Here is a 576,716-nt window from a genome sequence, read left to right on the forward strand (position 1 = left end):
AAGGGTGTAGTCAATTTGAGGTAAGTAGCTCATTGGCTACTACTTTGAGACCCCTTAAATGCTCCCTAAATTCAGTATTTAGGGGGCAAGCCTGAGCCTAGGAGGCTAGATTTCTGCAACCTACGAAGAAGACAGACGAAAGAAGTCACACAACACTGTAGAGAAGAACTGCCTTGGCCACAGGGATACAGGCCCATCTGAAGTTCCCGAGATCCTGTGCCAAAAGTCGACTTGTACTGCAGCCAGTCAGTGGGAGGACTGACTACCTGCAAGAAAGACTGGATCTCCTGTGAACAGCAGCTCTGTTCAAAAGAAACTCCAAAGAAAAGACTCTGAACCTGCAGAGAATTAAGACACTCACAGCCTAGAACGACCACTGCACTTGTGGCCTACAGCTCGAGTCCAAGTGGTTCACCGGTTCCAATGAGGTCCCCCAGCACTGCAGAGTCTGAGTCCACAGAGGGTCGACCTTTCCAGGACTCCTCAACGTCGCCTGCAGCCTCTGTACGTAACAAAATCCACAACCACGAGTGGCCTGGTAAGGTGAAACCCGACCTCAAAAGGCACCCCTGCATCCGTCCGCCCTGCAAAAGAGAACCTGACATTCACCTACATTCCTGAGCTCTCCAACTAACCTGCCTTGCTGTTGCTTCCTCCCGGAAGACTTCCTGTTCTGAGCCTGCAGCCAAAATCCAAAATCGTCAACCTCTGTAGGATTGCATTGAGCTCCTGACACCTCCTAGGCACCCTGCACCCAGCTGCCCTGTGCCGCTGGTGGTGTGCACTTAGTGCTAACCTTTGCACTGACATTAACCCTAAGAGCTTGGCTCCCGATACAGAGTGGCTTACCAGTGAGCAGCACCCAACCAAGGTGCCCCCACCGCCATTTGCTGACATTGGCACTCTGCACCCGGCCGCCCTAGTGCCACTGGAGTACCAACATGAACCTTGTTTCTGCACCCAAAACTCCCTCTCCCAAACTGTTTACTTACCCGAGACTAACACTTCATTTTTCCCCATAGGACTCAATGGTGGGTTTTCTCTGAAAATCTTCTGTGTTGAACTGTTTTCCTACTGCAACAAAAACTAACTTACTGCCTGTTTAGATTTTACCTGCTCACAAATGTCCTGTGTTGTTTGACTTGTGTTAGGAGTGTGTTTCAGGTGAAACTAGAAAAGTAATTTCAAAGTTATCTAAAAGTAATCCAACTTTAATTTGGAATGTTTAGAACAGTTTATCAATGTTTTTTTCTGGATTAAGTCTTTCAATATGTGACATCATTTTTTGCCTGAGTATGTACAACAAATGATTAACACAACTCCTGATAAGATTGACTGCTCAACCATACTACCACAAAAGAGAGTAAGGTATTATCTTCTCTGCTATACCTTTGGGGATCCACTGGACTCAGTGCACACAATACCGTACTTTGGTATAGCATATACAGTGCCAGCTTCCTACATTGGTGGATCAGTGGTGGGATCTACGACTTTGCATTTGTTGGATCACTCGGTCAACACCTGATCACACAACTACAATCCAAAAATTGCCATTAATTCACCCTCAGAGACCTCTCACCACACATGTACACCACTGCCATTGCAGCATCCGTGTTTGAGTGCAGCTGAAAGTGTTGAGTTAACATGGAACACATCCCTGTGTGCCATGCCTATCCAAAACTGCATGAGGCATAGGTAAGTGCTCCTTAAGGCAGGGTGCACAATACCTCAAGTGAGGACCTATCTGCATGAGCAGACAGGCCCCTATAATATCTCAAGACATTCTTAGATATTATAAGTGCACGGTAATGCCGGTCCTTAAACCAACAAAGACGAGATTGGCACAGAAGCTGGAATATAAAAACAGGGTATTTAATTTTCACTCATGAGTGGGACTACATTGATACATCGCCCCCAGGCACTGTATGAGGTAGTACAAGGAGTACAGAAACCAGGGGTCTTTTATAAGGGATGTATGACATTACAACCATGCTTTTACCACGCATGCTTTTACATCGCAAGTTTTACAACGCATGCCTTTACAACGCATAGTGTTGAGGGGTGCTGGATAGTGAATAGTTTAATTTACTATTCCAACTCCAGTCCCCGTGGATAGTAGGGAAGGTGTTGGATAGTAAATTAAATCTATTCCCTATCTTAGAGCGCCCCCCAGCGCAATGCGTTGTAATGGTTTGCGTTGTAAAAGTTGCGATGTAAAGGCATCTGTGATAAAAGTTGCGTTGTAAAGGATATTTCCCTTTATAAGTATGGGCGAAATTTGTGCGCCAAATCGCAAAAAAATCCGCGGATTTTCCTGCGAAATCGCTGATTTTTTGCGATTTTCACTGGAGTATTTTCTACTGGCTAATCCAGTAAGTGCTCCCTCGTTGGGAAAATGTATAGTGCTTTTACTAACCTACAGCTGCGTAAAGGGCCAGAAGATGTGTGTCCAGTGACCATGTGTGCCTGTAACAAACATGCAGTTTGTTACAGGCACACATGGTCACTGGAGTCACTTCTTCTGGCCAAAGAAAAGTATGCCGCTGTACTTGGGATACCAATTAGCTTTCATTTGGATTATTCTAACGGCCTTTGCTGTAGCTTTCCTAAAAAAAGCCTTTCAAAGATCTGAAAAGGCCACCATTCATGCCATTATTTTGCTGAAAAAGGGCAAAGCAATCTTGCATTTGCTTAGAGATCCCTAAGCTGGTATCCTGCAGTAGAGCATATAGCCTTTAATGTAGCATTTCTAACCTGCAAATGCCTTCACCACCTGGACTTGGGGATCCCAAATTCTATCAATGCTTACCAAGGCGTCCCGCCAGGATGTGTGTAGCTATAGTTGTGTGTTCTTAATTAATCCTGAAGGGTGGCGCTCTTTCTCTGTACAGTTCACAAGTTGGGATGCCAGGCCCCTGGATGTTAGGTGCCCCCTTCTTTAGCGATTTAGAACGCCTCTTTAGGTGATACACGGCGCTAGAAACTGTGTAATGGCGCTATCTACGTGCAGTCAGCCTTCTCTTTTCCATAGCTCATAATCCCCTCAGTGTCGCGAGAACTCAGAGCGGCATACATCAGAATACAAATAACCATCATACAAACATAGCTAGCCATGCCTTGTGATGCCACAAGGTTTCTGAGACGATTCTCACCGTTTACGCCGGGTGTGGTGGCTTAGTGGACTAATGCACTCACTTGTGTGGCCTCTGTTCAATCTCATGGTCACAGATTGAAATCCCAGCTGGACTAGTCGGCTTTTCATCCTTCTAAGGTTGATAAAACGAGTACCATTGAATTGTGTAACAGTAAAAATCTGTTATTCAGTGCCAACATACTCTTCTGGGTGAAAGTGTGCGTTACAAATACTACAGTTGTTTGAATTTTCCAATGTTTCTTGTGCAGCCTAGCCGTGGCACCGCTTTACCTGTATTTACATAAATACATTGAGCTGCGCTCTCTTTAAGAGGAAAGAATTCAGTTGATTGTAGCCCCTGCTCTGAGTTTAAGCATTCCGAGGCAAGATAAGGCAAAGCCTTAGTAAATATTGAAGAGCAGACATTTCATCGATATAATTTAACAAAAGCGCCTTGATGTCAGCAGCTTGTGATAAATATGCCAGCAGGCACTCACTCCTCTACAGTATCATAAGGACATTTGCATCTATTTCGCTGGGCCCAAGTAAAAAGCATCGAGGGAGGACATTTCCGGTAAATCATTCAAGAAGAATGCATTCTTCTCGCATGCCAACTTTAATCCATCCTTTGAACATTGATTTAAAGGCTGGCGAGGGAAGCATTTACTGAGGAGGGTGGGGGCTCATTTAAGCATTTATATATGGTTAGCAGTCATTTGGCTGCAGTCACATACATTATGTTTCACGCCATACGGTGTCATCTGCGTTTTCAGATTACTAAATCGATTGTATAAAGGAAATGATACATTCTTTGTGAGCATCGAGTTTTCAACTCAAAAATTTAGATGTTCGTGAAAACACCTTGAAGGGCTTAATTTCTCACCACAATGAAAATGTTATAAAATCTCGACCATACTTTTTATGTTTATCACATTTAGTGTAGAGCGGACACCCTGGCTCCCGTTTTTGAAGTGTGTACCCTTCCTTTTGAGTTTATCTATTTTTATTGCTGCCTTATCTTATTTGCTGTTTATCACTATTTATTTTTGGACAGTGAAGCAATGAAGTTGCAACCACAGGCGCCTCGTTGCCTACTTGTAACTTTTCTCTGACCCTGCTTCGAGGGTCAGAGCACGGTCAGAGAATAGTTGTAAGTAGGCAACAAGGCGCCAGGAAGCACTTACATGGTTACAGCAGCAGGTGCCAAAGTTGAAGATAATTTCTTTGTAACCCTTTTGTAAATGGTTACAAAGAAATTAGCTTCAACTTGTGCACCTGCTGCTTTAACCCTGTAAGTGCTTCCATGAAAATGTGTCCCGTTCGCGAATTATTCGCGAGATTCACGGAACGCGAAATATCAGAAAATCCGCAAATTCCGCAAGCGGAACAAATTTTCTGCCCACGCTTAGTCTTTTATATGCATTTGATGCTTGGTCAAGATGAGATCAAGGGGAGGTACTAGCTAAGTATCGGTGAATTTTGCGACCACAGGCGCCTCGTTGCCTACTTGTAACTTTTCTCTGACCATGCTTCGAGGGTCAGAGCACGGTCAGAGAATAGTTGTAAGTAGGCAACGAGGCGCCAGGAAGCACTTACATGGTTACAGCAGCAGGTGCCAAAATTGAAGAGAATTTCTTTGTAACCCTTTTGTAAATGGTTACAAAGAAATTAGCTTCAACTTGTGCACCTGCTGCTTTAACCCTGTAAGTGCTTCCATGAAAATTCGTCCCGTTCGCGAATTAGCGGATTTTTCGCGAGATTCACGGAACGCGAAATATCAGAAAATCCGCAAATTCCGCAAGCGGAACAAATTTTCTGCCCACGCTTAGTCTTTTATATGCATTTGATGCTTGGTCAAGATGAGATCAAGGGGAGGTACTAGCTAAGTATGGGTGAATTTTGCGGATTCGCGATCTGTGTGAAATGGCAAAAAACTCAGCGAGTTCGCGGATTTTCCCGTGAACTCGTGGATTTTTTTGCCATTTGCACAAATAATGTGACATGTGTCTGTAACTTTGCCACCGCGCCAAAAGGCACCAAGGTCCCTCGAGTGAGCTGTCCGTCATAGTGAGAAAACGGCGGGAAAACGTTGCATACCCTAGTGTGTGTGTGGCGGGGCCAAACGGTCGAGTTCACATGCCTCTTGTTTATAAAGGGTCAGACCCGATCAGAGCAGCAGATGAGAAGAAAGCAGCCTCCTGGTCACAGGAAGTACACGGGGATTGCGCACGAGAAACTTGTGGATGCAAAGGCCTCCATCAAGGATTACATCTAATTGTAGCCGGTAGATATGGGGAGGAAGCACACCTGGACCGTGCTCACTAGTTGTTTGGACTGATTATAATGCACAACTGAATTAGAGCTTCAACTCGGGCACCTGCTTATATCTGTAAGTGCTTCCTGTTGAGGTTTAGTTTTTGTGACAGAAGCATCGTGCCAGAATGAGTCCTGCCTGCATATTTGTCCACGATGATGCCACCAGTTGTGCCATACCTCTACTCAACTGGAGTACTTTCTACTCGCTAATCAGTAAGTGCTACCTCGTTGGGTAAATGTATAGTGCTTTTCCTACACTGCAGCTGCGTAAAAGGCCAGAAGATTTGCTTCCAGTCACCGTGTGTGCCTGTAACTTTGGTCCCTTGAGTGAGCTGGCCATGAAAAAAAATTTTTTAAATCCACCGCGAGCGAATTTTTCGGCAATTTCGCGAGATTCGCGGATCGCAAAATTGCCGAAAATTCACACATTTCGCGAGCGGAACAGATTTTGCGCCCATTCTTAGTACTAGCACATACAAGAATAGTTGTTCACTTTCATGGGCATACAAATATGTCTTCGTCGGCAAAGTAGGAGGGGAGACATTTGTATTTGCACCAGTAAAAACAGCCTGACAGTTACACACTAAGACTGATGCATTCTGGCAGTTACAGGCCTTTCTGAGCATGCGCAAGGCTCTGGCTCAGTATTGAAGGAGTTAATTATAGACTTATAGTTCATAACTCAAGCGAAATACAAGAGCAGGCAACAGTGAAGACGGGAGTAGCATATGGCGATCACATGGCTGACCTAAATGGAAGCCACGAAAACAAGCATTGGAAATGCAATAGGTCTCGCATTAAAAAAGTTGGAGCTATTTGTTTTGTAAATGTATTATTTTTTTTTACTTATGTTGACGTTTTGAAAGTAATTACATTTTTAAAAAAAAAAAATTATAATCACAATGGCTTATAAATGTTAAAAGTAAATAATACGTACCTAATAGTTGTTATTATTTATAATGGCACTAGATTAAACGTTTGTAATTTAATTTTGTGAATATTATGTTTTTTTGGGTTTTTTTGGGTAAAAATTAATATCAAAAGTGTAATAATAATATTTTTTTTTCTTTTGTAATAAAGCTTTAAATATTGAGATATTGCATCTTTGCTGAAAACTGGGACTTAAAGAATGAAGTGCTTGAATAGATCATCAAATTAGTACGGGTGAAGACAGGTAAGCATGTAATTATAGAAGGCGTTAGAGTGATTGAGGCTGGTATAGCGAGTGATGTTGGTATAGTGTTATAGAGAGGGCGGTGTAGTAGTGTTATGTGTTTGTGTATGGCGATATATTGAGTGAGCGTAGATTTTGATGCTGGTGTTTGTGTATAGGTTTTGAGTGTGATTTTGTAGTGGTGAAGTGGATTTTGAGGTATTAGTTGGAGATTTTATTTTGCTGTGTTGGTGCTGAATGATGTTGGGGTGGCACTAATGGTGATTTCTGGGTGTTGCTGACTGATGCTGTTGCGTTGAGTGATGCTTGTGTGTCGCGGAGTGATGCTGGTGTTGCGCTGAGTGATGGTGGGGTGTTGGTGATTGCTGCTGTGCTGTTGCTGAGTGGTGCTGTAGTGGTGTAGAGTGATGCTGGTGTGTCCGTCCTTGATGCTGGTGTGGTGCTGTGGTGGTGCTGAGTGGTGCTGTTGTTGTGCTGACTTATGCTGGGGTGGTGCTGAGTAATGGAATGTTTTTGTTGAGTGGTGCTGTGGTGGTGCATCGTGTTGCTTTTGTGTTGTTGAGTTGTGCTGTGGTGTTTATTTGGTGGTGCTGAGTGATGCTGTGGTATTGCTGAGTGTTGTGGTGAGTGGTGGTGTGATGGTGCTGTTGTGGCGCGGAGTGTTAATGTTGGGCTGCTGATTGATAATGTGGTGGTGCTGAGCGTTGCTGGTGTGTTGCTGAGTGATGATGGTGTGACGCTGGTGTTTTTTGGGTGGTGCAGGGTGATGCTGTGGTGGTACTGTGTTTTGCGCTGAGTGATGGCGGGGTGTTGCAGAGTGATACTGGGCTGGTGCTGAGTAGTGCTGTGGTGGTGTGAAGGGATGTCGTTGTTGTGTTTAGTGATGCTGTACTTTTGCTGAGTGGTGCTGTGTTGGAGCTGAGTGGTGCTGTTGTTGTGCTGACTTATGCTGTTTTTGTGTTGTGTAATGCTGTGGTGGTGTTGAGTGGTGCTGTGTTGTTCCTGAGTGTATCTGTGTTGGTGCTGAGTGTTGCTTTGGTGGTGCAGAGTTGTGCTGGGGTGTTGCTGTGGTGCTGTGTAATAGTGCAGTGTTGTTGAAGAGTGATGCTGCCCTTTAACATTATGAGTGTATTGTATGTTGTTGCGTTATGCTTTTTGTGTGATGTTTGTATGTGATGTTTCAGATTTCATGTTGTGTGAGTGTTTTGCATGTTTTAATTTTATGTTTTTAGTTAATTTGTGTGTGTATGTGTGTTTTTTGTTTTTTTAGGTGTGCTGCTAATGTGTTGAAACGTTATTCCGCGTTTTAAATTTTTTTATTTAAAAATGGCGGGCGATATGTATTGCCTTTACGTTCCTTACGTAATTGCATTTTGCGTTCTAGTTTTTTTGTACCTTTTATTTCCCTTTTGCCGTGATGTAATTTTCAGCCAATCGCAGCTCTACATTTTGTGACGTAGCATTGCGTTTGACATGCGTCAACGGGGAAATTCCCAGATTGCCGTGAATGTTTGCGTGGGAAAGGCGTGTTCTTCTTCCGGTCTTGTTGCTGCGTCGTTTGACAGGTAAGAGTAAAGTTTTATAATATTTACTACATTATGATACATGTATTATTTCTTCTGTTTATATTTATTACGAATTTTATTAATGTTTTGGATGTATTCTCTACGTTTTTGTATCACAACTGTTTTATTTGTTACAGTATGTACTTAGTATATAGTTCTGTAAGGTTATAAACTGTGGATGTGCTATGTTTTAATGTTCATATTTATATTGTTTATGTACTTTGTGATTAGCTATCGAATTTCCATGAATTTAAGATGTGTCATTTATGTATTATTATTTTAATTAATATATTGCTATGCTTATATTGTTTGGTATGTACTTTTGTTTTTTATGGACAGTATTTCCCTTTGCATATGCACAGTATTGGTCTTATTTTGATAAATGTATTATTTTTTTATTTGCGTTGTGTTTTGATGCATATTTCATTGGGAAGTTGTTTATTAGGATGTACTTTGTGATCCATTTTTTGGTTGTTAATGATTGTTATTTGGCCCTTATTTTCCTTTGCATTTTATTGTAGGTTCAATATTTTTATTGAGATAGTTATACTTGTTATTTGTAATGTAGTCTTCTTAATTCAATGTACCAATATACCTTCATGTACCCTCTTGTTCTGTTTAGGATGCGTTAAGTACGCATTTTTACCATTGCTCTCAAAAAAGCACCCTTAAGTGGCCTTGCATTCGGAAATATGCAGATATTGAACTTTGCGTTGGCTTTTTGTTGCTATTAACTTTTTAGTATTGTACTCTGTTCCTCAGTCACTGCTTTCAAAAGCACGGACGGTACTGGAGAAGTTATGTACTTGAGCTGTAGCAGCATGGAATTGTTGAATCATTTTTCCAGAGAGATCTGCAAGCAGTGTTTTGTATATGGCAGCCAGACCAGCATCTAGCATTTTTATTCATTAGAAAGGATCACGGTTAAAACTGGAATGTAATGTATGTTTTAATCTTGTCTTGTAGTTTAACAGTATAATTATTGTAGGTAGTATATGTTTCCCTTTTGGTATTTCTGGGGTGGTGCTGAGTGATGGTGTAGTGTTGCAGAGTGGTGCTGTGGTGTTATAGAGTGATAATGTGGTGCTGTGTATTGTTAATGTGGTGGTGCAGAGTAATGCTGTAGTGGTAAGTTGTCTTGCTTCGTGATTTTGTGGTGGTGCTGAGTGTTGCTGTGTTGGTGATGAGTGATGTTGGACTTGCGCTGAGTGATGTTGGTGGCTGGTGTGGTGGTGCTGTTGTGGCTTTGAGTGTTAATGTTGGGCTATTGATTGATAATGTGGTGGTGCTGAGCGTTGCTGGTTTGTTGCTTAGTGATGATGGTGTGGCGCTGATGTTTTTTAGGTGGTGCTGAGTGATGCTGTGGTGGTGCTGAGTGTTACTAGTGTTGCGCTGAGGGATGCTGGGGTGTTGCAGAGTGATGCTGGGCTGTTGCTAAGTATTGCTGTGGTGGTGTGAAGTGATGTTGTCGCGTTTAGTGATGCTGGTCTTTTGCTGAGTGGTGCTGTGTTGGAGCCGAGTGGTGCTGTTGTTGTGCTGACTTATGCTGTTTTTGTGTTGTGTAATGCTGTGGTAGTGCTGAGTGGTGCTGTGTTGTTCCTGGTTGTATCTGTGTTGGTGCTGAGTGTTGTTTTGGTGGTGCAGAGTTGTGCTGGGGTGTTGCTGTGGTGGTGTGTAATAGTGCTGTATTGTTGAAGAGTGATGCTGCCCTTTAACATTATGAGTGTATTGTATGTTGTTGCGTTATGCTTATTGTGTGATGTTTGTATGCGATGTAACAGATGTGATGTTGTGTGAGTGTGAGTGGGGGATGGATATTTGGGTGGAGTTGGGAGGGTTGGATGGATGGGTTGAGTGGGGGGGTGTATGGATGGATGGAGTGTGTGGATGGATGTATGGAGTGGGGGAATGAATGAATGGATGGATGGTTAGAAGAATGGATGGATGGTTTGGGATGGATGGATGGAGTGGGATGGATGGATTGAGTGTGATGGTTGGATGAATGTATGTATGTATTGATGATTGGATGAATGGATGTATGTATGGATGGATGGATTGATGCAGTGGGATAGATGGATGGATGGAGTGTGATGGATGGATGGATTGGGATGGATGTATGGAGTGGGATGGATGTATGTATTGATCTTGTGTGATGGATTTTTATTTATTTATTTATTTATAGAGTTTTGTATAGCGCGGACAAGACCCGTGGGTATCAGAGCGCTTAACATAGAAAACATAGAAAAACATAATAAAACATAAGAAAACATAAGAAAAAGATTATAAATTACAGATTGTCCTTATAGTAGTAAATTATGATAGACACACATATATGAGGTAGTAGGCGATATGCTATCAGGGTGATTAAATAAATATATTCCTAACGCCTGTGAAATTAGCCATAGGAGGGGCATAGGCTTGGCCTATGTCACAGTCATATCGTCGGGTTCTGTGAGGTAGGGTTACATAATATTATCAGTGCAATTCCATGAGTAATCGGCAATAAGAGTTGGCTAGGTATGGCATGTGGCAAGGATTAAATAGATAAACCAGGTAGAGTAGAGAATTATATCATTATGGATGTGAGATATAGTGTAGAGATTACATAAATATGAGGTGACCTTAAGGTGTGTAGCCGCTGTTTGATCGATTCATTGTCTTTGTCTAATTGATCTTCAGAATATTCATGATGAGTCCGATCTTCTTTGTCTTGAATGTTCATACTAATGTTCGGTATGTATCTCTATGTAGGATATTTACTCATCAAGTGGTTCTTCAGTTCCCGTTTGAATTTTATAGTGTTTTTAATCATCCTGATGTTGGGGGGGAGTGAATTCCAGACTCTGGGAGCGGTTCCGGAGAATGCTCGGTCATAGGTCTTTTTCTTCCGGAAGAAGGCCGGTCGTAGTAGCAACTCCTTGGCGCTTCTCGTTGGTCTGTTGCCTCCCGATAGCTTAATTTTCTTGGCTAGATATCTAGGCGTGTTGTAGTGAACCGCTTTGTGGGTAATACAGGCCATCTTCATTTTAATTCTCGCTTCGTAGGGTAGCCAGTTTAGTGCCTTTAAGTTGGGAGATATGTGATCGAATTTCCTCGTTCCCGTGATGAGTCTTGCCGCAGCGTTGAGACAGGCTTTCAGTGGTGCAGTGGATGTTTTTGGTAGGCCAGCTAGCGTGGTGCAACCATATTCAATTCTCGAGATCACTAGAGATTGGATAGCCAGTTTTAGATCTGCTTCTGAGATAAAGGGTTTCAGTTTTCTTAGATAGTTCAGGTGGAAACGGGCACTCTTGGCCATTGTGTTGATGTGGTCTTTCATGTCAAGGTTCTCGTCTAGCGTAATTCCTAGTGATTTAGCTGAGTTAATTAGGGTCGGAGTACAGTTCAGAGCCGTTACCAATTTAGTCCAATCTTTTACCTCTGGTTGACTCCTTGCAGGTGATATTAGTAGGAATTCTGTTTTGTCGGCATTAAGTTTTAGATGATTAGCTGTTAGCCATTGTAACGCTCGCTTTAATGTTTCATTCATTAGGTCAATGTCATCCCGACAGGCGATCTTCATATAAATTTGCGTGTCGTCTGCGTACATGTGATAGGAGATCTGTGATTCACGAAGTATCTCCGTGAGAGGTTCGACATACAAGTTGAATAGATCTGGGGATAACGATGAGCCTTGTGGGACCCCTATTGTGTTAGGGCACGGGGAGGAGATTACTTGGTTGACCAGGAATAGTTGTGTCCTGTTCTGTAGGAAGGAGTTAAACCAATTCAGTACGTTTCCAGATAAGCCCATTCTGTCACGTAGCCTGGTCATCAATAATTCGTGATTTACAGTGTCAAATGCTGATGATAAGTCTAGTAGGATCAGTAGGCACGCATGATTTTGGTCTAGGGCTTGTAAGGCATCATCAACAATATGCAGGATCGCCGTTTCAGTACTATGCCCAGTTCTGAAGCCTGATTGGCAGTCATCTAATAATGAGAACTTAGCGATGTGCTGACTCAGTTGGCCCTGTACGCATTTCTCAATAAGTTTGGCAAGTAGAGGGATGTTGGTCACTGGCCGATAGTTCTTCGGGTCTGTTGCATCCGCTGTCGGTTTTTTGATGATGGGAACTACCTGCCCAGTTTTTAGGCAGTCAGGGAGGGTTCCTTGTGCAAGTGAGGCATTTATTATCTCAGTCCAGATAGGAATTAGGGTGTGGCTGACTTCTCTTACACATTTTGCTGGTAGAGGGTCTTGATAATGGTTATTCGGTCTGAGTTCTGCTAGCGTTTTGGCGATCTTTCCCTGGTCATATAGTTCAAATGTGTCCCAATTTGCCTTATTTTTTGTATGAGGGCCTTCAGTTGTCGCCTTGGCCTCATTTATCGGTGAGGGAAGGGTCCTGAGGTTAGCTGCTGCACTTGTGAGCTCATCTTCTAGTAGTTTGTTTTTTTCCGTGAAAAATGAAGAGAACTCCTCGCAGCTTATGGGAGTTTTTGAGCTCTCTTGGGACGTTTTGGCTAGTTTATTAGACTGTTGTTTTAGGATCTCGAAGAGTTTTCTTGGTCTGTTTGTGGCACTGTCAAGTTCAGCCCTTATAAATTCTTTTTTGGTGTTGATTATCTTTTTGTTATATTGTTTTCTCGTTTTTCTGAGGTCTTTCAGCTCAGGGGAGGAAGGATGTTGTCTCCATTTCCTTTCAGCCATTCTCAGTTTTCGCCTGTCTTCATTCAGTGATTCATTAAACCAAGGATTTTTTGGTTTTTCTGAGACATTTTTCAATTTTTGAGGCAGGGTGTCGTTGACTATATTACGGATCGAGGTAATGTATTGATCCGTCAGCTCGTTGACATTGACATTCTGCCTGTTGTTACGAGGTTTCAGGTCTCTCTCACATCTTTCCATCAGTAATTCAATATTGGCTTCTTTTGTGTCTCGAATCAGTTTTTTGCACCTGCGGGGTTGCACGGTCTTGCCCTTTTTCATTGTGAGTATCGCGAATGTTATGGCGTGATGGTCAGACCAATCACATGGGTCTATAGCAAGGATTGAAGTCTCTTGGTTTCTTGAGATAATCCAGTCAAGAGTCGCTCCTTGTGAGTGAGTGGGCTGGGTGCATGGATGGATTGATGGATGGAGTGGGGGTGATGGATGGATGGAGTGGGGGGTGGATGGATGGGTGAAGTGGGGTGACGGATGGATGGAGTGTGATGGATGGATGGAATGGTATGGATGGATGGAGTGGGATGAATAGACTGAATGTGATGGTTGGATGTATGTATGTAGGGATGGATGAATGGATGGATGCAGTGGGATGGATGGATGGGGTGTGATGGATGGATAGAGTGGTATGAATGGATGGAGTGGGATGGATGTATGGATTGGTGTTGTGTGATGGATGATTGGATGGATGGATTGTTGGATGGATGGATGGATGGATGGTTGTAGTGGGGGATAGATGGATGGATGGAGTGGGGGATAGATGGATGGATGGAGTGGGGGGATTAATGGATGGATGGATGGATGGAGTGCGGATGATGGATGGATGTAGTGGGGTGATGGATGGATGTAGTGGGGGGATGGATGGATGTAGTGGGGGGATGGATGGATGTATCGAGTGGGGAAATTGATGAATGGAGTTGTGGGGATGGATGGATGAAGTTTTGTTGATGGATGGATGTATTGTGTGGATACATGGATGTAGAGGGTGTGATGGATGGATGTAGTGTGGGGGGTGGATGGTTGGGTGGAGTTGGGGGATGGATGGATGGGTTGAGTGGGGGGTGGATGGATGGAGTGTGTGGATGGATGTATGGAGTGGGGGAATGAATAGATGGATGGATGGATGGTTAGAAGAATGGATGGATGGAGTGGGATGGATGGATGGATGGAGTGGGATGGATGGATTGAGTGTGATGGTTGGATGAATGTATGTATGTATTGATGACTGGATGAATGGATGGATGTATGGATGAATGGATTGACGCAGTGGGATGGATGTATGAATGGATGGATGGAGTGTGATGGATGGATGTATGTATTGATGTTGTGTGATGGGTGGATGGATGTATGGATAGAGTGGAATAGATGTTTGGATTGTTATGGACGGATGGATGGTTGTAGTTGGGGGATAGATGGATGGATGTAGTAGGGGGATGGATGGATTGATGGAGTGGGGTTGATGGAGTTGGGGTGATGGATGGAGTGGGGGATGGATTGATGAATGGAGTGGTGGGGATGGATGAATGGATAGAAGAATTGTGGGTGATGTGAGAGAGGCTGTGTGTTTCGTCTTTTTGTAAAACTTCTTTTTCAAAACGCAAAGCAAGTTATAAAATTTAACGCGTACGTTAGTGTGCAAATCTTTAACAATGTAAAGGAAACGTTATTTTAGGCACGCAAAAAAATAATAAAACGTTTTGTGTAAGTCTTTAGGCTGAATGTAAATTAATCACATTAAACGTGTGCACGCTGGAGAGGGACGGGGGGTGTGAGTAGACCGCTTACTGGACGAGAAGCTGTGGTCTTTTTGTTTTCAAACGCTACTTATTATTAGTTATGAAACCTAAGTAATAACATTTAAGGTGCAGTTCAGGGTAAGAATGTCAAATTTAAAAAAAACAAGCTTGTGTTGAAGATGCACTAGTGAGGATGTCTTTTGGGCTGATTGTTTGCTGTAGATGTAAAGTGGTGGAAGTATTGCCTTTATGTCAATTTTGTGTGTACGCCAAGTGTAAACTTTTTTATTTTTTCCCATATAATGTTTTTCAAAAACACGTATTTTCAGTAACGAAGAGAAATTTAAAACATTTGACATGCAACTCGGGGGGATGAGTGTTTCAAAAAAATGGAGAGCAATGCGCACGCTGGAGAGAGAGGGGGTGGTCTGAGTAGCCAGCTGAATGGGAGATAAGATGTGCCCTTTATGTTTTAAAATTAAACATATTTATCATAACGAAAAGCATTTCACAGATGCTGCTTGACAACAGATTACAATCTTTACCACGGTGCTTAAAGCACTCCAGTATCCTGTTGTAGTATTGTTTCCCAAAGTCCTAAAGTCTGTGGCCTGTGTGTTTATGTTAATGAAATTGTAGAGCGGGGCGCGCGGTAGAGACGGAGTGGGGGGGGGGGAAGGGATTAGTCAGCTGGATGGAAGAGAGGCTGTGTGTTTGGTCTTTTCGTTAAACAACCTTTTTTTATGAACGAAAACAAATTTCTAACATTTAACGTGTAAGTCTGGTTGCAAAACTTAAAATATGTAAAGCAAACGTTATTTGAATAATGTCGAAAAATGAAATACCTTTTACGTGCAAGCCTGTAGTCTGAATCTAAAGTAATACCATTGAGCTGTCGCACGCTGGAGAGGGAGGGGGGGAATGACTCGGCATGCTGAATGGGAGTGAGGCTGTGTGTTTCGTCTTATTTGTAGACTAGTATGTTTAACTAAAGGTAGCCATCCCTCCTGTGACAGTTGTGTACTGAAAAAAAATAGATAAGCATAGCAATAAAAAGGTATGTAAACAGATACTTTTGTTCCTAAGAATATATGTAATTAAAAAACGTACACCCTAGTCTCCATGGCATTTTTAAATGCCTTTTATGTACATTTTAACTTATGTGCGCAACAACACCCATTCAGTGTGCATGGGTAACTGGGCAGTGGGCAACAAAGTAAAGAGCCAATGAAAGGAGAGTCTGTGGGAGGGAGGGGTGGTTTGAGCGAGAGGCGCACGCAGGACCGGGAGAGGCTGTGAAGAGTGGTCAGCTGAATGCAGCATGTAGAAAGTGAAGAGCCAATGGGAGAGAGGCTGTGGGATGCGTGATAGCGTGCTGGAGAGAAAGGGGGTGTGATCAGCGCGAGGCGTGTGAGTTAGCTGATAAGAGCGTGCACTAAGTGAAGAGCCAATGGGAGAGAGACTGTGGAATGAGTGTTAGCGTACTAGAGAGAAGGGGGGGTGTGGTAAGCATGAGGCGAGACACGGCCTGGCGGCCGTCAAAGTGCAAGCCGTGGGCAGTGAATAAATTAGGGGAGGAGAAATGCCTGAGGCACAGCGCACGCTGGGGGATGCCTGTGGGAGGGAGGCTGCTGGCTTTGTGTGCACGCGCTTTTCAGGTCAATGCGCTTGCGCATTGAGCTTACTTTTCACGGGCACAGCATCAAATCGCCCGATGGTTAAGCTCTGGTTAAGCCCCAATATCTCTCGCAAGCTCAATGCGCAAGCGCATTGACAGGCAAGACCTAAAAATGGCTTCAGCTTATGCTAGCGATAATTTCTGCAGTTTCCACAAGTTGACCCCTCTAGGACTCCTCGACGTCGCCTGCAGCCTCTGTACGGAGACCTCTCCCAACCGTGAGTGACATGGTAACGTGAAACCCGACTTCAAAAGGCACCTCTGCATCCAGCCGCCCTGGAGAAGAGGACCTGAGGTGTACCTACGTCCGTGAGCCCTCCAACTTACCTGCCCTGCTGTTGCTTCCTTCCGGAAGACTTCCTGGAATGAGCCTGCAGCTCAAATCGACAATCTTTAAAGGATTACATTGGGCTCCTGACACCTCATAAGCACCCTGCACACGACTGCCCCTGGTGGTGTTGACTTGGTGCTAACCTGGGACTCGCTTTGCCCTGACCTTAACCCTAGGAGCTTGGATCCCAAAAGAGAGTAGCCTGCCCGTGAGCAGCCCCCAACTAAGGTGCCCCCTAGCCCCATTTGCTAACATTGGCACCCTGCACTCTGCACCCAGCCGCCCTAGTACCCCTGGTGGTGCAACTTGAGTGCCAGCCTGAACCTTGGTTCTACCCCCCAAAATTCCCACTCCAAAACCGTTTACTTGCCTAAAACTCTAACACTTTGTTTTCCCCCCATAAGACTTATTGTTGGGTTTTCTCTGAAAAATCTGTGTTGAACTGTTTTCCTACTGCACCAAAAAGTAACTTAGTGCCTTTTTAGAATTGACCTGCTTACAAATGTACTGTGTTGTTTGACTGGGTTTAGTAGTGTGTTTTAGGTGAAACTAGAAAACGAATCTAAAAGTAATCCAACTGTAATTTTGAGTGCTTTTGAACAGGTTATCGATGTTTTTCTCAACTGAAAAAGTAATTTAAATGTTCCTACCAAACCAGAGTACACTGTATGTTGAACTGTAACACTGTATGAAAAGTATCACTTACCTGCTACTAAGTAAATCTTGGTTCTAGAAATAAAACAACAAAATAACTTTTTATACACACATTTGGTCTGGATTCAGTCCTTGAGTGTGTGACATCATTTCTTGCCTGAATATGTACAATAAATGTTTAACACTATCTTCCTGATAAGCCTGACTGCGCAACCACAGTGCCACAAAAGAGAGTATAGTATTATCTACTTTAGCCTCTGCTATACCTCTGGGGATCCACAGGTCTCTGTCCACAGTATACCTTACTTTGGTATCGTATATACAGAGGAAACTTCTTACATCGTTCATGCAGGCAATCAACAGTTCCCAAAAGAGTTGTATCACTGGGCAGCTCCAAATGAAGTAGAAGAAAATACCCACCTGGCTGCACCGTCTAGAGCAAACCGAGTCAGTCGCCCTACCCATTTTCGCCTTGGTGATACATGCAAAGTAAGACCTGTGGAGAATGTATAATTCTACTAAGTAGAACCCAGACTTAATAGCCCCCTCCCTTGGAGACGCTAGGGTTTCAGGCCACTCATCACCCTATACACCCTCCAGGTCTCACTTCCATTGTTCCCCGCAAGTGTTGGAGAGTGTCTGGCGAAACGTAGATCAGCTTTTGATATATGAGGGAAATCGCCCTGCGGGATGTGGTCATCAAGCAACATGTCCTCCAGGGGCAAAGACTCATGGAGTTCCAGTCCCCTAGGCAGTGCCGCCTGAAGTACATGTCCTACAGTGGCAACTCCTCCACTAAGGTGGTGGAGCATCGCCCCACTGCTTTTTGCAGTGTAGATAAAGAAAAAGTAAAAAGACAACTTGAGGTTATTATTTTAGTTTTCCCCGTTGTGCCGTCTTTGTGCAGCGTTGTGCTCTCTGAGCAGGTGGAGGAGTGGTTTGCCCAATCCTAAGAGCGCAATGACTGTTTGGTTGGCCCTCTCTGGCCTCCCAAAACAGTCATGCACACATACTGTGTTCTCTATGCATACTGCATTACAGCCTGCGTGAAGATTGCGCCCACCCCTCCAGTCCCTGGCTGAGCGCAGTGTTACAGCGTTTAAACCAATCACAACACTGCATTGCAGCATTGTTAAGCTTTTTCTATAGCGCTCGAATCACCTGGGGGCATCTCGGCGCTTAACTCTAAATCACCCCAATGAGTAAGTAGCAAAGGAGAAACAGGGACATAACCCTCGCATGTGCCTACTCAGTGGGTCACCAATACATACCTACTTGCCGGTCGGCATTCTGCATACATTCTCCGTCACTACTAGGAAATAATGTCAGCCAACAATCTCAAATCTTAGTGGCGGTCATTGTTGGCCGCAGATGTATTAATATCAATAATGATTATTAATAACCATATTAATAACATACTGGTTGTACAATCTTCATTTGCGAACTCTAGCCATAAATCATGCACATCACATTACAGTTTATGACACCTTCCTCCGGTACAGGTGTCTGTCTCTAGTGCACCCATCAGTTCGTAAATGGCACTTGTGTACAACCAGTTCTTAGTCAGTTTATTGGTGTTCCAGTAGTTGGTTGGCCACACCCCTTTTGGGTGTCATGGAGGGGAGCTTCTCTGCCTGGAGTTAGGTCCCCAGCTCGCTACCATTTGCGCCCTGCCGTCCGGCCGGGTCTGGGCCGCGAGTGCCGTCTCCATCTGTTCCTCCCCTCCTTTGTGCGGCCACGTCACCCTGCCGTGCGGCATTGAAAAGTGAGTGGCCCTCCTCCTACACACCGCCCACCGGTGTGTTTGGTTAGCCAACGATTGTAGGATTTCGCCAAACGCCTTCCCCACTGTCCAGCACTGCGACTCTGCTGTTCCTCAGGTGTGGGTGGGTGGGCTTCAAACGATGTCGTTGTCGCGCCGCTCTCCCAGCCTGAACGACTGAAGAACCTGTTTACAGTCGCTCTGTTGATGTTCGGAGAGGCTGCCACAAAAGACAACACCATCTACCGATCCATCGTCAGGATTCTGAGTGAGCAGGTCGGGGAGAGGGTCACTCTCCTCTTCCTGTCCCTCATCTAGGGCCATGAGCAAACTCATGTCCTTCCTGTCGACATATGCTTTTAGCCTGTTGACATGAAGCACCCTGTGGGGGCTCCGGGGAGTTCCCAGATCGACCAGGTAGGTGACCTCTCCCTTTTTCTCCAGGAGGGTGTGGGGCCCGGACCATTTGTCCTTGAGTGCTGCTGGGGCCACTGGCTCCAACACCCACACCTTCTGTCCGGGCTGGTAAACAGTCAAGACAGCCTTTTGGTCATGCCAAGCTTTTTGGAGTTCTTGACTGGCCTTAAGGTTTTCAGATGCCTTCTCCATGTATTCAGCCATCCGCGAGCGGAGGCCAAGCACATAGTCCACTATGTTGGCTGCAGGCTTTTTGAGAGGTCTCTCCCATCCTTCCTTCACCAAACACAGGGGTCCCCTTACAGGATGTCCGTACAAAAGTTCAAAAGGGCTGTAGCCAACCCCCTTCTGTGGGACTTCTCTGTAGGCGAACAAGAGGCAGGGGATCAGGACGTCCCATCTACGCCGAAGCTTTTCTGGTAGTCCATGAATCATCCCTTTTAGGGTCCTGTTGAATCTCTCCACAAGCCCATTGCCTTGTGGGTGATAGGGTGTAGTGAACTTGTAGTTGACACCACATTCCTTCCACATAGCAGTTAAATAGCTCGACATAAAGTTTGCACCTCTGTCGGAGACGACCTCCTTAGGGAAGCCCACTCTGGAGAATACTCCAACTAGGGCTCTTGCCACAACAGGTGCTGTAGTGGTCCTAAGGGGAATAGCTTCAGGATACCTGGTGGCATGATCCACTACCACCAGTATAAACTTGTGCCCTGATGCTGTAGGTGGTTCCATGGGACCGACGATGTCGATCCCCACCCGTTCAAAGGGCACCCCCACCACAGGCATTGGTATAAGGGGGGCCTTTGTCGTGCCACCTGACTTACCACTGGCTTGGCAAGTGACACAGGAGCGGCAAAACTCCTTGGTATCTTCGTTCATATGAGGCCAGTGAAAGTGCGAGACGAGCCTGTCCCACGTTTTCGTCTGGCCTAAGTGACCTGCTAAGGTAATCTCGTGGGCCAAGGTAAGTAGGAAACCACGCTGAGACAAGGGTACAACCAGCCTCCTGGTCATGCCAGGCTTGGGGTCTCTTGACTCAGTGTACAGGAGTCCATCTTCCCAGTATACCTTGTGGGTACCTGTGGCGTTCCCAGCAGCCTCAGCAGCAGCCTGCTGTCTGAGGGGTTCAAGAGAAGGGCAGTCTAACTGGTCCTTCCCCAGGTCTTCCCTTGAGGGTCCCCCTGAACCCAAGAATTCAACTTGATCAAGTTCGAACTCCCTAGGCTCAGTTTCCCTCAATTCCTGTAGGTCAGCCTCCTCTGAGACTTGATCCTCGACCTGGGACAAGGGGGAAGGCGCAGCCTTAACCCTACTGCTCTTTTTCTTGGGAGGTGTCTGGTCCGTTGTCCCAGGATCCAGCACCTGTTCAGTGGGGCATTTCCTGACCTGTGACCTGGTCACAGCGAACACATGTGCTGGCAAACCTAACATTTCCATGTGAGTCCGGTGCTCCACTTCTGACCATTGTGATGACTCCAAATCATTGCCCAACAAACAATCCACTGGGAGGTCTGGACTAACTACAACCTTCTTTTGGCCAGTTACCCCTCCCCAGGAGAAAGCTACAATTGCCATACTGTGATTGGTAGTGACATTGCTTGCATTGGTCACCAGGAATTCTGTACCTGGCATGATCTGTCCAGGGTCCACAAAGTTAGGCGTCACCATGGTGACGCTGGCACAAGTGTCCCTATAGGCCTGAGCCATCTTTCCATTTATGAAAGGCGTCTGTCGGTATTTGCCCAAAGTATTGGGGCTTACGTCAGGGGACACGTCCACGTCCCCTGTACTGACAAGGACAGCCTGAGTGAGTGTGCCAACTAAGTTGTCACGCCCCTCAGAACCCAGGGTTAACCCTACTAAACCCTTGGGAGGCGCACTACCACTGCTGACTGTACTAGGGGGCACAGGTGCCTTAGGGGCTGCAGTGGCAGGAGTCTGCCCTCCTCCTTTCTTGGTGCACTCACTAAACCAGTGAGATTTACTTTTACAGTACTGGCACCATCTTTTGGATTGGCCTTCTTTCTTCTTTTGGGGAGCCTGACCCCCACCCTCTTTGGGTTGTTGGGGACCTGTCGAAGACTTCTGGTCATTTTGTTCCCCCTTAGAATCTTTACCCTTCTGGTCTGCTTTCTTCTGACCACCTTGATTCTGGCCCTGGTTCTGTTTAACTCTCGTACGAACCCATCTGTCTGCCTTCTTTCCCAATTCTTGGGGAGAGGTCAGATCCGAGTCGACAAGATGCTGATGCAACAACTGGTTCTGACAATTGTTTAAAATTTGTTCTCTCATCATCAAATTATACAATCCTTTGTAATCAGTAACCTTACTGCCCAGCAACCAGCCCTCAAAAGCCTTAGTGGCACAATCGACAAAATCAGACCAATCTTGAGACTGCGTTTTCTGGGTATCCCTGAACAGCACCCTGTACTGCTCAGTGGTTAGGCCGAACCCTTCAACGAGTGTACTTTTCAAGACTTGGTAATCGTTAGCGTCCTCCACCCTTGTGGTGAGGAGCTTGTCTCTTCCTTTTCCTTCAAAGGAGAGCCACAAGATAGCTGCCCACTGACTCTGGGGAACACCTTGCACAGTGCAGGCCCTCTCCAAAGCAGTTATCCATTTGTGGATGTCGTCCCCTTGTTTAAAGGGGGGCACTATCTTACCAAGGTGTTTCGTATCGAAACTCTTTTCCCTATTGCTAGGTACATTGCTGCCACCAGTGGGGACTACTCCACTTAACTGTTGCTCTCTCGCAAAGGCAAGCCTTTCTTTGGCCAGGGCAAGTTCTTCCCTTTCGATCCTCAGATTAGCTGCCCTTTCCTTAGCTTCGTACACTCTCCGCTGAGGGGACGTCATCCCTCTCTGAGAAGAGTTGCGAGAGCCATTGGTTTGAAGGGATCTGCCAGAGTCTCTTGACAGAGATCGGGCTCGTCCATTCCCAATGTTAAGCTGACCTGATAGTAGCCCCAGGGGTCCCCCAGTACCGCTATCATGTTTGCTTAAGTTGGACCTGCTTAGTCTGACGACTTCTACCTGTCCCTTATCTGCCTCATCCCCAGAGGGATCCTCATCCTCATCGTCCTCCGCATCTTCGTTCTCAGTTGCGAGGTGGATGAGGTCAGGATCGTCTCTGGTTCCCTCGAGGGGAGGCATGTCTCCTTCTGGATTAGAATGGCTAAGAAGCTTCTCAGCCTTTCTGGCATCATAAGTCTCTAGGAGACCAATCAGAAAGGAGGTGGTGGGGTTAGCCCCTTGCTTAATCTTCCTAGAGGTACATACTTGTCGTAACTCATGGAAGTTAAGCGCAGTATATCTTGAAGGGATGACCTGTGGAGGGTCAACTGACACAAGGGGAGACTCAGAGTTTCCTCCTTTGTCCGACATACTGTTTCTAGTGTGGTGTAAGTGATGCACCTACCTACACTACGTGTTTACCTACTGTTCCCTTGCTAAGAGTTGCAGCCAAGGTGTGCTAAGCCTTGAGGAGCTACAACAGCTGGTTCAGTAGAACTCAGAGTATTCTAAGCTTTAGTTATATGTACTAACAGTACTTGTGTGATCTTTCAACAAGATATTCTTAGGATACGTGTGGTAAAACAACAGCAAGCTCAAATCCCACCGCTGCCACCAATGTGAGAAGTTGGCCCGATATGCAACGTTCGCTATTCCAGCGACCGCTATGTATCGTTCCAACAACCCTTATGGTGTTTGGTTGTAAGTCAACCTATAGACCAGCTATCCTAGTAGCGTGGATACGAGCAGTCTAAGGCTAAAGACTCGAGAGGGCGCGTTAAGCCAGCTGTTTACCACACATGTACCCCTTGAACACCCAGTGAAAGGACACCACACAAGTGTTATGAAAATAAACAGTATATTTATTAAGAATCACAACAGCCCTGTACTCTTTATGAGGACAGGGTACTAAGCACAAACCAAATCTCTTTAGCAAATACTTCAAGTGCACAATTAAAACAAGTGTCCGAGGACACGGAAAGGTTAAGGTCTCGGGCGGACCCGATAAGGCAAGTCGGAAGCGAGGGACTCGGGACCCTAGAGTAAAGAGGCTATGCAGGCACCGAAATGCTGAGTTACCTAGCCACGAGGGCTGCGGCTGCACAAGTCTTACAGGCGTCTGGGTCTTCGCTGACGAGCCAGGAGCCGGAAGGAAAGGAGTTGCTGGCCGGCGACCAGTGATGAATAGTTCGTAGAGATCCAAGCATGGATCGGAGATTGATGATACCTGAAAGCAGAGGGGACCAAGTTCGTACTACTAGCCAGTAGTCAGAGGGTACCAGGAAGGCACCGGTTGGCCGTCACCTCGACCAGGTGAGTGGGCGACGCTAGGCTCGGCAGTCTCACGGACCAGGAGGCGTTGTCGGCGACCACGGTGGAGGTGCGAGCTGTCCCACGAAGGATGATGCTGTCGGCGTCGCTGGGCCCAGGATGGGGCAACAAGCCTTGGCAAATCTCAGGGCCACGTGGTGGGCCTAAGATGGCGTCTTGAGTGGACCAGGAGGGTCCGGGGTGCTTCTCGAAAAGATGGAAGCAAGGGCCGGTCTGGAGCAACCAGACCAGCAGTGTTGATTTCCGGATGTCGTCACAGAAGGGCACAAGCCAGCGGCTAGTGACCATACAACGTGCTGAGCAGCGAGCAGAAGGGCCCCACGCAGATCGTGGAGATGCTGGGAGACTGCACTTTGATGCTGGAGCGGCTCAGGGTCGGGGCTTCTCGGACCCCAGAGCACTCACCAGAGAGTTACCTCGATGGTCGTGCTGGTTAAGAAAGCGTGCAGGTTTTGATGATGGCCGGTCCCTCGAGGTCTCGTCGCACCCACAGATCACAGCTGAGCTGATGACGTGGGTAGAGGTCAGAGGTGCCAGGGAAGCCGGTTCTCGTCGAGCTGGGCCGTCGGATTCCTTGAGGAAGGACTTACAGCAAACCGCAGAGTTCTTAGGTGGTGCCCGCTGATGCAGGGTGACTACTCCTTAGTCACAAGGGAGAAATCTTGAGAAGAGTCTTGAGTGTCCTTTCGTAGAAAGTAGTTCTTGATTCAAAGATGATCTAATTTGGAAGGGTCCCCGCTCCGGCCTTTATTCTAAAGAAAGGGGTGGGTACATGACTAGGTCCTGCCCTAAGGGTGGGACCAGGAAGGGGGGTAGTTACACCCCTCTCCCCTGCCGGACTTTCCCCAGGCCAGGGCTGTCGCCCCTGGAACTGGTTCTAACCGGCAGATGCGTAGTGAGCACCGGGGTGCCACTCCGCAGTCACCTTCTCGCAAAAGCCCTACCTACCCAGAATACACAAACCCTGTCTGGGACGGTGCGAACACCGCCCTCGACAGGAAACCCTTTGTCCAAGCTCTCCTCGCTGGAAGGACTCCCAGCAGCAGGAGGTCAGACTCGTGTCTGTGGTGGCAGCATCCATTTTGTGGAGCTGAGGCTTTAGTTAACTTTAACCGGGGTTCACAGTTACGTACATGTCGTGTCCCTCTAGAAGGGCGGAATGCTAACCTCGTCGCCAGAGTTGGTGAGAGGGCAGCATCCCGATTCGTATGACACCTTACTCGACATGTCTTGATAACGCGACACCGAAGTTACCGATGTGGTACGCGTTATCATGGAACAGCCATTGGGTCTTGATTCCGCAAGCTGCAACCGGGCTCGGCTCGGGCCTGAACCTAGCTCACACGAGCCCACGCACTCTGCCTTCAGGATTGTTAAGGCCTGCCATAGGAGTGACTGATAGGAACTCGAGTGTCCATTGTATGGTTAGATATAGGACTACTATACCTAAAGCAAAGTGTGTGTACACGACTTCGCCCCAGCTGTCACGCAGCCAGTTGTGTCAAATTTAGGAGGCCAGCCAGGGGTGGCATAATACATGCTGCAGCCCCTGGCGGCCCTGGGTACACCTATGCCCTGAGTTACAGGGTCTGATAAGGTGGCCCAGTACCAATTGGTAAATGCACCTAGGGTATATGTCGTAATTTTAGAAAGAGAACAGCCAGGCTGTGGGTCTGATTAGCAGGCCCACAGCCAGAGAAAGTCGTAAACCAGTGAAACAAAAGCGAAAAATCTGGGTGATCATGGGATTGCAGACCCTACTCTCCTACACACATCACATTACAGTTTATGACACCTTCCTCCGGTACAGGTGTCTGTCTCTAGTGCACCCATCAGTTCGTAAATGGCACTTGTGTACAACCAGTTCTTAGTCAGTTTATTGGTGTTCCAGTAGTTGGTTGGCCACACCCCTTTTGGGTGTCATGGAGGGGAGCTTCTCTGCCTGGAGTTAGGTCCCCAGCTCGCTACCATTTGCGCCCTGCCGTCCGGCCGGGTCTGGGCCGCGAGTGCCGTCTCCATCTGTTCCTCCCCTCCTTTGTGCGGCCACGTCACCCTGCCGTGCGGCATTGAAAAGTGAGTGGCCCTCCTCCTACACACCGCCCACCGGTGTGTTTGGTTAGCCAACGATTGTAGGATTTCCGCCACGCCGCAGGGAGGCTCACGTCTTTCTGCGGCTCCCCCCTTGCCCCTTGGTTCGTGGCTACCTACCTTCCCCCCCTTTTTTTTTTTAATTTTTTAAAGACAACCAGCGAGCGTCATTGCGCCCCACAAGTTGCTCCAGAACACCTCCATTCCTTTATCGGACAGATGCACCCCATCTTGTCCGTAGAGCTCTGGGCGGCCTGGGTGGATGAGGCCGTGCCGGATCGATTCCAGGCCATTGGTTGAGCAAAACTTGTGCATGGCGATGTTTAACTTGCGCCTTGCGTTATCCACCGCTTTGTTGGAGTCGGCACCCCTCCAGTGCCTCCTGCTGATCATCTCCGACCAGACCACGGCCGTGTTCCCCAGCCATGCCGCCGCTTTGGTGAGGTCCTTCTGGATGGCTTGGCCCACCGCCTTGCGGCCCAACCGTGTTAGGTCGTTCCCTCCGAGATGTATGATCAGCACGTCTGGCAGCCACGCTGAGTCTGCCATAAGGCCGTCCAGGGTCGGTAGTAACTGCTCCCATCTCATGCCGGGCCGTCCGATCCAGCGGATGTATGTCGCCTTGGGTATGCTTTCCTTGTGGCCCACTCGCCGCCACCAGGACTCCATTCTGGATACGAATGAATGTCCCACGACCCAGACTAGCTGTGGGCGTCTCCCTGTCGAGAGAAAATGCTCCGTTAAGGTGGCTTTCTGCGCACCGGGTGTGGACGAGGGAGGGCAAGAAACCCTGCCGTGCGGCATCCCAAGGCGGCTGCTCCCCCCCCCCCCCCCACTACCCCTCTCCCCCTTTATTTTTATTTTATTTTTTTTATATGAGATGCGGGCGTATGTATGACCTGTAGGCCCTGGAGCGCCATCTGCCCACGGCCTGGATCCTGTCCTCAGGCATGCCATACTGCGATGCCGAGGTCGCCGCCCCGATCCTGAAGGAGTGCGGGGCAAATGATGTTGCCTGGAGCCCCGCCTTACTGAGGCCCTGGCGCATTACGGCTGTGAACTGGAACCTGCTCAAGTTCCTTCCATCCTGATGTATGAAGAGGGGGCCCTCCCCCGCCGGGCGAGCTGCCATGTATTGAAACAGCCAGCATACTGCGCAGCGCCCCACATCTGGGATACAATGCAGGCGTATCGTCATCCCTTTTCGGGCCTTATCAGTTTTGGATTGCCTAAGCGTGAGCTCCACAGCTTTTACCATCGGCTTGATGTCCCTCGCCTGCAAGCAACGCTGCGCCGGGCCCGACCTGTTGGGCGCCACTATCTCACTTACCCGGAATGCCCCAAAGAAAGCCGTGGTGAACGCGGCCCCGAAGAGTAGCCGCTCATATCTGTCTGTAATGATGCTGGTTAGGGCGCTAAGCAACTGACCCAGCTTGTCATAATCAATGGGGCGCCTGCCGTCCTTTTTGGTCCCCTCAATCTTCCGCCAGCCTTTCAAGGCTGCTTTCACGTAGACAGATGCCGTGGGGTCCTCGCCCGTGTGGAGCCTGGCAAAGTAGGCAATGGCGGCCAGGTGCGCCTGTGCCCACGACCTTGTTTTCTTGGCGTCGAATGCCCATTGAACGAATTTCTCCACCGCTGTGCGCACCTTTGCCTTGTCCTCCAGCGACTCTATGCCCCCGATTCTCATTACTGTGGCCGCGTATTTCTTGTATCTCCTGTGTGCCTCAGAGGTGAGCGAGTGCCCTATTAATCTGGACAAGTCAACCCCCCCAGGTCCCACAGGTATGGTGGAAAGGGGGTCATCTCCTCGTCTGCACCGGGTAGAAGTTGCTTGAACCGCGTCATCTGGGACCGGGATAGCGCATCTGCGACCGTGTTCTCTGTCCCTGGCACGTGTCGAGCCTTCAGCTCCAGGTTCCCCTCCAGCTGCAATTTAACCAACTCTCGCATTAGCCTCAACATGTCCGGGCATCTTGCTGCGCCTCTGTTAATGGCCTGCACTACCCCCTTGTTATCCGACCATAAGGTGAGTTTCAGGTTCCTTATCTCCTCTTTCCACACGGTCAGAGCCACTATTATTGGGAATAGCTCGAGGAACGTGATGTTTTTTGGTGAGCCCCTGCGCATGCCACCTGTCTGGCCACTGGCTGGCACACCATCTGTTCCCGAGGACCGCCCCAAAGCCCAGGCTCCCGGCTGCGTCTGTGTAGAGGGATAGTTGATCCGCTGTCACCCAACCCCTTTTCCAGATCAGCACACCGTTGAAATCCTGCAGGAAGTCGTCCCATACCTGGAGATCCTGCCTTACACCCGTGCTCAGCCGGATGTGGTGGTGTTTGAGGGTAACGCCAGCCGTTAGCGCGGTAAGGCGCCTGGAAAAGACCCTGGCGGGCGGGATGACCCTCGCCGCAAAGTTCAACCTGCCTATCACCCCTTGGATATCCCTGAGGGTGGCTTTGCGCCGGCCCCGTAGTTTGGCTATTTCTTCCCTGAATTCCTGCACTTTCTCCGGGGGGAGCCTGGCGGTCCCCGCCGTGGAGTCAAGTTCGATGCCCAAGAACGTCAGTCTTGTCGTTGGGCCTGTCGTCTTCTCTTTTGCTAGGGGGACACCGAGTGTTTCGGTCAGGTCCTCGAACGCTGCCAACGTACTGGCGCACGTCATGGATCCCGCCGGTCCTGTGAACAGGAAATCATCCAGGTAGTGCAGCTTTCCGCCCCCCTGGTGCCTGTCGTGGAGGGCCCATTCCAGGAAGGTAGCGAATTGTTCGAAATAGGCACACGATATGGCACATCCCATGGGCATGGCCTTGTCGACGTACATGTCCCCTTCCCATTGAAAACCCAGCAGGTGGAAGCTGGTCGGATGCACCGGCAATAACGAAAGGCAGATTCGATGTCCGCCTTGGCCATGAGGGCTCCCTTCCCTGACGCTTTGACTAGCGCGATCGCGTCATCCACTGACGCGTAACCCACTGAGCATGCTTCCGGGTTGATGCCGTCGTTTACGGATCCCCCCTCGGGGTATGATAAATGGTGTATTAGCCTAAATTGGCCCTTTTCCTTTTTGGGAACCACTCCCAGTGGGGAGATGACTATTCCTTCATACAGTTCCTTGGGGAGGGGGCCCTCGATTCTGCCCAGGCTCTTCTCCTTTTCTATCTTCGCGCTCACCACCCGGGGATGTTGCCTCGCTGACTGCAAGTTATTCGCTCCCGCTAATGGCAGCGGGCCTTGGAACGGGATAGTGAAACCTTCTTCAAAACCCTCAACCAGCGTCCTGGCGTCTGCTTTGTTTGGATACCTGTTTGCTAAACTGCGCAGCTGTTGTGTGTTAATGGGGGACCTAGCCAGCTGGCAATGTTGAATGTCCACTAGTGTCCCGCCCCCACTAGCCTTCGGGCTAGTGCTTCTTGTGTTTCTCTTTCTTTTCGCTCTTCGATTCGCGCTTGGAGCCTTTGCACGCCACTGCGGCGTGTCTCCCCCCGCAGCTTGAGCATGCATGTTGAAATTTGCACGAGGAGCCCCATGAACAGTCCCCCGCATCGTATCTCCAGCATATTGCCTTGGTCGCGGGGGGGGGAGTTGGACCTCCCAGCGGACTGTTTCTGGTAACCTTTGTTCTTCCCCTTATGGGACGAACCCCGAAAGGACTGATCGTATTTGCCCGTCCAGGCCCTCACGTCTTTGGCCGCGAGCATTTTATGAATAAAACCTGAAACGTCTTCCTAATTCCACTCCATCTCTGGGTGCCTCTGCATCTTTAATCTGAAACCCTTATCGTATTCCAACCATGCGTCCCCGGGGAATTGCCTCTGCGCCGAGTGTATGTTAGCCTCATACAACCATAGGTCAGCTGCGCAATGGGGGAACCTCTCTACTATGATACACGCCATGACTCGGAAAGCGTCTAGCCAATTCTCGAAGTTCCGCTCCTTTCTAGCCCCGCGCCTCTCCCTTTTTTCATCCTCTCTCCTGTCGCATGTGGTCAGGTCGAGGCCCTCAAGCTGTATTTCCAGGAGCGAGAATATATCTATGAACTCCTTGCGCCATATCCTCTCTTTTACTGCGAGAGGAATAAGGCACGCGAGCCCCGTGGCTTTCGTCGTCAAGGAAGCGGGACCGGGGGATGGTCTGGCGTACAGGTCAGTGCCTAGCCCCCCCCGACCCCGGGCTCCCGGACCCAGTATTGTACCCCCACCCGGGTAATGGGGAAACCTGATCACCTTGCGGGGACAAGCCCACCTGTTCCTGCACCCTTGACTGCCGGGCCCACCCTGGGTCAATCATATGCCACGTTAAACCCCCTGTCTCGTCAGTGCGTTGTTCCCTAGGCCCCGCCGCCCCCTGCCCCGGGCCGTTCAGGAACGTCGGCGCGAGCGATTTCAGGCATTCTTTCACAATGGTACTAATATGCTCACCATTAACTGCTCTGCTGGTCGTCTCGCCCTGCTTGCAGTCGTCTAACCTCGGCGGCGGGAGCTTCTGGCGCACTTTCTTTGGGGGGTTCCTCTTGGAGGTTTTCTTTCTCGGCGTGGTCTTCGGTTTCTTGGGTGCTGACGGGCCTGCTTCCTCCTCCACCTGGCCGTCCGGCCTATTCTCTTTCCCTTTGGCCAAATGGGGTTGGAGCCATTCGTCGCCGTGTATTGCCGATATCTCGCGGATTTTCTTCAGCACTTCCGCCATGTCTCCTGGCTGATCCTCCGTCATGTTGTCCCTAAGCCTTAGGCCTGGTTTCTGCGGGCTGGTCTGCGCCGCTGGGTCGGAAGGAATTCCGGTCCCGCCTTTGAACTTCACTGCACGTGGGTGACGTTCGTCTGCTGAAGCGGCTCAATGCGCGCTCCGAACGGGACAATGGCTTACCACGTTGGAGCCTGGCAAGGCCGCCGAGCTCGTCGTCCTTCTCCGTCGCTTCGGATCACCGGCCTCGGGTTCACGGGGAGCTGGATGGAGAATTTGAACGGCGCGCTGCTCTGCGGGGTCGTCCTTCTGTTTTGGCCGTCCTTCGCCGCCTCCTGCCGTAGTTGGTCCTCTTCAAACGATGTCGTTGTCGCGCCGCTCTCCCAGCTCCTTCGAAGACGTTGTGCTTCTGCTGGGGAACGGCGGTGTTTAAATCCTCTTGAGCCCCCTAAGGGGCTCAGGTGAAACCCCCTTTGATTGGGGGGTTCAAAGGTAGCAAGGTTGACCATTGGTCGCCCCCCGTGGGCGCCCAGGTCACCAGGTCACTTCCTGTCGGGGTGGCTGATGCGCACCCCGTTTCCGCTGGTCCTGGCCGCTTCGGGGCGCCCAGAACCAGTTCCCATCCCCCTGTGGGCACCGCGTGGGTTATGGCGCCGGCCCTTGAGCCTCCCCCACCCTGCGGGCGGGTGCGGCGGCCTCTGCAATTGTGATTGGTGCAGGGACCCTGTGAGCCCTGGTGCTTCCTGTCTCCCTCAAGAAGCCAAGAAGATGGCATAGGAGAGGCTGCGGCAGGCCAGCAGGCTTGCCCGGAGGTGTGCGATTTAAAAAAAATCCTATTTAACCCCATCTCCCCGCCCCACTGCTGCTAACAGCCGCCGCTGATGTCATACTGAAAGGTCTAAGTTGGGGTTAGCTGGTAGTACTGTTGCAAGCCAACAAAAGGGATGATTTCGCCCTGTGACCAGAGATCGCCGACCGATAAGATCCCACTTATCATACCCAGGTTGTGTCCCTAGGGTACACAATTTCTGCGAGTCCCACAGAGGAGTGGCCAGAGTTATCCTGCCCCTGCAGCCGAGTACCTGAAGCGTTCTGTGCCAGATGCCAACAGTTACCGCCGTGGGACCCTTGAGAGTAGTAAACATGCAAATCAATTTTGAGCCTTCTCAAATAAGAACAGTCCAGCCTAAACTGCCAGTTCAAAGCCATCTCCCACATAGTGCGCCCAGCGTGTAGCCGTTTCCCTTTTAAAGGGATGCAGTGCCCTGTCACTGACTTTCAGTTCCAGAGAGTAAATTGCTTTTACTTAAAAATCCAAGACGTGATTTCACACTCCTTCACATATCTGCAAATGACACTTAATAAGAGAGTAATATCACTTGACTATCGCTGGTTTAGTCAAAATATGATTAGTTCACCTTAACTACAGAACACATACACCGACCATGGGAATATTTGTTCCAGACCGGAACGAGTATTCCCATGTGCAGAGTCACACTAAAGTACCTTTCCTTTATGAGGGAAACCACATTTAAACGCAAACACCTGTCCTGAGAAGGCATTCTCACTGCCCTCACCCGTATCAGAGGAATCTCATGTACTGAAAAGAAATCTCACTACAGAGTGGACGCTCGTGCCGTGCCACGCGCTCACTGCAGATGCTTCAACAAACCAAGTCCCCGGGAAGGAAAGGCTCGCGGCGGAATGTCCGGAGGCTCGCGGCGGAATGTCCGGAAACTTCCGCCTCTGAGGTGGCGGCACACGGGCCCTCGGGGAGCGCTGCGGGCCACGTGTTTCAACGAAAGCATCTCAAACCTGCTCCGGTTGTTTGTGTTGGGGCTGGGAGCGGCCGCCCGGGGGAGGAAGGCTCAGGAGGTTGTGCAAGCTCTGGGCGAGGAGGAGGAGGGTGGAAGCCCAGGCCGCTCCCTCTCAGCTGCTCTTCAAGCACAGCTCGGCCAGTCAGAGCCGCTCCGCCTGCCCTGGACGTGGGGCTTGGGTTCAGGAAGCAGAGCCCCGTGCGCGTGGAGCCGGAGACCAAGGTGAGAGGTCAGAGTCCGAGGGGCGGAGAGAGGGACCCCGCGGAGCAATGTGGCCAGTTTATTTAATGCGTTGTAGAAACATTTATAGGAATGTTAAGGTCTGTCGATATTCAGACTCGCATGAGGAGGGAAGTTTTGCGGCAGCCAGGAACTAAGGAATCTATTTAATAAATTAATACGGTTTTTAAAGGGGCGAGGGAAAACATCAGTTGATCAGTTTAAAAATGGCTAAAAAAACTAAGGAGAGTTGGTTGACATGTGAGTAAATCATTTTGAGTTGCTGTCACCGAAAGTTGTGGATACAAGCACACCCATTTTTTTTAAACGTGAGGGATGGCGAGATATTTAAATTAAGAAAAACATTGCACTAGTTGAATCTGTTTGCGAGTTCGGTTTTCAAAAAAACTTGTGTTCACTATGATTTCATAATTTGAATTCTGTGCACTTGAATAAAAAAAGTGCTGAGAATAAACTGAACAAGGGACTCCCAACAACCAAAAGACGAATAAACTGAAAGCGCGCACACCTACCGTGCGATCATTTCATTTACCCGAGGACCGTGCGTGTGGTTGTCGTTTTGATCAGTGCAGGGCTTTGCTATGATGAAGAATAAATATTTACATGTGTGGTGTCTTCCACTCCCTGCAGCATGGTCGGCTTTTGTGATGGGCGAGCTAGACCGAGGGCCCAGGGCGCCACAATTCAGAAGGGCGTACGGGTAACTGTCTGCATTAGTCTTGCAGTCACAGCGCCCCTCTTTTCTTGACTCCCATTATTCAGTCTAAACTGTTTTGATTTTTTTTTCTATTGCTGCAGGTGCCGTTTTACACCCCCATTCTCCCTCTCACCCCCCTGCCGACACACACCATCACCTCCATTCACACCAAGAACCCAGCATTAGCAGTAAATTGCTGCTTTGATGTGTGAATGACCTGTATACACAAAAGGGGCCCCCTGCTACCCGATTTTATTCACCAGCTGCAGGAAGGGCATCAACTTTATTTCTGCCCAGGGCGCTATCCCAACGAGGGCCGGCTCTGCCCTGGAGTGGCCCGAGGGGCTTTAAAAAGTTATTTGAAACATGTTATCTTGTTGGCCCACAAAGGTCATGGGGCGCAGCATGGATGTGCGGGTGGTTCTTAGCCAGGGAAGGTGTGGGGACTCTGGTTGTCACGATTTAACCTGCCCACCTGGTTTGGTGCAGACCGAAGATTTTCCTGTGTATTTCTAAACACGCTGGTTAGTAAAGGACCCTCCCCAAGCACGTGAGATGCCAAGAACTGCCGGGGATCACACAGTGCGGCTGATTTGAGGAGCTGTGATTAGAAAGCGCGTAGACAGATTTCATATCTAGCTGAGAAGCCGCTACATCACATCCTCTCCCGCATAGTCTATAACAGCGCCTGCTTGCACATCTCCACCAACGTTTAAATAAATATGTCTGTTTACTGAGCATTCATCACCTGTTCATCACAAATTAATCTCCCTCCACGTGACCAATTAACAGGTGCTATAATTATCTACGTTGATGGTATTCAACAGCGAGAGCTCAAGTTGCCGCATGCCAGGCTTGGGTAGCTTGCCTATTTTTCCTTTTTTTTTTAACTATGCACCCAGGGATTTGCAGGCTTCTAATTAACTCAAGGTAAATTTGCAAGCATGCAAAGAATACAACCAGGACTGGACAGGCCCATTCACCTCACAATCGATAACTTATTTATTTATTTATTTATTTATTGACATTTGTAGAGCGCGGCGAATACCCGTGGGCGTCTCGGCGCTAATTAAGGGATGGATCTTGACGGTACTGGGTATTTTTTTTACTTTGGGTGGCTAAAAGTTGTCAGTCATCATGCTTGTATTCGATCCTGTGACCATCACCAACTTGACCCCCCCCCCCCCCTATTCGCCAGGTACATCCATTCAGATGCAGTGCTGCAGAAAGGTGATCTCTCTAACTTGTAGATCCGACAGCTTGTGTGTGATCAAACCAGCCAAATTGGATAACATTGTGCGGGTGCAGTTTGCCGCCACAGGGACACTTTCAGTGATATTCGCAGGCTGTGTCCCTTTCAGTTAGTGCAGCAACGCACAGGAGGGCAGGGAGGCCTGGTATTTTAAGCTCCAGACGGGCCTAACACAATTGCCTCTCTCACAAACCCCATCAGGTCTCCTGTTTGAGTCTCATCCAGGCTGGAAACTCACTGCGGTTTCACACCCTGATGCCAGGGTCACAGAAGAGGACAAAGACACTTGTTGTCTCTTCCTAAATGCTCAAGGCAAACTTTGATTTGGAGCAGGTTGTTTTTTTACTTTCCCAACTCATGTATGTAAGAGATATGTATAGACTATAAGAAAGTCCACTATATCTATGAGTAATTGCATGAATACTCGCCTATACTATTCACTCATAAGTGTTTAATACCGCACTGAGGGATTATTTTTAGCAATCTTAGAATAATGAAAGATTCAGAAAAAAACACTAAGGTTCTAAATCTTTCTAAGTACGATAACCTACAAGGATTGTAACTCGTGACCTGAAAATAGCACAGTGAGCTCTACACCAGAAGCAGTAATTCACTCAGCTATCGGTGTCTGTGTATGTATATATGTATATATATATATATATATATATATATATATATATATATATATATATATATATATATATATATAAAATCTACATGTTACATTGTGCTTTATCAGAGGGCTATTTTATAATGAGCCAAACCTGTGATTTAATTGCGATCAAATCTCTCTAGCACGCACATTAACCACCTGAGTGATTTTACCACTGTCATACCTTTTGAACATGTGGTACACAAATATCTCAGCCGCAGATGCCTTAACCCCCATAAGTTATTTTTGAATTCCAGCCTGCTTTTGGTCAGTTATCTATTTACACATCATTATTTATCACATTACATGCGCACATCGCTTAAAAGTCTTGTGAGATACCAACAAGATCATGATCAGATCAGATAATGTGTCTCGGAGAGAAATTTGGTATGCATGCCAGTTTGCTGTTAGGTGTGTACTTTGGTAAAAATAAAGTTACACAAAGTTATACAATGAAAAATTACATGTTAAGTGAATTCTGGGCATCTCACAAATTTCACCACTGTAATAGAAATTTCCCTTGGATTACCTTTCACCTCAACATAATGGGATTCCATTTCCAGCACCGTTTACACTCATCCACGTCCAGTCAAATTTGACCTATTTCTCTGTCTTTAATTATGTACATCATATATCTGATGTAATAAATCAAATATTTATCTTTTGGTGACAATAGGAACCATCCTTTACCCATCCAAGGGGATCCCACCAGTGATGAACTGTCCTATAGAGAAATCGGGCAGTGCCCAATGGGCTGCTCTACAAGCTCATTGTGTGGGCTGTTTTTCGGGCTGTTTGTGGGTCTTTTTGTATGATCTGGTGGGACAGTTTTTACTGTTAATTTCCTGGCATTAAAACAAATATTGCCTGCAGTAAGCTCATATCAATGCAGTCTTCCATACTTCACGAAAAACACTTAACCAGAATGTCTTTACAAGTTCCAAATTTCCCCAACTTGCAAACATGGGGCCACTTTTTTAGGTGTCTAATTCATTAATGGTGACACTTTTATTTTGGTGCCCAGGCCTATTTTCTGTCCCATTTCGACCTTGGACCCATCATCAAGGCTTGCTGGGCTTTTATTCAATGAGGGTTACATAATGTCATATTTTCATTTTTGACTTCACTCTGCCTTTTTTTTTCTACAATATGGCACCCACCTTACTACCCCCAAACAGTTTGTTGTTTCCAGATTGAGCATGGTTACCAGAGGACACCATATCAGGAAAGACACTGTGGTCTAATACTTATCTATTATTTTATGAACAAATGTAATTTGGTAATATAGTCCAATTGTGGTCGTGGATGAGAATCAGAACTACAACTACCATAATGCATCATGTTGTAAAAGTCCAGGATTACATCATTATGTTATTGATTGCATTGATATATTTGGTCATCTAATTAATGAGGGCAATCTTGTCAAGTTTCCCAGTTCCACATGTGATGTGATGCTCCAGTCCAGGTTATTTCTTTGATTTCTGGTACTTGTAGTCTTGTTTATTCCATTATAAAACAGGATTACAAGGCCCAGAATTTAAAGAAACAGGAATCTGGATTGTACAAGCATATCACACATGGACTTGATTAACTTGCCAGCTTTGAGAGGGGCTTGCCCTGTTGGTTGGTTAAACGAGAAGCCAGTCCTTTTACACGGAAATATGTTGCCAAATTCTTAAGAAAGTTAAACAGCTTACTCCCGTGGGAGGTGTTGAGTTCGTGAATAGGGGCTAGTTTTTCTAGGTTTAAATACCTGCAAATACAAAGCTGGGCACACTCACAGATTTCTGTTAAGGGTAGGTTTCAGTTGCGGGGTGGTAGTAATATAGTGTCCCTCTTAACAGACAAGCCTCCAACTAAGAAAGAGGTATCACTCTGGTACAACCTTTTATTGGATGAGGTCGAGGGTGAGTTCCAGTTGCCTGATCAGTTGTGGGCCGCACATATTACTAACAATAGCATGGAGAACTTGCGGTTCGAGTTTTTTAAGATCATGTGGAATATTGTGAAACCATCTTGGCTACGCCGAAATCACCTGTTCACTCATATATCAATCTTAAAAAGATACCATGCTGACATTTGACTACATGATCCCAAGGTTTTTCCAAGTTCTATGCAGCAGGTGCAGTAACCCACTAAGCTCTTTTACTCACGTCAGATCTCCAAGTTTCTTAAACGTTTTCTTACAAATCGTAAAAAGTTTTAACTTTCTGGAGTTCCTGCTTAAAGTCGAAATATTAAAAAGAGTTAACGTTTAAGGTGATCTTCGAATCAAGTAAGTTTCAGAGGTGGAAGTGTTTGGTCAACAGAAGAGAAATCAGATTTTCTTGTGATTAGGGGAGCTGTGGGCTGCTGTCTTTACTCGAGGCTGTCGACTAGAAGGTAAATTCTACCACATTGAAAAAATCCAGAAACGATTAGAAAGTTAGTAACGTGATTGGAACCCGGAAGGCTAAATATTAACAAGGGCAATAAATGTTACTGCTGAATTTCTGATGAAATCCTTCCGGGGGTGTTTTATGTATGCATCACTATTTCTAAAGGGCAAACGTAGCTGGGAAGCAATTGAGTGCTGTAGATTCTGAGGCTGTTCTTAGACATACCAAATTATTTATATGTAGTGGAGAATGTCTGTGCATCTTATAATTACACAATTGCATTACCCTTCAAACACTCACAACTGGATTTCGTGATTGACCACAAATTACCCGACTTTGAGTCTGGTGTCAAGGCCGGATTTAGACCCAGGTCTCTGGTGTGTCCAAGGCTGGTGTACAGGTTCCAAAGTTGACAGCTCAGCCACATCATCTCCACTTGAGTCCAAACCATGGCACAGCATTTTTATGTGAGACTTTACCTGTGATCTCTTGTTCTCTGCAGATGTGGCCTCTGGGCTTGATTATGATACCCTGGACCCGGTCTTCTCAGCAATGTGTAGAACCTAGATAGGTGTTGGCTAGCTAAATTGCTCAACTTAAAACCTGAATACTAGGGTTCCACATCTACTTTCAGCTTTAGAAAAAATGGTGTGATTCTGGGAAAATCGCTTTAGTTCAGTGTCTGAAACAGTGCACATGTAACGCAATGTACTGCAAAAGGTTCTGCCCGCTATTGTCCCTAACTGGTGTTCCCACCTATATCCTGCTTTCTGCAATCTAGTGTCAACATACTGTTCTTTGTACAGCCGCAGTGTAAAATGTCCTCTGTAAAAGTGTTCCACTTTTCTAAGGTGTTCCATGCCACATCAAATATTTTTACTTTTCACTTTCAGGCAACCCTATATGGTGCCTAAACCTATTTCCTGTTTGGTGTTAGTTAAGCGCTAATGTGTTTCTTTTCGTGGTCAAAGCGCCAAGATGCCAATGGGCGATGGCTAGGCTTACAAACTGCTTACTCAAGGCCCCTCAAGTCATCCTCTGTCTCTGGATATCGCTTTCTTAAGTGCATGATTCTTCTTCAGGGTGATTGGGTTCATGCAGACATTCCTGATATAGTCCTTGATCACACACACACACACACACACACACACACACACACACACGCACAAGGATTTGTTCTGTTTTCACGGATTTAACTAGCCCTAGTGACTCCAACACCACGTTTGAGTTACAGGACAGTAGGGTCAGGATGACCTGTTTATCATATTCATTGAGGCACGTTCTGGATATTTGTAAAAAAAATAAAAATAAGCTAACTTTCCTTTCTCATGTGCTATCACAGGCGTTATGTTATGTACACCATTTTATATCGAAATGTTATGTTTCTAAATAAGTAAAAAGTCTGCACTACATTTGCCTTGATCTTCTTCTTCTTTCCTGGACATTTAGTAATCGGACTCGGTTTGTTCTATTTGGTATGATTTTTTTCCTTGCGGAATGTGGCTGGTCAGGAGTGATTTGGGCAAATTTAGGTCCAGATCTGCATCACGTTAAAAAAAATCGTTTGCACCAAAAAACAAACCCCACACAAAATAAGCTTCCCCAAAAATTAACAGCAAAATGTATTGTTCGCCTTTAGAAAATCAAAATCCTCTGGTCACACTTCCCGGAACTTCCAAATTTGCTTTTCAGCAAAACACTAATAAGGTAGATGTTTTCCCTAGCCCACTTGTTGCCTCATTGTTTTAAAGGTTTCGGATTGTGCATTTCTCTGTGAGTCAAAGCCTGTCACCACAGGCCTAGCAGTGACCCTCCTCGCACACTCAGGCAGACTCGCTCTCACGACTCCTCCAGGGGTGACGTCAACCGCGCAGGCTTCAGCGGGACGCTGCCATTGCGAATGGCGATAATAAACATTATTAGATGCCTGTCTCTCCTTTTTTGGCAGATGTTTACGACCTGGCTCGTCAGAAGTCGAGCCGTTCTGTGTCTTGACAGCATGGAAGCCCTTCTTTTTGCAGTGCCTCCCTGAGGGCATTGGAGGCTCTTGTCTGCCTGCTAATCATATGCAGGTATTTGCCATTAGGAGGTTTCCAGGTGTGCTTTTCTGCAGCCCCCCTCCAGGGTAGGGGCGAAAGCCTGAAGGGGACATGCGAAAGAGGATGGTGTTTTGTTGTCATTTGTTGATTGGCAGCTCAAACGTTTAATTGTACTCCTGTAGAACCGGCTGGAAACCCTAGCTGGTCCTTGGCATTTAACTTCAGTGCAGTTCAGTCAATCTAGAAAAGTTCACACTTTCTGCCTAGAATGTTTAGAATGGCGTGGGCTTATTACTTTATAGGACAGCACGCCTTTCTCTTTCTAGAGCAGCTTAGGTGCCTGTTTTAAAGCAGCCAATGGTTTTCGGCATAGAATAAGTTGCACCTGGCAGGATTCGGGTTGATTTCGCTTTCTAGAACAGTGTATACTTCTGTCTAGAACATCACAAATCTAGACAGCAGTGGGATTTTTTTACACCTACTGACGCAGTAGAAAGAAGTAACTGCTATTCTAGACCAAGATGTGTGTGATGATCACACACGTCTTGGTCTAGAATAGCAGTTACTTCTTTCTACTGCGGCAGTAGGTGTAAAAAAAGCCCACTGCTGTCTAGATTTGTGCACATTTCTCCTTTTAGAAGAGTGCACACTTCGGTCTGTGTAGAACAGCCACCAGTAAACACTAGATGGTGCCCATGCTGGAGCGACCGAAGCCCAAAACCAAAACCCTGGAGGCAGTGTAAGGCCTGAGTAAACAGTGCACAGGTCCAGCTGGGAGGGAAATGCACACACCAGAAGTGGATCTGCAGGTCGTGTGTGAGCAATTAAGGTGCTATCAAGGAGTATTAAAATATCTAAGCTGTAAGCGCTTTGAAGAACGACTCACCACCTTGCAACCAAATATATTGCTTCTAAATATGAGTATGTGAGGAACATCTTTAGTTGATGTCTCTTTCTCAGCCTTTCTAATTTCATACCAGACACACTGAATCCTTAACCAGCTCACATGTCCATCAATACTCTGTCATCTCACTCACCCACATGCTGTCATCTTACCGGTACTTCCATCTCTTTCTCTCACCTCCCTGCTTCATTCACACCCAACCAATTGTTCTGCATCGTTTTACAAGGATTCGGAAGGAGCAATAACTTCCTATCTGGAAGTCGTAGTCCCAGTTCACCATCATTGAGTGAAAGTGCCACTTTACACTGGTTTGTCCAAGAAAAACTGGACGTGAGTTGGATGTTCCTGATCTAGAGCTTTCTTTTTTAAATGTCCAAATCAACAAATGCTAATTGAAAGAAAATGAAAGGTCTTGTATGCTGGTGCTATGTGTATTGTGCCCGGGCTCGCAGGTACTGCTTTTCGAACACAAAACGTGTGCACCTTGTGGAAAGAGGCATCCGTTGTTTGTCATCTGTTCAAATATTTACATCCTGTCTTTGGCACCGAGCAGCTGAAAGAGCTCTGTTCACGCTGAAATCGAACAATATCACACTTTAGATATAAATAGCTGCAAGAATGGTCATCCCTGCCACATCAATGCTCGCACCAAGCTTAAAATGCGACTCAATGAAAATACATAAATGATTTTCACGTTTGTTTAGAAATAGGTATCTGATTTTTTAAAATATGTGGATAATGTTTGCTAAATTACACTTATTTTGTGAAATACATTTCAGCTATCTTGAAAATATCTCTGCAAGAGTATAACTGGCCAGGGAAAGTCACAGGAGCTACCGGGTTAACTATAAAATGTCTCTCTGCATGACGTGTTCTAATTAAACCAATCTCTTGCAGGTTACAAAACACGGAAACCTTTGGATTAAGCAAAATAATGAAATATTGCACTTTTAATAATAGTAGTCCTTCTATGTTTATGGTATGTTTCCTTTTTTTAAATGCCATCGTAATGCAAAGATATACAGACTCATTATTTTAAGCAGCCTAAATACCACACATACTTGTCCACCTCCTTTATAGAATATCAACTTCTTTTGGATTCCTGAATCCAGCCAAGCACACTTGTCACCTAATATTGGACTGTGTTTGTTTACCATGCAGATACCAGTCCTAGCATTTTTGGGGACATTGGATTTGCTAGTGGGGTTTAGGTGCATGGTAGCATTTTTATAAGGAGATTTATAAGTATGATACATATTTTAGGAGTCCTTTTTTTGAGTCTGTTTTTTCTGTACCTTAATGCTTCTGTTGTGGGTACTGCAGGTAATGTTGACCGAGGTCTCAAAATTCACAGGCTCATGAGTGAGTACTCATCCATTCCAGGTGTGTTTTGTGTACGGGTTGTGGCGCCGCCTTTACACCATTGTAATGTCAGGACTATCCATCTGTAAGTACTAAGCAAGGACAAGTCTTGACTGGAGGAGCTGCTCAGGCTTGGATCTCGGAATTTTGAGAGTTTTGTACTCCTACTTTTCATCAGGAAGAGGAGGACATTTGATTGTATTCTACGAACATCGTATATGCCCACCCCTTAAACACAGAAATTGTTGTTTATTTATCTTATTTTTGGAGATTATTTCACCTACTTATAAATCTAATTACTTAATTTCATACATTTTGGAAGCAATTTCATCTTGACAAAATACTGAATGTCAAATCGTTGAGGGGGCAGTCAGATTCCTCCTGTTTTGCAGTTTTCCATTCTCGGAGCAAAACGGAAGGCAGAGCAACCTTCAGTGTCAGAGAACATCTGGGCCCTGCTGCCTTGGCTAATGGTCCATTAACAATTCATATATTTTCTCTACCTTTCTTAAAATGCACCCATCAAAATACAGCTTGCAGGTACCACCCAAATGTTTGCTGCAAACCTGAATGGCTGCAGGTAATGCCCTCCACCGCCAAAGTAATCTGCAGTATGTGTATTTACATAGACCCTTGCCTTGAATACCTCAGCCTCTATAAAGCGGCCACCAGCTGCTTCGTTCAAATGAAAATTATGAAGAGATTGGTTTCTTGTGTTGACGTACAGTTTCATGTGCCGGTGATGAAGATCCCGATTCAGTCTAGGCTAGATTATTGTAATGCTTTCAATGCGGTCGTCCTATTCAATACCCTACACCATCTTCAGCAGAATACAACTGAGGCAGTGTAGTAGACTACAGCCAGTGCTCTCCACATGCGCACATTTCAGCCCCTTTCTTAGATCCTTTCACTGACTACTTATTATCAGAAGGACTAGTTTCAAAGCTGTGGAGATTGGTTATAAAGCAATCCATCAGAACATTCCTGACTTTAGCCACTAACTTTAAGTGGCATAATTCGGGAAGGTGTGTGGGGAAGTCCTTCTTTAGGGCTTTAAAACTAGAATTGTGACCCTTGGCTACAGGGCTTTTCCCGCCTTTTGCTCTGTTCTTAGTCTGATTTGTTCAGTTTTAGAAAATGACTCAAAAAGGTTATTCTTTATGTACTTATGGTATTTATGTGTCGTTGCTGTTTTCAAAATGTTTTCCTCCTCTGGGTTTTAGTATTTGTTGTATTATGTCCCGCAAAAATAAGCTTTATGCTCGTGTTCTTAAAAGGATATACATAATTTAGCATGCAGTACTGTTAGTCAGCAATTTAAGAGCTAGCTGCCCATGCTAAATCTAAGGCTCAAAGAAAGTTTGAGCAAAAGAATGTCCAACTGGAAGTTGACCAATTAATTGCTTAGTTGCCAAGATGTTTTGGTAGCAGGTGTTAAAAGGCTTCTGTCAGGATCATCTGGCAACAAATGCCACAATAATGGATCACGAGTGGGTGAATTTCTTCATGCCGTTTTTAGTTCAAGCCTATCGAGTGGGGTTGCCAACGACCTATTGTGGATTTACCTAAAGTTTACTTTGGCTTATCCTACCCATTGCTTAGCATTGGTTGGCTTTATTGCCTCATTTGCTTGCTTTTTCTTTGAGGGATTTCCGTGTTGAAGCTTGTCCGTTTTGTGTTTGTTCTCCCTCTGGAACATGGTCTCTTAACATTTTCTGAAAGGCTGGCTGTTCTGTCTTCCACTGCTGATTTTTGGTAAACTATTTTTTTATCCTAAGCTCTCCATGTAAGTACATGTGTTTTCCAGCTATCTCCCACTTGTGTTTTTCTCCCACTCACCCATCCTCATTTTCCTGTCTGTCTCCTAGTGCTGCTCTGCTCCCCGTATTCTTGGTTTGGCTCTCTCTCACCCATGTGCTTCTCTCCCTACACCTGTGCTGCTATTGCTCTCTCTCGTGCTTCTCTTCCTCCACCTGCACTCGTGTTGCTGTCTCTGGCTTGTGTTTCCCTAGAAGCTCCAAGTTGCTCTTTCATGCCCGTGTTTTTCTCCCTTTGCCCCAATGTTTTTCCTTCTTGTTTGCTTCTCCACCCACCCTTCATGTTGCTTCCCACCGCCTACTCTCCCGACCTGCTCCTCTGTTGAAAGATTTAAGAAAAACTCTTTTCACACATGTCATTTTTGTGCGCTGCAAGTATGATGTGGGCATGGAGCTACGTCGTCATGCCTTTTTTTGTTTTCTTTAGCCATGCTGCATAGCGTTGCCGAATACCCCACGCAAATCCAATAGCTCTAAAAGCCAAGGCCTATTGACTTGACTAGTGCTTGTTATAGGTTGAGTGAACTTGCTGAGTGTCTAGGAAAATGTGGGAGATTTGACTTGTCTGGCAAGTCAAGCTATTTAGAGATTGAAGCATCCAGGAAAGTGTGTGCAGTGAATGCAAACTTGGGAAAACCCATTTAGGGGTTCGCCCCCACCTCAAGGTGATGAAAAGTTTGAGAGATCTCCAAACACCCCAAGATGTGATTGATTTGAGTTGGTTCTGTTGTTATTTACCGATGACAACATGACCTCTCCCATCATGAAAAGAAAAAGTAGACACTGAGAACTGGAAAAAAACGAATAAAAAATCAGGACCACATACTAAGTTAGAGGATGTCTAGAAGTCAGTTTCTGCGGTTAGAGGGGAGGAGAAGAAGCCTATATATAACATATATGTTGGGTCAGGTCCCCGATTTGGCCTGGGTCCAATTTCATGGCAGGTTGGAGGAATGATGTGCATTATGTGCATTTCTAAGAAGAGAGAGATAACGAGCATACTCCTACTCATGCCTACTGCTACATGAAACAGAAAGTTTTGGATCTCAAATTACCTGCATTCATGAGTGTATGAGCAAAACATCTTAAGTCATCTCTTTCCGCTTGATTAGATCAATGTTTTGAGTCACAGCCAATGACGCTGAAACACAAATGGGACACTAAAATAAACAGTAAAGCTTCATCAGGCAACTTTGGCTACGATTTAAACTGCTGTGCATGGACAAAACTGCAATTGTCAGTCAGAATGTGGAAACCTGGCTTTGTAATACGGCAAGGCTTCTTATTTGACTTCCCACAATAAACGCCCGCCCGCCCAAATGTGTAGTGCTTGTTTTCCCCAGCCTACTGCTCTACTGTAGTGACATATGAAAAACCACAGATCTCCTTCCATCGTAAGGTCAACATATCATGAGCAATCAACAACACTGGAACTGTGTTTGTGCAGTCCATTGACATGATTACTCCATTTATTAGTGGCACGCTGTCATATTGTTATCCACTCACTTGCACGCATTGAGGGATCAGCTCTTTCCAGCAGCTTGACCTGTGCCTGCACGCCCGGTCCGACCCTTCAGCCAATCACGGGTGCGGAAGGCAGGGCAGAGCCAGGCACACTCAGGGAGGCGAGCGGTTAGCGCTCTAGCTCTCCCCTACTTGAGGGATATAAAGCAACTCGTCGGCTTCAACGCGCAGTGTTGACGCGCAGTGTGGCGCCTACTCCTGCGCCTAAGACGAGCCAAAGACTAGCCCGTCTGCGACAGGACGGGACCTGGGGCAGGGGGCTAAGGAGGAACACATCATTTGTCAGGATATGTCTCTCAGTAGCAGGCATTTATAAATCAGGCAGGCACTGCTGGATATTGACAGGTATGCTCCCGTATTATGTACCCATAAGGCGGGAACCAATCTAGAGGGGCCCTTTTCATGTTCGTGGTGTCATGAGCAATTTTCCATCTGCATTGAAACCAGAACTTGCCTGTTAGAGCGACGGCTTTCGACCCCTATTCTTCATCAAGTTGGGCTGATTGACACTCCATTTAAGGACATACCTCTAGACTGTAAAAACTTACTATGTAATATCCGCTCCCTAGCCAAACATGCAACACAGGTATGGGACCTCATAACATCCGAGAGTCCACATTTATGCTTCCTAACCGAGACATGGCTGAAGCCACATACCACACCGGCCATTACATTGGGGGTTCCATTAGGTTATAAGATGGTGAGGATGGACCGACCAATCAAAACTGGAGGAGGGATAGCCATTGTGTTTAAACAGGAGCTAGACGTTATTATCATTGAGACAGTGTGCACCCCCCAGATGGAGCTTCTAATTTTTAGACTCAATTCTAGCTCAAAGGAAACTAGGAAGGGAGCTTTAGTCTATCGCCCCCCAGGCCCATGTGAAAACTTCTCCATACAGTTGGTTGAGACCCTGGCACCATATGTACAGGAGAACTCGGATTTCCTTTTGGTAGGGGATTTTAACATCCACAGTGAATTAAATAACTGTTGAGGCTAGGACCCTACTGATAGATCTGGACACTTTGGGGCTTAAAAAGATTAATCAGGGACCAACACACCGGGCAGGCCACACATTGGACTTGGTGTTGTCTAACTCAAATGCTATAATATGCATACCTCCTATTCAGGTGGAATGGACAGACCACTCCATCATTGAATTTCATACCCGCATTAACCACAAACCGCAAGCCACACAGAGGGTGATGGCAGATACCAGGAGACCCTGGCACAAATTAACATCAGAAGGTTTCAGGGGGAAATACATCGAGCCCAGCTGTGGTGAATGTGTAGCCAATGTGACCACTGCGTTACGCAAGTTCGAGGAAGAAGTGACAGTGGCCATAAAGGAGGTTATACCTTTGAGAACTTTTAAACCCCGATCTGCTTCTAAACAAGAAGTATGGTTCACAGAGGACTTAAGATTGCTAAAACTAGCCACAAGAAAGTTAGAAAAACTCTGGAGGGGAACTCGCAGGACAGAGGATAGGGAGAATTACAAGATCTCTCAAAACACCTATCACAAAGCCATCAGGGCTGCACGAAAACAACACATAACAGCACAACTATTAGCAGCAGGAAACAATGCAAGGGTTTTGTATCAAGTTCTTCAAACCTTCACTAAACCTGCTGCCTGTGAGACCATCGAGATAGCATCCCAGGAACTCTGTGACAATATTTCCCAATTTTTTACCAAAAAGATCGAGGGTATATATGATAAAATAATAGCTACTAAAGATAACACCAAAAATAAGACCATAGTGGACAACATGGTTCACCTAGCCACTGGAGCACATATGAATATCAATTGCCCAAATAAGATGGCAGAATTCCCTCTCATAACAACGGAGGAGGTAATTACTTTAATTAGCCAGACAAAAAGCGGGTGCCCCTCTGATATCATCCCGGCACGCATTATGCCATTAGTGGCTAATGTTTTGGCTACAGGAATCCAGCATGTAATCAACCTCTCCCTGAGCACAGGGGAAGTCCCCCTAGATTAGTGGAGAAGTGTGGCTCAATGGTTAGAGGAGGCATACCCGGAAGCTGAGGTCAGACCCGGGACCAGGGTTCAATTCCCGACGCGGCAGGGTCTGAGCCCAAGTGTCCACGGACTCGATAATTCTCACTTCGGTGCCTACTTGAATCACGGGTTCACACTCTGCAACTCTGGGCAATAGCTTGCTTAATCTCCACTACGGCCCCCCGCGGCGGGATGCCTGGCTTTCACCTTGGGGATGCCCAGTACGGGTTATCTCACAAGGAAAAGCCAGGACGGGTTCCCAATGCAAGCGCCGGGACACCCCGTTGGGGTAGCCGTGCGCTATATAAGATACACTAAATAAATAAATAAAAAGATTGGAAGCGGGCACTGGTGAAACCACTGAGGAAAAACAACACCATCCCCTGGACTGAATTGACAAATCTAAGACCTATCTCACTCCTTCCATTTTTTGGGAAGTTGACGGAGAAATTTGTCAATCGGCACTTGTCAAATTTCATCGAAAGTGCAGGGGGGCTGGATCCATCCCAGTCTGGGTTTAGGCCTAGGCACAGCACTGAGACTGCCCTGTTGTCCGTCGCTGACGATCTTCATATGCTACAGGATGGGGGGTTTTCCGTTATCCTGGTGCTTTTAGATTTGTCAGCGGCGTTTGACACGGTGTCACATGACATCATGACCTCCAGACTAATTGACATCGGTCTGGAAGGCAGGGTGCTGGCCTGGCTAAGGAGTTTTCTCACTAAGCGTCCCCAAAGTGTCATCATGGGGACGTACCGGTCGGAGGAGGTGGAGATCTCTAAGGGGGTGCCACAGGGCTCATGTCTGAGCCCTACTTTATTTAACATCTATGTGGCCCCCCTGTCGAACATCATGAGATCCCACGGTTTCATCCCGGTATCGTATGTGGACGATACACAACTCCTCTTTCCGTTCAAAACTCTGACATCTGAAGTGCGAAACTCCTTTGCCCGGGGTATGAAAGAAGTGGCCCAGTGGATGGCATCGAACTTTTTACAGTGCAATTTTTCCAAAACGGAGGTGATGCTCTTTGGGGAAGCTAAACGCCTGTGGACTCCTGACTGGTGGCCGCAAGACCTGGGCCCAGTCCCTGAACCTAAACAGTGCGTGAAAAATCTTGGAATAAAACTGGATCAGGAGCTTTCCTTGAAACAACATGGAAACCAAGTGGTTGGCTCCTGTTTCCATATCATTGGGCTTCTGCGAAGAGTGTTCCCCCTGCTCCCTGATACGACTAGAAAAACCTTGGTACAGGCGCTCGTGTTGAGCAGGCTTGATTACTGTAATGGATTGCTGTTAGCTACCAACGAGGGGGTCATCTCCAGATTGCAGGTTTTGCAAAACACTGCTGCATGCCTTGTCCTCAATGCCCCTGCACGTACTCCATCTAAACCCCTGTTGATTAAGCTTCACTGGCTTTCAGTGAAACAGAGGGTATTGTTTAAGACATGTTGTGTCATCCATAAGTGCCTCACAGGGAAAGGCCCCGAATATCTGACAAAAAAATGTAATGCATATGCTCCCTCCCGATCTCTTAGATCGGGAGATCAAGAGCTCCTATGTGTTCCTAGGATTAAGAAGGCAAGGCAAGGGGGTAGGGGCCTGTCTGTGGCTGGCCCAAAGCTGTGGAACAATCTCCCCAGAGAGATCAGAAAATGTAGGGAACATCTTCCTTTTAGGAAGAAACTAAAAACTTTCCTTTTCCAATACTAGTTTATCCGACAAAGGGAAACAATGCTACATTGTAGGACCTGCTCTGTTCAAAGATGACGCCAGGGGCGTGGAGATACTCCTTCGGGAGTCGATTCCTAGCGCGGTACAAGTTTGTAATAAATTAAATAAAAAAATAAAATTATAAGAATGACTTCCCAGCATTGGTTCACATGGTTGTAGTTCAAGAAGGTAATGCATGGTAAAAGTACTTAAACATTAAAGGGTCCGACAACACATTTTCTTTTGTGGGAGTATCTTTTTCAACGCTAGCAAACTGTTAGTGTTGTAGCACCCTAAATGTTTTTTATTATTAGTTTGAGCAGTTTGTCTCTTAAAGGTATTTCTCTCCTTGTTTTTTTTGTAGTTGGATAATCTCTCTTAATGTAATATGGCCTTCCGAGGAATATTGAGTAATAGTTAAGTTTGGAAACTGATACTTCACTACTTTTATAGCAAAGTTGCAGCTATTAAAGAGGACAAAAAGATTTGATTCACTAAGGAGGAACTGGAGCGGTTGCGCTAGGAAAAATACTTCCTTTTCAAGGAAAGGTTCATGGTCTGTAAATGCAAAAAGTGAAATTACATTGTTTTAAAATACAACAACTGAAAATTGGACACTGTTCCAAAGATAGGGTCCAGAGATTGACCCATATGTCTTATAAGTAAGACTAAAGGAAAAGGGGGAGTCCTAAGTTGGACGGACCCACCACAAAGGGGAAAGCACATGTCTTGCCTCTTGTTGCCCTCACACACCCCGAGGGGTGTCATGCTTCATCATCGGCTATGCTCCTTGTCGGACCGGTGCTGCAATTCCCAACGGGCCCCCTGAAGGGTCACTTTTTCGGAGATCTTTTAAGGCATGCCGGATGGTGCGTGAGGGTGTGTGGGGTATGGGTCCGTAGTGAGGGTAACTAGAATGTTGTGCAAAGTGAATTAAACATGACTGGGGGTTATATTGATTTAGTAACCCTCCTGCCACAATAAAAACTCCGGTTTAGAGTATGGTCCCCAAGGACACATTGTGCCTTGGTGTCAAAAGAAAGGTCAACATGTTTCGCGCCTCTGTCGCTGCTAGGGTCGTTGGCGCTTCATCAGGACCAGAGATGTTCAGAAAGTAGTAGAGTGCACGTGAGTGTGTACGTGGATCTAAGATAAAAGGTTAATACCCACAATGTTTGTCAGGGCGGGCCAGTTTTACTGCTCCTGACCATAACCTAGGACAAGGAAACAAAAGAAGAAACAATTACAAAGGACGTGCATTAGACTAGCTTAATGCAACTTAGTGTGCCACAATCGTGTGCACAACATACCAATGACATACAACGAAAAAAGAAGAGAGAAAAAGCATGAGACCAAATGAGGATAAATAACTCCTTATTCTGTTTTTACTCAAGACATGGAGGATATCAAGGCAGGTGTATCATGGCGTATCAATTTTTCAGGAATATCCTATTGCATGACGAGCGAAGTTTCTCCCTATTCATAGCGATATGCGCTCCATAGTATACGGCACTTCTCCACTCATTTAGACCCAAACCAGTCTTACCACACTTCCAAACATCCTCCCTTGATGTATTCTTACCTCCCAATGAGCGAAAATCACTTCAATGGCTGTAGGCGTATGGACGCCTGCACCGTATTGGGTAGCTAAAAGACATAATAAAAGATAAGCACACATAAACAAGGCATACAGTCTTCGCATCCAAAGGCAACGATTATGCGACCTGATCCCCATTAGTCATCAGGTACTCACTGTAACTCGCAGGTGCCTGCACTCTTACACTTACGCTTCCAACCGCCAAACCAGTAATGCATTAGAGCCAGCGGGACGGAGGTTTAAAACTCGTAGGTTCCTCGGTGAACCCTCCTTCCGGGGCGTTCCATGCTGTAAGTTGCAAACGCGCATGCGTGCAAATGCGCCCTTACTGTGCTTGTCCGGACCGGGACTAGTAATCCCCTACGCATGGGCGTCTCGAGTGGAGGCTCATTTTGACTTACACTCTATAATTAAAATCAGACCACAGCCCATAAAATGTGTACCGGTCAAAGCCGGAGTGATGCGATTTGTTTTATGATCATGGTAGGTAAAATCCTACTGTGGACAGCGTCTTCTACACTCCAAATGTTGATCACACAAGCATATCCAATCTGGCTAATGGTGAACAGGGAGTATGGCCTATACCACACATTTGTCTGAAATAGTAAAGTTACTCCATCTTATATGTTATTGCAGAAGAGATTAGTGGATACTAAACAGAAGCAAAAGGAGAACAAGGGGGGTGAAGGTGAAGGAAAACGGGGGGCCTCCACCACCGAAACCACACAACAAGGAGAAAGTGTCTCTCGTGTGCAAGCCTTAGAACCTCCGATCATGAGGATATATAGGTCTCATGTTTGAAAGAAAATGGAAAATAGAAGGGATAAACGGTCCCTCGGCTGAGCCGCCGTGCTAATACTCCATAAAAAAAAAAGGGGAAGAAGGGGGGACCAAGGAGCCAATTAATGGTCCAGTGTCCATGCTCCCAAAAGTTACATTACAACAACAAAAAATTGGACACTGTTCCGGCATGCCTTAAAAGATCTCCGAAAAAGTGACCCTTCGGGTGGCCCGTCAGGAATTGCAGCGCCGGCCCGATGAGGAGCATAGCCGATGATGAAGCATGACACCCCTCTGGGTGTGTGAGGGCAACAAGAGGCAAGACATGTGCTCTTCCCCTTGTGGTGGGTCCGTCCAACTTAGGACTCCCCCTTTTCCTTTAGTCTTACTTATAAGACATATGGGTCAATCTCTGGACCCTATCTTTGGAACAGTGTCCAATTTTTTGTTGTTGTAATGTAACTTTGGGGAGCATGGACACTGGACCATTAATTGGCTCCTAGGTCCCCCCTTCTTCCCCCTTTTTTTTGATGGAGGATTGTTTTAAAATATAAAAAGTAATTACAAAAAATGCTTCAGCGGAGCTCTGTCTATGGTCTCTTTTATTGTATTATTGCGTTTGCATAGTGCCTCTTACCCCTGATGAGGATTTAAATGCGTTAGGCTAGCAAATAATAGGCTACTTTAATCCTTGTGTTTGGTTGGCAGAGTGTGTGTTTACTGAGTCTTGCCTGGGAAGGGTTTTGTCCAGTGCATGAGCTTCTGACAAAATAAACTTTCTCCCAGTTTCCTCAGTTTTCGAGCTCTGAATTCCAGTTTAAAAGACCAAGTCTAGAAGGATTGTATTAATGAATGTTGCACATTGAAGACCCTGCAAAAGAAAGACTACCAACTTCAACCAAGCACACAAGACCCTCTGTGTCCATCTCCAGTGCAGGTTTTCTGAGTCTTCTATGTCATTTCACATGGCATGTCTGGCTTATTAGCAATGAGGAGCAATCTGAATATTGTATGTTCTTGATAGTTACTATTACCGGTCCGGGATCTTCCAGTGCAAAACATAATTGTGGCATTGCTTGGACCCCAGTGATCGATTTCAGAATTGTTTTCAGGAAAGCAAAACTATAGAATTGTGTAGAGTGCCCTAGAACAATTTATTTGTTTCTATCTTGCCATTTTTTCTTACGAAAAGAACTAAACCATTGGCATTTTTTAATTGATCTTTATTGCTTTAGTTTAATATTGTTTTTAATACAAAAAATGGAGAAATAATGTTTATTATTTCTAAAGCATTTAATTGTGTTTTCTTCCACCATGCCAATACATTAGTTTTGAAAGGGACTTCTTGTGTACATCCTTTCGACGGAAAATTGTGACTTTATTCCTTAAATATTTTTAGCTCATTTTACTAGACTTGTGTTGTCTAAATTTAGCAGTACTGAGGTGTCGTAAGTTAGCACTAGTTTTGATAACTACCTAACTGAAGCTAGAGAAAAATCATCATAGCGTGTAGACTGCATTCACATCTTTGGAAGGTGCTGTATAGAGCCATCCAGAGGTTTGAATGTATTCTGCATTCTGGTATGAGAGATGTATGTATGTGGATTCGTGTAGAACGAACTGCGCTCCAAAAGCAAAGCACAGGGGAGAAGAGCTTGGGTATGGGGTTGGTGAACATTAAAGGCTGAAACACATAAGGAGTGAAGCAGTGAGAGAACTGGAAGAACAGCGATAAGGGCCACTGCTGACCCATTCTCCATGGGCTGGAGCCGCCTTCAGATAAGACCCACAACCAAAATGATGCAAAGTGTTGGGTGTTGCTTGAAGAATAGAGTCTTGAGGTCTTTTCTCGTGCAGGGTAAGGGAAAGCACTTCCCTGTTTGTTTCATGCATGTAGAATTAGTAAGCTCATTCTTCTTCCTTGTGAACCCTGCTCCCCACAGCCCGCGCCCTTCGCAGTGCCATCTCTCCTCGAGGAAGCTAAGCTCTCCAGCATTCCTTCAAGTGCTTTGTATTACTGTTTCTGGTCCCTTTAAGATCTGTATCACTAAAGAACACTGGTGTTTTCCATTAGGGTTGTGGTATTTTAATGTTGCGTAAAGGCTCTTTAAATTATTTATGTTGGATTTTTTTCAATTTGAGCACTTCCTAGCCATTTGTCTATTCCCTAGAGTGCTGGTGGTTTTTCATCTTGTCATTTGTTTTCGTTATTTTGTGGTGCTACTTTGTGCTGGCCTGCCTGTGATGTGCACAGGGCCATTGCTTATAGTTTTCTTATGGAATGTTTTTGTGGGCTGACGGAATTAGTCATTTATCTAATAGCAATCTAAGGAACTTGTGGCACTTGTGTGCTCCATAAAAGAGAGGCAAAAACATAATTTCTTGTTGTTATTTTATCAATCTTACATCTGTTCCCTCTTAATTTTCGACTAGAAGTGTAGAGTTCACATCAGTCCCATGCCACATTCAGTCTGATTAGAAAAGGTGATGCACCGATTTAGATCCATCCGAAGGGAGCCCAGACAAGAGATGAAACGTTCACATTGTGAGCAATTACTTTGACACTGTATTTTACCTCCAAACTTCGCGTGCGGTCGTGTGTTAATTCGTCCGTCCTGTGGCTGGACAGGTTCCCTGATATGAATAATGTGTTCATTGATTGAAGGCTTCCTTCTTTTAAAAAAAATCAGCATTATTAGTTTTCAATTCTCTGGTGCCTTCTTGCTGAAGATTACAACCCCCGCTAGTTCAATCTCTTCTTTTTTCTAATAGAAATGCTGTTCAGGGCAGCTGTCATCGTACCATGTGGGCAAATAAGAGGTACACAATCCTATGAGGACAGTAGGCGATGGGTGGTTATCGTCCTCAACTGTGGGTTGGGGGCGATGGGTGGGTACCGTCCTCAACTGTGGGTTGGGGGCGATGGGTGGGTACCGTCCTCAACTGTGGGTTGGGGGGGGGGTGCGGGAGTTAAAATGGGTATTAGTGATGGCTTCCTATGACACTGTAAGTCATTCCTTTTATTAAGATAATTGCACTCATTAAAATATTTTATATACATTACTATTCACATGTGCTGTCCAAAACTGAAAACAGTGTGGCTGGATGACTGTTTTAGTCCACAGCTGAGCCTCTACTATCGCTCACTATCTATGGGTTTGATTTTCATAATTTGGGTAATAGAGTAATCTTCGCTGGGCTGGAGAAGGCCAAGACTGCTCCCCCCCCCCCCCCCCCCCCCCGCACCCTCCCAAATTTTATTTTTGAAATGACCGCTAAGCTGCCACTCGTTCACAAAAGATTAGCAGGTACTGCTGTCAAAGTGGTTCCAAATAATGCTTTTTGAAGTCTGGTGCACGGTTCCGTCAACGGTGAAGTCCATCGACCTATTTTCTTTTTTCTTTTAAAAAATAAACTCCTGAAGTGGGATTTTCTTCTTGAAAAAAAAATAAAATGCACCCTCGCCATGGGAGTTTACTCCCGGGGAGAGGGGAGCATTTGGCAGGTTTCACTGCCCATTACTGCAACAGTTAGAGGTCTGCCTCTGATGAACCTTACTCTGTAGAGCTGTTGGAGGGGTTACATCACTGCAGAAAAGAGTAGTCTCTGCCGTGATTTAACCTAAGGCCTGCTCGCATATCACTCTGACAGGCTGACCACAGTGCTGGCAGAATGAATATTCAGTTGCAACAGAGTATCCATACCACCAAGATCTAAATCCGGCCCTATATCTCCCCCTAAGCCCTGATCCTCGTCATTCCCAAATCGTACAAGTGCCACCCAATGCTCATTATTTTCACTTTTACTCAACATCACAAGAATGACCCCCACCAAACCTGCCCCGCTCAGTGCCTGCAGGAGGGCCTGAAATGCTTCCTTTTATGAGTAGAACACCAAGCACAACTGCAGGGAGCCCACCTGGTACCTTCCTTTCGAAATCCTTGTCACTTAACATTATTGCTTGCTGTGTGCTGTCCAACTTTTGACCATCATTTTTCTCCTGCTATTCGGCAGGTGTATTTTCTCAGTAAATTATATTTAATTACATGATGTTGTGGACATTTTTATTGTTGTTTAAGGACTCCGTACAGGCAGCCTAGTTGGAACCTTATGCACTAGTGCCATGAGGTGGCCAGCTCTACTTATGCCCCTTCATGGAGGATAGTATGTAATCTGCTTTATAAATCCATACAAGATTTTGTGCACTTTAGTTTAGAAAACTATATGTAACCATACCAATATGTTTATTTCACCTTTGTATTTTTTAGTTTCTATCCCCTGCAATTAGTACATGCTTGGAATAATATTGCATCCAACCAACTTCCCATCTTTACAAGGAAGACTAAAACGTTTGCAGCTTGCGACTTCTCAACCTTTGAAACGTCCTAGCTCGTAACCCCGTTCGCAATCGAAGAAAGAACAATGGGTCAGTGACATCCGACCTGTGCCACAAAAAGGTCTTTTCTTGGATGTTGCCAAATATTATGAAGTAGGTAATTGTAATTTGCATCGCAAGATATCACCGCCTGACATTGACTCACCCATGATCAAAGGGAGTCTAGACACCCTTGCTAGTCATCCCTGCCTGGAGACTTTGATCTTTGCCACTTTAGTCTGCTGTCATGAGCAAAGGCCCAAACATCCTCTTCACACTGATCTATACATCGTTTGAGTAAGTCATTGGACTCGGTTTGTTTAGCTGGCACCCTCCATTTCATATTCCAAACCATTCAAGGCTGTGGCATTGGAAACTATTATTTTGATAGGTCAGCTTGCTGTCAATGGTCAACCAAGCCGAATAGCTGACTATAAATCTTTCACAGTTCGCATCTGTTTATGTATGTACGCAAGGGTCATTGTAGAGTGCTCATACACCGTTAAGTTATAGGCACAGAAAAGTAGAAAGAAAACACAGGCACAAATTACCTTTGAAATGGTAAAGATGTTAAACCATTTCTAAAACGCAGATAGTCAGCTGATAAAATTATAACTTGATTTGTATTTAGTGCTTCCGAACACACTTTATATGTTTTGATGCACTGTAAAGAACTTCTTGCAAATAATGTAATGTTATTCATTTTTCCAACCTGGAAGGGTGGGAGACTTGGTCATAAGCCATACACTCGCTAACCACCCTTCTCGTACTGTGGTAAATTATTCCACAATATGGGTGTAAACATAGAGAAGGACCTATGGCCCACCTTTCACCAGCTGTTGAACGACAGGACTAATGCTAAGTTTTTCTTTGAGCCGCCATGTCCTGATGGTTTTATATGGTTGCAGCTTTTCTTTCAACAACTGGAGGTTCAGGGAGGACCATGTGGACAATGCAGAGCACATTAACCTCAGACCGCTTCTGGACTGCGAGCCAACGTAGAACTTTAAGCTGATGAGAAGTATTCTTGTTCTTAAGTCTCTCAAAAATAGGTGAGCAGGTGTATTTTGAACCGGTTACAGCTCTTTAAACCTGTGACAAACAATGGTCCTCATACATCTATTTGAAACCCCAGTTTTATTTTTTAGACATCAGTAGGAGGGACAGGCCTTCATGCCTCTATCGTGTGATCTGGAAGCTCTATTGGTCCCATTCACCGCCTAAAAAAAAAATAAAGCACAGAACTTTACTTAGTACGCTGGAAATGCCTTTCAAATGCTGGTCCAAGAAAACAGCATCCACCTAATGTTCCATGTTTGCTCACTGTTTCATAGAATCTCCGCAGTGCGAGTGCTGGGATCATTTAAGTAGTGAAATCTTAAGCTGGCAAGATGGCTCAGTGTATAAATACTCGCCTTTGAAATCTAGCATTAAATCACTGTATTGGAAATGGACATGTAGGCATTTGTTAGATATGGCTGACATGCATATGCGGGGAATGAGATTTTGATACCCTTTTTGATGACCTAGATACCTATCTCATTCTTCCTTTTGGATCGATTATTTTCTGTCATTGAGTAAAAGGCAAACCCATATAGGTTAAATCAACCCCATAAACTGACGCAACTCTGAGGAACCACTTACGACTGATAAAGTTTAAAAGTTTAATATAAAATCAGAATCAATTGCATATACAATCCTCTCAGGATAAGATTCAACAAATATACAGGAACTAAAAGGAACATAAATTCCCTAAAGAATCTAAGTCTACAAAAGAATACAATTAAAATCAATTCCAGAATCAACAGATTAAAAAACATAGACACAAAGTGGATCCGTTGCGTCATCTACAAAAAGAGAATAACAAGTTAAATCTGTCCCTACTCTATGCTAGGTGACATCCCTACTTCGCGAGTTCTTTACCTAAAAAGGTGTCAGCAGTTTGACTTCCAAAGAAGTTCAAACTCTCTTAGCCTCTGATGGTAACTTATGTCGAGAAACAGTACCCTCTCTGCCTACCCATCCGCTCTCTAAGGGTCCTCGGCCTACTGTTCTCTTGCGCTCTGTTCTCTCTCTCTCTGACTCCTCAGGCCATCTGCGCTATCTTCTCCCCTGGGTGCTGTCCCTAAATACACAATCACAGTATGGGTGGAACGCCCCTTGACGCCCACCACGTATACATTTTCACGTGATCTCATTTCTGGGTTTTTCCATAGCTTCATCTCTTCGCGTCGTCTGTTAAGTTGACCTTGCTTCTTAGGCGCCATCTTCGTCATCTTGCTGGTGACTTCATTGACATTCCAGTTGACACTTTCAGAGCAAAGTCTATCACCTCAACAGAACTCCATTCATTACGATTGTGATTATAACCTCGTTTGGTCCTGTGAACGGTCACTTCTAAACAAGACCCCAAATTCCAAGCGTCTCTTATCTCATTTAGGCCATAAACTTCGTCCAGCATTGTCACTTTAAATCTAACAAGACCTTTGACTCTTGTCTCGCACGTACAGATCAAGGCTATCCCCTATTCCTGTGAGCCCACTAAATTACATACAGCGGACTACACTCTTGCGAACCCTCGGTCAGTTAGGTTAAAATCACACATGACCACACTTTTCTAACATTCCTACAACTTCTTCTACACAGTATAACTTTTAACCACATACATATATATATAATCGAATTAGCAAATCATTGATTATACTTGAATCCATGTTACATAAAATACAGCGTTTATACTCTCGTTTCTTACACAGTGCTATATAGTCTGCACATTTCTTCACTTTATATTTCACCTTCTTTCTCCGTTTAATAATTGCATACATATATTCAGTTTAGCACGTTTAAGCATTTTCACATTTCTATATTAGACCACTATATATACGGTCTTTCTGATGCATTTTCTAATGTGAATACAGATACATTTCCTATTACGTAAGTTACATCGGCTAACTTTTACGCTACAAGTGCTACTTCATGTTACAACTTCTAACTTTATGCGATATGCTTATAAATATGGTACGGACATACTTTTCATTCAAATTGCGCTCTCTCACATACACGTCCCACATCTTTTAACTTGGCTTCCTGATGAGCTCTTTAAATGACAAATTGTCTAACATACCAGACATTGCTAATATACCTAGAAATATCACAATATTTGTTCTTCAATCTGTATTTTGCACACCCTTTCCGAAGGCTGTGAAGTGGGTGCCTATCGCGTGCATCTGTATTGAAATTCCCAGAAGCAGATTATTAAATAAAAAAACACAGCACACCTGTTTTTAACACTTACTAGAATGATCTCTTTGTGAAGTTAGTAGACATGATTACAAGGGTTGGGTTCTTCTGTTTGTGACGGAATGCATCATATGTGATCTACCGCCTTCCCCCAGGTAACAGACGTGTATAAGCTGCTCTTTTTTGAGGGTTTTGAAATCCGAGCCCAGTCACTTGAACAAATTCTGAGTTATCATCAGACAGTTTCCCCCTCACTTAGTTAGATGGGTAAAAGGTTTTATTTTCTACACTAGAAAACTCAATTCACTTGGTCAGGTCCAACTCTCATTAATTGGGCGCTTCAGCCGTACCTTCTGAAAGCAGAAACCCAGTGCCCATTCTGTCAGAAGGGCGCATCCAGAGTGAATGGCAAAGTGGATTCTACAGGAATACAAATTGACAGATCGGTGCCAAGACTGTTTGGAAGTGGTGAGGTGATTAGATATCCACTTGCCTGTGATCAAGTATTATGCACATACGTTTGAAGATTTACGTCTGGACTCAAGAAAGAAACTCTCTTGCCAAACACACAAATTCTTCAATGAATAAAGATGGCAAGGAAGATCTTTTCCCCCTCCTCTTGCTACCGATTAAGAAAGATGCCAGATACAATCAAGGAGCTGTGAACATTCTGGGGAATAGTGTTACTTGGTCCGGTTCACTGAGTGACTTCTCTCGAACTGGGAGGGAATCTTCCCAGGCTCACTTTGAACGGAGGACTGCATCATGGGCACTGCATGTTTCTTCCAAGGAAAAATAGGCTGCTATAAAATTCCACCGAGGCGGAGTTCTACCGAGGAGATCCTTCTAGATATTAGGCAATAGACTGAAAAAAATAATATCCTCATCAGCCACAAAGACTAAATTGAAGATGCTCCTAATGCAGATCAAGAGACGTATGCAGTATTCTGACATTAGAAGAAAATTAGGGTGTATCGCAAACGTCTGAAAAACTCAAGATCATACATGTTGCCATGTAATAAAGAGCTATTGTACATCACATAAGGGGCTGATATGTTAACTGTTTTAGTGTCTCTCTGGCCCACGTATGACATTTCATTAGGAAGGGAGCCAAGTAAATGCAAAGCAAAGGCACAGAATCTAGCAATTCGTAGACATTCTTCGTTCAGTGGAGTTATCGGCAACCACCTTTAATCCCCTCGCTTTACATGGATTCCAATGTCTTCAAATAACCCAGCTCTGCAGTGTTTACTTCTTTGCCACACGCCTTTCGGGGAAGACTGTTTAGCTGCATGGGTTGATGCCCAGCACCTAAGCAACAAGTGACTGTGATCCAAAATCCACTGCAAAGCCAAGTGAGAGGGATTTAATAGTTGTTGCTAGGAATCTGTGCCAGAAATGTTTGCCATTTTGCATAGGGGATTGCATGATTGAGCATCTGCAAGGGATTATGCAGATTGATCAGAACTTCTAGTAGCTATTGGGAAACTCCACAATAATACAGCCAAGTAGATGCTCAAGTCTTCATTCTGCTTCATGCAAAAGACAGAATGTTGCTAAAGTATTTGTCATTGAACAGGAGCTAATTAATTTGGGCTTACTTTGCTTCTCAGGAATGAGAGAGGCTAGAGCCGGTGCTAGAGAAGAGAGACCGCAGCTTTCCACATTCACAGAGAAGCAGCCAAACTGAGCTGTGCTGCTGAGATCTTTTTAAAATCTGAAATGGTGAGCTGAATTTATAGATGGGAGGGAAAGGTACCACAATGGGTTGAGGGCAAAACATAGTAAATCGGGACAGGTCACACCCAGGGGACAGGGAGATGGGAGCCACAGAAGCCTACAGAACAGACCTACAAGGGTAGTTCAAATCCACAAAGAAATTAGTCTGATTGGCTGTCCAACTCCTAACATTCCACTAGGGTGCTAGCCATGATTCTTTGCACAACATTCTCATTTTGGTGTTCCAGGTCTCCACGCCAGTACCGAGGCAGTCTTCCTGTCTCGCTGCTCCAGTGTTTTACTCAACTAGAATAAGCTTGATAGGTGTACATGATGTCATACCCAGTAGCCGTGCAAGAGCGTAGCTGTCATTGGTGCAGCAGGTGTAGTTGCATGGATCCCAATTCATTGCACATCATTTGTAACTGCTGTTTGCTACCCAACATTCAGAGAACCCATTTCCTTTGCTTGCATTGGGGCACATGGCACTCTTACAACCCTGCGTTAGCCACATTTGAAGTTGCTGCTGATTTGGCAGTTTTTGCATCCAGAGTTTAACGTCTTACCATGATGGTTGCTGGAAGTGTAGCTCCCTAAAAACCCCAATCTAGGTGATATCACAGGTGATGTATATTGGGGAACTTATCAACAGGAGGGAAATTGTTTTCAAAGAACCCATAGCCTGATAACAGAAGTTGCGATGGGACTATGGAGTACCGTCCTACAGCTTATAAGGTTTTGCTGGGACACAACAAGGAGGCATTGAATTGATGTAACGAGCTAATGCATACCTCTGTACTGAATTTGTTTTTCTTCAGTGATCTATTTCTTGGTTATGTTAGTAACCGAATAGTAGGATCACCTGGCCAACATGGGCTGGGGAAAAAAGTTTTTGGATCCACGTAAGGTCAGAGATGAGAACATTTTGTTTGAAGTTAGGATCTTGTCCTAATACTTTGTTCTGTTGCAATTTGTTAACCCACTTGTTTTATCTGCAAATCCTAGTGCAGTAAACATGTTTTATGTGGCTGCTCAGTTGGTATGGTTGACTAAGGTTTTCTCATGCTAGGTATCTCACTGCTTCCTTCCTTTGTTCTGCTGCATTCTGCAGTTCACTTGTCCTAAAGGAGTGAATGAAACCTCATGTTAGTTGGTTTCTGTGAGCTGTTTGAGAGGGGGTTTATCTTGGACAGACCTAAAGACTTTGGCATCCATCTTTCTCCACACAGTTGGCTACAAGGCACATGTCCACCCCCGAAACAGGAGCTGTATTATCTAGATTATCAATGCCTGAGACGTTGGTGGGTCACAATTAAGGCTGAGAACTGATTTTTTAAGGCCAGATTTTGATAGCCCAACTGCCAAGCAGACCAGTTCCCTAAAATATATATATAATATTGACTTTCAGTTAGTCTTCCGCCCAGTGCATCTGACTTTGTGTGTCCTGCCACCTCTATTCTAATGCTTGCACTGAACTGCATGAGGGACTACTTTACAACTAGGAAGACTTCAATAGAATCAGCCATTTGTTTCTTGCTTGGCTTTGACGTGCTTGCACAGTATGTGTTATTATGTTAAGCCCAGACCTATTGGCTGTGCAAGCGCTTTTTAGGTCTTGACCTACAGCATTGTTTTAGCAATGCTTGTTTGTCGAGATTATAGTAAGCGGTCGGAAAAGTTTACCTAGCTGTGGATCGTGTACAGTTCATGTGATTCAGGCGCGTGCACATCAAACACCATCGGTCTCGGCATCAGACTTCAAACGAATGTGCTCCACGCCCCCTCGACAGCAATGCCGAGAGCTTGTTCTCCTTACCATGCGCCCACAATTGTCCCTGTGCGCCTCTCAAAACTGCCCCTCCCCCATCACAGAGCGCTTCTTACGGCCGCGCGGCCGGCCGTCTCACCATCGATCTCTTTCCCGGCCGCTCTATTTTAGGTCTCTTTTACCAAGTAGTGCAAGCTGATCACCCTAAATTGCTTGCTTCTTATTGGATGACTTGTCTTCGCCTTCTTCTGTTTGTCTTTCCCAGGAGTATCGTTACCATCTTTTTGTTTGGATGTCTTGTATGCTTTTACTGTTAACATTTAGGGAACTATTTTGTTTTTCTTTCAGCAGTACTTGAGTGTATGTGTTTTCCAGCTCCCGTCATTGTGTCTTAGTGTGCTGTTTCCCTCTCAACACTCACTGAACCCTGCGCTCTTGGTGCCTCTCCTGTGTGCTCTTTGTCCCACTCACTTCACCCATGACTTTATTTTCATTTTATATTCCCTCCTCCCTTCAAACCCATTCCCCTTTGCTGTCCTACCCTCACAATCATATGTTTTTCCCCACTTTTTTATTTGGAAAGTCCAACAAGTGCCATTTAGCTCCACTACATCAATAACACTTTTGCTCGCTTTGCCGAAGAAAGTGACGTCTGCCATCTAAGACCAATCAGTTAAAAGAAAATGGTATATGGTGCCCGTGTCATGCCGTGATTAGCAACAGCAGCTGCATCGTCTCACCTTTGCTTTTTTTTTTTTTGCCGATGCAATGCAGCGTCGCTGAAAATCATTTTGCTGATGCTTAACAGCATCTGCAACAATCCTTAGCAAAGCCAGTGGATGCAAAAGGCAAGCCCTATTGGTCTTACCAATGCTTTTTTATTGTTGGTTGCTGAAAGGCTGTTTTTGCATAGTGGTATTTTCTTTCAGATAACCGCACGCCCCCACCTTTTTGATAACCGCACTGCCCCCAATGCTTCCTGTTACAACCTACGCCCATTTTTACTGAAGTCAAGAACAAACTGAACCTACAGAAGAGAGCTCTCTCAAAGTTTGCATTCGCAGCTATGGGGCTCTTTTCAGAAGAGCTGATGTGAGATGGTCACAAGTGCCAGAATTGACCAGTGCATAGCTCTAACAGGTGGATCTTTCACTGCTAGGTCTTGCTGCTTCATTTTTGGCCAGGATTTTCTTTACTGACTTCACACTCCATCCAGAAGGTCAGGACTGGCAGAGTCCTCTGTGACGTTTGACTCTTCATGCTGAAATTAACCTGGCCAGCAGGCAGAGGTGCCCCTGACCAGTGACCCAACTCTGTGGGTACTCTACCGCCCTCACTCTACCTCTCTACCGCCCTCACTCTACTGCCCTCACTCTACCACTCTACCGCCCTCACTCTACCACTCTACCGCCCTCCCTCTACCAATCTACTGCCCTCACTCTACCACTCTACCGCCCTTACTTTACCGCCCTCACTCTACCACTCTACCGCCCTCACTCTACCACTCTACCGCCCTCACTCTACCACACTACCGCCTTCACTCTACCACTCTACTGCCCTCACTCTATCACTCTACCGCCCTCACTCTACCGCCCTCACTCTACCACTTTACCGCCCTCACTCTACCGCCTTCACTCTACCACTTTACCACCCTCACACCCTCACTCTACCGCCCTCTCTACCACTCTAACGCCCTCACTCTACTGCCCTCACTCTACCACTCTACTGTCCTCAGTCTACTGCCCTCACTCTACCCCCTCACTCTACCCCTGTACCGCCCTCACTCTACCACTCTTACGTCCTCACTCTACCACTCTACCGCCCTCACTCTAGCGCCCTCACCCTACCACCCTCACGCCCTCACTCTACCGCCCTCACTCTACCACTCTACCGCCCTCATGCCCTCACTCTACCGCACTCACTCTACCACTGTACCGCCTTCATGCCCTCACTCTACCACCCTCACTCTAACGCCCTCACTCTACTGCTCTCACTCTACCACTCTACCGCCCTCACTCTACCACTCTACCGCCCTCACTCTACCACTCTACCAACCTCACTGTACCACTCTACCGCCTTCACTCTACCACTCTACCGTCCTCACTCTACCACTCTACTGCCCTCACTAACTCTACCGCCCTCACTCACTCTATCTATCTATCGCCCTCACTCACTCTATCTAACGCCCTCCCTCACTCTATCGCCCTCCCTCCCTCACTCTATCAATCTATCGCCCTCCCTCTATCTATCTATCGCCCTCCCTCTATCTATCGCCCTCCCTCTATCTATCACCCTCCTTCTATCTATCGCCCTCCCTCTATCTATGTATCGCCCTCCCTCTATCTATCGCCCTCCTTCTATCTATCGCCCTCCTTCTATCTATGTATCGCCCTCCCTCTATCTATCTATCTATCTATCTATCTATCTATCTATCGCCCTCACTCTCTTCCACCCACCTCCTTCTCTAACTCCCTGTTCTCTTCTCTTCTCCTGTACTGATCTGCTGCTCTCTTCCACCCTGCCTCCTTCTCTAACTCCCTGTTCTCTTCTCTTCTCCTGTGGTGATCTGCTGCTCTCTTCCACCCGCCTCCTTTTTTAACTCCCTGTTTTCTTCTCCTGTGCTAATCTGCTGTTCTCTTTCACCCGCCTCTTTCTCTAACTCCATGTTCTCTTCTGCAGTGCTGTTATGGTGCTCTCTTCCAACCACCTCCTTCTCTAACTCCCTGTTCACTTCTCTTCTCCAGAGCTGTTCTGCTTCTCTCTTCCACCCCACCTCCTTCTTTAACTCCCTGTTCTCTTCTCCTGTGCTAATCTGCTGCTGTCTTTCACCCCACCTCCTTCTTTAACTCCCTGTTCTCTTCTGCTGATCTGCTGCTCTCTTCCACCTCGCCTCCTTCTCTAACTCCCTGTTCTCTTCTGCTGTGCTGATCTGCTGCTCTCTTCCACATACATCCATCTCTAACCGCACACACAACCACAGAAACAACCACACCACAACCACACCATCTCACACACAACCACACACACACAATCACACCCAACCACACACCCAACCACACATACAACCACACACACGCAACCACACACGCAACCACACACGCAACCACACACGCAACCACACACGCAACCACTCACGCAACCACTCACGCAACCACTCACGCAACCACTCACGCAACCACTCACGCAACCACTCACGCAACCACTCACGCAACCACTCACGCAACCACTCACGCAACCACACACACAACCACACACACAACCACACACACAACCACACATACAACCACACACAACCACACACACATACAACCACACACACACAAACAACCGCACACACACAAACAACCGCACACACAACCACACACACAACCACTACCACACACACAACCACCCCCAAACACACACACAACCACCCCCAAACACACACACAACCACACACACATCCACACTTAAAACCACACCCAACCACACACCCAACCACACACAGAACCACACACAGAACCACACACACAAAACCACACACAACTACACACACATATATCACCATGCGCTACCACAGCATCAATCTATGCAACCATTCAACAACGTCTGGTTCAAATATGTTCTCTCAATGTTTCAAGCTTTATTACAAATGTCACAAAAAGTTGTTAATATTTCACTTGTTCTTGGATTTTGTCACAATATAATACACTGAACATAATCTTCACAAAAGTTATTTACAAAAGTTTAAGCTAATGCCATTATAAATTACATTAACTTTTATTTAAGTATTAATTATTTAAAAAAATTAAAAGCCATTGTCATTTGTAATATCAATACATCTAAGTCACGTAAATACAAAACATGTTGCATTACAAATGCTATAGGTGTCACATTTGCAAAAGTTAAAAGTATTGGCATTGTAAATGACAAAGCTATTATTTAGCTATTTTCAAAACCAACCATAAATAAAAAATGTGCCATTTACAAGACCAATAGCTCAAACTTTCCTAAAGCGAGACCTATTGCATTGCAAATGCTTGTTTAATGTGTTGTGGAATCTTCTCCAGAGGTTGTCTGCAGACCTCTTGGGCAGCTTTTAAGTATCCAGTTTACTTCAATTGTTGCATTGCAAATTCTTTAATTTCCTCAACCTTGACATCTCCTTAACCCTGTGCAGATTGTACTAAAGAGGACCAGTCATTAAGCATTGACACGGCATGCTGTAATTTGCCTTTTATAAAGTTATGTGAACATGTGTGCTGCCATCCCAAGAGTCTATGTATCTACTTTTAACATGCAGTGCTTTGTTTACTTGTGCAAAAGTGGAGGGAAAAGACATGTTTCAACAGTGCAAAGGCCACAACAGATTGTGGCAGGCTGGACTTTTTTGCTGTGTCTGATTTGAGTGCGGCGGGATGAATCCAAACGTCCTTGCCAAGGTCATAAGGCAAAACTATTGAGAGCACACGCAAAAGTCTTGTGGGCTGTTTCCCTGCCGGTTTAGGCCTGCTCAACAATAGGCATTGGTATTACTTCGTATTAGTATCTCAAAAGAAATAAGCAGTTGCTAAAGCAATAGTTTTGTCCTTAGCAAGATGGTGCGATGATTACATTTTTATTTTAGGTTTTATTGGAAGCATAAGCCACAAAAATAAGTAGGAAAATAGAAAATGTTCAGCCGCCGTATATACAGCGACCAAATGCTTGCAATACATTTTTTTAAATGAAAACCAATATCCTACATTTATCAGCACAGTAAGTTTACTGCCTGACAGGCAGTTTTACTTAAAATATATAAGAAAACCCTAGTTTAAAGTTTAACTCAAAACATATATAAAACCCCTAGTTTAAATGTTCGTCACTGGAAAATGTGATTATTACCTCAAAGAAATGGTGCAGTTGTCTTTGAAGTACTGTAACCTTAAGACGTAGTAGACCTAGTTTAAACACACAAGGATGACACAAACACCAAAATAGGATAACGAATGGAAAGAAAAAAGCATTGTAAAGTACGTGTCCACCAGCCGTGGCACTGAAGTGCACTAATTTTTAGGTGGATGTGCACTTGTGATCTGGTTAAAAAGCCTTCACTCACAGTACAAGAGAGCCAATAATTGAAGTGGGACGACCCTTTGCCCAAGACGTATGCTATGGTGGAGGAAGGAAAATGTGAAGAGCACTTGCGCAGACCAACTCAAAGCCTCTGGTACGGAAATGCACAGGCAGCCGCCTTTAGCGGACTACGATAATAGACATCAAATTTCGTGCAGCTCCATTAACGGAAGGCTAAGTTATAAACCAAAAAATGCCTTCTCAATGCAAAATGCCTGTGCAGTGGCAAATCTGTTTATAATTATATAAGCACAAGACAGTTATATATACCATGTATATACAAAATTATTTTGTCCTTTTCTAAACTCTTTGGTCTGTCATTCTTGTAGTTATTGTACAATAATTTCATTCAAACACTTAGGTCATCAGGATGGCAGGCGGATCTCCCCCGCCGGGCCGGCGGTAGCGATTCGACCGCCATCCTTGCTGCATAACCCCCGCCATATTACTATGGCTGGGGGTCCATGGCGGGGGCCTGTTGCGGGCCCCCAGGGACTCTGGGGGGTGCACATGGGAGGTACCTATGGTACCCCCCTGCATTTAAATGTACAACGTGACAGGCACCGCGCGGTGCCTGTCACGGTGTGCATTGAAAAGCCCAACATGAATTTTTGGCATTGCGGCGGGCGGTGGTTTCAGCACCGCCCGCCACAATGTCAGAAATGCGGGATGCACCCGCCAGTGTGGCGGTCGCATTCTAATGGGATGTGCGGGACCGCCGAACCCTTAGCGGGCTGTCCCATTTCCCACTGGTATGCCCGCCATGCTAATGAGCCCCTGAGTACCTGTGGTTGAACTTGTATCTTTCATATGTGAATGGTGCAGATTGTCGCTTTGGATGTTTTCTCACATAGTGTTAGTCGGCGCGGGATCAGTGGGTGTCTTCTTCTTGGTAGCAGATTCCACTACACTAGTGAGTTGAAGATGATGCCTGCAACCAGGATCGGATTGGGGAGCCAAAGTAGCCCTGGCAAAAATGCTTAAATAAGTCCCACTCCCTTTTATTTTCTAGTAAAATTTCTCTTGTTTCCGTCCACTCCTGAGCCAGCTCTCAATCGGATGGACTGGGCCAGTACCCTGAGTGGAAAGAAAATGTGGTGTGGGGCGGGGAGTTGTGGCGGTGTGACTGCAAGAGGTGTGAGGAAGATAGGAGAAGGGCAGGTGGTTGATGGGGTACTAACAATTAAGCTGAGGTACATTAAGGGCTGATTACAAAGACTTTAACAGGACCAGATTGAGACCAAGAGGGGTGGGCGAGCTACTGTGTCCATGACTAAATCAGCAGCTCCCTGCTGCGCCCCTTGGAGTATGCCAAATGCTGACTCTGGTCCACTGATTCTCTCTCTCTCTTGTCCCTCTCTGATAACTTTTCACTCTAGTGTTTGCACTGTAGTTCGAGATGCCTGGAAAAGTGACAGAGGCACCAGAAGTGACACCCACACCATAACAAATTGTCCTCTAGGTGCTCCTGCCCACCAGGGAAATGCCTGGTGGATTAAAATGCCCCCAGCCAGGGCCGGACTGGCCATAGCGGGCACCGGGCATTTCCCCAGTGGGCCACTAGGGTGGGGACCGGTTTTGGGCCCCAGGGGGGCCGTTTTTGTTACTGGGGGTCAGTCATTTCTGCCCCCTGTAACAAAATTGTCCGAAACCGGCCCACGCAAACTGCTCAGCTGCACTCCCCCTCAATCCAGGGAGGGGGGGGGGGACAGCTGAGCAGTGTGCCAGGGCCGGTTTTTGTTCCCAGTCCGGCCCTGTCTCTAGCCCTGGCTACTATATGGGCGGGGAAGAATAATTTGATTGCCCGTGCATGCAGTGAAGGTAGCGGTATTGTTGGTTTCGAAGATTAGCAAAATGTTACACCATCTGGAATTGCACTGGCCCTGCTTCTTAAAGGTTGTGAAGGGTACCTGCTGAATGTTTGCTGAATTTCAGTACAATTTGCACACTGACTATAGTTAAGTTTTCCCACTCTGTCCCTCAATTGAAAACAGGCTTATTTATCTCGTGGGTGGATGTGTGTGGCATGGTTTCCAAGAAGGCACTTGAATTTGCCGCTACCACATTATTGTCATTTGATCTTAACTTTTTGGGATTTGAGGGGATGGTGCCCTTTGGGAGAGTAATGAATAAATCCATTGAATTTGTTTGCTCCTCATCACTATGATGTGATATTTTGAAGATGTTAGCTAAATGACCGACAATTACCAACTAGTAGCAACACTAAGTAGGCTCCCTCCATCCACCATGTGGTTTTCTACTTATGGTCCTTTGTTTCCTGACTATCCCCACTTTAGTTTCTGACATTTATCCCACTCTCCGCCATTCTGCAGCTTAGGCGGGGTTCAGTCTGAGGGAAGCATTTGATGTATGGGTACTGTGTCTAGACCTGCACAAGGTTATGCCTGACAGGAAGCTGGGCGAGTCCGGAACAACCAGTATTGAGCAATGCTTTGAGTGACGTAAAGAAGTCGACAACAGAGAATTTCTGTGAATTGACAAATATGTGCGCTTCAAAGCAATCTAGTAACAGCACAGGTTGATTCTGAAAGGATCAAATTGCCTGTACACTATGGTCTGAAACCAATAATCTCTCTGAATGTAAGAAACACTTGTTCAACCGCTTTTGCAAACTCACAGGTGAATGGAATTGCCTCCCAAAATGAGACATGCCAAGCCTTCTCTCACAATAAATTAAATCTGTCGCATAAGGAAGACTATGCTTTCTAGAAGCCCTGGGGTCCCAAAGATAGACAAAGAAACTGGAAAACACTTCATGGAAGTATAATGAAGTGCTGCCTACATGTTAGTTGGATTTGTAAAGCTTGACTTATCACCTGAAGGGTATTTAGGCACTGGAGCAGGTTTGTAGGTCGTCTGCTGGGTGTTAGTTGAAGTTGAATAGCCAGGTCCTCGGCTTCTTGCGGAGTTCCTGAATCGAGGAGGAGGCCGTTATGTGTAGAAGGAGTTCATACCAAATTTTTGGGTGCAAATTAGAAGGTTAGGCCTCCTGTTCTGCTTATGTGAGGGGTGTGTGCGAGAGAGTGAGGCAGAGTACAGGAGTCTAGAAGCATGGTGGAAGTGGAGTCAGTAGTTGAGGGAAGCTGGACAAATGTTGTGTAATGCCTTGTATACATGTGTGAGAAATTTGAATTGGCAGCACTTGTGTATTAGCAACCAGTAGAGTTCTCTATGGTGTGGTGTGATGTGGGTGTGCTTTGAGAGGTCCAGGATGAGGCTAGCTGTGGTGTTTTGGATGGTTTGAAGTCAGTAGAGGAGGTGGCTGGGCATGCTGGCATAGAGTGTGTTGCCATAGTGAAATCTACTTGTGGCTAGAAATTGAGTGACGGTATGCCTGGCGCTCTTGGGTATCCATTTACAGATTTTTCTTGGGGTGCGTAGTATGTGGAAGCAGAAGGAGCTGATGGCTTTCACCTGTGAGGCCATGTTGAATTGATCCTCTAAGATGATTCCCATGTTTTGTGTGTGGGTAGTGGGTGATGGTGTCGGACCAAGCTCTGATGACCATCAGGTAGAGTACGGGGGAGTTCTTATTCCCAAAGCTCCGCCCTTTGGTCTTGTCTGAGTTGAACTTCAGTTCAATGGTTTTCATCCTATGTTAGTTATGCAGATCATGGATTTGGTGAAGTCTGATCTGGTTGTGGGGGACTTGTCTGATTTTGAGAGGACGAGCTGGTTGTCATCAGCATGTTAGATGGTGAAGATGCTGTGAGATCTAATGACATTGGTGAGTGGTATCTTGTAAATCTGCAACAGGGTGGGGCTGAGGGATGGTCCATGAGGGAATCTGTTGATCAAGTCCTTCGGCTCTTTTGTGTAGGAAGGGAGCCTGATTCGCTGTGTCCTCCCTGTGAGGAAGGAGCATATCCATTTGAGGGCTGCCCCCTGGATGCCTTTTGAATGTAGTCTTTTGATGAGGCTGGAGTGTGATGCGTTATCGAATGCCGTTGAGGGGTCCAGCAGCATGAGGTGGCGATTTCTCCCCAGTCCAGTAGGGTGAAGATCTCATCTGTGGCAGAGATTAATGCTGTCTCCGTACTGTGTTTGCTTTGAAAGTCAGATTGGGAGTGGTTGAGAAGATTGTGGAGTTCCAGGTGGTTGGTGTGTCGTTGGTGGATTGCTTTCTCTAGCACCTTAATTGGGTATGGTAGAAGGGAGATGGGATGGAAGTTGCTCAGTTCGTTGGAGTCTGCCAACGTTTTGTTGAGGAGGGCCGTGACTTCAGCATGCTTCCAGTCCTCGGGGAAGGTTGTGGACTTAATGTAGGATTTAATGATGTGAGTGAGGAATCTGCTGATCACAGGGCCTCCTAGGTTATAGATATGATGTGGACATGGATCTGTGAGAGCCCCGAAGTGGATGCTCTTCATGAATTAAAGCGGTTCTTCCTTGTTGACTGTTCTCCAGTTAGTTAGGTGTCTGTACGAGTGGTAGATTGGCATCATGCTTATGATGTCCTCAGATTTGGTTGTTTTTTGAGGTTATTGTTGATCTTTTTAATTTTGCTGTTTAAGAAGTTTGAGAGGTTATTGCAGAGTTCCTTGGAGGGGGTGATGGAGTTGTAAGAGGCTCTGGGTGATGAATTCCTTCATGATAACAAGTCTCCTATCCTTTGTTGAGGCTGGCTTCGATTGGTTCGTGAGGGCTCTTCTCTTGGTATTTCTAAGAAGATGGTGATAGTGCCTAAGGGCGTTGATGTTGTTTTTGACTCTCTATTTCCTTTGCAGCTGTTTGAAATATCTTATGGAGTCCTGGAGCTCTTCTGTGTACCTCGGACCTGTTTGTTGGTTATGCAGTGGTTGTGAGTTTTGATGGGTGCCAGAGCATCCCCACAGTTGGAGATCCACTGGTTGAAGTTGGTGATGTCCTCGGCTAGGTTGTTGGTGGTGTTGGTCTGTTTCGAGTGTACTGTGCAAGTCAGTTTACATTATTTTGTTCCAGTTCTAGATGGGTTGTTTGATGTTGATGGGAGCTTTGGCTTATGGCGTGGAGATTTTGAAATGGATGATGTAGAGGTCCGTTTATGTGAGTAGCTGATGCTATTGCCGGAGGCGAAGATTGCATCTGAAGTGCTTCCTGCGCTGTATGTGGGGTACGTGATTAGCTGGGAAAGTTCTATGTTGCGTGGACTTTGAGGAGGTTGGCGGAGCAATTGTTGGAGAGGTCTTCCAGGTGGAAATTGAAATCGCCAAGGAGTTGGAAATCCTTGGGGTTGATTGTGAGGGGAGGCGATAAAGTCTGAGATGAGAATGCTGAAGTTGTATCGTGGAGTGTGGAGTGAGCGGTCTGTAAGCCAGGGTGCCCTTCAGGGTGGACCAGGATCGACACTATGTGTAAAATCATCTTTTGTTTATTCAGGAGAATAAGAAATGTAACCTACACGAGAGGGGAACAGCCACCAGCTGGGAGTGTAGAGTTCCCCTGTCCCCAGATTCTTCATTCCAGGAATATAGAAGCTCCACTATCAGCCAGATCATACAATGCCCCATCTAGGTCACTCTCCCTGAAATCAAGAGGTGAAACAATATGTTTCCACATCTATGATGCTTAAATTGTGCCAGTGGTTGCAGGACGTGGGTACCGAAGCAAATGTTTTCATCACACTTGGACCCACAGCTAGGGAAGCAGGGCAAACGATGAAGACGAGAAGGAAGAGAACAACGATGCAATGATGCGAGCTCCTGGCAGGAATCAAATTAGAAGTTGCCGTCTTTGGCAGAAGACCACTTAAAAAGGGGAATGTGTTCCCTTTTTAAATACGTTTTTCATGAGTGTGGTGACTGGCGTTGTATGCAAATACTATTTGACCATCGTTCATCTTTTTTGGTCTGGTCTACTTCCTGCATTAGTTGTCTTGCCAGCCTCATGTCTTCAAAAAAAAAGAATCATAAAATAAATACATCCATAAATATATATGTAGAGATGCAGGAGCTTTCGGTCAACCCTCTTCATCCATAAGTCAGTTCAAGTGTAACTCACATTTTGCTTCTGCCCACCACCACATCATTTGGCTTGTTCACATACGTCCAAAAAGAAGTCATTGCATTACGATGGCAACAGGCTGGCTCACCAGTCTGCTTTTATTTGTGATTTTTATATTGTACTTATGTTTTTGTGAGGTGTCATTGTTTTTTTCTAACTTTTTTCCTCACAAACATACGCACTCCTCGTTTAGATTGCAGCGTTTTACTTCTTATTGTATTTATACTTTAATATATATTTCATATGTTTTTAAAATAAACCTGATTAAAAAATATTGCAGGCTGTCCAGGCCAGAACTTTTGAATTTGCTGATTCTTGTTCCCTGTTGTCTCAGAGACGATGTGGCCTTATCCCACCAATCTGATGTGGCCTTACAACTCTTTTCAAATTATTTCCTGATAGAAATTGCCGTTTCGTTATCGGATATCGGCGATACCGATAATTGCAAGAAGATTAGCCCTATATTATCTCACCTGTCATTTAACTTGCTAGTGAAAAAGTCCACAGGTGCACATACTCCACCCATACACAGATTATATTCATCCACTTAGTACAAGGCTCTTTATAAAGTATCCTTTTTCTGTCGCTAAGCCTTTTTATGGAAAAACACCCGCTTACATCTCGGCTCTCATTGTTTCCATACATTTGTCATTTGATTCTGTGGCCTAGGAGCACTACTTTTAAAAAATTGTTTGTTTTTGATGACCACTCCCCCTTCTCCCCTTGTTTCCTACCAAGTTTTAGTGGCACCAGCCACCACTGTAGGCATGTATTTTGTCAGGTATCAAACGAATCCTCTTGCGATTTGAAGGGGTATTTCCTGGGCTAATATTCGTATACAGCGTTCACCTGTATGTAGGAAGTATAACGGCCTGCTCATTCTGTAAACATCAACAAAATGAACTTTTATCCTTGTGGGTCAGATTGTTCACTTCAAGCACCTTTTAGCGGTTACTATAACATTTGTTGCCAGATAATAAATTAATGCCTCCTGGGAGAAATACCAGTTTGTGCACGAGCCCAAAGCAATAGCTATGGTATAAAGTGCTTTTCTTGTCTAGTTGTGCAATGACCAACCTCATGCGTAACCTTCTACTGTAATTTTACCCAGGTCCGCGCCCTGATTTTACTGCAATGCCCCTGGGGCACCAATCCAGGCCATCAACTAACAAAAATTGTATTTAGGGTGCCACCAAAGCACCCTCTGCCTTGTAACACACGCTTGTGTTCCTGCAGTGACCCCTCTACCTTGTGACACGCGCTTGTGTTCCTGCAGTGACCCCTCTACCTTGTGACACAATCTTGTGTTCCTGCAGTGATCCCCCTACCTTGAGACACACTCTTCTGTTCCTGCAGTGACCCCTCTGCCTTGTGACACACACTTGTGTTTCTGCAGTGACCCCTCTGCCTTGTGACACGCACTTGTGTTCCTGCAATGATCCCGCTGTCTTGTAACACACGCTTGTGTTCCTGCAGTGACCCCACTGCCTTGTGGCACGTACTTGTGTTCCTGCAGTGACCCCTCTACCTTGTGACACAATCTTGTGTTCCTGCAGTGACCCCTCTACCTTGTGACACAATCTTGTGTTCCTGCAGTGACCCCTCTGCCTTGTGACACACTTGTGTTCCTGCAGTGACCCCTCTGCCTTGTGACACATGCTTGTGTTCCTGCAGTAACCCCTCTGCCTTGTGACATGCGCTTGTGTTCCTGCCGTAACCCCTCTACCTTGTGACACGCGCTTGTGTTCCTGCAGTGACCCCTCTACCTTGTGACACGCGCTTGTGTTCCTGCAGTGACCCCTCTACCTTGTGACACAATCTTGTGTTCCTGCAGTGACCCCTCTGCCTTGTGACACACTCTTCTGTTCCTGCAGTGACCCCTCTGCCTTGTGACACACACTTGTGTTTCTGCAGTGACCCCTCTGCCTTGTGACACGTGCTTGTGTTCCTGCAGTGACCCCCCTACCTTGTGACATGCGCTTGTGTTCCTGCAGTGACCCCTCTACCTTGTGACACGCGCTTGTGTTCCTGCAGAGACCCCTCTGCCTTGTGACACGCGCTTGTGTTCCTGCAGTGACCACTCTCCCTTGTGACACGCGTTTGTGTTCCTGCAGTGACCCCTCTACCTTGTGACACGCGCTTGTGTTCCTGCAGAGACCCCTCTGCCTTGTGACACGCGCTTGTGTTCCTGCAGTGACCCCTCTCCCTTGTGACACGTGCTTCTGTTCCTGCAATAACCCCTCTGCCTTGTAACCCACGCTTGTGTTCTTGAATTGACACAGAAAGCCAAACTCCTAGGCTGCACATGCCCAACAGCTCCTCATATGAAGACGAACAAACGTGCAACAGCTACCATTATTTGTTTGATTTATAGAGTGCACACTTGCCTGTTCAGGTGCCCTGGCACTAGAAGATCTCTTGATCTTTAAAAGTGACCGGGTGAAACAGTTTTCAGGAGCCTGAGTGATTGTTTCTCTAAGATGCATAGGCATGGAATTCCAGTGTTTAGTGGCTAAGAAAGAACAGGCGCCACCAGGGCAGATGTCATGGATCTTGGGTATTGCATTAGCATACAGCTGAGTTCTGGGAGATCTGAAAAGTCTGAGGATGGACTCGTCATACAAAGAAATTGATGCCTACCAGCCTTGACCGAAGGATATCTGAAAAATGTAATTGCTTTCTGTATGACTCTCCACTTGGTGGCACATCCTTCAGTTGACTGTAAAGAATGGAATTCACACAGGTGTGGTAGAGGAGCAACCTATCGGATTTGGATATTACCAACCAGCCATAGAATATGCTCTAATGGGGCCCAACCAGGAGCACCCCATGTGAACAGGAATTATGCAACCAGCCATAGTATATTTTCATGTGGCCGGGGGGAGGATGGATGGATTAGCCAGGAGCAGCACAGGACCAACCCATGGGATTGAGCATGATACAACCATCCTTACGATCGTTCTGAGAAGGTCAACTGAGAAGTGACTGAGGTTAAATCGAAGTGAAGATGTATTATAAAACCAGCCCTAGGATGTGTTTGGAGGGGTTTACCCAGCAGTGGCGGAGATCCCCTCATGACAGTGGGCATTCTTACCAGCATCCTCGAAGAGTCCAACCAAAAGTGGCATGGATTACACAAAGGAACGGCAAGGAGATACCCAACCTAAATGCAACCAGTTGTGGTATATTCTAGGAGTCTGCGAACGGCAGAGCGCCGCTAAAAAGAATGAGCGTTATACACCCAGCTATAGTATACGCTCAGAAGGGTCTGCCACGCGCCTCAGAACAATACTCATAAGAATTGCCCCGGTGCATGCATGGAAAACGTATTGAGCTTGTCAGAGTGCCCCGAATAAATGGGCATTATACAAAAAGCCAAACTATGCGCTCTGAGGAGTGCTTCTAAGGTTGCTCTTTCTCTGCAATACATGCATGATAAAAAATGTTTTTAAAAACAAATCCCACATAGGTCGCCGTGCACTCACACACACTCTAATCATTGACTCACTTGCCCAATGTGTAAGCGTCATATCACTCGTCCCTTTTTGCCTCTTCTTCACACTCAGTAGCAGCAACACATATTAGTAAGAGCAGATTTCTGATCCTCATGTTCTACATGAAATAACTACCTGTTTAGGCCTTCAAGACACAGGCATTCCAGCCATAGCACTCTGACAGAGTACCGCGCTACTCATCTGCAAGTACGATACAGCACTTTGTCAGTGGTATGAATCGCTACACAAATGCACTATTACGCAATGCAATATGCTGGAAAATGATTTGGGAGAAATGGATAATCTTTACCGTTTATGGCTTTCTGGCAGATACAGAGACTTTTAATTCTGAGTGATTTGCCACAGGGCGAGAGTATAACTAGGGTATTGGCTTTACCTTATTGGGACTGGCCGAAATGGAGCATAATCAGGTCCTAATCTCTTCAAATGCACGAATTTGAAGCAAAGACAGTCCATATAATCCTAACCTACTTTCTACCCTAGTAAATCTCATTTCAACACAATATTTTTGTTTGCAAAATAAAAAACCCAATGGGGCTTGAGTCAGAATCCCTCCATACGTGACATTCACTTTTCAGCTTGTTCCTCAGGGGCTCACTGTTCAGCATGGTTCTCAATTACTGCCCACAGAGCGTTACTTTACTCCGCAACCACAGAGGAGTGAATAAAAGCCTTGTGAAAAGAGTGTTGTTGATAATAAAAGTTCACGGAACCCATAAATAACAAGGGCCAAGGCTATTGTGTTAGTACAGAACAGCGTGTTGCTGCCATGCTGTGCGTGAGCGGAGCGACACAATGTCTTACCATACAAGAAAGAGCCAGGCTGAGGGCTTCTCATGCCCAACTTGGGAGATTTGCACCACTGCAGTCCGTGCTAATGCCAGTGTCATTGGTCCTAGTGCAAGGAAGGAAATGGACTCCCTGGCTGCTGTCTGAATGCAAAAATAATGCAATTATCAGCGTTCAGTGGGCCCCTCTAGGCCCTGGTGCCAATATACATTCTCCACCAATGGAAGCTATGCCGCTGGTAGCAGTGTGTAGCAACCATTTGTAATTATGAAACTGTATGTTCTTTGGTGAGCAGCCACCGTTTCCCTCTACGTTTAACTTGATGACGTTGTTTGTGCGGGTGTTTGACAAAGCTGAAGCCCTTGAGTGTCCGCACGCTCAATAGCCTGGTGCGATGTGTTCTTGGCAGACACCTCTGGTGATTCTGCTGTGGCGCTCCCAGTCTACCTCTCGCTCTCAAATCCATCATCCTCCATGCATGCCGCCTCCGCTGTCGGCAACGGACTGTCAGCCGTCGAGCTTTGCTGACAGGAATGCAAACCGACCAGTTGCCTTGTTCACAAGGCCCAGAGGAAAAGCTCATTGTGCTGATAGGGCTCTACACTGAGCAGAGTGAAATGTGTATCCTACTGTTGGACATCTTTAGCAGATGTCTTTCTTTGGTTGCCGAAGCCATGCGTGTAGTACAGTCGTTACAGGCAGTGCCTGCTGTATTTTCTTTAAAAAAATATTTTTATTTTTATTTCAAATGATTTTAATAGGAAAAGAGTTTATATACATACAGAGTACAGTGTACAGGTATACATTAGAGGTAGCGTGAGGGCAATATTGGTCACATTGTGCGCCTGTTGGGTTACAAACGTCCTCTCCGGAATCATACATGTGGCCTGCATAGGCGTTGCTAAGTAATCGTGATCTTGGCGTAAAGTGTCATAATTGGACTTGTGTTTGCCCCCCGCGGAAAGGGAAAGAGAAGTAGGAAAGGAGAGAAAGGACAGGAAAGGAGGACTGAGTTCTTCGAGTAGTGGTTAGCCGCCCTGGTTGTCCCAGTTTGCGGTGTGCGGCTATTGGGTATATGAGTGTCGAGCCCGGGAGGACTGCCTAAGGTGGCTTGTGTGTGCTCAGGTAGTTGTCCAGGGAGAGCCACATCTCCCCTTTAGCGTTGGTGTTGGGTGCATGTTTAGAGGTCATGTTGTCCGCCCCCCGCAAGAAGGTGATCCAGTTGAACCAGCTTTTGAAGGATGCCTTTCATGTGTCTTTCCAGTTTCTTTAGGATGGTCTTGACAGCCGCTGTGAGTAGGAGGTCAACCAGGTCGCTGTCATTTTTGGATTGGATTTCGGGGGCCATGAAGGCGATGGCTAACCCTTGGAAATCTAGGACAATCATTCAAGCCAAGAATGCGCTCATTCTTACGTGAGAATAAAAATAATCATGACTTCCATGTGGTGGTGTTACGCCAAATGATGCCCCCGAATTTTGAGAGCGAGCATGTGTGTGAATTGCAGTCTATAATCTGATAGATCTTTTTAAGTTGACTGAGGTGCCAAGGGAGTCGGCAATATTAAAACAATTCAGTTTTTTTGGAGTCTATTTGACCACACAACAAGGACCAGGAATAGATGATTGAAGTTAAAGATTTTTTTTTTCCAATTAATAGTCAGTCTAATATAGATGCATGTCGGGAGAATATTAAAAAGATAAAGCTGAAATATCACAATCATGCACACATATAACTTTCAAAATAAACGCAAACGTGAAATATAGAATGCAAGATTACTTATGCAAATATAACTTGAACAATAAAATGTGACTAAAGAATGCACGTTAGCATTTTAAATTTAACAGTGCAAATGTTTATAATGCTTGTTTTTCAATAGTTACATTTCATTAATGCGTTTAAATGTTCACACATTAATATTATTAAGGCATACAGTAAGTATGTCAAATTATAAATGGAAAACTAAGCAATAATAAGGTATAAAGGATGGAGTCTAAATTGCTTTACTCCAATGTGATGAGAGGCCCCTGAGTCTTCCATATTTCACAGATTTTTACTGGCCTCGGTCTCAATGGGGCCCCCTTAAAGGGTTGGGGTCCCTCTGAAGGGTGGGACTTCCCTGGAGGATTAGGTCCCGCCCTGCGGGGGTCTGCATTACTCCCCTGCTTCTATAAGCCCCATGGCCTAGAAGTAAAAATCTTAAACAGCAATGACGATGGGTCGTTAGTGCACAATCATGGGGATTTTTTTTTTAATTGCAGGTTTATTTGCATTGTTTTTTGTTTTTTTTACTTGCAACCATAACTTTTCCAGTTAAGTTAATGTTTTCTATCTAAGGTAAAGTTGAATATGAGCTCTCACAGGCTCCGTGTCACCCAATGAGAATGTGTCCTCGTTTCCAAATTGCTCTGTTTTGACTTTGAAGAGTAGGGTTCTGATCAATGCTTCCGCCCTTTTTTGGCAAAAAGTGTGCATTCAGAACACTCTATATACCAGTAAATAAGTAAAAGGAAAAAATACAAGGATTCATTTGGCTGTACAATGCTGTTCTAATTACATATCTCTTGCATCTCTTTCCTCCAAAATACATTTTGGTTTCATAAGGCTACTGAGAAAAAGCCCTAACGTTTTGTTCTTTTTGCAACACAAATGTAATGTCTACTGTTCCTTTAGTACATTACATTACAGCACTGCATTGATTGGCGTGTAAATATGAACCTAGGAGCCATAAGGCTCTGATGCGATGCTGTTAGTGAACCTAGAAAAAAGTCAGTTGTTAAGTGCTCCCTTCTATGGTCTCTACAGTGCTTAATTTGAGCTGATGGTTTCCAGGGCTCAGCACCAACATTTAATTCTCAACACCAGCACTATTAACAGTCCACCACATGGTGGTGCTACCTGTCTAATTTTGAGAAGAGTGCAACAACATTGTTTAATAATTAAATGTACATGAAAAATTAATAATACCTGTCACCAACGACATACTTATAATTTTGGGGGGTCACACTTGCAGGAGTGTAATTGTTAAAAGCTGATTTGGTACCGTCATTGGCAGCGCTGGCAGGGGCAATGGGTGGTGCAGGCTCCAGTGGCCTCCTGAGAAGAGTCCTAGCACTTTCTATTTTTTTTCAAACTAAGCACTGGGTCTGTATTTTTGTTGTAGATGTAAGTGCATACATGAGACATTATTATACATTGCACATCCCATCGGAAGTATTTCAAGGTGCTCCAAAATGTGATTATCAAGGGAAGAGACCTAGGGGGTCATTAGGATGACAGGCGGACTTAGTCCGCCCGGCGTCCTATCGGATTACGGGACCGCCCGCCATAAGGGCGGGGGTCCCGTGGAGCACCGCCCGCCACAATGCTAAAAATGCATGTAATGCATTTGCATACACAAAGCGGCAGGCACCGTGCGGTGCCTGCCGCATTGTGCATGCAAATGCTGGGGGGTACCACAGGTGCCCCCCATGTGCACCCCCCACCTCGCCTTCACCATGGGGGCCCGCAGGGGCCCCCCAAAGTGAAGACCGCCTGCCTTTCCGTGGCGTCATTGCCGCCACGGAAAGGCATCTCGCAAAGCCCATACTAATATGGATGGCGGTGTCTGATAGACACTGCCACCATATTAAACCTTAAACCTAAAAGCGGCGGATGGTCTTTCCGTCCGCCGCGGTCCCCCCCGCCATAGTAATATGAGGGGGGAAATGGGTGGCGGGCGGGCAAGGATGTCGGGCGGATCGCCACCGCCCGCATGGCGGTCGCGATCCGCCCGACATCCTAATGGGCCCCATACTGAGGTAAGAAAACTTCTTGGGATTACGCAGTTCAGGGATTGAGGTGAGGTGTCCAGGCTGCACATTGTGCAGTTCTGCTGCTAGATGGGTGTCTTCTTCTTTCTCCTGCTTTACTCCAAGAGTCGGTACATTGTGTTTAGTTGTTCAGGAGCAGAATCTGTACACTGTTAAATACACTTGTTACATGTTCTATCAAGCAGGCAGTTGGTCTTTTAAGAAAAGGTAAAAACCTCAGGGAAGGCGGAACTCGATTTGTTTAAATGGATTTTATGTTAATGTTAGTAGCTTCCACTGACTTAAGAAAGGGACCGATTTCTATAGTGGTTGAAAACCTTAGTGAAGGCAATTATAGGTATTGGCCAACAAAGTGGTGTCAAATATCCCAAAGAGTAAGAAGTCTTCACTAACTGATGCACAATGGAGGTTGAGCCCTCCCCTGCAGGCAGATTTTCAGATACAGCTCACGTTGTCACACGGGTGGCTGCAGGGTTTCTGCATTGTCTTGATTACCACCGGAGGCGAGGTGAAGGGTCTGATGGGATTATAGTGAAGACACTCATGTGTGCAAAGAATGTAAGGCTTTTTCAAATAGTCTGTTAACACAACAGACTGTTCGATAAATCACTAACATAACAACCTTCTTTGAGCACTTTCACAGTATTCCACTACATCTCCATTTTCAGGTCACCCCAGGGGTGTAATAACAAATGCAGAAATAGTGGTAGCCAGGACCTGTTCTGCTGCAAGCTGGGGGTTAGAAGGGTGATGGGGTGAGGTGAGGTTGGGTGCTTGGAGAATGAGGTGCGAGAACCATACAGAAGCCATTTGAAAGCTTGGATTGTTTTTAGCTCTCGTGTCCCAGACAGCACAAGCTGTCTGGTTATGAAAAACCTTGTGCGGGCTTCCTAAAAACGTACAGTAACTGTACAGCTTTGCTAAAAAGCACTTGCAAAGCCAATAGATCCCAAAGGTGAGACCTGTTGGTGTTGCCATTGCCTGTTTGGCTTGCGAGTCAAAGAGAACCTCTGGCTGGGCTACAGCCAGGTTCGCGTTTTGTGATTCGCCATTCTTGGGGGAATAGCCACAGAGATGAATACACTTTACATTTTAACTACAATAGGCAGGAGTTTCTGCTTACCACTGAGGAATTGTAACAAGAGACTGCAGAAAGATCATCCCTTGGCCAGTAAAATATACTCAGCTAGTCCACTCACTGTCTCATAGTCCAATGCAGCATTCTTAATTGTATCTTGTAACGAGCTTTGCAACTCCGAAGAGAGTGGCACTTAACAGAATGCAAGGTTCCATTAAGGAAGGCACCACCCTAGCCAACAGGCTGCTGAAACTTATTGCTTGGGCATGGGTGCACTTTCATGATGGATATTGTTGGAAAATCAACACTGATTTGCTAATTTATTTGAAACAAGGTATTAACGCTCATTAAACGTAAGTAAGAGGACTAAGTTTGCCTGGGTACTCGCCATTTCTTTATTTCACTCACCTTCCGTAACTACTGTGCAACCATAATTCCTTGTCTTCTTGTGATGCAGTTGGCAGATGGCCTCAGAAAATCTCTACCTGGCTTCTTCCAGAAGCCCAATTATGAAAAGAAGAGGAATTCTGGCCATGCATGCCTTCTGCCATGTCCTTCTCGAGATCTACACTGCTGCTTAGCACAGGGGTAGCGGATCTCCGCTGTCTCTGGCGGTATAAAGTCAGCAGCAGGAACAGAAAGTAACCTGAGCTCTCTTCTTACCTTACTCATCCTCTAGCACCTCCGAACTAAATAGGTAGGAGTCTACTGACTGGTGAAATGTGAGAAATCCCTAGGATGTCCTTGGGGGTTAAAGGATATATAATGTCATTTCAACTACTTGCATTTTGCTCGTTTGAAGTTTCCGAGACAGGGTGCAGTGCCTAGCATTGCTGCCTCCGCAGTGCCATCTCCTCGGTCATTGGTTGCAAATCCCATTGCTTAAGTTTAGTTTATAGTCCATTGAACTTACGGCGGGCCCAGGTCAGCTCTAGGAACGTGGTGGAATGGCATGTCTTCTGCCTGTCTTTCTTCTGTGACCGAAATGAGATGCCAACCTCAGGCAATCTAGCAGGCTACCCACACCCCACAGAGCTTGACGTGTGCCAGACGGTATAATGCTGGTTGGGTCATTTGCTAGAGGGGATCAAGCCAGCAGAGCAGAAGTCTGTCAGAAGAAGGATGCTAAAACTGAGAAAGCTAAAAATAAAAGACTAATTGATGGTAATACTAACTCAAGCTATTTATCTTCTGCCAGGAAATCTGACAAATAAGAGCTCAAACTAACTAAGGCAGCTAATCCGGATGAACAGTTTCCTGAGGTTTCTGTTGCTTTGGTCTTCTCTCATCACCCTGAAGGCGTTCAGAGTGACCGTAACATTGGTAAAAATCTTTATATAGTGATCCTGGCAAGTGGGTTTTGACCTGTGATTTAATTATTGAATATTGGTGGCAGACAAAAAGACACTAAATGGTAAAAATCTGCATCCAGATTTTTGAATGACAAAAACTTAGCTGACTGGCCACGGAGTGTCCAGGATCGGAGGGGACGGTCCGCTCTGGCCCACCATTTAACTTTATACATGCCTGAATAACACCAGGACCACTTTCCCACATTCCGAAAACATGCCAGTGAGGTTCAGTGGAGTAAAACCCACAGGGTCTGCCTAGCGGGAACAACGATCAATCCTTTTGGATTTTTGACGCATGGACGTTTGGGATAGCCTTGATGGCATGACTCGTTTAGCCTGGAAATGAAGCACAGCGTGGTTGCAAAACTGGGATTGTGAAGCTTGGGCATTTTATTAAGAAGCGCTAGATCTCACCGTTAATGACCCATTGGTTTACCCTTTTAGACACACTCATTGACCTACCACAAATAGACAATCTGCCTGAATATACAAATGAATGAAGACCCTAGCCTACTGAGCTGATGAGTCCTTACTTGCCATCCAAACATCATTGGGCAGAAAGGATTTCTGCCTGCCTGTGCTATTTTCAAAAAAAAATTCCTGGCCGGGTGATATTAGTCTCCTGGTAATGTAGGATAAAGGAAGGTCTTATCCTGCCAATGAAATGTTTTTCTCCCTTCCCTGTGGATCTTCCTTTCTGAAGCTAGAGCGTGCTGAATGTTAAGGTAGAGGAAATTGTTGGCTACCTCGAGAAATTTCAGAAGACAGTTTGAATCTGAACATTGTTTCCTAATGAGCCAGCCCTGCCTAACTGGAGACTTTGTTTAAAGGTAGCATTGATACCAGAGCTTGAGGAAAGACTAAAACTTTGGTTAAACCACTTCTGCTGAAGGACCATGGCCAACCAGCCTTGTGAAGCCCTCGCAGATCTGCCCACGAGTGGTTCCCACAGAAATTTTTCTAAGCCCTTGTGTAAAAATGTTGAGTGGGACCACCTTCTAATTTACCTCATTCACTCACAGTTCACCCACAGAAGGTGCCTAGCTCCCTGTCAACTCATTGAAGATTCTTTGCCACTTCCTTACATTTCATTTTGTGTAATGTTTCTAACTTAATGTTTGTCTTTTTAACTTGCTTGGTTTGAACATTTTAAGATCTTTATTTCTTAATTATATTTTAACTCGTTTTTGCACATATACCTCACGCATTAGCTTTGAGGAAGGCTTTTCTGCTAGAGCTAAGCTACAAATGGTGACCAAGGAATTTTATACAGAATAAATTTACATTTGTGATACAGATTGTTTGAGTCTTGTTGGTACTAGGTCACAACTCTTTGAAACCTGTACTCTATCCCCCGTAGCTGATCACCCCCATTTACGTAACCCTCTCTCGCCACAGAAATGATAATATCTGAGGGAAGACAGAGCTTCCCTCGAGAGCAGGGGCGGCTCCTCCGTGAGAGTGGGGGAGCGTCGCCCGCCACCTAAATTGACCCCAAAAGCCCAAGAGATGAAAAATAAAATGGTAATAACGTTGATTTATTACCATTTCATTTTCAGCTTCCGGCCCAAACTGAGGGTCAGGACGGGGCGGGGCTTGCAGAGTGACGCAAGAGGGAAGAGGATGGGCTGCCTGGGCACTTTTCAAAGTGAGCATGTCCCTTTGGCCGGCCCTCTTGCGACGGCCACCCAGCCATGTGCACTTTGAAAGCTCTAACCCAGCTATTTTAAGACTCCTGGGTTATAGCAAGTGCAGGGCCCAGTATCCTCTGGAGCGGCGAGAGAGGCCACTCCCTCTAATGCTGGCACTGCTCTCATGCTGATGAGCACACGCAAAAAGAACAGTTGATGGACAGAATGCAGAACAATGTCATACATTCACCTCAGTACAGAGATCTGGGCCGAAATCCATTGTTTTTTTGCTCACCATGCCAATCCAGTTTGGACCCAGCCATACGCAAATCAGTCTTGACCCTGCGCCCAATGGGAACAGTCCAGCCCGAACTGCCAAGCCAGGTCCTCCATGGACTGGAAACAAGTGTCCTAGGACCGGTTTCGGGCTTTCAGGCCTAATCAGCCAGGATAGCCTGACTCCAGTGGCATGGAGAGCATGGGACTCACGTCTGAGCATACCTGTCCCTCTCGGGGAACGTGGCTTGGCAGTTCGGGCTGGACTGTTCCCATGAGGCACAGGGTCCAGACTGATTTACATATGGCCAGGTCTAAACTGGGGTGGCATGGCGAGTAAAAGAATGATGGATTTAACCCAGATCTCTTGACTGGGGGTGAATGTTTTGATTTGTTCTGCATTCCGTCTATCAATTGTGTGTCTTTTGCTCATGCTGATGAGAGCAGCGCCAGGATCAGTTAAGGCAATTGGCTGGGGCCTGTGTTGGACTGCAGCAGCGGAAGTAGGACTGCGTACTGGGCAGAAGAGGCTGTGGTTAAGGTAAGTGATTTCTATTTTTTATTTTTACCTACAACCCACCACCCATTTGCCTACCCCACCACTCCCCATAGATGCCAGAGAGACATGCTGGTGGCTAATAGACTTGGAATTTGAACTTTACCGTGCATAGTAAACAGTTTCTGTAGATGAAAAAACTAACATGTGGATTGTTAACATAGCTCTCAATTTGCAAGAATATGTGCAAGTGAGCGCAAAACAAAAAATGCTCAGGACTTAATAGGCCTTTAAGATTGAACATTGGTAAGTTTGACTCAGTGTGGTTCAGCGTGCCCATAATTGTTTGTCTAATGTCTAAGCATGTACTGGGTAATGCTGTTCTGTGCCAGGAACTGCCCTGTAGAATTTCCCCTTCTGTCTGGGCGCTGTGGGAAGGTGATACTTAGTCACCACTCTAGAGTCAATAACAATGAAAGGCCTCATTGTTGGTCATTCACAGGTAGACGGAGATAAGCCAGAGTTTCTGAACTCTGTGCCACTAATAAGAGGTCTGCCACTTCTTCCACTGAACTCTGCTTAATTTATTAAGTAAACCGTGTTCTCCTTCTGCAGTTGAAGTTGGGTAAAGAAATGCCCACTGGGTCTAAGTATATTCACTTGATAGAGGATGCAGCATCTCCCTGTTGGCAACGTGTGATCTTGGGAAGTTGAGCAATGAAATTGGCACTTGTTCATTCTGGTTGGATCATCGTTTCTCAAACTGGGATTCCACTTGCTCTACAAGACACAAATGCCTAACAGGGTCATAATGCCAGGATGCATTGGCCTCAAGGGAAATCAATAGATTTGTATGGGACTGGCTCTGCCAAAAGCATATTGGATATTTGCATACCTCTGCCTTTTCGAGACATCTGCTCATTTATTTATAAATCGGCCTCCTTTTCCATAGTTCGGGGAGAGAATGTAGCCTAACGGCTAGGGCTGTCGACCTTGAATCTGGGGAACCAGGTTCGAGTCTTGGCAGGGACGCTCAACATTCTGTGATTCTGGGCAAATCACTTAATCTCTGCGTTCCTAACAAAAATGAATATGTTATTCTGTACCAGAACTAGTTCTCATGTACAGCAGTCTGATATATTCGGGTCTAGTTCCGCTATATAAAAATCTTCCCCCAAAAACTTTTTGTTCAACTGTTATTTTAGAATTTTTATATTTTTTTTTCTTCAAAATATATACAACTAGCAGCCCGTCCCGACGTTGTCCGGGTATAAATTGCTGCCGGCCAGTAGTATATTGTTTTGTAGGATTTCGTTTTGATAGCATTTCTTATCTGTGACAGGCCTGTGAAACGCTCCGATTCACAGTGCACTGCTGATGCACTCAAGGATAAGGTAAGTATGGGTATAGGGGTATATGTTTTGGGGTACTGAGGTATATGTTTTGGGGTGTTTGGGTATTTTAAGGGTTCAGATAAAGTTTTGGGTTATGGGGTACAGGGGTAGTTTTAGGGTTTAGGGATAGGTATGGGTTTTGGGGTACAGGGGTATTTTTAGGGTTCAGGGCTAGGTTAGGGTTTTGGGGTATAGGGGTATTTTTAGGGTTCAGGGGTAGGTTTGGGTTTAGGGGTACAGGGGTATTTTAAGGGTTCAGGACTAGGTTTGGGTTTAGGGTTTTTTTAGGGTTCAGGGCTAGGTTTGGGTTTTGGGGTACAGGGTTTTTTTAGGGTTCAGGGTTAGGTTTGGGTTTTGGGGTACAGTGGTATTTTTAGGGTTCAGGGCTAGGTTTGGGGGTGCAGGGGTATTTTTAGGTTTCAGGGGTAGGTTTGGGGTTTGAGGTACAGGGGTATTTATAGGGTTCAGGGCTAGGTTTGGGTTTTGGGGTACAGGGGTATTTTTAGGGTTTAGGGATAGGTTTGGGTTTTGGGGTACAGGGTATATTTATAGGGTTAAGATGGGTTAGTGTTTAAGGGTGTTGGGGTATTTTAAGGAGTAAGGGTGGGTTATGATTATGGGGTGCAGGGGTATTTAAAGGGAGCAGGGGGGATTAGCACACAATATGAGACATGGCATGAAGGGCGGAACGTACACACGCCCCCAGCGTTTGTCACGCCCCAGCACACGCTCACAGCACAACGCAGACACACCCACAATGGACTACCTTGCTGGCACGGTTCTTTTACCTTTTTAAATGTATATGGTGGGCGTCTGCATAGCCTATGTCCTTCTGCTCAACTGCCCTTTCCAACGGTGTATTGGGTGTTGTGATTGGTGCTGTGGTTCCTGAGATTACCCGCCTCAAAGGTTTGGGCTCTCTCTTTATTATATTAGTATGGATGGAAAACCTTTTTTTTCAATTTTCACAGTTGAGGAATAGAAATAAAATGTCCCAGGTAAAATTGATGTTAATCAGTGTGAAGATCATTTTGACAACTTTGAAAACGGACCATTTTTAAGTAAGGCCTTCGGACAGCTTCAGGAAGCCTCTGTTCAGTAACAGGGCTTAAAGTGAGATACGAGTGAACCCACTGCTTATAATTGTTTTGGTTTTCTTTTCAATCTCATTTGCTTGCTTCTTATTCAATGCCTTGCCTTCTGCTTATTGTGCTTATCCCTCCCGTGGACATTATTCTCTTTGCCAATCTTTTGATTTGATGACCTGGATCCTTTTACTGCTTTTTTAGGTTTCGCCTGGCGTCCACTGTGCAGCAGTGTTCGCGCAGGCGAAATCTTTTGAGAATCAGTATGGGGCTTTAACCCGCCTCTCTCTTCCATTGGCTAGCTCCTTAAATGGAGGCTAGCCATTGGAACAGAGATGCGTCAGTCATTGCCCAAGCAGATTTGTGGGCGTTCCGGCGATTTTTTTTTTCGCTCTCCGCCCCTTTGTGAACGTCATTGCGGCGGTGGACGGTGGTTTATTTATTTAGTTTTAAAGGTTTTTTTGGGTCATTCCTCCAGGCCGACCGCCACCGGAAGAAGTACAGGTGAGTGCTCCCCTCCCCTCCCGCTGTCCATGTGCCCATTCCCGCCCCCCTCCCGCTGTCCGTGTGCCCGTTCCCGCCCCCCTCCCGCAGTCCGTGTCTCCGGCCCCACTTGTAAATGCTTGTTCTGTTTCTGTGATGAGTGCTGTCTGCACAGCAGTCAGGCAGCGCGCAGGGCAGCCCCGCCTATGGTGCTATATCGAGGGTCCTTCGGTCTGGACCTGCTTGGTCTGAGAGGAGACAGCAATGGCGGATTACGATACTTACGATGACCGGGCCTACAGCAGCTTTGGAGGCGGTCGAGGGTGAGCTGGACAAGCAAGAATAACACCTGTGGTGTGGGAGGGAAAGTCAAGGTGCGGCTGGACGCGAGCAGGAAGTGGGCCGTCACTGGAAGGGCTCCAGGTTGAAATCTGTTCTCACAAGCATGGGCATAGAGCCCTGGGAATTTGGATCAGCAGATCTTTCTGACCTCACCCCCCCCCCCCCCCCATGACTTAGCTCGGTTCCCTATGTACTTTCAGGCAGCCGCTATTACCCGTGATTACTATAGTGATAGAATTCACTTTTCGATGCCCCACCCATCCCTAATTTTCCTGCTTGAGTTAGCATCATGTGACTAACTGATGAAGTAAGTATATATACATGTTTTTGCATTACTCCTGCTGGTTACATGATTATTCAAATATATGTGTGATGTTATTAGTCTTCTTAGCTTAGCTTGTGTGCCTCCATTTTGTATACCACCCCGAGCCTGCGAGTCGCACTCGCTCATCTACCCCTCCCGTAGGAATAGAGAATTTCACTAATACAGCAGTTTCGTTTCTCAGCTAACTGTGGCCGAAAGTAACAAGTCTCTTATCAGTAATGTTCTCATGCACCAGAGACGCTGAGGCTTAGCTCCGCGGCCTTGAGCAAAGATAGCGATGTATCCCTTGCAGGTGCAGATGCCTTTTGTATGAGGACATTGTTCCTCTGTCTGGGTTTCAGTAGTTTTCCAGAAGGGGCGTACCCCAATGTACTGTATTGCATTATAATGTATTGCTGTGATGATGTGAGTCAGTCCTCTCGACGCACTCTTAGGGGTGAGGTCGGACAGGGCCCTCTCATATGGGAGTTTGTGGTCTAATAAAGTTTGTTGTTTATTCTTCTCCACTGTCCGGCTGACTTTCTACAGAGTTACTATAGGTGAGTGCGGTAAGTCACTTGAGTGGATTTGAGCCATGCTTATCAATAGGCTTCCCCCTGACCTCAATGACTCCGCCTCTGTGGTGTCAGCCAGGTGCCCCGGGTCTAACTGGACATTAGTAGATACAGTGCTGAGTTGCTGTCAGAACCTCGATCGTAGCGTGCCATACGAAGCAGCTCGTCCCCATCTTAGCCTGAAACTCTGCTACGTGCCCCCGTCTGATAGACCCCCTCACATCACCACATTGAACCCCCCCACTTCATCCATTTGCAGATTACAGCTCTGTTTGCTCCTCCTTCCCCTCCGTATGCTCCTCTGCAGCCACATGGAGGCCCCCCCCTTCCCACCCTCTCCGCCATTCCTACAACCTCCCTCCCTTCTGCCCCTCCCCTCTCTATAGCGGGATTGGGTGTTCCAGTGATACTTTTAGGAGGAGGGGACACACGGATGAGGAGTTTCCAAACATTTGATAACCACAGCGCGACTTCACGTTGTGATTATTGTAGTGGCATTACCTCTGTTGATTGTGTCATGTTGGATTCATAGCACAGAGCTCACTTGTGCCCACCTCTAGACGTTGTGGAAGGAACGCAGGAGATCGCTCACAGTGATTAATTTAATTGTTGAAGTTCCTTTTACATTGTGCTTGCTCTCCTGAGTGTGTGTGGCTCTGGGTGGGTGTGTGTGGCTCTAGGTGGGTGTGTGTGGCTCTGGGTGGGTGGGTGTGTGTGTGGCTCTGGGTGTGTGTGTGTGTGTGTGGCTCTGGGTGTGTTTGTGTGGCTTTGGGTGTGTTTGTGTGGCTCTGGGTGTGTGTGTGTGTGTGGCTCTGTGTGTGTGTGTGTGGCTCTGGGGGTGTGTGTGGCTCTGGGGGTGTGTGTGTGTGTGGCTCTGGGTGTGTGTGGCTGGCTGTGGGTGTGTGTGGCTGGCTCTGGGTTTGTGTGTGGCTCTGGGTGTGTGTGGCTGGCTCTGGGTGTGTGTGTGTGTGTGGTAGTAATTGCTGTCTGCTGAGCTCGTCCGTAGGGTACAATAGGTCTCACATTTGCGAGAGATTAAGCTATTGGCAATGTAAATGACAATGCCATTTATTTATCTGTTTTCCAAACCAACACATAAATACAATTTTTGTCATTTACAATGCCAATAGCTCTAACTTTTCCAAATGTGAAACCGTTGCATTGTAAATGCTTGTTTATTCAGGGAACTACTTTTTTCTTTTGCTTTCAGCACTCCAAGAAAGGGCACCTGTTTTCTTGCTTTCTCCCCTGTGTGCTGCTTCCCCGCACTGCCCCACTTTGCATTCTTTGTTGCTTTCACCCTCTCATATTGTCTGCTGCTTTCTCTTTCCCTGGTCATCCTTCTTGGCTTTGTTTTTGTTTATTCACTTGCCCCGCTCCAAGCTGCCCAGTATATACTCTGCATCATATGATCTTACTTGTGTCCTTTCACTGCTTACTTTTAAGGAGCTACTTTTTTCTTTTTTGCTTAAGCACTCCTTTAGAGTGATTGAGTTTACCAGCTGTCTCCCTCAGGCATGCACTTCTCTCCCTCGTGTTGCTCACACTCATGCTCGTATGCTTTTCCCACCACACGCGGCTCGCTCTATTTTGTTTTTGTTCAAGCACTTCAGGGGATTGTTTTCTACCGGTCTGCCTTGTATGTTTCTCCTTATATTCACTGCTGCAGTTTCTCAAATGTGTGCTTCTCTCCCCAGCACTGGTCTCTCTCATCCGTGTGCTTCTCTCCACTACCCTACCCTCCATGTTGTTCTCTCTTGTCTCTTGTGATGTTCTCTTCCTCTTGTGCTTACCCTCCCTGTCCTTCAGTGCTGTCTTTCCTCTTTTTCTCCCTCCTGTCCGTTCTTCTGTTACCCCATCAACACCCGTGGTCTTTATTTAGGAGAGGCAAAGGGATTAAGACATTTTAAGATGCTTTAGGGCCTGCGGCAGTGCCCAGGAGCAATATATCTCCTCTAAGTGGAAAATCATGTATGTGTCTAGTGAAATGATGTGCCATACGAAAAAGAAACAGTTCCATGATGCATAGAAGATGCAGTGGCTATCTAATTATGTGTCGTGATGAGTTAGAACCCTTACATAAGCCCAAGAGCAGACCATCCTTTTTAACTTAATCTGTACCACGATATAAATCCCATCAAAGTTCATGTTCCAGTTGAGTTTATCAAGATGTGTGTGGTGCCATTGGTAAGAAAATATACCAGTTTGAAAGGGGTGATTCTCAGGTACACCAGAGTGCTGCTGAAATGGCGGCTTTTAAGACGCGTCACTGATGCGCAAAAGACTATTGCTGATCATCATGACAGAAGACAGCTGACTCTGCCATTACCTGCCCATTTATTCCAGGGCTGCTATCTAGGGTTCTAGTACTGGTCCAGGTTATTTATTGCAAAGCCTGAGGGCTCATAGGTTCTTGGAATCCACTATTTCAGAAATACTGTCCTGATGCCAGTGTCCGCGTTACCATGTTTAAAAAGCAAACCCTGCAGTTGCTTTCTCTACATTTTCCATGTGCACCTGCATTCCAGAGATCGATTTGTAGAGATATATAAAGCAAAACTCCAGCACCATTAAATGTACTCTTCCAGTAGCTTAAAGAAACGGCATGTTAATCCAAACCCTGATTGCAGTGTATGAGTAATAGGCGACATTTTGTATTGTTATGCAATTTCCAACCTGGATGCACACTCACACATACATTTTTACAAAATAATTTTTGGTTTCTTACTATTTTGTGCTTTTAACTACTTTTCAAGTCTTCAGAACACGTGTCCCGTAGTGCCCAGTGCATTTTAGGATATTTTTCATTCATCAGGGGCTGGCTGGTCTAGATACACTCTCCACATGGTAAGGCTAGATTCCCTCTGTCTCTTGTTTAGATATAAAACTTTGTGCATAAGCAAGTAAACTTCACAATACTTAAGAAGTAAAAAAAAAATTCTGGCAACTTTGGATGGAGGTCTTTGATCAACTACTGACAGGCTGTATTTGGCAACGAATCACATCTCGTTTCATATTCTGGCGCACCTTCTACCACACATCTCATTATTTTGCACACATGGGTGTGCAGCTGGTCTTGGATTGCATCACACTCTAGTAAGCTATATTAGATGATAAAATGCAAAGAAACTCCCATTCCATCTTCCACTATTCTGATAGAAAAAGGTTGGTTACACTACACCTTGCTATGTTTCCGTGCCTGAGTGTATATCATATGTAAGTTTTGCAGTGTCCTTGTGCAAGTAATTGTCAGTCGGAACATTTAACCTAGCAATTGTGTTTTTCGCTATGTTCATGGGTTACTGGACCTCCATGATTCATGTCATGGTGGGAGGAGATTGTGGAAAGTGAGAGCATGGGCTGTATGAGAAGCAGCTTGGATGCGCCTGAAGGAGAGATGTCCCTTGTGGACTCGCTGACTAGATCTGTTGGAAGCAGCATAAACCTCCATAAACCGGCAGTGATATATATGAACAGTTTAGAATGAGGAACATCATCTTATAGCAAGCCTAGTAAACTAAGGATTTAATAATGTAGTGGGAGGATATTTGTCTCAACTAAGCCTGAGGATAGCTAAAATGACCCAGATTAAAGATTTACTGTACCTTTAACGTTCAGAGCTACAACTACAAACACTGAATGCTATATCTATGCTATGAAAGTTTGGGTTTGATTTAATTCAGAGGGTTGGTATTTGGTGCAGACTGCACATTATCCCGCTTGCCAATAACCTAGGGTATTTCCTTTATAGTACCTCCTAGGTTGTTTCTGTTCTGGGTGGTCTTCTGTGCATTACAAATATTATGTCATATCTCTTCACAGCAATAAGCAAAACACCTGATTTGGAGAATGACAAGATTTGGCAATCAAGCCGTGATATTTTTTAGTGGCACACAACAATAGCTGTCGGGTATTGTTTGTTTTACCTATTCACTATGTTCAGATATGGTTCAGGCTGATGCGGTGTCATTGATGCTTGAAGCACCTTTGTGACTTAATCAGATGCGTGCAGCGGCTTTTTTCGCGCTGTGCGGCTTTTTTCAAAAAGCCGCGTTACATGACGAGCTAAGCTCGTCATGAGCATGCGAGCGGCACAACTCATGACGAGCTCAGCTCGTCATGAGCACGGAAGGGGTTAAATGTACCATGGCACACCTCAAAAGTCAAACCACATAAAAAGCATTCCAAACTAATAAAGTCTGACCTTTCTTCATACGTCAAGTAATTTGAATCTTTCCAGTCGACTACTATAACTGCACGTAGAGATATGCTTCAATATTGATTCTATTGTAAATCTCCATTGAAGAATATATAGGGATGCCTGATCTAGCCTGGATGGTGTCTTTCCAATTTTCCTTTTAAGATCTAATGTTTGTGCAAGTTTTTTTAAATCTACTTTTCATTGTACTTTGGGGTTATTGTGATAAATGTATCCATATTAAGAATAGATCTTGGATCAAGCTGTCGGAGCAGGAGCCCTTTAACGCCTGTTTACATCTTTGAAGTTGGTATCTCAATTTTTTAAATGACGCACTTTTGGTGCCTCCTCACTATTCTCGTTATAAAAGAACGGAAAAGAGTGGAATTAAAACCGCATTGGGTTTCCAATCTCGGAGAAGAACCTTTAATCATAGAGCCGGTTTACTGCGCTGTTGTACCTGCATACGTCATCTACACTTCACTATTGCACATTCCTGCTTAGCAATTTCAGCAAGTTTACATTCGTCTTGAATCAATTAATATTCTGTTCAGAACAAGAGCTACAAAATCCACTTCTCTGGTATGTGCACACTGCCTGGAAAAGCGGATTCCAAAGTTAGCCAGAAGGCTTCTTACTTCATATATAAACTCTAGCCTGCCATGCACAACTGTTGTATGTCACTTCTATACCTGAATCTGAACAAATCCCTTCCCGTACAACTTTAAGGAGAGGGGTGGCATCAAAAGACCGGTGAGGAAGGGGCTGTGAGGGTCAGATGTTGGTGCAAAATGTGAGGACAGTTGAACATTGAAGGAAACTGGATAAAGGTGAGTGCAGCTTGAAGGGAACAATGATGATTTTCAGTAGAAAAGGTAAAATTATACTTCAAATAGCAAACACACCTTCAATTACTTTACACCATTTTCTCCGGTGGTGTTTAACTGGGACCACTGTTAGTCAGTGGTGACCCACAATTTATCGTGTGGTTTGAGTCACTGATCTTCTGCCCTTACATAGCACACTATATACCATGAGCATTGACCCTGGGCGCTAGGATTAGTGTAACTGAGAAAAGAATTAGAACATCTCTGCCGGTAGAAGATCTTCACTCTCCTTTTGTAATAGAGTGTAAACTTTCGAAAGTATGGAATCTCTGATCAACAACTCTTAGGGGTATATAAATGTTGCTGGTGAATGAATTGCACCTAAAGCCATTTTGTGAGAAAACTGATCTGTAATCACATAAAAAGTTACTGCACCCCTACTTCGATGACCTGATTAATCTACACCTGGAGAAGGTGAACCCGTTTTGGCGGAGGAGCTGAAATCGGGTTGTGCTTGTTGTTTATTGTTGAAGTTATTTGTGATATTATTGAGATATTGGTATCCATAGAAAAAGCTTAGGTTATTTACTTTTATATATACTTGAAATGTTTTCCAAAAAAGATGTAATCCCTGATGGGTTGGATCTTCTTTTAAAGCCAAACATTAGAATTTAATAATTCCAGAAATCGGTTGAAATCATCTTGCTTACATACACAGGTTCAGGGCTTGTTTGTAATAAAGTTCCATATCATTGATGCAACATTGCTAGTGCATTTTTTAAATTTCTTACTGGTAACCTTCACAGACTTCGCTTGTAGAGGGTGAGCCCGTGTGCGGTAAACCAGCAGTGCCAATAGCCTTCAACATTAAATTCACAATCTTGACCCATCACTTAGACATTGCTATCTCACCTCTCACCCAGAAATAGCTGTTTGAAATATCCAAGAAAAACTATATTACTTAAAAACCAAAAGATGTAAGAGGGGGGATACAGTAATGGGACCAGGTACCACAAGACTAGCTGTTGTGAAGATCAGCGGTAGTCTTACCATTAACATTTCCTCATGCTCGACAGAGAGTTCTTTCATTTTGTTAGCTTAACAAGCCCACTCTTTGACAAACATCCTCGGGCATCTGTCACATGAAAAGAAAACATAGCATAGGTAGGGCCCGACATAAACAAAGTATTCAGCTTTCTATGAAACCGATGACTCAGAATTCTCATAAGGCTCTTTCACCATAAATCCAAGATTAGGCAACTGAGTGCGAGGAGGTTTAGCAGAAATGTCCTTACACTACCTTGTTGCTGTCCATAAGATGACCAGGAAACCAACAAAGTAAAACTTAGCACATCATTCAAAGTTTGCCATAATGAATGACTCAGATGCACTTTAAAAGCACATTTTGAATATCACAGGAACTTGGAAAAATTGAATGAATAATCCTGTGTAGACGTTTTCAATGAATTATTTATTAACTTTATTTTCCTTGAGTGTTTTACATTGTCGCAGTACTGTCAATTTAGGAGCTCACACCATTGCAGCAAATCTGTTACATATTATCAAACTTCCTGCATTTGGTTTTAGTAGATTTTGGGCCTACATTGGAGAGGCGTAACTGCAACAAATGTGTTTCTTTTGCTACATTGGAGAGGCTGCAGGTCTGAGGATAGTCTGATAGTGACAGTGTGCTTAACTACTATGTAGAAGGGACATACACAAAAAAACTACTATGAGCTCCACTCATACTAGTACAATATTAATGTAGAGCGTAATAGTGTGGCTGAGCCACCTGTCTAAATAAGTTTTGTAATAGCACGTCTTTGCTATGAACTAGATGTAGAGGTATGTTTGGGTGCTGCACTGTTAAAGGTCTCTGAGATCTAGATCTACGCGCAGCCCGAAAGTCACTAGTTATAATGCTGATGGCTGCACCCAATCTTTCTACCATTGGAAAACAAATACATCCTAAACATTGAGTTTGGGGTCCTAACACCTGTTATTTACAATGTGTCAAAAGACAAGAGTGTGCTATAAAAACACGGCATTATCATTATTATTTTGCCTATATTTTCGCATTACTTTAGAACACATAATTGGATAAATGAAAAAGTAAATGTCTCCACTGGAAATTCCAGCTGACCAGTTGCAAATGGTTTCTACTAGATCCAGGCAGTAGCATATATTCAGGAACACTGGAATTCTGCGTCAGGAGAGGGGCAAATTGTGCAGCAGTGTTGAGTAAATTATGTGGCAAGAAAAGCCAAATTATGTAGCATAATGGAGCACATTATTTAATACTATTACGTCATTATTTTTGTCATTTTTAAATATGGTAATAGTGTCTGGGCGTTGGCTGCACCTTGTTAGTACCATTCGAACACCTGAATATGGCAATAAGCAACAGAAATGTCCAGCTTTGCAAATAGCCTTCTACTGCGCAGCATCACGCATAGCTGCATTTTTTAGTAACTTTTGAACAGTTTGAGCTAGAAACAACATTTGTTTGTTAAAATCTGCAGGTTATGCGGCAGATGATGGGTTATGTGGCAAATACGGCAAATCTTTAATTAGGCGAAAATTGACGCAGCCGCACAATCGCATAAATCCCATGGCACTGCATATATCGGATTGCATATGATTAAGTACCATAAAAACAATTGCTGTTGATTTCAGCTCTCTCTCTGAGCTGATTTTTTTTCCCGGTCTGTTTCTCTTGGTTTGAGTTGTATTTTTTCACCCACTAGAGCTGATATATCTAACCCAAAGCTCAGAAATCCTAATACCCCAATTGGATCCTATGCAAACCATTTTACAACGAGTCAGCCGGCCCTCATGTCGGTGTCGCTGGATATTAATTTATCTGTTCTGAAGCACATAATGGTGCACCAGCAACCACGGCCAGACTACCGTGGAAAAAACATGAAGAAAAAACATGCACGTGTGCCTGGAATGGGCTGACTGTACTGAGCAGGTGCTCGGGGCCCTGCGGGCGAGCTACCGCTGATTGTGCAACCACAGACGCCCACGCTTGTTTCACATTATTTACAGATCCTTTAGGTCATAAACAAGTTGGATCCTGAGGATGAGGAAGCTTCCTGGGAACTATTAGTTACACATTTCCAAATTATGTTATGACTTTATTGCACCGCATGAAGGTGTACTAAGGCAAGTAACAGAGAACAATTGTCAGTATGATGGTGTATTGTCAGTTGCAAAGCTGTGGATCTGGTTGGGGGATGACTTTGGGGCACTGCCTCCACATTGGGAAGCTGGGAGTTGCACGGTTGAGTCTCATGGGTTCCTTGATCCTGACAGTTGTGTGGCTGACTGAAACCAACTCACGCCACACCGAAAGACCACCTAACCTTCCTCCCCAGTCGTGGGCGATACACCTAGAATATTTAAGCAGGGGTCCGAGCTTAACCTTCAAAAAAATTCAAGAGTCCTGTTTCTACAGAAGCAGGTTCTTGATCGGCGAGCCGAGCATGACTTCTTTTTGGTGGGCATGTGCACCAGCGATAAGGGGCGATGCCTCTCGAGTATGATCCACCGGAGGACGCCTTCTTGTTTCTAAGATTGCTAATAGAGTGGGTATGGGGGTTGGTGGTGTTTGATGAAAGGACTGGGATATTCCTAGACAGGTTATTTAGTGAACAGTCAATGCACACATTGAGGATGCCTTTACCATGATACTGCAAGATGGCGTCCCCCAGATATACTACTGTTCCCTTTACTGGTGCAGCTGCACAGAACTCAGTCTGCACCCAGAGGAAAAATTCATCTAGAATTTAATGTTGATACATGAGAAGGACATTTTAACCAGTCTTGTGCTGTAGACACGGTTGACAGTGTAGATGCAGTTAAGCTACCCTCTCTAGTGCTGCAGGGGTCTGCCAGGGCTCCACGAATGAGAGAGAGGTACACACTAAATCAATCTCTTAACCCTAGTGCTCTCTGCTCAATATTCCAGCATTCAGCCAGGACATGTAGGTAAAGGTGAGAGTGATGCATAATGTACCTGTTCCTTAAACTCTGTGCTCCTAATCCCAGTTTTTAAGTGTTTTGCTAGTATTTAGAGTGAGCGGAAGTGGCAGAATTCTATTCATTCCTAGAGCTCAGAGCACAATTTTCCAGTGTTTGTCAGGATTCCGAGTGAGAGAAGAAGTGTCCTTACCTTTCTCCTCCCCTGTACCAATCGCTGCCTCTACACACGTATCCACCTTGCCTTCCACCTACTTTCCTTTCCCCCCATTGTTCTCATTGTTGCCCTTTCCTGTCCATCCCTTCGTTCTTGACTCTTCCGTAGCCGCCGCCTCCTCTGTCCCTACTCCTTGGTCTGCCCAGTCGGTGCTCTGTCATCCACCACGTTGGCTTTTACCTTCTCTGCTATCTTGCCCTGGGCCGGTTCCTGAAAAACATCAAGCTCCACCTTTCTGCTCTCCCAAATCTCTGCCCATCATGCCTCCTGGGACCACCAGTGCCAAAACGCTACCTCTTTGCCCTCATTGTCTTCTACCAACTCATCTTCCTGTACTCCCCCGCTGTAGCCCAACAACAAAGGTACCCTGAAGTCCACCACTTCATCCCGCAGTCCACTTGCCCCTGTCATTTCACCATCGTCAACACCTGGATCACACTAATCACCCGGTTACAGCCACTCCTTTGGTGTTGAGGAGGCCACATCAAACCTTCCCCATTCGACTTTGTCGCTGTCCATTGATGTCGTCAGGCCGGCTGCAACAGCCTATACCGTCTCTTCCTTCCCTTCAATGTGCGTGAGCCACACACGACTCTCCTAAGCCCCTAGCAAAGGTCTGGATTGCTGGAGAGGACTACATTCCTGTGCCTATCTTACCCTTCCTCTGGCACCCAAACCAAACGCTCCACACCTCCTTTAGTCACCCCTCCTTCACCTACTTAATATCATAACTGTGTCCTTCCGCAACCTGACCACTACCTCCACAGACTGCACTGTTCAAGAGCCCCACTATCTGTCCCCTACCTCCTGAAGACCCACAGCTATGACCGCCCCTTGTGCTGCTGGGGTCAACCCCTACTCCCTCTCTTTATGACTTGCACTCCTAGGGGTTTTGCTGACACTGCCTCTGCACTCTGTGCTGCGCCCCCCCCCCCACCCCCCATCATATCAGCTACTTCATCGCCCAGTATAACCTCTTCCGCCTCATCGCTCCATTTTAACATTGCTGCGATTATGACTGAACTTTTTTTCCGCCTTTAGGTCCACAGAAGTGCTCCTAGCCCCCAACTTCTTGGCTGTCCCCTACAAGTCCACCGGCATTGCTGTATCTACCGATGTCTCGGAGGTCACTGAGCACTGTCGCCGGGTCTGATGCCCACTCCTGGCACTGGTCACTGTGGTCTGATCTCCCGCGCCCACTGTGCTCTGTGCCCTTACCCTCCCCAGCATCGTAGTATGTGAAAGCGGTCCGGAGCTCGTGTAAGCCTCGCAGCACTCCTGAAGTATGCAGGAAGTGCACAAGTGCTCTGGCCTGGTACCCTTCACACATTGCAACCCCAACGCCCTGACCCTCCTTCTCCATCTTGTTGGTAATCTTTAGCGCGACGGCAAGCAGGCCAAAACTGCAGCTGCCACTTCCGTGCACATCCGTTACCAAGGCCGTCTGCCCTCGCAATTGGCAGCAACAAACATTCTCTCCCTACCTCTCTCAAAAGCGGCAGCGCTCCTCAAACGTGCCACTGGCCACCAACTCGGCTAGCTACCTGCCTAAACTCATCCAAATAGCCTTGCCAGTTTCAAAATGAGTCCGGCCTTGCTCCAAGCCACATTGTCACCCTGCAATAAAAGACTGTCTGGAGTCCAACCACCCAAAGACGTGTCTGACACGCTGCCCCTGTCCGCCTGAGCTCCCAAGCTCTGCTTGCAGTCTCATCAACTGTATCACCAGCCCAAAAGGCCTTGGGGCAAATTGCCTCGGGGCAGCCGCCCCCAAATCCTTATTGGTCCCTTTCTTTAGAAATCATTGAACTGCTTTTAAGTGTGCACGGCAAGGGACTATTATTTAGGAGGAAGCAGGATCCCAATTCTGGAGCACTTTCTAGAAATGCAGGGCTCCAACTTGGGTTTTCCAGAGGACAACTACAGGCAGATCTGATTCTGGAGGAAGCAAGATGAGGCAAATGCATAGGACCTCCAGATTGGTTGGCGTCTGGGGGATTGGTATCAGCTGATTCACCTCACAGGTATCAGCTGAAGTGAACTACAAAAATTGTTCGACTAGGAACTTTTCCACTGTTAGTAGTCTTCTATATTATGTACGCATTTGACAGCAGACCTGTGCGAAAGAAATGTGATATCTCCATGCCAAAGTCTGGACTCCCCAAGGCCAAAGCAACATGCAGTAGAGGCCCGATGGGTACTATGTAATGGCGAAGACCCTCACACTCAATACCAGAACGGGTCTTGAGCTGGCGGCAATTTGCAAACATGTAAACAGTAAATTAAGTGCTCCAGCTAGCAACCCTACTGTGGATTCAAATCAATACCACTCGAATAATGTACTAGTTCCCAGTTTCAAAAACATCTTTCTCCAAAACATTTGAATATTACAAGATGCATTTTGTACATGATCACACATATGTGAAGTATCCAAAAGGCAAATATAAATGACCAAATAAACACGTGAGCAACGGGATCGGTAATAAAAATAAAACTGTTACAAAATTGATGGTTACAAAAAAAAACACTTTCAAAACTTTGTGTAGAACAGTACTCTCTTCCGACGAAATCCAGTTTTTGATGCCAAGGGACAAAAAACCTAACGTTTGATTCTTTAATACTGATATATTTGGTCTAACAAAGGTCAAGATACTTTCCATAATTTCAAGGGAACAGAACAGACATTCAATGCTTGCAGATATCCGTGTTGAGGGAAGAAATCCTCTTGCATTTAGAGATGTTGCTCCTGGCCTTGTGGAATAGCTGCACCACATGTGTTATCTTCAGCTGCGGTAGCACCAACCACCCACACTGCACGTGCATCTACATCAGTGCACCTTCTGTGTTTATCTTTACTACCAAAAAGATACGCGACGTGAACATGCACTCTAGTTGGAGGTCAGGCATGAAAACTACCCATCACACAGGTCATGTAACTAGGTACATGGATCTGTCACAATACTTCTGTAGCCGAACACTTTCCCGACTGGGGTTTAACCCTTCTTTGCAAATCAACATATGTATCAAAGCCATTTCTAGCAAAATGTGTAACCCTCTCTTTTTAACATTTGGGTGGGTACAAATAAAATATAGATTAATCCAGCTGAGTCTGCCTTGGTGAGACTTATGGACTTTAAATTTTGCCTGAAACAGCAAGCCTGCCAGACAGTGCATTTCTGCAGCTGGGAAATGCTCTTTAGCTGCCCTTTCTGACAGAGTGCTTCTCTTATTTTTCGTGTATGCTCAAAGTTTCATTATTTTACGTGCTAGCTTATATATGAAGACATAGACTCAAAAAGCAAGCAGCAGATGATATTTCTTTTTTCACAAAAAAATCGGAGCATATTTTTGGCAAACCATTTAAACAAGTTGGCTATGAAAGGACAGACTCGCATTTAACACATTATCTTTAAAAGTAAGGCAAGATTTAATTTAAAAGAATCAAAGATTTAACTAAAACGTTGACAGATCAATTGAGAATAATATAATATAACAGTTTGGACTGTCGTTTAAAGTTCAATTATAATCTAAAAAATTGACAATTATGGTTATGAACTTATTTGCAGAAATTCAAGGTATCGAGCTGAAAGCAGCAATAGAATCATATGTAAATGGAGAAATCAAGTTGTAGATGTTTTTAGGGTCTGTCAAGACCCTGAGGTCACCACTACCGCCGATACACTATGACATCCTATGCTGCACCCAGTATACAGAAAGGGGCTTTGGGACAGCCCTCTTAAACCATAAGCACTGCTTTTCGTGGATGGTTACTTTTTTCGGAAGTTTAAGTTTGAAGCAGGGAGGGGAAAAAGTAGTCCCTTTTTTAGGTCTTGCCTGAGACTGCATGTGCATTGTCTTTTGTGAAATATTTTGCTAGCTTACAGGGGGCTTAGAGCTCGCCTGTTGCTTACCATTGGTTGGCTTCATCACCACTCTTATTTTGCTGCTTCTTTTTGGTCACTGTGTGCCGGCTTCACTTCCTCTTCATGTGTTTGTCCCTCCCTTGTAGCATGGCCCAAGTACTGCGCTTTGCTTTTAGTTCCCAGCGTCCACTGCTTGTGCACTTTCGTAGGCACTTTTTAAAATTTTAGTTGTAACACTCGGTAAGAGTGCATGTGCTTGCAGGCTGTCTACCCACCCTTCCTTCCGCTTCATGTTATTATTGCTCCTTGTTGTTGCTTGCGCTGTTGTTGCTGACCTGTTTCTTGCCCTGTTGTTGTTGCCCCATTGTTATTGTTGTCCAGTTGTTGCTTGCCCCATTGTTGTTTGCTGCGCCACCCCTTCCAACCATGTTGTTGCTTGCCCCGTGAACCCCTGTCCTGCTGCGTCACTTGCACCGCCCTCACATGTTCTTGCTTGCCCCGCCGCCTTGCCCCTGCATTCTTGTGCATGTTTACAAGATCTATTTGCTTTGGCAATGTTTTATGTCTTTTTTTAATCCATATTGTCCAGCAGCAAGGTTTCTCTGCAGCTTAGCAGAAAGTAAAAACAAAAAAAAGTGCTTCGATGCGGTCAATGCTGGATTTTTTCTTCTTTCAACCATGCTGCCCAGCCGCTGTGCTGTTGTAAAACATTGCTTTAAAAAACTTTGACAAAGCCATAGATCTTGTGTAGGTGACACCTATTGGCTTTCGCAATGCTTGTTTGTGTTTTACGGTCGACCAGCACAAACCCCATAGGGGCAGCTTCCTGATAGTAACCGCTCCCCATTTGAAATCCGTTACTGCCCCAAGTTAAGAGTCTAAATAGATTGCTGAACATTGATTCATGGAATTGCAACTCACTCTTACGATGGGATGACTCGATCACACCTTCCGCTTATTGGGATTTGTAATGAGTTGCTAAAGACATTTTGCATCAAAGTCTTTTTTGCCATGCACAATGCCTTTATTATAGTACATCCTTGCATTTTTCTATTTCAAAGCCTATTTTGCAAATTGCAAGCATTGAAACTTCAAAATGGAATGATGCATTGGACCCTAAGTATATAAAACACAAAGCAAAAACAAGTGTTGGCAAAGCCAATAGGTCTCAGTTTTATAAGGCACCACTGTTGGCTTTGCCAATGCTTACTGTCACTTCGCTACAAAAGCATGCATCAAAACACATGCATGACCGAAAATGTGGAATGGCTTTCCTTAATGCATGCACACAGGAGTCATGACACGCGATGCTCATTTCAATTTACAGTTCTAACATGGTGGATGGAGTGTTCCATTGAAAATAGGAGTCCTCTCAGGTATACAGTAGAAGCAGTGTTTAATTTTTGAAAGAACAAATACAAGGCCTACATTTTTGTTCAGAAGCTCCCAGCGGGCGCTATCAAACATCAGGTTGCCCACTGCCAAGGCGGGACAGTCTTGATTCCACCTCAAGCCTTTAATTCACCACCACACACACACATTGCTCCATTGTCTCATTTCATAACGTTCTTTTTCACCCTTGCTTTATTTTTTTGCCACTGTTTTTCTGTATTTATTTTCCTTCTTTTTTCCTTCTGTTTTGGTTGTCTGTATCTTGCTGTGGATCAAAGTCTGTTGAAATATAAGTGCTGGTCACCAACAATGACTGCAGACTGTCCCTACCTGCAATCAGAGGATCCATTTTAAGCACTGAGTGCAAGGATACAACCCCAGTCAGAAACAAATGTGACCCAGAAATGCTTGTGGATGGGATACACACAAGAACAGGGAAAAGAGTCATCAAATCAAGAGTATGGAAGTGAGACAGAAACCAAATCCATCAAGTCATGAGCAAGGGGCTCACTTAAAGTCCACTACATATATTGTAACACTTGGTAAACCTGTTTGGTCAAATGATCCCTCAACTGGTGCGTAATCCAGAGCTAAAATGAGACCTGGACGTTATATGTACCAATACAGTTTAACCTGTCTCGTTCTCCAGGGTGGGATGTGAATAATTCATTCAATCATTATTTTTTAAATGTAGTTTGTTTTGCATGTTTGTTAGCTTTCACTACAACACAGACCTACCTATCTATGTAGGCAAAAATCATCTAGGGCTGCCGATCTTCGCTATTCGCCACTTTTCAACTTCAGCACAAACGTGCATACAGCATACTTGGAAGGTTTGTCTGCAGCAGGGCCAGTGTCCAGCCCCTCAGCTGCTCCTTCATCTGCACTCGAGGGCCTGTGTCATGTGTTCTACACCCATGAACGGATTCAAGAGGTCTCTCTCGCTCGCTCTCTCCTTTTGACTCCGTGCCTGAGCTGTTCTAGATTTTGACGGTGATAAGGACAGCCCTTTAGTGGAATGATGAGGTATCTGCAGTTTTTTTTTTTTACAAAAAAGACTGAGTACCAAAGTTAAATATTTACCCGGGTGCGGAGGCTGCCCAGGCCTGAGGAAGTTTCCATTGAAGGTGAGTTCTCTGTGTTTGCCGGTTAACCTGGGGTAGCAACATGCATGTGTCACCCCCTAACCACCGGCTTGATTATGCGTTGAGTGCTGGGCCCGCATGCCAGTCAGAATATGGAGGCAGAAGCCCCTCTTCTTACTCTAAAATCCGGTGCACTACCTGCTCTACCAAGTGTCATTGTCTGCTGGAGTCCTGCCAAGCTCTTTCATTCAGTACTCCGAGTCCTTTCAACAGACCACCCCTCGCCACCTTCCTTGCTCCCTTGACTGTTAGTACAAACTATGCTCCACTCTCTTTGCTACCAGTTAGCCAGTTATTTTATTTTTTAGTATGGGCTGACTTTGTCTGAGCGTGGTTTCAAAGTGGTCTTTCAATGGGGTAAGGTAGTAGTTGTAGAGGAGGTATCTAGGCATGCTCAGAAGACGATTTTTAGGCTGTGCAGCATCTTTAATACCCATTGTTATTAATAAATTTAAATATTCATAGAGGGCTTTGGACACACCTAGAGCAGTATTTTTCTCTCTGCTCATGCGCTTCATTGTTTGGTATATCGGTCTACATCCCCATAGTGTGCTTGCATTGCAATGCATAATGGACTCTTCAACATCTCAAAAGTAAATTGACTTACACATTTGTCTTTATCTCATTGATGTCTTGCAAATAATCGTTTTTGTTTCGCTTTTCCACTGGAGCAGACTTTTTCTTAAAAATATATTTTAGTCGGATCTCAAAATGATACTAAACCTTTTGGCTTTTCTGGTGCTTGTTTTGGATTGAAACCCCTAGATCTACAGGCATGGAGTCATTCATCTCGTGCAAACCCAATGAGTGCAGGGTACTCTGGAGCTTTACCCCAGGCTTTTAGGGCATTTGGTGCCGTCCAGGGTGTGTGGGGATTCAAATTGGCAAGGGCCTTGTTGGGTGGGGGCATGGTTACTTCGGCGAAGGAGTGATGGTCAATGTGAGTGGGTCCTTTTATGGTAAGTGGCAGCACGCAGGCTATCTAGAAGAGTGGGGCAAATTCTTTTTTGGCTCCCACCCTCCATCCCTTTGTTTACTGGGCATAGATAGGCTAAATGTGTTAGGGTTGTGTGGTAAAGTCTTGGTTTTATGGTACAGTTGTGTAGGTAGCTATAGCATGTTAGTAGATCGTCGCTGAAGAGCAGATTTTCCTATTGTGAAGGTTTGGAGATTGTTTAAGGACACAGTGAAGGTTAGTTACCTCCTGCTTGGGCAGACCAGCTTGAGAGGAGACACTGTAGGGGGTTTAGAGAGTTCAACGTTTATTTACTAAAGAAACAGACTCCTTTTATGTTCCCAAGTTGAGTTGTGAATGGGCTGAGCAAGGAATAATGTGCATTTGTAATAGTTAACATTCTAGAGTGATTGATTAGGAGAGATGGTTTCCTTTGGTTTGGTTAAATCTATGTATAGTAAGGACTTAGTGTTAGTCTGTATGGCATTTTGCCAAGGGTTTGTTGATGGGATATGCACCTGTCTCACTAATGCGGCTTTTTTCACACGCATTAAGTTGCAGCGTGGTTTCTGGGGTGCGCCGTCTCGCCCAGTAACCTGTTAGAACAGGTGCCTTTCGGGACTTTTGTGGATCTCGGAAAGTTTGCTGAATGGCGATAGTGAAAAGGATAGGAGCCTCAGGGGAAGGGCCTTGCTCAAGCAGTTCCCTCAAGATTGACATCTCCTTGTGTGGGCAGACAGTGGGGTCTTGGAAGGCGAACATTAGGCATATCTGAAAAGGTTATCTACCAGTACATGTACCGCCGTGGTTTGAAGATTGCATGAAAGGTGCGGTGCCTCACTTTGAGAATGCTTTCACATTTTGTGTGCCTGTGTTTATGAAATGTTTTCTGTTTGTATACGTTTGCTGATTCTTCATGGACATGGCTGCTTTATGGAATGTGTACATATGGTGCTGCTAGTGTGTGTTTCGTTCTGCTTTATTATAACATTAGCAAAATACCTTCGTTGCAGAATGGAATTCAGAACTGTATTAAGACACTCTTATAAGGATTTGTGTGCTACTATAATGCATGTTTAAATATTGGCCTTCCTGCCTTGTGTCCCCACTTGTTTCAACAAATCCTCTATTTTCACAATAGCTATTTAAAATAAATGTGTCGATATAATACATGGACGATATTGTATTGTGTATTCGTTTTTTCTATCCGTTTCAACATACTTTAACTCCTTATGAAGAATATTTGTGAAGACAATTATTTTGTTTTAACACATAACTTTTTTGCATGGTTAAGCCTTTCTATTTAACGTTCGCTAGTGGTTGTAAAAACACCTACTTCATGGAAAGAGGTATAACTGTGAAATATTTCCTATAATTCACAGAGATGTATTAATTTCAAAGGTTTTTATCTTCTCTGTAAATAAAAGTCCAACACAACATTTCGTCTTTCTTTCAGTGCTGGTAAACTAGAAAAGCTTTCATGATGACATTTTTTGCATGTTTACTATATAAGGTTGTATTGATAAGCATTAGACTCATTGAACTATCTGACCCTGTAATAAAAGGTGTTTGACTTGACTACAAGACAACCAAACAAATGACTTTGTTTGTAGGATGACTAGATTTTCTTTAAATGGAAAAATAGTATCAGTCGTATAAATAGGACTACAATTAAAATATGGGTCACCAAAAAAAAATATGGGTCACCATATGTCCTATTTCAAATCTTTGCAGAAAAATTTGACATTGTATGGAGATGCTGGGACACGAGGCGATTTAAAAAATATATATATATTTTAGTGAAGCATGGGCACGCAGGCTCTACACGTTTCTCTCACAGTCTGCTCCCTCCGTTCACTTGCAAAGCTGCATCTGGAAACATTGGGCCTCATGAACATGGAGGGACTGGCCTACTCCAGGTCACATCTGGTAATCAGAAACAGGTGGCTAGGACACACCTTGACAGGAAAAGACGACTTATGTAGTCTTGTCACTCATGGGTTGCATTGATTAAGGAACCAAGGCTCTTCTCCAGTGCTAGGCTACAGTCACACTCTCACTGCCTCATTTCTGGGCCATATGGACATGTTCCTTAACTCCATTCCCCCTATTCTTTTCAGAGTCTGGCTTAACCGGCAGCAGGTACCCTACTATGTTGTTCGCAAAAGACCATGTCTGATTTCATGCGCCACATACCCACCACCAATAATTTCATTTTGTAAATCTAGAACCACACCTGGTTTCCCCAACAACATTCATAGGTCATATGGACACAAATGGTAGTGGCACAGTTGAAATATATTCTGCAATCTGTGCACTGCAGCTCTCTTTCTCTCTCCATTTTAATGGTCCAGGTGAAATCACCTCGGTGGACAACCATTGTGATGTCTGCAGAAGTGACCCTACTTTCTTCAAAGACAGATTGATTGGTGAGTGACACGTTCATTTATTGATGTTACTTTATAGATTGGGAACATGTTTTACTTTATGAATGGTATAACCTTGTTCTGGTTCATAAAGCCGTCTACTTCCGTTCTCCCAGGTAACTCATCAGATTTTCCGGTATTTCAGCTGATACCAGTCAGACTTAGGACAAGCGGGTTTTAAGAGTGAATTTTTATCACAACAGGGAGGCAAGGTTGGCAAAGTGCAACTATGATGGCTTTAGTTGAAGACCCCTATTGAGATGTTTGAGGACCGAGCATCATACATAGCAAATTACACTATAAAACACTCAATATGGGTAGCAAGGAGAAAAAAATGAGCCCAACAACGGCTACTGTAGATGTTGGAAAATTGGTACAGCCGAGTCTTGCATCTTTGAAGAAACACAACGCCTGCATTGGTGAAGGACCAGTTCTTGTTTGCAGCAGTCCAGCATCGCTGTCCAACAGTGGAGGTTGTTGTTAATTTCTAAACTAATGCCATATCGGACCGAATGGCGCTTTAGATGCCATTATTTCCTTTTCCTGTGTTTGATTTTTTTTTTTAAGAGCATGAACCAGGTCCCAGAAGGTGCAGGGGAAATGTGGGTGCTCTTATCAGGATCCTGGCATAAATATTTTTAGGAAAGACGACGATAAATTAAAGGAAAGAAGGGCATTTACATTCTCTGGTTCAGGAAGAGCAGAGCGAGAGAAAGAGCAACCATGATAAAAATAAGTCGAAAGTACTCGTATATCTTGAGAGGTCAAAGACCCTTCCACTCTGTTTCTGATGAGGTGATTAGTGGTTTCGTAGGCAGGAGTAGAGTTGTTTGTGGACTTCTGACGTGTATTCATATTTTTCATGTACTTAGTTGACTGAATCAAGGAGATGCTTAATGACATGGCACTTGAGAAGTAATGGGCAGCAGGGTGTATATGTCTAAGCTATCCTATTCTGTCAGCGAGACAGAAATTCTATACACGTGGTGTTGGGTATGTATGCACACCAGATGTGAAGCCCTATGATGGCTGTCCATCGTAGCCCAGTTGGCCACTGTTGGTAGGCTGAAAACCTGCTAGATGGTGGCCAGAAGGGACTTTACCCCTGAGGTTATGCAAGAGTCTGGGTCTGAGAGGAAGACATCAAGACGGTCTTATACTGGATCCAAACCAGCAGAATAACCAGATACAAGTTGTGGAGAATGCGTATTAGCTGGGCCTAGCAAGAATCATTCCTCAGCAGTTGGAAAACCATTTTCTTCAACCGCTGAAGCTTCTTCACCCAAACAAGAAGAAGCACCGAATAGAAGGTGTATGGAGGTTTTAATTGCTAAGCAGTATAATGTGCAGCCTTGTAGAACCCCTTGCAGTATTTGACAAGGTTAAAACATGGGCTTCACTAGTCACCTGCTGGATTTACTTCCATAGGATGAGGACACTCTGACTTAAGATCATTGTCATGATCTTTAAAAGATGCCTCACACATTGTAACATCACTTTTGATGAGTCGTATTTTAAGTGTCGGGCAAATCTATTGCAACACACTACTTTTTTCACGTTTTCTACTTGTACTTTCAGAAAGCCTTTGTTGTAAATCAAGTATTTCTTAGCATAACATATGCTTTTTATTTCACTTTTACTGCATCCAACATGCAAGGGCACAGTCCTGCCTCTAAATAGAAATGTGTGTTGCATCCCAGGATGAGTGGGAGGGCTAAGGCAAAGCAAGTTATTGCGCCTTGCAATTGAAATAGGGGAAGAGTACCTAAAGCGAGGAACAAGATACTACCCGGAACAGAGAAATGTGCATGGCAAGAGTCAAACTCCAGACTTGTGTGGGTCATTGGGATACAAATGATAATGAAATACAGTTAACCCTATGGTAGCCTGCACCTCTTCTTTTTCACGTGTGAATATTGTCAATGGGTCACCATTAAAGACAACTTGAAATTCCTCATTATATTCCTATTTATTTATATTTTTTGTTCCATTTTCTATGATCAGTGGGTGCTGCTACTCCAATCTTACTTCACTATACAGGGTATTCTATGAAGACAATTTACACAAGTTGACCTCGCACACCAAAAGGCTGTATGGCAAACACAATGTTAGTATTCAATCAACATTCATGTTGTAACTAAGGTAAAGTCAAACTGTTCTCCCAAGGAATTGGTACAAGTCAATTTTTCTTCGTTATGTTCTCTTTATTGATTGAAACACTCGCAGATAAAAAATAGCCAACGCGTTTCGTCCGTGACCGGACTTCTTCAGGGCTTTGCGCAGTGCGTTCCTATATTAATGGTCTCATCCGTCCTGGCCGGTGTACAGATAGTCAGATTTATGATTAAAGAGTTCGCGGATTTAATTATACATCCTTTCATATATGGATCCAGTAAGAAGTAGCAAGAATCCGGATACCAGACGACCACACACACACACGACGGACTCGCCGAATTTAAGGCATTACCTTCTGATCTCTTGCTACTTCTTACTGGATCCATATATGAAAGGATGTATAATTAAATCCGCGAACTCTTTAATCATAAATCTGACTATCTGTACACCGGCCAGGACGGATGAGACCATTAATATAGGAACGCACTGCGCAAAGCCCTGAAGAAGTCCGGTCACGGACGAAACGCGTTGGCTATTTTTTATCTGCGAGTGTTTCAATCAATAAAGAGAACATAACGAAGAAAAATTGACTTGTACCAATTCCTTGGGAGAACAGTTTGACTTTACCTTAGTTACAACATGAATGTTGATTGAATACTAACATTGTGTTTGCCATACAGCCTTTTGGTGTGCGAGGTCAACTTGTGTAAATAGATATACAGAACAAATTCATTTGTTCTAAATTGGGTTCTAGGGGGTTGTAGCCCAGACCATTCGCACCCTTGCTTTGAGTAACTGTTGGGAATCTGACGTGTGGTGCGGCACTTAAAGCCCCAATCCCCTTTCTTGTTGTGATATATTCTATGAAGACAACTTTCTCAAGGGTGCACTTTGTCTGGTCCCTGTTGTCCGGGATTGGAACAACACGCATGGCATAATCCCCTCCTTAAAGTCAGCTACTGAAAGAAACACGAGACTCTGAGCTTGGAGTGTCAGGTTAGCCTAAGCCCAGCAGAAGTTGGCCTAATTACACTTTTGTGTTGCAAACATCAAATTGCGTTTTTGAGAACTGTGCCAAAAAGGCACTTTTAATAGCGCATCACTGAGCGAGCATGTACGCAAGAGGTTTGATATCAATGACGCAATGTAATTAGGGCTAAAACCTGTTCAGCCACTACCAGTGTTTATCATTTCTGTGTGATACACGAATATGGAATTAGCACTATCTTCTCATGACGCCTGCTTCAACCTTTCTTTCCGCTGTTGATTGCCTTTATACCCCTCACACGAGGCCTTTGTGACACCGACAGACCTTTCCTTGACCTTATTCTACATCTTTAGCCCACTCTTATCAGCCTTAGCTGACCTTCATTTTATTTTCAATATCGATTTTTATGGTTATTTTTGTAATTAGTATAGCTGTAACAAGCAACTGTTTCGGCAAGGGAGTACCCAGAAAATTAAAATGCCGCCCCCCACTTGAACATACCTCTAATCACACGAGCAAGCAAACCGAGGAAACCAGGCTCTTTCATCTTCCTTCCTTCCATCCACCTATTCATCTTTTCACCCTTCCATGTATCCATCTATCCATTTGTCCATACCCTCACCTATCCATCAATATACCCATTGTCCTATCCAAACATCCTTTCACCCAACCACCCATCAATATATTTATGCATTCATTCTTCTCTGTCACCCATCCATTAATTCACTTTTCTCCACATGCCCATTCTTCCATCCTTGCATCCATTCACTCTTCACCTGCCCATCTTTTCACTCTTCCCTTTCAACCTTTCACCCTTCACTATATTCATCATTTGAACCTTTATTCCAATAATTTATTTCACTCTTCTACCCTACCTTTCAACTTTTCTGCTTCTTACCTTTAAGGTCTTATTCATTCTTGCAACCCTCCTTCCCTCCATTCGTTCTTTCTTTCTCATTTGACGAGCCAACTTTTGCTCTTATCCTTGCTTGTCCTTTTTTACCTTTCTTTCTCGTGGTTATTTTTTTCTATTCCCTTTCTGTGCATGTATCCCCAATGTATTTATTCATTTCTATCCTTCACTGTGCACGCTAGCCTAGGGCCTACAACTCTTCCGTAGTATTCTCTAAAACTGTTTATGAGCATTTTACCTTAAGACCTGCAGACTGAACAGACCATTAAACTACCAATTAGCATTTAAGTGAACCCAGCTCACCAGCACATGGGGCTAGTGGTAGCCCAGCATAATATGCTAGTGTGAGGGGTGCCTTATGCCCCTGTGTATGGGCATCCAACCAATAGCGCACTAGTGATGCAACGTTTTGCACTTGCATACGTAGTTATAGTGGCACCATATTGGTAGAAGTCCATGTGACCACCTCCAGGTTTCCTCAAATGATAAATCTGCATTTCCAATGATTCATTATTCATAGGCCTTCAAGTAAACTCCTGTTAACTCTTCGTGCCATAGCTCAAAGATGCAATTCCCACAGCACTACCAAGAAAATATTATGCAGTTTATTAACTCCATTAACCTTGTTCCTACATGGGTTGTGCCACATCAGTAGTGCAATATTGAAAGTTTGTGTAAAATCTTGGCCCCTCTCATTTCCTATAGTGGACTCTTTCCAGTCTCTCCATGTTGTGTCACTTCACGGGTAATTAAACTTGAATAGCAATAACGTGGTAACTATCACCCTGTAAACAATATCCCATCTCAGTTACTTTCTGAAAATGGACGCTGTGCAGTTCCAAGCCCAATTGCAGGAGCGCTCTGTCCTATAACTAACCATGTCTTTCTAAGCAAATCTGACTGTGAATGTCCTTGTCCACAAAGAGCCCGCTCTTCAATACTATTTTTAGGTCGAGCCTGGGCAGCACATGGGCTGCTCTGCGAGGCATGCTGTATTCAGGTAGGGACTTGAAGCTATCTCAATTTTGCCACACAATCGAATCAGCAGCTGGTTTTAAAAGTGACTTTCATTAAACTGTTGAAGATGTGAGCTTGTAACAAACGATTAGCTGCATATTCTACATTTCTTGTGATGAAACAAGCGAGAGGGATTTGGGGGCTAGTAAGCAAATACTACAACAAAAAAAACGACCAGCCATAAAGTAAGATATTTTTAGATGTCCACTGAGACTGTGAAGCTAGTGAAAAATAACTCTGCCGTTTGACTCTTTGTTCATATGGTTGTGGAACTCCACAGGAACTTGCAACATCCTTGAAGCATGAAGTAGATAGCACATCATTCGGTGTATATTTTACAGAACATTTTTCTTGAATGTCTTTAAATTGTGTGCAAATTATCAAAATGTGTGCATGGGCTATTGGTGGCTGGATTTAAGTCTCCAGAAGAGCAGTCTATCACATGTATGTGCTACTTATGTACTAGATCGACACCTACGTTATTACTCTGGTTACGCTGATCTGAATGCTTCCTTTGTGTTTTTTTCGCCCTGCTCCAGGTGCGACACAATGTCTCTAACTCTCCAGGAGCTTACCAGCGCAGAAGAAAGGTGACATCAGGAGTCGTCAAGATGGACAACTATCCTGCTAGGATGTGGCGTACAACCATGATGTTTCTGGTTATGTTGCTTACTTTGAACCCAATCACCTTTGCTTTTTGGCAGTGCCCAGTTATTCCATATAACTACATTCCAGACCAACCCATTGAATATACACTTCCCAATTTCATGGCAGATGGCTCTATCCAGAATGTGGTGACTTACAAGGATGTAATCTTTGTTGCGGTGCGGAATAAACTATATGTAGTAAATAAAGACCTGACTACGGTACACATTCTGCAAACCGGCCCAGTAGGTTCCAGTGAATGCCATATCTGTGCCCAGTGCCAGCAAGATCAGAGCAGACTGGAGAATACAGATAATCAAGTCCTGGTGAGTGATCCATCCGAAGATTATCTGTACAGCTGCGGAAGCTCTCAACATGGTTTATGCTACTTGCACCGATTAAACTTCGATTCAAAGGAAGTGATTGAAGATACGGACTGTCTCTACAAAACAGTGCAAAACAATGCAAACGACTGCCCAGATTGTGTGGCCAGCCCATTGGGAACCAAAGTGACAGTGATTCAGTACCTCCATTCTTCTATCTTCTATGTGGCATCAACCCTAAACAGGACTGTCCACTCAAGCTTCAGCCCTAAATCGTTGTCCATTCGCACCTTAAAGTCTACAGAAGATGGGTTTATGAAGGACTTCCATTCACTGACTGTGCTTCCCAAGTATCTGGACACTTACCCAATTCACTACGTGTACACATTTCATACGGAAGAATATGTGTACTTCTTAACAGTGCAGAAAGAATCAATCATTAGCAGCTCTTACCACTCCAGGATTCTGCGACTGAGCACCAAACATAGAGAGATGAGCGGCTATCGGGAGCTGATTTTGGAGTGTCGCTTTGAGCAGAAGCGTAGAAGGAGAAAACGACAGGCGGTGGAATCCAAGGATAAGCTATTTAACCTATTGCAAGCAGTCCACTTGACCAATGCTGGCAAACTGCTGGCAGAAGAAATGAACATTAACCCTACAGATCCTGTCCTGTTTGGAGCCTTTGCCATCAGTGAGGGTGACACTGATGTGCCAAGTAGGAAGTCTGCGCTGTGCGCTTTTCCGCTGCACATGATTGACAGCGAAATGGAAAAAGGGATGAAAGCCTGCTGCAGCAACACTAATGATGTGCCGCTGCCCCGGGGCCTAACATTCTACCAAGATGCTGAGTACTGCCCACATGATGTAAGTACAGATGTTTCCTAAGGTCTATTTTTAGGGACTGGTGCCACTTTGCATATATATAGAGGCCAATCCTTTGAGCCATTCAGTCAGTGAGTGATGAGACTCTGTGTTTGTGCATTCTGTCAGATGTGAAGGACTCTGTGCAATTTTGCAAGTGAATGTGTCCTACTTTCCTTTTCCCCTGATCCAAACATTTAGAGAGGCAGAGAGAACAGCACACTGCATACTCATGCTCGCCTCTTGTGTCAACCTGTTATAGTGTGTACATCTCTGTATAGGCGTGACAACCACATGACAAACCCTTTTTAGCCACGTGTCTCTCCAGTGCCATGGTCACAGGACATAGGTCCTCATGACGAGAGACCCTCACTTCCGGATGGGATTGGCATTCCAATTATACACCTAAGTAGGAGTTAAGGATTCTGTTGTTTTACTGCCGTCATCAGATGTTTCCCCTGGAGCTTTCAGCTTGCAGGATGCAGCCAAAGATCTCCGGGGAGAACTGCAGGGTGAGAACGATGAATTTTCCGGGGAATCTGCCTTGGAATTGCTGATTCCTCTGGTAATTGATTACTACTCTAGGAAATCTCAGTGTTCAAAATGGAACTCTGGTTAATGATGGACCCTTGGGGTTCGAATCATGTGAAATGAACTACCCAACTCCGTGGTCCCTGTAGTGGGTTCCATGGTCATGATTAGTGCTGCAACAATAGAAAAGTAGGAAAGAAAATGGTTTGATAGCGGTTACGAAAGCTTTCAATGAAATTGAGTGGTATTTAAAAACCTGGCTTCACATGAGATTCAAAGCTCCGGAGTCTGGTAGATATGTCTAGTAAAGGTAAGACTTTTTCGAAAAATGAAAATTAGCACTAACACATGTAAAAACAGTTTAGTAAAGAGCACTGATCTACTTTGAAATGTGTGGGTGGAAGGATAAATTAGCTCTTCAAAGCAAAACTTCGGTTACCGTACGCTAATGTTTACCATTGTTGAAACTGATAACTTACATAGTACACTTCTAAACTGAATTGTATTTTCAGTCCTCCTACAATAGGCATTATGGTCGTCCAACAGCACTCTTATTACCAGTTTTCAACGTGTAAAAGTGTGAATGTATGAGCTTACTAAATTGGAGGCATAAACCAATATCTGGAAGAGAATTTGAAGTACTGAAGTAGTTGGATGCTCAAAATGTTTACTATTTTGATATCAAAGTGGATGGAGACATTTTGTAGTGGAAGTTGACAAAAGAAAGTGTTACATTTTGTTTCGAAACTACATTATCTAATTGTTAAAATTGTATCATTAAGACCTATTTTAACACGTGCGGGGCCCAGTATGCGCTCTGGCAATGGGTACATTCAATCATGTGATCTCGGATAGGTGCTCTATATTGAAGCCTTCTAATGTACATTGACCGGTATTTTTGGAAATGTGGTCAAAAGAAATTTTGATATAGCCTGTTAAATTGAGGATACGGTGAGTACATGGAGATTGCTAGTGAATTAATAGTTTTCTTCGTGAGGTGTTGTTCCAGCGCGGTAGGAAACTTACATCTCTTTGAAATTTGTCCTATTTATGAGTGAGACTGTGGTGCAAGCAAAAACTACTCCCAACTGTAAAGATGTACTGGCACCCTAATACAATGAACAGTCATGGACATCTTAAGGATTTTGGGGGCCTTGGGCCAAACGCATTTTGGGGGCCCCTGTTTGGAACCGCTTTGAATTTATGTTCCAGTTTCAGCTCTTTCTTGCCCTCATTGGCCAGGTCACTGACAGTGCACAGGCACACTACTCTGAATTCTGAATGTGTTTGCATCTAATATTCAGGGATGATGTGTGTTTTCAATATTGTAACACAGCGCACCTCATTGATATTACTGAAAATAATCTCTTTGACACCATCCCATTTCTCATATGTAAGGTCCTGTTTTGATCTAAAGGAAACGTTTTTTATCGACATTGCGTGAAACAAACGAATATTTCTGCAAAATGTCTGAAATAGATTCTGACACATCACACACATTAAAAATAAATTAAAGGAAAATTATTAAAAACCATCTGTTTAAGAATTATTCAAGGTCAGGGCTAGACTCTCTGCAGGACAAAGCAGGACAAAGCTGGCTGTATCAGGGGCTGCTGAAAGGCTGGGGCCCTGAGCCAAAGCCCACTTTGCACATGCCTTAAAAGGTCTCCTTGAACAGTGAGACAAAATGACATTGTTTTTGCTTGGACAAGACTGTGGTACAACTATTGTATTATGGGAAAAGTTTCCAAAATTTGGGAACATCTGTAGAATTTGGAAATGTATTGAAAATGTGTATTTCTCTAATTATATGGGATTGTTTGTAGGGCATAGACGGTTTTGTTGCATGAAACATATTGGGAAAGGAAACTGACCAGAGAAAATCGGCTTTTGATATTTGGGCTCATTATGGGAAGCCTGCAGTGCAGGCTCTCTATCCCTTTCATGTTGAAAGTAGTAAACATAGTTGAGATTTTCTAATTGACATCTGATAAAATGGAGTCAGTCTTCTGTGCATATATTTTCCCTACCTTTACATGATCTCTAAATCATTTAACATCTTCCTCTTCGTCATCCTCACCAGCCAGCACTTTTTACAAAAGTGGTTGTTTTGGCTCAAGCTTTTATTGAGATCTAGCTGGTTACATTGCAGGCAGGAAGCCCAAAACTATCAATTTAATGTGGGTGTTGTCTACCATAAAGTGGCTCATATACAGGCGTTGAGAGTTGCTGCTCAAGTCTCCTGCTTGTACTTGTGAATAATTAATTTCCTCTCTCTATAATCATTCTTGCACACTAAAATGTAATAGTATGTGCTGAACTGCTTCAGCCAACTGGGTTTTGTGTAAATTCCCACTAGAATATGTAACATTAATATAGTAATGGTGATCAATGCCCCATTAAAACATACTGTGTTTGCAGTCAAACTAGCTACTGGCCTTAAAGACCAAACTTTCTACCACTTGACCTCCAACTTAGTATTGTAGTAGTAACCCCTAAAAGAGGTGACCAAACAAGTATAAGAGCTGCAGAGGGGCCCTTAACTTCTTCTTGATTGCCATTCCGGTTTCTGTTCACTGATGGGTTTGGCCTCTCTAGTGACTAACATGACTAAATACATACTCATTTCCCAGGACTACTATCTGACAACCCTCGACCTCCCAAAAGTACCCACCACCAATGCAGTGGGTCACCATAATTCTCCCAAACTGCTTTGGAGAGTCAGTAGGAGTATCTGGTGCAGACCTCGACTGGATCAAATAGTACCATTTGGACCAAAGAGTTCATATCAAGATAGGCTTGGTACACTCAAGTACACCCTAACTTCACCATTTGGTGCATCAGGGTTCGTCTCGTTTTTCCATTTGTTTTAGATTTGCACAGAAGATCCTTGGCCATACTCCTTGAGCACTATTACCAATAGTTCTAATGGATACAGGTATGTAAATCTGTATTTCTGAAAGCATCCTCTATTGGCTGGAGGAGTGCCCTGTGTCTCTATAGAGAAAATATTATGGGCTTACTAATGAGTTTATAGGTTGTTTCAACTCCATCCCATTCACTTGATCAACAATGCAGGACGAACCCTCTATCATGGCAAAAATGGTCTGGCATATGTGTTTTGCATTTCACTGTTAGCTATCCTAGAAGTAATAGATTAGTTTATTTGTTGAGAAGAATCATCAACAAAACACAAAAAGGTGGGATTAGCCACTATTTAGCCAAGTCACAGGATCAAAGCAGCAATTTTGGGCACCTGTAATACAGTGTACTCTGTTCAGGTCATATTTCAAACTCTAAAATTCATCTGAAACCACGTGTTTTGTTGAATGGTTTGACCAGTCTATCTAATTGCTCTTTTGTGATTTGCTCTATTCTTGTAATTCATCTATTAGGACTATTAAGCTTTAGTAATACCTTATAGCTCCTGTGTAGTTTCTCTGCCACTGTAATCTATGTCGGGCAGAATGAAGCATTTGGCATATCCACCTTGTATTTCAAAATCACTGCCTGAGGATTATTTCTGGGATACATGTTGGTGTGGCTGTCTTTGAAGTTTTAACTCCTAAGACAATTTGTACAGATCTTAAAAACATTCAACATTTTCCTTCTGTGGTTGTTTTTTTTGGTTATTTGTTATTCTTGGCACAAGTGACATTTCTCCAGGGCTTGGCCATGTTGTGTAGAAGGGTGGATTGGGAGACAGCACAGTGATGCAGCTGTTGCCAAGGGTATTGAACCATCCACGGAGCATGAGGCATGTCAGTACCTGGCGCAAAGTGACCTTCCCACCAAGGACAACAGTACTGTGTGCACACAGAAATCTCACTTAAGCTGTATTGTAATGAAACTTGAGGGGACCCCCATGCAAAGTGCATAGAGGGGCCCCCCCATGTTCCGGAGCCAGTCAGGAGCTCTGAGGCCCACCTGTTGCGCAGTGCAGGAGGAGTTCGCCTGGAGCTCGCCCCCCTGCACCGCAAGGGCTGCGGGGCTATTGTTACGCCACTGCACTTAAGATGTTCATGTGTGTTATTTCTTAATTCACTCACACAGAATAGGAGGAGGGTTATACAATCATAGTTCATCTTCAATTTCTCTTCTGTCTTAAGTGCTGGAAAGATGTTAGTCTCTTATCCTTGATATCTGATAGAGACTTCTAGATGCAGATTCCTTACCTTCGATATTCCCCAGTCATCAGTCTGGAGCCAGAAATCTTTCGAGCAATCCCCTTACGAGATGGTATGTGGTGGCGTTCGCCCTCGCTTTGCATTGACCACCCTGTAAGTAACTTTCCGGAGCCTATATAGGTGTCACCCCAGCGTGCTGACTTCACTATCTTCTTTTTGGGACCATCTGCGTGGATTCAGATCTATCTTCTCTCAGTCACTTTTTGACTGACTTACTTTTATGTTTTGTAGATGACTAGTGTTTCTCTTCTATTTTTTAGAGATGTCCCCGAAGAAACCCATTGGGTTCAAGCCGTGTGGAGCCTGTCATCGACTGATGTTAGTGATGTACCACCACTTGGTGTGTCTGTGGTGCCTGGAGAGGGACCATGGCTTCACGTCCTGTGCTAAGTGCAAGACCATGAACCCCAAGGCCATCCGTGTGTGGGCCATGAAGCTCTTGGCCACTTGCAATTGGACTTTCGCCGCTCCAGGTCCGTAGATGTGGAAGGCCGTGGGACCGTTCCCAGAGTCATCCCCATTGTTCCTCGTCGCACTCCTGGATTTCTTCAGGTAAGTCCCATAAGACGTTGTTCAAGAAGTCAAAATGCTCATCGACTTCTTTGCGTCACTCCCATTCTTCGGATGACGCGAGGGAATGGCTCACAAATTCCATTTGCGGGTGGTTCCTGTGCAGTCAGCATTGGAAATTGGGTCTTCTCTACGCTTTCCCAAATTTCTTAATGCTGGAGCGACCTTATCCCAACTTTGTGAGTTTTATGAGGCCATGAGCCTCATGTGTGGGGGGTCATACTCTTCTGGAGCATCTTCAGGTCCTATTGGTTTGGATGGGACTTCAACTGGGGCTCCTCATGCTGTTCTGCTCTTGGGCCATTCGACACATTAGGATTGGTTATTGGATCTGGATCTGCCATGGCTGTGACTTAACATCCTACTCCAAGGACCGTTCCACTGGTGCCGGACCAATCGCGATTCCCAACCCCGATAAGGAGCAGAACCGGCGTCACACGATGTCTTTTCTGGTTCCGACAAGGCCCACACAGGCTGAATTGGAGATGGAGCCCTATTTCCCGGAAGGGCTCTCTGAAGAACATGAATGGAGGGGGTCTGAGGATCCTTACACCTACAATGACACCTTAGCATAGTTCATGGCCGATGACAACAGGTATGAGGACCTGACTGATGCCAGTGGTTTGGATATCTCCCCGTACATTGGCCTTCCCTCTCCTGCCCCAGTGGCTACGAAGTAAGGGGCCTCTTTTGCAGTGGTGGTCTGGATAGCAGCTGAGATCCTGGACCTACATTTGCCATGGTACAAGTCAAGACCAATGCCTGGACGGAGGTACTTCAACTGGAAGTATCCCCATCAGAACCCTTACTACCCTTCAATGAAGCCCTCACTGATGTCCTGCTCAGGGCCTATGCCAAGCTCTGCACAAACATGCATGTGCACAGGATCACTGCTCACTGCATTTGATCCACTCTCAGTGACCCAGCACTCCTCTCTCACCACCCTACCCCTGAGAGCTTGGTGGTCCAGGCCTCCGCTTCCCAAATAAATCCTGGCACGTTCCCTACCACCCTACTGGATTGGGAAACCAAGAGGCTAGTTATCTTCGGTAAGCGGATTTTCTCTACCGCCAGCCTAGCACTGAAGACCGTAAACACTGCATGCTTATTGTGCTGTTATTCCCATACTGTGTGGGATACAGTTGTGCAAGTGCTGCCCATGGTTCGAAATGAGGCCTGGGCCATACTCACCCAAGCTATTGTTTATGGGCAAGATGCGGCAAAGTTCACAATTAGATGCAGGATGGATACGACTGACTCACTGGGCAGAGCCATTGCTTTTTCTGTGGCGGTCAGATGTCAAGCCAGGTTGAGAATTACTGGCTATTAAGGGGATGTCCAAGCCTCCCTCATGGACATGGCCTTTGATAGAACTCCTCTCTTTGGAGACAAGGCGGATTCCAGGTTGGAGAGATTGAAGGACTGTAGGGCTACTGCTAAGTTGTTGGGCCTCTCTGTGACCCCATGAAAGCCGCATTCTGCCTTACACCCCTTCTGTGGCTATGGTATTGGCGATCAGACACGTCCATTCCCCCCTGCCACCATGGCCAGCAGGCTTAGTCCTTTTTTGGCCACGGCTCCCGCAAGCCTTGTGGGGCCCAAAGCCAGAGGTCGACCCAATCCACTCCCCCCAAACCCACTTTGGCAGCTGCACAACCTAAGCCTCTTTAGTATGCCCTTAGCCTAGCATGGGCATCTGGTTGGCGGCAGAATTTGACACCATGTGCCCCAATGGCAGGAGATCAAAACAAACAATGGGGTGCTCCAGATTGTCAAATAGGGTTATGCCTTCCCCTTTCAACAAGCCCCACCGCCACTTCCTTGTCAGCCAGATTTGCCGACAAAGGATCACCTTGCGTGCATGCTTGCGGCAGGAAGTACTGTCTCTTCTGGCCAACGGAGCCATTGAGAGGGTGCCAATGTCAGAAGTAGGTTGTTGTTGCCATCCCAATACTTTCTGGTGCAAAAGAATGATGGAGACATGTGCCTTATATTAGATTTATGATGTCGCGATTACTCCTTGAAAAAGGAAAACTCTAAGATGCTCACCCTGGCTCAGGTCTTATCTGATAAGCGTGGCTCAAATCCACTGGAGTGACTTACAGCACTCACCTATAATTACCTTATAGGAAGTCAGCCGGACAGTGGAGAAGAATAAACAAAAGTCTTTATTAGGCCAAACAACACTCATATGAGAGGGCCCTGTCCGACCTCACTCCTAGGAGTGCGAACGAGAGGACTGACTCTCTGCATCACAGCAATACATTATAATGCAATACAGTAAATGGGGTACGCCCCTTGTGGAAAGTTACCGAGCCTCAGACCAGTGGACAATGCTCTCATACAGCAGGCATCTGCACCTGCAAGGGATACATTATTATCTCTGCTCAAGGCCATGGAGCTAGGCTTCTGCGTCTCTGGGCATGAGAACATTACAGATAACGAGGCGTGTTAGTTTCGGCCACAGTAAGCCGAGAAACGAAAACTGCTGTCTTAGTATATTTCTGTATTCCTGCGGGAGGGGCATGAGCGAGCAGAGCCCGCGGGCACAGAGAGTTACACAAAATGGTGGCACACAGGCTAAGCTAAGAAACTAATATGGTCACGCATACATTTGAATATAAGCAATAAGTAAGAATATGAATTCAGCATAAATGCATATACGAGCTGCATTAGTTAGTCATATGATGCTAACTCGCACGTCATCAAAGGGTAATTAGGGCATCGAAAAGTGAATTCTATCAGACCCTCCTTTTAGCATCATTGGCTAACTATAGCCTCATTTATTTGCAAAAAGGTAGTGCCGACATCCATTCTAGGGGCAGGACTTTAGTTCTTCAGTCTAGAACATCTTCTGCAATAAACATTAACCAACTTGCATCAGCAGGAATTTCAGTAATCATAGAAGTGGCATACTGACCATGTAACTTCTTTTTCGGACGTATGTTTGCAGCACACATTGAACAACATGGAGGAAGGCAATATATGCAAAGGCAGCAAGACAGAATTACACTCACCACTCCAACCAAACCCATCAATATTTTCCAACCCCAGAAAGAAAAGGCACCCCAGAGCCACCCTTGTAGAGACCATGTCCCATTGTCTTGGTGTAGTTCAGTCGCTAATCTATGCAATTTTTGTACTGCCAAGTTAACAGTCGGGGCGGAGTCTGGGATATAAACACAGCAAGATGTCCCGATGACGCGACAGGCCCCGCCCCTATCAGCTAGTATGACGTCAAGGACCATCCTGTTCTGGATCGTAAATAATCTCATAGCCTGAACCTCAACAGATATGTTAGTCGTAATGTCAGCCTCAATCAGGACCACCTTTTCCATTACCCTAGAGAGTCGTCTAATAGCTCTACTGTTGAATATAGGGCCCCAGAAAGGAAGCAAACCCTTCGAAAAATCAGTCCATTGTTGGTATGAAGTGTCCGTCTGATCCACGTCATCTACCTGCAGTTCCCTCCTTTTACGCTGCTCTAGCGGCTGTTCCTGAGGACTGGGGAAACGTCGATGAGTTCTGTGGTAATCAGAGGGAGCCACATACACAGGAGGAATCATATAAGCCAGGTAGCACACCCCACCCCAACCCTCGGGCAACCATAAGTATCCATTTTCACCGCAAACAAAATAGACACTGGGTGGGGCAATCAAAGAGGGGCTAACGAGCAGGCGTATTGAAGCAGTCACATTACAAGAGCTATTTCCAACCTTTATGGGACCCCTTCCCTCTATACAGAAAAATGGAGAAGGACCCACCACAGCCAGGGGTATCAAAGACTTGGAGCTGTCGTTACTCTTAGGGGGATGCCTATAAGACAAAGTGGCGTTCAATTTCATGAAACTATCCCTAAGTCTATCAGTATCATTAGGTGTCAAGAATCGACCCAACTTTTTCTCACATGTCTCTATAAATGTCTGGTCAAAACGTCCGTCAGTATATATTCGTCCAAGGGAAGCTGAAGGCAAAGGGCGTACTCGCATTGTCATTGTCCACCCCCTATTCTGCAGTCGGGGAGTTAGGGAATCTGGCTGTTAGAAATATTTAACAAGACCTATAAGGGTGTACCATCCCACACAACTATTTACCGGAGTCAAAGGAAGAGCAAGGAATCTATCTTTCTTATAAGCAGCAGAAGGCAAAAGCCCACAAACCCAGCAATCTGTCATGTTGGTAGTGGCATGTGCGTGATGCAAGGTCTTAATAAAAACATTGTCTTTATAATTCTTACGTATCATTCTCTCACCATAATCAACAGTGATCATTTTGTGTTCCGGAACAGCAGTAGGTGTGGGTGCAAATGTATGAACGGGATAGTGTTTATCTAGAAAAAACAGTATTCCAAGAGTCACCAGAAAGGCAATTAAAACTATAATTATAACCACTATTTTACCCTTTCGGGGAAGGGCCAACCAGGGGGAATCAGGCTCACGTCTCGGGGGAGCTGCAAAAGGCTGCTCCTCATCAGGAATGGGCCGCCCAAAGGGATACATTTCGAATAATCGTTCAAAATTATCAAAAAAGATAAAAATCACACTATTACTAAAAAAATAGTCCCAGACAATCCTCAACCGGCCAGAGGGGTTCTTCAACCCTTAAAAAGGGATCTTCTCCCTGTGTCCTTCAAAGCCTCACAGGCAGGCTTTTACCGTCCATACCTAACTCCAACGTCGCTGTTCAACAATTTGAAACAAGGGAAGCACTTAATTCGGGCCCCGCGCCACTCTATAGTCTCAAAGAACACAATCTTCGGCTAAACACCAGGGCTCTTACAAGTCCATCCCTACCACTAAATCTTCTTTCTCAGAATGTCCACTAAGCCCTTCTTCCAGTATTTAGTCCATCATATTCCAGCACTGTTGCTTATTTTCTTCGGGGCCGCAAATTATAGCGAGTGCTCCCTGGCACTTCGGGGTCAGTAAACAAAGCAGGTGTATCAGTGGCAGATGCTGAACTTTCCGATATCTCTTCGCTAGCAACAAAAGGAGTGGTAAAGCTCACAGTATTCTCAATTCCGCTTCGCTCTTCTCCAATCAGTGAAGCATCCGAGAAAGGAACATACCTCGGGATATGTTCAGACTCCTGGTCAGCGATGCCATCTTGTACCCATTGATCATAGGGCAACGGGAGTGGGACTCTCTTCACATGAGAGGCATGAGTCCACGCTTTCCTGCCGTCGATCCGAAGCGCCGTGCGCGTAGTGAGGAGCACCTGGCGCGGCTCTGACCACCTTGGCTCCAAACAAGACTTCCGCTGATATCTTCGGACGACGACCCAGTCCCCTGGGTGGATGGTGTGTCCAGGCCCCTCTGGCAACGGCTTCAGAGTGTCTGCTACCTGCTGATGAATAGAACGAAGATCTTTAGTCAAAGCATACAGATAATCTGTCAACAAAGGGTAAGGTATTTCAGTAAAACATTTAGGCCTAGGCACTCCCCAGATATTGGCCGGGCGGCCGAATACCACTTCATGTGGAGAAACGCCCATTTTTGCATTTACAGTGACTCTCGTGGAAAGCAAGGCTAAGGGAAGTGCATCTGGCCAACGGAGACCTGTACTCTCACATATTTTGGCCATCTTGAGCTTGAGCGTGCCATTAAACCGCTCCACGAGTCCTGCTGCCTGAGGGTGTAAGGCTGAATGAAACTTCTGCGATATGTGCAAACCTTTACTAATTTGTTTCACTAATTCTGCATTGAAGGACGTGCCATTATCACTCCAGATCACCCTAGGTAATCCGAAGCGGGAGAAATATTCCTTTATCAACATTTTTGCAGTAGACATGGCCGTGCAGTCTTTCGTTGGGAACGCCTCCACCCACCTACTAAAAGCACATACGACTACAAGGACATACTTCAAGTTATTGACTCTTTCCATTTCGATGTAATCCATCTGAATCACCTCAAAAGGGAAAGAGGGGGGTGCAAAATTTCCAGTTGGAACAGGGGTACCCTTTCCAGGATTGTGTCTCAAACACACCATACACTGACGAACCAAATTGGTGGCCATCTTAGAGATATTTTTATTGCTCCAAACCGGGTCTAACAATTTGCAAATACCCTTGGCACTCACATGGGCAGGCCCATGCGCCATCGTCACTACTGGAAGGACATACGCATTCGGTAACATCCATCGTCTCTTGTCTGTCACATCTGTCCAACATTCATCCGCATCCAGTCGTCCCTGCCCATCCTTCCATGCTCTCAATTCCTCATCCGTCGCTTTGCCTTGTATGTTCTTGACACTCTGTACCGTGTCTGCGAACATATGAACATCTGGGACCCATCGTGCTGGCCCTGCCACAAACATTCGTGGTAATTTTCCTCTAGCAGTCTCTTTTGCTGTCTCATCGGCAAAAGCATTGCCTCTTCCCACATCATCCACTATCGTCTTGTGCGCGCTACATTTTATCACAGCCAGTCTTTTGGGTAGTGTCAGTGCCGTTAGCAGTCGTAATATCAGTGGACCATGTTGTATACGTTGTCCGTGAGACGTCAGAAATCCCCGTTCTGCCCAAAGTCGCCCATAGTTATGAGCCACGCCAAAGGCGTATTGGCTATCGGTGTAAATATTCACATCCAACCCCTCACTCAACTCACATGCTCTCAGTAAGGCAATAATCTCGGCAGCCTGAGCAGAATTGTAAGGTATTCTAGAAGTCTCTACCACCGTCTGTAATGTTGTTATTGCATATGCTGCTGTCGATGTACCGTCTGGTAATTTAAAACAGGATCCATCGACATACAGTTCCCCGTCTGGTTCTTCCATGGGCCTGTCTGTCAGATCCACCCTCCCCTTTGTCTCTTCCTCAGTCCTATACAGACAGTCATGTATGTCATCATCATTTGTGTCAGTATCTGTGGGGATAGGTAACAAGGTGGCGGGGTTCAATGTGGCACACCTTTTAATTGTTACATGGGGTGAAAAAAGAGTCATCTCGTAACCCGTCAGACGAGCGCTTGTTAAATGCTGCGTCTGTGTCCTGTTCAGTAAAATGTCCACAGCATGCGGTACCATTACTGTGATGTCTGATCCCAGCACGAGCCCTGCCGATTGTCTTATAGAGACCGCAGCAGCCGCCGTGGCTCTCAGACAGCTCGGCAGCGCTCTTGCCACATTATCGAGCACTGCAGAGAAGTACGCACACGGTCTCTGCTTCCCCCCAAAACACTGAGTTAAGACAGACCACGCGCAACCTTCCGCCTCGTGCACGTAAAGAACAAAAGGCTTCTGGTAATCAGGTGTTCCAAGAACTGGCGCAGAACACAAAGACGTTTTTAGTGACTCAAACGCTTCCTGACATGCGGGGGTCCAGGGTAGGGGTTCGCGCACTTCTTTGGTAGTCAGATACAATAGGGGTTTTGTTAGTAACGCATAGTTAGGTATCCACTGACGACAATACGATGTTATGCCTAAGAACGCGCGCACCTCTCGCTGCGTGTTAGGTACTTGCATGTTAGTGATCGCTTTTATGCGCTCCGGCGTCAATCTCCTCCCCACTTTCGAAAGGAGGTGACCGAGGTAGGTGACCTCCGTTCGACAGTATTGAAATTTCGGAAGGGACACTTTATGGCCCCTTTTTGCCAAATGGTGTAACAATTTTACAGTAGCATCCCGACAACCCTGCTCATCATCCGATGCTATTAGGATATCATCCACATATTGCAACATGACGTTGCCAGGTGGAAGTTCCAGGTCATCCAATTGTGCCTTTAGAGCCTGACTGTATATACTCGGACTCTCGGTGTACCCCTGAGGAATTCTCTTGAAGCGGAAGCTTCGGCCAGCCAATGAGAATCCGAAGAGAAAACGGCTTTCCTCATGTACTGGAATACTGAAGAAAGCATTTTTCAAATCTAGGACAGAGAAATATTTGGCCGAAGGTGGAATCATAGTCAGTATTGTAGTGATGTCCGAGACCACCGGATATTGTGGCTCCACTACTCTATTTACTTGCCGCAAATCAATCACAAATCTATAAACATCAGGAGTATTATTAGTAGCATCAGGTGACCGTCTTTTAAGTATAGGCAAAATAGGACTGTTACATATATTCTAATCAGTCTCTTCCACTACTCCAGACTGTATTAAATCTTGAATTATTTGTAACAAGGCCTTCTCACCCTCCCTAGGTATTCTGTATTGTGGAATTCTGGGCAATTTGGCTCCCACCTTCACTCTTATTGTCACCGGGGCAATATCCATTTTCCCTACATCATTATCACTGACAGCCCACAAGCTGTCGGGTATGCCTCGGAACTCGGGTGGCAGCGGGTCGTCTTTTGAAAAGCACTGTAGTGGGCGGGCAACATTCGGGCCTAGAGTAAGGTACACGCCATCCGGAGAACAATAAATGGTGGCATGCAATCTCTTCAATAAATCTAAACCCAACAAATTTTCTCCACAATTTGATGTCAATAAAAACGGTGAATCAACAGTAAAAGGACCAATCGTTAACGTGAGAGGTTTAGAAATGGGGCTAATCACCGGAGTTCCTGCGAAACCCACGGATATGTTATTCTTGCCAGACAGAGCCGCCCCTGGGACCCGAGAACGAGCCACTGAACTTTTCATTGCACCCGTATCCACTAGAAATTTCTGTTGAGACCCCATTAAGTCACCTTTGACATAAGGTCCCCTCTGATCAACTTCCATAAGTACTGGTCCCATGCTCTGTCCTACGCTGTCCTAGTTGTGGGAGAACCCTGTCAAATCGTCCACCGAGTAATCATCGTTGTAATACTGGCCCCCGCTCCTCTGTGACTGTTGTCTATCTGTCCCGTTGTCAAAGTAATTGCCTCCCGGTCTCCCGCCTCCTTCTGATCGCGCAGCCTGTCTCCCAAAATCACCACTACCTCGTCCTCGTCCTCTTCCTGGACCAGTACCTGACTGGAGCAGCGGGCAGTCTCGCCACCAATGCCCTTCCTGCTTACACTTGGCGCACTGGTTCGGTCCCAGCCTTTCCCTACTCTCACCTCTCCCAAAACCACCTCCGCGACTCAGCGCCGCACCTCTTCCCCTGCCTCTTGCCACTTGCTGCAACAAAACCCTCGTCTTTAAATCCTTAGCCTTCTTTTCCTGCTTGTCCTTGTTCTCATTTTCCCTGTGTTCGTAGTATTGCGCCATACTTAGTATTCCCGAAGGAGAGGACGTCGTCCACGTGCTCTCCGACGCTTGCAGTCTAGCTGATATTTCAGGTAATAAATTTGTAACAAACCTGTTAACAAAGAGCCGTAACCCTCCATCCTGTGACACATCCTGCCCACTAAAATCCATGAACGTTTCTTCAAACCTCGTAAAGAAATCTGAGACCGCCTCATCCTTTTTCTGCTTGCAAGCCGTCAACTTGTCCCAATCTACCTTTTTCGGGGGAATAAGGGAGTGCATATACTTTATTATGCGCCCCGGTAAAGCTAATATTTCAGCCTTCGGCTTCTCCCCTGGCTTACGCTCCTTGTCCCAGTCCTGTAACTCCTGCCATGTACCTCCCAATTCCTCCCTATGATCCGTACCTTTCACCTGTCGCCACACATCAACCGGGACCAAAAGCCCGAAAAACAATTCAACATCGGCTAACGTCATCACCGTAGAAGACGCCGCTTCCGTAAGCTCTTTGTAATAGGCGGTCGGATTCTTCCTGGAATCCGACAGCTGAGCCTTCAATGACAACACCTCACTTCTCTTCCATGGCGTATACACCCATTGCTCCTGGAAATGTGCATCTATCCTATTTCTTGTAACAGCCCTCGTGACCGGGTCTAACAACTCGGGGACCTCGGGATGAAAAATAGGGTGCACCTCTCGCATTGGGTGGAGACCTGGGAAGTGGGGTGTACCAACAGAGGGTAATTCATTCCTGTATTGCAATAGCCCGCGCAGACTACTCATCACTTCCTTCACCCCCGTGTTCGTTCTGTACGCTCCAGCCTGTATATCCCGTAAAACCGCCGGAGCCACACCTCCATATCCCTGCTCCCATAGCGGTATCAATACATTAGACATGTGCCACAAAGCGTGCTGCTGCATCAAGGGCTCAAAATCTTTCATGGTGGACCAAATATCCTCGAACGAATAAATATTATTCCTGGCCCATTGGCATGCCTGATTAGCCACCATACTTTTTTCATCTAAACCAACTGTAGAGCGTGTAAGCAGCTTCCGTACCTGTGAAAACAATCCGCTACCTGCGCCGCGACTCGGTGTTAGCATCTCCTGACTGGGGGTGGTACTAGCTGAAACAGTAGGGAGTGCTAAAGAAAATGGTGAGGGGGCAGGTGAAGTGGTCTGGAGTAGAGAAACGAGGGGTGTCGAGGGCAGGGATTGTTGGGGGGCACTCGCTGAAGGACCTGGAACGGCACTACTAGGGGCCGAAAGTGGCAAGGAGGGGTACAGGGGCTGCGGGGCATAAGGGGGAGGGGGTCGGGCATTCAAAATGTCCTCCATCTCATCTGGGTCATCCTCTCGCACTACGTAACTTTTATTTTCCTTCAACCTACAAAGTCTATCTGCGCGCTCCATACGTAGTGCATTCTCATTCCCCACCTGTTCCTTCGCTTTCTGCGCCATAGTCTGGGTGGACTTTTTATACTCCTCTTTCTCCTCTCGCATCTTACGTTTCCTGGCCTCTTTCTGCCACACTCGCAAAGAGTCGAACATACTCTGGCGGCTACGCCTAGCAAACAGTTTGTCTTGCAAATAATCCAACTTAGCTTCATCAAAAGAACCCGTCAAAGGCCATTGTAAATCCACATTATCAGCAGTGTACCGATGCCACAAAGTACCAAACAAGATCGGGACCAGTCCATGTTTAACATACATATCAAAACTCGGTGTCCCTTCAGGGGGTGCAGGTTGGCTCTCGGCCAGTCTAGTATCTGAGGGTCGACAACAGCATCCAAAACATCGTAACTTGCTAAAACACGGCATCTTTACTTTGACGTAAAAGTAGCACTTCTCCACTGACTACTTTTATCTTGAATCACAACTCGAGTTCATTCACACACAAACATATATAAACGGACATTAGAGAACCACGTACACATATACAATATCTCCAAACACGTGTTACCAAATAGGACAAGGCCCGTCGACCAAGTCCTGGGGAACCTGGACTCTACCGCAGACCGAACAGTACGCTAACTGTTCTGAGGACGGGGAACAGATCCGCCACCCGTGCGGCACTATGAATCGCTGCGCACTTTACCACGGGAAACCCGGATCACACCTCCACTGAATCACCCCACTAGGAGTTCAGGGTAAGCGCACCAGAGTCTACCCACAATGAGCCACGCCTTCATCACAGTACCATTCGGTCGGATCGCTACAAACAATTACCTCGAAATACGTCCCCAACCCAGTCAAGTCTGTCAGAGCACCAACTCGTACTCTGAGTTCCCCGGAGCACGCTAGCCCCAGGAGCACACCGGCTCCTCAAACCATCGGAGACACTCTAGTCTCTCGGAACACTCCCGTTCTTGCAGCAATCACAGGTGGACCACTCACCTTCCGTAGGCGGCACCGACCTCTACCGTTCTCCACCTCCGGCTGCCAGGACCAACACGGTCAGCTTCAAGTTCCGCCTTCTGGACCCCGGCGAAAGATCCGAACCGGGACCTCTCCCGATCAGCAGGGTGGGGCAGCGCTGCGAGAACCAAGCTCGGCATCATATGGGATCCCGGGCCCACCGTGCCAACCAGCGGGTCCCCGGTCTTCTGCTACCCTCTTACGGGTGAGAAAGATCCTTATCGCGGGGTCCCTATTCGGGCGCCATCTGATAAGCGTGGCTCAAATCCACTGGAGTGACTTACAGCACTCACCTATAATTACCTTATAGGAAGTCAGCCGGACAGTGGAGAAGAATAAACAAAAGTCTTTATTAGGCCAAACAACACTCATATGAGAGGGCCCTGTCCGACCTCACTCCTAGGAGTGCGAACGAGAGGACTGACTCTCTGCAATACATTATAATGCAATACAGTAAATGGGGTACGCCCCTTGTGGAAAGTTACCGAGCCTCAGACCAGTGGACAATGCTCTCATACAGCAGGCATCTGCACCTGCAAGGGATACATTATTATCTCTGCTCAAGGCCATGGAGCTAGGCTTCTGCGTCTCTGGGCATGAGAACATTACAGATAACGAGGCGTGTTAGTTTCGGTCACAGTAAGCCGAGAAACGAAAACTGCTGTCTTAGTATATTTCTGTATTCCTGCGGGAGGGGCATGAGCGAGCAGAGCCCGCGGGCACAGAGAGTTACACAAAATGGTGGCACACAAGCTAAGCTAAGAAACTAATATGGTCACGCATACATTTGAATATAAGCAATAAGTAAGAATATGAATTCAGCATAAATGCATATACGAGCTGCATTAGTTAGTCATATGATGCTAACTCGCACGTCATCAAAGGGTAATTAGGGCATCGAAAAGTGAATTCTATCATATCTGCACTTGACCCTGGAGACTAGATGGCAGTGTTGAAGTTTTAGGACACCCATGTCCACATTCTCATCCTGCCTGCTCACAGAAACTGTCTGCGGTTTACAGTGGGCCAGGAGCATTATCAGTTCGCTATGCTCCCCTTCGACCTTATCAGTGCCCCTTGGATGTTCACCAAGGTGATGGTGGTGGTTGCAGATCATCTGCAGATGTCAGGTGTTCCAGTCTTCCACCTACCTCGATGATTGGCTATTATTAGCAGGCTCGCCCCAGGTCACCCACCTCCAGACTGCGGTGAACCTCCTGAATTCACTATAAATGTTCTGAAGTCACACCTGACTCCCACTGTGATGCTCCCTTTCATCTGAGCTGTTCTAGATACATTGCAGTTTCAGGCTTATCCTCCTGAACTGCGAGTCTAGAATATTTGGGCTATGATTCCTATGTTTCCGCCCCTATCCTGGATTTTGGGGAGGCTGACTCTGAGGCTGGTACGTCTCATCACCTCCTACATCCTGATGGTAAAACATGTCTATTGGCATATGCGGGCTCTGCAGTAGAACTTTAAGCCCCAGTGCGCTCTGGATCAGGGAAATCTCTCCGACATGGTCCAGATATTGGTGGGAACTGTAAATGACCTGCTGTGGTGGCTCACAGACCATGATTGGGTCAACAACAGAACTCTCTCTCTCTTCCCCTTCCAGAGCTCACAGTGGTGACAGATGCACCAATTCTGGGTTGGAAATAACAAATAAGGGTTTGGTCCTTAATCAGCAAGGCCGGACCAAATTTATAAGTGAAAACTTTAAGTATTGCCAGTACTGATATTCATTCATGCATTTCTTACATATCCAGATCAAACAAACCCAATCAATTTAATCTACAAAAATGTATTTGATTTTTTTCTTTTTGAGATAAATTACAATCTTTTTCTGAACAGAGATTTGCTTTTTTTCAAAATTATTACACATATAGAAATGTACAAAACTTAAACATACACTGAATACTTGAGGTTTTCACTTCTGGGCCGGGGCCGCCACCTGATAGATGTGGAGATCAAGGGCCTCTAATCTGGAGCTGATACTCTGCTGGAGACCAATCTTTTGGACCGGAGAGTGATCAGACTGGCATTGAAAGACTTTCTTCCTTCCATCAAGGGAAGGCTAGTACAGGTGTTCACAGACAAAACCACCATCATGTGGTATTGCAACAAGCAGGACAAGACTGGAGTTGTGAACCCTGTGCAAAGATGCTCTGCATCTCTGGACATGGCTGAAACGTCAGGACATATTCCTGGTGGTTCAACATCTGGCAAGCTCTCTAAACATCAGAGGAGATGAAATCAGCTGTCGATGCATAGTGGATCACAAATGGTGTCTTCATTCGGAGGTGGTGCAAGGTCTCTTCCGTGAATAGAGAGAGCTTTTGTTAGATCTATTTGCCACCACCGAGAATTTGCAATGTCAGCACTTTGCTCCTGGAGTTTCCAAGACTGCTCTCACCCGGAGATGCATTTCATTTTGAGTGTAGCTCAGAACTTCTATATTCCTTTCTGCCAATATTACTCCTGTTAAGAGTTCTCAAGAAGATCAAGAATGGAATGACTGGGCCCAAATAATCTTAGGGTGTCTGCCCTGGGCACGGAGAGTATGATATCCTGAACTCCTGAGCATGAGCATCTGCCCTCCAGTCAGGCTGCCCATTCAGGAGGATCTTCTATTACAGCAACTGGGCAGGTTACTGCACCCAAACCTGTCCACTCTCCACCTTGATGCATGGAGATTGAGTGGTGACAGCAGTGGTGTTTGATTTCCCTCCTGAAGTATATGATGTCATTCTGGTAGCCAGAAATTATTCTATAAAACTATTTGCGCCTGCTGATGGGACATGTTTGTGGCTCTGTGTACATCAAAATCAGTTGATCCTATGTTGCCTGTCTGAAGTTCTTTTTGTTCTACCACTGAACCTGCAAGGCTTTTCTCTGGGTAGAGTGAAAGGATATATGTCTGCCTTTTCCATAAACCGTTCTGTGGTTGCTGGAGAAGCCTTCCCTCTTCAAGTCACCTGTTTTGACTAGATTCTTCAAAATGTTTGCAACATATGTTTCATCTTCCGCCCTTCATTATGCCCCAGTGGGACTTAAATTTAGTTTTCACTTACCTTGTGTGTTCTCCTTTTGACCCGATGCACAGCTGTTCCCTACGGCTTCTAACTCTCAAAACTGTCTTCCTTGTGGCTATAACATCTGCCAGAGGGTTAGTAAATTTCCAGCACTATTAGTTAATCCTCCCTACACTTCATTCTTCCCAGACAAGCTGGTTCTTACACCACAAGCATCCTTTTTGCCAAAGGTGGTCTCAACTTTTCATGTTGGGAAGAACTTTACCCTGCCTACCTGTTTTTCCCCCTTCTAAAGAAGAAGAGAGTCTCCACCTCCTGAATCCAAAAAGCACATTATTGTTCTATATTGATTTTACCAAAGAATTCTGGGTGGACTGTCATCGCTTTGTTGGATTTGCAGGGGTAAAGAAAGTGAAGGCAATTCAGAAGACCACCATCTCTCGATGGATCATTCTCTGCACTAAGATCTGCTATGCAATGCCAAGAAACAGTCCCCTGAGGGCTTAAGAGTTCACACCACCACAGCTACAGCTGCCACCTATGCATTGGCTAGAGGAGTCCTGGTCCTGGACATCTGTCGGGTAGCTTTGTGGGCATCACTGTACACATTTGCCAGATACTACTGCCTCGACAGTTCGGTCCAACGAGATGTGCATTTTGCCCGTTCAGTCCTCAAAGACTTCTTAATTTAACACAGTCCTCAGACCCACTTCTGGTGAGAGATTGCTGTGGTTTCTATTCCAAGGTTAGGAATCTGCGGCTTGAAGTCTCTATCGGATGAGCAAGATAAATACCTTCGGTAATGCCTGATCTGATAGAGACTCTGTCTAGTTGAAGATTCCTTACCAACAGTCCCATCCTCCCTGTTCTGTTAATTGTCTTTTCACATAAAGAGATCCTTTAGAACTTTACTTTTGAAACCCTATTCATTCCTCCTAGGCTTGGCTCCATGCTTCTGGTGAGGCAAACCAGTCAAGAACTTAGGTCAGAGCAATATATAGGCACCACACATGTCACTTACAACACGACGATGCCATGCGGAGCCAAATGACACCACCTACCGGCATGCTCCGGGATTGCTCCAAACATTTCTGAATCCAGTCTGACGCCTGGGAAAAATTCAAGGTAAGGAATCTGCGGCTAGATAGAGTCTCTACCAGAAAGGTGTTACCGCAGGTAAGTAACATTTTTGTCTTTTCCATTGTGTTGCTCTCACCTATCTCATATGCGTCATATCTGATTAACTTTTGGATCTTAAATCTGTTTCACTCTGCTGAGCTGAGCGCAGTGATCTTGTCAATGCTTAACTGACATACGATGGTCTAGAAAAAGATATATCTGAACAAATTAATATTTCTAAGTCCACGACTTTGCTTCCATGGTTGATTTACCTCCTGAAATAGATTGTGGCCACTGATTCAAGGTTGTTTGTCAATTAACATGCATCTTCTGTTGCTGACCGGTTAATGTAAATGATCAACTACAGGGAAGTAGAGGCTTTAGTGATGCATAGCCTATGGCAACGGTGGTTGAACTTAAAATGTTGGCCACAGATTGCTCTTCTCATGCAGCAACGTACCAACATTTCTGCAACAAAGATAAATGTAGAAAGGTAGCAGAGACTTTCTTACCTTTAAAGTGTTAAGAACATTTTCGGTACATGTCAATCAAATACAGTTTTTGACTTTGCAATGATAAAGATATGCAATGCAATGTAATGACACAGTTCAATGTATTCCTATGGAGGAAAACAAGTGTAGGGACTTACAGGTAGGTTTTGTAGTTCATTCTCGAGCTGGTAGCACTTACACAGGGCAGGGTTCAGATAGGTAAAGAGAGGGCACCCTCAGCAGCATTGGGGCGGCCGGGTGTAGAGGTCAAAGTAGAGGTCAGGGCCTAATGTAGTGCTATGGAGACAGGAGGTACTCTGATGAGCACCGGTCACAGGTAGGTGTATCTGCGGGTTCTGGGCCACAAGTAGGCACCAAAAGCGCACCTCTAGTGGCACTCGGGCGGCAGGGTGCAGTGTGCAGAGTAGGCATCAGGCTCCTAATGCAAATTAATGGAGGACGACGGTTGTGAAGAAACTACAGGCTCGGCACAGGAGGCTGGGAGGAGGGACCCGGTGACTGGAGGGATAAGTTGGGGTGCTTCTGGACACAGGGACACAATCGGTTGGGCACCCCAGGGCCAGGGGGCACTGGGCGCATGGGGTGTTTTTTTTGTGTTGTGTTTTCGGGGAAATCCTTCAAAATGAGGCTGCAGGCGTTGCAGTGAGGGTCAAAGGAGGTCATCCACTGCCGAATCCCATGTCAGGATTGCCATAGGGACTTTGCTATGGAGTTGGGACATTCTAGCTCGAGCCATGGGCGTCGAGTGCAGACACACGGGTCCGTCTGGCTCAGGAGTCTGAGCTGTAGTTGGTTGTTGGACAAATCCGGTGTCCACTGGGGATGAGATTCTTTCCTTGATGGCAGTGCAGGTCCGAGGGGTTCTTGGAGGCTGCAGGACACACCAGTTTTAAGCTTGCAGGGGTTCCGAAACAGGAGACAGGCCGGTAGTGCTGGGACCAAAGCAGGTGTCGTCATCCTCTTCTCTGCAGCATGGCTCATCGGTCCTTCTTCTTCTTGTCGAATCTAAGGAGCAAGGTTCAGGGGTGCTCCTAAATTTCACAGGGGCATGCAGGTTGGGACCATTGGGTCCCTTCCCTGGGGTGGATGCCTACACCCCCTCTTATGCCACCCTCCAATGGGAGGGGGACATCAACCTCGTTCTGGTTAAGGGAGTCCCCTCATCTTCAAGATGGAGAGGACTGAGATGTGTGCTTCACTTCGCCTCCCCCACCTAATGTGTGGGGTTGCCAAAAGTGGGCCTACCTCCCTTTCTCCCTAGGTTTTCCTGTTGATTCTTCCACCCAAAGTTGGGGTCAGAACCGGTGTAAGCCAGCTGCTGATAGCAGCAGAGGCTGGGGCAGCTAACAAGGGCTGCAAGCCATTGAAGCTTCCCCTTCGTGGACCCTGCCCATCCTGGGGGAGGAGGCATCACACCTCTGCCCAGGATGTGCTTTGTTTCAGGACCCTGACAGTGGCCTAGAAATCTGGTGGCGGCATATTGCTGGGAGCCAGTCACGAGCCACGCCAGGGCTGGTCTTTTTTCAGGGGGCATCTCTAAGATGCCCTCTGAGTGCATCTTATATTAAATCCAACACTGGCATCAGTGTGAGTTTAATGTTCTAAGAAGTTTGGTACCAAACTTCCCAGTTTTCAATGGAGCCATCCTGGAGCTGTGGAGTTTGCATTGACAAACTCCCAGCTCCTATACTCAAAATGGTTTCACTGCACTGGCAGTGCCTGTGAATGGCACTGACACTGTCGGGGCATAGTGTCCTACCTCATGTAAAGCGCTCTGATACCTCCGAGTCTAGCCAGCGCTTTATAAAACTTTTCAAATAAATAAATAAATTGTGCTCATTGGAATTGTAGAGTATTTTATACTTCATGGAAAGGGGGCTTTGTGGATGGGGAGCTGCTAGTTGCGTGTAGCTAGGTAACTTTAGGATGCTTTTAACTCATTTTTCTGATTAGTGCATTGCTTGATTAATGTGCTCTTGAATGCCATTTGCTTTTGGTTGGAAGATTTTACTTTTGCATTTATTTTGAAGGAAACTGATGGTCAAGTGGAAGTGTTAGGCTTTTTTAACCATTACCTTTCAGCTCCCTTGGATGATGAAGCACATAGGTAAGTGAGTGTGTGTATTAAGGCCTGGAGAATGCCTGCATTCTTAGTTTATGGCGCCAAAGCGTGACTCCAGTTATTCCGGCTTAAAGAGAATTGTCCCCTTAAAGTTTGTTGAAAATATGCTATTTACATGAACGTTAAGGCTTCCGAGATGCATTTTGAATAGGACTGTAGTAATTAAACTGGACTGTTTTCCAACCAATGACATACGTCTGTTAACCACTTCTGTCTTGAGCAAAGTTATGGCTCAATTGTACATGTGGAGTTACATGAAGTTTGCTCATCAATGTATTTGATAGATGTAGTAAATGAAGTAATGAGGCTAATAAAAGAATATAAGGCATTTATTATGCACTACAGAGAATAACTGGTGTTCCCATCAGAAAGCAGAGAGCTAACTGACTAGGCAGAACACAGTAGAAAATGACATCAGGAAAATGGAATGTCAGACTTAAAGGGATACAGCAAAACATAAGTGCAGAGAATACAACATATCCTCTTCCCTTCGTATGGAAGAAGCAAAAGTAAAAAAATAAATAAAATACTAAGCACATGCTCTTCGTTACAGAGAGAGACCTTATTTGCAAACAAAATCATGTAAGTAACCTGGAGGTCTTCTCACTCTCTGAGCTCTACCAACCCTGACTTCCTTAGAAGGAACGTCACCGCCACACTCAGCCTTTTTGTACAGTGCCACACGCCTCAAGTTCCAACTCTCACCGTTGAATAGAGTTACAAACCTTTTATGGACAGACCTGACTTTAAATGGTCCCCTGAACTTCGTCAACCCGACCCCAACTCGACCAGGTTTGACTTTCACCCAATCATTCACTGCAAATTTACAGCCTCCATCCGGTTCACTCACAACATCAGGATTGTCAGGACCAACGTTTAGCAACTCTTTCATCCATGCAGCGACTAGCTTGGTACCAGCTGAACGTCCCCTCATGACACTAAAAGGAATCATTCCAGTCACACCATTTTCAGTAGTTTTGTATGCCCAAACCAGGTCATTAACCAATCCTCTCACATCTGTCCTAGAAGAAATTGCCATCTGAATCGCACCTTTAACCATCCGGTTCGCCCTCTCTACTATTCCATTCCCCTGGGGGTTGTAAAGTGAGTCCTTGAATGTGCAATGCCGCACTTTCTCAAGAAATTAGCCATCTCCAGGGAAGTCAATTGCGTCCCATTATCGGTGATAATTCTTGTTGGAAAACCTTCCTCTCTAAAAATGTCACTCAACACTGTAATAGTGTTGTTCGTAGTGATCTCCTTCATGAATTTAACCACTAACCACTTTGAAGAAATATCAACTACTACCAACCCAAACCTCATATCTTGACTCAACTGGTAAAACGGGCCAATGAAATCAAGACATATAGTGTGCCATGGACACCCTGGGTCAACTATTGAGCCACAACCAGCATGACTACCGACTTTAAGCCTCTTCTCGCTCTCCAAGCAGTCTGTACATTTTTCCACCCACTGAGAGATTTCTAAGTCCATTCCGGGCCACCAAAAATTCTCCCTAACTCTCCTCTTGGTGAGGGACTGTGCTTGATGACCCTCGTGGGCTAACTTAAATAGAGTAAACCTCACTTCCTGTGGGGGAATAAATTTATCTTCCATTAAAATCAAGAAACCATCTTTGTCCAGGACAGACAGTTGTTCAAGAACCTTCAAATATGGGCGAAGTGCGGGGGATAAGCAACTCTCTCTCCTTGGACCCTTCACGATCAAGTCCTTTACTTCTCTCAACACCACGTCCTTAGCCATGGAGGTATTCCACAGACTCCTGCTAATTGCTCCAGCACACATATCCACAACCTCATCCACAGCAGCCACAGACCCTTCTGAATTGAGTGATTCTACTCCCAACTTGTCTACCATCTCCCAAGGTAGTGGAAGTCTAGAGAGTCCATCAGCTTGGCAGTTCCTCCAACCTGGGATGTACTCAACAGTGTACAGATACTCTTGAATCCTAGCAGCGAGTCTAGCTAACCTCGCAGAACCCTTGCCGGCTCCACCAGGTGAAAGGATTTTAACTAAGGGTTTGTGGTCTGTCAACAGCGTAAACTTGAACCCCCACAAGTACATCCTGTAATACTCACAACTCCACGCTGCGGCTAAAGCCTCCCGCTCGATTATAGAGTAATTCCTTTCAGCCGTTGTGAGCGTCCTTGAAGCAAAAGCTACAGTCTTGAGCCCAGACTCATGTACTTGAGCCAATACCGCACCAACACCCACAGCACTCGCATCCACGGTCAAGACTGACTTACGGTTGGTATCGAATGGTGTTAAGATACCTGCATCACAAATTTCAACTTTGATCTTTTTAAAACACTCTTCTTGCTCCACACCCCACACAAACTTGCATCCTTTCCGCAACAACACCTTAATCTTTTCAGTCTTCTCTGCAAAATCTCTTACAAACTTAGCATAGTACTCAATGAGGCCAAGAAACGACCTCAACTGATCTTTGTCGCCTGGAGCTGGTGCATTCCTGATAGAGTCTAATAAATCTCTCTTGGGTTTTACCCCGTCAACAGATAGAGTATATCCAAGGTATTCAACTTCCTCCACTGCAAATTTACATTTCTCTTTTTTTAGAGTTAATCCAGCTTGTTCCATCCTCTCCAAAACAGTTTTTAAAATTACATTGTGTTCTTCAACAGTCTCTCCAAATATCAGAACGTCGTCCTGGAAATACACAACGTTGTTCACCCCCTTCAGTACAGCCCCCATCATTCTTTGAAACACTCCAGCTGCAGAGGCAAGTCCGAAAGGCATACGTGTGAATTGATATATTCCCTCAGTTGTTATGAAAGCTGTCAATGCCTTGGAGTCTTGATGTAACTTTATTTGGTGATAAGCGCTGCGGAGATCCAGCTTAGAGAAGTACTTTCCCCCTTTTAGTGACAAAACTAACTCGTTGATGTTTGGTAACGGGAAGTTATCTACTACAATGTTCTGGTTCAGGGTGCGAAGGTCCACACAAAAACGAAATTTTCTGTCAGATTTGGTTGTAATAACTACGGGAGAAATCCAGGGTGACGTTTCGATCTGTTCTATCACTCCCTGGTCCAGCATCTCCTTCAACATCTTCTTCACTTCCTCACGTGCAATAAATGGAACCTTCCTCACCCTGTGTTGCATAGGCACAGCATCATCACGCAGTACAATCTTATGCACATAACCTCTCAACTCTCCAATGTGCTCATCAAACAAACCATTCATCCCTTCAACCATTGAATCCGTGGTTATGCTATCTACAACCATCATCTGTTGTGCTGCCCTGGGATTAATGATTATACCGAGGTCATACTGTTGCCCCCACCCCAAAATCGCAGGACCTGATCTGGCTACATACACCTTCCCTTTAGCGGAACGGTCCTTAAATGATATTACACATACCATAAATCCAATTACATCTATACTCTCACCTTGATAACCACAAGGACTAATATCGCTAGGCAATAATTGCACATCCTTCCAATATTCCAAGTACATATCCTTGGGGATAATAGTCCACAATGACCCCGGATCGACCATCAACTGGATCTCTATTTCATCAATAAGAAATTGAGCTTTGGGCCTGTATCTTCTACCGGGCTCACCTTCGCTCACACCATCCTCACCCAAACACAATATTTTGTTGGCACCCTCAACACCAACAATGTCTCTCACTATTTCCCTGTTTTCCACAACAGCCACTTTATCGGCATTTGCTCCCCTACACATCTTGGAGAAATGTCCCTTCCTCCCACACTTTCTACAGACTTTATCAATAGCAAAGCATCTCCTGAAATCTGAGTTATGAAAAGTGCTCCCGCACCTACTGCACATCCTCCCTTGAAATCTGTTCTTGTCACTGCCTGAAAACCCATTGTTGAATCTCCTCGGACCTCTCTCACTCAAATCTACACCTTTCTTGTTCACAGCAGCAACTTCATCTTGTTCAACACAAGAAACTCCATTCCCTTGTACATTTTCCTTTGCATTATCTTTTCTTTCCATCTCTCTCATACATGCATTCGACTCCTCAACTACTTTCGCTATATCGATGGCCATTTGCGAGGTAGGATTTTTTGCAGCCCACAGTTTTTCCTGCATCTTTTTATTACGACATTGTACTATCAACTGATCTCGTATCATTTCGTCTCTTATCTCTCCGAAATTACATTTAATGGACAGCTCACGTAACCTAGCCACGAATTGGTCTACTGATTCCTCATTCCTTTGGGGTTGAGTGTAACATTTATGTCTCGCCATAACAATATTTACTTCCTTTGCATACTGCTTCTTCATGCGAGCCTTTGCTTCTGTGTATACGTTGGTTATTGCCCTTCCATCTTGGTTTAGTCCTACTGGAAGATATTTAAAGGAACGTTGACCTTCTTTGCCTAAAGCACTTAACAAAAGGGCTTTTTTTCTAGTTGCGCTAAAATCCTTCCCATCAAGTGCTTCTATATAATTTTCGAAGATGTCTATCCATTCATCCCACTCAATGGGTGGATCTCCAGTTGTTTGTAAGAACATGGGAGGTACAATAACATTAAGATTTTCCATCTTAATAAAAAAACTATAATATAGCGTAGGCGTCACCCTTTGTATGCACTGTATTCTTATATGTGGACACTCCTTTAAATAAAAGCTAATTTACTGGAATACTCTTCACAATGTTCCAATCTTTCACTTCAAATAAACAGTGTACTTCTTTTCTGCATCATACATTAAATAAATAAGGTAAAAGTTCGCTGTCAATTTGCACCAGGTACTTCTTACTATTGAACTCGCTTTTCCCTTGTAAGTTCCTATTCAATTGCGCTAAATACTGCTTAGCGTGTTAGTTAGAAGCAGCTTACCGTGTCAGTCTTTAATTTATAGGAAAATAGCTTGTGCCAATAACTGCTCCTCCACAGATTTCACCTGCGACGTGTCATTGGGCCAACACGCAATATTTCTTTCACAGCGCGTTGTTATTTTTATTATTCCGGAGCGCGTTACTGGGGTTGCCTAGTAACCAGAGTTAAACTGAAAATGGCGTCCACGTAACGTCATTGCCTCATCTCCGCCTGACGCTGGTGCGTAGTTCGTTTGCCTTCCTGTGTGACGTTGGTGCGCTGTACACTCTACCTTCGAGTGTGACGAAGAGTAGTTGGCTCCGTTCGGACCTCGAAGGAAGTTCTGAAGTGAGTCTTCTTTTTTTTTTTATACAGCACGCGCAGGGTTTCGAAAAATGCGTGGCAATTTGAAAGATGCAGCGAGTTGGTAGAAATCTTCTCTTCCTTAAGCCAAAAGTGCATTAACTCAACGGAAGTCCAAAATCGATTTCCAACAACACAATCGACTGGTTATTTTAAAACGTTGATATAATTACTAAATAAGCATTCACCCAGTAGCTCTAAAACGAAAAGTCTCTCAAACTCACCGCATGTTTGAGTAGGGTGTTGATTTCATTTTCTTTTCTTTAGTCCTGTTGGTTTACACTCTGAGCTGTGGTTCCTGGGTTTACACACCGAGCTGTAGTTCTTTGATTTACACTCTGAGGTGTTAGAGTTTTCAGCTGTTGTACTTTACTTGGGGTACCTTTAACTGTTCCTCTTCAAATTTGTATCTTGATAATAGATTTTCACAATTGTTTCCTGGTGATTTTCTTCACTTGTGAATTTCTCCCAGTATAAGATTTCTTCTTCAAGTAGAATTTTCTTTTAGATGCACAATCCACAAAAATAATTATTCGTGTGGTTCTTTTCTCACCAGTAGAGTTCCTCTCCCTCTGTAGTTGTTTAGCTCTCTCTGCTCATCGTCGCCATGTGTAGTAAATGAAGTAATGAGGCTAATAAAAGAATATAAGGCATTTATTATGCACTACAGAGAATAACTGGTGTTCCCATCAGAAAGCAGAGAGCTAACTGACTAGGCAGAACACAGTAGAAAATGACATCAGGAAAATGGAATGTCAGACTTAAAGGGATACAGCAAAACATAAGTGCAGAGAATACAACAATAGACATTGAGTCTTTGATCTTCTCAGTTTGGGCCATGTTAAGGCGAACTTGTAGTCAAAGAGCTCTTTCAGAATGTCCTAGCAAATTGTGTCGATTTGTTGGCATTAAGAAAAACGCTTGCACCATCAACTTTCTGTCACTAAGAGTATCCCTTTATTAATGTCTTCCTGTAGGTCAGACTGAATGCGTTTTACTAAAATTATCTAATCATCATTGTGATAGTTACTAAGCAACCTTCTTGCATGTCCCTCTGACACAGGTTGTGGATGACCTATTGAGAACACATTTTTTAAATTTGTACATTGTAGGGAGGCCCATGGAGAAGGTGTAGCCCTTGTAATGCCAGTGTAGCAGCATTTCAATTCTTGCACTTTTTTTGCATGGCACTAGTGAGACCTTAATTAACTTAATTGTATCTGCATTTAGTGTTCCTTCAGTACTAATAAGGTTTCCCACCTGGTCTTCAAAACAATTGTGCATCTCAGTACCTGGAATAGGAATGATGGCCTCTCTCCTTAACGTTCCTCGCACGCTGTTTTCATTCGTGTTAGTTTAATTAGTTCAAGGGATACAACCCAGGACTACAGTACCCATAATGCATTACATTGATGAACGAAAGCCCAGGAGTGGAATAGTGGTGTCCATGATAACATAGCGTGAGGTGTCCACCATAGCCATGTAAAAAAAGCTAGTTCCTGTGGCTTTCCCTTGAAAATGTGAATGGAGTATTTGACTCCTTACCTCTGTTAAGTGAGCCATTCGTGTTTTTTAAGGTCCCAAGATAGCTAATGGAAGGGTAGGCGGCACAATTCATTCTAATTATTTTTCTCCCTGTCTCCAATCAAACATTTGTGAGTGTACTTTTCTTGGCGGTTGTGTGGAGTAGAGACTCTATATGCAGATGATTGTAGTGAGCAAGTTACTACTTTTAATGGGTGGGAAGAGTGAGCGAGAATATCATTAAGATTATTTTCAAAAACTTCACACAACACAGAATTTCATATGTGCCCAACTGATTCTAATGGGTTATATAATTTGCATCCTTATTTAGGGTCAGGCCATTTTACCAGAAATACGTTTATAATTGATGCTTGTATGCACTGTTGCAGATGGCGGTGTAGATAAGCTATAATTTCTGGATAAGACAGTATGTTGAGATCACTACAACATTGCTTAGTTGCTTATACCAAGAGATGGAGAATACTGATGAGTAATCTAATATTAAAGGAACTGACCTTCTATTGTTCTGTACCACCCAGAAACTTTTTTTATGTGTGGGTTAATGTCCAGAATCTTAAAATCTTTTGATTGTTCATATGTAACTAGATTTTGAAGTATCTTGCAGGTACTGGAGTTACGAATGACGGAATCCGATAAGTATATTGATTTTAACTATTTTCGAAGAAATGTGAAACACTTTGAGCCAAGGTGACTACCATTTTGTTATTAGAGCTCGCATTCTGTTGCTGTGATGAGCCCCTGCAAAAAATAAAAATAATGAAATAGGCACAGGTTAATTACTCTGTAAAGTAACTGAATCTGTGAACTAAGTTCAGCTCACACATTTATGCATCTCATATATCTGGCAAGATGTCTCAGCGACTAAGCCCTCCCTGTTGCTATTTGCGCTAATCCAAACGTTGCAAGTACAAGTTACAGCTAGGCATAATCAGCCTTCCATTTTTTCTTAGTTATGGAGAATTGAGTACCATTCATTTGGGCAAGAAGATAGTGATGTGGGTAGCGTAAAATTAAATTGGGCAGTATTAGATGTTGTTGTTTACAGTGCTTAGAAATGGAGACTTGTGTTATGATGCAAGGTTGCCATGTTTCCAAGAGATAAATACCAGCCATTTGTTCATGTTTTAAGATCCCGCAAAGACCCTGGCTACTTTACTTGAATAGACTTTATATAAATTCACCCTATTCTTTTTTGGATTCACCTAAAGAACACAGGCGCTGTTAGCAAAAGCTATTGTCCTTAAAAAGAAAAAGAAAAAAATGTATATGTAAAGAAATCTTGAAGGGGGCTTAGAGCCCGCCCAGTACTGACCTTAACTTACCATTGGTTGGCTCCCTTGTCACTCTTAATTCCTTGCTTCCCCTTGGTCAGCTATTCCTCCTGGCGTCTAGCTTCTTACTGGATTTGGGAGTCTTCTGCGTCTTTGTACATGCCCTGGAGCATGGCCCAAGTGTTGCTTCCTGTGGCCAGTGTTCTTCCACTGGCCAGTAGGTACTAATTTTATTGTTAACTTACTAGCATGCAGTCAGAGAGTGCATTCTCTTAAGTCCCTCTCCTTTATCCCAGTCTTCTTCCTGCTGCAAAAGTAATGTCTCACACCACCCTCTGCCTCCATTGATTTGCACCCACCCTTCTCCTGGTCTCCAGTGTGTCCCCCTCCCCTCAAACACCCTTGTGCTTTTTTAAACAGGTTTCACTGCATTGCAGGCTGCTGTGCAACATGGCTTCAAGGTTAAAAAAAAAAGCGATATGACGTGGTCAACACTGGCCACATCATATTGCTTTTTTTTTTGTTAACTTTAAGCTGTGTTGCTCAACTGCTGTGCAACATGCCTAGGCAAAACCTATTGGCTTTCCAATGCTTGTTTTTGACATGGCTTTGCTGTCTTTGTTTACTTTAACTACCAGTCATGAATCACTAAGACAGCTCCTGAACACATTTTAAAGTGCTTTCGTCTTTCATTTTCTTCAAGCATCTACCTAGAAAATAGCAGCTTTAGGTGAGTTTTCTATGTTTTATGGACCAGAGCATTAACCTCTTCCATGCTCGTGACGGCCAGGAGCCATCATGCGTCACGGTGGGCGTGTGCGCAGGACGGCCCCTGGCCGTCCGAATCCCCGCCCACTAATGGAACCGCGTGCACGGAAGGAGTTAAAATATTGGGGCTGGTAAAAGCAGACCAGGTGGCAACCAATATAAAAGTACACGTTATTGTTTCAGCCACAGGGCCCGGCTCCTGTGCTTGACACTTAGCTGTTCTACCGCCCACCTCTCTTCAGCTTCACTAGAGTGCTTAAAACACGTCACAGACGAGGACTTAAAATTTGTAATTAAAAAAAAAAATTAACATGTCTCCATTTCAGAATAGATCTGCAGTGTACTAAAAACCCATGCTGTATATTTTAAAACGATCAGGACAATAGAATACATTTTCTTATTGAGAAACTGCTTTCAATTACGTATGTTATGGAAAATCACACTCTTAAATAACAAGAGTTACCTTCTAGAACTGCCATTGTCCTGCAGAGTGCTTGAAGTAAGGCATGCTACTACCTTGGATTCACTCACTTAATTTAATTGATCCTATTTGAGTTAAAAAGAGGGGGAGGTGGGGGGGGGGCGGCAGGGAAAAGCTTTACTCGCCGACTAAGACCAACAGTATAGGCCAACAGCTGAATTTTCAGAGCAAACCTATAATGATCATTTCCATGACTGATGAGTGTGTGCCCACCATATGTCCCTGTGGGACATCAAGAAGGAAACTAGTTACTTAGACACAGAACTTGGAGGGAACTAGGGGGTAGAGGTATTTTGCCTACTAGACTGGTCTCTTCACCTTATGTAATCCATTTTCTTACTTTGCAGAAGGCTTATGTTGGTGTACATCCATTATAATAGGACAGCTTTCTCTTATGAGTTAAGAGCTATTTGTATTGAGGCGAGTCAAATATTTTGTGACTCCCCTCTTAAATTTCCCGTAATCGACAGAGCCCTCTGTCTTGCCTATGGATCTGTAAAGAGTGGAAAATGGACCCGGGTCTTGCCAACCCTCCAAATGGCATAGTTTGCAAGGAAAGACCTGTGTGGCGATTACCTCCCACAGGGGAGTATTCAGAAAATTATAAAATACCCCCACTTGGGTCATACCTCTATTCACACTGAGTATACAAAATGATCTAACCTGACCTTCGTTAGAAAAGTTCCTTTCCCTCTTTCAACTTCCATTCATCCATCCTTCCATCCTTCCGCCATTCTATCTATTCATCTCTCAATTTCCATTATTTCACTCATCCACCTATCAATATATCAATGTATCCAACCATTCATCCTTTCACCCTTCATCTCTCCAGCCTTTCTCCCTTCCGTCCTGCCTTTCACATTTTATTCCTTATTTCCTTTTAAGTTTTCCTCCTTAAGCCCACCTTTTCTCCTCCTGTTCCTCCTTACCATCTGCCCATCCTTTGTCTGAATCCTTACTTTCTCTTTCTTCTCTTTCTCATGCTCACTTTTTCTAACTGGCCACCTCTCTATGTTTCCATCTATTTTCATTTCTCTTTTCCTGTTGTGCTGTGCAGGCCCACCCACTTTCCACGCCTCTTTGATCTTGTATTCTCAGGAGTGTTATTTATGAGCATTTTGTCTGCACACAGAAGAGGCATATAAACAACATTAGGCAGTGTAGAATTAGAAATATGGGACCTCCCCTTCCCTCTGGAGGAATCAAAGACAAACTTAACTGTATTTTTTTTTATTATAAGTTTTTATTAAAGATAAAGCACAGAGTCATCATTACAATATCACAACATGGTTTGCGATTCATTAGTACAGTATATTAACGATTGTGTGTTACAGACATTAAGGAATTAAGCGGTCACCAAACCCAGTTTTTCTCATCGCCATGTCTTCTGTTGGAGTAGTGCCAATTTCCCCCCTAAAGTCGTTCCAACCTCCCCATTTTTTTATCCCACTTCTTAGGGCAACCTCTCCGTTTACAAACCTATTTTTCTGCGATCATACATCTGTCCATCTCTGCCACCCAACCAATCGTCAGTGGCCGTTCGTTGGATCCCCAGAACATCGCTATAGCTCGTTTCACCAATACGTATCCCAATGCTACCCACTGCTGCTCAACTTCTGTCAGGTCGGTGGCCTGCCATATATTTAGTATCCCCAATCGCGGTGACAATTGAATATGTTTACCCAGTGTATCTTGAATTTTATTGGTTACCGTGTCCCATAGAGGACGTATATGGGTACAGTCCCACAGGATATGATAAAAAGTACCATCTTGGCCGCAGCTTCTAAGGCACAGCGCATCACCACGGCTACCTTTTTTGGCCAAGAGTACTCCTGAAAGGTAGGACCTATGGAGTATTTTTAATTGTATGAGGCGGAAGCGGTGATTTATAGCCGTTTCTCTGGGGGACATTAGTGCTGTTTGCCAATCCTCATCATCTAGTACCCCCAAGTCCGTCTGCTAAGGGTCTCGAAGGGTTTGAAACGTGTCAGGCAGGTTGTTGCAGAGTATGTGGTCAGTGTAGGAGATAGCTTTAACCAAGAATGGTTCAGAGAGCAAGCGTTCCTCTAAGGGGGAAGTGTCTGGCAAGGAAGGGAGGACAGGAACGTTAGTGAGAATAGCGTGTCGGATCTGTAAGTATCAGAAAATCTCTCCATGTGCGAGAGCATGTTTGGTTTGTAATTCTTTAAAGGTGAGAAGTTTCCCTTTATTGACCAAGTCCCCTATGTTAGTGATACCGATGATGTCCCACTTGTCAAACCCAGTGTGGAAGCAAAGTAGTCCTAGCCTCTGCCATGACCACAACGGTGTGGCTTTTGTGAATGTATCTGCCCAGCCCAGGCGCTTGGAAGCTTTATGCCAAATGGCCACAGTTTGTGAAATAGGCCCTAGGTAGCGGTTTCTTCGAGTCTTACTATAAAGGGCCCCTAGATACCCCTCTTTGCCAGCTTGGTATTGTTCTAGGTGGAAAGCAGGGTTTGTTGGGTATCCGTAGATCCAGTGGTTGACGGCTACTAGCTGTGAGGCCCAGTAATAGAGGCGCATATCTGGAAGGGCAATCCCTCCCTCTTGCTCACACCTTGGCAGTCTCCTCCCCCAACTTTACCATCTTGGGCGACCTCAATCTTCACTTCGACTCCACCACTGACCCCACTATCAAAAACCTGCTAGCCGACATCACGGCCTTGCAGCTAAACCCCTTGGTTCACTCCCCCACCCACACTGCTGGGCACATACTGGATCCCGTTTTCTCGAATCTATCGGAAGTCACGGCTGATCCCCCTGAACCTATGGGCTGGACTGATCACTTTCTTGTTAAATTAACTATTATGGCAAAAAAACCACCCCCCAAAGCCACGGCCAACTCCAGCCACAAACGACCATGGCATAAAATCATCTCCGGAGACCTCATCAACCATCTAGGTGAATTCCACCTCCCCGAGGAGAATAGGGATATTAATACAGTTTACGCCGCCTTCCACGAATGGATAGTCACAGGACTTGATGCCTTAATTCCGCCCAAATTGACTAAAACCCGCAGTTCCCCCTCTAACCCATGGTACAATGACTCACTCAAAATGTTACGGAAAGAGTGCAAAAAAGCCGAACGCGAGTGGAGGAAAGAATACTTAGACACTAACAAAACCCTCTACCTATCTAAACTTCGCACCTACCACAAGGCGATTCGCACTACTCGAGCCTCCTTCTATGCAAAGGAAATCGAATGCAGTTCCAACCCCACCAAAACCATCTTCAACCTAGTCCAAAACCTCCAGAAAATCCCCAATCCAGGCTCCTGCATCACCTCCCTGAAACAATGCGAGGACCTTGCCACCTTTTTCACTGAAAAGGTGAGGAAGATCTACGCGTCCTTTCCACAGGACGATGCTTCGCCCACTAGCATCCCCCATTCGACGGCAGAGACATCAAAACTGCTAAGAATACCCGATATATCCCTAGACGACCTCGCTAAACTATGTAGACAGGTCAAGTCTGGTTCCCCAGCAGATCCCATGCGACCGTCCAAATTCTTGGAATCACTTGACTTCTTTCTCCCCCCGCTTGCCAAACTACTCAACCTCTCCTTTTCCTCAGCGGTGGTCCCCACTTGTTGGAAATCTGCTTGGGTTTCACCCATCATTAAAAAAACCCACATTGGACCCCAATAAGCCAGAAAATTTCCGACCTATTTCCCTGCTCCCCTGGACGTCAAAACTGGCTGAAGCTCATGTCAACAAAATACTATCTCATCACATGCAGCAAAACCATGTCCTGGACCCTTCCCAAAACGGCTTCAGACCAGGTCACAGCACTGAGTCGGCTCTGCTGACCACTACAGAGCACCTTCGAGGAATCCTAGACGCCGGTCAAAGTGCCGCGCTGATCCTGTTGGATCTTAGCGCGGCCTTTGACACGGTCTCACACAACATCTTGCTGAAACGACTTGAGGCCATTGGGATTGGCGAATTAGCCCTTGAATGGTTCCAGTCCTTCTTAAAGGACAGGTCCTTTCAAGTCTCAGCCCCCCCCTACATCTCTCAACCCCACTCCATCGGGCAAGGAGTCCCCCAGGGGTCGGCGCTTAGCCCATCCCTATTTAACCTATACGTTCAGCCTCTCGCAGTGGTAGCAAAAGAGTGGGACCTTAAGCTGGTGTCATACGCTGACGACACACAGCTGGTCATCACACTCTCTGAAGGTCCTTCACCTTCGGCAACCAAATTCAGAGATGGCCTCGCAGCAGTCGCACAGTGGATGACACTCAACTGCCTGCAGCTAAACGTCGGGAAAACGGAGGTCCTCCTCCTGGGAAAAAACCCCACCCTTTGGAACCATCATTGGTGGCCCTCTGTGCTTGGCCCCACTCTCGTGCCAAAAGAAGTCGTCAAAAACCTAGGAGTCTGGCTCGACCCCTCACTTAACTTTCAGTCCCACACAAAGAAAGTGGCAGCCACGTGTGTGGGTCTCATGAGGAGCCTCAACCCCATACTTGGATTCTTTGACTCCAAAACCCGTCAACTCATTATGCAAGCCATGATTCTTGCCCGGCTGGATTATGCCAATGTCTTACTCTTGGGGGCAAACAAAGCTGAACTAGCAAGACTGCAGCGTATCCAGAACTCGGCCGCCAGAGCAGTGGTTGGTCTCCCACGCAGGTGCTCTGCCAGAGCCACCATTCGCAATTTGCACTGGCTGCCAGTGGAATCTCGGATCCAATTTAAAACCCTAACCATGGCTTTTAAAATTCTCAAATCCGATTGCCCTGAACTCCTGCGCCCACTTTTGACACCATACACGCCCCAGCGCAACTTGCGTTCTCTGGGACAACACCTCGTGATGGTCCCCCGAACTAAGCTCTGTAGACAGGGTGGACGTTCCTTCAAAGTCCTAGGAGCTAAGCTATGGAACTCCCTGCCTCCGCACATCCGTGCCCAAACCAATCTGATCACTTTCCGAAAAGCACTTAAGAACCATCTCTTCTCTGTCATCTAATTCCCCTGTTGGTTCCCCCCTCCCCTCTGGTACTGGTTAGGTCAGCGCCGGGACGCTCCGTTGCTGGGGCAGCTGTTTGCGCTTTAACAAATAAATAACATAACATAACATAACATACCACCCCTTGGTGAGATTCTGGAGGGCATTACAGGGAGCGTTCCCATCCCATAACAGGAGACGAAGTTCCCCTTCGATGGTGGTGAAATAATTGTCGGCTATGGGGAATGGGCAATTTTGAAGTACATATAAAAATCGGGGGAGTGCTAGTATTTTCAATAAGGCCGTCCTGCCAAGGAGGGACAGGGGCAGCGACCTCCAGTGTCTAACATCTTCCTGTAGTCGCTTTAGGGGACCTAGGAGATTATGTTCATAGAACAGGTTAGGGTCAGGTGTTATAAAGATGCCCAAATATTTAAAACCGACCGCGGCCAATTCTATCGTGTATCCGTGAGGTAGGCGAGGCGGGGGGCCGTGCAGCACATACAGTACAGATTTGGACCAATTAATAGTGTATCCTAAGTATTTGCCTAAATTAGTGATGACGTTGAGCAAACTGTTGAGGGAGGCCCGGGGGGGGGGGGGACGCTAGGTATACATGAATGTCATTAGCATCAAGTGATATTTTGTCCTCTTTATCTTCACTCCATCGCAGTCCCCTTATAGATATATCCCTCCTTATCCAGTGGGCTAATGGCTCGAGGGTCAGCCCGAATAGTAATGGGGACAGGGGACAACCCTGCCTGGTCCCTCTCTGCAAGGAAAATGTGCGTGACGTGTGATTGTATACCCGGACCTGACCCAATAAGAATGAATGAATGAATGAATGAATGAATGAATAAGATATTTATAGAGCGCACGGTGGCCAAGCGGCTTCCTGGCGCTGAGCTCTACTGGACAGAACAAACAGGGCCGAGGAAGTTAAGCGGGGTAGGCCTGGGCAAACAAGAATGTTTTGAGCGCTTTACGGAAGTGTGAAAAGATGGGGATAGAACGCAGGGAGAGAGGGAATTCCAGAAACGGGGGGCAAGAACGGAGAATCTAGTGCCACCGGTGCGGGATTTGCGGAAACGGGGAACAGTGAGGAGGGCCAGAGAAGAAGAGCGGAGGGTGCGAACAGGGGTGTGAGAGGAAATCAAAGAAGTGATGAATGCCGGGGCAGAGCGATCAACAGCCCGGAAGACTAGGCAACCTAGTTTAAACAAAGAGCGTTGCAAAACAGGGAGCCAGTGAAGGGATTTGAGAACTGGGGTGATATGGTGAGTTTTGGGAAGGTGAAAGATGAGTCGAGCAGCCTGATTTTGGATTGCTTGAAGGCGACTGGTTTCGTAGGCAGGAATACCCACGAACAAGCTGTTTCCATAATCAAGGCGGGAAGTGATGAGGGCCGAAATAATAATTTTAAGAGAATCAAGGGAAAAGAAACGGGAAATTTTCCGAATGAGACGGAGGGAAAGAAAACAAGAGGACACAACAGAGCTGACCTGGCCATGCATTGATAGGTCATGGCTGACCTTAATGCCCAGCGTTTTGACAGAGGGAACAGGGGTGGGAGGGGGACCAAAGATAGGGGGCCAAAAAGCAGAGGACCAAGGGCTGGACGAGCCGCCGGTCAAGACAAGCTCAGTCTTGTCTGGATTGAGCTTGAGGTGATTGGCGCCCATCCACCCCGAGATGAAAACCAGAGTAGAACGAAAGAAAGATAGAGAATGAGAGGAAGAGGAGAGATCGAAAACGAGCTGGAGGTCATCTGCGTAGTTATACACAGAGACCCCCAGATCGAGAAGAGAAACAATAAGAGGACGAATGTAAAGATTAAAAAGAAGGGGGAAAGGGAGGAACCTTGGGGAACCCCACAGGACACCAGAAGGGGGGGGGCAGAAAAACCAGGGAGGTGAACAGCTTGTGAGCGTCCTGTGAGAAAGGACGTGATCCAAGAGAGAGCGGGCCCCCGAATGCCCGCTGCGCTGACACGGTCAAGAAGGATGGTATGATCGACCGTGTCAAACGCAGCGGACAAGTCGAGGAGGGCCAAAGCCTCAGGAGAGTTGGTGTCAGCCTTGGCCCTCAACTCATCGAGAACCGCAAGCACCACTGACTCGGTTGAATGGCCCGAGCGGAAGCCTGCCTGATGGGAAGCAAGGAGGTGGTTCTGCTCAATGTAGGAGGAAAGATAGGAGGTGACATAACTTTCAAGAATTTTAGCAAGATAGGGGAGAAGAGAAATAGGTCGGAAATTGGAAGGGAGGGAAGAGTCAAGGCCAGGTTTTTTAAGGATAGGAAAAACGATTGCAGATTTAAATGAAGAAGGGACCAAGCCAGTTGAAAGAGAGGCATTAAGAAGGGAGAGAGGAGTGGTGGGGCAAGAGGTAAAAAGGGTTCTCAGAACGCGAGCAGGGGCACAATCAGAGGGGGAACCGGACTTGACTTTGATAAGCAGAGCCAAGAAGGAGTCCAAGGAGATAGGTGCGAAAGAGGAGAAGGAAGAATTGGACACAGGAGGGGCAGGGAAAGGAGAAGAGAAGGGAGTGATAGGAATATTAGATTTAATTTTAACGATCTTCTCAATAAAGAAGTTGTTAAGAGAAGAGCAGAGGGCCTGGGAGGGAATAAGTTTGGGGCAGGCACGATCAGAGGTAGCCAGATTAGAGACCAAGGAGAAGATCTCTTTGGATTTGTTGGCAGATAATGCTACCTGCTCCGAGAAGTACTTCGTCTTGGAGACAAGAATGGCTTTTTTGTAGTCGTTAAGGAGACGTTTGTATTTGGCCTTAAGATCGGGACAATAATTACGGCGCCAAAGACGCTCAGAGCGCCTGAGTTCCAATTTAAAAGCCCTAAGTTCAGAATTGAACCATCTATGGGCCTCATGTGGACGGATAGACTTAACTATTTTCACAGGGGCAACTTGGTCACATCCAGAAGCTAGCCAATTACTGACTGCAGTGTCCTGGAGATCAAGAGGGAGACCATTAAGATCGGGAGGGGAAGATGCAAGGGCAAAGGAGAGGGAAGGGAGATCCACGCGGTTCCAGCTGCGGGCGGAAACGTTCTTGGGGCGGGAGGGCTTGTGAAGGGAACCGAGATTAAGAGTGAAGGTGATAAGAGAGTGATCGGACCAGGTACAGGGAAGGATGCTAGGGGGAGAAACAATATCTTGAGATGACCATACTTGGTCCAGGGTATGGCCAAGAATATGAGTGGGAGCAGAAACATGGGACTGAAAATTAAGGCACAGGAGGGTGGCCGTAAAGTCCTTGGACGCCAAATCCTCCCTGAGATCGCCGGGCCAATAATTGAAATCTCCCAGCAGCAGGACCGAGGAGTTGTTAACTACCAAAGTAGCAAGAAGCTCCTGCAGGGAGGCCACAAACAGAGGCATGTTCATGGGGGGGCGATACACAAGGACCACAGTCAGAGGAGAGGGAAGGTTAGTAGAACGGGCAACCAAAAAATCCACTCCAGCTATGGAGGGTTGAGAGAGGAGCTGGAATTGGAGGCTGGACCGAACAATCATGGCTACACCCCCTCCGGTCCTGCCGTCAGGGCGGTCAGCCCGGAGGGCATAGTAGGAGTCGGGGAGGATGGCCAGGATATCAGGGAGTGAAGCCTCAGAGAACCAGGTTTCTGTTAAAAACAGAAAATCAGGGGAATCTGAGGTAAGGAGATGGAATAATTGCAGTTGGTGCTTGCCTGCAGAGCGAGTATTAAGAAGGCAGGCAGAGGCGATGTGAGAAGGAGGTGGTGTAATGATAGGGTGCGTAGGATCCAGGGAGGACAGGGAGAGGGTAGGCCTCGATGAGGAGGGCCGGCTAGGATGGGAAGAGTAAATACCCAAGGAAGTGAGGTGCTGCGTGAGGGAGTGGTCAAGTGGCACATCAGCAGAGCAAGAAAGTAATTGCGCTGATGTGTATACAAGTAGGGGGGCAGGGTCTGTGGCCCCAGGTCCCGGACCGTCGCGGACGGGCGCAGACGGGCTTAACTTAGGCGCAACTTGTATAGCAATGCCACCCATTGTCTAAATCGTGGACTAAAGCCAAACCTCGCCAAAACCTCAAAGTAAGGGCCACTCTCTCGAGTCGAACGCCATAGTAGCGTCCAAGGACAGTATAACTGCGTCTTCCGGTGAACCCGACGAATATTTAGGGCGGTAATTCGACCTGGTACAAATCCTGATTGGTCTTCATGGATCAGAGAAGGGAGTACCACAATGAGCCAGGATGCCAGTAGTTTGGCCAACACCTTGGCCTCTGAACTAATTAAGGAGATGGGCCTATATGAGCCACAATTCACTGCTGGTTTGCCCGTTTGCGGATAACAACTATAGAGACCAGTCGTTGATCTTAAGGAAGAATGCCTCTTTCCTGACTCTCGCCATACACGTTTTTGAGATGGGGAGCTATTTTAAGGGCCATTCCCTTGAGGAATTTGATGGGGATCCCATTAGGTGTCCCAGAACCGCATCACACTAGGAAGTGGGGGCCCGGCCTACGCCTGCCAATGAGAAGGGAGAGCCTGCCAATAAGAGGCTGCTTTGCATGCCCAGAGTTACCAGAGTTAATAGCAAAGCTAGCTTTACAGATCTCTTATGCAGTTATATCTGCATCTAAGGCGTCTCTGTCGGTGTCTGAGAGTGTAGGCAGAGTCATTTCCTCCAAGAGTTGACAAGAGTCTTTGGGGGAGGATGTAGTCCTAGAGGTGTATACGGCCTCCAGGAGGTCTGCAAAAGTCTCCGCTACATACCTGGGGGTTTGTTACCCATCTCCCATCCTGAAGTAGGAGTTCAGGGACCCATCAAGCCTCCTGATCCTGTCTCTCCAGCCATGCTAGCATCTTTCCGGCACATTTCCCAAGTTCGTAAACTCTATGGCGTGTCTGAAGTAATCTGGCCTGGGCCTTTTCCCTAGCTAGGGCTCTGTATTCTAGTTGTTTATTACGGAGTTTGTGGGCCGTGGCTGCAGTAGGAGAGGCGTTTTGTTCCGTTTTGAGGAGGAGTAAATTGCTTTCCATCTGGGTCAGCTGTTCGTTGTGATTTCTGATATATCCGATTTTTAAGGCCAGGGCACGCCCTTGATTACTGCCTTATAAGCTTCCCATATAGTGTTAGCCGAGTCAACAGAGCCAATGTTTTCGGTGAAGTAGTGATCTGTGTGTGTGAGAAGGTCGTCTTTGATATCTGGAATTGTAAGGAGCAGGCCCGAACTGGCCGTTGCGGGCACTGGGCAATCCCCCGGTGTGCCGCACGGGTGGGGTCAGGTTTTGGGCCCAGGGGGGCGTTTTTGTTACAGGGCCATTTTTGCAGCGTAGCTGCAAAAGCGGCCCTGTAACAAAATCGGCCGAAAACCGGCCCGACAAAGAGCTCTGTCGCACCCCCAGGGGGCCGGCCGAGCACTTTGCCACGGCCGGTTTTGGTTCTCAGTCCGGCCCTGGTAAGGAGCCACGGGTGGATGATTATGGGGCCTCGGGCAAAACGTCGGGGAAAAGTAAGTTCAACCCTGAGGGGAGAGTGATCAGAGATGTCTCTCGGGAGCTCCTGGGGATGTTGGAAATGCCCTATGTCTGCAAGGAACGTAAAGAAGTAGTCGATGCCGGACATACTTATATGTGCATTGGACTAGTGTGTGAAATGTTGACCTTGGGTGTTAGCGTTCGCCATATGTCTGTAAGTCCCATTGCATGGACAAAGTCCGCCATGGAGGTGCTGCGTCGGGAGGATGGTTTTGGAGTGTGCCTATCATGTGTGTCGTCCATAGTCATGTTAAAGTCTCCGCCTAGAATAAGAGTGCCCGGGGGGAGATCGACGAGAAACTTGCCTAGATCTTGAAGTGCCGTCTTTCCCAGTGCTGGTGGGAGATAGGCCGAGATTATATTCAGTGGCTTGCCCTCCCAGGTCACCTCCAGAACTGCGAATCTTCCCTGGGAGTCGTCCCAAGTACGGGTGGGTGTAAGGGCTAGATTTTTGCGAATGAGGATACCTGTACTCCTAGATCCAGACGTAAATCCGGCATGGGCCACAAGTTTGCATCCCCATCTGTGGAGTGCCTTACAGCTGTTATCCACCAGGTGAGTTTCCTGCAATAATATTAAGTCTGGCGAGTGCCATTTGAGATATTGCAGGACTACCCCCGCTTTATTTTACTGCCTCGTCCATTGACATTCCACGTCAATATTGACAGTGTCCTGTCCTTAGCGTCTGCCATGTCTGGTAGTTAAAGGAAGCAAGCGTGGAGCGTCGTAACAATATTTGTGACATTGATATTAGATCCCATCTGGAAAGGCGGTATGTGACCGGGATGGTAGCGGGACCATCTACGTCCCATTCCCCCATCTGCCTGCAGGCCTCACTGTGTAATCTCTTGGAAAACCACCCACTTACCCGTGTGCTCTGTGCAAAAAAAGTATAACATTCAAAACCTTCAACTACCCCCCACCCCCGCCTGAACCCCCCTCCCTGCCCCACTGCCAGTGGAATCGGAACCATCCACTCGCCAACAAGGCAGAGTGCCTGTCGCTCATCCTCCCATTTGTGAGGTGCATGTCTAACCACCTCCGGCCCTCGCCTACCAGCGTAGTGTGTTCATAGTACATTTAAATGCTAGTCATCGTAGTCCAATCCCTCTAGTTGTGTCATGACATTTGCAAGACCCTGAGGCGTGTGCAGTTCTGTCAGTCCCGCCCCAAACACATATACTGTACTCGCTCAGAGAGATATCGCCTGGAGGGCGTAGGTCACAGAGCCGGCAAATGCAGAAATTGGCTAACAGATGTAACTGCTGTAAAGTTGCATCGTTGTGCTTGGACCTTAACAGTGAAGTCCGGAAAAAAATGATGTTTGCGTTTTCAGCGGAGGTCCGGCCCGTGATGTTTGTAAGATGACGTCTCTGTCCCGGAAATTAAAAACTTTTGCAATTATGGGCCGTGGGGGAGCCCTGGTTTAGGACATCCCTTGGGAACCCTAAGGGCCCGTTCGATGGAGAAATAGCCTGAGAGACGTTTAGGTTGGAGTTTGTTAAGTGTTAAGTATTAGGTCTTACACAAAGAGGTCAACAGTCGGTCCCTTCATTTGTTCAGGCACCCCAAGAATATGGATTTTATTCTGTCTCGCCCTCCCTTCATAATTGTCCAGGAGCTCTTCCATTTGTTTTTGGTAGCTCTGGAGCTGAGCGACTTGCTGCTGAAGGGTGGTGGTGTTGGATATGAGGGCCGTCATAGTTGTCTCAACTTCTTTAACCCTGGAGTCCGTTTTCTTCAAATCTGCATGTAGGAGGGTGACCTCAATATTGACTGAGTCTATGCGTGTTTCCAAGGATGTCCTCACCCGTGCTATGGCCTCCATAACGTCTTCCAGGGTGAGAGTTTTAGCTGGGAGGCGAGATTGTGACGATTTGGGGTCACCACTAGAGGCCATTTCGATGTCTTCCCCTTGCCTAGTGCAGGCAAACTTTGCCAGTTGCTTTTGAGCTTGAGATTTAAGTCCTTTGTTAGCCATGAGCCGTGTATAGGAGACAAAAGGGGGGGCTGCAATAATATGGGGGAACGCACTTGTAATGGCCACCGCCTGCGCAAAAGAGAGGGCTGACCTCTGTCGGCGTAACTGTATTTTGTTAACGCTTTATTTCACACTGTTAGACCATACTAGACGCAAAGCAATTATACTGAATATTAGAAACATGTTGGCACAAGTTGATATTAAGAATTTAAGCAAATAGGAAATGCCTAGCATTTCACCAATGTTAACTAGAGCCTGCGTTTGAATTCCTGCTGATTTGGGAGAAATTTACACCCTCGAGTTTCCTCATACCGCGCCTTAATCCACAATGTTGAGCACAGCGTTCACTGATCCGAATCCAAAATTTTGTGGGCAGGACATTCATCCGACAAGTGAGTGTTTCCTGGAAATCTAAGTCCTACCGGAAGGCTTTCTAAGTTTCTCGATAAACGTTTTCACCCTAAAAACACACTAATACTGTCTTTGTTACCTTTCCTCCGAACTTCAAGCCACATCATGAGAGCTTATCCATGCATTAATAAGGCTGTGTGTACAAGTAAATCAACTTATCAAGAATCTCAGTCTCGATTCATTAGATACAAAGCTGTTCCATGTTACCCTAGTAAACAGCAGGATTCACAAGTAATGGGTCCGAATCGGTGATGATGGTCCGACTGCAATTAGGAACAGGAATATTTTGGCTATTGTTAGTTTGCTTTATTTGTGTTAAATGTATACATTTTGATTTTATTGTCCTTGTATTTGAGCTGTTTTGTATTGATTAACCCACATAAGATGCCTTGGCCTGGCTTGACAATGTGTTTGTCCTTCGGTTGTTTCCAGAGCCACGGGAAGTGCTGTTTTAATTAGATAAGTGCTATTGAGATTTGCCCAGCTGGTTTTGTGGGATTTTGCTTTGAGGGGTGAGCGGTTATAGCATCAAGTGGGACGTTTCACAGTTGTAATGTGGTCCGAACTGCAGTACGTCTGGAGAGAGCCTTTAGTCCTTGGTTTCCTCTTCAAATGGATTTCTGTGCATTTGACCTGGAGTATAACAGGGCTTTTTGACTTGCAGATCTTGAGGCATTTTTCAGGGAAGATAAATGTAGCCTTCAATATCCAGGTTAGGATAGACTTTGAGTGGGAGCAGTGACTTGTTTCATTATCAGTGAGGTTTGTAAGAGGCTGTGAACATTAGTGTATGCTCATTGAAGAGCATGGCCTCCCAGGTTTTCTTCTCGCTAAGTCCTGATGGTGCACTTAACTGCATTGACTCTTACTTGATACCTCTCGGACCAGTCTCCAAGTATTATTTAACCACTGCTATTTGCATTCTGGAGTGGTCCTCTTCTGCCTAGCTTCCAGTAAAGCCACTTGCATGAGGTAGGACTGACTCTTGTGGCACCGAGCATCCTCTGTCTGCTTGGTGGATTGCATTTGCCTGCATTATTTGTCTCCTGTCACTACATCGGGACTCAACCCAAGGAAGTCATGAAGAGAGCGAAAGAAGTAAGTGGAGAGAAGTAAAGTTGAAACTGATGCTTTGTACCTCTGGTTGCTTGCTGATTGCTTACAACATGCACACTACAAACTGAAAAGTCTTTGGGTATGCACGGCCCGGATGGTGCGTAGAGCATTCTTGGGTGAGTGTGTAAAAGAGGTCAGAAGCCAGGTATAATTTAGGAAGAAACACATAAGAAAAATGCTGCCAGCTCCCCAGCCCTGTGTATTACGATGGTTAGGCGAGGGTTGAAAATAGGGAGGGTTGCCAATGGCAATCCTGACCTTGACAACTGGTGTGTCTTTGTGGACTGTAATGCATAAAGACCATTTCTAATGAGCTTTCGGGGAACGCCAAAAGGCTTCTGTCATGCAAAACAACACATTTGTCCCTGGCTGGCTACACTTTTTATAAACATGAAAGATTATGTTTTCCTGCTTGGACTTTGATGGCATTTGGCAGGGACTAAGCAAAAACTTGAAAGTAGAATTTGTTTAATGTTCTTAGACTGTGCCAAGGATGCAAGAACAGCACTATGGGTGGCATTTAGTGGATCTCTTATACCAAACGACCAGCAATGCCTCAGGGACAATTTCCATATTACTGATCAATGCCATTCATTATTGATGAAACCATAATAGCTCCAAAAAATCTGAAATATGAGCTCCGCTACTTCCTTGTTTCAATAACTTTAGAAGATAATCTGCATAGGTACTTGACGAAAAGCTTAATAATAAATTATTTAACAAAGTAAATGTCACTCTGACAGTTATAGTACCCTTAAAGACTAGGATTCAATCAATCAGGGTCTTGTGAAGCGCGCTACTCGCTCGTAAGGGTCTCAAGACGCTGGGGTGGGGGAGGCTGGGTGCAGCTCCGGTCAGTCGAAGAGCCAGGTCTTGAGGGTCAATCTGCGATCCAACCTCTGCACAGGATTAAAGGCGGATAGAGTTTCAGAAGTTAGACTGTCTGCCAAAAACCTTTTGTCACCCTCTTTTGGGTTGGTCATAAGATTGTGTGTACTACTGTTCATTACTGAACAGACCAGGCGTGACTTCATAAAGGCATTTTATAACAAAACCACACCCAGCCTGCCTTATTGGGGCAGGGTGAAACGTGGGGGTCCATCTCCTAATGAGGCCAGTTCTGTTATCATTTCAACAAGGAAGTCATCACCCACTTCTGTTTGAGTGAATATAAACTTGTTGCTTTTATAGTTTATTCTCAGTTTGTCCGGTTGGCAAACCAAAGAAGTTATCTCAAGCTTTTGCTAATGTTTCCGGTATTTCTCTTATATTTGCCGCTTTTCATGGGCTCTGGCCCTATGTCAGAAAAGAGGGTGAAATGTTTCTCCTCAAGTTCCAAATCTCACACTCTGTCACTCATTTCCTTTGGTAATGTTTCCTATGCATTTGGTTTACCCCTCTTCAGCCGTCGGTTCTCTTCACCTTAAGTCATAGCATTTTTGCTTATACACATGTGTAAATCCAACTAAAAAGTAGCTACTTAAGTGCCAAGGTTGGTAGCCGATCTATCCTTATATTTCTGCTTCTGGTTTCGTTTATTATCTTTTGCTCTGGATAAGTTTTTACTTGTTTTTTTTGTAAACACATATATGCCTCATTTAGATGGTGGCATATATACCATTTATTACTTTTGTGCTCGCAACCTATATACCATTTATTACTTTTGTGCTCGTAATGCCTATTACATGTTTGCTAAAAAAAAATCAGTCTTGTCAACGCCATATCTATTGGCTTTGCCAATGGCTGTTCAGCTTGGCACCCTCAGATAAGGCACGAATTTCCAGCATCTTTTAAAGTAGTCTTGTCACCTGGCGCTAAACTTTTAGAACTTGTTAGTGGTTTTCTGTGCCCACTTATTTGCCTTCTAGGTTTCCCCCCCTGGGAACTTGGAGTGAAATGGACTCTAGATGAAAGCCCTACTTATCTGCGAGACCTAATCAACTCCATAAAAGCCTGGCATTATTACCTCTATTTCATGTGATCCACCGTTGGGAGATATAGTCGCATTGCTAAGGAAGTAGTAAAAGAAAGTTTGGCGGGTGTGGAGAGTGGAGCGGGGGTATAATGCCAAAAAAGGTGATCTGCGGGCTGCAGGCAGATTACACTGGCAAATGCGGCTAGTGCCTCGGGCATGACTTTTCTTTATGCCTTTGGACAGAAGTTGCTCACAGCCCATTAATTAAGATTGCGATCCAATAAACTGTTGCAGCATAAACCTACAGCTTGTGGTGGTTTGTGGTACATAGTTTCTGAGACGTCAGCACATCTCAACGGAGTGTGGACAGGATTATCTGCATGGGCTCTGTGGGAGTGGCTTACAGAAGGTGTGGTCGAGCCAACGTCCTACAAATTCTACATTCTAACTCATTCACTTATGATCACGTGACCTAACTCCTGCTCCTACTAATGCCCTGAGGTAGGATGACATACAACCACCAAGGCTACAATTTTCCTCCTAGGTTTTGTATCATTCTTCAATTAGGGCGACAACACTATTGTGTAACAGAGCAGGAAATTTGAGCAGAAAGCCATGGGCACATTTTAGTATTGCTACGGTCCATAGTTACTTCTCCAACGTCAAGCACTATCAGAGTGAACATATAGCTTGATTATAAATCCGGTAGTGCAGTTTACTTCCTTCGAGCTGGTGAATGATTTACCATGAGCTGACTAGCTTGTAGGTGAGCACTCCCTCTGTCCGCAGACAGGGCGTGTAGGGGGTGATTGGAAGCTGGAAGCCTTTACTTGTTTGCTTTTGCTCCTTTTTGTACATTCGCTACTCTTACTGTTCTGTAAGGCGTCTCCCTTTTCTTGGGCTTGTTATCTGAAGGTTCTGACGGATTGCAGAGTCATAGAATCACCTTCCTCAGCTCAAAGTCAGAGCCTCTCTTTGGTTAGGCAAAAAAAACCAAAGACAACGTTTCCGCCCAAGAGAGGGCAGGTTTGAATATTTTTACAAAGCCTTTCTATCTATTAAACTTGATCCTTGCCTATCACGCAATTATCACTCCTAGAAGAATGTTTTGTTTTTGCAGAAAAAGCTACACCTAAGGCAGTGCTGTGGTCATGCGCTTTAATTAGGTTTTCTAAAAAAACATAAATAAATCCTTCATTCGTAGGCAGTAGAGGAATCCATTTGGCTTCACCGAAGTTGAAGAATTAGACAAGAGAGCTGGGACTCAGTTCGCACATCTTACAGAATCACACACTAGCCAGCAAACCTATCCCTGCACAGACTGCACCAAATTGTATATTAAGAGGGGGGTTACTTATCAGCAGTGCTTCAAAATGGCAGGTGCTGTCAGGTACTGAGTTCTGGACCGTAATTTGGAAGGGAGGGTACCAGCACTTCTCAGCACTGAGGCAATGCTTACAATGTGACTTCCCAGTAGCAAACAGACACTTAGAGAAGTGAGTGCCTGCACGTTTGTCCTTTTCATGTATTGCTTATCAGCAGATGCTTAAAGTGCAGATTTTAGGATACACAGTTCGTGCAGTCTCTCTGAAGATAGTAGAATAAGTTGTTGTGTTCCATGTGGGAGACAACCACAATTCCGCCGCCACCGCCGAGAGTCACACGAGCCCAGAGAAGCTCGTAGGAAGTACCGCCGCCACCGCCGAGAGTCTAAGGGCACCGGACTCCGCGCCGCCGCTCCGGGAGACTACAAATCCCGGCAGGCCTCGCGGCGCGTGCAGAGTGACGCGGTCGCGCCCTGAGAGTGCCAAACAGCCGGATAAAGGAAGGAGACCCCGGCAGAGCGGGGGAGACAACCACAATTCCGCCGCCACCGCCGAGAGTCACACGAGCCCAGAGAAGCTCGTAGGAAGTACCGCCGCCACCGCCGAGAGTCTAAGGGCACCGGACTCCGCGCCGCCGCTCCGGGAGACTACAAATCCCGGCAAGCCTTGCGGCGGCGCGTGCAGAGTGACGCGGTCGCGCCCTGAGAGCGCCAAACAGCCGGATAAAGGAAGGAGAACCCTGGCAGAGCGGGGGAGACAACCACAATTCCGCCGCCACCGCCGAGAGTCACACGAGCCCAGAGAAGCTCGTAGGAAGTACCGCCGCCACCGCCGAGAGTCTAAGGGCACCGGACTCCGCGCCGCCGCTCCGGGAGACTACAAATCCCGGCAGGCCTCGCGGCGGAGCGTGCAGAGTGACGCGGTCGCGCCCTGAGAGCACCAAACAGCCGGATAAAGGAAGGAGAACCCCCGCGTCGCGGGACGCCCGGGGCGAAGCCCGGGCAAAGGGCGGGCCCTCTACGGCCCTCATCGGCAGGAGGAGGCAGGGGCAGGGCCAGAAACCCTGCATGAGGCTCACGAGGCATCCTACTGTCCAAGTAAGACTGTATTGCTTATGATACATACCTCCCTGTTTGTTTGAGGAGTTCTCTGCTCTCCGTTTTAATCTTCAGGATGTCTAAAAAGGGATCTGCACCACCAGCTAATACAATGGAAAACTATATGGTGCAAACAGTGAAAAAAATTTACCTACAGAGGAGAGAATCCCTGGGACTGAGTCAGTCACCTGACTTACACTGCTTGACCCCTTCTCTATCCCCCTCACCTGATGACTTAGCTCCCCTGCAGACTCTTCCTGAAGCCTGTTCTAATTGCCCCACTATGCAGGAATCAGGCACCGTAAATGACAATATGTTGTCTGGACCTGAGGTTCTTATTGTGGAGCATGTAAACAACTCAGACAGTGATCTGGATCAGGAAAATCGTGTTGATCCCTCAGATGAAGACTTTTCTACCTCTGAACAAACACCCCGGATAGATATTGTAAAAACCAAAAACCCGCCGAAACGGGGAGGACTAAGATCTGGGACAAGGAGGAAGAAGGTAAACACTCCAAAAGTTAACCCGAAGGAAGTTGGAGAGGGAAGTGTTAAGTCTAATGTCAGCCATGATGAGGATTTGTTTGATAGAATTGCTGATTTAATAGAAAGTAAAATCAAATCCATTGTTAAACCTTTACTTACCAAAATAGAAAAATTACAATCTGAGGTCAAAAAGCTTGGTGGGCAGTTGAATAAATTAACAGAGGGTGTTGATAATGTTACGATGCTGGTAACAAACTTGGACAATAATATAGGAGAAGTTGATGATCAGGAGGGGGAGAACACAGATGAAGTATTACATAATAATCCGCCACCTCAGTTTCCAGACCCAAAAATTAATGGAACTAATAATAGTAGAGGGGTCGGTCCTTTAACGGTTGAGATACCCCCTGCACAAGCTCAGCCAACTGACCCTCTTCAATTTATAGTTGAAGCCTCACCTGTTGTTCTAGTACTGGCAAATGTACCGCCCTTAGAAGCCGGTACAGAAGAATCCCCTTCCTCTCTGTCTAATAAGGCATTGCAGTGGCTTACAACTAATATGAGGTTAGCCCCAGGGGGGGGGGGTCAACAGCTGGCTCAAGAGATCAAAACTGCTAAAAGGGTTTCATGGCTAGGAAACCGCCCCAAAAAATTTAAGGGGGATTGTGTGGCAGTAAGCTTTTCACACTCTGGTGTGTTGCCAAACATCCTCATTAATTTACTCCCACCCCAACGCAGGCAGGGTTCTGTTGTACCATTAACTTTGAAGTTCTTTTATGGAGAGCAGCAGAACGTCACCTACCCTAAGACACCAGCCTTTGGATGGGATATTAACTGTGATTTAAACAATAGATGGGGCCGTGAACAACACCGGAATATTGTAAATCAACCCGCTCCCTTAGTATATCAGAATCCTTTTGATCAACCCCTCTTATTGTCCAATCGATTTGCACCTCTATCCTTTTTGGATCATAATGACTGACTTTTGTCAGAACAACCTAATCAAGCTGAGAATATTGTGCCAGTACTCGGTATGCTTACTTGGAACATAGCAGGTATTAGGACTAAAGTAGGTAATGCAACATGGTCAAACTTTATAACCAAGTATGACATCATTGCCTTGCAGGAAACCTGGGACACAAATAATAGTTTTTCTCTTGACGGCTACAGTCATTTTTGTATTCCTGCTGTGGCTAGCACAGCAGGAAGAGCGAAGGGAGGATTGTTAAGCCTCTTTAAACTAGACATCAAAGGTAGCCTTAAGAAATGTGACTCAGGATCTGAGCAATGACTTATTGTTGAATTGTCTTGTGTGGAATCTCCCAAAATTTTGTTTATAAACTTTTATAATTCCAACGCAGCCGACTGTACATCATATAGTCTAGGTAGATTGGATCACTTCCTGTCAGTCTATAGTGAAGATGTTAATGCATTTGAAATCATCTTTTTGGGTGATTTTAACATACACCCTTGTTCACTTATGTGTGTTTGCGATGACTCAGAATCCCCTCCTAATTGTGCGCTTGAACATAACAAACAGGGGGGTTGTTTAGAGAACTTCCTAGCAAGATGGAACTTATACGAATCCAGCTGTGGGGAGGGGGGGTTAGGGCCCCTACTTTTAAGGGAACAGACAATGGCTCTATTATTGATTACATTTTTATTTCTGCATGTTTTTTACTTAAGGTTTTAATGTATAGAACTGTGGTCTCCGCTTTCAGTGATCATAACCCAGTCTCCCTGGACCTAGTAGCCTCTGAGCTTATAGGGCGTAATCATGGTCCTTGTTATGACAAACGAACGCTCAAAGTTAAGGACCAGGGACGTAGACTGAAATGGGATAGCATAATCCCAGAACCCTTCGTACAAGAGGTTCTTTCCGAGGCTGAGGAGGAGGTCGGAGTGTGTTTATCCAGTATATCTAATGATAGGGAGGTGATTCATGCATTTAGTAATATATGTAGTAAGATAAATTGCAGGCTTTCTGTGACTAGCAAACCTAAGTTGAAACCTATTAAAACATGGTTTGATCACAGTTGCTCAAAAGCACATTCTGCATTGCTCAATGCTTTAAAAACCGTACTGAAAGATCGTGATCTCATCAGTAATAGTAGAGCATTATACAAAAAGGCCATTGCAGAAAGGAAAAAACAGCTCAAAGATGAAGCCTGGACACAACTCACTGATCCAGCCATACTAAACAATAGTGGAGAATTCTGGAGGATTGTCAACCAACCCCTTCTCACTGGGAAGGATAATTCCCCCCTAGAAACTAACATCCCTGACGAGGGTTGGATCAAACACTTCAGTGACATCTATTCAGATCACAATAATGCTGAAACTAGGGAACAGGATGTGAATATTATTCCAACGGGGAACCATTTGCACTTTGAAGTCAAAGAGGTATTAACAGCGATAGACTGTACCCTGAAAAAAAAGGCACCGGGACCAGATGGTGTTCCTGCAGATGCCTTTAAATGCTTCCCTAATTTCTGGTCAAGACTACTCTGCAGGGTCTTTAATGCCTTAAACCATGATAACATCCCCAAGTCATGGAAAACATCTATAATCATTCCTGTTTTTAAAAAAGGAAATAGGCAGGATCCTGCATGTTATAGACCAATTTCACTGATAGATTCTTCAGTTAAGATTTTAGGGAGAGTCATATTAGTCAAATTGAACGATTGGGCTACAGAGAATAATATCTTGACTAACGTGCAATATGGGTTTAGACCTAAAAGAAGTACCCTGGATCAATGCCTTAATCTCCACTTGCTGATCGAGAAATACACCAGGGCTAAGGATGGGTCCATTTACCTTGGTTTCATGGACCGCTCCTCTGCGTTTGATATGGTCAACAGAACTAAGCTCTGGTTAAAATTACTTGATATGGGCCTGGATAGGTCCATAGTTAATTTATTGGCTGACCTACACTCTGACCTTACTGCTAAAATTAGAGTTTCCTCGAATGGAAGGTGTACAGATGTCTTTGCCTCTGAAAAAGGAGTCAGACAGGGATGTATACTGGCACCACTGTTGTTCACGTTATATGTGAACGCCTTGGAGCCTGCTCTTAGGGGCGTTACCAGCGACATCCCGCGTGCAGGGGATCAGGGGATACCAGTTATCCTTTACGCTGATGACGCGGTCCTTCTTGCACGCACCGGGGTGGGGCTTCAACGACTCCTGGATGCCTTTGAATCCTTTATGGGCTCACTTGACCTGAAAATAAACGCAAAAAAATCCCAGGTTATGCTTATGGGCAGGGCCTCTAGGAGACCTTTTCATAAAATCTTTCTTTGTGGGCAGGAAAAGCTTGCACGTGTCTCCTCCTTTCCCTACCTGGGGATCACCTTCGACGAGAAAGGTAGCTGGGGTCCTCATGTTAATAGCAGAGCAACCATGTTGGCTAGGACATCTGCAGCCCTCCATGGGTTTTCTAAAAAACTTGGGGGTAGGCCATTTGCAGCTGTTAGTAAAATATATAAGGCCAAATGTATTTCAGTTGCATCATATGGTGGCTCATTGTGGGGATATAGGGGTGTGGAATCCATACAGATAGTGGAAAATAAATTCTTTAGATCTGCCCTGGGTGTCCCTCAGTCAACCCCGTCCTACACCGTCCATATGGAATTGGGGGAAGGCTACATCTCAGACCTGATCAAAATAGCACCTTTAGTTGCTTGGCTGAGGATGTGGCAAAACACAGAAATTCCCCTAAATCATATCATAATGAGGGACTGTCTGTCCCTAGACAAAGTGCATAAGATTAGGTGGTTGACGTATATTAAGGAAAGTTTTCTGAGGTTGGGGAGGCCTGAGCTTTACACTGTTACTGACTCTATAACATCTAAAGATATTGTTTACACCAAACTTGCAATGAAGGAGCTCCTATCCCTCGAGAGGGAAGAAATAGAGCTGAAAAAACCCAGTGTCAGGGCCAGTTTATTGTTGGCTATACCTAACGGTCCTGACAGTTATCTTAATGTGGTGACCCATCCCTACCACAGGTTTATTTTAACTCGCTTTCGTTTTAATTTGATACATTTTAACTTGGGCTTTTATCCTGTATGGAGCACCCCAGAAAAGGCACCACCCTGTTCCTGCGATCATTTCTCTGAGCAAAACACCATGCACTTTATAATGTTTTGAAGCCATTAATGAAGCTCGGAGACTGTTCCTCGTACCTATACTCAAGGAAGCAGGATTCATTTTAGTTAGACCTGCTCTTATCTATTTACAATTGTTACATACTCCCAGGATTATGTTTCACGTGGCTAGTTTCCTGGTGAGAGCTATTAGAAGCAGGAATATTAGATTAAAAAATGTGTCTACCTCCCTTTGTAGTATAGACCAGCACTCTAGTTAGTCTGTCTGTTTGTGATCATCGTTGCTCAGTGACCATAGAAAGCACTGTAACAGGGTCAGTAGCTGCTAGTAATGAATATTTTGCTGGGGACCTCTTTAGTACTCTTTTAAGCCCTTTTAAGCTTTCTTTGCACATCAGCACTTTGCACTTTAGCACTTTGCACTTTGTATTTCTCATGCTGATATAAATTGTACCATGATGTATGATGATTTTTAACTTGTTATATTTTAATAGTTTTTAATTGCTCTCAATGTTTGTGCTGCTTGTATTAATGTATTATATATTTGCCATTGTCTTTGTATGATATTAAGTTATCGCAATAAAGTATTTTGACTGATTGTGTTCCATGTGCAGATATTTTTAGCTCGAGTCTAGGATAGTAGAGCTGAATTTCATGTTTCATATCTACACACCACACACATCCTTCACTAGTTTGCAGAATGTTGTATATTAACTTGTGGTTCACTGATAGGTTTGCACATCAGCCTCATAACCATGTCTTAGGCTAGCCGTGTCTCTGAGAATTTGTTTGAAGATAGCAGAGCTATCTTTTGAATCCCACAGATTTTACTGACTTGGAGAACACCCGGGACATAAATGCCAGAGAGATCCAACTATTTAGATACATATTACATACTGTGGCTTTTGAGAGACCATAGAGGAAATAGCAAATGCACTCCTCATATGACACTCCTTTTTCAAGAATACTCATTGGACAGCACGCTAGTTCCTCCAGTTAATGAGATCCAATAAGATCATTCATGCTTCAAACTACAGCTATCCTTTGATTACATGGATTCGAAAAGCTTAACCTTAGACAAAATGAGTATCTCTTTGAATAACATAGATCTCTTTGGCCCGGTCTTTGACAGCGAAGTTATGGTTTGTTGCCACTGAGAGCAAATCTTTTACAAGCCATACATTTTAACCTGGCAAATGGAAGACTAGTGTGGATCAAAAGTGGAGGGGGCCCAAGTTTGCTTCAGGAAGCGGCATGCATGTCTCAGACAAGCAAGACTGTCTGCAGTACTCAATTGAGACTAGAGGCCTGATTTATATCTTGGCGGAAGGGTTACTCGTAACGCATATCCCGTCCACCGAAATGTAAATTCCATCATATCCTATTCGATTTTTATTTCAGTGGATCGGATATTCGTCACCGTTGTGACAGAGTAACCCACCCGCCTAGATCTAAATTAGGCCCTATGCTTTTGGACCATGGAAAGAACCTGGCTTTATATTTGAAATGAAAATGAGTTTCACTTTATGAGCTATACTAGACATTACTGTGCTGGCAAGATCTATGTGGATTAAAATGGTCTGCCTTTTTTCCTATTGTAGCTCGATACATTGATAACATGTGAGTTGTTAATAGTAAGGCTTGTCATCTAAAGTGTACTAAACTGTGGCATGAAGAGCAATATAGATATAATTTTAGAAAGAGTGCACGATTTCAACTATTTATGATTTCTTTTTGACTCGGGGCACATATGGTCCCAATATATTCCCAAGAGATGTAAAAAACAATTGTTCATGCGATCGGCTCTTAGTTCATATCATCTGTCAATTTGGGCACTAAGCCAGTTGACACAATACCTACCTGTTTCATATGGCGCAGGGGTTTAGGGTTATGTTAACATTAGAAGCTTACAGTCTGAGGAGAATACGTTTTTCCAGGGTTTACTTTCCCTTCCACTGAGAGAACCACGCTTTATTTTCCATGAGGATTTGAGGATGGGTTATCTTGAAGATTCTGTTTAATTGCTCCTTGTGCTTCTATTGATTTCAATCTAGAGTAATGCTAATGCTACTTTTGACCATTAGGTTATTAAAGATTGCCACCATTGTGACAGGGGTATAATGATCCATTGGCTCTCGTATTAAAAGAAAGAAAGAGAGAGAGAGAGAGAGAGAGAGATATGTGTAACATCCTAAAAAACATAGATAAGGCCAATAGATCTTGTATAGGCGAGACCAATGCTTGTTCAGTTTCCTGCTGAGCCAAGCGGTCTGCAAAAGCCAGCATTTCTTTTGTCTGTATGTTTCTTTAGGGAAAACCTAATCCGCCCCCCCCCCCTTCCAAAAAGAGGGAGGGGGTGGAGGTGATAAATGCAATTTGAAAGGGCCCCTGCATTGACACTGGCTTCCATGTTTTGACACCTTTCCAAAAGAAATATTCTGCCATTTGTCTGTCCTTGTTTTGGGAGTATGTAAAGGCCCCGTGGTATGCTTAAAGAGACCTTCATATAAAGTCATCTGTATCAATTTGTAACATGGCTTTCCTGTTTTTATTTCACAGGTCTAATGCACGTTATGAAGTTCTTTCTTTTTATATCTTTCTGTATAAAGTATGCTTTCGCGTTCTTTGCTGCTCCATCCCTTCCCTTAATCTCCTGCTATTTTTTTTCAATTGTACATAGCGTAAACTCGTACCAAAGGTATTGGAGCACTTTACACGACCACCTTTTACATTACACAAGGCCAGATTCATTTTTTTTTCAGTACTGGGTTAAGTGATTGTCTGGAAGTATTACAGGATATTGAGAGGACACCGAGATTCCAAAGTTGGTAGCTCTGTCGGTAACACCACATTCCCTCCCCAGCAGTGCTCGTCTTATTAAGAGTTTTAATACGATAATTGTTTTCACAGCCCGTAATAACCAATATTATGTTGAACTCTAAGAAGCACCCACGCAGACTCATTTTTTATTGGTCAGATGCAGTGCGGTCGGCATGACTCACTAGTGGTGAGGCAGGGGGAGCGGTGTCGGGGGCAGGGTTGCGCAATGCAAAAAAAACATATACACTTATTTTGCCACAAGGTCCCAAGTCTTTCCTCCTGGCCTCCTTGTGGGACTCTAGGAACAGGAAGCCAAGAAGAACAGCCAGGCTCCCCTGACTAATCACAACACTGCAATGCAGCATTGTGATTGGTCAGAGAAGCCTGGGTGCTTACCAATCACAATGCTGCAATGCAGCGTTGTGATCAGTTTTGAGCCTCCTGGTTCAACTCTCAACCAGGGAATGGGGGCTTGGGCATGTTCTCCACAGCCTGCATGGAGAACAGGGAAAGTGCTCATGACTGTTTTGGGCGGCCCGAGAGTGCTGACCAAACAATCAATGTGCACTTAGGAGTGGGCAAACCACTCCTCCCCTGCCCTACTCCGAAATCAGAGCAGCACCGCCCACCCGCCCGTAAAGGGAACATAAAATGATAATAACTCTGTGATTATCATTTTATGTTTCCTTTACTATGAACTGCTCAAAAGCGGTGGGGGCGACACTCTTCCGCCATAGCGGAGGAGCCGCCACTAATCAGATGTGCCAAAAGGCAATGCGTTCATGTTTTCCAGAGTTTTACCACAATGCTGGTTTTCAAAGCCTGTAAAAAACAACATTGTGTTAAACTCTAGGAAACACCACACAGGAGCATTGTCTATTGGTCAGAAATGCCAATTAACAATGCGTCCATTATATATGTGTTTCACAATTTTGTTTTCACTGCCACAGTTCCTTACTAAGGGGCAGTGGTCGGACTTGTGTTGCGCTCGAGGTTCCATGAGGGCCCTGAGTTGAGCCAGAGCCGAACATCGGGCTCGATCTTAGAAGTCCCTGCCCACCTACACCTTTCTCTCCCTTGCCTTGGGTTAAAGTCTGATGATGAAAAGGAAGTCTCTTGGTCCCCAAAAATGAGTACTGCATACATGCCAACATTTTAGAAGAGGTATCGGGGAGATATTAAAAAAATATAGTCGGGAGAATGTATTTCTCCTATTGAATTCTGTTGAAGCAAAGGCAATAAAGGCAGGAGAAAGTCAAAACAAAGCCATTTTTGGCTTTTTAAAATCGTGAGTCTCCCGTCTGAATCGGGTCTATTGACATGTGTGGACGAGTGGCAGCTAGTGTCAGGGTAAAGAGGTAGCGCGGGAACAGACAACGGAGGATGACAAAAATAAATACAAATATGGAATTACCTGCCTCATCGCCACTGTTCAGACCTTCAGCCTCCACTGCAGGCAGCACAGGCTCCTAGACTCTCTTGTGGCCAATCCTGACACTGCTCTCATGTCATGACAGCAGCATCAGGATTGGCCTGAGCGACCTCGATTTGCACTCCCAGGGAGGCTGGGAGCCTGTGCCTGCTGTCTTCAACCCGGCAATGCAGCTCGGGTTGGAGAACGCATTAGTGCGCTCGGGTTGGAGAACGCCTTAGTGCGCTTGATGGTTTGGCTGGCCTGAAACCACTGGCCAAACCGTCATGCGCACTGATACCAGTGCCCACCACTCCCCCCCACTAAAATACTTTTTATTATTGTTTTATTTGTTTACCTTTTTTAGAGGCTGATGCTTCTTTGCCGTAGGGAGTGTAGTGTCGGGGACACAGGTGGGGAGGAAAACCTATGCCACGTAGTGGGGCCTAGCTATACCGCTGGAATGCCGACACAGACGCTAACTGCTGGTTAGGGCCAAAGACCTCGAGCGGTCTTCCGGCCGTTTATTTATACCCAGGGGCTACCCCGCCCCTGAGGTGCATGCGTGCGTGTGTGCGTACGTGAACGGGCCGGTTGGCTCCGTTACTACAGGGAGGAGCTGCCGCTGCAGTATGGACTACAGGTGCACACCATTTGCAACCATTGCCACAGATTTAACACTGAGGACACTGACAAAGTTGACGGACCAGGTTGTTGAAGTAAGATTCTGACACCCCTCTGTGTTCCATCGGTCATACAGGGATTGGAAGCAGTTTCGGCCTCCATTTCTCTCTCGGTAGAGAACCGCATCAAAAGAATGCTGGGCGCGCGGCCAGGTGTGGTGACTGGTAGGGGGAGGAATGTGTATCTTTCTCAGCCTCCTAAGCACCAAAGATAGGAAACGGAAACGTTTCTTGTTAAAAGTTGCTTTGTACATAAGACGTCCGCGGCTCTGCAAGTAAAAATAATTCCATTGCGTCAGAGCAAACCGTCCTTTGGCTGCCTACCGCCAGGACGACGAAGAAGACGTTTATTTATATCCGTGCCAAACCGTGTACCGCTCTTGCAGGAAAAACGGGCCAGTTACATAACTTTGTGGGAATAAAACGTAATCGGTGGTTTTGTTTTTCAGGCCGGCAAGGAAGCGCTTTAAGACTACTGAGCCAAGTTGGGTCGGTGTGGAGGTGTTCATCCCTGAGGAAAAGTGAAAGTGCCAGCCCAGTAGCAAGCCGAAGGATTTTGGGGCGAGGTTGAAAGGATCAGAAAATCCAATTTTCGGTGTTTGATAACCCAAAACACTGCTAGAAACGGTGCCAGATGGTTGAGTTTGTCTGAGATTGCATTCGTTCTAAAAGTGTTGTGTGTATTTTCAGGGTGAGCTCGGCCTCCGTCCCATATTTAGCTGAGTTATGTCGGCTCGTGCGTACATTGGGTAGTTTACCGTGGAAGGCATCGGTCTTGGCCACGAGTTTCAAGGAGGGCCTTCTATGGCGAAGTTGTGAGCTGGACGAGTAACCATCTCTGCCGCACTGCATAAAAGGAGAGCGGCGCATGGGTACATACCGGGCTCTGGGCCCAGGCAATCTGATGCAATAAACTCAGTTCATGAAGTAATTCAGGCATAAGCAGGATGCACAGTTGTTTGTAAGCATGGGGTGCCCAATACAGGTCCACGAGAGAAATTAATGGCAAACCTTCTGGATAACCACGTGCTGGCTGAGTAAATCCTTGTTTAGATGCAAATGTGTCATTATGACATTGGCTCTAGTGAAGGAATGTCAGTCACTCTTGGCTGTGTTTTACCTCTTCCATGCACCCTCTGTGCATGCAAAACGTTTCACATTATTCCCCTTTCCCGTTCAGTCCTCTGATCTGCAGGACCCAGCATGAAAGATTTTACCTTTTTTTCAAAATGGCGTCCTGACCAGATGTTGTTGCATTGAAAACCTGCACTTCAAATTCAATGTATTGTATGCATTTGTTGACTACGTGTTGCAATGCACTGAAGCAAAGAGCTCAAGCCGAATCAACGCAACTACATAGCTGTAAGGATCAATATAGTAAATAATTCATGTCCGAGCTGGAGATGCTGTGAAGACCAGGAGTTTGAACTTCTCAGTGAGAGGGATCTCACAACAGTGCAGTGGCGTGGTTGGGATTGGCGAGGCTAATTGGATACTTCTGCAGTCATTTGCCAAATCGGCTATATTTGCCTTGCGTGGCACTGTCAGCATGTAAAACCTGAAACACTGCGGCCATTCATATGGTCATCCTTTATGGAAACTGCCATAATGGCAGTACATTGCAAAATGTACTCGAGGAATGCATACAATACGATGGCATCAGTCTTTAGGCGTAAAACCTACGCCAGAGTTATGTCAGAAGAATCTAGGCATCAAGGCTGACTGCCCGTTACTATGACTTCGCAGATGAAACCTGTAGTAAGGTCCTACTTTTTTCAACTTCACTTACTAAAAATATTTTTACATTTTTTCTCCTTCCTTCATAAAGTTCAAACTATGAATGCTTTTATCTCAGCGTGGATTGATTATTTCGATATCCTGGATTTGAACTTGACAAAAACTCTCCTGGAGAAACAAAAAATGGTTCAACATTCTTTAGCATGTCTAATTTTGGGACTTGCAAGTTAGGACCACATTTTTCCCACCTTTGTGGCTCTACACAGGGCCCTGTACAGCAGGCAGTATTAATATCTCTGTAACTTGTGCACAAAGCTACCAGTTAATCAAATCCAAGCCCTCTCTCTCTCTTTGATTACATCGGCGCTGCTGAAATGCACCCTGAAAAGTCTGCAGATCAGTTCCTACTTCAGGGCCCAAAAGTAACAATCATTAGCAAAGCCAATAGGTTGCAAGAATGATTTGCTTTTCCAATCTTTTAGCCGTGTTGTACGGTAGTGTGGAGTGGCATAGAGTGGACAGGCCAAGTAGAGTGGCATGGAGTAGAATGGAGTGGTGTTGAGTGCTGTGCCGTAAAGTGGAGTGGATTAGACTATAGTGATGTAGAGTGAAGTGCCATAGACTGGAGTGGAACAGAGATGATGAGTAGCAAATAGTGGAGTAGAGTGGCGGGGAGTAGAGTAAAGTGGCTCAGAGTGGTTTAGAGTAGAGAGGTATTGTGTGGAGTGGGTAGAGTGGCGTACAGTGACACTGAATGGAGTGGATTAGTGTAGAGCCGCATACAGTGGAGTGGAGTGACATGGAGTGGCATAGAGAGGCATGGAGTGGAATGGCGTAGAGTGGAGTGTGGTAAAGAAGAGGTGGCTGCCGTAGAGTGAAGTGGCATAGAGTGGAGAAGAGTGCAGTGATGTAGTGTGCTGTGGCGTAGAGTAGTGGAAAGTACAGTAGAGTGGTGTAGAGTGGCACAGAATGAAGTGGCATAGAGTAGAGGGGTGAAAAGTAGATTAGAGTGACAGCGCAGTGGTGCAGAGTAGAGGGTTGTAGAGTACCGTGCAATGGTGTAGTGGTGCAGTGGCACTAAGGGCAGTGGCATAGAGTGCGGTGGCATAAAGTGGAGTGGCCTGAAGTGCAGTGGTGTAGATTGCAGTGGTCTAGGGTTCCGTAGAGTATAGTGATGCAGAGTAGAGTGCAGTACTGTAGATTAGAGTGGTGCAGAGTGCAGTGACATAGAGTGCAGTAGTCCAGTGAAGAGTCGAGTGAAGTTGTGTAGAGTAGTGCAAAATAAAGTAGATTGCTGCAGAGTGCAGTAGAGTAGAGGGGTGTAGTGTAGCGTTTAGAATAGTGGCATACAGTGCAGTGGTGTAGACTAGAGTGGTTCAGAATACAGGCCTGTTGCATAAAATGAAGTTTAGTCGAGTAGTGTCATTGAGTCAATGGCGAGAGTGGTGCAGAGTAGAGTGGCATAGAGTGCAGTGGTGTGGAGTGCAGAGAAGAGTGGCATAGAGTGCAGTGGCGTGGAGTGCAGAGAAGAGTAGAGTGCAGTAGTGTAGGGTTGTGCAGAGAAGAATGCAGTGGCGCAGAATAGAGTGGTGCAGATTAGAGTGGCATAGAGTAGATTGGTGCAGAGTGCAGTGGCGCAGAGTAGAGTGCAGTGGCGTAGTAGTGCAGTATATTGGCCTAGAGTAGAGTGCAATGGCATAGTAGTGCAGTGCCCTGGCGTAGAGTGTTGTGGCATAGTAGTGCAGTCAGCTGGTGTACAGTAATGTGTAGTGATTTATAGTACAGTGGCGTAGAGTACAGTGGTGTGGAGTACAGGGTAGGGGTGGGAAGGAAAAGAAGCCACATGGACAGGGATATGGGAAACCAACTGAGAGCACATGCACTCATATGGAGTGCTTGAACACAAAACTAGGTCCAAAAACAGGAGCAATGGATGGAAACAAGTACTCCATCTACGCTCCAGGGGAGGGCCAAACACAAGAAGAGGTTGTCTGCATGCTGAGCTGTAAGCCCACTGTATGTAAACAAGTCTTTCAGAGACAGCGCATGTGCTGTGTAGGCAAAACCTAGATTGACTGACGATTGGTGGAAGGGTTTTCTCTGTGTCCGTTGAATTCAAATGGAACTTAATATCTTTTGCCATCCGATTTGAAATAAACATTACATTTCTGCAGGGCCTCGAAACCCTGGCTTACCCAAACTAATTGAGGCTTGCATGTTACATTAGCTCTGTTGTTTGAGTCTGTTTCAATAAGCGCCAAGATACCTTCAGCTGGCTGTTGCACTCTACAAAACCTGATCATGTAACAGCTAGAGCTGCTGACTTTGGAACTTGGGATCCAGGTTCAAGTCTCGGCGTCGGCTCAACATCCTGTGATTCTGGGCAAATCACTTAATCTCCCCTTGCCTACCGAAATGAACAGTGTGTGGCCACCCTCTAGGGTGATTAGCCGCGCTCTACAAATCCAGGTATTTAGTTATTTTATTTATACAACGTGTTGTCATAGTGGGTGGGAATTAATTCTTTGATCAAGAAGGCGAGCCGTTCAGCACCCATCCACTGCTGTTGTTTTCAGTGTGGTCTTGTGGTTTTATTTAAAATACCACAGGCTTCTCGTCACTCTGGGATAATGTGGTATAGAATTTGAATGCTCTTCAACTTCTCTGTTTGTTTGCTTCTTGCCAGTGCCCTGGTATTTTTGAAAACCATGAGGATCGCCATCATCAAGCACTCTGCTTCTTGCTGTGATTTGTTGTCTTGGGAGCACCCCACTGTTCAGTGCTCCGTTGCCTCTACGATAGTTTCACGCTCTACGTATACCCACACATACATATAGTTCTATGAGTCGGTGTGTGCTGGCAGAGGGTGACAACAGGGAGTGTGTGTGATGTGCATGGAGTGGTATCCTGATGTGTGCGTGGAGGCATGCCATGCACATTGTGGTATATTCTGTGTGATGTTGTGTTTGGCAAAGTGTGTTGGGATTCGGAGTGTACCATGTTTTTGGGGGTGCGCGCGAAGAAACTACCTTGAGTAGACTGAGGTATGTGTGTGTCTGCTGAGTAGTCTGCTAGGACTGGATGTGTGAGAGTGTGCTGTGAAGAGTTATGTATCGGTTGTGGTTGTTAGGTTACATTTTGTGTTCCGATGTTATTGATTTTTAATGTTAGGTGAATGTAAGTGTGTTCATTGCTTGGTGTCAGAGGATGGAAGGGCGTTGCATGGAGCAGGAAGGTGTGTGGTGAGGGAGGGATGGGTGTCGTTTGGTCTCCAAAGGTGTTCTTTGCAAAGTAACAACGTTCGGTGTTAAATTGCCTCAAATCGTGTGTTTGGATTAGGTGTTTGAGGGTATGCTGATTCTGGGCCTACTGTGTTCTGGTGTGGTTTGTAAGTTTATCTAAATATTGCCAACAATTCTCGCAGCCAATAAGCAGGGCCCGAGTGCGGTAGTGATAGGAGCCGCCCTCTGCCGTGAGTTCACTGAAAAGTGAGGCACGTCCGGTAACTGCCTCTGCTCTTTGAGACTCCGGATTCTGTTCATTCCCGGCCTCCCCCCTCCCTCAGCCTCGCAGAGCGCCCGGAGCGCCCAGCTGGCACGGGTTCAAGCTCCACATGTAAGTGCCTGCTCCTGCTGGCACCGAGGAAGGGGCCTGTGGTGTGACGCCGACCCGGAGGAAGAGAGGGCACTGTGAGGCCACGGCTCACAGGCTTCCGAAGGGAAGGACCTCTGGCAGTGGCAGAATAAATGAAACCCTGTAGCGTAGTGTATTGTAATGCAGCATTTGCATATATAGCGCTCACTACCTCTGAGTTGTGCGCAGAAGCACTTGCCTACATGAGTAGTACGAAAGGATGTCTTATGTGGAAAGTCTTTCGTAGACGTCCTGGCTGTACCAAGAGGACATTTGGTAAATGCGGTGTAATGTTGTTCAGGGTGTTTTATCCTGACGGACCACCAGTTTTTGGAATGAGGTTGATGGGTACCTGGGTAAAAAAGCTTAGTGAGTTAGATGCTCTCTGCTGAGGTATGCAAGTACTGCTTTGATTTCCGGCTAGGCCGAGACAGCATTTCATGCTTGAGATTACTAAATGGAGTGCCTTCATATTGGGCATTATAATTCCCTTGGATATGCGGGGGTTAGAAACTACCAAAGTGTCAATAAAGTGCTTTAGAAAACAGGCATTGACAAAAAATTTGATTTGACAATGCTTGTTTTTTGTGTGCTTTTGCCTATAAATAAATGCTTGTATAATGCCTCACGTATGCAGGCATTCGGACCCATGTCTGACAATCATGCAGTAGGTTTTATTTTGAAGAAAAAGCATTCGAAAATGGCCGCTCCTGTGTCCATGTGTTGTTACGCTTGTAAAGGTGCACATCCTGATGCACTGCAGCCATTTTAGATCAGTAACTTACAATTTTAAAATATGTGAAAAAAACAAGTGAAACTTTACACCCAGTTCAGACATAGCGCACTACCATTGAGGGCGTTAACGTACAAATGGCGGAACGCCCCCTTAACAGCACGTACCTGCCCGGGGTGTTCGAGTGGCAGTGAGACAGATCTGCACGTTCTGCTCTTCTGCCCCACTTACACTAGGGCTAGGAAGAAATGGATTCTGCAGCTATGTAGGGTTAGGGGCTTTAGGGATTACAGGGAGGTCTTCAGGATTCTTAAATACGATACTTCCCCCCCTGATAGTTTTTGTCACAGCAAGATTTCTTCAATCTATGTGGTACAAGAGATGTGAAATACTAAAGCTGGAGGCTCATATTTTGTACTAAGGGCTACTTTTTAAGTGGTGTCATACTTTTTACACAATTTACATATTTTATATACTGACATTTCGGTGTAATAGTCTGATGTTTTTAATATTTGCAGGAACTGTTTGTATGTGATTTTTAATACAAGGTTTTATTTGTTTTATCTTCTATTATAGTGTTATGTTTATGTGCATGTATGGCCTTTTTATGGTATCTTACCGAAATAAAGTACTTTGACTGACTGACTGATTGGCTTAGTGAGTTAGATGCTCTCTGCTGAGGTATGCAAGTACTACTTTGATTTCCGGCTAGGCCGAGACAGCATTTCATGCTTGAGATTACTAAATGGAGTGTCTTCAAATTGGGCATTATAATTCCCTTCGATATGCTGGGGTTAGAAACTACTAAAGTGTCAATAAAGTGCTTTAGAAAACAGGCATTGACAAAACAATTTGATTTGACAATGCTTGTTTTTTGTGTGCTTTTGCCTATAAATAAATGCTTGTATAATGCCTCACGTATGCAGGCATTCGGACCCATGTCTGACAATCATGCAGTAGGTTTTATTTTGAAGAAAAACCATTCGAAAATGGCCGCTCCTGTGTCCATGTGTTGTGACGTTGTAAAGGTGCACATCCTGATGCCCTGCAGCCATTTTAGATTAGTAACTTACAATTTTAAAATATGTGAAAAACAAGTGCTTTGTAGCACAAAAAAGAAACAAAGCTTCCTGTAGCAATTTGCAGGTATTGGGTCCATAGTAAAAGAAAAAAAAAATAATTGAGGAAAGCCGTTAAAAAGAGCGTGAATGACGGGAGGACAGGAAAGCATGCACATCGATTGAGTGCTTAGTGCAAAAAGGGAACAAGCATTGGAAAAGCCAATAGAATCAGAATAAAGTTGATTGTTTAGTTAATTGAAACCATAACAATGTGTCGATACATCGCGATACATAGCATCATTAAAATGTACATTAAAATATATGCTTAAAGTTTTTAATCACAGAAGTTTCCTCCACATTCAGTTACGAATAAGCGAGGCATAGGATAACCGATGACTAGTACATAAAACAGGGTTTCTAAAGTGCCATTGTGCTACTCTCATAACATTTTATGATATTATGTTCAGGGATTATTAATTTATTAGTTGTGTTTGCCCTGTTTTAACAAGGTAGATGGGTTATGCAGTCCATTGTCCATTCTCTCTCTCAAAAACAACTGGCCTTGTTTCATACTTCCGAGTGATTAGTTAAATTTTTTATTAAACAACAGTTAAGCTGTGGATAAATCATATCGAGACATTTTAATATTGCAGTTCTACAAGAACGAATGCCTCTTGCGTTAAATGGTCCCTTTAGCAATTTCCGGCGATCCTGGCTTAGAGCTGGGCAGATGCAAATAAGTGAATAAAATCCTGTATTGGTGATCCATAAAGACTACATGACTCTGGGCTCTGGTATTTCCAGCTTGGCTGGTCTGCATTAGGTGGCAATTTTCTAAAATGTATTGCTAAAAACCTGGACTTTAAGTAGGGAGAAAAAGGCTGACCCAAGTATGTTGCTGGTTGCACTTTTGTATATGATTGCAAGACCATCCATGCGTGGGCTTGGTTGCTTAGGATGGCTTTATCCTCCATTAATGAGTGTTACTCACCTTTGAAAGCTGTTATCCCACCTTTTGGATGTGCCATTGCTTGTTACAGATGCTGAAATGCACTGGCAAAAAGAAAAACAAATACTTGTTCTCTTTGCAAGTTAAAAAAGGTAAAAGGTGGCCCAGTGTAATGACAAATGTGAGTCCATATGCTATGACTCACTGGACATTTTTTTTACATTTTAATTTGCTATTCCACTAGGACAGATGACCATCTTGGAGCAGTACGTTAAATAAATATATAAAGTGCTCAAAAGAACGCGGTTATAGCAAGTTGAAGCTGCTGGCCCACCAAACATTTTGAAAAGAATCAAATTAAAACAAGGGGACTGAGAGGGGAGCAAGGATAGATCCGGCGGTCAGCAAAGAGGAAGGGTGAAGCAGTCGAGGATCCTCCCAGGGGAGGTGGGAAGTTTAATTAGAAAACATGGCAAATAAAAGCCATCGAATCAAACGCAGACACATGAGATAGATAGCAAAGCAATTCAGTCATAAGAATGAAGATGACCTAATACCGGCGCTAAATATATGTTCTGTATTGGAAACAATAGGTCTGTCAGCAGATGGATGAAGCTGCACAGAGCAGAGACCTAAAGGCAAGTGTTGTTGTTACTGGACTTGTATTAGTTTACCCACCTCAGTAGTGCTGCCAACCTCGGAATGATGAAGAGCAAGTTGCATAAAGTTCTATATTGGTAGCTTAATTCCTTGAGTTGTCTTGCAGGCTTTTAACTTAAAGTCTTTAACTGTGTAAAAGAGTCTCCTATATGATGCCAGTCGTGTCACCACCTGGGTGGCATTGCCCGCCTGAAGCACGGGCCATGGGCACGTCCTTGAGACAGAATTCAAATGTCCGGCTTTATTCTGGACTAGGGCTCGTTCACATTTCATAAAGTGATTCTTAAGTTCATATGAGTTTAAACTGACTGCCCCCAGGTAGAGTTGGTTGAATGAGTGGATGAGTATACACATGCTCACTGCTCTGCCAATCATCTAAATCAAGTTTTAAGTTAATGATTTCTGATCACAAATTCCGCAAAGTACATTTCAGGGGCACTGCACCAGCAAGAAAATGAGTCATAACTCACTACCAAGTACATGGTGATTGTGATAGCCTGGTTACGCAGTTAAAAGCAATCCCTATTTTTTGATCAGTCTCATCTCGAGGGCAAATATTTTGTTCACTAGGCATGCCTCATAATTCTTGCTTGTGTTTGTTTTGCGTACACCATGGAAACTGCCAAGTAATGCCTGTGCCATTAATTGTTTTTGTAAAATCGAATCTAAATTCCCATGTTGTTGGGTTGACGACCTTTTAGTAACCAAGCAATTACAAATTCCACTTACCAATTTTCTGTGGCTTCCGAGGAGGCTGCTATGTGAGTAGTGCAGTGTGCGATGGACTGAGTGGCTGCCCTCTCCTACAGTACAGCATGTACTAGCTGTATCTGGTCCTGCTGGAAGCCCATGCACTGTCTCCTGCTTGGTTTCCTAAACGTGGGTGCCTGTTTCAGCCAGCCTGAGCCACTGGCCCCCAATCTATGGTTCCCCCAGTTTCCATTCTGGAAGAGGCAGTAAGCATGTTTTACTTCCCTATCTCATTCACCCATTCGGACCAAAAACACGGCTGCACGATGTTTTTTCATCTCCGATGTGGAGGATGCTTGTTCCAAAATCACTCTCACATTCGAGACGCAGTGGCAGGCACCTTTTGAAGATTCACCAGTCACTTTCTAGTGGCTGACTCCTGCAGTCAGATGTAAAAGTGGTACGAATGAGGTGAAACCTTTTTCCCTGACAATATATCAATGAGTCTTAAAATCACAAAGTTGTGAAATAATATATCTGTCGAATGTGCCACATTGTGCGTTGTTACTGCATAATTTAGTCACCGTGCCTTATAATTTGGTCCTCCCTTGCCTCATAAATTCCAGTGACTTTGATAATAATGGCCAGTATATCTGTGATGGCTGTGTATCATAAAACAAACGAGCTGAAAGTGTGGAATTTAGGAATAAGTAAAATCGCTGCTGAAAATGAATTGGCCCTGCTTGTGGTCACCAATGCTTGTCTTTTGATGCACAAAATATTCACTGGTGAAGAATCAGTGACGTTGAGTTAGCCTAGCAGAGAGTCATAATTCAAGTAGGATTGCAGTTTATATGTTTTTATTGGTTGCATATAGCACACATAAGATGCCTTGCAGCTCCCTAAGTGGGCTTTGTAACAAAAGGGCCTAGTCATTAGGTAATGGTGATGCAAAGGCTATAAGGGATCGGAGTTGGCATCCTGTGACTCAATAGGAGGTGCTTAAGAAGTAAGGGAAACTAGTCCCTTCTGCTTTGGTTTTAGATAACAGTGAAACACTTAGGTGAACATGTTGCATCTTTGAAGTTTTCCGAAGCAAAGATGGTTTGGCTCTGGTCTGCCGGGCTTGGAACATAGACCCTTTCCATTTCTATTCTTTGTAACCTTTGTACGTTGAGTCGACAGTGTTGTCTTTTTGTCGCTTCTGGTAGGTGTGTAATGAAAGACCAGCTGCTGCTGCTGCAGGTATCTTGAATACCTAAAATGTGTTAAGATTTCTCTGTACATGGTGCTTAGAACAACCGTTCTTTTCGGGGAGGGTAGCTATCGGATTCTCGGTTGTCCCTTTTCAGTCTTTGACTCTTAAAATCCATGCATGGCCAATTTTACATGCTTTGAAGTGAATGAGCTGGGTAATTTTGACACTACGCATGTGTAAACATTTCTCATGAGTGACTGACTGGCCACATTTTCTGCAACCAACAGATAGACAACTTGCCATAAGTCAAAGGTCTTCTGCCATTCTGCTGTTTCTGAAATGAAGAACGAGAAACTTTTATTTTGTATTTTTGCTTGCTTTTACTGTTTCTTGGACAAATGAGGGAGAAATTATTCGTTCGTGCTTTGTTTTTGCACCTTCAGGGTCCATATCTATTTCGTTCAATTATGATTTCTGCCCCACAGGATCCTCTGATTGTGGAAGGGGTTTTGGTGCAATTCTATTTTTCTGATTGTCCTGTGTGTAGTTCCCAGATTTGTGGAAGCAATTCTGTAATTGCTCTTTCCTAGCTAATCATGGCTAGGAAGGTGAAGAATTTGAATGTTTATGCAACATTACATACTGACTAAATTGTACTATATGTGGGTTAGATATATAAGATAACACTGAAAAATACAAACAGTTTGACCTGTAGAGTGATGTCCCATTCAACGTATACCCACGCTTATAAATGTAAACAGCTCATGATATAGGAAAGAATACAGTTAAATCCTACTTCGTTTTAAATATGTGTTTAATTTTTAGAAGTATACATACTTTTACCACTCTTTACAGAGTATCTTGACCCACATCCATGAGATCGTGCTCTGTTATAAACCGGACTAAACATTTCCTTGTCATTGTCTGGATGATATTGTGGGTTCCATAGTCGTTAGGAATAGTACAGTGTGTAAGAGGCTTTTCTAAATGAAGGGCCTCCCGGCTCACCAAAGGAGCTGTTTTCTAACTCCTCAATGGGATATATGTAAAGGTGCCCACTCCCCACACAGCATGGAATGAGCTGACCAGGAGGTCTCCTAAAGTACTGCATGTGCTTAGCAGAACAGCAGCTTTTCCTAGAATACACATGCAATAGACTGAAGAGTCTCTCCTACAATATGGTATGTTCAGTGCTGACCAGCCAGACTCATCTATGGTCCAACTTAAGATGAGCTGACCAGCCACACACTCCTATAATACAGCTAGTGATGGTTTAACTTGTTAGAATATCCTATAGTTCAGCTTGAGATGACCTGACTAGCCAGCTTTTTCTCTATTACAGTTTGCTATGTGCTTACCAGCCAGGTTCTCCTATACTACAGCTTGTGATGCACTGACCAACCAGTTTCTCCCATAGTACAGCTTTTGATAAGTTGACTAGCCATATTCTCCTTTAGTTCAGCTTTTGTTGGCCTGATTAGCCAGATTTTTCTGTAATACATTTTGCTATGGGCTGATCAGCCAGACTGTTCTGTAGTACAGTTTGTGGTGGGCTGACCAGCAAGTTTCTCCTATAGTACTTCTTGCGATGGACTGACCAAATAGACTCTCCAGTAATACAACTTTTTTAGGGGCTGAATAGTCAGCCTCTCTTATAATACAGCTAGTGATGATTTAACCAGACAGACTGTTCTGTAGTACAGCTTGCGATAGGCTTACCAGCCAGTCTCCCCTATAATATAGTTCACAATTGACAAACCAGCCAGACTCTCCAAATGTTGTGTTGAAGGAGCTACTGAGGCCTATGTACTGTAGATGAGCATGCGGAAGAATGAGAGAGAAATTCTCGGTCATGTGCTAGCTCGGTGAAGAGAGGCATTTAGGATAGAAGGTATCTGGGCTCTCTGATGTTCTTAGCCTTTGTGCGTCGGGCCCACCGACGGTAGGTGTGTGGCAAAAAGAAAGGAGTAGTTGAAAGATCCAACTAAACAGCAGCAGCATTTCTTTAAATTGTCTTTCATGTTTCCATTCTTTATTCACCAAAGTTAAACAGTGTAACAAAACCACTGCCTGCATATTGAACGGTACTTAGCTGATAATGATTTCTAATTGATTCATCTAACCCAACCAGGTGGCCCACTCATGGACTGTAGCCGGGTTTGAGAATCTCGGACTAGAGTCCCAAAGCGACAACGCATATGGTCTTGTCGTGAAAATGTAATAATATGTTTAAAGTGGGATACATCGTTGATATAATTACTGGGGCTGGTGTGGTGTGCAGGATATCAACAACATATGAAATAGATAATAACGTAATGGTCCCTATAGGGCGAGGAAAGAAGAATGAGTGTGGATACTAAAAGGTACCAAGAAGCATTAAGCAAATGATACATAGGGAAAAAGAGACCTTTAGTTCTTCAGTTGTGGGACACAAGGAAACTATTAAGTCCTGCTCCAATATTTAAAGTGGTACAAAAGGGGGTGGTGATGGACGGAGCATCTGAATCAATCAAACACTCACACCCAGTCAAAAGATCTGGGTTTAATCCATCACCGTTCTTTAGCCCACTCTGCCACCCCAGTTCAGACATGGCCATATGCAAATCAGTCTGACCCTGTGCCTCATGGGAACAGTCCAATATTTAAAGTGAGCATTGCTACTTTGATCAACTTTTACACTGATTGGTTATTGTGTTTTGTTGTGTACTTGGGAAGTATTGATCTTTCTAATTTTGCCATTGTTGTGTGGATGCGGCTGTTGGCTTTGCCATTGCTGGTTGTATTTTATAATTTTCTGGGATTGACAAAACCCTTAGTGGAGACTGTCCTTGCTAAAAATACAGAAAAACCCATTGTTTTGTATATTTACAAAATGGCCGCCACATTTGTATCGCTCAACGTGATGACTCACGTAGTCATGTTGCGTTATTCAACGTGACAACCATCTTGTGAGTATAGAAATCCCAGAGGACAGTCCTACACACAGTTTATTTATCTTGAATCTAACAAAGCAGTTGCAGGCACGTGAGAGCAACTTCTTTTATAATGTTCCTGCTCTGACATGTCATGCAAGAAGTTCTACCTACCAGAATATTCTGCAAGAAGAATCAGTGGTTGAACATTCTAAAATAACATCCACCTCTGAAGGAAGAAAGAACTGGGAGGCCAACTAGCTGGTAATTTGATATTGACGATGATTGCTGCAAAATTTAATTTGGCAGCATTTCCTTTTAATTGGATGTAAACCATCAGTCTTGCCCTGGATTGCAGATTATTTCACTACTTAAATGGATTTTACATTGCGTCTAATGAGATTCAGAAACGCAGTCTTACCACTGGTTACCGTTTTGCCCACCATGCAATGTAGGATGCGGACTTCTTTACCTTTATTTACATTAGTGTTTTTTTAATTTTTTTATTTTTTATTTTTGAAGGTTTTATGGAGCGGGAATTTGGTTTCCCCTCTAGGATTATAGACTACTCATAGATTTGAACGTTGACCTGTATTGACTGTGGCTCTTCGCTGTGTTACGGTGTTCTCTGCTCTGTATGTGGGTCTGTTTGTCCCTAACCGACCTGTCTTATCCGGTATCAACTCTTGGTACTCAGGATTCTGTTGCCGTTCTTGCTGTTTGCATTTTCTCTGCTGTGGCAGATAGATTGCCTCTTGGTGCACATTCCGTTCTCCTGGTGGCAAACATTCTCTGTAACCAGGAAACATGGAGCATCACACAACTCTCATCTAGTAGCTGCTCCTGGTTTTATTAAGTTATTAACGTTTGACTAGCATTTAGCCTGCTAGCAGTATGGCAGTGTTTTTGACAGTACACAAGACGCGGATTTTACTTGCTGTGCTTTCTTTACGATATGTGTTCTGGTACATCTCGGTTTGGTGGTTATATCTTCTTCAGAACTGCAGGCTTTGCCAGATGCTTACTCTGAACATCTTCACCTATTAGAGTCTAACCAGACTTCCACGTTTGAACATGGTGGCCCAGCAAGCATAAGTCCACTCTAATCATCCACCTGCATCAAGTGTAAACATTTGCCCACAATTTGTCTTATGGATCCCAGGTTTAGCAAGTGTTTTTCAATCAACCAGGACAGAATGCTGAGAACGAGGACCATTAAAAATGTTACTATCCAAATTTGGATTTTTGCCGGGCATGCATGTGAGTAGATTTTCCAATGCTAGGATACCAACATTTTGCCCTACTAACCATAACAATAGCACCTGTCTCTAAATGAAAATATCGAGTAAAATGTCCACCAGGGGAAAAAAAACGCCAGCAGCAGCATCTCATGCCTTATAGTGGGATTAGAACCATCATTGATACAGAGGGCAGGCAAATCTATAAATAGACTTTGGATCCCGAGTTTGGGGTCTTGGATAGGCTGCATCCAATTAATATTGATCCCCCCCCCCCCACACACACACACACATTCGGATGCCCTGGTGTTGTCTTGAGCTGCTGGTTTACTTTAGTCACAGAAATGAAAGGATCTAATCCGAAATGTTATAGCACTGAGTAGTTAGCCCTCAGCATAAGCTAAATTGTCTCTAAGCACTTGAAAAATATGTGTTCTCTGACTAACTTCACAAATACCAAAGTCTGCATTGGTCTTGACACAATTGGAAGCTGAGGTTTGGTGGACTGTGCGTGGGGCTTAGTCCATTAAACTTTTTTACCAGCTTCTTGTTAGCTTTCACCGTCTCCTCAGTCTTTGCTTGTCCTTTGCTTCTTCAGTTTCCGGTCTACCGTTCTGTGCTCCTCTTTGAATCTCTCCCAGCATTTATCTCCCTCCCTATTTCCTTTTTATGCTTGCCTCTTCTTTTCCTCTACTTACCTTTGTTACGCCCAGACACGGTAATGTTCTTGTTTATTTTTCACTGTTTCACCTCTTTTATGATTCTCTCGGCCATGCAATTTTCCTAATTTCTCGCTTTTGTGGTGTTGCGCTTTCTAGTTGTTGCACGTCACGCCGTGACGTGACATGCTGGCGGCCATATTGGTGGCTGCGCGCGCATCGCGCATTAGAGGCGCGAAAGCCGATTCTGACGGCAGATCGGCTCGGCGCTCTTTAGGGCTGATGAAGTGAATAAATAGAGTTGAAACCTGAACTACGTGTGGAGTCTTTATTGAGGAAGTCACGACGTTACAATGGCGACGAGGACGGGATCCTGAACCCCTGCACACCATATGGAAAAAAAAAAAAACAACAAGAATACACCGAGGGAAACATCACTGATACCGGTGAACTGGAGGTCTCCAGCAGTAAGCAGGACAACGGTGCCAGGCGGCCAAAGGAAGCACATGGTCGAGGAGAGGCCAACAAGCTACCACACGAGGTACCCTACCCTAAAGAGCGTGGCAGAGCCCAAACCCACCCCAGAGGGAAAAGACAATTACGCAAGGGGTGGAGTGAATAGCCCAAGCGAAATAAAGGGTATCGCGCCAGATTACACGGTGAACCATAAAACAGGGGGAACCGCGCTGGCTGCCGTAAGAAAGGGCGAGGGGGCTGACACAAAGTCCCCAGTCACAAGCTGGTAAACAAGAGCAAGACAATACACCAGGCAGTCCCAGAAGTCAAGGGAGCACACCACCCACGATCAAAAGTGAAAAGATGAGTGCGCAAGCGGGATACGCAATGGCGCCGGTGCAATTCCTGCCCAGACCAGGAGAACCACTAATGAAGTGGAAAGACTGGAGGGAGTACATTGACAACTTCATAGGAGTCTCAGAAGATGAAAACGAAGAACAGTTCAACCCCAAGAGAAAAAAGCGCATCCTACTACTCAACCTAGGCCCGGAAGGACTCAGAATTTACAAGAGCCTGGTGCCTAAACAAAGAGGAAGCGCGGACGACGATGTGTATGCCCACGCCATTGATGACCTGAACGAACACTACAGGCCGGCAGTGTGTGTATCAGTAGACAGGTTCAATTTCCAGCAAAGGAAACAACTCCCAGGAGAGACAGTAGAGGAATATGTGGCGGCCCTGAAGAAACTGGCGGCCACATGCAAATATGACACATGGGAAGAAGAATTCATCAAAGATCAGGTTGTGATGCACACCACGAGCACAGCAGTGCAGGACAAGCTGTGGGCCAGCGGGGAAACCACACTGAAGGAGGTGATGGTAATAGTTAAGAGGGCAGAGTTGGCGCGCAGGTGCGCGGAAGCGACGAAGAAGGAGATGGCGCCCAGCACCATGGTGAATAAAGTCGACGAAGAGGAGCCCCGCAGAGACTACAAGTACAAAGGGTCGTCAGCGAAGGGGCCCAACAAATGGCAAGGCAACCCGGGCCCTCCAGGAAAACAGACAGGGAGCAACAAGAAATCATGCTACAGATGTGGAAGCTGGTCCCACGAGGCGCACGACAGGAAGTGCCCAGCGTTCCGCGCCAAATGTATGTACTGCGATTTACAAAAGGGGGTGGTGATGAACAGAGTGTCTGAATTGAGCAGACCACTCTTACCCAGTCCAAAGATCAGGGCTTGATCCATCACCGTTATTTATCTCACTGCCCCATCCCAGCTCAGAACCTGGCTATATGCAAATCAGTCTGTCCCTGGCCCAGTACATCATGGGAACAGGGCAGACTAAACTACCAAGCCAATTCTTTACCAGAAAGGAGACAAGCTACCGGGGACCGGTTTCTGGCATTTCAGCCTCTTCGGCCCGGCTTGCTTGAATCCTGATGGAGCAGTGAGAAAGGGACTCATGTCTGAGTATACCCTGCCACACCTATAGTGGCCAAAATCGATTTACAAAAGGGGGTGGTGATGAACAGAGTGTCTGAATTGAGCAGACCACTCTTACCCAGTCCAAAGATCAGGGCTTGATCCATCACCGTTATTTATCTCACTGCCCCATCCCAGCTCAGAACCTGGCTATATGCAAATCAGTCTGTCCCTGGCCCAGTACATCATGGGAACAGGGCAGACTAAACTACCAAGCCAATTCTTTACCAGAAAGGAGACAAGCTACCGGGGACCGGTTTCTGGCATTTCAGCCTCTTCGGCCCGGCTTGCTTGAATCCTGATGGAGCAGTGAGAAAGGGACTCATGTCTGAGTATACCCTGCCACACCTATAGTGGCCAAAATCGATTTACAAAAGGGGGTGGTGATGAACAGAGTGTCTGAATTGAGCAGACCACTCTTACCCAGTCCAAAGATCAGGGCTTGATCCATCACCGTTATTTATCTCACTGCCCCATCCCAGCTCAGAACCTGGCTATATGCAAATCAGTCTGTCCCTGGCCCAGTACATCATGGGAACAGGGCAGACTAAACTACCAAGCCAATTCTTTACCAGAAAGGAGACAAGCTACCGGGGAAATGCCAGAAACCGGTCCCCGGTAGCTTGTTTCCTTCCCAGTGTAAGAATTGGCTTTTGTAGTTTGGTTTGCCCTGTTCCCATCATGCACTGGGACAGGAACAGACTAATTTGCATACAGCCAGGTTCTGAAACTGGGATGGTGCAGTGAGCTAAAAAACGGTGTTGGATCTAGCCCTGATCTCTTGACTGGGTGAGAGTATTCTGTTTAATTCAGAGACTCTGTCCCTCACCACCCCTTTTTGTAAATATGTTTGTCCACCCTAAGCGTGGAAGGGTATGCTCAGATGTGAGTCCCTTGCTCATTGCACCATCAGGATTCAGGCAAGCCGGGCCGAAGAGGCTGAAATGCCAGAAACCGGTCCCCGGTAGCTTGTTTCCTTCCCAGTGTAAGAATTGGCTTTTGTAGTTTGGTTTGCCCTGTTCCCATCATGCACTGGGACAGGAACAGACTAATTTGCATACAGCCAGGTTCTGAAACTGGGATGGTGCAGTGAGCTAAAAAACGGTGTTGGATCTAGCCCTGATCTCTTGACTGGGTGAGAGTATTCTGTTTAATTCAGAGACTCTGTCCCTCACCACCCCTTTTTGTAAATATTTTTGTCCACCCTAAGCGTGGAAGGGTATGCTCAGATGTGAGTCCCTTGCTCATTGCACCATCAGGATTCAGGCAAGCCGGGCCGAAGAGGCTGAAATGCCAGAAACCGGTCCCCGGTAGCTTGTTTCCTTCCCAGTGTAAGAATTGGCTTTTGTAGTTTGGTTTGCCCTGTTCCCATCATGCACTGGGACAGGAACAGACTAATTTGCATACAGCCAGGTTCTGAAACTGGGATGGTGCAGTGAGCGAAAAAACGGTGTTGGATCTAGCCCTGATCTCTTGACTGGGTGAGAGTATTCTGTTTAATTCAGAGACTCTGTCCCTCACCACCCCTTTTTGTAAATATTTTTGTCCACCCTAAGCGTGGAAGGGTATGCTCAGATGTGAGTCCCTTGCTCATTGCACCATCAGGATTCAGGCAAGCCGGGCCGAAGAGGCTGAAATGCCAGAAACCGGTCCCCGGTAGCTTGTTTCCTTCCCAGTGTAAGAATTGGCTTTTGTAGTTTGGTTTGCCCTGTTCCCATCATGCACTGGGACAGGAACAGACTAATTTGCATACAGCCAGGTTCTGAAACTGGGATGGTGCAGTGAGCTAAAAAACGGTGTTGGATCTAGCCCTGATCTCTTGACTGGGTGAGAGTATTCTGTTTAATTCAGAGACTCTGTCCCTCACCACCCCTTTTTGTAAATGTATGTACTGCAGCATTGTGGGCCACTATGAGAAGGTATGTCGGAGGAAATCTTCTAAAGGCATGGTAAAATACATTGGCCAAGAGGGTGAAGAACCGGAAGAAGGCACAGAGGAGGACGTCGTCACAGTACTTTGCATATAGGACCAAGTGTTGAGCGTGGATGGCAGAAGAACGACGAAACCGGTACTGGAAATGACGATAGGGGGAGTACCGATAAGCGTGGTGGCAGACACAGGCTCGCCTTACACCATTGTCCAGAGAGCGGTGTGGAATGAAATCTTCGCGCCACATCTAGGCCCAGAACTGGAGAAGCTGGATATCCGCCCAGTCACATATAATGGGGACCACATACCCATGGCAGGATTCAGGCCATTAAAATTTGAGTTCAGAGGCCGTTCCGCCTTCTGCAAGCTTTACATATCGGAGAGAGGGCCCTTGGTGCTAGGATGGCTGGACCAAGGCGACCTGGGCATTAAGTTGGATCCAGAGGGCAAGGAACAGATACTTCTCACCGAACTGGAAACCTGGCCAGATCTTGACAAATGGAAGAGAGAGTACCCCAAAGTATTCGGAGGCATGGTAGGAAAGATGGAGAAATTCTCACACAAGATAATCCTAAAGGAGGAAGCCGTACCAGTCGCCCATAAAGTGAGAAATGTGCCCTTGGCAGTGAGAGAAGCAGTACAGGAAGAGCTGCAGGACTTAGAAAAAAAGGGGATCATCGAACCAATCACGTGCGCGGAGTGGCTGGCGCCATTGGTGGTAGTTATGAAACCCAGTGGGAAAGTCAGGCTGTGTGTCGACCTACGCGAATTGAATAAGAACATTGTGGTGGTGAAGTTCCCCTTACCTAGAATTGAAGAAATGCTGGCCAAGACTAGAGGAATTAACTGGTACTCCACTATAGACTGGACCTCAGCCTACCATCAAATTGCATTACACCCAGAGAGCCGGATATTAACATCGTTCATCACCCCATTCGGGTGCTATCAGTTCCGCCGCATGCCGTTCGGACTAGCCTCGGCGGCTGCGGTGTTCCAGAAACTGATGCACCAACTGTTTAAAGACATGGATGGTATCCAGTATTTTCAGGACGATATCCTGGTAATGGGGCGAGACAAACCAGACCACGATGTGAAACTCAGCAAAGTACTGAAGATCCTAGATGTTAAGGGCCTCACAGCAGAATGGGCCAAGTGTCGGGGTGCGAGGAGTTACCCCTAAAGCAGAGAATGTAAAGGCAATTTGTGAAGCGCCACCGCCCACCAACAAAGAGGAGGTCCGGTCATTTTTAGGCATGGCGGAATACTACAGCAAGTTCGTGCAGCACTTCGCCACCAAGACGCATCACATGAGGCAGCTGACGAGGGACAGTACAGAGTTCCGTTGGACGGAGGAGGCGGAAAGTGAATTCGAAGTCATCAAAAGGGAGGTGGTAGGAGCAGTACCACTCCAGGGATACGACCCACAGGGAAAGACAGTGCTTACTACCGATGCCAGCGACAAGGGGCTGGTTGCTGTATTGATGCAAGACCGAGGACAAGGAAGGATGGAGACACTTAGCTTTGCATCCCGCACACTGAGCGAAACGGAAAAGAAATACAGCGTGATAGAAAAAGAGATGCTAGCAGTCATGTGGGCAATGACAAGATTCAGGCAATTTCTGTGGGGCACACGGTTCCAGTTGAAAACGGATCATAAGCCTTTACTGAAAGTACTAACATCCAGCGGACATGCCAGTGCCACGCCTAGGATCTCGAAGATGACCCTAAAACTATTAGAATTCAGATACGATGTAGAATAAATCCCAGGCAGCAGGAACAGAGTGGCAGACTACTTAAGCAGGGCCGCGGCCATGGAACAGAGCGAGGAAGACCAAGCAGGGATGGAAGAATTGGTAGCACTCACGGAAGACAAAGAAAGAGTAATCGGAAATCAGGAGTGGAAAGAAGCTTATGATGAAGACCAGACCATAAAGGAAGTGAAATTATACATCACGAAGGGATGGCCAGACAAAAGACAGACCAGTGAGGACCTTAAACCATACTACGAGATCAGGGAAGAGTTGTCGATGGACGACCAAGGAGTGTTCGTGTACAGGGGAGAGAAGGTCATCCCCCCGGCAAACATCATCCCCAAGTTACTAAGCATGCTCCACGAAGGACATTTGGGAATAGGAAAAATGAAGTTGAGGACCAAGCAAAACTACTGGTGGCCAGGGATGGATGTACGAGCCGAAAGACCCGTCAGGGACTGCTTACAGTGCCAAGGAGCAGATAAAACACTCAAACTGCTACACCCAGCATTAGGAAAATTTGACCCCCCGCAGAATCCATGGGAAGAGTTGTCGGTGCATATCCTGGGCCCGATCCTGGATGAACAAGGAGTTCAAAAATACGTGTGCGTCCTCATGGATAGATATTCGAAATGGCCAGAGTTGAAAGTGGATGAAGCGATGGATACAGAGACCATCATAAAGTTCCTGTCTGACACCTTTGTGAGAGAGGGCATCCCCAAGTCCATCCTGAGCGATAATGGCCCCCAATTCAGGTCAGAAAAATGGAGCAACTTTATGCAGAGGAATGGCATCCTAGCCAAACATACGTCCATCTACCATCCGGCCGGAAATGGACTGGTAGAGCGATTTAACAGAGTAGTGATGGGGTTGGTGCAGGCAGCTATCTCCAACAACAAAGACTGGGAAAGGGAGATATGGCACATGGTGTGGGCGTACAGAACCACCCCCACAGGGACAGGATATAGCCCCTTCCAAATTCTGAGGGGTCGTGAACCATTCACTCGGGACAACCGCGTATGGAAGGAAAAAACCATAACGAGCGAGTGGTCCCCAGCAGTGGTGCAAGCCAATTTGGAAAAGGCACAGGCCATCTACTCGAGACACTACAACAACCGCAAAAATGTGAAAGAGACAGACCTGGAAAGAGGCGAGTGGGTGCGAGTAAAGTTGGCCACACTACAAAGAAAGGGAGACAGCAAGTACAGTAAGCCTATGCAGGTCAAGGAAGTGTTTGGCAGAGCGGCTCTGTTAAGCGACGGAAACGTGTGGTCCCAGGATCGCATGGCAAGATGCAACAGAGTTCTACGATGGAGCCAAGGTGGAGCAGATCTAGAAGACATGGAGGAAAGAAACGGGGAGTAGGAGCAAGCAGATGTGGAGCTGGATGTGAGAAGAGGAGAACAGCAGGAAGAGAGAGCTGAAGACGGCAGCCAGGGAGCTGCGAGGGAAAGAGACATGAGGAGACGAGAAGAAAGCGCGGCCGCGCTTGGAGGTGGAGGAGCGGACGTAGAGACTCAGGAGAGGGAGACTCCATCCACCCCGATGAGGCTGACCCGGAGGAGAAGAGTGGTGGTGAAACCGGCAAGGTTTCGAGACTTTGACATGAACAGCGGACTGTAAGTTAACAGTTTCATTATTTGGAAAAAGGGGAGATATGTGATGTCGCGCTTTCTAGGTGTTGCACGTCACGCCGTGACGTGACGTGCTGGCGACCATATTGGTGGCTGCGCGCTCATCGCGCATTAGAGGCGCGAAAGCCGATACTGACGGCTGATCGGCTCGGCGCTCTTTAGGGCTGATGAAGTGAATGAATAGAGTTGAAACCTGAACTACGTGTGGAGTCTTTATTGAGGAAGTCACGACGTTACAGCCTTTCCTTTTAATGCCTTTTTAATTTTGTATTCCTTCTCCTTCTGGCCTCTCATCGTCAATTGCGAGCAACTCCTGCACATCTGTTTGTCTCCCCCCCCCCCCCCTACACCTTTCTTCTTCTCTCTTAAAATTGAAAATATGCCAAGCAAATCCATTTGCGCACTATGAAAATCCCTACATTAGCACATCCCTAGTCCTCCGTTTTGCAATCTTTTGTCAAAATATTGTTTTATGACTGGAAACTTTTATAGTGTAGCTGTACTTCCGTTTCTTGTAAACGATCTAACAACTGCTTTTTTAAATGTTCCCATAATATAAACACTCATGACATTTAAAACTGGAGATAATAACTTTTAACTCTTGAGCGTATTGGGTTTCGCATTTTCAATGCAAAGCTGTCAAAATAATTCAGAGCCGGACTGTCTGCCAAAACGAAGGTGAATGAAGCCAACCGCAAGGAACCTAATAGCATTTATGTAAAACTCGTCATAAATTCAGATGTCCAGAACGAAGCTTTAATAATCTATCTTTTCTCTTTGTTTGTTCACTTTTTGGTGCCTATTTATTATTTCATCAATCATCAAAAAGCAAGTACTATGTTGCCCACTTAAGTAGGTGAGAGTTTGCCCTTTAAAAATATATGTAAGTCGGCCCGATTCGCAGAGCTCTTTGCCCCCAGTAAATCAGATTTGAACTAAATTACAACATGTATGACATCAGAACATTTACAACAACAGCAACTAACCTTGTAGTCGTAAATCCTTTTTCTCCTGAGACTTTTTTTCCCATCAGTCCTGTAAAGCCCCATGCAAGGGGTGGGGAATAGCCCTTTGAAAGTATGGCTAACCTTGAAAGTTTGTGAATACTCAATCACGTTAGTTTATTGCCATCCTTTGTCACTATTTTCCATGCTGGAAATGGGCAGATTTACTCACAGCAAGCAATGGAGTAAATCCTTTTTTTCGGATGGTTAGGGGAAATTAACCCCCTCAAGCATTATATGGGGGCAAAGGTAATGGTTCTCCATACTAAAAACTATTTTCTTCATGTAGAATTTGTTTTTAAAGTTGTGCCTTCTCATGAAGGTTCTTACATTTTGTAATGTGCAACTGTACCCTTCTTCCAGTTGTGCACTGTCTAAAAAGCAATGACAATTCGAAAACACAATTGAAAAACTTTTCTTGGAGCATACATGGAAAGTTCTAACTGGAGTTCACTTCCTGGCATAATATGGTACAGTTTTGTCAGTGTCTGAAAGTAATAAAGTTTTACCAGGAAGTGAAATTCTCCAGGCGTAGTTCTATGCATTTCTTTGTTATTTGGACCCAATTAAGCTGTGGGCTTTAGGCACTGAGGATCTGATGCATTCAATTATTTTATTTCCTGGTGCTTCGTTTGCCACCTAGTATCACTTGACGGCAGCTTCAGAGTGACTGTGAAGTAGTAAGGAGTGAACATAAGAGGAGAGATAAGGCAAATGGGAAGATGGAAATAGAAAACGGTCTGCATTGTCCATTCCTGTTGTCCTTAGTTATTCATTGCATCTGTATTTTTATTTGTAGAGCGCAACATTCATCCCAAGAGACATCACGGCGCTAGGAGAGCATTATCCTGCAAAGGGGGAGGAGAAAGGATTTTGTTTCAGGGTGGGGCATCCATGGATAGTAGGCTGCTTTAATTATCATCTGGGAAACAGGAGAGTTTTTATTTCTTTCTGAAAAGCAGATATTCATCTGTTAGGCGTAAATAAGGTGGAAGATCATTCCACTGGATGGCAGCCAGTTTGGCAAAGGAATGGTCTCTAGTTCTGACTCTTATGGTTCGTTTGACCTCCACCAGGGCCTGGTGGCGGGACCTCAGGTTTTGTGGGTGAGCGTAGAATTCTATTTTGTCTTGCAAGATGCGAGGCCTTTCTTGTGTAGCGCTCTAAGTGCATAGCAGAGGAGCTTGAACTTGGCCTTTTGGCATACTGGCAGCCAATGCAACTCCTTCAGGCTGTCCGATGCTGAGCTATACCTGCTTGTATTGCAGACCAGTCTGGCGGCTGCATTTTGAACCACCTGCAGGTGAGAAAAGAGATACTCGGGCATGCCCACATAAAGCGTATTCCCGTAATCCAATCTGCTTAAAAAGAGGGCATGGGTAATAGTTTTTCTGCAGTTTAAAGGGATCCAGGGGAAGAGTCTGCAAAATAATTTCAGCGTGGCAAAACTTTTTCCGAACAGCGTTCGCACTTGATCCTGCATAGATAGTGCGTTATCAAAAAGGATGCCCAGATTTTTAGCAACTTGCATGGGTTCAGGGGGTGGCTCCCAGCGCTTGCGGCCACCAGGTACTGTCCCAGATTAGGTTTGCTCCACCAAAAAGTAGAATCTCCGATTTTCCAATGTTTAACTTTAGGCAGTGTTCCGTCTTTATAGTTGCGATTTCGGTGAGACAATTAGTTAGGTTGCTCTTGTTGTCACTGTGTGTGTCATCCAGGGAATTAGTAGTTGTGTATCATCAGCCTATGAGCAGATATCGAAACCCCATATCCTGCTAATTGCTGCCAGGGAGGAGACATTTGCATTAAAAAGAGTTGGCTCAGATAGGCTCCCTGGTGGCCTCAGTGTTTGATATATTTTGGTCTTGAAGAACAGGGGCACGTTTGAAGTTTGTGGGTCCTATTTTGCAGGAAGGAGGAGAACCATTGGAGGGCTTTCTAATGCATTCCTTCTTCATGGAGAATTCGTAATAGGTTATTATGTGATACAGTATCAAAAGCCGCCATCAGATCCAGAAGGATCAGTGCCACAGCTCTGCCTTGGTCCACCAAGGATCTCATGTTATTTGACACAGCAAATAATGTGGCTTCTGTATTGTTATCGGCTCGGAACCCAGTCTGAGAGGGCTCTAAAAGGTCATTGGTCTCTAGAAAGTTGGTCAGTTGTTTATTGATCAATCTCTCCAATACTTTGGATAAGTATGATATCTGCGAGATTGGTCTGTAATTTGCTGGGTCGTAGACTTCCAATACTGTTTTTTTCAGTAGTGGAAAAACCACAGTTTCCTTCCATATGGCTGCAAATGATGCAGACTCAAGGGATTTGTTGAAGATTTGGGTGACATGCGGGCATAGAACTGATACTAATCGTGAGTGGATAAAGTGTGGGCAGGGGTCGAGTGGGGATCCTGCTTTAACCTAAGTCATGGCTTTTGCTACTTGCTCTTCTGAGAGGGGGGCCAGAATGCCTAGGTGGGCATGTGCCAGAGGATGTGGTGTAAGAGTTTCCCAGTCTATATTGTCACCCACAGACTGGTTGTTAAAAGGGGCATAGATTTTGGCCACTTCATTGGTAAAAAAGTTGTTGATAAGCTGGCACTTGTCAGTTGTAGGAGGCATGGTCTGAGACATGCGGTTTGGTTTTTTGCGTAATAGTTTTTCTTTGCATTTTTTAAGGCGTTATGATAGCTTTTCAGCTCGCCTTTGTAACTCTGTCTATCCTTGCTGTCTTTGGATAGTCTCCACTTGTGTTCTCGAGATTTTACACTTTCTTTTCAGTAGTTTCAGCTGTAGTGAGTACCACTTCTCAGATCGTGCTGTGCTGTTAGGTTTGCTATCAAGTTTGGGGGCACACTGATCAAGCGCTTTCTCAATCTCTTTCTGCAGGAGTTTAGTTTCCTCCTCTGAGTGGTCCAAGAGTGCAAGATCGAACAACTTCTTGCTTTTCTTGCACTCCAAGACGAGTCTAAGAACCACGAGGCCCTATTTCATTAGTATGCGGAAGATACACAATTATATCTCAAGATGTCCTCTTCAGATCATTTCACCTAAACTTGAAAATCTTTTCAAGACTGAATGCTCTTCATTTAAAACCCAATCCTAGTAAGGCTCAATTTCCCCTTATCTTATCATCCCAATCACCACTGCTTGTTCAGTCCTGGATCAATTCGTATAGTGTCTTTCGAAGCAAACCTGCCATCATTGATTGTGCCAAATCCACCGAGATGTCATTCTCAATAAAAGGCTGAATCTTCATACATAAATCAGCCGAATGGACAAGAATGCACGTTTTCAACTGCAGTTGCTATTGGGGATGTTGCCAATGCATCACTGAACAAGTTCCCAACACACTAGTCCACTCTTTTGTGTTGTCAGTGATTGATTATAGAAACTCTCTCTTGACTGAACTTCACAAAGTGCACCTAGCCCCACTGAAAGCAGTGGTATATGCTGCAATGCTTCGACTGTGCAACCTGATGACATTACACCAGTAACATTAACTCTCCAATGGCTTCCTTCGTGCATACAGTTCTGCTCCTCTCTACTCCTTGATTCCTGAAATCAACGTTAAAAAGTTCTGGCTGGCCCAGATTGTCACACAGCGCCAATGCCCTCTTTCTAAATATAAAAAAGGAACACACAAAGGCACAATCCTTTTCGGGCAGTGCTACTAGAATATGGAATTCTCTCTGCCTTTGGGCTTACACACCAGCACCTCCCTGTCTATATGCAAGACTGAATAGAAAATTCTTCTCTTCCCAGGATTTTTTTACGTTGGGCAGAAGTCAACCTTCATCCTTTTGAAGTCTTCTATCTTCTCGGACTCCTTCTGAATATCTTCTGAACTCATTTATAACATTCTACCCCAACCACTATTTCCCCTCTTGCGCTACTCGCCTTTGCGAGATCTATTGTTGTTGGTTTTTTTATCGGAAGGGGGACAGGACATGTGCACGCATGCGGCGTCAGCTTGTACAGGAGTTGTGCACGCGTATGCACATCTCCTGACCCGCGCTTTCACTCTCACGGTGACAGCTTGTTAGAAAGGGGGATGGACATATATTTTTTCAGGCTTTGGTTTAATGAGGAGGAAATGTAAGAAATACTGCAAAAGAGAACTGTGCACTATTCACGGAACCGGGTCGCAATCACCAAGGTGCCAAGCTGAAAGTGTACACAACAAGAGTTTCAGCAAATATTCAAATGATTCTTTCCTATGGTGAATATTTTTTTCCTAAAGAGACCTCGGATATTTCTTTCTAATGCAAATAAAAACGGACACTTTACCGACCCTGGTCATTGTCCGCGTTAATCATGTAAAGAGATTTGTGCCACCATTTTCCCTCAAAGGCAATGATGCCACATTTGCTGCTTTTTGGGTGCGACAGGGGGCTGTGTACTGCACATGTGTTTTAGGCTACTCTTGGTTCCCAGTTCAGCACTGCCCAGATGTGTGTGTAAATTTGGCAGATCCCAAAACACATTGGCTTTGGACATTAGAGGTGGAACAGCGAGGCACAAGGATGGGAAGGGAAGAGGGGGCAGAAAACAGAGCAGTCATGGTTGTGCCGTTTCACCTGGACTTGAGACGCAGGGCTAGCTGGGTGTAAGGCAGGATGTCACCACTGGAGTACCTTTCACAGCAACTCTGAGGGGATGCGTGTTTGAGATTCCAGGCAATCACTGTAGCGTACCCAATTGAAAAAGATGATGTGATTGGAGGAAGTTGATATTAAAAGCAAGGATTTGCAACGCCATAGGTCTCACATTTACGCAAGTTTGAGTTTTTGGCATTGTACATGACAATGCCTGTTATTTACGTTGTAGGTTTTAAAATATAAATAAACGGCATTGTCCTTTACAATACTAATAGCTTAAACTCTCGCAGATGTGATACCTATTGCATTGCAAATGCTTGTTAGCATTGTGACCAGTTCATTGTTTTTTGTCATGTAACTTATCAATTTCTTTCTAAAGTGTTCTAACGCCTTAGTGCAATGCCCGTGCTATATTAACCTGCATACATAAATATATATATATTAGCAAATCTCTGCTGGGGACGCCATAAGGATCCTCCTGAAAACCACTCCTACAGGATCTCGAATCACTAAAAGGGATGGAGTTAAAACAAAATAGGACCTTTCAACTATGACCATCGCTGGGAGAAAAAAAAGGAAGGTAGGTAAGGAAGACTGTGAAGGTAAACTAAATCACTATAGAGTGAAGGAGCTGCAGTGATTGGGGAAAGAGTGGTCTGTTAAGGATGTTGTTTTTGGAGGACCCTGTCAGTGGTGAAATAGCAAGATGTGCTCCTTGGTCTGGACCTCCAACAGGATGGTAAGATGAAAGAGTCAACGAGTTTAAGCAATGCTAAATTGGGCCTTTCCTTCTTCTGGGGTTATTAAATATGAGTCATTTGAAGGAGGCGTGTGATATTTGAATTTTGTAAAGCACTCTAATTTCTTAATATGCGAATAAATAGAACTCATTTTACTATCCTATAAAAGATTGGAGGGTAACATTTTTGTGATAGGGCACTTCAACTATGTTATTTCCAATCTCCTTGCAGGTCCAATAGCTCAGATACTTTTCATCAGGGCCATTTCTATATGAGATCTATTTTGAAGCAGTGGTGGCTGGCATTTACGGGGAGGGGGAGCGGGCATGCGCGCAAATAAAATTAAAAACGTATTGAATACGTCCTCTGCTCCGGACCTCTTCTTCCGTCGATTGCAGTGCGGACACCAGCAAATTCCCCTGACCAATCCTGGCACAGCTCACCTACTATTAACCAGCATGAGAGCAGTGCCCTGATTGGAGGGAGCAGCCTCTCTCGTCACTCTCCAGCACACTGGAGCCCTGCACTTGCTTTCAACCCAGCTGTCTTGGACAGCTGGGTTGAGATGTTTAAAGTGCGGCCAAAGAGACTTACGCACTTTAAAGAGTGCACAGGCCGCCCTCTGCTCACCACTCCTCCCTGCTACCATTCAGCAGGCCCCACCCTGGCACTCTGTTCATGACGGGATGACGAAAAATAAAATGCTAATGAATTACGATTTTATTTTTCATTTTTGGGGCTTTGGGGGGCATTTAAGGGTGTGACGGTCCTCCACTCAAACGGAGGAGCCGCCCCTGTTTTGAATGTATTTTCATACTAGTAATGTGGGGCTAAAAACATTGGTAAAATCTTGATAGCATTTTAAAAACCTTTTAAAAGAGGGGCACCCGTAGGTTTAAAAAGCAATGAAGGCAGCAGTGGCCAAATGTTAAAATGCTTCAGCTATCACTTAGCAAGCATTTGCAATGCAATAGGTCTCGCATTACTGAAAGTGTTGAGCTATTGGCGTTGCATTATTGTTTACAACAGCAATAGCTCAAACTTTCAGTAATGCGAGACCTATTGCATTGCAAATACTTGTTTATAGTAAGGTCTGAGTTTAAACTCGGCAGAAAGGGAAAACCGCTTGGGAGACTGTGCCCGAAGGGATACATGAGTTAAAACCTCACTGCGTGAGGACTGGGGCGAGGAAGGAAGAATTGACGTAATAGAGATTACTGATTACCGGTATATAATCCGAGCACTCCTTACCGCCGTTACTGCTGCGCCGCTGTCGGTCTCAAGGCCGTCCGGCTACTCTGGGCGAGGCTGGAAGATGAACTTGTGAATCCCAGTGATCGGAGGCATTGTCTGCACATTCCTCGCCGCATTCCTTCCCCTCGTAGTGGAATCTCCCTTCAATGGCAGGCTTGTGCGATGAAAGTTGCTGCTTCTCTTTCCAGCGTGTAACTCATGCAAGCACACTGATGTGGACGCGAAGGGACAGGGCGCAGACGTACCGCCAGAGCGTCCCTGTAATGAAGAAACGGTCCGTTTCCATGTCCTGTCCTGTCCTGACTCGCACTCGTGTGCATTTTACTCAGAGGCGACCCAGTGTGCCATTAGCTCTAATGCAATGAAGAAAATGCAGCCTCCACGCTGTTTGAATTGTAATACACAACAATGACTGGAGTACAGGGTTCTAAGCCCCAGTGCTACTGCACCTGCTTCACCAACGGAAGCTACTCCCCTGGTTTACCGGACCCAACTGTTATAAGGTGCAGTTAATTGTATTGTCTAGTGCAACAGCCGCGCGCGTTTCTGCCGTTCAAATCCAAGTCACTTTTAGAAAATGTCAAATGGAATGACGTCACTAGCTATGTTCCTAGACCGTGGTTCGGCTGACTTTATGGAAAGGACCGGCGCCGTTCCTTCCCTCTGTGGCATCTGCCTTACGTGGAGCGTGCCTTCATTGAAAACTCCATACCTAATTTTGTATTGATTATTTTCTTTTCTGTATATCAAATTATGGACTTTTGAAAAATGCATTCAAAAATGTTAATTGAAAAATAACACTTCAATGTTGATGATGATATTTATTGTGAAGTAACAAGAATAAATTGGATTTGTGAAAGAAATAACATTGTTAGATCGGTATAAATATACTTGAGTTGTGCGCAGCTAAGTCTGTGTCAACGTATGTTGACCAGCCACTTTTTCGTTGTTCAGAACACAGAGTACTGGGTATACTCTATTAGGTGCAGCACACAGACAGTGGCGTCACTAGGGGGGTGCGGGGGGTGCGGACCGCACCGGGTGTCACCATCAAAGGGGTGACACCATGGTCCGTGTCAACAATAATCTTGGCCGGCGGCCGGGTAAGGTTTGACAGACAGTAATATTATTTTGCATTTTGGTTTCACGGAGTCCGTGTCCGTGACACCAAAATGCAAAATTATATTTCTGTCTGTCGAACCTTACCCGGCCGCCGGCCAAAATTATTGTCCCAATTATTAGGCTATGGCTTTTCAGCATCCGGACGTCAATGACGTTCGAAACGTCTGTCACGTCGTGACGTGGCTCCCGGACCTGACGTTTTAAAAAGCTTCTTTACAAGTAACAGCGCGGGCTGGCTGCTAATGCTCTCCAGAAGGTGTGCACCTGTTACAACGCACTTTTTACAACGCACTACTGTTACAACGCATCCATTACAACGCGGATACTGTTACAACTCATGTTTTTACAACGCATTTTTTTACAACGCAGGTACCTTTACAACGCATACTATTACAACGTAAGTATTGGTAAGTATATAGTTATATTTTAAATGTTATATGTTTGGGGTTAAGGGGTATTTTTAGGGGTTAGGGTCAGTTTTGGGTTTTAGGTTAAAGGGGTATTTTTAGGGTTCAGGGTCAGTTTTTAGTTTTTGGGTAAAGGGGTATTTTTAGGGTTCAGGGTCAGTTTTTAGTTTTTGGGTAAAGGGGTATTTTTAGGGTTCAGGGTCAGTTTTCAGTTTTTGGGTAAAGGGGTATTTTTAGGGTTCAGGGTCAGTTTTCAGTTTTAGGGTAAAGGGGTATTTTTAGGGTTCAGGGTCAGTTTTCAGTTTTTGGGTAAAGGGGTATTTTTAGGGTTCAGGGTCAGTTTTCAGTTTTAAGGTAAAGGGGTATTTTTAGGGTTCAGGGTCAGTTTTCAGTTTTAGGGTAAAGGGGTATTTTTAGGGTTCAGGGTCAGTTTTCAGTTTTAGGGTAAAGGGGTATTTTTAGGGTTCAGGGTCAGTTTTCAGTTTTAGGGTAAAGGGGTATTTTTAGGGTTCAGGGTCAGTTTTCAGTTTTAGGGTAAAGGGGTATTTTTAGGGTTCAGGGTCAGTTTTCAGTTTTAGGGTAAAGGGGTATTTTTAGGGTTCAGGGTCAGTTTTCAGTTTTAGGGTAAAGGGGTATTTTTAGGGTTCAGGGTCAGTTTTTAGTTTTTGGGTAAAGGGGTATTTTTAGGGTTCAGGGTCAGTTTTCAGTTTTTGGGGTACAGGGTAAAAATAAATTAAATTTTAAATTAAATTATTTAATAGTAAATAAATTAAATTAAATTACTTTGCATTATTTTTGGGGTTGAGGGTCAGTTTTGAGTTTTTGGGGTACAGGGGTACAGGGTAAAAATAAAGTTATAATTTTTTTAATTTACAATAATTAATTTTAATTATATTTTAAAAAATTACTTAATTTTTTTGGGGGGGTTTAGGGTCAGTTTAGAGTTTCTGGGGTACAGGGGTACATGGTAAAAATAAAGTAATATTAATTTAAATTTAAATTAATTAACGGAAATTAAATTATTTAAAATTACATTAAATTATACTTTTAAAATTAAGTTACTATTATATTATTCTTATTAATATATACTTACCTATACTTACGTTGTAATGGTCTGCGTTGTAAAGGTACCTGCGTTGTAAAAAAATGCGTTGTAAATACATGCGTTGTTACAGTATCCGCGTTGTAAAAACCGCGTTGTAACGGTATGCGGAGTAAAAGTCCGCGTTGTAACATCATATATCCTCTCCAGAAGCCCGGCCGAGTCCTGGCTCATGTGCCAGAGAACGAGGGCTCCTGTTTCCTGATCCTGCCCTCCACGTACCTCCGCCATCTCACCTTGGATCCCGAGTCATGCACAACACCCTGCCTCCTCGTTGCCTCACCCCATTCACTTCTCGAAACTCCCTCATTTTCCTGCCTCAAACTTACCTCTTCTGCTCTTCAGGATGCGTACCACCGAGAACACCCTTTGCCCTGGCCCTCAACTATTGCATTTCTTCTATGCTCGTGCAATTCTAGCGCATCGGTGGGGGCTTCGAGGTGGCTGAGAGTTCACATGGGTGGCAACATTAAAACACAATGCATTACTTTGCGTTCCTCCCCAATGGATATCACTACTACAGTCACTCACGTGTTATCCAGCATCCCCCTGCAGGATGACACCTATCGTGCCCCCGTGCCCACCGGTGCATCTGCTGCACACCCTCCTTCGGCGCCCCCTTGCACTGCGGTGCCAGGCTCTGTACTCCGCGCTCACGGCATGCCACCCTCCTGCAATATCAAGCGCTGGCCCCACTGCACGTAGGTCTCTGGCTGCTCTGGAATTGGAATTGCATTTATATAGCGCTTACTACCCCTGACAGGGCATCGGAGCGCTTACTATGTACTGACTCTATGTCCAGTGCCCATTGCGCGCCTCCCATCCGCACAATGCAGTGGGCATCACCCCGTGGTTTGTGCACCACACAGTGCTGTCTGCACTATACGGCGCTCAGCAGCTCACTACACATCCTCCCGTACCCTCTACACTGCAGCCGCACCGCGGGACATAACGCCCGTGCTCTCACTTTCCTGTCCTTGGCAATCGGAGGGGAGCACAGAGCAGCATATTATTCTGGGAGGCGGAATGCTGAAGCAGAGGCAGCGCTGCCCATGCCTGTCTCCACAGTGATTGATGGCTTTCTCCTGCCTCTCCTAACGCTCCAGGGGGAGACATTCAGAGGCCCCCTCCGCCAACCCTTCCTGCAGTAGCCGATCCTCGAGCCCCAAAAAGTTTATTTATTGCTTTTTATATAGCGCGGACTTTACCCGAAGAGGCGTCAGAGCGCTTCACTATAGGAAATCTAATGATACATGATGATTAGAAAATAACAAGTGAACAAATTACAAAAGCAAACATTTAGTTACTTGTGGCAAAAGTGACAATTGTGAGCAAACACAATACATAAGGTTGGTAGCAAACGCTGCAATACAGGAGGAAAAAGTGATGTGTGCAGGTTACAAGAGAAAACGGTACAATTAGAGGTATAATACTGCATAATATGGCAGACACTCAAGCACAAGAACAAACGTTACGCAGGCAATGGTGGCACTTGTGCAAGTATCTAAAGCAAACAAAATGTGAAGGTAGCAAACAGTGTGTTATAAGAGAAAAGTAGCGTGCTAAACACTCCAAGGCCTGAAAAATCTTACCTGACCCAACACCAAGAAAGGGGAGGATGGATTCCGCCCCTGAGATTCTTGCAATGCGGGCAAGAGGAATCATTTCAGGAAAACCAAAGGAAAAAGAAGTCCCTGCAGGATGAACTCTGGCTAACCGACCCGTGGAAGTGAACCAGGGTTTTGCAGCGCCAGGTGCACGCTTGTCTTCCTCTGCAGCTGGTAAGTGGCACCCCCATTCTTCCCTTCGCTGTGTTTGAAAGTATGCCCTTTGACGATTACAACCTGTGCTCCTTGCGTCTGAGCGTGCGATATACCCAGTAAACTGCTTTGATCTGTAGTTGCGCTATTGTGTGCAAGTGTAACGTACTGCCCACTGACTATGAGTTGCACGTGGGTGTCATGTTACCATATGTTACTGTGCGCATCTTTCTGAGTCCGTGCAGACATAACATGCTATGCCCGGAAACAGTGTAGCCCTGAACGGGCATGTAGGGTTCTTGTGCTGCCAGTAAACCTGTGTCTAACTGGGCAAGGGTAGACTGGTGCCATGCATAGTGTGTGTCCTGTACTGTCCAGGACATGTGTGTAGCTGCACATGACACACGGGTGCCATGTGCATTTTAGCCCCTGTGTAAAGCCGTGTACGGGTATCTGGGGGGCATCATGGATTCATGATGTAAGTCATGAGGGGGTGACACCATGAGTTACCCGCACTGGGTGACACCAACCCTAGTGACGCCACTGCACACAGATCTAAAGAATCAGTAGCAATTTGTTTAATATTGAATAAATAGGTGTGCTCAGAACACATTTATCAGTTTTTAATTGAAAACTCGCCACGTCCACCATTGAGAACCTAGGTGGTCGTCAGGAGTACACATACCTTTTCAAGGGTGGTATGTGTTCTTTACTACATCGCCGTATGGTTTCACTTCCCTGTTCTCTTGTTGATAGCCACGCACTACTTACTGTTGGCAGTAGGGCGAAGGCTTGTTAGCTGTCACTGAATTTGCAAGTATTTATTTTCTGTTTCCTTATTTTACCTTTCTTGGCTAAAAGTGCCTAACTAACAACAGGCTCCTTTTAGGCGCTCGTGACAATCGAAGATTGCTCCGGATGGGATTAATTCGCACTCCATTTGTGTTTGTTGTAGACCGTTAGTCCTTGTGTTTTATTTGCTGCTTAATTTCAGTACTGAAGTGTATCCTAGTAAATCACCATGTATGCTAGGACTTTTATGCTACAAATCATCACGGTCGTGGTGTGGAGAGGTAGATCATTTGTGATCGCAGATCAGAAAAACTCAGGATTGTTGAATACCTTAGTATGCTTCGATTTAATGCGGCTGTGGACTTGTTTATCTCTATAACAACAAGTGAACGAGAAAGACCAAGAGACCCAGAGAGAGAGAGAGCGAGAGATAGGAGAAAGATGGAGACAGGAGAAGAGAGGGAGAAGGGACTGACAGATGAGAGGGGGGCCGGAGGCAAAGAGATGGCGATTATACACTATTAAAATGTAATATGAGGTGCTTGTACAGCGCACGCTCTGGGTTCAAGTATTTAAACATCCACTCATATCTGATGATAAAAGAAAATGAAGGTTCTGTGGAATTAAATATGTGCCTAAGATCACACAGTTTGGACACACAGAGAAGCTGCTATTGACCCCAGGTTATCTGGCTTCACATTTTGAAATACAGCCACTGTATGGGTCTCTCTCTCTCGTTTACATCAAAGCTCACTATTTTCATTCCTTCTTGGCTCAGTGGAGAAAAACCAACACAGAGCTAGCATATCGACTCAGGGACCCCAGACTCAAGTACCAATCAAATGATGCATTAGTTTGTGGCTGTCACACCCCAAACACAGCCCTTGAAACTATGCCCCCAAATCCAAGAATGCTGAATTCAATGTTTGAGATCATCAGGAACTCTACTATCTGCATCCCTAGAGGCAGTAAAGCCCACTTCCCCAAAGTCAACCTAATCTCATCTCCTTGCCTTTTTCAGACACGTTGTTATTGTGGAATATCTCCGTATAGCATTCCTTTGCACTGGTTATGAGGTCAGAGGCCATATAAATACTTCAACTATATAAAAAAACAAAAGATGGGAAAATGTCCAGTGGTGAGAGGGTGCTCTGTTACTTACCTCTTCTGTGCAGTGATTCAGCTCACCGGCTAGTCTCATGCAGTACTTGTCACACAAACCTTCTCGGACGTTTGTGTGAGGTGAAAGCTTTCACTTAAAAGTTTTGTAGTCTCGACAACCACCGGAAAACAGCTCACCACCAGGACCGGCTCTTTTCCTCGCCCTTGGGTGGGGCAGGAGCGCATCGCTGACTGACACAATGGGTCAGGGCTGGACTCGGCGGTGCTCCCTGCTGGCGCTAACAGATAACAACAGCCAGCAGCTGCACGGGACCCCTCCCTCCTCAGCATAGCAACAGCACGGGGCCAACCCTTCACGTAAACCCATCTCCGCGGCGCCAACGTCCGCTATCTCTACGGAGCATCGTGGACTACCCTTGATGCAAGCCACTTCCAGCCCTGAAAGGTCGCACTGTGATGCCTGGACATTTCAAATCTTTGGGGTTTTCCGAAAGGAATAACATAGGTTCTCAGGGGAAGTAAATATAATCCGTCAAAACAGTTGGAGGTGCGGACCTGATAACCTTCCTGCGGACATGTGGTAACAAGACGTCAGTGGTTCTTTCATGTACTTGCTTACCTGAGAAATGGATCCAAAAAGAGAACAATCCCACGAGTGGTGCACACGTGCGCCACAGAGAGACGTGCTTTCAGTTATCGCGCCCGTGTCTGGGCATGATAATTGAAAACACATAATGGCCGGTGCTCGTAACAGACACCAACAGGCCATGGGTGGGGCAATGCGCCCGCCTTTGGCCTATTGCGTGCCGTCTTAGTGAAAAACACGCACGCAAAGCCCAATAGCGTGTTACTAAAAGGAAAAGCACACGCTTGTGCGTGTGCCATTCCTAGGTCAGCTTCTCAAACCCCATTTTTACCTACTAAATGTCTCGCACTGCAACGCTAGGCACGAGACCTAAAACTGCCCAACCCCTTTCTCCATCTATTCTTTTCTCTGTTAAATAACTTTCTTTTCTGCCCCTATTTCTCTCTTTCATGGGCAGCAGGGGAAGTTGACACTCACGGCGTTGGGGCTTTCACTGAGGAAGATTGGAGGGACGCTTTAATGTCACAAAGGAGGTCAACATTTCTACTCGACATAGGGTGAACCACTTAAGTTATCATCATAGAATTAACTACACCAGAGAGTAGCTCTAGCAGAGGCAGAGAGGTTCTTCTCCGGCCGTCTTAGATGGCCCTCTCATGAGGGAGACTTCCCCCATACCATATGGAACTGTTCCATTGGCCATACATTCTAGACTAGATTTACCCTGTATTGTTTACCTTTAAACTAGCTTTACTTCAAATTCTTGAAGCTATGGATGTTGCTTCAGACATGAAATGGCTCCTTAACTGTATCACTGCGATTCCATAGTGAGATATTTCTGATGGGCAGCAGAACCCCCCGCTTCCCTAGAGCCGGGTCCGGGTAATGGGCCCTGGAGTGGCCTTTCTGCCATGCATACCTCTCAACCTCTAGAACACTCAAAGAGGGAATGGTTGAGTGGTTTTGAATGGTGATCCAATTGAAGTCAATCCAGACACCATATGTTTTTGAAGGGTGGGAAAGGTTTCCACGGTGGGTGGTACATTTGAAATCTATGGGAGGCATTTTGCTTGTTTGAAGGGTGTAGATGAGTCTAAGGTGGGTGACACTCTCCACTTGAGAGTGTTTTGAGATGTATGACCGAGCCCTGGGGTGTTTCTGTTAGCATGAAACACTGTGGGACCCTGACTGTAATGAAATCTTTGTTTTGTTAAATTCAGTCATGGCCGGCATGACTCAAGGGTGGGGTGGGGGGCTCTTCATTGGGACTGGGGGTGGGGGGGGTTTAATAATAAAAAATTTAAAAAGTCAACTTACCTTCCCCTGCCCGTTCCCGCGTTGCCTCTGCTCCTATCCTGCTCTCCTGCCTCTGGCAGGAACAGGAAGCAGGCAGCCTCCCTCCCCTCCCCTAAGCCAGTGATAATGCTGCATAGGCAGCGTTGTGATCGGTCGGGACATAAACCAGCCAGGCGCCCATGGGGAGGCCATTTTCTCCATGTAGGCTGCAGCCTACATGGAGAAAAGGCAGAGTGCGCATGACTGATTTGGTGGGCCATGGGGCCGACCAAACAGTCAGCGCCGTCAGCAGTGGGCAAGCACTCCTCACCTGCCCTACAGCAGAACCGCCGGCCCCCAACCAAACACTTCTGGTTTCTCGCAGTGTGAGAAGCACAAACACAAATTGGTAGTTTTACCACTCTATTTTTCTACTTCTCGCACTGTGAGAAAGCAGTGGAGCGATGCTCCTCAGCCCTAGTGAAGGAGCGTCCCTGGTCAAAATGAATATTAACGTGTTTTGTCGCGTCGGATTGGAAATAAGCAATGTTCAATGTCACATTTTCTGGTGGCATTCTTGGAATTGTGATTTTCTATAGTATCCAACTTGTAACTGCACAGTTGGCCGGCACCCCTCCCCCCTTCGCCCCCCCCATCCCAAATACTCACTCCTGAAATATTAACTGGTTCATGTGATGGTAGCACAAGCCGCCAGGGAAGCTATTTCAGTCTAAATATTATTTCATATGCCCCACAGTTCCTTTAATCCAATAACTCAATAGGGGATTTAAACCAGGGAAACCAGTTCGCAGTCTGAGGAACTTTGCTGGTCATTAAACCCATACGTCAACTTGAAGTGTCAGTTGCCAACTTGTGTTTAAAATAATAATAAGTAGTCAGAAATCTGCACAGTAATGCATGGTTTGCGCATTTGAGGCACACAGATAGAATCAATGTGTCCCAAGTCCCACAGGAAAGCGCTGGTTGTCAGATAAACCTCTATACCATAGCAGTTCGCCATTTTTGCACTCAGTCATGCACAAGTCTGCGGGCAAAATATAGTCAAAACAGTCACAAAATGTTTTCTTTAAAAAATGACAGACTCTGTTGATGTTCGTTTCAGTCGCACTCTTGCATCCCTATCTCACTTCAGTCTGCTTTTTCACTTTTCTGGTCACGTGCATGGTCTGGGTTGGACCTTTGGATTGTGAGTTCATAAAACTGGGCGTGCAGTTCCCAGAATCAGATTAGATAAAATGGCACCATGTAGAGGTGAACTACAGATAACAACATTGGCAGTGAAGAAATTGAACATAGTTCAAAAAAGATAGTTGGTTAAATTATTCTAGGTAAAAAAAATATATTCTGATGTAATGATTTAAGGAAAGGTTGACAGATGGCTATAATTTTACCAAGGAGACAGTGTCTCAGTCCTATGTTTTCTAGTAACGTCCCAAATGGATTCTGGGAGTTGTAGTCCTTCTCACTTCATTTGACCCAATGGAACTCCCACCTGAAAACAATGATTTGAAAAAGGAAAACCCAGGATTTGAGTGGTGTCTAAATTGACTTGGGGTTATCTGGAAATTTATTGAAAGGTACTTCATATCTCATATGCATATGCCTTGGTCCTCCCACCCTGTATATTCACCCCTACATGAAGGGAAGGCCTAGACTTTTTTGTTCCTATGTCACATTTTTCTCCCAGTAACCATTCCCGCTGCCAGCAAGCAAACAGAGTTTGACCAGCCTGCCTAACTCTCCTAGGGCATAGCCCACTGCCCAGGGCTGTGAGAAGCCAACCCTAATTACGGCTTTCACTATTCAACCAGGTGAAAGGGACCCTTTTTTCTTGCTTTCATTGGGGCTAATGGCACTGCTGCTATGTCACTGCAGAACCCACCATTCAACTGTTTTCTTTAGCCAAGCATTTGATGAAAACCAATGAACAACCCATTATGCAGAGTGCCAAATTATCTATCTCAACAAAAATGTGGGTGTTTTGTTTAGTTTTAGGAAACCTAGGGCGAAGGATGACGGGGACAGAAACTGAAAAAAGATTTAAGAACATTACAGAAGTTTACATCTAACTTTTGCGGGCTAATTGTACCTCCTTTTAAGAAAATCTGATACAGTTTTAAGAATTCCTTACTCTTTTTTAAGAAAATTACATTTTCCTTGTATGCATGTATATATCTATATCTATACTACTATTATAAAGAGAGAGCTGAAACCTTTGAGGTGGGTAAGCTCAAGAAGTACAGCACCAATCACAACACCCAATACAGCATTGTAAAGCGGAGTTGCAGCAGATGGACATAGGCTATACAGCTGCCCACCATATACATTACAAAGGTCAAAGAACCTTAGGGGTAAAGTAGTCCCTTGTGGGCGTTGGCGTGGGTGTGTCAAAGTACAATTCACATTATTCCTTTGTGGGCGTGCAGCGTTGTCAGAGGGGCGAGGTACAAATAAATAAAAAAATGGCCGCGGAGTTCAGTAGCGCGGCTTTCACAAGCAATGTGCGCGACCATTCACGCTCCACCTTAGCGTTGTGCTCAGTTCTCACACGACCGTCTCCAAACACCAAGGTGCTCCGCATTCACGCCCATTGACATTCAGGCGGCATTACTCATATATAGTGCTGCGCAACCTTTGTGGGCGTCAGCGTTGTCAGAGTGGGCTGGCCCAAAAAAAACAAAAAAGAGGCGCGGCTTTCACAAGCAATGTGCGCGCACATTCACGCCCCAAATTCGCGTTCTGCTGACTTCTGACAAGGCCGTCTCAAAACACCAACGTGCGCCGCATTCACGGACCTTGCCATACTGCGTCGCAAATTGGAAACAAAAACAAACCTTTACTCCTTTCTGGCCGTCAGCTTTGTCAGAGGGGGCTGCACGAAAAAAAAACCATAAAGGGGCGCACAAACGCGCCATTCACTCAGCGCGCCATTCACGCTACAACAGCTCCGGCGGAGACACAAGCTAGGCAGCGTACCACACGATAAAAGCCACTTCACGATTGAAATTTAGTCCGGGGCTCAGGCGGGGCCTCAAAGCACTCAAACTACCAGCGTGAATCACACACGAATTCATCCCCGGACAACGTCGGGATGGGCTGCTAGTTGTTCATAAAGCTCAACTATCACTCCAAAGGAGCATCATGGCTCTATGTGGTAACATACACTAGGCTCAAAACGTTGATGCATAGGTCAAATAAGTGAGAGACACAGGGAGTCTGGGGCTCCAAAAACCCATGTTTTCAAGGATTTCCTGAAGCTTAGTTCCGAGTGAATGAAGCAGAGATTGCTGGGAAGGAGATTGCAGGCTTTAGCCCTGAGAACCTTTACTGATTTGCCCCCCTTTTATTTACATCTGAAAGGTGGATGCTTAAGAAGATTCGCGGATGAGGATCATAAGGTGTAAACCTTGCCATAAGGTATTTAAGTCCTGATGCTGTATAAGCTCTAAAGGTCATTACCAAGATCTTAAATAGAACTCTTTTGTGGATGGGTAGCCTGTGTTGCAATTTTAGGGCTGCTGAGTCTTAGGAGCAGCGTGGTAGTTTCAGTACTAGACGTGCTGCTGCATGTTGAACTGTCTGAAGTTTGTTTTAGGGTGGGCTAATTGGTGCCTGCAGACTGTTTCAAGAATCCAATCTGGAAGTGATTAGGGCCACTGCCACTGCTTTTCTTGCTGTACATGGAAGTAAGTCAAAGAACTTTTCTAGGGACTTTATCAACTGAGTCACCTTAGCAAATCATGGAATTAATAAAAACATTTAGTAATGGATTATTTAGCCATCAAGACATCACAGTGGATGGCTCTGTGACATTCCAGTTCTAGCCAAATGCAATTTTTTATGCAGCGAGTGCTGAGGGTGGCCCAGACATGGTGCCTGCCCCTATAGGTCTGGGCTTTGTTGAGACCTCTACACAAAATGGCTGTTTACTCTATTGTGCAGCAAGACACACAAAAGGGAATGAGTGTAATGCCAATGGCGCTTTTCTGTCCCCTAGCAGAGCTAAATCTTGTCGTAGCAAGGAAGCTGCCAGCTGATGTACTTTCTTGTACTCGGATATGTATAAAGTGGTCTGCGTGTCTCTCAATGCCTCGCTGACCTTTTGGACGTGGACTTTTGGTTAAATGTTATGTAACAGCCATCTTAACATATTTGAATATAGCCCGCCGTAGCGGGCTATACCGGCTATTAAAGGCCCGCTGAATCGTTAAAGGCCCGAGCCGAAGGCGAGGGACTTTAACGAGACAGCGGGACTTTAATTGCCGGTATAGCCCTGCTACGAAGGGCTATAAGGCTATTAGAACATTCTGCCACTAGAGGGCAGAATGTTCTAACAAATTAAACAAAGGGTTCTCGAAGCTCGAGGGGATATAAATTCCCTCGAGCTTCGAGAAGCCTTTGTAGAACATTGGAATGTTGCTCTGCGGGCCTTTACCGGCCCGTAGAAGCAGGGAGCACTCCATTGTCTGCAATGGAGCTCCCAACATTCCAATGTTCTAATAGCACAGTGGTTTCCCCACGGTGCAGAAGTCGGCCCCTCTCTTTGCAAGGCGACCAGAGCTGACAGATAAATGCATGAAGATGGACCCAAAGAAGGGGTGCTGTATGCTTCCCCTTTGAAGTGTAAGGCATTTGCTTATGAAATACTCTCGAACCGGAGGCCAGCTTATAAGGGAGACACTACAGCAGAGCGGTCTTGGTATGGTACCACAGTTCAGCAGCACAACAGAGAGCGCTGAGAATTGTGAGCGACCCTGTGAAACCCAAGCTGTAATCACTGTATCTCCCATTAATGTGGGCAGTATTGCAGAGCCCGAGGCTTGAAAATGAAGTGTTGATTCGCACTTTTGAGTATTGTGAGAAAGTTAGAACCTTGTAACACACTAACCCAAGGAACTCCTTGGGGAGGGAACTAGAGGCGCGGGGCATTCGGAGCGAGCTGGTCTCCAACCTAATATGAATACACAACAGAAGCTGCTCCTGAACTTTTGACCGAAACTCTCTTAAATCCTTAGTGAAGATGCTGGCATCTCTCAAAAAGTGAAGAACTGTCCTCACACACCACCAGGTGTCATGCTTCATCATCGGCAGTCCTCGCTCTCCAAAAACCTAGGTTTAATTGAGAGCGGGCCTTCACTTGAAGATAGGGAGGCACTTCTAAAGCTGAGTGGGGGCCCGTGAAAGTGAGTGAAGTTTTAAAAACCTGTATAATTACTGAATTAAATTTATTCAGACAGGTAACTATATGGTGTTAAAAATACAAGGATGGTGAGAATGGAGGAGTATTATTGCCCCCTCACCGGAGTAGGTAATTTGGTCGACATGTTTCTGCCTTATTGACCCAAAGGGTCCGCGACATTCACCAGGACAAAGAAATAATGAGGGCTCCGTTCTTACCAAAATGATGGTGCGAAGTTACCACTTGGTAGGTTGACCTGTGTCTCACACTACCGGGAAATATGCTCAATAAACCCTAAGATAGTGTCCTACACGCCCCATGGGAGGAGGGTGGAGGAGAGACCCCTGTAGTCAAACTTATGTTAAGGTGCGCCTCTCGCAGACACACCTAGGTGCAATTGATCTGCAGCAAAATGCAAAACCAACGTTTACTAGTTGTTGTTGTTTTTCTGATTCTATTAGAGGGAGTTGCAGACTCCCCATATCCTTTGAAAAGGTTAAATTATTTCATCAGCGAGAACACTTTCTGTTTGAGCAATAGCTTTCCTTCCGGTGAGCACATGTGCAGCACTTTGTTGTTTACTTCTCAAACAGAGTAAGGCAGGGTGCGCTTTTCACCTGTGAAGCCGACGTGAGTAGAAGTGCTTGAGTGTGTTTGCTTTGTCTCCTTCCGCCCCACTCTCGTCTGTATCCTTTTACATCATTTCACTCCTTTCTGTTGATTTTTAGCCTTTCTAACATGAAGAAATACTTGTGATGCATTCAAACCTTTTTAGCAGTTAATAACCACCAGATTTCTCATTAAGATAGGTTTAAAGTTGCAGCTATCATCGGGATACGTAATGAATAAATAGTATACTGAGTTAATGTGTGTGTAATACTGAGTTAAGGTGCGTGTTTAGCAGATTTTGTTTTTGCAGCTAGACACTCTCTCAGACTGCATGTCAGGATGCAGACACCTAAATGAAAAACAACCATTTTCACATCTTTGTTTTCACATCTTAACAAATTAATATTTAATTTACCTAGGCTAGATTACTGGCTATTTTCTGGGGGTGGTTCCATACTGCTTCTATACTGCTTTCTTTCGGATTTCTTTCCCAACGGCTGGGGTGATGGCATCATTGTGGGGAAAATAATTATTTTGGGGCTTAATGTTACTGCAGGGTGATTGATGGCTATGAGCAAACATGGCTGCCTGGCAGATAATCATTGGCACAACAAACATCTCACATAACTACACCATTGACATGAAATTGCATGCACGGCTATGATTGACATATCACTACTATTGGGATAGTCATACTGATGGATTAGTGCATCTAGTCCAAATAGGTTTCAGGTATTACAGAGATAATTACACTGTTGTGGAGCTCATCTACTGTGCCATTAACTAACGAATGTGTCGCTGAGAACAAAATATCTGTAGTGCGATGTAATATTACTCTCCCAGTAACGAGGAGGCGTTGTTATTGTCACATCGTTTCTTATGGGACATACTTGTCATGCCACTAGAATGCCATAAGGCACGAATACCACCTCTAGAAGAATGATTAACAGTTACAGGCACAATAACTCAAACATGTTCATATAGTATTCATGCTGCTAAATTAACTGTTGAGAGACAAAATTACAAGCCCAGTAGTTTACGATTTAGAAAATGTTATTACTAAAACTGGATTGGAGTGTGAATGTTGGTATAGAAACTGTAAAAGGATAAGAATGTATTTGAGTTAAATATATGTTTGTTATGTTCCTTTTCAGAAACATTCCTATGGTTTAAATGCTTTCATCTGCTTTTTGTCATATTATGTCACACAATATTAAAACTAGTCATTTAGTAAACAGATTTATAAAGGTAGCAACCATTTCACCTATCTTTGAAAAAAACGTAAGATAATTTTTTTTGCAATTTGTTTGAATCTTATTTTTTACAAATTGTGCATGGTTTCTGCTTATAGAGTTACCTATTGCGATAGGTGATCACATCATTTGATTTGCTGTCACACAACATCAAACCACAGAATACCTTCCGTTGCCATTCTACATATGCTGCCACACCCAACACACCTCATAATGCAACACACTGCACAACAGTACTTCGACTCCTGCGCAATCGAACAGTTTTTAACCATAAAACGTTCGCCATTCAATACCATGCATCACATCCACCATCTCACGACACCACAGCTCATCACAAAACACATGCTACCACATCATGCACCATTACATCACACCACAGAAAGCATTCCACGTCTCACCACAGAACAGCCCGCCACTCCGAACTGCAGCACGCACTACACCTCACTGGACCTCATGGCTTACTTCCAATACCTGACACCATCCATCAATTAGAGGCCTTACGTGAAACTGAATCTTTGATTGTTTCTCACTCATGAGCATCAATTAGCAAATGCTTCAGTCAGCTTCTCTGGTTTATGATCCCTACCAAAGCTACAGTTTGTGCCATGTACCACTTCTTCCTTATCTTTGGCCTTTCAGTTTGAAACGTCAACGTGCTCAAGACAGAAAATAAGTAAATACCATAATTGGGAGCATAGAGGAAGCCACTGTACTGAGCAGTACCACTAGATGCACACTACCGACACCACATCTCTTAGCCCCACCGTACAGTTTCAGAGGCGGCTCCTCTGCTAAGGCGGAGGAACATCGCCTCACTGCTCTCAGAGCAGTGTTAAAGGAAAAATATAATGATTATAACAGAAGTTATTATCATTTTATATTTATTATTTTGAAGTTAGGTTAGTGCAGGGCGGGGCTGGGCTCTCATGACGCCAGAGGGAAGAGTTGTTGCTGCTGCACCTAAAGTGTGCATGACTGTTTAGCCGGCTTTCTTGGGCTGGCCAAACAGTCATGCGCACTTAGCATGGTTTCCAGCAGGGTGTAATGCACAGCCTGGTTGGATAACATGCACAGGCTGTCGGTCCCCATCTGAGCACCGAACCACGGCGCTCAGACCAATCACAACGCTGCTTTCATAGTGACGGCAGTGTTGTATTGGCTTAGGGGAGCTTGGGTGCGACTGGGATGCTGGAGATGCAGCGAGGATGAAGAAGAGGCTCCGGCTGGTGACCGGTGATGAGCAGGTAAGTCTTCTTTTTCTTCTAACCCTCCCTTCCCTGCAAGCCACTGTTCCCTACCAGCCGCTACTGTGTAGTGTACTAAAGCATGCCTTTACCATCTAAAAGCATTCCACAACACACAGCTCATAATATTCCATTAGCTGTTCATGACATACCCCCTACTGCACTAGACTAAACCTTACACTATATTGCAACCTTTGACTCAATATGACACGCTATCCCCGCACCTCACCTCACTTCACTGTGGCTTGCAATGCCCAAAACTTGAATTAACCCTTCTTCGTGGACATGATAGTCCAGTCAGGATCTACTACACCTGTGATCGAAGCCATAACTAATCACAGCATAATTATGGACCCAGACACACTGAGACATTCATGGCCAATGCGCTCTCTCTGGATTATCGATCCTCTAAGGTAGAGAGTCTAGAGGGATAGAGAGTCAGAAAACACCTAGGCTTTGGACAGAGGATCTGCAAGACATCTTAGAGGAATGGAGACAATGTAGAGCAGTGTTGAAGAGAATCACAGGTTTCTATAAAAACGTCATACTTGCTTTTTGTCGAACCATATGTGTGGTTTTTCCTTATTTAAACTGATCCGATATCTAGATACTGACACACAGCAAATGATTCCAAAGTAGGAAAACAAAAAACAGTATCAATCATTCTGCCCCTGGAATTATTTTTTTTAATTACCCTTTGAGGGTTTGCGTGAGCGTTTGCAAGTGCTTCCTGGCTAAAGTGCTGCTATTTAGTTTTCAGTGTAAACCCATAATGTCCCATCTGTATGAAGGAAAACCATTTTGAATCTTCTTCAGGAGAAATTGGCAACTGACGTCTCTTGTAAGAGGTTTTTAGGTTTTGTTAATTCTGTAAGCTTAGTTTGTTTATTTTCTGATTTGTCTATGCCATCTTGGTATTTCCCTTGCATGAGCCTGCTGTCGATGGTTTCTAGGGACAAAGGTTGTTGTGGTTTCGAAATTCTGGTTTAGTCCAGAGTAAATGAGGTTATTCAGCTGTTTCAACGAAATGACCTAATTATTTATAACTGCAGAGAGTGCAGACCTTTGCCTGGCAAAATCTACTCAAACGAGAGCTAGTTTTAATTTTGATGAAGATGGAGGCAGGGATTTGCTCCTTTTCAAGAACCTACACCAGTAATGGAAAATTGAAGGCCACTGCCTACTAGACTAATGGCCAACGCCATCAAAAAATAGTGCGACTGATCAAGAACCTCATAATGCGTCTTCTAATTTGAAGCACAAAAGTAACAGTATTTGCAGCAATATGGATGGGGTGGCGTTTCAAACAGCTGCCATGTTATAGCCTTAAAAATGGCACAGCCGGTAGGTTTTGGCCTGGCAACTTGGTGTGATTTTTTTTTTATGCTGCAAGTCTATGCCATTAAAAAATCAAAAGAATAAAATGAATGACACTTCCTGCATGGGGCGACAATATGATTGCAGTAAATATGTTGAATTTAAAGTAACGTTCTAACCATTGCATACAACTTTAATGAAACATTACAGGCGTTTTTTGGTACGATGGTAGACTTGAAACGGTCTACAAACCCACATAGCTTAAACACATAGCGATGACTAAGAAAACTAAGAAAAGGATAGAGATTGAAAAGAAAAAAGCACTGGTAAAATAATGGATTGGTGCACCAGCCCTGGCATTGAAGAGCACTTTTTTAAAGTAGATGTCTAGCGGTGATCAGGCTATATAGGACCTTTGTTGGACCCTATATTTGGGAACTGGACTGGAGTGCTACCTCTTCCTCCACAACCGGTACCCTGGTCTGATCACTTCGTAATTCTGTTGCAAATACGGGTATCTGAGACCGAGCTTAATAAAGATAGTGTACAACGCTACCGATGTAGGAAATGGGAAAACTTTTCCCTTGACACCTTTATTAAGACACTTGAAAATGTAGGACCTCCAGGAGGGTCAGACTGTGAAACAGCCTATAATCAATTACAAATTTGTATTATAACTGCCCTAGATAGCACTGCCCCTATTCGTACTCTAGCTAACACCAAGAGGGCAAGGAAATCTACCCCGTGGTTTACCCAGGAACTACAGACAGCTAAATCTGCATGCAAAAAACTTGAGCGGGAATGGAGAACCAATTTTTGCCCGAAAATCAAAACTCTATACAAAAAAGCACAAAAGGACTATAATAAAAAGATTCGAGTCCCCAAAGCATCACACTATAATAATCGCATCGTGGAAGCAGAAAATTCTTCGAAAGAGCTTTTTAAGATCTTCAAAGAAATCTCTGTAATAACCACGGATAATACATCCCACAGTGATTCGGTGGATACTTGTAACAAAATCTCCAAGTACTTTGCCGGTAAGATCACTGACATCTATGCCAACTTCTCGGGTAATCTAACATCAGGCCATGACTTTGTTGAGAGGGAAGATGTCGCTCTCACAGAATCTTGCCTACGTAATTTTACTGTCCCTCCTCCTGAAACACTCATGAAAATCTGCCAAAGCATTAAATCTGGCTCCCCTCGGGATCCTGCTCCTCCCAAAGTATTAGGAGCTAGTCTAACTGTTCTGGAGCCGTACTTTAGACATGTGCTCCAAGTTTCCTTTGCCTCAGCCTGTCTTCCTGAAGAATGGAAGAAAGCAATTGTACTCCCTATAAAAAAAAACCAATGTTAGCCAGGACACCCTAGATAACCTGCGACCCATCTCTTTGCTACCTTACCTAGCTAAAGTAGCGAAAAAATAGCCAACACTCAACTCATGGCCCATCTCGAATCCCACAATGCTCTACACAGCTCGCAATCTGGTTTTAGGTCGGGCTACTCTACAGAGACAGCTCTCTTGAGAGCGACCGAAACTCTACGGGAAGGAGCAGATGAGGGTCAGACCATGGCACTCATTATGCTGGACCTCAGTGCCGCGTTTGACACTGTAGCACATTCCATCTTGCAACAGTGTCTAAACAAAGCAGGGGTCACCAAGGAGGCAATAGGTTGGCTGAAAGCCTTTCTCACCGACCGTTGCTTTCAGGTTCAAAGAGGCACTCTCCTCTCTGAAAGCATAGCCTTAGAACAGGAGGTGCCTCAGGGCTATGCCCTGAGTCCCACCCTGTTCAACCTCTATATGGCTCCGCTGGCAGAGGTGGTCCAATCGTACGGCGTAGAGCTAGTCTCCTACGCCGACGATACCCAACTGCTGATCTCCTTGTCCCAAGCTCCCTCCTTAGCTGCTGACAGCTTTAAAACCTGTATGAACGATCTTGCAGGTTGGATGACCCAACACTGCCTCAAATTTAACGGCTCTAAAACTGAGGTGTTAGTAATAGGAGGTAAGGACACTAGCTGGACCAAAGACTGGTGGCCATCTTGTCTTGGGCCTCTACCCACTCCTTGTAGGGAAGCGAAGAACCTAGGTATCTGGGTGGATCCCAAACTTTCGTTCGACAGCCACATACAGAAAGTTGTAGGGAAATGTTTTGGGGTCATGAAAACCCTCAACCGCACCCTGGACCTCCTCCCTCTGGAGGCCAGGCGTACCATGACTCAAGCCCTAGTAACCTCACGTATGGACTATGGCAACGTGCTTCTTCGGGGGAACTTCAGAAAAGAACATCAGGAGACTGCAGGTGCTCCAAAATTCAGCAGCACGTCTAGTTCTTAGACTACCTAGAAGAGCTGCCTCTAAACCTACCCTAGCTACTCTACACTGGTTGCCTATTAGGAAGAGAATTCTATTCAAAGCGCTTCTCATGTGCTATAGAATCATCTCGCACAAAGCACCGTCCCACTTGTCTGACCTAGCCGTCCCCTACGAGCCTAACAGAACCCTTCACTCCATGGGAACAGGCCTTCTCAAGATCCCCCGAACAAAAAAATCTAGAATGGGAGGTTGCTCCTTTCGTGCGCTGGCAGCCAACAAATGGAACACCCTTCCCACCAATATTAGGCTAGCGAACAGTGAATCCACATTCAGAAAACTCTTGAAGACCTATCTATTCGCCCTTTAGCTCCTCCTCCCTCCACCTGTACTCTGACCCTTCTCCACAGCGCGGGGACACGCCGGGAGGCGTCACCAGGCGCTTTATAAACCCCTTTATTATTATTATTATTATTATTATTATTATTACTATTATTATTATTATTATATCCTGTCGCTCACATTGCAGAGAAGCCAATGACTGAATTGGGCTGACCCATGTAGTCCTTTAATAGATGTCAGTCCCTATTTGTTGACCATAGGGCGGACAGGGGCTACTGAGCCCTGGCTGTGGTGGGTGAGGCTGTTTGGCCTTGGTGTCCATTGAATATGGCTCTGCAAACAGGGCCACGTACACTCTCTCCGTGCTTGACCTCAGGGCAGCAAGGATGAGTAGTTAAATGCTTCTCTGTGAGAGAGTGTGGGGGTGTCTGAATCAACCAACGGACACAGCAATGTATTGTCCAGCCCCTTGCTTACCTTTTGGTTAAAAGAAAGTACTATATTTACACAGTAAAGCAAATTACTACACAGAATAATTAAGGTTCTCAGTTACAGCATTGTAATCTTGTGTGTGGTCTTCAGTGAGACACCTCCCCCTCCCCACTTCCCAAAACTAATTGAGTTTTCTGGTGTCTATAACCATTTTCTTAAGATGGGACAGGGCACTGATTGGGAACAGGTGCAGCTCACTGAAAAAAAGCCAAAGTTTAGGTGCACAACAGTTCAGTCCGTTTCACCATTTAATGTTTACCCAGTAGAAGTCTTAAGTGTACCAGAGTTGTTCCGCTTAACTGCAGGGCCAGCGACTTTACTCAGATATTGACTACTGGGTGGGATCATCGAGGCCGGGTCATGTGACAGCCCTTTTCTTCATAGCAGGATTACCTAAGCTGGGTGCAGATGGGGGCTTGGATGGTCATCAATGGATGGGTTTCTTCAGATTGTGTGTGTGGTTTCCATGCTTTTTGTACCCCTCTATGTCAGTGAACATGCTCTGAACCTCGCATTACTAGGGATAGGCTTAGTTCTCTGCACACACACACGCGCGCTAGATTAGTGTGACGGCAGGGCTAAACAAAAAGTCAGAATATCAATTTCACATACAATCTGGCACTGAGGCTCGGGTTATATGTATATTCACCATGTAGGGGACCGTGCTGCCCCAACAGTATATTTTGTATGTATTTTCTATTTATGAAGCATTTTGATAACATGAGGCAGCAACGCCTGCTAGTTATAGCTGTTGTCTGTAGGCCAGGTCTAACAAACATTCCTGGGCTCCTTCAGTAGTTTCTAGTGTTAGTGACCGCATCAATGGTAGAAAAAAAAAGCCTAGAGTGAAATGTGAAGTCATTCACCATGTTTTCCAGCAAGAGATAATTTTGAGCCAGAATGATGACGCCATCTTAACTTGCCTACTTATTGGTTTACAAACACCATCTAATTCTATTTGTTAATTGCATTGTTGAGAATAATAGGTATCTGGTGGTAATGGTAGTTTGTGCTGTATTGAAGATACACATAAAGTTCACAGTTGGTAATGGTTTAGGTTAAGGTCAGATCTGTGTGTGAGGTCTTCATGTTCGCATAGCAAAAGGCACATCCGTGTCCATTCACTCTACTAAGGTTTGAGCATGGCTGACCTCTTCCTCTAAATTGTACAGAACTTTGTTGGAGGCTTCATAAACCATAACTAATGATGGCATTACTCTTGCCAGTGTTGCATCATCTTCGGTTGTCAGCGTGACTTTCTACCTCATAGACATAGCCAGATGTTTCTATGAATGAATAAGAAGAATGGTCACTTTGGTTTCGGGAAGTGGTCTGTGAGCAGTTTGTGCATACGAAAAACTTTAGTCGTGGCTGCATCTTAACCTCACCAAACTTTCCATTACAGTTAATGAAACCAGAATCCTTGCTAGGTTGATAGAGAGATACCATCCCCTTGGAGGGATGGCAAAGTATGAAGGTTTTCCTTTAAAGAGCACCTTTACAACACAGAGATGTTGGTGCAACCATTTGACCAATTTCTTTCGCAAAGAACTACACACTGCGTCCCGGCTGTTGATTTTTGCTTAGCAAGCACAGTCCAGTAGATAATAGTGTCCATATGGCCCCCATGTTAAATCTTTGCTAGTATGTATGCAATAGGATTGTGTTCTGGGTTATATGTCTGGCTAGAAGGAGCTACAGTGTTCTGGTTTTCTTGGCTGATCCTCATTTCATTTGTAGCATGTGTTTCTCCTTTGAAATAAAGTACTAGTAGTAAATGATCCAACTGTTTCATGTGGAACCCGGTAGCCTATTACTGCTCTGAGAGCCCAGGAACTAGGTCCGGCAATGTTTACTTCACTTAATGTATTAAGACTGGAATCTGGACATTACGTCTGTTTGCAGGAGGAAAATGCCGATGTATGCTGATGATTAAAGAAAAGCAATCCTATTCACTGTGAGGAACATAATATAAGATACTCTCTACGACTCCAAAATATCATAATAAAGTGAGATTGTTTAAATGAATTAAATCATTACAAGGTACAGTGGAGAATGATGATTTACTTCCAGACAAAAAGTAATGTTTCTTGTGTTAAACGTTCAAGCCACCAAGCTTTTTTTTACTGTTCAGTATGTTAATGGAAAGTCCTTGCTGGTACTTTTATTTGATCATTACAGATGTAGAATCCTCGGACACACTGGTTGAAATGTCATGACTTTGAAATTCTATTGGACTTGTTACATTTTAGGCTACATCAGTGAAATCTTTATCAGTAACCAGGACGCAGACATGATTATCAGTGGACTAGATCCGGTAGTGCTTAGGAAATGCTGATACATTTCCTTCAAACCTTTGCTGGGTTAAACTCTCTGAGAAAGTATTCTAAGAAACTAGTCTTAAAATAGCCAAAGGGTTGCACTATAACAGAGGCTTTTAATTTATGAACTTAAGTTTATCTAAATATCAAATGAACAAATTGAATAAATAGTTTTTTCAAGTAAGGCTATTTTAATACAAATGCTTAAGTATTGCTCTTGGAGGGTAAATATATATAGTTAATATTTCAATGAGTATCTAGTACTATTCTCATATAATTGTTGTGATGTTCTGGATCTTGGAGCCTTGGACGAGGGAGAGGTTTTAGTAAATGTAATACTGGGCGTTGTCTTATTTAATTGTAGTTTATAGTTAGGGAAAGGATTAACCTGCCTGTTCAGTTAGAGTTTATGTAAAGCAAATGGGTGGATATGCTATATTGATCTGCACATCACCATATGTACATAAGTCATAGAGATTCTAATATGTCACTTTCAAACCATTCAATATTGGGTGCTAATACAATGCCAAATACTTATCCACCTGAAGTATTACACTATTCGAGACTACAATGTAGTCCCAAATCTAAATCAACCTCCAAAGCACAGTAGCACACCAGAACAAAATCACTATCACAGTTTTTCAGATACGTTGATCCTGATCAATACAAAGATATTTTTTTCCCCGATCAATATAATTGTGTCCATTCAACAACTGTGCCAAATAACACAGAAAGCTAATTGTTTTACAATATCCCAACAGCTTGTCAACAGATTCTTTTAGCATTTCCCGAAAGCTTGTCAACAGATTCTTTTAGCGAACGCTAAAATACTCTGTTGACAAGCTGTCGGAATGCGGGTCAGCAGCTTTTAGGACGTAACATGGTCCTAGGAATGATGATCGTGATATTATAAAACAATTTGGAATGTACAGGCCTAGACTGATGGTGACTGGATTTGTTACTACGCACTTCACATTCCACATTTGAATCCTTGAGATAGGATTACAACGAAGATTGATAATTTTTTGCCAGAGATCTATTGATCACACAAAAGAAAGAAATATTCATCTTGGAGCCTTGAAGAAGCCCTGCCGGGCAAATCGGGCGTCTGCTGCTGTGTGAATGTGGAATAGAATTTAACTATTGAAATCTCGACGTGGAATTGGACTACTGCTTTATGCTTTCTTTGTTATTTGGCACAGTTGTTGAATGGACACAATTATATTGATCAGGGAAAAGATATGTCTTTGTATTGATCAGGATCAACGTATCTGAAAAACTGTGATAGTGACTTTGTTCTGATGTGCTACAGTGCTTTGGAGGTTGGTCTGTTCAGTTAGAGTGTTTGTATGTGGTATGGTTGGAGTATGTATATGTGGTTTGTAGAAAACTGGGGAACAGATCAGGTGTGGGACACAAGACCCCGCAATGTGGTGTGCTGCTTCACATGATCCTTTGGCCACATTGTTAAAATGGGAGAGAGAGTTTTAAAGTTATTTTAGGCAACAGTTATATAGGAGATGGGAGATACTTTCAATAGAGAGGAGGGGATACATAATTGAGGGGCTTCTTAACATGTAACATCAAATGTATTCTATTCACAGTCTATTTTTCACGTTGAGCTTGACCACTTCTAATGGAGGCCGTATTTTAAGATGGTTAAAATTTGGCTATGTTACATGTCATGTATTCTTCTTTATTTCAGAAGAAACCAAACCTGCAATCTCATATGATGTATCTTTTGTTTACTGTTCTCATGTGAAAATGTGTCCTTAAGCAGTTCTTCTAGGACACACAGGCAAGCACATGCAGAGTACTCCCTGGACTGATTGTTTCTCAATCTGTTGCCGATCACTTTTAGACCGAAGGATGTGTAGCATGAGTTCATAGTGTAGTAAGTACCTTGAGAACAATAATAAAGTTACCTTGGCTGCTTGTGCTTTAACCTGATTGCGCCTTCGTCTGGAAACATGTCTAGGTGTAACGAAAGGTTAGAGGTGTGTGATTTGAGCTAATGAAATGTAGAGGAGGAGCATATGCCTTTAAAGCAGATGCCTTCATGGCAGCACCCACCCCTTTACCTGACTTCCCTTGAATTAGCAAAGAAGGGTACCATTTTAACGAGAGAACTGATCTTGCTTAACTTTCCTTTTAAGACTACTTTATCATAGTTGGTTTTACTTTTATCAATTTTGAATTACATTAAATTATTCAGTGGCTATTACATTTTTGTATTGATTACTGATTACAAATAATATTAGTAATTTAAGTATGTTGCTTTTGCTCACCCTTTAATAAATCTTTATGGGTTTGAAACCTAACTACTTTCTGTCTTCTTTGTGGAGCCACATCTGGATCATGTTATTTAAATGTATTGCATTTTAATGTTAGCCCAGTCGGACCTGAAGATTCATTGGAGGGTGCTCTTGAGCCTGAATTTGCACCTGAATTTGCACAGAGCAAACCTCCTTAACAATAGCAATCTTAAACAATTGTCATTCTTGAAAGTTGCTTTGTTTGTCTGCTGGGATTTTGAGAAGTGGATGGCCAGTTTAGGTGGCACTTTATCTAGTATGCTGACAGGAAAACCATCTAATCAAGAAGTAGAGGGATAAAACACAAAAAGAATTCAAGAGGTGGCAATATTGTTCTCATCGATCATGGTATATGTCCTTTTCAAGTGGGACGTGCACCTGTATGTCAGCGGGACCCCACTGTCTGTGTTACTTGTGAAGATGGAGCAGAAATGTATAGATATGATTGTACTTGATTCGTTAGTGGGTGCAGATACCTGCCTCTTGAATGTATAGGCCCTCCATCTCAAATCATGTTGTTTTTCACTGCTCTTTGGGAACAGTGTTCTTCTCACATAAAAGCAATTATGCTGTGAGGAGATATCAGTTGTGTGTGGGACAATAGAGAGGTAACTCCTGCACCAAATCTGCAGACCCAACTTGACTAACACCTTGAAATAGGCTATGTATTTCTTGCACCTTTTGGACTCATGGAGAATACAAACCTCATGGGTAGACAAAAAACAACACTTATTTTACAGTCCGTGGGACATTTTCAAGGCTAGACTACTACTTTGCCTCTGGCGACCATGTTCAGTCCATTACGAGCTGAAATGGGCGGGGTTCTGCCAGACCACTTCTTCCTGCAGCTCACTCGTGAATCTGGCAGGATGCGGCCCAGAATGGAAGTTGTATCCGGTGGCCTTGCAGAACGCTCCATTCTGAACAGGTCGGAGGAAGCAGCTGAAACAGTAATTTGAAATAAATGAGGGTGTGGGTAGAAGATCACAATGGGAGGCCAAGAAGGTGCCCATCAGGGGCCAGCACCGGGTAGTACAACCAACACTTGTAGGGCAATGGAGAGGGAGATCACAAAGAGGGAAAAATTCAAAGGGCTCCTGGTGAAGAGGGTATCCGATAGCGGCTTATCTTGAATCAGCTTGGTACAGGCAAAGAAAGATAAGTGATTATAGGGGCTATATGTTTACTACCGAATCTCCTTATGCATGAAATTGTTCTTCTCTGATTCTTTGTCTAAATCTAACGAAATATCTGTAGAACAAACTACAGTACCTGACAATTGACACATTTGATTATTACCCTACTGGGGGCACTGAAGAGTGCTGCCTTGGCTTTCTGTTTTTTCAAAACAGTGGTCCCATGCAAAGAGTAATACACTAAGAACAATAAATATAGACACAATTGATTCTATATTCAGAATGACATGTCCAGCCAGACAGAGGTCTTAGTTTTTACTTCAATCAAAAAGATACAAGAAAAAAGATTCCTTCAACAGATCAGATTAGTGGGGCACAAGCCTGTACCCAAACACATCCAGGTCAATACAGTGAGGGAAACACAAGACAAAGCAGGGCTTTTTAAGGCAAAAGCTGCAGTTTTCTGAAGTAATACAAATGCACAGAAATTTCAAACTGACACCTTCACAAGCATGTAACATGAAATACGTTTTTTGCGTAAGGTGTGTAAGGAGGTCGACGGCGTTTCGGTCCCACTACATAGTCATGGGGACCATCATCAGGACATTATATAAATGCCTATTGGGTGAAAGCCTCGAGGGGGCTTCCCCGGTAAACTCTGGATAGAAGCCGGGGTTGGAGTATATGCCTTAGTATGGCGGTGTAGTAAAACCCGAATGTGGGTTGCAGTGGATGCGCGTCTACTCGTGTGTCAGAACGCAGATTTAGGAAATGCCGGATTAGTCGGCTGGAGTTCCTTTCCGTGCCATGCGGGTCGACTAATGCAAAAAACGTATGATCTGGATGTGTTTGGGTACAGGCTTGTGCCCCACTACTCTGATCTGTTGAAGGAATCTTTTTTCTTGTATCTTTTTGATTGAAGTAAAAACTAAGACCTCTGTCCGGCTGGACATGTCATTCTGAATATAGAATCAATTGTGTCTATATTTATTGTTCTTAGTGTATTACTCTTTGCATGGGACCACTGTTGTTTTGAAAAACTTTACTCCCCGAGGTCCCCTGCTGATTTACTTGGGGTCCCCTTGTTGACTTTAATATATGCCTTGGTTTCCTGAACACATATGCCATAGAGTTATATCAACTAGATCTGAGGGGATGCTACTGACATATCCCTATTATGTGACAGCATCATGATGTGTGTATCTGTCTGTCACAATTGGTAATTAGAAATTGGTTATTGCAAATGAATAGCAGTAGATGACTTCTTTTCTGCTTCGTGTCCTTCCTAGAGTTTGTGCTCATCTAAAGGTCATTTGGCAAATTCATAAGTGAACTGGAAGAACCTGGGAGATCTGAACCCACGATAGGCTAGGTCTCTGTAGCTTTCTTGAGACAAAACTTGTTTTCAAGGGATCTAATGTTGGTTGCCAGAGAGAGGTCCAGAGGGGGGGCCAAGCACAAAATTATTCAGCCCTGTTCTTACCTTTGTATACTGGGTCAGAAGGCGGAGACTTGGAGCTCCTTGCTGCCACCATTTTCTGACATCTCTTACCTGTATTAAAATTAAGCCTGTTCACGCCCATCCTTTCACCAGAAGTCACCAGACTCTTTCCTGACTCTGAGATATGTGCTGCCCCACAATCTCTATTCCAAAGGGTGCAGGATCTGCCATTCCCACAGGTGGTGATGGTGGTTTATTGTGTCTAAAGATCTTCCTGTTTCTTCCCATTTCCTTTATGAAAGGTTAGATTTGAAGACCTTAAACTTAGTTTGAAGAACAACTGGCATTCAACCTCTCACTTAATCCTTTTCCATACATTCCTTTTCACTGTATAATGGAGTACTTACTTTGATAGGTATTTTCCATATGCTAACATAACCTGTAATACTAAGTGAATGTGGTTTCTTCCTTGCTTAATGTACGTCCATCGCTTGCATTAGGTACAGCTTTGTAAACGTGTCCATCATCCACTTACGTTAAGCGGGTTTGTTCGCAACTGAGATCCGGGCACATCTAATACTAATACTGTGCCTTGGGAACTGGTGTGAAAAAAATACTTCCTGCTTTCAGATAAGTGTTCAGTCAACTTTTTCATAGATAAACAGGCTTAGGCAAACCAATAAGTCAGACTTGCATTTTGAGTCCTGACTAAAATGTTTGAAAAAAGCTTGCTGCAGTGAAAAAAAAAATACAACATTTTTATATACAAAGATTCTGAGATTAAAACAAAGTTTACCTTGATGTTTTGGTATAGTTTTAGGATGTAAAATAGTCATTCGTGCATTGCAGTGCAAGCATTCCAGAGGAGGTGGAATGATCCACCTAACAGCCTTTTGCATGAAGTGTGAGGGAGTAATACTGCAGTTGGATGAACACAAAGCATACTCCATGTATATGTTAAAGAATTGGTAACAATAGGTTTTGAGGACAGAGGAGCTGTCAAGGCTGACCGAAACCCTAAACAGTAAAATGAAACAGTAATATCTTATTTTATCCAAAGCCCTCAACATAAGATATCTCCAGTCTACATGGAAGTGCAACAATATGGATACCTGCTGGAGAAATGACAATTCACCTTTTCTCCTGCAACTCCTGCTGTGTGTATTGTTCATATGAATCTACTCTGTAAACACAACCTATGCACCTGCCTATCGTGGAAAGTGGCCACACTGGAAACTGCATGTGGTGTCTAAAATGGAAGCCCATGATGTAAGGAACTTGAGATTATTTCAGAGATGTGAATTGAATTAGTAGCATTTTATGAGTAGCCTAATATTAATCCTGATTATTATGGGGCTCATTAAGATATCGGGTGGACTTGCATCCACCCGACACCATAGCGGTCTGGAACTGCCTGACCTTAGGCAGGCGGTTCCGACCTCAGTATTAGGATGCGACCGCCCATAGAGCAGTCGGAAACATCCATTTGCGGCAGGGGGAAAAGGCCCGCAGCACAAGCTGCCATAGTAAAATGGATGTTTGGAAACATCCCTGCATCCTGTGGCAGGCACCTCACAGTGCCTGCCACATGGTGCAGGGATGTTTAGGGGGCACTATAGGTGCCCCCGGGCCCCTTAGTGGAGTGGAAGTGGTGACGGGGCACCTACTAGGGGACTCCAAAGTCACTTTCCTACAGCCTTTCAATGTCTGAAAGGCCGACATGGAAAGTCTGTCGGAAACTGGCATTGTAATCCCGATGGCGGAGCAGAGGCTGACTCCACCATCATTCATGGGAATACGATTCTGCTCCTCTTCCAATGGGCTCTGTGAGCCAGTCGGAAGAGGAGCTAAAGCTCCCACATGTTTCTCTCTGACCATCTTCATCATACCACGGCGGAAACCCTTGATGTCGGTCGGAAAGCCTCCAACAGAGTCATAGGCTTTCCGCCTGACATCGAAATCAGGCCCTATGTGTCATTGCATGGCATGCATATGGAATTACATGGAGAGGCACTGCCTGGGAGCACTGCCCTCGGCACCCTGTAGATGTCTAAGATTGTGAGCCCTGCCTCAGTTAGCGACACTGAATTGAGACATTGAAGTCTGGGACAATACTTCACTTTTAGGAGTGTTAGTTGAGACCCGCATTATTCAAGATGCAGCCATTGTAATGTGGCATGTAGACTACTATATAACGTCATCATATTCACCCTGCAGACAAGGGTCTTGGCGTGCTCAGCATTACCTGCATTGCATCCCATTTATCTTAGGCACGGGGCAGTTTCCCGCAGCCACTTGAACTTTTGTTGCAATTGAGGACCAAATTATGTGGCAAAAATAGATGCTGCACTATGTGTGGCAGTATTATTGGGCTATTTTGTGAATTTAGCAGACGTTAATACTCTGGGAAAAAGTTTCACACTTGAGCGCAGCTGTTGGCTGCAGAAAGGTAATAAATTATTTTCCGCAAAGGGTCTCCCACTGTACTGCATCATGTGTGGTAACTTGATGTACATGAGCTGCTAACAGTTTTTTTCCCTTAAATCTGCAAATAATGCAGCAGATGGAGAATTATAAGTGAAGTAAATCAATAATTTTGCAGTTGATGCAGCCACAGGATTACATACAGGGCCGGACTGGGAACCAAAACCGGCCCTGGCAAAGTGCTCGGCCGGCCCCTCTACCACCCCCCCCCCCGGGGGTGTGGGGGGGGCTGGGGGTGCAACCGTGCTCTTTGCCAGGGCCGGTTTTCGGGCAATGTTGTTACAGGGCCGTTTTTGCAGCAATGCTGCAAAAACGACCCTGTAACAAAAACGGCCCCTAGGGGCCCAAAACCGGCCCCCACCCTTGCGGGGCACCAGAGGATTGCCCAGTGCCCGCAACAGCCAGTCCGGGCCTGATTACATAATCCCAGTGGCCTGGCCTTACACACAGGGCCGGCGCTATGCATGGGCAGCGTGGCCAGCGGCCCAGGGCCTCGCAGCCAGGGGGCCTCGCGCTTTCAAATGCTTCAGAGTTTGGAGGTCCAGGGGGCCCAGGAGGCCCAAGGGATTTAATCAATATCTGCCTGCCTTGGCCTAATCGCTGCATCTGCATGAGGATAGCAGCGATTAGACAGGTCATTCAAGAGCCCTCACCTGTGAAGTGCGCCCTGCCCCTGGTTGAATAAGAAGCAGGATAACCTGCAGGGCGCTAAAGGAAAGATAGAATGACGGCGCCTCACACTGAAAACAGCTCAGCTCATCCAGGACTGGGGAAAGGGAGCACAGAGTAAATGAAAGGGGTGCGAAATACGGAATCAAGTGAGAGGGAGCGGGGGGAGCAGATAGGTGTGATAGCAGCCAGACAAGAGGTGCAGGAAGAGTAGCACAATCAGAATGTAAAATTGGCTGGAGCAGGGCTTTCAGTGTGCTAGGTCCCTCGAGTCTTTACCTGGTGGTAAATTAAAATCGTCATTGAAACGGGCCCCTACCGGACCCTATATTCTTGTCCTTTACTTTACCTACAAAAACAATGATCCTGTATCAGCACAATAATTGTATAACACAGTGGCCGGGTTGGACATTAGGGCAATCAGGCAGTGTGTAATGGTCCAATCTGCCAGGTTAGTATTTGACCTGTTTTTTGGGCTGTTTGTTTGCCTGCTTTATGGTCAGATGAACATGTTTTTAATGTTGATTTTCATGATATTAAAACAAACATTGCCTGCAGCAAAATCAAATTATGCAATCTCTCATACCTTACAAAAAACGTAAACCGCATGTCTTTACAAGTTAAAAACTGTCCTAATTTTGACATTTCTAGCTAACTAATTCACTAATGGGGGCCACTTTTATTTTTGTGCTGGGCCTATTTCCTGACCCTATGAGGTCACTTCCTGTCAGGTTAAATCTTATGCAAATTATAGGGGCCTCGCATGTTCCTATTCTGCCCGGGGCCCCACAAATCCTAGGACCGGCCCTGCTTACACACTTGATTACTGTATACTTTGTTGGTTCGAGCTGCACATATAAGAAGAATATGTTTTATGATCTGTGGTGACACTGGCACATGGATATTTTTTGCACAGCGCACTTGCATGTTTTATCATCATGTGTATTGTCATCTGGGCCTTGTACTTCCATGACAGAACACAATTCTTGCTGCAGTGTGGAAGGGTTGTGTTAACTCAGATGGTCAGAAGATGCTCTGAGGGAGGAAGTCACCAGAGCTATTTGTGTGTATTTAATCTACGTCGCATCACTAGGAATCCATTTGTATGCACCAACAGCTCCCCATGCTTCCACTGTACTAAAAGTCCGTAAAGTAAACAGGCCGAGATTATGAAGGTATGCAAGCACTGTCCGCGTGGCCGGAAGAGAAGTAGTAATGATGGACTGCTCTCTGAGGCGCCGAACACATGCCAGCAGGACTGAGCCATCTGGAACCGATTCCAGTTTCTCCAGTAACTCTGCTTCCCGGACCTTCACCGTCCCGTTTCTCACTGTTTTTATTTGCAGTTTTTTAGAAGTCTGTCATGTCTGATATTCGTGTAGCCTTCGGGAGTAGCTGTGGTGAAATCTGGACCACAGGAAGAGTCTCCCCAAGTTTCCGTAAGGAAAAGAATATCCAATTTCCAATTTTCAATAATGTTGGCTATTTCATATTTGTGTTTCGGCAATGATCTTACATTAATAAGCGCTGCCTTAATTATTTTGGGTGGCCTGTTTTGTTTGTTATTGGCAGAAGGTTGTAAATGGGGGTTTTCCATAAAAAGAAGAGGGCAAGTGGGACATGAAAAAGTGGAATAATTCAATTGATTTAGGTTTATAGGGTTGCACTTGTGAGGTAGCCTGTTAAAGGCTTTTAGCTGCTCAGCTTTTTACTGGAGCCTATACGGTGATTGATTCTGTAGAAATCTAGCAGGGGGGGTGGCCCTAGGCCCGATACAGGCGCGGACGGGCGCAGACGGGCTTGCCTTAGGCGTGCCAGCGGCGCGCGTCCTCGGAATAGTGTGCATTTAAAGCCTCGGGAGACAATGAGCTCCGCTGGGGCTGTGCGCTGATTGGCTCGTAGTCAGCCAATCAGAGAAGGTTGCAGATAAGATTAGCCAATAATGGCCGCCACGCGAGCAAACAGCGTGAAAGCCGAGGGGCAGAGTCGAAAGAGTGATTTGTTCACAGAAGAAAGTCGTGGTACTGTTTTAAAAGTCTCTAAAAAAGTATTTCAAGCACATTTTCAGGTTTATCCCCCCCAACAAATTCCCACAGCGATTCTCCTCAAGCAGTAATCCTCACCAACAGAGGCACCACTTGTGGAGGTATCTTTTCCTCTCGGGCCGGGACAGAGTGTCTCGTCTTCACCCCTCTTAGTAATAGAGAGGCACACTCATAGTGGGGAGCTGCGGAGGCTAGGGCTGGTCCACTTTGTTGCCAATGTAGTACCGTGGACCCCAGGCCCACATGCTTACAGCAAGAACAACGTGGATACCATTATTATGTGAGCGTAACCAGTCCTGGGCTTGTCCGCCCTGCCTCTTTATTGGCAGGGCCAGCTGACTGGTTAAGCCTGTGATGGACGGGTATGGGGTGAATGCGTGGTCAGGACTAGGGAGGGGCTGTGTTGTTACATGTCCACCACAACACTACATTTATTTATCAGACCAATATCTGGTGGAGGATCTTGAAATTTGCCATACATTTTCCTCTCTAGAACAGAGCTGGTGCTCCCTCCAATGATGATTTCCTGAGTCACTTACATCACTTTCCCAATGTGTCTCGATTTCTCTAAAACCTTTGTGCATGAGCTGCTAAAGTGCTATATAACCATGAGCTTGGTATGGCTTTTGTGCAACAGGATATGATATTGTAGTGGTGTTCTATGTAGGATTGTCCCCTCTTAACGGTAAATGCTCTATAAAGGTATGACATGGTTCCAGATATTTATAGATGACATCCCTACTCCACTCTGTCCCTAGTTTCAATTTATTTGTGATTTGAAACCTAGACATCCTCCTCTCAGTAAGCCCAATTTGTCCAACCTGTCAAAAAACAGCATTGTCCGTGTTCCAACACACCTGAAGCTGGCCAGCTGCGAAAAATACAATACACATAGGGCAACACAATAAATCTCCTTAGGGCAACAAAATAAATCTCCTTAGATTCCCGCTTAACCTGTATTTGTTCAGTCACAGAATAAATCTCAGAATAGAAACTGACATGTAAACATATATTTTATCTAAAATTATAAATTTCTTTGTTATTCTATATCAGATATAGATATAAATCGCTTCAATCTGTTTCCTCACAATCCAATATATATATATATATTTTTTTTTAAATACATCTCATGCTCTACATACCCTCGTAATGCATTAAGAAGTACAATTCATAAATCACACGCCCCAATCAAATGTACAACCTCTCGTAAGTACCTTTCAGACGAACTCCTACATACTCATAAGACTCCTCCACATGTGTACAAAAAATCCTTGCAACCTCAACAAGATTTAACATTTGTCTCTTTCACAATTGTGTCATGACTTGGTTATTCATCGAATGGTCTCCGATTTATACATTTTATTTCTTATCATATAATGAGAATATGTAGAGCATAATACATTTTTTTTCTTTAAATGTTGGAATGCGATAGAACAGATTGAAACACCTGATATCTACAGTTGTATACAATAATACAATATAGGCAATTCCTCATGTATTGCTTTGTGATGTATTCTGTGATGAAGAAATACAAGTCGAACATGAATTTCTGCGATTATATTATAGCTGCAAAAAATACCTCTAGAGACTTTGTGAATTTGCTCATATTTTTTCAAAGTGAGTTTCCTTTGACTTCCACGAATGTAATATTTGTTGGCAGTCCGCTTCTGGTTGCCTGCAAAATTTAGCATTGTATATGCTAGAGGTTTACCTAGGGAGGACTGCGTTATGAGATTTCCAGTTTTCCAAGTTTGGTAATAAAACACTCCGTAGCACTGACATCAGAGGCGCTGATATCTGCACGCAAACTTGTAAATCCTATCTTTTCACAGTAGACTACAGGGTCGTAGCGTTCATTGTGCAGAAGGTGCAGTGGCAACCGGGACCAAAGGTCTTAGGGGCCCACTGAACCAAAATTATGTCTTTACTTCCCAATTGAAACTGGGCCCATTGGTCCCATCTCCTTCCTTGCATTCGGGCCCTTGACACACTGACTAAGTCCATGGAGAATTTGTACCAAATAAAAAGTTTGGGATTACTACTCCTGAAAATATCAGGTTCGGTAATTCCAAACCATGTGTAACCTTGTTTTGTGTAAAAAATATCCTGCTTTCAGCCATAATGGGAAGACTGGACCTCTTGGAAGGAGGGTGTGAGATGACAATGATGACATCCAATAAGAGAAACCCAGGTTAATCCCAGAGTGGAGTTGTGGAAACCTGCTTCGGCTGAGTCTTTGAATCCTGTTTACCCAGCTTGGTAAAATGCATCTTCCCTGACCAATGTGGTCTTTCTGCAGCCTTCTTCCGATGTGGTTTATGAAGCTAAATCTTCATTCGAGAAAGCTGAAATATTCGCATCCAATGGATACTTTCTACAGGGTGGTTGATGGTGTGTGCTAGCTGAAGTTTAACCAGTGGTGGTCACCGAATTATCGAATGTATCTTCGGTGAAATGATGTCCAGCTGTAAGCACTAGTAATCAAGCAATCAATAAATGGAGTAAGGCTATAAACATTCAAAATGTCACAATTCCCAGAATCTACATGTATATTGTTTAGATGCATAAATTACAAAATGGCAGTCACCGTTGTGGCCTACTGCCAGGAAAAACATCTCCGTGCACATTGGTTATGCATACGTAGTAACACCTGGGTGCACAACTTTAAACCTGTACATTCAATAATAGATTAAAGCACCAGTGTGCCTCTAGGAGACATTAAAACAGGAGCTGCTCTCTAGGAGCTTGATATTCCAGACACACATTCACTTGCACGGCAGTGCACATTCTAATGTAATCCAATACAAAATCTGAATTTCAAATGTCCTTTCATAGTGGCTCGCACGGTAATGCGATACATTGGTTTTCTGAATGCTAATTGACCAGTGAAAAATGTGTGTTTTAATGTCAGGAAACAATTGGACGTCGTAATGTTAAATTGCAAGCACCTAGTTCTCACTAGACTGCAAGGGGTTATAGTTATTGGGTACTTGGTGTCTCGGAATCTGCTGTACTTTAACTTTACTTCTATAACCCAGACAAGAACCTTCAATCTGGGATCCGTAAAGACTGCTCTTCCTAGACTTGTAGATACCTGCACAGTGGTGTCTAGAACCCTGTTCCTCTAACAAAATGGTGTCCTCTTCTTTCACTGTTCATGGTGGTGGAATGGCACAAAAACAAGACAATCACATCTCACACCTCTCCACCCATCCCAAAGGAATCCTTGACCATTCGTTTCATAGACATAGACAGATTTTTTTTTCCAGCCAATTAACAGAGCTTGCTTATTATCTCTTGCTGCAGGCAGACGTCCAGGGAAGTTTGCCATATCAGAACTGCTTGACAAAACCCACCCTTGTCACCCCTGCCTACTACAGGCTGGACCTCTTCAGAATGGACAATGTCCTCTTCACCTCAATATTCGTAACTCCAATGGAAGACTTTACCATAGCTCACCTGGGCACTTCGGATGGCCGAATTATGCAGGTAAGTGTTCAACATATGCTTGATAATCACATTTTAGATGTCTTTGAATGATTTAAAAAAAATCAGTTAAGGTAATGAGTTAAGGTTAAGTTACCATGACGTGATTGGGTGATGAGGTTACTTTAGTACCTTAACTTGTGAGTTTCATGTATTTTTAGGTTTTGTACTGTAGTCACAAATAGTAACTTCGTCAACGTTTCTTAACTTGTGAGTTTCATGTATTTTTAGGTTTTGTGCTGTTGTCACAGTTAATAACTCCACAAACGTTAACCTCCATTTAGCTTTAATTTTTTCAATTAATTATATTGTTCTTTATAATTGTTGGAGCCATCATGAATTGTGAAATTTTTCTTTTGTATCTTGCGTATTTTTGTGAACATCATATGGCATTATGTGAAAAAACTCTTGTTTTTGTTAGATTTGCTGATGTGGTTTTTGTGATGTTTGCGAACATCGACTCAAATTTCAATGAAAAAAAATGTGTGGCTTATGTGTGTATTTGGTAGGTACTACATTTGGCCCGGCCATGGCGTTCACTTTGTCCCCACCAACTTTCATAGGTTTTGTTTGATGTCCGTGAACATTGAAATATGTTTGACTGTAACCAGTTTCAGGATATTGTAGAAATAAGTACTCTGTTAAGGTATTGTATGTATTATTGGCTCAGATTCTCCTTGACTATCCAAAAGAAAACACTAGGTTCATGGATCCAATGATATTATGGTGCCTTTTATTCATAAGCCTAATTAATGCTGATTCAAACAAGCTGACGCGTGTTTTGCTCAGGGGACTTACGCCTTTACGCTTTCTCAAGGCCAAAGGTTTTAGTCCTCTAAATTATGTTCCTGCAATTCCACAGGTTTCAAAGTAGCAGAGGAAAGTTTATGAGCCCTAGCCACGGATATTTAACCAAAATAAATAGTACTGAGGGGGGTGGGGGCGGCATTTTGAAAATAGCATAGGAAAGCCCTTGACGCTTGTAATCAACCAAAGCTCATGAATCTGGATATTGATTGTTGCACACTTTCTATTAAAAATACTGCAGTCTGCATTGAAACAAGAATAGAGCTCTGGCTTGAAAAGACAGGAGGGACACAGTATCACAGTTTCAGTATTGTCTTAAGGAAAGGTTCTTGGTTCAGTAATGTCTCTTGCCATTCCAACCCCCTGTGGCTAGGTGGTAGCACAGCAAGAATAGTACTGCAGTATTACCAAGGCATGTTTATTAAAGTGTTTGAATGAGGGACCCGGAGGATGCTGAAGCAACAAAAAAAGTTCCAATGGTGGAAAACTCTGATTAAGGTGCTGGGTTATTAAGCAGTCTACTGAGTAGACATCCTGATGGATCAGTAAAAAATACCCAAATCTGTGCTCTTTTGATTGGCAGACAAAAGTCTCAAAATAAACCGCTACAATGGATCCTATTGAAGCTTCAGGCCCCATGAAATTCTTCAGAATACAATATGTAGCATTTGATATCCTCTACTAACCACCTTGAGTATCCACATCTCTTGTGGCTTCATGGCAGTCCATCTCCTGCCGTCATGTGCAGTTTAACGAGTTTCGCCCCTGGCTTGGGAACATTGACATCGACAGGAACAGCAGAGGATCTGTCGTCAATTGCAGCAATAGATGGCAATATACCTAAACAATGCTTACAAATCCACCTGTGAACCACCATGCTAACCTCCTCTCATTCTATTAGACCTAATACATGACATTGGAAGAAGGAACACAGCGGTAGAGAAAGCATAGAATAGCCCCACTGGTCATAAATTGGACAGAACATCCATTTCCTTAGTCTGCTGGCAGCAGAGTCTTTATGAAGAAACTGTGGAGTAACGTATCGCTCTCAGATGCAAAATAAAAAGAATGAGCTAAGCTCTCTTAGGAGGTCACCTTCCCTGCAGTCAAAAAGTTCCCCTGCATCCCTTCTGTAGGCTAGCATCTGTAGTGATAATCAGTAGGTTTGCAGTGACAGCTCCACATCGCTCCCTGCAGGTGTTCCTAGCAGGGCCATTGGAGCATTGGTTCTCTGAAAACCTATGACAATGGAATCAACTGCTAAAACCTGCTCATGTCTGAGACCAGCAATGCTGAAGATGATGCATCATCGGAGTGGAATATTGATGTGCTCACCTGACCACTTCCATCGTTACAATCAAACCTGAAACCACAAGCCTCTCTCAACCCATCTCCTGTAACTTCTGCAGAAGGTATTTTAGCTGGATCTGAAGCTTGGATGCTAAATCCTTTAGGAAAAGTCTTCATGCTACCCAAGTGTGACAAGTAACCTAAATAAACTGTAATCTTGGAACTGAGTCTGTATAAAACACCTAAAGATTGAATATCCGCGAGTACCCCAAGAGTAATATTTGTAATCTGTGAGCAATCCATGAATAATAAATGCAAATATGCAGGTAGGCATGTTGCAAATCTTTTGAGACCAAAAAATAAAAAAATATGGTAACAATGTCAGCTATTATCATATTCTGTAGTGCTGTCATCTTGACTGGGCAGTGCGGAATGAAGTTGGTTTGATTCTGGTCCATCAATAGGCTATAATTGGTGACCACTTCTTCACCAAAAAAATAGCAGAATAAAACACTCTTTCAATATTCTATGTAATAATTGTATTCCTCTTCAGTAGGGCGGCAGCTGCTCTGTCCTTTAGTACTTGGCACTTGCCTGGTTAACTGTGGATCTTTGACACAAGGATTGTCCAGCATGGTGTAAGGAAAGAGAGCTCAATCGTGTTGCTTGTCTTAATCACTTCCATTGAGCACAGATCTGTTGCTGAAGCTACCAGGCATCGGCTTGGGTCCGTATGGTTCTTGTGTGAGAAACGGAGCACTGGAGCGTTCAGATGTGAGGGCCAGCTTCCGCTGTGTGAGAGTCCAGTCCGCTGTTTGCTATTTGCTCGAGACCGCGAACCGCTGGTGCTGGAGGCTGCGAGGCTGTAGTTTGGCGTGGTGCGGCTCCCCGGTTGTTTACCGCCGTGTACTGTGCGCCGCACCGTGGATGAGAAAGCTGTGTGTATCGGGCTAGTAGGACCCCCTCCGTGTGGCCCACCCTGCAGCCTCACTGCAGGGGGCTGAAAGCTGCATCAAGGGGGCCAGCCAAGCAAGCATTTTTGCAACCGGGTGCCGCGGGGGCTGAGCCCACTAAGTGTTTGTGAGCCGCGAGTCTCCCCCAGCGCCTCCTAAGCATCCACACCAGCAGTGGCAGGTGCCGCGTGAGACACCCTTATGTGCACCCACGAGCATCCGCGCGGGACTGTGACTCCAACTGTGAGTCCTGCCAGTCTCACCAGAATTTCACCAGAGGCAGCAGGAGCTGTGTGAGACACCCACAGCAGCAGGAGCTCCTCCATCGTCGTTTGCAGCTGCCGCATCAGTGGTCAATGATGTATCCAGTCCTGATTTTGCTGGCGATCGGAGAGAGCGACATGCACGCAACGGTGAGGCTGTGCGTGGTGAAGCGACGAACGGAGCGCTTGGAGTCCGCAGATCCCCGGCCCGCCAACCGCCACTAACTGCAAACTCCGAGGAAGATTGCGAAGACTGCGCTGAGTAGGGCAAGCAGCATCAGTCCAGCGAGAAACTCGGGAAAAACGTCCAAAAGCACAGCTGGGGAAACACTTCTGCAAACTCGTCATCCTAGTCAAACCCAGGCAGACCCAGGTAGCGAACCTAGTTTAAGCGGTGAGTGTGGAAAAGGGAAGGGTTGGGTGGGCTGAGCTAGCTCTACCCGACAATCCGATCCACCCTAACCTACCCTCCCTTTCTTGGCCTTAGACCATAGACCCTCCGCTGTATACCGCTTGAAAAGGGGAAGTATTGCGCTCTGGACACTGATTAACATTTCAGCACATCCCATCACATTACTTACACCATATGACCAAAATTAAGCTTAGTAAGGGCGCCGGGGTACGACAACCAGTAAAAGACTGAGGCAGACGCTTGAGGCCAAGCTAAAGTGGCTGCGGAACCGCTGACCCGCTGCACACAGGTTAAATGAGGTCCGGCAGAACCAGAGAGGATTTGCCACCCAAGACTAGGGGGAGAAAAGGCAAAAAGAAAAGTCAGCAAAGTGCTGAGCAACTGAGTGAGACTACAGCACGGACGGGATTCAGTGGAGGTACAAGCTCCACTCAACCAAAGGTCTATATGAAATTCAACTTCCTTAGGGACCCAGAGGCAGCCATATTTTCAAGTACTGCAACTTTAAGAGGTCTGCAATCTCCACTGTTACCAATGCAGTCAAAAGCTCTTATTCCAGGTGCAGAGCCTAAAGACTCCAACGACGAAAGCAGGGCACCGGAGCAACCAATTCAGCATCCACAGACCATGCTACAACAGCCAAGGGTGCAACTGCTAGATACCACACCTCTTGCGGGCGTGCCCAGGAGATTAGAATTTTCCCCAACAAAAATCAGACAACAGTGTAGTCCTCAGGAGAGTTCTGCTGCCGATTACAGGCTACAAGAAACCTCTACACCACTACCACAATCAGATGCTAGGGGCATGGACTGGGACACCAAAAAACTAAGGCCGAGAGTGACATTCAAGAAGCATTAAGGAAAACAGACGCTGAGCAAATAAGCGTAATCAACTCCAGTCCCAGAAATAACACCTTGTCCAGAAGCTACAGCTCCTCCACTAAAAGATTGGATTTACCAAACATTAAATCACCCATAAATACACCGCCCCCTGACCAAGAGTGTCTTCCTACACAAAACTGAGGAACAGGAGCTGGAGTATGGACATCGGAACCAAACCAGAAAGAAGTAGGGAGGGCGTTTATGTCTTACCTGAATACACAGGAATGGGAGGATATGCTCGCAACCTATTCACCTAACTACGAACAGGAACAGGAATGAAGGGTCGATTCCATCACCGAACTTCCTGTGAATGCACTCCCCACAGACCAAACTAAAAAGGGAGCAGAAAAGACCGCGCAAACAAATGAAGACGTTTGGGCTTCCCTATGAAATACAATACAACTGGCCGTCAGTACATTGCAATTTCAATCTGACAAGATGGAGATCCAACTAACTTTACTGAATGCACTGGCAGTTTTTACTGCCGGTATCGACGTAAAATTGGGGATTCTGAATGGTCTAATAACAAGAGCACAATCTAGTTCCCATCTTAGATGTAACTGAACCAGATCATTGATAAACTGTCTACCCTTCCCTCAATTATAAGCCTCCTGGTAACGAATATTAAAAGCGTCACAGCAGGAAGAACAACAAAGTGCCAGGACAATTTCAACAGATTGTTGGGAACAACTAACGATCAAATAACTAGCAATCTGCACAGAGGAAACGTCAAGGCGGTCACTCAGGTAAAGGGTAGTCCCGGAAACGGAGGATCATCAAAACTCAATGCTAAGCAACGCCGTCAATTGAAAAGGAAGGGGCGCAACCAAAAGCCCCAAATAAAAGCAACCGCTTATTTCCCCATCTTCTCAGACCCAGCCAACAATTGCGATAATAACCCAGTTGATATAAGCTCTGCAAAGCAAGTACAGCCCTCTCTAATCATCTCCAATCATTCCCAGGACCAAGAGAAGGCCCTAAATCAGATTTCTGCAACTGGGGCAGAAGGGGATATGGGGGTGGAAAATGGTCAAAGAGCTGCATCTAGGGCCATTATCGAACCTAAAGAAGAAACAAAACTAGTTTGCACCATCAATCTTTCAGCTACAAACCTGGATAGTGGGCACAACAAGCAGTTATCTCAACATCAGGAAACTCGGGGAGAGATAAGGTTTCCCCCTAACAATGCTGCACACTCACAAGAACGAAGAGGAGAAGCGTCCAACACCGAGGCCCAAAAGCTAGTTAACAGCAACCACAAAAACATCAGCTTGAGCACAAAGAACGGGTCCCAACATGAAGCTTGTGGAACAACAGACAGGCCAGTCGGGCCAAACCAGGAGCCTTTGTTAAATAATCCAAAGGGCCCTTCCCATTGGCTAATGGCAGCTCCAGCTGGAGGTTCCCGGGTGAATGGGCACAGTACGGGAGGCAAGAATCCAAACAAATCTCCCCCGTGTCGAGAAAACAGAAGTCCACTGCTAGAAACTCCATGGCTGAAGCCCTAAGAAACAAAGCTGAAATACAGCCCAAAGATACAATTAGCAACATATCCCAACCTGAACCGTCGGCCACAATAAATATATAGCCACCGGCGAAACAAATCAGCCACCAGGAAGATGTGGTTCTGGTTTTTTACCCTTTATATACCTCCAAGGGCTATCCGGACACACTAAATCGAGGTAACATCTTGAGATTAACAGCGTTAATACCTAATCTTGCTGGTATAAGGACAACAGATTTACTCTATATAGAGTTTATACAAACCACCAACCCTCAATGTCCAGAAGCCACAAAAACAACGTGGACCACAAGTAAAACTGCAGAGGCAATTCTAGCAGAACTGGGTACAGTTGGGGCATAGATATCGTCCCCTTTAAAAAACCAGCCTATCCATCACCATTACTAAGCAAGCCAAGCCCAGTACCAAAAACACACCAAGTACACCTGAATTGTGTACTCAGAGGAGCACAGGGAAGATCTCACCAACAGAGTGACAGCAGCAACAGGGCCCAACACGAAAAAGTCCCATGGGGAGCCGCCAGAGCAAAGCAAGGTTCAAACAAAGAAGCAATATCGCGAACCATCATCTCAAGAACAGAGGAGCATTGACGAGATAGGCAAGACAGAAGCCACAGCAGAACGAATGAGCCTCTTCTCAGATTTTGCTTGTGGAATATAAATGGCTTGGCAACTAAAATAGATGACTCAGACTTTCTGCAGTATGTAACAACTTTTGATATAATTCTCCTATAGGAGACCTGGCTCCTGAGCACATTGAAGGCTATACCTGCTTCGCTACTCCAGCTATAAGGATGGGCAGATACGGCCACTGCTCCGGGGGGTTGGCAATCTACGTCTCCACCACAAGCATACCTTTAACAACCCTATGGTTTCGCTGTCAAATGCAACAATAGCAGCCACAATCACAATCCTTCTAGAGGACAAAGAAATGGAGGTGTGCCTAACCAACTCATATGTCCATCCTAAATGCAAAGTGAAAGATTCAACAGAACTTGCTGAACAGGCAGCAAAGTATGCTTCAGTGTTGGAAAACCCAATCTTCGTTCTGACAGGGGACCTAAACCAATATCTTATAGGCTCGACACAAGGAGAGGAGGTAGCAATACAAAATGGAATTCATAATATTCCCACACAAAGTCATCCACCACACAGAAAGAAGAAGCACTGCAATAGCTGCCTACTTGTGGATTTAGAACACTTAAACCTTTAAACTGAAGATTTCCGGATGACACTCCACCAGTTGCCTCTTATTACTCCCCTACAACAAGTTCTATACTGGATTATACCTTTGTAAGTCTCGCTCTCTTCCCATATATAGTTAGGTACAGAATGGGGATAAGGGCGATAGTGACCATTGCCCCCAAGAATTCCAAATTATAGCAACTGCATCAAGACAAATCAGCATGGACGCAACTGCGTGATCGAGCTCTACCTCCAACTTAAAAAGGATTAAATGCACAACGACCAATATAAATTCCAAGGCCGAAGCAACAATCAAACTTTTTAGTTCACCAGTTTTCAGCTCAGAAGATCAAATAGACTACTGGAAACAGTTCACTGCCAAACTACTAGATCGGTATGCAGAAACTTCTTCCTCAAAGAATAACTCCAAGAAAGCGTGGGAAATTAATAACATTTCAAAGGAACAAAGTTTATAGCTGAAACTTCTCAAAAAATCAATAAATGCAAGTCTGCGTAGGCTGAGAAGACTCCCAGAGAAAGCCACTGCAGGGACCTCATTGAATAAACAAAGGGCTAAATTAAAAAGTCTTAAATGGAACATCAACAGTGAGCGCGAGATGGTACATTGGGAAAAACTGCTACACGACACAAACAGCAATAACCGTGCCTTCTTCTGGAGAACGGTGAATGGGATTATCCATCCATGCCATAAGGGTATTGGGTCAAATATCGCGGAAGCTAATTGGGTAAAATACATTTTTACACACTTTAATAATAAAACAGATAGATAGTGCTGGAACTCAAACAGCCAGTAGCATGAAATTTGAAGTATCAGCTGGAGCTAGTAAAATGGAGATGAGGGAGTGGAAGCAGACACACAAGGAAAATAGCCCATCAGGAACAGATAATTGCTGTATGTCTCTCTTAATTAAAAAGCAGATTGCCAAGGGGAGGAATGAAGGGGCTCCGGGACCGAAGGGAATTCCATCTGCCATGTTCAAAGCTAAGACTGAAGACTGGGCGAAAATCCTACAACTTCTATTTCTGGAAGTCAGGCGGCTAAACATAATACTTGATTCATGGAAGGGCTCAACAATTGTGCCAATTCATAAAAAAGGGGACAAGTCGGAACCCAACAACTACCGTCTTGTAGCTCTAATAGACAATGAACCAAAATACTTTGCGGGCACTATACTAGAGGAGCTGACAAATTTGCCGTAGTCGAACTCGATAATACCGCTGAACCAGATCGGTTTCCGCAAAATGGCCAGCACATCCACAAACATCCTCACAATCTCACTAATATTCGATGCAGCTAAAGCATCAAAGCTACCTTTATACTTATGTTACATTGACTTTAGCGCGGCTTTCGATAACGTGGGGAGGGAGAGACTGTGGGAGAAATTGGCTCAATGGGGATTATGACAGTCTACTCTAAACATGCTGATACTTCTGCACACAGACACTTGGGTGCAGGTGAAACTAGGTGGCGGTACCCACATCTCCTCGAAAGTTCCAACAACAAAGGGACTCAAACAGGGATGGGTGCTTCCTCCAACCCTGTTTAACTTATATATGGCTGACCTTCCAAAGGCGCTAGAGGCCTGTAACTCACACTCGCCGAGGTTAGGAGGGAAAACATTGTCCAACCTTATGTACGCAGATGATGTAGTTCTGCTAAGTCACACCTACGTTGGTCTCCAGCATCTATTGATGGAAATGCAGAACTACGCCACAGCAAACAAACTAAAATTAAACTTGAGCAAGACACGGACAATGACAAACAACAAAAATAACCTCCATAGAAATTGGTCCCTTTGCGGCATGAAACTCGATCCAGCTCAGGAATACAAATACCTTGGAGTTATATTTGACAAGGAAGGGTCGTTCCGACGCCAGAAAGAGGAAGTGAGAAGAAAAGGTTTTCTGATTGCCCTAACAATGAAAAATCTCGCAAATAAACTAATAGGGCCGACCCTGACCCAGTTTTTTAAAGTAGTGCAGGCTAAACTAATCCCCTCAATTGCTTATGGCAGTGAGGCAATGCGGGGAAGGGATGCTAACGAGTTGGACAACACGCAGGTCAAAGCCTATAGAATTATGTTCAGCCTTTCGTCCTACACATCACCTGCTCAAATAAGGCTGGAGTTTGGCCTTCTATGGCAAGATCTAGCTAGGTATGGTGCTTATATCATCTGCTTGCAACGGGCCAGAAATGCCGCCACAAACATGCTTAACAACCTGTTGTGGCGGGATATACAGCATAGGGAGCATTCCCAAGCCAAAAGTTATCTTCAGTTAGCCCTAGAGTCTACCAAACTCACGGAACTCTGGGATGCGCAAATTTACTATCACAATTTCCAAAAACTGGTCTGGAAAATCTTAAAACAAACCTTTCTGGTGGAGGACAAAGCAAGCTCAAACAGATCGCACGCCTAGATGACTCTCAACTCCTATAAATCACTGGCTCCACAACCATTTTTAAGCCAGGGCTACCCAAGGTCTTTAAAAATGAAATTTTTGAGGCATAGGATGGGAATCTTTCCGTGCGCAGCATTTTCCACCATGGCTAAGGTCACTGACACAAGAGCTGTGCAGGCTATGCAAAGCCAAACAAGGTGACATACTACACCTGATTTGTTTGTGCAAGGATCTGCAACAAGATCAGCACAGTTTCTCAAAGCACCCCTAAAAAAGAAAGGCATCTGTACCAGGAGACAAGCGGTGCTAGCCTGTTTAAACCCAGAAAATACACAACTAAACTGCAGACTGGTAAAATTCCTTATGGTAGCTGATCAAAAAATGTTAAATGTTATAAGCAATGAACACTGAACCAGGCACGGGCACTGCAGTGAGAGGGTCATGTCCCAATTTAGATCATATAAGGACAAACTGCCAGGATGTAAGGGAAAAGCCTTGCAACGAGTGGAGTAAATCTGAATAAATCAAACGCAGCGACCGGTATAAAGAATTTCATGGTTGGTCCAAAGTAACACAAGACTGTAACTATTGCATGAATTTTTATAAGGACATATAACATGTTTACAATGAATCTTTATTTTAGATCTGTAAAGTCTTATCGACCAATGGGTCCTATTTGGCTTTAACTTGATTCCCTCTCATAATTTTTAAAATTAGCAATAAGGAAGTGATAAAGGTGGAAATCATAGACCCATTGTTAATAATGTTTTACATAAACTTTTGTATTTAGTATTTTATGCGGTAAAATTGCAATGGTTTTTAGTAACTATGCAGGAAATAAAGAAACTTGAAACCAGGCATAATTAACTATCCAGTCCTTCCTCTCACCAGAAATAATCTTGATGGAAGAGCTCTTGCATAGTCTGGTCTGAGAAGTGGTCTCTGTGGATGATAGCTGTTTGACCCTCCAGATTTGTATATGATGGTTGCCCTCTGTCCTCTCTACTGAAGATGGTGCCCTGTGGGGAATGACATCAACCCGGTAAATGAATGGTAATTTCAATCTCCTGAGGCCTGTTGGCTAAAAAGCACCTTGAGTTGCATGTGTCGTTGAACACTGCACATCAAATGGGGTGTTGGCCTGCAATTGTACTTGATAATCCATCATCTTTAAACTGTTTTGGCAGTTAGTGCACAACTGGAACACCTCATAAAAGATCTGTACCTTACTATCAATTTTTTATTGCACAATCTGAAATGCTTGGCTGCAGAACAATGTTTGAGGGCATTGTAATTATCCGTGTTGCAGAACCAAAAGGTGATATACATATTGATGCTTGAGAGAAGAACCATTTGGTTAGGAATGAGTAAATCTATACCGATCGCCACTTGGAATTCTGCATCAAACTGTTCTTCTTTCCTTACTTCCTCGCTTCGGGAAAAGCATGGGAGACCACTCTGGATCATTCAAACTCTTCAGAAAAGTCCTCTTTACAGCAGCCTTTAGTGTATCGTGAGGAAAGAATTAAGAGATTTCTTTAATCTCAATTGTGGTCAATCCCTTTTTATTTTGTTTGACCTTCTTTCCTTGCTCAAATTTGGACTCAGACGAGGACTGTAGAACCCCATCAGTCACAGGAATGAGTGAGACTTGAAATGCTGAAGCAAACAGAGCATGTGGTAACAAAGGAGGTGCCGGTAGGTCCCTAGCGTATGCCACCACATTCTGCACCATACCAGCTTAGTTCACTGTAGAGAATCACACATAATCTTTTTTCATGAAGTAGTTGTAGAGTCAAATGTCTTCTGTTTTTTTTTAGCATATATGAAGCTTGGGCTTTCTTACCTATAACATTACGGTAGAATGTATGTGATTGCTTCCCTCTCTGCAGTGCCAAGGCATCTCCTGCTAAGGACCTACCATAACAGTCATCTTTTGCTATTTTGAGAATTTCTCACAAGTGCCAGTACAAGTAATCCCATTCAAAACACCCCAGTAGATTTGTTTCTGTACATCGGCTGATGCACGCTTTGATGTCCCATTAATGCTACAGTGCAGAATAAGCAATAGTTGTTTCGTTCTGCTTACAAGGGTGCACAATTGACATTCCAATTGAAGCATCTATGCAAAGACCTGCTAGCACTGCTAAAGTTCTTTACTGGGGTACATGCAGACACAAGGAATCGAGAAGCATATAAGGAATCACTATGTTCCACTTGCTGATGAAGTGCGTCCTTGGTCTGGGTAAGTTGGGCCATGAAAGCACAGAACCTCCGGCCCAAATGCAGGCTCTGCTTCCATTTGTTTGTTCATTGACCAGACTTGTAGGTGCAGGGCTAAGCTGCAAAAACATATCACCAAGATAGGCCCGTTTTACAAGCCTAGTTGTTTTTTTAACACCGAAAAATACATATTTTTGAATTACTCTTTTGTGGACAAGGAAGGAAATGGGTACAAAATTATGTATTTTGTATGTCTACCTTGGTTTACCAGAAGGTCTGCTGCCACGCTTCAGCGATTACTGAATGCAGTGGCACACTTTCTGATGAATTTCTTCCACTAGCACCGCACCATTTCAGGGGAAGATGCTGAGGTGGTCATGACAGAGTAGTAATCGGGAAGAATCAGTTGTAGAGTTGAAAGTGTATTGGGCTGTGGCAGTAAAATATGTAATCGAAGGATACAGTGGGGACCACTCTCCAACAGTGCCCAAAGAATTGAAGGCATTGTCTCATTTGGTTCCAGAGGACTCTCCTATGGCAGTGTAGCACAGCGATGGCTGTTTTATGATCTCCGAGACTGCAGGAATAGCGCCACAAAATCTGTAGCTTTGCCAAGGATGCCCTGGTATTTCCCACTGGAGTTTTCAAGAAGATCCAAGAGTCTTGATGGGACAGCTGATATTGATCATTAGGGTCTATGATAAAGGAAAATAATAATGGTGGACTTCTTACAGAATTGCGTTGGTGCTATTTAGCTACCCTTTATACACACGTTCGACTGTCTTCTTGTCCTTTGCCTTCTAGTAAAACATGTCCACTCATTGTCCTGTGGGTACCAATAGTGTGGAAGAAGGGATTGTTGTCCATCTGCCTTTGATGCTGTCCATTCCTAATCACCTATGCTCTTCAAATTATCCCTATTAAGGCCTGACTGAAGAAAGAGTACTTTCTGAAGGCAGTGTCCAATGTGAGAGTATAAATGAGGGCTGCAAGACATGTCGGTAGACCAAAGTAATCCGTCATTCGTGACGTCAAGGCTAACATATTATCATTGACTGTTTGGTGCTTTGGTTCCCTGGCTTTTCAGTCCATAGCTTAGCTCAGCATGCTTCTATCTGTACTTCACTCATCCAGAACAGAGGATGAGGGATGAAGAAACTTGTGGATCGGAGAGACTGCATGGTTCAAAGCTTCTTATACTCTATAATGAGAACTCTACAATCCTCCTTCTAGATTCTCTCTGCTTCAGTCTCCCAATCCCCAGTTCTCTTTCCCATTCATATCCTTAGGACAGACTGGCAGAGTGCATCAAGTTACTTCTTACTTAGGGAATGAGCACTGACAAAGACAAAAGATCTGTTCTTCGCTGTGTGGGGGAGGGGCAGGAAAAAGATGGAGAGGGATCAAGGAAACATGCACTCAAATACAGTGCTGAATGTAAAATAAAAGAAGAGTCCGCTCAAGTAAGGAGTGGAAGGATAAAACCCATCCATTCATATTACTGTGACTCGGTAATGCTCCTGGGCTGGATAAACTCATAAATAGGGCATAAAGTATGCAAATCAGGAGTACACAACTGAAAAATACGGGAAAACCATCCAATCATGAGCAAAAGGCTGACCCAAAGCCTGCTCTTAAGTGTATTGGAATCAATAGGTCTGCCTACAGACATCTAAAGTTGTCAGTAGCATAGACCTACACATAGTTGGGCCATTTCAACGCGGTCTGTTAGATCGCGGTTTTCACAACACAAGTCGTTACATCGACTTGCGCTGGAGGGGCGCTGGATTTAGGAATAGTTTGAATTACTATTCCAACTCCAGTCTACATACAGTAGGGAAGGTGTTGGAAACAGTAATTTACACTGGATGCGTGGTAAACAATGTCTCCCTTCTTGAATACAAGGGTGATCTGACAGCCTGGGTGTCAACTCTGCAGTTGCTGTGTAGGCCTAAGAAGGAGAACTACACCGAGACAGAAGGGGCACAGAGGGACACATAGAGGAGGTATAGCGATACTGAATAGGACCAAGATTGCGCCTAACCAGAGAAGAGGCATGGATGCATAGACACATAAGAAAAACATAAGGAGCATATGGGATGGGGATGGACTCACAGAAAAGACACACAGATTCTGGTGACCACAGAAAAAGAATTGGCAAAAAGGCCCAGAGGGAGAACAAGACACAAGTGTCAAAGGGAAGATGCGTTGATGTGTCTTAGTTATGGCATAGCTGAAAAGAGTAGAATGTGGAGTGTTGTGTGGAGGAGCCTGATGTCACAGGGGAACCTTGAGAAGGGATCAGGCAGAAGGGTTGCGGAGAACAAATAGATGATTGAAAGATTGTTAGTACATAGCTAAGGCTATTTATGTAATAAATCCTATTACTTTACCTTTATCTCTTGTTGTCCTTTTGTACCAATTTCACAGTGGCGAATAGGATATCTGGAGGGCTTCATTGTGTTAAATCAGCACCTTAACATGTGGAAAACCATCTTCTATCTGATGTGAGGATTGTGCTGTGATGCACAGCCCAACTGCCCCTTCTTCATCTGTTGTGCTCTCTCTGTACCATTATCACAGAAGGGCACATACATACAGAAGAAGCAAAAGAAAGAGAGTGCAAATAGAGAAGGAACCGAGGAACAAAATAGGTTCAGAGTGATAAATGGGGCACAGAGAAACTTGGATAGCTCAGTCAGAGGTTGGGCATACAGACAAGACAAACCATACATTGTGAAAGGAGCTACAGAACTAGGAGAAGATGCACAGGGAGGAGGGTGGAGGACAGCCTGTAAGATAAAGTGGGGACATGCTTTGCAGGACGCACTGCAGCTGTTTGGCAGGTATTCTATGCATTACAAAGTCTGATCCATACTAAAGGGACTTCATAAGTGTTCATTGGCCAAGATGGGCAAAAAGGAACCCGGAAAACCTGTTCATGGGCTGAGTATGGCTTGAGTGACTGTGCTTGCTGTTGGCCAATTGGTCGTGTGCTGCAGTGCTGAGTCTGATACATGTAAGAATGTTCAAATCAATTGCAGTGGGGTCGGCTAGAGCAAAGCAGACAAGCAGGGGGGTGTACTATTGGGAACGTCATGACAGGTTTATCAGTAATATCTACAGGAGAACTTTATACTGGGATATACTGTACCCAAATTGAGTAGACTGCACTCTGGGGGACAGCAAGAAATGAATGGGACAGACCTAGGTTAGCTCAATACACACATGCAGTTTGCCTTGAGACCGGATCCTTCACTAACAGAGTCTCAGAAAGGAGGCTTGTGTCTAAAGAGAGAGGAAGTTCCAGGACCCAGTGATTGACACATGGAAGGTCACCATTGCCAGGGCACCAATAAATCTGTGTGAGGCAGGACCCAGGTGTGACTTTACTATGAAATCCTGCGGATTTTGCTGTCCCAGTAGTTCGGGCGCCATGTGCCCTAACAAATGGATGCAAGCAAATTGACCAATCCATTCCATGGTTTTGTAGTAAAAAGAACAGTACATATTGGGGTGGAGTGGGCCACTCCCACTCTTGGGTCTGTATGCCACTGCATCTACAGCACTACTGATAACTTCGCCCCTGCTCGGAACTACCACTCGGTGAGTTGCCTAGCCACAATTCCATGTATAGTAGTCTATGTCCCTTTGCTTGACATGTGAGGGACACATGAGGGTTACATACTCACAACTCAGGGTACCATTCCATTCCTTGCTAACTTATTGATTGAAACCCAAGGCAACATGAGATAGCCCCTTTGGCTACAGTTTGGGAAGGTCAGAAAAGGGGAAACTGATGAGTATCCAAATTCGTGAATAGGAAAGAACATAACCAAGAACTTAATTCTAGAAAGTGGCAGGGTTTAGGGCCCGACTGAGTTCGGTAGTGAATGTCTGATCCTTGTGCAAGTTATGTGTATTTGTGATGCCCAGCGAACTGAACGGCTGTGGTGGGTTCCATTCATATGAACAAGTTAATATCCCCCAAAACTAAAATGTAAATTGATAATTGTATAGTGCACTACTCACCCGCAAGGGTCTCAAGGCGCTTGTACGAATACCGCTGTGAAACCCATCCTGGCTTTCCCTGTGAGGCGTCCACTCCTGGGCACCCCCAAGGTGGAGGTAAGACATCCTTAGCGTTGTGGGGGCCATTGTGGAGATTAAGCAAGCTATTGCCCAGAGCTGCAGAGTGGGACTCCATGATTGGAATAGGCACCGAGGCAAGAATTATCAGGTCCGTGGAATTTTGAGCCCAAGACCCGCCGAGGCGGGGAATTGAACCCTGGTGCCGGGCCAGACCTCTGCATCAGGGTCTGCCACTCTAACCATTGAGCCACACTTCTCCACTAAAACTTAGTATCTTTTTGGGTCTGCTCTCTATCAGAACCCATAGTTAAAATAAATGCAGGAGCATGGCACCCAGCCATTGAGTGAAAATATTTAGTAATGCTGAGTTGGCTTTGTGGACCTAGAGTTAACTAGTGGAAATACTGACATATGAATGTATGGCATGTAAGTAGGTTATGATTTGATAAAGTGGGGTCGTGAAAGAGAAAAAAAGACACAAACGTGAACACACACAAAATATGGCAGACCTATTGGCTTTGTAACCTCTTCCTAACCATGTGATTTGCTTGCCTAGGTGTCCCTTCAGAGGAACAGCAACAGCAGGACCCTAACCAACTTTTCCCTGGCTGAGGGACAGCCAGTGTTGCCGGACGTCAGCCAGCTGGGGGACTCTCTCCTGTTTGTCACTGGAAACAAGGTCTGAAAAGGATTGAGTAGATGTTTGGGATGGCGGTAGTCATAAAAGTGAAGTGTGGGAAAAAGGACTATATTTTTGCATTTATTTAGGGAATGTTGGGCGATTAGTAAGTTCTTTTCTTGCACCTGCCTTATTTTTGTGTTGTGTTGGTTAACCTCTGTACCTCGGATGATAAATACACGTGAAAATGTCTAGGCCAGTGGTTCTTAACCTTTCAACTTCTGTGAACTCTCACTTAATTATTGCTGGAATCCGGGCCCCCCAACTGAGTTCTTAGTGGGAGCCGGTGTAGATTCGATGATTTGAACCGCAAAACAATTCACAAAAATGCAGAAAAAAGCATTCACCAAACAAATACACAAATTATGAAATATTTTATTTAAATATAAAACAAAAACCCCGGGGTCCGCACATCAAAGGTTAAGAACTGCTTGTCTAGACCGTAACAATAAGACTTTTTGGACGAAATTGCACTGTGCAACAATTATACGTTTTAACCAGATTTTTGAAGTGTCAGAAAATACCTTCTTTCACTCCCCACACACAGGCTGTTAGTCAATAGTAGAGTATTGCGCAGCTGTCCAACATAACATATTATTAAATTGAAGATAACCTTTACAAGAAGTGTAATGTATAAGCTTATTTTTCAATGCCCACACCAGTGACCAATCTGGTTATAAAAGTATTTATTTGGTCTTGTCTGGAAATCGCATAATTTGTGAAAGACCTGATAACATGGGGCCTCAAATGCTGCATTATTGTTTGAAAATATGAAATGCCAAAATGTTCAGAGTGATTGGAAAAACGCTATAAGCAGGAAGGTGTCTGAGGAGAAAAACTTCAATCTTAGGAAACTGGTCACAGGTTTTAGGTCTTGCCTACCAAGCAGCGCATGCTGACTGGTTGGGGAACATGTTCTAAGCTTACCAAGAATGTACAGTACAGTGGGATTACAGCCCGCCCATTGTTTACCATTGGTTGACTTCATCGTCAGTCTAATTTGTTTTTTTCTTATTTGATGGCTTGCATTGCTCTTTTTGTGTTTGTCCCTCCCCTAGAGCAAATCCTCTTTACCATTCATTTCATTGGCTGGTTGTATACTTCCATTGCTCACTTTTAAGGAACGTTTTTTCTTTTTGGCCAAGCACTCTGTACGAAATTGGAATATTAAAATAGGGGTTGTAAGGACCTACCTTAAATAGTATCTACAGTCTTTGTCAGGATGAACCATAGAAGTCACTAAATAAACCTATGCTTAACCCGCTGGTAGTTTGGTACAAATCAGTCAGCCTTAACTTACAAGCAATGTGTAAAATATTTATGCAGTACTCAAACAGTATTAAAGTGAAAACTAAAGTGAAGAAAAATACCAAACCAATTTAAAGGAGATAGACTATTTTTATCAATAAAATGACACCAAAGCAACAAAATTCCAATTCGTTGAACTAGACGCATACATTTTCAAAGTTTATGGATCAAAATAGCACCAAAATGCATTCTGGGCAGGTCCAGGTGGAACTGGTCAGCAGAGAGTGCTGAGAAAATGCCTCTTGGGACTTGCGCTCCTGTAACCCAAACAGCAGGTCAGCATTATGACCCTGGAGGTGACTTTTTTGTTCTGAATGAAAGATGAAGAGCAAGTCCATTCCTCTTCTGTGCTTCTGCTGGTCCAGAAGTGATCTGAAGAGGGTATTGGGTGTGCACATGTGTACCCAGTGCTAGCCTGTGGGTGGAAAACTCTTGACCACTCCCTAATCAACAGGGTAAATGTTTCCAGGGATGACACTATCCACCTTTGCAGCCTTTCCTTTTTTTAAATATTTTTATTTGAGTTCCCCCCCCCCCCCCCCATTTTCGTTGTACAGAACACAGAAGAAAATTCATTACATTTTAACATGCAGAACTTGTCACAAATCATAGAAAAATTATACAAATAGATCAAGCATAAGAGATGAAATATAAATGAAGGCAAAGCAAGACATACAGTTACAATAAAACAGAAGTTTAGCACAATTTATTTTCTAATCTACCCTGGATCTCTCTCTTTCTACTTCTGTATATGATCCCATTTCTCGTTTCCAAGTTTCTTGCCTATTCTGCCCCTCCTTGCATAAATCGCTTTCTCAAGGTTAAAGGCAGCTTATAGTTTCTTTAACCATTGATGGAAAGTGGGTGGCAATCGGTCTAGCCATGCTGTAGCAATACAAAGTCTTAAAACAGCCATTGCCACAAAAATAAAATACTGGTAATTAGTCTTACCAAGACTATCCTCTATTCCTAGGAGTACAAGTGATGGTGTTAGGGTAATTTCTTTTGTTAGTGATCTTTTAAGAAATACTTCAATTTCCTCTTGGGTTGTTTTTAAGTGTGGACAAGTAGCAAACATATGGACTAAGTCAGCCTGAGTACTGTCACATCTTGGACACGTAATGCCAGCTACTCCTCCCCACTGCGCCGACCTGGATGGAGTGTAATACAGAAAAGACAGCGTTTTAAAGTGCTGTGCCTGGAGTGATGCTGAGCATAATAATTTCTGCCCTAGTTCCAAGGATCTATAGAAACTTTCCTTCTCTACACCCACTTTTTGTATCCATTTGCCTTCATATTTTTCCAGATCATCTGGTTGATACTCTATTAATTCGGAATAAAATCTTTTAATTGTACAATCTGTACCAGCCTGTATAGTGTCCAAAATTGAATTTGTTGCAAATCCCGCCGGCCCTCCAGTTTTTGTCAAGAAAAAACGTCTAATTTGCAAATATTTAAAATAAGGGTTAGTATCTAGCCGTATATCTCTGCAGCCTTTCCAATGTGTTTTACTCTAAGCTATCCCACTGTACCGCAATCTACCTAAATCTGGCGCAGCAGAACCCTTCTTGCCCTGCTCAGAGCTCCCAGTGCCCACCCAGAGGTGGGTCTAGGATAATGGGCATACCCTTTCTTGTGGTCACTTCAGGCCAGTTCTGGGGCATCCACACCACCACTGACTAGGAAGACAGACCTAGGTGTGAGCTACACCTGCCAGTGACAGGGAAGATGTTCTTTGAAACTCAAGAAGGGACTGGACACAGACCCCCCCCCCCCCGCGTACATCCTGACTCTCCACCTTGATCTTGTGCTCTGTTGCTTTATACAGGAGCAGAAGACAAGAGGTGAGAAAGAAATTGACTTCCGTGGCTGGCATAACAAGAGTGTGGCGCACAGAGAGCCAACCTGAACCTGGGGTTGGTCTCCAATATGGATGTGATTGCAGCAGCATCTGCTGTTAACACCTTCAGCGCGGCGCGAATTTTCGCGCTGTGCTGAAGGTTCTAAAAAACGGGCGTGGTCGTGACGGAACGGTTCCGTCATAAGCACAGCCCAACCGGCGTTCATGACGGAACCGCTCCGTCATGAGCGTCGAAGGGGTTAAAAAACAGACAGAAAAAGGGAATACACCAGCAGGTGTGCTGGAAGAGAAATGAGTTTCAATAGCCCGGCTTGCCAAATAAGCCCCTGGTTGGCTTGTTAAAATGTACATATTTGGCACGCAGCACACTGGGAAAAAGAATAATTGTGCGAGTGTCCAATGTGGGCCACTGTGAATACCAATCAGTAATTTTTGGTTTGCCCTCTGTACACCCCAGCCAGCTCGTTTCTGGTTTGCCGCCCTAAATCACCTGGGTGGGTAAAGAATGATCCTGGGAGAGCTTTCCTCTGCTGGCATGCACTTCTGTAGCCTGCACGTTTGCCTACTGGTGCTGCCATGCATGGAGTTTTGTTTGTTTCTCTGAGATTGCTGGCCCAAAGTCTTTGATGTAAAACTAGGACTAAGGTATGAAATATTCACCGTTTTATTGTATAGAAAATGCACGTACAAAATGAAAGTTCAAATCACTGTACAGTTCTGATGTCAATGAAAGTTAAAATCAGTGCATATTCTTGATGCCACCTTGAAATATTTCAGATTCAAAGGCATTTTGTTATCAACTGTATTGTGACACCCTGACAAAGCCAACAGTACTGACTTAGTTTAATGCAATCATGTTGTATTTGGTGCCAAGGGGCCTAGCGTTTGTTGGGGTAAGGGTTTGCTGGTGTGCTGTTACAGTTTCCATCAGCATTGGGGGTTCAGTATACATTTAAATATTGATAGGTAAGTATAGTTTACTATATGTAACTCCGCATATGTGTACCTTGATGATCTAGAACTTCAATGTACGTAGAAGTGGAGGTAAGAGTAGTACATCTATACTTGCCTATATGTACTTATCTTCTCAATATTTTAGGTCTTCACAATATTTTAGGTCTTGATATTTTAGTAACTCAATATTCCCTACACAATATTTCAGTGTACAGCCAGTCGTTATAAATGGGGCCCAGTACCTCTGACTGCCCTGGAATTCTTCAACTCTGATTTATCACAATATTTATGTGTATATATTCGCTGAAATGAATAAGGTTAAAGAAAAGCCAAGATTAGCTTTAATGATAACATCAGCTATCCACTTAAAAAGCACATTTAAAGTAAATTATGGTTATGAATTTTTTTTTTAAACTGAAATGTGTCATGGGTAGCTTCACAATCCATAACTTGCTCAACACCCTGCAAACTAAAACTTTCAAGCCAAATGCCTGTGGTCAGGCCCTGTGGCCAACCTGGTGTGGGCTGCTAACCCTCACTGTGCACAGCCTTTATTTTTCTTGTGATCAAGCGCCTAACTAAGTCCTGCAAGGATGTCTACAGCATTTTTCAGCGAACTGCGACCAGTCTGTGGTCCGAAATGGCGGTTGAATAAAATGTTCCCTCTTCTCCAGTCAGGTTTGAATATTTTTAAAACTAGGCCAGAGTTTCTACATTCTCTCAGCTATTAACCCATTCAAGCCTACCCCAAATGGTTATCTAAATCCAAATTTTTTAAACTACTAAATAGATTTACACCAAGTCTGTCAAAGGCATTCCCTGAGTAAAGTTCTGTTTTCATGACAAGACTGGTGTAATTCAGTTCAGCCTTTTATTTTTTAGTGGCGAGCAGAAATTCCTTTCGGAGTTGAAATGTGAAAACACTTTGCAGACCTATGGTGTGATTCAGAGTTTTAAAAAACACACGATGAAGGAAGGGTCTAAGGGATATTTAAAGACCTGCCCAGAATATTATCCCCAAACTTATAGATACTAACAACAAGAAAAACTGGGGGTCTATATAAGAGCTAGCGGAAGCTCCAAAAAGCTAAAAACCCCTAACAAAGTGAGTTAAAGCATATAGTGCTAGTGAATGTGTCTAAGCAAATAAGTCACAGGAAACCTTTATGTACAGAAACACATTTGATTGAAGGTGAGACCCATTGGAGTCCCATCAAAGTATTGTAAAGATCAAATATTCTCATTTGGTCATCCAAACTGGGATGGATTGTCTCTTGATCATCGAGACCTTTCCATAGCCCACTCTGAGTTGGGTCACGCCTACAATCACTTGCTTGACCATGAGATCAAAATTGCGATGGGACCATGTGCAGTGCAAAACAAATAATTATGTGGTGATTTTAAAATAGGGTAAAGAGTAAAAAAAACAACACAATTTTAATGGGTATTGCCCTTTCCCTAACTAAAAACAAGAACAGTGCAAATAAAGCAGTTTTCACATATAACTGCATGAAGGGGCCAACATTTTTCAGCCAACAGGATAAGAGATCCCACGACTTTCTTCAGGGCCTCTGTTCTAAACGTTTGCTACTGCGTGATTAATTAGTAATTAGAGCTAAATCAAAGTAAAGGATATAAGTGGACAATCCATGCTCCTATTCCTCTGTATCAATTGGTGTGTCTCACATCCAAAATGACCAGGGACTAGACCTCACCTCTCCTGGACCAAGCTCAGGAAGTAGGAGGCCCCGCTCTGTCCGTCGTTGCCTCTGAGCAGAACCCGAGTCAAGGGGGAGTCGGAGTTTGACAGAGAATACTGTCTCCACCAAACCCTCGGTTTGCCCACCTGTTTACCTGTGGGGGACCTTAAGTATGTCAGCTACTCCAACTCATTCGCTGACCTACTGTTGTGACCGCCTGATGGAGTAGGAGCTGTCGGAGGTTTACATATAACGTTGTCTGCCTGATTTAGAGTTGACGGTATTATACGTTTTGTTTTTGCTGTTTGGCAACACACGGCTCACATCATGAACCGGCTCCCATAGTGTGTGGCCATTAGTTTAAAATGTTTTAATAAATAATTCCCACCTTGAAAGTTTGAGTTTGAAAAATGTCAAACTTTATAAAATTTTGACATGTGGCTGTCATGTATGAACTTTTACAACACTGTCGGGAACCACAGCGGTTCTCGCCAATGTTTCAGTTGTCCAGAGGTCTGGTTAACAACTCTAAATATAGCAGGCAGAAGACTCTTGATATTGCGGGGGTAAAGACATCTGCTGTGTCAACAGACTTACCTTCACCTGTCAAACTCAAAATCACGCCTTAGTCTCTGATTGTGGGCTTCCAGGACGGCTCTGAGTTTTGCAGACTTTGAGACAGGGACCACAAACCCAGATCAAGGGCTTTTGGGCACTTGTTTGGCCTCCAGATGAGTACACTGATCTGTGACTAGGTTTGCAAACCCGGTGGGTGGTTTATCAAGCATCCACAAGTTTCTAAGGATTTGTGAACCCACATTGGGGTTCCCAATCTAGCCCTGAAAAAGGGCTTGGCTGCTCAAAGGAACTGCACCACCTGAATGTTGGCCACCGTCGTGGGTTGGACTCAAGGGTCTGGCTGTAGTCCAAGCCCTGTGGCCAAACTTCCAATGTCCATGGCTGAAGGAAACCAATATATGCTACTGCATCTGTAAGAATATTTATGGCGTTTGCAAACGCTTCAATCAAATGAAGGGAGAGGTTGTTAGTATTGCATTTACTGTGCAAGCAATGGTTGCATGGCTGTTGACTGAGGTAGTGAGGTGCATATAATAAAGACAAACCTAGGAAACAAGGTTACTTAAAGGAAAAGACAAAAGGTTGAGTAATAAAATAGGGGTTGGGTAAAAAAATATATTAATATCAAAAGGTGTAGAGGTATTGTGTTTATTTAAAAAAACTGGCCTTTTACAAAAGGCTTAGGATATATAAAAACAATGTTTAAACCATAAAATTGGAAGATGGATGAATTGATCAACACTACAAGAAAGAAATATAACTAAAAGTATTAATTTAAAATATATAGTTAAAAACTATAAATATTTAAATATTAACCACTTCGGTGCAGTCCGCACCGGTCCTCGTGTGCTGAGGATCGCTCCAAGCTGTCCTCACACCAGAGGCAGGAAATACTTCTGGTGTGTGCACCAGAGGGATTTCCTTTAGTTTAAAATAGCCTCAGGAGCTGGAGAAGAACTTCCCACACATCCAAGGCAATTTGATTTTTTTCTCTGAAATGATGATTGGCGTACGTGGCACGCTGACGTAATTTCAGAGAAAGTGATATGAGCCGGTCGGCTCATTTCACTTTCACTGCTTCGGTGTTCAGGGCCATATCTCAGCTCACCGAGCACCAAAGCAAACAGTAGAGATATTGTTGGATAGGGATGAATCGCCGTTCCAATGGTACTTTTCCATAGTGGATCCCTGCTCTGCGACACTCCCATTGACCTTGGCTTGATGCTTGTCTGTCACATGCACGAGTTCCAGCCACACAAGTGAGTTAGCATTTTTATCAAGACAAGAGGGAGAATGCTGGGTGGTAGGAATTTTGTGGATTCCTGCTGATTCTGGAAGCTTGTCACGGGAATGCAAGGAAAATGTGCAATTTTAGGCAAAGTTGATATTTGCAGGGCACTGTGGGGTAGAAAACTTTGTGGGATCCATGCGAGGCATACCACCCTAGACTCCCCTATGTGTCTAGTTTTCAGAAATGTCTGGGTTTGGTAGGTTTACCTGGGTGGCTGTCGATTCCCAGCCAGAGAAACGCTGCTACCCCCATTGCCAAATCAGATTATTTTTGTGACGGGAAATGCTGTTTTCTCCATATTGCATTTTGGGCATTTCCCGTTGCGGGCACTAGGCCTACTCACACAAGGTAGGTACCCCTTTTATTAGAAGACTTAGGGGACTGCTGGGTGGAAGTAAGTGTGTGGCTTCCTGCAGATTCCATAACTTTCCATCACAGAACTGTGGGGAAAATGTGCTTTTTTGTCAATGTTTGAGGTTTGCGAGGGATTCTGGGTAAAACAACCTGATGAGAGCAACGCAATTCACCCCATCCTGGATTCCCCAGGTGTCTAGTTTAAAAAAAATGTACAGGTTGTCTAGATTTCCCTAGGTGCCTGCTGAGCTAGGGTCACAAAAATCCACAACTACCCACTGTGCACAACACTGGTCCGTTTTGAGTGGAAACATGTGATGTATCCATGTTGCCTGGCCATTTCCTGTCTTGGATACTAGGCCTACCTATCAAAAGAGTTAGAGGAATGCTGTGTGTAAGGACGTTGGTGGCTCTTCACAGATTCCAGAACATTTCATCACAGAATTGTTAGGAAAATGTGTTTTTTAGTCAAAGCTTGAGGTTTGCAAAGCATTCTGGGTAAAACAACATATTGAAAGCCACGTCTGGTTTTCTAGGTTTCCCCAGGTGCCGGTTGAGCTACGGCCCAAAATCCACAGCTACCCACTTTGCAAACAAGCATTAGAAATGCAATCGGTCTCGGATTTATTTGAGTTTGAGCTAAAGGCATTGTAAATGGTAATGTATTTTTGCTAAGTGTTATGGAGTGTGTTAATGTGGTGGTGGGGGTAGTGTTAGTACTGGTGGTGGTGGTACTAGTAGTACTGGCGGTGGTGATAGTACTGTTGGTGGTGGTAGTGGTAGTACTGGTGGCTGTAGTAGTGGTAGCACACACCACCGCTGCAGTAGCATTGGTGGTGGTGGTACTGCTGGCCGTAATACTGGTAGTGGTAGTACTGGTGGTAGTGGTACTGGTGGTGGTAGTACTGGTGGTGGTAGTGGTACTGATTATGGTAGTACTGGTATTGGTAGTACTGGCGGTGGTGGTAGTACTGTTGGTGGTGGTAGTGGTAGTACTAGTGGCTGTAGTAGTGGTAGTACTATTGGCTGTAGTAGTTGTAGTACTGATGGTGGTAGTACTGATGGTGGTAGTACTGGTAGTACTGGTGATGGTGGTGGTACTGGTAGTGGTAGTACTGGTGGTGGTGGTGGTAGTGGTAGTACTGGAGGTGGTGGTACTGGTAGTGGTAACACTGTTGGTGGTAGTACTGCTGGGCCCATTTGCACTACCACTCTGTACTCTGCACTACCACTCTGCACTCGGCACTCTCAATCTGCACTCTGCACTCTCAATCTGCACTCTGCACTCTCAATCTGCACTCTGCACTACCACTCTGCACTCTGCACTACCACTCTGCACTCTGCACTACCACTCTGCACTCTGCACTACCAATCTGCACTCTGCACTACCAATCTACACTCTGCACTACCAATCTGCACTCTGCACTCTCAATCTGCACTCTGCACTACCACTCTGCACTACCACTCTGCACTACCACTCTGCACTCTCAATCTGCACTCTGCACTACCACTCTGCACTACCACTCTGCACTACCACTCTGCATTACCACTCTGCACTCTGCACTCTCAATCTGCACTACCACTCTGCACTCTGCACTCTCAATCTGCACTCAGCACTCTCAAACTGCACTACCACTCTGCACTCTGCACTACCACTCTGCACTCGGCACTCTCAATCTACACTCTGCACTCTCAATTTGCACTCTGCACTCTCAATTTGCACTCTGCACTCTCAATTTGCACTCTGCACTCTCAATCTGCACTCTGCACTACCACTCTGCACTCTGCACTACCACTCTGCACTACCACTCTGCACTACCAATCTGCACTCTGCACTACCAATCTGCACTCTGCACTACCACTCTGCACTCTGCACTACCACTCTGCACTCTGCACTACCACTCTGCACTACCACTCTGCACTACCACTCTGCACTCTGCACTACCACTCTGCACTCTCTGCACTACCACTCTGCACTCTCTGCACTACCACTCTGCACTCTCTGCACTACAACTCTGCACTCTGCACTACCACTCTGCACTCTCTCTGCACTACCACTCTGCACTCTGCACTACCACTCTGCACTCTCTCTGCACTACCACTCTGCACTCTGCACTACCACTCTGCACTCTCTCTGCACTACCACTCTGCACTCTGCACTACCACTCTGCACTCTGCACTACCACTCTGCACTACCATTCTGCACTCTGCACTACCACTCTGCACTCTGCACTACCACTCTGCACTACCACTCTGCACTCTGCACTACCACTCTGCACTACCACTCTGCACTACCACTCTGCACTACCACTCTGCACTCTGCACTACCACTCTGCACTCTGCACTACCACTCTGCACTACCACTCTGCACTCTGCACTACCACTCTGCACTCTGCACTACCACTCTGCACTCTGCACTACCACTCTGCACTCTGCACTACCACTCTGCACTCTGCACTACCACTCTGCACTACCACTCTGCACTCTGCACTACCACTCTGCACTACCACTCTGCACTACCACTCTGCACTCTGCACTACCACTCTGCACTACCAATCTGCACTCTGCACTACCAATCTGCACTACCAATCTGCACTCTGCACTACCAATCTGCACTCAGCACTACTAATCTGCACTACCGCTCTGCACTCTGCACTACGACTCTGCACTCTGCACTACCACTCTGCACTCTGCACTACCACTCTGCACTCTCTCTGCACTACCACTCTGCACTACCACTCTGCACTCTGCACTACCACTCTGCACTCTGCACTACCACTCTGCACTCTGCACTACCACTCTGCACTCTCTCTGCACTACCACTCTGCACTCTGCACTACCACTCTGCACTCTGCACTCTGCACTACCACTCTGCACTACCACTCTGCACTACCACTCTGCACTCTGCACTACCACTCTGCACTACCACTCTGTGCTCTCAATCTGCACTACCACTCACACTCTCAATCTGCACTCTCACTCTGCACTCTCACGCTGCACTACCACTCTGCACTACCACTCTGCACTACCACTCTGCACTACCACTCTGCACTCTGCACTACCACTCTGCACTACCACTCTGCACTACCACTCTGCACTCTGCACTACCACTCTGCGCTCTGCACTACCACTCTGCACTACCACTCTGCACTCTGCACTACCACTCTGCACTCTTTCTGCACTACCACTCTGCACTCTGCACTACCAATCTGCACTACCACTCTGCACTACCACTCTGCACTCTGCACTACCACTCTGCACTACCACTCTGCACTACCACTCTGTGCTCTCAATCTGCACTACCACTCACACTCTCAATCTGCACTCTGCACTCTGCACTACCACTCTGCACTACCACTCTGCACTACCACTCTGCACTCTGCACTACCACTCTGCACTCTGCACTACCACTCTGCACTACCACTCTGCACTACCACTCTGCACTCTGCACTACCACTCTGCACTCTGCACTACCACTCTGCACTACCACTCTGCACTCTGCACTACCACTCTGCACTCTCTCTGCACTACCACTCTGCACTACCAATCTGCACTCTCTCTGCACTACCACTCTGCACTACCACTCTGCACTACCACTCTGCACTCTGCACTACCCCTCTGCACTCTGCACTACCACTCTGCACTCTGCACTACCACTCTGCACTACAACTCTGCACTACCATTCTGCACTCTGCACTACCACTCTGCACTACCACTCTGCACTACCACTCTGCACTCTGCACTACCACTCTGCACTCTGCACTACCACTCTGCACTACCACTCTGCACTACCACTCTGCACTCTGCACTACCACTCTGCACTCTGCACTACCACTCTGCACTCTGCACTACCACTCTGCACTACCACTCTGCACTACCACTCTGCACTACCACTCTGCACTCTGCACTACCACTCTGCACTCTGCACTCTGCACTACTACTCTGCACTCTGCACTACCACTCTGCACTACCACTCTGCACTCTGCACTACCACTCTGCACTACCACTCTGCACTACCACTCTGCACTACCACTCTGCACTACCACTCTGCACTACCACTCTGCACTCTGCACTACCACTCTGCACTACCACTCTGCACTCTGCACTACCACTCTGCACTCTGCACTACCACTCTGCACTCTCTCTGCACTACCACTCTGCACTCTGCACTACCACTCTGCACTCTGCACTACCACTCTGCACTACCACTCTGCACTCTGCACTACCACTCTGCACTACCACTCTGCACTACCACTCTGTGCTCTCAATCTGCACTACCACTCACACTCTCAATCTGCACTACCACTCTGCACTACCACTCTGCACTACCACTCTGCACTCTGCACTACCACTCTGCACTCTGCACTACCACTCTGCACTACCACTCTGCACTACCACTCTGCACTCTGCACTACCACTCTGCACTACCACTCTGCACTACCACTCTGCACTACCACTCTGCACTCTGCACTACCACTCTGCACTCTCTCTGCACTACCACTCTGCACTCTGCACTACCAATCTGCACTCTCTCTGCACTACCACTCTGCACTACCACTCTGCACTCTGCACTACCACTCTGCACTCTGCACTACCACTCTGCACTCTGCACTACCACTCTGCACTACAACTCTGCACTACCACTCTGCACTACCACTCTGCACTACCACTCTGCACTCTGCACTACCACTCTGCACTCTGCACTACCACTCTGCACTCTGCACTACCACTCTGCACTACCACTCTGCACTACCACTCTGCACTCTGCACTACCACTCTGCACTCTGCACTACCACTCTGCACTCTGCACTACCACTCTGCACTACCACTCTGCACTCTGCACTACCACTCTGCACTCTGCACTACCACTCTGCACTCTGCACTACCACTCTGCACTACCACTCTGCACTCTGCACTACCACTCTGCACTCTGCACTACCACTCTGCACTCTGCACTACCACTCTGCACTACCACTCTGCACTACCACTCTGCACTCTGCACTACTGTTCACGTATTAGGTGTTACTAATATGAAAAGACATTTAAATAAAAAGATACTCCGGTAGCATGGCGAGAGCAAGCATGAAAAACGGGGACAACACAGAGAGGCAAGTGAGCTCAAGCTACCAAGACAGCTGCAGCTCTAAGTAGATAATACATTTGAGTAAAGAGCATCAATACAAGAAAACAAAATTCAAAAGCCTAGCAATGGAAGTCTAAGCTGATTGAAAACAATTGTCCCGTTTAGGCTCCGGTATTTGGTGCAACCAAAAATGCCATATTTTCGATACGGAGTGTTACGTGCACGGTTACTGCTGAAAGTTTTTTCAGAGCAGTACTATATTCGTGTGGCCAAAATCAGGCTCGATTAGTTAGTAATGTCTCATTACCAAAGTCAAAAATGGGAGTACTGATACGGCTAACTTTTAAACTATCCTTATTCGTTTTTGCTTTCTCTGACCAAGGCGTTATAATCGCGTAGACCGGGTCAGATTGAAAGTTGCTCTGCAAGCGTCTTATTTTAAACAAAAACAATGAGACACACAAAGTAATGGCTGCTCTGTAAGCGTGTTGTTTTAGCAAAAACGAGAACACCATAGGGCAGGACTGAGTTAAAAGCGAGCTTGATTACAAGCACAAATAAAAGCTAGATTCTATGGCACTTACTTGGAGTTAAATCTCCGGGAAAGGCAGAGCCGCCGACCGCGGCGGAAAAGTCCCGTTACTAATGACTCATACTCCAGTGCGTGTTTATTTAGGTTAAGTGACCCGGAAGTTTATCCGTGAGAGTATAGACACCAGACACGGCGATGAAGATTACATACGAAAAACAAACAGCACAGAAAGCGATCACTTTCGCGATCGCAATTGTTTAAAAAAAAACAGATCTGATGCATGTGAGTCTCTACATTGCTGGCCGGCTGTTCATGCGCGCACACAGAGCTGAAGGGAAAAAAAACACAGCAGTGCACACACTCTGCACAATGGTGAACGCGCCCACAGCATCTGGATTCCATTACAGCACCTCCCTGACAGCTCCTAATTAAGATTAAAGGACGGCCTTGCACGTAACCACTGAGAAAATGCCACAAATCGCGGACGGAAATTACAGATAGCCTATCGCGTCAAGGATACTACAAACACAGCACAGCAAAGACGAATCACTATGCAGATGCCATAAAACACTAAGGAATGTGTCTGGCCAGAGCCCTAAAGAAACTTTTTTTTTCTTTAACATTAGGAGCTCGAAGCTCCGCCCCCACTTCGTGGTGACGTAGGCCGATCCCTAAAAACTGGTTTGTTTTGAGTGGAAAAATGTGATGTATCCGTTTTTATCAAAAGACATGTGGGAGCACAGAATAGTAGGATATTTATTGTTACCAATTGGATTTCACTGTATTTGTGCCTTCCAAACATAGGCCAGTGTGTAAGAAAGAAGATATTTTGAAAAATACCCTCTAATATGCTCGTACGGGTACCCACAAATTTAGGGATGTACAAATAACCACTGCTTCTAAACTCCACTCCTTGTGCCCATTTCAGAAATACATAGGTTACCTTGATTCCTATTTTTCACTCTACATAGTTCACTATATGAATTGGTCTGTACGCTGTACACAATGAAAATCCATTGTACTGTGGAGCTCAGTTGTTAGCTCTGGGCACCACAGGTTCTTGGAGAACATACAAACTCTATATATCCCCACAACCAAAAGGGTGTAGCAAATGCAATGGTACATTGTCTTTGTAAATTGGCCAACATGACAAAGTTACAGGCTGTTTTTTCCTACTCGTTTTCAATATTTCTTTATTTCAACAGTTAGTTTCTTAGGGGAAACCTTTAGGGATCCACACATATGGCTCCTTGCTGAATTCAGAATATTTCCAAGTGTTCATGTATATGGATCTTTTATGGATCATCCATGGGTTTCATGCTGATTTGCACCACAAACTGGAAGTAGGCTGAAAACACAAAAAATAGGAAAAATTAGCAACCTCTTTGAAAAATGCCAAAACTGTAGCAAAAAAAAAGTAATTTTTTTTGTTTCAGCTCTGCGTGTTCCTGAAAGCTGGGAAGATTGTAACTTTAGCACATCAAACCGTTCTTTGATGCCATTTTTATGAGCACTTTTTCCTATTTTCCCCCCAAAACTCCAAATGTAACAATATTTTGGTAAGTTTCATAGTCCCCTCTGGGGGAATCCACAAATCCTGAGTATCTCTGTAATCCCAAAGATGTTGGGGGGAAAAAAGACACACATTTGGTGTGGATAACTTGTGTGGAAAAAATGTATGGAGTCCTAAAGGCGAACTACTCCAACTAGCCAAAAAAAAAGGACTCCGCTCTGGGGGGGGGGGTGGAGGGGGGAAGGCCTAGCAGTGAAAGGGTTAAACATCACACAAATCTTTGTTGACCTCAGATTATAACTTACAACACTATATGTATGTGTATATGTGTATATATATATATATATATATATATATATATATATATATATATATATATATATATATATGTATATATATATATATATATATATGTATATATGTTAATTAGAGTAACTATTAATAAAGGCACATTTACACAATTATTATTACTGTGCAAAGGTCAAATACGTGGATATTGCAGTGCAGGAAAAATGCTGATTCTCATTTCATTGCGTGTAACAAAAAATGTAGTCAGGGAAACAAATAGTCGGGACCCCTCAAGCGAGTGAGCAGCTTACCTCAGGGCCTGTGTATACTCTGTCCTCTTGACTAAAGGGGAGTGTGGAGATGTGTTGAGGTGTAGCCACGAACACCTCTATGAGTACCCACCCCTAAATTCCCGGCAGTTTTGGTGGCAACTATGTACATTACTTTTCGGTAAAACGCCGGCAACGCCACATACCCGGAACCTGCCCCGCCATGGAATGATGGACTGGGACTTCGCATGGACGCACCGGTTAATTAACCAATGTGCACAGTCCTCTTGTCGGGATTCCAGCTGTGGGGTGAGGGATCCCGAGAGCTGCCACACCATCTACAACGGCAGCAAGATCCAGGCAAGCTGGGTTGATGTGAAGGGAGCAGACACCGCCCACTGTGGCAAGTACTTATGATTGGTGTCTGCTCTGCGCGGATCCAGATCCCTGGTTTCGTGCTTTCCCAACATTAACAATGTCATCAGTGCCTCGAACAATCGAAGAGGGGCATGCAGATTTAAAATCCTGGCGGGAACAGCACTTGCAAAATCCTGGCGGTATCTGAGGAAGTATTTAGAAAAACGAAACGCGTCATGCCTATGTCTGAAAATAAAAGCAAGTGAGCAGCTTACCTGGGGTCCTGTGTGTACTCTGTCCTCTTGACTAAAGGGGAGGGTGGAGAAGATGTTTTGAGGTGTAGCCAGGATCACGTCTTAGAATACCCACCCCCAAGTTTCCGGCGGTTTTGGTGGCAACTTTGACATTACTTTTCGGTAAAAGGACGGCAACGCCGCATACCCGGAACCAGACCAGCCATAGAATGATGGACTGCGACTTCACATGGACCTACCGGTTACTTAACCAGTGTGCACGGGCCTCTTGTCAGGATTCGAGGGGTGGGGTAAGGGATCCAGAGAGCTGCCACACCATCCACAACGACAGCAAGATCCAGGCAAGCTGTGTTGGGGTGAAGAGAGCAGACACTGCCCACTGTGGCAAGTACTTACGATTGGTGTCTGCTCCGCGCGGAACCAGATCCCTGGTTTCGTGCTTTCCCAACATTAACAATGTCATCGGTGCCTCGACCAATCGAAGAGGGGCATTCAGATTTAAAAGCCTGGTGGGAACAGCACTTGCATAATCCTGTCGGTATCTGAGGAAGTTTTGAGAAAAACAAAACACAACATGCCTATGTCTGAAAATAAAAGCAAGTGAGCAACTCACCTGGGGTCCTGTGTGTACTCTGTCCTCTTGTCTAAAGGGGAGTGTGGAGAAGATATATGTGTGTATGTATGTATACAATATGTAATATTATAGAGGCCTCCACAGGTGCGAACTGCATAACGCCCTCATCGCTCCTAGCGGGGCGGAAAGCAATGCACTGCCCACCTTGCTGCCAGTAACTGCCTACCGAAGAGGTGCGGCCCTCTGTTATCGGTGATATCGTGGCTAAGCGGCCGATACAGAGAGAGAGGCTGGTGCAGCAACAATAGGTGAGGAGCGCCTGCCACACAGGATTCTCCCGCGACCGTTACGATGTCCGCATAACTGGGGAGCACTCCAGCAATAGTGCCCACCTTATAACACCCGCTCTTACCTGTTAAACTGATGATATTTCTGGTTGTGGGGGAGTTTGGAGCTGTTCTTTGGTTTGCATTTTCTGTTGATCTGGGGGCCGCCATTTTATGCCGAGTTTGCTGTGACTCTTAGTCTTGGCCACCATCTTGTTGGCCTCGACCGATTCCTGTTTGTACAACTAGCCTTCTTTCATTAGTCTGTCCAAACCTGCCATTGTTTGCCATCAACGCTGCGGCAGTCCCGGAGAAATGTGTCATGGGAGTGCTTTTGTGTGTGCGTCTGTGCGTGTATGAGGGGGTGTGTTCGGATGCACATGTTTGTGTGCGCGCCTGTGTGTGTATGAAAGACTATGTTCACATTTGTGTGTGCTTGTGCATGTCTGTGCGTTTGATGGTGTGGACATGTATTTGAGTGTTTTTGTATTAGAGCATGTGATTCTATGTGTGCTTGTGTTTGTGCGAGCAGATGTTTCTGTATGTGGGCTTATGTCTGTGCGTGTGATGGTGTGTGCATGTATTTGAGTGTCTGTATTAGAGCATGGGATTGTATGTGTGCTTGTGCGTGTAGATGTTTCGGCATGCGTGCTTGTATGCACCCTCTGTTCACGTATGAGTGTGCGCACATTTGTGTGTGCTTGTGCATGTTTGTGCGTGTGATGGTGTGTGTTTGTGTGTGCATCTATTTGTGTGTACGTCCTTGGGTATTTTTGTTCTGGAGCATGTGATTGTAGGTGTGCCTGTGTGTGTCTGCGTGTATGAGAGAGTGAGCGCATTTGTGCACTTGTGCATGTCTGTGCAAGTGACGATGTTTGCGTGTGCATGTATTTGGGGGGTTTTGTATTAGTGCATGGGATTTTATGTGTGCTTTTGTTCTTGGTTGTTTTTTGTCTATGTGCTTTGTATGTGCATCAGTCCGCATATGAGAGTGTTTGCTTACATTTGTGTGTGCTTGTGCATGTCTGTGCGTGTGATGGTGTGTGCACGCTGGATTTGTTATTCTATGGCGGCCCCTGTCCTGGATATTGACTTTAACTGCCAGATGCCTGACCTTAGGATGGCCACCAGTGTACAGTACAGTCCCCTGCCTGACCCCAAGATGGCTTCCATAGTGGCCCCCTAAATGTTGGTTTACTTCCCTGGGACAACAATTGGACATTGACCAGACCTTGAACCTATCCCCTAACCTGCCTACTCATCAGGACTTGGAACCTGCGGAATTTACCCAAGACTGTGGAACCTAGCGATTTGGCTGATGCCCGGTGGGCAGATTTTCCCCTCGTCTCTCTACGTCCTATCTTCCTCCTACCCCTTTACCCCATCCCCTTACCCTTCCTTGCTCCATTCACCTTGTCCCCTATGTTCTTTAAATGCTTTTCTTGATACCTATGTAACTTTTAACTGATGTAAATTGCAACATTATTGTTCCTCATGTAAGGTGCTCTGATTCCTTCGGGTCTAGCCATCGCTATATAATAACTCATTAGTTAAATTTGTTCCCATTTAGTACTCTTTCTCTTTGTTTACCTCCCTAGCTCCTAGCTCCTATCCCCTCTCCCCTGAATCTCTCATCTTGCTAGCTAGTCTGCCTACCCCCCTGTCCTTTGTGCCCTTTGACTAAGCACTCCTTCTCCCCTTGTTGGGGAAAGATCCAATATTTATACTCTGGAGTCGCAGCGAACCCGCTGAGAGAGTCCACTGCGCCAAAGGAGCTACTCACAGCTGAGGTATGGTATGGCACCCCTTGCTAAAGCACTCCCTCTCCCCTTTTTGGGGAAGGATCCAGTATGTAGGCCTTGGAGTCTGAGACCCCTCTTAGAGAGTCCACTGCGTAAAGGGACCCTCCTGCAACTGAGATAGGGAAGTGATACCACTTCCCCTGGAATCACAGCTTACTTGACTTTGGACGTTGCTTTGACTCGTCTACCGGTTTGCGTCCCCGTCGACCTTCCCCTCCTCTTTCCATGCGGTGTCCTTCACCCTCCCCTCCTCTTTCCCGCCTTCATTACCTATCTACTTCCCCGGCTCCTTCCCCCTCCCCTGAATCCTTCCCCCTGCCTGCTTTTCCCCTTACGTATTTGTGCTTATTGTTTATCTCTACCTTACAAGTAACTATGTTACCATGCTCTAATAACTGTGTAACCTTTGTAACGATGTAACCTGTAACTATGATCTGCTGCTCCTGTAAAGCGCTCTGATACCTCCGGGTCTAGCCAGCGCTATATAAAACCTTTAAAATAAAAAATATATATATATATATCTTAATTAGAGTAACTATTAATAAAGGCACATTTACACAATTATTATTACTGTGCAAAGGTCAAATACGTGGATATTGCAGTACAGGAAAAATGCTGATTCCTATTTGATTGCGTGTAACGATAAATTTAGTCAGGGAAACAACTAGTCAGGATACCTCTGCAATATGATTATTACCTTATTGCACAGATCTCATCACACGAATCCTAGTTTTGGTTTAATGAATTGGTTTAAACTAATATACATGAAAAAGCGCCATGGCATAAACCGTGTATGCACAAGTCCTGGCCCCTCCGCACTCTCACTAATGGCAGTAAATAGCATAACAATCTGCATGTATGGTTTATGAAATGGCATATATAATCTTTATACCAAATGTATCGATATTAAAAAAAAATCCAGTTTTTAAAGTACCCCACTGATGTAGTGGTACACACATGGTAGTGACTGCTGATGTACTGGGTGCGATGTAGTGACTCCCGACATAATTAATTTCAAAATATGCACCACAGCTGGATTTCAGAGCACTCTCTGGTAATATTTCCCTCTGAATTCCCAATGACACTACCTTGATAACAAATATCCCACGAAAAATATTATTTCAGCTGATGCGGGTCGGCCTTCCCTATATCGTCCATTTCGCCGTTGGTTGGTTGTGTTCCTGATTTTCTTTTCTAGTAAACTCTTCTCCGAGTGATGGTGTCTCGAAGCCCATCACTTGAGCAGTCCATTTGCTGAAATCACCATAGATAATCTATGTAATGTAATGTAAATTAGCATTTATTAAGCACTAACTGTCACTCCGCGAAGAGTATCCTGGCGCTGTCCTGGAGATGTAATTCTCCAAGCTAAAAGTCAGTTTTTCTTGCATAATTCAAAAGAGTTTGAAGCTACCATGGCATCATGGGCCCATATCCTGGTCCCATCAGCTGGCTCTGTGCCAATATCCTGAGTTTGCCAGCGCTGAGGTCACAGGAATGGTTTGATTTGTCAATTCGTCCACTGCAGTCATTCTCAGCGCCATCACCAGTTTTGTAAAACATTTGCATGGGTGGGAAGTAGACATGAACAAGCTTGTTCCTGGACTCGGCATGTGCCTGCTTGGAGTCCAGATGCGTCACACTGCCAAGGGCCCTTCTGAGACATCTATCTTCTGGGCAGAGTTGGAAAGCCCCCACCCGCGCAGCCCAGGTAGTACAACATGCGCGGGACTGACTGAAGGTCTACATCTGTAGTTAAGTTTAAGACTAGTTACACAATATTAAACTTCACCAAACCGAAGGGAGGGAGGTTGACAGGTTTACTCATCCTCCAAATATCCGCTTGTTTTCCATGATGGATACTGTCACGTGACTGTCGCCTGCTCACGAGATTCCTGCCTCCGCTTTTATCTGCCGCGGAGTTATCACACTTTTCTGACTTTTGCTCTTTGCAAACGTTCCCCTTGCCTCACCCCTCGGAAAATACGTTAACACTACTGTTATGTTGGGTTAAATATTTACAAACGGAAGTGACGATAGCTTTAGGAGTGACTGAATCACCAATATTACTGGTTCAGAATAGGTCGTTAATCCTTCTTTCTTTACTGCTGCAATAAAAGTCTGTAATCAGCATTGGTCTACTCATAAACTGCAGTGTCAAGTTCTGTTCCTCACTTTCTCACGCCGAGGAGGAGGACGGGTGTCGGTGCTCGGTGTTGGACAAGTCGACCTGGTCACTGCCTGACGGGCCTGGTTGAAAGGATCAGTGTGTGGGGCGTTCATTTTTTTTGGTCCCGTTGGACTTGACGAAACCTATAATAAACGCCCGGCAGAGTGGCTCTTCCCATGTGGCAGGGACGGCGTGCCCGATGGGCCAGTCCTACACTAGGGATTTGTTTACTTTAAAAGTGGTGGTGCTCTACTTAATAGCCACCCCGAATTGGAGCTAAGTATGTGAGCCAACTCGACGTTAACACAGCACGGTTGTAATGGCATGTAGGCAAGGCCACTGCAAATATGTGGCAAGGGAGGAGGATTATGCGGCAGGGGCAAGTAAATTATGTGGCAAGAAATGGAAAATTATGCTGAGCAATGCAGCACATATTATGATAGTATTACTTAATTATCTTGTCATTTATACACTTGTTAATACTGCCAGGGCATTGGTTGCACTTCATTACTACCAGTTTAACACCCACGGGCTAAAGACGGCTGAAATGCCAGAAACCGGTCCTCGGAAGCTTGTTTCCGGTCCAGGGAAGGCATAGCTTGGTAGTTCGGGCTGGACTGTTCCCATGAGGCACAGGGTCAGACTGATTTGCTAATGGCCATGTCTGAACTGGGGTGGCAGAGTGAGCTAAAGAACGGTGATGGATTAAACCCAGATCTGTTGACTGGGTGTGAGTGTTTGATTGGTTCAGATGCTCCGTCCATCACCACCCCCTTTTGTACCACTTTGTTCGCCATAAGTTAGCAGGGTATGCTCAGACGTGAGTCCCTTGCTCACTTTGCCACTGGATTCAAGCAAGCCGGGCTGAAGACAGCTGAAATGCCAGAAACCGGTCCTCGGAAGCTTGTTTCCGGTCCAGGGAAGGCATGGCTTGGCAGTTCGGGCTGGACTGTTCCCATGAGGCACAGGGTCAGACTGATTTGCATATGTCTGAACTGGGGTGGCAGAGTGAGCTAAAGAACGTGATGGATTAAACCCAGATCTGTTGACTGGGTGTGAGTGTTTGATTGGTTCAGATGCTCTGTCCATCACCACCCCCTTTTGTACCACTATGATCTCCAACTCCAGGCAGTGCCACAAAGGGTTTAAGATCTCTTGCCACAAGAGTGTTTGCTGACCCTAAACATGGGTTTGGGGACTTTGGGTGCGACAAAAGGGACTGTGAATCTAGCCTTGAGGTCTAGAAACACCTTCAGTAGAATCTCCAATCTTGATATTTTGAAACTAGGAGCGTACTCTATCCCCATCTGATCCAGTAGTTGTAGGGGTGCTCCCGTGATCCTTCTGGCTCCTTCAATTGTTTTCAGCATACAGACAGTCTCTGCATTCATTTGCCTGCCCCCATTCACTGTTTGTCTGAGTGTGTGTCTAGACTGCACTACAGTGAATGAAGTAATATGAAAGTTGGTGTTGTGGTATGGTGTGGAAGGTAGGAGATAGGGACAGTCAGAGGGGGACTGTAGCCTCATAGGAACTACCTGCTGCTTCTATACCCAAGGGCCATACATACAGTAAAGAACTTACCTCCTACCTAAGGCTTTAGACTCTTCTATGAAAATCCTGCCCTCCAGCTACAACAGTCCCTTTGCCGTGTAGTGGTGGCTGTAACTATTCCAGTTTCAGCCAGTTAATCAAAGAGCTTTGAGTCCAGGGTCTTGGTTCTGTGGACCTGAAATGGACACCAGGAGGAAACATCTCCAGCCTCCAATTGGATTTGAAATTCTTTTTTTATGCGAATGGCCCTTGAACTTGAGTTTGCAGACCATCTGCACATTAAAAATCCAAATATCTCTACCTGTATTAAGAGCTTGGCTTAATTAATGTGAATTTATCAAACTAATTGACTCATTAAACCAAACCAGGCAAAAGCACTTCCATGAAAACATTTTTACCTTCATGCCAAGTTCAGCATAATTTTGTTTACCCATTTTGTCTTTATCAACGAGCAAAGAATCCTATTGGAGTTAAAATGGGAAAAGTAACCTTTTTGTGCACTGCCTCCTTTTTTTTGCACCCCTATTTGATGGATCCGCATGACACACACCATGCTGAATCCAGATTGGATTAACTTGTTTTGAAAGTTTCATGCAGATTTGTCAAATGGTGCCAAACTTAAGAAACTATAAAAATGGCTTTTAGATCAAAAGTCAGACCTAACATCACTACAGAGGTGCTCTCTCAAGTTCAGAGAGAGAGGGAGAAAACAGAGAGGCGATAAGGAAACACAGAACGGATGGTAAGAGAGAGGCAGGGTGGGAAGGAAAGAGGTGGTGCTGCTTTGAAGATATTTGGTGGGGTTCTTTTAGTTCACACTGCAAGAGCTTGGGCCCACCTAAACATTTGTCATCAGACCGATTATCTTGGTATCAGCTTGAGAGGTGAAACGGAGAAAACAATCACAGTTCAATCGTAATACAGTGTAACCAATGTGGTCACACAATAATTCACTTTACAATCTAATCTGAGCTTTGTAGTGTTTAATTATATATTTAGAAACAAATCGATATAGACCAAACTCCACATTATAACATAAAAGTACAGAACAAACAAAATGAGTCCAAATCTCCTGAAAAGATTTACACTACATAATACAAAGCAGACGTCTAACTCTATAATGACGATGCATATGATCAGGAAAAAGAATGGAGTATTAAACTGCATCGATTGGTTCTCCAAGGTAAGCATAAGCAAGCTATCTCTCCCTACACTACCTTTAAGGGGGGAATCATAAATGTAAAAGCATCTAGTAAAGGTGAAATCAGAAAGCTGTTGGAGTCATCAGTAGAAGGCACTCCAACCATTGATCAGCGTAGCATAAAGCCACACAAGCAGACACATAGATCTGCTCCCTGTGAAGTCCTAAGATTTCTCTCTGCCCCTCAGTAAGTTACAAAACAACAGTTAATGGACAGAATGCAGAACAATGTCATACATTCACCCCAGTACACATATCTGGGCCTAAATCCATCGTTTTTTTGCACTCCACACCACCTCAGGTCAGACATGGCCATATGTAAATCAGCCTTGACCCTGTGCCTCATGGGAACAGCCCAGCCCGAACTGCCAAGCCGTTTTGTACCTCAGTAAGTTACAGCACAACCAATCAATTGTATTCAAGGTAGACAATGCCACGTAACTTTTGCTAGTACTTTTCCCGGACACCGGCACAACTGGATACTTGCATCACCTTTCCCTCATCGATAAATTGCAACTTCATTTGTTGTTGGTCATTCTTCTCCTCCTCCATGAGAACTTGCCTCTTTGTTCATTACAATACTTCTCCTGGCCAAACTGTGTCTTCTCCTACCTTGCTATAGAATTAAAATGTTACATTTCTATGCTAACTATTGAGGCTTTGTCCACACCTGCAGTTGAAACAAAAATACAAGCAAATACATTCTACATTGAAGGTTAAATACGACTTACAAGCTAGACTTCAAGCGTTAGCTTGAACTGAACAACTTTCTTGAGGCCAACTCTAGTCAAGTTTAACAATGCACAGGGTTATAGAATGCCTGCACATTTTTACACACATACTCATTGCAGCTTCTTAATACATGAATAAATTGTAAAGGATTACGAAGAGGTCATTCTAAATGTACCTGCATGGAAAGAATCCTTGTTTCACTTCTAGCGTGTTTAAACATTAGTCTATACATTCACAGTCTGTTTTATTATGATGCACTCCTACAGTATCTCAGATGGGATCAAAATTGCACATCTCCATTTTTCGGGGCCTGACGCAGACTCAATACCTGGCCAGGCTTGCCATCACCTGGTGAGTGAAAATTATTTTCAGAATTAAAGGCAAAATATTGACTTGCAAAATAATGATTATAAACAATCTCTTAATACCAGGGTGGAAGTCTGTCCCTTAATGGAAGACACAAAAGCCTTGCTACACCCAGCGGCGGTTTCTTCTCAAGGGTGGGGGAGCGTTGCCCCCGCCTACTGCAAGCCATGCAAGAAACATAAAATACCAATAAAAAAATTTCCTTGCCATAATAATTTTACCGGCGCAGTGCACACTCTGCAGCACCAGTCCCAAGCCCAGAGACATACTGGCTGTGCCCACTGCTGCCCATTTGCAGCGGAGGACTGAAGCAGGGCCGACTGGATGCTCCAAAGTGCGCATTTCACTTTGGGCAGCTATTTTGCACTGGACAAAGTAACATGCCCACTTTGAAGCTCTTGGGTGGAGACCAAGCACAGGCTTTCAGGGCCTGAAGGAGCGTCCTGACAGCCCTCTCCAACCAATCCAAGCGCTTCTCTCATGCTGGTTAGCAGCATCTGAATTGATTGGGGGAGCTCTCCATGCATTGGAGAAGGAAAAATACACATGACACGTGCAGCCCCATCGGTAAGTGTAGTTTTAGTTTATTTTTTTTGGAATGTGTAATGCATGTAAGCGTAGTGGTTGTATTTTATTTTGTAGTTAGTGTTCTGTTTCTTCTGAGACTTTTGGCAGGAGGGGGTATTTTATCTTTGGCTTTTGGAGGGAGGAGTGGTTTTATATGGGGATTTGGAGGAAGGGGTGCTTTCTTTTGTGTTTTTGGGGGGAAGTGGTGGGGCACTTCACTTGCCGCACCACTATCAAAGGGTACCAGCTGCCCTTGCCTACACCACATGTTCCCTTCAGAGTTCAACAGCACATGGCCCTTCAATTTGGTCCTTTTTACATCTTCACAAAGTAACATGGCTGCTATTCTGGACACAGTATTAGCATCCCTGCCTTGTTGGTAGTTCTGTTAAAGATGTTTGGAACTGGACCTGAAGGTGGAGCCTCTCAGCTCAGTGCAGATGTCATATTGCTATGGAATGAGCCTACACCTGGAAGTGGGGACTGCTTTCCTCCTCTGCAGGGATATTACGCCTGTAGTTTGCAATAGCTTTTGTGCGCTTCATCTTACCTACCTTCATTTTTGCTCACATTTCGGTTCCACGGTGTTCCTCTTTGATCCCCACAGCACCAATGTAACCTTGCAGTGTGGCTGGTGAGCCATAAAAGACTCCTAGGACAATGGTGTATATGCAGGGTGGCATTAGAATTTTGCGATTCTGTGGCTGCAGACTTTTCTGCATAATTATGGTGTTTCCACACAATCCATCATCTGTTGCATAATTTACATATTATAACAAAAAAACTGTTTCAGCTAAAACAGCTCAAGAGTTATAAAAATGCTGCCAGGCGTTTGTTTTCCGCAGTGGTAGGCCGTTGAAAAGGTTAACTAACATCATTTCAGTTGCTGATTGCTATGTTTAGATGTTAAACCAATAGTATTTGAGCGAGTCATTTGCCCAATCAATGTTGATGTGTAAAAATTACAAAAAGTGAAGCAATACTGCCACAAAATATGCTGCACTAGGTTGTATAATTTACCTCATTTGCTACATAATTTAGCTAACCCTGCAAATAATTTAGCTCTATCCTGCCACGTTATTCCAGTGGTTTGCCTCCAGTTTAGAAAACTTGAATCATAGAAGGGCCAATCCAGTCTTTCATCCCTCTGAGGTCATCACACTGCATACCATTACGTTAGATAACTGTTTTAAAGGAACATATAAAGGGCAGTTTTCTCTTTTCAATGGTCCTCTCGGTCGTGTTAAACTGGAGTTCCACTAAGCGAAGATTCAATTGTTAATATCGTAAAGTAGTCTGTTGGAGTTCTCTAGAGTTCGCGTGAAAATGTCGTAAATGCTTATATGTAGTGTTAGAAATACCTAATTTATTCTAAAATCCCCACATGCTTGGTTGGCATGCAGGAAGTCCCTTGAACAATTCGATAAAGGACAATGCTACGTTTTTGTGTTTGACTTTGGCGCCATCTTCTGTTTAAATGTGGGTGGACGTTTGGGTGTAGCCTAAGCGCCTTCGTTCGAGTAGAACACCTGAGGATGCTATCGAAAGCAGGTCCTACAAAACGAACTGCTGTGAACACGAACAGAGATCTGTTAATGTGACAAATTGAAACAGTAGAAGAGCAGATAAAGGAAAGGATGAATGGGAAAACGTTTGGTTTTAACTTAATAAACAATCCTATGAGCCCTCTGGCACTTCACACTCTACCACATCAGCCTATGAAATCAGGGTATTAAAACTTTGAAACAATAATTTACAAAAATAATTTAGTTAAAAAGGTATAGTTGGATAAAGTTTGAAATTATAAACTGGACCATTTCCACTATAACTTACCATTATCATGACTTGGTCTTCGTTCTCGAATTGCTGGGGTTTGAGAAATTAATTGCAAGGCGATTTTGAGGCTGATAAAACAGATGAGCCACATTAGAATATAAAAGCAAAAAAAAATGTCTAACTCAACAGTCGAACTGAATGCAAAATACATACACAATTAACATCTTTGAACGATACTTTTATGACTAAAGGTTTTGACCTACATATGTTTCAAACTATAGATTGTAAAATCTCCACCTAGATTTGAAATCAAAGGAATGGGCTCATGAAAGCGATAATGTTAGCGTTCTTTGGTAACAAAGAATGTGTCCTGAGGGCACTGACTTCTCTATAAGGAGGAAGGATGGCTTAGTTAAATAGTAATTGTATTTATATAGTGCTTACTACCCCTTACGAGGTGGCGAAGCGTTTTTCGGCGAGTAGCACACTACTCCGGAACCCAAAAAGATTTGTGGTGAATTAGTATAGGGAAATATGAAAATAATTTGAGCGGTGGACATGTGAGTCTGTTAGTTGGATTGAAAAGGGTGGTGGAGCGATAGGGAAGGATCTAGAAAGTTTTTATTTGGAGATCATAGCAGTAGGAGGAGACGTGGGATGAGTGAAGAAGAGATGGTGGGGGGGAGAGTCTCTAGAAGCAGATTATAGAGATAGGTGAGGTATTAGATGAATTTAGGATGGATACTTGAGGGAATGGTTTAGAAAGGCTTGTTTGGGATATCTGAATAGTAATAGAATGTTTGAGAGGATGTGGGGAGCAGGAGCGAATGGTATAGAAAGGGTTATTTTTTGGGATCATATTAGTAGAAAGGGGTTTGGGGTGAGTTAGAGATTGAGAGAGATATAGGGTGAGAAATAGGGTAGTACATTAGCGAGAGTAGTAGAATGAGGTAGGGGATGAGGTAGGGGAAATATTTAGAGAGGTATTGGATGAAATATATGGAAGTGCATTGGAGATATTGAATTAGGAGTAGGTAATAAATATAAAGATACATAAGTACATGGAAGGTATATATTTATAAGGAAGGTACCATAGCTACATTTAAGTTGTATTTAATAATCTCCGACTTTCAAGTGTCGCTGTACTTTCTGCTAATTTATTTGGTTGTATATTTTTTTTACTTTTGAATAATTCAGTAGTGAAGCAATTGTACATAAATATTATGATAAACATTACTTATTTACACAATGACCTATATACAAGTTAAACATGGAATAATATAACCATAGGTAATATGTGCATGTGTTATACAGACCTAACGAATATCTATATATTTGTAAACATGATTGTTATACACATTCATACAGAAGAAAACACATATCTAAATACATCTAATCTAAATAAATGCTTATATACAAAGGGATATGTTGTACATTTATGTTTGAGTATGGTGGTTATGTGGGGAAGAGCCAACTCTTGAGTAGTCTTCTGAACATAAGATAGTTATCCGTAGATCTAATGTTTGTGGGGTAAAGAGTTCCACAGTTTGGCTGCTTGAACTGAGAAGAATGAAACACCTATGTTTTTTCTTGTATGGTGGGATTTTGCGACAAGGTGCCAGTCTAGAGCAGAGGTTCCTTTCTTGAAGGTATGTGATGATTTTATTGCTGATGATGAGTGGCCCTGTTCTATTTATGGCTTTGTGGGTGAAACAAAGCAGCTTGAATGTGGATCTTCTGGCAACCGATAACCAACTTAGGGCTTTCAAGACAGGGGAGATGTGGGCTTGTGGCTCTACAAGTAAGAGTAGTCTGGCAGCAGAGTTCTGAATTCATTGGAGTGTTTTCATAGTTGTTAAAGATGGTCCATGGTAGATGCTATTGGGTTATCGAGTTTAGACAGAAAAAGAGAGATAGTACCCTGGACCTTGTGTTGAAATCCCAGGTGGGGGAAGATGCATCACACAGATTAGTAACAAAGCTTGATCTTGCTAGTTTGTACAATTGGGAATTCATTGATCGCTTGGAGTCCATGGTAATTCTGAAGTTTCTTACTTCCTTAGACACTTTAGGTGGTGTTCCCAGATTGTCAGGCCTGGTGGCAGTGGGGTCATAATTTTTCAATTGCCACATTTGAATATTTCTGTTCTGGAAGCAGTCAATGTGTGAAGGCTCCATGTCATCTATTGATCAGCGGCTCTAAGGCAACAGAAAATTTGTGAGTTTCCAATGTCTTTGGGGCTTTCCCGTTTCAGGACTGTTCATGTATCATCTGCATAGTTATCACATTTGAGGTGAAATTGATTGATTACCGCTGATAATGACTTCATGTAGATGTTGAAAAGCATGCATGAGATATTAGAGGGACCCCTGCTTTTGTTGAGTATGGTTTGGATGACAGAGGGTGGGTGTGTGTTATGGGCGATATTTGCTCTGTTTTGAAGATTGGATGTAATCCAGTTGGTCAGTTCTCTCCATGCCGGCTTCGTAGAGTCTTTTTATTAGTGTGTCATGGTTAGGCGTGGGCGGAAAATCCGTTCCGCTCGCGGATTTTGCGGATTTTCGGGAAATCCGCAATCCGCGAGATTTGCGAATTTCCCGCAAAAATCCGCAAATCCGCGAGCAGCGGATTTTGCTCGCACTGCTCGCACTGTTCGCGTGAGTTCGCGCCCCGCGAATAAGTGCAAAATTGCAGAAATACGATCTTAGCAAAACTGAAAGTAACTACTTACCAGGTTCAAAAGTTCAGGCTCATCATTAGTAGCCATTTCCTGGAGTGCTTCCTGAGGGGCCCCTCCAGAGTTCAGTTGCCAGTTGAAACTATTATGTGACCCTGCTCTGAACCTCAGAATAGTTACACATATGCCACAAAGGTCCTGAATTACAGCTAAGGGAGACAAGCAGGAGCCAGGCTGGAAGTTAAAATCCATTAATCAGCCCCTAATTCATTATTGTCAGTTGGGGCAGGGCAGGTGTTGTAACTAATTTTGCAACAATGAAAGCACTTAGCAAGTGCAAAAGATCACTAATCAGGGCGCACTAAGGAAGCAGGTGCCAGCTAAAAAAATATTCTGTGACACATGAATCAGCCCCAAATTAATTCAGGTCACTTGAGGCAGGGAAGGTGTGCTTTGCTTTGCCGAAAATAATGTACACTGGACAACCAGAGGGTGTGGTGATGAAACAGAGGGTGGCATGGGTGGGCCAGAGGGTGGCATGAGTAGTCAGAGAGTGGCAGTGGTGACAGAGAGTGGCAGTGATGAAGAAGAGTGTCCCAAACAGGCTGGACACGTAGAAACAACAAGTTCGCGAAACTTGCGACCCGACAGGTAAGTTCGCAATTTGCGAAAGTGTACAAAACCCTCGCGAACTGGCAGAAACACGGGCGAACACAAAAAAAAAAAAAATCCGCAAATTCGCGGGAATTCGCGGATTTTGCGGATTGCGAATCCGCAAATCCGCAAAATTCGCGAACGCGAGATCCGCAAAATTCGCTCATGCTTAGTCATGGTCAGCTATTTCAAAGGTATCTGAGAGGTCCAAGAGAAGTAGTGCAGTAACCCCGTTCCAATCAGCTGTGTTCTTATTGTCAACCTATATGGCAATGAGAGCAGATGTTGTGTCTCTTCCTTGACAGAATCCTGTTTGGAAGTATGGAACTAACTTCAATGAATTGACATCTGAGGGAATGCTGCTCTTTCTATCAGATTGCCCAGGAAAGACCATTTGTAATTTGCCTGTTAAAGATGGTCCATGGTAGAGGCTATTGGGTTATCGAGTTTAGACAGAACAAGAGAGATAGTAGCCTGGACCTTGTGTTGAAATACCAGGTGGGGGAAGATGCATCACACAGATTAGTAACAAAGCTTGATCTTGCTAGTTTGTACAATTGGGTATTCATTGATCGGTTGGAGTCCATGGCAATTCCGAAGTTTTTTACTTCCTTAGACACTTTAGGCGGTGTTCCCAGATTGTCAGGCCTGGTGGCAGTGGGGTCATAATTTTTCAATTGCCACATTTGAATATTTCTGTTCTGGAAGCAGTCAATGTGTGAAGGCTCCATGTCATCTACTGATCAGTGGCTCTAAGGAAACAGAAAATTTGTGAGTTTCCAAAGTCTTTGGGGCTTTCCAGTTTCAGGACTATTTGTGTGTCATCTGCATATTTATCGCATTAGAGGTGAAATTGATTGATTACCGCTGATAATGACTTCATGTAGATGTTGAAAAGCATGCATGAGATATTAGAGGGACCCCTGCTTTTGTTGAGTATGGTTTGGATGACAAAGGGTGTGTGTGTGTTATGGATGATATTTGCTCTGTTTTGAAGATTGGATGTAATCCAGTTGGTCAGTTCTCTCCATGCCGGCTTCGTAGAGTCTTTTTATTAGTGTGTCATGGTGAGCTGTGTCAAAGGTATCTGAAAGGTCCAAGAGAAGTAGTGCAGTAACCCCGTTCCAATCAGCTGTGTTCTTAATGTCATCCTAGATGGCAATGAGAGCAGATTTTGGGCCGCTTCCTTGACAGAATCCTGTTTGGAAGTCTGAAAGTATGGAACTAACTTCAATGAATTGCCATCTAAGGGAATGCTGCTCTTTCTATCAGATTGCCCAGGAAAGACCATTTGTAATTTGTCTGTAGCTGTTGGGGTTAAGTGGGTTCCAGTTTTTTTCTTTAGTAATGGGCGTATGTATGACTTTTTTAGGTCTTCTGGAAATATTCCTGTAGTTAAGGAGGTGGTGATGATTCTTACTGGTGTGGCAGCAGAGGTAGTTAGAAGAATGTTTTTGAAGGTTTATGGTGGGCATGGGCCATAAGGGCTGCCGGCAGGCCTGCATGCCTTGATCAGATCCATAAATTCATTGCGTGATATGAATTGGAAGGAATGCAGAGGCTGAGTTAGCCTGCTCTTGTAGGGTTTTTTGGAAAAGCTGGTGCTTTTTCTTGGTTTTAAATAGGAGTCCAACGTGTCTGCTTTAGTTGTGTTCAATGCTAGCTGGTGATATTTGCTGCGATGTGGGACACTTGTTCGAATTTCATCAACTCTAATTCAGTCGTCCAACATTCCGCAGTCATTAAATAGACTACTAGAAATAATAAATACTAACAGCGGTTATTAGCAGGCCTGTGGCTATAAGCGCTACAAACAAACCTTTATTAATGTTCCTTAGAAACTTAATACTTGCTGAGAGGTTAGAATCCTGAACAGGTAACTTATAAATTAACAGGCCCCACATACGCCCTGGAGTGGTTATGCAGTGCTTGCATTCTGTAAATGTTTGACAGCGTATGCTGCTATTTCTTACTTCTACATTTCATTTGTGTGACTTAGCTGTTCCCTTTTTCTTTTCTTTTCCATCCCTCGTCCCTAATTCTGGCTTTTTTCTACTGGACCGGAAGCTGTCGATGGTGAATGTGACAGGTCCTGGCTGCGAATACTTCCTCACCTGCAGCCGCTGCTTGCGGGCTCCACCGTTCATGGAATGCGGTTGGTGCGAGAACACCTGCACGCGCTCGCCCAAGTGCTCGGCCTCGTGGAATCAGGAAACCTGCTCCCCAGTCATCACTGAAGTAAGTATGCAGTGGACATGTCGACAACCTTTGTATGGTTATTTGCCATCATGATATGCTTTTTACCCATAAATGAGCGAGACACTGATCCTTTGACAGTTTCTAATGCCATTTATTTTTTTACTTCATTTCTACTCCTTTATTAATTTCCTAGGAAAGCTGGGATTCCCATCTAGATTTTCCTACAAATCTCTAGAATCCCAGGTCTGGTCGACTGAACCTTTTTCCCTGTCATAGAAGCGTAAAGGGAAGATCTTCATAAACACAGCTCATAACAACTTCATAAGGCCAATCCAAATTAGACTCAAGGGACCACTGACTACAAACTGAAATGTTGAAGATTTATTACACAGCCAAATATAGTTGGACATACAGACATCTCAACAATAAATTCAAGAAATAGACTGGCACTAATACAAAGGTAATTCTACGCAAGAGTCTCAAACGATTCAAAATAAAGACCAAGGTTAATTCCAGAAGCATTAAGCATACCATTACCGACAATATCGAAAGTCGGGACTGCAATTACAAAAAGGAAATAATCTGGTTAGACTGTCCCTACACTAACTCTAAGGTGACATCCCTAAATTATGGTTTACCCAGCAAGAATAAAGGTGTCAGCTGTGAAGACTTCCTAAGAAGTATATTCACTTCAAATAGGTGACTTTAATACTGAGCTCGTTCTAAGATGCTCCTTGCTGCACCCTACTCTGCCTCAAGTTCACCACTATCTACATCTCGCCTTTCCCAAGCCTAACTCCTAGACTGATGTCTACTCTCTACTCTCTGCTCCAGACTGCCTCTCCACCGTCGGGTGCTGTCCCTAATACAAAACCCCAAAAACAGTTGACACGCCTTCAGACACGCCCCTCTGGCAGGTGTAGTTCCACGGAGTTTTCCACTATGGCGCCTCTCCATCCAGCGTCCGTTGGAGTGTCCTTGGGTCCCAGGCACCTTCTCCGCTCAATGTTGCACTCCCAAATTCTTGGGCAGCATCTCTGCGTTCGTGCCTACTATCCTAACTTCTAAACAATGGACTTTTCTACCTAACAAGCCTTGTGGCCTGCCCCTGCAAGCTAAAATACGTGAAACCATCCTTGCAACATTCAGAATTACAATTTTAATATTTGATGAGGACAGCCTTTCCCAGGCGAGAGAAATAATTTCTTTCCAAGTTAGACTAACCAAGGAAAAAATACAGTTAGGCCTCTACTGGCTTTAACATGTCCCAGGCCTTTGGACCTTTAAACACATTTGTAATACAACATTACATTACATTTCATCACTTTCAAATACATTCTACAAGGAATATCTTTCACATTAAACTCTATGTTAATCCACTTGTTAATAAACACATGTATCATTTCATTAAAGCACATCATTGTTAACACAACATTTCACATACGATTTTCTACGTTATGCAACCTCACATTTTCTAATTAAGGCACTATATTAATCTATGATTAATAAACGCACCACCCATATTGCACTGATCCCCGGCCTACCATTGCATTTCTAAACTACTTTAGCAAAGGTCCTCTAAATATGTGGGTGCTGACTACTTGGGATTATAATGCACCCCTACACAATTTCAAAATAACAGGGCGCCCTCTCATCCGCTTTCTGCTTTCTCTGATGATCATTTTTTTATTTCAAAGTATTTTAACTCTATACAATTTACCTTTCAGTTTTACCCAAAAAGTGCTCCTGTGTCTGCCACCACGGAGATAACGCTGTGCGGCAGAGATTTCCAGTCTCGGATTGTGTACTCCTCCGAGCCTGAATTTGCAATTTCACACGATACACACAAAATCATGGTGGGAGAGACGCCTTGCAACGTTATTCCTGAAAAAAGCCACATCAAGAGGTGAGCGAGCAGCGCTGGGAAAGTAGACATGGGCTGCATTGACGAATAGAGGGCAAGCCTTATGTACAGTGTATCAGTGGGAATGTAATTTTTTAAAAGTCATATTGGCCAGTTCAGAATGCAGAGTATCGACTGCTGAGCCGGAGTTGGAAAAAGAAAAGGAATGTTAATGGCCCTTGAAATGTCTCAATTTTGCTGTGGAAGGATCGACACCAGTCTGCAGCTAAAAGGAGACGTTTGGTTTCCTTTGTCACTGTGTAATTTGTGTGTGGCATCACCAACTCTGGAAGACCATAGTTTTCTCCATTGTCGTGGAAGCCTCTTGTGGAACCACCTCTGCAGTTGAAAGAGGTCTCTCTGGCCATGTAATCGTTACTCTTTTTGAAGGGATTACTCTCTAAAAATGTCCTTGCATTGTAAATTAAAGTACAGTTTGTCCTTTGTGTCCTTCACGAGAGGAAGCTTCTCTGCTGGGATAGTGGGAATTCTGTCATCATTAATTCTGAAGGCTTGAAGCACCTGTTCCCTTTTTCACTGTTAAAACAGCACCCACCACCACTTCAGTGGGTGGGGGGGGGGGGGGGGGGGGATAGCAGTTGTAGTTGGTTGCAGTGAATGAGTAAACCTGCCTGTGGGGGTTGTGTGGAAGGCTCATGGGACCCTCATTCCCCTTCCAAATGGCTGCCCCGATTGTGCCAGCTTTTTGTGCCACATAGTAACTGTGCCCCCTGACCTCTTTTTTTGTCTCTTCACCTGTTTCCATAATGCAGTGCAGACCTAGTGGCAAAGCATTTCCCTCATTTGTTGCGGGCCATGTCCCATGCAAATGTGGAAACACGTCCTTAAGATTGTGGCGGTGCCATCAGGATAACAGAAGGGGCCGCACAAGAGTCTGCAGCTCCTTCTGTAATACAGCAGTGCCCCAGCGGCGCAGAAAATGGGTGCACATCAGTGGCGGCTAGTGATAATTGAAAGTGGTGAGGCGAATCAACAACAACAGGTCTCGAGGCTCACAGCTAATGCACACCCATTTCGGTCGGTATACCATCGATTTTTCAAACCAACAACAGCCTTATTTTACTAACAGACACCATTTCACAGCTGATGGGGTTACAGTATGCCAGGCAAATGGGCCCTGGAAAGAGCCTGATGCACCCTTCATGTGCTACTAGAGCATGTCCACCTGCCGGTCACCTTATCACCTTATTTGCAGTATATTTTCCATGTAATCAAGTGGAGTCAATTTTTGTACCTCAGTGTGTATTCACATTGTGTGAGATTTGTTTAATTGCTCGTCGGTTTGACACACAACTGTAAATTAAACAAAACCACACTGTTCTTACTTATGGAAAATTAAACAAAAAACAGAATCTCTGGGCAGGTTTGAATTTTCGGCTGCAGGTGTCCTGCGGGCACCTCCACACACATGCAGCCTTTTTTACAGTCCAGAAGTGGAACCGTGGTCCCTCTCAGGGGTACAGGCTGTTTCATGAGTCTGTGAATGTGCAAAGCTGCACACTTCTCGGAGTCGGACATAATATTAGTCTGAAGCAAATATAAAGTCATATGGCCATGGTCACTGAAATAATGGCTGCAAGGCAGGGACAACGTATGCAGCAGGGTTTCCGAAATTGCACAGATGTCGCATTTGCGCAAAGTAACCTAATTTTTAAAACCCTATCCCAACAGTGCGCTAGATGGTGGTGAATTTGTTAGTGTGAAAGATACCTACAGACTTTTCCTACAATTAAAAGAGGGCCCCTTTTATTCTCCCTATAGCGCCATTTATTTTAAAGCGAACATTGATGTTAATGCGTCAATTCCAGGTGCAGTCAGTGTGAGCTTACTGAAATCGATACCTTACCAGTTCCTTATGAAAACAAAATCATTAAACCCATTTGTATCAATTGCATAATCATTATGGGAGTGGCTCAATCTGATCAGTTTTAAGATTCATTTACCCGGTCACCCTCTTTTCTGCCTCATCAGAACCCCACAAAAGATGAAAGCAATGAACATTTCACCTCCCAAATATATCACCGCCAACTCCCCTGTACCCTCAATAGAAAAAAATAGTCGGCAAACACCCAGGCCAGTCTCTGCCACCACTGCCACCCTCCATTAGAACAACTTCTCAGGCGACACTCTGGGTCCCTAATATGAATATTTAACTGCCTCAGCGCGCAGGCCTGCGCAGTAGCTCTGAATGGCCGGCAGGGTTGGTACAGAATCAGATACGTGTGTGTCACAGCCAGAAAATCTGAATTCTCGTGCAAAGTCATATTTTATCCGCTGCTAAACGTGTGCGCTATAAAACTTTCCTCACACAATCAAAGTGGCGTAACTTCTATTTTCTGTGGCACCAGTGTTATAGACAGGCTTCATGTTAGTTGAGAGTCGGGGAGGGAGTCGCACGGGGGGGGGGGGAGGAAATCGCATGGGGCGGAGTCGCACCCATGGGGGGGGGGGGAGACATGCGGGGAGGGGGTGTTATAAAATAAAGTTTTTAAAAAACTTCCGTGCCGCCTCTGCTGTCTGCTCCTGGGCCGGGGTCCACGCCTTCAACGTCTTCTGCGGGGGTGCTGCTGCTTCTAGGCACCACCATTAATTCAGAATACAGCCATGGGTCACACAACACACTACTCAACCCCCTCTACCCTGAGCTACTAGCACTCCGAGGACTTCATCGTATAGATTACCGCCTGTGTATACACTATACACCGACCACCCCGAGCTCACACTGACCACCCCCCAGGGAGAACACTGACGGGCCCTCCAAGCACAGACTGAGCACCCCTCAAAGGGCTCAGTTAGCACCCCTCATAATCTCTCGCAGCACGCACTTAGGACGGGCCCCTCCTTCTGACCCTGGAAATGCACGCTCACCCGGCCGCCAATGAAGCAGACTGGTGGCAACCCCTCGGCCAATCCAGGCGCCAGGATTGGCTTGGGCATTGACTGTCCCCGCCCATAGCAGACCGGGGACTGCGGCCACTGGCCAGTAGCAGCCCTCGCTCACTCTCCTGATGTGCAGGACACTGCAGGGATCGCTACTAGTACGCATGTTCGGGCTAGACAGAAAACAGACCAGCCCAAACCCGAACATGCGCACTGGGCCTGCTGTTGTCATAGTGTCACTCAAACAACAAACCCAACCCTGCAGTGCTGTGCTGGAGTGCTGCCCCACCCCCTTCAACGTCCTGACTGACTCTGGCATGGCCGGCGACCAGGACGAGTCATAACAGTTAACGAGGAGATTCGGAGAAGAATGACTAAGAAGAATGTGGTGTGAATAGTATTAGTGGGGCAACGCCCCAACTCCCCCAATGGACGCACCGCCACTGGTGCACATGCTCATTGCAGCCTCTAGGCACTGTCTGTAATGGCAGCCCCTGGTATCTCTCTGGATCATTCTCTTAGGTGGAGTAAAACGGTGGTTGCTTGAATGTGAACTCTACCACCCCACAATTTCAGTTTCCATTCGATTCAATGCCTCCATTCCTTATGAAGAGGTCATGTGATTGTGAAAGTGGAAGCAAGTTCCATGCTCAGTAACTGTTACTATTCCAAATGGATGTTGAAAGTGAAGATGCTTTTACTGATTTTTGGACACCTGAGCTGTGCAAGCAGAAAAGCAAGATGTTGAAGGTCTTTTTGTCCTGAAAATACTTTTGCTACAGCTACATCACAACTCAACATATAAACAATCCAAACATCAATGCATACAAAATGCATTACATAGAAAGGTTGCAATTTACCGTTGAGATCATTATAGAGATCTGATGCTACTCAGTAGTTCTAATGTGCATGCCTCTCCTCTCTCAGAGGTGCATATTCAAATAGAGACACTCGTCAAGAGAGTAGCCAGAAAATTAAAATACCGCCCACTTTGAACCAAAGCACTAATGGCACCAGGCAAGCGCAGCAAGTGAGCCCGACCCTCCCTAGAAGCATTCAAGCATCTATCCATTCAGCCTTCAACACTTTCATCCACCGCTGCTGTCCACCATTTCACCATTATATTCTGCCATTCATTCGTTCTTTCATCCATCCTTTCATCCATCTCTTCATCCATTATCTCACCTAGCTACTCTTTCACCCTGTAAAGTGCCACCCGCCCTCTACCCAAGCAACATGTAGCACGGACCCTGGAGGCTGGGTGCGACCCCCAGGTATAGATAAAGCTGTCAGTGGGCCGCTTGTGGCCAGATCCAGTCAGAGATCCAAGTGTGTCTAGTGTCTGCTTTGTCGACCCTCGGGACGGTGGCCGGTACATGTAGGCCCCGGCCATAACACACCCATCCTTCCTTTTAACTTTCCACCAGTCTTTTACTTTTCTGTCAACGCATCTTTCTTTAGCGTTAATTATGCACATTTGCCTTCCAAGTTGCAGATGCAAGAACCCCTTAAATAACTCCACCCCCACTGTAGCTGCTAATGTGGGGGGCTTACAACGCCCCTGCACTCTATATTGCACCAGATGCTTTAACATGAGGGGTGCAGTGCTGATCCATGAGGGATGGATCTATGCTTGATTAACCACTATCTAAGTAATTCCTTGTTAGATTCAGGAGTCTATATTTGTCTCCAGTCGATAACCTGAAAATCGGCATGGGGCCGACACTAGTGTACCAACGCTGAACAGGCATGCACTAGCAAATTTGTATGCTGTGCATCCCTAATCTAGGGCTGCAGCATGCAGGGTTTAAAATGCTGGCCATTAACTCTTCCCAAAAAGGTATGTGAAGAGGAGATGTGCTGGATCATTTATTCCACAGCAAGGAAGGGACTCCATCTCCTTTCATTGAGAACACCGAAAACTACATGATTGTAAATATTTTCAGGTATACAGATGACAAGATTGGCAGCTTTGGGTGTTTGAGGTAAGGGTCTCCCATGATATAGCCTACACCAAACTGAGACTTCTCATTTGGGAACACCCTGTACAACTAAACTCTAACAATGCGGTACCATTACATCGCAGGTTTTACAACGAAAGTCGTTACAACGACTTTCGCTGGAGGGCGCTCTAGGATAGGGAATATTTTAATTTACTATCCAACACCTTCCCTACTATCCACGGGGACTGGAGTTGGAATAGTAAATTAAACTATTCACTATCCAGCGCCCCCCAACGCAAGTCGTTGTAACGACTTGCGTTGTAAAACCTGCGTTGTAACGGTACGCGTGGTAATACCACACGTTGTACCGTCATACATCCCTTCTCAGTTGGTAAAGAGTATGCTTAAATGACACCAAAGTCGGTTGATGGATAAATATCTTGTAGTACATTCTATAAGCTGACTTATTACATATAAAAAAGTTCCCCTACGCAATTTTAGCAAGTCACTTCTAACCTGAAGCCCTAAAATGTGTTTGCTGTCCTTTGTACAACTTTTGTTTGGGAATTTTCCGGTAACCTTCGCATTGTGTACAGGGAACATAGCACCACCTGTTGCGAGATTTTTTAAATGGAAGTCATCTCTGCTTGACGAGTGTGCAAATTTGTATGTGAGGGTTGTTACTGCTTTGTGTTGTTTAACAAGAATGATGTTTCTTGCGGCTTTCTTCTTGGCATGACTGCTAATTTACTGATCCTAAACCCTGCTTGCTTACACAGCTTGGTTTGTGTCCTTCAAAATGTGGGATCACAGGCAGCGACTCAGTCCACCGACATCGTAGTGACCATCGAGGAGAAGAAAGGGAATTCTCCATACCGGATCCTTGGCACAGCAGCAATTACAGGCTTCTCATTTGTGGTACGTTTCTAGAACCTCTGTCCTCTTTCGACTGAGTCACAAGGGTGCCATGGTAGATGTCTGCCTTGTCATTGGTCCATCACTGAGTGTGCTATTGAAACTTTGAGATCGCAAACATGATCAAATGGATTGCTAGTGCGGAAGCATACTTGTGGTGCTGAATCCTGAACATCAATGAATATATGGAAAAAGTATCATGGGTGGCTCATTGTCACTGTGGACAATGAGTGTCAAATGTTGTGACTCCTGGCGTATTCATTTAAACCTTGATTCTAAGGTGAGTGTTCAGCGCACAGGGCTGTGTAGTTGAATAGGAATGGGGTGCAACACTTGTGACATTCTTTCCTGTTCTCACAAGATTAAGCATTGTATCACATCTTCATGCCAGAATATTACTGCATATGTCTGAGAAAGTGAACCACTTCCAACACTGGATGCTTAGAAAAAACTGTTTCATGTTTGGGAATGCAAACACTGGGACAGTGTGCTGCTGTTCCTTGTAGGCTATCCTCCCTATCTTTGTAGCCAACCGCAGTGACTTGGGAATAGCGACCTGCCCATTCATTTTTCATTAGGCAGTCCATTCTGCAACACACTGCAGCTGTGGAGCTTGCGACGCAACCTCTTACTTCATAGGTCGCATTACAGAATGAAAGACCAGTTACAAAAGGTCGGTGTGCAGTTTGCGACGATCTTTTAGTACATCGGCCCATGACCGGAATTGCCTGGTACTGAATAATCAGACTTTTGAATCTGAATCGGACATGACCACATTGCTATGGAATTGCATCAAATGCTACTCTGTCATTGATAAAAACACATCCTTGTACAAACGAAAAATAATTGGAACATAGGAATGTTGGGCGCTCCATTGAAGACAACGGATTGCTCCGGGCTTCTAATGGTTGGTAGAAGCCCGGAGAATCAACATTCCAATGTTTTTCTTTCACAGCAGCAGCTGTGAATGTGGGCCTCACTGACCTCGACAGGATTTCAACCCCTCGGACTACGTGAGGCCTTTATTTTACTAATGAAAACATTCTGCACTCTAAGAGAAGAATGTTCTAATAGCCTTATAGCCCTCCGTTGCAGGCTATACCGGCCATTAAAGGCCTGCACCCTTGTTAAAGACATTTGCCTCGGCTCAGGCTTTCAACTCTGGAGCGGGTCTTTAATGGCAGGTATAGTCCGCTAGGGTGGGCTATGAGGCTATATTGGAGCATCCTCAGTGCTGGAATTTTTGCCTACCACATGCAGTGCAAAGCTACACCTGTTAAGAGTATCACCTGCAGATCACCCTGTCATGATGTATGTAATCATTCAAACTGTGTGGTCAAGAAAGGAGGTGTGCAGTGTTGACCCTCAAAGGCTGGGTATATGCAGCCGCAGCCGCTGCAGGCAAGAGCGGTGGTGCCAGGTGAGGGGGGATTTCGAGAGACAACCATGAGGGAAAGTTAAATAAATAAATATTTTTCTCTTGTGGTCACCTCTCGAAATCCCCCCCTCACCTGACCCCACCGCTCGTACCTGCTGCGGCCCCGGCTGGGTATATGCCACAATTTGGATGACATCCACTTAAGATAAATGTACATAGAGTGAATACATGCATATTTAACTAAGTCAAATGTGAGACAGAAATTCTTGCATGGCTTCTGCTGTTGTTAAACCAGTGTTAGGAACTGTTCTAGAGCAATGTTACTTTGACATCTACATGTTTCTCTGTACTCAAATCTTGATTGCATGTGTTTTTGTTTAACTAGGAGCCCGTCATAACATCTGTTATTCCATCATTTGGGCCTCTGGCTGGCGGCACTGAGATTGCTATAAGAGGGAAGAATCTGATGGGTGGAAACAAAAGAAAAGTTTTCATAAATGGAGTAGAGTGTCTTTTAGCAGGTGCCAGGTAAGTTGGCTTGTTTAAGATGGTTAGTGTTTCCAGATGGACGTCTTTGGGCATTTTCTTATTTTACTAGTCATAGACTCCTCCCCAAAGTGGAACAAGCAACTAGCAACAAGAACTACTGGTCTATTAATCTTAACTCTGTTTTTTCTCTTGATTTTGATTTATAATTAGAAATCTCAGTTCGTTGCCATAAATTAGACTTTGGTTTTGAGCACGGTTGAATGCTATACTGATATTACCCTTGTGCAGAATTTGATAGAATTTGGCAATCTTTTCTCAGTTGTGATGTTTGATTTCGGGTCAATATTTTCATTTTGATGTTTGATTGTAGTTGACTGGATTAATGAGCAGTTTTTGTATGCCCAAACATGGGTCCAGTGCGCTCCATGCCACTGGAGATCCTGTTTGATGAGGGCTGAAAGCCAGAAACCGGTCCTAGGATGCTTGTTTCCAGTCCAGGGAGGATCTGGCCTAGCAGTTCATGCTGGACTGTTCCCATTGAGCGCAGGGTCAAGACTGATTTGAATAAGGCTGGGTCCAAACTGGAATGACATGGTGAGCAAAACAATTATGGATTTAGGTCCAGATCTCTGTACTGGGGTGAATGTATGACATTGTTCTACAATCCCATTCTGTCCATCATTGTTCTTTTTGCTTTTGTCACCCCGAGTGGGACGGGTATGCCCAGACGTGGGTCGCGTGCTCTCCATTCCACTGGAGTCCAGCTATCCTGGCTGATAAGGGCTGAAAACCCAAAACTGGTCCTAGGATGCTTATTTCCAGTCCAAGGAGGACCTGGCCTGGCAGTTCGGGCTGGACTGTTCCCATTGGGAGCAGGGTCATGACTGATTTGCATATGGCTGGGTCCAAACTGGAATGGCATGGTGAGCAAAACAACTATTCTGCATTCTGTCCATTAATTGTTGTTTTTGCTGTATTTTTGGTTCATTCCAAAAAAAGTTCCAAGAAGCAGCTACGGCAGCTGGTTGTAAAGGAATCAGTGAGACACATTCTTTTCAACCATCTTTCTAAGCTTTTTTCTCCTTTAAAAGAACAAGAGCCATTCTTCCAGTGTTGCACGACCCAGGCTGTTTACTTCGTAATGCAAAGGCAGTTTTGAGAAGTAAATACCATTCAAGGTATGGTGACGCACAAATTCCAGTGCATTTACCCCTCTTGAAGTGCGATCACAAATCTTAGTAAACCGTAGTCATCTGTGATGCACTGTTTATGAGCCATTCACATCTTTAGACAACTAGAACATGATTTGCCATGTGTTATCGGTTACATTGCATATTTAAAAGCAATTCTCTAATTAATTAAAATATACTTGCAATATTTCTTTTCTTGTCACAGCGTAGTGTGAATCCGTTCTGCTCTAGCCGAAAATAAGAATCTACTTTGAACTGCAGCTTTTATCATGACCTTGCCAAGGCAAAAAGGATGGGTAATATCTGGGGGGCGCTAGAGGGCGCACTGCGGAATGGCCGCACTGTCGTGAGGCTCCCGCTGCCCGGAGCTATTATCCGCCTAGGGATCCTGATTACCATCGCTGCGCCCTGATCTGACCCCACAGATCTACTGGGATATCGACTGACTACCCACGGTCCAACTCCTGGGCCATTCGGAGGTTGCTGGCCGAAGTTACGAGGATCCCAAGTTTCTCCGACTTGCGCTCTGGAAGTCTGATGCCCCCTGGCCCGGCGTCATCGGGCATGCCAGTCCGGGGCTCTGCACGTGGGGTGTAGGCCTTGCTCCGCCCCTCTCCACCGGGCCCGCTCGCTGGCCGGGCAAGCCGTTTGGCTCTTCCTTGCTGTCGGACTTATCTCTTGGATCCTACATCTGCCAGCCCGAATACCATTGCTCACGGGGGCGCAACGGATCTTCTTCTTATTTTCTGGGGGCTCGCCCCTTTGGACTGGAAGTGGAGACGGCCATCTTCTCGTCGTTGGGAGTGGCGGGGCGCGCTGGCCTGCTCGTGCCCCCACGATTCGAGCTTTTCTGGCCATACCCTTTGTCCGACCTATATCCTGACTCCTATTTGCTTTGGTCTCCCATTGCATCATTAGCGCACCATTATGGGGAAGCCGGACACTAAACAATCCAAATTGTCCTTTGACTCTGGAGGGGCTAGGCGGGGGACGCGTTTGCTCCAGGAGGCCGGGACTTCGCGGTCCCCCCCCCGAATGTCGCTGACAGTGTCCCGCAACTACCACCACCGGACTTTACCCAAATGATGTAGGAGATGAGGCAGGGGTTTGCCACGATAGTGGACAAAGTGGACTAGATATCGTCACGCATGGATGCGGTCGTCCGGAAGCTGGACGTGCATGAGGAGCGATTGACGGCGGCGGAACAGCGCATTTCGGACCATGATGACACGGCGGCCACCCATACCACCCAACTGGCGAGAATGGACAATATCTTGCGTGTCATTGCCGCTAAGAATGAGGAGTTGGAGGCGAGGAGTAGGCGCAACAACGTGCACATCGTAGGTGTGCCGGAGTCCACGAATGTGGGCAAAATGGAGACTTATGTGGAGAGGCTACTGGTGGGCGCCATTGGGGCGGAAGTGTTCTCATCCCAGTTCATCGTTGAGAGGGCGCATCGGACACTGGGACCTCGGCCGGCCTCTGGGGCTGCACCGCGCCCCATCATTGCGCGCCTTTTGAACTATCGTGACCGAGACGCCGCCCTCCAGGCTGCCCGCACTAACAGGGCCCTTTCCTTCGAAGGGGTGTCTTTCACCATGTACCCCGACTTCACGCCGATGGTGCAGGACCAGCGTCGTAAGTTCCTGGGGGTGAAAAAGAAGCTTCGGGATCTACAGGTGGACTACGCCTTGCTGTACCCTGCTAAACTTAGAGTGACGCACCAGGCTAAACAACATTTTTTCACCAACCCACAGCATGCTGAGGATTTTGCGAAGCGCCTCCAGCGCGAGCGAGCAGCTGCGGATCGGGGAGGCGATCGAGACCCTGAGGATGAACATTCGGCGGCTGAGGAGGAGGTCGCTTGATTGTGGTGACTTTGGTCGTTTTTTTTTTTTTAAATATATTTTTATTGCAGAGTTATAAACCACAGGATACAATTAATCAGCCAGTACACTTGTGAGATCCCCCCGTCCAATAAGAATTCCCAGTCGTACACAGCCATTCAGCCCGCATCCCGGAGGCCGGGCGGCATATTATATCGCTCAAGAGGAACACATCACAGTGTACCGTAGGGACCCTGGTTGAAAGATCGTTTTGCGTATCTGCTTTTACCCCCCCACCCACAACAACATTCCCGTCAGCCATCCCAGTGATAGTCAGTGATGTCGCCTTTGTCGGGACCTGCCCTAGGCTCCATGGGTCGTCACTCCTGGCCGCTCCACCCAGCCCTTCTACCCTCCACATAGTAACCACCGTCCCAGTAGATCCAAGACCCTAACAAGCGACCATCTAATGGCTTCCGGCCCTCCCCAAACACCCAACAGCCAACCCCCCCAAAGCTCCCCCTCCCCTGGCAACTGCTAAGGTGTGTGCCTCGTCCTGTCGAATTGGATGGGTCTACTACAGTGCTTGGTGCTATACTTCTGTGTTCGCCCCGCGGTGTCCAGCGGCTCAGTCCTCACCATCCTCATCCTCTACCAAAGAATCACGCATAGCCTGTACCACTAACTCCCATGCACGCGCCGCATCCAATGCCTTCTCATTCCCCAACTTTACAGCTTGCTTCATCCGGAGCACACTCTCGCAGTCAGACCACCGCAGCAGCTCATTCTTCCATCTACGCAGTGAGGGTCCCCCCCTGGACTTCCAATGCCACGATATTTCCCTCTGTGCCAATATCAGGCCCAGGTCTATGAATTTGCTTGTCACCCTGGTGTGCTTAGTATGCGGGAACCAGAGCAATGGGCACACCGCCATGTCGAATTCCACCTCCCTGTCAGTCACTTCATTCAGAAGTTCCCCTACCTCCGCCCAATAGGTCCCCAGTTGTGGGCACCCCCAAAACAAGTGGTCCATGTCCGCTCCCTGGGACGAGCACCGCGGGCAACAGGCATCCGGCACCTGAAAGTACCGCTGTAATTTCTCAGGAGTTAAATAGGCCCTATGGAGCACATAGAAATGCACCTGCTGAAAACGCGCGTTTCTAGTGCCCTTCCACGTGCGTCGCAGGATGTGACCCCATGCCGTATCCGGTATGGGCCGGCCGACGCTCACCTCCCATTTAGCCTTGAGCCCTTGGAGAGGTTCCAACCCCTCGTTCAGCATCCTATTATGGAGGCACGTCACAGCTTTGAACGTACCAGCCGCCATCACCACATATTGGCACGCCATAGTCGTCGTGGGTTCCAGGAGCCCCTCTCTCCAGTGTTTCTGTATGGCAGCCACCACTGCCGCGTGTAGGAGAAAGCCCCCAGCAGGCAGCCCGAACTGGTCCCGGAGCACTTCGAACGGCGCCAAAGCCCCATCTATGTACAAGTCGCCCACCACCTGCAGTCCCACCTCCTCCCAATCCAGCAACGGGGACCAATCTCCTCCGTGCGGCAATGCCGTCAACATCCCGATCGGGATCTCCGGGGCATAAGGCCGCGATGCCCTCGCTCTCCGAAGGCTCCGTTGCCAGCACAGCCGGAGCGTCCGCTCTTCCATGGTGAGGGCCCGTAACTCGAGCCGCTGCTGCATGATGATGTAGGACAGCACGTGGCGTTGCATTCCCCGATCCCGGTCCTCCTCCGGGCCCCGGAACACCCTAGCTACGTTCTGTGTAAGGACCTGCAACTGCGCTGCGAGATAATACAGCTCGAGGTCGGGCACAGCCATGCCCCCTTCCAGCTTGGGGCGAAGTAGCGTGCTCAGGGCTACTCTACGGCGGCCATGCCCCCAGAGAAAGCCAATTATCATCGACCGCAGTTCTCTAAACACCCCCTGGGGAATCCAGACAGGCAGCGTTCGGAAATAATAGAGGAAGCGGGGGAGCGCCACCATTTTCAACAGTGCTATCCTGCCCAGGACCGACAGCGGGAGGGTTGACCAGAAAGACAAGCTGCCCCGCAGCGCCCGGACACAGCGGCCAATGTTGCCCTCCAATAGGTCCGCAGCCGCGTGGTAAATGCGGACACCCAAATAGGTGATGCAAGAGGGTTCCCATACTACACCCAAATCGCTGCTAGGGGCTGGCGATCCCGCTCGCAGCGGAAACACCCAGGTCTTCGCCCAATTGACCTTAAGGCCCGACAGCCGGCCGAACTCAGACAGCAGATCCATCGCTCCAACCAATGTCTCCGAGGTGTCAGCTGGGTACAGGAGCAAGTCATCCGCGTATAGCGATATATAATGCCACTGCCCGCCACTAACTATCCCCGCGTATCGGTCACCTGATCTCGCATGGACCGCCAAGGGTTCCATTGCCAGGGCAAACAATAGGGGGGAGAGAGAACATCCCTGCCGTGTTCCCCTGCCCACTGGGTACGCCGCAGACACCAGTCCGCCCAATCGTACTCTCGCCGTCGCCGAGGTATATAAGACCCTCGTCCACCTCCGAAACCTCTCGCCCATGCCAAACCTCTCTAGCACTCCATCCAGGAAAGGCCATTCCAAGCTATCAAAGGCCTTCTCGATGTCCACGGACAGAACCGCCGGTGCTCCCTCCCTGTCCAAGATGGCGTCCATTATTCCCACCAGGCGGCGGATATTCAGCGCCGTGCTCCTCGTGGGTATAAACCCGGCCTGATCCCTGTGTACCAGACCCGTCATGTGCGGGGCCAGCCTGGTGGCCAGGATTCGGCTCAGGATCTTATAATCCACCGTCAGCATGGACAGCGGGCGATAAGACCTCACATCCGCGGCATCCCGGCCAGGCTTGAGGAGCGGTACAATCAAGGCCTCCCGCATGGACCCAGGCAATGCCCCCGTCTCGAAGGCTTCCGTATACACCACCAGCAGCCTGGGCGCCAAGCTATCCACATATTGTTGATAGAATTCAATTGGCAGTCCGTCCACCCCGGGCGTCTTGTTGCGGGCCATATGTTTGATGGCCACCCGTATTTCCGTGAGCGTGATCGGGCTACCCAGCTCCCTCACGTCGTCCACGTCCAGGACCGGGAGCTGCCTCTCCCCCAGGTATTCCGCGATGTCCTGAACCCCCACTCCTAGCTGACTCCGGTATAGTTCCTCATAATACCCCCTAAATCGTTCCAATACCGCTGCCTGGGAGTACACCATCTCTCCCTGCGCATTATTAATGCCGAGAATCGGGCAGCCCCTAAGTTCCGGGTTAGCTAATCTGGCCAAGAGGGTGCCCACCTTGTCCCTTTCTGCATGTGCCCTGGTGATGTACTGCCTATAGTCATAGCACCTCAAACGTTCCATCTCGGTGGCAACCACTTCCTTCGCCTCCAACAACTTGGCCTGTAGACCTGGCCTAGCCGGCCTGCGGCGCTCCAAGTCCCTCAAAGTTTCTTCCGCTTTCATTAGGTCATTCAGCACAGTCGTACGAGCATTCGAGAACCTACCCAAACACACCCCTCTCACCACCACTTTCATTGCATCCCATTCAATAGACCTACTCGCAGCCGTGCCCTCATTCACTCCGAAATAACTATCAATGCCTTGCCGAACCGCATCGCTGAACACAGAGTCCTCTAGCGTCTCCGGCCGAAGCCGCCATGTTGGTATCACTGAGCGCTCTCTCTGCCACTGAATGTGCACCAATAGGGGGTTATGATTGGATATAGTCCTAGCCAGGTACTCCGCATGGGTAATCAATGGGGCCAGGGATCCCCCGCAAAGCACCAAATCGATCCTGACATGGAGATCATGGAGAGCGGAATAAAAGGAATAATCCCTGGTTCCCCTGTGCCGCTCCCTCCAGACATCCAGCAACCCCCATCGTTCCTGCCAGTCCTTCCTGTGCGCGGCCAGCCTGCGCACCGGAGAGTCTACTAGGGGGGGATGGGACCTGTCCAGAGCAACATCCGTAATCGAGTTGAAGTCCCCCCCTAACACTATCGGACCCGCCAGGAAAGAGGCCAAGGACCCCGAGAGACTATCAAAGTATCGGCCTTGGTCAGTGTTCGGTGCATAGACACAGCAGAAAACCACATCCCGTCCATATAACCTCCCCTCCACCGCCACAAACCTGCCATCCGGATCTACTACTTGATTCAGCACTTGAAAGGGTATCCCCGCCCTCACCCAGATCAACACCCCCCTGGCATACGCTGAGTAAGTGGTGCCAAACACCTGGCCCCGCCATCTTTTCTGCAAGGCAGCGCACTCTTTTTTGGTGAGATGAGTCTCCTGCAGCATAGCAATCTGAACCCCCCTGCGTACCAGATATGCATGTACTTTGTGACGTTTCACCATGGTCCGCAGCCCCCGGACATTCCACGTTAGGCATTTCAAGTTAGGTAATGTCCCCATTCCAACTTCGTACAGTCCGAATCAAATAACAAGGGTCCATGGCCCCCCCATTGCAGTTGCCCTCCCGAACATTCCCAAAACTGAAACACTTCCCAAACCCCACTCCCCAGGACAGAGCACACGAACCCAATGGCCGCCCCCATCCAAACCTTGAACCAACTTCTCACACTCTTACCCTGTGGTCTCCACCACAGTCGACCTTAAGGGCCCAAGGGGGGTGAGTCGCCGCCGACCCCAGCTAGCGGAGCCCGCGCCCCGCACCTTCATCCCCTCCAATGCACACAGCTCCCCCTCCCGGCAACCCGCCCTCCATCAACAGGATATCACCCTACCATGAAGTCCCGATCTAGTCCCAGTTCTATCTCAGCCGCAGAAAATACCATCCGATGTCTGTGGGGTCACTATCGGCCCCTTCGAGCTTTCCGCCTCTGAAAGTTCCTCTCCTGTTCTGCTGCCTTCCCCTCCCGAGTCCGTTCCTGCCCGTTCACTGTCCTGTTGCGACCCTGTAATGGCCGCCGTCGCTGCGAGCGCATCCCTCTTCTCCGCCGCCATTTGAGCCTCCCGTTTCTCCCGCTGGCGCCTGTTGCGGGATCTGATGCGTTGTGACTGCCTCACCCGGGGCTGCTTGGGTTGGTCTCGCCTACTTTGGTGTGATCTGTCCGTCCCCGCTCTATATGACTCGAGCCATTGCCAAACTTCGTCCGGAGTCTGGAAGAAGTGCGTAGTGCCGTCCATAATGATCCGCAGCTTGGCTGGGTAGAGCAAGGAGTACTGGATGCCTTCCTCCCTGAGCTCCTTCTTCACAGCGAGGAACGATGCCCTGTTCTTTTGGACCGCTTGAGTGTAATCCGGGAAGATCGTTACCTTACTGTTCTCCACCTCATACGGGCCCGACATCCTGGCCCGCTGGATGAGAAGATCCCGGTCCTTGTAGTGGAGGAGCCGCACCACCATCGGTCGGGGGGGGCGGCCAAGCCCCGGCGGGCGAGCAGGCACCCGGTGAGCTCGCTCCAGAGTGAAAAAAGGAGTAAGCCCCTCCGGTGCCACCACAGTACGGAACCAGTTCTCCATGTAGGCCACCGCATCCTCCCCCTCAATCCGTTCCGGCAGGCCTACGACCCGCACGTTGTTCCGTCTATTGCGGCCTTAGGCATCCTCCGCCCTCCGTTCCAGTGAGTCCAGTCGGGCCAAAATGTCCATGATCCTGTGCTCCGCAGTCACCACCGATGGCTTCAGGTCCAGCAACAGCTGGTCATGGTCCTTGACCCTGTCCGCCAGCTTCGCGTGATCCGCGCGTAGCAGCCCCAGGCCCGTGGCCACTTGGGCAATGTCATTGTGCAATGCTTCCTTAGTGGAGGTGATCGCATCAAGGATGGCATCCAAACGCCGGTTCAGCCGCTGTTCCTGATCAGGCTCCGGGGAGGGACTCTCACTCAGCCGAGTTGATGTCGCCGGGTCCCCCTCGCGACTCCCGGGCATCGGCCCTCCGATCGCCGCCATGCCAGGGTGCTGCGTCACAAGTCCTGTCGCCCGTTTTGCGATTACACCCGTGGTTCCGTGCCGGTCTCCGGGCACCAGGCAGCGCAATGTCCCCGCCGACGTTCTCAGGAACAATGTCCAGGTGGACGGGCTCCGTTCCGTCACCCCCCTCCGGCCTGAGGGGGGAAGGATAAGTCTCAGGGCGGTGGCCGACGAGGGTCCCCGAGCTCCTGGGTGAATCAGGTCAGCGTCCCCTGGTCTCAGTACACAGCACCGCCAATCCTAGTGCCTCGGGCAGCCAAGTGCAGGATCTCTTGCCACTCGGCGACAACTTGGTTCAGGGCTGAAGTTCGGGACCGTCCGACCTCCTCGCCGCCATTTTCTTCTCACCCTCGGCAACACCTCGGCCGCCTCTTCTCTCGATCTTCTCGGGGCCAGCAGTCCCCCAGCGACTCACCGATTGCGCCCAGCTATCCCCTTACACTTCAGAGGGCAGGAACGTCGTCTTCGGGTCGCCTAGGGTCCCGAAAACAGGAGAATTAGCGGGATTCCGCGCGGAGCTGCGAGCTCACGCCGCCATCCCGATCGGCGTCCAAGCCACGCCCCCGTGACTTTGGTCGTTGTCTCTCTTTTTACTGTTTTTTTTGGAGTATTCTGGACGGATACCTGTTATATTGAGTTCTACTGCCTTCCTTCTCCGCATTTGCGGCCTAACCATTGCCCGCTTTTACTTTTGCTGGTGCGGGGGTCATGTCTTTATTGAGATGAGTGAGTGCGTTTTGTTTCTTGGGGTCGGTATGGCACCGCAGGATGGTGCTATCTGGTGTTGCGCTCTGGGCACCCACCCCCCGCGCTGCGCCTGGGGCCGTCTGACACTTGTTGGCGCGGACACTGGCGTGGCGTGAGGGAGTGGTGTCGTGCACCTCTGGAAGGTTCCCCGGAGGGTGTGCCCCATGTGTACCTTTGGTTTGGATTCTAGTCCTATGTTGTTTGACTGGATGTGTGTTGGGGAATGGGGGGGGTGGGGGTGCGTATGGCCTGATGGTTGGGGTGGTATCAGGTGGGTGGATGGGGTGGGAATGAAGCTGTCCATGTTTGTTTGCCCAGGACCCCTGGGTCGATATGAGAGGTGCTGCTGTTGTCTGGGTGCACAGGAGTGGTGTCGCGCCCGCTATCTAGGCTGGTCCGCTTCTTTATCTGGCGGAACTGATCCTGGGGACCGTGCTTCCGTCCATCTTGGGCCCGAGTGCACCGGCCGCCATCTTAGGCTGCCACGTGACGGGGTGCGCTATGTAATGGGAACACGTGTGCGAGTTGCGGGTTGCGTAAGTTGGATTGGCGGCGTGCGGCGTGCAGTATGCTCTGAGTGCTTGTTGCATGGATGGTTTGGCTGGGGGGGGGGGTTGTTGAAGTTTTGGTTGAATGGTTCGGAGATGGCTGGGGAATGTGTGGAGTGTATGTGGGGGGCTGTCCGCGCCCTAGGGTATGGACCTGTCGCTGGCTGTTGCTGGTAGTTGGATGCCCTGTATTTGGTTATTGGGTCCCATGGGGCCCTGAAACTGGGTAATGTCGACCGCTGTTATAGATCAGATATCGATTCTATCCTGGAATGTACGGGGACTTAATGATGCCAGGAAATGTCGTAGTGTGATCCAGTACCTGGACAGGCATGCTATTCATGTTGCACTCCTCCAGGAGACGCATCTGCGTCCCGCTCCTTCCCCCAACTTTGGCGGGAGGTGGGCTGCGGCCAAAGGGTTTGCTTCCTATTCTTCTTATGCTCGAGGGGTTGTCGTCCTTGTTAAAAGATCGCTCTCATTTCAGGAACTGGGATTTGTGGGGGACCCTGAGGGGTGCTATGTGCTACTGTGGGGGCGGCTTGGGCAGAACACTGTACTGTTTGTTAATTGCTATGCTCCTAATGTCGATACGCCAATTTTTTTTGTCACTTTGTGGGGTCATGTTCTTGCTGTGGATGCCACTTACATTGTGTGGGGGGGTGATTTCAATTTTGCATTTCAAGCCCAGTCGGACAGATCGGAGGGGAGTCCTCAGTATAATGTACAGGCTAGAGAAGTATTGCGTGGGATTGTGGAGGAGGCTGGGTTGGTCGACAGCTGGAGGTACGCCCACCCTGCCACCAAGGAGGGCACTCATTACACCACACATGCTCGTTCATGGGCGAGACTGGATTATGTGTTTCTCTCTAGAGGGTTGGCAGCTGGCCTACGGGAGGCTACACATCTGGCTCGGACGTATTCTGATCACTGTCCGGTGAAGGTTGTTCTATCCGTCCCCGGGCTGCATAGGCCGCGCCCACCTTGGCGTCTATTTCCGACTGCTTTGCTTGACCCGGTGTTCAAAGAGGAGCTTGGTGCAGAGGTAGAGGCATTCTTCCCTAGAAACAAGGGCTCTGTGGACAGCGTCGAGGTCATATGGGAGGCGTTCAAGGTTACGATCCGGGGTGTCACTATTTCTAAAAGCTGTGGGGTACTTCGACTGATTGTTCGGACCCTCGAGAGCTTGGAGGCTGACTTGCGAGACTTAGAACGCAGGATGCAGGTTGACTCTGATCCCGATCTTCTGGCGCAGTTCCGTACTAAACTCTCCGAATACGAGGAGGAGGCCGCTAGAGAGGCTAAGCATAGGGGGAAATACTGGACGGCGAGGCGATACTGTGAAGGGGAGCGGCCCGGTAAGGTCCTCGCTGCCCTTACTAGACATCCAAGGCATGGGTCGGACGTGTTGGAATTGGTGTCACCGGATGGCACTCGCTGTCGGGACACTTCGGAGATTCAGCGTACTTTTATTGACCATTATGCACACCTTTACGCGACACAGCAGACGGGTGAGACTCGTTATGGCGGATTTCTTGATGAACTGGCACTTTGTTGGTTATCGGATGGTCATCGGGAGTTCTTAGGCAGGCCCCTAGAGGTGGATGAGGTCAGGACTGCCATCATGTCTCTGTCTAATGGGAAGGCCGCCGGTCTGGATGGCCTTCCTGCTGAATTTTATAAGTGTTATGTGGACACCATGGCCCCTGTTCTCCGTGAGGTTTTTGAGGAGTCCCTGGAGGAGGGACGTCTGCCGGGTTCCATGCAGGAGGTCGCCATTACGTCGCTGCTTAAGCCGGGTAAGGATCCGCAGGATGTGGGCTCCTATAGACCCCTCTCATTGCTCAACTGCGATGTCAAAATTCTCGCGAAGGTTTTGGCAGTAAGACTAGCCGAGCTCATGCCCGTTATTGTATTGCCTGACCAGTCGGGATTTGTGCCCGGCCGTGCTACATCCCACAATCTTCGCACCTTGTTTTCGCTTGTGTCGACCATTGCTCCTACTGTCCCGGTTGCTGCTATCTTTCTTGATGCCACAAAGGCGTTTGACTCTGTTGAATGGGGCTATCTTATTGATGTTCTTTGTCGGATGGGTTTCCCCAGGATCTTCATCTCATGGGTTAAGCTCTTATATACCGATCCGATGGCGAGGGTAGTGGTGAATGGGGTGTTATCCCCCTCGTTCCCTCTTACGAGAGGGACCCGACAGGGATGCCCCCTCTCGCCCCTCTTGTTTGCTATAGCCATTGAGCCGCTGGCCTGTAGGATTCGTCAGTTTCACCAGCAGAGCGCCTTTAATTGTCTTCAGCGACAGGTCGGTATTTCGTTATACGCCGATGATGTTACGCTCTATGTCAAGGACCCTGAGAACAACCTTAATTCACTCTTAAGGGAGCTGGTTGCTTTTGGGGGTGTCTCCGGTGTCCATATCAACTGGCGGAAGTCTCAATTTTTCCCCCTCACTGCTGCTGTAGCTAGATTTCCCCTTGACTACCCTCTGGAATGGTGTGATTCGGAGTTGCGATATCTCGGCATTGTCGTGTCCTTGGACAGAGAAGAATCGATTCGACTTAATTATGGTGTGGCTATTACTAAACTTGCAGACGATGTCACCAGGTGGATGTCCTTGCCTCTCTCCATGGCCGGTAGGGCGTCCCTTATCAAGATGGTAGTTTTGCCTCGCTTTCTTTACCTCTTTCAAAACCTTCCGTATCATCCTGGTGCTTATTTCTTTCGCAGACTTCGTTCTGAGCTCATTCGGTTGTTCGGGGGGGGCAAGCAGCCACGGTTGGCTTGGGCTACCCTTACGTTGCCCTATGCTGATGGCGGTTTCGACGTCCCCGACTTTGAACTTTATTATCTCAGCGCTCAGGCGCATTACGCTTATCACTGGATGCGCCCCACGCCGTTTATGCCCCAAATTGCTGCTGAACATTGGGTTGTCCACCCGCTCCCATTGGAGGGGATGGTTTTGGGCAAGGTGTCAGATGTGGAAACGCCTCGCACGACGGTGACGTGCACGGTGGATGCTTGGAAACGGGTGGCTCAATTGCTGGGCGTTTCCTTTCTTTATTCGCCGGCCTTGCCTCTGTCTTATCATCCTGATTTGTCGCTGTTGTTGGAAACGGGGTTTCAACGAATGTGTAGGCGGCTAGGTATCCTCACGTGGGGCGACTTGTTTCATGAAGGTGCCTTCCGTACGCAGGCTCATTTCTTCGGAGCGGCTGCTTGCTCCCCGCTGGAGCTGTTCTACTTTGTCCGCTTGCGGCAGGGCATGCGTGCTCTGCTACCAGACTTCCCTTCGGAGCCTGGGGTTACCCTCCCCCTCCACGTGCTGTTGGTTTCAGATGGGCGACACCTGGTGTCGAAATTATACGGGGCTATTCGCAGACAGCGTTCGGTCCCGGCCAATCGGGTGCGCGAGCAGTGGGTTGCCGAGTTGGGTGCTCCTATTACCGACGAGCAATGGAAGTACTGCTGTGGGCTCACGGCCAATGTTTCCTCTAGTTGTCGCCTTAAAATTATCCACTACAAGAGTGTTCAGAGGTACTATTATACCCCGGCGAGGAAACTACGGTTTCATTTGGCGGAGGATGACAGGTGTGCTAGGTGTCGTGCGGAAGGCGCTGACTTCCTGCACTTGGCTTGGAGTTGTGTGGGGGTGTTAGAATATTGGACTCAGGTTCATGTAGCCCTGCAGACTATGGCGGAGGATGGGGTGGCATTTGACCCCTTAGTGATGTTGCTGGGCTACTCTAAGGACGTGCCTGCCTCTCACCGTAGGTTTGTTGACGTGGCCCTGCTGCTGGCTAAGCGTAGGGTTGCTTGTTGCTGGGGTCGTGGCAGGGTGCCGCGCTTTCAGGATTGGTTGACTGACCTCATATACTGTCAGGATCAATACAATATCTATTCTGACCTGATGCCTGTCAGATGCAGACCGAAGGACTTTTGGAGCCCGCTCCAATTGTACCTACTAACCAGAGCTGCGCAGGACTCTGATTCTGAACTCGGGGACCGTGAAGGGATTGGTTGATGGCAACATGGTGGGCTGGGATTTTACATTACACCTGCTGATCTTCCAGTATCGGGGGGAGAGGCTGAGCCGTCTCCTTGACATGCGAGTTGCTGGGGACTGTAGTTCCCCCTACGACTAGTGTGTGGCTAGGAATTGAAATCGTATCCCTGTAGGGCACCATTATTTTATGTGTCCCTTTTCTCTGAGTCTCCTTTGTTTTATTTGCTATACGCTAACAGACTGTGTCCATACTGTATTGTCTTATTAGCTTGCCTGAACATGCTGGATCGTTGCCCTCTAATTTGCACTGTACGTTTCGATGTTGCTCCTTGTATTGCCTGGTATGCTGCCCCGTACTTGCTTGTATCTCATTTTTTGGCTCTGACGTACCATTGTAATGGCCATATGTGATTGTATGTATTGTGTATGCACTTCCCTTGACCCTGCTTGTCTCCAAATAAAGGTTTAAAAAAAAAAAAAAAGGATGGGTAATATCTCTAGGCATCCTTCACAGATACAAAGGTTCTCCCACTACCACAATGACCAATCTACTTCCTATTTCCCATTTGGAAAGGAGTTTTGCACACCAGTGCATTCTCGGTGGAGCATTTGACCCTTACCTGATCTCCTAATAATGTACTAGCACTTAGTCTGTCCTAAGCATTCTTTATTCTTTTTAGAGCTAAAATATTCTGACAGCAGGAAAGTAGCACCACTCTTCGGGAAAATAGCCAGCGCTGTCTTGGTATAAAGCTATCTCTTTGCTCCTTCTAACATCATCCATTTCTTTTCTGCAGTGGCTCCCACTCATATTAAATAATTTGCAGACTCCAGTTGGTTCTTTCGGTTAGCTATATTATGGGTATGATCAACTAAACTTAAACAATGCCTGGAGTTTACTCTAACACTATGGTTTGGGTTTCTAGCCTCTCGCTTTGTTTGATCTATATCATTCTAAAATGGACATTATCTCTCATACAATCTGATGCCCTGGATTCTCCATATTAGACAAAGCGGCCTTACATCACCACTCCTCCTAACAAAAGCTGGCCTCCATGGTGTGATCTTATTCCATACCCCATAACTGCTAAAAGGATTTTAGATAACTGAACTGTAACTTAACTACCGGTCAGTCTGGTTAATCTATCCATGTGATGCAAATCAAGTTTTGTTGACTTTTTCAAATCCAAAGTTATGAATTAAATGCCATGGCTTGTTTAATAGAGCAGGAATAAGTGTCCTGGTGCAGAGCCTGCTAGGAAAATATGCAATCTAGGGTTCCTTGTTGCATTTTGAAAACAGGTGATACAAGTATATACCGTGCCTGCTTCAGATTTCTGTATTATGTTCAGGAGACTAGCACTCAGATAGTTGTCGTATCATATCGACATTCATGGTAATTTGGGAATATTGACACCAATCCCTCGTGTAAAGCCTATTCGTCAGGCTTCAGCAGCCGTCAATATACTAGATCTCTAGTGCAAAAATAAAACTGGAAAGGCGGGGTGCCGTGGTCCACTCTTTTTTTACCTACACTTTGTGGATTCTACTAACAGTTATTTTCTGACAGTTCCATTTGTTTAAATCACTTTGCCATTTTATTGGCAAGTGCAAATGCTTTTTACAAACTAGCAATGGGTTAGAGATCCCCCATATAAGTGCCCATATCAAATGAATATTCCTAATAGTTAAAGGTGGTGTTGCTCCACTATTGCAAAACTGCATCCTCCTCTAGTCTTCTTGGAGGACACTTATGCTTTATCGCTATTCCCAGTTGCTCAGACAACTAGGTGGTGTGCTCGTCTTCAGTTTTTACACTGAGATCACTTCTGGGATGTTTAGAATGAGTGCAAATAGTTAAAATCATTCATTTCAAGCAGAATCCTTGTGTTTTGGCAAAGGTCACCATATACCGCTGCATATTGCACCTGATTTTAAACTGCACAGTTGCTTTTTAAATGAATGTATAGCGCGACTTCAGTGTGTTAGCTGCACTTTTTAAAATATAATCTTACCTGTTCTGGGGGCTTGCTTATTCCGACCCGAGGCTTGTGCTCGATTTCCTCCTTCCCGCCCGGTCCGACGCAGTGATTAGCACCGTTGCGCGGAGGGCGAGGAAGGGTAGAGACAGGCACTTCCTGTTGGGTGGAGGCCGGTTAGCGGTCTAGCCGTCATTCCCTGCTGAGTCTTTCAGGACTAAAAGGCTCATGCTCAAGCGACCGCGCGCAGTGGGCGCGCCGCCGGAGCGCCTCGTCTGCGCCCGTCCGCGGCCGTACGGGGACCGGGGCCAGAACCCCTAGCCGGATAGTAGTAAGAATACAATATAACGTGGCGGAGCTGCAGGCATTGTGCCCCCTTATAGCTAGCGATTGCAGGCACAGCATGATGGTCACTCAAGATGATGCCTGCAGCCACTGCTCGTTCAGGTGGAACATTGATCACATAAGGCAGTTAGGGAGAGATGGACTCTGCTGTGGGCTACTGAATTGTAGATCCCTTAGTAAACATAAAATTGAAATCTCTGACTTGCTCTCGGACAGAAAGCTTGATCTCCTGTTTCTCACGGAGACCTGGCTAGACGCTGATTCTGAGCCAGATTTCCTAGAGGAACTCCCCCCAGGCTATGCAATAGCCAGAATTGATAGGGCGACAGGCAGAGGAGGAGGGATAGCGGTTATCTATAAACCTCCCCTTGAATGCTTTCTTGAACCATTCACGATATGTGAGAGTGAGGCGGGCTCCTTCACGCTCAACATTAGCCCCAACCTTACGGTGAAAGGGCTCTTGGTCTATAGACCTCCTTGCCCCCCTACACGTTTTTTGCCCAGTTTGGTTGAGGGTATCGCCCATCTGGCTTTAAGACATGATAAGTTTTTAGTACTGGGCGATCTGAATCTTTATTTGGAGGATCCTTTGATTAAGGGGGCAGCTGACCTACGCCAGGATCTTCTGTCACTCCACCTGAGCTTGAAATCCTGTGCCCCTACACATCAGCACGGACACTTACTTGATCCTATGTTCGCTAGCTGGGAGAATGTAGGAGTAATCACCCCCCTCCCTGTTCCCTGGTCGGATCATTTTCTGGTCCCCTTTGTGGTGAGGGTGCCAGAGATCGGAGGCCAGGAAAAATATACTTGCAAGCACCCACGCAGGAAATGGAATAACTTTGTGCGGGATGATTTTAACAGAGCGTTGACCTTGGGCGGGCCCCCAGGTGGCACAGATAGCACAACTGCCTGTATGAATATGGAGAGGCGTACAGATAACGCTCTTAATACGGTGGCCTGCTGCTCTCTAAAAAAAACTGATGGGCAGGGCACATAAATCTGCACCTTGGTTCACCACAGCTCTGCATCTCGCAAAAGCTGAATGTAAACCCCTGGAGAGGCAGTGGAGAAAAGGATTTTTGTGCCAGGATAGATTGAAATATAGTGAGGAACGAAAAAAATACTATGGTCATATTAGGCGGGCTAAAGCCACCTACTATCAGGCCAGAATTGGGACGGCGGAAAACTCTACAAAAGAACTCTTTTTAAAATATACAAGGAGATTTCTTTTAGTGGGCTCGGTGAGTCATGCAACCGGATTGCGAATAATTTTTCGGAGAAGGTGGAGAAAATCTACTCATCCTTTTCAGGGACTTTAAGGAGGGGCATGGAATTTGAGGAAATGGCTGGAGAAGCTGAGGCAGGTCGGAGACTGAACAATTTCATTATTCCCTCCCCGGAGCCTCTCAGTAAAATCTGTCTCAGCATTAAGTCTGGCTCACCCAGAGACCCTGCCTCACCTAAATTGCTGGGCGAGAGTTTGGAGATTCTTGAGCCGTATATTAGGCATGTCTTGGAGGTCTCGTTTAGTTCGCACACGATGCCAGGGAGTTGGAAAAGAGCTATTGTTCTATAAGTCCAGAAGAAGCCGAATATTAGTCAAGACATACTAGAAAACTTGCAACCTATCTTACTTCTGCCATATCTGGCAAAAGTAGCAGAGAAGGTGGTAAATCATGACACATATTGAGGAATCTAGCCTCCTACATCCGTCTCAATCTGGATTCCGGGCTAGTCATTCCACGGAGTCTGCACTACTGCTTGCCACAGAATCCATCAGACAGGGGCTGACACTGGGCATACTATGCCCCTGATTAGGCTGGACCTGAGTGCCGCCTTTGACACTGTAGCCCATTACACCTTGCTGCAGTGTCTGAATAAGGGTGGTGTCTCAGGCCCGGCCCTGAAATGGCTGAAATCCTTCCTGGTAGACCGTAGTTTTCAGGTTAGACAAGGAGCACACTACTCCAAGGACATCAAATTGGAGCAGGGTGTGCCTCAGGGCTCTGCCCTGAGCCCTACCCTGTTCAACCTGTACATTACTCCTTTGGCGGAGATAGCACAGGGCTTTGGAATTGGGGTTGTCTCCTATGCCGACGATACCCAGCTGGTGATCTCTCTATCCCAGGCACCGGACGCGGCAGCCTCTAATTTCAGGACATGCATGCAGAAGCTTGCCTCCTGGATGGCTAAGAACTGCCTGAAACTTAATGGCAACAAGACAGAGGTGCTTGCGGTAGGGGGTGATTCGTCTGGCTGGACATCGGCTTGGTGGCCTCCGAGTCTGGGCCCTATCCCCATACCATGCACCCAGGCAAAAAATATTGGGGTTTGGCTGGACTCCACTCTTTCTTATGAAGTGCACATCAGACGTGTAGTGGGGAAATGTTTTGGAGTCCTCAAAATTTTACGTAAAATGTTAGATCTCCTTCCGATAGAGGCTAGAAAGACGTTAGTGCACGCCCTTATTACATCTCGCCTAGACTATGGCAACATACTCTATCTTGGCGCCACTGCTAAATGTCTTGGGAGATTGCAGGTTGTACAGAATGCCGCCGCACGGCTGGTACTTATGCAGCCTAGGAGGGCTGCCTCTAAAAGAGCCCTGGATTCGCTGCACTGGCTTCCAGTAAGGAAAAGAGTGATGTTTAAGGTATTATGCACTTGCCACCGCATCACCCATAACGCTGGTCCTTCATATCTGAGGAACCGTGTCACCAGCTATGTGCCTGGAAGGTCCCTTAGATCTAGTGGGACTGGCCTTCTGAAAGTGCAGAAGGTAAAAAAGGCCAGAATGGGAGGCAGATCCTTCCGGATTCTTGGCAGCTCAGAACTGGAACAAACTCCCTTTAAAACTCCAGATGGATTTCTCTGAAGCTAATTTCAGGAACGCGCTTAAAACATATTTGTTCTCAGGTTAGCCAGGTGGGCGCCTTGGACCGCGGTTTGGGCCGATACCACTTCTCTCACCCCAGCGTGGGTACACGCCGGGATGGCGTTACCATGCGCTTTATAAATCCCTTTATTATTAATTTATTATTATACATATTCCACATACATAGGATATATGCGTAGATCCACAGATCCTTCATAGCACATTTTATTAAGTGAGGTGGGGAAGTGGTGGGAATTCTTTATAGGTTTATAAACCCTAAAGTGGGTTCTCCCATTCACACAAGGCTTGCTCCAGCTTTATTTGGACAATCCAGTCTTATTGCCCATGCTGGGGCTGACTTTAAGGACATTACAACAATCACCTCATCATAGTGTGATCTAATCTAAATAAAAGCCTGCTGGGGGAAGTCTCAATCCCCTTTCCAACATGAGGTCTCAGCAGCTGCTCCCTTCTTTGATAGCTTCTGCTGCCAATGCATGTTCGTTATTACAGGGTCGCTCTTGTTGCTGCCCACCACTTTAAGTGCAGCTCCAACATGTTTACTAGCTCCATCCAGACTGTTTCAGAAAGTTCTACTTCCTTGTATGATTTCTTCTTAAAGCTTCCTACATCAGTAGAACCTTGCCCTTCAGTAGTTTCATGAAGAGCTTTGTTCGGAAGATGGATGTCCGATTCCCAACTCATGCACACCTCACTTCCCTACTAGCCTCATGCTCTTATAATGTTTCATTCCACATTTAGTCCCCATTTGATACACTTTTCTATTGCCCAATAATGAGTTAGACCTTGTGGTTGTTTTTCTTCTCCATAGTGATAACCAGGAGGAAGTGATCCGCTGCATCTCCCCAGTTGGTGGGACGCTTCCTGCAAGTGCTCCAGTAGTCGTATGGATTGATGAAGCAGAATGTGCCTCCCCACAGACCTTCCAATACCGTCCCAACCCCACCCTCATCAGTGTCTCCCCGAAATGCAGCCTGTCTGAGTAAGTTATTAATGCATAGTAATGTAACATCAACATTTGTAGTTGATCTCATCTATACAGGACATGTTCAGAATGAGAATTTGATGATAGATTACATGAATTGTTCTTCCCCTTGACTGCACTCACCTTGGAATGTCATCAACATTTTGTGATGGTACTCAGTTTATGATGTACAACCAAAGAGTGTCCCTGGTCTAAAATACATGAAGCCAATTGTACATTCATGTTTTTACTGTAAGAAAGGCCTTCTGTGCACCACCCTGTAGGACTTAAATGACTCTTGGTTCTTCTTCATAAGGGTACTGTAAAGATGTAATGCCATTCGATCAGCACAATTCAATCAAATTTCCTTTATAGGTATTTAATTAATATACGAAGTTCCGTGAAAATAATCAGAGTTTATCATGTCGGTACATTGAGTTTCAAGTATCCTCTCACAGATTGTATTTCAAATAACTTTTTTTCATGCCCAGTGGACTTCGCACCTTTGAGAAGATAGTTCATCATGTGGTATCCTATAACACTTATTATTTTGCTGAAATATTTCTTCGAGCGTTTGCCAGTCAAAGTAAGTTGATAAGATACTAGCCGTTCTGACTTGTCTAGAGTCTGTATCGCTCTTGGCAGAAGACTGCAATGCAAAGTTCCAGCTACATCACTTGTATGAACTCTGTTTGTGTTTACCTTTGTACATGTGTGTAAGTGTGGCCAAAGGGATATTTTTCCGTTTTCTGTGGACCGAGTATTTAATAGTCCAATCAAGTCTCTTTCACTGTGCCTTGTGTTTTTGTTGGATTTCAAGAGTGATACCTTTGTCACAGTCAAGATTTCTAGCATTTGAAATTCGTCTTTCAGGGTGGGGTGTGGGATTTTGCTTCCATCTTAACCACCCTCTGGAACACACTTGTGCCATGCCTGCTGTATACTTTGAGCCAACTAGAGTAAATCATGTAGTGTCGGCACATGTGGTGTAAGATTTATAGTATATACAATTCAGGATATTTTTGTAGGTTCTGTGCTCAGAGAACATTGAATTACGGTTCAATGACACAGTCCATTTTTATATAATGACGTTTTATGTATCAAATGTATCTCTTATTTAATGCTTCCAGGCCCCACAGAAGCAACCCCCACTTGCTAATTTCGCGCGAATTTGCAGTCTTTGGTTTATTGACCTGTTAGCAATATTCATGCTTCCCTCCTATTTCCCTTCTAAGCTCAAAATTACCTGTCCTCTGTTGATGCCCCTTTCGTAGTCGCTCACACAAAAAGAACAGTGCCCGGCTTCGTCCTCGCCCCTTATAACTAAGAACACTATCATTTCGACCAGCCTACTTACATCCCTGGATCGGACCTCCACTCAACCTTTCTCATCTCCAATAAAATGTCATTTCTCCTTTCTGTTTTTACAAACCGGTTCAGCACTACCTTTACTCCCTAACATCACCACAGTTCCCTTCTCCACACCTGTCTACAAAAAATGACCAGCTTCACCTTTCCTAGCTTCCAAAAAAAGATCATTGCTACTTCTTCACCCTAAACCTGTGGGGGGCGAACCACAGGCCACGACTTTTGCGCTGTTTTCATTTGCTGTCGCTGGCTACAGATCTATGGATGCAGCTTTTTAGCTTCCCCCCAGATGTGATCTTAGGATCTACTGTATTTAGGAACACACAGCTGGTATTACCGTTCAAGACATATGATGAAGTGATCCTTATGGTAAACACTAAGCCCTCCCCTTTGCCCTATTCACACTACAGGGTAGGTTCCTGAAGACTGTGATCTACTATTGATAGGTTTCTCTTTTCTATGAGTGCACAGATGTTTAATTCTACTAAGTCACCAAGGTGTGATGTGGTAGGGCGTCGTCGCTGTACATCCTAGAATTGGAAGTCACTCATTGTTTTGGGGGACTTTGACAGCAGTGCATTGTGATGAGGAGGGAATAATTGTCTTTGTAAAAGTTCATTTTTTTCTTTCTTTACACAGGGGCTCTTTGCTTACCATAGAGGGCACTAACCTGGATTCAGTCTCCAAGGCCACTGTTCAGTTCAGTGATGAACGAGGACAGACTGTCTCGAGGGTAAGTGTGGCCAGACTTTTATCTTGAGACGATGAGATACCAAATGAATTGGGAAAAAGCGTATGAAGTGGGGTTGCTGTCAGTGTAGTATGGAAAATCTGTAGTATTAGTCTGTGCAGAGAAGCTTTACCACCAAAGTGTCTCAAGGAACAGTACTCTGTATTAAAAATAAAGTTCATGTCATTCTCAGGAAAACGACACACTTACACCAGCAACCAGATGAAAGTCTCAGTAGTCATGTGCTTTTTAAGCACAGAAAGTAATGTGTATCTTCCCTCATTCTTATGGTCTGGCTTGGCAGCACAGCTTTTGCCAGACAATTATGTAAGAACCACCAGGTGAGGTGCTTTGGTTCCACCCACATGTTGGGAGCCCGGAGTACATATTTTGATTGGGCAGAAGTTGTGTGCTTCCACAAAAATGTGATTGCTCTCTACACACCTGTGATCATTTTGCTTATTTTTTCTTCTGTCTGAGCCTACATTTTCAGGAGCACACACATGACATTCAAATGCTATTAAAGCGTCTTCTATAAGTAGATCATTTATGGTGTACTTTTCTGGGAGCTGTGCAGATGGAGGAGGATAACCATTAACCAACATGGATTTTTAGGTCCAGTGTGGCAGTACTTGGCAGTGCAACTGTCACCTGACCTTTTAACCTACACCAATATTATTATTTAGTTCTTTGTTTCCATGCAACTACATATCAATTTTCGTACTATTTCCTTGTAATGTTTCATATTACCATACATATTTCTTTAAAGCCAGACCTATTGGCATTACCAATGATTGTTCTTACTGCATAGCTTAGGCCACTAGTGATCTGACCTTATAACATCGATGACAATCTTCTCTTTATTTTGTGGTAAATAAAATATTACCCTGTCGGAATTTCTATACTTAAACAACGGGTCATGCATATAATGAGAGGCAGAGTCCGTGGTGTCCGATTCAAAAGGGCTTTATTTTAATAACTCGAGTTAAGGGAGAATCGGGTTCCATCACCACTAAGGTTCAGGAAGGATCGTCATCTGAACTTTATTCACAGAGTACATTATTTATACTTTAAACATACATTACATTGCATGGAGAAGGCGCAGCGCTCCAGACGGAGCAAGCGAAAGAGAGATAAGAGCACATGGGCGTGTAAAAAGGCGTGTAAGAAGGCGTTCACTTGAGGAGTCATAGTTGGGTGGATACATGGAGGGGGTCTGCATGGCAAGCTGGGACCTTTGCCCTACTTGTGCGCGCATCTTGGTCATGACGTGCAACTAACGTGTAACTGGGGGAAGCTGGGGGGAGCTGACTTTCGATCTAGTAGAGAGACCTTCAGTGTCAGGATGACCTGCACGTCTGGTATTATCTGATATCTTAAGTTTGGAGGATGTATTATCTGAAGTAAAGGTCGCTTGAGCAAGGTTGCTCATCACTAAGAGCCAGTGTGTGCATGTATATCTTTGTGCATTGCGTGGGGGCCATGGGCTTTCCATGGATGCGAGTTCTGTAAATCACTTGAATGGAGACAGAAAGGCTAGGCCTTATCTTCTGCAAGCGGATTATGTTTACCTTCATCGTTAAGCAGGAATGTGTTTCTGTGGAGCAGAGCAGATAACTGTAAGCAAAATACTGTCTTGGCAGGCTGGGCTGGGCACCTCTCGGCTAGGCAGGAAGTATGCGAGAGGTCAGGGATACATAGCTAAACTGCAGCTTTCAGAGTGTCTGGAGTCATGGAGCCTGAATTCGGGTCCTGGCTCGGCTGAGCCACAAAACGGGTTCATCTCGACTTTTAACGTGCACCATGCAAATACATTGGCAACATAGGCCTCAATGCAGAATTAACATTTCTTTCATGGAAGGCTTGGTAACTGACATTCTAACGTTGGACGGAAATGTAGAAACATTATTATGAGCATGAATGGGAAAGTGCATTGAGTGACATGAACATACACTAAACGTGGGGTACATGCAAGGGACACATTGGCCAAGTAAAATTTCTATTTCCTCATTCCCTCCTTGTCCCCTACTGTGCCCCTCAGGACACATCTATATTCATGATACCATATATCTGATCATACAGCATCATTTGTTCGTCTTTTTTCCTTTGTATACTTGGATGGGGAATACAGGCAGTGGCACACAAGCCGCAAATCGCCGGGCCACATTGCAGACAGAGACAGCAACTGAATATAATAAGCAGTATCGTTCCTAGGAATGACAACACTTTCCAGCCCCATGCTGATATTACACTCCAGAGCCAACCGGACCAAGTCCATGTGCCTGGGTTTTGATGATTCTCGTGAGCTATCTTGTGGAGCCTTGTTATTGCTGCATACAGGGAGGGCGCGTTATTAGGAATAAACACACAACAACTGGAGCCGATCACTCTACAAGCCCCGCCCCTATCTGCCAGGATGATGTCAAGAACAAGACGATTCTGAAGAACAACAAGTCTCATGGCAGACTGCTCCTCTGTCAAGTTCGCCAGAGCAGATGCAGTCTCATTTACAACTGCTTCGAGAGTTCTCGTTAACCTACGTATTAGTTTACTGTTTTTGACGGGATCTATGAAGAAAAAGAATCCTTTATTGAAATCTGTATATTGTTCCCAAGCTGTCTCAGTCTGATCAATCACAGGGGAATCGGTCTCCCTCCGGTTTCTAACATGCACTAGTCGTGAATCTCGATGATAATGGGATGGGGCTAGAAAGACGGGTGGCAGCAGGAACGCTATATAACATGTCCCACCCCAGTCTAAGGGCAGACGTACATAGGCTGTCCGACCGCAAATGAAATGGGAATGGCGGGAAGCTTTGAAAGTAGACTTTCCTTTGTCATTGAACTCGACTACAGTATTACAATCACTGTGTCCTAAATGCACTGATCCTTTCTTCCTAACGCATAATACACCTTTTACTGGTAGGACTGATATAAACGGTGGACCTGTATTTTTCTCGGACTGGACATTCAGAATCATAAAGTTAAAGGAAACATTTCCTTGTTCGTACACTTCATTTTCTAGATCGGTCCCATTCCTCTGTGGAAGACCGTCTTTGTCTGGAAAACATGCCTTGTTCATAACCGTATTCAAGTTTCCCCATATCCAGACACCCTGAGAAACTGCAGATTTTCTGTCTAGCGATGACATTAAGCCAAACCATGCTCCGCACGAACCATTGTGCGAGAACGGAAAAGGAAAAAGGGGCAGAACTCCCTTCGTTTTCTGATAGGGTGGGAGTCGGCCACATACCCAGCAATTTGTTACATTGCTGGTCTGATGAGAATGGTGCAACATTTGAATAAAAGTATTGTTGCGCAGGGCTAGTCGATATGACAGTTCATGGGGTGGCAGATCACTGAATGTGTGCTCGGTAGTGTCATTAAAGGAAGAGTGTATACGTGAGACAATAGGAGGAAAGAAAACATGTAGTGTCAAACTGATACATACTATAGTGATGCTCAGAAGGAACATAAAAATCAGAGTTACTATACATCTACTGCGTAATATCTTGCAGTACTTTCCTTTCATTTCTCTCTTTCTACTATTCTGGTCTACGATCTTATACATGTCAGGAACCTGTCTAACCGATTCACCACGTAGTGGACTTAAACAATTAAACGCTGTCTGACTTACTAGACCGTAATTTAGACCTATAATCTTGTTGAGGAGTCTTTTCTAACAAAGGGGGCTTTGAGTCAGTATTTTCGGGACAGTCTTTAGGTTTTCGCAAAGTTCCGGAATCTTCGAAGAATTTTTTACAGTGCTGGGCGTGAATCCAACCTTTGCGTCCCTCGACCTTGACGGCAGTCCTCGTAGTTAGCAGAACTAACTTCGGTGTTCTCCAGCGCGGCTCAAGAGGGCTCGATCGATCAAAGTTCCGAATGTAGACTAGATCTCCAGGGACGATGGTATGCTCTTTGACTTGGGTGTTGTCGGGGAAAGCGGCGGCAACCTGTGAACGACAAGAGAGTAGTGCAGACATCAAGGAAGCCAGGTAATCTGTCAGCATATTACTGTCAACATCAGTTATTTTCTTTGGCATAGGCGTACCCCACATATTCGGTGGTCTACCAAAAACCACTTCGTACGGAGATAGGCTTGTTCTGGAATGAGCTACCATACGCATGTAAAAGAGGGCAACCGGCAAGGCTACCATCCAATCCACGCCTTTTTCTGCACAGACTTTCGCTAATTTTGTCTTAAGTGTCTGGTTATGTCGCTCGAGGAGTCCGGCTGCTTCTGGGTGTCGTACACAATGAAAGGGACACTTGTTTCATTAATTCAGAGGAGAATGGCTGACCATTATCTGAGTACACGACACGGGGCAATCCGTACCGTGGGAAAAACTCTCGTACCAATTGCCTGGCGGTGGTCACAGCAGTATAATCTGGGACTGGGTACGCTTCTGTCCATCTAGATAGTGCACATTCAACTACTAGGACATACTTGTAACCTCTACATCTGTCCATCTGGATATAATCCATCTGGAGGACTTCAAAAGGATGGTCAGGAGGATGAAATCCACCTTGTTCCACCGGAATGCCTTTGCCTGGATTGAACTGGCAACAGATCTTACAGGTACGTACTTTCTGTTTCGCTGCTGCACGCAGGTGCTTGTTAAACCAGATATTCTGTAAACTGTCTAGCATTGCCTTTTCTCCTAAGTGTGCTGGACTATGTGCTATGTTTATGATGACTTGTACCATAGAGTCTGGGAGAAACCATGTAGCTTTGCCTTTAGTCATCCAACCCTGGTCAGTTTGGACCCCTCCTTGTTCAGTCCATTTCTTTATTTCGTCTGGAGTGGCATGTGGCATGTGTCTGTATGTCGAGTACATCTTGTGAAGGATCCCTGACTGTCATGCTGTTTGTCAGTGATGGTACTTCTGTCTTTGTCGTGTCTGTTGGTGTCTGGGCTGTAAGTTTGGCTGTTCGGTCTGCCAGGTTGTTACCCTGGGAAATGGCGTCTGTAACTTTGGTGTGTGCTTTGCATTTCAGGATAGCTATGGCTGCAGGTAAATGTATTGCTTCTAACAGAGCCTGAATAAGGGGACCATGCTGAATTTTGGCCCCATGAGAGGTCAGGAAACCTCTCTCCCTCCATAACACTCCGAAGTCATGAACAACCCCGAAGGCATACTGTGAATCTGTATATATGTTCACTTTCAAGTTCTTGGCTCTTATGCAGGCTTGTGTCAGAGCGATGAGCTCTGCTGCTTGTTCTGACAGTGTGTCTATTCTTTGTGTCTCTATGACTTCAGTATCAGTGGTCACGGCATATGCGGCCACTAACTCTCCTGTGCTTGTTCTCATGCATGAACCATCTACATAAAGTGTCAGGTCAGGGTCGGGCAGGGCAATGTCTGTCAGGTCTTGTCTTGGTTTCGTCACTATATTTATTACTTCCACACAGTCCTGTGGCGCAGTGTCTACTGTGCTTGAGTGCAAGAGTGTAGCAGGATTGAGAATGTTGCATCGTCTGATCTCTGTGTGGCTGAAATAACGTCAGTTCATATCCTGTCAGTCTCGCTACAGTCAAGTGCTGCGTCTGTGTCCTGTTCAAGAGAACTTCCACTGCGTGTGGAACCTGTACTGTCAGGGGGTGTCCTAACACTATGGAGTCACTCTGTCTTATAGCTAGGGCTGTTGCTGCAACTGATTTCAGGCACGCAGGCAGAGCCTGGGCCACTGGATCCATTGTACTAGAAAAATAAGCACAAGGCTTGTGCTTTCCTGCTTGATCTTGTGTAAGGACAGATAATGCTGTCCCATCTCGTTCAGTAACGAAAAGTGTAAAAGGTTTGCTGTAACAAGGAGTCGCTAAAACTGGTGCTTGACATAAAGCTCTTTTCAATTCTTCAAATGCCAGGGTATGTTCTTGTGTCCAAGGGAGGACAATCGAAGATGCTGCCTCCTGTGTTGTCAACTGTATGAGTGGTTTGGCTAGATAGGCATACTGGGGAATCCATTGTCTGCAGTAAGAAGTGAGGCCAATAAAGGCCCGTACTTCCTTTTGTGTCTTGGGCTGTGAAAGGTTAGCAATTAACTGTATACGTTCTTGTGTCAGCTGCCTACCCCACTTGGACAGCAAGTGTCCAAGGTACACCACTTGCTGTGCACAGAATTGCAACTTCGAAGGGGACACTTTGTGTCCCTTGTCAGCCAGAAAGTGTAAAACTGTCAGTGATGCATTTTCGCAGTCTGGCTCTGATCGTGCTGTTATTAAGATATCGTCTACATATTGGAGCAGTGCAGTGTTGGCAGGCATATGAATACTGTCAAGTTGTCTTTTTAAAGCTTGGCTGTAAATGCTAGGACTCTCTGTAAAACCTTGAGGAGCTCTCGTAAATTTAAAGCTTCGTCCATTTAAACTGAATCCGAATAGGTACTGACTATCTGGATGAATTGGGACACTGAAGAAGGCATTCTTCAGGTCAATTACAGTAAAGAACGTTGCCTCTGAATCAATAGCAGTCAATAATGAAGAAATATCTTGGACCACTGGGTATTGAGGGACTATACATTTGTTCAATTCTCGAAGGTCAACCACTAGTCTGTAAACAGGTGGTGCAAGAGGGTCTGTTCGTTTAAGAATAGGGATGACGGGTGAATTACATGCATTCGAGTCAGTCTCCACTACCACTCCTTGTGCAATGAGCTCGTCAACAATTTTTAGTAAGGCTACTACGGCATCAGGTGGTAACTTGTATTGTCGGATTCGTGGTAGTACTACTCCTGGTTTGAGAGTGACACGGTGTGGTGTAATGTGCATGTAACCTACGTCAGTCGGACCTTGTGCCCATAAGTGCTGTGGTACATTCCGGAGTCTGTGATCAAAATCTCTCAACACATAGTGTCCCTTAAAATCACGCAGGAACAGTCGTACTCCTTCCGGAGAACAACATATAACTGCTCCTAGTTCTTTCAATGTCTTAATACCAAGCAAATTTTCTGGACATGACTTAGTAAGTAGCAAGTCTGTGGTACGGGACAATGGACCAACTCCTAGGGAAACTGGTTTCGATACTTCGTTAACAATAGGCTTTCCTGAGAATCCCAGGGAAACATTCTGTGAGCCTGAGAGGGGTGCCCCTGGAACCTCGTCATGGCTGATGGTAGTTCTGCTCGCCCCTGTGTCAATCAGAAATTTTCTGTCTTTTCCCAATACTCGACTATGTACATAGGGACCCTCTTGATCTACTGGAACCTCAATAAGGGGCAAGCCAACTTCCCTCTCTAGGCTGTTTCATGAGAACTGTTGGTATTCTGGATAGTCTAACTGTGTGTACTGGTACATTTGTGTCGGGGCGGTAACAGGTGGCGGTGGGGGTGGTAAGTTCGCTACTGTCTGGTTTGTGTTCTGTGGGGTGCTATTCTGCCTAGGAACGTGTGGTCGTTCTTTTGTCTTGCCTGTAGCTATATTGTGTTTCAGGACAGCACAATCTTTCACAAAGTGACCTGGCTGTTTGCAATAATTACAGTTCCCAGTAACAAGTGTCGTGCCTTTCTTGTTCGCATTGGCTGGTACCGATTGTGCAACCAGCACTTTCATTTTCGTATCTTTCATGCGTCTCTTTTCACGATCCTGTTCCTCTCTAATTCTGTTCTGGTGATATTGTAACATTTGTAACATTTGGGAAGGGCTATTTGCTTGCCAGGTACTCTCAACCTTCAGTACTCTATTCTTGATCGGGGGTAAGGAATTCTCTACTAATTTGCTCATGAAAAGATGTGGATATGATTCGCTACTTGGCTTAAGACCACTATTGATAGAAAAACATTTCTCAAATCTAGAATAAAATCACTTGTGTCCTCGTCTTGTTTCTGTTTACAGGCTGAAATAGCATCCCAATCTTCCTTTTTAGTAATCAATAGTCTTGGCAGAACTTGTATCAGGAGTTCAGGTAGTGCTTTAGCCTTGTCCCCAAGACCAACACCAGGGTGCCGGTCTTTATCCTCTGCTTCCAATTCTGCCCAACTTAACTTTTTCTCTCCCACCTCCCAGTCTTTTTCTTTAAGCTTTTCGTAAATACCAGCGGGCAACAGTACTTTCAATAATTTAATAATGTCAGCGTACGTGTAATCCCCTATGCGGAGAATGTCTTTTAATTCACGGTGAAACCCCCCCGGGTCTTTATCATGGCAGGGCAGCATCTTTTTCATTTCCAGTATTTCCAGTTTCGTCAAGGGTGTGTAAACATACACTCGTTGAAGCTCACCCGCTGTATTTCTAACGGGATGAACCTCTCGTAGAGGGTTCTGTCTGTCTATGCGTAAGTTCTTTCTGTCGTGGTGTGGGGCGGGAATCATGCATGTAGTCAGAGAAGTCAAGTACTTATGTCGTTGGTCCAGAATGACATTAATTAATTCAGTACCTAGGTCTGCCCATCTTTCCAGAAGTATATCGTCCAGTAATTTATACAAGGGACCGGGATCAGAATATTGACTCTCATATAACGTGATCAGATGTTGAACCATGTAAATACCAGCCAAACGCTGTTCGTTCGGCGGAAGGCTCAAAAAGGTCTGGGCCACTACATCGCTGTTATATATGTTAGAATTAGACACCCATTGGATGGCTGACCGGACTAATTCCTGTTCGTGTGGGGTGTGAGGTCTCTCGCACTCTACCCGTCGTTTCAGTGCTTTTTCAGTTGCTTGGAATAGATTTTCGAGGGAATATCTTTCTTTTATAGCATGTCCCTGTTTGCGGTAGTCGAGACATTTGGGCCTGTCAAACTGTTGTGCTTTGCCTACGTAATTCATTTTGTCCTTTTCCTCGTTTTCTGGGTCAACATCTTCCGATGATGACTCAGACTGCCCGTCAGACTCTTCCTTGTGTATTTCCACGATCGCCTTTCGTATTTTCTTGTACATACTTTCTGTCTGTCCCTGTCTATCATGCCGACCGGCCGATATGTTGTCACTCCAATCCGTCAAAACTTTCTTTACCTCTCTGCCTGGTTGATCATGTTCCCTGATCAGACAGTTAATCAAAAAACGTAAAATCATATTCTTAACATCCACCTTTCTGTGTTCCATGGCATCTTCTATACTCTCGGGTCCCTTACCAGTTCTAATGAAATCGTATATTTTATCTAGGTGGTCCTTCATGCCTGGTAATGTGATCAAATAGTCAACGGCATGTCTTAATCTTAGTGAAAACACGAGCATTCCACCCTCTCCTGGCACTGGATCATATATACAACGTGGAATCGTTACACCTACATACTTAAGTGGTGTTGATGTCATCTGTGGCGTTCGTGGTTGCCCTAGCCCTAGCGGGGTTCGTGGCATTGGCGGTGTTCGTGGCGTTGTCGGTGGCCCTCCTCCCCCTGCCCCTTGCCCTACGTCGTCTTTCACGGCCACGGCCTGCGGAAGGGACGCCTGTGGAAGAGATGCCTGCGGAAGCTGAAGCTGTAGGAGCTGATCCTGTGCTGGGGGCGGAGGGAATTCTGCGATTACATAGTCTGGTGCGGGCTCTTCTAGATAGGAGGAAATAAAAGCTTCAGAGGCTGTCGGCTTCTGTCTACGTACTCTAAATGGTACTGGTGGTGGCGTATGCGGTCTACGGGTTTTGTCTGAAAGGGGGGTCACCTTAGCTAGTTCTTCTGTAAGAACGGGATAAATACCTGCAACGAGGGCATTTCTTTCTCTATCTGCTTGTTCTGCTTTGACCCGCTCCCCCTCCTCCCGCAGTTCTTTTTCTCTGGCTTTTTCCGCTGCTTGCTTACTTCTCTCTGCTTGGTGAAATTCTTTTTCTGCTCTCCTATGCGCTTCTTTACGCCATAACTCAATGGCATCTTTCTGGGACGGTCTTACTTTCCTTTTCCATAGCGCTTCCTCTACTTTCATAATGCATTCAGAATCCCATGTTCCTGAAGCAGGCCATCTGTATTTCTCCTCGAAATCCTTCGTGTAATCTACCAACAAGTCTAAAAACAATATGGCATCTAGCCCGTGTTTCTGGTACATAAAATGACCAGGTGTGTCTCTAGGCGGGACGGGAACTGACTCTTCAAGTATCCCTTTCCTGTTCCCTATCTGACGTAATTTCGAAAACAGTGGCATGCTGAAACTAACGTAATGAAAACACAATACACTAAAATAGACTGACTGAAACAACCATTCACACTACAACACTAAAACATTAAAAACAGATACAGTTAGACTGAGACATAGGGAAAACCTGAACTTGTAAACCGTTAACTTTATGCACTGACATACAGTACAACCATACCGGTCTCATAAAGAGACACGTCTTTACCGTACCCACCGAAATGGACACGTCTTTACCGTGCCTGTGTGAAGAGACACGTCTTTACCGAGTTCAAATAAATGAACTCGTCTTGAACTAGATGCATTCCCAATAACGGTACTCACCAGGAAACAGAACTTGAAGGCCTCAGAAACTCGATACTGCGGTACTGCTGCTGCTACGGCAGTGCTGCGCATGCGCCTCGGAACAGGTGAGCCTCGGGATACCTCGGACCTTGCTCTCTCGTGGCTTGGGATCTGGTTGGGATGATCCACGATCCTCACCGCCTCGTGTGGATGCCTGGTCGCAGTCCGTCTCCTCCGTGGGCCTGAGGGAGTGAGCAGGAAGTCCCGCTGTCGTGTACACTTTGAAGTCCGTCACGGCTGTAGAAGGGGGCAAGGGCTGGACCTACATCACCGGCGCGTGGGGAAGGGGACTAGTCCCTATTCGGGCGCCAGATTATGTGGTAAATAAAATATTACCCTGTCGGAATTTCTATACTTAAACAACGGGTCATGCATATAATGAGAGGCAGAGTCCGTGGTGTCCGATTCAAAAGGGCTTTATTTCAATAACTCGAGTTAAGGGAGAATCGGGTTCCATCACCACTAAGGTTCAGGAAGGATCGTCATCTGAACTTTATTCACAGAGTACATTATTTATACTTTAAACATACATTACATTGCACGGAGAAGGCGGAACGCTCCAGACGGAGCAAGCGAAAGAGAGAGATAAGAGCACATGGGCGTGTAAAAAGGCGTGTAAGAGGGCGTTCATTTGAGGAGTCATAGGTGTGTCATAGGTGGGTGGATACATGGAGGGGGTCTGCATGGCAAGCTGGGACCTTTGCCCTACTTGTGCGCACATCTTGGTCATGACGTGCAACTAACGTGTAACTGGGGGAAGCTGGGGGGAGCTGACTTTCGATCTAGTAGAGAGACCTTCAGTGTCAGGACGACCTGCACGTCTGGTATTATCTGATATCTTAAGTTTGGAGGATGTATTATCTGAAGTAAAGGTCGCTTGAGCAAAGGTTGCTCATCACTAAAAGCCAGTGTGTGCATGTACATCTTTGTGCATTGCGTGGGGGCCATGGGCTTTCTATGGATGCGAGTTCTGTAAATCACTTGAATGGAGACAGAAAGGCTAGGCCCTATCTTCTGCAAGCGGATTATGTTTACCTTCATCGTTAAGCAGGAATGTGTTTCTGTGGAGCAGAGCAGATAACTGTAAGCAAAATACTGTCTTGGCAGGCCGGGCTGGGCACCTCTCAGCTAGGCAGGAAGTATGCGAGAGGTCAGGGATACATAGCTAAACTGCAGCTTTCAGAGTGTCTGGAGTCATGGAGCCTGAATTCGGGTCCTGGCTCGGCTGAGCCACAAAACGGGTTCATCTCGACTTTTAACGTGCACCATGCAAATACATTGGCAACATAGGCCTCAATGCAGAATTAACGTTTCTTTCATGGAAGGCTTGGTAACTGACATTCTAACGTTGGACGGAAATGCAGAAACATTATTATGAGCATGAATGGGAAAGTGCATTGAGTGACATGAACATACACTAAACGTGGGGTACATGCAGGGGACACATTGGCCAAGTAAAATTTCTATTTCCTCAGGTTGTGCTCAAAAGGGGTCTAACCACAGTGCACCCTTGTGCTGACAGTGTGCTTGTCATGTTACTAGAAGACCTAGAACATTTACGCCATAGTATATCATCTGTCTTTCTCACCGTTGTCCAAAGAAATAATGAGGTCCTAAAGATATATTGCGTGTCCAGATTACCATACTCAATCTACTAGTCACAGTCACCTAGTCAAGCCTTTCCAACACACGGAAGCCATAATTTTCAGATTTTCCAAATCATTTATTATTTCCACTGACATCTCATGTATCAATACGATAACTATGTAAATCATTCAAACATGTCTTAATGTATCTGAGTCATAGATCTATCATTATTAGCCACCATCTTTGATCAATAATAAAAAAAAACTAAAAAGGAAAATCACATCCCGCATCATTCGGTAAGCAGTGACACCTGCACATACCTAAACAGTGACGCAACTGGCAACAGTGGTAGCTTCATGGTGCCTGTTCTTGTTTTTTTTCTTTTCTTTTTGCCACTGCTACACCGCATTGTCAGACTACATTGGTAAAGAACATAGGTTCAAAAGGCTAGACCTCTTGGCTTTTGTTGCGCTTGTTATGTCAGTGTTGCCAGCTCATAATGGCCACCAGGAGCATCCACATTTGTATTTTTTGCATTCTTAATCCTTCTAGTAGACCACCCTTGTTTTCTTCCTCCTGGAGTCTTAATTTTCTTTTATCTGCACATGCTGAAATCTTCCAAAAACCCTGACATTTTTTAGTTCCATTTTAGTTTTAAGTTCCGTTTGGCATTGACAAATCCTTATATTTTTCCAACACTTCAGTTTTGTCCTTTTATTCATTTTAGGACAGTGTTTTGTCCTTGATCACATAAAGCTAGGAATACAGCATAGTACTGTGCGAGAGCAAAGGAAATAGCCAGTCTGAGAGCAGCAACACAGCAAAACATATGTTGAATAAAAAAAATGCTTGTAACTTAAAAAGATAACTCCCAGGCTATGGCGTTAATCCTTTGAAAACGTTTTGAATAAGCCCACCAAAGAGGCCACAAATAACAGTTCACAGCCAGCACAACTCCCGGTGTCCAAGGCAATTTGTTTTCATTATCAATATTAACACTAGGAGTGCACTCTCTTACCAAAATGCCACGATATTTCCATCCGAAGCAGAAGATTTTCATTCTTTGATTGTTTTCTAGTGGTGGAGAAATTCAAAAAAGGCAAGTTTGTTGAGCTTTTGTTGCTACAATATATATCAGCCAAAGTCTTTCATCTTGTGGCAATCCCTTTCTGAGCTTTGCTAGTATACATGTAAGAAACTGTTTTTTTAGTGGAGAAGGTTAATAAACACAGTCCTTGTCGGGGTGAACCACAAACAGTCACTAAATTAACCTGTGCTTAATCTTCGGGTAGCTTGGCATATACCAGTCAGTCTTAGGTTAGAAGCAATGTCTAAATATTCAGGCAGCACTCAAACAGTAATAAACTGATAGGCACAAGAAAAAAAGACTAAAAGTAATAAATTATATAAAACTAAAAAAATCAAACTCCTATCAGTAGAATCCGAGATATTAATTTCTAGTAACAATATAGTGCAAATAAGCAACTGCAGTTATCTGGTCAGGCTGGATCAGGCAAGGCCATGAGTTCAGGCCGACTGAGATGGAGAATAGGACGATACGTGAATGAGCTCGTCCTGCTGGGATTTACCCTTGCAGGGCGCTCCTCCATTAGGGCGGAGGAGCGTCGCCCCACTGCTTTCTCTCAGTCCGAGAAGCCGAAACATAAAATAGTATTTTAAATTCCATTTTATGTGTCTGCTTCTCGCACTGTGAGAAAGCAGAAGTGTATGCCGGGTTGGGGGTGGGTGGGTCGGGGACGTGTGTCTTGCCCAATGCTGTGGTCCCTGACTCTTTGGTCGGCCCCCTAGCACCGACCAAACCAGTCATGCGCACTCTGGATTTTCTCTATGTAGGCTGCATGTAGCCTACAAATAGAGAAAATGGCCTCCCCAATGGCACCCAGCTGGGCGGCGTCCTCACCAATAATAACGCTGCCATTGCAGCGTTGTGATTGGCTTAGGGTAGGGGTGGGAGGCTGCCTTCTTCCCGTTTCCGCCGGAGTGCAGGAAATCAGCAGGAAAACAGAAAATGCGTGACCCGGGCAGGAGCGGAGGCGGTGCGTGACCCGGTAAGCTAGGTTTTTTATTTTTAAATACCCCGCAACCTCCCGCCCCACGGGTCATGAGCCGCGACTGTTTCCTTGGTGTGGCGATGCAAGGTCTTGCGCAAGCCTGCGCTGCATCAGTTTCGGTTAAGGCAGCGATCAGGAGCTTTGAGGTGCTACGATGTGAGGTCCTGCTCCAGGCTTCGCTGTATTGCATTGTTCCAGTGACACTTTCATTTGCACTGGGAGGAGTACACTTTGAGGATCCAGTGCTTGAGGGCAGCACTTGGAAGGTGTCAGGACTCACTCCCACAGAAACCAACAGGAGAGACAAAGTCTGGTCAATTTGGGTCTGGTCAGCTGGGAAACAGAAGAGGCCTACAGAAGCTTGTTGTGTCTCTGTCGATCAAACAGGAGGTCTGCCTACGGACCCTTGAAGTCTCTTCTGGGGATCCTGCATTTGAAGCAAGCAGGTCCAGTCTTTCTTCTTCAGACAGTAGGGCAGTCCTTCAAACTCTTCTACGGGTCCAGAAGTGTTAGGATGAAGGGATCAGAAGGTCCTGTTTTTATACCCGGTGCCAGCCCCTTTGTGTAGGCGAATTCCATGAGTTACCCACAAAACTGTTCCTAGTCCATTCTTACATGGTCTTGGCTCCAAACTGTTTAGCGCAGTACTTCCCGAACATTTTAGACCACAACTCACTTTTAGAACGACAAACGTTTGTGACCCGCCTAGCTTTAATGGATATAATGTCTAATGTCTAAAAAAGCTTCAGACTGTTCAAATCAAACATTTCCAGGCACAAATCGGCTTGGTATCCACCATGCCGATTTTGTGGAACACAGAAGCAGGATTGAGGAAGGGCACTGACTGCTGGGGCTCATCTGTGAGCTTTTAAAATTACTTGAACACAGCTAAGTGTGCAGCAATATATGCCAGAAATGTCCGTAGACTTCCATTCCCATAATGCCCCATGTAAAGGAGGAGCCTATGTTGGCCGTGGTATTGCATTTAAGACTGTGAATGGAGACCGGAACTGTGTCACTGCACCTCTGAGGAAGAAGGCAAGACCTTCGAAACGCGTCGGGTTTCATGGACGGAGCAGCTGTTTGATTGTACTGGCTTGTGATGCTTTTCCATACCTCTGATTAAAAGGTTTCACCTATGTTCTCTGTGGCGTGCTGCTCAAAGCTAGGGCAAACTTTGGAGCATGGGTATATATATATATATATATATATATATATATATATATATATATATATATATATATATATATGTATATGTATCATATCATCTTTATGCAGTGTGAACACAGCCCAAGGGCATTGGAGTGCCTTCCACGAGCACGTCGGATTGCTAACGGAATAAAAGTGAAATGGATGCAAGCCTCGTTGTGGTGTGCGACTCATTTCTTCTCTGCAGGGGGAAGGTTGGTGAAATATTAAACGGTGTGGTTCTACCGGAGGACGCACTTCCAGCAAGTGCGCAACTGTTCGCCCGCCAGGAACAGTCTTTGTATACCGCGAAAAGCGACTTAGGGTGGACAAGCGCCGCCAAAGACTGGCTTTGGCATGGATCACAGCAAACCTCAAAAGTAGGTGATTGCAAGTGGCACAACGAACTTTGCATCTCAGAATCACAGCAAAAAAGACTAAAAACCACAAGCACCAGAATGCACAGCGGCTCATTGAGGGCGTTCCATCGGGGACGACATAATAAATCAAGACACCTGAGTCAGGTTAAAGATCAGCAGCAGTGGTGACCTACATCCGTGAAGCACAACCTTTGAAAAAGTTCTGAGAGAGAACGAAACATGTCGGATTGCTAACGGAATAAAAGTGAAATGGATGCAAGCCTCGTTGTGGTGTGCGACTCATTTCTTCTCTGCAGGGGGAAGGTTGGTGAAATATATATATATATATATATATATATATATATATATCCACCTGTAAGTTACGATAAGTAACTCAATGACGGCCACTCCAATTGTGCTGTTTGCAGTTTCTTTTAATGGAGACAGCATTGCACGACGCGTTTCGCCTCCATGAGGCTTAATCATATGCAGCTTTACAGGGGATGGGTTCGTTAGCTTTCTTAAAACGTGACTCTAAACATCGAGAAGGGAATAGTGCCCAACAGTTCAAATTAAAGTGACAGCAAGGTTCTTGTAATTCATCATTTCATGGCATAGTGCAGGGAAGTACTCCGCAGTTACCTCAGGACAGTTCCTTAGAAATGCAGTATTTTTAATACATGTTTCCCGTTACTATTTTTCATTACTGTTTTCTCCCTGTGTCCTTTGTACCACAGTAACCAGAATGCACCATTGCTGTCTCTTCGTGAGTAGTGTCCCCCAATGTAGTTTTTGGCAAGACTTTCACCTTCGGGTTAATCAGCAGCTTAGTACAAAATGCCTTTAAAAGGAACAATTCCAAGTGTGGCATATATATATATGTATATGTATATGTATCATATCATCTTTATGCAGTGTGAACACAGCCCAAGGGCATTGGAGTGCCTTCCACGAGCACCAGATCCCATTATATTAGAGATTAAGTGATTTGAAAAATTTACCAACACCAGGACTCGAACCTGGTACCCATGGTTAAAAGTCTGCAGCGCTGGTCATTATGCCACATCCATATTTATCAATTTAATGTATTAAAGTAATTCAAAAGTAGAATCATTGTGTTGGAGTACGTATAGTGACCATATTCTCCGTTATAATGACTTGAAGTAAAAAAAAAACAACAGTCAAAAATATTGGAAGGTTCACCCAGAGTGCTGTTTGGGCATATAAAACGTACTATTAAAAGAAAATCAGTGCAGGAAAACATTAATAAAAAAAATCACTCAAATTAGAAGGAACAATGCTAATCAACGTATATTAACTGACCGGTGGGGAATTTTCATCTAGACGAGTGCATAAGCAATCCTCAATTTGCATAGCTCTTAGGTCGTCTTCTGGGAGTGACCAATCGTATAATTTGTAAAAGCGATTCCACAAGTGTGATAGTGTTTGCTGTATCTAAATTTCTCTTTGCGGCTTGGTTTATTACACAGATATTGTTTGCTCAGTTACCAAAGACTGGCTCTCAGTCTTTGGCAACTGAGCAAACAAGATCTGTGTAATAAACCAAGCCGCAAACAGAAATTTAGATACGGCAAACACTATCACACTTTTGGAATCGCTTTTACAAATTATACGATTGCTCATTCCCAGCAGACAACCTAAGGGCTATGCAAATTGAGAATATCAACAACCTCTCTAAAGGGTTGCAATCCCTTATTGGCCCATATGCAAACCCAATAAAGTAGCGACCTGTGCGGATACAGGCTTAAGATCAAGGTCCGAACTGAGGAGAGCTGGGGTACATCTCCCCATTCTTATTAGGGTTCTTTTAAAGTTGTTCTCACTTGTTCCCAGTGAACCTGTGTGGTGGTTGCCACATATTTCTGCACCATATAATGCAACACCCCTTGGTTGTTCCTTATAAATCTCCATTGCAGGAAGAATTGGGTACCAGGGTGCCTCTTTAGCAAATCTAAGGATGGCCCCAGCACTATGGATTAACAAATGTGAGCTTTTAAGAATCTTATGGGCCCATGATCCTGAGACAGCCAGACGAATCCCACAATATTTGAATTCTTTACCCCTTTCTAATACTTCCCTTCCCAAGCTTATGTTACCCCTTACAAATTAAATCTGTCCACAAGGTTTTGTTAGTCAGCCCTGGTTTTGGCAAGCAGGAGAGTATCATCGCCAAAGAAAAGGACCAGGACTTTCTGGCCCGCTAGTTGGAGGAATCATTAACACAATTAGTCAAAAACATAGCACTGTTCTTTATAGAAGAAAAAAAGTGGGTGACAAAATACAACCCTAGTGAACATCCTTGTCTATAGCAAGTTAGCAGTTAGTTCACCATTCACGCATCAGCTGGACCCTAGCAAAACTCCCCTCATGGAGATGCACAATGATGTTTTACAAATTAGGAAATTATGATACAAATTATGGAGAATTCCCATCCCTAGTAGTACTTCCCAAAGTTTCTTTCTGGGGACCAGATCGAAAGTGCCATGGAGCTCAGCAAATGTGACTAAATCAACTCCCCTGCCTACATCCACGGACTTCCACTTAACCATCAAAAAGCGGAAGACCTTGTAGATGGAACTGGTTTTGGATCTAAATTCTGTCTGGAGGTGGGAGGGAATATGTTTTTTGGCAATCTATCCTAATAATCTCACCAGGACTTGCTTGCAAAATACCTTTTGCAAATTATCGAGAAGAATAATTTGTTGGTAATTACATGGGATATTTTGTCTTCCTTTGTTAAAAACAGGTATGATCTAAGGGAGGATACCACAGCTAAGGCAAAAATGAGTGAAGAGGGCAGCTCAAGTAGACAGGCGGGAAAACCTCCCTCACTGCGAGTAGGGCTGAAATCAGATTCTTCATTCCCTAATCTAATGTTTTACTTATTATTTTGATTGCTTTAAGGTTTTCCTCTGCCTCTCTACAATTTTGGGAAAGCCACCCATTCTGTCTTGCCATCTAAGGGACCCTCCTAAAGCTCTTAAGAAGTATTTTAAACCAAGCAAATAATCTGACCTGCTCAGCCACAATAATATCATTATTACCCCATTATCGGACGTTGCTGCCATGTGAGAAGCAACGTCTGCGTGTATGTCTAAAACCACCTAAAACGAAGAACACACAACTTCCTACTTCACACTCCTGTGGTTGTTTGCAACCTCCAATAGTTGGCCACAAGACTGGGAGAGAATAGAGGAACAGGAGGGAGCAGGTCCTTCACAGTTAGGACCTGGGGATTATAGTCGCTCTCCTCCCTCTCTATTCCTTTCATTTCTTCCACCAGCTGCAATTTATTTAACAGGTGAGTGGTAAGGCTGTAGAACGTTGTGGATGGTGCATTTTGGAGCACACTGTTGCATATATATTACTAAACCATCGTGCTGTAGTGCATTGCAACTATATAGCATACTTATGATAATGTGTGGAAATCAGGTTTCAGTGAACATTTATCATTTGCACATCTCCCATTAAAATATTGTTTCCATTACACTTCAGACTTACAAAAAATGCTTGATTTTTGCTTTTCTAACTGCTGATATATTCTGAGCTATATGTACAGTACATTTACAGGTATTTAAATATTGTATGTTTCAAAAAATGGCATCCAACCTACAGCCTTTCTTTTCACATTCCATATAACCCAGCAAAAATCACATATAGTTCACTTTAAAAGCTCATATCACTTGTTAGTCTGAGAGAAAATAGAAAACAACATTCACCATGTTAAAAGAATAAGCAACAATTTGTCAGAAGACATAGTCTGGCATTTGACCGCTGTCTTTGTAGCACAGCTAATGTGACAAGATAGCTATATCATGTAAAAACAACTTATTTATTGCTCTTTTGTGCCACATCAGAAATCAACTGGGGACCCACCAGTGGGTCGCAACCCACAGTTTGGGAAACGCTGGTCTGGGGTGACAAAAGCAGGTGCAGGCCTGGTATCAGGTTCCTTTGTGTGCGCTGTGGCCAGGGTCTTTGGAAATGTATTTAGGGATGGGGACTGCTCCTCTTCTGCCCTCCTTTTAGAAGACCGTCTCCCCTTATACCCAGGCTTCCTTTGTCTCACTGTCTGAAAGCAATATGCAACCCGCAACAGCAGAGCCATTCACAGTCACTTGACCTAGTTCACTAGCAGAAAGAGACAGTTGGTTTGGGCCGAAAAAAGCCTACTTAAAGTTGCATTTTTAAAATCATAACTTACATTTCTACTTCATCATTTAAGATGATTTAAATGACAATTTATTTGAGTGTAAACTAAATTTCTCAATCTGTTCCCAGTCTAAAGTTTACAAAATAGTGATGGATAGAATGCTTGAATTAATCTCAGCCAATTGCAATCACTTGAGGTGCATCCCAACCCATCGGTATTTTGCACACCATGCCACCTCAGTTTGATCCCAGCTAATTGCAAATCAGTCTTGACCCTGCTCAAATAGACGTGAGCCCCTTTCTCACTTGGCCACTGGATTCAAGATAGCCTGGCTGATGAGGATTATGAATCCGAAACCAGTCCCGGGATGCTTGTTTCCGGTCCAGGGAAGACATAGCTTGGCAGTTCGGGCTGGACTGTTCCCATGAGGCACAGGGTCAGACTGATTTGCTTATGGCCATGTCTGAACTGGGGTGGCTGAGCGAGCTAAAGAATGGTGATGGATTAAACCCAGATCAGTTGACTGGGGGTGAGTGTTTGATTTGCTCAAACGCTCAGTCCATCATCCCCTTTTGTATCGCCCTGCTCAAAAAGGGACAGTGCAGACGGAACTGCCAAGCCACATCCTCCCTGAACTGGAACACAAGGACCAGTTTCGCCCTAGTTCTGGGCTCATTGGCCGGGTGCAGCTTGGTTCCAGTGAGATAGTGTGCTTGGCACCTACGTCTGGGCATACCCATCTGTAAGTGACTAGTTTGTTTCATATATTTAATACAATGAGTTTTCAATATTTCATGGCTCGAAATATGGTAAGAATATGCATTGCCTAGTGTTGGGATTAATGCAAGCAGAAGATTTTTCAAACCCACATAGACTTCATAAAGTTCTCATCTGTCAAAGGTAGGAAAGAGAAAAAGTGTAATTAAGTGAAACTGACAACGTGCATAACTTTCCTTTTAATTTCTGTCACTGTTAGGTTTGTGATGGCCCTTTTTCCGGAGAGAGGATCACGTGCCACAGCCCAGCTCACACCTTCACAGGCAGAATATCCATTACAGGAAACCTCACTGTAATCATGGATGGCACCCCCAACCTTCAAACGTACCGCATGAACTACGTGCGCCATTATGACATTATAAAGTTTGAGCAGGAAGGAAATAAGTACCATTTGAAGGAGGCTGAGGATGAGATTGAGGCTCATGTAAGATACCTTTTGTTGTGGTTGAATACATTTCTGTTGCATCTCCTTCATTCACCACATCTTCCTCATATTGTTTTTCCTTTTGGCTACACAGCTGCTCCTTCTATCTAACATCCTCCCCACGCTTCCACTTACCCACCTTATTTCTCTTTTCAGCCAACTAGAGCCTCCTGTTTACCCACTTTCCACCTCTCCAATCCTCCTACCATCCAGTATACTTAGCATTCCAACAAATCATTCCTCCATCTCACTTTCCCATGCTCTGCTAAACCTTTCTGCTATTCCCTTCACTCACTTAGCCTCTTGTCAACTATTCCACTCCTCTCAGCATCTCCCTTTCTCCTTTCAGCCACTCTACCAGAAAAAACAACCCTACATCTATTGAACCACCGATCCTTCATTCAGTCACCTATTTATCCTGCTTCCCATTCATCCTTCCATCTGTTCCACTCCTCCATACATTCTCACATCTCCTGTTAATACCATGTTTTCTTCTGTCTTTACCAACCCTCTACCATCACTTTAGACATTAGAACACTCTCCAACCTATCTTCTTCCATCCCATTCATAGTCCATCTATAACCCCTCTGTATTAATCCATCTCAAACACTCTCCACATGCATGTGTCTGCTTCTATCCAACTTCTTGACTTAGCTACCTCACCCGCTGCATTATCCAGTTTTTTTTCTATTTACGGGATCTCACTTTCTGTCCCTGCACGCGTCAATAGCCATACCCATTTTTCATCTGTCTCGGCTGCTTTGATGTCTCCCTCACCTTTTGTTTAGCATCTCTTCCTTTGATCCCACACTTTCTGCCATAAAAATCCAGTCAATGCCTTTCCATCATCCCATATCTTCCTCCGTTTACCACATCATATCTCTCCCCCACTTGCTTTCTTATAATTTTCTTAAACCTTTTTCCAATTCATTTAGTTTATAACCAAGGCAGTGAGGTCTTTCAGTCTGTATTGGTGAATTATCACTCTATAATATGATTTGTTTACGATTCAATTCATCTGGGTTGAAACAATCCGGTATAGGTACCTGGGTGGTAAGATGCAACAGATTTTAAAAAATCTATAATTTGTCACTACAGGTCTTTTTATACCTGGATGATGCAATGCATCTGCCTATTTCTAGCAGGAAGAAAGATGGCGAAGTATATTGGAGTCAAAGTTTGCAGTCACATCGTTGGGGTGGAGGACTATACTGTCGTTCAGATGACTGTAGCTCTCTTGATCTAAGAACAGGGTAGGGCTAGGATTACCATGGGATTATACTGGAAGTAAATAAGATGGGGAATTTGTCACTGTTTTGTTGTTGTTACTGATCACTCAATTTACCTGGTGGTGTTTATCACCAGTACTTCTATGGAGTCTACCTCCAGTACATTTACAGGAGACTGCAGTATTATTGTTTGGTTGGGAAATACAAGATGCAACTGTAAAATGCTCAGCAGCATGTGTATAACCAGTACACTCATGGGAAAGTGATGGAGAGTTGGTCCTTTAGAACCACTTTGGAATACTTGGGGGCAGAAGATGGATGTCTTAGATTCATGTAGCAAATTAGCAATGACGTAGGTTTTCTGTTTGTCTCGTGATTGACCTACAGTTCATCTCCCTTTTCCAGCATCGCAATTTGGACTTGTTGCATAAATGCATGAACATCACTATGACAGTGAATGGGAATAACTGCTACCCCACCGTACTGAGGAATGAAATCACCTGCAGGGTTCCAAAGGATGTGGTAATTCCCAATGCAGGAGCAATTGTAGAGGTACCAACCTAGCAGTACAAATTCTGCATAATCTGTTCTTGCTGTTGTGAAATATCCCTTTAAGTCATTTTGATTGTGTGGCCTGATTTGACATACAGTGCCAAAATTATCATGGACTCTTACATTTAGTGAACTGATGGATTCTTGTGAATAACAGCAGAGTCGTTTTCATGAATACAAAACTTAACAAGTTCTGTTGTGCCATCTAGTGTTTTGCCCTATCCTACCATCTATTATTGCTTTCACAATATTGCACCTTGTTTACTTGAGGTACGTTTTGGTTTCAAGAATGTCCCATATCCATGTGGTGGAAAACCACAATGCATCTGGATGTAGATTTGAGTTTAGATTAGTATTTTCCACTCCCATGTTCAGAGCAAAACTTTTCTGCCCAGTCTTCACCGCAGTGTCACAACCAAAATGTTGAATTTTATGAGGCACAGCTAAAAGAGGATGTTCTGAAGAACTTCAGTGTCTTTAACAGCGTGAAACGTACAGAGAGTCTTCATACATGGCAACATTTTGGAAGAGCAAAGTGGGAGATTTTAAAAAAAGAATTGGAAGAATGTATTTCCAGGGGCAGCGGGCATGTATACACAGCAGGTGGGCAGGCAACAAAGTGGTGGGCGGATGGGTAGGTATGTGCATGCAGTCCAGGCAAGTGGCAAAAATGTTAAAATAAGGTCACTTACCTTGCCTGCTGCAAGTCCAACGCCCTCCGTGGTCTCTCCTCAATCTGCTCTGCAGGCTCAAGGAAATTCCACTAACCAATCATGGCGCTACTGTCACCAACATAAGAGCAGCACCAGGATTGGATGGAGAATCCTGGCCGGATGCTCCTTCAGGCCCTTTAGTGCTTGGTCTCCACCCATCTGTCTAAGACAGATGAGTGGAGAGCTTCAAAGTGCGCATGTCACCTTGGCCAGCTCAAGTGAGCTGGGAAAACTGACCTCCATACTTTGGAGGATCTATCTAGCTCCTCCAGTCCTTTATGCTGTCAATCAGCAGCAGAGGAGGACAGTCCCCCATGTATCCCAGCTGGGGGCTGCTGCACCCTAAACGTGAAAAATGGCAATTAAATAATTCCATTGCCATTTTATCATTCACTCTTAGCACCGCTGCAGCAGGCGGGGGACGAAACCCCCTCGCCCTCATGAAGAAACCACTGCTGTGAATTTTGCTCCATTGTCTTCTATTGAAGGAGAGACAATTTCAGGTGGGAGGCACCCAAAGTAAAAAAAAATCTTGCTTCAAAAATTGGGATGCTCCCACCTGAATCGGGTCTATTGGCATGATGAACCTTTGTTTTGATGACCCTCACATCTTGTCAATTCAATTTGTCTTTATTTAGATTCAAAGAACCATACAAGAGCTTGACAACTGTGGGGTCTTGATTACTCTCCTCCCAGGTCAAAGAGTCGTGCAATGGAAAATATTCTAATTTGAGTTTATCCTCAAGATCACGCAAACGTGAAAAAAAATCTGGTCAGTGATCTGCGTCTCCCTTGAGAACATGATGAAGAAAGCCATGGAATAGAAAAGAAACGACGATTTTGGCATATTTTGGATTTTGATGCAGATGAGGATACACACACTCATTTTGGCTAGTGAACCAGGATGAAAAGGCACATTTTTTGGATGATGTGGTCTGACTAAGAGCCTTTGTTTGAACCAAAGCAAACACACACAGGTATTGAGACTCTATCTGTGGTTTCTAAAGGAACACCATCAAAGGAAGGCGATTTGTAACACAAGCCACCATTAACAGGGTCTGAGCAAACTCACACAAAGTCTCGACTCTGCTCTGCTGAGGGTACCTGAAGGGCTAACTTGAAACAAGAGGAAGTTTTACCCAGAAAGACCCCTTCACATCGAAGGAGGATAGGACGGGAAAATTCATACATGAAGGTACACTATCAGGGTTGGATTGAGAGTTGATTGAACCTTGACATGCAAAACAGCTCCAGCTTCAAAAAGCAGTCCAATCCTATTCAGGTGATTCAGCAGTGCACTTTTATTCAGATAAATCCGAGTAAAACAGATTTTCAACAGAAACTAATCTATGTAGACCTGAATAAAGGTCACAGAGTAGGTAGACCTCTTTGTCATTGAGTCTACTACCTTCAGTAAAAATTGCTCCTCAGAGAAAAGCACAGTTGAATAGGCTATTTCTCCAGAGTTGTTCTAATATCCCATGCCCAAACACACACAAACAACAGACTAAGATAGAAAACCAACTGTTTCAAAACTCCAGCAGCCTCGGGATACTATCCAATTCTCTCGTTCAGCACTCTTTCTACTGATTGTCATAGATGAGAAGGAGGGTTCAGACAAGCCTCTTGAGGCTGATGCCATGAGCTCGCCAGGTGTGTGGTGCAAACACTTAATTGAAACTCCCAATGAGGAGCCCTGACTGCAATACGTCTTAGGACCTCATCACCTGATGTGATGAAATGTAAGCATACCATACCGTAATCCAAAGGAAGCTTTACAACATGAGGTTACCATGACTGTGAAACTAGAAGAAAGCGATTTCTTCTTAGAACATTGTCCAAGACAAATTGTTCAGCACAGTAGTTTCTCGTGCTTCAAGACCATGTTAATAAATTTTGTAGGGAAAAAAAGAATATATATATATATATAATATATATATATCCAACGTAGGTTTGGCAAGAAAACAAGCCACAGTTCACGGCGGGCAACACGGCAGGGAATGCCACTCCCACAAATACCAACGTAATCCAGTTTATGGAAAAATAAATGAATCCACTGGAGCCATGGCCACAATTCATAAACGGTCTTTTATTTTAGGCTTTCGGGCAGACCCGACGCGTTTCGCAGTTACCTCACTGCTTTGTCAAGGGTGATTCAATAAAGTGCAATACACACATTTAAAGGTGCAGGGTTCCAACTTAATAAACATAGTAAAAATACTTCCGTTTTTTAGTTTCAAGCAGTATAAACACAAATAATTTTCACATTGCCCTTAAATGCATTGTAGCCATTCATTATTAATAATAGTCAATTTTTAAATATAGCCCCAGTGGGCTAATATAAGTCCTAATGATAACATATCAAAAAACCATTTCTTATAGCACCTTGATTTACATTTTTCAAAATTATAACATTTAGGCTTTCAATATAACGTCTCTTTGTGGTGTAGCTCTAGTGAGCAAATATTCCCAGCCTCTGGGCAAAACATCTTTGGAAGTTACGTCTTTTGTCTGCAAAGAAACAAACGGAAAACTGACTTTAAAACTAGTGCGAACCCTCAGTGTCCAAAATATAAACTTAAGACTTTAAAATCAAACAAAGATATGCAGTAAGCAGAGGTTAGGATACAGAGCATGATTCATCTCAGGTGTATAGAAATTTCATTGCAGCAACATCTTTGTTCAGTTTTATTGTTTTGCAGTTATTGCTATAACGGCAGGTTCTAAGTGTAAAGCCTGCCGTTATAGCAATAACTGCAAAAACAATAAAACTGAACAAAGATGTTGCTGCATTTCAAATACTGAAACACCTATCCTGTGATACAGAATTTGCCATTTATGCCTTGAGATGCCCATGTGATTTATGTTATATAGGCAGTACGATCAAAAAGGCCAAATTGCGCATCTTAGAACATCTGCGGGCAATTAGTAAAAATGACAAGCAGTACCCGGTTGCTCGACACTTTTTTTGAAAAACACAACCAAAACCCAAGCCTGCTTAAATTCTGTGTGCTTGACACGATACCCTTAAGAGAGAGAGGAGGGAACCGCACACTAGAATTAAGGAAGCTAGAGTCAAAGATAATTATAAAATGTAACACCGTGATTCTTTATGGTTTAAATGTGGACAATGACATTTCTATACACCTGAGATGAATCATGCTCTGTATCCTAACCTCTGCTTACTGCATATCTTTGTTTGATTTTAAAGTCTTTCAGTTTATATTTTGGACACTGAGGGTTCGCACTAGTTTTAAAGTCAGTTTTCCGTTTGTTTCTTTGCAGACAAAAGACGTAACTTTCAAAGATGTTTTGCCCAGAGGCTGGGAATATTTGCTCACTAGAGCTACACCACAAAGAGACGTTATATTGAAAGCCTAAATGTTATAATTTTGAAAAATGTAAATCAAGGTGCTATAAGAAAGGTTTTTTGATATGTTATCATTAGAACTTATATTAGCCCACTGGGGCTATATTTAAAAATTGACTATTATTAATAATGAATGGCTACAATGCATTTAAGGGCAATGTGAAAATTATTTGTGTTTATACTGCTTGAAACTAAAAAACGGAAGTATTTTTACTATGTTTATTAAGTTGGAACCCTGCACCTTTAAATGTGTGTATTGCACTTTATTGAATCACCCTTGACAAAGCAGTGAGGTAACTGCGAAACGCGTTGGGCCTGCCCGAAAGCCTAAAATAAAAGACCGTTTATGAATTGTGGCAATGGCTCCAGTGGATTCATTTATTTTTCCATAAACTGGATTACGTTGGTATATATATATATATATATATATATATATATATATATATATATATTTCACTTGGACAGCGCTCCTGCTGCAACCCCTCGCCTTCGTGGGTGTGGCTCGAACCGGCGGAGCAGCCGGAATCAATATGCAAAACGTAGCGGCGTTCCTCACGGGCACTCGGACAAGGATCACACAGCAAACTCCAGGGTTACCAAGATTAAAGATTTATTACTTCATAAATCTCGTCGAGATTTATGAAGTAATAAATCTTTAGGAACGCCGCTACGTTTTGCATATATATATATATATATATATATATATATATATATATATCCAAGAAAAACTCGTCCCAATCCCCAAGACTGCCAAATCTTGCACAGCTCAGGAAAAACGAAGAGAGGAACCCAGATATGGTGCCAAACAAGTGCGTTTTATTAAAGCTCAATCTCGCTCAGCATGCCCGCCATTACGCGTTCAGACAGTATCCACTGTCTTGATCACATGATGTGATCGCAAAGTTACATGGGAATTTATCCATCTAATCATTGACACAAAAGGTGGACTAAATTGTAACCACCACATTCAAAACGTAACATTCCTTCAAAAGGGTACATGGAAACAACAAAGGGACTAAAACTATATTGTATAGTCCAGTTCCATCTTGAATACAACCCATAGTGGGTAAATAAACTGAAGTATATACATGTGCAAATACGCAAATAAATAAACATGTACAAAAAACCTCTTCATATATATACATATAAATATATAAATATATAGATCATAAAAACTGATGTTAATTTCATGATAAAAAGAACTGTGTTCACAGACCCTTTTTGAAAGAACATTCAGAAAATCTATCCCAAGTGGGAATTTCCAATAAAGTGTCATGTGCTATATGTAAACAGAATCACAAGTAAACACACATAATTCAAAACATCAAATTCCCTTATTGTAACAAGGAGCAGCCATCATCGCAAAAGTGCAAATAAAAAATATTTAAAGTGTTTGAGTGCAGATAAATGATATCTAAATATTTAAAAAGGGAAGAGCCCCTCCCTATTTGAGTATCTTCAGACTGACAGATGTTAATACACAGCTGCGACCGGTAATGCAAGACAATTCTATTGACTTTGAATCTTACAATTCTTGTTCTCAGAACAGTATAATACCATAACTAAACAGTATAATTGATCCCAACTCTGGTACAGGTACAAAACATATTCTAATTGGAACTATAAACAGGTGTATAGGTCCTCACTGGCGTTAAGACCTCCAGGAGCGCGACTATTAAGTTCCAAAATGTACCGAGTTTCAAGTACCCTGAGTAGCCCATCCCTATTACCCCCTCTCTTGAGGGGTGGCACACAGTCTATAACAAAATAGGTAAGGTGTTTGGGATCACTCCCATGCACCGCCTGAAAATGGCGTGCCACCGGGTAGGCTTGTTCGTTATTGGTGATTGCCCTCAAGTGCTGCAGTATTCTCCTGTGAACCGGCAGCCGGGTGCTCCCTACATACCTAAGTTCACAGGGGCACTGCAGCACATAAACTGCAAACTCCGTTTTGCAGGATAGCTGTTTAGTTATTAAAACAGGATCCTCCTTGAAAGGAGTGAGGTAGCGTGTTTTATTGCATCCATTTTTACAGGCTTTACAACTGGAACATTTTAAAAAACCTTTTTTCAGATTCATAAAGGTCTTAGATATCGGGAGTTCCAAATGGTTCTTCACTAGCCTGTCTGACATTAAGGTAGATTTCCTAAAGGAAAACTCTGGCCTTCTGCCCACTGAACATCCAATGACGGGATCCCCCGTCACTAGGTTCCAGTTGCGGCTGAAAATCCGCCTGATTTCACTGTGTTGTTGGTTATAAGTAACCACAACCCTAGAGCTTTCTTTGGATGTTTCATCTGACACAGCATCACTCCTTGGTTTAGGCGCTAAAACCTGTGCCCTTGTCAAATTATTGGCACGCTCCATGGCCCTGGTGACAGTTCTTGCTGAATATCCACGTGCCAAAAAGCGCAATCGGCTTTCATCCATGGCTCTAGTACATTCCCTCTCATCTTTGCAAATTCTTTTAATACGAAGCATCTCCCCGAAGGGGATGCTTTGTATCAAGTGATGCGGGTGCTGACTTGCCGCGTGCAGGATGGTGTTGCCTGCAGTTGGCTTTCTGTATAATCGTGTGGCTAGTTTGCCTTCATGTACATACACCTCTATGTCAAGGAAACAAAGCTGTGTTTTACTCATGGTTGAGGTAAATTCCAAATTAAGATCATTGCAGTTTAACTTCTCTACAAATTCCTGGGCTTCAAGCATATTACCCTGCCAAATAAAAAATAGGTCGTCTATATATCTCAAATAGACCGGTACATTCCTCTCCATAATGGCCTGATGCTGCACCATGAGGACCTGCTCCTCCCACCAGCCCATGTGCAAGCACGCTAGGCTGGGAGAAAAACAGGCCCCCATAGCTACCCCTCTGACCTGCTGGTACACTTGACTGTTGAACAAAAAATAATTTTGCTCCAGACAAATCTTGATCATGGCAGTGAGCATGGAATTGTGAGCAGAGAAATTGATGGATCTCCTATTTAGAAAGTAATTTACAGCCCTAATACCGTCCAAATGACGTATAGACGTGTATAGGGATGTGACATCTAAACTCATGAGCACACAATTATCATTCCAAACAAAATTGTCCAATTTTCTGACAAAATCAGAGGAGTCCTGTACATAAGAGTCCAAGCCCTTGACACTGTCCTGTAAAAAATAATCAATGTAAGTTGACATTTTTTCCGTGGAACTATTAATTGCAGAAATTATGGGCCTACCAGGAGGGATTTGCGTGTTCTTATGGATTTTTGGAAGCAAATAAAATGAGGGTATAACCGGGAATTCTTTCTTCAAAAACCCAAGCTCCTCTTTAGTTATTAAATTGCCACATTTCCATGCGACTAGATTGGCATTCTGATCCTCCCATGCCAACCTTACTGCTCCCAAATTGCTCCTCCTGTAACAAGAATGGTCCTGTAGCTGTTTTTCCACTTCTTCGATATACATTTGGCGAGGCCACAATACTATGTTTCCACCCTTGTCAGCTTGGCGGACCAGAATAGTATTGTCCGACTCCAATTTTTTCACAAGGGTATTATAGCTCTGATTTAATTTGTTAATCACTCTGCGTTTCTTATTTGTGGTGATGTAGAGCTGTTTCAAGTCTTTAGTTATTAAATCTTGATAAACATCAATATCGTCATGCGGCAATATGGGGAGAAACACCGATTTGGGTTTGAAAGGAGTAGCCCCCGATATTTGATCAACTCTTGACCTTACCAGAGGCAACAATGTCGAGGGGTTCGTCTCCTCCTGCAATCCCCATATTTCATCAAAGTCCTCTCTATCCCCTGCCTCCAAGGTAATAGAGTCCATTTCCGTTGCTCCAGATTTTTTCTTCCTCGCCGGTTGCAATTTAAAATATTTTTTCAATTTTAATTTCCTCACAAAGCGGAAGGCATCCATTCTCGTATCCGCATAGTTAAAGTTACACAGAGGACAATAAGACAAACCTAGACTTAAAATATTGGTCTCCTTTTCAGTTAGTTTCAATGTGGACAAATTCATTATTGAGTTGGGGCTGCCGCCTGTGTTTTTGTCGCTTTTTTGTTGTTCCAGCGGCTTTTCTTTTGACCGCTGTTTGCTTTTGATTTTGTTGCACCGTCTCCTTTCGCCTCGTTTCCTGTTGGCCCTTTGGCGTTTTGACCGCCAGTCTGCCCTCTGGATCTCAATGTGTCCCGGCGATCTTGACACATACAGCTCATTTCCTGGGCCTTGGAGAGTGCTGTAAACCCCAACGGCATACTTCTTGCCCCCTCATTTTCAGACTCACTGCCCACAGAACTTGCATCCGAAGAGGAAGGAACATTTGGAACATTGTCAGGTGCGACCACTCGAGTTTTTCTGGCCCTCGCCTTGATGTTTTCATAGCGCTTGGCATATGTGAAGATTTGCCCGTGTAAGTAATCCAAGCAATCTCGCTCGAATTTGTAGGCTTTGCGTGTCTTTATTATGTCTTCTTCCTTACTTAGCCTGGTTTGCATTTTAACTCGCATTTTATCCGTCGCTTCACTTGTCTCCATACCTTCTATTTCCTCCTCCAATGTTTCAATTTGCGTTTGCAATTTACAACGATCTGACTCCGCATATTTCACCAATATTCTCATCAGTTTTGCCGATGACTCTAAGTTTGCCTCCGCCCACTCAGTGAGCATGTCCGGATCGGGTGTCTCATAACTAGGGGCTAAGCTGATTCGTAACCCTCTAGGAACCCGTCCTTCCTGTAGGTACATGGTTAACGACTTGTTCTCCCACCATTTAGACTGTTCTTTGATTTTTAATTTTTCCAATTTTCTATATAGGTCACGAATTGTCGGATTTGCATTTGTAACGGTCACTGGCCGCGTAGAGTCAGTTCCCCCAGACGGCGGCCTCCTCTCTGCTCCGCAATACATCCGCGGACATGCTTGTGCTGTAATTTGTATAATTAGAGCCACACTTGTTGAAACAGAAAGACGTTCACAAAAGGCAAATTACTTCTTGCTAAGTCGTGAACGCCACTCCAGGCACACTCCCCACCGGACAATATATATATATATATACTTTCCTGTTTTCAGTTTCTATTTTTGGTAAATTCTGGTGGGTTTTTCTCAGTGTTTTCAAGTGATTTCAGTATGATTAAAAAAAACAGTGGTCATCAGTGGTTACACATTTTCGTGCCATTAAAAACAGCAGAAACAGTGGTTTTCAGGTGTTTATGGAACGTTTTGCTTTTATTATTGCTTGCTTTCTGCACTGATAGTACATGGTGCATAGACAGTGTCTATAAGGACATGGTTCCGAAAGCTGCAGACGGGCACAGCTCATGCAAGAGCATCATCTCACATAAAACCAAGCACTCTGCCTCCAGAATTGTTAAGGCATGCCATAGGAGTGACTTATAGGTATATATGTGTCTAGATATAAGGTTAGATATAGGAATACTATATCTAAACAAGGGGTGATACCACCTTGCCCCAGCTGAGTGATCAGCCAGTTGTGTCAATTTGGGTAGCCAGCCAGGGGTTGCATAATACATGCTGCAGCCCCTGGTAGGCCTTGGATGCACCTATGCCCTGGGTACCTATAGTACACTGTACAGGGGCTCATAAGGTGACCCAGTATCCAATTGGAAAAGTACCTAGGGTACACGGAGTCCATTTTAAAGAGAGAGCAGATGGCCTGTGGCCCTGATTAGCAGGATCCCAGGCCAACTAAGTTGAAAACCAGCTAAACATTAGGCAAAAAATCTGGGGTAACCATAGTCCGGTATCCACCTTCCTACACTTGTCACTATACCTTGCATTTAATATTTAAAGCCTAAGGTGTTTGCAATTCACCTATTATCAATATTGACTCAATATAAACTGTGGGCTGATATATTAACCCCTTCCAGGCTCATGGCGAGCTGGGCTCGTCATGAAGTAGCCTCCTACCAGGCTGATGACGAGCCCAGCTCGTCATGAACAATGGACTTTTGAAAATTAAAGCACAGAGCAAAATATCGCTAGCAGCGATGGTGTTAAGGGTTTTTACCCATTCTCTGTGGGTAAATGTGATTATACTTATTAGGCAAGATTCTTATGAAACCAGCCATTTTACCTATCAGTAAAAGAATCAAACGCAGCCAAAATATCAAAAATGATTTTGATACTTCCTAATTCTCTTCAGTTGATAAAATAATTAAACCAGACCTAAAACATGCTTCTAAACTCTGCATCTTTAGACCAAAGACCACAAAACTGAAAAAAAACTAAAGGAAGAAGAAACAATATTTTAGTGGCATCCCAAAACAACAAACCTCAAGCAGAATAATGTAAGCCCAGTCTTGCTTACTGCTAGCTTGTGTAACAAAGTTACATTGTATTGGCCCCTTCAGAAAGAAAAAAATTACTTACGCTCTCTTTTTCCTTTCATTGAATGGCATTTAGTTTATGGTTGTGCATGTGTTTTTTAAGTGTTTATATATGTTAACTGGTGAGGGCTATTTCTCATTCAGTGGGGTTTTATCAGTTATTATAGGTTTAAACCTAAAACTGGACAGCCTATATATATATATATATATATATATATATATATATATATCTATATCCAAAGAATCCTCTCGTTTTCGATCAAGGATGACAAGCCACACCATCAGGTACTTCAGAAGGTTGTTTATTTGGGCATAAACGACGCGTTTCGAGCTCACGGGCTCTTGGTCACATGACCAGTATTTTTTCACTCATGTATATATACTGTTGCATTATCATGGAAAGGGAAGAAAGATCTCCATGTTTACAAACATCACACGGAGATCCCTTTAAAAGCAATGCATTTTATCTCAGCAGAAACAGAAACTCGAAGAGTATCTTAGTTAATGCATTTTCCCCATTGTTTGGTTTAAAAGAAAAGATATATAGTAAATGATAACATAACATTTCAAGTAAACAATGTCACGTTACAAAAAATGCTCATTAAGGGTGTAGTACCCATGGTATGTTTACAAAAAAGAACAGGTTATAAAGCTAGGAGAAATTAAACAGGGAGGGATGAAAAAATTATAGTTAGAGAGAGGATGTAAATATATCTATAAAGACTAAGATCACTTGGGTATAGTACCCTCTGTAACAACATCTGGTGTATTCCAATCTCATTTCATTCATGTTAAAGTAAGTGAAAAAAGAAGCTATGTTCTATGTCTAGTCAACAATGTCATATAGTGAAAAAACAAAGGTGATTTAACTCTACCCTCCCCTAGAAGGAGAAATGGAAGAAGGACCTCGTGCTCATAGTTGTATCTATATCCAAGTGAAGCAGTGGTGCTCATAGCATATATGTATATAAAATATAAACCGCTCTTTGGCGGTCGAAATGCCCATGGCAGGCACTAGCCTGAAATAGACAAGAGTGCCAATAAATTAATAAAGCACTTCTTGATTTTGCAACTTTTTTGCGTCTGGGGGTCCGTACCTGGAAGGTCTCATCGGAAGAGCGGTGGGCCAGGACTGTGATTATTCATTATCTACTGGCGGTCACCAGTAGATAGTTATAGTTAGGACCTAGTTTCAATAGGAAAAGCCAATAACTTTGGCGGCTGTTGACGAATCTTTGCGAAATTTTCAAAACTCGTGGGGCGCTCCGGTCTGCTCCTATCCTAAAAGTTTTGGGGTGATTTGCCAAGCAGGGGCCGAGAAAAAAGGAGGATCCCAAAACATGTTTTCTCCATGTTATTTTCTATAGGAAACTTTAGACACGGGTACAGCCCGAACTGAGGAACGGAATTACACCAAATTTGGCTAAAAGGTAGCCCTTGTTTCAGAAATAACTCTTTTTGTTAGATGGTGTAAATCCGTTCAGTAGTTCTTGAGAAATGTAAAAAATAAGAGGTTGAAAAATGAATTTCCCATAGGAAACTTTAGACACTGCTACAGCTCGAACTGCTGAACGAAATTACACTAAATGGTGGTTCAGAAAGAACCCTTTTTTTTAGGTCTCGCCTGAGCCAATGCGCTTGCGCATTGCTCCAGCGAGATTATAATAAGCAGAAAAGAATAGTCTACCAAAACGGCTGCGGATCGCATACAGTTCATGTGATCTATACACGTGCACACATAATGCCAGCCACATAACACACCACCATTTGTCTGTGCCTCTGCATCAGACTTCAAAGGCTGTCGCTCCCCGCCCCCCACATGCACATCGCGCACCACCATTTGTCTGTGCCTCAGCATCAGACTTCAAAAGCTGCCGCTCCCCCCCCCCCCGCCACAGCAACGCCGAGAGCTTGTTTCTGGACGAAAGTGAAAGCATACCGTGCTTGTTTACAGTAGCCTTGCCCCTCAAATGCTGTTAATGTGTTGCCATCTCTCTAGAAACACTCAGCTTGAAAACACTCGACTTGCTAGCTGCAATGCTACATCCACTATGCTTTGCCTTTAGACACGTTGATCCCTCGCAGACTGTGCTGACTTTGCCCCTCCTGATTCTGAAACTGACCAACGCATTCACGACGCAGTCTCTTATCTCTGTCTTATGATGTCTGCCCTGCCACCATTTACTTTGAACCCACGCCCTCAAACCTCCTCGCCCTCACACCCCCTCACCCACCCTCACACAACATCACCCTCCCTCACCCTCACCCTATCACCCTCACCCCGTCACCCTCACACCTACTTACTATTAGTACATATTATGGGGGTATCAATTCGAGCAGGTTTCATTTTTGCGAAACCCTGCTCCATCACTGTCAAACAATTCTTCCAAAAGTACAAAAACCGAGGGGAGGAGATAGTCACAGAGGGTAAAGTAATCTCCACTGAGCAAATCAGTTAGCCGCCGGATACAGCTGATACGACGAGTTGGCAATTAAACCCAAGCATGATTTCACATCACCACGCATAGTTGCAATTTACAGGCTAATCCCATTAGTACAGGTGTATCTCTATTAGACTTACCATTTGATGGGTCGCATCTATTTGGTCCCCATGTAGATGAGACTATAAAGGAAATAAAGTAAGACACTGATAAGTTTTGCAATACATTAATCCAGACCCTTCCAACACAGACAAACCACATAATATGGTCTCCCCATAAACAGATAGTCGTATCCACAATCTTTTCAACCTCAAAGCTGCTTGTAATAAGCTACGCAATTTGATCCCTAAAAAAGGGGCCCTTTAGTGGCAACAACAGGGTAGAGTCAGAGGCTCAAGTGCACTTGAGTCTCTGAACAGTGATTCAGAACAGCAGTGATTCAGAACAGATTTCCCTCAATCACACACCTGTCAGGGGAAGACTAAGGGATTATCTTGAACACTAGAATGCAGTACGAACAGACAGGTGCGTGTTGTCCACAGTTTAGTATGGATATCCTATCATGTTCATTTGCTTGACAACTTATATTCTCTCACGAAATCACAAGCTCATCAAGAAACACGTTTCTTTTGTTGTAAGAAATTCAGTCACTCTTAAGAAAAAATGCAATAGATGAGGTTCCTCCTTCGTCAGTATGGTCAAGGGGTGTAACCATTCATACCAAAGAAGGGCAGAGTCCACCTCCAAATTTAAATCTGAAAATACTACACACCCATCATCAGACCATCAACTTCAAAATAACACCATTGCAGGTAGTAATTCCACTCCTACACCAAGGCAAATTTCGTAATGTGCACAACTTGAATAATGCCTACTTTCACAGCCAAGTGCTACTAAGTCACCAATAGTCCCTGCCATACCCGGTACGTGGAAAACATTATCTATTCAAAGTTTGTCAGCATACAATCAGCACCAAGAGTGTTAACCAAATGCTTTACAGTTGTGGCAGCTCACATTCACTGCCAGGGAATTCTTATCTAGACAATTGGTGATAAAGGGGACACAAGCAACAGTAGTCCTAGTTTACCCACTAGAGTTCACTATCATTGTCAAGAAATCACATCTGCAACCCCAGCAGATGCCGAACTATTTGGGGCAAAATTAAATACCCATTTGGGCCAACCAGTTCCAAATACAGAGGGGGTCCAGAATTTCAGAAACTGATTTCAGATTTCTAGAAGCCACAATTTCTAATAGTGAGAATTGTGATGAATTTATTAAGATCAGTGGCTTCATGCATTAAGTTAGTCCTCAATGCGCTACCCTTGATATGTTAGTTACAGAAGTGCCTATGTCACTACAGGCCCAGGCATCTGGGAACTTGCAAGGTTTCATTTATTGGGTGTTTAATAGGTTTGGGGCACTCATATAGTCATCACATCCAAGTCTCCCTCTAAGGATTCTCACCCACGGTGCTCTCAAATGATGGGGAGATACACCCAATTCCCCGCAAATATTTCTATCCAAAAACTAAGCAACAATAATTAGAATCATGAGACACAAGCAAACAGTATTTAGACAGAATTAGGGCAATATACAGTACAAATAGCAAAAGAAGACTTATTTTGATGATTTCATGGGTTTGTTCCGTATTTTGTCGTTTGGGGAAATATCCCAACAACTTCATCAAGGCTAAAAACCATAAACAACCACAGTTTTCTACATTTTACATATTCCGTGTACATACAGATGATTGCATTTTTTTAAAAATATATACTGATACAAGCAAGGAGCCATGTCTGTCCTTAAAGTGTGGTGAGGAGTGAAGTCCTCAATCTGGAAACCCATGCACAGAACATACATTATCTTTTGAGATGTTACCAAAGTCTTCATGTATTTACATTTCATTTATCATAATGGAGGTACCTCACTTGTGCCACTGTACATGCATATTGTGAGAAGAACCCACAAACCATCAATATCATACACTTTAAAAAAAAACACTACATATTAGAGCATTCAATCAACTATTGTGTATGGGTGTTCCTTATAGCCCGATAATACGTTGCGACATGGCATATTATATCAGTGCGCAAGCATCCCATGCATAGCTATTCTGTGTTTGGGTAAAATAGTCAGAAAGTATCAGATTTAGTATTTCTCTGCAGTCAGTACTAAAATAAACAAGGGGGGGTTGTTTGCAGTTCTCATCTACAAGTCATGAAATCAAAATAATAGACGTGAATGTAGGCACGCCTACCTTGGATCTGGTGCGGTCCTCCATACCGAAAGGTTATCCTCTCAATGCCCACTAAGGGCCAGATTTGCCTGGAAATTGTGTTTTCCAATCAGCACCACTGTTTAGTGTTATTTCACCTCTGGGCATCCTCTCTGTGAACGGTACAAGCAAGGAGCTACAAGTATCTTGTGACGACAAAAGTTAACGCCTGTGGTCACTATAACTTCTACTGAGTTTGACATACACTTACCGAGAAGTGGTTGCACAGATAGTAGAAAGAAACATGTGTGTTGCTTGCACGTATTTAATAATGCGATGGCACTTAAATGTTTTAAGCTGCCTGGGACAGTAATCCCTGTAGATCAAGACCATAAACCTCATGGTTATGCTTTAATGTCACCCAAAGAATGTGTCAAAGAATACCCTTAATCTTGCACCCCACTACCAACAGAAAGTCTATGTGCCGGAGCGTCCGAGCGAGTCCGCTTCAGACAAGATGCCGGCTCGGTGCCATAACGTCTTTTGTGTAATTGTAGAATGCAAACGATGAAAGTCTAACCTGACCTGAGTCTCCGTATCTGCCCTTGAAATGTCGGTGTCATATTGGCGTGTATTCCAATCAATGATGAATAAATTAATCATCGTCAGTATTGCCTTCTATTGAGATGATGAATAACTGTTGTATGTTCGAATAAGTGTCATTTATAATAAGTGTATACTACCCCTTGGTCAAAATATTTTCGCTTCATATAGGAAATTAGAAATCATATAGATTATAGTAATAGTAACAAAATAGTCCGCCTTTACTGAGTTATCCCAGTATCTGATTGATGTTCATCTCAATTTGTGACTGAATAAAGCAACAATCAATCCCAACCAGAATATTAGCACGTTTTTGGTATTAAGACTAATCTGAGGAGAAATACATATCAGTTTAGCATTCAGGTTCCAGAAAACCAGGGGCACTGAATTAAAATGTATGCTGTATGTGTTCAGTTACTTAAATAATATTGTAGTTCATGATCAATGTTCAAACCCTCTTCAACTGTTCTCAGATGCATAATCCACATCGCTTCCCTCCTTCTCAGTCTCAATTCTCTGTTTCCCCCCTCGGAGGTATCTAACAACATGGAGTAGTTTCTTACCTGTAACTCCAGTTCTGTAGTAGGGTTATCTCTGTGATAGTCCTAATCTGTGAATAGTCCCGCCCATGTGCGTGGACCCCAGAGCAATCAAAATAGTCTCTTAAGTTGTCCTCTTCTACAGCCCTGCCTAGACACTTAAGAGAAAATGAAAGACAAATAATGCAGCCTGACATTAACACGGCTACATTGGCCAGCACTTCACCCTGAAGTAAAAAAGGATAGCCAAATAATATAGAACTTTTCACATTTTACAGAGTTTCACACATAGAGAAACTCCCCTTCACAAAAATCCTTGGTCATGATAGAGAGGAAGGGTTGAACAGACAAGCCCCATAAGCTGCCATTATGTGTCTGGAAAAGGGATACGGGCCTTTAAGGAACCCTCCAGAGACCCTTGGTATCCCATGATGCACAGCCAAAGGCAAGTTACTTTCAGTTCTTTTTGAAGGTTAATGAAGCCAGGCCTGTAGCATCGAGGAAAAACACAGTTTATCCCACCGGGGACGAGGGTGGGTCGCTTATGACTATCACAGAGATACCCCTACTACAGAACTGGAGTTACAGGTAAGAAACTACTCCTTCTGTAGCAGGGCATCTCTGTGTATAGTCATAATCTGTTAATAGAATGGTAAGCCCATCCCAAACAACCAACCCAGCGGTGGTAGAAACCTAGAAGAAAAATCCTTACTGAGCAAATAAATTCCTCAGCGAAGCCTGCCCAACTTGCCCATCTGTCCTGGCATCAGAATCCAGGCAGTATGGCTTAGCAAAGGTATGGACAGATTTCCACGTAGCCCCCCTACAGATATCTGCAATTGGAACGTTACGAAGCAAAGCCACTGTAGCCGCTATGCCCCTAGTTGAAAGAGCTTAAAGCTTACCCACTAGAGGCTGGTTAGCCTTATGGTAACATAGTTATATACAGGACACAATCCACCTAGATATGGACTGTTTGGAGGTCGCAAGACCAGTCCTGACTGAATCATAATTAACAAACAACTGATCTGACCTACGAATGTCTTTGGTCTTATCCAAGTAGAATTTCAACACCCGTCTCACATCAAGTGAATGAAGGGACATCTCTGCCGGAGAGGAAGGATGCTGAAAAAACGTTGGTAAAGTGATAGTCCGGTTGACATGGAAATCCGATATCACTTTAGGGAGAAACTTCGGGTGAGTCCTCATGACAACATTGGAAGCATGAAATAGAGTATAAGGCTCCTGACAACACAGAGTCTGAATCTCACTCACCCTGCGAGCGAATGTTATAGCCACAAGAAAAGCCGCCTTCCAGGATAAATGCTGCAAAGAAGCCTTATGAATAGGCTGAAAAGGCTCCTTCATCAACCTAAATGAATTCAATAGAAATTATAGCACCATTGTATTTAATCACAAAGTGTCATATAAACTTATTTACAAAAATGAGTACACAGTTTAAATATATACAATGCCCCTATTGGGTAGGACAGGGAAGGTAGTGTTGGAATGGTGAAGGTATAGGGAAATATGATACAAGTCAATTGAGTCCAAGTAAATCAAAACATCATCATCAGTAAACACAATGGAGAAAAAATTAATCGGTCCATTAACACAAACATGCCTCAAATACAATAAAATCACAAATGATATGTTAGGGAAGAGGCTGAACAAAGAAACGGAATGTCGACGTTTCGACCCAGGTAGATGCAGGTATAACTGTGACCTTGCTAGAGGGTCTTCATCAGGACGGTGGAGCAGGGAAGGCGGGGCAAAGGATCTATACAAAAATAAAATTCATAAATTTATATTGTTGAGGGTCTAAAAAGATCCCTACCGCTTCTATGGTTATAAAAAGGGGCCGAGAGGGAGGGGGTTCTGGAATATCATAACAGTGGAGGAATACATATACGATGACATTGGTAGTAGGAATGCAGGACTAACTCAACAAACATTGGGAGCCCTGAACAGGAATTAGTGCCAAAATTAAGTTGCTTGAATAAAGACCAGGTCTTTCATGTATTTACTAGCCTTTATTTCAGTGGATATGTCACTCTAGTTGCCACACTGTCATTAGCTTGTCTAAATGACCCTGTTAACATCGGCTTTATTCAAGCAACTTAATTTTGGCACTAATTCCTGTTCAGGGCTCCCAATGTTTGTTGGATGAAGGGCTGGCCAATGTAGCCTTGTTAATGTCAGGCTGCATTATTTGTCTTTCATTTTCTCTTAAGTGTCTATGCAGAACTGCAGAAGAGGACAACTTAAGAGACTATTTTGATTGCTCCGGGGTCCACGCACATGGGCAGGACTATTCACAAATTATGACTATCACAAAGATCCCCTACTACAGAAGTTCAATTCCATAAAAAGCAAAACTTATGTTGTGACTTTGTGCTGTGTAGTTAGATGCATTTACTGCGGGGGCACAATGTAATTTTTACCACTTACCTTGCCGCCGCAATACACTCGTCTCTGCTGTTGCTCTCCTCTGTTGGACTCCAGGACTCTGTCTGACTCCAGGAACAGGAAGCACAGCTAGGCTCGTTTGACCAATCACAACTTTGCAATGCAGCTTTGTGATTGGTCTGAGCATCGTGGTTCGACGCTCAGACAAGGAATGGGGGCCTGGGCATGTTCTCCAATGCAGGCTGTAATGCAGCCTGCGTGTAGAATAGGGAAAGTTTGCAAGACTGTTTGCCCGCCCCAGAGGCCGGTCAAACTGTCATGTGCACTTAGGAGTTGGCAAACCACTCCTCCCCTGCCCTGAGAGCAGAGCAGCCCCGCTGCAAGCAAAGCAGCACGAAAACATAAAATGATAATAACTCAAAGTTAGTATAATTGTATGTTTCCTTTATGTGCACTGCTTAAAAACAGTGGGAGATGCCCCTCCGCCATAGCGGAGAAGCCGCTACTGGTTATTCCAGATGATTGAAACTTGGAAAAAAACTATTTCCAATTGAAGTGTATGTAAAACGTATCACTTGTGAAGGTACAAAGAGGGAAACACTGTATTTTGGGTACTGATACAAGCTAAGGGGCAGTGTCTGCTAGGTCTTTCATTAAAATATCAAGCAAGTAATTTTAAACACAGTAATTTAGTTTGTCTTCTGTAGTGCAGCCTGTGAATGCAGGATGTGGTCCCTTATTTTCAAACCATGCGCTAGATGAACTGTTTATTTTGCACCACTTTAAGTGCAAAGGAGTTTTGCACAAGCCTGAAATAAACTGAATTAATGCAATGTTACCAGGAGTTAATTGTTGTCCCGCATTTGGGAAACTGCATCACTTATTCGAGTGCACCAAAAAAATATACCAGACACTATAATAATGCTCCAATCTGAAGTGAACCTCAAGCTTGTTTAACTTTGTCACCGAAGCAAAATTCTAAATAGAGGTCCCCAGTTTTTGTTACAGATAATGACCTCAAACTTAAGTTACTGGCAACGCCAGTAAAATGCCTGCCATGTGAAATCAATTTAGGCTGCATGCAAACATACAGCAGAGAACAGTCTCATATGGGCTAGTGAAACATGTAGGTCGAACACCTGCTATTGAGAATGGTTTATGCGAGTGTTTAAATCCTGTGGTTGGGGTGATTGTGCTATTCCTGCTTCAGAGGAAACTATTCCTGCTTCAGAGGAAAGAGCAACGTGAGGCCTTCAAATTAAAACATTACAGCACTCTTTTTTTCCCCTCAATCCACGTAAGCCAATTCATCCTTCTCCCTCGTTCCCGGCCACTCTCACGCCTTTACTTACTGAAGTGAATATGCTTTTCTGGAGTTCTACATTTCTTTTTCCTGTCGGATGGCATGTAGCAGGTGCGAGTTGTACACCGCTGCACATGGAACCTGCAGCAGGCCTATCAGAAAGCATAAGTAGGAGACTGGTGTTTTTGTTCACCCGTGCTCTATTGTGCATTCTCATAGGGCCTGGCGCGACGTTACTAAAATGCGTAAGCGCCCAATCAAGCATCTATCCTGTGCATTGCAGTTCTGCAGAGAGTGTGCACAGCACATCTATGAATTGTGAATGCCTGAGGATAAGGGACATTAAAAGCACCCTGTAGTGTCTGGCTCAATACTTACACAGACACGGGGTGATGCTTCAGACCTTCTTTATTAGGATGCTTCCTCTTCCTTGGCTAATGGCTAACTGCCGTTCCTATCCCCCAGCTCCTCCCTTTCCGCCTGCTCTCGTCCACCCTCGGGCAGGTCCTAGTGCCTTCCCATTCGAGTCACTGGTGGACATCACTACATCTCCCCCCTCTGTAAACAAACGAAAAATAAAACAAAACATAACACAGCAGATGGTTGATGCCCTTTTCCTTCTAGTCATTAATTGTCTCTGCTTATAGTTCTTCAATCAGGCGGGATGGTTTTGTGATAACCCGTCTGGGACGCGACTGGAGGTCAGAGCTGTCACTCTCACGCTCGTCTGTGGTTTCGATTCGTGGCTGACTGTGAAGTGGTACTGTCTCTGGTTCTCCATTCTCCACTCTTGGTTCAGTCAGTAGTTCCTTGACGTTGGGGCGGCACTTCTTGAAGTACGTCACATTGCAGGTAATTCGTCTTCCATCAGCCTCCGCAGTGATCATAGTTCCCTTTTGTTGAATCACTTTCAAAGGCACCTCATGATATTTGCAGTCAGTCTTTCGATGTTGTTCTTCGCCGCGCCAGCACCCAGTCTCCTTCCTGAATTTCAGGGGGAGCGGCATGTCGCCGTTCATCTGCATAGTCCTTCATCTTTTCTTTCTTGATCTTATCCATGGCCACCATTTCTTCATGGTCAGAGTCTGGATATTGTTCATTCTCTGAGGGACTCATCATTGGCAGCCTTGTACGCACCGGTCGTCCTAACATGATGGTGGTGGGGCACTTGCCTGTGGTGGAATGTGGCGTGTTTCGGTAGGCTCGTAGCACCTCGTTCAGTGCTGTCTGAATGTTCTTCCTGGTTAGTTCAGCTTGCTGAACTGCTCTCTTGATCGTGGTCATGAAACGTTCAACCATTCCGTTCGCCTGAGGTCATAGAGGTGTGATCTTCCGGTGCTTGAAGTTGAGGTGTTGCGCAAAATCAGCGAAATCATGACTGTTGAATGGGGACCGTTGTCTGACTTCACTACTTGAGGAATGCCCCACGCAGCAAAAACCTCTTCCAGCATTGGTATGGTGCTGGACGCTTTCGTGGATGTGCATAGTTGTGCGAAGGGGAATCAGGAGTATGCGTCCATGATGACTAGGACATATTGGCCCGACTTGATTGGGTCAAAGAAGTCAATGGCAATGTTTTGCCAGACACCCTCCGGTAGTGGAGACATTTGTAGTGGTGCAGGGGGATCTGGACGGCTCACTAGTTGACATTGTGGGCAATCTTTCAGAGTCGTCTCTACCATCAGGTCTAGTGTTGGAAACCAGACTCTTTCACGGAGTGCTCTTTTTGTTGCTACTATGACCCGGTGTCCTTCATGCGCCAGGTTGATGACTCCTTGTCTAAACTATTGTGGTATTACTATTCTGGTGTCTCTTAAGATTAGACCATTCGCCGCTATTGACAGTTAGTTGTGGACGTGTTCGAATGCTGCCATCTCTTGGTCGTTTTGTTCACTGGTCTGCGAGTGCCTCCAGCTGTTGTTCTTGATCCTGCGTTTCACTTCTTGTAGGGTGATGTCAGCTTGTGTCGCTTCACAGATTGCTTCCAGCGGGACGGCCAGAGGTCTGGCTTGGTCTACTACAAAATTAATGTATTCGTCCGCAATCGATTCTTCTGATTTGCTAGATTTGGTGGGGTGTCTGGACATGTAATCTGCGGAATTTGCACCTTTTCCTGGTTTGTGTTTGATGGTATACGTGTATTCTTGCAACCTGAGGCCCCATCGCTCTATTCGTGGTGGCATTTTCGCTCGAGGGTTTCCAAAGATTGTTGTTAGTGCTTGGTGATCAGTCACTAGAGTGAAATGTTTTCCAAAAATGAATATGTGAAAATGTTCACATGCCCACACAACAGGCTTTCCTTTTCTGGCTGGGAATATGCTCTCTCTGTGTCCGTTGGACTCCTGCTAGCGTATGCCACTATGTGTCGCAGGTCTCCTTCTCTGTCGCATTGTGCTAGGATTGCTCCCAGTCCTACGGGACTAGCATCTACTGTTATCTCCGTTTTCTTTTTTGGATTGAAGTAAGCCAGGTTTTTAGCTGACTCCACAGCTCTCTTGATTTCTCTAAATGCCTCTTCACAATTGGAGGACCACTGAAATGGCTGTCCTTGTTTGGTCAGTACTCTCAGTGGGTGGCTTATTGTGGCGTAGTCTGGTATATATCTGGAGCAGTAGCTGGCCATGCCTAGGAATGATCGTACATCACCAACGTCATCTGGGCTCGGTGTGTCATTTAACGCTGCTACCTTTTCAGGGTCTGGTTTCATGCCATCTCCAGAGAATATGTGCCCAAAGAATTTTAGTGTTGGTTTGTGGAACTCACACTTTGTCTGGTTGAGTGTGAGGTTGGCTTCCATCAGTGCATGGCAGACTCGATCTAGCGCTTTGTCGTGTTCTTGAGTAGTTGCTCCATATACTAGGATGTTGTCACTGTAGTTTAGGGTGTGTGGGATGTGATGAATTGTTCTCCTGATGACTTCCTGGAAAATTTCCGCTGCTGAAGACACCCCAAAGCTTAGTCTTTTGTACCTAAACCAACCCAGATGGGTCGAAAAAGTCGTAATATATCTCGACCGCTCATGTAGTTCTAGCTGGTGGTATCCTTTGTGAGGTCTAATTTCGAAAATATTTTTGCTCAGTTTAGTGACGTTATCATGTCACTGATGTGCGGACCTGGATGTCTCTCTCTTTCTGTTACCGTGTTGGATGCTCTCATGTCCACACATAGGCGGACTCGGTTGGCTTCTCCTTTCTTTGGGACTACTACAATAGGTGAGACCCATGGTGTTGGTCCATCTGTTCTTTCTATGATGTCGGCCTCTAACAGCTCTTGCAGCTCCTTTTTCGACGGCCTCTTGGAGGTGAAAGGGGATCTTTCGATGGTGTTGTGCCACCGGTGAGATTTGTTCATTTTTTTTTTTTTAAAACCTTTATTCAGAAAAAAAGGAGATACATGCGCAGGCCCACAACCATCATGGCCGGCCGCAAAAGCAATCAATAAAACAGGAGAAACTGAAGCCAATCAGGAAACAGGATATATAAAATGACATCAAATGCGGTTGTGGGGCTCGCAGACAGGATATGAGGTTTTCATTTTTAAATTTTAGAAGAAGAGTAGGGGCTGCAACAACAAGGGCATCACACCTCACAGGATAGGAGCACAAAGGAGACGATTGGGACCAACCCCAATCACAGTCGGAGATAGGCTATAACCAAAGCAACTATACAATCCAAGCAGCCACAGCGATAATACTGGACGGGAAACCACATTACAATGATCCACATTTCTAAAAATCACCCCAAAAAGCCTACCCCCCAAGAACTGAAAAACAGAGGCTTGTCGAGAAGCCGAATAAAGAAAAAGAAAGGTGCAAGACCAAGAGACAGCCAACCCTACGAAAGGGGAAAGAACCCTCCCAAAGCCAGAAAAGAGCGATAGAGACCATAGAACATAACAAACTAAAATAACAAACCCCCCCCCACACCCGCCACCCTGCACCCCTGTAATGGCTACGGCCTAACCCACTAACAGCGTGCCTGTCACCCCGGAACTGCCCCACAGAAGGGAAAGTATTAAAAAGAAGTGGAGGAGGAGAACTCAAACAAGCCCCCGGACACCTAATACCTCCCGCCGGCTGTATCCCCCCCATAGCACAATCATCATCAATGAGCAGAATCAGTCAGCATTAGCACGGGGAGGACAGTCACCAGAAACCCCCCCCCCCGCAACCCCCTGCCCGGTGAGGTATTCGGTGCAATCCCGGCAAGAATAAACGGAGCAACCCCAGGGAATTAGAAGTCAACCCTGCAAGCGTCACAAGGAGTTATATTGCCAAAGTCATAACAGTTGCAAACCGAGGAAGCGTCTCAAAGTTCAAAGCAGTTGCAAGTAGCAAGAAAATTCCAAAGTCAAAGTCAGCCCTGACCAGTGCGAATCCGTTCCGGGGCACATCTCAACCAAGCCGCATCAGACCAGAAGCAATCAAAGCGTCCATGGTGGACCAGGGCAGTGCAGGCGGAGCACGGGTCGGTTTCAAAATGGCGGCATCCGTTGCGGGACAAAGGAAACTGGCCGGGACAAAGGAAAATGGCGATCTTCTCCGACGGGACCGTGAGATTCGGCAATGGGGAACAGGATTTCCAATGACGACACACCATCGAAGAGGAGATGTAGAGGGAAGACCATGCGCTGCAGTAGATGAAGGAAAGGTGGGGCCGACCCTCAAAGGAACAAAATCGGGCTGCCGCTCGGGCCCCCGCAGATGGAGGGTCAAATTGGTCATCTGGATCGCAGATTTCTGTGCAGGCACTGCAGCAACCGTGGCCGGCCGCGAGCAAACATCGTCCAGTTTCGCGGCCAGGGAGACACAAGCGCCGGTGAATTGCGAGCGGAGCGCCCCAATCGCCGCCATTACGGACCTCAATGAATGTGCGCCATGCATCCCCTCCATCCCGGGGCTCTTAGGACGGAGGGGAACACAAACTCCAGCACACAGCACCGAGCTCCGGGCACACACTCGGCGATCGCAACAGCAAGGGCGCCCCGAATTGGCGCACTCAGGGCAGACACCGGCCGTGGGTGCAGCCCGTCGGCCCCGGGACCGTGAAACGGGGGCAGGCACACAACCCACAGCCGCGGTGCAGGAGGATCTCAGCAGTGTCTCTTCACCATCCATCAACAAGGACAATAGTCAAGAGCAGAAATTTTTTTTCCAGACCTGGAGGACCGGCCACAATCGCGGTCCCACAGCCGATGTTGATGAGGTCCCTCTCGGGTGCTTCAGAAATCGAGGACCCGGCGGCAGCCCGGGAGTAGGCCGAAAATAGAACACGACATAACTTCGTCGCTAAAGAAGATAGAAAATCCGGGAAAGCACCATTGGCATCAGGCAACCTTCGTACAGCCAGGCACGGGGTAGAGGATAGTCGACAGGATAGTCGGGCCGCCGGCGGAGGTCGGCGGAGCCGGGAGCTTATGCGGCCATCTTGGATCACGGCGTAGCTCCTCCTCCCCGAGATTTGTTCATTGATGTGCAGTCTTACGTGGCAGTTCTTCATCTTTCCGAGGCCTTGGAAGAGCTTGGGGTATTTTTTGATGATGTTCGGTTTGTCATCCACTTTGTACAATAGGTCAATCAGTTTCAGTCGTTCAGCTGTGGCCAAGCTCAGAAGGCAGTCTGCCTCTGGCCTTTCGATGACATGTATGTATGCTTGTTTCTTGCGATCCTTGTAAGACAGATCGGTTGCAAATTTCCCTAGACATGTTAGTGGTTTCTTCGACATCCACGTGTACACCTGTACGTGGGCGTTGACCAGTTTTGGAGGTGGACTCATTTGTTGATATTCCGCTACTGGCAGGTAGTTTAATGATGCTCCACTGTCCAGCACGAATTTGGTAGGGTGAGAACCAACTTTGATGTCTAGCCGTGGATATTCTTTCAGCTGATCAGGGTCAACTACAAAGTAGATGTACTCGTTTCGGTCTTGTGAGATCGGTGAGAGAGATCGAGAGTCTCGCGATGATGACCGTCGAGATTGATATATCCGACAATTGTGGCAGCTCGATTGTGACGACCCAGTGGACGAGTCTCGTCTGTCCTGGACTGCTCTGACATGGTGACGATTGTCTGAGTGATGATGTTGCCTGCGTTGTCCTCGCTGATCGCTTTTATGTAGTGTACCGCACATGCTTTCGAAGTGATTGTCTCAGCCGCATTTCCGATATTGTTGCCCTAGTGCTGGGCATGCGTCGGCATGCGGGAAGTCGTAGCCACATCTGTAGCATTTCAGTTGCTGGTCAGATCGCCTCTTGGTGTATCTTGTGCTGTGGCTTCCATTGTGTGACTGTGTCTTTGATCTGGAGGAGCATGCTCGAGATGGCGATTGTCCAGGTGCTTGTCGAGAGTGCGTTCTGAATGCTTGTTCTCGTCTATCCCCTCTTCCTGTTTCCATCTTTTTTGCATGTTCATCGGCTTGTTCCTCTACTCTCGTCATTTCTTCAATCTCTTCGAGCGCGTAGTGTTTCTTGAGCAGTTTACGTCTCAGCGGTTCTGAGATGCAGCCTTCTATGATTCTTAATCGAAGGGCATCGTCGGTGGAAAATTTGTCGAATTCACAGTATCTCGCTAGCCTTCTCAGGCGTGTGACAAATACACCCATTTGTTCACCTTTCTATTGGGTGGCTAGATTGAATGTGTACCGTTCAAAGTCAACGTTCCTTTTGTGTAGCAACTTGCGGTTGAGTGCTTCACAGACTTTCTCAAAGGATCCAGCTGACTCAGTTGGTAGTTCTTTAATTATTTGTCCAACTTCTTAACCGACCAGGTTCTGGAGAGCTAGTAGGTGCTCCTCGGCGTCTGTTACCTTCGACCCTTTCATGTAGACCATGAAGTCGTCGATCCATTCTTGCCATCGCAAGCCCATGCCTCCGCCATATTATTCAAGAGCGAGGGGTTCGTGGCGGTGCAGAAATGAGGCCCCAAACGTACTCACAGGAGCTGGATCAGCCATTTTCCGACTCCGCTGTTCTTGACTGCTCTTACAGTCTCTTTCTTAATGTTCGTTGCACTCGCCAGTGCTTGGTTGCTAGCTTCGTTGCACTCGCCAGTGCTTGTTTGTTGTCTTTGTTGCACTCACCAGTGCTTGTTTGTTGTCTTTGTGGCACTCGCCAGTGCTTGCTTGTTGGTTTCGTTGCACTCACCAGTGCTTGTTTGTTGTTTTTGTGGCACTCGCCAGTGCTTGCTTGTTGTTTTCGTTGCACTCGCCAGTGCTTGTTTGCTATCTTCGTTGCACTCGCCAGTGCTTGTTTGTTGTCTTTGTTGCACTCACCAGTGCTTGTTTGTTGTCTTTGTTGCACTCGCCAGTGCTGGTTTGCTATCTTCGTTGCACTCACCAGTGCTTATTTGTCATTCAGGTCTTCTGCCTCGCAGGGGATTGGACAATGCTGCCTGACTCCAAGATGGCGGCTCGGGAATCTCGTTTTCGGCGAGATTTTGGTCGTTTTTTATGGTTTCTTCTACCGGACTCACTCAATTGCTCGGCGCTTCCACTCCCAACTCAACGCTTGCCGGTTACAGCCCCGATCCACTGCCAGAGTCACCGCTGCAGGTGGGGTCACTTTTCTTGCCTTTTGCCGCCGGGGTGGGCTCCCGGTGGGCACTTTGGTCGACGCGCTCCAGCCCCCACACATAGGGCGAGCTCCGCTCTTTCCACCTCCGGGGTGGGCTCCCGGTGGGCTCTATTATGCAGCGCTGCAGCCTCAACACGTGGGGCGAACTCCGGGCCGGTCAGTTACGGCCTGGTTGCTGTGGTAGCCGTCCTCACGCCTGGTATCTAGTCACATTCATCGCCAGTTGTAGTGTCTGGCCCAATAACTCACACAGACACGGGGTGATGCTTCAGAACTTCTTTATTAGGATGCTTCCTCTTCCTTGGCTAACGGCTAACTGCCGTTCCTATCCCCCAGCTCCTCCCTTTCCGCCCGCCCTCGTCCACCCTCGGGCAGGTCCTAGTGCCTTCCCATTTGAGTCACTGGTGGACATCACTACACACCCCTCAGTCATTTGTGCAATCCATGATGTGCCCATTTGTGTCCCCCTCACCTGTGCTGCTGACATGGTCACTTTGTGCTGTCACCAATACAATCCTCAGAAGTAAACACTCGAACTGACAGACAAGTCAGTTCAAATGTTTACATTTTCTGCTGCTCCCCTCAAAGTTGCTCTAACCAGCTTCTCTTTCTGTCCAAGATGGTGAAAGAGGGGCGGTGCTCTAGCGCCCCCTATGCAGCAGCAGCCACTGCACCATTACATTCATGCTCATTACTAGCGTTAACCTCTTCGCTGCTGATGACGAGCTCAGCTCGTCATCAGCTACGGCGCTCGTATGCTGATGACGAGCTGAGCTCGTCATGTAACGCGGTTTTTTGAAAATTGCCGCACACAGCAGGAAAAGCCGCTGCAGCGATGCGGTTAACGTGAAAGTTGCCTTTTTAATATGCAAAAAACATCTCTGCGTACTGTAAGTGAATTAGAAGCACCGACTGCGGAAGAGCTTTCTTTCAAGTTCATGAGTGCGAGGCAGTAGTATTTACAGATAAACAATTTCTATTACTGATAGTGTCCCCCATCAGCTCTATCCAATTGTTGAACTTCACACTTTCTTTCCTAACTCTGCATGTAGGGCAGAATGGGCACTGCATTAACGAGTTGTCAAAAAGGCGTTCCTGTTCTACACTGACAAATCTAATCCTTTCTGCACAACAAAACCGCTTTCTGTGGAATCCTGCAAAGTTACATGAAAACTCAGTGAGATTCCGTGGAGTTATGTGAATGGGCGGAATCTGCACATTGTGCTGATTTTTAGCACCCTGTAGCTTTTTCTGTGCTGTAAAATCAGCACGAGTGGCACCATGTGGCGTGGCACCATGTGGCGTGCCAGATGGCGCTGCTACTTTGATGCTTCTAGAGTACATTTTCTACCCAAGCGGCAGCTTTCTCAGTGAAAATGGTTGCGACTGTCCGCGACCGCCGACGTTGAGAAAATCTCTCTGGGTGCCATCCTAGTGCCTGAAAATTGCTCCAGGGGATGCCAGTTCATGCGCTCACCAACTTAACATTGGTGAGCAGTACATAAAAAAAATACTGCGCCACCTGGTGGTTGGTGGAGTTTTGCTGGAACTCCGTGTTACAAGTGTGACTTGGAGTTGGCGAAACTCTGTGAATTCTGCCAGCGGAACTAAATTTATCTCCCACCCCTGCAACCATTGAAATGCTTTAGGTGTGCACATAAGCAAATCACAGCTGCAGCTCACTCTGCCCGTACATGAGCAGTAATGTGGCCTTTCTTGGTAATATTCCATTCTGAGATATATGTATAGCTGCAACATGGACATCTATAGACACATATATAAGCATTAATACATTGATTTATATTACAAAATGGAAGCCCAATTGGATACAATTGTTCTAAATAGTATATACTACAGCTTTCTCGGCTTTCCGTCCGACTCATCCTAAAAAGGTAGGGACTAATTTATATGTTATGCAAATCATGTGATCTACAGCAATACTTGCAGCACATGAAAAATGTTACTCAGCTGTAGCCAACTGTTTGCACCTTTTGTTGTAGATTCACGCGCCACCTACCTCTCCAGTGGATGTTGAGCTGCACCGTTGCAAATCTTTTTCATCCGCTTTAGAAAGTACTATATACTTCACACAAAATTCTAGGGTGGAGTTTGTGTGCTGAAGCACTTTCTGTTTAGACAGTCATGTTGAATACCCGAACCCTAAACTGAATTCAAGTAAACAAGATGTAATAATCTTAAACCAACACTAGAGGGCAAGATAGTGAAAAGCATTTGATCTATGACTCGACGAGCTGCAAACATTTGTTTACAGGTAACTAACATTTTCCTTCCACCTGCCTCACAAATAACTATTTGAATCAGAACTAAAACGCGCTGTCACATGACCGATAGAGATAGATGTTTATGATAACAATGACAGCACAAACACGATTGAGTAATGTCCTATAAATCAATGAAAGACACAATTAACTCAACAATATCTAAAATTACTTTTACTCTTTTCATTGACATCTAGTTTTAGTTTAGAGAGCAATTTATTTCCTCATACATTAAAAGCAAAACTCACAACTTGAGTCTTTTCAATAAAGCAAAAAAGTAGGAATGCAAGTCTCACAATTATCGAGACCGCACAATAGAAATTATTTTCTCTATGAGAAGATATATTTGCAGAAATACATGTCAACAATTGCCAAAACATTTGGATATATTGCTACATAATTTAATATATCACTGTTTGAGGTTGGATGAAGAGCAGTATTGTAAAATGGTTACGGATAGCTAAAACAGACCGTTCTCCACAGAGATGTGGTATTGTGGGCCAGATGGTCTGCAGAAAAGATAACCACTTTATACACATAAGAAATAAAACAGTTATATCACTAGCATATTTTGCAATCTTTTACAATATTGGCGCTCTGCGAGGATTTGATGCAAATGTGTATAGATAACTCGAATGGAGGGATGTTTGTGTAAGAGTATCGAGTTGACCACCAATGCCATGAAAGTACAAAAGTATAGGCAAGAATCTCATGACAATAATATAAATGTTTACTACAATTTAGAGGAAAATTAACTGCTTAACTTGAATTTTGAAAGTCATATAAAAGGTGGTCTGCGGGTAAATCTGGTTGGATTTGATCGCTGGGCCTCTCCATGGGAAATTGCAATGGATTGAGTTTGATATCTTCCCTAGCCTCGCTGGGAAATGTGATCTCTTTTTCCGAGCTCAGCTCGTCATGAGCACACGAGCACCGTGCCTCACGACGAGCTGAGCTTGTCAAGAGCACGGGGGCACTATGCGCGGCCCCAGCACAGTGGGGGAATTACCCCAGCAGCGAAGGGGTAAAGAGTTCTCTCTAACCTCAGTAATAACGCAAAAACAAAAGGGGGATGATGGACGGAGCGTTTGAGCCAATCAAACACTCATCCCCAGTCAACTGATCTGGGTTTAATCCATCACCATTCTTTAGCTCACTCAGCCCCCCCAGTTCAGACATGGCCATATGCAAATCAGTCTGACCCTGTGCCTCCCTGGAACAGTCCAGCCGAACTGCCAATTCATGTCTTCCCTAGACCGGAAACAAGCATCCTGGGACCGGTTTCGGATTCATAATGCTCATCAGCCAGGCTATCTTGAATCCAGTGGCCAAGTGAGCAAGGGACTCACGTCTGAGCATACCCTGCCAATTTGAGGCGAACAAAGCGAAACAAAAGGGGAAGATGGACGGAGCGTTTGAGTCAATCAAACACTCACCCCCTGGTCCAGAAACAAGCATCCTAGGACCGGTTTCGGATTCATAATCCTCATCAGCCAGGCTATCTTGAATCCAGTGGCTAAACAAGGCCACTGGATTCAAGATAGCCTGGCTGATGAGGATTATGAATGCTTGTTTCCGGTCCAGGGAAGACATGGCTTGGCAGTTCGGGCTGGACTGTTCCCATGAGGCACAGGGTCAGACTGATTTGCATATGGCCATTTCTGAACTGGGGTGGCTGAGTGAGCTAAAGAATGGTGATGGATTAAACCCAGATCAGTTGACTGGGGGTGAGTGTTTGATTTGCTCAAACGCTCCGTCCATCATCCCTTTTTGTATCACTTTGTTCTAACCTCTGTAATAGCCTGAAATGCCCTTCACAATTTCTACATAAAGTAGAAGAGAGCCAATTCTGTATTGTGTTGGCATCAACAATATTGATAGCAGAGGATCTCAAGCCCACCCCCCTTGCCCAAGCTCCTGGACAAGCTTTTTATTAGCATGCTGATGGGATGTAAGATTTTGATGGAGGGGAGAAGGATGCACAAATGGAATAAAAGAAATAATGTGCGAGTTGGGGCAAGAGAGACTTGGGTATATTGACGTATTCACTGCCTATGCATGACCCATAAAGATAACTTTCATTGATATGACAAATATTTTTATATATTTCTGCCTTGAGTTTAGGTGTGCGTGAATGGAAACTGCACTCAACTGGGCAGCGTTGTCATTGTAAGCGTACTGGACCCAGTGATTGGCATCGTGTTGGGCACTGTCATGGCACTGCTCATTGCTGGATTGTTGGTGTTTTTACTGCTGAAGTACAGAAAAAAGAAGAAGAAACCAGGTAAGATCATCCATCGGCTCTAGGAGCCTCGTCAGAAAGGAAGGCTGTGTTTCAGGTTATCGCTTGTTCTTTTTAGCGATATGGGTATGCAGGCTTGTGTGGTGCAGGAAGAAAACAGAGCAAGGCTGGCTCTTTGGTTGTGTTCCAGCTCTGCACCACTCAAACTTCTTGGAGTAAGGTGTCAGAATGAGAGGAACTTTAATACCTTGACTCAGAGCAGCCCTGTCAGAGATGCAACCTTGTCCAGACTCAGTGTGGGAAAAACTTGCCGGCAAGTGATGGAAGCAAAGCAGAAAAGTAGTAAAATAGGGAGTTAGTAGGTCTTTGTCAAAATAAAAAATAATTTCCTGGCCCACTGCTTTGAGACCACAAATGTTAATGTAATGGTAATGTAGTTTCTTATATAGCGCACGTATCACCACAAAGGGTATCTCGGCGCTTGCTTTGGGAACCCGTCCTGGTTTTTCCCTGTGGGATAGCCCAGCTGGGCACCCCCAAGGTGAAAGCCAGGCATCCCTCCGCGGGGGCCGTAGTGGAGATTGAGCAAGCTATTGCCCAGAGTTGCAGAGCGTGAACCCCTGATTCAAGTAGGCACCGAAGCGAGAATTATCAGGTCCGTGGACATTTGGGCTCCAAACCCTGCCGCGTCGGGAATTGAACCCTGGTCCCGGGCCGACCTCTGCTTCTGGGTCTGCCTCCTCTAACCGGTGAGCCACACTTCTCCACTAAGGTTATGGGTGATGGAGAGTGACAAATTACTCACACAAAAAATGTGTTTGTTTTGACCGGAAAACCTATATCCAGATTCTGCCTCAGCAGTAGAGGGTAGGGAGAGAGAGAGAGAGACAGGGAAAGGAATCTTGAATAGTCAAACTAAATGAAGAGAAAATGTGCAGACAAAAATGAGTCATCTCGCAAATTGAAATGTGACATTTAACCAATGAATGCACAGGATGCTGTAGCTCTTGCTGAAATATGTTTACAAGGCTCCTTTCCTGCAATTTTATTAGGGTTTCCCAAACTGGCGACCCATTAACAAGTACATTATTTGGTCGGTTTAAATTTCTGACATACCTTCTCCGTACACATATACATTTTGAGGGAACTCTAACGGTCTCATGTAAAATTTAGAATATTCAACGTTAGGTGATGTATTCATTGTCTAAATACTGCCTCAATAGGTCTGCATTTGATGGTACCATTTTTGAGAGGTGAGCATATTTACTCTGTCTCCTTTTTATTATCTTTTAGGTGCCTATGTTACTTAATATCATATCATCAGTGCCTGATTGTTTATCTTACTTTTTTTTTAATGAGATTGTAATGTAACATTATTTTTGTTTACACCAAGATTCGTTTATGTGCTTTTCAATTGATATCAAATTATTGGAGCATGAGACTCTGGGGCAATTTATTTCTTGGAATACCGGATTGCTAATTCATCAACTTGTCATGACACTGCCCTTGACTTCCATAAAAGGGAGAGTCATTCCTTTCTATTGATTATTTATTCTCCTTCGCCCCACTAACTTAGTTTGAACTTTGTTACCATATGTGCCTGTCCCCGTTACAAAATAAGTAAAATAAGCAATAAAAGAAAATCCTAATTATTTATTAGTGTTGTGCATCATTTGGTTTTGATTGTATTCTTCAAATTTAAGAAAAACGAATCAAAAATATATTGTTAAAATCTAAAGCAATCACATGCTGCCAGTTGCAGGCACAGAAATATCAGTTGGTCATACACAGACATTTTTTAGAATCTCCAAAAATGGTATACCAATACCAGTTGGTAATAAAAACCTAAAACCGACTTGCTAAATAGTACCCCAAAGCCCCGATGCTCATTGTTACGTCAATGTACTACCTGTTCATGATCTATAGTCGATTTTCGGTCCATCCACCATAAACTGTGCAGAATCAGTTCTTATTTTGCATGTGAATTAATTATAGGTGAAACATCGCCCTCCACGATGTTCCCAGCGCTGCCTTGAGCAGATTTTTATTGTAATTGTGTTACTTTCAGGGCTGGACTTGAGAAACAAAAGCAGACCTGGCAAAAATGTTCAACCCAGCCCTGCCCCCTTCGTCTCTTCCCACAAGCTCCCTCCATCCATCCATCGTCCCTCTCATCTTCTGTCCTCCCTCTCTGTTCACTTTTCCTCTACTATCCCCCACCCTCCCCGTGCCTGCTGCAGTTATCCTCATAGAGTTGGGGAAAGTGGCAGAGGCACCAGGAGTGGCCCTGGGCCTTTAAGCCGACCCCCAAGGGCTCCAGCCCGGTTGGGAAATGCCCAGTGGGATAAAAGGCCTATCTGGCCCTGGTTTCCTCCCAACAGTAAGGTAATGTTTTCTGAATAAAATATGGAAAGTTTGTTATATTTATGTACTAATTTAACATGTATTAGGGTGTTCAGTTTATGCTGTTCATCCTAATCTATTTTGGCACTAGTTTCTGACAAATTAAGTGCATTCTGAGTCCTTCGTTGGTTTGATATGACTGAGCATTAAAATATCACCTGCCACCTATTTCTAGGCCCTGTAGTACGTGTTGTGTATCATCTATTGTAGTTTGGAATAGCAGATTATATTTTTACTGTGAAATAGAATCTACTCGCTCGCCAATTAGGTATCAGAAAATGTTGATTAACAATACAAAAATCTATCTGAGAGTCACTGAAATGGGCGATGAGGGGATCCCGCAGCACTTCAAATGAGCATAAGCTGCACAGGCAGAGGCAAGACCTAAATGTATATGTTTTATACAGGACTGCAGTGGAGATCATGTGATCAGACTGAAGCGAAGGATTTACATAGGTGAAAGGTTCTGAAGTCATGCACAGTACGCAGACAACCCTCAAACACATATAGAAGTATAAACTCTTGCTGCTGAACAAGCTAGTCAAAAATTTTTCTTTTGAAGCACCAAACATCAAAACGAGCCTTTATAGATAATAGACTTGGAGGACTTTAAGACGTAGTAATCATGAGCAGAAAGCTATCTGCATCAGTTACGGTTACTCTAGGGCAAAATGATGACTCTTGCAATCCCTCCCTTTTGCCCAATTTCCTTTTGCAACCCTTATGGCAAACCATTTATTGCCAGCACTTCTGAAACGGATAATCACCAGCATACTCAAGTGATAAATAATCCGTTTATATACCTTGAGGGGGAAAGGGCTAGAGGATATTGTATTTGCAGTAAGATCCGAACTGGATCACATACAGGCTTTAACAATGGTATGGAGAAACAAGAACCCGACTAAGATTGTGAAAACAGTTGCTAATATCTTTATCCCTGTTGGACTTGGCCCTTTTTGCAGGGTCATCCCAGAACTTGTTTGTCTTCCTCCTGTATTGTTTCTGACCTGTTGTTGGTGGTTTTATGACTCTTGGCATTTTACCACTGCGGATCAGTGCTAAAGTGCATATGCTCTCTTTTGTAAATTGTTGTATGGCTTAGTGAGTCCATGATTGGTTATTTGATTTACTTGTCAGTCCCTAGTACAGTGCAACATGTGTGCCCAGGGCCTGTATATCAAATGCTGCTGGTGGGCCCGCAGCACTGGTTGTGCAATCGACAGAAGCATCTTATAAAATGTGACTCAGGCCTGCCATTGCAGTGTCTGTGTGCAGTCTGGGACTGACATGTCGACTTGGCAAGTGCACACACGTGCCAGTCCCTAAACCTTCCCTTATTTGCATGTTAGTCACCCCTAAGGTTGACCCAAGGTACCCCTATGGGCAGGGTGCATTGTATGTGAAAGGTAGGACATGCCCTGATGATGTGTGTGGCGTGTCCTGATAGTGAATTACAGCCAATTTCGTTTTAACTATTGCAAGGCTATCTGTTCCCATGGGCTAGAATGGACGGTTTGATTATAACATCTTAAAAGCATAACTGACCTAGGGAACAAGATAGGTAAATAAAGTTTAGTTTGCCTGAATTCAGAATGTTAAAGTGCATCTTTTAGTGTAGGTGATTTTAACATTCTGTGTTTGAAAATACATTTTTTAGAAAGTAGGTATTTTCTTGCCTAATCATCCAGTAGGCCTCTGGTAGGTTTGTGTATTGCATGTCTGGCTTGTGAGTGACAGGAGCTGGGAGAGGGTTGCGGCTCCAGCAGTCTGAGTCAGGGCTGGGCTGAATGGGGCCAGGGTTGAACTAAGAGTAGCGGGAGGAGATTTCCTTTCACTTGCCTGGGCCAGGTCTGCTTTCAACAATACTGTCTTCCCCTCCGGCCGGGAACTGCACCAGAGAGGACAGAACTGGTTTTGGCTGGGTACAGATACACTCTGCCTTCAGAGACAAAGGATTTGTGTGTGTAAAAAGGAGGACCCAGACCCCAGAACTTTACATCACTTCTGGGAAATCATGAGGCACCTTTGCCAAGGAGAAAAAAAACGGAGAAGCTGAAGGAGTATTACTGCCCCTGTGCTGTTTGTTGTTTGGGGTTGGCCTGCAGTGGTTACTTGTTGCCAAGGAAAAGAGAAAAAAGACTTTGCTGTTTGCTTTGTCATCCCGAGAAAGATATCCAAGGGTTTGAAATTGAGCTTGCCTCCTGTCTGAAGTCTCAGGGACACAAAGACTACACCACCAGCTCCCCTGAATTTTCTTGCTGGGAATTCTAACCTACAGAGAGGTGCCTGCTGCTGTTCAGGACCACTAGAGACTGTTTGTCGCTGGGAGCTGGAAGCGCGACGCAACAGCGAAGAAGCATGTCACATCCGCACCGAGACCCATTGCATCGCCGAGCCATGGGGAAGGAGCGTGCCGCATCCATACCGAGTCCCGACGCATCACAGAGAACATCGTCGCAGCGCCTGCCTTGCGGCTGCAAAAGTTCACGCATCGGACCGGATCATCGCATCGCATCAAGCGGCCATTTTGTGGCATCGCACCGGATCGTCGCATTGCGGCCCCAATCTTGTCGTATCGTACCCGGAACGCAGTAAGACACTGACGCATCCCCTCCTCTCCGGTAAGGAACTGACACATCACCTCCCCTGCGCCCCAGTAAGAAACAGGTGCGGTGCCTCCGCTGAAGCAAAGAACTGACGCTTCACCTTCCTTGCGGCCCTTTAGTTTAATTTGCGTGACGCATCTAATGTACTTTGTTGGAAGAGTCTCTTATTTACAACTAACATTGAACTGAACTATTTCTACCATTGAAGAGCCTATTTTTTACACTGTATTGTTTGGTCTTGTTTATATAAAGATACTTATTTTTCTAAACTGGTGTGGTGTCCATTTGTAGTGTTTTCACTGTGTTACTGTATGTGTTCACAAATACTTTACACACTGCCTGTCTGCTCTTGCCAAGCTACCAAGGGGGTAAGCAGGGGTTATTTTAGGAGTGTATCCCCCTTTCCCTGACTATAAGCAAGGGTCCCTATTTGGACAAAGGTACCTATCTCTGCCAACTAGAGACCCCCATTTCTAACAATCCCCAACTCTACAAATTCTTCATCCATCAAGAATAAAACAGCGATTCATTTTTATAGTTCCTTAACACTATCGCCGATATGTGTATGTGGCGTTTGTATAGCGGGGACGTAGCCTAATGCATTGCATTGGAGTTCTGTACAGTTCCAAAGGCAAGCATACAGTCAGCGAGTGACTGGAACAACAACTCCATATACATTAGAAATGCCCCAGCACTGCTCCAGTATAGGAAAAGCTGCACCTTTTAAAATAATACTACATCACAATGCAGTAACAGTACACTTCTGCCACCAAAACCCAGTTACATATCCTACAACGTAACCCTTAGCCTCGATAACAAGTGTCCCGGACATTTTAAACACCTTTTACCGTGCATCTCATTCATAATTATGAGTTTAGTGGCATACACTGCAATGCCAGTTTCCCTAGGTACATTTTGGTAAGTCACTTCTGTTAACATTTACTGTGGGGAAAGAAGCCTGGTAAATTCTCAGTCGTCTGGATTTTGGTTTCGAAAATTCCAAAATCAGCACTCCTTTTTAGTGCAAAACTAATTGATTCTATTTATCCCACCCTGTAAATAAATCATGATCCATGCATTGTTTGACTTTATTGGGTGTAATAACTATTGCAGCTACCTCAGAGGCACTCGTAATCAGAGCTTATATGTCATAATTAATACCTGTCCAAAAATTTGACTTAACTAGTATCCTGAAAGTGTTCCTTTTAGCAGCATTTGGTATGTGGCAAGCGATAATGTGGCCAGCTCGTGGCCTAGTACCTTGTAATTGTTTAGCTTAATACACCAAGTTGTGTGATTGTATTGTATATTTTGATACAGTAAGTATGGTATACATTGTTTAATAAAGCTACTCTGACATTTAGTTAGACATTAGAAGTGTTACATTCATCAGTGTTTGTTCTTCAGTAAATTAAGCACTGAATGAATTTGCCAAGTGTCAGCAATATACTGCAGGTATATCTAAATACTTTAATGGCATTCAGGGCACCACTTTGCGACAACCCCTAATGGTTAGCTTTGCAGAACTCCTGCACTTTGCATATGACCTGTCAAGAACATAGAGTTGTAACTAAATGTTGAAATGAAAAACCACATGGCCAGGCTTCTGTAACCTTTATCACATTATTTCAGATATCTCTGCGGAATTTCGAGTAAAGCACTTAAAAGCATAATAAATCTGTTCCCTGGAAGTGTTAGAAACGAGGTCTTCAGTTGGCAGTGGTTTGTACCCTGTCCAAGCAGGGACCCTCACTCTAGTCAGGGTTAGGGAGCCATACCAGTAAGATAACAGGAAAAAGTACGACTCCGCGGAGAGTTGTCTGAGAGCCTTACATTGGCTCCCAATGAGGCAAAGAGCCTCCTTTAAAATGTTATGCATTACTCATAGGGCACTGCATAATACCGGCCCCAACATCCTAAAAAACAGGATCAAGTTTTATGCACCTAACCGGAATCTTCGCTCACCATCCACAGCAAGAGCAGCCACCACTCGAGCAAAGAGAGCCAGGATGGGCGGGCGTGCCTTTTCCCATCTGGCTGCAAACATTTGGAATGACCTGCCAACAGATCTAAGGCTCACGGATTGATACCTCACTTTTAGAAAAAAACTGAAAACCCTACTGTTCCCTAAAACAGACTAAATTCCCCAGTTTTATGTACCAGCCCGCCGCACACTCTTGCAATCTTAGCGCCGTGATGTCCTATCTAGGATGAATGTTGCGCTTTAGAAATACTATGAACATAACCCCTGCTTACCCCCTTGGGTCCACACCAGGTTAGAAAAATACCCAATTTTTATCTGAATAAAGTAAGACCAAAACAACACAAATCCAACATACACAAGTCAAGATATCACTTTTAGGAAGATTACTGTAAACATATAGCTCCAAGAAAACAATAGCTCCACCTGAGGCTATCTGGACATTGCGACAGGTACTAATCTAACAGTTTGTCTCCGACCACAAGAAACGCAGGACGGATACGGAGTCACACTGACCCTCAGCAACAGTACCTTGAAAACGATGAAACTAAAGATGCTGCACGGCGCCGGGGAGGTGAAGCTTTGGAGGTGCCTGAGCACTGTCGATTTCTCACAGCTACGCAGGGGAGGTGATGCGGTGTTGGCGGCGAGGCATCGGTTCCTTGGGATGGTGCTGTGTCAATAAGTTTGGGAGGTAACCCACATTGGTTATCGACTCCTTCAAAGATGCAGTTAGACGCTGGCGTGGACGGGCATCAGGGCTGCGGTGTAAGTCAGGGCGATAGTTCGTGCTGGTCATGAGCGGTGTCCTCTGCTTCTGTGCAGGCAGCAGCATGGGGTGAATGCGAAGTGCTGTCGCCGGGGAGGTCGGAATACGGTGCAAGTCAGGGATGTACCCTCGATAAGTCGGTGTCGATTAGTTGCTGTCATCAGCAACACCATGGCTGCAGTGTAAGTTGTGGCAGTGCATCGTGCTGTTCATGAGCCGTGATCTTGGCTCTGGTGCATGCAGCGGCATTGCTGACAGCATCAATGTTGCTTTTCTAGAGTTGCAGTAGCAGCTACATTATTCAAAGGGCCCAGTAACTGGATTTGGCACCACTTGGCATAAGGGCTCCCAGCAGAGAAGTCCAGAAGCTGTTAGCAAGATGCAGGTAAAGTCCTCGAAGGCCCTAAGACTGCTTAACAGGAGACAAGCATGCACAAGCCCTTGGAGAACTTTGGAAGCAGGATTCAGAAAGCAAAGTCAAGTCCTTATACTCCCAGGACAGAACCAGTAGGCCAGCACAACAAAGCAACAGGCTGCGTGGCAGTCCCTTTTATGGCAGAATGTCCTTAGTCCACAGTGTTCTTATTTGAGAGTGTCAGAGGTCCAATACTTATACCCCTTTCTGCCTTTGAAGTAGGCGATTTTTAAAGGAAAGTCTCTGTAGTGCACAAGGCCCTTCCTTTCCTTGACCTGGCTCCAGACACACTTCAGGGGGTTTGAGACAGCTTTGTGAAAGGACAGGCACAGCCCTATTCAGGTGTCAGTGACAACTCCTCCCACCCCTCTAGCTCAGGAAGGCACATCAGCCTGGTGATGGCCCATCAGGATATGCAAAGCACACCTCAGCTCCCTTTGTGTGACTGTCTTGGGTGAATGCACAATAGCCCAAGTGTCATCCTTACCCAGACATGGATTCTACAGCCAGGCAGAGCCACAGAATGGTTAAGCAAGAGAATGCCCACTTTCTAACAGTGGCATTTTCAAACATGCAATATAAAAACCAACTTTACCAAAATGTGTACTTTTAAATTGTGAGTCCAGAGACTCCAAACTCCATATCTCTATCTCTACCTATGGGGCATTACACTTAGAATATATTCCAAGGCAATCCCCATGCTACCCTATGGGACAAATAGTCCTGGAATAGTGAAAAACAAAAGTAGTAGTATTTCACTGTCAGAACATGTAAAACACACCAGTACCTGTCCTACCTTTTTAAATACAGGGCACACTGCCCATATGGCTGCCTTAGGCATACCTTAGGGCTGTGGTTCCAAAACTGTGCGCCGCGGCACCCCGGTGCGCCACCATGAGGTGCCAGGGGCGCCGCGCGCACGTTGTGGGAAAGTGAAGTTTTGTGTGTCAGACAGTGTCTGTAAGAATGGGTGAATACAACAAAAGCCTCATTTACAATTCATGGTCTTTTAAAGGCCTGTTAAGTGGCTGCAATTTAGATGCTCGCCAGCCCAGCAACCCAGGAAGACGTGTCAGCCCGGGCTGACACACACAAGGGGGAGGGGGGGGGGGGGCTGGGGTAGGGGGGTGGGGGGCATTGTTGGGCGCCTGCATTCGAAGGTTCTGGGATTCCTTTTCTGGCTTCCATTTCCTTTTGTTTACTATTTTCGGTGTTAAACTGAATAATGGTTTCTTATCATTGAAGTGATCCTGCAGTTTAGGAATGAATCTTGCTTATTGAAAGTTGACTGGCGCATCTAGTTCCCTCATTTGTGTGATTTACGGATTCATTGTTCTCCACACTAGTAAAATTATTAATCAAACGCCATGCCGATCTTCGAAACAAACCTCCGGTTTACACCTGTAGCACCACCATTATTTTTACTGTAAATTTCACAGTAAAAATAATGCTGGTGGTACGGCTGTAAAACGGAGGTTGGAGCGAAGATCAGCATGGTATTTGAATAGTAAAAAGGCGGGCTCCATGGAGCTCATTGCATCGTTGGACTGCATTTCATGAATGTTGGCAACAGCATGCCATGCCATATATATTTTATTTGCTCAGGCAAAGGTGGTCGAGAAACATGTACAGCTCTCTATTTCCAACTTTATAGAGAGCAACAACATCTTGCATGATTCTCAATCGGGCTTCCGTGCTAACTATAGCACGGAGACAGCTTTGCTCGAGATCACCGATGCCATCAGAGAGGTGCTCGATCTGGGGGGGAAGGCCATTCTGGTGATGCTGGACTTGTCGGCGGCGTTCGACACCGTCGCCCATGGCGGTCTCCTTTCTAGACTCTGGGAGATCAGTTTCCGTGGGACGGTGTGGAACTGGTTTAAATCCTTTCTGACTGGCCGTCGACAGGTGATCTGGGCACAGCCGTTCTCCGCGGAAATGCCGCTGCTAGAGGTGGGGGTTCCACAGGGTTCTATCTTGAGCCCTACCCTTTTTAATATCTACATGACCCCTCTGGCGGCGGTAGCGGAGTCCTTTGGTGCCCGGATCATATCCTATGCTGATGACACCCAGCTCCTTTTTACTTTCAAAAAGGGAGAGGCTTTCGACGGTGGTCGGATCAGGGAATGCCTGGGTGCAGTCTTCGACTGGTTTCAGCGTCATAGTCTGAAGTGCAACTCTGACAAGTCGGAGCTGCTTTTTTTCGGCTGTCCGCCGGATCCCAGATGGAAGACCTGGTGGCCCCAGGATATGTTTCCTCCTGAGGTGGTCTCTACAAAGGCCAAAAACCTTGGTGTGCAATGTAACGACAGCCTTTCTTTCGGACCCCAAATCATCGGCCTATCTGGCAAATGCTTTGGCATTTTGAAAATGCTTCGGAAGTTCCTTCCCCTGCTGTCTTTGCAGCACAAAAAAAATCATAGTGCAGTCTCTAATTGGCTCGCGTTTGGATTACGCGAATGCCCTGTATATCAGGTTGCCTAAATACCTACTGGCCCGTTTGCAGATTGTGCAGAACTCGGCTGCAAGAGCCATTTTTGGTCTCCCACGCAGGGCTAAAGCCTCGGAACTACTAAAGAGACTGCACTGGCTGCCTATTGCGAAAAGAATCACCTTTAAGGTGCTGACCCTTGCTTTCAAGACCCTCCATTCAATCGGCCCAAAGTATATGGAGAAGCGCCTGGCTCTCTATGTCCCGAGGAGGACGCTTCGGTCGGCCCTGTTGGACAAAGCTGTCGTTCCCCCGGTTAAATTGGTTCGGATCAGAGGACGCTCATTCCGTTACTGGGATTCGCGTTGCTGGAATGAGCTACCTGTCTCCTTAAGAAAGTCTAAAAGTCTTCTTGCTTTCAGAAAGGAGCTTAAAACTTGGCTCTACTCTGCATGATTCCTTTGTTGGCCTTCTGTGTAGCTGCTGTTGTTGTGTTCTCTTTAGTACATTTCTCTTTGCCAAAGCGCCGGGACACCCCTCGGGGTAGCCGTGCGCTATAAAAGAGACCCAAACATAACATAACATAACATAACATAACATAACATAACATAACATTTTAATTTTCCTGCTTGTTTGGACTGGGGAAACTCGTGCACACAAGCTGGAAAACTAAAATACTATATATGTGGCATGGCATGCTGTTGCCAACATTTATAAAATGCAGTCCAACGATGTAATGAGCTCCGTGGAGCCTGCCTTTTTACTCCTGCTTCACATGAAAACCAGACATTTTATAAGAGTACCAGACTACAGGCTGCTTTTTTTTTTAGTCATGGGGGGGTAAAATGATTTGCCCAGCTCAGAATCACAGGGTGTTGAGAGTTGGCATCTTTAGCTATTAGGCCACATCTCCTCCTCCTCAATCATGAGGTTACACATGAAGGGTGAGGATAGTCTGTGAGAATTGGGGAGTTGGCCAGTTTTTACTTGACATGGTATCACATAGCTTGCATTTGTTCTAGAATGTATAATTTGTTCTATCCAAAATATTTACTATGGATCTTTAAAATCCTATTTTTTCACTTTTTATAACCGGTTTTCCTGTTGTGAGTTCAGTCTTCTCCCTTTTACAGTAAAATAAGTTAATTTAACAATTGTCGTGTGGTTAAAAAAAGGTGCTTGGAAACATATGGCTATTTATCTTGTAGTATTGTTTCTCACTTAACGAGTTTTTATTAAACACGTGTTATCTTTTTATTTTGTTACAAATATGATTATAATACCTTCATTGCATCCCAATTAATTTAGGAAGCCGACAGTAAGTACTCCCGAGGTCCTGCTTAGCCCCCCCCCGTAAAAAAATTGGTAGGGAGCCACGGCCAACTGCCAATTAGGTCAAGGGAGCCACGGGTCTAAAAAGCTTGGGAACCACTGCCTTAGGGGTAGGGTGCCTTACATGTAATCAAAGGGATAGTTTGGGTCAGGAAAGTGGGTGCACTTGCCAGGTCGAAATGGCATATTACAACTGCACAAACCGATACTTCAGTGGCAGTTCTGAGACAAGTTTGTAAGGCTACTCATGTGGGTGCTACAATCAGTGCTGCTCGCCAACGAGTAGCATTTGAATTTCAGGCCCTGAGCACACATGGTGTATTGCACTAGGGATTTACTAGTAAATCAAATATGGCAATCTTGGCGAAACCAATTGTCAATACAATTACACATTTTTTGTGGTTACAAATTTCCTCTTGAAGCTTGTATGGAATGTGGTACGTTCACGTTTTTTGTTGAAATTGAACAGTTAGTGGTAGTGAGCCTGACCTGTGAGGGAAGCTTAATGGTTGAAAACTCACTCCATGTCTTATTAATACAGTTAACTGTTCTGAGTAAGTCAGATTTCTTTGTGTACTCCTCCCAGACAGTATCACAAAGGGTGACTGGGTATTTGCAGGATAGAGAAGTGGAGCTGTCACCTACCATTGCACTTCAATGGAGCGACTTCAGCACAAACCAAAGGACATTACACTAACCCTTTGTGCTTCCAGATAGACTGGGGCCAGGGCAGAGAGGCAGGAAATCCTAGACACCTCGGCAGGGAGAAAACTCCAGAAGCTTCTTCCAGTTCAAAGTGGACACCGGGTATAAGAATGGGCTCTCAGCCCCACTCTTCAGTACAGTCATGGGCCCGTGGATACTACAGAAAAAGGATACCCTGCTCCTTGAGGCCTGCCCTGCTACCGAGAAGGATGACTAGACCTGCTCCCTTCATCCAAGGGACTCGATATGACTCCGAGTCAGCTGACTGATCTCCTGTTCTGCGTTACAGGGACATAACAAGCACTAGTGGCAAACATGCATCTACCCAGCTGTCCTACTACCTAGACCTGTAACTTTAACTGCCTGAGGTGCCTGCCCAGGTATTGGCTGTCATCAGAGAGCACTCCTCTGGCTCAGAAAGGAGAGAACCTTCATTTTTTGGGCTCTTATCGACCGCATGTGGGCCCGTTTGCACCAAGATCTTCCTGCACTCGCCGTCCTCCAACACAAAGCTCCAGTGAACCTTAGTCTTCGCACTATAACATCCACCATGATGACTGACAACACAGGTTCTGCACTTCGTGCTAGAGCATCCACAACCCATGATGACCACCAACATGAGTTTACAGCACCGACCGACTGCGACGCCAGTCAGGATCTTTGCACTACATGGACGACTGTCCATGAAGCCCAGCATGCTCTTCATGCTACAGTGATGACCATCTACAATGATTTCCCTGCCCCTTGCGGCCTCCTTCACGGCGAACAGAAGTCTTTGTGATGGACTTTAGAATGTTACTTTTTCATCAGGACTAAGTTGGTCCCTGTATCCGGTCCACTCTCCATCGTGGGCGGCCTGAACTTGTGACTTTCACCCAGTGTCATCGACCAGATAACCACGGGTGGCACTTTGTGCTTTTAGGAGCCATACTTACTTTAAATCTTTGAAATTGCTTATCTCCAGTTCTACTGATTGGATTTTTCTAGTTTTGATGTCAAAAATTTACATTTTACTCAATTTGTCTAAATTGGTGTGGGACCTACCTTGTGTTGTGTTTTACTTTGTTGCTGTTTAAGCGCTGCACAACTACTTTACACATTACTTCTAAGTTAAGCATAACTGCTATTGTGCCAAGCTACAAGAGGGTTAAGCACAAGTTAATTTAGTGACTGTCTGTGTTTCACCCTGACCAGGACTGTGGCTGCTACTTGAGTAGGGTTTCACCCTTCTCCCCAATCAACAACTCAATTTTTCACACAGAGCAATGCATTGGAGTTGACATTTGACAGAGCTAATACTTGAGCTATCCCACTGGTAGACGGAAATCTCAAACACTAGTATGCCGGTCTCAGTATAACAAGCATGGCAGAATCAGTTGGTCTCACCTGTGACAAAGGGATGTATAGATATTGGCTTTGTCAATGCTTGTTCCTTTTTGGAATAGATTATGGCAAACATCAGTGAAAGATGACCACTGGTGTGTGTGTGTGTGCATGCTGGTGTATGCCTGGTGGCCATCTTTCAATGATTTTTCTACTGACACAAAACACAACTCCAAGATGGCTGCCATGCTTGAATGAGCAGCCTCTTTAATCATCATCATTTGTCAATATCTCTCCTTTGAACTTATCTTCTCTGAATTCCTTTCTAGTCCCCGTACTTCTTTCTTGCACATATTGTCTCTTCTCACACTGACATCTTTTGCTCTGTCCTTTTGTATTGCTGAATGAATATTGCCTAACTTAGCTGTTTTCATTGTGTGAGTTACAGCTACACTGCACTTGGAACGGCTTGTAAGCAGTAGGACAGTCGATGGAGTTCTTTTAAGCCCTCTGACCAGCAACTATAGAGAATCCTGTAAGTAAACACTGTCCAGAATCTATCTGTGTAATTTATTATAGAAACTGTAGTTTTTCCTCTTTGGCAGAGTGAGCAGATGCTTGTGGATTGCCTCACATTACCTTGGTGGGTGACCTTCTTTGAAATCAATTTTTAACAATGTTTTAGGTTTGATTTCCGAATGTGGAAATTTCTACCATATGACTACTGTTTTCTTGAACGTATTCTGGTTGCCGTCTGCACTAAAGGATTCAATATGAACTTTGTGCTCTGTTGTTGAGAATCTTCTCAGTCAACCTCTTAAACATCGGAAACAATCTTGCCTTTATGTGTATATTGAACATCTTAACTGAATAATTAGTTGCCTAATGCAGTTTTTGAATTTTTCTCCTCGCAACAGATACCCCAAATAGTGGCTCTGGGGCAATGGTTTTCAGGGGTGTGGATTACACAGGTAGCAGTGGTGGCTCCACTATGCAGCTGCTTGTGATGCCAACCAGCCTTCTTGACAACCTAGGTCCAGACCTGCTGGAGGAGGTGAAGGACGTGCTGATTTCTGAGGAGCGGCTGATCATGTACCGAGAGAAGATAATCGGCAAGGGTAGGTTCCAGAATGGCGGGTAGGGAAGATGGGTAGCACCCTGGAGAGATTCAAAATTGCAATAGGTGGCTCAGCAAAGAATTCATATTGCCTAGAACTTTTTAGTTTTTTTGTTGTACTTATTTTCCAAGAGTTAACTGTGTCTTACACTGATAATGTCTATCTATATAAAGGACCCATTTTAGTCCCTATTTCAGTGGCTCTTAACTTTATTTATTTCATATTTGTGCTCTTTGCCTACAATAATTTTCATTTATATTTATGGATCCAATTGTAGGTGTGAGATCATATTATGGGCGTGATTGGAGTTTCTTCCACTTATCACAAAGAGTTGTATAACTCCTTTTTACTTTATTCCAAAACCTCAGAAGGAACAAAAGTCTTTTGTTGAAATTAGTTTTTAACATCTTTTGAGGTTTTGAGCAATTTAGGCTTGATTGTGCTCCCCTGATGTTTTTCACCATGTTCATGACAGCTGATCCTCACAAGTTGTGACTAGTTAAATTGATTTAACTTATTGATACAAAACAACTTGATTGAATTTTTTTAAAACTGTATGAAGGGAATTTTTTTTTTAATCAGTCTTTTCCAGCAGTGCATATGAGAATGGAGAAAATAGGGTTGACAAATAGACATTCAGCAGTTTATTCTAACTCTTTATATTATTTTGCATGCAGTACTTGGACACATTTTATTTTCTGTTGAATCAATTCTGTGCGTTCACATTGCTTCATGCAATGGACAATTTGTGTTAGAACTTTGTGCAGTTGACTCATGCTATCAAGCTCCTTTTTATTGTGGAGATGGATATTCTACCTCAGGCTGAGCAATTTGTGCTGCGTGCTGTCCACCTGCTCCTATCGCTGAACTTAGTGTCTTCGTCATTGGAAAGAGAGATCCTCATCAGCAGGGTGTTTATGGTGCAGCTTTGCACCTTGCAGACATGGCAAGCGAATCTGGTCCGGAAACGTTCCATTCTATACTTAAGACAACAAAAGGGTAAGAGGGAAAGGATTATGCTAGACTTACCTTCAACACTAAAGTGAATGCTCAATTCAACCCCTAGAACTGGATGGATCATTTCTCACTTGTAAAACCATGGCTGGTTCGTCAAGTTTTGGATGTAGACCAGGAAGGAAGTATACCCATGAAAGGAAGAATAAAAGTAAACATGGTGTGAAACAGTATGGCTCTATCTAGATTGTTTTAGGGATATCTACATGTATTAATGTATGTTAAGGACAACTCACATGCACAGTGGGATATATTGGACCAGTTTTTGGTTGATTACTCCCCTGGTCTCATCAAAAGATGCATGGAGCGATAAGTGTCACTTGAAATATTCACCCCTAACCTGTGTCTTAGGCTGACCCTTTTAAATCTGGCACTTTTGAAGAACAAACAGATATTGCCTTCTCAATAGCATGCATTGGATTCCAACTCGACACAATTTTAATAATCATCTGAGCACCAAATACGGTCACCTTCTGTACAAGCACAACATCGGTTTAGGGAGGGTGTTGTGTTGAGGCAGCAACATCACCATTGAAATTCAGTTGGGACAAAAAGTTAAAAGGAAATTAGAGGACAATCTTATCCATATCCGTTCACCCGGCAGTGAATTGTTAGGTGCCTTTAAGTGCATTTGTAGATGTTGCATTTAAGAAGCGTATGGGCAAGGTGCCAGTGTGTCTTAAGAGCATCCTTATTCTTCCACATTCCTCTACATATTAATAAAAGTAGATTAAAAAAAATCATTTAAAGTATCTCTGGCGATTGCGGGAGTGTGTAGTTGTTATGGCTTACTGATCTTCAGAATATTATAATTCCAGAAAGAGCTTGCAGAAAATAGTTTTGTGCATTTATTTGCAAGAGCGATTGTCTTAATATCAATTGTAACTGAAACCAAGAAAAATATGTTCATTGACTAATCACTGGTCATTTTTGTAGGTCATTTTGGGAGTGTTTATCATGGTACCTACATCGATGCATCCCAGAAAGAAGTCCACTGTGCCGTCAAATCGTTAAACAGTAAGTTTGCCACGGCTTGGAGTTTCTTTTTTTTAATTGTTCTGTGAGTGAACACAGAGGTTGTTCGCCATTGCAGAACAGTCTGCTTGTAGTAATCATCTAATGCCATATATTATTAGCCACATTTTAATGGCCTATAAATAGGTTATGTGATGGGTTTAGGAACCATAACTTAATGCATATAAAATTCACCTCAATTTTCATGGTCAATATTGTTTTCACTTTGGCCCTGACATTACTATTAAGGTTTGTATCCTGAGACTTCTCAATGCTGAGAGCAGTTGAATGGCGCCAAAAGAAAGGGAAGGTTGCTTTCACAATACTGAGTTAATGTGTATAGTCACTTTCTGTAACTATCCTGAAATGTTGAGGCTGAAATTTGAAGAACCATGATAAGATAATGTGATGTAGAAGGATGGCCATGGTACATGTCTGCTACCATTAATAGGCTTATAAAATTCCAACACCTGCTTCAAAGCTAATTTCCAAATTCCCTCCTCAGCAGCAATCCATGTTCTTCGATCACAGAAGGATTACTGAACACCAGGACACTTCTTGAGTTTGTACAATTTAAGATGTGCTCTATTCTTTTTGCTTCAAGGGATTGGTAGTTAATGATTATACTTGTATCTTCTTATTTTTATCTCTTTTTAAAACTACTGATATTTTTTAATCAGAAAATAATGAACACTTGACCTTTCAAATGCCATACTTTTAGCCACAATAATATGTCAGTTATTGAAGAATAGTAGTGTAAACTCTCCCAATTTCTCAACATTCTTACAGAATGGTTTCCGGATTGCCTAGCTGTAGAAAGATAGACTTACTCTGTGCAAACGATCACTACTGCACACACTCACTCACCTGTCCACCAATAGCCTGTTGGTGCATTTACTGTTTGTCTTAATCAGTTGAGACTATTTCCACTTGAACCTAATTCCACAACTTCTAAATATCATTTCCAGTCTCGGGATACACTTTCAGCCTTCTAAGAAGGTGACTTTAGAGTCACAATGGCCTGCGTCCTGAGTTTTGTGCTCTGCTATATATCAATTTCTCTTGGGAATAAATCTACATGTTTTGTGACTTGTATGAAAATCCTTTTATTACTACCAACAATTGAGACATTTGTGTCAACGTTTTATTAAACCAATTTGGGATTGAATCCAACAGAGTTGACCCCAATCTGCCATTCTTTTCAGTCATTCCACCCCAAGGGGACGCAATACTGAAACTCCTGGAAAAATGGAGACTCCATTTAACATTTTTTCCGAGATTCATTACAGTGACGCTGTGCAGTGTAACCCTAAACATCCTGCTTTAAACGGTTGAAGCAATTTTAGAAACAAACTCCACACCCACAGGAGAAATACTTCCTTGCAGCAAGCCAGTTATATGCCTGAGACTATGTAAGACTCTTTAGAGATGTGCTGCTTAATTCAAATGTAGTTGCCTAATTTTGAGAATTTAAACTTTTCCCCACCATCTGCAGTGGCATCCACTTGTTAGACCTTTCCTGCTTCTCAATCCAGATCAATCATTGTCCAACAAGCTGTAAATCTAAAAACCTAATGATTTCATCTGTACACTACTGACGTTTTGGCATGTACTCTCAGTAGAAAGGCCCAAAACCTAAATTAATCGTTGAAATCAAAGACGACTTTTTTTACTCCTGGCTTTGGCCACCAACATTTTTGCAGTATCGGAAACTGCAAAATAAGAAATCTATATACAATGAAGTTCCTGAGCAGCAGTATCTAATGAATACCCTTTTGATAAACAGCTCCTTGTACACCCGGATATCCACCCTTCTTATTCACTGTTCAGCAAAATAAAGCTGAAATTCTGAACATTCGAAATGTGCCTTATTCTGTAGTGTTGCCATTTTAGACTGATCCAAATTTGTGTTGTCTTTTAACAAGTCATTTAATGTTTTCCTAAGTTTAGGACAGTTCTACATTTTGATTACACCTCGTATAGTTGAATAATTCTGATATTATTTTTTTCCCTCTCCACAGGGGTTTTGCTTTACCCCATATTGAAATATCTCACCCCTCCAGTTCCTCACTAAGCAAGTAGTTACCGCTTTTTCAGATCAGATCTAGATGCCTTTTAGGTCTCGGGACGAAGCTGCGAAGCAGCTTCCGGTCAGAGAATTAATGTCCTCTAGTGGGGCTTCAGAACCCGCCTCCCTGCACTGTCTCTCCCCATTGGCTGGCTTCCTAAAAGGAGGCCAGCCATTGGAGGAGAGATCAGTCACTCCAATGTAGCCCCGTCCTTTTCGGATTTGGGGGCGTGATTTTTTGCGTTCTTTAGACAGTGACGTTGTCCGTCACTCAGAACAGCAAAACACACGCCCCCAAATGCGAAAATGACCATGCTTTCTCCGAGGCATTTCTGCTTTGCCTCGCAGAAAGACGGTGGCGGTTTCCAGAGCTGCTCTGAGCTGCTCTGCTCGTCCCCCCTTCCCTCCGCTTTCCTTCGTCCAGCTCTGTCCTTCCCTCCGCACGCAGCTCCGTCCAGCTCTGCCCCCCTCCCCCTCCCCCATCCCTCCGCCCGCAGCCCTTCTTCGCCCGGTCCCGCTCCCCCCCTCCCTCCCCCCGCAGCTCCGTCGTCCTGCTCTGCCCCCCTTCCCTCCACCCGCAGCTCCGTCGTCCTGCTCTGCCCCCCCCTTCCCTCCGCCCGCAGCTCCGTCGTCCTGGTCTGCCCCCCCCTTCCCTCTGCCCGCAGCTCCGTCGTCCTGCTCTGCCCCCCCCTTCCCTCCGCCCGCAGCTCCGTCGTCCTGCTCTGCCCCCCCCTTCCCTCCCCCCGCAGCTCCGTCGTCCTGCTCTGCCCCCCTTCCCTCCGCCCGCAGCTTCGTCGTCCTGCTCTGCCCCCCCTTCCCTCCGCCCGCAGCTCCGTCGTCCTGCTCTGCCCCCCCCTTGGAGTAATGTCATGCTAGCTGCTCTCAACTAAACACGTTCAAGAAAGTAGTTGCCAACACTGAGAAGTGATTACACAAATTAAGCACTTGCTATTGACAGTTGTTGGGATTTGCAGATGGCATAATCAACTCGGCCTTTCATCCTTCCAAGGCACATAAATTAAATGCTTTAAATACTTGCGGCAATAGTAAGACGTGTCATTTACAGCTCTTGAAAATGACTCAAAACTGTGAACTAGCGCATTACATAAAAGTAAGGAGATCTTGCAAGATAGGGCAGTGGAACCTACAAAAGTGTTCCGAAGTGAGGTCAAAATATCAATTTTGTTTCATTTGGTTGCAAAAATATTGTCAAAACCAGGTGAGTACAGGGCCGGTGGTAAATTTTCCATCCACGCAAGGTTTACTAAGCTTCAAACTCAAAATGACAAACCTCACACTCTTGGTTGATGGGTTCGCTGGAGTGCTAGGTAGTTACTGCTGGAACAGGGGAGGGTGCCCAGATCTAATGCCCCTACCTGAAATGTAAATAACCAGGAGACAACACTAAGAGGAGGAATTTTCACTATCTTTGACGACCTAAACCATACCTCATAGCACTATCTCTTAGGTATTTGTGACTTTCTAGAAACACACACGGGTCGTAAGTGGATTAAGGGGCGTGGCTACGTTTTTTTACAAAATCACTTCTCTTGCCAATTGATTAGGCGTCACAAGATCAAGCGGGTCAATAGGTGACAATCTCATGGTAGGATCTGCCCTTTACGCTTCCAAACATGTATACCTCCCATTGTCACCAGAATTTCTTGATTAGATCCTAAGATTGACATTCCAGCGCTCTTCCATACAGATCCTGCTCTCAAATACTCGGAGTATGCTAACCGTTGTAGGAGACTTCAATAATAAGTTTTCACAGTCCAGCTCTGTCCTTCCCTCCGCACGCAGCTCCGTCCAGCTCTGCCCCCCTCCCCCTCCCCCATCACTCCGCCCGCAGCCCTTCTTCGCCCCGGTCCCGCTCCCCCCCTCCCTCCGCCCGCAGCTCCGTCGTCCTGCTCTGCCCCCCCCTTCCCTCCCCCCGCAGCTCCTTCGTCCTGCTCTGCCCCCCCCCTCACTCTGCCCGCAGCTCCGTCGTCCTGCTCTGCCCCCCCCTTCCCTCCGCCCGCAGCTCCGTCGTCCTGCTCTGCCCCCCCCCTTCCCTCCGCCCGCAGCTCCGTCGTCCTGCTCTGCCCCCCCTTCCCTCCCCCCGCAGCTCCGTCGTCCTGCTCTGCCCCCCTTCCCTCCGCCCACAGCTTCGTCGTCCTGCTCTGCCCCCCCTTCCCTCCGCCCGCAGCTCCGTCGTCCTGCTCTGCCCCCCCCTTCCCTCCGCCCGCAGCTCTGTCGTCCTGCTCTGCCCCCCCTTCCCTCCGCCCGCAGCTCCGTCGTCCTGCTCTGCCCCCCCTTCCCTCCGCCCGCAGCTCCGTGTCCTGCTCTGCCCCCCCCTTCCCTCCCCCCGCAGCTCCGTCGTCCTGCTCTGCCCCCCCTTCCCTCCGCCCGCAGCTCCGTCGTCCTGCTCTGCCCCCCCCTTCCCTCCCCCCGCAGCTCCGTCGTCCTGCTCTGCCCCCCCTTCCCTCCGCCCGCAGCTCCGTCGTCCTGCTCTGCCCCCCCCCTTGGAGTAATGTCATGCTAGCTGCTCTCAACTAAACACGTTCAAGAAAGTGGTTGCCAACACTGAGAAGTGATTACACAAATTAAGCACTTGCTATTGACAGTTGTTGGGATTTGCAGATGGCATAATCAACTCGGCCTTTCATCCTTCCAAGGCACATAAATTAAATGCTTTAAATACTTGCGGCAATAGTAAGACGTGTCATTTACAGCTCTTGAAAATGACTCAAAACTGTGAACTAGCGCATTACATAAAAGTAAGGAGATCTTGCAAGATAGGGCCGTGGAACCTACAAAAGTGTTCCGAAGTGAGGTCAAAATATCAATTTTGTTTCATTTGGTTGCAAAAATATTGTCAAAACCAGGTGAGTACAGGGCCGGTGGTAAATTTTCCATCCACGCAAGGTTTACTAAGCTTCAAGCTCAAAATGACAAACCTCACACTCTTGGTTGATGGGTTCGCTGGAGTGCTAGGTAGTTACTGCTGGAACAGGGGAGGGTGCCCAGATCTAATGCCCCTACCTGAAATGTAAATAACCAGGAGACAACACTAAGAGGAGGAATTTTCACTATCTTTGACGACCTAAACCATACCTCATAGCACTATCTCTTAGGTATTTGTGACTTTCTAGAAACACACACGGGTCGTAAGTGGATTAAGGGGCGGGGCTACGTTTTTTTTACAAAATCACTTCTCTTGCCAATTGATTAGGCGTCACAAGATCAAGCGGGTCAATAGGTGACAAGCTCATGGTAGGATCTGCCCTTTACGCTTCCAAACATGTATACCTCCCATTGTCACCAGAATTTCTTGATTAGATCCTAAGATTGACATTCCAGCTCTCTTCCATACAGATCCTGCTCTCAAATACTCGGAGTATGCTAACCGTTGTAGGAGACTTCAATAATAAGTTTTCACAAGTCTAATCCTTGGAAGACTAGAGGAAATGTGACCGGTACTTGGGAACCCCACAGAGATAGTACCTTTCTCTGAGCCAGTCGACTTAAAGAATGTGTGAAATGATCACAACTAACGAAATCCTGTTTTGCTTTTGTCCAGACATACACTCTGTGTTTCCAAGGCTTGACCCGTTATTTCTACCAGAAACAAAACACGGGCTAGTCGGTATGCATTTCTGCAGGGAAAATGCATGCTAGTTGGTAAGGCTTATTACTTAAGGGAAAAAGTCTTGGATCATATAGTACTTGTAATGCCTACGACTTAATCGATCCACATGTATGAAAACTTCTAGGTCTTGTGGCAAGAGACGATTTCACCTCCTATGGTGTAGAGTAGACAGAGTATGGAAAGTGGTAATGACCAAGAGGGTAGAAACTGAAGCATTTCTTATAATTAGGAGCACCCTTCTTGTATTGACCACCAGAGACCTGGATGAAAGCCTAATGATTTGGGGGATCTATATATCACTAGAGGGAATTCTCACTGGAATGAAGATTATAGGAACAATTCCCCTGAAACATATGAATATCCAAGCAAGTCCAGGAATCAAATGGCATAGCTGGACAGGCACCAGACTGGCAAGGTTCACAAATGATTGAGAAATCAAATCTATTTTTGCAATATTTTATAAATCTGCATATGTTCAGAGCAGTGTGTTGAGGCATATCATGACTCTAAGAGAATTAACCCCTTATGAAAATCAGATTCCAGGACAAAGACCTAGTCAAAGCTGCAGTTTAATGTACGAAAAATGGTACCAACTATGATATTGGTTGTTTCCCAAAAAGCAGCACTCAGATGATGGTGCCTAACTGATGTTCATGGTACTTAGATAAAATGAAGCTAAGGTACATGCGAGGAAGCTATCAAATGGAATTCTGAGGTTCGTGTCTAAACTTTTTGGATGAGATTAACTGTTAGCTAGATGTTGGGTCAACTGACCCCGAGAATATCCCATTGATTACTGTTCTGATTCCAAAAGATTGGTAATTCATTGATCGTAGTATCCTTGAACTCAGAGATCGCCTCCCACTCCATTGTGTTTGGAATACATGCTGAGAAAATGTGAGCTAGATGTTCAAAACATGTCCAAAATTCCACTTAGCGTTCTAGTCTAAGCATTTCTGTGTGGTGCTCTATCAGCAGGGGGAAGAGGATGCAGTGTAGATGGAAGGCTGCATTCTTTGTTGCATTGTTTACCTGTAGGCAAAATAAACTGAGTCTACGTTTATCCTGGGATTACTAACCTAACTGGCTGGTGCTCCAGACTATATTGTTAGTGTACATGCTGAGCTTCTTCACCACACCTGGCACGTGTCACCTGCAGGTCACAAGACGACCCCCGCAACAGGCACATCAACACTCGGAGCTGCTTCACGTTGTTTCAAACGTGGTACCAGAGCAAGTCCATTAACGCTGGGCATACCTCCCCAGTACAGTGCCCGGAAGCTTACTGCAGCTAGACTAGATCTGTGCAACAGGTCCCTTAACCCTGTCATCTATCTACAAAGCAGTCTGTTGGTGACGAACAAACTGAGCCACGAATGCGTTACTATAAGTTCCCCTTTGTTTTCAGATTATTTCTGCAGAGTTTATATAAAGTCAGACAATCAGGCGGCAATACTGTGGCTCATATAGGAATGCATTACAACCACTGCATTACAACCAGGGCTGCTTTATCCCTCCCTCTTTTTGGCTCACAACTACCTCACAACTTTACTCTCTATCTCACTCTCTCTCTATCTCACTAGCTCACTCTATTTCTATCTCAATCTCACTCTCACGACCTCAGTATATCACGACTCACTCCCTCAAAAATTCACTACATCACTCCCTCACTAACTCACTCTATCTCACTACCTCACAACTTCACTCTCTCTCTATCTCACTACCTCACTCTCTCTTTCTATCTCACTAAGTCACTTTCACTCTCTTTCACTACCTCACTCTCTCTCTATCTCACTACCTCACAAACTCACTCCCTGTTCTATCTCACTACCTCAGAACATCCCTCTACCTCACTCTTTCACTACCTCAGTCTCTGTCTCTCACTACCTCACTCTATCTACCTCTCTCTCATTACATAACTCTCTCTACCTCACTACACCACTCTATCTCACTACCTCACTATCTCACAACTTCTCTCTCTCAAAACATCACTACCTCACTCTCTTACTACCTCACTCTCTTACTACCTCACCCTCTAGCTCACAACTTCACTCTCTCTCTCTAACTCACTACCTCAATCACTCTCTATCTCACTACCTCACTCTTTCTATCTCACTAACTCGCCATGAAACCCCTGGGTGTCTGTGCGCTTAAAAAGTTTAGAATAACATAACTCACTTTCACTCTCTATCACTACCTCTCTCTCTCTCACTACATCACTCTATGCTTATATCACTACCTCACAACATCCCTCTCCCTCCCTCACTCTTTCACTCCCTCACTCTCTATCTACCTCACTCTCTCTCACTACCTCACTCTCTCACTATTTCAATACCTCACTCTCTCTCTCTCACTACCCCATTCTCTCTCTGCTAATGCAATAGGTATCACATATGCAAAAAAAGCTAATGCCGATAAAAATGACAATGCCATTTATTTAGGGATACAAAAAAGATTAAAAAAAATAATGAGCAATACCAATAGCTCTACCTATAATATTGCCGAGACCATTGCATTGTAAATGCTTGTTCCTTCTCCCCTTCGCTTTCCATCCGTGACCCCTCTTCCCTCATCCTTTGAGGCTATATTCTAGATTTCCCATCCCACGTAGGTCCCTCCCACCCTCTAAGACCTTAATATCCCAGTAGTGCCGCCTCATCCCTTTCTGACATTACTCCATGTTATGCTTTCTATTTCTGTGCTGTCAGTCAGACACAAGGGTTAAAGTCTGTCTTCAACTGTGGATGCTAAGCCTCCTACCGTAGGGCAGGGATCTCTCTTTTCTCTGCGGTCTCGTTCAGGACGCATAATAGCCTTTCTTATCCTCCCTCTAACCTCACCATGACCAGGTCGCAGTTGTTCCTGCTTTCCCAGTTAAATGAATTTCGCTTTCAGAACATCCTTTGAAGTTGACATTATTCATCTGTTTGTTGTATAATTTTATCTCTTGAATGTTCCTTTCGCTATTGGGTCAGATTAATTGTTTGCCTATTAACTAGACGGCCTAGGACATTTTGCACACATAATTATTCATCTGTTGCCTACATTATTTTTGATGCATACTGCTTTAGGTGCAAGATGATTCTCATGGTGTACTAACCCATATGGAGTTCATGTGCAATGGGATTAGATCATACCATCAAGTGCGTAAAGACCCCACACTGGAACTAAAGGCCATAAAAGATTACCTTAAGTACCAAACATCTCTGAAGATGGCACTCTTCTCACTTAAAATCCCGGGTAACCCCTCGAACCTTACCTTTGTGTTCCTAATAGAGTCAGTATCAAGAAGTAACTTGTGTGTTCTATCTTGTGTTTCATGAATGTCAAACTTAAAGATGACACAGTATGAACAATCTACAATTAAAAAAAAATCTGAGGCGTTCCCTTTTGGATTGTTGGTCGATGTCCATTAACATAAGGTTTTGTCCTGTGCACCTACAATTGCAGGTTGACTTACTCACAATAGTGGTGCAGGAACACATTTTAGAGTAGGGATGCTGCCAGAAATGTTACTTCACTGAAGTAATAGGGATTGGGAAAAATACAACACAAAGAACAAGTGAGCCACACCCATTCAGCAGAGGGGGCGGGGGAGTAAACGTGTGATGTGTAGTCTGTGGTGCACTCTGGAGAACACTGTCGAAAATATATTTCTAAAGCATGGTGCAATAGTTCACTGTCAGTTAGACAATTGTTCCCGTTTAATTTGCCAAGAAATGTGCACAGAGGCCCAGTTTAACAGATACAACTATATAGGACACACACCAAAGATAATGCGTGGGATGTATGCATGTGTTTATCATTTGTGCATCTCCAAGTAAAGTGTCTTGATTGGATATTATTAAAATCTTTGTTTCCATCGCACTTCAGAATTGCAAAAAAACAAAAATGTGCTGATTTGTGCTTTTCTAACTGCTGATAAATGTTGTAATATATTTACTGTTAATTTATAGCTATTTAAATGTTGTTGTGTGTTAGAAAAAATAGACATCCTACAGCTTTTCCTTTCTCAGCTCCTATACCCCAGCAATATACTCACTTTGCAGTCGTGGAAAGAAAAGTAAATCACCAACTTCCGGTTAAAAGAATAAGCAGCAATTTGTCTGAAGACCTATCCTGACATTTAACCCTTGTCTTTGAAATCACAGCAAAAGTGACAATGTAAAAACACAATTTGGCAGGGATCTTTATAGCTCAGCCTCCTTCTGACCTTCAGCATGGTTATTCTGGTGGTCTGTAGTACTTCCCACAACCCTACTTCCAGCGCCTGTGATCCAAAAACGCTAAAAAAAATCTGCCTCTTAATGTAGATTTATGAATGTGAAAATTCCGCAGACTGGAATCAGTACTATGGTATATAATATTAGCAAATTCCATTTGCAAAGGCTAAGTCTGCCATTTCTGGGACTTGGAAATAGGACTTTAGTACACATTTTTTTTTTGAAGCACACCAGTTAATCTTAGATCCTCAAAAAGTTTTAAGAATAAAGTCCAGTGTTCAGAGGGGCATTGCCATTCTTTACAATACTCTATCTTGTGATAGAGTATTGGAGGGCACCATTCTTCTAGGCAAGTAATTATAACTATCTTGCAGCATAGTAAATCACTTCATGTATTTTCCCTTTCCTTGTCCTAGATAAGTGATGCTGTAGACTAGGAGTTCTGCAAGACCATATATTAGTGACAGAGTGGTTCATAAAGACACTGTGTTTCTGATTGCTACATCTAGCTAACCTTCACTTCTCTTGACTGTAGCCCAGGACTCATCTAAGCAAAATTGAGTTATTCAGAGACTCGCCTATTGACATTTTTGGATTTTTGCAATAGTACATGCCACATCCGAAAATCGGGGGTCAGTGCATTTTGCTCATGACATGAGGCCTACAATAGGAGATTTAAGTTGAGTATAAAATATAAGTTCACAATGAAATAAATGGATGTTAGCGAACAATCACATTTTGAAATCAGTGTATAGAGAAGATTAATTTACAATAGGAGAATGGAGACTGTAATAGAACTAAAATAGAAAATCCATTTCATAGGTTGATCGGATGCGGGCACTTTAGATTTCACAAAGCATAGGTGAGACATGTTGACTTTGATGATGCTTGTTTCTCAATGTCATTCTGAGGGAGCATGTCGTAGTGCATGAACACTGTATCTTATGCAGATTTATGCAACTTTTGCCAAAATGCACTGTTCTGCGCCATACAGACCATGTGAGAAATAGATAAAATAATGGAGCCTGTACACAAGAGATCTGGTTTGAGGGTATCACTGGTTCGGAAGATGCACATGGCCTAGCTTCACTAGCCTAACCATGTTTTAACCCAGGCAGTCATTGGCAATTTTAAATGGAACCCATTCTGTAGTTTCACAGTGTGATTACCACAAAATACACGTATAAAATGTGAAAAGGTGGATAGCAAGGTCCCAGTCCCTTACTGGCCGTATTATTGAGTTGAATATACGTGAGGTATTTATCCTTGACAGTGGGTGACCTCCATCCCACTGGTAAGTAAGAGTAATCCAAGGTATTGTAATTAAATTGCGGAAATAATTCCCAAATTCAGATTCTGGTTTGCAGTGATTTATATGCGGATAAAAAGTCTCATGTATAGGGAAATGTCAATTGGCATAAATGCCTATTGGAAAGTCGTCTCAGTCGATGCCACCGACTGAGACGACTTTCCAATAGGCATTTATGACCACGAACAGCCAGGACGATTTTTTGCCAATTGACATTTCCCTACGCCCTGATGAAGTCCCAAGGCCGAATGGCCATGTAAGGGGGCGAAACACGTGTTGGCTGCCTGTTCTGAATAATCTCCTCTACAGGAGACTTTTTATCCGCATATAAATCACTGCAAACCAGAATCTGAATTTGGGAATTATCTCCGCGATTTAATTAAGATACTCTTTATTTGTCATGACCTACCTTGGATTACGTATAAAATGTGTTGCTTTTGAAATGCCCATCTCACACTTTACAACTCCCCTTGCCCCCAAGCTTTGGAATGCTCTGCCCATTAAGCTTAGGATGGAGTACAGTTTCATGATTTTCAGGAACAAATTAAAGATGTATCTTTTCTCTTAGTTTCTATGCTCTCTCTAACTTATTTGATAGCGCTGGGTAGCCTGTTTTCAGGAAGCCACACGCTTTATAAAACTGGTGAATAGGTTAGTTAAGCGTGGAGGTGAAAAACCCAATATCTTTGTGTTACCGACCGTGTGTCTTTGATGTCCTCATGCGTTCTTCGCTGCTCGCACTCGTTGCTAACTTATAGTCGCCCTACTTCCATGGCCTTTGGCTAGTGGCGTAACGAAAATTGATCACCCCCTTCCCCCTCTGCAAAGCACATAGAGCCCCCCCCACCCCCCCGCCAGGACTCACTCGGGAGCTCTGAGGCCAGGCCACTGCGCTGAGGGGGCCTTTTTTACGCCACTGGCCTTGGCGTGTCCTGGAATTTGTTTCTGACGAGGACCCTGTCCTTCATCCACGCATTCATTCACTCTGCGTCGCTTCACGCCTGCTTCTCAATTTCCCGACACGCATGTGAGCCTGTTTACAGACGCATCCTCGGTCGGTGCATTATTAAAACCGTTGCGGCATTGATTTATAGAAAGGTTTGTTTGTGGCAAATTGAACAGACGAACTGAAATGCAGAAAGTGGATTAATAGAACGTCGCCTTCTGGAAACCAATTCCATTACTCTCCAAACAGCTAAGGAGCTTTCCACAAAGCATTTCATTTCAGATTGGAATCGTGGTTCCAGGACGGAATCACACACAGTCAGCACTTGATTTATTACCGTGAAGCGTTGTGGTTGTGCAAGACATATGTATGTTAAGTCAGTTTCTGTACCCCGACTGAACATTCTGTTTCAGATGCAGCGTGGATAGTGGTAAAGCAAACATTTAGGGTTTATTCAGGAATGTTTTTCTATGAAAAATGTAAGGTTCTTGTGTTTTTTGGAAGACATGCAAGCATTTTATTTACATAAAATATAAGTATGATATTGGAACTGTAGTAGTTTGAATTATTGTATTGATTTATCTTATTGCATCCCCTTGCAAGGCGTAAGTTGCACTCCAGATAGTCGAGTTGTTATGCATAGTTGGGTGAGTATTTTGAAAGGGGGGTCAGAATGGGAAGAATGCTGGTGTGGTGTGTGGCTCACAGATGTGCTTTGAGCTTGTCATTTTGCACTTGGTGCGGTGCTGAAGCATGATTTCTAGCAGAAAGATATTTGAGGGGGTGGTGTATTCTTATTTGTACATATTTACTTAGTTGCCATATCGAGTTTGCACCTTCTTGTAACTCGGTGTTGCCATATCGAGTTTGCACCTTCTTGTAACTCGGTATGTTCAGAGGACGAAGGCTGGCTCAGCTGCCAGTGAAATCCCCAGAGTTTTTCTAATGACAGTGAACATCTGTGAGAGTGATTCTTGGTTATTTTTCCAGAAGCATGTATAGGTTACATGACAAATTGTGCGTGTGGCAGATACGTGGAACCATGGAACCATACAATTGCATAGGACAGCAGTTGTTCATGTGTAGCATTACACATACACCCAGACACAGATGAGGGGAGTAATAGGAAGCAGTGAAGGATGTATGTGGAAAATTGAGAAGGGTGTTGCCAAGAACCCTATCACCTTTGCCCAATTATGAAGATACCATTGCTACGATTTTTAAATAATTTTTTCACAATTATGGTTATCACCAGCGATACTTTTATTTTGATTGGTAAAACCACTGCACCTCTATTTGTGCATTTTATTGCGACCGCCGGGGTGCCTTTCCCCTCAAAAATCTCTTTACATAAACAATTAGAAGAACATTTAGATAGTGACATTTGATTGAAGCCTCATATGATGAAGGAATCTGCCCATTTATGAATTATTCTTTGGGATTTCCACAGCAAAAATAAAGGGTCATGGTAGTGAACTTTTTTGCTAACTTCTCTGTGTATTTGAACTGTATGCCTCTTGAATCCTTGCTTCTCTTGTAGTCTTGCTCCTTTACCTTCTTTTTGGAACCACTTGCCCATAATCTTCATAAGAAGGCCACAAAGGGGTGATGAAAGCTTTTTAGTGCCCTCATATCGTCCTAGCCACTTGGCTTCTAGGGGCCTATGTTTGCTCAACTTTGCCTCCTGAAGGCCAGAACAGGCGGCCACTTTTTCTCTTACAATGCTGCTAAGCTCTGGAACTCCCTACCTCTCCCTATCCAGGAATCAAACCATCTGACATTCCGCAGACAACTAAAAAATGTGTCTATTCCCATAAAGCCTCTCCCCCTCTAGCACCCGCTGCAGCTCTGGGATGCCTCCGGGTAGCCATGCGCTATATGAAAGCCTCTTTCATTTAATTTCATTCATTTTATTTCATTCATTTCCTGCATACATTTGCAACCCTAGACTACATTTTCCTTTTCTTGCAGGGATCACAGATGTGGAGGAAGTCGAAGAGTTCCTGAGAGAGGGCATTATCATGAAGAGCTTCCATCACCACCATGTCCTCTCGCTAATTGGGATCTTAATTCCCCGGGAGGGTTTGCCTCTGGTGGTCCTGCCATTCATGATGCATGGTGATCTCAGGCACTTCATCCGCTCCGAAGAACGAGTAAGTATTAAAGCTAAAGCCGGCAGTCTTCAAGACCAAATTGTCATGTTAAATTTTTTGAACGAAAGATGTGATTTTGCAGATGTGCAATCTCAGACAGAAGGGTCCTTTCTGCAGATACAAGATGAGGTCTGCAGATATGAGATGAGGATTCCAAGCTGACCTAACTGCACAAATTAATTTAACTAACGTCTCTAACGCTGGCTGTGGCCTAGGGTATTGACCCCCTTTATACACGACTGTTGCCCATAAGACTATCATCATCATTTGATCTTTATTTCAATGTTTTTCAGCCATAAAAGATTACAATTAAAACATATATTTCAACACAGTTATAAAATAATTATTTCATCATGAACATTAAAAATTCCATAAAATCGAGAATATGCAATCACCCCTGACTACTATTCACAATTAAAAAAAACATCTCTTGGACCACATGGCTATCAAAAACTTCGATAGTGCAAAAACAATATGCCCTGAGGTATCGGTCTTTAGGATTCTCAGTGCAACCGAGCATTTGTCAAAGACTATGTTCTTACACAAGGGGACTAACCAATACTTCCTAGCTTTGCTATAAGCCTGGCAGAAAAAAAGTATGTGAAGTTCATCCTCATGACTGGCACTGCACCCCGGGCAGGCTTTGTTCGTGAGGGAAGGCCATTTGCTAGTAAAGGCCCTTAGTGGTAATGTTCCATACCTCCATTGGATGTAGAGCTTCCTGGCTCCTACTGGGTAAATGACATTCAGGAATTCCTCAAAAACATATGAAGTCTTAATTGTTAAAAACAGTTTTGTCAGTGAACCAGCTCGAGAGTCCTGTAGCCATATGTTGCGTTTATGATCCATAAAGGACTTCGTAAGGAATTTACCTGAGACCTCCCTACATGCCTGTTCCGGTTCATGCCACATTGCAAGCATTCCCATTTTCAGCAATTCCTGCTTCACAAATACAAGCCAAGCAATTTTTGCTGCTTTGCTGTGGTTCATTACATCCTTCAGTTCAAGCCTGTAGTTTGCAAGCTCTGGAGTTATCTAGAGCCTGCACCAGAACCTAAGAGGTTTCAAGGCTAGCTCATCCTGAATAAAACTCAGTCCTAAATCTAACCTTAATGGTAGAAGTGGTGTACCCTGGGGAAGCGCCAATAACTGCTGCATACATTTGTTCTCCAATTTGGGGATTTCTGGCCTGCAGGATAAGACTATCAGCAAACCCTGCCTGATGTCTTTCAAAAGTATTTATCTATAGCTTGCTCAAACCTAAGGCTAGGAAACAAATTACAATGTGGCCTACATCATAAACTCTTTCGTATTAAATTGTTCTGCCTGTCGAACCCCATGGCTGGTCACTAAACATTCTATGTAAAGCACTATGAGCTATATCAAGCGCATCCTTGTGAATTGTGATCTCTGGTTGTATACTAAGACCCCCAGAAAGTCCTGTTTAATCATCATAAATATTTTCACTGATTTATACAGAACATTGCAAGGCAGGAATTTAACCTTGGGTACAAATGGAGAAAAGCTTGACCTACAGGTCCTAGAAGTGCGCACCATGTTAGGCCATCCTGATAAAAAAACTCGTCTGGAGGAGGGCAAACAATAGGGAATATCAAGTGGGTCAGGTGAAGACACCTACTGATGCAGAAGACATCAAGGTATTGCCCTTGTGCCTGGAAAGTGAGGTCGCTGTGCACTAACCAGCTCCTTATTTATTTTGTAAGCCAGTAAGGGCTTTATGAATTTGTGAGACATAGATCCCTCAGTTGTTTCACTAATGTGGAGTCTGGGAATCAAATGTCCTAATTGTTTAAATGTTAGAACACTCGGCTTGTTGGTTCTGCACTATATGGAACCACTTTTTCAGAGATCAAATAATTCAGTTTTTCTTTGCATTAACATTATTTTGGTGGGAGTAAGGGCAGATATGGAAACCTGCAATGGAATAAAATGTACCTTCTTGCTGACTAGCCGTGAATAATGGGAGTTTCGGTCATCATGTGTGTTAGAGGGCCTTGAGAAGTTCTGGAAGGGGTAGATGTAATATCCAAATATCTCTATACCTCTCTATCAGAAAACGTCACCACAACTGCTCTTGCATGTCTAGTCTGATTATTGGATACAGGGTGATGAGGATGCCCGAATAGTACCTGAATGGGGATTTGTGGATAGACACTAATAGTGCTCTAAGAGGCACACTCCATATTGTGATGAGTAAACTGGTATATGATTACCTGCCAACAACAAGCAATCCTTTTATTTCTGTTCCTATGAGGATGTACTCTTTTTCTTTCTTGCAGAACCCAACTGTCAAGGATCTTATTGGCTTTGGACTGCAGGTAGCACGCGGTATGGACTATCTGGCTGAGAGGAAGTTTGTACACCGGGACCTTGCCGCACGCAACTGCATGTGAGTACTAGTTGTTCTGCAGTTCATAATTCAAAAGTGTATTGATGGCCGGTCCCTGAAGGAGGGGCGAGAAAAAGAGGGGGTCTCCAAACATGTATTCCCCATGTTTATTCCCATAGGGACTTGAGACACTACAGCCCTAATCGCTGGACAGAATTACACCAAATTTGGCAGAAAGGTAGATCTTGGTCCAGAGCAGTGCCCTTTGCTAGTTTGGTGTAAATCCGTTCAGTAGTCTTCGAGATATTAACCAACATCCACATTAGTGTATCTAGGGACATGGATCCTCTGTGAAACCAACTGCGAAGTATCTGCAGGTCCACACTCCACAACAGGATGATGATTGGCTGGCTGCAACCTGTCAGAAAAGTTGCGGCTTCCATTTTATGTATTGAGAAACGGTCCTAGGGCTGAAAATATTTTTACAAAGTGAATAAAGGGGTTAGGTTAGCGGTACTCTAACCCCACGGGTGTTAGAGGGGTCCCAGAGGGACCCATAAAGGCCAATAACTTGCCTTATAACGATTTGACTCAACACACTGGAATCTGTGGATCCCTCACCATACTTAGTTCGATCCCTCCCCTGTGGAACTATGAATCATGATGCAGCTGATCAGAGGCATGCCCCCTTTGTTCACCACTCTGTAAACGCACTTCCTGGCTCACTACTGGTTGGGGAATGAAGTTTCCTTGGATGCTGAGGGTCCGTGGGGGACAAGAACCCTTCCTGTTACCATCAGTATGTCCACACATTGGGTTAGCTGAGATGTTGTCGGCAGCTCCACTCCACGTTTCCAGCACTTCACCAACACAGCTCCTGGTGCACTACTGCTTTGAAGATGAAGTTCCCTTGGATGCTGAAGATCGTTGGGAGCCAAGAACCCCTCCTGTTACCACCAGTATGTCCCACACAGCGGGATTGTTTAGAGCTGGTCAAAGGGCACGCCCCCTTTCTCCACCACTCTGAAAACATGCCTCCTGGTGTGCTACTGGTTGGGGGATGAAGTCCCCTGGGATGCTGATGGTCTTTGGGGGCCAAGAACCCCTCCTGTTACCACCAGTAAGTCCCAAACAGTGGGATTGCTGACAGGTCGGCGGAGATCCCACCCCCTTTGTCCAGTACTCTGCAAAAATGCCTCCTAACGCACTACTAGTTGAAGAATGATCTCCCCTTGGATGCTGAGGATCATGAGGACAAGAATCCCTATTGTGAACACCAGTATGTCTCAAACAGCAGTATTGATATCCTCTCCTTGGCGGCCCTGACGCTTTATCCACCCACTGTACAGACCCAAAAAGCCACTTACACACCCACTCACAGACCCATAAAATCACTCCCAAACCCCTAAAACACGCACACATCTACTCACACACCCATAGAGCCACTTATACACAGACTCACAAACCTATACAGTCACTCACAAACCGCCACAGTCACTTACAAACCCCCTACATACCCACAAAGCTACTCACACCCACATAACCACTCACACACCTATTCTCAGACCCATACAACCACTCTCACTTACCCTCCCTGACCTATGCCGCCACTCAGACACCCACTCCGAAAGGTTAGAGGTTACAGTTAGGAAATAAATAAATCTTCGAAGTTTAAAAAAAAAAAGGCTACAGAGACGTTATAGTTAGGAAATATAGTTTTAAAAAACCTTCAGGGCCTAAATATGTAGCCTGGGTGAGGCTTCTATATACAGGTGTGCTGGGACAGGTGAGAGTAAATGGGTTTACATCGAGAACATTCGAGCTGTGAAGAGGAACGAGGCAGGGATGCCCGCTATCCCCTTTAATCTTCGCACTCGTACTGGAGCCACTCGCGGCCTGGGTGCGTAGAGACGTGATGGTGCGTGGAATGCACTGGGCAATCGGAGTCGAGGACCGCATATCGCTTTATGCAGACGAGATTCTGCTCGAACTAGCATTCCCATACAGATCGATCAGGGGGGTGTTGGATATATTTACGAATTTTGGCAAATACTCTGGGTATGCAATAAATTGGCAGACGTCAGTGTTGTTTATGCTGAGAGGCGATGTGCCTTGCTTCCCGACAGACTGTGCGATAAAGGTCGCTACGGAAGGTTTTTGCTACTTGGAGATTTTTATCACTTCAGATCCAGCCTGTTTCTATAGTTCTAACCTGGCCCCACCTTCGGCTAGATTGCGAGCGTATGTGAAGCATTGGCGGACCTTGCCCCTGACACTGGTGGGGAGGGCGGCACTCTTCAAGATGCTGGCTCTTCCTCATTTTCTCTATGTGCTACATAACTGTCCGCAAGGAGTCCCGGACTCGTACTTTAGAGCTGTTAATGGAGAGGTCTGCACGCTGCTGTGGGATGGAAGGGCCCCTAGGATTGCAAGGCAGAAACTGATAAAAAGCTGGTACGACATGGGCATTGCCCTCCCTGATATACAGCGATACTACTGGGCGGCCCAACTGGTTACCGTCAATCACTGGATATATCATCCCCCAGATGACCCAGCGTATACTCTCGATAGGTACCAAACTGACCGTTCTGATTATCTGGGGGCCTTGTATACCTCTGATAGGAAAAATAAGAGGAAGTTCTTCGGACCGACCAAACCCACACTGGAAATCTGGCGTATAGTCACCTCTCGGTTAGGTTAGACAGGCACTCTCTCGCTAGCCACACCACAGTGGTTTACTCAAAAACTGGGAATGCTGGGCTACCAGCCCGAATTTGATAAATGGGACCTGATTGGGGTGTCAACAGTGAGGGATTTGGGTAAAAAGAGGGAAATACTGACCTTTAGTGAGCTTTAGAAGCAATATCAGCTGGCACAGGGAGAAATGTACAGATATCTGCAACTCAGGCATGCGTTACAGGCAGCGTTTCCATCTCCCCAAGACATACCTGAGGCGTCACCTCTTGAGGATCGCCTGCTTGATCGGCCGCTGGACTCGAAGGCAATATCTTTGACATATAAGAAGCTGAGTAACAACCTACCAGACGATTTCCCGAAGCTCAGGTAGCGGTGGCAAAGCGACATAGGACCTATAGAGGACAAAGACTGGCAGTCGGCGCTAATGTCCTCGTGTGCTGCGGCAATCACCCAGAGATTTAGACTGATTCAGCTTAGAATACTCCACTGATCGTACATGGCAGGGACAGTTCTGGCTAGGATAGGGTCTAGGCCTGATGACCTTGTATAAGGGGCTGTGATCAGAAAGCCACATTCTATCATACGTTGTGGTCCTGCCCCATGGTACGTCCCTTGTGGGAGGGAGCCACGACTCGCATGTGCACAGCCCTGGGGAAAGCTATAGTACTGACCCCACTGTTGGGAATATTAAACATCTGGGAGGCTTCGGACCTGACGGAAGTCGTGCAACAATTCACAACACTGGGGTACATGCTAGCAAAGAGAGAGTTGGCTGGGGGAGTGTAAACCCGCCTCGTGTCACCCTGTGGGTCACAGAAGTGGATAGATGTATGCTGGCAGAGTCAGAGGTCTACAAGGCTCGAGGATGCCTCAAGAAATGGGATAGGAAGTGGTCACAGTTGAATAAATACAGGGGAGATCTCTGTGTGTCACCTACTGTTGAAATGGAGATGCGTAGACAAGAGAGACTTGTAGAAGATATGTAAGATGTACCCATGAATAATGTTTTTGCAGGATCGTATGACTGAAGAACATGTACTATGTCATCCAATCATGTAATGTATCAGATGACAGATGTGTGTAGTAAGATGTGGGAAGTGACAACCCTCCCCTTCCAGAACTCTTTCTCAGATGACGGGTGACAGAGATTAACAGGTGGGGGCACTGTAGGTGCCCCCTTGGCCCCCAACTGGAGCCCGTGGAGGAATCGGGGCCCTGCTAAGTGCCACCAAAGCCGCTTTCCGACAGGCTTTCCATGTTGAAAAACCTGACATGGAAAGCCTGTCGAAAAATGACATTGTAATCCCGACGGCAGAAACGCCTTCCTAAGGGATTACGTGGGGCCTCCTACTGGCCGACAGGCTCCTTGAGCCCATCAGAATCCAGCTGGAATGACCGTCTGGTTTCAATTCCAACCGCCTACATTGTTGTTGGGCGGTTGGAATTAAAACCGGAGATATCTGTCGGAAAGCCTCTGACCTGCAGTCGGAAGCTTTACAACCGACATCATAATTGGTTCCCTCCTCTCTAAACCTAGGGGGACAAGCCTGCCTTTCTGCCTACCCGTTATACAGCTTTTTTACTTCATTTCTACAACACCTCCAATTTATCACAGTAAACATTAATGGCGGCCATTTCATATCTAACGTTTCAACAGACAGCCAATCAGAACACTTGCTTTCACTGGAGCCTATCGCTCCAACAGGCACATGGAGGCTCGCAGGAAAAACAGGTCTCTTGAGTAATCACATGGCTCTATTTTTGATTTTGGACCATCGCAGGACACCCGTGAGACTTTCATGAACCCAACCGCCAAAATTTGCAATCATTTTTTATCCGTAATATCTCAAAAACTACTGAATGGATTTACACTAAATCACAGTAAGCACAATATATGGATCTAAATCTAGCCTCCTACCAAATTTGGTGCAATCTGTTCAGCAGTATTTGCTGTAGCCTTGCCTAAAGAAGTCTATAGAAAATGAATGGGGATTTGTTTTGTTTTGGACCAGCCCCCCCTTTTCTTTGTCCCTTTGAAGAAGCTAAGGCGAATTAACCTTTTTTTTTGGAATTTTTTGTGGAGATTCGCCAAACGGGGTCAAAGTTATTAGCAAAGTAAAAACCACTCTGTCTAAGGAAAAGCAAACCTAACTATAACTACCTAGTGGCGATCGCCACTAAGTAATATATGTGTGTGTGTGTACATATATCTTGATACTTGTGACCTCGACTAAGATATGTCTGCGGAGGGCCTGCAAATCACACATATTCTTTAAAACTCATGCCTCATACAGACTACATCTGTCCAGAAATAGCAGCCTCCTTCCCGCTCCTAACACAGGCGGTCCCTGAAATTTGCACCTGATTTCCAGTACACACATAGATAACCTGATCCATTGCTGATTGTTGTTATCCAGCTCCAAAATTGTGCTTCAATCTTCCTTGATACTACACAGTCGATAGCTGTGGCAAGAACACTCAGTGCTTCCTTTTCTGCTTAAGTATTGAGAGTTAAGGTCCTGTTAACAGTATGTGTAGTACCCTATAAAGAGCTTTATATGTTATCCACTTTCCACTAAACCCATACCCATCTAAAGAGTATGCTATTTGTCATCTAACATTATATCTTTATTCTAGGATGGATGAAACATTTATAGTCAAGGTGGCAGACTTTGGACTTGCCAGGGACGTCTTTGATAAAGAGTATTACAGCATTCGACGGCACAAGAAGGCCAGGCTTCCTGTGAAGTGGATGGCACTTGAGAGCCTGCAGACACAGAAGTTCACAACCAAGTCTGATGTAGTAAGTTTATTTGGTACACGAGAGGAGTGAGGTGATTATCTGGATGATGTATCACCGATAGTCTGACATGATGGATTATAGGGTCTAGAGAGGGTGTGGATTTTTAGGCTCTTGTTCAGCACCTCATGGGGCTTGCTCATGCTCCCCTTTCTTGTTTGACTGGTGAGCATTTTTTATTGTGTAGCATTTACTTAGCCTTATCAGATGCTGACCACAGTCACAGAATGTTTGAAGGTGCCTTGATGCCTAACTATACACCTCCCTTTTGTAGCAATGTCTTCCTTACTGTGTGGGAAATGTATGCTTGCTCAGGTAGGAGTATGTTTAGTGTATGTGCGTGCCTCTGGGCATGCACTGAGCACAGGAAAAAACCTAAGCAATGTACATGTCCAAAAGGTACCAGGAAATGAGTGATTGATTGTGCATGCAGGTAAGTGGCTGAAGTGAGAAACTAGGATTCTGTGGAAGATTTCCAAGTCAATCTGCAAAGCGATTGAGACCCAGTGGAGAATTTGTAGATGAGCTGCCTGTCTGCGGTCCTGTGTTGCCTTAACATTGGAAATCTGGCATGAAGTTTAGGGTAAAGATTAACACCCTTCAATACATCCCCTAATCCTGAAGGAGGGTCCTCTCCTGGACTGGTGGGACCCCTGTACTTAATGGTCTGGCACAAGGATCAGGTCTCAGCCACCAGTGTGCACATTTCTGTGGTCCATCCTGGATCCTGATTACAGAATGGGAGCACTGTTCAATTCTGCAAAAGGAGCACCTTTCAAAAGGTGTGTCTGACGGAGACTGGGACTGTGTGCCCTATTATCATGAATGTGCTGCTCCCATTTCAGGTGCAAAGTTGTGACTGCCATGGGGGCAGTACATTCAGTGAAATATGGAGCAGTTGCTTACAGGCTGCTCTGTGTTTCACAGTACAGGTGATGCCACCAGCTCTTTAAAGGAGGCCACAGAGATCCCTTGTGTGGGGATATCTAAAGGGTTTAAGGACCCCAGTGGCCTCTTCTTGTAAAAGCACAGTGCCCCAGATGAGCACAGACTGGCGCACATGCCTTTTGCGCCCTTGGGGGAACTATGCATAATACGGGCTCTGGTCTCCAATATGTCTTTAAGAGGCTTGAAGCAGACGAGATAGAGGAACCTGAAAGAAACACATTTTTTTGTTGACAGTAAATTGGTGAAGTGCTGGGGGTCAACAATGATAAAAGATTCCAACCCCAGTGGGTGAGACTAGCAAAGTAGGACTTTAGCGCACCAAGATTGGGAGGAGGACTCTACGCAAGAATTAGCACTCAGTTGGGTACATATTAGTTTCTCAGCATGAGACTCTAAGCGCAACCAAGCTTTAGGTATGGAAGACGTACTTCAAGAACTACTGTGGAAGACCTGATGAGTTACTTCATAACTTTGTAAGTGGCAAGGACCAGAATGATGATGTATTTGTGTTTATGTCCGTGAACGAGTGCAGCGTATTTATGTTTACGTAGCTTTTTCAGATTAGTGGAGCAGTGTATGTAGATGGAACTGCATTTTCGATGCTGCCTCAAGGACACCTGTTACTCCATAAATACACCTCTTAGCAGGATTCTAAGTTCATTATGTGTGAGGCGTTATTGGAACTGTGCAGAGTACTTATGATAGGGTTCCTGGTTCCTAATAACCCGGTGAAGACACAAAGTGATATATTATGACAGTGTTTAAGAATGGGGGTCTGTCCAGTACTTCGTCACACTGGATCAAGATATGATTTTGCTTCTGTACATCTCAGAGCTAACCCAGTCCTACTGCGTGAAGAGGTTGGTGTCTCAGATATGGAAAGCCTAAACTCCACTTAGCTTTGGGCTGCTGTGCAGCCATCTGTGTTCTGCTAATCTTCCTTGTTCATGACCATTGTCATATCTTGACTTCCCAGGCCTGGGACCATCACACTATTCGACAAAAAATCTCCCAATTGTTGTCTCCCTTTATCTGGTCCAAAAAGTCTCTCTCTGTTTCTTTATTAATTTACTGAATTCCTGTAATTTTAGGGTCGTAATGGTCATGCAAACCTAATTGTTTCTAAATATAAAATATTAGTTATTTATCCAAGTAGCTTCTCCCTTTCTTATAGCAACCAGTGGTGGCTCCTCTGCTTAGGCGGAGGAGTGTCACTGCACAGGAAAAAAAAAATGATAATAACATCATGTTAATATAATTTTATTTTACAGTATTGACTATGAAGGTGCGGGAAGGGGTTGCCCATACAGCAGGGGGAGGAAGGAGCGGGAAGGGGTTGCCCATACAGAAGTGGGAGGAGTGGTTACCACTTTCTAAGTGCGCATGATTTTTTGTCCGGCTGTCTTGGACCGGCTAAACACAAATGCACACTTAGCATCTTCTCCACCCGGCTGTATTACTGGTGTAGAACCTGCACAGGCTCCCACATGCCTGTCTGAGCGCCGAACAACAGTGCTCAGATCAATCATAATGCTGCTGTCATGCTGGTGACCGCAAAGTCGTAATTGGCTTAGGGGAGTCTGCTTCCTGCGTCGACCAAAGAGAACAGAGGAGAAGCAGCGGCCAGCGGCTAAATGCAATTTTCTTTTTGTCTTAACACCTCCCCCATCACTACTGCCCAGTAGCAACCGCTACTGATAGCAACATGTACTGAAAATTCAATTCTAAACTCCTCATGCTCCACTTGCAAAAAAGACCCTGCAGTAAAATACTCCAGTGTGGGGCTTCTAGTGTTATTGTCGCACCTGCAGATGAAACGCAAGGGAAGGAAAGCCTAGGAAGAATTTGAATTATGCAGGTGACATTTTTGAAATTAGTAAAATTCACGTAATGGGAAAAACCTGAAATTTCGCTTTATGCACTTTCACATCCTCTTCCGTGGCTGGTGCCTAGTTCACACAAAAAATATCCCACGCTAGGGAAAATCTCTGCACCATAGTGCTTGCTGGAATCTAAATACTTATTTTACATGAAGCATTTCCTCTCTTTACATTTTCTCTCCAGTAACAGTAAAGCATATTTCATACAAATTGTCTGATATTTTCCAAAATACCTTCAAAAAACAATTACACTATTTTGCACACCGCTAATGCTCTAAAGCACCCTATCCTATAATGGTCTCAGACCTCATTCTACAGCTAGCTAACAGTACATCCGTCTTTGCCATATCCTCTCACTTTAAGTGTGCTTATTATGTCGAGGCTTTGCAGGAGCAGGTTCATATCAAACGACTGTGCAACCTTTTTCTTATTTTGTGCAGTATGGAATGAATTCTTATTATACCTCCTTTCTTCAGCACCTCACCCTATTGCTTTCTCTACATTTTTAGTGGTCGTTCGGTGTCCTGGTTTGGGAGCTGCTAACAAGGGGTGCCTCTCCGTACCCGGAGGTTGATCCCTATGACATCACCCGCTATTTGTTCAGAGGCAGGCGTTTACCTCAGCCGGAGTACTGTCCAGATCCGCTGTAAGTACAGCTGCAAGTGTGAATAGTTCTGTCCAGTTATTAGTTATGATTAGGGCTCCTGGTTTTATGGTATTATTTTTTTAACATTTTTGTCTGTATTAATCTATATTTATTTTTTGGCCATTTTATCTGTAGTTTACCATATTTATTTTGTGTTTTGCGTATAAATGAAGTTGTAAAACTGTACATTTCGATATTTATTTAACTGATAGATGCGCACTCATACTTTGATGTCTGTCGTGTTTTAGCTATTTAAGCTGCCAAATATTACATAACAATATATCATCTACTGGTAAATACTAGCATCATACCACAAATGTATATTGACACATGCTGTTATTTAAACAAATTTCACCCTGTTTTTTATTTTCCCATGATGTCCATATGCTCAGCTGTTGGGCTATAATTCATGAAAGACAGCACAGAGTCACTTAAAAAAAGCACAATTTTCTGTATTTATCCACTTTTAAAAATAAATGCAAGCAGAAAACATATTGTTTTCTGTATTTATCTGTAAAAATCAGTAAAAACAGAAATCAGGGAGCCTTAGTTGTGATAGATTTTGTAATAAGGGTGCAACATATAAGACACAGGAACTAGCTGGCTTTGAAATTATACTAGCAATTTACCATAGATTGGCTTACATTGTCCCTTAATACTTCTATGTTATTGAGACACGCAATATGACCCCAGAGAGGCATTTTGTTTTCTGTGGCAAACATTTAACAAAGAAGAAACTACTTTTCTTCTATTTCAACACCACTTAGTTATGCAATCAAAGGGTATATGGTTCTGTATTCCAGTACCAATCCCTGGAGACACTCAGTACTAAAGATCTAAGGCTTTACATTATTCTCTCAAATTCCAAATTAATTAAGCTATTTAAGAATCGTAGATGGCTATAGTTTCAATGTGTTTTTAACAATGAATTTGACTGTCTACTATTTACCGGTTTGCCTTTCCATCATACAGTTAAAAGCTTTTTATCCCTATGCTAGTCTCATGCGCATCTCCACGTACTTCTTTATGCCAATCCCTTGCCTTTCCAACCACAGAGGTAAACCCCACTGGCTTGCTGTATCAGTTCTCTTATGTGTAGGCCTAATAGTGAAAGGCTTATTCAGTGCTAGAACACTGAACCAAAATGCCCTATATTCCTCCATCTCCTGAGCTACCCCATCATAGAAATTAAATCTTCTGCACTCATTTCCAATCTAATTTGTGTAAGAGGGGTGAAAATGTGTCCATTTGCCAGCCCAGTGATTATTTTCAAAGGGCTATACATTAGGCATGTGCAAAACATTTTTTACACTGCCATACTCTCGTTTAAATGTGCATAAATTTCAATCTTTTGGTCACCATGTGAAATTTTGCTTAATTGTTTGGCCTCAGTTTGACAGGTTTACATAGGAAATGTTTTGCAAGAATGCACTTTCTTCCCAAACAAGAAATATCCTCCTTGAACACGTTTCCGTGCTGTATCGTGTTTGAATTATTTGTGCAAGATATACCCTGCGAAATAAAGCTATTTAAAATGCAGACAAAATCTATTCCATGAATTACACCTATGTTTTTGAAAATGATTAAAACAAAAATTTCACAAACTCCTTTAAAAAGCTCCCCACCCAAGTCACCATTGTATGAGAATCTCCATCCTCTATCACATGTAAAGTATTCATGTTTGTACCTTTCTCAGATACAGGATCATGTTGAGCTGCTGGTGCCCAAGACCCGAGGAGCGCCCTACCTTCACCCAGCTGATCTCTGACCTGGAGAGCCTCCTGGGCTCCCTCAAGGGAGAACACTACATTAACCTCAATGTGACGTATGTGAACATGGACAATGACCAGCCCTTCCCGCCTCCGGCAGCTAGCTCAGAAGATGAGCTGGAAAGCAGCGAATCTGAGGAGGATGAGGAGGTGGTCAGTAAGAAAGTGGGGAGACATTCCTTGCATGAGAAGGTGGACATGGCAGGGAGCACTGATTTCAAAGGCGGAGCCACTGGCACAGGTTCTGACTAAGAAATAAGGTGTACAAAAAAGGGGGGAGAAGGAGGTACTTAAGAACAGGTCATCCTCCTAAAGAGATTAATGTAGCAAAAAAGAGCCCAATATCTGGGTTCAGGGACCTGTCTCGTGTGGTGGCTAACTTCCAGATACTATCTTAAGTGTAGCCCAACAAGAAAGAAAAAATGTCTTTCTTATAGTCCCCTCACTCACCGGAGTTTCCTCACGGTGACATGCTTCATCATCGGGGTCCTCCCAGTTCTCTACGAAAAGGGGCGTGCTACGACTTGCGAGCTACGTAGGAGCACTGAGTAGTGAAGGACTATGTGTGGTGTAAGGAATGTGAAGTGGAGTGGATGGGTGTGTGTGTGTTTAAAAATACTGTGCTAGTGGGCCTCAATGTTTTATTCTGCTCCTAGACCAGTATGTTAAAAATGGGGTTATACTGTGTACCAACCAATAATGTAGTTGGGTTCAGTATTTGGTCAACATGTTTCACGCTACCCCCAGCGTTTCTTCAGGACCATACAGGGACCAGCCCTGTATTGTACCACTCCTAAAAAACCTAAAGTTAGGAATTTATTAGTGCAACATATATTTACAGTGATTAACGTTGTCCCTATTCGGTACACACGTGGTTCTACATACATACGCTTGACTTTTAAGGCGAATGTATAGTTCAATGGTGAACCTGTAAAAGAATGAATAAAGAACAATTAAAAAACACCTCGCCCCTATCTCTGCCGAGATCGGGGACTTTTTTCGTCCTTCACAAACATGCACGTTTTTGATACATGCACATATATGCATACAGACTATATGGTGTGGTTTCACCATATTGGTGCGTGCATACTTTCAGATCCGGTGTCTGTTCGCCAGATGCCCAACAAGTGAACTTAACGTGGAAAAAGACAAACGGAAGTGACTATACATAAAACAGTGGACACACATTTAACACACAACCAAAGGAAACGTTTGAATATTTACTTTTGTTGGCGCTTAATAGCACATCATGGTCTCTTAGGGGGGCGGTATTGCCTCGGTGGAAAACAATGCTAGAAGGATTTTTAGGGTTGTAGAAGACGTGGTTAGTGATCGAGCGTCTTTTACATATATCATTTAGTTAGAGGTCTAGTACTCGCTACCCTCTCTTGGCGGTTAGGTCAGATACACTTACTTCCTAATCAGCAACCCGCGCCGTGTTACCTATCAGCTTCCCCTCGGACCGCATCTTGCAATGTGGTCCGCGGGTTTGGTTTTTGTTTGTTTCGATTTCCGGGTTGGAACTAGACCGTCGCGCTCAGGCGGCCATCTTAGATGGATGCAAACGAGCGTCACATGCGTCTTTCTTCCATGCCGTTTGTTACTCGCCCTTATTATCGAACCGGCTTTTTAGAAAACACAACGTTTGGGGTAATGTTATAATAAAAACAAAGAATAAAAATGAAACAATGGGCATTCTTCACAAATAGGGATTGAAGAAAACGTGGACAAAAAAGTTACCACAGGATTAGTTGATATGGTTTATGATATATAACAAATAAACCAAGGATGGAGTGAAAAAAAGGACGGTCTAGTTCCAACCCGGAAATCGAAACAAACAAAAACCAAACCCGCGGACCACATTGCAAGATGCGGTCCGAGGGGAAGCTGATAGGTAACACGGCGCGGGTTGCTGATTAGGAAGTAAGTGTATCTGACCTAACCGCCAAGAGAGGGTAGCGAGTACTAGACCTCTAACTAAATGATATATGTAAAAGACGCTCGATCACTAACCACGTCTTCTACAACCCTAAAAATCCTTCTAGCATTGTTTTCCACCGAGGCAATACCGCCCCCCTAAGAGACCATGATGTGCTATTAAGCGCCAACAAAAGTAAATATTCAAACGTTTCCTTTGGTTGTGTGTTAAATGTGTGTCCACTGTTTTATGTATAGTCACTTCCGTTTGTCTTTTTCCACGTTAAGTTCACTTGTTGGGCATCTGGCGAACAGACACCGGATCTGAAAGTATGCACGCACCAATATGGTGAAACCACACCATATAGTCTGTATGCATATATGTGCATGTATCAAAAACGTGCATGTTTGTGAAGGACGAAAAAAGTCCCCGATCTCGGCAGAGATAGGGGCGAGGTGTTTTTTAATTGTTCTTTATTCATTCTTTTACAGGTTCACCATTGAACTATACATTCGCCTTAAAAGTCAAGCGTATGTATGTAGAACCACGTGTGTACCGAATAGGGACAACGTTAATCACTGTAAATATATGTTGCACTAATAAATTCCTAACTTTAGGTTTTTTAGGAGTGGTACAATACAGGGCTGGTCCCTGTATGGTCCTGAAGAAACGCTGGGGGTAGCGTGAAACATGTTGACCAAATACTGAACCCAACTACATTATTGGTTGGTACACAGTATAACCCCATTTTTAACATACTGGTCTAGGAGCAGAATAAAACATTGAGGCCCACTAGCACAGTATTTTTAAACACACACACACCCATCCACTCCACTTCACATTCCTTACACCACACATAGTCCTTCACTACTCAGTGCTCCTACGTAGCTCGCAAGTCGTAGCACGCCCCTTTTCGTAGAGAACTGGGAGGACCCCGATGATGAAGCATGTCACCGTGAGGAAACTCCGGTGAGTGAGGGGACTATAAGAAAGACATTTTTTCTTTCTTGTTGGGCTACACTTAAGATAGTATCTGGAAGTTAGCCACCACACGAGACAGGTCCCTGAACCCAGATATTGGGCTCTTTTTTGCTATAAGAAATAAGGTGGTCTGCGCACTGGAAACACAAACTGAAAAGAAATACTTGAAATTGTACAGAAAATCTATTGCGATAGTCTCTTGGGATTTATTTTTATATGAGGGTTTATTTTTCATATTTACTTTTTGGGGCCTGTTCTTTCTTGGCCATCTTCATGAGCAGTCTCTGTCTTTTTTGGTGGTCTGTTTTCCTTCTTTTTCTATAATGTGTTTTATCTCTTGCTATTTGAATGTTGATCTTTTAATTAGTCCCTTTGCTGCCTTGGACCTTTTCCTCCCAACCACGCCATCTTCCTACTTTGCCTGTTCTCTCTACCCATTCCCTTGTCCTACCTGTTTCAATCTTCTTTTTCTCTATCCACTCTCATCTTGTCTTTCTTTTCGCTTTGTGACCTTCCCCACCTTCGTGGTTACAGTTATTGGAGTTTGGATATTGTCATTGGTCCTTGCATTTTCTGCTGAGGCTTTACCTTCAGGTGAAAACCCATACAGGGCAATTTAAACACGCAAAACTAAAATAGGACTAGAAGGTTGGCTGCTGCAATTAAGTTTTGTCTGTATATATAGTCTGTAAGCTCAAACGTTGCTGGCACCTACCTTCTCGCATGTCTGAACCTGTCAGAAGCTGTATCTTTAAAGAAGATTATAAATCTCACATGAAGCACTAACAGAGGACTACAGTGGGGCTTCATGGTATAAGTGGTGCAAGATTTAGGTTTCTTACCAACAGAATTAATTTGCTCTAAAAATCAAGTCAAGGGAACCGATGAGCATACGTATACTAACAATTGCCTAACAGCAGCACATCCCGGAATGCATCTCAAAGGGGAACAAGGAGCCTTTACCTGGTGGCTAAAAGGACATTCACTCGCTTATTGTGGTTTTGTCTCAGCTCAAAAGAATGTCAGGGGGAAAAGAGAACTGAAATAAATATCTGTATATATATTTATGAACTTTTTCACTCATTTCAACCATGTATATAAAGCGTTTTATTTTAACTGCTGCTTGTTTAAATTTCATTGTTCCGTTATGTAATATGTCTAATCAGAACAAGAAAAGAGAGCAAACAAAGATGGAAATAAACTCTATATTTTTGCAGAATGGGTCTGTTGTAGATTCATAGACAACACAAGAATTCCGATTCTGTCTTGACTATCACCACAGCAATTTGACTAGATGTTATTACCTGGCCACACATTAAACATGTAAATTAACATGACTTGGTGTCGTTTCTCGCATCAAGATCGCCTAGTATCTGTTACCAGACCTTGAACGGTGCCAGTATAGATTTGGAGAAAGAGTCATCCCAACCTAGATTACATTCAACACCCTGGAGGTGAGGTGTATATAATACCCTGACCATCATCTTCTTCCACCTATTTCCTAGTATGCCTTTTGGGTTCTATGCCTTCCATTTGCAAAAGACCCACCACAGTCCCCAAATCATCCCACTAGCGTCTTTAGATAGGCAGATACTTCACTTTCCGTTCCTGGCACTAACGCCTGATTGATCAGTTCCGGGAAAAGGTTCTATGTATGCCATTATATTTATTGTAACCATACAAAAAAAGAAGTGGGCTAAGAATAGAACAGGGACAAAATGATATCCTTCACAATGCTCATAATTAAAAAGAATAACTGAGATCAGTTTCACTGGAGATACTTCTTCAGTATAGATTGGTAGAGCTGTCCAAAAACAAGGACTCCTGTTTGTACCAATAGCAGGTTGAATTGATGAGGTTTTTCAGGTTAATATGGCTGAAACACTTTGCTGATAAATATATATATATATATATATCGTTCCACAATTCCAGTGATCTACCAGAAAAAACGGCCAGCACTCAGGTGAGGTGTTATTCTTTCTTTATTTTGCTTCCGAACCCCTTACACCCCCGACAGACGCGTTTCGCTCAAGGCTTCGTCAGTGTCGTTTGTGAACAGACATATTCGCCATTTTAAACAGTCCGCCTCTGCTGTTACTAGACATAAAAGATGGTGCATGGTTGATCTATATGGCGGCCATTACTGAGTGTGCATTAACTCATTACTCTCTTCCTGTTCCAAAATGGCGACAAATAAAGTGCACTGTGCAAATAAAAAAGTGTGTTCGACATTTGACTGTAATCATTGTTAAGACTACCATATATACATTATTCACATAGAAAGCTTGATACCAATGAATTATATTATTTACATTTTTGTGTACAATATTTACAGTGGTTATGTGGGGGTGTATCCCCAATCTCATTATCCTCATGAGTGGGTGCAAAGCCGACATTTGCAAAATAAATGTCATTTGTCGCTTTTGTCCCATATTTACCAGTATTTCGTTCTTCCTAGGTTCAACAATACTTATTTTACTCTGGTATAATGACTCTTGTATGGATATTAAATGCTGTTGGACAAAGCTAAGTGTTCCATTGTGCGGCCCTGTATGGGCTATCGGTTTACCACACTCATCCCACTCGTTCTAATGTTCATGGTACCTTTCTATATTTACAGTTTCTCACAACATATGCTACATTCTAGGCATTCAGCAAGTTCAATAAACTCGATTTTTAGTCTGTCATGTTTAGGTGATTGGGTGTGTCACACCATGCGCCCATACGTTTGCTGGAATATTCTATCAGGTTTATGTCACAGGTGCACCCACATCTCGGCATCGTTGTTAAGACCCCAAGGTGTCATCGTCTTAAGGTCTAGGATGTACTTTGATTCCATTATTCTGAGGGCCTTCTCCCTATTCCCCCCTCTTTCAGATTTCGGAACCTGATCTATGCAGTAGTACATCAGAAGGTCTCTATTGCTTTGGTGTTGTTCCGCAAAGTGCCGGGCTATTGGATAGTTTTTATCTTTGTTCACAATAGCCCTCATATGTTCCAGGACCCTCATCTTTGCCGGTTTTATGGTGCTTCCTATGTACCTTTTTTCACATGGACATACCAAACAGTAGACCGTGTATTCAGAATTACAGTTTAGGTGTTTCAAGATCTTTCTGTTCGGTCTGTCTTCCCCTGATCTACATGGGTACTCCTTCACCTTTTTACTGAACTTGCATGCCTTGCAACGCAAACAGGGATAAAAGCCCACCACTTGGCTCACCGGTTTCGTGGTTTTCTCAGGGGAGTAGTGGCTGTGAACCAAATAGTCAGACAGGGACTGGCACTTTCTGTAGGTTACTAATGGTTTATCTTGTAACGCATGTTTTAAGATGTTGTCAGTCTGCAGAATGTGCCAGTTTCTCCTGAAGGACTGGACCAATTCTCCCGACTTATTATTATAAGTCGTGATCATTCTGACCTGTTCATCACATTTCTTAGACTCATTTATCAGCAGGAGGTCCCTCCTGTTGATAGTTTCTGCTTTTGCACTGGCCTGGTCTAGGATATTGCGAGAATATCCCCTCGCCTGGAATCTTCCCCTAGCTTCCACCTGTGCTTTCCTGAAGTCCTTGTTCTCAGAGCAGTTTCTCTTGAGTCTTAAAAATTCACCATAGGGTACATTTTTCACTAGACTCCTAGGGTGATAGCTTTCTGCATGCAGTATAGCGTTGCCGGCAGTTGGCTTCCTGTATTATCTTGTGTGTAGATGATCCCCTTCTACAAAAACCTCTAGGTCTAGATAAAATACACTTTGGTTACTCATGACACTGGTGAATTTCAGGTTCTTATTGTTCAAGTTGAGTGCTGAAACATACTCCTCAGCCGAGGTTCTGTCCCCCCTCCACACTATGAACAAATCGTCAATATAACGGGTCCACATAAGTATGTTTTGGTTCCATTTTTCATTTTCACCTCCCCAGGCCTCGTGCTTCTCCCACCAGCCCACGAAAAGATTCGCGTAGCTGGGGGAGAAGCACGATCCCATAGAGGTCCCTCTTATTTGTTTATATACCTGGCCAGCAAACAAAAAGAAATTATTGAACAAACAGAATCTTATCATGCAGAGGAGCATGTTGCTCTGTGTTTGAAACTTGGGATGTTTCTGTTCTAGAAACCATTTGATGGCACACAGTCCCTGCTCGTGATCTATACAAGTGTATAGATTCACGACATCCATGGTTATTAGTAACATGTCCTCTCCCCACGTGATGTTGTCCATGATTCTTAAAAAATCCTGTGTGTCTCTTACATAAGACGGCAAGTCCTTCACAATTGGCGCTAAAAAGATGTCAATAAAGCGTGAAGTATTCTCCAAAAGGCTACCGATTGCCGACACAATCGGTCTCCCTGGTGGTCTTTTGGTGTTTTTGTGGATTTTGGGCAAGTGGTAGAAGGTAGGCAACATGGGCGCGTCACAGTGCAAGAATATAAATTCATCATGGCTAATCATGCCTTCATCCTTCCATTGTTTCAATAGATTCTCATATACAATGGTACTTTTGACAAATTCCTCTCGCTTGACTGTGACGTAGCAGTCCTTATCTTTCAGTTGCCTGTGGGCCTCCTGTTCATAGTGTTCTTTATTGAAGATGACAATATTCCCGCCCTTGTCGGAGGGCTTGATCTCGATTGTCTTGTCATCTCTTAGGGATTTAATTGCTGCCCACTCCTTTCTTGTGATGTTAGACTCCTTAATGTTCATCTTCCTACTTGCCAACCTTTCCAAATCTGTTGTTACCGCTTCATTAAAAACATCTATAGCGTCATGTGGCGTATTTGGCAGTTTTCTTGATTTCAATTTTAGATGGCTCGGATCCCTTGCTTGTTGCCCGGAAGTACCTGGTTCATCATTGTTTCCTTGTTCTCCCTCCTGTAAGTCTTGCGTTGGTGTAAGTAAGATTTCCAGGAGATCGTCATTGTCTGTTACATTTGGTGTTGTTGACTGTGCCGTGGTCCCTCTATCCGGATTTAACAGAAAGATTTTCTTGAACTTTAACTTCCTGATGTACTTAAACAAGTCAATTTTGGCGTCTACCAGGTTAAACTCGCTTGTTGGACAGAAGCTGAGTCCTTTTTTCAGTATGTTTATCTCATCCGTTGTTAATATTCTCCTAGATAGATTGATGACATTGTTGTCTTCTTCGGTACCAGTTACATTTTGCGATTGGAGGCACTCCGTGTCTGCATTGGGGTTGTTGTATTTTGCGAATTTCCCCTTGTGCCTCTTCCCCCGCCTCGTCCTCCTCTTTGTCTTTGTTGTGGAGGGTGTTTTCTCTGCTGTGGTCTCTGGCGGGTCTCCTTCATCACATGGTACTCGTCGAAAAAAGGCTCTTCTCCCTCTCCGTTTTTTGTCGCTGAGGCACCATTTTGTTCCCCATCCGAGGTTTCCACTTCTGATTCCTCTGTGTCTAAGCCTGTTGCCTGGGTCGTCCCTTGTGCCAATCTTTTTCGTGTGGCGTCAAATTTTCGCGCAAACGTGAGAATCCTGCCAGATGCATAGTCCTGCTCATCCCGCTGAAATTTTGTTTGCTTCCTCTTTCGTATCCCCATTTCGTAGTCCTTGATTCTTTTGCTCATTGTGGCACGTATTTCATCACAGGCTTTCATGTCTTTCTCTTTTGCGATTTCAGCCTCTAGGTCCGCAATTTCTTTCAAGCATTTTTCGCGGTCACTCCATGCGTACTTTACAAGAAGTCTGACCATCCCTTTCGAGGACTCCGCCGTATATTCTGCCCAATCCTTCAGGAGGGCCGGGTCCGGGTTCTCATATGATGGGATCGTGTAAATGCGCAGACCTCTTGGCACTCTATTGCACTCCAAGTATTTTTCCAGGGAGGTGGCTTCCCACCACTTCCTCACTTCTCTCTCTTGAAGTCTTTCTAGTTTCACAAAAAGACTTTTGAGGTTGGTGGTTCCTGCCGTTGGGACATTTCTTTCTTTGCTTGCCCCTGGTTTCTCTTTTCCCGACATGAACATCACGTTCGCCGCCGCCTCCCTCTCGCCTGTGATGTCTGCCATCGTAGCCATGTGTGGGAAACAGTTGTGTAGTCTTTGGTCAGTAGTCTTAATATCACATAGACAGTTCTAGGGGCGGTGGTAATACCACACTTTACTTTTAGGGGTTCGGAAACTTAAATGTTCACCCTGCGGGACAGAGGATACCACTTTGATCAGTTTCAGTTCGGGCGATTGCCGCCGCTGTCACTCACCGCGGGCTTCGGAGGCTTCCGTCGATCACCCACACACGTCGGCTTTCTCCGGTCGTCCTCACTCCCTCCGCGTGAAGGCAGCAGCTCCTTCGTCCGTTCAATTTTTCTTTCGGCACAGAGTTTCTTGCTCCGCACTCCGTGGTTGATGTGTATCCGTATCCTCGGGGCAAGCGGCCAAAATCAATTGCTCCACCGTTACACCACCGCCGCCGCTCCACACAGTCCCAGGTGCTCGTAGCAAAAAAAAATAAAAAATTTATATATATATATATATATATATATATATATACACAGCTACAAAGAGTTTCAGATTATCACAATCAATACAAGACATGGAGTGTAACACACTGACCTTTTATAAGTTAAAAATGGACAGCCTCAAACCTTGAGAATCGCTAATCTCTTTATTGGATATAACCTCACCAACGAGGCATCTCTTCTTTTAAAATATCTGATGTCACAAAGCACACTCACAGCTAAGTCTGAGAATAAGGGTTGAGGAATTATCCTCCTTGATAATTCAAAATATGAAAAACGTCAACAATCTCATCCTTTGCAATACAAAAGCATTCGCTCCTACCAGAATTTGCTTTGCTACATGAGATTTCTGGACTCTTAAAGTAGAAGAACTAATGGACAGCTGGTCCAGCTCGAATGAACTATCTAAGGATACAACAAGTCTCACCAGATCCACTCAGTTCCACTAAAGCCATGAACATCTATTTGTTTGTTCATTTTTTGATAGGCAACGTAGATGTTACTTCAAAATGTTTTGGGCCCATGCATTTCGCGGATTCCCATAGAAGCGAGTCACTCTTTTCATCGGGAGACCTGGGGGAACGCTGGGTGGTAGGAAATTTGTGTGAGCCCAGTGATGCCACGCTTTCCCACACAAAAATGTGTGAAAAAACTGATTTTTTTCAGCTACATTTAAGGTCTGCAAGGGATTCTGGGTAAGGGAACGTTGGGGGATCCACGCAAGCCATACCTCCTTGGAAGCCCCCGGGTGTCTACTTTTCAGAAATGTGTGGGTTTGGTAGGTTTCCCTAGATGGCCGTCGAGCACGGGGCCAAAAACCCAGGTGACTCCCCTTGCAAAAGCAGGAGGTTTTGACATAGGCAAGTTTGAAGTCGCATCACTACGTTTTAGGCCTTTGCCTGTGGCGGGTACTTGGACCTCCCACACAAGTGAGGCACCATTTTTATCGGGAGACCTGGGGGAACGCTGGGTGGTAGGAAATTTGTGTGAGCCCAGTGATGCCACGCTTTCCCACACGAAAATGTGTGAAAAACTGATTTTTTAAAGCTAAAATTGAGGTTTGCAGGGGATTCTGGGTAAGGGAACGTTGGGGGATCTATGCAAGCCATACCTCCTTGTAAGCCCCCGGGTGTCTACTTTTCAGAAATGTGTGGGTTTGGTAGGTTTCCCTAGATGGCCGTCGAGCACGGGCCAAAAACCCAGGTGACCCCCCTTGCAAAAGCAGGTGGGTTTGACATAGGCAATTTTGAAGTCGCCTTACTATGTTTTGGGCCTTTGCCTGTGGCGGGTACTTGGGCCTCCCACACAAGTGAGGCACCATTTTTATCGGGAGACCTGGGTGGTAGGAAATTTGTGTGAGCCCAGTGATGCCACGCTTTCCAACACAAAAATGTGTGAAAAATATTATTTTTTTCAGCTAAAATTGAGGTTTGCAAGGGATTCTGGGTAAGGGAACGTTGGGGGATCCACGCAAGCCATACCTCCTTGAAAGCCCCTGGGTGTCTACTTTTCAGAAATGTGTGGGTTTGGTAGGTTTCCCTAGATGGCCGTCGAGCACGGGGCCAAAAACCTAGGTGACCTCCCGTGCAAAACCGAATTGTTTTGACTTAATTATGTGTTCAGTTCTACAGCGTGAGATTTTTGGGACATTATTGCATGGAAATTGTGACAGACATTTTCAAGTTTGCGGGACATTGTGGATAAAAAATTAACTTGGAATTCACAAGAGAGACATCACCATATACTCCCATGGTTTGACAATAATATCTACATTTAGTAGGTTATTCTTAGCTGGAATGTACACCTTAACACAGACGCTCAAAAGTCAAACATTCCAGCACATCTATCTATTCCTCAAACACACAAACATACTGGTTGGATTTGGCATGAGGGCGAGTGATGGTTCAGTGCATAAAATTTATTTAACAAGAGATTTCACACAAATGAAATGCTCTGTCAATAATTAAATGCATAAACACCGAACCAGTGACTCGCAACTTGTGAGCTGTAAAGCCACGACAAGGCACCAACCGTTTAGCAGGCCATTCACGCACCTTTCATACCTGATACACACAAGGCCATTCACACCACCCGAGAGCAAAAACAACACATTACAACATTCACAAAAAGGGACAAGGTACACCCTGCTTCAGAAAGAGAAAAAAGAGAAATATTACTGCACAGCCATCTAATCTCAAGCAAACACACATACTGGTTGGATTTGGCACAAGGGTGAGTGATGATTTAGTATATAAAATTGTATTAGCAAGTCATTTCACAAAAATGAAATGCACTGTTAATAATTGAAAGAATGAGAAACTGAACCATTGACTCACAGCTCGTGAGCTGTAAAGCACACGTCATGGCACCAAACTCTTTACAGGCCATCCATACACCTTTCATATGTGTGACGCATACAAAACATTCACACCGCCAGCTGCGGGCCCATCACATTACAACACTCACACCAGCAGACAGCACCATTCAAGGGCCCATCACTTTCACAAGCCCACATTCCAGACACAGCAACTACACAAAGTGATGGACTGTTTGGAGTGGCGCTCAGTTGGCAGTGTTGTAGTGACCAACAGAAAGTAACTACTCACATACCGCCAGCCGAGCGCCAGTCCACCCACACCACCATCCAAGCACCAGGCCATGCACATAGTCAGCCTAGCGCCAATCCACACACTCTGCCAGCCAAGCGCCAATCCGCGCACACCGGCAGCCAAGCGCCACTCCACACACACTGCCAGCCAAGTGCCACTCCACACACACCAGCCAAGCGCCACTCCACGCACATCGCCAGCCAAGCGCCACTCCACGCACACCGCCAGCCAAGCGCCACTCCACACACACCGCCAGCCAAGCGCCACTCCACGCACACCAGCCAAGCGCCACTCCATGCATATCGCCAGCCAAGCGCCAATCCACGCACACCACCAGCCAAGCCCCACTCCACGCACACCACCAGCCAAGCACCACTCCACACACACCGCCAGCCAAGCGCCACTCCACGCACATCGCCAGCCAAGCGCCACTCCACACACACCGCCAGCCAAGCGCCACTCCACGCACACCGCCAGCCAAGTGCCACTCCACACACACCAGCCAAGCGCCACTCCATGCACACCGCCAGCCACGCACACCGCCAGCCAAGCGCCACTCCACACACACCGCCAGCCAAGCGCCACTCGATGCACACCGCCAGCCAAGCGCCACTCCACGCAGACCGCCAGCCAAGCGCCACTCCACGCATACCGCCAGCCAAGCGCCACTCCACACACAACGCCAGCCAAGCACCACTGCACGCACACCGCCAGCCAAGCGCCACTCCACGCACACCTCAAGCCAAGCGCCACTCCACGCACACTGCCAGCCAAGCGCCAGCCTACACACACCACCATCACATTTAGATTTTTTTTTTTACAAAAAAAAATTTGCAAATAGATACAAATCTAGTAACACAAAATCTGAAACTAAATACATTGCACTAATGCCAACCTTAAAACCGAATACAAATTTAAAAAAATACAGACCAGGCAGTTCATTTTACCACTCATGGATACTCCCAAAAATTATTTTGTGTGTGGTAAGCTCTATAACAAGCAGGCACACACAGCCCAGGGTTAGAAGGACACCCAGGGCAGAAAAGACGAGTCTCCTTCCGCAAACCTCTTCGCCAACAGACTACATCTCCTAGTGGGAAAGTCTTTTGTAGATGTGGGAGGAATGTAATCAGGAAAGCGGTGATCTTTCAATCGAGCCACATCCTCCACCACTCCAAATCTAGGAACACTTACTTGTTCCACAACAACAAAGCTAGATATCACAGAATGCTGAAACTGAAGAAATGTCAACTTGGACGCAGGAGAACACTCATTGAACACAATAAAAGCATTAAAAGTTGCTAAGTTGAAAAAATGGATGGCCAACTTCTTATACCAAACATAAGCTTTCCGAATAGCAGTGTAAGGTTCCAAACTCTGATCTACTCAGTCAACACCACCCATGTGCTTATTGTAGTCCAGAATGCACAAAGGTTTGTGCACATCAGCCACCTGACCCCAAACAGGCACAGGTGAAGTACTCTCATAATGGATGATAGTCAGCATGTACACATCCCTCCTGTCCACAAATTTCACAGTTAGTAGTTCTTCACTACGCAAGGAACTGCACTGACCCCTCTGAAGTTTTTTGCAAACAAGCTCTTTCGGAAAACCTTTGCAGTTACAGCGGATTGTGCCACATGCAAAAGTGTCCAATTTAAACAATTCCTTAAACAATTGCACAGCAGTGTAGAAGTTATCAAGGTACAAATGGTGGCCTTTGTTGAACAGTCTTCTAGCAAGATCCCACACAATTTTCTCTGAAACTCAAAAAGTGGACGGACAACCAGAGGGGTCAATAGTGGAATCTCTACCTGTGTACACACGAAAATTAAAAACATTTCATGTCTTACTCTCAGACAACATATACAGTTTAATTCCATAGCGTGCCCTCTTGCTAGCGATGTACTGTTTAAAAACCAAACGACCCTTGAACAAAACCAAAGACTCCTCAATAGATATTTCTTTCCCTGGAATGTAAATCTCTGAAAATCGATCAACAAAGTGATCAAGAACAGGCCAAATCTTAAAAAGACGGTCACAGTCAGGGTGACTACGCGGCAATGCCAAAGAATTATTCACAAAATGCAACATGCATAGAAAAAGTAAATACCGATCACAAGTCATAACTGCTGGAAATATGGCTGTTGCCATCAAGGGACTGGAAGACCAATATGAAGCCAGGTTCGGCTTCCTTACCAAACCCATCAATAAAGTCAAACCCAAGAACTTCTTCAGCTCTTCCAGATTTGTGGGAGTCCACCGGGTAGCTCTAGAGTGGGGCCTAAGTTTGTCACTGTTGTCCCTCAAAAACTGTTCAGCATACAAATTAGTCTGCTCAACAATCTCACCCAAAAACACATTATCCATAAATAACTGAAAATACTGTATAGGCAAAAAAATGTCACAATCCGCTCTACACCCCGCATCACCGCTAAAGGCAGGCAACACCGGCTGCACCATGTTAGGATCAACCCAGAGTCCAGCACTTCCACTGGGAAGACCAGCAGCCTCAGGCTGCAAACCAGATGCCTCTTGCACCATCGGCACAGCAGTATCCTCCTCTAAAACAGGCCCTTCATCTGCACTGAGAGTACCTTCATCATCCGATGATTCCATGTGGAGAGAAAACTCACTGCCAGAATCTTCCCCTCCCTCCTCTCCCTCAGATGCACTGTCAGTGTCATAATCCAGCTCAGAGGAAGATTCAAGAAGCATACCAACCACCTGCTGAGCAGTCATTCTACCGCTAGCCATAATGATTACTAATAAAGATAACTTGTCACAGAAGTCAACAACCACAAACACCATGTAAAATAAGCAATGACCAAAAATCTCCTTTTACAAAAATACCTATACACTGCAAAACGATACCACTCACTTGCAAGAAGCAGGTACACCACATACTTTGCACAGACACAGTATGGATCAACAATAACCCACTAAAAAAGAGAAAAAAATTACATTAGACAATGCAAAACACATCACAAAGATTTTCTTGCTCAAAACACTAACTAAATATGCTGCCACTATGAGACCACTTACAAAAAAATTCATTCCTACATTACAATATTACTCATTTGGAGCAAATACAACACAAATATTTTACTTACCCAAAAACTGCAAGTATGCAAAACTGCACAACAACCACTGTCGAAACCACAAACAGGAAGCTAAAGCTTTACACTAGAATAAAAAGGAGAAAAAAACATTACAATCACATATGCAAACAATGCACCAAACCACCATCCAAACTAAGGGGTGGGTGGGCCTAAGAGTATAAATTAAATATTCACCCCCGTAAAAGGGGAGCAACCCTTGCGGCCACCCCCAAAACAACATTTTTTAAAACTCTGGTGTCCAATGGCTTCTGCCCCCCTTGGGAGCAGATGAGCCTAAAAACTTACTGCTACTCTGCCACCCAAAGAGGGCAGAAATGGTCACAATCATCCTCCCATAAAGAGGAGTAACCCATGTCCAAAGGCGGCACCCCACCAAACTGCCCCTCAGGGTGATATCAAAAGGGATGATGGACAGAGCGCTTCAGCAAATCGAACTCTTACCCCCATCAACTAATCTGGGTTTAATCCATCATCATTCTTTAGCTCACTCCACCACCCGAGTTTTAAACATTTAAATCAGCCCCCCCGTGGGCAAATAAAGAAGAAATCATAGGCCACCAAAAGGGGAGCAACCCTTGCATAAGGGGTCGTTCCCCAAAACTACATTTTATAAACTGGGCTCCTTAAGATGGCCCCCTTGGAAGTTACCCTTGCCCAAGGGGCCACTCCCCAGCACATTGGCCCAATTGAAAAAAAATAATAATTCTGCCCCCCCACGGGGGCAGACAAAGCAAATTATAATACCACAAAAACTACATATTAAAATATAGACAACCTAAAATGGCCCCCAAGGGAGTGACCCTTACCCAAGGGGCCACTCCCAGCACAATAGCAACATTTATTTTAAAATAACTGAAATTCTGCCCCCCGAAAGGGGGCAGACAAAACGAAAAGCATTGCCCCCAAAAGAGGAGCGACCCTTGCCTAAGGGGTACCTCCCCAAGACTAAATATTTAGGCAAATGCATGCCTAAAATGGCCCTCATGGGAGTGGCCCTTGCCCAAGGGGCCACTCCCCAAAACCGTGCCCGAATTTCATTGCCATGGGGGCAGACAAAACGAAAAACATTGCCCCCAAAAGGGAAGCGACCCTTGCCTAAGGGGTCGCTCCCCAAGACTAAATATTTAGGCAACTGCATTCCTAAAATGGCCCCCATGGGAGTGGCACTTCCCCAAGGGGCCACTCCCCAAAACAATGCCCAAATTTCATTACCGATTTTTAAAAAAAATAAATTGTTTTCTGCCCCCTCACGGGTGGCAGACATCGAGATAATAAATGCCCCCTTAAAGGGGAGCGACCCTTGCCCAAGGGGCCACTCCCCAAACCAACAAGGTTTGCCAAACATTATAAAAAAAAAATTCCCTGGCGTCTAGTGGGCATTCCTGCTGCACAATCGCACGATCGTGCAGCAGGAATGCTTAAAAGAGGCATAGAGGGAAAGGAAAACCCTTTCCTTCCCCCCCCGATGCCTCTTTCGTTTAAATCCCCCCTCCCCAGCCTCCAAACTTACCTGTTTCTCCTCCGACGCGCAGTAAGCAAATGGCTCCCCTGCGCGTCGGAGGAGAAAGGGGAACTTCCAATGACGTCAGCGTGCCTCGCGCGCTGACGTAATTGAAGATCTAAATCTTTTTTACGGGGAAATGCTGGGTGGAAGGAAGTTTGTGGCTCCCTACAGATTCCAGTACTTTTCATCACAGATATGTGAAGAAAATATGTGTTTTTTGGGAGTGCGGGGGGGCAGGGGAAGGTCTTCCTTTCGCAGGCATTAGGTCATCCCACACAAGTGAGGTAACATTATTATTAAGAGACTTAGATGCTGATTGGATGGAAGTTTGTGGCTCCCTGAAAATTTCAGAACTTTCCATCATAGAAATGCAAGAACAATGTGTTTCTTAAAATCATAATTTGAGTTTTGCAAGGGATTCTGGGTCAAAAAAACAGCTGAGAGCCACACAAGTCCACATTAACCTGGATACCCCTAGGTGTCCAGTTTTCAAAAGTATAAAGGTTGGCTAGGTAAAAGGAAAATCCCACGAAGGTATGTTCACTTTCTTTATTTCATGAAGAAGTAGAAGTATACACGACCGGCTTGACCATAATTTAAATACAACTGACACTCTAGCGTTCCACAGTCTAAATTCTCAATAGAACAACAGTTAGATTAGCATGCGCTCATATTCAAAAATAAACTATCAATAAAGATATGTCACATATATTTAGTATTTAGAACCCAACACATCTTTACCCTTAAACAAAACAACAGAACTAAAAGAAAATAACAATGCATCAAACAATAACTCCTACAAATCACTATGCACATAATTTTGCAACCAAATGGAAGGTTTTCATTCTCTTACAGAACTTCTGGAACCAGGTTCTACATACATGTTCCCAGAAGCATTTTTGCAACCAGATTCAACATTAAGATTACCCGGTAAAGCTTGCTTGGATAACTTTTCCATGTTCCACCATTTCCCATTGCTCAGTCTTGCAGATCTATTTCTAATGCATGTGAATTGCAAAGCATTTGAGAATTTAGAATGTCCCTTAGGTGTAAAACCAGGTAGTTTCACTCTGAACCAATCACCTACTTTAAAAGGAAACTGTTTCCTTCCTTTAATTGTTTCATACGTGACGTATTTATTTTGGACCTTAATACGTTCAGCTTTTATTTAATCAAGATTCACTTTAGGGGTATTAAGATCACACATCCACGGTCTAACCAATTTAGAAGATGCCATTCTACCTTTTAATAGAATAAAAGGAGAAACTTTGGTAACAGCATTAGTTGTGGTTCTCAAAACCCATAATAAATTGGACAATTCTTTTCTCCAGTCTAATCCATTAACCACAGACAACTGAATGTTCTCTTTTATCACTCTATTGCAGCGTTCCCCTAGGTCATTGCTACGGGGATGCTATAAAGAAGTAATGATGTGTTTAACCCCCAATGTGATGAAAATTCGTGAAATTCTTTGGAGAGAAATTGTACTCCATTATCAGTAACCAATTCAGATGGAGAACCTTCTTTTAAAAATAAATTCAAAAGAAATTTGACCATCTCATCTGTAGTTTCCGACTTTGCAAACTTTACTTCAGGCCATCTGGAGCCATAATCCACTAACACCAAACCATATCGCCTCCTTTCATCCAAAACAAACATGGGACCAATAACATCTAAAGCTAACTTGACCCACGGTTTGTCAGGAACAGGAATGGCTTCTACTGGACTTGGAAAAGTAACTTGTGACTTATCACTCATAGTACACGAAACACAATCCCTAACAAAATGTTCAACAGAACGATCCATCCCAGGCCACCAAAATACTTCTCTAAGTCTTCTCTTCATGGCCCTCATACCAATATGACCTTCATGTGCCAAAATCAAATTTTTACTTTGAAGAGTCACTGGCACCACCAACAATTCAACTCTCCTAAGTATACCTTTGTGTACATTTAATTCAGTGAAAACATGCTTGAACAAAGCCACACTTTCTTGCTTTGGTAATAAACCATTCCCCAGGATAGAAATTACTTCTTGTAAAACTACGTCTTGTTGAACTGCAAGTTTCCACTCATCCTCAGAAATGCAGAAAATATTAGAATCCATTAATGCAGCAACAATACTACAATCTTCCTCTCCTTGTTCATCGTTTTGCACATTGACCAAAGGAAGTCTGGATAAACAATCATCAAAAATATTCTTCACCCCAGGAATATACTCCAAATGAAACAAACTCCATCAACCTATAATACCACTTGGATATCCGAGGTGTGGCATTGCCAGCTCCCTTTGTTGTAAATAAATTAAGCAAGGGTTTGTGATCCATCCATATTGTAAACTCAGAACCCCATAAATATTGCCTGAAATGATTCACACCCCACCAACACGCTAAAGCCTCACGCTCCACAACAGAATATGTGGATTCTGCCCCTCTCAAAGTGCGAGAAGCAAAAGCTACAACTACTTCCTTTCCTTCTCTAACCTGCAACAGAACAGCCCCTAAGCCATATAAACTGGCATCGGTAACCACAATAGATTTGTCATGTGTGTCGAATGGTTGTAACTGAATAGCTTTACACAAATCCAATTTTATGGATTGAAACTCTTTTTCTACTTCAGATGACCAAATAAAATGTTGATTCTTTTTCATTAATAACCTTAAATTGTGAGTTTTAGCGCTGCAGGTAGGAATGAATCTTGCATAAAATTCTAGCATCCCAAAAAACGATCTTAATTGATCTTTGTTTTGAGGAGTGGGAAACAGTTTTATGGCTACAACCAAAATTTAGGTTCTATACCTTTGGCTGATAACTTATATCCTAAATAATTCACTTCTTCAACAGAGAATTGACATTTTTCAGCCTTCAAGGTTGCACCACGCTCTGATAAAATAGATAATACAATTGCTAAATTTTTGTCATGAGATTCAGTGTCTTTACCATAGACAAGTATGTCATCTTGGAAACATTTAACATTGGACACTCTAGAAAACATGGATTCCATAACTTGTTGAAAAACAGCTGACGCTGACGGTAGCCCGAAAGGCAATCTTTTAAATCTATATGCGCCAGCAGGGGGTAACAAAGGATGTAAGATGACGACATTCCTTCTTTAACATAATCTGATGATACGCTGAAGACATATCTAAAGTTGTACATACTTTGGCATCTTTAAGAGAACGCAACATTTCAGGAATATTAGGCAGCGGATGCCTATCAACCCATATCTTTTCATTCAAATCTCTCAAATCACAACACATCCTAAGAGTCCCATCGGGGTTTCTTGCCAAAACCACTGGAGAAAGCTACTCTGAACTCTCAATAGGCTCAATGATGCCTTGTTTACAAAGTGACTCCAGTTCTTGTGATAGTTCTTTCCTCATGGCCAAAGGAACTCGTCTAGGTTTGTGCACCATGTTTAAGTAGAAATTGATGAGAAAACCCCTTGATACGACCAAGAGTTTCTCTAAACACAGTAGGAAATGAAGCCTTCCAATCATTAGCAGTAACATTGATAGCAGAAACTGTAAAGTCATCCCTGAGTAAAACTTGCTCTGGACTATTGGGGTCTAGCATAATTCCTAAATTCTTTTGTTCAAGCCAACCCAATAGACAGGATTTATCTTCAGCCACATAAACAGTGGCTGGAGTAGAACGACCTTTAAATCCTAATATGCAATCAAATTCGCCTAAGACTTTAATGGGTTTGCCTCCATAAGCTACTGGTTTGATCAAAGACTTTCTCAACGGAACCTGTGTTAATTTGCTCCATTCTTCAGGTCCAATCAATGTGAAAAATGACCTTGAATCAGCCATCATAGATATTTGTGTGTTATTAATCTCTACTTCACAATATGGACGTTTGATATTGGAAATATGGAGTTCCATAACTTCGTCTATATTTTCAGATAAATTACCACAAATGACATTAGTTTGGGATTTTCTGCTATCTAGTTCATCCTCACAATATAACATCATAATTTCATTTCCTTCATCACTATCAGAATCAGGATCTTCAGATTTAGATTCCACAGAGAGAATCTTTTTAGAATTAGATTTAAAAATAGATGCATAGCGTTTGGATTTGCACACTTTTGAGAAATGTCCTCTCTTTTTGCGCTTAGTACAACTTTGTCATTGGTCAGGCAAAAAGGAGCATTACCTAATGATTTCTACTACCACACTTATAACATTCTAATGGTTTACGCTTATCATACTTTGTTTCTTTCTTATAAGAGCCTTTATCAACAGTTAATGCTTGTACTTTGGTGTCTAAAGTCATCTGATCCATATAGGATGCGGTTGCTTCAATTTCCTTGGCTATATCTATAGCTTTAGCTAAAGTTAAATCAGGAGTAGTTAATAACTTTTCTTGAATCTTTTTGTTATTGGTTGTTTCTACCAGTTGATCTCTCAACATTTCATCATGAAAAGTTTTATATTCACAAGTAGAAGCTAAAGCTCTTAAATCTGTTACAAAAACCTCTACTGTCTCATTAGGCAATTGTTTCCTCCTATAAAACTTGTGCCATTCCATAATAACGTTACGTTTCTTTTTAAATCTAGTTTCTAACATTTTTATAGCCGATGCATACTGATCAATTGTATCACTGGCATCACCTTCACCCATAATTTGCACAAGAGGTAAATGTTTTAAAACTTTTCTTCCTTCTGTACCCAAAGAATGACGCTATTAGGCATACTTTTTTTGTGTGTAAAAACTTCCACTTCAATGGCTTCTAAATAAGCCTCAAAACCTTCCAACCATAATTCCCATTCTAAGGGAGGATCTCCAGGATTTGATAGAAAAGGAGAAGGTGGAATAACAGATTGTTGCATAATGTTATATAATGTGTCTAAAATAAAATGGATGTTAACATATATATACAAATAAGCACTTCCACCGTAAAAATGTAGTTGGATATTCAAAAGTAAATACACCTTTGCAGAACAGTGAATAGAATTTAGTTAATTTGTGTATAACAACACTCAAAATGCAAATGTATTGCTATTTGCAAATACAGCTGTGTGCATCAGCATTCATAAAATGATGCACTGTTAATTTGTTGACATGAAAATAATAGCTGTGTGTATCAGCAGGGATCACCAATACACTAATATCACCATAAAAGAACATTTTGCAAATGTAGTCTATATGTAGTTACAACTGTGTGCATCAGCGTTCATAAGATGATGCACTGTTAATAATGATGATGCACCTGAAAATAATAGCTGTGTGTATCAGCGTGGATCGCCAATACACTAATAACAATAAATGGGGATTAAAGATACATCCAGTGTTGCATTTGCAAGTGGTCCAGATATAAATGCAGTCAATTAGCTGGCTGTTCCCGATAAAACACAGCAAATGGCTAATGGTTGCTTAACAAATGTGTTCAAACTGCAGATGCAACCACAATTAAGTGAAGATATGTGTTACTGTAGTATTTAAATGTTATTTGAATGACGATGCCGTCAGTGTACAGTAATCCAGTGAACCGGTATCACGTGAACCAATACTGTAAAAGTACTCATAGGTACGTATTCTTGTTTATTTCTTTGTGAACGCTGTTACCTAGCAACGTTGAAACTGTGATGCGTAGCCGTGTGCAGTACTTCAGTGCGTAAATGACAACATACGCAAGAAGGCGCACGCACTAGAAGAAACAGCCATGATGTCACCCACTGGAACAGCCGTAATATGGAAGAAGAACAGAAATCCCAAGATTCACAAGAGATTAAACTCGGCAGCAGTTCTCCCTGCCATTTAGCAACACAGAAAGAAAAAGGTAATTCCAACTCACGATGAAGTTCGTGTATTCCAAAAACGGGTAAATTATTGCCACCAGGAAACACCAGCCAAATGCTCTCCGCCGGTCCAGTGTCCGAATACGATCGTCGCCAATAAAAGAAAGATCCCACGAAGGTATGTTCACTTTCTTTATTTCATGAAGAAGAAGTGAAAGTATACACGACCGGCTTGGGCATTAGTTAAATACAACTGACACTCTAGCGTTCCACAGTCTACATTATCAATAGAACAACAGTTAGATTAGCATGCGCTCATATTTAAAAATAAACTTTCATTAAAGATATATCACATATATTTAGTATTTAGAACCCAACACTAGGTTTTCCTAAGTGCCTTCTAATCTAGGGTCCAAAATCTACGGCTACCCACATTGTAAAAAAAGGGGTCCGTTTTCAGTGGAAAAATGTGATGCGTCCATGTTGCATTTTGGGCTATTTCCTTTTGTGAGCACTAAGCCTACCCACAGAAGTGAGGTACCATTTTTATCGGGAGACTTGGAGGAATGCCTGAGAGAAGGAAGTTAGTGGCTTCTTTCAGATTCCAGAACTTTTCATCACAGAAATGTGAGGCAAATGTGTTCATTTTAGTCAAAGTTCGAGGTTTGTAAGGGATTCTGGGTCAATAAAACTGGTGAGTGCCATGCAAGTCAGCCCACCCTGGATACCCCTAGGTTTTGAATTTTTCAAAAATGTACAGCTAGATTTCCCTTGGTGACCGTTGAGCTTGAGTCCAAACTCTACACCTACCCACATTGGAGAAAAGGGTCAGTTTTCAGTAGAAAAATTTGATGTGCCATGTTGAGTTTTGAGCAGTTTCCTGTACCATTTTTATCGGGAGACTTGAGGAAATGCTGGCTAGACAGAAGTGTGTGTGTCCCGGCAAATTCCAGATATTTTCCATCACAGAAATATGTGGAAAAGTTGTTTTTTTTAGACAAAGTTTGAGATTTGCAAGGGATTCTGGGTCACAACACCTGGTGAGAGCCACTCAAGTCAGTCTACCTTGGAAACCCTAGGTGTCTAGTTTACAAAAATGTGCAGGTTGGCTTGAGTTACTTAAGTGCCGGCTGACCTAGGGTCCAAAATCTACAGCTACCCACTTTGGAAAAAAGGGTTAATTTTCAGTGGAAAATGTGATGCGTCCATATTGCGGTTTGGGCCATTTACTGTTGTGGGCAATACAGGTATGGTACCATTTTTATTGGGAGACTTGGGGGGAAATGCCGGTTCGAAGGACATTTGTGGCTCCCCGCAGATTCCAGAACTTTCCATCACAGAAATGTCAAAGTTTGAGGCTTGAAAGGGATTCTGGGTACAAAAAGAACATGGTGCAAGGCAAGCAATTCCCCGACACCCTGGATGCTCCGAGGTGTCTAGTTTTAAAAAATATGCAGGTTTGCTAGGTTTCCCTTGGTGCTGGCTGCGCTAGGGTCCAAAATCTGGAGCGTTTATGTTGTGTTTTGGCCCATTTCCTATCTCAGGCACCAAGCCTACCCACACAGGTGAAGTGCCATTTTTATCGGAAGACTAGTGGGAACATAGAATAGTAGAACATTTAAGATTACCAATTGGATTGTGCTGCATTTGTGCCTTTTAAATGTATTGTATTGTATTGTATTGTATATTGGATTTATATAGCGCTTATCACCCAGGGGTCTCTAAGTGTTTGCCTTGGGAACCCGTCCTGACTTTTCCCTGTGAGATAGCCCCTACAGGGCATCCCCAAGGTGAAAGCCAGGCATCCCGCCGCGGGGGGCCGTTGTGGAGATTAAGCAAGCTTAATGCCCAGAGTTGCAGAGTGTGAACCCATGATTAGGTCAGGCACCGAAGCGAGAATTATCGAGTCCGTGGACATTTGAGCTCAAGACCCTGCCGCGTCGGGAATTGAACCCTGGTCCCGGGTCTGACCTCTGCTTCAGGGTCTGCCTACTCTTTCCAGTGAGCCACACTTCTCCACACTATCATACGCTAGTACAGGTACCCAAACATTCAGAGATGTATAAATAACCACTGTTCCTAAACTCCATATCTTGTGCCCATTTCAGAAAATGATAGGTTTCCTTGATACCCATTTACCACTCAAGTTATTTTACTATATGAATATGTCTATACTCAATGAAAAATCATTGTATGGTTAAGTTAAGTTAAGTAGTTTTAGTTTTTTTAACTCTTTATTGAAAAATTGGCATGTAAACAGCAAGGACACAATATTTCACATGTAATCAGTGGCACACAGTGCAATAAAACATCAAGAACCTCTTCACCACTGTGAGAAGTTGGCCTGATATATGATGTTTCCAATTCTGGAACCACCTTGTATCAGTCCAAACAATCCCCTATGGTGTCTGGTTGTAAGTCAACCTTATAGACAAGCTATCCTAATGGTAGCATGGACTAAGCAGCCTTAAAGGCTTAACTCTAGAGGTCGTGTTAAGCAAGCTGTTTTACCAATCACAATCCTGTAATATCAAATGAAAGGACACCACACAAGTATATATTATAAAAATATATGTATTTATTACAAGAATAATCCTCTGTACTCTTTATGAGTGCAGAGGCACAAGCGTTTAAACAAAAGCACAGTTAAACATATGAAAGTTGCACAATTCTTGATGAGGGCGGGTGGCCACTCAAACCATATATTAAGAAAGTGGTATAAGAGATACCAATCGAACAGTGGTTAGGCCTAGGGCCTAGGGAATCGCTTGGAGCAGTCGGGACTAGCAATGCTGAAGTCGGGAAAAGCCCACGGGATTCGGGTGCAGCGCTTAAAGCACAGGCATGCACCAATGTAAAGTCAATGGTGCGTAAAAGTTATAAAGTTATAGTTTAAGAATACTTCCGCTCAACCTAGAAGGACTAAACTTAAGACACATACACTAGAGGTGTGTACCAGTGTGGGAACACTGGCGTTGCTGAGTTACCTCACCCACAGGAAGCGGGTGCACAGGTGCGAAGTAGTGTCGGGTTTTGTCACGCAGGTTGCTGTTGCTTGGGGCTGAAGATGCTGCAGGTGTCGATATGAGAAGTGTCCGGTGTGATCCAAGGGTGGATCGAAGTTAAAGATGATCTGAAAGCAGAGGGGACAGAGTCTGGGTCACTCAGCAGTGACCATGGTGAAACCAGAAGGAACCAAGCAATGTTGGGCGCTTTCAGGCAGCTGTCGGGTCGCTTCTCTCCGCTGCCACGTGGACTCTGGGGCACCGAGGATGTCCAGAAGTGGATCACGAGCTGTCCCACGCAGGCTCTCGCTGTCGGCTTCCGGATTGGAGCAAACAACCCTTGGCAAGGGCAACCCACGCAGGATTCGAAGATGGCGTTACACTCGGACCAGGAGGGTCAGAGCGAGCGCTCCTTTTCAGGGGAGCGAGTGCAAGTCTGGAGCAACCAGATTCACAAGTTAGTTTTCAAGGTTCGTTGGCACAGGGGCCACAAGCCAACGGGCAAGTGACCGGGCCAACGCGTTGAGCCAAAAGATGCAGAAGGGCCCCACACAGCACTCAGTGAGTGTAGAGGGGTGAGCTTCGGTGCAAGAGAGGCTCAGGGTTGGGGCTTCTCAAACCCCAATGCACAGCTTCGAGGGTCACTCGTGGGCTGCCCGGTCAGTGTCTTGTGGTCTTTCCAAGACGGCGGGCCCCACGCTTCAGGTCGCCTTCACGGGTCTCAGCTCTGCAGGGACTGTGGATCGGGCTGTTAGAAGGCAGGCACGCTTGGTCTTGTCGAACTCTGTCGCTCGAGTTCCGGCGGGAACTGCAACAAAGCAAACGTTGAGGTGCTGGATGATGCCTGTTTGCACAGGGTGGTCACTCCTTGACCACAAGGGAGATTCTTCAGTCTTCTACGTCGAGTAGGATGTTGAAGGGTCCAGAGTTTCATTTCATAAGCTTCAGTCAGGATAATCTGAGTGCTTTGGCACTGCTCCCATTCTTATACCAATCTAGGGGGCTGGATTACCTGCTAGGTCCCTCCTATGGGTGGGACCCAGGAAGGGGGTGGTTACACCCCTTTCCCTTTGTCCAGGGTCACGCTGGGACTGGGGCTGGCGTGCCCCAGAACCGGTTTGACTGGATTATGGATGGGGAAGCCTTGTGCTCCCCAGGCAGTGTCTGGTTTCTTTCAAACCTCCCTGCTACAATCTACTATCTCCTGTCTGGGGTGGTGTGACACCTCCCTGCGACAGGAAAGCCTTTGTCCAGGGCTCCTCGGCTGAGTTTCGGTCAGCAGCAGGAGGTCAGACTCGTGTCTGTGGCAGAAGCGTCCATTTTGTGATGCTGAGGCTCTTTTAAAATCAACCGCGTTTCAGTAAAGTAACATGTCTTCTCCCTCTAGAGGGGTGGAATGCTATCCCCGTCGACAGGACTGTCGAGGGGATAGTATTCCAAATCGTATGACACCTTATTTTTTTTTATTTTTTAAATTTTTTTTTTTATTGCAGAATTAGAAACCATTGCATATAATAAATCAACCAGCACACTCATGGTGTCCCCCCGCATGGATAAAGTAAACCATAAATCGTACACAGCTATTCAGACCGTATCCCGGAGGCCGGGGGGCGTGGTAATCCATACTTCCAGCAAGAACATCACTGTGAGCATCCCTGAGGGACAATTGGTCAACAACCGCTTTGTGTATCTGCATTTTACCCCCCTAAACACCTAGCCCTCCCGCAACACCATCTAACGGTCAATAATATTCCAGTTACGCAGGCGATACTCACAATCCTGAACCCCAGTCCATTCGATGGTGGGCCCCTATCATATCAGATCCATGTGTCCCTGACCCTTCCCCACTGTCTGTCTGGGCTCTCCTATCACGCTGGGGTAATTCCAACCCCGGGAATGACTGCTGCCTCTCAACCTGGGCCTCGGCGCCTAACCCCACCCCCAACAACCCCAAAAAACAACCCCCTGCCCCCCCTCCCCCCTGCAACCGCTAACGATGTGGGCCATGTTCATAACGCTATCATGTGTCTCGCTACAGATCAATTGTTACCGCTATACTCATAACCCCCATGGAGCCCGTGTACACAGATAATTCAGTCTTCGTCCTCCACCATGGAGTCACGCAGCGCCTGGACAATCATCTCCCACGCCCTCGCCGTTTCTAGGCTCTTTTCATTGTCAATCTTGACCGCCTGTCTCATACGGAGCACACTCTCACATTCAGACCATCTCAACAGTTCATTCACCCATCTCCTCACTGACGGTCCCTCCCTGGACTTCCAATGCCAAGTGATTTCCCTCTGCGCCAGTATAAGCCCCAGATCAATGAATTTGCTCGTCACCTTTGTATTCTTCGTGTGTGGAAACCAGAGTAACAAACATGCCGCCATGTCAAATTCCACCTCCTGATCGGTCACCGCATTTAGGAGTTCCCCAACCTCCACCCAGTAAGTCTCCAGCTTCGGACATCTCCACAACAAATGATCTATATTGACCTCCGGTGCCAAGCACCTCGGTCATCACGCCTCCTGCACCCGGAAATACCGTTTAATCTTCTCCGGAGTCAGGTAAGCCCTGTGCAGGACGTAAAAATGCACCTGCTGAAAGCGTGCATTCCTTGTTCCCTTCCACGTGCGCTTCAGGATATGACCCCACACCGTGTCCGGAATGGGCCTACCTATGCCAAGTTCCCATTTCGATTTCAGGCCTAGGAGCGGATCCAACCCCTCATGCAACATCCTATTATGTAAGCAGGTCACCGCTTTAAATGTACCTGTGGCCATCACTACATACTGGCAAGCCATAGTCGTTTCCGGTTCAAGTAGCCCCCCTTTCCAGTGCTTCTGCATTGCCGCTACCACAGCCGCATGCAAGAGGAAGCTCCCCTCCGGCAGCCCAAACTGTTCCTGCAACGCCCGGAAGGGGACCAACGTTCCATCGATATACAGATCGCCCACCATTTGCAATCCCAGCTCCTCCCATTCCAGTAGCGGAGACCAATCGCCACCATGCGGCAGCGCAGTCAACATTCCTAACGGTATCTCCGGTGCATAAGGCCGGGACGCCTTCGCTCTCTTCAAACTCCTATGCCAACACAACCTGAGCGTCTTCTCCTCCATAGTGAGGCCTCGCAACTCCAGCCTCTGCTGCATGATAATGTAAGCCAGGACATGACGTTGTATGCCGTGCCCTCGTTCGTGTTCCGGCCCTCTGAAAACCCTAGCTACGTGCTGCGTGAGAACCTGAAGCTGCGCGGCCAAATAGTACAATTCAAAATCAGGGACTGCCATCCCCCCCTCAAGCTTGGGTCGAAGTAAGGTGTTCAATGCTACTCTACGTCGACCGTGCCCCCAGAGGAAGTCGATCATCACCGTCCGCAAGTCCTTAAAGATCCTCTGAGGAATCCAAATGGGCAGCGTGCGGAAATAATAAAGTAATCGTGGGAGCGCCACCATCTTCAAGAGAGCTACTCTACCCAATACTGACAAAGGGAGGGAGGCCCAAAAGGACATACAGCCTCTCAGTGCTCTTATACATCGCCCAATGTTACCCTCCAACAGATTCGCGACCTCGTGGTAGATGCGGACTCCCAGATAAGTGAAACAAGATGGCTCCCAGACCACCCCTATAGCACGAGGAGGGCATGGCGTATCCGCCCTAAGCGGAAAGATGCAAGTCTTTGTCCAATTAACCTTGAGGCCCGACAACCGACCAAACTCGGATAACATATCCATCGCCCCCTCTAGAGCCTGCTCTGTATCCGCCATATACAGCAGCAAATCGTCTGCATATAAAGATATATAGTGCGATTGCTCACCTCTTTCTATCCCTGCGTACATGACTCCTGACCTGGTGCGCGCTGCTAACGGTTCCATCGCCAGTGTGAACAACAATGGGGATAGCGAGCACCCCTGTCTCGTCCCTCTGCAAACTGGATAATCCACGGATACTAGAGTGCCCAGGCGCACCCTTGCTGTGGCCGAAGTATACAACACCTTCGTCCATCTACGAAACCCCTCGCCAAGACCAAACTTCACCAGGACTTCATCTAAGTAGACCCACTCCAGGCTATCAAAGGCCTTCTCAATATCCACAGATAACACCGCCGGGTCACCGTCCGCGTCCGTCATGCCGTCCAATATCCCAATTAGACGACGAATATTAAGCGCTGTGTTCCTCGTAGGGATAAATCCCGCTTGGTCCCTGTGCACCAACCTGGTCATATGTGGAGCTAACCTGGTAGCTAGAATACGGATCAATATCTTGTAATCTACTGTTAACATGGACAACGGCCTATAGGACCTTACATCCGACGCCTCTCTGCTGGGTTTCAGCAATGGCACTATCCTCATCGATCTAGGTAGACACCCCAACCTGTTAGCCTCCCCGTACACTACCAGTAACCTAGGCGCCAAACTGTCTACGTACTTCTGATAGAATTCAATCGGCAGGCCATCCACCCCGGGTGTTTTATTCCTCGCCACATGTTTAATGGCCGCTCTGATCTCGGCGAGCGTGATAGGCCCTCCCAAGTCCTTAGCATCGTCGTCATTCAGCACCGGAAGCTGCATCGATTCCAAGTAATCACTGATCTCCCGGGCCTCCACCCCCAGTTGGCACTCATACAACTTCTCATAATATGTTCGAAAACATTCCATCACCGCGGTCTGTGAATAAACCATCTCCCCCGACGCAGTTTTTATGCTCAGGATTGGGCAGCCTCTGATTTCAGGATTAGCGAGCCTGGCCAGGAGCGTGCCCACCTTATCCCTTCCAGCATGTGCTTTGATGGCGTATTGTCTATAATCATAGCTCCGTAGCCGTTCCGTTTCAGTCGCCACTACCTCCTTGGCTTCCAATAACCTGGCTTGTAAGTCCGGTCGGTCCGGCCTACGCTGTTCCAGACCTCTCAGCTTCTCTTCCGCTCTAGCAAGCGCATTCAACACCGACGTTCGGGCATTCGAAAACCTACCCATACACACTCCTCTCACCACCACTTTCATCGCATCCCATTCAGTGGACCTACTACCAGCCGTCCCCTCATTTTCGCCAAAGTATTGGTCTATGCCCTGTTGGACCGCGTCGCTAAACACTGTGTCCTCCAAGGTGTCGGGCCGAAGCCGCCATGTCGGAATTGCGGATCTCACACGTTGCCACTGTACGTGCACCAACAAAGGATTATGATCCGAGATGGTCCTGGCCAGGTACTCCGTATGGGTGACCATTGGAGCCAGTGAACCACTGCACAGGACCGAATCGATCCTGACGTGTAGTGCATGGAGGGCCGAGAAAAAGGAATAATTCCTACTATCATGATGTTGCTCCCGCCACACATCCAGCAGACCCCACCCATCCTGCCAATCCTTCCTGTGTGCAGCTAGTCTACGTACTGGGGAATCAACCAGTGGCGGGTGCGACCTATCCAATGCCACATCAGTTATTGAGTTAAAGTCCCCTCCCAGAAGCACAGGGCCCGCCAAAAAAGAGGCCAGTGAGCACGATAGGCCATCAAAGAAGCGAGCCTGGTCAACATTCGGGGCATAGACACAGCACAAAACCACATCCCGGCCATATAACCTCCCCTCCACCGCCACATATCTACCCTCAGGATCCACCCGCTGGTTCAACATCTGGAACGGTACTCCCGCTCGAACCCATATCAGGACCCCTCTAGCGAATGCGGAATAAGTGGTACCAAAGACCTGACCTCGCCATCTCTTCTGTAGCGCAGTGCATTCCTGTTTAGTTAAATGAGTCTCCTGCAACAGTGCAATCTGAACACCCCGCCTCACCAAATAAGCATGCACTTTGTGGCGTTTGACCATAGTTCGCAGTCCTCGGACATTCCATGTTAGGCATTTCAAGTTAGGTAACGTCCCCATGATAATCCATAACGATCCAGTTCAGGTGCAGCCAGTCATCACCCACATCGCAGCAGTTGCTTCCCCCCCAAAAAATTGTAGAAAAAACTCCCCAAACCCCACTCCCCAGGACAGAGCCCAAAAAACCAGTTCCAGCCCTGATCCAAACCTTAAACTCAACACACATCAGACTAATCTGTGGTCGCCACCACAGAAGGCCTTATGGGCCCCGAGGGGGTGAATTATCGCTGACCCAGGGCAGGCGGAGCCCGCGCCCCGCGCCTTCCATCCCGCAATACTAACGCCACACCCTACCTGCCAGCCCTTATAATACCAACTGAATAATTCACTGCGAGAAGTATAGTGTCACAAGTCCCATATACGAGTCAGCCATTAAAGATCCCATCAGAAGTCTGTGGGGTGACCACCGGGCCCTTCGAGCTCTCCGCCTCCGATAGTTCTTCTCCGGTCCTGCCTCCGTCCTTGCCAGAGTCCGACACAACCAGGTCACTCTCCGGTTGCGACCGTGTGATGCTCGCCGTCGCCGCCAGTGCCCCTCTCTTGTCTGCGGCCATTTGAGCTTCCCGTTTCGCTCTTTGGAGCTTATTGCGTGAGCGGATCCGTTGGGATTTCCGAACCTGGAGCGGTTTAGCCTCTCTCGCTGACTTTTACCAGTCCTGTCCGTGCCGGCACGATACAATTCTAGCCACGACCAAGCCTCGTCAGGAGTCTGGAAAAATTGAGTGTTCCCATCCAGGATTATTCGCAGCTTAGCCGGGAAGAGCAATGAGTACTGGATGCCCTCCTCCCTCAGCTCCTTTTTCACTGCCAGGAAGGATGCCCTGTTCTTTTGAACTTCCTGCGTATAGTCCGGAAAGATCGTGACTCGGCTATTTTCCACCTCAAACGGGCCCAATGCTCGAGCCCTCTGGATTAACAGGTCCCGATCTTTATAGTGCAGGAGCTTCACCACCATCGGTCTGGGAGGGCGGCCGAGCGCCGGTGGGCGAGCGGGCACCCTATGTGCCCGTTCCAACGAGAAGAAGGATGAGAGGCCCTCCGGCGCCACCACCGTCCGGAACCAGTTCTCCATGTAGGCCACCGCATCTTCCCCTTCAATTTTCTCCGGCAGGCCTACGACCCGCACGTTGTTCCGTCGATTACAGCTTTCGGCATCCTCCGCTCGCCTCTCCAGCGTGTCCAAACGGTGGAGAATATCCGTAATTTTATGTTCCGCGGTCACCACCGCCGGTTTCAGGTCTAGAAGCAGCTGCTCATGGTCCTTTACTTTGTCCGCCAGCTTAGCATGATCCGCCCTCAGGAGACCCAGCCCCGTGGCGACCTGCACAATGTCCTGTTGCAGTGCCTCCTTAGTCGAGGTTATGGCTTCTAGAATAGTGTCCAGGCGCTGGTTCAACCTCTGCTCCTGCTCCATCATCAGCGGGGAAGCTCGGGCCTCACTGACCTGAGATAGTGCGGTTGAGTCCTCCCGGCCCTGCTCCGTAATGGCTGCCCCGCCTGCAGCCGCCATTTTAGGTGCCTCTGGCGTCGTCACACGGGCACTCCCGGTCTTCTCCAAATCCCGATATCCTCTGCCCGGGGATCGTTCGCACCAACAATTATCGTGGGGGAGCACCTCTGCCATGCCGGCAACTCAAAGAACCAGGAGTGCCAGGGCCGCCCGTTCCATTGTCCCCAGGGCCGGGACGGGGGGGGAGAGGGGGGAGGTATAAACGGGTGCGTACCAACTCTACACCAGTCCAACACTGGTCTCCAGGCCCTCAGCTTCACCCCACAGGTCCGTGCGGGCGCGCCCCCATAACACCAATCACGCTGGAGGCGGGTCACCCCGCAGTCCGATGCCAGTCCACCCCAGCTCCGGCTCAGAGACCACCGTCCCACTCCGCCGCCATTTTCTTCTCGCCCCGGGCAACGCCTCGGGCCTCTTCTTAAGTGTCTCGGCGGTACATGCGGTCCCCCAAGAGCTCTCAGCTGCTCTCCGATGGTACACCAATACCTCGCAGACAAGTTGCGCCGATCAGGGGTCACCCCGGGTGTAGTTTACAGGAGAAATAGCGGGACTCTGCGCGGAGCTGCAAGCTCACGCCGCCATCCCGATCGGCGTCCAAGCCACGCCCCCCAATCATATGACACCTTACACGACATGTTTTGATAAAGCCAAACCAAAGTTAACATATAACCGTGATGGATTATAATGCACTTAATAGTATATGGTATGGCACTATCCCGGAACAGCTTAGGGAGTTGTTCCCGACAGCTGTAGACAGGCTCAGCTCATGCTCGAGCACCATCTCACGTTAAACCACGCACTCTGCCTCCAGGATTGATAAGGCCTTCCATAGGAGTGACTCACAGGTTTATATGTGTCCAGATATAGGTTTAGATATAGGTATACTATATCTAAGCAAGAGGTGATTACACCAACTTGCCCCAGCTGAGTGATCAGCCAGTTGTGTCAATTTAAGAACTAGCCAGGGGTGGCAAAAGCTATGCTGCAGCTATGCCCTGAGCACCTATAGTGCATGGTACAGGGGCTGACAAGGAGTCCAGTTACAATTGGGTTATGTACCTATAGTACATGTATGTGAATTTAGAGAGAGAACAGAAGGCTGTGGGTCTGATTAGCAGGCCCACAGCCACATTAAGTTGAAATCCAGTAAAGCAAAAAGCAAAAATTGGGGTGACCATAGGATAGCAGACCCTACTCTCCTACACAACCTTTCCCCCCCCAAATGCAGGGACATTAAACTTAACCTTGACCAGATACGTCTTCATGTTCTAAGTGGAAGTACCTGGAGAGACCATCTGCATTACCATGGTCAGTCCCTGGGCGGTGCTCCACTGTAAAGTCCATCCCCTGTAGGGAAATGGACCACCTGAGTAGTTAGGGGTTTTCACCCTTCATCTGATTTAGCCACAAGAGGGGCTTATGGTCTGTCTGAATTAGGAAGTGAGTTCCAAACAAGTATGGCCTCAACTTCTTCAGGGCCCAAACCACAGCAAAGGCCTCCCTCTCAATAGCTGACCAACGTTTCTCCCTGGGGGTCAGCCTTCTGCTAATAAAAGCAATGGGCTGGTCATGACCATCTATATTAAGTTGTGAAAGCACATCTTCCACCTCCAACTCAGAAGTATCTGTCTGTACAATGAACTGTTTGGAGTAGTCAGGACTCTTCAGGATAGGTGCAGAGCACATGGCCTTCTTCAGGTCATCAAATGCCTTTTGACAGATAACTGTCCACTGAACCTTTTTTGGCATCTTCTTAGATGTCAAGTCATTTAATGGTGTCACAATGGACCCATAGTTCTTCACAAACTTTCTGTAATACCCAGTCAGGCCCAAGAAGGCTCTGACTTGTGTCTGGGTAGTTGGAGGAGCCCAGTCCTGTCTGGTCTGGATTTTGCATTCCAATGGTTGAACCTGACCCCCACCTACTAGGTGGCCCAGGTACACAACCTTGCTCTGCCCTATCTGGCACTTAGTAGCCTTGATAGTCAGGCCTGCCTTTTGCAGGGCCTCCAGTACCTCCTTCAGGTGGATCAGGTGATCCTCCCAGGTGGAGCTAAAGACAGCAATATCATCGAGATATGCTGCACAAAAGTAATCCAACCCAGCAAGGACTTGATTCACCAACCTTTGGAAGGTGGCAGGTGCGTTCTTCAAACCAAAGGGCATTACCACAAACTGATAATGTCCACTAGGGGTAGAGAATGCTGTTTTGGCTTTTGACTCTTCAGCTAACCTGATCTGACAGTAGCCAGCTGTCAAATCAAATGTGCTCAGAAACTTGGCAGAAGCCAATTTATCAATGAGCTCATCTGCTCTTGGAATGGGATGTGCATCTGTCCTAGTGACAGCATTGAGACCTCTGTAGTCCACACAAAACCTCATTTCTCTCTTTCCATCTTTGGTATGAGGTTTTGGCACCAGGACTACTGGGCTGGCCCATGGGCTCTCTGATGGCTCAATCACTCCAAGCTCAAGCATCTTTTGCACCTCAGCCTTTATTCAATCCCTGACGTGATCAGGTTGCCTGTAGATTTTATTCTTCAAAGGCAGACTGTCACCAGTGTACACCTCATGGGTGCACCAGTTAGTTAGACTGGGTGTGAGTGAAAACATATGTCTGTGGGCCTGCAACACCTGTCTGCAGTCCACCTGTTGCTGCTCAGTGAGGCTGCCTGCCAAGGCTACTCCATCAACTGAACCATCATCAGGGTTCTGGGAAAGCAGGTCTGGGAGAGGGTCACTCTCTTCCTCCTGTTCCCCATCTGTGGCCATGAGCAGGCCTGTCAACAAATGCTTTCAAACGATTTACATGGAGCACCCTGTGGGGGCTCCTAGGGGTTCCAAAGTCAACCACATAGGTGACTTCTCCCTTTTTCTCAACAATAGGGTAGGGTCCAGTCCATTTGTCCTGGAGTGCTGCTGGGGCCACTGGCTCCAACACCCACACCTTCTGCCCTGGCTGGAACTCAACCTACAATAGCCTTTTGGTCATGCCAAGCTTTCTGTAATTCTTGACTGGCCTCCAGGTTTTTGGATGCTCTCTCCATGTATTCAGCCATCCTGGAGCGGAGACAAAGTACATATTCCACAACATCTAGCTTAGGCTTTTTGAGAGGTAACTCCCATCCTTCCTTCACCAAACATAGTGGACCCCTCACAGGGTGGCCAAACAAAAGTTCAAAAGGGCTGTAGCCAACCCCCTTCTGTGGGACCTCTCTGTAAGCAAAGAGCAAGCAGGGTAAAAGGGTGTCCCATTTCCGCCTAAGCTTCTCTGGTAATCCTTTTATCATTCCCTTGAGGGTCTTGTTGAACCTTTCAACAAGCCCATTGCACTGTGGGTGATAGGGTGTGGTAAACTTGTAGTTTACTCCACACTCCTTCCACATTGCCTTTAAGTATCCAGACATGAAGTTGGTACCTCTGTCTGAAAGAACCTCCTTTGGAAACCCACTCTTGAGAAACCTGCAAGAAGGGCCTTTGCCACAACAGGTGCTGTTGTGGTCCTCATGGGAATTGCCTCTGGATACCTGGTGGCATGATCCACTACCACCAGTATAAATCTGTGCCCAGATGCTGTTTGAGGATCCATGGGACCCACAATATCTATTCCAACTCTTTCAAAGGGTACCCCCACCACAGGTAGTGGTATCAGGGGGGCCTTTGTTGTGCCACCTGACTTACCACTGGCTTGGCAAGTGACACAGGAGCGACAAAACTCCTTGACATTTTCTGACATATGAGGCCAGTGAAAGTGAGGGACAAGCCTGTCCCAAGTCTTGTTCTGGCCTAAGTGTCCTGCAAGGGGAATATCATGGGCCAAGGTAAGAAGGAATCCCCTAAATTTCAAAGGTATGACCAACCTCCTGGTGGCACCAGACTTGGGGTCTCTAGCCTGAATAAAGGAGCCCATCATCCCAATACACTTTATGGGTACCTTGAGCATTCCCTGCAGCCTCAGCAGCAGCTTGCTGTCTGAGGGGTTCAAGAGAAGGGCAATCTAATTGGGCCTGCCCCAGGTATGCCCTTGAGGGCCCCCTGTCCCCAGAAACTCAACCTGATCAGGTTCAAGCTCCTCAGAGACAGTCTCCTCTTGGACTGCAGAATCAGCTTCCTGTGAAGTCTGATCCTCAACCTGGGGCAAGTGGGAAGGCACAGCCTTAACCCTCTTGCTCTTCTTCTTGGGTTGTGGCTGGTCTATTGTTTCACGATCCACCACAGGTTCAGGTAGGCACTTCTTAGCCTGAGTCCTTGTCACTGCAAGGACATGTGCTGAAATCCCTAGCATTTCTGCATGAGTCCTGTACTCCACTTCTGACCAAACTGAGTTTTCCAGATCATTGCCTAACAGACAGTCTACTGGGAGGTCTGCACTCACAACAACTTTCTTTAGGCCACTTACCCCTCCCCAGGAGAAGTTCACAACAGCCACACTATGTGTAGTAGTGGCATTGCTTGCATTGGCCACTAGGTAATTCTCACCTAGTACAATCTGTCCAGTGTCTACAAAGTTAGCTGTCACCATAGTGACACTGGCACAAGTGTCCCTGTAGGCCTGAGCCAGTTTCTCATTAATCAAAGGCGTCTGCCTATACTTGCCCAAGTTACTGGGACTCACAGTAGTGGGCATGAATATGTCCACATCTTAGAGCAGAACGGGCTGAATAGGGATTTTGACTAGGCCAGACTCCATCTCAGTACCCAAGGTTAACCCTACTATACCCTTTGGTTGTGTACTACCACTGCTGACTGTACTAGGGGGTGCAGGTGCTTTAGGAGCTGCAGTGGTAGGGACTGGATTTTGCTTGGTGCATTCACACCCCCAATGGGAAATGGACTTACAGGTATTGCACCAAGGTTTCTTTGGGCCATCATTCTTCTTCTTCTTTTTGTTACCATTTTGGGAACCACCCTCCTTATTAGAATTTTGTGGGCCTGAAGAAGACTTCTGGTCTTTTTCTTTATCTTTCTTATCCCCACCCTTCTGGTCTGTTTTCTTCTGGTCACCACCATGGTTCTGGGGTTTCTGCTTAATCCTTGTTCTGACCCATTTGTCCGCCTTCTTTCCCAATTCTTGGGGAGAGGTCAGATCAGAGTCAATAAGGTATTGATGCAACGGCTGGTTCTGACAGTTATTAAGGATCTGCTCTCTCATTATAAGATTGTACAATCCTGTATAGTCTGAGACTTTTCTTACCTGCAGCCAACCCTCCAGAGCCTTAGTGGCACAATCAACAAAATCAGTCCAGTCCTGAGTCTGAGCTTTTTGGGTATCTCTGAACAACAACCTGTATTGCTTAGTGGTTAGGCCAAACCCTTCAATAAGAGCAATCTTCAGGACAGAGTAGTTTTTGGCATCCTCAGGTCTAACTGTGAGGAGCCTATCCCTCCCTTTCTCAGAAAAGGGTACCATAAAATTGCAGCCCACTGGTCCATGTACCATGCAGGCTCTCTCCAGAGCAGTCATCCATTTGTGGATGTCATCCCCTTCCTTGTAGGGGGGCACAATTTTTGTCAGGTTTCTATTATCATAGGCCCTGTCTTTCTCTCTAGGAATATTGCTGCCACCAGTGGAATCTAATCCACACAACTTTTGTTCTCTTGCTAAAGCAAGTTTAGCTTGAGCCAAGGCTATCTCTTCCCTCTCTATCTGGAGTTGGACAGCCCTCATCCTGGCCCTATGCTCTTTCCTCTGGGGGGAAGTCATTCCCCTTTGAGAGTCCCTGGAGGCACTAGAAATGTGAGAGTCTCTGGAAGGTGATCTCACTCTTCTATTACCCAAGGGAATTATGTTATAGGATCTGGGAGGTACTGGCCCTCTCCATTCCCATGTAGGCCCAAGTTGGTCTGGTTAAGCCTGCCAACTAGTACCTGGTTACCCCTCTGATTCTGACCTGACTCATCTACTTCTGAGTCAGCTTCTTCCTCCTCCTCGTCCACCTCTGGGGTGTCCTCATTCTCATTGGGGTTCACTCCATCTCCTGCATCTAAGGGAACTGCACTCGCCTTATCTAAGTCATCCTTTTCCAGGATGGCTATCAGGGAAGGAATGGTGGGGTTCTGACCCCTTTTTAGCCCTCTTGCAATGCATAAGGCACTCAAGTCTTTATGGCTAAGTTTGTCATAGCTGGAAGTTGCCTTGGTAAGGTCAACTGTCACAGGCTGAGAGCCAGGAGCTCCCTCTGTGCCAGACATGACTGCTAGTGAGGTGCAAGTGGTGCACTTACCTACACTAAGTGTTTTCCTACTGTACCTTGCTAGTGAGTTGTAGGTAGGGTGTGCGAATCCCTTTGATCTACAACTACTAAGTTCAGTAGAACTTAAATATGCTAAGCTTTTGTTTATATGTACCTAAGGTACTTGATGTGATCTTTCAATTTGATAAAAAAAATTGCAATGGTAAAACAACAGCAAGCTCATATCCGCACCGCTGCACACCAATGTGAGAAGTTGGCCTGATATATGATGTTTCCAATTCTGGAACCACTTTGTATCAGTCCAAACAATCTCGTATACCACTTTCTTAATATATGGTTTGAGTGGCCACCCGCCCTCATCCATAACTGTGCAACTTTCATATGTTTAACTGTGCTTTTGTTTAAACGCTTGTGCCTCTGCACTAATAAAGAGTACAGAGGATTATTCTAGTAATAAATACATATATTTTTATAATATATACTTGTGTGGTGTCCTTTCATTTGATATTACAGGATTGTGATTGGTAAAACAGCTTGCTTAACACGACCTCTAGAGTTAAGCCTTTAAGGCTGCTTAGTCCATGCTACCATTAGGATAGCTTGTCTATAAGGTTGACTTACAACCAGACACCATAAGGGATTGTTTGGACTGATACAAGGTGGTTCCAGAATTGGAAACATCATATATCAGGCCAACTTCTCACAACCACGGTGCAGCATGATTTTCTTCGGGAATGTCACATTATCCAACATTATCAACTGCATCCTCTCTCCCCCCTTGCGCTACACATATATCCTCCTGGAAAATATTCCAAGGCCCCCATATTTGCAACCACTTCTTCGGGCATCCCCTGGAAACATAGATAGGTATCTCTGTCTCCATACACCAATCCATGTCTCTGGCCCCGTCCGCAATACACAGTGAGGTAGGAGCCTTCCACAATCGTGTGATATTCCGCTTGGCCACCATGAAGCCCAAAGTGACCCAGATCCTCTCATTGGCCGTAAGATCAGTGGGGTCCCATATGTTCATCAAAATCAATTTGATGTTGCATTGTATCTGCTGCCCCAATACTTCCTCCATCATTAGTACCACCCTCTCCTCGAATTTCTGAATTGTCACGCATTCTCAAAGTGTATGGATGAAGGTGTCCTCCTGTCCGCAATGCCGTGCACAGCCACTAAAGTTAAGTAATAATAATAATAATCCACATTTGTAAAGCGCGAACAATCACCGTAAGGGTCGCTAGGCGCTGGGGGCCGTCGGGAAGATTAAGCAAGCTAATGCCCAGAGTCACATGGTGCTGGGCTAATCTGCCGCCGGCACTGGGGATCGAACCCTGATCCCCAGATTCCGGAGTCAGTCACTCTGGCCGTGGCGCCACACCTCTTCCTTAGTAGTTTTATAGAGCGCACGCCTGCCCCAGCAAAAGGGCGTCCCAGCACTAATAGCAACAGAAGGGCAACAGACAGCAGAAGGGGGCCTGTAGTAAAGGAAAGAGGGGAGTATAATAGCCTTACAAAGCGCAAATGGCAGACAGGAGGAAAGTGAACAGCAGAAGGAGGCCTATAGTGAAGGGAAGAGGTGAGGCTTGATAGCCTTACGAAAAGCCAAGTAATTATCAATGCTCTGAATGTGTTTAGGGCGGGAGTTCTAGAGTATGGTGCAGTTCAGTTGTTGGCTTTTGGTACCTCTAGGTTTTCCCCCCACAAACCCTATATATCCCCTCAATCAGAAGGATTTACCGGATGTAATGGTATATTGCTTTTGTAAATCGGCCAGTGTGACAAAAAGTTACAGATGAAAATGTTACGAATGATAATTTTTAACTACTCATTTTCAATATTTCTTTATTTTAACAGTTAATATCCTTGCTGGAAAATCTCTAGGGATCTACACATTTGACCACTTGCTGAATTCAGACTTTTGTCTACTTTTCAGAAATCTATAGCTTTCCTGGATCACCCATGGGTTTCACACTGGTCCACCACAAAGATTTGAGAGTACAAAAAATACTGAAAACTGGCTACCTCTTTGAAAATTCTGAAACTGTGGTACAAGATTAGTGTTTTCTGTTTCAGCTTTGCATGTTCCTGAAAGCTGGGAAGATGGTGACTTTAGTATAGCAAGCCGTTCGTTGATGCAAGTTTTGGGAAAAAAACAAGCACTTTTATATCAAGCACTTATTCCATATTTTTCTCAATTTTATTTAAATTTTGCTATATGTTGTCTATTTTCTTGGTCCCCTCCTGGGGAATCTACATACCCTGGGCACCTTTAGAATACCAGGATGTGGGGGAAAAAAAGACGCAAAGTTGGCGTGGATACTAGGTGTGGGCGGTAGACTTTGCTCCGCCGACAGAGTTTGCAGAGTTTATCCCCACAGCCCTCCGCTTGGTGCGTGGAGTTCAACAAAAACTTAACCAACTGAGGTGGTTGTTTACTGGGGCCCACCCCTAGTTGACAATGGTAAATATTCTCCACCAACATTGCGCCTGGAATCCAGTACATTGGCTAATGGACTGCTAGAGTGCAGCGTCCATCTTAAGTGTACGAAAACGCTTCATCTTTGAAAACATGAAAATGGCAGGGTCTAGAAGGTCTACTCTTAAGCAGGGCAAGAGCTTTGAGAGTGTCCTTAAGTGGCTCTGTTGAAAATTGTGATAGATCCTCATCTATCATCCCATTTTAAAACATTTTTCTGTGACCAGATATTCTTAAATCCCCTCCCTGTTAGCACCTGTGCATAAATGTAGCCACCCTGGGGGTTGAGGACGTTTCTCAGTTCAAGTGGAAAGAGGGCAGCCTGACTTCAATGTTTTATTTACTGTGTTGCGCCAGTCCTTTCTATGCAGCTCACTCACAGGTTCCTAGGAACATGTTGCATGGGGAAAGTTCTGGGCTAGTGAAAAAGGTAAAATGAGTATATTTGGAAAAAGATAGGACCAGGGGTATTTTTTTTGGGAGGGCCATTGTTACGGGCTGAGTGGGCACACAATGCTCTATGAAGAGGAGGGCTGTTTTCTGATTGTTGTTGATGTTTGCTTCTATAGAGTGTCTTTATTTGGGATTTGAGTGGAGTGGGGACAAGGCGGGGGCTTTGTGGTTTGGACTTGGTTAGTTCCCTGTGTGGGGTAATCAATTTAAGTTGACCAGTAACAAATGGTTTCTCATCAATCCAGCTAGTTTGTTTTATTTGAGCACACAAGACTCCGCTCTGCAAAGCCCTCATCTGCAATGTCCACTTTACACACTCAAACCACAAGACACATTGTCCGTCTATACGGGAAGCTCACTTGCCACAACTCATTAACGTTATATGTTCACGTGCTTGAAAGGGGACAATAAAGTGTTTATCATAGGTTTCTTTGTGGGTTAACAAGGAGGGCCCAGCTCTTTGTCACGTGGGAACCTGTCATGTGCTCTCATCATCGCATCTTATTGCTGGGTACAAATGTGGACTCTCTGTGTACCAAGGAGTGGTTCTCATGGCTTGGGGGGCAGCAACTAAACCTACAGTACAAGGGCCCAGCTGTAGTGAAAACACTTTGTGCACTATTATTTAGCAAAGGGTTTCATTTCAACTACCAGAATAATTAGGTAATTAATTAATTAATTAATACTTTTTATTTGTGTGATTAATAAAAACCAATACAAAAAGAGAGCAATATATAAAAGAGATATTTTAAAATAAAATAAAATGATGTGTATATAGAAGATAGGCATAAAACCACCATTTGATATTTTTTTACATTTTTAAAAATGCAGTCAGTTTTGTTCCTTTATCTACTCCTGATTGTGGTCAGAATACATGGGGCCTTCTTCCAGATAGGTCGCATGTTGTACTGTAGTGCGCTTGTCCATTAGAGCTTGTCGAGCTTGGTAGATGAATTTGGCAAAGTTGGCCATGTGCTTCACCGGAAGAATGGGTTGTGACATTTAACGAAGAGTTTCTCCACACCAACATCTCACCCCCTTAATCTAAGTGCCCTTGAAACATTAATGAACACTAGAAAATGCCTCAACCAAGTACCAATTCACTTCATTGTGGAATGTGCTGAAATGGTATTACCAATGTGCCTCTGTGTGCTTCCTGCTAGAATGTTGATGGGCCATCATCAGGGTAACTTTGGCAGATGGTGGGTAACCTGTTTGGTGTTTATTTCAAGGAGGCATGCATCTCTTAGAGCGAGCATGAATTTTAAGGCACATGGATTTGGAATATACGTAAAAATATAATCCTAATCTGGAATGACAGTCATGACGGAGCTACACAGTTAAAAAATCAGATAGATCCAGACCTCAAAATCTCCATGCACATGGGAAAATTCAGAATCAATTTTCTTGACAAAGGATGTTCTGATGATCATGGATCTTTTTTTTTTAATCAAGGGATCATATCACACTTCACCTTTGACCTGTCAGCCGATTTGAAATAAAATGTTATTCGAGATTTATTCCAACTGAGAAGAAATTGTGTAATCCAAATCTATTGGGAGAAGGCACAATTGTACTCGGTTCCATCCAGAAAGACTGATGCTATTAAAGTTAGGCAGGCAATGGGGCCATGAAATGTATGTTTACCGCAGGCACTTACTTGTGATGGTGCAAGATTACCAGCTCAGTTAATTATACTCTCCTGGGCCCATAAACATTCACACATTGAACCGGTAATCCTGCTTCCACTTACTCCCTATCAGAATTTTATTCTCTTTAGGACTTCTACCCATACACCATGATTTACCAATTCCTTGTCACCTGTGCTCTAAGTCCTAAGGATCTTAGGGAGTTAGCATAATAGGTAGCAATTTGACAATTTGCCTTTCTGGAAAATAGCCACAGACTCGGGAGAAGTTTTTTTTTTGTGTTCAAAAGTTTTTAACTCGGGAGAAGTTTTAAACACTGTATCTGTGCACATTTTGATGAGTCAGAGGTCACAATAGTGTAACCAGAAATTTTACAAGTAAGAAAATAATTAATAAAACAAAGTTTGCAAGAATTTAAAGTAACACCTTTAGACATTGGTACCTGGGAAGGGTGAGAAAGGGAAATAGCACAAGGACATACCACATGGATTATATTTACCTAGAATGGTGCGAAGACCAACCCAGGCCACGGGCTGGGGCAAAGAAAGGGCTCCGACTAATTAGGTGCCAATAGGACAGGACAGGTGCAGATCAAGACAGGTAGCCTCCGTTAGTGCAACACCAGGGTCGCACCCCTCTCTACGGCTACTTTCGGATCTTGATTCTTCTCCAGCAAAACTCCTGATTCTTCTGCCAGAGTGCTCAGCCAGCACTCCGCTCTCGATTCTCCTTCAGCATATGTTTGGTCAGTGACAGGTCTTTGACAAGTCGGACAATCTAACTAAGCCTACCTTAGTTATACCATTTCAGAGTGTGTACCACCCCCTAAATGTTGCAGATTCTATGTGTTCCCTTCATTTGATTGGTCAGAAAGACAAGGAGAGGTCATGGAGAAGTGTGGCTCACTGGTTAGAGCGGCAGACTCTGAAGCAGAGATCAGGCCCTGGACCAGGGTTCAAGTCCCGACGCGGCAGGGTCTTGGGCTCAATGTCCGCGGACTCGATAATTCTCACCTCGGTGCCTACTCTAATCATGGGTCCCACGCTGCAACTCTGGGCAATAGCTTGCTTAATCTCCACAACGGCCCCTACAACACTGGGATGCCTGGCTTCACCTTGGGGGTGCCCAGGAGGGGCATCTCGCAGGAAGGGTTCCACAGTGTTATACAGCGCCGGGACGCCCCGTTGGGGCAGCTTTGCGCTTTACAAAATACACTACATCACACCATACTAGGATGAGGTCATTTTAATTCAATGTAATGGATCAATGTTTCCACCCATAATTTACTTTCCAATGCCATTTTATTTTACCCACAATAATATTTCAATTTAATATACCATGTTTAATAAAGTTGCAAATTGTCTTCCTTTCCTAGTTTATGGGTTGTGGTTCTCAGGCACGTCGCAGAAAAGACAGTCACTGGCAGCAGTTCAATGCCACTGCTCGAGGTCTTTCAAAGTTCTTTGCACATGCGCAGAGCGAATTCAATATGGCGATTCAAGTCACCCTTCAGACCCAAATTACGAGCTATTAAATAATTCAAAGAGAGACACATTAGAATACAAAAATAAATGAATGCATGTATACCACTTATTTGTACTCTAACCTCATTACTTTATTTTAACTATAGCATTAATAGTTAAGCAGAACACTCAAGTTTTAGTTCGAGCAGGAGCATGTGCATTAGTAAGTAAAGCATGAAGTGGCCATCCTGACACTAGTGCGCAGCTGCGTGAGATTCCCACCAAAAGAGAAAGCTGCGTCACACCACGTAGATGTGGCAGACGCTTGCTCAGAAAGGTTCCCGCGTTTTTGGTGGCCATTTTAGGACACTCGAGTTACTGTTAATGAAAGCACATAGGCAAGCTTCCCATTCTTATTAGTAAAACAAAACATGTTGATTAATTAGTTACAGGTTATTTCGAGAGGGCCGAGTACAAGCACATTTCTGTACATATGAAACCTTGCTCCATCACTTGCACTCAGATAAAAATGAATACTCAGACATATAAATGAGTATGTGACACTGCCTTTGAGCCAAAAATGGCTGGGCTGATTAAATGGAACTCTGGCTTGATCTGCATATTTTACAAGCAGGCACCAGCATGAATTCTGAAAGATTAGTTCAAGTCTACCTCTCACTGCCGTGTGACAAGCTAGTATCACAAAGATTAGCGATTTTAGGGCAACATCTGTATGGCAACTGCAGTTTGTTGTAGGTGGTGTTGTAGATTACCCAATGTGCTCCCCCCTGCTGTAGTGTTGGGTTCACAACATTACAAGTTGTTTTTCCTCGGAGCTGGACTTAAGGTTTAGTATGTGCGAAAGATTACTTGTGATCACATTCTTGACACCACCAGGCCACAGAACCGACCTTTGAATGTGTTTTTTCGCCATCAAGTTTACACGTGTTTCATAGTACTCCAGAATACAACACAAAAAAGATATTGACACCCGAATGGGAGAGCTTCCCAAAAGACGAATGCAGATATGCTTGTAGTTCTTAGTGACAATGTATCATAGAAAAACCAAGTTCGGACCATATGAGAATGATAATCCTGCACCTTGGAGGGACAGCATGGAAAATACTCCTTTTAAATTGTGCCCTAGTTATTACTCTAAATGTCTGTGATCCGTTTGCTGTAAGACCGCTACTGAGTAACAAAGGTGGATTGGATAAGGCGTCTGTCTCAACACCCCAAATTCACAGAAGACATGGCGAGTATCAATCGTCAGGCTCTATAGATATTGATGTGGAGGAGAGGGTCCATTAACTAGATGCGATTGGGGCTCTGGCTCCAGAGATCAATATTCTTTAGAAGCCCCACATAAACCCACTCTGCCAGAATGAAAGAAACCGTAAAATGTGCAACTGTAATGGACAAACTATTGGAGACCTAACATTAGAGAATTTAACTCGACAGGAGTCTCGTCTCCAGGACAAGAGATAGCCTCTTACTTGGGAATGGAAGATCACCCATGAAAAAGGGATCAAGTGAGAGAAACACGTCAGTCTCATAAATACAATTTGAAAAATCTCCACTTTGAAAGTCCGTCCGGGATCCAAAGAGCTCTGGCCCAGAAAAGTTGCCTTTAGGCTGGCGAACACTTTTGACTCAAGCCCGTCTTTAATGCCAAAACAGTTGCCACTGAACAGAAGAGGAGTCACATACTCCACACCAACCACCAGACAGAAGGCAATTCAAGCTATGCATTGACACTGACAGAGTACATGTTGTGGGGAAGTTCCTTGAAAGGCTACCCTGAAACAATCCTGAAATGAACGCAAAATGTTGAAACGATATCACCAGAATTGAGTGCCTTTCGTATAACCAAGAGGAAGGGCACACCACCTCCAGCACATACACCAATGCATTCAGCTCACAGAGGCACACACTCAGAATCTGAGGTGGTGTAGGTCTAAATCAGCCGCATGAAAAGGCAGTACAAGGGGAAGAGCAGGGTGATGCTTGGGATAGATAGCGAAAATTCTCTGCAAATTTGGAACAAGTGAATGCTGATCCTTTCGAGGCTTACCCACCAGATATGGCAAGAACCTATTGTGTAGTGATATAAAGAGGAAGAGGAGAAAGTGTTAATTGAAACAATATCCCACACTCAAAAGTAAATGCATTTCTATTATTGACAAAGAAGATGCCCAAAAGCACGCTTGAAAATTTGAATGCCCCTGCCTGGACTGGAGAGAAAGTTTAAACCACTACTCCAAAATCCATTGCTCATCAGGGACCATGCAACCCTGATTCGTTAGTGGCTCATGTCATTAGAAAAATTACATTTACACAGTGCACAGGAAAATAAAAAGACACAAATGCACAGGAAAAGAAAGAAAGTGAGAAGACAAAAGGCAAGGGTGTTGCTGTTGAAGAGAGTGTTGAACAGTGTATTGCTAACTTTCAGTCGCTTTGAGGGACATCAGTGGGAGGCAATGGAACATCATCCGTACCTGCAGTGAAAAAGAGCACAAAAATGTGGCAAAATGGGGACACTATTTCTAATGCCAGCATAGGAAACACATTAGATGCAGCGGGTACAGACTAGGTAGGTTAATACCAGCATGTTATTATGCAGACATGCTTGGTTATGCATACCAGTCCTCCATCTTGAATTCCAGCAACATCTCATTTCAAGCACATCTTTGTGACCGGGTCAATTAAAATAAAAAAATAACAGATGCTGCAAAATCCATGGTGCCTCTACAAAACCATGACCCCTTGAACTGCAGAGGGCATGCTTGTTGGCCCAATTTTGGCCCAAAGCAATTATTTCAGGCAAAACACCCTTAACACACAGCAGCAGTACAAACCTCCACAGTAGAACACCAGAGGTAGTTTTCGTGGCAACTCCTGTTTAAGAGCTAAATAGCATCTCAAACCAGAATAGCCTCTTTGAACATCATTGGTTCCTCCAATCACACTCCCCAATCACACTATACGCGATGAGGAAAATTTGAGGTAGTTCCACAATCTTTAGTATCAAAAAACCATGGAGTAGAGTTCTAGACCATATTTCAATCCAATCCAAAAAGCTTTATTCAACAGTTTGTCATAAAAGCAGGTCACAGATAAAACAACAATGAGTTTTTATCATTAAAAATACAATAAATTCGAAGACTAAAATGATAATATTTCATACAACAAACATGATCTGAGTTGAAAGCATTATCAGATTAAAAAAGAGTACGTATTGTAATGAAATGAAGAGCCATAATAGGTAAAAAAAAGCTAGGGGAACTTATTTCAAACATCGCTACCGAAATGTAGGTGGAAAACACAATCAGATAGAATTTGTGGATATTCATATGACATCTATAGTATGTGATTTGATTATCCAAATCCAGCTAATGGAACTTGGCTACTGCTATTGTAATACACAGCAACATGTCAGTACACAATATTCTTAAAGCAATGCTACTCGTTCTAGTGCCCAAGATCTTACAAATTGGTGTCAGCCATGCTTTGCCATATTATATGCAGCTACTCTGTGGAATTCCGCACAATGGCGTTACATTTTCTTCAAAAATTCTGCCAGACAAACAAAGATCATCTTTCATTGTTGCTGAAGGACATAACTGCTCTATTGCAAATGGGGCAACTGAATCAGTACAGGATGTGGAAATGGGACAAGGATTATGTTTGTATTTCCTTATACTCAAAAAGGATATGGGACATTGCGGCTGATACTTCACTTGTGTGAGTACTCAGTGAGTATGTGACTACGTCATTTTCAAAATGCTATCTCTACAGCAGTGAATCGTATAACAACCTCGGATCTCAAGAACGTTTACCCAATTACCCATGCACATAGCTGGCTGCAAGTGTTTAAATATTGTGGCGATTGGACAGCATTTCCAATTTACAGATCAACAATTTGATGTAAAATCAGTGCCGTGAGCGATCACAAAATGCCTGTTGCATTTATGTCATCCAGTTTCATGTTTACCCATACTTAAATGGCTGGCTAGTACAGAGAAGAACAAAATAGATGTCACAACAACCCAAGCCAAAAAATTCACCAATTTCACAATTTGGTCTTTACCATCCATGCGAAAAAGGTCCACTAAAGAACATAGCATTCAACTAAGGAAAAAAAAGGCACATTCATAACTTTCTGAGAGCCACACTAAATACAGTGACCACAACAGATTACCCAATAATGAAGAGTATTGACACTACAGATGCTTTACCGCTTACCACTAAGGATCCACGTTCTAGATGTACTCTGAAACCCCAGGCCGATGTCTATTTCTGACCACTATGATTCAGAAGAATCACAGACTCCCAATTAAGTTTAATTAGTTTATTACAAGGCCAAGAACAATTGGACATACAAGCACCTCAGACTGAGGGTGTAGAAATACATTGGAACTAATACAAAGCCAAACCTATGGGTGAAATTAAGGTGGTGCAAAACGCACAGAATAACCAGTTCCAGAATCAGGATACAGAAAATAATAACACCCACTTCGAGATTCCCCTTCATTGGAGGTTCGGAGGTATAAAGCATTAATCTGTCCCTACTCTATCACTAACGTGATATCTCTACTTAGCATTTCCCAAGGCAAGATTCATAAAGGTGTCAGCGTGCAAAGTCTTACTAAGAAGTCTCTTCACGTTTGGATGGGTCAAGGAGCATAAAGCTACAGAGCTCAAACTAAGATGCTCTCTCTCTCTCAAGACAAGGCAGAAGTTTCCCGGGCACTGTCCCTAGCTTCAATACATGAGCTTGCAGGTAGTATCTCAAGATGCATTGCGACATCACACCATCCAGTTAAGCCACCTCCTTGTAAGAAACTTTCCACGTGGCAACGATGCTCCCAGCCTTGGCTAGATGACCTTGATTCCCAGGCTAACTCCAATGAGAAAGTACAATATTCTTTAATTATCAGTATCGCTGTTCAGTGTATACTCTCCTCCCTAAGCCTAACTCCTAAAACTAAGACATTATTCTAGCTAACACAGATGAATTCTTCACATGCAACAGAAACATGAGAAAGAAAAAATCCAACATACACATGAAATCCTATAATTAATCTAATGCCAGAGCATCCAGGGGAAAAATACAATTCAGGCCTACAGAAATCGGTCAACATAAGAAATGGCACTTAGCTTCATGAAAGTTAATGTATAAAATGAACAATAATACTGAGCACATCTAACTTAACACTTTACATAAGCACATCAAATACATGAATGCTGGTCAGCGACATGTACGAAGTCAGCACTTTAAAGTTTCGTCTAACCACATGTAGTTGCAACGTTAATTTCTTCACGTTCACATTTAAATGTATCCCTAACACATCACCCTTCACGTTATTACAATACACGTTGTAATGACTTAATGTTAACACTATAAAGGATTATATGCGAGTGCGAACTACCCATGGTTATAATGCCCCCCTACAAATGGGAGAGTAAATCTGCGCTCTAAAACCATGTCACATACTCCAAAACTGACAAATATAATGAGGCTTTTGGGAATGATGCTTTTATGCAAAGTTTTAGTACCCAATGCAAGACTTCACATGTACTCAATACAAGAATAACTCTCTACAAAATGGTCCTAAGCAAATGCATGTTGGCAGTATCTATTGTTGGTAGAGCCCCAATACAGCAGAAATTGCAATGGTGGATCAAGAAAAAAACTTGTAGTGGGCAGATCTTTCATCAACCCCCCTTACCCCTTTCCCACTCTGGGAGGGCTGTCTATAAAGATCAATACAGCTGCATCCGTCACGTAGTCAGTAGGAACTATATCAGGAAGGCCATTACAAGGACAGTGATTGCAGCTGTAGGTTTAATGCCACATCAACGTCTTAGAATTGCTAAATGTTCAGTTGGCAGTGACTGTGTTCCAGAACAGCTGTACAACACAGCAGTGATAATTCAAACAGACAACATGACCACCATGTATAATGTTCAGAAACAGGGAGCACTCATTCCCCTCAGTTGTCAGCAATAAGTATGTGGGGGAAACGAGATATGGGTCAATTTGCAATACACTAGAACAACAAATGCATGAACTTCACCTCCAGAGTTTCACAATCCTTATTACCACTGAGCGTCCTGTGGGTCATAATTTTTACATATGTTTTTCCCCATTTCCAATATATTATGTATAGTAGACAAGCTAAAACAGGGTCCAGCGGCAAAGATCTCTGTTGCTCTTACTCAAGCCAGGTAGCCATACTTCCCACTTCTGCAATAAATATCAATTCATCCACTTCAGAAGCGATCACAACGCAACATAGTCAGAGGGGGTAACAGCTTATATATCCAAATACAAAGTAACTCAGCTTAACTATTTGAAAGCTGGGATTTTAGAGCTTGGTTACCCGATGGTCCCAGAGGAATATACAGAAGGTCTCAAGGAGGCATGCTGTGTTACTAGTGCTTTCTATGCAGCAATGGGGAACCACGATGACCCCAACCTCAACGAGCTGTTTAGCACATACTTAGGTATGGGTATACTTGGTTGCTGTAGCAGAATATATGCAAAATAGGCAATTTCAGCTTTTTATTGAAACAAAAATCCTAGGCATAAGGGCTTTTCTGCAGGACTAAAGGGAATTATCCCACTAACAACAATTTCAGGATACTTGTGGGAATTAAACATTGTTTTAAGTAGATAAATTCGCTCACCATTAGAGCCACTCCATTACTATTCTCTGCAGTTCCTCACATTGGAGGTATTATTGCTCGTTACAATAAATTCATAAAGTATAGTTAGCAAAATTCAAGCTTTGTCTATTGATCAATCTTATTTGCAAGTTCAGGAAGACCACCTAAGGCATCCCACCTTTGCATATCCATGAGTCAATTAAATTACCTATTTTTTTAAAGAACAGTTTATGGCATCAAGCACAGACGGCAATTAAGTAAAAGGCTGAGAAGTGTATTTTTCTCCAAGTCACGTTCAGGGTTTAGATCAGGAATGTATTACAACATGAATTGTTAAGTGTACTGAAATTATTTGTTATGCAAAGGTACTCCACATTTCTTAAAGCCTTAATGTGCCAGTAAGAAGGAAGCAAAAATGGCACTTTTATATATGAGGAACTTAGAGCTGGACGTTACATCGAACGTTTTGTGTTACAGAGATATCCTCCCTGGTTGGAAAGATCTAGGCATGTGTAGGCGTAGGATTTAGTAATAAATGTGAAAGTGGATGAAAAATTTGAAAAAATGCTACAAAGTGGATGGGGTTAATGGAAATTGAAGGATGAATATAGGAAAAGGCATGCTAACACAATTGGCATACCCGTAGAAGCATAAGATAATTGCAGTTCACAAAATGAACATTTAAATCTGCTACAATACTACTACCAACAAAACAAGATCAAATTTACACCAGCCCAGCCCCTTAGAGAAAGTCAACTACCACACATGGGCAGCCACCAGTACTTCAGCAAACTCTGGAGGGAGGGAATAACACTAACACATAGAAATATATATATATATATATATATATATATATATATATATATATATATATATACCACGTGACTCCTCCGAATCTCTCGGCGTTTCCAGCTTAGCACGCCAGCAAACAGAAGGAAGACGGACCACGAAGATTCAGCATCAAAATGATTTTATTCGGTACACAGAAAGCAGCTACGCGTTTCTGGCAAGTTATGCCCTTGATCAAGCATGGCTGGTGTCGCTTTTATTTTGTGGAGCACTATTTCTAATATTTCTATTTTAGCGAGATCAAAAGATCCTGTCAGTGGCCACTGATTTACCCGGTCCTTCCTAGTGTGTTTGTGCCACAGTTTGCTATAAGCAACGATGACGACTCCATATTTAACATACATATCCTTGTTAGGGGTGCCCTCCGGCGGTGCTGGATGACTGACCTCTAAGAAACGGTCCGGTCAAAAACAATCAAACAATTTTGAGAAGGCAGGCATGACGTACAAGCGGTCAATAAAATATCTCAGTAGGTCGTGGACAAAGGTCCGCACTACCTGCCCTTCGCTGCCTGCAAAGAGGGAATATTCCTATTCTATGTTGTTTGCAAGCAGGGAATGTCTCAAATACTACCAATAACTTCAAGAACGGAATACTAGTATTCGACCAAACAAATTCAATACAATCAGACAATCAATTTTGTCGTATTTCACAACCTTACCCGGACCGTATGGACAGTTCTTCGTCTTTCCCTTCCAGCGCCTGGTTGTCCTCTCACTCCGATATCGATACGGCAATCGTTTAGGGTCCCAGTCAGAACCGCAGGTCACATGAGAGAGAGGTCCGCTCGGAACTGGTGAAGATCAGGTTGATTGGCAGCCAGACGAGGGTCCTCTCAAGGCAGGTTATCCCCAATCGGTTAGTTGTTCACGCTGTCGTTGGGACCTCTCTTACTTGGACCGGCAAGTCGCTGATGTGCCCCACGTTTGGGACGCCAATTATGGAAAAGCAGCCCCCTTTGAGACCCCCGAAGCTCCTTGGCTTGTCACCTTTAATTCACCTTCGATTCTATGAAAATAACGAGGCAGGCGCTGGAAACTGGAAGGCAAGAACAAGGTTTATTTCTCTAGAAGGGGGCACGTCTACTGCAGACACCGGGATGTCTCTCAGGGAGGTGTTCCAACTTCAACTCTTCAACAGGCAACTTTTATACAGTGTTTTGACAATACAATCTTTATGAGCGGTGTCATGTAAGCTTGGTACCCCCCCGCCCCGGACAAGATGCTATACATTCTGGACAAGTTAATTCATACCCTCCCAATCATAAACAGTCGGACATATGATGTTTAACGGGCAGCTGGCCTTTGCCTCAGTGTCGAGAACATGAGGCTGGTCAGGGTTTAACGTCTTTTACTGTTGATAGGAAAACAAGTTCCATTGTCCATCGGGAGGTGCATTCTTCGGGGTGCAATAAACCAGGTTAGTGCGGGACCCTTTGGTATCTACAATCTTTGGTTACCTGCACAGGGATGGGGAGGCACAAGGAGGGCGGAGGTTTGTGGCTGCAAAAGAATGTCCTTTTGAAGCTAACATCAAACATGGGCATGTCTTCTAGATTATGGCCCTTAGCACACCTACCAAGTCGGTCAGAGGGTTATACAGATACTTGTGGAAGTGCAGGTGAAACAGAGGTGAACAACACAAAATGGTTGAGGTCGATCAAAAAGGCTGCGGCCTATGTGCGCGTAGAAAAGGACCATCGGGCAAGATGGCGCAGGTAATGTTCACAATTATCGGCGATTATAGGTTACACATACACTGCCCCTTATACATTTAAAAACTATATTTTCTATGACTCCCCAATTCCTTAGATGACTAGTCCAACATTCTTTTCTGGTTTGTGGGCAGCCAATAGGATCCGGTGTTCAGCTTTGTGGATCCATGGATCCACCACAATTAGTCATTGTCAACCAATCAGAGCGTGGCAGGATCCATGGATCCACCACAAAGGATCCGCAGTGTGAAATTTCTATATTGTTTTAACCTTCATTTATCTAAAATTACTGAAAAGAGTTACACCAAACCACAAAAACATGCTTTCTTGACCAAGATCTAGCTTTCGGACACATTTGGAGTTATTCCCGTCAGCAGCTTTTGGGGTATCGCTGTTCAATTTTCCAATAAAAAATTGAATATGAAAAACATAATTTGGGACCCGCCTTGTTCTTGGCCCCTGCTTGATAGACCACCCTGAAAGAATGAGCTGAGGGTGATGAGGCTGTTTTTGGGGGAAATTTTTGTGAAGATTTGTCAAACATTGCCAAAGTTATTAGGAAAACAAAAATGATTTTCCTATGGAAACGTGGTCCTAACTATAACTAGCCAGTGGAGATTATATATATATATATATATATATATATATATATATATATATATATATATATATATATATATATATATATATATATTACATTAAATGTAATAATTTAAATCAAACTTTAATTTAATTATAGTTGTATATTATTATTTTTAATAAAAACGTAAATGATATTAATATAACAAGATTTATATAAAATATATTCCTAAATTATAACGTTAAAGTAAATCACATACCGCCCGATTCATCAAAGAAAATAGCGCTCGCAAAGGGCCAGATTCTGAGAATCTGGCCCTTTGCGAGAGCGATTTTTGCATTTGGGATTCAGCATCCCAAATGTAAAAATCGCTAATTGCGATCTCGCAATTTTGCGAGGAATTACATTTAAGGAATCTCTATTTGAGATTCCTTAAATGCAATTCATCATCCAATTTAATTTTGCGAATTCGCAATTTCTAGCCGCAATTTACCGCGAGGTCAGACCTCGTGGTAAATTGCGAAAACTCAGAAAAATGCATTTAAATGCATTTTTCTGAGTTGCATGCAACACCTGTGTAAAATGTCATTTGAGGGGTGCTACAGGGTGTTCTTTGGACACCCCTGGCACCTTTCAAATCGCTATCTTATTTGCGATTTGCAAATTGCTAATCGCAAATAAGGAATACTCCCCATTCATTCCTATGGGCCTTTTGGCCCATAGGAATGAAGGCGAGTTATTCCTTATTTGCGATTAGCAATTTGCTAATTGCAAATAAGGAATATGTAGGAATCGCATATCTTCATGCAATTTCTACATGAATCCCGTTTTGCGAGTCCTTAATAGCGATTCGCTATGAATCGCTATTAGGGGCTCGCAAAACGGGAGAATGATGAATCAGGCTGATAGCTAATAACTAGTGTTATATAGTGATACAAATTCAACACTAAGGATGCTGCGAGGGGGAGGGAAAATTACCATTTAATAAAAAAATATTGGGTTAAAATTAAATGTTAGTTTTTGAGGCAAGTATGTTCTCCCTTGTTAATGTGGTTGTCTAATGTGAAAAGGAGTTATGGAAATGTATTTTAATGCTTTTTATTTAACACTAACTTGAGTTTTTCTATTTGAAAGTTATTTTTATTTTAAATTCCAAATTTCTTTCTATAGAAAGATCTCTGCTCTGGTGATGGAGCCCACCACATACAGGTGAAAGGGTACTCCTAGTAACCTTTCGGTCATAAATTCAGTCATATTTTGAGCGGTTGGAAACTTGTAAGTCTACAACTAGTTGTAAATCTACTTATTTAACTTGGGAAATCCAGCCATGAGGAGATTTACACCTAGGAGAAGGTATGGATATACAAATGAAGAGATCAGCACATGCAAACCAACTAATGTGATCAAATATATATGCTGAATCAACCCTGCAGGAATGTTGAGCTGCACATCCACAAATCATTTATGTGTGCATAAATCACTGTGTTAGAGCTAATATCAGATTTAATCCATTCCATTAACTAATTGTAAGAGGACAGTAGTCCATCAGAGGTTAGGCAATTTAGAAAGATGTCCCAGCACCCACTGAATCCCTTCATGCAGATTTAGGAATAAAGGTGGCTGTAATCTACGTAGCCTAGCCTAGAAATCATCCTGGAGAACTGTACCAAAGAAGTTTCAAGGGGAAACAAGCTTTAGCAATGACAATTGGTTTGACTTATAACTGAAAGTGCCTTTTCAGTCACTCGCTAGTTAGGCTCCCAATAACACATTGTGCATACACTGTGCATACACTGTCACCCATCCTTGCACACACACATCTATTCATCTAACCAGTAATTAATTATTGCATTCATTCACTCACCCATCTAAAACAAAACAGAAGCTAAACAAGCATAGGCAAGATAAATTAAAAGAAGAAAATTAGAAACAAATGCAACCACATAAATGTGGCAGCAAAAACTTTAAATAAAAAATTAGTAAAACATTAAATTTGCCAGTAGGTGTCCATCTTGGAATTGTATTCTGTGTGGTATAAAGGATAGAGTTTATGCACAGTTTAACAACAGTCCACCATTGAAGGCTCATTATCTTTAAAATACAGCTTTCAATACAAATGTCGCCCATATTGCCTTTGTTGTAATAGTTTAGAATAAAGAGATATTACATGATTGTTCACAATACACCATTCGGGCCTATAGCATTTATCTATGACTTGTCACCATCAGCAAATCAGGCCTGTTGTATTGAGCCTAATCTTTCCCACAAGCCAACCAAAAGGCATACAATCATAAAATCCCAAACCTGCACAACATTTACAGTTATCCAAACTATAAACAACTCCTCCAAAGAGGTCCTAACTGGTTTTAGAACAGTGTAAATCTTCTACCTACATGGATTGCCAGGAGGGCTATTCAAACAAAACTCTAGTCTGCTATGATAACCTGCATACTTCCATGTACAAAATACCTATCGGCTAAGTTTAAAACAGTGTTAGACGCTGTTTGGGAGGCCACAGAGCAGATAGAGGCTACTGGGCCCCAAAAGGGTGGTCTAGGTTGTTATCCGCTGGTGTCCTGGGTCTGCCCTGCTGTGGTTCTACAAACTAAGCTAAGTAGAATCCTTTATGCTCTTAAGACTCAGGCTAGCGATGGTGAGCATTCCTTCGCTTCTCAAGGAGGTAGATTGGGAAACAAAACCTCAGACCTCAACTGTCTCCTTACAGACAGAGTAATGTATTGTTCAGCCCAGTACTTAACTTCTAGTTAGGAGAAAGTACTTTATTCTCATGACAAAAGTACATGGTTATTTTTTGTTACGAACGTTGGTAAAGCACTACACCACTCTTTTGTTACTCTTTCTCCCCAATGTAGGAGGTTTTTTGTAACCACAGTCCCCAGTATAATGTCAGCATCAGCATTGTTTAGGCATGGATGTAGATTACATCAAATACCGTCACTATCCTGTTTTAGATTTAAACCTATAATAACTGAAAAACCCACTGAAAGAGCTCTTATTAGTGTAAACATATAGACCCTTATAAACACCTTCACTACCACATTTAAAATGCTGTTCAAAGAAAGAAAAGAGAGAGAATGAGTCAATATTATTTTTTTGAAGCATTGCACAAAATGTAAGTTTGTTATACAAGGTAGCAGCAAGAAAGACTGGTCTAAGAATATTCTGCTTCAGTTTTGTCGTGTAGGGATGTCACTATATTATGGTTTATTCTTCCTTTTGCTTCCTCCAGTTTTGTGTGCTTGGATTAAAGGCACAGGGTTTGGAAGGACGTTTTACGTCTGATCTAATTATTTTATACACTGTAGAGAATTATTAAAATCATTTTTGTCCTTTTGTCAGTGTTTAATGCTTTCCCAGATTGGTGAAATAGCTAGCTCATAAGGATCTTGACTAATATGTACTATCAGACTTACCTACAGACACAGAATTCGGATGGGTAAAACCCTTTAGTTCATCCACCCTCTTTTATAACACGTCAGTATTGATAGCAGTTCATCTGCCAAACACCCTATTCTTTAAATATTGAACATAAGGTATAGTGACAGGTACCTGTGAAAAGAATGCTGCCACTATGCATGTGGGATAGTAATGAAAACATGACACAAGGCTTTCGCAAACCAATCAAATGTGTTCAATTGATAGCTTCAGCTAATCCTGCACTTTACTGGTGGTGTTTTTGAGCCCATAGTTCATCTTCAGGAAGACGCTCATGACCTGGCTCTTCGACTGAACAGAGCTGCTTACCCCCCCACTGCCCCACCCAGCGCCTTGACACCCTCACAGGAGAGTAGCGCACTTACAAATCCCCTGATTGATTGATAGTTACAACGATAATAGCAAAATTTCTAGGCCCAGAATACAATGTGATGTGTGTTAAGATGTCAGAACTGACTTAGAGTGAGACATTTGCCACGGGAATAATTGGCAGTTATGAATGTCCACAGAACAGCTGCAACACCTTAATTTGGTCATGCTATGTTATGTGTATCCGACAGGCTATCATGGCTCTGAAGCAGGAAGGTTATATGCATAGCCATGGCTAGGTGAAGAGCCAGGTCTTTAGTTTCCTGTGGAACTCAAGAACTGTGGAGACAGCTGTGATGTGCAGGGGTAGGTTGTTGCTGGCTTTAGGAGCGAGGTAGGAGAAAGCACGACCGCTGGATCTGGAACGTATGGGGGGGTGCACGAGTAGGAGTCCATTCAAGCGGAGGTGTCTGACAGATTTGTGGAATTTATGTGATTGTGCAAGGCTTTGTATGTGTGTCTGAGGCGTTTGAAGAGCAGTGGCGGCTGGTGACATTCAAAATTGGTGGGGGTGTAACATGTTCGGGGAGTGCACAACGGCGAGCGAGCGTAGGGAGCAAGCACGGACAACTTTAGGGAGCTTCGTGGGGTACTCCCCCGAGAATTTTTTTTTAAAGTGTGGGCAAATGGTGCATTTTAAGCAAATTTGACAAAGCAAGAAGGTTAATAAAGCAATTCAACTGTTCGTCTGCATTAGGAGCCACAAAGCTGTAAAAGTTAACTTTTTTTACAAAAGTATTTATTCTGCTTTTTTTAAAAGCACTAGATGGAATAAAGAGCATATTGACATGAACAAATACTTATACACAAAAAACCAAAACATTAAATAGAAAGTAAAAGACAGCTGTCTTCGCCTCGAGGCCCAAACAGTGGCAGAGTGGTGCTATATAAAAGCAAAGTATTATGGCTTCATATTTAGCTTCCCGATGTCTGTGCATTTCTCAATTTTCTCAATCCCACCTCGCCTCTTCCTCCCACTATCTCCTTTCAGTTCACTTCTCCTTTATTTTACCCGTGCCCAGTCTCCCTCTCTCTCACCACATACTCCCTCTCCTCTACCATGTCTAAAAATCCGCCCGCTTTTTTCTTAAACTCCCACCTCTCTGGAAACATATCTAGTTTAAAGATCTTTCGAGTCGCTGGTGGAAAAACAGCAGAGAAAGATACGCAATTAGTGTAAAATATATTCCAAGCAATTTCTGAAGTTGCCAGTGTGGTGGGACAAAGAAAATGTTATCCATCCAATCAGCACAGTGGCATTTTAAGGGTAAAATTCTGCGTCCACAGCTCAGAAATCAAGGCCCCACTGACGGAATATTGGATTACAGGCCCTAGGAGATGAGATATGAAACTGCACTTCTCTGAACCCTCCTGGTAACAGCGTACTGCTGCACCACTGCCACCCATCAGCAATACCCACAATTAGTTGAGTGTGTCCCACAATCTTCAAATCGAAATCGCATCCATGTGTTGCAAAATTATTTAGACTGAGAAACATTCTATACAGGTCAGTTCACAAAGGGTTTAAATGTGACCGCAGGCCAATGTTCGTTTCAAATACACTACAGTCAAATCATCAACAGAGAAAGTGAAATCACGAATAGGTGACGGTTTCTGCACTCGCTTGAGATTATTTGAGCAGTTTGGATTTTTTTTCACTTTTCCGTTCCTCTCTTTAGCATTCTTGCTTGAAAGATGTAATGCCACTGCTGCAGCTTAGAGTCTCTTCTGTGGTTACCCTCTTTATTTCCACTGGGAACTGCTGCTCTTTTCTGACGTGGCCTTTCTGAGAAATCTATAAAATGATGACGAGTGGACGACGAAGCCGGGTCTTGGATTATTGGGGAGGAGGGCATTCTAATGTTGCTCTAGCGGTAATTGTCAAGAGGCATTCGCAGAGCAAACAAAAGCGGTAATGTTCGCTCATTGTTTCCTGCCGCACTCTAGTCTGACATCTAGGCTGACTATAAAAAATACTGTTTTGGCAGATGAGAGAATTGGAGCATGGGGTTGTGACGTGATCTGCCCAGGATTGACCAAGTTGGTTTAGTGGAAAAGACAGGGCTAGACTAAAGAGGAAAGCCTTGAGGGATTTCTTGAAGGTAGTGAGGCGTGGATGAGGGTGGCGGAGAAGCTGTTATTAAGTATCAGATGGATGGGAGTGTAGAGTCGTGTCTGGCCTAAAGGAGACAGGAAAGGCCCGTGGAGTGGACAGAGTGGTGTGGGACAGCTGAATTTCGACTGTTAGCTGGTCGGGACGGCTGTTGAGCTGCAGTAGTCAAGGCGAGAGGTATTCGTAGCGCCCAGGTCTAAGCTCCTCTGATGGGATGTGGGGTGGGGGGGCAGTGACAGAATAGGGAGGAGATGTCACCAGACGACCAGAGCTACCATCATTGCAACTGAGGAACCTGCTCCACAACCGAGCTTTGCAAAAACCGGGCTCCAGGCCAACACACAGGGAATTACTGTTTGGCATGAACAAAAATCACAAACCAGGCGCACGGGTATATACAGGTTGGGCCTGTAGCAACAAGGCAGGGAAAGGACTGAACATCATGGAGGGGACACGCCCATCCCAACAGGGGGTGACAGGAGCGTCTTTCAATAGGGCACCTGGATCCATATTGTTTTTTAGAAGCAGCATCAACACACGGTCCTTGAAGCACGAGGAACACCTGCCGCAGGTATGGAATTGTTAATTTTAGGAAGAAAAGCCGAGGCAAAAAAGAGCAGCAGGACCTCTAAGCTCGCGCCAGGATGCCCCCGGGTAAGCTGAGCGCGTTATAAATTTCATATAATAATAATAATAATAATAATAATAATAATAATAATAATAATAATAAGCGCCCACACAGGATGTGGCCTCTGAGGACCTGGAACAGTCGCGACTGGCATGGCGTGGGGGGGGGGGGTCGTGCGTAGAGGGGGGGTATTTTGATTATATTCAAAAAAAAATAACTTACCTTAGCCGCCCAATCCTGCCCCGTGCCGTCTCTGCTCCTGGGCCGGTTCCTGCGCGGCCTCTGCTGCTCCTGAACAGGAACAGGCATGCTCCCTTCCCTCCTGAAAGCCAATCACAATGCTGCAATGGCAGCGTTGTGATTGGTGGGGAGTCCCAGACGGCGTCCAGCTGGGCGCCTGTAGGTAGGCTATTTTCTCTATGTAGGCTGCATGCAGCCTACATAGAGAAAATGTAGACTGCACATGTCTGCTTTGGTCGTCCCCAGGTCTGACCAAACAGTCAGGGCACTCAGAGTAGTACAAGCCACTCCTCCCCGACCCGCCTGCACCCAACCAGGCATACCCTCCCACTCACCCCAACCAGGCATACCCCGAGAAAGCAGAAAAAAAATGGTATTCAAAATAACATTTTATTTTCTGCTTCTCGCACTGCGAGAAAGCAGGGGGGCAGCGCGCCTACACCCTAATGGAGCAGCCGCCACTGTTGAAGAGTGCTTACATGTGAATTGAAATCTGGTGGAGCTCGTTGAGGTGCAAAGTGAGTGCTGGGTGGGAGGTTTAAGGTGAGCGTTTTAATCCTGGGTTTTGCATGGTCTGGAGTCTTCTGGTCAGTTGAGCGTTGATTACTTCATAGAGTGTATTGTAGTAGGCCAACTTGCTGGTGATGAGGGCTTAGGCGATGGTTCTGCAAGTGTTGGTGGACAGCAATTTTAAGATTTTCTTGAGCTTATTGAGAGTGTGGAAGTAAGAAATAGAGACTGCGTTCACTTGGCCACTCTTTTTTTTTAAGTTAAAAAAAAGTTTTATTGCTAGAAATAAAGGTGTCAATACATAGTTCACAATGTTAAATTCATGTCATTACAATAAAATTTGCTGCAATAAAGATAAATGAATCGGACTACAATATAGAGAGATTAAAACGATAAAAGTGGAACATAAAATGCAGTGGAATAGCAAATATTCTAGGAACGTTTGGGGGATTCAAGGGGGTTTTAAAACTTCTTGCTTAGATGGTTATAGCTGGGAACATCGTCTGGCACATGCATCAAGGTATAATGTATAAGCATGGGCGAATTTTGCGAATCTGGCATTCGCGAATTTAGCGAATTTGCGAACTCGCAATCCGCAAAATCCGCGAATTCCCGGATTTTTTTTTTTTGTGTTCGCAAGTGTTTCCGCCAGTTTGCGAGGATTTGGTACTAGTTCGCAATTGCGAACTTACTTGTCGGCTCGCAACGGTCGCGACTATGTTGTTTCTACATCTGGTTCATCATCACAGCCTCCCAGCATCCTCTGTTTCACCACTGCCACCCTCTCTTTGACCCATGCCACCCTCTGTTACATCAATGCCACCCTCTGGTTCATCATCACTGTAGAAGATGGGGGGGAAAAGCAAGCACACCTGCCCTGCTTCAACTGACATGAATTAATTTGGGGTTAGTTTATTAACAACACCTGCCCTGCCCTAACTGACAATAATGAATTAGGGGCTAATTCATGTGTCACTGAATTTGAAGTTCCAGCCTGGCACCTGCTTGTCTGCTCCCTTAGCTGTAAATCAGGACCTTTGTGGCATACAGTTGAGGTCAGAGCAGGGTCACACAATAGTTGCAAGCAGGCAACCGAATTCTGGAGGGCCCCCTCAGGAAGCACAACAGGGAATCGTTACAAATCATGAGATTGACCTTTTGCACCTGTTCATTTGTTTTGCTTTTGCAAAAATCGTTTTTCGGTAATTTCGCGCAATTTGCGAGGCTCGGCGTCGTGCGAAACCGACTGCGGAAGCCGCCAATTCGTGCGAATGAGCTTTATATTTTTTTGGGGCGTGTTATTTCGCGAGTTTTTTTGCAGTATTCGCGAGCCGCTTGCAGCGCAACACGCGAATTTACCCCAAGGTCGAGTACGGGCGCGGCCATTTTGTTTGTGTGACGTATTTCCGTTTCCGCCCGCTATGTATAATCTCGCGAAGTAAGCGCATTGCGAGTACAAGTTCGCACAAGATCGCGAGGAAAATCGCGTGCGAACTTACTTTCGCGCTCGTGAACGGACGGCCATCTTGTTTTTCATTCATTTTCCTGTGTCTGGGCATGGTGTTTATCCTCTTGCTATCTTTGCCATCCTTTGCTTGTTTTCAGTTTTTTTCGAATGATTTTGCTTCTTATCTATCCCTCTCTTTTCCTAGCTGTATATTTTTGTCTTTTCTGCTATTTTTGTTTACTTTTAAACTACTTTTTTAAACTCTTTTCTTTTCTTCTTCCCTATCCTATTCCTTCTTAATTTTCTACTTCCTACCTTACCTGCCCAGACCATGGTGAAGCCAGGCGCCGTGAAGCTGCCCAGGCACTTGAGGGCCACAGCGGCGGCGGGGAGGAGGAGTCCTGGACCCCGTGCCAGGACAGCATGCGGGCGATTGAGGGGGGAGCAGGTGACGCGACGGGAGATCTTCAGCCCGGAGGAAGTGGGCGCGCTGGTCTACTTCGTCCAGCGCCGCCTGCCCAGGACCATCGCGGGAGGCGGCAGGATCGCGGCCGGCGGCTACAACATCCGGGAGCGCCGGAAGCGGTGGCAGAAGGTGTGCTGGGCCATATCCCAAATCTCCGCAGTCCAGCGCACCTACAGCCAGGCCACCCACCGCTGGACGGACCTCCTGGACCGGGAGCGCGACCTGCTGGACCAGCTCGGCTTGGAGATCCCCGGGCTTGGTGAGTAGTAGTAGCTATTTCATCACTCACTACTATGTTTTCTCCTGCTCTGTGTTGTTGTATTGCAAATAATTGTTTTTTACATGGAGCAAGCCAATAATGCTGCTGACGATTACATTGTAGTTAAATTATATTTCAAAATCTTCTGTGCATTTCAGGTGCACTGCTCTCCTTCTCAGTGGCGTTGCTACTATGCTTATTTGTTTTCTATTTTGTGGTCTCATTGGCCTGAGTAACTATTATGTATGAGTGTACTTTACAGAACTGCGTAATGCTAGACACTAGGGGGCAGATTACATTTACAAGCCCCTTGCGCCACGTTTACGTTGCCTTGCGTGACGCAACAGCGGCGTAAACGTGGCGCATCCCTGCGAGTCATTTACAGCGTGACGCATCTAGGGAGATGCGTCACGTTATAAAGCCATGGGCCTGCGCCACAATGGGTGCGTTCCTAGTACGCAGGGTGGGCGGTCCGGCGGCTGTGCGCCTCGCAAAAGTGCCTGCGTGAAATCTACAAGATTTAACGCAGGCACTTCTGCGACGCTGCTACGTCAATTCAATTCCTTATGCCTGCTTGAAGCAGGCGTAAGGACTGACACAGCATGTTAAGTATTGGGTGGCCCTGAGCATTACTGGAGTTGCATTGCGTTGGTGACGTGACTCCAGCGATGCGCCGCTCTTACGTGACGAGATGCGTCACGCAAGTGCCTACCCTTGCGCCAGGGCGCGTCGCATTGTAAATGAGGCGCATCTGCCGTGTCGCAAGGGTAGTTTTGCGTGACGCATTTGATCTGGCGCATCTCTGGAGATGCGCCAGAACGCGTAAGTAAGTATGCCCCTAGGGGGCAGAATTGCAATTACCGTCGCATCCCTGCAAAGTAGCAGGGATGCGCCAGTAATTGTGCGGCCCGCTACCACCACCAAACATGGTGCGCCATATTTGCAATGCGGCGCACCATGGGCCCAAAATGTCACCGAAGCTTTACTGCTGGAGTTGCGTCGCACCGATGGCGCAGCTCCAGCAATGCTCTGGGGTACCCTATCTCCCCAATGCTGGGTCAAGCCGTACGTCTGCTTCAAGCAGGTGCAGGGTTTTTGTGACGCATCATTGTCCTAAAGGTGACTGATTGAAATTTTGTAGATTTCCCTCAGCCACTTTTAGGATGTGTTCCAGCGCAGGAATGCCCTCCCTTGCGCCGGAACGCCCCCTGATGGCACAGGGCTTTATAACGGGATGCATCTCCCAAATGCGTCACGTTGTTATAATATTATACGCCGCACCATGGCGCCTCTTTTGTTTAGCTGCTGTGTCACAAAAGTCACGCAAGAACGGAGCAAAAGAGCCGCAAGGGGCTTAAATCTGCCCCTTCCTTTGTACCCCTGACAATAAGAAAAATAGTGGCGGTGGATTGATAGTTTGACTATTTAAATGACTGGTTATGTAGCAGGCAACTGTTAGTGTTGTCACTGATCTGACTGAAATCACAATGGAGTTTGTCTGTCACTTTGCGTCTTGCCTGCGGACTGCTGCCTGCCAGTCCTAGGTGAACCGTTCAGTACTTTGTTTAGTGAGTTACGTGACTTTCAAAGTCGCAGGTCCGCAAATCAATGAAAACTAACCCTAATCAATATAATTTCGCGGAACTATTTTGTTATTGTTGTTTTGAAATGTTTGATTTGGTTGACATTGACAAGCAACAATCATCCATGTTTTCTGTTCTTTCTTTCATGTTGTACGTAAGCTCCCCCCAGGGGCGAGGGGACACAGGAGCAGCAGGCGGCGGCGGATGCTGTTGAACAGGGCCAGGATCGGGCAGGCGAGGGCTCCTTTGCTGGCCCCAGTAAGTTTTCCTTTTAGACTAGTACCTATTTTTCCTAGCGTTCCTCATTTGATTTTTTCAAAATCGTCTTTGATCTTCTTGTAGACTGTATCTAAATTCTTATCCTGCCTCTACTAAGACTCCCTGTGGTATTACTAGATTATTCTTATTAGTCTGTCTGTGTAGCTAACTAAGATTGCACGGTTGGCGAAACTCCCATTCTAGTCAGCAATAGCTCTATCAACTTAGTGCAGTCCTCTGGGATTGTCCATAATGTCTTTTGAAGTGTTCTATCTGCTTTGAAAATTCCCAACTATAAAATGTGAATGACCACCAAGAAAGAATAAGATACTACCTTTTGGTTTGGATAGGAGGACAATCCATACCACTACTGTTGCGGGGACAATTCTTCTGCAGAAACAGAACTATGGACAATAAATAGTGCATTGCTTATCAATTATAATAGGCGCTGTTAGAGTTTCCACATACCTCTGTGATAACAGACTTTGAACCCCCAATGTCCTTACTGACTGACTACATAGTGTGGCACAGTCATTTACCTCCCGAATTCATCGATGATTGATCCCCAATGATGATTATCCAACGTAGCTCAAGAGTACGGAGTCAGAGTCAAGAAGTGTCAGAGGCACGGACTCATGCTTGCAAAAATTGCAAAACCTTTTGCTCAGTCACTCTAGTCTGGACCAAAAAACACAGAGTCTATTTAAGTTTAAAAGCTTTATTAAAAGTAAACACATTTATTAAAATGAAGTCATAATAAAAAAACTAAACGTTTAACTGAGAATGGAAAAGTGGTTAGTGCTGACGATTAATTGAAGACATTTCTTGTGGTCGAGCCGAGCTCTCACCTGGTTTCAACTTGATCTTGTTGTTAGAAGTCCATCTTCTGTCTGTGTGGAGAAAAATGGTGCGTGTTAAAAAGCCAGCCTTCATCAGTTGTGCCAAAAAGTGCAGCAAGACAACACCCTTCCCTGGAAAAAGGGACATTTTTTTTTACTTTAGAGTAGACAGTCACAAATTACATTGTTTTCACATGTCTTCATTCCTAGACCAAATACTAGTGAGTGGTTTATTCTAACATTCTTAAATGTACTTTGTAGGTGGAACATCTGGTGGCGGGGCCAGCGTGGAGGTGGTGGTGCTCGACACGGAGGCGGAGGGCAATTCTTCAGGGGAGGAGGCGGCGGTTCCAGTGCCGGCTGTGAGAGTTGAGACGGTGGTGGTGGCGGGCAGAGGTAAGCTCTTATATATTCCTTACTTATTGAGATTGAAGACGTGGCTGGGAAGGAAAGAATATGAGATGCATGGCTGGGTGAATGATGAAGCAATGATTGGTGGAAGGACAACAGCCTGGGTGGGTGACACAGAAACTGTATGTGTCCATATACCTGGATCATGCTACTATCTGACTCTTAGATAGCATATGTGTATCTAGAGCAGGGGTACTCAGAGTACGGCCCGCGGGCCGGTGGCGGCCCGGCCAGCCTTTCTTGGCAGTGCGCAGACCTTGCAGACAATCACTGCTCCCCCGGCCCCCACAGAGCAGAGTGGAGATGCAGGGCCACAAAGAGGTGAAATAGAACAAAGCCTCTGCTCTGTGGGGCCGGGCAAGCAGTGATTGTCAGGGTGGAGATGCAGGGGCGCTAACACAAACAAAGCCTCAATAATATGTTAATGGTCTTTTAAAGACCTGTTAAGTACTTTGGTGTGGCTGTCTGTGTGTGCGCATTGAGGAAGCTGTCTCAGCCCGGGCTGAAGGCTGACACAGACAGACACACACACAGTGAGATGACAGAGGGGGGGGGAGAGGGAGGGCAGGAGGAAGAGAGAGAGATGGAGAGGGAGGGCAGGAGGGAGAGCAGGAGGGAGAGAGATGTATGTAGATGCTGGGTCTGGTGGCTCAGTGGATGAAGGCATCTGCTGCAGGGACCTGTGTGCAACCTCATGGTCACAAGTTTTTGTTTTGCTTTAGCCCGCCCCCTCTGACTCCGCCCCCACCAGTGCGGCCCTCGGCCACAAACTACACTGTAAATTTAGCCCCTGAGAGAAAGTTTGTGAGTACCCATGATCTAGAGAGAGTAGACGGTCAGTGGATGAACTAAGTGTAACTTTGAAGAGCATGTAACACTGCACCCGCACGTCCGTTCCAGTGTAGGAAAGGCAAGGAAAAGAAGTTGTAATTTTGTCCAAATACTACCATCAATAGTAGCAGTAGTTTATATTGCAAGCACAGCATAGATCCGGTTATTACGGTGGCCACTCCCTACCTCTCTTAATAAGTTTAGTAGTACTCAGTCATTCATGTGTGGATGTATCACTGGTCACTCAATAAAAAGCAAAGCACCTAAAGTCATCCCATATGTAAGCAAAAACATCCCATGTGAAGTGATAGATAATCAGATTTATCTTCTTCATTCCATTTTTAGTACTCATTTGCACTGTAGGGTGAAAGTTAAATTAACTAAGCAGTAGCCCTCGTAACAGAGTATTCTCAGTGCCACCCGTAATAGAAAAGTAAGAGCTTCACCACCTGCATGTACTGGACCGGTACAGTAACGCAAGTCTAGGTCACTCATCATGGCGTGCGTCTCTTTTTCTCGGGTGCAAGTTCACTGCGCTGGCATTATGCCGGCTTGCAGAAGATAACGTACCAATTTTCCTAAACAAGAGACAAGAAGAAGAATAAGACTGGTGTTCTTTCATAGTCGACTCCAATGGAAGTCCATAGTGCTCGTAGAATTTGTTCCTTAAACTACCACTAATGTTAGAGCAAGGATGAAGAAGTGGGAGGTTAGATAGATACTGGCCTCAATAGTTATGTAATGCGCTTGCAAGTTGCTAGTTGTACTGCAACACAAATTTCTGCTGAATGATTGAGTTAATCTTAAAGAGCATTGGTTACAGACTATGTCTTTCTTTCTTCATATAGATGCTCCTTCCAAACGAACAAGGAGGAAGGAGCTGGCTAGAGCGGCCCGGCAACGGAGGATCGATGCCACTGTTGCAGAATATCGGCGGCTGGTGGCCCTGGAGGACGACGAAAGTGTGCAGTCGACCACGACAACAACGTCGGCTGCATCGTCCTCCGTGCCCCCACGGGCTGCCACCCAGCACAGTGCTCCAGCCAGACTGAGCCGGGCTGCCAAAGCCAAACACCGACGCCGAGCAGCAAGGACAACAGCTGCCTCTCACAGCCACTGCAAGGCACGCCAGCACCGCAGTACCCTGAGGGTGTCCCGCCTTCAGCAGGAGCTCCACCACGTTGCCAACGTGTTGTAGGGGCTCCGCTTAGAGCACGCCTTGCTCCGCGAGGAGCATGATGCCCTGGCCCAAAAAGTAAACCGCATCCACCCATAGTGTCCCTTGCCCCTTTTTTAGAGACTTTTGGGGGGTGGGAATCGGGAGTTGGGTTTGGGACTTTTAAAGGACAACCGTTGGGGTTAGGGAGGGTCTTGCGGGAGATTATTTTGTTAGGGCTATAAAAATATACTTTTTGAAACTTTATCTGACCATACCTGTTTTTACTGCTTGCCTGGTGGGTGGGGGTTTAACAGTAACTTTGTTTTCCGGAAAGTTTAGTTCCATTTTCTTCCTTTAAGTGTAAATGCCCAAACAAGAGTCCTAGGACTTTAGTAGTACTACCGTCAGTCTCTCGTCTCTCCTAATACTCCATTATACTCCCTCCCACCAAACGCTTATCTTACCTGTAATTTGTGTTTCAAAGTAGGGCTAGGCACAGGGCTGGCTCCACGGGAAATGGCGATTAAGGTTGGCAATCCTGGGCGGATGAAATTTCCTCATAGCGGTGGTACTAGTGGTGTGACACAGTGGCAGTTGCATGCCTATGAAAAAAAAGAAAATGAAATCTGGTTTGTCCTCCTGAGCAATACAATGGTACAATAGAGAATATAGCAGGTGACAGTACACTAGAACAGTGCCACATTGTAGCCTAACAAATGGTAAAGTATAACTACTAATTCGGTTGAAGTTCTTTGACATTAGCCATGGGTCTTTGTCAAGCAGAGTAAGAATATATCCTCGGATTTCTTCACCAGCCTGTTGCTATCACCTTATCCTCCCCAGCAAGTGTGTGGATGTATTGCTGTAATTTAGTCACACATCAATCAAAACCACACAGCCCGGGGGAAGAGGGTTAGGGTTTGAAAAATGGATGGGTACAGGGGTTTTTGGGAAAGGTTTTGGGAGACAAGAAAAAATAGCACAGCATGGACAAACAATTGTGAACATAAACAAATCTTTGGGTATAAACCTATCCATCAATCTTTGAAAGTGCATGCACTACTGCATGCATGTCAGTGAAAAGTAAGTAGTCTGTGGAAGAAAGAATGCGACAGTACAGGGCGTGTGTGGAAATATTGATAACTATATTCAATATAAGGTCTCTGTTGCCAGATACCTGAGAGCCTTGCTGGTCACTATAAATCCATTCACAACAACACTCAATGGGGTTGGTCTGGAAGGTATAGTAGATAGAAACGGAGAAATTGCTCTTTTTCTAGGTGTCCCCTCACTCACCAGGGTTGCCCCTTGGTGACATGCTTCATCATTGGGGCCATCCCAGTCCTCTACGGGCTGAGGCGTGCTGCTAATTACGTAGGAGCACTTACAAATGACTATGTGTGGTGCAGATGTGATAGTGGAGTGGACTAAGTGATGTGTTAAGGGATCAATTTAGAAGCAGAGAGAGATCCAAGAAATGCAGTCACAGTCATAGAAAAACACAATGGATACTGTATCTGTATGTTGTTGTAGTTGTCCTGTTGAATTTGGTAAGTAAGTTGCATGCAGAAAAAAATTCCTCTTATTAGCGGCACTCCTCCATTCCATCTGACGCTTCGTCCATCAATGTTGGTGACCAGAAGACACCCTGTCCACTGCCTGCCTGGCGGATGCTGAAGTGCGGCTCGCTAATGTGAAGCCTGACTCCATCCTTTTTTCCCCATTGCACAGACTGAAACCCGGCCTGTAATTATTCAACGAAAAACAGGAAGTGATATAATATTACAACACCACTGATAAATAAATATAAGGTATGTAGGCTGTGGAGTGCAAAAAGTCACACTTTGATTTTCCTAGTAGACAGTACAATATTTTTGAAAGTGCGTACTCTGTCTGAGTCACCTTTTGAAGGATAAATAAGTATGGGCAAATTAATGTAGCGGATCTTTCCCCTCAAGCTAGGTGTACTGTAAACTGTGTTTTAGAACAAAATTAGATCTTCCCAGCAGTGCTCCCACCCAGACCCTTACTAAAGCCAGTCGCAAAAATGTAGAAGACCCCCAATCAAATCTCAAAAAACGAGGCCTAGCAGAAAACTGGTGACAAAACGTACTTTGAAAGTAAAAGTAGGTCCAAATACCCCCTTACCCACCGTGGATTGCATTCAAACCACTTGCAAGCAACCAAGCAAAAGTATCCATAGCGAGCATCGCTCCAAGACTCGAAAACCCCCCCACTCAAACACCTGCAATAGAAATACTGCTAACCCTAACGAACCCTAAGTTAAGAATAGTGGCAAAGGCTTTCTTTAACTATGCCAAATCCCCCCTTTCCCACCATGGATTTTCTTCAAATGACTTGCAACCAAAATTACACATTCTCACGAGTGCTCTAAGACCCCAGAACTCAGTTGCAAAAATCTAGAACACCCCGAAACACATGCAATCCTGCTGCTAGGGCTAACCCTAACGAACCCTAAGGTACAAAAAGTTCCAAAAGGCTTTTCCGCGTGGATTTTGTCCCAACCACTTCTACCCGGTATTAGACCTTCCCAGGAATGCCCCAAGACCCGCCAACCCACCCGCCAAAAAGCATAACACCCCCAAACAGGCCAAAAGCAAAATCTCATACTTACAAAATTTCTCGGCCTTCGGTCCAAACGCGCTGTGTAGCTAGGCCATAAGTCCGGTTTACCACCACGGATTTCCTGAAAAGCAAATGCAATCAAGATTAGAGTGTCCCAGCAGTGCTCCCAGACCCCGGAACTCACCCACAAACAGCCGGAACCCCCCCTAAGAGCACCTCAAAGGCAAGCAAGTCAGCAAAAACACAAAAGAATTTCCGCCTCGGATTTGGTCCAAACCACTTTTATCCGGTATTAGAGCTTCCCAGCAATGGCACCAGAGCCGTAAACCCAGGAGAAAACGAGTAGAAGACCCCCAAACAGCCAAAGAGCAAAAGTACAAAAATGGGGACTTAGTCATTCTTTTGCAAATTTCCCAAATCACTCCACGCGCGCTCTGCAGCTAGGCCCTAACTCCCCTCTGCCACCATGGATTTGCTTCAAACCTCTTGCAAAGTAAAGTATCCATAGCCAGCAGTGCTCCCAGACCCCGAAACCCACCCACAAACACCAGGAAGCCCCCCAAATAGGCCCCCGAAAACGCTACATTGAGCAAAATGAGAAATAGCCAAAAAAAAATCAGCGTGGATTTTGTCCCAACCACTTTTATCCGGTATTAGACCTTCCCAGGAATGCCCCAAGACCCGCCAACCAACCCGCCAAAAAGCATAACACCCCCAAACAGGCCAAAAGCAAAATCTCATACTTACAATATTTCTCGGCCTTCGGTCCAAACGCGCTGTGTAGCTAGGCCATAAGTCCGGTTTACCACCACGGATTTCCTGAAAAGCAAATGCAATCAAGATTAGAGTGTCCCAGCAGTGCTCCCAGACCCCGAAACTCACCCACAAACAGCCGGAACCCCCCCTAAGAGCACCTCAAAGGCAAGCAAGTCAGCAAAAACACAAAACAATTTCCGCCTCGGATTTGGTCCAAACCACTTTTATCCGGTATTAGAGCTTCCCAGCAATGGCCCCAGAGCCGTCAACTCACCCGCAAAGAGGTAGAACAACACCCCCACAAGTGCTGAGTCTTTCTTCATTGGGCGTAAACCAGCCCTCTGCTTTGATGGAAACAGGAGTCTGGAGGAGGAGGATAGAGGAGCATGTTCTTCTGAACTTGTGAACTTGAGGAATGCAGACTGCGGCACCTTCAAATCAATAAGCAAACAAGTGAAGACAGTTCTGCTGATGGGCTTGTTTTTGTGATTAGGTGATTAAAGTTTGAATTATATTAACTGTGCACAACAAAGAAAGACAGACACACAGGAATAAAAGTGAATATGGACGAAAAAGAAAGTTATTGATTCATTGTCTCATTTTCAGGGCTCGGTGTCACGGTCCACGAATAAGAATAAGGCTTCGTCATCATACTCTGCGAATTCAGGCAGGGTGAGCTCAGTGTCACCTGACAGAGAAGAAATTCCCTCATCTATGTTGCTGTCCACCTCGTCTTCATCCGGCGTGCTTTCTCGTACTCTGTAATCTGGTGGTATGAGGTGCTGATTCATCTTGATCATTGTTAACCTCTCCACATTTTTGGGCAAGAGGCGGCTCCGTTTGGAAGTTACAATGCCACCAGCAGCACTGAAAACACGTTCAGAAGACACGCTTGCGAGTGGGCAAGACAAGTAGTTTAAAGCCAGGTTGGAGAGCTGTGGCCACAATTCTTTTTTCCCATGCCAATACGCCAATGGGTCAGCATTAACATAGACCTCTGTTGAGTCATTCAGATAGTCCTTCACCATCGACTCAAGGTCCTCATCCAAGGTTCCTCCACTTTGCTTAGCTGTTGCTGTGACCTTTTGAGAACCAAACCCAAGCCGAGCTAGCCAATCCTCTTCAGCCTCCAATGTTACTGTTGTGTCTGGTGGTGCAGATGATCCGGTTGCCGGTCTCTTTAACGGCTGAGAGGTCACTTGTGCCGCAGCCACAGGTGCAGAAGTGGATTGTTGTGACTGGGGATGGCCTGCTGATGCGGATGTACTGCCTTTTCCTTCAATTTGCTGCCGTTCTCTTTCAAACCTCTTGGCTGAGGAGGCTAGCCACTGTTTGTACTTTGTAACATCTTCATCAGCAAAAGGAAAGAATGCTTGGCCTGCCAGCGCCTTTTTGTAGCATGGATCCAGAATAGTAGCACAAATGTAATACTGGTTTGAGTGGATCATTTTAAGACGTTCATCACCTTGTAGGTGCTCTAATAATTTCTCCGCCAGAACAAAAGGGTCTTGGTTTTCTTCATCTTTTTGAAACACAGAACACACCTCCTTCAGTTGGTGCTCCAGCATGTACAACAATGGGATAGCTTTTCCCAAATTACAGTCCTCCTTGCTGACTGCACGCGTGAAGAACTCAAAAGGACGAAGCATGCGTGTCAGGCTTTTAACTATGTCCCATTGCGCCGCACCCATCCTGAGGTCCTCCTTCTGAGCTGTACCCTGTGTTAAGAAATAGTGATCGAGTACCGTATACTGCTCATACAGACGCTCAAGCATGTAGAAGGTTGAGTTCCAACGTGTTGCCACCTCCTGGATGAGTGCTTTCACTGGCATTTGACGTTCATATAGCAGGCTCCTCAGATGCTTCCGGGCCTTAAAAGAATGGCTGAAATGTTTGCACATTTTTCGGCAGGTGTCCACTACCCTGTACGCTGCACTGCCTTTATCACTCAAGAATTTTTTGACAACCAGGTTTATACAGTGCGCCAAACACGGCACTCTGAAATAGTCACCCAGCTGCATGGCCTTAACTACATTGGAGCCATTATCCGTGGAAACATAACCAACCTGGCGTTTTTTGGGGGACAGCCAGTCAAGGACCTTTGTGTTAAACACATCCAAAATGTTTTCTGCTGTGTGACGTTTCTCCAAACCAAACATGGCTAGTGTTGCATGTTTCCGAGCAGCTTTAAAAACTTTGTCCGCGTCAACACCTGCGTTTAGCTTTGCTTTAACCCCTGAAAAAGAGACCCAGTGTGCAGTGATGCACATGTAATCAGCGCCTGCGCCACTGGTCCACATGTCTGTTGTCAGATGTATAGTGTGAACAGCACTCTTCTGCAAAGCTGCCCCAATCACCTCCAGAACATCTTCATGTAGTGCTGGAACCGCAACTTGGGCAAAATAGAACCGGCTAGGAACCTTCCATTTAGGGCAGAGCACTGCCACTAATTCTAGAAAACCAACCCCTTCTACAAAAGAAAAAGGGAGAAGGTCCAGAGCTAGCATTTTAGCCAGCTTAGCGTTATACAGACGCGTCAGTGGGTGGTTGCGTTCATATTGCGCTTCTGTAAACAACATCTTTTTAATGTTGCCCTGGACCAAGGATTTACGGGATGATGATGATGATATCTTCGACCCAGTTACGCTCGCTGATGAACTTTTTCGCATTGGTGTATCACTCTCTCCCACACTCTTAGTGTGGCTCACATGGGCTGTGCTGCTGACAGGGGTACTGGGTGTAAGTGAAGGGTTTGACACGTCTTCTTCCTCCTCGTCATCATCAGATGAAACAGCATTACGTGCAATTCGGGCTTCCTTGATCGCCTGTAGGTGCGCAAACCATTTGACTGCGTGCTTTCTTTCAAGATGACCTCTCTGGCCTCCGGTACCATAGTTGGAACCAAACTTACCACGACTAACTCGAAGCTTACACATGCTACAAATGGCTACGTTTTCATTTTTTGGGCAAACACTAAAGAAGTCCCAAACTGCAGACTTGAAATGTCTTTGGGGGCCGGAGGAGGCGGCGATACTGGTGGTGGTGGTCCTGCTGCTAATGCCAGATGAAGTGGAGGATGTGGATTGCCGAACTTCAGTACGTTTTGCACTTTAACCACCACTAATTGAGGTCGAGGTGGATGGAGGTCCCTTCTGGCGACTAAGAAATATGGAAGCGGTAGGTGTTGGTGTACTAGTTAACTCCAATGATTGTGGTGTTACTTCCATTGCCTCCTCGTCGACATCATCATCACGCTCAGCAGCTTCTCGGGATAGGGTCAAAATGTCTCTTTGCTGCATGCCCGCTGGGGCTGCAGTGACCTTTATGATGACTGGCTGGTCGTCGTGAGAGGCTTCATCAGCAGCAGTATCCGTCACTTCTTGTTGAGCCTCATCACACTCCATAGCTATGAGTTTTTCGACGACCTTCCTTTTACGCTTAGGTATCTTTGTCAGATCATGGTGTGCCTCACTCTCAGACGGCTGTGGTGGTTCCCAATCGTCATCCAGATCATCAGAAGGAGGTGGGCTTGAAGAAGATGTAGACACCCCCCCTTGATCTTTTCCTTGCTAGGGATGTGGAAGACAATGAATGATCATCAGGAGGAGTGGCTTCCTCAAATGATACCTCGGTCTGATTGTCAATTTCCTGATGTGCCCCTACTTTGGGAGGAACAACTATTGTGGGCACTTGTGACCCTCCATGCACCTCTGCTTGCGCATCTCCTTGCGCTGCCTCTCCTTCCACATGTACTTGGGCTTGTACTTGCACATGTTGTTGTTGTTGCGGCTGTGGTTGTTCAACACTTGTCAGATGAGTTACAACAACCTGTGTTGATTCAGGGACATTGCTGCTACTTTCTTGCGATGAGCCAACATCACTGATCGATGGTGATTGAAGAAGTACACTGACTGCCTCTGAAGCACTCAAGGGCTTTGACTTAAGTTGGCGTGGTGGTGGAGGCACTGAGCCCAATGGAGCGGGGGTGCTGCTCCCAGCTTGGTCCCCAGCAGATCCCGCTGCTGCTGCAGGCGTACTTTTTTTTTACTCCCAAAAAACGCGGCGGCCGGCACACCAGCCTCCTTGGTAACTTGCTTCTTCTGCTCCTTACTAGCAACTTTCTTGCTAGAGGAGCTAGGGAGACCTTTTTTGGGGCCATCTTCTTCAGAGCAGGTCAGAACAGCAGGCCGCAGTTGCACGAGTTGCAGAGTTGTCTGAGGCCAGACGTGACGTCGCGTGACGTTATGCTGCACACACACCGCTGCAGGACTTCTTCCTGGCACTGGTGGTTCTCTTGAGTCTTGTGCACCTAAAAGCAATGGAAGACAGAGGAACATCAGTTCAGTTATACACCCCAAAAAAATGAAAAAAAAAACAGAGAAATCAGCACAATCCCATGCCCTCCATGATGCTTACATTCAAGTCACCCCACAGAAAGACTAGGCCCATGCAACACTCACTAGTCACTACCCCCGGTTAAAAGGCCACAACAACAGGCCAAAAAAAAAAAATCGCAGAAAAATCAGCACAATCCCATTCCATCCATGCCCTCCATGATGTTTAAGTTCAAGACACCCCACAGAAAGACTAGGCCCATGCAAGACTCACTACCCCTGGGCATAAAGGTTGAAAACTAGGCAAAATGGTTGCAGGCCTAACACTGCCTGCATTCAAAATGGCCACTTGCCTCCCAGCACATGGCTAGGGCCTGTAGCAGCACTCAAAATGGCCCCCAGCCACATGGCCTGTCCCTCCCCATGAACACCCCCAAAAATCGAAAAACACAGAAAAATCAGCACAATCCCATTCCATCCATGCCCTCCATGATGTTTAAGTTCAAGACACCCCACAGAAAGACTAGGCCCATGCAAGACTCACTACCCCTGGTGAAAAGGCCACAAGTACAGCCCAAAAAAACGAAAATCACTGAAATATCAGCACAATCCCATTCCATCCATGCCCTCCATGATGTTTAAATTCAAGACACCCCACAGAAAGACTAGGCTCATGCAAAACTCACTACCCCTGGGCATAAAGGTTGAAAACTATGCAAAATGGTTGCAGGCCTAACAACACTGCCTGCATTCAAAATGGCCACTTGCCTCCCAGCACATGGCCAGGGCCTGTAGCAGCACTCAAAATGGCCCCCAGCCACATGGCCTGTCCCTCCCCATGAACACCCCCAAAAATCGAAAAACACAGAAAAATCAGCACAATCCCATTCCATCCATGCCCTCCATGATGTTTAAGTTCAAGACACCCCACAGAAAGACTAGGCCCATGCAAGACTCACTACCCCTGGTGAAAAGGCCACAAGTACAGCCCAAAAAAACGAAAATCACAGAAAAATCAGCACAATCCCATTCCATCCATGCCCTCCATGATGTTTAAATTCAAGACACCCCACAGAAAGACTAGGCCCATGCAAGACTCACTACCCCTGGGCATAAAGGTTGAAAACTAGGCAAAATGGTTGCAGGCCTAACAACACTGCCTGCATTCAAAATGGCCACTTGCCTCCCAGCACATGGCCAGGGCCTGTAGCAGCACTCAAAATGGCCCCCAGCCACATGGCCTGTCCCTCCCCATGAACACCCCCAAAAATCGAAAAACACAGAAACATCAGCACAATCCCATTCCATCCATGCCCTCCATGATGTTTAAGTTCAAGACACCCCACAGAAAGACTAGGCCCATGCAAGACTCACTACCCCTGGTGAAAAGGCAACAAGTACAGCCCAAAAAAACGAAAATCACTGAAAAATCAGCACAATCCCATTCCATCCATGCCCTCCATGATGTTTAAATTCAAGACACCCCACAGAAAGACTCAGTCCACCCACCACTGAGTACCCCTGGGCAAAAGGCCCCAAAACAGCCCAAAAATCGAAAATTCCAAAATTGTAGTTGCAGCAACTGTAATGCCCCAAACAAACTTACTTGTGAAATTTCTAATCCAAATGTGATCCAAAGAAAGTCAAAAAGGCCTCAAATCCAAATATCCAGCAGCATCCACAAAAAGTAATCCTTCCAGCTCCAGATCCAAATGAAAAGTGACCAGGAGATGGACAAAGCACTGGGAGGAGCCTGCTGGACAGGAACAGGAAGTTGAAGACGGTGGGGCACTTCCTTCCTCCCACCCCCCCCTCCCCAAAATGGACTCCTCGCAAAAAAAGTGCAGGCAAATGTCAACCTGAGGAGTTATTCAGATAAAAATCATCATTTCCAGAAGGTTTATGCTGCTTGCTGGTGGATTTCTTGTGCAGAATTGCAAATTTTGTATTTTCGCGAGTGCGAGATTATTGCTGCTCGCCGCATCTCCAAGCTCGCAATTGCGAAGTACCGCGATACGTGATCACGGCGTACTCGCGTTGACAAACTCTCGCTGTACAAGTTGGCAAGCCGCGATTACGTAATCGCGCTTGCCAAATTCCCGCGGGATCCCGCAGCAAGATCCAAAATGGCGCAGCACTCGCAAAATATCAAGAAAAATAACTCGGCAAACGATGAATGATGGTAAGTAAACGCCGCGCGCCGCAAAATTGTATCACCAAGAAAACAAATCCGCTGCGTGCGAATTTGCGGATTTTGCGGGAAATTCGCAAATCTCGCGGATTGCGAATTTACCGAAAATCTGCAAAATCCGCGAGCGGAACGGATTTTACGCCCATGCTTAATAATGTAACAGTTGACCACAAATCCAGACGTTTTGTTGCCATATGTATGGGATATACAAATGAGGTGTCTAACCTGTGATTATGGCAAACAACATACCACCATGCCCTATAAGAGATTTCTGTGAAGTCGTTCCAATTTACAGTGATTTGCTGAAATGCAACCGCTAATGAAGAATCAATAATTTTAACATTAAGTATAACATTCTCCCAGTAAGATGAGAGGCTTCCTAAGAAAACATGAGAAACGGAAAAAGAAAGTTTAGTTCCAAAAATTAGGTTAATTTGAGACCATACTTTTTTCCAGAAATTGTATACAATTGGACAAGAGAATAACATATGAAATAAATCAGCATTTGGAGAGGAGCATGTCCAACAAGCATCTGGTACAGTCGCAAATCTTTTGCTTTAAGCATTCGGTGTAAATAAAAGTCTATTATAAACAAAAAACAGCGTTTGTATTATGTTAGATGCTCTATATGATTTACGTATTTTGGTCCATAAGTTATTCCATAAAGACACTGGCCATGATAACATAAGATCTCATTCCCATACCTCTTCTATTTTGGATTTCTGCCTAAGAGTGTCTTTACCTTGTAAATAACTGTATATAGTGGAAGCTTTGTGTGTAGTTTTTAACAAAGTGTGAAGTTGTGAGGAAGGGGCTCCGATATTGGAAGCAGTAGGTGTGGCAGATAAATGGGTGTATATATCCATCACGGCTTTCTTAAGTAGATTGTATTTATGAATAAATGAGGCAGGCAGATTGAATAATTGACTAACAGCCTGATTCATGAAGTGAAATTGCGCCCGCAATCGCTGAGAAATCGCAAAAGCGGGCGCAATTTCCGTTATCGGCATTCAACAACAAAATAGCGAATTCGCTAACACATATTTGCGAAATCGCTAATAAATTCGCAGAATCCCAGCCGCTGAGCATTAGCGAATCCGAAATAGCGACACACCACGGATTCTGCGATTATAATAGCGAAATCGCAAAATAATCGCTATCGGTATTCAAGAAAAATCGCAATTAGCGAAAAACCCAAAATTCGCAATTTGCACCGCGCAAAATAAGGACAACTCAAAGCAGGTGGTAACCATGAAAGCCATGGAAAAAAAACTTTCAAAAAACCGTTGACCTATCACCAACAGGTACTGGCCTGACCAATCACACATAAGGACCAGCAGCAGCATTAGGAGTCCCACAATGCCAGGAATGTACATGGTGGTGAGGCGTCGCAGGCTACAGCGATTAGCACGGAGGAGACGCAGGATCCAGGACAGGATATTCCGCCAGCGGGTCACCTTGCTGGGCCAAACCAGGGAGCAGATACATGCTAAATACATGCTGAATGGGGAAATGATAATGCAGCTAATACAGGACCTTGACCCCCTGATGCAGCACCCAACAAGCCGTACCAATGCTGTGCCTACACATGTGCAGGTATTGTGTAGCCTGCACCTCCTGGCCTCCGGAAGTTTCCAGGGGGTAGTAGCGGCTGCTGGGGGAATATCCCAGCCCACCATGTCACGCTGCCTCAACACTTTTGTTGACGCCATGCTCACCCAGCTACACCGTCACATCAAATTCCCCGCCAGCCAACAGGAATTGGACATGACAAAGCTACAATTCTACAATGTAGCCCATTTTCCACATGTGCTCGGATGTATAGACTGTACCCACGTCGCCATCTGCCCACCAGCTGGCATGGAGTATATGTTCCGCAATAGAAAGTGCTACCACTCCCTCAACATCCAGATGGTCTGCAATGCCAAGACATACATCACTGACATCGTCGCACGGTACCCAGGGAGTACCCAGGACTCCTTCATTTTCCGGCACAGCGGACTCCACACACGACTGGTCAGGGGAGAGTTTGGGGAAGGACACCTACTTGGTAAGTACACTTTGATTGAAAAGTCACATTGCAAAGATGTAACAGCGCAGCACAGGCAATCACCATCTGCTCCTCTCATTCAGGTGACAGTGGCTACGCCCTCCGTGAATACCTCCTGACCCCATACCTCAACCCTGCAACACCCCAGCAACGGCGCTACAATATTGCACACATACGGACAAGGAATTGCATAGAAAGGACATTTGGCCTGCTCAAGAGCAGGTTCCGCATACTGCACAAGACAGGTGGGGCCATGTATTACAGTCCTGAAAAGTGCTGCCGCATAGTGGCTGTCTGCGCAATACTACATAACATTGCAACCAAGCGCCGGATACCTGTTGACATCTCTGGCAGTGAATCTGAGGGGGACAACCGGCCACCTGCACATGTGCGCCATGCACAAGGGGAGAACCCAGCAGAAGGGCACAGACGTCGCAACCACATCACAGTGAACAGTTTCTAGTACAACCACCTCCATCACCCCACAAATCAACAATGCATGCAAAATGTAATGATGACACAACGCTAATGTGTGTAGGAAAATAAATGTATTTGTTAAATTCACAAAATGAAATATAAGGTTCTGTGCCAAATTGCAAAATAAAAGTACTTGTTAAATTCACAAAATGAAATATAAGGTTCTGTGCCAAATTAGTCCAACAAACAGTATTACGCCATACTGCTGTGCATGGCAGGCTTGACCTCAGCCTGTGCCATTGGTGAAGTACAGTTCTCTAGGTGTGCCTAGTGCGTGTTCCTCCATAACGCCTCTGAGGGGCTTCCTCCTCCGGGGCTTCAGGCAATGGGGGGTCCTGGTGCTGCGGGTGGGTAGTGGGGCCTGTGAGGCAGATTGTGAGCTCAGGCTGGACGCCCCCTCACTCGCATCATCACCCCCCACAACAGATGGAATAGGTGGAGGGTGAAGAGCCACGACGGCCGTGGTGAGGGTCTCCAGCACCCTCGTCATGTCCACACTGCACTGGATGATAGTGTGCTGCTGGGTCAGACAGCGACGCGCCAAAAGAGATGTCGCATTTTCCGACACATAGCTTGCCCTGCTGTAAGTGCCAAGCTGGGTCAATAGTTGGCGGTGGTGCCGGCGTTGCCCACCGCACATTCTATACATGGCACGGGTGTTGGCCTCCACGGCTGCAGCAATGTGGGCCATTCCATCTCCCACACCGGCCAGGTCAGCCCTCATGCCTTCAATGTGGGCAGCAACAGATGCCACGTTGCGGCCAATATTGTGTAGTTGGAGCTGAATATCTCCCTGCTGCTGAGCCTGGCGCTGGTGAATGCGCAGCATCCGTCTCTCGATGCTTAGCCGCGCCAGTCCATCAGCATTGGCCTGCCTGGTAGCTGCTGTGGAGCGCTGGCGTGATTGTGAGGGTGGCCGCTGAGTGGACAGTGGCGCAGCCCCGGATGTTGAGGCGACAGCTGCTGGGGGTAATGCCGCCGGTGTTGCAGGTGAGCTAGTCGCAGGGGGTGTGCCTGCTGGTGTGGCAGTAGCAGTTGATGCAGAGGGCACAGGAGTGACTGCCCTGGCTGCGGCTCTGGGAGGAGCAGCGGTGGCAGGAGGCACAATGGGGGCTGCCATGCCAGCGGATGTGGGCGCTGCACCAGTTGCAGGGGGGACGCTGCTGGTGGTAGTTGCTGCTGGTGCAGAAGCAGCGGCAGGGGCTGGTGCCTGGGTAGGTGTTGGCACCTCCACCTCCGGGACGCCCTCGTCGATCTCCAGCCTGTCACTGTCACTGGTATCGCCACCTGTGGGGGTAAGTGGTGGACCATTAGTTGCATGCATCTGGCAGACGTGCAGTTGCTACATGCATGCTGGGTGACATTCCCTGAATGGCAGTGGCTTTGTGTGCATTGGGACCTGACTGGCTGCATTGTGGTACTACAACATTGTGGCCAGACTACATCTCCCACAATGCTTCAGGACATTCCTTGATGTGCAACTATGGCATGCCTATGGGACATTGGGGGAGCCTATTTGGTCATGGACATCCATAGGGGGCAGGGTCGCAGTCGCATGCCACTTACCTTGTGTGTCTTGTGTGGGGCAGGATGAGTCCAGTGTAGTGAAACCCACACAGGCCTCCCTCTCCAGGGTGTTCTCAACCTGGTCCTCCATGGCGGTGTTTGGTGGTACCGTTGGTCCTCCTCCTCCTGTGCCCGAGGACTCCCCAAGGCGCGCCGCCACCTTCTCCTTGGCACGGCCTCGGAGGTCGTACCACCGCTTTTTGAGTTCTTCCAGGGACCTGGCCGCCACTCCCAGCGAGTTCACTGCTAAGGCTATCCCCTGCCATATGCGCCGCTTCTCCATTTCTGGGACCCTCCGTGAGTTAGCGCCAAACAGTTGGTCGTGGTTGGCCACAACCCCCTCGATTAGGTGTTCCAGCTCTTGCTCAGAGAATTTGAGTTTTCTCTTTCTCCCAGACGAGCTGCTGGTCCCAGGTGCAGCTTCCTCAGCCACGGTATGGGTTGTGGATCGGTGGATCAGTTTACTTGCCAAGATGTGCTGCAGCTTTCCAATGTGCTCCCTGTCTCTGTGCCTCAATGTGCAAAATGGTGGTGGGAACCGGCAGCTTCCTGGTTGTGATGTCATCACTGGGCTCGAAATGCGACTTCCCGTTTTCCTGATCTCGCGAGTTTGTGATCTCGCAAATAGCGATATCGCAAATAGCGATATCGCTATTTGCGAGATCGCAGTCCAGGCGCGGGTAGGCGGAAATAGCGATTAATCTGCGATTAATCGTAATTTCAATCGGATCGCTATCGGATTTTGCGATCGCGTGCGAATCGCTTTTTTTAATCGCAATTATTCATGAATTCGGATTTGCGATTTCTGAATAGCGATTCGCTATTTTTCGCTATTTCAGAATCGCAAATGCCGATTTTCATGAATATGGCGGTAAGTGATGAAAAAGGTAAAAAATGCAATTGTGAGAATAACTGATGGATCCATATTAAACCTTTTTGTCGCCAAGTCTTCCAATAGAATGGTTTATTACGAAAAGTCAGGTTTTTGTTGTGCCAAATTGTTGAGTGGAGGAATGAATCGATAGTACTATGTGTAGGGAGGAGTGTAGGTTCCAGGAGTTTAGAGGTCAGTTTGGTTATGGGAGTGGACAGGGCCTGTGGTTTGAGTGAGAAGGAAAGATATTTATAAAAGGAGAAAGGGGATAAAAAAGACGCTCCGTTGTAGTCCATAAAGGACAGTCTTCTGTAGGATCAAGCAACTAAAGTGAGGCTTGATGTAAGAGGAATGCTTTCTGATACGCCTGAAAATTGGGAAAGTTAACCCCACCTTATGTTTTAGGGCGAATTAATGTAAGTAGAGACATTTGGGACTTCTTATTATTCCATAAGAAGGAAGAAAGAGTGGAGTTCATTTTGTTTAAAAATTTAGTAGGGATAGGGACCGGGATGTTAGAAATGGTATATAGAATTATAGGTGACAGCATCATCTTTATAGTGTCCAGGCGGCCCCACCAGGATAAATAGAGGGGATGCCATTTAGTGGCTAAGTCTGAGATCTTTTGTGTGCATTTATTCATGCATAATGCTACTGTGTCTGATACTGAAGAAGTAATGTGTAATCCTAGATACTTAATGTGATTAGGGCTCCAAGTAAAGTTAGAAGCACTGAAATCTGACTTAAAAGTGTACTTGGTTAAGGGTAAAATCTCACATATATCGTTTTTCAATTTGTAACAAGAGATATTAGAGTAGGCTTGTACTTCCACCAAAAAGGCAGGGATTGAGTCTCTTGGTTTTGACATAAAAAGCAAAATATCAACAGCATAGGCTGCAAGTTTAATGTGGAAATGTTATGTTTGAAAACCATGTCAAGTCAAGTCAAGTCAAAACAACCTTTATTCGATTGGTAAAATCATAAAAGCACAATCAAACATCAAAACCATGTAAATTTGGGTTTTGATGTAATTTAGAGAGTAAAAATTCCAAAGCTAAATTAAAAAGGAAAGGGGAAAGAGGGCATTCTTGACGTACTCCTTTCCCTAAATCAAGGAATGGGGAAACCAGACCATTGGCGCAGACAGCCACAGGAGGGTTGGAATAGAGAAGAGAGATTAAGGATGTAAATTTAGGGCCAAAACCAATTCATTTGATGGTGTAAAACAAATAAGTTCACTTGACTCTATCAAACGCCTTTTCGGCATCTTTAAACGAGGTCAAGGTGCACCACTTTAGGATTTGTAGACACTGATAACTTTTGATGAGGTTAACAGCAATAATCACATTAGTTTGTTACTTGTGTTCTTTTAGAGTTCTTTATTGAGTTCAGTTGAGAGTAAAAAAACACACAGGAGCTACAGCCGACGCGTTTCGTCCTCTTGGGACTTCTTCAGGGCTGTTTACAAAAAAATGACAAAGTACAAAAGACATACGATTAAAATCTATATTAAAAATAAAAGCAATTATGTTCATACAGAAAATGCCAGGCTTCATAAACAATTCTTTACAGGAATAAAATCTAGTGCAAGTAGTCAAAACAAATTGCCAACAACAGTTAGGACTAGATGTCTGCATTAATTGACAGAGAGCAGTTTGAACTTTTTGGATTTTTACTGAAATTTTTTCTTTTCTTTCTTTTTCTCTTTTTTCTTCCTCAAAAGTGGTCAGGGTGTTCTGGGTTATTGCATATTGTACCCCATATGGGTCCTTCCCTCTTATATCGTTAACCCTCCTCTCAGAAATAATAGAAACATTCTATATATCTATAAGGAAGTGGAGAAACCAGCATCCAAAAGTAAGTAGAAAGGGAGAACAATGGCTCTACTACAGATATAAGTAACACTAGAATATAGAACATACCACAATAAAGGGTGAGTTAATGTCCTTGTATACTCTCCCGCAGTTATTTGGATTTGTAGAATTGTCTGTGACGAAAATCTGTGCTCAAATAGGCATCTAGAAGTAGTTTATGAGAAAACATAGATGAATGGTCAAGACACAACCATCTTGACAATAGAACAATCTAAGAAAATCGGGGAGCTTAAACTAGCTATGAATGGTTGTAAGTAAGGCCTATAACCTACCCTGTTCAACAAAATAGTTTTCTGTGGAGGAATCTGATCTGACCACGCTGTTCTTGATCTTAGGAGAGATGTATCTATTTGTAGTCTCGTTCTGCAACAGCTCTTTTATAGCGGGATTTCAAAATTGTACATATGATTCTCCTATAGGACAGACAAAGTGTTTTTAGAATTTTTAGAATTCTCCTCAATAACAGCTCACCAGATTTTCTACGTTTACTAATTGAGGTGGAGAGGACAAAAATCACATCACTTACATCAACTTAGATGTTTGGTGGACTTATACTGTAAAAGGTTCTGCCTTTCATGACAACATAGACAGCGATGAGCAATGATATATATATAACAAATTGATTTGCTTAATAAAGAAATTATAGATAGGAATAGCCAGGGGCAGGAACCTTAGGTTATTGCTCTACACGCTTAGTTTGCTAATAACTCTCATCCCCTTTCTCCCTCTCTATTTTTGATGTAGATAGTCAGACAGAATCTACATTCCATGCTTTTTTACCCTGGTTCCAGCTCTATTCTTGGACCATCACCCATTTCTTGATGTAAGTGATGTGATTTTTGTCCTTTGCTTGTATATAAAGAACTGGTTAGCCTACCCTATTGGTTGTTGAAGTACAATGTGATAAAGGTACCATGGAAATATTTACTTCCGTTACCCTTATATCACTGACTAGCCTCTCCACCTCAATTAGTAAACGTAGAAAATCTGGTGAGCTGTTATTGAGGAGAATTCTAAAAATTCTAAAAACACTTTGTCTGTCCTATAGGAGAATCATATGTACAATTTTGAAATCCCGCTATAAAAGAGCTGTTGCAGAACGAGACTACAAATAGATACATCTCTCCTAAGATCAAGAACAGCGTGGTCAGATCAGATTCCTCCCCAGAAAACTATTTTGTTGAACAGGGTAGGTTATAGGCCTTACTTACAACCATTCATAGCTAGTTTAAGCTCCCCGATTTTCTTAGATTGTTCTATTGTCAAGATGGTTGTTTCTTGACCATTCATCTATGTTTTCTCATAAACTACTTCTAGATGCCTATTTGAGCACCGATTTTCGTCACAGACAATTCTACGAATCCAAATAACTGCGGGAGAGGATACAAGGACATTAACTCACCCTTTATTGTGGTATGTTCTATATTCTAGTGTTACTTATATCTGTAGTAGAGCCATTGTTCTCCCTTTCTACTTACTTTTGGATGCTGGTTTCTCCACTTCCTTATAGATATATAGAATGTTTCTATTATTTCTGAGAGGAGGGTTAACGATATAAGAGGGAAGGACCCATATGGGGTACAATATGCAATAACCCAGAACACCCTGACCACTTTTGAGGAAGAAAAAAGAGAAAAAGAAAGAAAAGAAAAAATTTCAGTAAAAATCCAAAAAGTTCAAACTGCTCTCTGTCAATTAATGCAGACATCTAGTCCTAACTGTTGTTGGCAATTTGTTTTGACTACTTGCACTAGATTTTATTCCTGTAAAGAATTGTTTATGAAGCCTGGCATTTTCTGTATGAACATAATTGCTTTTGTTTTTAATATAGATTTTAATCGTATGTCTTTTGTACATTGTCATTTTTTTGTAAACAGCCCTGAAGAAGTCCCAAGAGGACGAAACGCGTCGGCTGTAGCTCCTGTGTGTTTTTTTACTCTCAACTGAACTCAATAAAGAACTCTAAAAGAACACAAGTAACAAACTAATGTGATTATTGCTGTTAACCTCATCAAAAGTTATCAGTGTCTACAAATCCTAAAGTGGTGCACCTTGACCTTGTTTAAAGTATACAATAGTTCATGTCTTGAACCAACATTGTAACGGTGGGTGTTTTAGAAGTGTGCACACAGATTTTCCCATATATTATAGTGTGGGTCTAAGCTAATATTGTGAGAATATTTGACCAGGTGCTGTTCGGTTGGGAATCCTCCACCGTTGTCCTTTTTCTGAAGCCTTTTCGGCATCTAATGCTATCGCCGCAAGGGATTGTTTTAGAGGGGAACATTTAGATAACACGTTAAAAAGGACTTGTGTATTATCAGTTATGAATCTACCCTTGACGAATCCAGATTGTTCTTTCCCCAGCAGATCAGGTAAGTAGGAATCTAATTGTATAGCTAATGCTTTGGAGAAGATTTTGTAGTCGATGTTAACCAAGGAGATGGGCCCATACTTTTTACAGTATTTAGAATCTTTAACTTTTTTGGCGATGAGGCAGATATGTGCTTCTGAGAAAGAACCAGAGGAGCCACCGAATGTGCTAAAGGAATTTATTAGGGACTGTAACTTGGACATTACGAGTTTAGAGAAGTGTTGATAGAATTCTACGGTGAAACCATCCGGTCCCGGTGCTTTGTCTTTTTTAAGGCGTTGAAGAGCTTTTAATAGTTCTTGGTGCGTTAGGTCTAACTCCAGGGAAGATAGATCCGGCAGAGTATGTTGAAGTTTTTGGATATTGGAGAAAAAGTGCAGTAAGGAGTGATCAGAGGGTTGTGTTTCGGAAGTGTATAGGGATTTGTAAAAGAGAGAGAATTCATTCAAAATTTCAGCATCTTTAAATTTTAAATCGGATTGATCATCCTAGATAGATTCAATGTTTAGTTTGTTGTGTTTAACTTTTAAATAATGGGCCAGTATTTTCCCTGCTTTATTTTTTTCCCCCCATAAAATTTTGAGTTGGACTTTAACAAATATAATGAGGCATCCTCCGTGGACTTCTTATTAAATTGCATTTGGCATTTATGAGAGCTGTGAGACAATCCTTCGAGTGTGAAGTGTAATGAGAGTGCTTCAGTCTTTTAATATCCTGAAGGAGTTCTTCAGTGAATTTACGGGAATGTTTTCCTCTTTTTGCAACAAAGCATATTATGAAATCTCTTGCTGAGGCTTTGAATACATCCCATAAAGTTGAGAAGGGCATGGAATGGGTCTGATTCATCTAAAAAACTAGTCAAAAAAGGTAATGAAGGAAGCAGTAAACTTTGGATCTAAGAGGGCATTATTAAAACGCCATCTTCTGGGACCTGTAGCTTTAGGTAGAATGTCAAGGCCAAATGATACAGGGCATGATCTGACAATAAAATGGGTCCGATCTCTGCATTTATAAGAGTTTGCAAAATGATATGAGAGACAAATATATAATCAATTCTTGATTGAGTTTGAGGGGATGGGGAATAAAAAGTGTACTCTCTAGTGGTCGGATTACAAAGACGCCAAGCATCCAGGAGTTTATGCTGTGTGATAGCATGAGCAAGAGACTTATGTGGTTTGTTAGGAACGAAGAAGACTCTGGAATTCCTGTCAATAAGTTGGTCAAAAGTCTGATTACAATCACCAGCTAAAATGAAATTGTCTTCCATGCAGTGAGTAATTTGCTTGGCCAGTGTGAGTCAAAAAGAGGGTTCGCCACAAGTAGGGGCATAAACATTTAGAAGAGAAACTGGAACACCCTTCAAAGACAATTTAAAATTCAGCCATCTGCCATCAACATCTGATTCTTGAGACACAAGTGAGAACGAAAGGGATTTACGGCAGAGTATTATTACTCCATTTCGTTTGCCATCACCTGAGGAGAAGAAAATATCCCCCACACAACCTTTTTTTTAACTTTAACGATTCAACATCCGAGAGATGAGTTTCTTGCAAAAATACAATATCAGCATCTAATTTGGCTAAGTGGGTCAGGATTCTTTGCCCTTTGATGGGAGAGTTTAATCCCTTAACGTTCCATGTGATCAATTTTAATGACATAAGTAATTAAAAACAAATTGCACTAAAAATGTAAAACAGAAGTCCAATTCATTGTAACAACAATATAGAATGTAAAAGAAGGAAATTAGGAGATAAATGATTGATTCGATGTCAGAGTAAAGAAAAGCAAATAGATCAAATAGGCAAAGCGAAGAATGGGAGTCGAATACAAGAATAAGAAAAAGGAAAACCCAGGTAGATAGGTAATAAGAGGGCGAAGAAATAAAAATATTCATAGTTGTAATGACCGAAATAGTGATAAAAATCGAAAGATAAGAAGAAGTGGAAAAACAGGTGACACCGGCAAAAGAAAAAATACGAACTAACAAAACAAGACAAAAAACAAGACACAACAAATAACATACCTAAGAAAATGCAGGAAGATAACACACCTACAAAAAGAAGACTCGGCTACACAGGAGGGGGGATGGACCACATGGAATTGGCAACACATCCAGGATCAGCCAAACGGAGGATCAAGGAGAAACCACGATATGGGGGTAAAAAATCTGTAAAGACGACAAATAATAAGGATTAGGATAAATATTAGAAAATACAACTGGAACATATATTGGATCAATCGATAACAGGAATACCAACAATAAGATCTTTGTGAGAACAGCAAGTAGAACAAAAAACTATAGAGAATCATTTCTTAAGTAACAGGATACTATGTAAAAGAAAACAGAATCTGAGCAGCCTGTGAAGGAAATATCATTCAGTCAAGAGGGCCTAGAGGAATCCATTTCATCTGGTTTGCAAGAGTTTGTAAAGCTTTGTAGACGTGTCGGATCTTCGTACGTTGTTGTTCTGTTGTTATACGTAACTTTGAAGAGACACGGATGAAAAAGGCCACATCGGGCTCCCATGGAACGTAGATCAGCTCTCATGTTGAGGAAAGCCTTACATCTATTAGCAATAGCTTTTGCATAGTCCTGTGTAAAAAATAAAGACAAGCCTGACCATGTAATTCTTGGAGAAGCTTTGACCGCTGAGAGTACTTTCAACAAATCTGTATATTCCAAGAACTATAAGATGACTCATCTTGGTCTTTGTGAGGGAGTAACGTGAGATGGAACACGTCCCAGCCTGTGAGCTCGTTGAACGTTGAGTACAGTTCCTTCAGGCATATGAAATAGTTTAGGGAGGAATGATTTAAAGAAGGTGAGTGAGTCTAATCCTTCACGTCCTTCTCCCAGGCCATAGATACGCAAGTTGCTCCGTCTGTTGCGATTTTTGAGATCCTCAACCTGTTTCTGAAGTGTAGAGACCTGAGAATGTAATTGAGAAACATTACATATGTCTCTTTTAAGGAAGAAATTGTATTCTCGACTGCAGAGACCCTCGTGTCTAGTTGAGACAAATTATCCGTTAAAATTTGCAGCTTGGTGTTAGTCTCTTCCATAAAGGGTCGAAGGGCCCTTATTTCCTCGAGCAACAATTCCATAGATACAGGCGAGACTGACTTAGGTGGTGAGGGAGGGTCTTTTTTAAGACGTTTAGTATCAGATTTCCCAGGAGTTCCAGAGGAAGGATCCATAGTTGTTTTTGAGTGCTGAGGCGTGGATAGTAGAGAGTCCTCAAACTTAGAAAATTCAGTGAAAGTGTTTGATTTTTTTATAAAGATATGGTTCTTGGAAGAGGGACGGATAACCTTTGTTCTGCCCATATAGCGCTGACCGAACACTCCCTCTTCCAGTCAGTAGCGAGAAAATGAAGAAAAGTATTCTCTAAGAGGGCTCGCTGAAGATCACAAAATGGCCACCAAACACATTCTTCACAGATCCTTCAGTAATCTTTAACAGCAATATAAAACATCGTACCCCAATATTCTGAAGAGAAATCATACAATTTCCAGATGCTGGAGTGTGCTGGGTGCATCAAAAAATAATTAGTGTAAGTATTAGTTGACACTTGGTGCTTACTTCCAGTCAGCAGTATGAAAATGAAGAAAAGTGTTCTCTGTGAGGGCTCGCTGGAGATCGCAAAATGGCCGCCAAACACATTCTCCACAAATCTTTCCGTAATCTTGTAACAGCACTATGTAACATTATACCTCAATGTTTTGAAGAGGAGTCATGCAATGTCCAGATGCTGGGGTATACTGGGTACATCAAAAAATATTTTGTATAAAATTCGGCTCCAATTGTATATTGTCCGCGATCGCGGTAAAAATTCAAAATGGCACCCGCGAAAATACGCGACTGATTAGGAGCAAAGTTTTTAAAATAAAACTACTTGCTGGTTATGAAGGAGGGTGCCGAGGGTCTCATAGCTTTCATCTGCCCACAGTTGTGTTCAATAAGTCGCGGAACGGTTTGGAAGCATGGTATCTCCGAGACTCACCGGAGAGCTTCACCCGTGCGCCACCATCTCCGTTGGGCACCAAGCCTCGCCCCCACTTGGACACTCTTGATTAGTTGGTTGTTGATTACTATTCAGAGTAATCAGTAGCAGTTAGGCAAAGAGTGCACAAAAGCAGTGTGAAGTTTGCGTAAAGCACGAAGTTTTAGATGCCTTAGAATGCAGGGCTACAAATTAATCTGGTGTGATTAAAAATTTTACAGTTGTCATATAGTACTATGCTGTTGGCAGGGTTTGCCACTTCTAAAATGTCCTAATATTCTGCAAGGACTAGGTGAATGAACCCAACTGTCTAGGAATTTGTTTGTTATTTTTATTTGTATGTACCACTCACACCTTTTTAATCCATTAACAGTCCTGTAAACTAGACACAGTCCTGATAGAGTGAGTGTGAGAGGTAATGCGATGTGAGTGAGAGTACACATATGGACATTCTATGTTTAAAACTATCTAACATGAGTCTATTGGTCACACTGACAAAGGGAAGACACTACATACCCAGTACTACTTCTCCTTTAAGTTAAAAATGTGCTCTATATTTATCAGTGCCAACGAACATGTACTGAACTACTTATGGGAATTTTCTGTAGCATCTCAGAATTGGGTATTGATGTTTAATTCTATGCTAAAGTTTTAGCTATATCAGGCAGTGTAGCAGTAAAGCTTCCCCAGTTTAGCGAGCTTGACGATTAGTCAAAATTACATGTGCTGCAAGTTGAATTGAATAAAAATAAAAATTCACAACAGTTCAAGGAGTCCTGGAAATTCAGGCCCAGCACTGCGATCTCAGAGGCAAATATCCCTCGCTGTCATACACAGGGTTTCTAGTTTCTCGCAGATTGAGTTATCAGTTCTGATCTGCTTTAGGCTTCCTTGCACAGCAGCCTGGTTAACCGAACCCTAACCCGCATCGTAGAGTCTGGGTGGGGGGGTCAGTATGTCATAGCATAGTTGCCAATCAGCACCATGCTACATTGTTATAGACTAACCTTCAAGCCCCTGAAAGTAAATTAGGGTTGGGTAGCTGAAGGTGTCACTTGGACTCCACGCCTTGAGTGCGACGTTCATCTAGTCCTATTTCTCATTCATTAGAAACAAATGTACTGGACAATTTAGGTCCCTATAATGTCATATGCTTAACTACAATTCACACCAAGTTGCCTTATTACTAGGGTTCTCTGAAAACCTCTCTGGTGGCATGCTGCCAACTCACAGTTGTGCAGTGGATCCCCAATTACGAAGTCCATCCATGGCTTCCCCTTGTTACCATGTTGCTGCAGAGGATGTCTAAAAGGGAAACCCAAGAGGAGTCCAATCAAAGGTGGCAAGTGGTTCCATGTCGGGTGTAACTCGTTCTTCCAATCCTGGTTATTTAGCCAACACCACTATTTATTCTGGGATGTTTGCAATAGTAAAATCAAAAACATAAGTCCCAGAAATCAAAGTGTTGTGTGCTAGTTGAAATGTCAGATATTTCACAGCGCTAATGTCAAGGCCTGAAACTAAGCTACTAAACATGAGGGGATTAGATACATTGGGCAGATTTATTATTTTTTGTGTTATGCAACAAGCAAAGTTGCTGCACTGTGTTGCACGAGGGGAGATAGCAACATAGAGCCATATTTATTAATTATAAAAATGGCCTACTGCTGCTTTCAACCCTTGAGCTGGTATATTAACAGGTTCTGTCACACCACCCACAACATTTGCACCACGGTGCAGAGCTGTGTACATAATGTGCAGCAAAGGATATTTACCGAAAGCCTCCCTTTCAACACAAAATCATTTGCCTAGAAAAATTATAAAATATTCCACATATGGTATGCATACTGTACAGCCAGCGCAGATGATACGTTTGGAGAAATTAACACATTTCTCTTATTTGCCATCTCCTTCTAGGAGGCATCATTGTTTGACAAAACCATACTTTACATGGTACTGATTGCCCCCATTTGCCCCCATGTAACACCTCCATGGCCCAAAGTGGCACAATGCTCTCTATGCACTGTAAAGTAGATGCCCTTTCAAGACTTTGCCCTGCTTTATGTGACTTTGTGCTGGTGCAAAATTCTTGGTAAATCTTCCCCATGATATCACCCTCCTTGGTATTGGAACTACAAAGAATGGGATGCGATTGGTTAATTGTAACTAAACTAAAGGGTTGGACTTGAGATGTGTGGATTCATTGTAGAAAAAAAATATTTACTTCAGTTATGAACTTGACTGTAAAAAACAAAAAAGACAGCCAATGCATTTCACTTCCTCCTCGTGATATTAAGTGCATACTGCATCATCATTGCCAAGCAGGAGCCATTGAAGAAGGGATAGACTCCCGAAACCGGTCTGGCTGTACACGAACAGATGGTGACTGTTCTCTCTGCGTCTCCTGTTGCAGCTGCTCCTTAAAGAAATGGATCCAAATTTTACCATTCTTGTGGCTTCTTCCACTGAGGGCTAAACTCTTTGTTTGAATATATATATATATATATATATATATATATATATATATATATATATATATATATATATATATATATATATATATATATATATATATATCCATACTAATAATATAAAGAGAAAGCCCAAACCTTTGAGGCGGGTAATCTCAGGAACCACAGCACCAATCACAACACCCAATACAGCGTTGGAAAGGGCAGTTGCAGCAGAAGGACATAGGCTATACAGACGCCCACCATATACTTTTAAAAGGTAAAAGAACCGTGCCAGCAAAGTAGTCCCTTGTGGGCGTGTCTGCGTTGTGCTGTGGGCGTGTGCTGGGGGGTGTGTGCTGGGGGCGTGACAAACACTGGGGACGTGTGGTACGTTCCATCCTTCATGCCATGTCTCATATTGTGTGCTAATCCCACCCTGCTCCCTTTAAATACCCCTGCACCCCATGATCATAACCCACCCTTACTCCTTAAAATACCCCAACACCCTTAAACACTAACCCATCTTAACCCTATCAATATACCCTGTACCCCAAAACCCAAACCTATCCCTAAACCGTAAAAATACCCCTGTACCCCAAACCCAAACCTAACCCTGAACCTTTAAAATACCCCTGTACCCCAAAACCTAAACCTACCCCTGAACCCTAAAAATACCTCTATACCCCAAAACCCAAAACTAGATCTGAACCCTTAAAATACCCCTGTACCCCAAAACCCAAACCTAGCCCTGAACCCTAAAAATACCACTGTACCCCAAAACCCAAACCTACCCCTGAACCCTAAAATACCCCTGTACCCTAAAACACAAACCTAGCCGTGAACCCTTAAAATACCCCTGTACCCCAAAACCCAAACCTAGCCCTGAACCCTAAAAATACCACTGTACCCCAAAACCCAAACCTACCCCTGAACCCTAAAATACCCCTGTACCCTAAAACATAAACCTAGCCGTGAACCCTTAAAATACCCCTGTACCCCAAAACCCAAACCTACCCCTGAACCCTAAAAATACCCCTGTACCCCAAAACCCAAACCTAGCCCTGAACCCCAAAAATACCCCTGTACCCCAAAACCCAAACCTATCCCTGAACCCTAAAATACCTCTGTACCCCAAAACCCAAACCTAGCCCTGAACCCTAAAAATACCCCTGTACCCCAAAACCCAAACCTAGCCATGAACCCTTAAAATACCCCTGTACCCCAAATCCCAAACCTACCCCTGAACCCTAAAAATACCCCTATACCCCAAAACTATATCTGAACCCTTAAAATAACCCTGTACCCCAAAACCCAAACCTATCCCTGAACCCTAAAAATACCTCTGTACCCCAAAACCCAAACCTAGCCCTGAACCCTAAAAATACCCATGTACCCCAAAACCCTAACCTAGCCCTGAACCCCAAAAATACCCTGTACCCCAAAACCCAAACCTAGTTCTGAAACCCTAAAATACCTCTGTACCCCAAAACCCAAACCTAGCCCTGAACCCTAAAAATACCCCTGTACCCCAAAACCCAAACCTAGCCCTGAACCCTTAAAATACCCAATGTACCCCAAAACCCAAACCTACCCCTGAACCCTAAAAATACCCCTATACCCCAAAACCAAAAACTATATCTGAACCCTTAAAATACCCCTGTACCCCAAAACCCAAACCTAGCCCTGAACCCTAAAAATACCCCTGTACCCCAAAACGCAAACCTAGCCCTGAACCCTTAAAATAACCCTGTACCCCAAAACTACCCCTGAACCCTAAAAATACCCCTATACCCCAAAACCCAAACCTAGCCCTGAACCCTAAAAATACCCCTGTACCCCAAAACCCATACCTATCCCTAAACCCTAAAACTACCCCTGTACCCCATAACCCAAAACTATATCTGAACCCTTAAAATACCCCAAAACCCCAAAACATATACCTCAGTACCCCAAAACATATACCTCTATACCCATACTTACCTTATACAAACATTAAAAAAACATGCTTTTACCATTCATGCATTTACAATGAATTTCGTTGTAAATGTATGCATAGTAAAAGCATATAAAATGTAAGGTATTGCACCGTTACAACGCAACTTTTACAACGCACTACCATTACATCGCAACTTTTACAACGCAAATACCATTACAATGCATGCCATTACAACGCATGTCATTACATAGCAGATACTATTACAACGCATGCCATTACATCGTAAGTATAGGTAAGTATATTATTTTTATTTAATTTCATTTTACATTATTTTATTAATTTAATTAATATTAAAAATAAAATAAAATATTAATATATTTATTTAAGTAATTTTGGGGTATTTTTAGGTTTTAGGGCTGGGTTTGGTTTTTGGGGTACAGGGGTATTTTTAGGTTTTAGGGCTGGGTTTGGTTTTTGGGGTACAGGGGTATTTTTAGGTTTTAGGGCTGGGTTTGGTTTTTGGGGTACAGGGGTATTTTTAGGTTTTAGGGCTGGGTTTGGTTTTTAGGGTACAGGGGTATTTTTAGATTTTAGGGCTGTGTTTGGTTTTTGGGGTACAGGGGTATTTTTAGGTTTTAGGGCTGGGTTTGGTTTTTGGGGTACAGGGGTATTTTTAGGTTTTAGGGCTGGGTTTGGTTTTTGGGGTACAGGGGTATTTTTAGGTTTTAGGGCTGGGTTTGGTTTTTGGGGTACAGTGCTATTTTTAGGTTTTAGGGCTGTGTTTGGTTTTTGGGGTACAGGGGTATTTTTAGGTTTTAGGACTGGGTTTGGTTTTTGGGGTACAGGGGTATTTTTAGGTTTTAGGGCTGGGTTTGGTTTTTGGGGTACAGGGGTATTTTTAGGTTTTAGGGCTGGGTTTGGTTTTTGGGGTACAGGGGTATTTTTAGGTTTTAGGGCTGTGTTTGGTTTTTGGGGTACAGGGGTATTTTTAGGTTTAAGGGCTAGGTTTGGTTTTTGGGGTACAGGGGTATTACGACTTAAAATAAATTAAATTAATTAAATTAATTTAATAACATTTAATTAAATTAATTACAATATTTACAATTAAAAAATTAATTGAATTGCATTACTTAAATTAAATTAAATTAATTACTTTTTTTATTTATTTTATTTATTATAATTAAATAATATTATTTACAATTTTTAAATTAATTAAATTTCTTTAATTATAATAAAATAAATTATATTAAATATTATTTTAATTTTATTTAAATTATATTTATTGTAATAAATTACATTATATTATTTACTATTTATAAATTTATTATTTTTCATTAATTATATTATATTAAATATATTAAATTAAATACAATTTTAATATTAATTAAATTACTATAATTAAATTAAATTAAATTAATTACTGTTTTTAAAATTTTTAAATTATATTTATTAATTTAAATTAATTAAATTAACTTTATTACATTTTAAAAAAAAAGATATACTTACCTATACTTACGATGTAATGGCATGCGTTGTAATAGTATCTGCTATGTAATGACATGCGTTGTAATGGCATTCATTGTAATGGTACCTGCGTTGTAAAAACTGCGTTGTAACGGTCTGCGTTGTAAAATAACGCGTTGTAACGTCATAGATCCAAAATGTAATGCCATGCGTTATAATAACATTGCGGAGTCATGTTACTTTCGTAATGAAAGTATGCGGAGTGATGGTATGCGGAAAGAAAGTTGCGGAATAATCGGTGTTTACCCTCCCCCGGTAAGTACGTTGGTGGCACGGCGGCCCACATCTCCAGCAAAATACTCATATTTTTTCACCACTCATTTGAAAAATGCACAGGTCTCTCTCATTGATGGCCAGCACCAACATACACTTTTAGACACACCTCCCGCCACAAGTTCTAGAATTGCGAACTTTAGAGCTGGGGAGCTACGTTCGAATCTCGGCATCAGCTCAACATCCTGTAATTCCAGGCAAATCGCTTTGTCTCCCCGTGCCTACCACAAATGAATGTGTTCTTCTGTAATGTAAATTGTGCTCATGCCATGTTGTCGAGTTTGCGCTATATAATATTGCAAAGAAATATAAAGTAGGGAAACTCGAGTTCACACACTACTGAACGCGCACTCTTAAGTGCATCAGCAGTGCACTGTGAATCGGAGCGTTTCACAGGCCTGTCACAGATAAGAATTGCTATGAAAACGAAATCCTATAAAACAATATACTACTGGCCGGCAGTAATTCATACCCTGACAACGTTGGCACGGGCTGCTATCAACAATGAAATCATAAACCAAGGACTTATAGAAATTGAAGACTCACTGTATCTATTAAGCGAGAAGTCCTTACAAGATTTCAGCCTGCCGCCAGCGGTCCGAACTAACCTAACTGGATACCACAATATCGCTACCGCACACAATATTCCAGAGCTAAATAACTACCTTGCTCAACACTTGCCTAACTTAGTTCCCGATCAACAACTCGTCTACAACACCATAGTTGATAGTGTTGAAAAGAAGCAAGGCAAACTATTGTTCATAGACGCCCCCGGTGGCACAGGAAAGACTTACCTAATCAACCTCATACTTGCCAAAGTTCGATCTTCTGGGAATTTGGCTCTAGCTGTTGCTTCATCTGGAATAGCTGCCACTTTGCTAACAGCTGGGAAAACCTTTGAACTGCCTCTAACAGTTTCCCTTGAAAGGGATTCAATATGCTCTATTCGGAAAAATGGACCTTTGGGGACACTGCTTCAAAATGTGTCTCTTATCATGTGGGACGAATGTACAATAATACTAAAACCATTGCTGCCTAGCCTTTTTTTACCCGGACAACGTCGGGACGGGCCGCTAGTATATATATATATATATATATATATAATCTCCACTGGGTAGTTATAGTTAGGACCACGTTTCCATAGGAAAATCATTTTTGTTTTCTTAATAACTTTGGCAATGTTAAATTGTTCAACCTCCGTTGACCCTTCCATAAACCTCACATCTAATTGAAGCAGTGCGCCGTGCTTTACACTTTGTGACAAATCTTCACAAACATTTCCCCCAAAAACAGCCTCATCACCCTCAGCTTATTCTTTCCGGGTGGTCTGTCAAGCAGGGGCCAAGAACAAGGCGGGTCCCAAATTATGTTTTTCATATTCAATTTTTTATTGGAAAATTGAACAGCGACACCCCAAAAGCTGCTGACGGGAATAACTCCAAATGTGTCCGAAAGCTAGATCTTGGTCAAGAAAGCATGTTTTTGTGTTTTGGTGTAACTCTTTTCAGTAATTTTAGATAAATGAAGGTTAAAACAATATAGAAATGTCACACCGCGGATCCTTTGTGGTGGATCCATGGATCCTGCCACGCTCTGATTGGTTGACAATGACTAATTGTGGTGGATCCATGGATCCACAAAGCTGAACACCGGATCCGATTGGCTGCCCACAAACCAGAAAAGAATGTTGGACTAGTCATCTAAGGAATTGGGGAGTCATAGAAAATATAGTTTTTAAATGTATAAGGGGCAGTGTATGTGTAACCTATAATCGCCGATAATTGTGAACATTACCTGCGCCATCTTGCCCGATGGCCCTTTTCTACGCGCACATAGGCCGCAGCCATTTTGATCGACCTCAACCATTTTGTGTTGTTCACCTCTGTTTCACCTGCACTTCCACAAGTATCTGTATAACCCTCTGACCGACTTGGTAGGTGTGCTAAGGGCCATAATCTAGCAGACATGCCCATGTTTGATGTTAGCTTCAAAAGGACATTCTTTTGCAGCCACAAACCTCCGCCCTCCTTGTGCCTCCCCATCCCTGTGCAGGTAACCAAAGATTGTAGATACCAAAGGGTCCCGCACTAACCTGGTTTATTGCACCCCGAAGAATGCACCTCCCGATGGACAATGGAACTTGTTTTCCTATCAATAGTAAAGACGTTAAACCCTGACCAGCCTCATGTTCTCGACACTGAGGCAAAGGCCAGCTGCCCGTTAAACATCATATGTCCGACTGTTTATGATTGGGAGGGTACGAATTAACTTGTCCAGAATGTATAGCATCTTGTCCGGGGCGGGGGGGTACCAAGCTTACATGACACCGCTCATAAAGATTGTATTGTCAAAACACTGTATAAAAGTAGCCTGTTGAAAAATTGAAGTTGGAACACCTCCCTGAGAGACATCCCGGTGTCTGCAGTAGACGTGCCCCCTTCTAGAGAAATAAACCTTGTTCTTGCCTTCCAGTTTACAGCGCCTGCCTCGTTATTTTCATAGAATCGAAGGTGAATTAAAGGTGACAAGCCAAGGAGCTTCGGGGGTCTCAAAGGGGGCTGCTTTTCCATAATTGGCGTCCCAAACGTGGGGCACATCAGCGACTTGCCGGTCCAAGTAAGAGAGGTCCCAACGACAGAGTGAACAACTAACCGATTGGGGATAACCTGCCTTGAGAGGACCCTCGTCTGGCTGCCAATCAACCTGATCTTCACCAGTTCCGAGCGGACCTCTCTCTCATGTGACCTGCGGTTCTGACTGGGACCCTAAAGGATTGCCGTATCAATATCGGAGTGAGAGGACAACCAGGCGCTGGAAGGGAAAGACGAAGAACTGTCCATACGGTCCAGGTAAGGTTGTGAAATACGACAAAATTGATTGTCTGATTGTATTGAATTTGTTTGGTCGAATACTAGTATTCCGTTCTTGAAGTTATTGGTAGTATTTGAGACATTCCCTGCTTGCAAACAACATAGAATAGGAATATTCCCTCTTTGCAGGCAGCGAAGGGCAGGTAGTGCGGACCTTTGTCCACGACCTACTGAGATATTTTATTGACCGTTTGTACGTCATGCCTGCCTTCTCAAAATTGTTTGATTGTTTTTGACCGGACCGTTTCTTAGAGGTCAGTCATCCAGCACCGCCGGAGGGCACCCCTAACAAGGATATGTATGTTAAATATGGAGTCGTCATCGTTGCTTATAGCAAACTGAGGCACAAATACACTAGGAAGGACCGGGTAAATCAGTGGCCACTGACAGGATCTTTTGATCTCGCTAAAATAGAAATATTAGAAATTGCGCTCCACAAAAAGAAAGCAACACCAGCCATGCTTGACAACTTTGGCCTCTGGCTAAAAGAAGCAACCCAACGAAAGAAAAGAGACGAAGCTAGGCAGGATAAAGACATACGAAAGTCTGCTTACCAGACCTGTAAAAGGTTAGAAGGTGAAATAAAAGAAAGGGAAAATGATAAAAATGAACAAGAATCAAAAATATCCGGCCAGTACCCTGTTAGAACACCTTCAACTCCTTACCCCGAGTTACCGTCTAAACAGAAAATAAATGTTGACCTCTTGTTAGGTCCCCCGATCATCTATATGCCGCCTCCTTATGCCCCTACTCATCCCGTAGTACAGCGCCAAGAACAGCAAGGTACCAACAGAGACGCCACTACCGTTTCCGCTCCAGTCGAGCCACTTGCACCAAGTGCCTCATCAACAAACGCATTAGTAGAAATAGGATCAATAGAAAAAGGGTTGCCTAGGTTCCCACGATTAAGTATGCACGAGTGGGCAAACATTGACAAGATAGTCAAAACCCTCGTGAAGAGAAGAGAAATGGAAGAGTATGTGACTGACATATGCAATTCCCATGTCGAGAGCCACAAACGATTCTTCATTGTACGCTTCTGTTACTACGCACTTACTGCCTATGAAGAGAAATATCAGGATGTAGGGCTCGGGAGGTTGACATTGGAGACGAAAACGACAACGATGTAGCAGAACTCTTTTCGTCCACGTTAGAAGTGTTCCGCCACCTCATAGAACAAGGGCGGATAGATACAGACAGAGCATCGAAGGTAGTAAAACCCCCAATAGAGAAGCTAGATAGCATGATGCCGATAAAGGAAGCCGCCCCGTATTGGGTTCCCCCTAGGGGACAAGGTACTAATGACGACATAAACCATCAGGACGCTAAAGGGAGGGTGGTCTACAATTGGGTGTATCAGCCATGGGACAGACAGGACATCCTGACGTTCCGTAAATCTCTGCCGGATTTACGTAGAACCCCACCGCCTTTTACACAGTAAGTAAGTATAAGTAAAAAGTTTGTTTCTGATTAATTAAAACCATTATAAAAATACATTTGAGTGCGCATGTCATCAATTAAAAAGTTTTTAAGAATAAAAAAAGAGAGAGAGATCATGATTATTAATAGTTATACTAGTAAAACAGTGGAGTTTGGGAAGTGACCATAGTTCACTAAATCTTGTCTGGAACATAATTCGTTAGGTTCTTGTCTGGGTCGACTTTTTGGATTGTTAATTTCAGCTCCACTGATTTCAGGAATTTCACCAACTTCCCATTTAGTGACAGAAGTCCTGGATCAAAACAAGCAAGAACTGCTTGTCTGCGTGTGCGTATTCTGTGTTTGTTAAAAGACATTTTTAGCAGGGCTGCTCTTTCCTCTTTCAGCCTCAAGCAGGTACATAACAAATGTTCGATATCTTCATTCCCTGCGCCACATAGCCTACATTTTGTCCCACAGTTCCTTCTCAACCATGGTTGTAAATGTGGTATCGCTAGTAGGATTCCTAGCCTATGTTTTAAAAAGGCTTCTTTTGTTTTCCTGCAGTACCCCAGTCCAAATACGCTTGTAACCCAGGTGATTTGTATGTACACAGAGTCATCCAGGCGTGACGCCGGTTGGAAAAAGTAGCTTTGTCCTCTACGTGCGAGAGTCTCTTTATGCTCTTATTTACTTGAATTTGCGTATGCGGTAGTGGGGTTTCCCATAGTTCTTCCTGTCCTGTAACAATCAAGGACTGCTCCAAGTATTTTTTCGTCAGGGTTTTGGAAACAGCTGGGACAGAATCTTGCCAGAGCTGATGGTTCAGTGTATTCTCTGGTGAGTTCTTCATTTTATGCCAGCACTTAATATATGAATCCTCTCCTTGCTAGCATTTTGCCTGATTAGTCCAAATTCTAACCGGATCTGGGCTTGTGAGGTATAAGATGGCAAGTTTAAGAGAAGTCTGTATGCTTTTGAAATGATTGTGTCTAGCAGTTTCGCGTCTGTGCCTCTTAATGCCTCGCTGCCGTAGGTGATAGATGACTGTATTTTTGCTTGGGCAACGCGGAGCAGTGGTAAAAGAGTGGGGCCGGTCTGTTTAGTTTTTAGCTGTTTGAGTGTTGTCACAATCAGCATACCTTTTCTCTTTGTGGCCCAAGATGATTTGAGAAGCGACCTCCTTTGTCAACTAAGCTTCCAAGGTATTTATATTCGGAGCAGTTTGTAACTACCTGTGTTCCAAGGACCCAAGTGTGTGGCTTTTTATTCCCAGTTATTGACAGTACTTTGGTTTTGTCAATATTTACTTCAAGTAAATTCTCTTCGGCGTATCCATGTAGCGTGTTGATAAGATTCTGTAGTCCTACTTTGGTGTGACTAACCAGGACCACATCATCTGCGTAGGATATGCTGGGCAGGGCTTTACCCCCCAGTCGGGGTGCGTGCACATTGCAGGCTTCTAGGGCAGGTGGCAGGTCGGCTGTAAATAAATTAAAAAGGGTAGGCGCTAAGACGCATCCTTGCTTAAGGCCTTTTGTAGTCGCAATACGCCTAGAAAGGTGCGTGCCATTCCCAAGCTTTACCTGCACCCACGTGTTAGAGTGCAATTCGATCAAGAGGTTTAGTAGAGGGGCCGGGATCCCCCAGGAGGCTAGTTTTCTCCAAAGGTTGGCTCGATTGACATTGTCAAAAGCTGATTTGAAGTCCACAAAGCAAAAGTGAAGCGTTTGTTTAGTCAGTTTTGCTTTGTCAATAATTAACGATAATGCCAGGAGGTTTGTTGTAGTTCCAGTGTCTCTACAAAATCCAGTTTGACTAGATGGAATTATGTTGCACTTAGTTGCCCATTTGCACAGCTGAGTCAATAAAAGCCCTGCGAAGTATTTTGCCTCAATGTCCAGAAGGGCTATCAGGCGGTAGTTCTTTGGTAACGTTCTGTCCCCCGCCTTATAAATCGGTGAGATTACTGAACCCTTCCATGATGCAGGAAGACACCCAGAATGGCTGACAGACATGAAAAGGGGGGGGGGGGTCAAGGATTTTGCCCAGTATTCCGGATGAAGTTTGAAGAGGGCTGGAGGAATTCCATTTGGCCCCGGTGCAACATCCTTCCTTCCTTTGGAGATTCATTTCCCAAGTGTAGCAGCATTAAATTCGATTTTAACTTTTTCTTGTAGTTTTATTGTTTGTCGGGGGTGGCCCTCCTGGGCAACCTGAGGCTTGTTTGTCACCGCGGCATGTTGATTGAAATGAGTGTCCAAGAAGGATTCCCAGGAGCTTTTGGTTATGTACGATGTTATTCCACCATGTTTAAGATTTAAAAGTTTGTTTAGCGTGGACCAAAATCGGCCGCATTTCCCTTAGAGCCATAGTGAAGTTTAGCCCAGAAATCTTCTTCATTAGATCTTTTGACCAACCATTTCAGTTTTTTGAGGTCTGCCTGGTGTTTGCGAAGCTGTTCAAGAAGAACCCTTTCGCCCGGGCTTTTTCTCAATAATCTTAGGGATTTATTAATCGCTTTTTTGTGGTCTTTTAAGGCTAGTTTTTGGGTGCTTGAAATCTTCCCTGTGACCTTAGAGCCAAAAGTTGAGAAGTGCCGTACTATTGTTGAGTATGTGTTTGCAAATTCAGCCGTAAAGATTTCCCATACGGTTACTGGGTTACCCACAGGATAATTTAAGCTGGTTAATTGTAGTTTTGCTGCTTGAAGTACCTGCATCGTGTTTGCGACCAAAGTTTTAATTCATTTAAGATTTATGGTGTGACAGGCGTGTGGTCCTGTTGGATTGGGGAGAAGTGAGTCGGGAAAGGCAAGAAAAGAGACTTCCTGGGGGCGGTGGTCGCTATCTCCCTTGTCTCCTAGGTTAAAGTCCAGTATATGTTGAAAAAGTGGGAGGGAGACTAGTGTGTAGTCTATTGTAGAGGTTGCTTTGCCTGAGTTGAACGAGGCCACAGATGGAGAGTCCTCGGGGAATCTTCCATTTAGGACCCTCAGGCCGATGTGCTCCAGGTCTTCCAGCAGCTCCTTCACTGGCTTGAAGGTTATACTTTGGCTGCTGAAGGATTGAGTTGGAATATTCCAATAGTAGGACTGGGCCTGAACGCCACTATTTGAGGATGAGCCTAAGATGTATTGGTTGAAGTCTCCAGAAAGAATTGAATTGGGTGAAGTTTGCGAAGTCATTAAGTGGTATAAGTGGTCCATTAGAAGTTTCGACTCTTGTTTCTTCTTTTTTATGGTTGATGTAGGTGTTAATCAGCAGCACCTCTTCTTTTTTCCCCCTAAGATATAATGTAATCCGAACTGTGTTTATGGCAGGAGAGTTGGTGGTAAATTCCTGCGCACTGCCGACGTTTGAGATTTTGATGTAAGTTGCTAAGCCAGCCGCCAAAATTTACTTTTTCTTATGGCTGGGGAGTGATAGCAGGTGTAGTCTTCTATGTGTGCTGGATCCTCCAGCCATGTTTCCTGAAGGAGGATAATATCAAATAATTTCACATATTGTAGGAATTCAGTGTCTGTTGCCTTGTCGTTGAGCCCATGTAGATTCCACGAGCATAGTTTCAGAAGTGAAGTGGCCAAATGCGAGCCTGGCTCTGTTGGGTTCCCTTGTCATTGTGGGTGACTTGGTGTGTTAATTATTCTAAATAGCCGATGATCATCTGGATTGTCCAAGTTAGAGACCGTCGAGCTCTTTTGGGTGAATGATGTCTGTATTTTTGTAGGAGATCGACCCAATGCGCCCCTAAGCACTGACGTTGTCATCAAGTTTTTTGTAAGTGGTCTGTACCGAGGTCTCTCGAGCAGGGGAAGCGGATATCCTATGTTATGATGTAGGGCAGGTTTAATCCTCCAGGCTTTGAGAATGTTTTGCTCATCTAGGATTTTATTGACAATTTTGGACGAAATCCAGGTCGCTTTTGTCGCTTCCTTGTCCTGTGTTCTGTCAGTTTTTACGAATTCTACAGATAGGTCAGCTGAACATAAACCATTTAAAGATGGTATGGTGCTAAGGAGACGAAGTAGATTACCTCTATTCAGAATATCGAATGCACCCTTTGATTCGTACTCTGGGGTAAAGAGGATAATAGTAGAATTCCTATTTTGATCGTCCATCTGGGCTGTTGGGATAATATTAGAATTCCTATTTTGATCCTCCGTCTGAGCTGTTGGGGGGTTGCTACGCGCTTGGATCCCTCTGTTGTTAGTGTCGGACTGTGGTAAAATTTCTATGAGGGTGTCACCAGAGGAGAATTTACGGGATTCAGAGGCAGAGGGAGCTGTGAGGTCACCCACTATAGAGGAGTATGACTGGGTTTGGGTGCACGAAGGCCCTGTTTGCATTTGTTCTTGAGCCTGGGATATTTCACAGTGAGCGATGGTCATAGCTTCTTGTGCCGAATCCGGACCGTGCTTTGGAGGGGCCCCCCTTGGTTCGAATGTTGGTAGCAATATGGAGGGGCTAGCGTCCTTCCCTTTTCCAGGGCCACAATTTACCGTAATATTTGAATTGCCGGTTTTGCAGCTGGGCAGGGCCCTTCCGGCCCCCTGTGTAGGTGCCTCTATGATTACTGCCACGTGTTCCCCTTTTGAAGAAGCGCTGAGCGCCGTGGAAGTTTGTTCTGTACTTGCGTTGTTTACTGTGATTGGGCCCAGATATTGCGGCTCCTGTCTGGTTTCAGACCTAAAGAGTGGGTAAACTTCTGCCGTACTTGAGATTGTACGTTTGTTAAGATCTTTCCTTCTTTGCTGACGCCGACCCTTGGCATTCTGGATTGGCACGGAGACCTTGGGAGGTGAAGAGGAACGTGCTGACAAGTGGCTCGCTGGTGGTGCCAGTATATCCTTGTCTGTAATGCTAGCAGTAATGGACTCTTCTATTGAGGGTTCGAGAATGGGTGTTTCACGGGGATTGATGTACTGGTCCCTTGCGTGAGGCCCTTTTGGCAGGCCTTCTAGCAGAGTACATACTATTTCTGGGAGTGCTGCTAATTTGTCGATGATCGGAACGCAGCTGCACGCCAACTTTGCTTCCTGCTGGGCTCTGCCGATTAAAGAGTTTAGTTGGCCGAGTTTCTCGTCAATCCGCCCCACATAGACAGCCAAGGTGTCAAGTAGAGTCAACTGTAAGTCCATTTTATCAGATTGAAAGTGGCGAGTGTCTACAGTTTGTTGCATAGTGTTTAAAAGAATGTCCCAGGTGTTCGACACGTTTGGTGCTTGAGTCCTAGGTTTGGACCTTTTTTGGGTTGAAGATTTATTGGGTGTTGACGAAAAAGAAAAATGTTGTGAAATTATTGAATTCGAGAGTATAGCCTCCTGGTCGGGAGCCCGTTTGGTCGACTGGTTTTTTTTGTTTAGTTCATCTGTGGGCAGAGATAGTTTAACCGGTGTAGCTGGAATGTAGGAAGCACCTAGATCAGCCCACTCCAGTGATCCCAGATAAGTTAGGTTGACGGGCCGTCACCCCCAGAGTTTGGTTTGTTTTCCACGGCCTCCTTCCGGTGTTTATCGGAACTCTGCTCTTCTGCATTTTCTTCATTGGGTTGTTGGCACAATTTTGAGACGTCCAGTTGGTGCGAGAGGATATTAGCCGTCTTTGACGGGTTGTTTGGGTAAGGCTGCTTAGGTCTTCTTGCCATTGGTTAGAGTCCTTAACATTGCAGGTCGTGAGGTTGCACAGAGAATGCCTTACCTTCTGACTAGTTGAAGGTACAGGTGAAGTGGTTGGAGTAGGTGAGGAGTTAGTGTGCTTGGGAGGGGGGATGAGCGTAGGCCTGGCCTGGCCCCCCTGTTGCCTGACCGTGGTGCAAGTTGGCTGCGAATGGCCTTGTTCGTAAACTCCCCTTCCCCCTCTCCCGCTGGCCCTGTTTTACCATGAGCAAGTGGACCCTGTGCAGGTAAGCCGTCTGTTACGAGAGGAGTGGTAATGATATCTCCACCTTGGCCCGAGGGTTGATCTTTTTGCAGTTCAAGAGGGGATAGTGGAAGTAAGGAGTCCTGGAGGCCCAAGATTTTCCCACTGGACGAAAAGATGGTGGAGAGTTGTAGTTCTGTGGTTTACGAATGAGGTTCGAAGGTTCCGAACCCATTCAATAAAGGTCGTCGGAAATAGACTATTTTGGTGTCAGCAGACCGCAAACAACGAGTGTAGCGTGCCTGAGTGTTTTCGCATGAATCGATATATGAGAACACTCCGTATTCAAGGATTTAGTTCAAACCTTCGGGTTCCATTTTATGAACGGCAGCCATTTTGTATGGTTGCCCTCACATAGGCCCGATGACTGTGGCCGAACGAGTTCTTGAGACACGTATGCCTTAGCTGACTTCTGAATGACCTGGCCGAACTGACTCCTTGCCCGAGGCCGACCTCGCTGAGCCAGTTCCTTGTTGAAGCAGCTGGTCTGATAAAGATCAAAGAGCAGGATGTGCCCGAGTTTATGGTACACTGCTCCCACCTTTCTATCTCACTTCCAATCTGTTTCTGCCTTCCCTTTACGACATAATCATTGATTTGGGTTGAGGGTTTTATGATGGGTTTGTCCGGCCTGACCGAACAGGATATTGAAATGTGCTTGGTCATTACTGGTGGGCTGGACAACGGAGAATGGGATTGTCTGAAATCGTCGTCATACGCTACTTTTAAATTGTAACATTGCTATTGGTCAGTTTGTATCCACCCAATGCTAATTTGAAATGTTGCCTGAGGGTTGATTTTTGGCATAAAAGACCATGCTCCGCTCATTGAAATTGTGCAGTCTCTAGGGAACCACCCGTGTGTGCTTCGTAGATCTCTGTTCCTGGTTGCAGCCAATAAACTTTGATCTTTGACGTAATCAAGAAGTATCCCGTGTCTCTGTTTGTCAAGACAGGGGAACTCGGAGGCATCGGGCGTTCTCCCTGACGCCGCTGGGTTCTAAAACCTGGTCCTTCAGTTGGCGCCCAATGTGGGGCGACTTCAGCGGTACCGGTCCAAGCCCAAAGATCGTGAGAAGCTTCGTGTGAAAATTCAGAGGAAGGCCAACCACTTCATCGACCCCTGTATGTCGGCGTGGTCTGAAAGTCTTTGCTGCGAGGTTTCCCGCTTTCCGACGGCTACGAAGGACTGCTGCCCTGACTGTCGCCCTGTTTTGGAGCCTTAGACGTTTGTAGAGCGAGACGATTGACGGGTCTTCTGGTGACGCCATCGACATTTCAGTTAAGTATGAGTGGAGCGTCTCCTAGTTCTTAGTTTGTTTTTGGTATCCCTTCAGTGGATCGCTTTGATTTGGCACCTGCAGGCCCCAAAGCCAAGGGACTCGTGTATTCGCGCGACTATCATTTTGAGATTTCCCTTGTTGTTTGAAGCTAGACTAGTGTGCACGATGCCTGGTTTTAGCAGACTTGGAAAATTGTTTGGTTGTGGTTGTTCTAAGGATTCCCGGTTAGAGGATTCGTGTCCGGTTCCTCCAATTGGAACTCCTACTTATGAATGGTACGTGAAGCATGGTGTGGGCCCTATTAGCTATAATGAGATCTGGGTGAAATATACGAGGAAAGACGGTGTCCTACAGTGGCCCCGTTATGGTAGTTTTGAGACTGAGATTTCAGATAATCTCGAAACGAAATTGTTCAAAAAGAAAGCCCGGCAGGCAATGTTTGACTCCTTTCGCATATGGCGCAAAGAAGCCAAACAGAAAGAAATTAAATTAGCGAAGAAGAATAAGCGAGAACAAGGTATGTCAATGGTACAAGCTGCTGTTGCGTTTAGGGATAATGAGGAAGAGCAAGAAAGTGAACAGATGCACAGGGTGAAGAAGTTAGCGGTAGATAGATGCTACCCAGTTTTACCGCGTAAAGAACAGGAAGAAAAGAAAGATCTTGCGAAGGGTCCTCTAATGTCACATCTCTTGAGTTCACCACCTCCTTATGTGCAGAATGCTACGGCACCACCGCCGCCAGTTGTGGCTGTGCAACCTCCGGTTGTTGTGCCACCCGTAATTCCTCCACAGCCAGCTCCTCTTCCGTTGGCTACTGCTCCTTTGGCGCAGCCTCCTCAGGGGCCGCCAACTTTGCCTTCGTCTGCTACTTCTACGTCTGTTTTTAATGCTCCTTCTGCTTCGACTCTGGATTCTTCTACTGTTCTTCCGTCTTCCCTTATTCATCCTTCTACTCCTTCTACTAGGCAGCGTGTGACTGCTGCTGTTTCTGGTTTCTTTTCTCCTTCGTTGGGACAATTGGGTATGTCTCCGGTGCATGAGGATAGACAATTACGTAGTCAGTTGCCTGATACCGATGAGCGTGTAGTATTGGATCATATGGCACATAGATGGGTTACGTATACCTCCCAGTATGATCTTGAGGGTATTATGGATGTTTTTCAGCAATGGAAAGCACCTAAGCAACGATACGTTTTTGAAATGATGTGTGTGTTCCTCCATGAACAATGGATGGACGAAGTGGGTAGAGCACCTGAAGAATTGTATCGAGTGCGTTCCGAGTTTGCGAAAGGAACGAGTGTGAGTCTTCTTGACATCAAAAGAGCGGTGTCGACGTTATTGTCGTTTCGTAATAATGCTCCTTCTGAACGATTGTTCGAGCCTGATTCGTCAGTTAGGAGAAAAGCGCGTCAGTCTCCGATGCGTGAGGTTCCTCCAGTTTGGAGACATCAAGATGGAAATGTTGCTGCAAACTTTCAGCGAGTATGGGTACATGTTCCTTGGAAGCGTGCTGAAGTTCTAGCACTTAAGCAGACTTTACCTGATCCGAGGAAAAATCAGGCGGGATATTATAAAGAGCTCACTCAAACTGTGGGTTCGTGCGTTATGAATTTAGCGGACATAGACCTGTTGTTTGGTAATGTTGTTCCACAGCCTATCTGGAATGTGATTCGGCATACGGATCATGATCACGAATTGGGTGATACATGGGTTAATCTTTTGGAGGTGCCAAGCCTGAAGATCTTATTACCGAACTTCCTGGTAGGATAATTACTTTCATGAAGACCTTGATGCCCGAAGTGCGTGTTAATTGGGACAAGTTGTCCGCATGTAAACAGAAGAAAGACGAGACTGTGTCTGATTTCTTCACGCGCTTTGAAGAAACTTTTGTAGATCATAGTGGACGGGATATGGCTACCGAGGGTGGTCAGAGATTGTTCGTTGACAAGTTTGTACATAATCTACTTCCCGAACTATCCAATAAGTTGAAGGATTCTGAGAGTGCTTGGCCCGTTCCTACGTCAGCGCAGATTTTAGCTACAGCTCAGTACTATGAAAATAGGTGAAAGGATGAGTTAGAGAAAGCGGATAAGAAGACTAAGGAATTGAAGACTAAAGTTCTTCTACAACAAGCTTATCCACCCCGTGTTAATAGTCAGCGTGATTATCAGCAACCTCAGCAGTATTCGAGAAACTCGCAAAGGAATGAGTCTTCTCAACAGCGTTTCCCGTATGGGCCTAATTAGTGTGCGTATTGTAAAGAAGAGGGCCATTACAAGAATAGTTGTCCGGTTTTATTACAGCGCACGAATGGTGTTTCTGCTGTACGAGGTAGAGGTGCTCAACAAGCGCCTAGAGGTAGAGGTTGCGGACAGAATGTACGTCCTTTGCCTCCGCAAAACTCGATGAATTTTTTGATCAACAGCAGGGTTCGTCTGGTAGGACAGCACAATACTATGTGGATGATTACTATGTTGAAGGTGATGAAGCAAATGGTGATAACTGTTAGGACAGCCATGGACAAAGAGAGGGAGTTGTTTCAGTTCCAGTAGATCAGAGTGGACCCTATGTTAAAGTGATTGCATCAGGTGTGTCAGAGCCTTTTCTGCTAGATACTGGTGCTACAAAGAGTTCTATTATGCATTCTAAACCCCCTGGCGCACCTTTGTCTGGCTTTGATAATGTTTCTGTAGGTTTTTCTGGCGCCCCCGTTACGACTCCGATTTCTGCTCCATTGTCTCTTTCTGTTGGTCCTCGTAAGTTTGAAGCACCCCCTTCTTTTGACTACAGGCTGTAATGAGAATTTGCTGGGATTGGATTTGTTGAAGAGATTGTATGCGACATTGTATTGTTCTCCATCAGGAGTTCGTCTTACTTTGGGTGAGAGAGTGATCTCTCCAATGTACCTGTCGAAAGATAGTCTTCCATCTGAATTGTCTTTGTTCCCAGATTCATTGTGGGCTACTGGTCCAAATGATGTGGGCCTACTGGACATTCCCCCATATGTTGTGACACTGAAGGCGAATGCTAAGTTACCGTGCATTCCACAATATCGTATATCAAGTGATGGTGAGCGCGCACTTTTAGCGATTATTTATGACTTGATTGAAAAGGGTGTCATTGAGGAAACGAGAGGTAATGTGTGCAATAGTCCTGTTTTGCCTGTTCGGAAGAGAACTGATCCTTCACAGCCTCCTGTATATAGGTTTGTCATCGATCTTCGCGAAGTGAACAAAATTGTTGTTCCACAATTTCCTGTTATACCTGATATTACAGCATTGTTGACTCTGATTCCGGCTACCGCTACCTGGTTTTCGGTGATTGACTTGAAGAATGCTTTCTTCAGCATCCCGATTGCCATAGAGAGTAGGGACATCTTTGGCTTCTCTCTAGGAGGTCACAGTTTCCGCTTTAAACGTGCTCCTCAAGGCTATTGTGAGAGTCCGTCGATCTATAGTCAAGCTTTGAAGACACAACTTGATCTGTTGATTTTACCTGATGGTGCAGCCCTTATTCAATATGTTGATGATTTGCTAGTTGCAGCTGATACTGAGGACATTTGTAGGGAAGCCACTTTGTCGTTACTATGCCACTTGTCTGATTGTCATCACAAAGTTTCTCCCTCCAAGTTGCAATTTTGTCGACAAGAGGTAACCTACTTAGGTCACCTCTTATCGAAGGAGGGAAGGAAACTGACCCCAGAAAGAATTCAAGCTATTGCGAAAATGAGTGTGCCTACGACACAGAGAGAAGTACGTGCGTTTTTGGGTATTACGTCGTACTGTAGACAGTGGATCCCTAATTTCTCGTTACTAGCGAAGCCTTTGATAGCTCTTACTGTTAAGGATACTCCAAATCCTATTCCTTGGACTGACAAATGTCAAACGAGCTTTTCTGAATTACGCAATGCGTTGTGTTCGGCTCCTGTGTTGGGTACTCCTGACTACAGTAAGCCTTTCACATTGTATGTTCACGAGAGAGAGGGATGTGCATTGTCAGTGTTGACTCAGCAGTTTGGCGATAAGCAACGCCCATGTGCGTACTTTTCTTCGACTTTAGATCCTGTAGCTAGAGCGTTGCCGAGTTGCTGAGGTTATGGACAACACGCTAGTGGTTATGGTTCCACATGCAGTGGATACCTTGTTGAACCGTACGAAGACACAGCATTTAACTAGTGCTCGGTTGTCTGGTTATGAGCTGACGTTGTTAGCGAGTTATGTACACATTAAACAATGCAACACGTTAAACCCAGCCACGTTGTTGCCGATTTCAGTTGAGACAGATGATGATAGTGAAGAACAGCACAACTGTTTTCTGAGAACTGAAGAAGAGACGAAAGGGAGAGTAGACCTTAGGGACACTCCTCTTCATGAGTGTGATGGTACTTTGTGGGTTGATGGTTCGTGTTTTAAGTTGCCGAATGGTGATACGACTGCGGCATATGCTGTTACGACTTTGCATACGATTGTTGAAACTGCACGTATCCCACATAATTCAGCACAAGCAGTGGAGTTGATTCCATTAACGAGATCGTGTGTGTTGTCGAAAGGAATGAAAGTGACCATATATACTGATAGCCAATACGCCTTTGGCGTGGCTCATAGTTTTGGACGTTTGTGGCGTGAACGTGGATTTTTAACTTCGCATGGGACGAAGATCCAGCATGGACAATTGGTGAATGAACTTCTCGAATCTCTTACTTTGCCATTACAAGTGGCGATCGTGAAATGCAGTGCCCATAAGAAAGTTAAGGATGATGTAGGCCGTGGTAATGCGTTTGCGGATGAAGTTGCGAAAGAAACTGCGAGAAATGTGATGAGTCGAATGTATGTTGAGGGTCCGGCGAGATGGGTTCCGGAGAAGAGTATGTGTGAAGATACGATTGAGAGTGTGAAATCCATTCAAGCTGAAGCTACAGAGGACGAATTGAATGAATGGAGAGAAAGAAAGGGTAGATTGGATTCGGATGGTTGTTGGACTGATTTGTCAGAGCATCGGAGATGGTTGTTGCCTAATGCGTATGTGCTTCCGGTTGTTACAATGGCTCATGGAATGGCACATATCAGTGTGAAAGGGATTTGCAAGTTGTTCGCTTCGGTTTGGCAGAATCCTGGTATTCCAAAATGTGCAGAGAATTTGGTTAAGAATTGTATGGTGTGTTTGATGTACAATCCTGGTAAGGGAACTCCAACACCAGCTGGTCATTTTGCTCCTCCTACGTATCCGTTCGAGGCTTTGCAGCTAGATTTTATCCACATGGAAAGATGTAACAACTTGAAATATGTCTTAGTGGTTGTTTGCTCCTTTTCTAGATGGGTAGAAGCTTATCCCCTTAAGGACAATACTGCCTTGTCCACAGCGAAAGTTTTGATAAAAGAATTTTTCCCTAGATTTGGAATGCCGAGAATTATCTGGAGTGACAATGGGAGTGAATTTGTGGGTCAAGTTATGAAGAGAGTGTTTGAGGGACTAGGAATCCGGCAGAAATTTCATGCTGCAAATCACCCCCAATCAGCTGGTTTAGTCGAGTGCTATAATGGTACTCTTAAATTGAAATTGGCCAAAATCCAAGCGACCACTGGTCTACAGTGGCCAGATGCTTTGCCTTTAGCGCTTTTGTCTACGAAAATGACTGTGCATTCGCGAATGGGATTGAGTCCGTATGAGGTTGTGTTTGGTCGCCCGGCGAATATTTGGGGCGTACCAAGACCAACGAGGTTTAGTGACCTCGAATACCCAGTGCTGCTTGACTACTTGCGCAAACTGACGACTAAATTGCGTGTTTTACACCAACAGGTTCATGATAGCCTTCCACAGGCTTCAGAGGATCCAGGCCATTCTTTCGAACCTGGCTCATGGGTCTTTATGCGCAACTTTCAGCGGAGCAAGAATGATCAGCCCCGCTGGACGGGACCCTATCAAGTACTTCTATCAACACGATCTGGGGTCCGAGTGCGAGGCAAGCGAAACTGGATCCACGGAGTGCATACTAAGCGGGCACCTTTGCCCTTACCATATGAAAAGTGGGTCCAGGAGGGACTTGCAGATTCTGAAACAGACATTGTACCACGATTTCTACCATTCAACGATGCTCGTCTGATTGGTATGAACACTGAGAAGGAAAGTAATGATATTTTACAAGAAGCAGTGCCTCCTGTGAATCGCTTGAACGCTACTGAGCCTGAACTCCTATTTTTAGATCAAGAAGTGCCTGGAAGAAGCCACTATAATTTGCGATCGAGAGTCATGGACAAATAAATAAAGACCAATAAAGTTTTATGATTTTTTCTGTTTGCAGGTTAGCTCTCCACCGAGGATCTACTCATTTTTGTTTTTCCGAACTGCCATCCGGTTCCAGCTGCTAGGGTCGTGGTTGCCGTAAGTCTTTGGAGTGCAAGCCTGAGACACTAGGTCGAGGGTTCTGGTTGACCTAAGGGAGTTGCCCTGGGTTGACAGAGGCATTCCTTAGCAGAATCAACCTACCACCGCGGGCAGCGTATTTAGTTTAGGATGGATTTCTTTGAGTTGGAGAGACCTGCAAGGACAATGATTTTTAGAGAGAAGATATGTAAAATAATATCGAAGAAAAGTTTTTTGATACCATGTTTGTTTTTGCTATTGAGCCTGATGACGTTCATAATTGGTTATGTGACATTCTCTTTTAAGGTAATGTTTAACCCCACTGTCCAACCCACACCTCCACCTACTATTTCTTCTCATTCTTTTCACCCTTTGCCTGAACACGAGGTAGTTAGACAATTGGAATTTACAAATAATTCCTTTATTCAACTTTTGCACCAACACCAGTTAGTGATGAACACGACAAACTGTTGGATTTGTGGCTTAATGCCCCATACGACTGATAAGGGTATTCCTTACTTAGTTCTGCCTTTTAGCTTAAATGGTTCGATCTGGGCTTATAGAACAATGTTTATCCATGCCCATAGTGTCTACCTCCAACGTTCAGTAAAAGACAACCCGAAGAATAGTGCTCTATTCAAGGGTATAGTCGATATGATTAGAGGGATTAGCTCGTATGAGACTATACCGAGAGATAAGACACTAGCCTACATTGGTTGGAACGTTACTGGATATGGAGTTAGTCTGAGTGTTAACCAGCGAGCGAAGAGTTCTCCACCGATTTGGATAGTGCCCCATCAGGGTCGCTATTGTCTGCAGGGTAATGGCAAGAATCCGAGAGCTCAGTAAGGGAAGAGCGTTTGTACTGAGACTTATGTATTTGCGTCTCAGTCTTCCCCAGCATTTTTAGCTGCTAAGAGTACCTACTTTGTTTGCTACGACAAAGCGTATACATGGTTGCCCCCTGATTTTTCGGGCACATGTTTTGTTTCCTTTCTGTTACCTCCCACTTTTACAGCTGCGGCAGATTACCATAAGATGAGAGTTGCTAGAGGTGTCTTTAGTCAGGAAGACACTGCAGGGCAAGAGTTCGGAGATTTCTTTAAGGGTTTTCTGCCGTTCTGGGGACCGATGGCTAACAGTAGGAATATTCGCCAGTTGACGAGAGTGGTTGAGTCCACCATAGTCGAAACTGCCGGTGCCCTTGGTAACTTGACTGCTGAGCTCCAGTCGGATCGACTTATGACACTCCAAAATAGAGTTGCTCTTGATGTCATACTAGCAGATCGAGGTGGAGTTTGTAAGTTGATTCAATCAAGCTGCTGCGTTTTCATTCCAGACAACGCTCCGTCAGTCTTCCAGGCCATTTCCAAGCTACATAAGATCTCCGATTCTGTCCATTTGGACAAAGGAGATTGGTCGTTGATGGGATGGTTATGGGGATTGATATCCACTTGGGGTTTGAAGATTCTGATGGTCATCGGGATGATTTTAGCTATCCTTTTCATGTTCTGTCTCTGTACACAGTGTGCTCCTGCAATTTGTGGCCTCTGTGCTACTTCGTGTGCAAGGAGACCTGTCCAGAGAAAGGTACTAAGTAATAGGATGATGCTACAGCAACACATCGATGATTTGATGAAAATGGATCCAGATTCAGATTGACGTGGGTTTGGGTTTGTTGCCTATGTAAGGGCAAAAGGAGGGACTGTAGTTCTGTGGTTTATGAATGAGGTTCGAAGGTTCCGAACCTGTTCGATAAAGGTCGTCGGAAATAGACGATTTTGGTGTCAGCAGACCGCAAACAACGAGTGTAGCGTGCCTGAGTGTTTTCGCATGAATCGATATATGAGAACACTCCGTATTCAAGGATTTAGTTCGAACCTTCGGGATCCATTTTGTGAACGGCAGCCATTTTGTATGGTTGCCCTCACATAGGCCCGATGACTGTGGCCGAACGAGTTCTTGAGACACGTATGCCTTAGCTGACTTCTGAATGACCTGGCCGAACTGACTCCTTGCCCGAGGCCGACCTCGCTGAGCCAGTTCCTTGTTAAAGCAGCTGGTCTGATAAAGATCAAAGAGCAGGACGTGCTCGAGTTTATGGTACACTGCTCCCACCTTTCTATCTCACTTCCAATCTGTTTCTGCCTTCCCTTTACGACATAATCATTGATTTTGGTTGAGGGTTTTATGATGGGTTTGTCCGGCCTGACCGAACAGGATATTGAAATGTGCTTGGTCATTTCTGGTGGGCTGGACAACGGAGAATGGGATTGTCTGAAATCGTCGTCATACGCTACTTTTAAATTGTGACATTGCTATTGGTCAGTTTGTATGCACCCAATGCTAATTTGAAATGTTGCTTGAGGGTTGATTTTTGGCATAAAAGACCATGCTCCGCTCATTGAAATTGTGCAGTCTCTAGCGAACCACCCGTGTGTGCTTCGTAGATCTCTGTTCCTGGTTGCAGCCAATAAACTTTGATCTTTGACGTCGACAAGAAGTATCCCGTGTCTCTGTTTGCCAAGACAGGGGAACTCGAAGGCATCGGGCGTTCTCCCTGACGCCGCTGGGTTCTAAAACCCGGTCCTTCAGTGTGGGTGCTTCAAAAATAGAAATTTTGATGTGATTTTTAGTTGGCGAAGATTCGAGTGAGAAATCAAAGCCTGGAAGGCTTGATCTCTACATGCCCCAACTTCGTCTAGAGATGAGTCCCGACTCCCACTGGCTTGGTTTGTATTGTCCTTTTGTTTGGCTGTTTGTTTGGCTGTTGTTGTGGCCTTCGACTTTGACTTGGATTTGGACTTAGTCTCGAGCTGGGCCCTTTTCTTGCCTGACCTCATGCTTGAATAGGGCCCAAGAAGGGAGGTTGGGGAGATGTAGTAGGGGTGGTAGGGGTGGTCGGTCAGTCAGGCTTTTCCCCCAGCCCTCTTCACAGTGCCTGGTATCGCAAGCCCCTGTAGGGTACGGGAGGACAGCAACGTGGTCTCGCCGTCTCACAGTCTCACCCCCCACTGTCCTCTGGCCTTTGGCCTCTCCCTCTTCTGATCCTCTTCTGGTCCTCTGATCTGCTCTGTTGGGACAGTGGACAGTAGTGCAGTGCAGAGCAGCTGAAGGGGTTTGGGAGGGTTTTGGGAACCGCAAAAGACTCACAGACGCAGAAGACTCACAGACTTACGGTTTGTGTGCTGCTGCTGATTTCGTCGTTGTTGTGCGTTCCCCCTTTCCACCACCTCGACACGCTCCTCTCTGCTCGTAGCTCTGCTGCGCCCTTCTTCTGTTCTCCTCTCTGCTCTCTGTTTCTCTTTGCGCCGTGGACCTGGTGAAGCACCGCTGTGAACTCCTGATTCCCCCCCAGACTTGGGGGCGCGCTGTTGCCTGTTGCCTGTAGCCTATTGCCGTTGCCAGTTGCCTGTTGCTTTTGCTGATGCTTGTTTTTCCTCTTATTTGCCAACATCAGCTGCTCCCCCGAGCTCCCGCTAGGTGCTAGGTGCTCTTGCCTACTCACTGCCGCCCGTCCTGTGCGTGAAAAGAAACCAGAGAGGACGAGAGGAAGAGCCGGTGATGGGCTGTGGGCTGTGGGCTGTAGGCAGGCTGGAAACGCTGGAAATGCTGGAAAATGCCGAGCGCTGGCTGCTGGATGTGAGCAGGCTGATCCCCCCCCCCCCCCGCCCCCCCCTCCCCGGAGGCTCAGCAGCTGTTCGGCCGCTCAGCCGCTCAGCCGCCTCTGGCCGGAAAGCTGTCCGTGGTCCCACTAGGAAGGCAGTCCGGGGGGGCACAGCGCAGCACAGCACAGCGCAACGCAGCACAACAGCCTACGGGTCTCCGAAGGCTTTAAAGCTCCACCACACACCACTTTTGGTGGCCGGCGGGCTCAATGCGGGCTCAACATGAACTTCAGACACTGCACACTGTGGCTAAGCGCGGGTGGAGAAGGCTCCCCCCAGCGGCTTAGGTCAGCTTTGTCGGCTCTGAACCCCGCTAGAGAGCCGACCCGGGAAAGTGCGGATCAGCGGCCTCTGGAGCTCCACGTACTCCGGTGTGCTCGTCGTCAGCGGGATCACTGCAAACTGCGGACTGGCTTCACAATGTTGGCAAAGGAGGGAGCCCCAAAGGACTCTGGAAGAGACGGGGAATGTCTGTGATATTGTGGAAACTCTTTGTGTCAACTGCAGATGTTATGATTATCATAGCTTTTCTCTTCCAGGTATCCCCCTTGTTCGGTCACACAGAACTAGGTACCGCTTTGGGGTCCACAATAATGACACTTGCGGACCAATGTGTGGAAGCAGATTAGGAAGATAGACCACACAGAATTGCTTGGTCATACCTGGGAACAACTCAGCACAATAGACAAACAGTGGAATTCTGGTAAAAAACCGGTTAAAGTTATATTGGACCACCCTGATAAAATAGGGCAGAAGGTAAAAACACTGATACCGGAGAAAAAGATAGACTGGTCCATAGTAACCGCATGCCACCAGAAACCACAAGAGGATGTCTCCGAGTATTTCTCGAGATTCGAAACAGTGTTCTCCGATTACAGTGGACAGGACATATCCACTGCAACCGGACACCACTTATTCGTGCAACATTACGTCAAAGGACTGCTGCCGGAGGTATCCCAGAAACTAAAAACTAGCGAAAGTAGTTGGGCAGCATCTAAACCGGTGGCCATTCTCCAAATGGCCTAGTACTATGAACATCAGAAAAACGAGAATGACAGGGCTCCAGAAAAGAAAAAGAAGGACTTGAAGGAAAGAGTAATGATAGCCCAACTCCAAGGGGTGAATACAGGAAGGGAACAATATAAGGGAGGATACAAACAGAATGCCCCTAGAGTACTGCCACCTAGAAATGACTTGTTGACACCATATGTACGAGGCCAGGACTTAGGACAGGATCTATGCGCATTTTGCAAGGAATATGGACACTGGAAATCCCAATGCCCGGCCCTATCAGGAGCTGGTAGGGGCAGAGGGACAAGGGAAACAGCAAATGAACAGAGAGGAAGAGGACGTGGGAGAGGGTACGCAAGTAAAGCAAGCGAAGAAAGGCCAGGATGAGTGAACGCATTTGACTGTCCTAGACAGAACCAGTATCAACAGACAGATTACGACAACACGTATGACTTTGCATAGGACAGCCAGGGGCAAGGGTGGGATCCAGTCGAGCTCTATGTTGATCAGCAGGGCCCTTATGTTACCGCAAGGTCCTGGGCACAAAGTCGCCATTTTTGGTAGACACGGTAGCAACACGTAGTGCACTATCCAAACGACTGATTCCAAGGGCACCCTTGTCTGGCTGACATGTGACCTCAATAGGATTTGATGGTACGCCCTCCACCAAATCTTTGTCCAGACCGATCCCTTTCAACCTTGACAACAATATCGTTGGAACGACATTTCTCCTCTCTTCTAACACCCCAGATGCCATTATGGGTCTCGACCCTCTGAAGCACTTCCATGCGACAATCAGGTGCTCGCCAGACGGAGTGCGTGTCATCCTATATGACAACCGCGAGCACCATAGAGATAGCCCTTCCCAGCACATGTATCCCATCTCTGAGACTGACACATCCCTACTGGACACTTTGCCATCACACTTATGGGCTAGAGCTGATTCAGACGTAGGACGAATGAAGATTGACCCAGTACACATCACGATACGACAAGACGCAATCCTCCCGTAGGTACCTTAGTATAAAATCTCACCAGAGGGTGAGAAGGCACTGACGGACATCATACACTCTTTGATGGAGGCAGGGGTGGTAGAGGAAGTAGTGAGCAGCGTTTGTAACAGCCCCATACTACCGATAATAAAGAGACAGGGAGAGGGAGATGGAAAAGCAGACCGCTTCATCATTGACCTGCGGGAAGTAAACAAAATTGTAGTACCACAGTACCCAGTAGTTTCCGACATCACTACCATTCTGACCTTAATTCCCTCAACCGCTACCACCTTTACCGTAATCGACCTCAAAAATAAGTTCTTCTCATACCTATTCACCAAGACAGCCGCTATCTATTCGGATTTACCCTAAATTCTCGCTCATATAGATTTTGTAAAGCACCCCAGGGGTACACAGAGAACTCGAGCATCTATAGCCAAGCACTTAAAAGACAGTTGGACACTATACAATTATCAGACGGCGTGACTCTAATACAATATGTAGATGGCATCCTTCTAGCAGCAGACACCACACCATTAGCTGTCACAGCCACCATCAAACTGCTCCATTTTCAAGCCAAGAATGGTCACAAGGTCTCCCGAAAGAAATTGCAATTTTGTAAATCACAAGTAACCTATCTAGGCCACCCCTTATCCAAAGAAGGGAGGAAACTCACACCCGACAGAATACAGGCAACCCTAGACACTCCTGGAGCCGGAAATCAGAGGCAGGTCCGTTCCTTGATAGGTCTCACCTCCTTTTGCCGACAGTGGTTGCCGAACTTCAGCCTCATCGTCAAATCCCTTCTCTCCCTCCTGGCTAAAGACATCCCCTCAACTCTCCCCTGGACCCCTGAATGTCAAACTGCCTTTAAAGAGCTACGTGATGCACTCTGTTCGGCCCCTGTCCTAGGAACCCCAGATTATTCCAAACCATTCTCCCTCTACACACACGAGAAGGAGGGATGTGCATTGTCTGTCTTAACGCAATCAATTGGTAACAAGCAGGGCACCTGCGCATATTTCTCTGCTGACCCTCCAGCAATTGTGGCCACACCAAAAATGTACTTTGTCTGCGGAACCAAAGCCTACACCTGGCTCCCACGAGGCTGGGGAGGCATGTGCTACATCGCCTTTGTTCTACCACCAACCTACACGGCCCCTACAGAGCATTATCGAGAAAGGCATTCCAAAAACACTGACCAAGCAGACTCTGCTGCTTCACAATTCCTCGATGCTGCGAAAGGGCTCGTTCCGCTATGGGGACCAATGGCAAACAGCCGAGCCATCAGGCACCTGACTCAGGCAGTTGAAACTGCCCTGAACATCACAGCTGACATCCTCACCAACAACACTGCCGAGCTTCAGGCATCCGTCTGGTGGCCCTACAAAATCGTATGGTCTTAGACGTGGTACTAGCGGACCGTGGAGGAGCATGTCGCATCACCGGCACCAGCTGTTGCACATACGTCCCTGACACTTCACCTTCTGTTTATGAAGCTATTGAGCATCTCCACAGACTGTCTTTGGAAATCCATCAAGGAACAGAGACTTGGACACTTGGAAATTGGCTTTGGGGTATCTTAAGGGAGTGGGGTTGGAAGTTATCGATGATCCTCTTGATCCCAGTATTGGCAATATGTGGTTGTTGTTTATGTGTGCACTGTATACAGCCTCTGTGTTCCAATTTTATAAGCACCTTGCGCCCTGAGGCTAAGGACACTTAGTTGACAAAAATGAGAGTACTATATGAACAAGAGATACAGGACATTATGGGGATCGAAGTAAACTGACAAGCTGGCTATTCATGGTCAAAGGGCGGCCTTTGAAACCTGGACCGATAATCGTTAACATTACCTGCGCCATCTTGCCCGATGATCCTTTTCTACGCGCACATAGGCCGCAGCCATTTTGATCGACCGCAACCATTTTGTGTTCTGTTCACCTCTGTTTCACCTGCACTTTCACAAGTATCTGTATAACCCTCTGACCGACTTGGTATGTGTGCTTAGAGGCCATAATCTAGCGGACATGCCCACGTTTGATGTTAGCTTCAAAAGGACATTCTATTGCCACCATAAACCTCCACCCTCCTTGTTCCTCCCCATCCCTGTGCAGGTAACCAAAGATTGTAGATACCGAAGGGTCCCGCACTAACCTGGTTTATTGCACCCCGAAGAAAGCACCTCCTGATGGACAATGGAACCTGTTTTCCTATCAACAGTAAAAGACGTTAAACCCTGACCAGCCTCACATGTTCTCGACCCTGAGGCAAAGGCCAGCTGCCCGATAAACACCAACTTGTCCGGAATGTATGGCATCTTGTCCGGGGCGGGGGGAGGGGGGGTTACCAAGCTTACATGACACCGCTCATAAAGATTGCATTGTCAAAACACTGTATAAAAGTAGCCTGTTGAAGAGTTGAAGTTGGAACACCTCCCTGAGAGACATCCCGGTGTCTGCAGTAGACGTGCTCCCCTCTAGAGAAATAAACCTTGTTCTTGCCTTCCAGTTTACAGCGCCTGCCTCGTTATTTTCATAGAATCAAAGGAGAATTAAAGGTGACAAGCTAAGCAGCTTCGGGGGTCTCAAAGCGGGCTGCTTTTCCATACCCTGGCCACCTGGACCCCTACGGTGTCCAAATTATTATTATTTTATTTAATGTATTTGCTGATCTGTGGATCCGTCATGGTGCTCATTGCGGCCCCTTGCAGAATTGAGACGGATCCGCAGATCCAGAGCATGGCAAAAAAAATTAAGGGGTTGGGCTATTGCACCAACCCCATGCTATGCATGGCCAAATGCCATGCATGGTGGGAGGGTAGGCACCTGCAGGAAATTTGGCACAGAGCCTAGTCGCAGGCCCTGCATCCCACCTCGTATGGTGGTGGACATCTTATTTTTGTTAAAAAAACTCCATACATTTAATGAAAAAATGAAGGTTAAAGGGATCTAGTTAGGAATCGTAATGATATCTTACTTTACATTTAAAAAACAATAGAAATTCACAGAAAGAAACAAAGGTTAAAGGGATGTTATAGTTGGGTGAAAATACCAGTTAAACCATACTGTTTTAAACTAACAAAACCACTGAAATCGACTAGTTATAGTTGTCTCAAGTAACAATAACTCATGTTCCTCGCCAGGCACCGCTAATTATCTCCCATATTCCTTCAAACATGACATGTTCTATGAAACCATTGATAACATAATTGTAATATCTGAAATGACATTATTGATGACAACACTGTCCATAATTATGTCCAATATAATCGCTATAACCTTTGTTTTTTCAGTAAGTATATGTATACAGAAATACAAGGGATCCAGCAACACCTTTACTAAAAACCTGTCTATAATTTCTTTATAATCAGTGACATGTGATATATCTAGTCACCTATTATAAAGAAATGATGAAGCCACTCAACTGTAGCCACTTATTACAGTTGGGCTCTGATGTCACAATGCCTTCTGTCAGAGCTTGGGGTAAGGCAGGGTAGGTCACAGAGCATAATTAAAACAACTGTTTAAAGAACGAAAATGAAACGTTGCTTTCTGCTCTGTTTTTCTAGCTATACAGTGACAAACCAAAAGATATTTGTGGCAATATTTTTTTTGCAATCCTAAGTGATAATAGAAAAGTTATAATCTTGCTCCATGTTTCTACACATTCTGAGCTATTGTGCTTTTTTTAATTGAAAAAACTGACTTGTGCTAAACTAATTAAAATATCTTTTTGCAACAAATGTCTGACAGCTTTTTTGATGAGTTTCTTTTTGCATTAGATATTCTGTTTTTAATCTTCATGTTTGCAACCATGCTGGCTCTTTCATATGAAAGTGCTACACACTAAGGTTTTTAGTGGTTTGTGGGAAAGATGATGATGTGACTATGTATTATAAGGAATAAAGTACCCACTGCATACACAATAAGGATACTGCAAGTCACTATGAGGTCCATAACTTTATAAAGGAACAATACCTTTAGCCTCGCTCCTCTCTCTGGTCTTGGATCTCCTTGGTGTGTTATAGCAGAGAGTGTTCCATCTTAAATACATATAAAATAAAGATATTTTTCAGCAATGAACCAAAGCAGCAGAAGTCTTTCTTGAATTACTGGAATTTATAGAAGTGATTAAGAAAGATTGATTTTATCGTTTCTTTAGCGTCTTTCATTTATATCAATTGGAAGTGGTGCCACCACAATCCTTAGAATACCCTGTGCTTATTGGGACAACCCAGTGCTTAATTTGAGTCGGTGGTTTCCGGTACTCTGCACCAGCACTTAATTGTCAACACCGGTGCTTATGACAGTCTACCACATGATGACGCTGTTTGACTTCTGTAAAGACGAGCACAACACAGTTGGTTTTAAATTCAATATACCCTAAAATGGCTATTATCCATTCCAAGCCCTACCTACAGATTTGAGGGCTTGAAATAGTCCGAAATGTCACATTCGTAGTGTTTCATGGTTAGTAGTTGTGGTGGTTCTGTTATAGGTGGCGCTGGCAGGAGCAGGGCCAGACTGGCCATAGCGGGCACCGGGCAATTCCCCGGTGCGCCGCATGGGTGGGGGCCGGTTGTGGCCCCCTGTGAGCCGTTTTTGTTACAGGGCCGTTTTTGCAGCTATGCTGCAAAATCGGCCCTGTATATACCAAAATCGGCCGACAACCGACCCCTGCAAAGAGCTTGGCGGCACCTCCAACACCCCCGAGTGGGGTGGGGGGGTGGGGGGCGGCCGAGCACTTTGCCAGGACCGGTTGTGGTTCCCAGGCCGGCCCTGGACAGGAGCAAGCTGTGGTGGCCTCCTGATAAGAGCCCAGGCACTTATTTTTTTCACAAATTGACCCCTGGGACAACCGCAGATACGTTCACTAATGAGCACCAAACCATGCCCTTAATCAGGCACTTTAAAATCCAGTCTCTAGTGCGATGTCTCTTTTTGTGAGCAAGGTGTCTAGTCCCACAGATATTCTATCACACCTAGGGCCTCCTCGTTCTTCCAGTCCTCTCAGTAGACTCCTCTTGGTAGATAAATCGACGGGCCTTCTCAAAACCGCAGATATTTTTAGTGTAACTTTTTTCAGGAAAGTCTCTACCTTGAGGCAGGCCTATATGCCAATGAAAGAGGAAAGATTTCGAAATTCCACTCTCACAAAATTTGGACGTGGTTGACAATACGTTTAATTTTGACTGGATGAACTAACCCAGTTGAGTAAGTTTTGCTTAGCACAGGCATCAGTGAGTTCGCATCTGTCTATGACATCTATATGTTTGTACTCGTCACTTCTTGCCTTTCTCTTTCATTTAGTGCACATGTAGCTTCTTGCAGTCTTTTCTGTGGAGTTTTTAAACAGGGGTATCCAAGGCTGGTTATCTTTAGCGACCCGCAGATGGCGCTCACGATTAAGATAGGATGGCGCGGCCGGCTGAAAGCATGAAATCAGGGTTGCTGCAGATGGCTTGCTTCAGCTACCAGCAGATGGCGATATTGATCAAGAAAAATGACGAGGACTGGCAGAGGACAGAGACTGGGTTTGCTATTTTCAGAACATCCAGTTCCTATTAAGGAACAGCAGCTGGATAAGCAAAACAGGATTAAAAGAAATGGGGAAATTCAGCTCAGATAAAGCAGTGGATGAAGACTCACGTGTCTGACAATAAGGTTAGAGGTGCCGCGGTGCCCTCACTCGGCGTGCGTCACTGAATATTAAAATGACATGAATCGCTTCATATGAGGACACTGCACTTCTGGTCGCTCACGGTTTGCTCTTCAGGAAGCACAAGGCACTTGCCCAAGATCACACTGATGATGCAAGAGAATGGGAAATGGTCTCTATATGGCCGTGGCTGGGTTATCTTTGGGAGGATTGGGGCTCTTGAACAGACAATCAGGCAGAGCTTTCTTTAGCTTAAATGAGCACTATGAACACGTTTGCTATTCTTGTGGCATGTGCGGGGAAGGGCCTAGTAGCTTAGCAAGCAGGGCCGGACTGGGAACCAAAACCGGCCCTGGCAAAGTGCTCAGCCGGCCCCCCCCTCCCCAGCCCCCGGGGGGAGGGGGGGGGGGGGGGGGTGGCCGCGCTCTCTGCCAGGGCCGGTTTTCGGCCGATTTTGATACAGGGCCGTTTTTGCAGCTATGCTGCAAAACGGCCCTGTAACAAAAACGGCCCCCAGGGGGCCCCAAACCGGCCCCCACCCGTGCGGCCCACCGGGGGATTGCCCGGTGCCCGCAACGGCCAGTCCGGGCCTGTTAGCAAGGATGCGATAGGCCCTGGTGCAAGCAGTGCTCAATTCAGGGCCCTGACCAGGAGGCCACTGCAGTTTGCACCACCCATTGCCCTTTCATCGCTACCAATGATGGTACCAAACAACTACTAACCATCTTTCTCGCCTGCAAACGCAACAGTTCAGATTATTCCAGGTCCCTAAAGCTAGAAGAATGGCTGGGGAGGCAGGAACTAGTCATTTGTAATATGTATTGTATCCATAAACATCTGTTGTTCTGCTCCTCTAAATTAGATGAGCAGTGCCACCATGTGGCAGAATGTCATAATTGTGGTGATGACAATTAAGTGCTGGTGCCGAGCAGAGAAAAGCACCTGCTCAAATAAAGCACTGTGTGTAAGCAACGAAAATGGCCCATTTGCCTAGTAAAATACAGCAGTTCGGGGCTCTGTGCCCTGTGCCCTGGTGGTACCGTACTGCTCTGACAATGCCTGCTACGCTCTCTGGTAGGGATGCTCTGTGTCGAGACAATTAAATCACCATTTGAACCAAGAATCAAAATCACATCACCAAAAATCTCAGATGCAGCATAACAGTCCACCACTCGATGCAAAACACAATTCTCCAATAGCAAGGCAGAACACACTCAATCTCAATAATCAACCCACCCTATTTATACTTACAATCCTCTTTGCTCAGGGACAGCCATGCAAGTCAGGAGTTTTGCAAGTAAGCCACCAAGACAATGCACTTTGGAAAAATCAGTGAACTAAAGATATGGCACAAACAAATTCCTAAAGCAGAGGGGGGTGCTCTTATCTCGCAACCATAACCTGTTAACACAATTATGTTGTGGCTGTTGGGACCTCCTAAAAGTTTACAACCCAAAATATTACATCAACAGCACGTCCACGGGTTGCTAAATCGGAGATGGTGCATACCTCAGTTTCATGGCGCAATGTGTCCCCAAGATGAGGCACCTCACATAATATCAAAATGCAGTAAATTATGTAACGCTAGACTCAATAATTGAGTTCTAGAGCAAGTATATGTTTGAAAGATTTATTACAAAAATTCAAGAGGTGCGGTACAGACATTATAAATGCAAATATATAAAGTCATCATCAAGGCGTCATTCAGTAAATAGGACATTAACCTCATCAGCGCGGCGCAAATTCGTGCGCTGTGCTGAACGTTCCATTGAGCTTATGGAACCATGACGGAACGGTTCCGTCATGAGCACAGGTCAACCGACACTCATGACGGAACCGTTCCGTCATGAGCATCGAAGGGGTTAAATAATAATAAGTACCAAATGAACACTAAAATCAAAAAGAAAATGGTCAGCATCCCTAACCGCATCAGAAAGCCTTCTTGCTTACCCCCAAAACCTGGGGGTTATAAACAGTTTTCTTGCATAGCAAATCATCAAATTCTGCTAAATCATCAAGGTGTGCACAGAAGAACTATACTCCCAGCAATCAGAGCAGTTTTAAGAACCATCATATTGCCTTATCATCTAAGCACTATCCCACTTCATGAATATTGATTCTGCCCACTCTATGCTAATGTCACCCAGAGATGGCGGGTCAAACTGGTCACATGAACAACAGTTTGCTGTTGTGGATGAGTAAGGTACAGAAAACTAACGGAAGGGTCTTGGGAAATGCTACATATTATGTATGTTTGACAGTTTCGTTCATGAACAGCAAGAACAATGTTAAATTAAACAAATAAATATGACTTTACTTGACTGTGTACTGCAGAACATAATTAACCGTGAACATGCAGTAGGAGACATGTTTTGAATATGATGGCGGTGATGTTAGTTATTATAAGCCAGCAAAAAGCACTTTTACGCATCATAGGCAATTTTTTTCAAAAGCACTAGAACCATATCTGTATGTATATGTAATTCGAAAGTAAATAAACATTCTGCATGTTGTTGCTATTCTACAAACATATAAAATGCACAAAAAACCTCAAGAAAAACAATAGAGGAGAGAGTTGCACTTTTTGTATGACGTGCATTACATACAAAAACATACAGGGGGGACATATAATACAATTGAAATACAATGCACACACACTGCTTTAATTTATCAAAATATTAACTTCCAAAACAACATTACAAAGTAACAATGTTTTGAATGTACTAACCCATGTAGACATATTGTGCTTCAACACAGGAATCTCTGTCGCAAAAGAGAGAACCCCACACACCTCATCAATAAACCATTGCATTTCAGGGCCTTGCTCCTTCAATCACATCTTCTTCTGGTGAAATAGTTGAGGGACGAGAGCAGGAGAGGAGCATGCTCCTCACCCCAGTGTTTTTCAAACTCAATTAAAAAAAACACACAACATACTTTACATTACATGAAAACACATTTAATTTGTTCAACTGTTCCAGTGTGACTTTTAAACGACAAGTATGTCAACAAAATGTGATTCAAGTTGAAATACTAACACTTACCGATCAGGCAAATCCATAAATAAAAGGCTGAGGCCATGAGGAACTTCCAGAGACAAAGGTTTTGAAAACCCAAATAAGGATGAAAGCGAACATGTGTCAGTCTTGCAGACAGCAAAGTCCATGTGATGCACATGCCTTATCCCGACCTGTCGCTGCTGCCACTGTTCAGTAGCGGGGCAGCAGCGGAATGGGGGTGGGGGAGGAATTATTCATTAAAAAAAAAAAACGTACCTGAGGTCGACTGGCCAGTCACCTTGCGCCTCTGCTATCTTCTGCTCTTCCTGCTCTTCCTGCTCCCAGCAGTCCCATCACGGACTCCCCATCCAATCCAGATGCTGCCATAATGCTTTGAGAGTAGTGTGGTTTGTTGGCCTGAGCAGGCTGGTTTGACGCTCACTCATGCACAGGGAGTCTGTGCTGTTTTTCCACCTGGCTGTGGAACGCATCTGGGTTGGAGAAACCTAAAAGTACATCTGTTTGGCCGGGCCTAAGACTACCGGCTAAACAGACATGCGCATTTACAAGTGCCCCCACTCTTCCTCCCCGTCCCAGCCCTGCCAACAGAGGATTGCCTGGCCCCGCCTAGCTCTAGGCTCAGCAGCAGTGGATGCCAGTGAAAAATAAAACGATAATAACATTATTTTCTTATCGTTTTATTTTTCACTCTGCACTAAGTGGGGGGACAGTCCTCCGGAGCCGCCGCTGCTGAAACCACACCCAAGTCCCAGCGATTATCACCCAGCGACCCAACAGATTGCGTTATATGATTTGGTGCCCACCCTCTGTTGCACCGATTTGACCACTTTCAGAATGAAAAAAACACTGTGATGAATGCAACGGAACAACACAGCCTACAAGTGCCAACATAGGAATAGAACACACACTAGAGAAGCAAGCGAGAACCCAATGACAATATCCACTTGGCCCAGTGCAACAGAAGAAGCAAGAACCTCTGCAGCTTGCTCAGTGGCACGGTGGCTGGCACAATGCCTACCCCCAGAACTCACTACAAATGCATGAACACATGCAATCCTGCTACTGAGAGGACTGGTTGTACAGTAGATTGGGACAGGGCCTGGCTGACGGAAATGATCTGGCGGAATTGAGGGCACAGGAGGTTGGTGGAGTGCCTGGCGTCGGCCATTTCCTGTGGCCACCTACTGCTACGCACTGCCGAAGGCAGTGCCTAGTGGGGGTGTGACTCAACTAAGGGATGTGAAAAAATTATTGAAAAAACTTTGTTGATAGATTTTTGTATCTTCTGCTCGTAAGATTTCAATATTAACAGAAACTCAGTTAAACACAATTAAAGTGAAGTTATGGCTACAAATACAAAAAAAAAAGGAAAAAAGAAAAGCCCTGATATGATTGGCTGACCAAATCATAACTTGCTCTCCGCTATGCAACACTTTTCCATGTGGAGAAACATCTTGCCCTAAATAACATTCATTTTGGGAGGGGTGGTGAACCCTTCTTCTTCCCACCCTGGAAGGAGATTTAATAGTACTTTTTAACAGGAATAAATATCCAACCATTTGCACTCTGGGAAATACAAAAATAAAATCACACACTGAGACTAATCAAATTAAATTGGTACACATTTGCTGCACTGTCGTGATGCAGCTGTTATTGGAAATATTTTCACTCTCATCCTGCACGTTTTGCATATCAATTCCAGACTAAGCTCTGTGTAAGTAATCAAAAAAAATACATGAGCACTAAGGATATGTCTATTTCTTCAGTGGCAGTCACAGACTAACTGCTTACCTCAGGCATCCCGAATTTCCAAAGAAACATTTGTAGCAGATAATTATTAAAATTCATCTGTTTGTAATTGTAATTGTAATTGTAAAAATACTTGTTAAGCGCGGTTGCTGCCCGTAGGCGTCCAAGCGCTGAGTTGAAGCAGGAAAGTGACGGGAAGAGGAGCTAGGGTACATAGGATTCGGCAAACAGCAGTGTCTTTAGGTTTTTGCGGAATGAGGGGAGGTCTGGGTTGGACCGGAGTGAGATGGGGGGATCATTCCAGAGCCTGGCGGTGTTCAAAGAGAACAGCCTACCCCCAGACCTGGCTCGCTTCACTCTGGGAACAACGGCGAGGAACGCCTCCGTCGACCGAAGGTTCCTGTTAGGGTGGTAGGGGGTGATAAGGTCGGTGTTAATGGCTGGGCCCGTTTTCCAGAAGGCGCGGTGCGCCAAGCACAGCGCCTTGAAGGCCACTCTCTGCCTCACTGGCAACCAGTGGAGACTTTTCAGAGCAGGTCTGGCTGACTGGGTGCGCGGAATTTTCAGCAGGGTGCGTGCTGCACAGTTTTGAACAACCTGCAATTTTCGGAGGGTCATCTCAGGTGCCCCCACGTATAGGGCATTGTTCGAGTCCAGGCGAGACTGGATGAGACCTTGTACCGCCACCTTTTTGGCCTCTAGGGGAAGTAGCGGGAGAACCTTCCTCAAGATTTTAAGTAGGCCAAAACAAGTGGCGGACAGTTTTGTGGCCTGGGTGGAGAAGGAGAGTTTGCTGTCCAGCCACACTCCCAGGCTTTTGACACTTTCCTTAGGGGTGGGGGGGGGGGCCCAGTGCACTGGGCCACAAGGAAGTGAAAGACACAGGGGAGGTTGGGCCTAGGAGCATGAGCTCCGTCTTTTCTCCGTTTAGTTTTAGGGAGGAGTTGGTCATCCATCCCTTAACGTCCTCTAGGCATTTTAGCAGGTCGGCTGGGGAATGCCTGTTGTTCTCCGTGGCCAGCGAGACCACAAGCTGGGTGTCGTCGGCATATGACACGATTTTAATGCCATAAGGTTCGACAACACCCGCCAGCGGCCTCATGTACACGTTGAACAATACAGGGCTCAGGGAAGAGCCCTGTGGTACTCCGCAGCTCAGGGGTTTGCTAGAGGACACTGTCTCTCCGTCGAAGATCTGAAACGACCTCCCAGACAGAAAGGAGTCAAACCACCTTAAAGCGTCACCTGAAACTCCGATGTTATAGAGACGGTCCAGCAAGGTGGTGTAGCTGACCGTATCGAAGGCGGCACTTAGATCAAGGAGGATCACTGCCACTGATCCTCCCTGGTCCAGTATCCTTCTAGTTTCTTTGGTGACTGCTAACAAGGCGGTTTCCGTGCCATGCTTCGGTCTGAAGCCTGTCTGGGATGTGTGTAATAGAGAGTGGTCCTCCAGGAACTGGACCAGCTGCGCGTTTATATACTTCTCTAACACCTTGCTAGCCCAAGGGAGAAGTGAGATGGGGCGGTAGCTGGAGTGGTCATCTGGGTCTAGGCTGGGTTTCTTCAACAGCGCCCGTACCATGGCCTGCTTCCAAGCTGTGGGGACTGAGCAAGCGGAAATGGATGTGCTTAGAAGATCCAGGATTACAGGCAGGGTGGCTTTGCTTGCCTGCATCAGGACTTCTGGAGGAGCAGGATCACAAGGGGAGCCCGACTTGACTTGTCGTGCCACCTTGCTTAAAGTGTCGAGGTCCAGAGGAGGGAAGTGCTCGAGGGAAGGCTGGTCTGGGTGAAGAGGTGGTCTAGGGGGGAGTGGATTAATCGCATCCGGGATTGTGGCTGCAGTTGGGAAGGTAGAGTAAATTTTTAGAACTTTGTTGTGAAAAAAATCCGCAAGCTTGTTGCATTGGTCCTGGGTTTTGTTAGGAGGGGGTGCCGTGTTGGCACTGGAACATTGCTTTATAATTTGGAAAATTTCTTTGGGCTTAGATTTCGCTTCTAGTATCTTCTCAGAGTAGTGGGTTGCCTGGGCCGTTCTGATCCCTTCTTTGTAGGCTTTAATCGCCTCTTTGTAGGAAGCCTTTTTATCTGGGAGGAAGTCTAAACGCCAGGCTCTCTCTCGTTGCCTGCAAAGGCGTTTTAGCTGTCTAAGAGAGTCAGAGAACCAGGGGGCAGATTTCTGTAGTCTCTTAGAGGAGGAACTGCGAAGCGGGAGGATTGAGTCTAGCGAGTGGGTGATCCAACTTTCATAGTAGACGTTTGCCACACTGGGGTCTAGGCAGGGTGACGGGCGAGTGGAGTCCAGGTTATGCAGCCAGGACTCCAATGGGAGTTTTGACCAGTTCCTCCTGGTGGTGACTTGGGGAGGTAGCTGGGGGGTTTTGTGTTTGACCCAGGTAAACGGGACCAAAAAATGGTCCGACCATGGGAGGGGGGTGGGTTGATCAACAGTTAGATCCAGACAGTTACTAAATATAGGGTCAAGTAAATTGCCCTTTTCATGGGTCGGGGCTGCAGCCAGTTGGGACAGTTGGAGAGCGGATAATTATTAAGATTCATCTGTTTAGCGATGGCTCAATTTAAAGAAAATTAATTTTAGTTATAACAGTGTTTATAAGAGAATATTTTAATGCTGACAACTCCGCTGGAGACAATGGAGGGGCAGGAGACTCATAATCTCATAATAGCTAGCAAAGGCCTTTTGTTCCAGCATTCCATTGTTAATATACGCCAGCGTTTCTTAACCTTTTGACTTCTATGTACCCCCCCAAGAAATCAGTATTAGAATCTGCGGACTCCATCTAAAAAAAATCTTACTGTTTGATCCTTAAAAAAGTACACAAAAATATAAAAACAACTACACAAACTAAAACCGAAATGATGAAATAATGTATTTAATACATAAATTAAAAAACTGTGGATATTAAAATCTTAATGGGAAGATTTTTTTTGTAATCCTCATTCGACTCCAACCCCAGCTAACTTCAAATCAAAAGGTTGCCACTCAGTTAAAAGAAGTAAGCCATAGGGTAAGCTTTTCCACCCTTCGTCCCACGCCTATCAGTAGTATATCGACTTCCTTCCAGTTACTGACCTCTCGTTGTTAGTGAGAGGATGGTTATACTCTCTTCAGGTTTTTTTAAAACCGAAGACTAATGCCAGTGGCTTACCTTGATCGGAACAAGCTGAAACCCAAAAGGTAGTCGCACAATCCAGCAACGTCTGAGAGCTCCGCTGAGGCTTAATTATAGGACAAAAAAGCATGATATTTTGTAACTTAACAAAAATCAAAAAAACAAAGAAGAAAAGACTATTCAGATGAAGTCCAATTTACCAAACAGTTCCAGATGGAATTCTTCAATCTAGCCAAATCTGTTTTAGAAGTTTTATATAGGGAGGATAACCAGTCCGAGTTTGTGGGGGGTGTAGTCTTGACCCATCTCTTACATATTTCCCGTCTGGCTAATAAAATAGCAAAGAATAGAAAACCTCTATTAAAGCCAGTGATGTTACTCAATACACCAAAAATGATGAGCTTGAGGGAGATTTGTATTGAATGTCCCAAAAAAGATGTTAAAGGGTCTCCCACTTCTTCCCGAAATTTCAAAATTGATGGGTAAGTCCAGAGCATATGCACATCCGGAACACTTTCCAAATTACATTTTTTACATTTTGCAGGTGGGCCTCTAGACATTTTAGAGAGCCTCGCCGGGGAAAGATAAACCCTGTGTGTTGTGAAGTAATTGTTTCTCCTCAGCCAAGCTGGCTTAACGACTTAGAAGAGAATGTCGTAAGAGGTCTGCCACAATTCCCCCCAGTCTGTCTCTGGGATGGATTCCCCCCATAACTCCTCGGCTAACTTACAATCACCGTTGATGGCTTCTTCAAAAGCCCAATAAAAGAAAGAAATCTCTTTCTTCCCTGCACGCTTATTAACCAGATGTTCTTCCAGGGGGTTCCCCCGGCCTAACGAACTTTCAAATTCTGTGACCAACTTTTTAGCTGCAAATATTTGAACCTTGACATACCCTCCTCCAACTTATTATTTAACGCAGCCCAAGGTAAAAGTGATCCATCCGCCGCTAGATCTCCCCATACTGATAACCCCGCTGTTTTAAGAGGGACGGCCAGTAGATCTTTAAGGCAGCTAGGGGTTCCTGGGCTGTCCCACAGAGGAGCTAGCCTTGAGTAGTATTCAAGATCTATTAATTTTTTAATCCTGGCCTAAATTTGAGCTACACCGCCTAGAACTTTCAGTCTGACCTTCTTAAAGAATTTTTTGTCCCCGTACTTAACACCTTGGCTGCTGTGGTTATTTTTCCCCTGTGCTGGAAAAACCTTGATGCCATATATTCATGACGAGCTCAGCTCGTCATCAGCACACGACCACCGTGGCTGATGACGAGCTGAGCTTGTCATCAGCATCGAAAGGGTTAAACAAAAAGCCTTCCTGTGGAAGCCCCGATTGTTTTAACATAGCTAAAAACATTTTACCTCTCCCTGAGGAATCTGGGGTTTTTAACAACATTCAGGAATGTGTTAGCTGAAAGGCCCAAGCATAATATTGAATATCAGGGAGTGCAAAACCACCTTTCTCCCTTCTTCGTCTTAGCTTCTTCCATGATATTCTAGTAGCTTTATAGGCCCACACAAACGAATTAATGGATTGCTGAAACGTAGCCAATAGAGATGTCTCAAAGTTTAGTAGAATGGTTTTGAAAAGAAAGGTTACTTTTGGCAACATTTTAATTTTTATCAGATTTACTCTACCCAAGATAGATAATGGGAGATGGATCCAGGATTTCATAAGTTCTTGACTCTCTTTTAAGATATTCATGAGGTTTACTTTTGCTATCTTGTCTATCTCTGGAACAATTTTGACACCTAAGTACCGCAGCTCGTTTTTGGTTTGGTATTGGCACTCCGGCAAGTTCCATGTCATGAGCTCAGTTTTGTCTGCGTTGACCTCATAACCAGAGACCCGGCCAAAATCTCTCGCTAACTCAATCACCCGTGGAAAAGAGGATTCTAGATCTGACGAGAGAATGAGCATGTCGTCAGCGTACGGGGCTACCTTCCTCTCCCATGAGCCGCTCTTAAATGGTGAAATAGCTGTCTCTTCCCTGAGATGCTGAGCAAAGGGTTCTATAAATAGGTCGAAAAGAAGAGGGGAGAGGGGGCAGCCCTGTCTAGTTCCACTTTTAATTTTAAATGGTCTGATCACTCTGCCATTTACCAGCAGCCTGGCTGAAGGCTCACTATCTCTGAGGCAGGCGGTTCGACAAAATTTTGGCCCGAGGTTCAACTTCTCCAGAACTGCCATAAGGTATTTCCAATCCACTCTATCAAATGCTTTAGTTGCATACAGCGTCATTGCTGCTAAGGCAAGAGAAAAAGTGGACGAAAAATCTACAGCACCAATAAAATCATGGGTGTGGTCAAAAAGATTCCTGCCCTTTACAAGTCCTTTCGGTCAGTGTGTAATAAATCACCTGCTACCCCCCCCCCCCCAATCTATCAGCCAGTACCTTGGAAAAAACATTGTAGCCTGAATTCAACAAGGAAATAGGTCTGTATGACCCACATTTTATAGGGGTTTACCTGGTTTTAAAATTAAAATGATGTTTGCTTCCCCCATGTAATAGGTGGTTGAACTCCATCAACTAGAATTGTATTAAATTCCTCAGACATGAAAGGAATAACTGTTTCCCCTCATTTTTTATATAATTCAGTAGGGGAGGCCATCTGGCCCTGCAGCTTTGCCATTTTTACATACCAAAAGTGCCTTCCTGACTTCTTGGTGTGTTATTTCTGCCTCCAAAGTTTATAGTTGAGTAATACCCAATGTAGGTAGCTGAATCGGATTAAACCAATCTTGAATAGAAGTTCCATCTGAATCACTTTCATCTTCATACAGTTCCTTAAAATACGCATGGAAGGCTTCTCCTATGTTTGATGTGATTCCGAACTCTGTCTGTTTTGGCCTTCCAGGCCAGTAACCTTCCAGCCCCCTCTCCATATTCGAAGTGGGCAAGTTTATTCACCTCCCAATAATGGAGATGGTTGGAGTTCTTCAAAACTAAGGGGCCGATTACGATGCGGCCCATAAAAGCTCCGACCTGTGGTTGGAGCCTTTAGGGCCGCATTGTAATAGGCCACTCTTGTTCCTTTCTGACCGCCTCATTATGATGGAGGCGGTCAGAAAGGAAACCATCAGGACATTCCGGCTGGCTTCCGACTTGCTCGGAGAGCCGGTCCGCCAGTCTGAAGCCGGCTAGTAATCTCAAGGCCTCTCCGCCCTTGAGATTACAATGCACCTTTCCGAAATGGTTTCCATGCCAGCCTATCCGGCATGGAAACCATGTTGGAAAGTGTGTTTGGGGGCCCCCAGCAGAGCCCCCTTTAGTGCACAGCCTCCGGTTTGAAGCAGAGGGGGCACCTGCACCTTGAGGCCAGTCGGAAGCCGGCTAGTAATCTCAAGGCCAATCCGCCCTTGAGATTACAATGCACGTTCCCGACATGGCTTCCATGACAGCCTGTCTGACGTGGAAGCCATGTCGGAAAGAGTGTTTGGGGGGCCCCCAGCAGGGCCCTCATTGGTATAATAATTCAGAAAAGGGGGTGGTGATGAACAGAGTGTCTGAATTAAGCAGACCACTCTTACCCAGTCCAAAGATCAGGGCTTGATCCATCACCGTTTTTTAGCTCACTGCACCATCCCAGCTCAGAACTTGGCTATATGCAAATTAGTCTGACCCTGGCCCAGTGCATCATGGGAACAGGGCAGACCAAACTACCAAGCCAATTCTTATACTGGGAAGGAAACAAGCTACCGGGGACCGCTTTCTGGCATTTCAGCCGTCTTCGGCCCGGCTTGCTTGAATCCTGATGGTGCAATGAGCTAGGGACTCACATCTGAGTATACCCTTCCACGCTTATGGTGGACAAAAATGATTCAGAAAAGGGGGTGGTGATCACCACCCCCTTTTCTGAATCGTTGTTGGCCACTATAGGTGTGGCAGGGTATACTCAGACATGAGTCCCTTTCTCACTGCACTATCAGGATTCAAGCAAGCCGGGCCGAAGACGGCTGAAATGCCAGAAACCGGTCCCCGGTAGCTTGTCTCCTTTCTGGTGAAGAATTGGCTTGGTAGTTTAGTCTGCCCTGTTCCCATGATGCACTGGGCCAGGGACAGACTGATTTGCATATAGCCAGGTTCTGAGCTGGGATGGTGCAGTGAGATAAATAACGGTGATGGATCAAGCCCTGATCTTTGGACTGGGTAAGAGTGGTCTGCTTAATTCAGACACTCTGTTCATCACCACCCCCTTTTCTGAATCGTTTTTGGCCACTATAGGTGTGGCAGGGTATACTCAGACATGAGTCCCTTTCTCACTGCACCATCAGGATTCAAGCAAGCCGGGCCGAAGACGGCTGAAATGCCAGAAACCGGTCCCCGGTAGCTTGTCTCCTTTCTTGTGAAGAATTGGCTTGGTAGTTTAGTCTGCCCTGTTCCCATGATGCACTGGGCCAGGGACAGACTGATTTGCATATAGCCAGTGCTTAATTTGTAAAAAAAGAAGTGCAGGTGCTGAAACATTTGCCAAGGAGGCCACAGCTCACTTCTTCCTCCGGTTAGCCCCACTTTTAACACTCTCACTGCCTCAGTCTCTATCTTCTAACCTTGATCTGCTGTCTGTCCCCTACGTCTTTGCTCTAAGAGCCTATCTTCTAACCTCTCTAATTGTTTTCTATCATCCTTGTCACACCTGGTGTGTTACCTTATTCCCTGCATTTCTGATTTACCCTCTATTCATTTTACCCCTGCCTTTTTTCCTCTTCACTTTTATCCATGCTCTGCTCTCTCTCCCCTCGATCTTGGCTCTTTACGATCACTCTTATAGCAGTGATTAGCTGTGTCTCCGTTTATCATTTGTCTGCTTTTTTTCTCTGTCCTGTCCTCTACATCCTTTCATCCTATCTTCTCTCTTCGTAATGCTCTCTTCTTCACATCATGGCTGTTTTCCCTTTGTATCTGATTTGCTCTCCTTTTCTTCTACTTAGCTCCGTCTTATCTCTCTCCTCTTGTGTTGTTTCTTTCTCCTCTTTACTCCTGCTCTCTCTCTATCTATAACACTGCTGCTGCCTGTGACCCCTGCCGTCAGCCTGTACATGTCCTTGCTATTTTGAACTCTGAGTTTTCCTGTTGTCTTTCCTAAAGAAGAGGAAGATGACATGTGTTTTACTTTTTTACCTACACCGAGTGCAAAAACAAAATGTACAGCAAATGAAAATTCTTTTTTTTGCATATATTAATCCGTGCAGAATAACTGGGTTATTTGTAGAACAGGTAGCTGCTCGAGCATGGCAGGTGATGTCACTACTTGTGCTGCCTGTAATTAGTAGGTCCAGGGATGGTGACGGCCTTGGCATCCACTGCTCAACTTGCTGTGACCCTGCCTGCTGCAGCACAGACCTTGTCCCCAGCCGTAATGCTGCCAATGCCGGTAAGTATGGCTGTGGTGCCTACTGGACTCACGCACAATCTACAATTACCATGCTGGGGTGCAGCGCACAGATTCTACAGGTGACGCCATGGCGCACCAAAGTTGTATTGGGCCACAGCCGCATGTTGCACGTTGAGGATAGCAGCAATGCAGGGCTGCAGGATATGCTACTCTGGCTACACAGCAAGTGGAAAGTCCACACTTGTTTTCGTTTATTCTTCCTCAAGAGCCCTCACTCCCAAGTTCCAAATGCCCTCTCGCAGCTTCCTTGCCTCAACTCCGTCTTGAGCCAGCCCCCAGCTACAATTATCCAAGGGGAGGCTTAGGCTCAGGCAGTACAAAAGGGGGTGGTGATGGACGAAGCATCAGAATCAATCAAACACTCACCCCCAGTCAAAAGATCTGGGTTTAATCCATCACCGTTCTTTAGCCCACTCTGCCACCCCAGTTCAGACATGGCTATATGCAAATTAGTCTGACCCTGTGCCTCATGGGAACAGTCCAGCCCGAACTGCCAAGCCATGTCTTACCTGGACCGGAAACAAGCTTCCGAGGACCGGTTTCTGGCATTCCAGCCGTCTTCAGCCCGGCTTGCTTGAATCCAGTGGCGAAGTGAGCACGGGACTCAGGTCTGAGCAGTCCCTGCCACACTTATGGTGGCCAAAAGCGGTACAAAAGGGGGTGGTGATGGACGGAGCATCCGAATCAATCAAACACTCACACCTAGTCAAAAGATCTGGGTTTAATCCATCACCGTTCTTTAGCCCACTCTGCCACCCCAGTTCAGACATGGCTATATGCAAATCAGTCTGACCCTGTGCCTCATGGGAACAGTCCAGCCCGAACTGCCAAGCCATGTCTTCCCTGGACCGGAAACAAGCTTCCGAGGACCGGTTTCCGGCATTCCAGCCGTCTTCAGCCCGGCTTGCATGAATCCAGTGGCAAAGTGAGCAAGGGACTCATGTCTGAGCATTCCCTGCCACACTTATGGCGGCCAAAAGCGGTGCAAAAGGGGGTGGTGATGGACGGAGCATCCGAATCAATCAAGCACTCACACCCAGGCTCAGGCAGCGGCATGGTGCAGCAGACTCTGGGAATAGAATGTAAGACATAGTTTGTTGGTGACTTCTTGGATTTGTGATCGGTGAGATGACATCATCACTAACTTGGTGATACACAATCATGGCTGCCTGGACAGGCGTATGCTGGCCTGTCTATGAATATTTACCAGCCAGAAGCCATGCAATGTATGTTATTCTTTTTATTTTGAATTTGAACAATTAATATTGAGACCACCACCTGCAGGGTCAGAAATTGTAGCCCCGGAGCTGTGAAAGAAGTGCAGGTGCTGAGCACCTGAAAGCTCCTGCTCAAATTAAGCACTGCATATAGCCAGGTTCTGAGCTGGGATGGTGCAGTGAGATAAATAACGGTGATGGATCAAGCCCTGATCTTTGGACTGGGTAAGAGTGGTCTGCTTAATTCAGACACTCTGTTCATCACCACCCCCTTTTCTGAATCGTTTTTGGCCACTATAGGTGTGGCAGGGTATACTCAGACATGAGTCCCTTTCTCACTGCACCATCAGGATTCAAGCAAGCCGGGCCGAAGACGGCTGAAATGCCAGAAACCGGTCCCCGGTAGCTTGTCTCCTTTCTGGTGAAGAATTGGCTTGGTAGTTTAGTCTGCCCTGTTCCCATGATGCACTGGACCAGGGACAGACTGATTTGCATATAGCCAGGTTCTGAGCTGGGATGGTGCAGTGAGATAAATAACAGTGATGGATCAAGCCCTGATCTTTGGACTGGGTAAGAGTGGTCTGCTTAATTCAGACACTCTGTTCATCACCACCCCCTTTTCTGAATCGTTTTTGGCCACTATAGGTGTGGCAGGGTATACTCAGACATGAGTCCCTTTCTCACTGCACCATCAGGATTCAAGCAAGCCGGGCCGAAGACGGCTGAAATGCCAGAAACCGGTCCCCGGTAGCTTGTCTCCTTTCTGGTGAAGAATTGGCTTGGTAGTTTAGTCTGCCCTGTTCCCATGATGCACTGGGCCAGGGACAGACTGATTTGCATATAGCCAGGTTCTGAGCTGGGATGGTGCAGTGAGATAAATAACGGTGATGATCAAGCCCTGATCTTTGGACTGGGTAAGAGTGGTCTGCTTAATTCAGACACTCTGTTCATCACCACCCCCTTTTCTGAATCGTTTTTGGCCACTATAGGTGTGGCAGGGTATACTCAGACATGAGTCCCTTTCTCACTGCACCATCAGGATTCAAGCAAGCCGGGCCGAAGACGGCTGAAATGCCAGAAACCGGTCCCCGGTAGCTTGTCTCCTTTCTGGTGAAGAATTGGCTTGGTAGTTTAGTCTGCCCTGTTCCCATGATGCACTGGGCCAGGGACAGACTGATTTGCATATAGCCAGGTTCTGAGCTGGGATGGTGCAGTGAGATAAATAACGGTGATGGATCAAGCCCTGATCTTTGGACTGGATAAGAGTGGTCTGCTTAATTCAGACACTCTGTTCTTCACCACCCCCTTTTCTGAACCCCCTTTTCTGAATCGTTTTTGGCCACTATAGGTGTGGCAGGGTATACTCAGACATGAGTTCCTTTCTCACTGCACCATCAGGATTCAAGCAAGCCGGGCCGAAGATGGCTGAAATGCCAGAAACCGGTCCCCGGTAGCTTGTCTCCTTTCTGGTGAAGAATTGGCTTGGTAGTTTAGTCAGCCCTGTTCCCATGATGCACTGGGCCAGGGACAGACTGATTTGCATATAGCCAGGTTCTGAGCTGGGATGGTGCAGTGAGATAAATAACGGTGATGGATCAAGCCCTGATCTTTGGACTGGGTAAGAGTGGTCTGCTTAATTCAGACACTCTGTTCATCACCACCCCCTTTTCTGAATCGTTTTTGGCCACTATACTCAGACATGAGTCCCTTTCTCACTGCACCATCAGGATTCAAGCAAGCCGGGCCGAAGACGGCTGAAATGCCAGAAACCGGTCCCCGGTAGCTTGTCTCCTTTCTGGTGAAGAATTGGCTTGGTAGTTTAGTCTGCCCTGTTCCCATGATGCACTGGGCCAGGGACAGACTGATTTGCATATAGCCAGGCTCTGAGTTGGGATGGTGCAGTGAGATAAATAACGGTGATGGATCAAGCCCTGATCTTTGGACTGGGTAAGAGTGGTCTGCTTAATTCAGACACTCTGTTCATCACCACCCCCTTTTCTGAATCGTTTTTGGCCACTATAGGTGTGGCAGGGTATACTCAGACATGTGTCCCTTTCTCACTGCACCATCAGGATTCAAGCAAGCCGGGCCGAAGACGGCTGAAATGCCAGAAACCGGTCCCCGGTAGCTTGTCTCCTTTCTGGTGAAGAATTGGCTTGGTAGTTTAGTCTGCCCTGTTCCCATGATGCACTGGGCCAGGGACAGACTGATTTTCATATAGCCAGGTTCTGAGCTGGGATGGTGCAGTGAGATAAATAACGGTGATGGATCAAGCCCTGATCTTTGGACTGGGTAAGAGTGGTCTGCTTAATTCAGACACTCTGTTCATCACCACCCCCTTTTCTGAATCGTTTTTGGCCACTATACTCAGACACGAGTCCCTTTCTCACTGCACCATCAGGATTCAAGCAAGCCGGGCCGAAGACGGCTGAAATGCCAGAAACAGGTCCCCGGTAGCTTGTCTCCTTTCTGGTGAAGAATTGGCTTGGTAGTTTAGTCTGCCCTGTTCCCATGATGCACTGGGCCAGGGACAGACTGATTTGCATATAGCCAGGTTCTGAGCTGGGATGGTGCAGTGAGATATATAACGGTGATGGATCAAGCCCTGATCTTTGGACTGGGTAAGAGTGGTCTGCTTAATTCAGACACTCTGTTCATCACCACCCCCTTTTCTGAACCCCCTTTTCTGAAACGTTTTTGGCCACTATAGGTGTGGCAGGGTATACTCAGACATGAGTCCCTTTCTCACTGCACCATCAGGATTCAAGCAAGCCGGGCCGAAGACGGCTGAAATGCCAGAAACCGGTCCCCGGTAGCTTTTCTCCTTTCTGGTGAAGAATTGGCTTGGTAGTTTAGTCTGCCCTGTTCCCATGATGCACTGGGCCAGGGACAGACTGATTTGCATATAGCCAGGTTCTTAGCTGGGATGGTGCAGTGAGATATATAACGGTGATGGATCAAGCCCTGATCTTTGGACTGGGTAAGAGTGGTCTGCTTAATTCAGACACTCTGTTCATCACCACCCCCTTTTCTGAACCCCCTTTTCTGAATCGTTTTTGGCCACTATAGGTGTGGCAGGGTATACTCAGACATGAGTCCCTTTCTCACTGCACCATCAGGATTCAAGCAAGCCGGGCCGAAGACGGCTGAAATGCCAGAAACCGGTCCCCGGTAGCTTGTCTCCTTTCTGGTGAAGAATTGGCTTGGTAGTTTAGTCTGCCCTGTTCCCATGATGCACTGGGCCAGGGACAGACTGATTTGCATATAGCCAGGTTCTGAGCTGGGATGGTGCAGTGAGATAAATAACGGTGATGGATCAAGCCCTGATCTTTGGACTGGGTAAGAGTGGTCTGCTTAATTCAGACACTCTGTTCATCACCACCCCCTTTTCTGAATCCTCATTGGTATAAGGCCTTCGGTTTGAGGCCACCTTGTTGATCCCTGTACCTTGTGGCAGGCACCTTGAAGTGCTTGCCACAGGGTGCAGGAATGAACCGCACCTCCCATTTCACTATGGGAGAATGTATTACGGCTTTCTCATCCTAATGATGCGGTCAGGACTGCCGACTGGGTGTTGGTCGGTCCCAGGACCAAGTTGGTGTCGGGCAGAAGGAATTCCACTCAACATTGAAATCAGGCTCTTAGTTTTATTTCTGAAATACAACATATATGATGCAATATGCTAAATTCTACCATTTCACTTTGTCATTTTCGCTCCCAATGCATGGTTTCTTTTTGTCCGCACATACCAGTTCTGCTTCAATTGTACCATCAGTTGTTTAGATCAGATTCCGTTTGCTGTTCTTGCACTGCTCCCAAGAATTAAGATAAAGATACCAACTTAATTTGTAGCTTCCAATTTCAAATTCCTTCACATTACAGAGCATTTAAAAATGTTCACTGTTGCTTTTTTATGTATATCTACTTTCTTAATCCAATAATAATGTCCTTTTGAATTAGAACTTTCTAGAACATTCTGTGCTAAGTGGTGGAATGTTGTAAATTTATTAGTATGTATGGCTTCTATAGGATGACCTTTTCAAGAGCACATGTTTCGAAAACCAGTTATTCACTGATATGTCTGATAGTGCTCCTTTGGTTCTCCTGGGTATCTAAATATCCATGGGAAGTCAAAGAATCGGGTGGTGCTCCTGTACCATGAACCGCAGTCTCCTCTGCCTGATGCAGGTCTCTGCGACCCACACAGAGAGGGAAATACAGGCTGAACTGACGTGTGGCTTGTCAGGGCTGCAGTCAGTGCAATCCAGGTAATCTTTGCTCAGTGTGAGAGTGGAGCAATGCCGGCTCCCACTGCAACTGCTATGAGACTGCTATTTACCCCACATATTACATTACTCATCTTCATCTTCCATGACATCATTGATAATATCACTGCAACATTTGCAATGAAATTATTGAGAAGAAAACTGTGCAAGGCGGGGCGGCAAGTTACAGTTACTTTAGAGCACAAGTTATAGTTTGTTGGGATTATTATAACTGGCGAACATATATATAAATATTTATTAGAATTTTATGTCATAGCAACACCCCACATTGAAAGCCTATGCATTTATGCTCATGCCTTCAACCCGGCTATCCCATAACTCACACACTCAGGGGCTCATTAGGATGACTGGCGGGCTTTGTCCGCCCGCCATCCTGTCGTGTGTAGGGACCGCCCGCCATAATGCATCCTGTATCTTTACAGGAAATGTATCTTTAGGAAAGGCATTGGAAAATGCCCATGCTAATATGGCTGGCGGTGTCTGTATCTTTGCAGGAAATGTATCTTTAGGAAAGGCATTGGAAAATGCCCATGCTAATATGGCTGGCGGTGTCTGTAAGACACCGCCACCATATTAAGCCTTTTGCGACCGGGGCGGAAAAGCGGTGGACGGTCTTTCCGTCCGCCGAGGACCCCCAACCATCTTAATATGGAGCGGGGTCATTCCGGAGCGGATGGCGGGCGGATTGGCCCCGCCAGGCCGGCGGTTGCTACCGCCAGCCTGGCAGGGGCAATCAGCCCGCCATCCTAATGAGGGCCTCAGTGTTTAAAAAGCAACAAAGGACTGATACGTCCCCATAACACACTTCCTGTGAGCAACATCTAGAGCGCCCATTCTGCTATACCGTCCAGGGGTGTCAGCCACATTGAAATTCCCAATTTACTAATAGAAGTCAATGCAAGCAATAATCTTGATTTCCAGTTCATAATGCATCAGAGGGGATATAATAATAATTTGTACATGGGTAAAAAATACCTTCATTGCCTCATATACAAAAGATGTATGTGAAACCTGTATAAAGACTCTGGGTTGTCTAACAGGATGTTTGGAGTACCCATATCATTATCCATCATAATATCAACATGACTCACTCATTAGTGGTACATATTAATCAATTGTTGTCATTTGATCAGGATATTTAAAAAAAAAATATTTTTTTTGAAAACCTTTATTGTGCATGTAAAAGCGTACAAATACGGGCCTACAACCGTTCAGGCCGGCCGCGAAACAGTATGAGCGCACGTGAGTCAGCATTGAAGGTCCCCAGCAGTCTCTCAGTAGTGTACAATCAAACAATCAGACATTAAGAGACCGAATAGAACTGCTAGGAGCAGGATTAAATAAGGTTAATTTTATAATATAATAGGAAGTATAGCAGGATACGTAGCAACTGTTAACATCTGAATACTCATGGCGGGCTGTTGGGAAAGCGTCAATACAAAGGAGCAATGATAGGTGGAAATAACAGCAGCATTTGGCAAAAATCAACGTATAGTCGCCCCGTTTCAATCAGTTCCCACCGCGGCCCCCCACACACCCGTTACCACCTGAATGAGCGCGGTACCAATCAAAAGAATCAGAGCAGCAGCGCTAAGACAGTCATCCACTATACTAACCCAGTAAAGAGAAAAAGAGGGGAGGGGTAGAGAAGAGAACATTAGAAAGAGGAAAGAAGAACGCAGCGCCACTGCACGTGCCCCACAGCAAAGAAAGCACACAGAACTGGAGGATCCCCAATCGGGGTCAAGGCATGTAAGACATGATATTCGTGCAGGCAATATCGTGGAAGTGAGGAAGGCGTCTCCTACACTGCCGACTAACATTCCATGGAGGACGCTCACGGACACAGCGTCCCGATAAAGGGATACAAAAGAGCCATAGAACTAAGAAAAAACGAACAATATAAAGTCCCCAACCCTCCCACACCACCCTGCACCCCTGCAGAAGGCTACGGCCTACCCCCCAGCAGCGTGCCTGTCGCCCTAAGTAGAACCAGAAATACAGAAGAATTAGAAAGTGAGAAAAGAACACATCAGACAAAAAGGAGGAAGGAAGGGGGAAAGAAATCCAGTGGGAGAGGAGATCTGCAATCAAACATTCAGCTCCTACCCCCCGCCTTAACACTAATGAATCCCACATCGAAACGAGATCGACACAACCTCAAATATCAGGATCAAGAAGAGGAATCGGTCATATTGTCACAGCTGCAGGCAGTCCTCATCGCCATACATCAATCCGTAGTCCGCCGAAGCAATTCTGTCTCACCCCTGTCCACGCCTGATCACAACTTTCGTGCACCATAAAGTAGAATACAGCAAGCAGTTCGGCATAGAGTGTGCACAGGATCGAAACAAGGCAGGCCAAGGGTGCAAAACAGAGGATCCCAGTCTCAAGCAGCAAATCAAACAATGGCAGTGGCAGACCAAACCGTCGAATAGCCACATCAGGAGCAGCAAACAGTCTGGGTGTGGCCCCGCCACCCGGAAAAGCGAGGTATCTCCCACGGGGCAGCCATGAGACCTCACCAAAGCAGTTCGAATCGAACATTTGCCGAGCTCCCCAGCCAGACTGACCTGGACGGGCCCCGACTTGGGGCCCTCACTCATGTTCGCCACACTCAAAACTTCCTGGAGGGTCGAAGTCGCAGACATATGGTCCCTTAAGTGCGCAGTGGCAACACTCTCCGCAGCAGCCGAGGGAGGCAAGGCAGCACACTCCGGCAATCGAGCCGCAGTCATGGGGGACGGTCCAACTGGCATGGCGGCAGAACCGCTATCCTGCTCAACAGCGTCAAAGGTCATGGCAGCACACAAGGAGCATAGGGCGGCAAGGACATCACCAATCGTGGGCTCACGCCCACATGCTTCAGCCATCGTGCAGATCAACAGACCAGGTTCGCCGCCCCAAACAGGCCCGGGACCCAGGGCGACGGCCGCCATTTTGTCAGTGCAGCAGGGACGGTCCGTCTATCACCTCCGGACCAGGCCGTTGAATAAGGCCCGCCGGAGTCTCGTCGAGCCCCCGCAATGGCAATCTTGGTGCAGAAAGATGGGCCACCAAAAAACAGGGGTCGCCGGCGTCACCGTCTCGCGGGCGCCGCCCGCCGAATCCGGGCGAAGGGCTTCAAGATGGCCGGACAGGACAACAAAGGGGGGACAAGCCTCCCGCACGGTCCACCCCCGTCCGAGGCGGGCCGCGCATCGCAACAGAGCCCCCGGGCCACCAGACCGGGCCCGGTCAGTCGCCACCGGAACAACCGCAAAACGGCTTCTTCAGCCGACCCCTCTCCTCCACCGGGGGCCGTCGTCGACACCCCGCTCCGGCCGAGCGTCACTGGCGAGTATCCGGCCCGCGCGCCGCGGAGGCTCCGGAACAAACAAGGGCACAACTCCAGATCCGCGGCACCCCGGAGCCCCCGGGACAGATGGTGAGTGCGAGCAGTGTGTCACCTTCCCATATTTTGCCGAATGTGTCTCCTCGGGGCAGGATGGGGTACAGGATATGCGTTGCAGGCAAGAAGGTTGGCGGAGCCAAGCTACAGTGCGGCCATCTCGGTCGCAAGCTTGGCTCCTCCCCCTTGATCAGGATATTTGAAACACAATATAATACTGCATAATATTCTTAATATAAATATTTTCTGCATTTCCACAAAGTGTAAGTGCCTCATAGCATACTCATAATGCACCAACCCCATAAAGTGCACATAGTCATTCCTCAATAGTTAATAGTAACAATAAGAGAGAGAGGGAAGAAGGGACACCCTCAGTCCCCCAGGCAATCTTAGGTAAACAACAAGAGTGTGGCAAAAGATAACACAGAAAATTAGCACAGGTTCAGCGATGAAGATCTTCCTATAAGGTTTGCATTGGAAGTCTTGCAGGGATTTTTTAGAAGCCCTCACTCACCACCCTGGGTGGTGACATGCTTCATCATCGGGCCTACCAGGAGAAGCCGAATGCCTCCCTGGTGTGCTACAACGCCAGGTTACTGCGGATCAGGTTTTTGTTTGTGACAGTGATGTGAAAAATACGTGAAGTTAAAATTGTCATAAGCTGTACCAGAAAGAAAACATTTGTATTCAACGGTCACCCTGACAAGGTTAAAATATGTGTAGGGAAATGTGCCAATTAATGTATTGGTTATTTCCACTCAAGGTGGGGTCGACATGTTTCAGCCCTTATGTGTATAGTTACTGGGCTTTCTTCAGGACCATGTTTTTTGTGTACCACGGCGGTGTGGGCGCGCTAAGGTCCACCCTACCAGAGGACGTGAAAGTTAAAATTAAATGTGTCCGGTAGCAGGAGACGTTAGGTACCGAGCGGGTGCAGGGCGTTGCGGGCGGTGTGCCATTGTCGCCCCACCCACCTCCCGAGACCTATGGGGCGTGGATCTTTTTCAGTACAAACTATACAGGTTCCTCTAAACCAGAGGTAATCCCACAACTTGATGGTTTGTTCTTTTTTTCGCACCATTTTTACACATTGAATTTTAACTTTCACGTCCTCTGGTAGGGTGGACCTTAGCGTGCCCAC

The 576,716-nt window shown here is 45.0% G+C and overlaps 1 protein-coding gene across 1 annotated transcript; it reads left to right on the plus strand.

Moving 5' to 3' along the window:
* The first annotated feature begins 32,436 nt into the window (after nucleotides 1–32,436).
* On the plus strand, nucleotides 32,437–429,666 carry MST1R (macrophage stimulating 1 receptor). Its single transcript, XM_086938800.1, has 22 exons — nucleotides 32,437–32,628; nucleotides 115,294–116,586; nucleotides 244,278–244,460; nucleotides 261,062–261,184; nucleotides 293,995–294,165; nucleotides 295,854–296,032; nucleotides 301,653–301,791; nucleotides 303,552–303,694; nucleotides 323,972–324,142; nucleotides 326,132–326,225; nucleotides 346,986–347,210; nucleotides 348,845–348,991; nucleotides 380,900–381,059; nucleotides 395,431–395,517; nucleotides 395,900–396,100; nucleotides 398,051–398,131; nucleotides 412,277–412,458; nucleotides 414,759–414,868; nucleotides 420,143–420,308; nucleotides 423,643–423,779; nucleotides 425,476–425,808; nucleotides 428,573–429,666. The coding sequence occupies exons 2-21, from the start codon at nucleotides 115,366–115,368 to the stop codon at nucleotides 425,798–425,800; spliced, it is 4,245 nt and encodes a 1,414-aa protein (XP_086794926.1). The 5' UTR covers nucleotides 32,437–32,628; nucleotides 115,294–115,365; the 3' UTR covers nucleotides 425,801–425,808; nucleotides 428,573–429,666.
* The last annotated feature ends 147,050 nt before the right edge of the window (nucleotides 429,667–576,716 follow it).

This window comes from Lissotriton vulgaris, chromosome 9 (genome assembly GCF_964263255.1).
Source record: "Lissotriton vulgaris chromosome 9, aLisVul1.2, whole genome shotgun sequence".
Taxonomy (NCBI): Eukaryota; Metazoa; Chordata; class Amphibia; order Caudata; family Salamandridae; genus Lissotriton; species Lissotriton vulgaris.

What these genes read in the sequence shown, in the direction of transcription:
- MST1R (XM_086938800.1), top strand. Translation starts at nt 115,366, where the DNA reads ATGGACAACTATCCTGCTAGGATGTGGCGTACAACCATGATGTTTCTG. An exon ending in CAGCAACTATAGAGAATCCT is followed by an intron (nt 395,518 to 395,899) that starts GTAAGTAAACAC and finishes TCCTCGCAACAG; the next exon opens with ATACCCCAAATAGTGGCTCT. An exon ending in TCACAACCAAGTCTGATGTA is followed by an intron (nt 420,309 to 423,642) that starts GTAAGTTTATTT and finishes CTACATTTTTAG; the next exon opens with TGGTCGTTCGGTGTCCTGGT.